The sequence below is a fragment of the Caloenas nicobarica genome, chromosome 1 (genome assembly GCF_036013445.1).
Source record: "Caloenas nicobarica isolate bCalNic1 chromosome 1, bCalNic1.hap1, whole genome shotgun sequence".
NCBI lineage: Eukaryota > Metazoa > Chordata > Aves > Columbiformes > Columbidae > Caloenas > Caloenas nicobarica.
In genome coordinates this window covers 53,252,003-53,828,718 of record NC_088245.1, presented here as the reverse complement: position 1 = coordinate 53,828,718, position 576,716 = coordinate 53,252,003, and the positions used below count along the sequence as shown (strand labels likewise).

The following is a 576,716-nucleotide window of genomic DNA, read 5'->3' as shown; positions in this document are numbered from 1 at the left end:
GCTCCCCCCCCTTTATGGCCGCAAATAAATCGAAACGGTGCAGATGCAGCCTTACCAATCTTTAGATAATTATGCATCCGCTCGTAGGAAGATGGGGGTGTGCATGTCTTGTGGTTTTCTTTTTTCTTTTTTAGGAAAATTTTTAGCCTAAGAGTTGAAATCTGGCTTTTGGGGAGTTGGAGGGATGGGGGACGAGGAGCAGTTGGGTTCTCCCCAGCCCCAGTCTCAGCTCCCGGATAGGAACTTTCCAGCGTGTGCACTTGTGCAAGACACCTCTCTAAGGAGTTGTTCCCTACCCGCCTTGCTCACTTGAAGAGCGGCTCCTTGAGACAACCGGCTCGCCATACCCTCCGCATTACCTCTTCCTGAAGAGCCTAATTGAAGACGCCTTTTTCCTGGGCACACAGACCGGCTCCGTAACGTTTGAACCGCCGCTGGGTCACTTGCTCTCCGATTGAGTTAACCTAGGTCACATAATTTTATTCCCAGGTAGGGAAGGTTTCCTTTGCCTTCTCATAATATTTTCCTCAACTACAAAAGCCACCTGGATGAAACCAAAGGATTCCTGCGCGTTAGCAAATGCCTGTTAAATGGCTTCATTACCACTCTAATGACCCTTGCACCGCTCCGCTCAGCTACTGCTGTGGCTGGAGCTCTGCAAAGCTTTTGTCCCCGACTTGTGTAAAGTTACTTAGGGATTGCGGGGTTAGAAATTTTACACTTCCAGGAGGGGTTTGTTGCACTGGCAGCTGGGACGCATCTGTAACGGTACAAGTTTGCCTGAAAGCAGAAAATTAGCAAGTCCAAGGCAGTGCTCGACTGTTGTGTCTCTAGCAGCACCAGGTCACACGAGTAGGAGAAAGAATGGGAAGGGGATTTGTCTCGGAGCAAACACGTACACTTTTCTTTTGTGAGTACTTTTCCCTGTGACCCGATCCGACAGCCCTAAAATTTGGGTTTCTCCCCTCGTCTCTCCTTACCACACGTAGCTGCGCGGTTTTGTCCTCCGGTTTGTAAATTTTAACGGTTGATGACACAACTTTAATTACAGGACAAAGCGCTCCCTAAGCTAAATGAACAAATCTGAGCTCTGAAAAGAGGGGTAAATTGTTTCAGGTTAGACCTGGACCGCGGGCTGTGGGAATAAAGATACGCAAGTAGACGCTGGGGGCGGGGGGGACACACACACTTCTACGTTAATTCTCCCCTGGGGAGAGCCGGTGTCCTTCCCGCTGCAGCGTGTGATGGGACATGGGAACACAGGGACGAGGAATGGCTTTGTAGGAAATGTCAGCGGTTCATATGCGTCCAGTGCCGCTGTTTCGTTTTCCATACCAAAATCGCAAGTTCTTAGACTTGGTTTAAACTTCGGAGATGTCGCAACCAGGTCTGGGGAGGTCGTTCATTAGAGGAGTGCCCAGCTCACCGCTCTCCAACGGAGCGATGCGGGGCAAATTGTCCCCTGGGGACTGGAGGGGGCTTGCCCAGACAGCCCCCGGCAGGGGATGTGGTGGGATATGCTAATAAAGACTGGCCGCTGTGGACCAGCCTCCCTTTACATGTATATATAAGGGCCCCCCGCATCAGCCAAAGGACACTTTGTCTCAGGGCGCTAATTACTGAGGAAATTGCCCCAGAGCGCTGCCGAGAGCCGGTGGCTGCCGCTCCACGCCGACGCCTCCGCTGCAGGGATGGAGGTGATGGACAGCTGCCAGTTCTCCCCCTCCGAGCTCTTCTATGACAGTTCCTGCCTCTCCTCCCCGGAGGGCGAGTTCCCCGAGGATTTCGAGCCCAGGGACCTGCCTGCCTTCGGCGCCCACGAACCCCCCGAGCCCGCCTGCCCTGAGGAAGAGGAGCATGTCCGAGCTCCCACCGGCCACCACCAGGCCGGCCACTGTCTCATGTGGGCTTGCAAAGCCTGCAAGAGAAAATCCACCACAATGGACCGGCGGAAGGCGGCCACCATGAGGGAGAGGAGGAGGCTGAAGAAAGTGAACCAGGCTTTTGAGACCCTGAAGAGATGCACCACTGCCAATCCCAACCAAAGACTCCCCAAAGTAGAGATACTGAGAAATGCCATCAGATACATCGAGAGTCTCCAGGAACTCTTGAGGGAACAGGTAGAAAACTACTACCACCTGCCAGGACAGAGTTGCTCTGAACCGACCAGCCCCACTTCCAGCTGCTCCGATGGGATGGTAAGAGAGGGGCAGGAGCGATGGGGCTGTGGGGACCTCAGGAAGGCCCGGGGGCAGGTTCCCTTCGATCTAGCGTTGTGGGGCCAGCCCCATGGGTCTGGGACGGGCCGAATGCAGCCGGACGTCAGCAAAAGGTGGATGGTTTGGGTTAAAACAAGCCCCTTCTCAGATTTAACGCTGAGCATGTACATGGGCTTTCGGGAATGCATGGGGGGATGGTAACCCTGCCAGAGGGCACCCAGCAAGCGCCCCAGCCCATGGGTGCTCGTCTCTCCCCCAACCCCAGTTTAGGGCGGCGCAGCAGAAGAGTAACGCGTGGGGAGACGGGGAAGGCACTGTCCAGCGGCAGCCTGGCCGGGGGGGGCTGCTGCCCCGCTCCCCAGCGGGCGCCGGGGCCCTCCCCTCCGGGTTTACGGCGTTTTCCCTCCGAGGGGAGCGCCCCAGCAGCCCCGGGGGGCGGTGGCCGGGCCGGCACTGGCCCCTCGCTGTCTTGCAGGCCGACTGCGGCAGCCCGGTCTGGTCGGCGAGAGGCAGCAGCTTCGACGCCGTCTACTGCTCCGAGATGGCCCACGGTAAGCCCGACCCGCAGGCAGCCGCGGCCGCGGGGGGTGGAGGGGGGGGCGAGGGGGGCCGCCTCGCTCTCCGTGGCACTAGGAGAGGGCGGCCCGGGACCCTGCTGTAACGCGCTGCCGTTACCTCCGCCTCCCCGGCCGCAGGGTATGCCGCCGAGCAGAGCAGCGCCCTGTCCAGCCTCGACTGCCTCTCCAGCATCGTGGACCGCTTGTCCCCGGCGGAGGAGCCGGGGCTGCCCCTCCGCGACGCCGACTCCCTCTCGCCCAGCGCCAGCATCGACTCGGGGCCGGGGACGCCCGGGACGCCGCCGCCCCGACGGACCTACCAGGCGCTATGAAGGGCCCGGGGAAGCCGGCATGCAGTGCTTTCCGCCACCTCCGGAGCCGCCTCCCTCGCCCAGCCGCCTCCTGCAAACGCTTCGCGGGCGGGAGAGGCCGCCCGGCCCACCGCCTCCCTCCGGGGCTGGGGGCAAAGCGCCCCGCCGGGCCCTGGCTTCCCCCGGGGCAGACAGACACCGGGGCTCGGGACACACGCACCACCCTGGAAACCCTGCTGCAAATAAAACGTGCTGTACGAGAGGTGTCTGGCCTGCTGGTTCTTTAAGTGCATTCCCTGCTATTGCGGAGGGCAGCGAGACCCGGTGGCGGGGTGGCCGCCAGCATCTGTGGTCAGCCTCAGCCCGGACGTGGTCACGCCCGCGGGACCTGACTCGTCATGGTGGTCCCGGGCCCGGGGGTTGTCGCATCTTGCTGGGCCGGGCACTGGGAGATTGTTTTCTCCTGTCAGGAGTGAGGAACATTCAGATATGGCTCATGGAGGACCAAAAATGCAGAAGGTCAAATTCTCCCTCCATTCCTTTCATGCTAAGGGCAGAGTTTCCTTTGGTTTTTGGAGAGTAAAACTATTTCATAGTTGTCTTTTTTTTTTTTTTTCTCCTTCCCTCCTTCTCCCCCAGCCCCCAAGGCCTTGTTGCTTTCCGTGAGTAAAAAGACTAAACATGTGCTTCAGGATTTGGCCCTCAAATTGCATGGTGACTCTCCTCTGTAGAACAACTGCATGATCTAGCTCTGATACCCTGTTGGGGAATTTTACTCTCAGTCACACTTCGTGCTCTTGCAGAGACAAATTTAGTAGAGTTAGTAAGAACAAACCACAAGTATCCCTTTCACAATCCACAAGGTACATTTCATAATGTTTAGAAATCAATCTGGATCTATTTGCTCCTAATGCCTTTTGGTCCCACCAGCCAGGATGAAAATTCATGGCTTTATTTACATGGGTCTAGAAATAGCCAGGTCAAGTCTTCATGAGTTTCTGAGTTAAAAAATATTTCCTTCTAGGCACTAAATCTGTTTCTACCATGAAAAATTCCCAGCTCTTTGTATTTCTTTAGTTGGAATCCAAAACTTTCAAGGCTCCCCAAAAAAGACAGAGATGAGATGGAGAGATGGGCTCCTTCAGTGCATCCAGAAACATCTCCTGTGCTAAACGCTCTTGAGTGGGAAGGGATGTACACCTCACTAGCGTGGGAGAAGGACGTATATGCCATTTGTGTTTATGTTGTTAGCACTGGGCGGCCAAGAGGCCTGGAAGTGGCATTTCACCTCTGATAAATCTTTCACTTGAACCCAGCCCAGCTTCATCATGTCACCAAAAGTTATCACCTGACTGCTTTTTGGCAGCGTCTCTGAACTGAGGATGAAGGAAACCCAGCTTAGGGATGGCCCCGTCCTTGCAGTGCACAGAGGGGCCGTGACCCCAACAAGGGGCTGCAGAGAAAGTGAGGCAGCGCCTGCCTGAGCCACTCGGCTGGGCAGCCGGCAGCGGTGCCTCTGACACAGGGCAAGGCCAGCCTGACCCCTCCTGTGCGGCTTCCCGCAAAATCACTTTCTGCCTTTGCTGTGTAACCTTGAAGTAAGTGTTTTCTTTCCCACATGGTAACTTAGAAGGAGCCTCTTCCAGAATGGGCTTTCTGTGTTTGTAGGTAAGTCCCAAATAATCATGGAGTAGAAAAAGTCATTTGAAAACCTGGCTTGAGGTTGTGTAGGGGTACAAACAAGGTATTTGTACACTCTTGTCATTACAGATGCTTCAGGAATATGCAAATGCCTTAACTCAAATCCAGTCTCGGTTATGGGCAATTTTTTCCTGAGCCTTCTGTTCAGAGAAATCCTCATGCAGGACTATGAACATCGTAGGTTTTATTCATGATTTCTCACACATTGCCGTAGTGCTTCTCTGAAGCAAAATACCGTCCCAAGGATACTCCCTGTGGCCAGGACCTAGTATAGTGCAGATCATTTTAAATGGTGGTTCAAAATGAGCAAAACTGGAGAACTTTCAGCATTTCATTCTGCACTGTGCTGACCTTGGCAAGCAATCTCTGGTGAAGTATGCACAGTAACACTAGCAAATCACATGTCGGTAATGTACACCTCTCTTTGGCTGGCAGACATTTTAAGAGTTGCAAAAAGGTCAATACTTCTGAGAAGCAGCCTTTCAGGCAGTGAGAAGTATTCTGTCTGTGGGATGTTTGTCCACAGCCTCCTCAGGCTTACTAGACTAGATTACGATCTGTGGGTTTTGTTATACACATCTAGGAAACAAACTCTTAATTACAGGACATCTATAAACAAAGCTCCCATGAGCCAAAATGCACTGTAATCCCCGGAAGGAGTGGAAGTTAACACAATGAAACCACCTTTAACCTGTGGATTGAGAGGAATAAGGTGTAAAAGGCTGCCGTTTTGGGAGGTAATGCTGTTGTAGTCATATTTTTCATATTCAATAATAATAAGTGGAACTGAAAAGAAAGGTTTGCATTCTAAGTGAAACATGTTTATTTAAGGAAGGCTGTGCCCACAAATATGTAAGAAGATGATGGTCTAGAAAACTTGAACTCTGTCTCTCTCAACTCCTGCTGCCTGGCTGAGTGCTGCAGGCTCTGGGACACTGCACAGTGATCTCGCAGCCAGGCAGACAGAGGGATGCCCTGTAGTGTTAGAATAATGTAACGCAGAAGCTGCAGGTTTTCCGACACTCACTGCAAGCAAGGACGTGATTCTGTGCAATTTGAAAAATAAAATTCATATTACATTTTAATTTTACCTCTGAAAATCATGCTTTTTTGGGGGTCCCACAGGAGGACCTGCAGCTGGGCAGCCGATGACTGCTGACCTTTGGCAGGACCTGCATGGGGTATCAGCCTTACAGCTGGCCACAACTGCTTTTCTGGCAACTAAAGATCTAATGAGCTTGGCCAGCTGGGGACTGGGCTGGGATCCTGCTGGCTAATTTGACCCTGTGTGAGGGATGGAGGAGTTCACCCTCAAATGTGGAGAGGGTAAGCAGTGCATCTGTCCACGTGCTGCCCTGAGGCATCAGGGCCAGGCTACTCCTGCAGCCAACTGGATTAGTGGAACTAGATGTTTTTCTTGTGCTTTGAGTTTTCTGTTGAGTATTAACTCAGGCTTCACTAGTGGCTTTTGCCCTCACTCTGTCTCATACAGTTCTCTCCATTTGGTCCAAGAACTACAGCCACCCACCAGACCAGGGCTGGCCTGAGGGAGTTATTCCCCTTCCCAAATACAGTGTGCTACATTTTCCCTTCATTCGGCAGATGTCTCGCTTTCCTTCCTCCAGGAGGTTATAGATCCTGGATGCTCATGGACCTCATGCCAAACCCGCTGTACTGTAGAGTCCAGCTAAGGTTCTCAAAGGTCTTCTGCTTTCTGGTCCCCAGACCAGCTGATAGGCACCATCCACTCCTGGAGTCTGGTTTCATTTTGAGCATTAGTAACATTTATGGACTGCCTGGCAATCTGCTGAAAGATGCTGGTGGCAATGATGCCAAAGGCATTGCTCAGCCGTGCTTGAAGAAGGTGATAGTGGGAATGATAGATGAGGGTCAGCAAGCCCAGAGGGAGATCAGAAAGGTAGTTCAGGGTCTGCATTAAATCAAGTGCATTTGAATCTGGTACTCTCTGGAAGACATTCAAACCTGGAGTAGCAGCAGAAGAATAAATGTGTGAGTTTTCTCTTTATTTCTCTGATCTTGTATGGGTACGTGCTTTTGAACTGATATTATTTTCTGTCTTAAAAATCCATGTAACGTGTATGTTAAATAAAAATGATATCCCACAAGAAGCCATAAAAGCTTTAGCTCTGACTCTTTTTTTTTTCTGAAGTGCCAAATCCTACCGCTTGCAGTGGGTCTCAGTTACCTAGCAGGGACTGAGGAACGCAGCAAACGTCTGGCTATAGTATAAAACTCAAGCTAGTGTGCCTGTAATACGTTATAGGGAGTCAAACTGTGGATTAAATCAAGTTTGAATTCAGCCCATTGCCTTTAATTGTTTGATTCCACAGAATTTATTAAATTAATAAATCAATAACTCCTTAATTAATGGTGAGCAAAAAATGACTTTAACTTCAATTACACCTGTGTAGAGCTCAGCACAAAGACCTCATTAGCAAATGCACCACTGCTCCAGGAAAGAGGTTCATTTATTTTGTAAATGGAAGTATTTGAATCTGCTGAAAACTCATTCTGTCCCCTTCATTTCCACGTTTCAAGTAACCATATAGGCAAGATGTTGTGGGGGTTGTTTGTTTGTTTGTGTTTTTTGTTTGTTTGTTTTGTTTGTTGGTGGGGGGGGTTGTGTGTTTTTCTTTTCTTTTCTTTTCTTTTCTTTTCTTTTCTTTTCTTTTCTTTTCTTTTCTTTTCTTTTCTTTTCTTTTCTTTTCTTTTCTTTTCTTTTCTTTTCTTTTCTTTTCTTTTCTTTCTGGCATAAAAAATACTAGATTAGTTTGTTTTCCTGTCCACTTTGTGATGCTTTGAAGAAACAGAAAGACAAACGGTGTTTCTATTTTAAAAAGTATTTATTTCTACAACTGCTTGTTTGGTACATATTCGAATTGAGCTAACAGTGCAATTTGAATCTTGCTGCCTCAGTGCTTTGAAAAAGCAGAGGAGGAAACGTGCCTGCTGGCCGTGCTGAAGATGCACCCAAAGTATATATCTGAAACCCCTTCCTCAAGTTTAAGGCTTACGTGTAGACTTGTGGTAAATGCCTTTACAGACAGTAGAGATCACAGCAATAATTCTTTCTCAGATTTAACTGAATTATCTCAGTGACTTGAAAAAGTAGCTTTAAAAACATTAAAACCCCTCAGAGGTGGCTGCAACAGTCAGTCAGGCATCTGGGAGGTATGTGCCTTTGCTCTGGTTCTCACTGTCATGAGTCTCTCTTTGTTGGGTAGTATTGAGCTGTTACTAGGAGCAGACCACCAAACTCCCTTCCATGGGTCTATGCCTGTTGCAGGCTGTCCTTCTGGTCCTAGGACTCCTACATTTCATTAAGATTGTGCCTCAAATAAGCAGCTGAGAGTTCTTCAGGCCTCTTGTTCTCGGCTGTATATAATGCTTTAAATTCCCAAAGGTGAATAGTTTAGCTGCAAATCTTCTGCAAATGGGTGAGCACCACCCTACTGGGCACCTGCAGGACCTCAGTAGTGAAGATTTGAGCAGCACCAAAGTAGTAAGATTTGAGCTCATAATCCCTGCCTGATTTAATGGTGATTTTTTTTTGCCTCATCCTGTGTTTTAGCACCTATCTATGCATTCTTTGCAAACTCTGTGAGACTGTTTATCTGGTCATGGTGCAGTGTAGGAGTTCATTCCTGTTGTGTGACTGGCCAAGGAAGACACATCCCATGCAGGTGTCTCATGCAGCGGGAAAGGGGACACCTTGGTAAACAGAAGCTGTTTGATTACTGGAAATATGGGTGGCTTAACACCCAGTCTGGGAGAAAGCCACAGTCTCATAAGTTGGGAATTCCCTTTGGAAGATGCACCTGGTCACAGGAAAAAGGGCTCCTGCTGAAGCCATAAAGGTACCACCGAAAGCTGGGAGGGCAGTTCTCACTTGGTTGAGTACACAGCACACAGACTCAGTATGGAGTAAAGGGGTAGTGACTCTGGGCAACTGGAAGAAAGTTTAATAACACTAAAATCTCCCATGCTGAGCATGAAGTAGAGGAGAAACCAAGTAAACAAGGGCAGAGACAGCTGTATCCTACCGGTGCCTGAAATGCACATTTTTCACAGGGTACAAATTTCTCACATGTTTATTGCCTGGGTGAAACACAAAAATGACCGAACTTTGAAATGTGAAACTTGTTATTTCTAAACTTCCTAATAAGCAGGACAGTGAAAGCTCCTTTTAGAAAAGTGCTTGAGAAATTAGTCTTCTCAAGCAGAAGTGCTCTGCTCTGAGGGGTCTCCTGACCACGTCTGCCTCCCATGACCCATGTCTCCACCTCTCTCTTTTCTGTGCAAGATAAGGATTATAAGAAAAAAACCTATATATTTTGGCGTGTAGTCTTGCTTTAATCCATAATTTCAGCAATACCATACTTCCCTATGCTCCTATTTACAAAATGAATAGTCCCGTTTTTATTACTGCTTTTTATTCTCCATTTTTTCGATCTATAAAAAGTTTTACTTTTTATAAAAAATGCGCTTGCTTACATGAATAAGGTTGAATGCCATTTTGGTTTAACATGTGTGGAAACAAATCTTTATCTTCATGTAAACTCTCCTTTAATCAGAAATAGTGTATTGTAAAGCACAGCTAGACAGCTAAGTTTATTCTTGCCACAACTTCATTGAAACCCCTGGAGTTTCACCAAGAACAGATTTGGACCAGAAGGCCTAGACTATAGTTACAATATATTCATTTTCTCATGCCTCAAAAATGGACTGTTTATGCGCCAAGCTGTAAAGTGATATTCATGATGACTGAAGCCTGAACAACATTAAAATACTCAGATCCTCTGCTCCAAATCCTCTGGTATCTGAAACTGTTCCTTTCTTTTCAAAAGGAGGGGGCTACTGCTGCCAAGGGTAAACAAGGGCAGGGGCGCAGCTTTGGTACTCAAGCTTAAATAAGGACTAGCCTAGCTGATACTGAGGGTTAACTGCAGAAAGGCTGTGTCTGAGGTGCTGCCCAACTCTGCAGGCTGCCTAGCACCCTCCCCACCAGCTCTGCCTTCCCAGGTTGATCCTTTCAGCTCAGCAACCCTTGGGAGACTTGCTGCAATGCCCCCCAAAAACCCCTTTTGAGAGGAATCTTTCTTTAAATGAATAGTGCTGTGGAAAATCACTTTTTATTGCAATTATAATGGATACAGCGGTTCACACAGCTTGCAGCGTATTTGAGAGCCAAGGCCCACACTGTTCACACACTATGGAATACCAAGTAAAATCATGGTTTTTGTTTTGTTTGGCCGTGATTTCCAGAAGTAGGAGCTTGAAATTACACTCATAATAACTGCAGTGATTTTTTTGGATGGTCTTGAATGCCGGTCAGTTCTTACTGAATACCAGAGTAGGTAGTAAGTACAAGGAATTCTTGAAGACCTCTTGCTCTGGAGCCTAATTATTTTTAAAAAACTTTGTCCCTGTGTATACTTAAAAATATAGTATAGTCAGAAAGAAAATTTTGCTGAACATATGATAAAACCATTCAGTTTTTAAAAAAAATTTTAGACTCATTTAAAAAAAAAAGTGTGTGTAACATCTTGGAGTAAGCTGCAACCAAGTTTATTTTGACATCCTTTTGAACCAGTGGAAATACCTATGCACAGACACACTTTATATATGCAAGTTTTCGCAAGTTCAAGGCTTAAAAATAGAGGTGAGGAGGTCATTTGTGATTTGGGGGAAGGAAGGAAAACAGTATATAAGTATTACCAGGTTGTTTACATAAACTGACATGGGACTGCTTTGTTTGGAGATTGGTCATCATATGCTTGACTAAACCTTCAACCCCTGATTAGTTTTTATTATATATAATCCTGGTATGTCAGACGTAGGTGTCCATAGTGTCTCTGGCAAAGCCTTTTCACAGTACCTTTATTATTATATTGCTCCAGGCAATTGTTTTGGGAAACTCAGGAGCTTCACTAGAGAAATTAGAGGCTCAGGGCAGGCAGTAGCTCTGCAAGGTTGAGGTTCTGCAGTATTTATGCACCTGAAGAGCTCTGTTCAGCTTTGATATTGAAGGTCATTTGGTCAAAAGCTGTGAGCAACACCTACAACTCTTCTTCCTCTGATTCCAGAAAGAAATCTGCCTGGCAGATACTTCATGGTTTATGAATGTTTTTAGGTTCTTGTTTCTTTTTTCCTTTAGAAAAAGAGAAAAGCAGTGTATAACGTGGCTGAAAATACGGGTTATCTGAGAACAGCCTGCACTGTAGGAATTAGAGCAGCAAACGAGCATTGCTCCAACATCAAATAGTCCCAGGGCTCGGCCGCGCCGTCCATCACACACCGCGTGGAGTTGCTGAGCTGGTCCACACAACACGGCCTTCCTCGCTGTTGCCCTGTAGCGAATGCACGCCTGGGTTGGGGATTTCAAGCTGTAGCTTTTCAGTCTGCTTGGAATAAGCCCATGCTGCCTTTTCAAATATCCCAGGAGACCTGCAACAACCAAACATCGTAACCCGTGGGTCAGCGCAGCCCCAAGCCGGTGGGCTCCACTCCAAGGACTACGTGCAGTGGGTTTTTCTGCCTGGATAAATCACAATTTTCTGATGACATGCGGGCTCAGGCAGGCCTCGACCAGGCCCTGAGCTGACGTTGGTGCTGTTCGGTGTGGCAGACTGGCAGACCTGGACTCTAATTTAGAGCTAGAAGTGGGGAGAAGAGCTTCTAGGTTAATTTTTATGCTGTAATTCTCCTACTGCAATTAAATGAAACGAATCATTTGGTAAGAGAACAGAAAAAAACCACCAATCCATATTGAAAGCATATGGTGTACATCCCAGCCAAATGTGACTCAAATAGCCGTAGCTTGAAAACTGAAATTTATGAGCATAATACAGATCCAGCAGAAAGGATAACACACCAATACTTATAAAATTAGAAATAATCCAGCAGCACCCAGACTAAGAGTACTATAATCTATTTTATTTTAGTCTTAATAGAAGTGCATATCTTCAAGTGATGCCCTACACTTGCATGAGGTTTCACTCCCCCTGGCTTCTCCAGAGAAGGTTGCTGCAGCTGAGGCCCTTTTGGCTGCAGGAATTCAAAGCTGAAGAATCCTTTTTTCAGTGGGATTATTATCTTTATAAAGCTGTGTGTGTGTTTATGCACTGGAAAAGCAATTTATTTTGTCACTAGCATGGGATGAAGCATCATTATGCTACTCAGCTGTCACTGGGGAGTATTTGGAAATGGTAAATCTCTTTTGGGCCCAGTAGTAGTTCTAATCATGGCAAAAATCTTTCTAGTCTGAATAGAAAAATTAAGAAGTGCAGGATGAAATCTGATTTTTTTCCCCCCAAAGTTCTGAAATTTAAAGGACAGATTTTCTAAAGAAAGTAGGATTAAAAAAAAATCCTGTTTTTTTAATTATTGTTGTGCAGAATTTTAAATATATGACTTTAAAAAAAAAAAGTCAACTGTACTATTTAAAGCACTGAAATCTATAGGACTTATGCACTTTTCAAAATCCAATGGCAGGTGAGGGCTCAAATTCATCAGTGGGATTCGGTGTTTAAATATATTTGAGAATCAGATTCCAGAGCCACTAGAAGGGGGTGAGGGATCCTCAGTGCCAAGTGCGTTGCCTGGCTTTACAGAACACTGTAAATCCGGGAAAGCCACAACAGACAGTGGGGCATGGGCCACAGTGTAATGTCTGGGAATACATTATGCAAAGCAGGGCTCTGCCTAAATAGCAAGAAGAACTTGATGAAGAACATATCTTAAATGTCATAATCTGAATTGGAATATAGTGTCTTCCCGTGTCAAGGTCTTTCCTTTTCCTTTTCCTTTTCCTTTTCCTTTTCCTCTTCCTCTTCCTCTTCCTCTTCCTCTTCCTCTTCCTCTTCATTTTCCTCTTCGCTCAAGTAATTGCTGGCTTGAATATCCTCAGAATGAGTGTGTGTGTGGGCAGCCACTCATGGGGTAATGCTGAAGGATTTTTTTTTTACTTTTTTAAAACCTGTATAATTTAAAATCCTGTGATGAAGTGACTTAAAGTGATGACAGTCACCCATGTCAGATTCCCGGGATCTTGTATGTTTAAGGATGCTAAAGCAGGAAGGTCCATCTCGCAGGCCGTGGGATGCTTCTAACTACTTACCCTGCTCATACCTGCTTATCTCCTTTCCCAAAGGAAAAACTGCTTGAAAAGTGTACGCTGCCATGCTATTACTAATGCATGATAAAGACCCAGGTGGCTGGCTTATACGTTTCAGAAGTTGTTGTGATGTGGAGTGGCTGCAAAATGCACAAAGCAATTTTCCATCTGAGTCTCTGGGGAAATAGATTAATGAATGTGGATGCTGTGCTCACACATTTAAACAGAGCCCTTTTTTTCTGCTGCTTCCCAATCTTCTCAATTATAAATAATGCTGATACATCAAATGGTACTGTCTTTCCAAATTATGATTCCCTCCACAGTCCTGCTTTGAAATTTTGGACTAAATCAAATGAAACTGTCCTTTTATCTCATTCTCACATTTTCTAGGACTTTGATTTGCAAGTATTAGGAATTATGTAAAGATGAGCAGAATTAAGTTTATTACATAGCTCCACTCTTGCTAGGAAATGTCTGTATCCACAAAGAATTTACCAGTCAAAATCAACACCAGGAATCATAGGAATATTTGAAACAAACAAACAAACAAACAAACAAACAAACAAGCAAAACCCCAAACCTGGCTGTTTAGATTGTGGTTTAAAACTGCCAACACAAAACCAGTTAATAAGGGATGTTTTTCATGGAACTACAGAAAGGCACAGGAATCTTTTTAAAAGTGGCAAATTAAAGGGCATAGAGTGTCAAACCCCATCCTTGGAGATGACTCAGACTGTCCTGACCACTTGGCTTGCTGCAGCCTGTGAAGTTGTAATTTCTCAATTTAAGAATTCATATTTGTAATTTAATCTATGGCATTGATAAAGCTGTGGTCAACCCTCATGAAATTGTCATTCCCAACCTAACTTTGCACCCAAACTTCAGGAACTGCCCATTGCCATGCCCTTTGCATTTACTAATTGCATGCCAGACTATTAAACAACTAACTTTGTAACATATAGACTAGCTGTCTACAGCAGAAATGCTCAACTAGGAGGAGTTGTTTGATCCAACCATCCATTTGCTGGGCTGTGTGGTAGTAGTGCAGGGTAAATCGTACCACACCTCTGGTCACACAAGGGGTAAAGGGTCACACAAAGTGGATATGAACATGGGACTGCAGTGGCCACTTGCCTCTTTTGGGAAAGTGGGTGATGTTGGAGCCTCTCTGGTTGGGATTCACCAGGTAGGGTGAAACAAGCTGAGATGGGAAAAGAGTGCTGTCAGGAGGAGCAGGCTTCCTGAAATGTCCTCATGGAAACCGAATCACTGGTAAGCGTTGGTACCCTCAGGGTTATCAACATCTGAGGGACTTTCCTGAAAAATCACATTTTTCATCTTAAATGGTTAAAAGGAAGGTTTTTCCTAACTCCCATGATGCCCTTGGGATCTAGTCCTTGGATCTTTCCTCTATGTATAGGTCTGTGAATGTCTTAGAAAAATCTGTCTATAAGATCTCAATTCAATAGGATATTTCTGTGCATGGCCAGTTTATGCTGGCATGGACTCCCTGGTGAAGCCAGGGCCATGCTTTATAAATTCAAGTGTATGGTTGTGTACCTTGGGCTATAGGGGGCAATAATTTCTTCCGTTGTTGTTGGTTGGTTTTTTTTTTTTTTTTTTTAACACCATACATTGCAATGAAGTTTTGACCTGTGATTGTACCTTTAAGAGATAATCAGTATCTAATAAATAACAGCACTTTAAAAGTGCTAAAAAAGCACAGTTAGTCATATGCCGGTTGCATAAGTGTAATTTTGTCACCTTTTTAAAAAGCATCTTAAAATCTGTACATGGCAGGTTTCTGTGATAATTTGCTATTGTATCTAGTTTTATACTGGTAAACTTTCTGCAGAATAGTTTATGATGTTATGTGCCATCTGCTACAAATTTTGGTAAAATTAATTCATCCTGCCTAGATACCTTTTCCATATGAAGTGGGTTTCTGGAGTATTTTGTGTTGGTGGAAGGCAGATGCTGATTCAGACACTCAGGGAATGGATTTCAGACACAGTTTAGATTTGTCTTTTTAGAGGATTTGGGGATCTAGTTGTAAAATACAGCATTGGATCACCATTTCAAGAGCAAATGGTTCTCCAGACACAAATCCTGCTCACTTGCTTTTAATTTTCTTCAAAGCATCACAAATTCTTTAGCTTGAAGATGTAAGACAGGATGACTGTAGCTCTACAGGAAAATAGGCAGTGTTTGGCCTCAGAGCAAGTACATGGAATAGAAGGGAGAATTAAACATTGTACAGTCATTATAGCCATATAGGGCAGGACATATATATATGTGTAGTAAGGAAGTACATGTATGTTGTCAGCAAAGCATCTCCAGAAGCAGCCCTTGGCAGCAGGGCAACTCCTCCTGAAGGGTTGTCCCCATGTCTCCTCTATGCCATGAGAGTGGTATCAAACCACCAAGGGGCAATGGCAATGGGGAAATAATTTGCCCACTGGGCTGAGGAGCCACTGGGCACAGTGGCCGGTTCCTAACAGTATGTTACGGTCTTCTGCGGTAAATGTGGTGGTTGAGTTTTTTTGTCATTCTTGTTAGTTCTTCTCAAAGCAATTGTTAGAAGGTACAAGGCAAGTGGTTAAAGTAAATAAAATATTTTTTTCTTTTTTTTTTTTTTGGCAATATATATTTGTTTTGCTCAAGTTTTAATGAAATATTGTCTTCATTATTTTAGCCATATGTCTCTTTTAGTCTGTTAGTAAGACTAAGCTCTGCGTGTTTGGGCTTTGTTGTTAGTGTTGCTTTATAAATTTAAAAAAAAGAGGAGGGAAATGCCCATTACACATAGTAAAATGTATGTAAAATACAGGGAGCTATTTTGTTTATTACATGGTTTACCTTTTTTTAAAATAAAAACCTTCCTTTCCATATTGCTTTCCATATATGTGTGCCCAGAAGAAACTCAGTCTTGAGAGGTATAAGTAGGAGCAGGCTTGAGTAGGTTATCTGAAACCTTTCTACCAGCAGCTCTCAAATCTGAGGGGGGATGTGAAACTTCTCTGGAGGAAGGAAGAGGTAAAAGAAAATAAATTTTAAAAAACAATAAGCCAAACACCCCCAAAAAACTTTGCATATAGAACCTCAAATTCTACTACAGTTGGAAATAGCTCTTTAGCAATTAAAGATAATCGAAAAAATAGCTTAAAAAAGATAACAGTTATCAAGTAACCAAAATTACATAGAAATCTTGTAATTCCTTTTGCTTGGATAAATAATTGGAGAAAAGTTAGAAAAGAGGAGGTTGAAGTAAAAGGTTAGTTTTCATAGTGGAGTCACTAGTGAAGTCCTACAGGGCTCTGCACTGAATAACATAATCGTAAGTGATCTGGAAAAAGATGTGACTGGCAAGGAGAAAAAGATCATTGATGTTAATAAATCAGAGTAGTAAATAATAAATCAGGACTTTCTGTAAGAACTGCAGAAGGACTTTATGGGAGTCAGTGACTGGCTGTTAAAATGGCAGATGAAAGTGAATTTTAATAAGTGTAAAATTATGCACATGGGGAAAAACACTGCTAAATTCACATATAAAATTGTGAGTTGTCTTACGAATTGCAACTCCGTAAAGAGATCTGAGAGTTATAATAAATGGTATTAGGTGTTATAGAGAAAGAGATAATGAGCAATCAGAAAATATCTCCATGCTATTCTACAAATCTCAGTGTGCCCTCAGACTACACAGGATCCTCTAGTTCTCCCATCCAAAGACTTATGTAGGAGAATAGGAAAAGATTCATGGCAGGGCAACAAATGTGATCCAAGATTCCCAAATGGCTTCCCTACAAGGAATGTAGGTTGCAGAGTAACCTAGGACTACTGTTTTATTTTTAATTCTTATAATTTACCCAACACCGGAAGACTGATGACTCAAGGAAGGTGCAGTTCTATATTAAAAGACCTAGGTAAAAGATAAGGGCATGATAAAAGCCTATGAGTGGCATGGGAAGGCAGAGAGGGAAAGACTGTTTAATGTCTGTCCCAGCACAACAAGCAGAGGACACCCATTTAATTTAAAAAAAAAATTTTTTTTGGTCAGTTCAAAACAAAAGGAAATGGTTCTTTGCAAGTTGTGTAAGTAAACCATGAAACTCTGCTGCAGGATGGGTGGCTGCTGAAAACACTGGCTTGAAAAAGCCCCTAGAAAAAATTTGTGTAAGAGAAATTCATCAAGGGCTACTAAATATGACACCCGTTTTCAGTTCAAGAAGCTCCAAGCTGCTGGAGGACAGTTCTGAGGGAGGGAGCTCACTGCAACACTCGCCCCACCTTCTGCTCTCTGGAGTTGGATTACAAGTCTCCCAGCCCTGGTTTCAGCCAGCGTGATCTCTTTGATTTTTAATGTTCTGGTCTCTTGAAACCGACAAAATACACATCACCAGATGGTTTTATAGTCAGGTACCATGAGATTTGCTAGAATTACACCCTAGCAGTTGTTGATTCAATATCGTCTGTATGCTACAGACAATGTGCAGACATCATTCTTTGTTTCGTTTATTGACTATCCACTCCGTACAGTCAATCAGTTTGCCTGGTTTCTGTGCAATAATCTTTGGCAGTTACTGCCCTGGTGGTAAATGTTTTTGTGCTTGTCAGCTAGATTGTTGCATTATGTAGCATCTAAAATTTAGGCTTTCTATCTGATCTATTCATCTAGGTTCACTCTGTACTGAATTAAGAAAAAGAGGCTTTTCCCTTTAACAATATTCTGAGGTGGGAGAGATGTAATTACCCAATGTATTTTCTGCCGTGACAAGTTGGGAATAGAGTATTTCTACAGACAAACCAAGAAACCACCGTACTCTCAATGAGGAAGGTGAGAGAAAGGTTTTATGCTGCCTCAATAGATGCAGCAGAAACCTGTTAAAGCTGAGGTGGGAATAAAGGCTGGCGAAACGGAGGGGAGAGCGATGGAGGAGGATAATTAGAAAATTCTTCTGTTGTCTTTACTGGGGAAAAAAAAAGTATTCTATTGTGTCAGTAACCACTATACAGATGAGGTGAATGGCCCATTGGAGAGAATCGTTCCCTCCATCAGCTGCGGATGCTCATGTTTGGCTTAGACCGGAAACCTCTGTTTTAGGGAGATGTTACATGCAATGAATCCCACCTTCACTGACGCTGGTCTCCGAAAAAAATGTCAGGTGTTCTGACTGACTCCTGAGTCACTTCAGCCACTTCAACAGCTACTTTTACCATCAGAGAAACCTGTCGAATCTTAATCTGATTTGACATTTGGAAGTGTTCTTTTTTGTCTCCTGCCTTTTTCTGCAGCTTTGAAGATTGTCATTCTTTGAATCTTGGCTTGCAGAGCAAATTTGCTTTAAGATTGCATTCATCTCTATAGTAAGCCACATCAGTACTACTCCTGAGTAGCCAAGCTGAAAAATATACTCAAGGCAAGATGACTGCTGCTAAATCATGCTCCAGAAGTATACTAATTGTTATGCAGATAGCTGCCAAGGGTTCATTAGTTCAGCAAAGAATTCGGTTGGAAACTCTTCAGTATCTCATGAAAATCACTTGCACTTGAGCCAATGATTTATTTCTCACATCCTTGCTCCATTCAGATAAAAGCTAATCATTTGAGACTTAGCTGGGGTCACAGGAAAGAAATGAGCCTCAGCTGCACCAGCCTCAGTGGAAGACTTGTTTACAGATGTTGGGAAATTACTATTTGAAACTTTCAAGCAATTAACATACATTTCGTCAAAATATGGTTTTGACTTTACCTAGCCTTTAAGTCTTTGATACCAGCCAATTCCAGGATGAGCATAGGTCTCATTTTACACCTCTTTGTCCAGGATTGTAACCCTTGTCAGAGTAAGTGACTTTCTGACAGAACTGGAGAATTTGGGCCCCATACTGAGGACACACGAGGACTGGACAGGTGATCTGGCCCTTGCCTCCCTCTCAGGTGCTGTTTTTGCACCTTATGTTTCAGGAGAAAAAAAATGAAGGTTGTTGGTGCCTGGACTTTACCACTGGAACTTGCTGATGATAGGAGTGTTTTATCATCCTTGCTGCCGTCCTCTGGTGATGCCTATTTATCTTTCAAACACTGGTGCCACTTTTCTGAGGCTTTCTGTATTTGTCAAGCTGGTGTTTCTTGGGTATTGCCTTCTTCCAGAGAGGAAGCTGCCTGAGAAGACACACTATGGTGTACAAACTGTAGCTCCTAGTTTGTTTTCCTTACTGAGAAAAAGGAAAAATTTCAAATGCCTGCATGCTTAAGCTAAATATCAAAGCCTTGGTTAGAGTTTGGGGAGAAAGAAGAAAAAATTACAGAGTGTCTAGAAGGGGAGAAATAAAATGCCTCTACAGCTAGTTCATAGACACATCTGGATCTAATGATCTGCAACCGTTTTTGGGTGCCACTCTGAGGAAGGTAGAGCCAGGCAATGGTACAGACTGTTGGCATCATCGAGAAAATCACAGCTACAAGGGAAACCCAATTGATGACTGTCTTTGGCAAGTCCCTCCTTGAAAGCAGAGCAGCTGCTGCAGGGTGATATTCATGACTTGCATCAAATTGTTACTGCACCTGGTTCACATGGCTCCCTTCAGCAAGGCATGAAGACACGTGCTTCACGTTTCATTTATTTCAGTGCGGGAGATACACTTGCCTAATGGTGCTTTGTGGAATTTTTTCACGCACATGTGTATGATCTTCAGCAACAACAACATCAGGTGTAGTATGATCAGATCCTGACTGTGTGCAGCCCACTAATCATATTAAGCAATATTTACATTAACCATAGAATTCTTACCCAGGTAAGAATATTGCTTTTATTGCTGCTACCCTGTTGCTATTAGCCATTGTGAGTACATGGAGAACTCATGTGGTATTATTACTCATGTTAAATGGAGCCTTTTTTGAACTGTCCATTCACTGTGAACGTGGACTGCGAAATGTGTGGAAATACGCTGAACGGATGTTGTCTACATCTGTGCGTATCTCCTTTTTAATGCAGCAATGATACTGGAATAAGCAGCTGAAGATGCTATGAACATCTTTTTACACTAGGCGTCTCCCTCAGCGTATTTATTCGGCTGATTGCTGCACGGTGCCACTGTCCAGCTGAACACGGTCGAGTTGTGCTGGTTTGACTGAAAACGAGTTAATTTTTTTCACGCAGTTAGAAACCTTTCTTTTTCATAGCTAGTCATGGTTTGGATTTAGCTTGAGAACAAGAAGATAACAGCCCAGGACAGAGTTAATGTTTTTAATTGCACTGGTCTGAGAGCCAAGGACATGCTGAGTGCTCTGCCCACAGGTGTGAGGCGGCTAGTAAGGAGGGCATAGATGGGGCAGAGCTTGACCAACATCCAGACTGATCAATAAGAGTATTCCACCCCATTAGCATCATGCTTCATATTTAAGCAGAGTCAGGATCTTCAGGCTAGCTTCTTTTTCGGAGCTGAGACTGAGACCAGTTCGAGGGAGTTCTGTTCAGGAGTTTCTTTAGTTTCTTCAGTTTCTTTTGCCATTCTGCCATTTTGCAGAGACCTCTGGGACTTTCTGCCTTTTTCTCTCTTTGGGATCAGCTGTTCGGGACCAAGTGCTGCTTCCTGGGACTGGCTGCTTGGTGCAAATGGAGTTTGTGAGGAATCAAATGGAGTATCTTTTATTTCATATTCTAATTCTATTTTATACATATATTTAGTAGTAGTGTATTAGTATTTTGTTATTTTATCAAACTGTGTTTATCTCAATCCAAGTTTCTCCATTCCCTTTTTATTCTCTCCTCTATTTGAAGATGGGGGGTGGTGAGCGAGCGGCCATAGTGGTTATATTGCTAGCTGGGGTTAAACTATGACACAAGTCTAGGTAAGGACAGCTAGGATGTATTCATACAGCAGAGCTGTAAACTTGCTATGGATACAGAGGAAACAAATCTAACATGTTTTGGAACAAATTATTGAAATCAGGTATTCAGTGCAATACAAAACAGTGGAGAAAAATATTGCTACGAAAGACCTAGTGAGCACCTGCATTTTAGTTCGAGTTACTCGATGCTTAAGCCTCCTTCCTGTAAGCAGTCAAGTTTCCGTTTTCTTTTAGGGGTACTAAGACCTGATGGTAAATAGTTTAACTTCTTTCTGTCAACGCTACAGACAAGATAAACACAGACATGCATAAACCTGAGGCTTGAAAGGTGGTTCTGGCATAAGTTCTGCACCTGAAGCATGAAGTTAGTAGAGAAATTAATAATCCTCCGCACGTTTGGTCCTTAAAAGTTTAAGAAAGGTTCTTGTTTTCTCGTTGCTTATTGTTGAAAATTTACTTTGGAATATAATTTTGAAACAAATGAAAGATTTGTTCCTGGATGTCTTTTTATGATACAAACATTTCCAGGCTGGATGGCTGAAGGCTCTAACTCTGTGTTAGGATGTTGCCAACTTTCCCTCTCCAAAATCCCAGACAGACGTGGGTCCGCGTGCCAGACATGCTGAATCTTCTTCACCTGTACAGCTCACACGGTCAGTGTGTGTGCACAGTGACTCTGCCCTACGGCACGTGTGTGAATTCGCTGTGCAGTGCCTTCAAGAAGCATTACGTGTCTGTCAGTTCCAGACAAGGAGCTCTTGTTTCAGCTGGAGGAAACCGTATGGTTGTTCTACAAGGACTGTCACTGCATGTAGTGCTTTGTCAGCAGGGAACTAAGTGAAGGTGAAAATCATCACCTGCTGAAAAGGAGCTGACTCAGGAAAGAGGGTCATTCTTGGTGTTCCCTGACAAGGATTTTTTTCAAGATTTATCTGCCATTTTTCTACCCCTCAGTGTATTTTTTTGCCCTGTATTCCTCATGGATAGTTGAATTATTTTGTGCGGAGGAAGCATGACAGCTGACTGGTGGCCAGGAGAGGGCAGCTCATGGATGTGTAGTGCAAGGGAAGTATTATAGAGCACCTCAGGAGGTAGAAATGGCGAACCCAAATGCCACAGGTGGCTGAGGAGACTGCATGTGGTCAAGAATTGTCACTGCTCAACTAAGAGAAAACCCCTGAGAAGGAAAGGGAGAGGAATACTGCAGTGGGAGAGTTTGAATAGCTTTGTAGTGATACTTGTGCTCTTGTCAAAGGAAATTTGAAAGGGGCAAAAAAGTGGGGGGATTAAATATGAGTTGACTTGGGATAGCAGAGAGATCTGTGCGTGAAGTATGAGTTAGTCTCAACTGAGGGGGACCCACTTTTATACCCACCAAATTGTTTATGGCACCTGAACATACACAGGATTCTTCCCATGCTGTTTCTCATTTTAGCCAGGCATATTGCCTTATTCTTACCAAAACCTGTGACTAGAGAAGTGCCTTGTCCTCTCAACATAGAAAAGTAACTTGTTTGGAGAAAAATAATATTCTATATTCCTGGAGATGTTTCCACACATGTGAAACATCTTAAATATTTTCCCTTTCTGTAGTATCGCACTGGTTACTGTCTGTACTTCAGAAGTTATACTTCGTGTTTGTCTTTTACATTTCTTTCATTTCAACAGAAATGTTAGAGAAGTGACTCCTGGGATAGAGTTTTTAATTGGATCACTTTACAAACTAATCCCAGGCTCCCAGCTGGATTATTACAAGTGCAATGGTTGGTCTGGTTTGGGATTTCAGAATGAAAAGGTTGGGCAGATTTACAGCTTCAGGCTTAACACCAAGTTTTCATTGAAATAAACACAAATTTGTGGGTCTATAAAACATTACCACTTTGAGAAAACATACTGAGAATTGCTGGTGGAGAGGAACTGTAATACGGCTAATAGGGAAACCCTCTGTAGCACTGGGATGTGTTTGGGTATCACCTTTCTGCAGACAGACCCCAGCTTTATCCAAGCCTCAGAGAGAGGAGGGAAGGAGGAAGGGATATCCATCCACCCTATCAGCTCTTCATGGTTTTGAGAAAAGTGCAATTGCTGAATCATATGCTTCCCTTTTGGTCAGATGAGTTCATGAGTGAAACTAACTATAAGAAAGTAAATTAAAAGCAGATTGGAGATTAGAGCCTTATGGGATTTTCTTCTCTTGGATTTTGGCTGTTCCTCATAGACATCTTCTGCTTTTGTAATCTTTTTACTTGATCCTAGATAGCTGCAGGCTTCTAGATTTCAGAACTGATAAAGTTTTGCTATGACTCTCAGCATCACAGATTCCTATGTTGGAAGCTTGATGGCTTTCATTGTTGTGCACCTCTGTAACCAAAAATCAAAAGCAGTTGTTTATCTTTTTGGCTGCAGGCACACACACTAGCCCAGTGGTACAGGTGGCAGCACAGACTTCTGCTGTTATCATTACCAGACTGAGGCGTGTTGTAGTCTGGTCATGTATTGTATCTACCATGACCAATGCACTTTGCCAGTGATACCTGTGCTGAGTCCTTAAATTTCTTAGAATGTTTCAGGACAGACATCTGTGGCAACAGGAACCTCCTTAAAAACAACATCATGTGTAAGATCTATTAGTCATCTGAGCTGCGTGCACAGAGGTTTTAGACTATGGAATTCTGAGGGCTGGATATTTATTTATTTATTAGGAAGCTGCATATGACTGAAGCAGCAAAAAACTCCAAAAGACATCACTTACTCCAAGCTAGTGATTTAGGCTGTTCAGTTAGTGGCTCTACTTATAAACCCCCTTATGAGATGCCTCATCCCGTTTTAAAATACATGTCAGAGGCAGGTGGAATGAATTGCATTCAAGGGATGCCTCTAACTCTCTGTTGACCAAAGAAACAATCAACAAAAGCTCGGCAGCTTGTTTTTAGCCAGCTGAAGGCAGAGACATTGAATTCATCAAACATATATCGAAATCTTGCTGGGTCAGAGCACAAGACTGGATTCACTTCATGGAGAAGCAGGGTGAGCTTGGGGCTGCTTGCAAGGCTGTTTGAACACGTCTCTGATTTATCCTGACCTTCTCATGGAGAAGCATAATGGGCTGTGTTTCTCATCAGACATGTATCGCAGCAGGCAGCACATTCTTGCAAATTGCCCCAGAATAATCTCTGGGTTTGAAATTTGTTTTGTTTTATTGAATGCTAGATACAGAAACAGTCTCACTAATGCTTATGCACGGACAGTCCTACTTCTAGCTGGTAATCCTCTGCTTATATACAGAAGGATCCCCTTTGCTCTTCTAGACAGTTCTGCATTAGGAGATTGTTTGGTCAGTGTTCTTTTATTATCCCTTTTTCAGAAAGATTCGGAAAGCATTGCTACTTTCTGAAACACTCTCTCATCCTGTAATAAAATGCATCTTCTATGAGCATAACAACTATTTTAAAATCTGAAATTATGCTTAAAATCCTGTGTTATTTCCAACACAGGCAAAACCACTCTTCTTGTTTAGCCTTCTTTTTATTTGAGGACCTTTGTTTGGTTATGAGATCTTAACTTCATTTAGAACTCTAAAATCCCTAAAGTGAGTAGGTGAATAAGTAGTTTATTCTCCTGCAAATGTGGCATATAATTTTGTGCCTTCTGCAAAAGTTCCCAACAGTTTCTAAGTCAGATTGGAAGCTTGGCTGTGATAAATACATATAAACATATGATGCACAGGACTAAGAGGTCTGCAGTAATATTCACCAGGGAACTGCAGGTAGATTTTTATGTAATTTCTTCCACTCCTGGGCATTCATTGACCTTTCATGTATGATTTGTCCCTGTAGAAGGAAAATAAGAAAATGCAACCTGGTGAGCTTTTTGCTATATCAGAGGCGATGAAATCCTTCAATCTCCTATGAAGTGCCGATCAGATGTTGCAAACAGAGAACCTGCACTTAATGCGGCAGATCCATCAGCCTTGGTAAGTAAACTCCACCAACCCTGAACCTCTGTTCTTATTACATCTTACATCTGGATCTTTGGCATAAGTGAACATGATGCAACAGCTTGTAAAAATGATATGGCACCCCTTTGGTTACTGTAAGAGACAGAAAAGACTTGTTTGATCTCCTGCTGTGGTTTGCTGACAACGCAGGAAAACATGAAGGAGCCCCAAAGGTAAATGTGAGCAATAAAACTCGCCAAGTTGATGGAAGGAATATTAGTTCGGTGTAGTGAAACAGCAAATGCCAGGAGATCAATCAGTTAAAATATGACGCACAAGTACCTGCAGACTTGTATGTGGAAAAAGTGTTGTCCTCCCTGCCTGTCCTTCAGGTCCTAATTCAGCCATGCATGTGTGGAAGTGCCTCACCCCATTAGGACCAGAGACATTTCAATCACGAGTGAAAAGACTGTCTACATCTAAATACAGATGATCGGTTTAGGGATACAGATTATTCTGTGATTAAGTGGCTATATGTTTTATTGATCAGTAAAGGGCATGAAAAGTCACCCTTTATTTCTTCCTACTTTCACTTGAAATTAATTGAAAGTTGTATTTTACTTTTATTTTTCTTTCATCTTATTGTTAAATGTTGGCAAAGACTAGAATGTTAATTTTAGCTTGTATAAATAATTTATTGAATAATAATATATGAAAATGAATTTTATATGAGTCTCTGTATGAATGACATTCTATCATTGAAATTTACTAATCAGCACATTCCACTCCATCAAACCTAAATTTTTTGAGGAAGAGGAGGGGAGGAGGTGTGGAAAAATGCAGTACAGTGGGCTGACTAAATCTAAATACTTCATCTCTGAAAATGCAGATATCAGTGTAATTCAAATCGTACTGATGAGATACAGAACATTTATACGCAGTCATAATAACAATTTATATATTGTCAATATTAATAGCAGTGTCTGTCTGAGAATACAGTTTTAAAATAGGTATGTACAATTTTATTAAGTATAAAAAGACACCGTGCAGAGCACAATACAACGTATTTCCTCTTTAATCCTGGTAATTCTCAAACTCCACTGTCTTAATTGATATTGTCACCAACGACCACTGGATAGAATTACTTCTCTGTATAAAATGAGGCTTCTCTGGATGAATTCATACTGTTTGGTTTTTAAAATACAGTAATTTCCATTCAATGGCTACTTACATGAATCAAACACTGTTGAGACTGTTGGCTAGCCTGTATTTGGTTTCTAACACATGCTATGATACTGCCGATTTCCCCTGTTTTGCTTTGCCTCTCTCTGTTTGAGAATAGGTCCTTCAAAATATTAGTTGTTTTTGACTTTCTTCCAAGTTCACAACCAGAACACCGGTTCAGATCACTTCTACGTTCCTCACATTACCAAACTTTCACTGACATCAGCTGGAGTTTCCACTATGCAAGGACAGTAGGGTTCTCCCCTGTGCTCCTTTTATCTCCCCGTCTTTTCTAATGAAGCCTAGAAGGCATGCTGAAAATGATTATTTTTTAGAATTTGGGGTTTCCATTTACTTATTTTCTTGAAAGCAGATGACACAGCCTTCCAGCTTTGACTATTTTCTTTGGAAAAGCAGACATGTAAACTCAGGAACTTAGTTATATATTTTGTTTGCACGTTCCAGTTTGGTTTGATTAAAAATAAGTCAGAAATCTAACTTCAAATTGATTTAAATTATAATGTGTGAGTCTTAAAAGAAACAACTTACACTTCCTCCTCTCTAAAACAGATTAATATCAGCCTGGAAAATAAATTAAAGAATGCAGAAAAGCTGAGATTATGCTATCACAGTAATATCTGCCAAACAAAGCTTGGTCTTTTGCTAACATTAGCTTACCACATTTGCAATACATGCTAAGCAAAGACCCTACTTCTCTAACAGGTACATTCAGACAATATATATTTTATGGAATAAATATATAATATATCCAGTTATAGATTTCTGAATAGTAACTATAATAGATACAAGCAATACCTACGTTTAAAAATACAGTTCTAGAATTCCCTAACTTTCTACTAATAAAATTAAAATTGACCTAAAACTTTCTCACTCTGTTGATGCATAATAAAATATATGGAAACACCAAGAGTAAAAAGCCAATTGCTTCTACAAATGGAATACTTTATAAATATAGTAAATTGCTATTTCCAGAGGGAAAATTGAAAATTATAAACAGGAAGTTAGGTTAAAACAGTTCTACAATATATAGTACAAAGCGGCTATGAAGCGTGATGCATGAGCTTGATGTCTGTGGCAAAGTTGTGAACCGATGTCGTTGTTCATTTCTGGAGATAACTGTAGAGAAAGATTCCGTCCCCAAAAGCAGCCAATCTTGATCTCCTTAAAACAAAACTTTCACTGCCCGGAGAAAGCCAGCTGGGCCAATTTGTCAGAGTAAGGAGTGCAAGATTAGCTCAAACAGAATTATTTGGAAGCCCTGGACTTCTCTGTTTCATAGAGTTTACCTATCATGCTGTTCTTATTAGGAATAGAGTCACAGAAGTACTATGTACCCGTGACTGACGTGTGCTGAAAAGCCTTATCATGAAGGTACCCTCCCTATGGCTGTCTTAACTACATTATTCTTGTACTGCACATTCTCCAGATGAATTCTGTTTTGTGTTCCTGTAGTTGTTTCCTTTTGCTGGAATACTGAAGTACAGCTCTGGTTGCTTGATTACTGAACTCTTGGTCGAGGCTTTTTTTTTCTTGAGAATAACCTAGAATTAAAGAAATACATTTCTCAGAGCAAGCACAAGGAAATGAGGAATTCAGCTGCTGGTTGTCTCTGCCTGCCTTTCTTCCCTTTCCGTTTAAAGGAAAAATTAAAATCAGTAAAAATACCTTCCTTGCTAATGAAAAGATCTAGGTAACTGAAAAAATGAAAACCTTAATGTGAGACTGTGCCGTTTGTATGTTTGTCTCCTGTGACTGCTGTATTTTACACAGAAACCCAAAACTAGCTTCATGAAATACTGCTGTTTATACTTCTTGCCTGAGTTGAGGCCCTGACGTGGGATTCAGATCCCACACGGGGCCTTTGTTTGCATCAACAAAGCTGGAATTACGGTGGTCACAAGACAGTGGGGTCTACAAGGAGGGCTTTTTATCCTAAGTATCAACAGAAGTCAGCATCAACATTAATAACATCACTGGGACCTTCAGTTTCTGAACATTTGGGGACTTTCCTAGTCACTTGTAGACTCCTACTGGTTACAAACGTGTTGTTTTGGGAACACCTGGTATGACATGTGGAGGATTAAGATGTAAGTCATTGGGACATGCTTCCTACTTGATTTCATTTGGGCCAACTGAGCATATTTATAACTGCATTCATGTCACAAATTCTCACTAATTTAAGAAAAACTGCTTACACAGAGTATCTCACATACCATGTGTTTTAACTTCACTGGGAATCTTGCAAGGCTCTTGCACACTATAGTAATATTCAATATCAGTTGAGAGTGAATGAAATACTTCCTACCAAACTGGAAATGAGAAATAAGCACTTGTGGGTTCCCAGCAGAAGAACTGCAGAGTGAAGTTTGGGTTTCCTGCAGCAGGGACAGGAATAGGAAGACTTTTCTTCATGTACCGGCAGAAATCCTCAATGTTCTGTTGCAGAGTGGTAATAGACTATTTGAAAATACATTAAGCTGTGTCTAAATCTGGTAGCATATTCTTCCATGTCACAAATGCTCCGGTTTTTAATTTAAAAAAAATGTTACCAGTAACTACAAACTTCTTATGCAGTCTTGCTTGTAAAGCCAGAGCTGCACAGTGGTTATTGATCTCCGGGTTATTAGTTCAAAATTGGCTCCCACATTTGTTAGGGCCTTTCCTCTATTTTCAAAATGCATTTTTAATGGGATAGACCATGTGGAAATACACCAAGGAATGACTTCTGATCATCTTCCTTGCAGTGTGTGCTTGCTGGGTCCCTGACGGCACCGCCAGCCCTGACTGTCCCTCACCCCTCCCTGGGTTCCCCCAGCCCAGGACCCCATCTCAGCCCAGCAGGGCTTCCCTACCCTCCCCTCACCCCAGGACCCCATATTGGCCCCCTGGGAACATCAGCCCCCACCGCAGCGATGCCACAGCAGGGCTGGTCTCCATCTCCCCACAGCCCTACCCTGCCCGACAATGGGCCCCGCTGAGCCGGGCCCACGTCCTGGCCTGGCCTCAGCCGGTCCCCATCCCCAGGGAGGTGCCCAGCGCCTGGGGCTGCCCTGGTGCCCCCCAGCTTCCCCTGGCTGGGGCTGGGACAGGCCCTGGCACCCGACCCTGCCCTGACGGACCCCTGGACCCTGGCCAGCACTGCTGGCGCAGGCAGGGTGCCGTCAGCGGGCTTTAGGGAAGACCAATGAATCCTCTCACCTACGACATATGGTTTTGCTGTGTAGTTTGCTGCTGTTGCTGCTGCTGAATGAGCAGTTGCTGCTGTTGCCGGCGCCGGGCTGTTCTCAGTTTTTCGAAGCGAGCCTCCATCTCCTCCAGCACCTTGGGTGTGTAGCGGACCACCAGCTTGACGCTGTCCTTGGCTGCCTTCAGCAGCTCCACTGCCTTCTCGTGGTGTTCTCCTTCCACGCTCTGGGAGCAGGGAGAAGAGATTTAATCACAAAAACGCTGCTTTGATCTAGAGCTCAGCCCTGTTTTTCATACGGAAAGGCTATCGGGGTTTTAGGAAGTTTCCATACCTTACATTTTTCAAGGGAGCTTTAAGGGAAAGTGTTAAGATTTATGCACTGCTGGGAATATACTAGTTTTCATATTTTAAATAACCCAAATCTGTCTTAGGTCTCATTACAAACCTAATTTCTGATACATGTGGAAACGAGGGGAAACACTCAACAAGCTTTATGCAAACAAAAATGATGTTAAAAAAACCACCCAAACCCCGCAGTAAAAACCCAAACAAACTGTTTGCAAGGTACAAAAATAAAATCCTACTTAATCGTTGGTAAGAAATGGAAGAAATTGCAAGTTTGAAACAGCTATTCCTTTCCTACGCCCTGGCCCTGTTTGGATCCTGCAGGGGACGACGTGTGGTGATTAAGCAGTTGCTGAGCTGCAGGCGAAGGAGCTCCCGGGACAACCCGTGTCCCAGAGAGCTAATGGCATTGCTCACACATTTACCATTTATGTGATGTGGCTTCTCCACTGGAAATAAACTAGTCTTTATCTGGTTAGTTGTAAGCAATCAAACAGTGACAACTGAAACATTGCAAATTCTTGCTGAAGGAATATATATTTTCCCTCCCTTTCTGGAAAATGGTTTACAGTAAGATGATATCTGCTGTGAAATCAGAAGTGTTCCCAAAGGGGCTCAAGCTCTGATTTCTGTGCTAACATTGTTTGAAACAGTAAATCTCCAAAAGGGGGAGGTGACTCAGCTGTGAAGAGTATTTAATTTCTACCATTAAGAGGTCTGACTGGAGTGCTTTTCAGGCATGTGGGTTGTTCCCCACCTTCAGAGAAAGGGTGAAATTTTCTAATGGTGTATGATTGCCCATGGGTGTTGTAGGATATATTCCAACAAACAAAAGTATGTCTGCGCAGAAAAAAAAAAAAGATCGCACAACTGAGTTCTTCACATGGATTTTAGACCCTTTAAAAAGTAAGTAATTTTCTTCCCACATAAAATAAATCAAAGTTTTACTACATGCTGTGTTTTACAACTCACATGTATACCACACTATTTAAAATGAAACTATACCCACAGGCGTCCAAAGAGAAGCAGCAGCCTTCAAAAAATTTGAAGTACAATTCACGCTAAAAGAATAACTTAGCACAATTATAGCAACTGTCAGAAGAAAATTCTTTCTATTTTCATCTCTCCTGTTTGACTGACTAGCATTGTGCAAGAACAGTGAATAAGAATTACTTCTGCTGTGGCACACTTTGAACTAGAAATAATTATTTAAAGGTTTCAAAAAGCAGACACAATACGCTTCTACATAAATAATATAAACAACACAATTCAAGCTTATCACCTTGCTGTTTATCTTCCTGTCTCCTGTTAAACAACCTTCAACATATTAATCCAAATAATTATTCCCTGTCTGGGTCAACTGACTGGACTCAAAGAGTTTGTATGGAAATGTTAAGATGGTTCAAAAATATTAATGCAACTTAGAGAAATAATGAATACGATTTCAGGTGCTGAAATGATTACCAGAAAAAGAGGAAACCTTGAAATAAATATACGCTTGATTGTTAAGAGAAATAAATGATTTCACCTTTTTGAACTGTATGTTCATGAAATTCCTCCAGTAGGTCTCCTATTCAAAGATCTTCAAGAAAAATCATGGTGTGTAATGTTCAGATTTGCTAGAAATTGTGATTGGGATAAATCTGCTGAACAAGCACCGCTACCCAAAGTTAATTTGGAGAAAAAAAAGTTTCCTTCCAAATATTTGCAAAGAGGAAATTGTTGTTGGATAAGAAACAGTGAATGTACCTAATGCTCCAAAGAGACTTCAAATAAAAACCTATAGATGGCACAGCATGTTTTGTGAAATTGCTTTAATGAACAAGTCACAGGTACAAATTAAAATCTATTCCCCATGTCACCTACCCCATAACTGCTCAATATTAGAAGAGGCAATCATACAGCGGATAATGTAAGTAGCTATCTTTTATAACTCATTGCTTTGTGACACGGTGATACTGGCTTTTGTAAATACACTTCTCACCTTGAGAGGAACTGTATAAAACTTGGCACTGTTTTGTATTTTATTTTCTGCTTGTTAGTTGTGGTCAGTGTGACAAGGTATGGGCACTCAGAGGAAAAGACACTGTCGTGATCAGTCTTGCTGTGGAACGGTATGAACTTAGAACAGGCTATGAACAAAAATTGTAAGCTCCCAAGCTACATGAAGTAGCTAAAATACTCATTTGCTTTTCAAAGACTTGGATGGGTCTAACTGGCACCAGTAAGCAATTGTGATTGTTCTTTCAGGGAATAACAAAGTGGTGTACTTTAATACTTCATATGACTTAGTAACCTGTATTTAATTCATGATTGCCTGTTTTCTTTCACATTTGCCTCCGGCCTTGTTCTTCCAGTTATCAGACAGTATTTTCTAATTAGAAATGAAGGGTTTGACTTTGTTGCTATCCAGGTCAATGGAAAACTCCCATTGACTTGAATAGTAATGATACAGAATTCAGCCTAAAGCTGTGAACCACAACCGGAGAGGGGAAAATAGCAAAGTAAAAGATAGTGCTGCTAAATACAAATCCTGCTCTCCAAACGTACCTAACCCACGTCTTAACAGCCAAAGTTTTCAACTGCTATCGACATGATTGCTACACTTGCTCTTAATGTCTTCATTGCTGCTTGCACTCGTATTTCTAAGGCATTACAAATGCTTTACCTGCACAGCTGTAGCTGCACAACTTAAATATAAGAGCCCCTTGCAGTAGGGAGAAGAGCTTATACCAGCGCAGGAGGTTGTTTTGCTGCTTAATTTCTTCTACCTCTGCAAACCTGTGAGGTTGTGCTGGCGAATGACTCCTGCTGGTATCAGTCCTGCCTGCAGGGATTTTGCTGACAGGATTACACCGGTTGAGGACATTGGGGGAGGATCTACACCAAACATGGGATTTAATAAATTTCTTTCAGAATGTGTATCTTCATTTAATCTGTAATTTTTGATGGCATATATTTATATATACTTAGGTCTGTATTTCCCTTATTGCACTAAAAGATTGCATCAAAAAATGGGATGCAAAATACTGTAGAGACAAGAACCATTGAATGAACTGCAGATACGGTGTGGGAAAACACCAATCATTCCTGTATCTAGGCTCACAGACTTGTCATAAATATATAAGAAAAAATCCAAGTCTCTCGCAGCCAAAAATGAGAATCTGATTGTTACTCCACAAGTTGAGAAACTGATAAAGGTATTACTATTAGATATATGTAAGCAAATGCTTGGCTCAGAAATTAGCTGTTATAAACCTATTTTGCGTCCCTTTCTGTATCTGACTCACAACAGGTATCTGACAAATGCAGAATCTTTGCCAGATACGAACAGCCACCAGCAAGTGTCTTTGCTGAGCCATCTGCAGGGCTTACTGCTTTCAATTTCCTTTACTTTTGAGGGGGTTGGACAAAAATATGTAACAAAATCCCCAGCATAATGAGAAAACACTATTTTTATGTCCGGAGAAACAGCTCAAGGAACAATCATCCCAGTCACGCTGGGATAACAAATCTGAACACACAGCTCTAATTTTATGTTGATAATTATGAAGCTGGATAACCACCAACTTCTGAGCACAAACAAGTTACAGATATTTCATTTTCATTTCATGTTCCACTGCTGAGCCGTCTGTTGTATTGTACATACTGTATATTATTTGCTTTTCTCCAGCTAAATTGAGAGAAGCACAGAGTGAACTAGTCCCAGCAAACAATGTTAAATTTAGACCTTTCTCCTCCTGTCTCAAGCTGTCTGCAAACAAATTACCACTGCTATGATTTTTGCCTTTTTACGAATTATATTGTATGGGCTTAATTCAGCCCAAGACTGGTTTATGAACAGTCGCTCATAGGCATTATTTCAATTCCAACTGCAATTCAAATTTCAAATTCTGTTGTTTAGACTCAACATAAAAATATTTCTGTTGGATCTCTGAAACAACTTTCTTGTGTGCCTACATGCAATTGGGAATATGATATTGTGGGTTTTTTGCTACATCAGGTATAAAAACATTCTAGAGCACATTCATGAATTTTTTTGAACAGAGTATCATGAAATAGAGATGACGACAGAGTCAAATTCAATACATCTTGACATCTGAAGGTTCGCCACTTTCTTCTCCAGTATTTGCCTTGACATTGTTGACAGTAAAAGGATTTTTTGAGAACCATACATCAAATAGTGGATATAAACTCTTTATATCTGCCTTCTTATTCACCTGCTGAAAGAAGTGCTGAACAACAACAAAATTATTTGAACTCCTTCCAAACAGTGAAGTTCAGGCAATTTACTTTTTAAATATTCAGTTGATTTCTTTTTCCCTGAGACTGTATGATCTTTTCAGTGGGCTTTCTTTTTTTCGTTTCCTATCTTTTCTTTCTCATCATGTACTGGGGCAAGCAAGCTTCCAGACCTATTATTTCTTTTTTGAGAACATTATGGTTGATAGAGAAAGTGGTAAAAAGTCTGTCTGAAGTGTTGCGCTGATATTTTGTTTCAAGTGAAAGGGAATAGCTATTGTTGAGAGAAACAGATGACAACATGAAAGCATGCAGAAAGCTGCATTTTTTTCATTCTTTATGGGCTTGCAACAAAGAGGAAATTTAAGTTGGAGACTCTCATATTTATGACTGGATTCAAGAATTGCTCCTACGTGCCTTTTGTGTATTTAAATATGAAGTTTAGAGGAGGTTTTGCATGAAAAAGGATTATGTTTTCATTAAGAGAAGTATAGGGTTATATGAATGAGTATGCTTACCCTTTCAGTACTTTACATTCCCTTGTAAAAGGGAACAAAAAGCAAAATGAAAGGCAGAATTTGACCTATGTCATATAGTCAAAGCCCTATTTTTCCTCTCTTTTCATTTTTACCTCCATACTGACATTCACAGTGAAACTAACACAAAATATATACACCCTGAAGTATTGACTTACAAGAAAAATGAACATGTAAAAAAATGTACCTTTTTTTTCTGAAAATATACGGTCCCTGTATGGTCCCTGATTTCTCTGACAAAGATATTTCAGCTGGATGAATGTCACTGACAGAAATCTGGAATGTACCTTCCACTGCAAATCAGCACCAAATGTTCTTACCAAATTTCTTTTGATTTTATGTGTTCAAACACTCCAAAGGTCACAAGACTGCACAAGTGCCACTGAGGCACCACTGTGCTTGGAAAGCGCTGAGTGTCTCAGAGGTGATGAAGTGCAAGAACCACAAAGCCTGTGTCATTATGCTTTTACTACAAAAGGAATTTGCAGAATTATCAATTCAGACAGACATAGCTTCTTTGGAAACAGAGCATGTGGCGTGGATTTAAAATGAAGCTCCTCAAGCACCCTTCATTACAACAGAAATTGTAGTGGCACAAAGTTGTCGATGATGCTTTGCCTCACTCCACCACAGATGCATACTGAAGGTCCCTCACAGAGCTACTTCTTTTTGTTTTATGTGGCTGCATTTCAAATCATGGCATTAGAGCAGCTGTGAAAAAGGAAAATCCAGATGAAATTGAAGCTCTATCAAATTTTCACGTACCACTCCGTTAACCGAAAGCAGCTGGTCCCCCCGTTTGAGGCCTCCATGCCTTTCCGCCACTCCTCCAGGAATGATGCGAGAAATATAAATAGGTGAATTTTGTTCCTTTCCTCCCATGACATTAAAGCCCAGGCCTTCATCAGTCTTTGGCAGCTCCACCACTCGCGGGTGTGAATGGCCTTCGCTTGCAGCAAAAGCAGCAACTGTTGCCTGGAAGAAAAAGAGGAGTGATTTGGCTATGTGAGGAGAACACTGACATGCACCCTGTTGTTCATTTGCAGGAAGAATTCATTCCTGTGAAAACATTACGGTATCTTACTCTGACTTCTTCTGATCATCTGAAAGCGTGTTGTTTTTTGGGTTTTGTTTTGGGTGTTTTGTTTTGTTGTTGTTGTTTGCTTTTTTAAAAAATACATTCCATGCCAATGCTTTTGAAATAAAGGAATAAGCAGAGGAATAGAGAGTTTAGGTGACTTGTCAAAGATAAGGCAGAAAATTAGCGGCAGAACCAGAAGGAGGCACCAGGAAGCCCGACTGCACAGTGGTGAGCACTTGCGATCACTAGTGCATTTCTTCTTTGCCTTTTCACAGGGAGAAAATGTGCTGCTCTGGGGTAAGATAATGTGATCTCTACTGTGTTCCTAGTTGAAATGAAGTGGATGGACTGAATTGTGAACTCTCTGCTCTGCTTCCAGATGTGTGGAATTATTGATTTTATTTTTTTGGCACAGAAAAAATCCTACAAGGATATTCTTATTTTAAAAAGTTGAATTTATAATCTTTATGAAATTTCTCAAACTAAATAACTCCTGGAACTGGAATATGAGGTTTTATAATATAATTGGATCCAAACTTTCATTTAAAAATTAAATCTTAAAATAATGGATTTATAAATCAATTAGAAAAATCCTAGATTGTTAATCTTACTCTGGCAAAAAAAAATCCCCACATAACAAATTTGCATCCAGAAAAATATTACATTTTATACTTCATTTTTCACTGCAAGTATTTTCCTGCTTACAGATTTTAGTAAATCATTAAATAAACATCAAGAAAATATTTTATCCTTTTCAACCTGTATTTGCAGTCCAAACTGCTCAAACAATTCTGCATTACGCTAATGTTTTGAGCATCCTAATAATGCTTATGCTTAATAGAAGCTAGTGGATGATGTGACATAATGGATCATTCTCAGTTATAAGTTTTGGCACATGCAGACCTTGTCATCATGCACACATTTTATGTCAGACATGAATGCACTAGGAGAATGCAATGCAGACAGCCCAGAAATAACCAGGAAATATTGTGATATCGAAACATTGCTCTGTAACCCTGCTGTTCTATATGAATAAGAAATGAGAATGGCAAACACTAATTGGATTTCTCCCCATTTACTATAGAACATAGCAGTAGTTTCTATGTTTACCTGCAGTGTAGACAAATCAGGATTTCATATAAACATTTCTCTATACAGAAGCATAGACCTTACAATATTACATTGTCCATTAACTTTCAATTAGAAGAAGGTTAAAATCAGATGAACAGCCTACAGAAAAGAACATTCTATTTTGTAAGGAAAATACACTGCAACTTAGTGTATATTAGGTTATTTGCTGTTTGCTATAGAGCTTGCTTCTCTAAAATACTTTTGTAACACACTCGCAACCTTCATCTTCTGAGACAGCTTTAAATGACAATCTCTTAACACAAATACATAATGGTAAAATCTTAGTTCCATTAAGATTTCAGGGAGTTTTGTCACTAACTTCACAGGAGTGGAACCAAAAAGAAGTATCTCTAAAAGAGATTTATAGGTTTTGCAGGTTTACCTGCTTTGCATAGTATCTGCTACACCACCTAGAAGATAGTGTGGAGCGCAAAATGATAATGGGAAAAAGAAAGCCATGGTAGACCTCCGTGTTCGGAAGCATCTATTTTCGTGCATGTTACAAAAATACACATCATATTTCATACTGGCACATAGAATGGGTACTTTCGTGGTTATGTGAATTCCCTTAGAAAATTATCATTTCAGTAGTAGCAGTAATGTAGCTGTCACCATCTAAGGATATAAGGAAGGCAGGTCCACATGGACTAAGAGGCAATATATTTTATTAAAATGAGTAATGCATCAGAAAAAAATGGGCTTGCATTTGGCTGTGGAGTCTCTTGATCAGGCTATTTTTGTCACTGTTCATCCTTACCACTTGCTCAGTACCTACAGTTCCCATTAGTTAAAAGTGGAATTTTGACTGTTTAGTTTCTGTCTCCCAAATCATTGTGTCCCCTCTGGATGTGCTGTATGGGAAAATAGTCCATTAAAATGTTGGTTTTTGCAGGCAGACTTCTACAGAATGAACCAGTATATTTGCTTTTGCAAAGCAACTTTTCAAAAAAGCATCAATTTCCATAAAATCATTCTCTTTTCTTAAGCTACAGAAGCAGCATAAAGGTTGAAATTTTCCATTATGATTGTTACCTGGGAAGTAGCACTGGTTCTAGACTCTGGGCTGCCACTGATGTCTAAATTTTCTTACAGTGTACACACGAATACCTGAAACACACACGCGCACAGTCAATTACTGGGTCACTTTGGTAACACGTATTTCAACAGTTGCACGTGTCCTACCTTTGCAGTGGCCCTGGCTCGGAATTCAGGACAGCCATTAACAGTTATGGTTTCATGCATGTATTGATACACCTAAAATGTTCATGAAAACAAAACGAAATTAATTATAGAAGCAAAACAAGAACTTCATATTAGCCCAGACAGGACAGTGCCTCTCCCTCTTAAGACCATCTTTCATTAATGCTGTATTCATGCAATCACACAGTGAAGTGACCGCTAAGCTTGTGCATGCTTAGGTTTACAGAAACCATCAATCTGTGTTTCACATGACACTTTGCCAATTTAACTGTACATCTTCCAGCACGACTCCCTTCCCATCTCTAGCACATCATTTCCCCAAAACAGGACAGTTAGGTTCTATGTTATCAAAAACTGGTGTCTCCAGGCAACTGATTTGCATGCAGATGATCTGAACTGATTTGAGTAGTGTCTTAGCCTCCAACGAGGGCTTCTTTGTTCTTTGAATTTTCCTATGAACTAAAAATTTAGGAAACTGATGTTAAAAAAATATGCAAGTTGCTCAGCACACAGATGCTGAAGAAAGGAGGCGAAAATGAAATTTTGAAGGAAGGTCACAGTACTGGTTTCCATGAACCATAGCTAGGAATTGCAAAATGGCTGGCAGTCTGGTAGGTCAGACATGGACAATGGGTAAATCAACATTGCCAATATTTACAGCTTTCTGCCTGCTGTTTTTTTCTCGTATACACTCTTGGCCCTTTGTTCTCTACATTTGTCACACTCTTAGATGAAAAATATTAAAAAATGCTTTGATACTAGCCAGTTACTTTGAAAGCAAACTTATAAAAATATTTACGTATAACATATGGAATTTTTTTTTTGAAAGATAAAGGTGAATGCAAACAAACGACACATTTTATTTAATTTTCTTATAAAACCACCAAACCTAAACAAATGTTCCTATATGCCATTGATTTGCTATGGCCATTGTCTTAACCTACTTCATCAGGAATTTTGTCTTTCCATGTGCTTTATGTCTGAGGTTGCATTCCTCAGAGAGAACCTTTGCTGGTAAAGTACGTTGGCTTTTACAGCGACCTCTTTCTTAGGGTCCTTCAGGAGTGCAGATTCAATCTTGCTTTCCAAAACCTATTTACCTTTCACTGATTCGGTGATACTTTGGCAGGAACGCCAAAACTTCTCTCTCTGGTGATATAAATGTTACTTTGGCGGAGAAGGTGTCAGATCCTGTACTTAACTGTGGCATTGATAGGTAACACTTCCCCATTCCCCTGTCCTGATGACTCGCTATGCAGTACCATAATGATCTCTCTCTCCTCCCTAAGCCTGTTGTTATAAAACCCACACACTGATGAATATATTGCTACAAACACCTACCTGGAATTAAGATATGTGGCTCATTTCTGATCTCGGCGGACAGACGTAGCGCTAATCAAACACTCTTGAGGAGTAAAATGTTTGGTATGACTGATCCCCAAACCTTTTTTGAGGGATATCATACACAAGGGAAATGTGAAAAATGAAAGGAGATAACATATGAAATCCATTTTAGAGATCTAAAATATGCTAAACACTTTCAAAATACAGCAAAAAGATTATTTTTCTTGACTATTGTCAGCATGTAAGTCATTCTAGGACTTAATTCAGAAAAGCTTGGGCCAGTGAAGAAAACTGAGATAAGGGGAGCACACCAAAAAGTTTCCTGCTTTCCTTATTTGAAATGAAATCTTGCTTCCATTGGTAAAATTGACATTGACTTCAGTAGAGGTCAGGATTTTGCCCTTAATTTTTAAAATACGGAAAAAGAAAGCTCTTTTATAGCCTCTAAAGGATCTCTGGTTTGTTCTGTCTTTGTACTGGATTATGCCATCATAAAAACATGTTGAGTCTACGTGCTCAGCATTATCCTGCACAGATCAGTTCCAAGTTTATTGTGTTATGTCGTAGGACATATTCTTATATAATTACAAGAACAACTACTACATTATATAAGAAGGATACTGTGTACTGCAGTAATGAATCATTTAATACCTGTTACTTCAAAACCCATTCTGCATTGAACCACTGACGATGCTGTATTTTCTTGATATCTGCAGGTCTCCCATTCTCTTAAAGCATAAGAGCTGATTGTACATATTGGTTTTGCTTGCACAGCTATAAATGCTGTGGCTGGCTATAACGTCTAAAAGCATATATTTGATCATTGAACTATTATGACATTAAATAGTTTTGAAAACGGGTCACAATATTTCAAATATAAGAACAGTTACTAAGGAATTCTTTAAAATATTAATTACCGAGGTAGAATATCACAAAGGTGAGCTGATAATGATACATTCATGTGATTACTGGCTAGGTTTGATGTCATGTAGCTCCATATTGTCTGCATCCTACCAGTATGTAGCTAGTAGGCTTACTAATATCCAGTATCCTGGTAACTAATTTGTATACTGGTGAAAGAACAAACTCCCTAGTGTGTGATCAAACTAGTATGTTAAAAAAGAATCAACCAACTCAAAAACTTCTGAAAACCACAATCAATTATGTCATATAATCCTTGTGGTAATTCGTAAATTCTCAATGATAACGGATTCAAAATGGTGTTCTGCAAACAGTTATCAGTGATGAGAGTATCTGTAGCACAATTTTCAGGAAAATAAGTCTTGCATGTCAAATCTCACTCTTTAGAATCAACAGATGCAATCAGTTTTGAATACCTGCTTGAGGCATTCATAAATCTAATTATACTATTGGACTGTAACATCACTTTCAATGTAATTTAAGAAGGATAAAACACACACCTACACGACTTGCTTTTTATTAAGTCGACTTAACAACCAAAACCAGATTAATTGTACCATCCCACCAAGCCCCTTAAACTCTTTGTAGGTTCAGATCTAATCATTGCTCATTCTAGCAACACACAAAAAGCACACCGAAGTCCATAAATAATCATTGTTTGCCTGTAGTCACACTAACCTCTTTATCTATGCTGTTCTCAGTAACACTTTACCCATGTTTTGTGCACAGCGAATCCATTCTGCTGCCTTTTCTGTGTGCACCCAACAGATAAACTGAAAATGCTCTTTGTTCTCAAACTAAATAAGGTAGCATTTAAATCCACCCAGAGTAGAAGACACATTTTTGTTCAATCCACTATACATGACAAGTAATTGAAATGTTTTTATAAAATCCTTCCTTTCAGTACCTACTGTTATCTGTACATCTGATTACATTTTTAGCATACAGTGATTCTCCTGTACCTAACAATGTCATCCTTAAGATGTCCTTATAAGACCTTCTGTAGATTTCTTTATTTGGACAAAATATCATTCAGTACAGAAGAAAAAGGTGCAGAATTTAATTACAGGTATTTGAAAAGCTCCGTTTGGATATCTATTAATACTAAAGAAGTCTTTTAAAACAGTGACCTCTGTTGACCATGAAAGATGAATAATTTCAAAAGACATCATTGTGTAACATGAATGTACTGAAGAAAGACAATTAACATATCACAGAGTCACAGCCTGGTTGAGGTTGGAAGTGATCTCTGGAGGGCATCTTGTCCAACTCCTCCGCTCAAGCAGGGCCACCTAGAGCCAGCTGCCCAGGGCAGTATCTATATGGTTACTATATGTTACCAATTTGAAAAAAAGCTGCCTATCTGTTTTCATATGCACAGCTATTTCTTTTTAGAGTGTCTAAAAGACTACATGGGTGTTCAGTAATATTTGCTGGCAGAGTCCATACACAATCTGATGGTCTAGTGCCTACGGAAAAAAGATTCCACGATTCATTTATAACAGAGATTAAATTACAGGTGAAAAGTCAGTGTTTCAAGACACAAAGCTGCAGCTGTAAGGTAAATGATAATGTTTCAGATAATTTTCCCTCACAGCAATTTCTACCAAGATTGTTAGTGTTTGCATGGTGAACATTCATGGGGCAGAAGTGTGCTACAGACGGGTTTGTTCACACAGCTCTCATTTGTTCTTTGGAGCCTGACGCACTCGGCTTCGTTTTCCCTTTCCTGTGGTGCAGAGAATACAACACTCCTATCAAGAAATACTCCTGAAAGCACGAATATAGATCTCAGACTTCTTCAGCTTCTGCAGGTAGTCTCCTCAGACACCATCATCTGAAGTTCTTCTCCCACAGTATGCAAAAAGCACAAAAAGAGTGAGGGAGGAAAATTACAACTAGAAAATTTGAACTTGGAAGTGAATCCTCCTTTTACTCCCAGCAGGAGCTGTAGTGAGTCAGATGCAGCAGGTATTACTGCTATGATGATGGTCCTCTGCCCCACACATTTGGCCGGGAGGCAAAGCAGCTGGTTTAGCGTTACTGAAGCACGGGAATGGGTACCTTACAGGCACTTTAGGAGCTACCTTCTTAACAAAAATTGCTCCACATGAACTGAAAACAAAGCAGCACATACTGTGCTGGCCTATTTAAGGCAATGCGAAGCTTTAGAAGGAGGTCCAGGAATAACAGTGCACTTAGCAGCCTATTTCATGAAAGTGGCCAGAAGCAGCATTCTGTTTACAACCTAAATGATGCAGCATCTTTTCTACTGAATTCTTCAAGTTACGATTTAATTAAACAGATTTTGTTCCATTAGCTTCTGTAAGAGGCATTCAATGCTTCCTCCCCTGATGAAATAATACATAATTCTAAGTGCAACTGTACCTAGTGATAATGATGCTCAATAGACGTGAAGGCAACTTGGTCTAAACATCAGAAGGGAAGAGGTGTGAGGCAAAAATGATTTTACAGCAATGAACAAATGCTCAAAAAAACCCCACAAACAAAACCCAAGGCAGAGTATATTGCAATTTAAACTTGTGAAGTAGCAGGCCCAGACAAACTTTTCTGAGATTTGTAAGTGAGGAGGCAACCTTTTTGAAAATGTTGGGGATTTCACAGCACGAGATAACACATGTAAGAAGTAGTAAGCAGCTGTGTTTTCACAGTGTTTGCAGTATGATAATACATAAAAAGACATAAAACTCTTCCTTCAAGAAGTCACGACCTGAGTGAGTGCCATAGGTAAGCAGGTTAAAGGGTGGAATGAAGCAGCAACCTGCAAAGTGATTGGTAAGTGGTGTTTAGCACATACATTGGAATCATGTGGATTTAGTTTCTTTTGTTTTTCTCCATATTTTTTATTGCTTCTATGTAGAAGAGGATTGTGTATCTATTTTTGGAAGAAGCCTTCCAAGGAAGGGAAGACAGGAGCCTGATAGACAGTACAGAGAGAAGAGTTAGTGTGCAAATAACCAATGCAAGGAAGACATAATTGGTTTCCTTGCACTTATGCAGTCATGTCAGTGGAGCAGTAGACATGTGTGCATCCTTGCAGAACTGAGGCTAAGCTATAAAAGAGAAATTATTATTTACTTACACCTCAGTATGATGCTTCTGCCATCAACTACGCTGAATCCCTGTCTTCCTAATTGCCTTCCTATGTTCAGAAGGATGAAGTAAGTATTTCTCCCTTCTAAGACGTCAAGTGAAACGGAATATCTCAATCAGTCTTTTACCATGGTGAGAAGAGCTCACGTCTGTGTGTATGTGCTTTATTCAGCACAGCTGCTGGCCTCTGTCCTCCTCTCTTCCCCAAATCTGCAGCAGATTCTCAGACCTTCAGCCTCCTGATCTAAGAGGCGAGACCCACATATCACTGATTTGGTGTGCATGGGCCAGTCCTTGGGGCAGGAGGACGCCTGCTCTTGTGACAGGGAGAAGTTACGGTGCAAAGGTGCACTGGAGAGCTGCTGATCTCCACCACCGTGCCTGTGGATGCCTTGTTTCTGAGGGCAAACTTCCACCTGCAGCAAAACCAGTTGTGTCTTTTTTCCCCCTCTACTTTGGTTTCATAATTTTTACCTCTTCGCATTCTGTTTGGCATTTTTCCTTCCCCACAACCTCTTGCCAGTATTTTTCATTCTTAATCCAATACATATATTCTATCAAGGGGAATGCACTGGTTGGTACGCTTGGACCCTCCAGAGCTGTACTTCAGTAATCAATTCAGATCATACTTCTACCACACCAACAGGCAAGAATATTTTAAATGCTACAAAGATCAGGAGGGAACCTCATCACTTTTAACCTCTTTTACACCATAAACCATGGAACCTCATCTGGTAATTTCTGCACCCGTCATAATTTTTGCTTGAACTACAGAGTCTTTAGAAAGTTCCCTGAATTTCAAGACTCCAGCTTGTTTAGGAAATTGGTCAACTGGCTAATAGCATTTCCATTAAAAATGGATTACTTCTAAGCTAAATTTGTCCAATTTTGAGTTATAACTGTTGGATGTTATTGGGTCTTTTTCATCTCTTTTGGTAATCTTTCCTTCTGCTCCACTGAAGTATTTGAAGGTCTTTGTCTTATTTTGGACACTTATGCCCTTTATGATAACAGGTTTGTTGAGATTTCAAACAGTATTTGCTTTTCTACAAAACCGATTTAATTGTCCATTTAAGATGACACCTGAACAGATGAGCAATTAAAAGAAGGAAAACAAGTCAAACACGACCAGCAGCATATGTAAGTAGCATGGAGGTATGCAGCTTACCAGACCTCCCTTCTTCTTCCATAATGACTTTTTACCTCTGTAACCTGACTCAAGCTCAAAACCAACGTAATGAAATGCTTCCATTCATCCATAACCCCATGATAGCTCAAGGGAAATGGAAAATCTCTATTGATGGTGTGTTTAGCTTTAGTTTTGTATCTCTTGAATATCAAGTGGCATTTCTGGCTTTGTGCTTGTGTTCTGCTTTTTAAAATTCTTATGTGATAAGCATGCTCAGGAAAGCATGGCTACATCATAAAAGCATGTTTTTTTCCACCAGAGCTACAGCTTCTAGCTAAGATACTGTATGAAACGCGGTCTTACATCATAGTCTAGAAGACAGTAGTTCCACAGGGAAGTTGAAAGCAGGCTGATTCGCTTTTCTATCTATCAAGTTGACTTAGGAAAAAATTAACATTGTTTTTTCATGATGTTAATAGCTACTTTTACCTTCAGTAGTTAATTAAAAAAAAATTGGGAAGGGACTATTCTGAATGACTGAAGAGAACTGGAGAAGATTGTCAGTCTAAATCATAGTCCTTGCAAGGGACGTGGACAACCTCAGAAAACCACCAGCTGTGGAAGAACACCATAGATGCCACGTATACACACCACAACTTCAAGATTAGAATAAATTTGGATTCTTCTCAAACAAGATTGAACGAATAAATCACAAAGGCCCATTTTGTTATAGGCCTGTGCCATGTTTGATTAATGCTGACGGAAGCAGAATTAGGCAGTCCCAAACCCACGGTCACAGTGTATATACTGTACATTGTGTCTCCATTCTGCCCCTGAGAGCAAGCTGACAAAAAAAGTCTTTCATCAATGTCAAAAGGACAAATCAATGGACACCTGTGAGTACAGTGAGGTTGAAATGGTTAAAACGTGCGCTTGAGAGGAATGTATATGATACATTATAGGGCCTACTGGAAGTACCAGAAAGTCTGTATTACATAAACTATTTCCTGCAGCTACTGAATTTGGACAACTCGTAGAAAAAGCTGCTTTGTAACGACTAGTCTGTATTAGTAAGCTATTTATATCCGACAGAATGTGGTCATGCAAGGTTGCTGGGATTCTGCATATTTTTACATGATGAGCTTTCATTAGCCCGTGCGCAGTTACATGTTTGCATCGGGAAAACTGCTGGTGTCTGTATTTTCAAAACTACACATCTGTATCATTTTCACAACTGTCACAACAATCTCTTTCTGTGAAGTAACACTGCATGGATGTTGCCACAAGCAGCTGGGATGCTAGCCCATTAAAAAGCTCAAACCTGTAAATGAAACTCAATCTTATTTAACAACCTGAGGAGATCAGTTAGTTTTAATTTCAGAACATGTGGAAGAAATATTATGAATGTTGTCTTTTACATTTTCATAGGGGATATTTTATTTAAAAGTTTCCTTCTTTGGGGGGACAGGGTTATGGAGGAAACGAGGTCAGTTTTACCAAAGCGAAAAAAACGATCCGAATCTTGATGCATTATTAAGCTCTCCTTAGGCAGCAGGAAAAAAACAGCACAGGCCTGAAACATTGTTAAAGATGAATTAAGTATAATCACTATGAGGGTATAATATTTTAATTCAGGGTGGAACATTTCATGCAGGCTCCAGTCGATATTACTCGATCTGTGTTGACAGTGTCTGTGTTGCTGTCTGAAAGCTGAACCAAGTTTTGATCCCTGAGTTCTTGCCATATGAGGCTGCACCTGTCCAAGAAACAACCCAACAGGGGTCACAGGCTGGGGCCAGAATCTCTTTCCTCCCTTCTGCGTGAGCAGAAGAACACAGCAGATGTACCAGGAAATGCATGCGGTCACATCCTCTGCACAGATTGGATGAGTCAGTTGAAACAGTCCTGGCGCTGCTGTCAGGACACACAAGACCGCCGTGTGCCCCCTCTTCTTCCCTCCAGTGTCGGTTCTGTCTGGAAACATCACTCTGACACTGTAAAGTCAATAGGAAGTTGCTTCGCACCCTCTTAAGGATAATGAAAAATCGACTTTTATTTGCAAATAAAAATTACTTGTATAAGGAACAACAAATAAAAAAAGTTTGGGTTATTTTGTTTATTTCATGTCCCTTACATACTGATCTATACTTTGCTCTAGGTCAATGCAAACTATGATTGGGCGTCTTTGAATACAACGTTATAGCTGTCTCAGAAATTGTATGTTTTGCAATCACCAAACCTTAGCAAAATACTGTCCCAGAAGTCTCTTTTGCTGCTTCTACTGCAATATACTGGGACCAAAAGAAACAGCAACATGTGTCATTAGTTAATTCTCATAAGACCACTTGTAATTCACAGCTTATAACTTAAAACTCTCTCTTTTAGACCTCACTGCCAGTTACTTTTGAGTTCAAAAATACGCCAAGCATTAATAAGCACTAATTTCCTCCACTTTATCAGTAAGTCTTTATATGCTGTTGGGGCTACCATATGCAAGAGCCACATTCCAAACTTTAAAAGATTTGGCAAAACCTTGCCAAAATCAGCACCTGGGTGAAACATGACCTAACCTGAGCCCATCATGCAAATTCATCTCAAGTGTTCGTATCAAGCTGAAAAAGCAGGGAGAAGGAAGGGAACTGCTGATGCTTATTGGTTTAAATACAAGCAAAAATGTAGCTAAATTGGAGTTTTAACACAGTTTTACAATTTCTTTTCTGCGGGCACCATTAAAAAATAGACATTGAGCAGCATTTCTCAGGAGTCTCTTCAGTGACATCAGTTAAGCAGAAGCAGGGCGGTACTGAGGCTCCGTCAAGGCAGAAACAGTGGTGCAGTGGCTTCCAACAACTTGTCAGTATAAATATTCCTCAGCAGTTCACCTGGCTGCTGCTTTCTCTCAAGAGGAAGAAGTAGGCTTGAGGTGAACTGCAGCAGAGGCTGTTCTGTTTATTCTTAAGAGTTTTATGTAACAAAATATGATACTGCAACTATAAACTAAAATCATCATGTGAGGAAAACAAAAAAGGTGCTGAGATGCACTATCTGTGTTCCACTGGAGTTACCTTCTGCAGCACAGGCAACTGCAGCCCTGTGCAGAATTAAGAACATCACCTGAGCACCACTCACCAGAGGGTTTTAATAAATATGGTACAGCAAGCCAGATAAACTGCAATATGAACAAGACGCATCACGGCTTTGATTCTATACCTTGCAGGACTCTTGCAGCACTAACATATTTATCTTTTGTGAAAGGCACAACAATCACACAAGCAGAACACAAATGTGAGTAGCTATATAGCCATCGGCCTACTCTGAAAATTGATCTTTAATCAAAACCAATGGGAGAACGCATAGATTAAAGACCAGCGATACGGTCTGGCCCCAGATTCTGGGGTACTACATCTGTGAAATCAATGAATTCAGCTCTAGGCAGCAAAAAAAAAAAGTGACAACAGCAGCTGCTTTAAATCTCCTGCAGTGAAGTCATGGAAGTCGTAGGGACTTAGTAAATGCACAGAGGCTTAATAATGCCTTCTCTCAGATAATGCTTGGCTGGCTTGGTAAATTCATATAATTGCCATTAATGAAGGCCCTCTGCTGAGTGACAAGGTAATAATTCCAAAAGTTCTCATTCACGCCATCCAGGGCTTGCAAGCAACAGAGTCATGCCTCTGTCTTTTATGGTAAAGTGGTAAATGAAACTTCATTGTTTTTCAAAATTTACGTAATTTCTGGTTACATTCACTCTAAAAAATAGCACGTATTTGAACACAGTGGGGTAATTCTAGAAAAAAAAATTCCTGTGTTGACTGATAACTTAAGCTTTTTGCTGAACTTTCTAAATGCCTAATATAGTCTGGTGCCAATACAAAAGGCAGGCATGCCATTTTTTTAAATTTGACTTTTTTTCTGCCCTAATTTACGTACATTACAAATCCTTCTCTCAACTCATCATTAATAGATACAGTACTTGTGGCCAGGAGAGGAAAAGCAAAACTCTGTGAAACATGAAAATATTATTACTTTGCCATACCATCATCTTTGAATGAAGTAATGCCTTTTCCAAACAGTGATTGAGGTACTGATTTAGTGGAAATTTTCATCATTATTTTATGTGGCATTTCATTGCTGGGACACTGGTAATGGAAAAGGGATGGAAAGGTACAGCAGAAGATTCTTGCAAATGCTACGCATGTGAAAATCTGAATGAATTTGGTCAATTTGCAAAATTCCGTATTTGCTGCTGCTTGAGTGCTACTGCTGAATTAATGGTGCAGTAATTCTGAATCGGCTACCTGGAATGACAGAACAAGATATAACAAGGTATCAGATGAGCCTAAGGAGAACTTGGCTTCCCAGCCAGTCTAATGGGGCATCATGCTAATATAACCATACCGCTTTTTTTTATGACCCGAGTTACAAATCTGAGCTAACTGATCTCGCTCTCTTTACTCACCTATTGCCCTTCTGTTTATTAATTGCCTTATTAGTAAGTCCAACACAGCACTTTTGCTTAATCCTGACCAACATGTCCATTTGCATGGGTAAATGTGACAGTAGGGGACTTTCGATGTCAGGCTTCCTGCTGAGCCTTAAGCACAGTTCCGTGCTGTGAATTATAGCAGGAAGTCTTCTCAATGCGTATATATATTTTTTTTTTCCAAAGTTGTATCTTATAATTTAAAAACTTCAAAAGCTGGGCTCACCCTGTGGAGATGAGAGACTGACTGAAATTGGATTTCTCCTCCTGTAACAAATATTCAGCTCTCAGTGAAAGAATGAGTAACATAGGGCAGGATTTGAACTCTGGGGCTGCCCTCAGTGCCAACCAAGAGCTTTTGTCATGGTAAACCTCTGCTTTTACAAGGAATGGGATTCATCAGGCAGAAAACAATAGAACTCTGCTTTCAGAGGCTAGGTCTGGGAGGTGGAGAAACAGCCTTATATTGCAAACTGAACAAACAAATGTTGAGGATTCTTGAAAAAAAACAAAACCAGGACTTCAAATGACTCCTACACTAAAATCCTAAATGAATGATTTTATTAAAAGAATTAATGAGAAGTTTCGCCTGAGTCCAGCTAATACTCAGATTGTTTTATTTAGTACAGCCCTTTAAAATGGAGTGAACCACTGAACTGGCATATCTGAAGCAAACAGCTAAGGGTTCCAGCCAGCCTCCTGCTGTCACACACTGTATCACAGTAAAGTAATGAACATCACAAAACTCAGCTTTCACCACCCAGTAGCCTCCTTCTGGTTCCCTAATATTGGCAAAGACATATATCAGGGTTAATAACAAAAAGCACAGGTTGGTACCTGGAGCAAATGACCAGATAATAACACACAGGATGTCAGCAGCACTGGGATTCCAGGTGTTCAGATTGTTAAGGCACAAAAATGAAAATTATTAATTAAAGGAAATCATTCCAATATACCAACTAGCCTTGTTGAACTATCTTACCCAGCAAATAGTGAAATTATGTTTTTTCTGTTATAGAACATAATCAAATATATCTCTAAAGTAACTGAGAGGAATCCAGAACTCATCAGAAATAGGTCAGTGTTCCGCTACTGCCGTTTTTTTGCCTGTAAGTCACTAGTGGTCTTTAAATGTCCAAGACGCTCTGTCCACAAGATAATTTTATACTAAATTTAAAAGTTTTAAGCTACCAAAGTAGAAACTGAAAACATGCTGTTTTTCACAGAAAACACGCTGTTCCACAGACTAATTTCATACAAAACACACAACAATAGAGTATTTTGTGTTGACTGCTCCTCCTTTTAAGAAATGATTGTCAGTGACCTAGTCTTGCAAAAGTGCTCTTCTGCGATGACCTGATACTTTGGCAGGAGTCATAAGATAACAGAGTGAAATAATGATTATTTGTGTGTGTGTGTTTGCCATGCCACATTTTTAAAAAGACTTCCTGACCTGTTTACTTTTGGTATTGATAAATGTTTCATGAGAGGTATTTACCATCAGATTTCCTTTTAAATAATATCCACACAGAAACCCATTAGATGTAATCTTGAAATGGAAAGTAGAGTAGTGAAGGAAGACTAGGAGGAAACCAAGATACATCTGAATTTTACATATTTAACATACAGAAACTTGAGAATCAATCTGAAAGAAAACTTCCACTCACTGGGAGATGCACGGGTTTATCAAGCCATGTTGTTACTCTCCTGGCGTTTCAGTACCAATTACCAGATGTTAACAGCAAATGAAATTCCCATAATCTAAGAAAGTATGCCACATTTTCTTGTTGATTATTCTCTGTGTTTTGCTCAACTGTTTTTTATACCTTCTGTGCCTACAGCTCTTCAAGGTTTCTTGCCAGACCAGAAATTCCCCTCATCTTACAGTTCTCATAACTGCCTTTTTACTGACTGAACAATTTGGGGTTTATGTTGTATGTGAATATACCTTCTCAGTAGTTCAATTCTGCATTCACTTTCATAGCCTTGCCCTTCATCTATTCCAGTAACCCCCCAGGAATCAGAAGACTATAACATAGCAACAGCTTTGAGCAAACAGCAAAAACACAAAGAAGGGTAAAGGACTTAATGATATAATGGACAAGATTCATGCATCTTTTGCAAGGTGATAAGGCTATACAAGGCTAATTAATCTTCATGTAGCTAGGGAGCTTTTGAAACAAGCCATTTAAAAACACAATTAAATTTTTTTTCAGAATTCAATTTTAATGTGACCAGATTTCAGTTAACTTGTTTTCTGGTCTAGGGGTCTTCAGGTGAAAAGGAAATACTGAGGCCATTGCGTACTTCAATTATTTCCATTATTTTCAGAGTTAATACGTATTCTTGCCTAGTGCCAGACAGAATATTTCAGTTGGTGGTACTTATATTTAGCTGAGTGAGAACCACTAATCACCATTTCCTGACATAGCATCCTAGAAAAATGCCAAAGTACTTCTATTTAAATTTCATTCACTCAGTCACTTTAAAAATATTTTAGTTCTACACAATATTAGTGCAGGGATTTGAACTGGTGGGTTGATTTACTAAATAAGTTCCCATAAATACAATTCATTACAGCTATTCGAAAGATTCCTACACATTAGACTTGAATGTATGTTATCTAATAAAATATCTTATACTTTTAAAGGCTAATTGATTGTAAAAGTGACCTCCTGCTTCTGTAGTTAAAGAATTCCTACTTGTAGAATGGACAAGTCACATTCAATCAATACTGTGTGGATTACAGAATCATAGAATAGAATCACAGAACCATTTCTGTTGGAAGAGACCCTCAGCATCATCGAGTCTAACTGTAACGTAACTCTAGCACTAAACCATGTCCCCAAGAACCTCGTCTAAACGCCTTTTAAACACCTCCAGGGATGGTGACTCCGCCACTTCCCTGGGCAGCCTGGTCCGATGACTGACAACGCTTCCTGTGAAGAATTTTTTCCTAATATGCAATCTAAACCTCCCCTGGCACAACTTGAGGCCACTTCCTCTTGTCCTACCACTTGCTACTTAGGAGAAGAAATAGTTTATCTTTGATGGTTTATCTTTGATCCTTTCACCTACACTCAGCCCAATACTGAGTTTCTCTGGAACATACTTCAACAATCAGTCTCACTGGGTAGTTAAGTGTCTGTAATTTCTGAGACTGGAAAAGAAAATTTTTATTATCCAAAGGTCCTCCATTATGGGGTTTATAGGATTACAGCCTTCACCTCTTTTACTAGATTTTCTGATGAAAGAAAATTAGGCTCAGATCTTGTGTTATGCAATGAACAGCACACGGCAGATCTGAATCTCTGCACACATAAAATAAGCTGCCTCTTCCAGAATTTGCATACTAATACAAAGCCTGTCACTGCTCCTCATCCCATTTTCATTACTCCTACCTACGGCTTCCCCCGGCTCTGCTTCACTGCTTTCTCCAGGAAGGCTCTTGTGTTCCAAACAACTCCCGCTTTTCTCGTTACTTCCAACTGACGGTCGTGCTTTCTCTTGTAAGGTCAATAACTTTTCTCCTCTACTCTATGTAGGTGCTGACAGGGGGAATTAAAAGCTAGTTGCCACACTCTCACATCTTGCACTTGGGATGAGAGAAAATAAACAATGGGAGGGAGCATTTGCAGGGAGATTTCTGCCTAGCCTTAGCTATCTCAAGCTCAAATATGCTCAGAAAAAAAACTGTGCTGTTCACTAAAATAGCAATCAGTCTTTCATAAACTCCAGTCTACACGAAGGATGTGCAAGAAGGGCATCCCTGATTAATGGCATGACCCAGCTCAGATACTCTCCAGTACCTTGCTGCAGTGCTTGGAGATGTCTAATAGTGTAATGTGATCAAAATGTTCCATGTCTTTCTTATTGCCTTTTTTTTTTTTAAATGGAAGAAACTATTTTCTGCAATTTTCCAACAGCTCTTCAACTGGGAGAGTTACAGTCTAAATATTTGCCAAGGGCCTAATGTAAGTAACTGAAAAGAGGAGCCACATGTTGAACAACCTTAAGTACTAGCAATGCGTGTGTCGGTTCTCCCACTCTTGCTAAGAAAAGATTTACATACAGAGTGGTGAATGGCATTAATTTTTGGGGGTGTAGAAATTTCTCTGATAGTGATATATTAGACATAGGTTATACTATATATATAAAATATTTGAAAAGAAAGAAATGTTTTTGTTTATGAAGTTGGTAGAACTGATCTAACTGTTCATTCATCATCACTCAATTCTTGTGTAACAACTAGCTCCAGGCTTCTTCAAGTGACTATTATTTGGTTGTAAGGATCTAACATTAATTAGACAGTCCGTCACGTGCAGCTTGTCTTTACACAACACTCTATGAAGACCTTTTGTGCCACTGAGATGATTTTGCCAAAATGTACCTTCAGTTTACTGAACTGAGAGGGCATTTCTCTAAGCCATCTTCCTACTTCCTAGGCTCTGTACCTGTTTCAACAAAGTTTGTGTTTGCTTCGCGTAAGACTGTTTTCCAGATATGAATATAAATTTGTAAGATTTCACTGATGATTCTGCAAAGACTGGAAATTGCCTTTAGCAATTGGAGTACCAGGCTCTGCTGTTAAAATAAAAAAAAACACCCACACAAAAAGCAAACATCAAACAAACAAAAACACCAAAAAAAGAAACAAAACCAAAACCCCCCCAACTTTTCAATGCTCTTTGGTCAATTAAAGAAGCATTTAGCTGGTTAACTGAAAGGACTAGTCAGAATATCAGCTTTTCAGAGCACATAGTGCCATTATTTATTGTTATGGAACACTATTTCCTTTAAAAAGCCTTGAAAACTGCCATTTAATTAAGTGGAAGCCTCTCTCTGTTTCTCACATTGAAGAATATATTCCATAAAACAAAGAGTGTGTTGCATTTTACTTATTAAACTAATGACTGCTCCTCTCTTCCTTCCTTCCAGCCACCCAGCAGTCCACTCAATCAATGCACTGCTGTTGCCTAGTTATCGGGAGTTCAGTCCTGCTACCATCAAGGGAACATTACGCTCCCCATTGATTTCAGCAAGGGAGGATTAGTTCCAGGCAGTAGATAGATAAACTGAAACAGAAGTCCTTACAGATTTTCTGCTGAAAAGATGTTGCCTTCATCAGGGCACTTAGAGCTGCATCTGCCTGGCAGGCTAACAGCACTCAGTTTAGTAGGTATGAAGTTTGACACAGTGTTGTATTAACTCCAAGAAACTTCTAACAGAGGTATTTGTAATTTAACTGCTTCAAAGATACTGCATGGAGGAAAGGAGGTGCTTCTTCTCTAGCTTGACTAGAAGAAAACGATCATCATTTGTCTACTGCTGGGCAGAGCTTAGGAAGGCCCTGATCATGGCTGGCAGGGTAATGATCGCAGTTCTCAGCAATCTGACACGGGTTTCTGACACGTGGAGCAAGGCCCACTGGGGCCTGACCACTGACTTCAACAGCAAGATTCCTGTCGGCTTCAGTTAACTTCAGTGCTTGCACCATTTGTCTCTCACTGCAATCTGATTTTATCAGCACATCCCTATCACACACCTGAGCTCAAAGGAGAGGCATTTAGGCTTGCACTGACCCAACTTGGCATGTCCCCATAGCCCAGCAGACTGCTGTACAGGTTAGCACAGACCTTGAAAAAGCATGAGCAGAATACTAAAGTACTAATTAATCACCCTTTCTCCTTAGCAAGGCTAATTGCCTCAGGCTTGATGCCTTGCTGACGCAACTGGTCTGTGTCTGCTTTTCAGTAACTTCAGCGTTCTGCATGGTAGCAGGCAAACACATCTCACATCCATCACCCTTTATACAAGGCATTAGTGCTTCTGCAGCACTGGAAGGCTAATATACTTTTCAGGAGAGAGATATTATTCTGATAAATAACTAAAAATCTCAATTCCATACCTCTCTGATAGCTGTACAAAACTCACTCTGCAGCACCTTCTTTAGGGACTGTAGCTTGTGTACTGGTACCTCTCCAGATTCTTGCAGTTTCTCCAGTAACTCAATTGCTCTTGCAACATCTGAATGGGGAAAGAACGGGGATACAGATCAGTATAAACAGTGACTAATAAGCGACTAAAAGTGGCACACTGATGGCCATTTTAAATTTAAAATCAGCTTTACTAACACATACTGTATTAATCTTGTGTTATACAAGCACTGCTGTTCAGAAATCCAAATCCCAAAGTACGGACAAACGGCGCATGTACATGGACAAATGACACACATAATGAGGTACATGCTTTGTTGCAAACATTCTTTGGAACAAAGCTACCAGTTCAAAGCAGCTAAACTGTATTAGCAGACCCAAAATATTTCTTACTTTCTGCATAAGAGAAAGTAGCACAGGAACAGGATGGTGCCTAGTTTCAGAAAGTCTGAAAGAATGAAGCTGAGTCCTTATGAAAGCACCCTCAGGATAACAACACCTGAGAAAAATATTTGATCTTTTCTTCTCATAAATCTAAATCTAAATATCAACTACAGATAAAATAAAGTCTTCTGAAGGCAAGTAATAGTCTGCTAGGGAAGAATAGAGTGTGCTAGAAAAGAGTAAATGTGTAAGGCTCTTGTCTAGGTCTCGCAAGACCTTATCTGCCACACAGAACCTGTGTGACCCATAGAAATACACAGAATAATATTTTTGGTGGCCTGAATTCTCCTTAAGCACCTGTGTACTATAAAGGGAAAGATCAAAGTGCCTCTGAAGAGGAGTCCAGAGGGCTTATGTGAGCAGCCATATTGAGTGGTGAGCAGCAATCTGGTCCAGCTGAACAGTGCTCATATGCTTACTCTCATAATATTTTTCCTAATATACACAGTTATTACTAAGATACATACAAAAAAAGAAAAAACCCAACCCTTGAGATGCCCAACAGTCCTTTATGGCTGGGGACACATGCGCAGAATAAATAGTGGCGAGTCTCATGGAGACGAGCCTAGTCAAGCAAGGGACACACTGACTTATGTGCAGGAGTGAACTAAGCAATACATATCCCAGTCTGTCTTCAGAACGAGAGCTTAAATACAGAGTTTTTTCCTCCTGTATCGTTTAATGTTACCTTGCAGCTTTTCCTGTAAATTTGTTGGTGTAGCTGAACGTGGCAATGCTGTTCTCTTGACTGTGTGGTCATTTTTGCATCCTCTACTGTCTTTTGCACAGCTGCCAGAGCCACTACTGGCCAGTTACACCACTCCACTAAAAATAGGTCTGTATCCTAGTGCTGAAATGAATGCATCGTACTAAATGATGAAACAATATTTGAGGCATTTTAATTCTGTGCTTTAACTGCACAAAAAAGAAATCAACACCCTTCCTCCAACTACACAACTCCATAATGACTACAATGGCTAGAAGCAACCTTATATAATTCTCCTTTCCGATGACAGCGATTGTACCGTTTGTGATTGGGAGATTATGCTAATTGAAACAGTTCTTACAATCCTTGGCTTGTAGCTGAGCTATACTGACCAGATGTCTTATACAACAAAGACTTGAGAAGTTCTCTGGCAGTAGAAAAGAGATGACAGTAGATGAGCTGCAATAGGAATAAAACCATAATCATATATTTGCATTTATAAGAAAATAATTATTATCCAGCTGCATCGGCGTTAGAAAAAGAGAAGATGACACCTCAAAAAATTTACAATTTAATAAAAAGAGGCAGGCAACTGGTCAGCATGGTAGGTCATGCCATAATAAATTAATACCTAAATAATTCTCAAGCTTTTTTATAGGTATCTGCCAAAAGACAGCTGTAAGTATGAGAGGAAGCACAGCAGAAAGCAGGCAGCGTTTCTTTCAGGATGTTTCCACTTACTGGGCTGTAGTTTGCATCTCAGAGCAGTAACTTTCAGATGAAACTAACCCTAAGCCTGTGTTCAAAGACTGCACCTGTGCTTTTGCTCCAAGAGTGCTTTAACTGCTAGTGGGCATCCAGTTCACGTCGCTGGATCACAGCTAGTCTGAAATAACCTCTGCACAATGCCCAAAACATGGATGTGAGGCCCTCACTACCACCTCTTGCTTTCCTGATCTGCCCGTTTCTCCACTCCACATGACACTGATAGAGACATAGCCTGTATCATTCAAAAGGCATCATCTGAGGGACAGAGAGACCTTGGTGTGATGGGAAAGAGGAGCCCCGGATTGATGAAACAGGTTTGTGAGCTGCATGTACAGAGACAGCAGTTGAAGCTGTATTTGTAAATAGAACAGAAGGCATGATGTGGAGGTGTACCAAGAAAGATCCCTCTAAAGCAATTAGTGATCTAAAGTGATAATCAGAAAGCAAAGAGGAGATCTGGGAGATAAGGCCACGGAAACTAAGAAAAAATGAGATTCTAAAAAGAAGAACATGATTGATGGCAGCTAATACCTGAAAGTGGATGGTTTTGAGATTTAAGAAGAGCTAAGTACACTCTTTAGCAAGAACCACTTCAATGGAGTGCAAAAGAATGGCAATGCATTAAATAAAATATGAGGCAACATGTTCTCAGTAATAATAACGTCACAATGATTTTCTAACAAAACTATCAAATCATTTACCTTGGAATTTTTCTTTTAATGTCTGTATCTGACACCCAAGACTTGCAGTTAGCTAAATATTACGCAGCTCACACTCCCCAGCTATTAGTACCAGTTGGTACAACCTGATATGTCAGATAGCACAAAGCAATTAGACGATTTACTCTGAAGAAACTTCAACAGTCTACTGTAACACATCAGATAAGACCTCTGAAATTCATGTGACACATGATAGCTATTCAGATATTCCACATCAGACTGGGAGCTTTTCCAGCGCCAGTCCAAGTAGGTTTTGAACTATCTTACCCTCTCACCAGACATACTTGCGGAAGGTCAGAGCCACAGATGACAGATTAGTTCCTATTCTGCAGTTGCTTAGAAGTTTCACCACCACACCTGAAAATTCTGTGAATCACCCCACATTTGCTACGGTCCTGAACTAAATTATATTCAATGAAAAATTCGAACTGATTGGGAAATCTGTTCTGATCCAGAAGGAAACATAAACAGCTATAGGTACATTAATCAATGGAAAAGAATTAAGTACAGGTCTAAACATTTCCCTAGGGCATGGACCAGACTTTACGTTATAATTAAACACTGCTAAAGTGATGAGTGTTGCAACAGAAAAGATAAATTCATCTTCTTGTTGAAAATTATAGCGTGGGTGATTAGTCTGTAGTCTCATAGGCAAAACTCGACACTAAGTTGTCATTTGCCAATACCAGATTACTTAACTTTGTGATTAAGAAGTGGTTAGGGGTAAAGAAAAAGCAGAATATCGCAAGAACGTCCTGATTTTCCACACCTCCAAATTCATCCAATGTGCTAAAATGCATGAATGCTGTTGCCCAAGTTCTTGCTTTGATTTATTATTCACCTGTCATATCTCTTAACAGTAAGCAGTATCTTGTCACAATTAGGCCCATTGCTTGCTCCGTTTGGCAATGACTTGTGGGATATTGCTCACAGTAGAGAGAATATAGTATAATAAAGAGCTTCATGGGATAAAAATGCAGAATGAAAATGAGGCATGTGTTCAGGGCCAAAGCTCTTTGTTACCAGTTGATGCTTTGTCAAGAGCAAATTATAACAGTTGGCACAAACCAGAAGATTTTGAGCAGACTAAAAATGTATAAACATGAGTGTATAAGATATGACATTAAATAGGTTGTACTTCATTAATAACTCTGAAGGGAGACTTGAACAAACTATTGCTTTAGGACAGGTTAAAAAGTGAAACTTATCAGTCCACAAGACGTTAAGTAATGTGTAGACCTTTTGCGGACGGTGCACTCAAGGTGAGTTCCAGTTAAAACTAAAGTAAGTGCTTGCTCAAAGAAGTGATATAACTGATGACGAGCAAGATTTTAAAGTAACGTTGAAAAAAAAAGATATAGCAGGGAATCCACTCCTGCTGAAGTCAGTAAGTGTATTGCCATACATTTGAGAAGGACTGATATTCCTCTGCTGGGATACTTTTATTGTCTCCAGTCTTCCTTTGATCACAACTGTAAGTAGCTTTGCTTGTAAACATTGTCACCAAGGAACTGTTCTTAAATACCATTTTCTTACATCCTCACGGAAAGTATAAACTCATGAAAAGATAGTGTGCATTTATATACATATATGTAGCAAAGATAATGGAATTATGTTAAAAACAGTTAAGTTCTATGTAAATAAAATACCCTTGCTTTTTATTTCTGATTTGTCCTTCCTTTAAGCAGAGACTTTTTTTAAACACAACTTCTGAAAAGGATTGTTTTGTCTCTCTCAAACATTTTCCAAAACATGAACTCCATTATACTAACATTAAACTCATGCTAATGTCATTGAAATCTTATTTACATTTCTCACAGTTATATCCCACCAAAATTGATGGGAATTTTGAGTAATGATGTGGGTAGAATTATTCTTCTGTATTCTATGATACATACACTTTAAAAAGGAATATGCACTTATTTCCTCCCTTATTATATCCAGCTCTTACCATATTTTTTTCCTACCATTTTTTTCTGATTTCTTCGTACATATGCACAATTCCTTTCTCTCCCATTCTGTTTGACATTCGCTTCCCTTTTTGTCTTCTCATCATCATGCTTGCCTGCAGCCTTTCAGGAAATAATACTGTTGCAGTGTGGTGGGTCACATTATCAGTGAAACAAAAAAGGCAGAAGGCGGTGGGTGGGTGGAATGCGCTTTATCAAGTGCACTCATCAAAAGAAAAGCATGACTCTCAGAAAAAAAAAATCTCATTTCGAGTGTTCTTTCTGTATTTTCATTTGAATAACATTTCAGTTGCATTGCTAGTAAGACACAAGCAGGAGGCTCCTATCCAAACCTAAAGAGAGGATTCACTATAACATAGAACTAGCAAGATGACCATACTGTGATAGAAGTCGAACATTCTAATGCTATACTAAATGAAGTTGGATCAGGTATACATAGCCATAAAGCATAGTGCAGTTGATGAACAGGTCATCTGGCTTAGTTATCACATTCTGTTATATATTCTTTTCACTTGTAGATTTTTGTCCAAATAGCTAGCAATGCACAAAGCAGACTGACCTGTTTAATTTGCTGGATGTTTTGAAAATTTCCAATGCTTTGCACTTGAGGTTTTACAACTTGAAAGCAAATTATGAATCCACAGAAAGAATTCTGGCTCATCTGAACTCAGTGCTCTTTCATATTGCTGTTGACATTGGACAGATCAGGCTCCAGTGTTCTGTGAAAGTTGTCCAGTTGGGGGTTTCACCCTGGTAGATTTTGTGCAGGGTTTATGTTTGTTTCAGTTTAGTCAGGTAGGTTGAATGTTATTAAGAAAAATGTAGCAAATGATTTTAGCATGCTAAATGTTTTCCATTTAATGCTAGAGTGACTCTTGATAAAGAATGTACATGCACGCTTTATACAGCAAAGTGTGAAAACTGTTGTATATCTACCAGTGCCTAACCCTCCTCTCTTATGCTAGTCTATCAGTGAGTTCGTCTGCAGTCCTTAAAATAAATGTGTTATCCTCTGACTTAAGACGACTATTAGGCACTTAAATAGTAGCTAAAATGCTGTGTAATACTAGTTTGGGTTCAAACAGGAATTACTCAGAAACACAGTATTTCTTTACCCTGATAACTACTCTAGAATCATGGCGGGTTGTTCCCAAAGCCAAAATATGGCGATCACTTGTTTATTAACAAGATATTAGAGAACAGGCTTCTCATCTTCTTGAGGTTTTTCTGTGCCTATTCCTGTTAATTCTGGAGACCGCTGTATTAGCATGCTGGTTTCTTGGAAAAGTAAATGTGCTGCATAAACACCACCCTTTGGTGTCTCAAAGAGGTGGAACATCACTACAAATTGACAGCAAGGATACTTAGTAAGTCTCTAAAATATTCACTAGCTTCACCATGGCATTAAAGAATAATAATCCTGGCAATTTTCAAGCTCTGTTCCATCGTGCTTGAAGACCTTTAATCAGGCTGAAGGTGAAGAATTTGCATGACATAACAGGTCCTTATAACTGTCAGTAGTTTTTCACTCCTGCAATACTTATCCTCAGGTTTAGTTATTCCTTTAAGCTCATGCGAATGCATTCCAGAATTCTTAATGCTATTCTGTCAAGTTTTTATCATCATTCCCAAAGCCTACATGGGATGCTTTATTATGTCTAGCAATCTTCTCCAAACACTATCAAATGACAGCAGGTAATCAATGGTTGTGCAATCTGAATTCTGTGGTGATTAGCAAAGTTCATTCATAATTCATAGCCAGTAGCTCTAGTGCATTGTATCAAACTATTTATGTGACTTCATGGCTAAAGCACCAGCTTTGGCAGATTTTCAGTGTGTATTTTTTGAAAATTTTCTATATGACTACAGCTCTGCTGTCAGTTGCTGCTTTGTACAACATGGTAATTCTTACTCTGGTGTCAAATACCAGGCTGTCTGATACACTTCAATTCACCTCTTTGGTGAGAGTACAGTGCTCTCCTGAAATACAAAATCTCTTCCATTATTTCAGTATATTTATTTAATCTAATCTGGACACTTCAGAAAAATAGAGGCAAAGAGCAGCCTTTTTTTCCCCATTTAAATTGATGTGTTTGTCTTGCCCAAAATTTCATGCTGATCAATAAGTGTAAAGGTGTACTTCACCGTGGTAAATCAGACACAATGGGCAGGGAGCAATGAGCTAAGCTGCTAGAAAACAGCAGTATTATTCAACACTTTACAGCATGTATCTGTGAGGTCTATTCAAATTAATTACAGCAAGAATAATACTACCAGTGCTTTCATACTCTAGTTCAGATGATATGGGTAGTAGTTATAGATTTAACGCAGTGTCACTTTACACTCCTGTAGTTAAACTTTACTTGAATGCACAAATAAATATAACAAAGGACAGCCATACAGAGCTCTCATGATTCATCTTGTGGTCAGGGTTTCCAGCTGCCACACTTCTGATGTAGACATTGACAGCTCAGCGACTCACCCTAGACTTAGAGTCAATGAGGAGAAACAGACCCTTTGAGGCTACAATTCATCTGACCTATTTTAGACGAGATGAATCATACTCTGGGAGTGCCTGTTCCCTTTGTGGACTACAAAGGGAGACTTGAAGATCAGCTCAGATGTAAATGTCGGCATCCTACACATTAGACAACTACATCACTATGATGAAACCCACTCTTACTGTTCAGATATATAGTGAATGACTCATGCAAATTCATCTCCATGTGGTTCACGAGACACCATACATCAGAACAGTTACATTTGACAAAAACACTGTTGTTAGCAAGCAGGGCAATGCATGTTGTAGTTAAAGCTTTTAAAAATGCCTTAAGCAATGATTTTATGGATTGTTTTCTGCTTAATGTATGAGAAAAATGAGTATATCTGTCTGTCTCATTTTGCCTGATGTGAGATGACTGCCCTAATGACATTAGTGGCATATCCCCAAGGGGTTTCTACATACATTCCCCCAATGCCTGGGGCAGGCTCGTTTGGCTACTCATCGGACCATGTTTTGGTCTGTAAGTTTCCATATGTTTGAGCTACACCCACGTTCTGTCTGGCTCTGGCTTCTCAGGCACACCGCAGGTATCTGAACTCTCTGCTTTACCCCATTTCTCAGACACAGAGCCTGTGACGCAGGTGTTGCACACCCCAAGGCAGTGTTATAGACCATGAAGTTTTCCCAGCAGCTGTGGCAGGAACACCTGAATATGACAGAAAAAGGCCTGAGATGTTTTGCAACAGTACTTATAGAAAGGATACAGTTTATTTGCGGGGAAAGCAGTGCCACCTGCCACCCAAATACAGAGAGCAAACTGTGCGAAGACCCCTCCATCCAGCATCCTCAACACCGCAAAAGCCCTTCAGGGCTCTCTTCAGCAATTTCAGTCACTTCTGCTGTTTCAGGCATTCTGCCTAAAATACTTGCCGTTTCAGGCATCCTGCTTCTGAATACCCTGCTTACCTTCTTCAACTGCAACACTCAAAAGGTTCCCTTAAATGAAAAAATATGCCTCTCTGTGTTCTATGAACCTCACAATGTCTACAGAGTCTTAAATAATCTTGCCCTCCTTCCCACTTTCCTCAGTTCTAACTAGTGATTTTTGTTCTTCTCCTCAGCTAGGGATTTTCATAGCCTTAACCTACCATAAAGGCCACCTGGGAGAACTGGATTTGCTTTACTTTGGTCGATCTTCTTATCATATTCATTACTGTACATAGACAGAGCCAGTCCTCAACTTTTTCCTTGAAGCCTTCATGTAAGCAGCCACAGGAGCACCTTTGTCAGCAATTTTCAGATTTTGTTTGCTTTTCTTTTTTGTGTGTGTGTGTGATCAATTTATAGAGTTCCTAAAACTATTAAGAGCTCATCAGGAAGTGAGAAAGTGGCTCGGTACTGTCACATTTCCATTGTTGCTTTTTAAAGCAATAACAATAAATCGCAAAACAGTAAAGATCAAATTAATGGGTAATTCAGGATCCTTTCAATAAAATGAGTTTCACTGGCTTAATTTGAGGCCTGAAGAGCAATAATGCAATTCAGAATTTTCAGATTGGTATTTAAAATTAACCTCAAAACCTAATAATTTTTAAACACTGATATAACTTTTATTCTTCCAAGTTATTAGTTTCATTGCAGTTTCTAAAGCAATCAGGATGAGGAGGTGCATAAATATGAGTTTGAAAATTTTCAACAGAGACATTGCCATCCGTGAGAAATGAAGAAACTGCAGATACACCAACCCTTTACATTTGACAGGACCCATTGTTTTTATATAGAAGGCACCAAACATAGTATCGGTGTTAAAACAAGTTACCAAATTATCCTTTAAGAGAAAACATTAAAAAATAAACCTGAAAATGCAAGAAATAGAAGACCATTGGATACTACGGTATTTTCTAACACAGTACTTAGAATGTAATGATTTTCCCCTGCATTAGCTATAGAGAAAAAGGAAGGTAAAATTCCTTTTTTTTTTCCTTTGTATATAGTTTTGACTTTATATTACTTAATCAGACCTGCTCTTTGTGATCACAACTATGATTTATAGCTAGCCACTCACTGCTGAATAGAATGCATGAGACATGATTCTAGTCCTTTTTTTGACTAGGGAGAGCTGCCCACAAATATGATAAAAAAATAAAACAGTTTTTAAAAGCTTATTTTGTATTCAAATAAATATATATTATATAATAATATCTATATATAAGTATCTATTTATTTCTTAAATAAAAGATAACCCATGTTTCCTGCAGGAAGTAGGATACTTTGTAGCTTCAGACTTACTGCTATTTATTTTACTTCTCAGTCTTTCTGTAAGTATTTTTTTTTTTTAAAGAGAAAGATCTCAGGTGTTTAAAGCAGTTCTTTGCATACACAGGACATGTAAAATGGCATTCTGACTTCCTGAAATTATGAAATGACAAAAAGAAAATCCTTTGAAGCAAAGCTATAACCCCCTCAGAAATTCAGTATGGTGGATATATCTGGCCTTAATGAATTGAGTTCCTACAGGCTGAACAATGTGAAAGCAAGAAAGCTGTCTACTACCTCCTGTAACCACAGATATCTTGTGAAGAGATGCCTTGGTAACTCTCCACCAGCTTCATCTGCCTCCTGATCACAACATCACTTGATCTTGTAGGAGTGGGGTGTCCTGGTTTTGGCTGGCATAGAGTTAATTTTCTTTCTAGTAGTGGTACAGTGCTCGTTTTGGGGGTTTGTATGAGAAGAATGTTGATAATACACTGATATTTTGGTCGTTGCTGGGTACTCAAGGGCTTTTCAGCTTCCCATGCTCTACCAGGTGCACAAGAAGCTGGGAAGGAGCAAAGCCAGGACAGCTGACTCAAGCTGGCCAAAGAGGAGTTCCTCACCATATGATGTCATGCCCAGTATATAAACTGGAGGTGACCAGGGAACAAAGCCTGCTGCTCAGGAACGCACAGGCTATTGTTGTCATGGGTGGTGAGCAACTGCATTGTGCATCACTTGTTTTGTATATTCTATTATTATTATTATTTTCTCTTCCTTTGATGTCCTATTAAACTGTCTTTATCTCAGCCCACGAGGTTTTTTTTCCCCTTTTGATTCTCTCTCCCAGCCCACTTCTGGGGGCGAGGGAAGTGAGCAAGCAGCTGCGTGATGCTTGGTTGCCAACTGGGGTTAAACCACAACACGAGCTGCTTTAAACACTACATGAAAGCACACTGGACAATTTGCTGAAATTGCAAACATAAACAGTTTAGAGGTCCTGATACTAGATTAAAAGAAAAATAGGCTGGTAATTTAACATACCCCAAGGGCCTTACTTAATAAAAGACTTGCTTTTGTGTTTTAAACCACAAGCATAGAGAGAAAAACATTAAAATCACTGAAGGAGTCAAAATTTTGACTAAGCTAGAGAAGCAGAAAACAGAAATAATTATAAGAAATAAGCTTGCCTGAACAAACAGGATGAAAAACAACACACTTTTAGCTGAAACCCATTCCCTCTCTGCTCCGTCTAAGCAAAAGCAAGTATTTATGCATCCTATGTGCATATCGCAAAACAAAAGTATTGGCCATATGGGCAACCTCATGCCTTTCCCACATCAATACTTTCAGCGTGTGTTTTCAGTTTGCATCAGAGAGATTTTTCTTGGCAGGAAAGAAGACAGAAAGAGGGAAAAAAAGGCCCCAACAGGTGTCTCGCAAAGGGAGGTAAGGTTAACTTAGGGATGCTAATTCTCCTTCACAACAGGCACCGTGTTTGAGTCAAAGCAGTAACTCTCACTTTCTTCTCTGCTCGTATGTCATTACTAGAGTTTCCTGCTGCCTCTCCTCAGTTCTTATCTCCCCAGCTAATCTTAGTCTTAAATCTTTTCCTGTCATTACCAGAAAGATGAGAAAGATGGCTGTGGGCTACTGGTAATTGTACATAGCGACAAAAACAAATTGTCACTTGAAGCCTAGCATCACAATTTTATCTTCTTGTGGTTTGAGACTTCGATGCAACAACAGTGAAAAGATGGCATTTGTGCAGTACAATGGATGCAATGTAGTCATTACATACACATACCTAACATGACTTTATCTGTAGGCTCAGGTAACAAGAAGAGTTAATATTCTCTCTTCAGTTTTAGTGGATTTAAGGATATTGCTTTTTGCAGATTGAATCCCTCTGGTAGCTGGCTACGTACTAGTCATTTCTGAGGAAAGGAAAGAAGCGTGTATGTGAAAAGCTACAACAGCAAGAAGAAAGCAATATAAATAAAATCCTTTGTTAATAAATCCCTGCAAAACTAGGCAGTACAGTTATGCTGCTGGTAGATGTCAACAAGTGATCACTGTTAACTTTCAACTTTGAGACAACTATTGTCTTAGAAGAAAGCCCTGCCTATGTGGAATTGCTGCTGCAAGTTACAAACAAAACATTTCAACAGAAAACCCCTGTAAGAAACAGAGAGATCACTGTCACCTTTGCAGTGCTGTTGCTTGGTGGCCTATGCGTTCGAACAATGCTGAGAATAAGAAAAGGAGAACTGGAACTCATCTCGGGTTGCAGCCCGATTTCACAAGGTATCTACCTACCATACGAGGGACACACCCGGCATACTTTGACATGGTTGGACTGTCAGGACACAAAAGGTGCTATATAAATTAGTAGCAACTCCAGAGCTATTACTATTGGGTTACAAAACTATCAGGCTACAGAGGGGATCAAACATACAACCATCTCTTTTTCCAAAGAATGCTTCATAGATGTCAAAGCCATCATGCCCTCTTCAAGTTTCTCTGGTCTGGCTCCGTACAACAAAGAACAGCTCTATTAACCTTTTGTTCCTGCGCTGATTCAGTAAATACCATTTGACAAAAACACGGCTACCAAATCTATTGAAAAGTGAAGAGATGATGGTAAATAAATTTCTGAGGGCTCAGACTGCTGCTCATGGCCACGATCATCTACTGAATCTATTTCAAGTACATTTTTCCCCAATGTTTAACTGATTGTAGAGGGACTGATACCTTGAGGTCTAGGAGATTTACTCTTTTTCAGAAAACACGGTTGAAAAAGAAAATTAAAGAGTTAGTGGATGTGAAGGATTAGTGATTAAACATAGGCTTTTATTGAAAAGAACCAGTAAAAATGTAATTTTGGTTCAGAAGAAATAAATTAAGAGCCTATTTTAGGCAACACTCTTCCTTATGCAATTATCCATGTTTATACAGAAACAATTAAAATCAATTATTCGATGGTCTCTGTATTCATGGATGCTTCATTGTTTCATCTTTTAAATAATAAAGAACAATCCTCCTCCAATCTCTTCTTGAGACAAAGTTTTCTAATCAAGATTTTTTCTCTTTTTCTTAGGATTATTAGTAAAGTAGGACTAGGGTAACAACACATTTTGAGAAGCTGTACACATTTCCTGGTAACTCAGCTGAGATGCATTTGAGAAACTGGGGGTTTATTTAACTACTCCATTTTGGACCCTGGTGAAACAAATTCTCAAAATGTACATATATCTCCCTCTGTATTTAGCGTATCTAAGATTCAAGCCTGTGATTTAACTACTCAGGAAAACATTGTTACTATGTAAATGTGCATTTCTGAATCAAATCTTCTCATCTGAACAGAGAATTAACAGTTGAATGTTTCTCGTTCAGAGGCTGAGTCTCCAACAAATATCTCAAAAGAAGATTAAGCTGACTGAGATTAACTTTGAAAATGCCTGTATTTATACATACATCTACAGTTTACAGCACATTAGTAAGTATTATTTTTTTAAATGTCAAAAATGGATTGTGTGAACAAATTAACTGTGTATGATGGAAGGCAGACTTACAAATTTACAGTTATGTGCTTCTCAAAATACTACCTATCTGCATTTACTTGGTGTCCTCTTAAATCCTCAACTTCTCATTTTTTGTGCTTCTAATAAGTAACTAAACCCAATAGTTTTACATAATTCATATTTCAAATTTTATTACATTACTCACAAGAACATTATTTTGTATCTGAATAACTCACATCAGTCAAGAGCTTGTATTTGTATCTTTTTGCATTCGCATGAGTGTCATCTATGTTAAGAAGAGATGTGCATGTGTGTCCTGAAACAGAGAACTTGAAGGACAAATTACTCTCTGCACAAAGCTGATGACTTCAGTACTTTGTCACATTTTTAAAAAAAGTTTCTGTCTGGTAACATCATCGGTGGAGTCCAACTCAAGTGATAGGATGGAATTAAGCAAATTATTTACTTACAATTACATTAAGAGGTTAATCCTTTTTTCCTGTAGTTACACAAATGTCTCTCAGACATCGGTGTGAAACTGAAGTTTGTAGGGATGTTATTCATAAAACAAATCCTTCTTTTTCAACATTATTTGTAGATAGATCGCATACATTTACTACATAAAAAAGTAGCATCCCTTGTGCTTTCTGATCATTAACACCCTTGCAACCTGTTGCAAATGGTGAAGCCCACACCTGTGCAGGGGCTTGTCAAAGCCTCCATCCACTTCACCCTGCTGCAGGAGTTGGTCTCCTGAGAAGGATCAGCAGCAGGACACACACAGGCGAGCTCACTTTGCTCTACACAGGATAAATTCAGATAGACCGAAAGGATTACCTCACTGCTACCGTGTCTAAGAAATATTTTCAGCCTGACAGAGCAGGAGGAACACAAGGTCTCTGCACAGCTACCCATCGGCCACAGGCCTGGTTACTCTTTCAAAGGTGTCTCGCAAACTTTTCCTGATGGCCCATCCAGCTTCTGCAGAGATACGCTATACTGTCAGTTACGTGTTTCTGAAGGAAACATGACTCGAAATTTAAGATATTCCCCCTTTACACTCCACAATGGTGACTTAATGTTAAAAGATGCCACGGGTTTTGTGGAAGATGTTTCCATGTCTCTGTGCACAGGCACAGCTCTCTGACAACCGGCAGCGGCAGGGTCCTGCAGCACCTGCTGCACACTGAAGATGATACGATGAACTTTCATTCATCTCCACACACTGTGCCCAGACAAAACTCAATTTCCAGACCACCATGAGCTGCTCTGGGCTGGGGAACAGGGCCGTCTCTGGGAAGGGGTATGCTACCGTGGGCCCACTTCAGATGCATTCGGAGCTCCTGTGCGACCATGTGCCCCAGTACCTCTTCAGGTCAGGCCCCTACCGCTGAAGACATTTAGGCTGGACATGGGCATTTAACTTCTCAAACCATGTATTTTTACACCACTCATGAAAACCGAAGATGTCGTGTAGGTTGGCACTTGCTCCTCCTCCAGCCCCAGAGCTCCAGGAGGCATGGCTGAACTGCACTCTTGCCGAACCAACATTTCAACCGCACGGTTCCTCACAAAACATTCCCATTCACCTACCCATAAACCAGTGGCTCAATCCGCTTACCTTAATCCATCCCTTCATAAAAATACTTTAAAACAAAACCAAAAAAACAAAACAAAAGCAACACTAATAAGTGTTGATGCAATGATGTTAAAAAACACCCCAAACGTTTCAGTCCGTGACCAGAACTGTCACTTTTTTCCTGTTCCTACAAACAATAGGTCTTTTTTTTCTTGGAAGAATGAATTTGGTTATTTATACATCCTTAGTTGACACACCAAACAGAGAAATGTTAGACTTAAAGTGTGTGGCACTTGCAGAAATATTTTTCAATTTTAGCACACTAGGCTGAAGAGCAAGAGAAGACATCCCCGTAACAGACAGGGAGCCAGGCGGGGAGCGGCACATCGCTTAGCACTGCTCCACAGGGCTTCACCCCAGCGAGAGAGACCTGGCCTTATGCTGCTCCTCTGTCAAGGACTGTATTTCACACTGTATGAATCTGATTTTCTCTTCCTGATGAGTACATTATATATTTTTTTCCCAATATAATATGCATTATACTAATATACACATAGTCTACCGCAACTGATGTTCAGTACAGTTTATGTTATATACATATATATGGGCACAGATGGGGAAAAATCCCCATTTATGTAGGCTATGAGGATGCAATGGGAAGAAAAATGATGAGAGGAGGAAAGGAGGAGTACTCTAAGAAGTATCAATGTATATTAACGGTCAGGTGCCATCCAGTACCACATCTGGCAGAGTTTGTCTATCAGCTCTAACAGCTGATGGTGACTCCAAGCCCATTTGTACTCTTATTTATCATCACAGAACATGGTACTTTATAAAGGATATTCAGGAAGTGTTGAGACACGCACTCCACTGGAAAAATATTTGTTGAATTTATAAAAAAACAACAGCGCTCAGTTACACGTTACAGCCAAACAGCAAGAAGCCTTTCCAGTTTCCACGGATATATTTGAAAGCAAGAGAAATTTGGTTGTCAATAGCCAATAGCTATGACCTTGTTATGAAACTTCACAGGGATTAAAATATCAGCACTGTATATTCAGTCTATTCAAATTTCTTCTTTTATCCTCAGTCACAAGAAGAAGTGAAACCATCAGTGCCATGAACAGTAACTATATAAGGAAAAACATAATAGGACATGGATTATTAAAAAAAGACAGTTGAAAGCCCCCCTTCACATGAAAAGATACCCCCTTGCTCTTAGTCATGAGATGGTCTTTGTACAGGCTAATTGTATAATTTCTTCAAAAACAAGAAGAACTTTTCAAAAGTGTCCTTTTAAAGCTTCCACTTTCTTGGTCCTGCGCAGAGAGGAACAGGGACTGAGGTTTTACAACAATCTGAGCCAATACATGGTCAGTTTTCTTTCAGAGCAGATTTTCATCTTGGAAGGAAGAGAACAAGTAAAATTTAAAGTAAGATAAGCTTTATGAAAAGTTTGCCAGACATTTAGCAAAATAAAGAAGTTCAGATAAGAGTGGAACATCTATTATGCATAGCTAGAGAGATGTCTGCTTCAATTTGCAGGCCTCCATATGACCACTCCTAAAATGAGTGCCAAGGGAAGCACAGAAATCTATTCCCTCCCAACATATTTCTGGGAGTGTAATGGTACTTGCAGAAAATGCTTCCATCACAGTGTGCTAACACACCCTTTAAGCGATCTCACCCACAACAAGCTTCCTTTAATTTCTATTTGCTCATGATGTTTATTTGCAGCACACAGGAACTCATAGCAGGTCCTCGGAGAACCGCGAGGAGGCTCAGCTGGCTCGGGGAGGTGCTTGGAGAAGAACAGAACGTTGCCACTGGATGTGCGTGCAGCATTTGAGACAACATCAAGCTGGTGAGGTGCTGATGGTCATAGGACAGCAGAAGATCAGAGGATTAGAGCATGAAACTGGGCTGCTGAACAGTAAAAACGGGTAAGGGTTACGGGCAATGCACAGAGTGATGGAGTCAACTGCAGTAGGGCTTTGAGAAGAGCAAGGCAATAGAAGACAGCATGCAAGAGAGACATGGGCTCTGGATAATAAAGGGGAAGGCAGCAACTGCTGGTCACGGGGGTAGGCTGAGGCAACATCTCTGTGGAAGACAAAGGACATTGAGAGGAGACGCGAAGGCAGACCTGCCCACCCCTGCATAGAGAACGATGACACACGACATGCGACAAGTGGTATGCCAATCCAAATAAATACTGTTGGAAAATGCCAACTAACTGGAACCAGAGCTCTCTGTAATCAAAATCAGTTTCAACCAAGTTCTTACTAAAGACATACCTGTGGAAGAAGTAAAAAAATAATTGTATAGGTGTTTTGAAACATTACTCTTTTGGTTTGGAGTGAATGCTTTGTTTATTTTAATAGAGGTAAATTAAGCTGGGAACATACTTAATCCCTGGCCTTGAACATAAAATGAAAAAAGAAAAAAAAGCCCAACCTTACTTTTTTTGCTTGTCATTTTATGAAAGACAGCACTGTAACTTTCCATCCCAACCTAGAACAAGGTATAGTTCCCTACACCTTCAGGGTTTAAGCTTTGAATCAACTCAAAAAATTCCCCCAGTTAGTTCTGATGGACACTGGGGATTACTGACAGTGTGGTATTGATTCAATATGTAGGAAATTTGCAATAAAGACAGGAAGGGTGCACTTTTCTACAGAGAAGACTTGGCTGTTGAAAGACGCCTGACAGGCAGGCTCTTGCCCTTCACAAAGCTCCCAAACACTGGGGCCATCCTCCTTGTGCTCCTGAAGTGGTGCCCACATGTAGCTCCACTGCTTTACATTTCCTCCCTGAAACATTTGCTGATTCCCTCACCTCCTCCCAGCAGAGCAACCATGCAAAGGTCAGGCAAAAATCTTTGAGATTAAATTGTAAGTGATTAAAATTTCCATTATTTTGTGAACTTGTTCTACATATTAAAGAGTCCTAATGGCACTTGCGCACATTTGTGCAGGTAGAAAGGCACATGATGACAGGAATTAAGGAAATTAATTCTTGTGCTTTGGACTGAAGTAATCTTCCAGAATGTAATTGGCTTTCAATCATTCACACGCAACATGCCCTTCACCTTTAAATGGTAATTCATTTTACCATACAGCTTTTGAAGTCCATTTACGTCAGGCTTTAAGAAAGCTCCCACCACTGCACTAGAATACAGTGTATATGTTTTGTCCAGGAGGAGACCACATCGGAGTGTAATTCAGATTTCTGATGTATGTAGCTGTACGATGTTTTAACATTTTGGTGATCCTTAGCAGGTGGAAATGCAGAACACTTCCTGGCGTGAGATCAAGCAGCAATTCCCTCAGCTGTGCAAGATTATTAATGCTGCCTCTCCTGAAACACTTGCTATTTTCTTGCTGCGCTGAGCTCTCCGTGGGACATGGCAAAGTAGATATGAGTGTACAAGACTTTTCAGGGCTGTGCCTAGATCACAGCAGAGCTGTGCAAAGCACAGTGACAGTCAACATAGCTGTGTCTGCTTTAATAAAAGCAACAGAAATCTGGAAAATCTCACCACGTAGCACTTTCCCTCTTCCACGGCTGTGAAAGAAAGACTACAGGGGAAATAATTGGAAGCACTGGGCTTGGTCTAGTTACTTCTGGGGTTGATTCAGCCTACCCTCTTCAGTTCATGTAGCAGCAACACGTTATAGGTGATAACATGTATCCCTCTAACTAAATGGCTTTCTGCAGGCCAGGTGCAGTATTTAAAACTATTTCTTCTTGTCTGTATTTTCCTTTTGCATGTCACGTCCTACCATTCTGTGATGTTTTATCTCTCTTGCACTAGTAGCAGCAGCCCTGGCCGACAAACAGGGAGACTGTAATGTTGGCATCACTGCAAAATGGTTAGGCATATCCTGGACCCAGACAACAGATGCTTATATTTAAATTGGGACTAATTTGCATTTTTGTGCATTGTGGATTTTTAAAGCATAGTTTTAGTAATGAAAAGGAAAGTGTAATTCTGAAATAGTAATACTTTCCTTTGAAAAGCCAGGTTTACTAATGGATTGCCATCTGTTCAATGCTTTGCCAGGAAATAGATTTGTCCTGCTTACTGAAAACAGTATTAGGGTGAAACTGTAGATTACACACTGGATTTCTGAGCAGTTTAATTTAAAGCACATGCCAGCATTTTGTTATTTCAGTTAAGAATAACTTTAGATTCTCCTTTTCTACCAATGTCAGAATTTAAGCCATCCAGCGAACTGTATTTCAAGTATTCTGTGGGCTGTTTTGCTCTCAAGTGGCTTCCAGTAAAAGTGCCAACCCTTGCCTTATCATTTTGAAACTGAGTTCATCAGGTTTCTTTTGCCTAGGATTTACAGCAAGAAGCTCCCTATTTTGCTTCGAAAGCCCAACCTAATCCTCAGGAAAACAAAACAAATTAAAAAACCCCCACAAACCAAAAAAAAACCCACAAAAAAAGCCCAAACGAAAACCAAAAACCAAACCCAAACACATTTAAAAAAAAAAAGGCACTGGCCTCAATCGTGCTTTCAAAAGTACAGGATTTATATGCAGTGGGAGCCTCTTGGAGCGTCTGGATGCAAGTTAGGAAGAAGGACACCCTGGCAATTCAGGATGCTGTATCAGGAGCTGCTGGACCTCTCTAACTGACGGAGCCAAAGGAGCAAAACAAATCAGAACCGTTAAGTTATTCTCCTCTGTAACTCACAGAAATATAACATTTCTGTGAAGTCTTATGACGGACACGATTGCACAGTGAGGGAAAGGTCCAATTTTTACAGCGTGGAGGCAAAAGTTGTATTTTAACATAACTTCAAGATTTCAGCACCCTCTTACACTACCTCGGTAAGGCTACTGACACAGACTCCAGGCCAGCAGAACACCAACCACTCTCTCCACCCGGACCGAGCAGTTGTCTCCAGCAATACGCAGACGTGCTGTTTTGTAGGGTAACATCATTAACGTCAGCGAGCACACAAACTGCAGTCGCTGCTCCCTTTCCCGCACACAGCCCCCCCGGCCGCCAGCCCCACAAAACGCCACATTTTGCCAACAAACGACAGTCTCCTCAGGAGGTGCGAGCTCCCGACCCGCTGCCGGGAACGCTGCCCCCACCAGGGAGCAAGTCCCGCCGAGACACCTGCGGGGGCGGCGGCGCGGGGGGCCGGGCTCTGAGCCCCGGGGGCGGCCGCCCACGGGGGAGCCCCGCAGGGCGGGGGCGGCGGGAGCGGCGGGAGCACCGAGGAGCGTCCCCGGCGGAGCGCAGCGCAGCGCTGGCCGCGGAGCCCATCCCGCGCCCCCGGCACCGCCGCGCTCCCGCCGGAGAGATGCCGGCTCTACCCCCGCGCAACCCCGCCGCCCGCACAAAGTTTTATTTCCTCCTCCTCACCCCTCTCCTGCCTCGCACCTGAGCCCCGCCGGGAGGCGCCTCCCCACCGCCCTCCGCCACAGCCGGTGGCGCCGGCCCCACGCACCGCGGGGCGGGGAGAGCCGCCGCGGCAGCGCTCGCCGCGCCGGGGCTGCGGGGGAAGACCCCGCGTTCTGCCGCGGCAGCCCCCGGGCAGGGCGCAGGGCGCTGGGGCAGCCGGGGCGGCGGCGGGGCGGGAGCGCGCTTACCTCTGTCCAGCGTGAGCGGCTGCACCGCCGTCAGTGTCGCCATGTCTGCGGCGGGGCTGGAGCCCGAGTGACGCGCGGCTTCGGCACCGGCGTGGAGTGCGGGGAAGGGCGGGGAGGAGGCTGGCAGGGAGTGGGGGCGGAGGAGGAGGGTGGCTCCGTGGGAGGAGGAGGCGAGCGGGGCGGAGAAGGTGCCCAGGAGAGGGCGGCTCATCGCAGACGGGGCGCCGCGATGCAGCGGGCGCAGGGCGGCCCGGCGGGGCCCGCAGCGGGCTGCCGGCATCGCTGCGGTGCTGGAGCCGGGCCTGGCGGGAGGCCTCCGCCTCACCGCGCTGGCCTCAGAGCGGAGATCCGGGACCCGCAGGGGACGAGGCGGCCCGGGCCGTGCGCGGGGGTGGGTCGCCGCCGGTCCCGCCGCTCCGGGGTGCCGCAGCGGCCGAGGGCGGGGAGCTCCGCAGCGCCGCGGGGCGGGGAGGACGGGCGGGGGCCGGATCTGGCGGCCCGTCCTTGCCTGGGCCGGGGGCGGTGGGGCGGGACGTACCGCCCCGTCCCGGGGCTGGGGGTTTGGTCTGCGGCAAGGGCGGATGGTGAGCCTGGGTGAGGCGCTGCTCTGAGGGCTGGCGGCAAGGGGTGGAAATCAGCGTGCCGAGCCGGGAGAGGAGGCACCTGGCCCCCGGGCAGGTCCTCGGCCGAGGGGACGTGTCCTGGAGTGGCCCTTTTGGACGGATCAAACCGTCGATCTCGCCTTCAATCCGACCATCACCTCTTTCCGAAGAGACTGCGCATCCTCAGGAAACCCACCCAGCAGCGTGGGGTTGAGTCCTCACCTTTGCAGGGGAAGAGGTTGGTCATGGACATGTGTCTGCCTCGTGTAGATCAGCTGCAGCTTGTGTGAGCTTGGAGGCCTTCGCAGAAGACTGTGAAGGTAGAGTTTGGCACTAGAGCTCCGTGAGGTTTGCCAGCAGCCCTCTGGTTGTTTATTTTTGTCCTTCCCATGAAGCGAAAAGAACCTGGTCAGCTGCCATCCGAGAAAGATGTGGCACCATGGAAGAGTCTCAGAGACTTTCCGCTGCCCCCTACCAGCAACGACGATGTAAAGAATGACTGAGCAAGGAATGGTGTCCACTTCAGCTATTGCCCTGTGTGGTACCTGCGGTCTTGTGTTTGCTCAAGGAGTGCTGGGACAGGGTGGAACATCACTCTGAAGGGGAAAGTAACATTCTCCTTACCTGCCGGGATCTGACAAACCGCAGGGGACTTGAAAGTACAGCAATTTGAGGTTGCATGTCAATAAAACCTTTCAACTGCAGCGGTATTTAAGTACTAGTGCAGACAATTAGGGAAGCTGTGGAAATTTTGCCATTAAAAGTTTTCAGAGCAGATTAAAAATACATTTGGCCATTTTAAAATTAGGGAAGTTTAAATAATATGTATGAACTACCCATTTTTGATAAACTGAATTCAACACAAATTTCTCTAATTAATAAACAATAAACAGTAAGCCATTTGGGTATCTTGACAAGAAAATGTTTCAGTTGGCTAAAATACCAGTCGAGAAAACAGTTCCTGGCAAGCAGTCAGTTTTTAAAACCAAAATTAACATAAGGATTTTTATTATGCAGATTTTATGTACTTGCACAGCAGCTGGATTGACTTAAAGTCTAATAGCTCTTCTTAAGTAGTCACATTACTGTATATTGGATTCATAGTCCTGAACAGAGAAGAAGTACACGTTTGGAGCTATAACAATGTAATGTGACAACTCTCAAACTGTTATGACACTTAAAAAATCTATTACAGATATGAAAGTGCATTTAAACAATATTAAAAGCAAGGTGTCAAGTTAATTAGCCAAACAGGTTGCTTTGCATATAGGACTTAAGAACCCTCAGACTTGCTCTTTTAAACTGCCATCTTGTGAACAGACATTTTGAAGCAAAATACAGTTGTAACAGTAACTTTTCTATTAGTAAATATGTGCTTTTAATACCAAATATATAACTTTCCAGAAACACGTAACTTTAGAAAAATCAATGTTTGGGCTTGAGCAAGGTGCCTACAGAAAGCAATAAGCTTATTCTGCGTTTGTCCTTTACTATCTACTGCTGGTCACATTTTGTGTACACTGCCACAATGGCTAATTGGCACTTGGATGAGAGACTTGAATGGGACTATATAGCTGCACTCAAGGAAGATAACAAGCAGCATTTGCTGAAATTAAACATTTCCTAATCAGCATAGCTGCCTAGTTAATGCTTAAGAATGTTAAAGACCTAGCTGAGGTGTTCCTCAGCTTAAGCGGCTGAACTGGGAAGATTTCAGAAGTTGTCCAGCTGAATTCAGCAACTGAGAAAGGGAGTGAGAATGAAGCAGGGAGCTGCGCAGTAGCTCTTGCTTTCCAGCACCAGTTCCCAGGAGAAACAGTGAAGTCTCATAGCAAAAGTCTTCAGTCAGAGAGAACGAGTGCCAGCTGCCTCGCCGCCTTGGGAGATGGGCCTTGGAAGGAAGGGCCAGGTGCTTTAGAGAGAAGCAACTGGTCTGACTCCCAGTCTTGTTGATTCCTGGGGCTATATTGGAGCTTTTCATTCAATATTACATGATGTTTACCAAACTGAATTAACAGATTTTATATTGTATGGACTGGAAAGTGGCTTGCTGACACATCTTCAACATATAGTCAGTGACAAGGTACCAGTGAACAAGGCTATTTCTAATAAGAAGCCTGGAGCCTTTTTCTGGCTACATTTTTAAACAAAATTTCGTTTCATTCAGAGACCTAAAATGTGGATATAGAGGCTTCAGTGGCTATGCTTTCAGGTAACACAGGTTATAAAAAAATAAAATCACCATGAAAGTGGGTAAACCTTGAAGCAAGTTGTCTGAAAAGGCTGTGAAATCTCCATCCTTCAAGATTTTCAAACCTGACTGGGAAGGGACCTGGGCAACCTGCTTTTACTGTGAAGTTAGCCCTGCTTTGAGCAAGAGGTTGGACTGGATGTCCTTCAGGTCCTTTTCAACCTAAAGTGTTCTATGATTCTGTAATAAACTGCCCAAATTACTGGTAAGAATTCTCTGAATATCTGTACTAAATTGTTACCTTTAAAAATACTGTGTTTTAATGCTGCTGCAAGCGATTGACAAAGAACGCAATGGTTACTTCCAGGAATGGAGACTGGTTTTGCGAGGGATATTCTTACATATTAGTTTCAGCATTAAGCGCTTCATGCGATGTTGCCAAAAGGACTGGTGTGATCCTTGAATATGTAAAAAGGGGAATGGCAAATAGCACCAGGGAAATGATCTTTCTTGTGAACTTAGCATCCGTAAAACGACTGGAATACTGTGTCCAGATCTGGTGTTTGGCTTTCAAGATGGAAAATCAGCTTTGATGTGAGGTTTGAGGACCTCAGTCAAAGTTTATCAAAGAAAAGGTTAAGAAGGAACTAAATCACTGTGTGTAGGTTCATGTATGTGAAAGAGGCATAAAGGTGGAGGGATTTATAGTCTTTATAGTCCTATGACATAAGGTAATGCTGTGACTGGAAGTTTAACAAATTCAACCTTGAGTAAGATGTACTATTCTAGCAATAAGGATAACATAGAGACCAATTACTCACTGTTGCTTGAAATCTTAACAAAAATCAGAGGTCTTTCTAAAAGTCTTGCTTGTAAAGAAAAATAGAGTGGCCAAGGTATTCAGGAGGTTAGATGAGATAATGATTGTGATCTATTACTTGTGACTTTCATGAGCCTTTGGCTTCCCTCAAGAATTGGTGCTACAAAGGGCCAGAGAATTATTTCTACACGGCACAGCACAATGCAATGTGGAAAACCCCAGCACACCTCAGAACACACTCCTTGGCTGCCAGAGGAGCACAACCTCCCCTTGTCCTAAGCTTTGCATGGGGTAATTAACTAAGATGCCCCCCTATGACTGTAATACTGTGGTAAATGCAGCTACTTGCTTCAGTACCAGAGCCACCTCTAATAGAGGGGGAAGCTCTGTTTATGGTGGCCACAGAGGTGTGTGGCAAGAGGCCATAAAACAGTGGCACAAAAAATTGGTGTTTGGGTTACACAGTGCTGTTTTATGCCTTTTAGCCATTTTCTGGCTATTAGGAGTTGGACTAAATGCCTTGTCAGGGCTAAACTTCACCTTGGGTACTTACATTTGGGTTCCTGCCTACCTTTCCCGGGAATTTTCAGTTTGCTGTAGGAATTTTCATATCCAGCTTTACATTGGAAATTTTGTTGAGCAGCTACTTTATTTTACACCAAGGCTACAAAACAGATAGTTTTTATTATATGATGCAGTTATATCTTGTTTATGTCTCTTTTTGTTAAATGCAATGTGTTATTCCACTGTTCTTGTATCCACTTGATGACTCTGGGGAATGCCACATACTCATTTTGCAGGTTGATCAGCTGTATCAGTCATTCCCCCATCAAACATGGTTTGGTTATGTTTGCACATTGCATGAAACTTCAGGTTGTTTCAGAGAAGACTCCAGGTACAGAAAACTTTCAAGACCCTATATCATGTCTTAGCACTGATTCAGAAGGTGCATTTGGCCTTTCATCTTTTCTTTGTGCTTTACTTGTACCATGCACTTCAGCACAACTAAAAGCAGAGATTGCAGTAGTGTTGTAATACGGGCTGTGAATTCACAAAAGACTGAGCTTTTTTGTCGTAATTCAGATTTGCTTTTTGAGTGGTATTTTGCATCTACAGGGGAAAGAATAGTTTTTTAAAATCCATCAGTTATTTCCATGCGGTTTCCATGGCAGAACTTGCTATTTGAGAAATCTAAGGGTTTAACAGCAGTTGGTTTATTGGGAAAAGAACTGCATCAGTTACCCGCTTATGTGATTTAGTGCTTTCTGAGAATTACATGCCTTACTCATATGTACAGTTCATTTTGTCCCAGGAGAGCCATGCCATCTCAAATAATATTTCAGGTGAGCTGGAAGACCCTACTACAGGTGCATAGCTCTGTATAGGTCAGTAATTTTCCACTGTACTACCCTGTACCACAGGACCATACTTTCCTATGGGACTCATTTTACATTCTAATATTGTGTAATGGATTGCTTTTTGTAGATACTGCAACTGATGCTTTCCCAAACACTGAAACCAATTTGGCCTTTAAAAAGACTTAATTTTTTTTCTAAAAAACTCCAGTTGACATCATGGAGAACAGGCTTAAGCTTTGCTGAAAGATTCTCCTTTGGCTCGATTGAAATTGAGGTGGAGGGTCTGCTCAGTCCACTGAGTAGACCTGTAGTCTACTCAAAGGTCTATGTGCTCTCTCTAAAAATAACTACTGCAAAAGCTAAGAAAAGCAAGCCTGCCACTGGTAAGCTTATGTTTTCTAGTTGGGGAACTGGGGTGTGCCTTGGTGGGCAGGGTCCACCCTTTTTTTTAGACAGGGAGGCAGTTTAAGAGTAGTTACAAATCAGACCTTCAATTCATGATCACTTTTGGATACTCTCGAAATCTGAAACTTGAATCTATTTCCCTTTGTTACCATGACTTACTTATTTTGGCTGTTTAAGGGATTGGGTCTTGACCTTAAGTTTGTCAGTACTGGGGACCTTTGAGAAGAGTATAAATTACCCTCTGTGAGGCCTCAGCCATCTTCACTTAGCTGGTTTAATGCCAGTTCAGGCTTTGTCTGCAGGCACCATAACTGTAGTCTTAATATACCCATAATACATTAATTCACACAGACTGCAGCTAGTGTTTTTAGTTATTTGAACAACTGAATGAAAGCATTGATTTGCCGTCCTTGTAGACCAGCATAATGAATTATGCACCTACCTTCTTTGTCCAGCCTGTTAATATACATTTTGGATAGAATTTCTGGATCAATGTGATTTCTTAACAAGAACCCTTTGAATGAAAGAAAGAAAAAAAATGTAGGCTTGTCCATGGAAATGTTTATTGATTGTGTTTCACTGGGTTTCTCATTGTTTCCATCAAAACATTCCTATACAGAATGATGACAGAGACAGAATATGTGGTCGTGAAATAGATTCTCTTAACTTTAAAGTATGTCAAAACAGCAGAACATAAAATTTATATGGTTTATATTAGTTATGGTGAACTAATAGTGGTAGTTACAAGGAGGTACATAGTTAAGTATGTAGGTGTAGAGAAAATAAAGAAGTGCGAGGACAAATTCCATAAAATTGCAACAGGTAATTAATTTGTCAGTGTGAACAGTGCAACAGATAACACTGGCTATCAACGTTTTATTTACTGAAACTGTTAGTCCTTTATTAATTTTCATGTGAGATCAGTGACATGATATGCATCTGAAAATGGGTGGGACCTTGATTGCAAGGAGTTATTGTAATTAACTCTAATTTTAGTATACTCCATAAGTACCTTTTTGAGCCATAAAAATTATGATTTAAAAGGCCTTTTGGGATCTAGAGTGCATTTTCAGATTTTAATTGGGAAGTGAAGAAAAGCAAGCTGCTTGCAATGCCGATGTGCTTACAGATATCTGAGGTTTAAGTTAAGTTTAACTATTATCTGAAATAATCGATTACCTCATGAAGCTACACAGATAACCAGGTTTGTGAATCTGAGGATTAAAAAGCACCAACAAAACAGAGAAGAATAAAAAACTGACAACTTGGAGAGACAGTGTTGTGACTAAAATGAAACTCAGCAGTTTCAGTCTTGCTCTTTATTTAAAAAAAAAAAAAAAAAAGAAAGAAAGAAAGAAAAAAAGATTAGTTTTATTTTAGCTTTCAAAATACAGATAACGGTTGCACTGAAGCTTTCCCCTGCTTTTTTAGTGACACGCTCACAGGAGACGACAGTATTTAAGTACTGCTGGGGACAAGAATGCCAGTGTTACTGATGGTTGTTGTTGAGAATAATACTTTGTCTACAGAAGGAAAGAGAGCTAAGGGGAAATATGATCAAGGTGTCTTGGTCTAAGAAGCAGTTTAATGGTCATCTCCACATCTCCAATCAACATCACTTCAGGGCTGATCTCTGTGACATTGAGAACAATTAAATCACATCTGGTGACTGCAATGCAGTCACGCTCATTTGGCAAGTTGTTCTATTTCCTTGTGTATCCCAGAGGCAAAACCAGCTCCAGGACATGTGTGGGTTTCAGATACGTACAGATGCTGATATGACTATGTGCAGTCCCAGTATTTTAGTAAACTTGTTTGTCTAGAATCAGTTTGAAGTCTTAGCTCCTGGGCTGCAGAGTGCAAGACTAATCTCACAAACATTTGAGCATACTCTGTCTTTGCGCTTATGGCGAAGTTACTTGCTTCAGTGCAGTTAACTAATGTGGGAACACATGACTGAGTTTATTCAGTATCTAATTGAATAACATATACAACATTTTCCTCATGGAAGGCCTTCAGGGTAGCCTGAAATGTACAGATATAAGGTTTTTGGCCAATTTTTTTGACAACTTATTTTTAATATTCAGAGGAACATTTCCTCTTGGCACTCTACTAACAGTGTTCTCCAACACCTGCTGATGTCCATCTGCTCAGAGCCCTCAGATGACACCGTTCTGGTAAATTTGCTCTTCGTTCACATTCAAAGCCATCAAATTTGCCTTCAAGTTGACCCATGTTCCTTTCCAGGCCAGAGAACAAATTCTCAATTTTTTCCACTCTAATGGCTGCAGCACTGTCAACAGTTTATATCTACCTTAAACAAACAGACAAAACCCAAGAAATAAACAAATACTGCTGGGATTAACACCAGGTCACAGGGGTCTTCTGCCCTGCTTTCTCCACAACCACCGACAAGGAACAAGGCCCACTGGAGCAGCACTACCCTCACATCAACAGCTATCATCAAACAACGAGCCTCCAGTTCTTCTCCAGGTCTGTCTTAGTTGCTGCAGCGAGAGAACTCTCTCATCTAGTCAGTGCCTGCAAGGAGCCTGTAAATGCTTCATAGGGAAGCTCTGTTTGATGGTACCATCTCCCTGCGTTAGCACAAGAAGCCATCTTTTTTTGCGTCTCTTTACCTAACCTAGCAAATTCCCCTCATGGACACAGTTAATTGTGCCCTACGAGCAGCCCTTGGACACAGTGGCTCTGAGCATGATGACCACTGTACAGTTGGCAGCTTGTTCCTGATGATAATTTATGTGAGGGCATCCCAGGCTGCACGCTGTTTGTGTCTCCTCCAAGAACACATTCAGTCTGGCAATGATTCACAGGCCTCTTTAGCATCTTTCCAGTAATGACCTTTTCCTGTGACCAATGGTGAAACTCAAGATTCCTGACACGGCCTGTATTGAGAATAGGAGACAAGGTGGTCACTCCTCACTAAGTTGGTGTTATGTGAGTTGGGGAATTGTACTGGGGTCAAGCATGGGCACAGAGACCTATTTGCTTTTACCCTGTGATCTGTTCCCTGCAGTAGCACAGGAAAGTAGACCATAAGAGTGTCCCTAAACATGACCTTTTGCTATGCCAGAGGGTGAGGTGGCAGAGTGGGGGAGAGAAATCACCGAATCACAGAATGGTTGGGTTTGGAAGGGACCTCTGGAGATCATCTAGTCCAGTCCACCTGTTAAAGCAGGTTCACCCAGAGCAGATCACACAGGAATGTGTCCAGGTGGGTTTTGAATGTCTCTAGAGGAGACTCCACAACCTCTCTGGGCAGCCCGTTCCAATGTTCTGTCACCCTCAGAATAAAGAAGTTTCTCCTCATATTCAGATGGAACCTCCTGTGCTTCAGTCTGTGCCTGTTGCCCCTCATCCTGTCACTGGGCAGCACTGAAAGGAGTCTGGTCCCATCCTCCTGACACCCACCCTTGAGATATTTATAAACATTGATGAGATCCCCTCTCAGCCTTCTCTTCTCCCGGCTGAACAGACCCATCTGTCACAGAGAAATGTAATGACATGATTCTGCTCTGCTTATTTTTTCTGAATCCAACTTTATTCTTTGACTTAACTAATAATTTTTGTTTGTTTGTTTTTTTTTTTTTTTGTACAATGCCCTCCTGTACCTTTACCATATGCACTTCATGTGCTGAATTGCCCCAGTTGTGTTAAGGATCTGCACTAAGTGGTTGATTATGTATTCCGTTATGCATAGATAGCTGAGTCTAATTCTGCTGGTCCAGCCATGAAGCTAATAAAATTAGCTAATAAAATTAGCAAAGGAACAGCACTGATTATATGGTAGAGGAATGAATCCTCACAATTCTTGAAAGGATTAGTCTAAAGAAAAGCAGAAGTGCTGCTGATCTTTATTTTCACCTCTTCTTTACCTGGAAAATTTCATACCCTGAGAGCAAGCCTTTCATATCTAGCTCTTGTCCAGCACCCTTCCTGCACTTACACTTGCATTTCACTCATCTCCATCAGTGGAATACATTTAGTTTCCCTGTCCAGGATCCTCTCTGCTAGATACACCCATTGACCTAATCTGCTGTCTACCAGCATGAGCGTGTACTGGAGGTGCAGCGCTGAAAACGTAGCGGGATGAGACCTCATATGCAGTGACATGTAGCTACAAGGCACCTGAACCAGCCTAATACTGTTACTAGAGCCTATTTCTGCAGTTCCTCCTGTGTCATGTGAGCTGTTCTTTTTATCCCTTGATGATAACCTCACATGCTAGGAGAGAGGGAAGAACTTGAGAAGTCTGGATGATCAGAATAAGTTTGAGTTCAGCAGCTCTACCTCTTGTCTCCAGATCTGGTTTATCTGCGGAATGTCCCCTGACCTTCCCTACCATTCTGAGTCACCAACCAGAATGGAGCATGAGACCTGCACGATGTCTGTCATTTACTAAGACTGAACTAACAAGCTTTGCTGAACCCAAGAGGACTTCACAGAGTTGAACGCCCCTGTGTTGCACTCTCCAGTGCTGTGTGTGAAACCTGCATGGGCAGAGTTTGACTTGGATATGCATGACTGAAGCAATGTCAGTGGATTTCAGATGGGGAGAACTGGGTATCAGAACACTGGATAGCCCAGAAACTAAGTCAGGGCAACAGCAAGAGAAGGTCACTGCTATCAGCAGGCTGTGGGACGGGAATTTGCCAGACTTGTCATTTTTGATTTTGCTGTCTGCCTGCAAAAGGTCTCAGTTTTGCAGTTTATTCACTTTTTTTCTCCTCCTGAAGTGAGACTGGACAGACTATTTTGAGTTCTCTGGCAGCAAGAAGGGAAACTTTATCTCACAGATGAGCCAGTGAGAGATTTAAAGTCTTTTCTTTTTTGCCTATAGAGGTACCTGTGGATTCTTAGTATCCACGCGAAAGAAAAGCTGTGTCTGTTTTTCCAGCCTGTGAGGGATTTCGGAACTGTCTTTATGTAAAACTGCTGAACCTGTCTGTACTCCAGGGTATTTCCAAGAGAATAGGACTATTATTGTGAACATGTAACAATTTCAGAAGCGCAGGGGATTTCAGGATCTTGATTCAGATTCATCTTCTGGTGAGGGATTAGAACCATAAGGTGGGGAGCTGGAAGGATTTTCCTCTCTATATCCAGACCTTGTAACACCATCCCTCACCAATTACGTATGCTTTACATTTTCACTCAGTGTAGCTGTTGAAGGAGAAGCTTTTCCCTCAACACACTGCTCATCTTCCAGGCTGATAATGTACAGGCAGAGCTGACTTCAAGCATAACCAACTTGGGCAACAAAATAAACACAGCAGTGCACAGCATACCCCTGCCCTGTGGCTGCCTCCCTGAACCCTGTGGTCATGCCCATGGTGAGTGGTCCTTGCTTGTGGGGAACACTGCTGTGCTGCAAGAGATGGCAGTCCTGACAGAGCTCTGACAGCCCCTGTCTGTGTTAGAAGACAAAGTGCTGTCTGCTGGCAGGGTAGATCCTTCCATTGTTTAGTAGGAGAAGAAAATTCAGGACCTCATAATCTACCCACAGCTCCTGAAACCATGCCTGGCCACTTGGACCTGCTCTGGCCCCCTCCACTGCTGTCCCGTCCCAACAGATGGGATGAGGGGTGAGTTAACTCTGAACGCAACACGTGCCCTGACTCAACAGATGAGATCAGGTGTGAGTTAGCTCTGGGTATTTCTGCACAGTTATGCGAAATGAATGATAGACAATCACTCCGGGGGCTCCAACTCAGTTATGAATTTACTAAAAGCACGTGGTGGAATACAAATTACAGCGATTAGTGACTTGGCAAAAGTATGTTGTAATATTACAAAACTTATCAATACATTGACAGCAAAAGCCCTTCTAAAAATGGTGGATTGACAACAATTAGTTCTCCTTCCCCTCTACTCTGCCCTGGTGAGACCTCATCTGGAATATTGTGTCCAGTTCTGGGCCCCTCAGTTCAAGAAGGACAGGGAACCGCTGGAGAGAGTCCAGCGCAGGGCCACAAAGATGATGAAGGGAGTGGAGCATCTCCCTTATGAGGAAAGGCTGAGGGAGCTGGGTCTCTTTAGCTTGGAGAAGAGGAGACTGAGGGGTGACCTCATTAATGTTTATAAATATAGAAAGGGTGAGTGTCACGAGGATGGAGCCAGGCTCTTCTCGGTGACAACCAACAGTAAAACAAGGGGTAATGGGTTCAAGCTGGAACACAAGAGGTTCCACTTAAATTTGAGAAGAAACTTCTTCTCAGTGAGGGTGCCAGAGCCCTGGAACAGGCTGCCCAGGGAGGTTGTGGAGTCTCCTTCTCTGGAGACATTCAAAACCCGCCTGGACACCTTCCTGTGCAACCTCATCTGGGTGTTCCTGCTCTGGCAGGTGGATCGGACTAGATGATCTTCTGAGGTACCTTCCAATCCCTGACATTCTGTGATTCTGTGATAATGCAAAACTTAACGAGACTTTAGCAGAAGAACTTACAATGATATTACTTTTATATGTTCAAGAGAAAGGAAAAGAGAGAGAGACAAGGAAAACTAAGTTATTAGAGAGAGAGAGTAAGATATCACTGCTCCACGGGTACATTGGTTCCGCGACGACCTCTGGAGGTGGGGCACGTGTTGAGGATTTACACGCCACCACCTCGTATCATGTGTGAGGTCATTTTATAACCCAGTTCATTTACATGTCAGATAGGAGAGGGTGGTTCGTGTCCTCCCTCTGTTTGCTCTTCATGCTGATTAGGAAGACTCTTCTGGAAATGGGTCTGGGGTCTTCATACTAGGGGAAAGTTCACAGTACTGACCAAAAGTGAGTTGTTTTGCCCGTCAGGGGTAGCTGTTGGTTTGTGGTTTCTTCTGGTAGCTGGTTGTCCACCAGATGGTTCATCTCTATCATCCCAATTAGGCCACGAGGCCTTTCACAGCAACACTGTTAATTGCCTTTATCTTCTGCCTCCATGGCCGTATATCTTTTCTGCCCAAAGTATCAATCACAAAATCTTGGGAGAGATAAGGCGAGATGCCTGCCTCCACAGCCATTTATCTTTTCCTCCCAATGTAACAAACCCAGACATTTAAGGCATAACATAGCCCTTTGTTCTGCTAAGGATGGGAGGAGTGCTTCAAGGTTGTCACAACTGCTGTGGCTGTTGCTCTGCTAGTGCTGTAAAACTGAATACTGTTGCAAGGCTGGAGACACCAAAATTGTTTTGCTTTGTTTCTCTGTATTGAAGGAAATGGCTTGATATAGCGTAACATGGTAGTCAGTATGTGGTCTGGGAGGCAGAGCTGAGCTGTGGTGGGACCCTTTGCTTTTGGTTTTCATTAGGAATGTCCTAAAATTAAAGGAAAATGTCCCTAAAAAAACTTGAGAAAGCCTGCGGGAGTAATGAAGCAAGCTAAATTGTTGTGTCACAGATCACAGAGGCTCCTCAGCTGGTCCTGGCTGAGGAGCCCAAGAAGCAGTAATATCCTCTTTGCTTTACGAGATGACACCTCTTCACTTCCTGAGACCATCTGTTGGCTGGCCTTCCCCTTTGAAAGGCATTTCCACCAGGAAGGAAGAGGGCCATTAGTTATCTCCTTCTCTTTCTGCTGAGCTATGTTGCTGGGCTGAGGAGCAGGATGGTCTACAGCTGATCCAGGCATTTGATACAAAGTTTGATAAACAGGTACATCTTAGACTTTGAAACATTTTGCAGTTTGGAAAGTGACTATGATTCAAAAGGTCTGGCAACAAAAAGTGAGTTTAGAAACAAATGCTTTGTTATAAAAAAGTCAATTTTTAATCTGTTTTTGTGTCACAATAAATATCCCTTGGCTAGCTCTGTCAGGTCTGATGACTTGATGCAGTAAGTCTGTTTCTCTGGAGACAGACTGTGAAAGTTTGATTCTCTCCCACACCCAGTTTCTTTGGTAGTCATGCTATTATTCCTTGCACTCCCCAGTTCAGTTAAATACCATCCTTGATGTATCTAGAGGTCCCAAAGCTACTGTTTCTTTATGCCTGTATTGGTATTTGTGATAAAAGCTAAAGGCTATTTACATCCATAAATCTACTATAGTGTATTCAGTAGAGTATTTAAGTAGATTTTGTGCTGTGAGACTGGCCTGCTAAAGGATTTTGTTAATAATAAGTGCAGAAAATGTTTTTTTAACTGTGTTTCTATGGCATTCAACCCTTGAGAAATGAAGTCTGAAACCACTTTCAGTGATACATGCAGGAACTGAATCTCTGTGTACTTGTATATGCACCAAATGAATTGCAGTGAGGCATGAAGGATATTTTAGGATCCAGTGCTGCAAGACAGTGAGCTGTGCTAATTCCCTGGAAAGCTGAGTAAGGGAATGCTTCTGTGGAGAACTCTTGGGCTTTTGAACTTGCATTATTCAAAACCACTCCTCCTGCTCCCCCATGCAAACACAAATTACATGGAGTGCAGCTAAAGAATACACAACAGTCATTATTTTACAGGCTAGCTAAACAAAAGAGCATTATGGACAAGCGAAGAAGAACAGTTAGCCTTTATGCTGGGCATAGTAAGTATTCTGAGACATAATTTATCAATTGTATTCATTAGTTTATAGGGTTGATGTTATTAGTAATGGATTAGATTCACAAGGCATTCACCAAAACCGAAGAACTGAAGAAATCCAAGAGATTAGGCAAAGATGAGTTTTGCCCATCAGTGGGATGATAAATATTTCAATACAGAGGTGGTCAATACTCTAGGATAAAGAACTGCAGGTGCTGAGAATCTCCAGGATGAGGCTTCCATCAACAGCTGTTAGGCATTTTAAAGGCATTACTTCACTTTTTACTAACTCCAAAACAAAATGTAGCTGGCACTGGAAGGCATGTTAGCTTTGCATCACTGAGAATTAAAAAAAGAGAAAAACGATTGTTTTGTTCATACCAAAATGAATGTTGTGGAGCCTGTTTAAGCCAAGCTTCAATTAGCTCAAAAACTGGAACTTAAATATTTCTACCAGTGCAATGTCAGGACACTGCAGGCATTAACTGATATTCATGAGGGTCTTGGTTTCAGTCATACAGAACAGCATAAACAAAGATGGGCATATTCCAGATGTTAAATGCATCCATTTAAAAGGGAAAGCGTTCCCAACCCCATTTTTATTAAGACTACTTTCCTAACGTAATGAAGTAATTTCAGGGAGTGGGATTATGAGTCAGCTACAAAGCTGGCCTGGTTGTTTAGACATGTGCAGAATATAAATACTGTAAATCTTTAGAGAACAGATGGCCAGAGATTTCAGAAATTATAAGCATCAGCTTTCTGCTTTGGACTGGTCAGTGGTAGGCCTAGAGATCACATTCAAGCTGCACTCAGTTTTCCTGCAATATTTGGATCTAGCATGACTCTTCAGTCTCATCAGGCTTCCTGTAAGATTCCATCCTTGGTCATTCAGCGATCAAAGGGAGTGCCATGACGGCCTAGTTACAGGACAGCCTTGCTGCAGAGGGCTCCAGCACGTCACTAGCAAAGGAATGTGACAGCTGTGCCGAGATGAATTTTGCTGACTTTGGGCCTTTTTTTCTGTTTAGATTGCAGGAATCAGACTTGGTGATCTTGACGGTCTGCATCACTGTATCTATGATAGATCACACTTGATTACAGCCTTTTGATTACAGCCTTTTGATTACTCTTTTTTTTTTTTTCCTTCCTGACTGATGTTTGCAGATCAAGAAACACTGAATTAATCCAAAAGGATTTTTTGGGTGCAGTCAGGCTTAAAATACAGTAGGAGAGATCATCAGTAGTGGAGGATGTTTCAAAGGAAGCAAACTCTTCAGAACTATTTCCTTTTCTTTTACTTCTCTGCGAACACAGCAGAGCTTCAGCTTTAGACAACTACTGTAACATTTGAGACTGTCAGACTTTGGGATGTATCAAGAGATGTGAATTATACCGCTGTCTTCACATAGCTTATGGGAAGCAAGGAATGTCTCTGAGAACTGCTGTGTATTTCATCCTGTCAGCAGTCTGACAAGGTTCCAAAAATGTGGGACTAGTTGGAGAAAAGTTGAGGAAAGACTTATGAAACTGCATGGATGGGAGCTTTGGTGGTGAAGAGATCACTCAGGGTTCATTCTGAAAGGATGTAATTTCTGAAGTCTCTCAGAGAAGAAGAAAAAAACCCCAAACAAACAAAAAAGAGCATGGAAATGCTTGTGGAGCTTTCTCTAATTATGTTTGGATTGTCTATTAGCAACATACCACAATCTCAGGCAATAGCAGACTGATTTGGTATATGCACCTTTAAAGCATATGTTGTGTTTGTAGCCTTTTAGCACTAGGTGATGTCATCTTACATGTGGCTCGTGACTACAGCTACCTGAATTGGTGTGTTTTCTTTCATACTCTGATCTGTTTCCCACAGGCAAGAGAGTTTCATCATAATTAGAAATTTAAATCATCTGCTTTCACTAACCACTCACAAGATTAGAAAAGACAACCAACAAAAACATCAATTATTTAACCTTAATTTACTTTATAGTGTCCAGAATAGCTAACTACAAAGAAAATGCCATTTATTTTTCAGTAACACGCAGAAAAATGTATGCATTGCATTTGAAGTGTGTGAACTGCAGTGGTAAGTTAACATAAATATTCAGCCAGGAATCCCAGCAAAGCAGCAAATTCTTTGTCCTTACCCTTCTCTGCCTGCAATCAGTTCTCCTTGCTGGGTGACTGTTGCTGTTCTTGGTGATAGGCAGAGCAGGCTGTGAGGCTGACTGTCAGCAAAATCACAGGATTATATTATCACCTCTCCCTTTCTTACAGACCCCTTCATCATTTGTATCTTAGTTTTGAACGTTGTTATTAGGACTCGTGTTTTTCTCTTCTCCAGATCTTAAAGAAAAGGGTACTTGTTACTTTGGTACACTGTACAACAATGTATTCTCCCTTTATGCAGGGAGATATATTAAAACAATTATTTAAAATATATTTATGTAAGTAATGAAGGTTATTTCTGTAAGTTTGAAAATGGCAGCTATACTCTTCTTCCTTTTAACATGTGGCAGTGCCATTCACCCTTTCGCAATCTCAAACTGTTTCAATCTGTTCCCGGTCTGTTGCATCTGCGTTACAGAATAGGTGCTTGAAGTCCCACTAACTTTTTTCACTCAAAATAGTCTTATGGGAGAAATGGAGGACCTCACAGGTGAAACCAAGAAGAATTTATTCTTAATCTAATTGAAGTCTTAACAGTCTATTCAGCAAGGTATCAGCATCCCAAGGCTTTTCATAGGATGAGTATGATGCAGATGTTAATGGCTTCTTTCTCCTCACTCCTGGGCTCATTTTCATGTGTTTGCTAACACATGCTACTCCTTGCTTTTTCTTCATTAATCTGCAATGTGACATTACGTCTGTGTTTTCAATGTATGTTGTGGTATATATGCTGGATATGCGTAAGTTTAATTAGGCCTAACACTAGTTTTGCACAGCTCCCAAGGTTGCATTCCTTCAATAACCAGTAGTTGACTGCAGGTGAGTTGTTTATAGCCCTGAGGCCTCCAGTATCACCCTGTGCCAACACCTTCAAAGTGCCTGCTGTGATCTCATGCTTGTATTCCTTGATACTACATTATTTTAGAATAAAAAGTAGTTAACTTCCTACAGTAACTATTTGTTATTGTAATCTATTAGTTACAGAAATAGATGAGAAATATATAAGGATTTTTCACTACACAATTGTACAATTGTTGCACCAGGGGAGGTTTCATAGAGTCATATAAAGTCCTGAGTTGGAAGGGACCCACAAGGATCATCAAGTCCAACTCCTGTCCGTGCATAGGATAACCCCAAAATTCACACCATGTGTCTGAGGGTGAGACTGAGGTCCAGTCTCTTCTTGAACACTGTCAGGCTTGGGGCTGTGACTACCTCTCTGGGGAGCCTGTTCCAGTGCTCCACCAGCCTCTGGGTGAAGAACCTTTTCCTAATGTCCAACCTAAACCTCCCCTGGCACATCTTCCTGACATTCTTTTGGGTCCTATCGTTGGTTACCAGACATCAGCACCTGCCCTCCTTTTCCCCTTGTGAGGAAACTGTAGGCTGCGATGAGGTCTCCCCTCAGTCTCCTCTTCTCCAAAGAGAGCTTTATTGGATATTAGGAAAAATATGATTCACCAAAAGGGTTATCGAGCACTGAAACAGGTTGCCCAGGGAAATGGTTGAGTCACCATCCCCGAAGGTAGTTGAAAGACGTGTAGACGTGGTGCTTAGGGACATGGTTTAGTGGTGGACTTCGCAAAGTTAGTTTAACAGTTGGACTTGATGATCTTAAGGGTCTTTTCCAATCTAAATTGTTCTATGAGTCTATGAAATCTTAGTAAAAACTAAAAGAATAGTAGTCACCTCATTGTTCAATAATTGCTGTTGCAGCTAAACAAACAAAAACACGGCTCCAGACAGTCCAGGACAAGACCAGAGCCTCACAAAACCTGAGGTCTGTGTCAGTCGCTTAGCATGATGCCTGTGGTCTACAAGCAGAGGGAATCTCATATTTCATGGCTGCAGATCTGCTCCCAGAGGTTGGGAACAGGGCCACAAACAGATCACATGCTACTCAGCATTGGGTGGGGGTCAACCTCTTCCTTTCCCAGATCCTGTTCTGCTTATGTGTTTTGAGAATATGTGCTGGATTAGGTGCTAAGCCAAAGACAGGTGAAAAAATCCAGTTTAGGATGTGAGGAGGACTGACTAGCTAGCTCTCTCTTTATGTTACAGGATTACGTGTGTGTACCTGATTCCTGCACGGTTTTAAGTCTCTTTTAACCTGCCATTTGTAAACTTCTTCCCTGATAGTAGAAATCTTTCATAACAAAGATCACAGCTATTCTAAAATGTCTGGATCATAAAATAACTGGATCTCTTGCATAGTGTATTGGGGTATTATTTCTTAGTGTAAGGTGGATCTTGCTTGAGGTTTAAACTAGACGTTCAATGGTACATTTCTTGTGGTTGTGCAGGCTAATGCACTCTTTCTCAAATTGCAAAGTGCAAAAGACTGCAATTCATTCTAACTGACTTTCAAATTTGTTTTTTTTCATTAATATATATATTTACTAAAGTTAATAATCTGTTAGTATTGAGCTATTTCATTTTTACTGCTTGATAAGTTTTCCTCAGCTTTTAGTATGACTTGCTTTTAGTACCAGTATTACTGCTTTTCTTTTTATTGTCAATTCTGGAAATAGAAGTTTGGCATTATAGCTTTACTTTTTCTGTATTCATGGAGTGTAGGTCCCTCTTAGTCCTGATTGACGGTTCAGTTCTTCTTATGAGAGAGCGAAATGTCTTCTCCTTATTGGTCCTATTTATATTATTTCCTCATAACAAAGAGTTGTACTAATTATTGTGGTATTTTTAATCTTGGGTATCTCAGATGAATGCTTCGTTGAACTATTCCATTACCAAAGTATTTTACTTTTAAAAGTAAAGGAACTTGTAATATAAAAACGCTGCATGTTGCCTCTGCTTAACATTCACATCATGTCTGATCATTTCCTGGCAGAATTTATGATAATATTAAAACTGAGTAGTTTTTGAAGTTATTTTGTTATTATAATTGAAGAAAAGTAGCAAACATCTGAAGAAAACCTTCTGATAACAGGGAATTTTCTCATGAGTCCTATGTATGTTTGAATGGCCCTGAAATCAATATGAACAAATTTCTAGTAAGATTTTTCTCTTGAATATATCCAAATTTTTCATTCCAACAAACATTTATCTTATATAGAACTGATGTAATCAATAACATCAGTTCACCACAGACAGGTTGATACTATTTGTATTTAAATATAAAATATTGACGGATATAATCTGAAATATATAAAATTCCAGTTTTACCCATTGCTGTATTTACTGACACATCACCGATAAGTTTTATCTTGGAGATCTAAATGTGATTAAAAATCAGGAAAGCATAATTGAGAGTTCTAAAGGTACCTGTCAACTTGAGTATTTGCAGATGGCAGGAGGTTATCAAAACACTGATTCATCATTTGAGGATGGTTACATTTAAGTGCATATCATGACCATTTACCTGAGCACTTATTAAATTACATAGATAACCGACAGCAGTTCTCAAAGAAAAGAGTCCTTTTTTTTTTTTTTTTTTAAATTACTTACTTCCTGAGAATTGTATAACACTCACAGGGCTTTCTTTGCTGGTTTCTTGTGGAAAAGGTTAAGCTCTCTTTGTATACAATAGATATATTATTTTTCTTGTTTGTTTACATGTTAATCTTGCAACTCTTTTAAAATTGTGTTCAAGAATTACTAAGAGACCTCTGCTGGGCTATGCAAATGTGAAAGAGAAGATATTCAAACTCAGATAAGTACATGATTTTATGGATCAGCAGAAAAAAAGATCTTATGAGTCTCTCATAGATCATTCCTTGAAGTTCAAGAAGGATGGTTAAATAAAAACAGCTGCTGAAGAATGTATATACCTGAAGATTTTATAAGTAGTCACTGGCATGAATCTTCTCTAAAATTAAGAAATCTAAGAGGTAAATGTCAGGAAAAATATCTTTACAGAAGGAGAGACAAGGGAAACGATATGCATGGTTGGCGTGAGCACTGGATAAGAAAATAAAATTACTTCTCCAGATAAGAAGAGAGTTACAAGGACCATAGCTATCTGTCACATGAGAACGTAATAGCAGCATAAATGAAAGTTCCAACAGTGAAAAGTGTAGTGTTGAATTATTCAACAAAGACTTAAACTCTATGGTAACACAGAGCAAGCTGAGACTCTGCATAAAATGATACTTCAGGATAACTGGGGTCTTCTGAATATCTCTTTCCTGTATGAAATATAGATGTGTACATATGCACAGAGTTACATGTAACAGGTGAATATACCACACAGTTTGTTTTATTAAAATAATTGCTGTTGGCGTATCCAGTACAATAATTAAAAAGAAATTTAGAAATACTGGTCCTGAGACCTGGAAGTACCAAAGCAACTTCTTATTTATGCCAGTAATTATTTATGCAGTGTAATTTAATACATGCACTTGAGTGTTTTGAAGGACCTTTATGTGTGATTACATGACAGAACAAGTAAGAGGAGAGATGTCTGATGTTTTTTAACTTTCTAAACAAGGCAAACCAAGAAATTATATTAGAAGATTATAATAAAAATATTCTTCATACAGCCAACTGTCTCACTGATTTGTCATCTAACCTTTGAATAACTAGATTATGGTATATTCAGCAACAGGCTTCTGAAGTCCATAAGGCCCTTGGAAACCATGGTAATTTTCCTGAATTGTGAAAGAGACCCACCTACCTATCTTTGTTATTAACAGGCATTTACATGTCTAATCCGTCTTGCATTGTGCTGAGATTTCATTCTACTGGCGTCGTAAAGTATAAAAACTAATGGTATTTTGAAAGAAAGATTCTAAGACTGGTCAGGTAACTCAACTAAATTTTCTCCGCTTCTGAATAAAAGGCTCAGCCTGATCCCAAAGGCTGCATTTCAATCTTTTGATTAGCAAGGCTTGAGAGCACTTGTCACCATGGAGCAAAGTTTGCATTCTGACTCAAATGCTCTTTGCAAATATAATTAACAGGCTTTGAAATAAATCCTGTCTTCATTTTTCTTGTTGCATTTTTTTAACCCTAAATAAGATTTAACATAGCAAGACGTTTTGTACACATTATCAGTTGCTTGGTATGGATAATTTCTTACGGGACATAACTATCATGCTATGTCTGGTCAGCTTTTTTGGAATAAATTTCTAAATTTAGAAAAATTGTGTGCACTAGAAAGGTTAGTTTTTAATGTCTTTTATTTATGGTACAGGACAACTGCAAATCTGCTGACCTGAGTACTGCAAGGAGACCTGAATACTGAACAGGAGACCTGTGCCGTGGGCAACACTATTTATGGCACATACTAAGTTTAGCAACCTAACAATATCAAACACAATCAAACTATATAACGAACACAATTAAAGGTGAATGCCATAGGACTGACAGATTGGTAGTGTTAATTAAATACATACAGATTCCTGCCCGCTTCATTATGTTCTATGCAACTGTTATATCATATGGAAAAATACAATTCTGTTTAAAAGCACTCCCTGTCATCACAAATCCAAGGATAACTTTGCGAATTCCAGGAAACAGAGAATGAAGCACTTGTATAGATAACCACCATAATTAATATTTATTTAGTGGAGAAAGAGTAAAGTAGTAAATGAAAAAGGCTACTCCTGAAAACAAAGCACTAGTTTTGTTCTTGAGTTATGAATTTCATTAGTTTCCTGTCAAGATTTTATTTTTGTAATAGTCAGTTTTACTTACGAGTGGGTGGCTTTTCAGATGAACAGCTGAAACAGTTCAGCTGAGAATCTTGAGCTGGAAATTTCAAGTGTAAAGTATAAAAGAGGTAGATAGGGAGCAAGAGTTCACCAGAAGTGTTGCTTTGACACTCGGCCCCTTTGAATTCTGAGTGGTCAAGTTTTTTATCTGTGGTGAGTGGCTTGTTTTGTTTCTAAAGGAAAAACTAGGGAAAAAAAATGCGTGGAGATGGCAGTTACAGGTTAGCTGTGTGTTAGCTAGCTCCTTTTGACACTGTAATTATTCATGCAAAATGTCTTTGTTAACCTGTGAGATCAGGAAGAGAGGGTTATGGTCTGTTGTGAGGATTGTGAGAACTGTCATGTTGTGCACTCAAGTTGAGTGATTGTAGTGGGAAAATGGCAGCCCTGATCAGCAGCCAAAGGAAAACAAAAAATAAAACACACAGGCAAGAGGAATAACATGTGCTTCGACTTACAGCAGCCTAATCTTCCTGTTTAGAGGGCCGGAATGGCCTTTTTATAATGGTAATGTTAGGTGGAGAGACGCTAATAATAAGACCCTAGGCCACCCAAGTCATACTGGGCATACTGGTCTGCAGCCAAACTGAAGTGCAGCAGGAAAGCAGCTCTACTTTCTGGTATTCCATGAGAATGACAGAGGCAGCACAACTTCTCCCTTTAATATGTTATCAAGGAATATGACTTTTTGTTCATCATCAATATACTTCCTATCTCGGCTGACCTCATAACTGTAGCCCAGATTGAAAATGTTCCCTGAACAGCTCGAGAAAGGTAAGCCTTGCTGCCCTCAATGGGCACTGCTTAAAATGTGTCTCTTCCATATGCAGGCTGAGGAACAGGCACAATGCGGCTTGATGAGAGTCTTTCCACGAGTATGCTCTGCAAGTGGAAATAAATAAATAAATGAATGTAATAGAAATTTTAGGAACTCGTATGCACTTTGCCCAGTGGCCTCCTTGAACCTTTCTTTTCATCTTTGCATCACCTACACACTTCCATTTTCCGTTCTTGTTTCAATAAGAGAACAGAAAGGTCTTGACTGAGTTATAAAATCTTGCAGTTTTACATCTGTGTGGCAGGGCTTGAGTACTTTAAAAGATGATTTAATGTTAGTTCTAGGTGCCTGAAGTGGAATACAAATCTTTAGGGAGCAATGGTTTAATTTTCTTTTAATTTCAAAACAAATGTCCTTTAGTCAGTCCCTCTTCAACACTCCTATATCATTACTACATCATATTGACTTCTGCGAAAGGACTGAAATTCTTTTTGATGTGTATTGTGGCATTTGAAATTATTTCGGAACATGAATGAAAATTCAGTACTTTCTTGTTTGCTTACTTGGCAGAAATTTGCCTTCCTGATAGTCTTCTAGTACGATGCCAGAAATTACTTAAAGGTTATCTTAGCACTGCAAAAATATTTAAGGGATTCAGGTGTTTGAGTACTAGTAAGGTAAACTGACAATATAGAAACAGCAAAATGAAGTAACTCAACTTACTGTGCTTTTGACTGAAAGATACTAGCCTGTGCTTGAATTTTTTTATGAAAAGTACTCAGTCTGCATGAGTCTGTCACTTTTGCATAAATCCCCCAGAACAGTGATAACAGCAAATACATTAGACTCCTATTTCAGCCCATACCCTATGTTAGCCACCAAAGTCCATTTGCAAGTCTGTGCTACTGCTCCTGTCTAAACATTGGCTTTCATTCACCCTGTATCTGATATCAATATGCTCAAATAAAGCTAAAGCTTTTCATGGAAAAACTCCACCATGAAACATGAATTGGTTTAGAGGGAGAAAATCTATGTTACAATTCCATTTTCTCTTTTTCCAGCTGACAAATCTATAAGCAATACTCTTGTTGGTGCTATTACAGACAGGTTCAAAACAACCTATCTTGCTTGTCCTGCTTTGCTCCCTTATGATTTTGATTTTAATAACTTGTATTCCTGCATAGGCAATAGTGATACTGAGGCTGCAAAATGTTTTCTGCTTTAAAACCTGATTTCAAATAATGATTTTGTGACTCATTAGCCCTTCGGTTGTAATTTTCTATTTCTGTTTTCTAAGCAGGGAAGAATCTTGTCAGTCTGCATTCAAGCAGCTCAATTATTTTTGAGTCAAGACCATTTATAGAAAAATATTGTCCCAAAATAAAAAAACCCTTATAGAGTTCAACAGGTGCTACCTGGGGAGACCAATGTTCTGTCAAACTGTGAATATGATAACTGTATGACACAGTGTTGAAAATACAAAAATTAGCTTTCTTTTGGGGTTCCTTTTTAAAAATTCCTTAAGAAAACTGGAGGTGTCCACGTGAGGAGCGTTATGGTTGAAAAGTACGTGAAGCAGGGTGAACAATGAAATACCTGGTCCTCAGGCCAGCTATAATTTTATCATGCTGCTCTACAGAACTGGATGAAAGGGTCCTTGTGCTGTTCCTGTTGCTTGCCACAGAAAGAGCTGTCAGGTCAGGTGCAGTGGGCAGCCCTTTGCTGCTGAATCTTTCATTGTAGTCATGCAGCTAATGGGGATGTGTAGGTGTGTGGATGGGCAGAAAGGAGACAAAGCATCAAAAATATGAACTTGAAAGAGCATGTGAAAAAACCAGATGTGTCATAGTACTTTTTCCATTCTGGAAATATTGTTCTTATGAAAGGGTGAGAATGAAATGGAACTTTAACGAGATAGGTGTTTTCTTTCATTTTCAACACCTATTAACTACTTTTATATTCTGAGAGTGTACATAGGAACAGCTAAGTAACCTACTTACGCTACCCATTCTCGTCTATACTTCTAACAATATTCTTTCTTTTCTTTCTCTTTGAATTATACGATTCACATCTTTTTAGAATTGCATCATGTGGCACTCCGCATTCATTTCTAATGTCCTTTGCTGCTGACATTGCAGGTGAAGGTGCATGTTTTAATTTATCTAGCCATTTCATTATTAGTACTTTCTTTAGTATTTTCTATGTATTTTTTATACATGCTAGTACAATACATGCTGACCTTTTTTCCTGATTCTAGTAAACACATATAGAGACGTAAGCTGCAGGACCATTGCCACTAGACTCAAGCAATAACAACAACAAAGTAAAAAAAAAAAAAAAAAAAAAAAGTTATTCAGTTCCTTACTTCACTTTGCAATTGATTGAAGAATCACACATGCTACTTTTCAATTTTCTGTTTGTGTAAGTTTTCTGACATCTTTTTCAACAGCAGAAGTTCAATAGCTAAACACAAATCTACACCCAATAAGAACAAATTTTGAGCCTGTTTCTGTAATCCTTATCCTCTCAGTAGTAATAAAGAATTTGCTGGACAAACCCACATTTCCTCTGATTGACATAAAGATAGTCCTTGTATTCTGCAAAATTGCAGAGATTTGATTTCTTATGAATTTGTTTATTGCAGTACCTGACAATGTCTAAGTGCTAAACTAAGCAGGGAACCCATATTCTGAACTTTAAAAACAAGATTAATATTTGAAATTCTATCACCAGGACAACTGTTTACTTTTGCCTGGATTTCTAGACCTCTGAAAGGACAGACACTTAATGGAGCTCTAGATGTTGAGTAAGTGAATTCTTTCTTAGTCCAGCTGAATACTTATTTTGATTTCTTTTCATCACTACAAAGCAAAAGGAAAAAATGCACACATTTCTGAATCCTTTACCCCAGTGAAAACACGGGGCAAAAGTGATGAATAAGAAAGTGGATTTTCTCATTTTTCTCTACAGGCAGGGAAGACCATCCCACGTATGTGTTTGATGAAATAAAAGCACTGTGGACAAAGGTGATGCTGAGCTCTTTCCTAGGAGATGCTTCAAGAGGTCTGCTACGCTTACCCACCTCAGAGAATGAATGAGAGCATTATGAATGGGAGGCCATGGCAGCTTCTGAAAAGCGGGCTTGAGTGCTCACATAGAGTATTACTTTGATAAAACTAGAGAAATGGTTTGAAATCAACAATGCAAAACCAAGTGCCCTTCATTATATTGGAGGGCTTGCAGAAGACATTGTATTTGAGGACTTAGTGATCTTGACCAGGCCATGTCTGCTTTGTTGGGCTTTCGGTTTAAGGCTGGAGCAGTCTATACGTTAGCATGGAATCTGCTGGACTGCTCTGTGCTGGCTTCTGTTGCGTGCTAGCGGACGTTATGACAGAGGTAACAGCCCAGCCTGTCAGTAGAAGGTGCATGGCTTTGATTGTTACACACAATAAAAGGCACTGTGGTGTGGGAGGGAGGAGGAACCTCTCCACAGATGGATTCTGCACAGTGTGCCAGGCAGCAATGTATCTGCAGTCTGCCTGATGCTGTGTGAAAAGGGCTTCTCAGCATCTGATAGGATGAAAGATTTACTAGCTATACTCCTCTTTTTATTCTATCTTATTAAAACAGCTGTTATTATGCCATTTTTGTTGGGCCTTTTTTACTGAGATTCCCCCAAAAAACCCTTCAGCATCTCTCTCTCCCCCCAAGCCTGGTGCAGGACATTCACATTTGTAAAGTACGACTTGTCTAAAACAAAATCCTACTTTCAAACAGAGAATGGAAAATAATTGACTAAGTACTATACAAAAGAATCAGATTATCAATTACTGTATGATATTGATGCAAAGAAGGGAAAAAAAGACACGGATGATCAATATTTTGCTCTGCTTGATACAAGGAAGTCATCCTCACCTACTCATCTGAAATGCTGTAACTATTTTAGACATGCAGACAAACTGAAGAGAGTTCAAAACAGAGTAAGAAGAATAAAAGGATTATAAAACATGAAAGCAGGTTGAAAGAGCTGGACTTGAAACTAGAAGCCTGTGAGAGGATATAAGGGCTGTCTCCTGATACGTGGAAAGTTGTTCCAGTGAAGATTGCGGTCATACGTTCTGTATGTCTGCTAGCATGGTGGACAATGATGAGCTCAGCTTGCCATAAAGAAGTTGTAGGTAGGATATGAGGGAAAGCCTATTGGCTATGGAGAAGAAGAGCAGAGCACAGGGGGAAATCCTGGGGCTAGTGTTGGTGCATGTTCTGCAAAGCAGCCTAACAAGCCACGTCTTGGGTCCAGGCACACTCAGTTGTCTTTGTGGTGCGGGGATGGGATGACTTCCAGAGGTCTTGGTTGTTCAACATATTTCCACGCTCAAGACTTCTGTCCCCCAAGGCTCTGGACTGTAGCGTTGTATGTAGGAGGGAGCAAAAGGGAAAATCTAGCGTACCACAATATGTAAACTCCATCAACAGTCCTGTTATTCTGTAGAGTGTTGCATCCACAGTTCCCAGAAGGGACACTGGGACACTTTAATCAATTCTTGTCTTTCCTGTCCTACCCTAATTCTCAGGAAATGTCTCTGATGGGAAGGAAAAATATATATTTAATATTAAAATACATTTTTAAACAGCTTCCACTTCAGCAAATTAAATAAAATGAGTGAAGATGAACATTAAATGAGGTTAGCTTTGAATGAAGAAAAATATGTTTGAATTGTCTGAGTTCCAGTAATTGCATCCTTAACAGAGGGATTCAGTCATTATATATGCACTTCTGGGCTCTGTGTTTCTATCTTAGTAGATTTTTCCATAGCAAGACAATCTAATTTTTTGTCAAAAAACCCCAGCCAAACCAAAACAACAAAAACCCAAAATAACCCACCTACATTTCAGCACAATGGAATTGTTAGGAAAGTTGAAAATAAGACTAACAAAAATCAAGAGGGTCAGGTTTGCTGATGAGTGTTTAGGCATGCCAAGCAAACCAGAAGGCAGTTCACTGCATTGCTATTTTGAAAACATTTGTAGAAAGTCCTTTTGGAACCTGCCAAATATTTATGCTGTGCTGTATTCATAAAATAAGGCAAAGAGCACAAATAACTAGAAAATGACAAACCCAAATAGGTCCTCTTACTATTTTTCCAAAGACCTTAAATAAAACTTTTCAGACGCTCATCTCTGTAAAACGAACATGGAGAGAGTGCAGCATGGAAGTTTATAATTAGAACAAAGAAGTCACCAGCAAAACATAATACAAAAGAATTAGAAAAACAGAGGAAGAAAACAAATATTAATTTATTCAGCTGAACAGAAATGAAGTACAGTATTATGGAAATGGCTTACTTTGACTTTAATTATTTGAGAAAATGTTCTCAAATAATTTCTATACTACTTTTCTTGTAAGTCTTTCTAGATAGTGGAGTATAATTTAGAAATAAGTCAAGACCGTTTTAAAATTTTTATTTGTTTTCCTCTTTAATGCTGTATTATATTAAAAAAACCTGCTGCATTAACTTAAAATTGCAATACTTTTTTTTTTTTAAGTGATCATACTGTTAGTTTTAGAGAAAAAGAAGTAAAGTTTTAAGACTTGAGTTTTGATAGTTCTGTGAATGAGTAGCAGCAATATCAAAGCAGCAGGTCACTCGATCCTTAGAAACACTTCAAGAATTCCAAATGGCAAGAACAGTATCTCAAAAGTTTTTATTCCTTTTAAATGCAAATAAATGAAAATCTAATTAAAGATGTATGATTTGTTGACAAATCTAATTTCAAAGTTAGGATTTATGCTGTTTTTAAATGAAAATCTTAAATAATGCCTGGTCTTTGTGATAACTTCATTTTTTCATAAGGAAAGTGCTGATTGTACTTGTATTGATCTGGTATACATAACACTAGTATAAAGTATGTGACAGTTTTCTATTTACAATAGGAAAGGAAAAGTCCAAAGTAGAAAAAGAGATTACTTTTTCTAGATGGGCGGGCTTTGTATTTCTTATATTTGGGTTAAATGAAATCTTGCAGATACTAGCCAAAACCAAGCCTGATTACATAAATATTCTCCTGGCCATATCACTTCATCAGGGCTTTTTTTACAAATAATAAATGTTTCAAAGATAGTCTATAAAAATGTCATGGAGAAGAAAAAACAGCAGCAGATGATTTAATGTGACTGAAATAATTGCCATGATTGGCTATAAAGCTATCTTAATATAACATTCAATTTGGCAGTTAAGCATTTCCATGACAAATAGGAATCAAACTGCATCAGCCTAGAGATACTAAAATCATAGATTGCAACAAAAGGTCATTTCTACAAAGGGTTTTTTAAGTTTGTCTTTCTATTTGAAAATGTGTTTCATTAAAAAAAAATCTATTTCTGATTGTGCTAATTTTCTTTGTGGTTGGGTGGATTTTTGTGCTGAAGGGTGACTAAATGAGTGGTTAATTTCTTCTCTTTTCTTTGCTCTTAGGAAAGGGGGTCAGATGTGCTGCCTCTGATTGCCTCCTCTTGTTCATGTCTGCACAAGACTCACTAAGTTTCTCTGTTATCAGTCCAACTCAATATATTCAATTATCTGTTCTCTTAATTACTGACTTCTTGAGCTTTAGCTGCCTGAGTTGTGAGAAAAATTTCTCTTTCTTGCTCTTTTCCACCTTCTTCTGGTCTTCCATCAGAACCAGTAGGGATAAACATATCTCTTTTTTCTTGCACCATTATCAACACTAGGGAAGCTATCAAAGTCTCTGCTACTGCCAAGAATTCTGGTTGATACAAAGCCGGCTTAGTATCAGTAAGCAAGAGGATAATATCGCAGGAAGAAATTGCCTTTTGTTGTCATTCCCCTTTTAAAGTACTGCACTGAAATAAGACTTTTATTTACTAGAGTTGTAATTCATGTTACAAAACCAACAGAAAATGCACACTGTAAAATTAACGGCTGTTTTGTTTGTCAACCAGAAAAGTATTTCTTAAGCAATCGGAAAACAATTCAGGACATTCAAGTCCTTAAATAATTTTGGCAGTGTGCCTTTTCATGTTGCACGTTTGAGCAGTGACTGAGCACCAGTTGGCCAGTGGTGCATTTAGCTGTGGTTCATGGCCTTGGGCAGCACCTCTGTTCTGTTAGAGAGAGGAGGGAGGCTGGTGCCACAAAACCTTTTGACACCTTATTTTAACATTTTAAGCAAAGCCACAATCTGAAGTTCAAAACTTCTGTTAAACATCCAGAAAGAAATTCAGCAAGGCATATTCTGTAACAAACAATTTCTGGAACTTCACATGACAGGCCAGACCTTGGGCAGGCCAGTGTGGAATTCCCTTCAGATGATGATAAAGCAAGTGGTAACGCTGCAAGGTGCACTTAATGCATTTCAGCTCTTAATAGCAATTTAATGCTTGAGACCAGGTTAAAGTGAATCCAAAGTAAGATTTCTTAAAAAAATGTGTATTTTGGCCATTAAGGCTCTCAGCGCCAACTTTTTCCTTCTATATATCCATTCCCATTGTGCCCCATGTGCTAATTTAAATACACAATCTATTACCCAAGAGGGGTTGTCCTAGAAACTATTGTAAAAATTCATTACTGTTTGGGATATTTATATGTATAGCTCTGCACACATCTTATGGCTGTGTGATTATGGCTTTCCCATATGATTAAAACACTTGTGATTACAGGTTATGTTTATTATTTATCATGTGACTTAGAAATATGCATTTAATATCTGTTAAAACTTCCTGATTCCTAGATGAGAAACAGAAAAGAATTTTGGAGTGAAGCTTCATGTAGAAGTTTTCCTGGGCTGTGCAAAAAGACGGCTGTGCTCTTGTGACACCATATTATGACTATTTTTTCTTTCCTGTTATTTAATACAGCCGGTTCTGAGGAAAGTGATGGATCTGCCGTCTAGCTTGTGATTGAATCTTCTTGACTTAGATTTTTTGTTGTTTGCATTAAAGGTAGGCAGAAGCAAAAGGCAGTTAAAATGACAACTGAGATGTCATTTGTCATTACAGTTATTCCCAAGTTTGGCTGCAGTTTTGTGATTCATGTGGAAGGAGGAGGAAAGGTGTATATCAGAAAGTGCCATTTATCTAAACCCAGCATGAAGATAGAAAGACAAGCATCCAGAGAGGTGTCTTACTTTTCAGTATGCACTTATTCAAATAGTCTTGATATCAGTGGCCCACAGTAACTAGGGGAACTTGCAAAGAAACTCATGACGTGGAAACCTGTAGACAGAGTGTACAGTGATTGCCATGCTGCTGCACAGAAGCAATGGTTAATAAACCAGATATTACCAATTGACCTGAAAATACTTCCAAGGGAGATAACTGTCAAGACTGCATTTAATAGAGGAAGAGGCTAAAGCACAGAGTTTAAATGACTTGCTAGCAGCTCAGCGGTAAACATTGGTCTCTTGAGTCCTATTAATTGTCTGTTTGTTATACTACTGATAGTGCCATGTCTTCTTCTGGAGTTCTCCAAAGGCTTACCGCAGTGTAGGAATCCATGACAAAGTTATTAGCTATAAACCTGGTAATAAAAACCCTTTTCAGGAGCGCACCTCACACAGTTCTTTTCATAACCACTTCCAACAATGGTAAGGGGCCCTGGGGATAAAAATCTTTTTGCAGTCTCCCCATGCAATGCAGGAACTCCTTCAAAAGTTATTCATCTGAGTCTGGGTGGAGGGGAAGTATCAAAAATTCAAAAGCATGGTAGATGCATTACATTCCTCTGTGGGTAGCTGTTATCTTGCTAGCAGTTTCATGACAGTAATTCAGCTCGTGGATTCTATGGCCCTGGATCCATTTTGTGTGGCCATGTATAGCAATCCTGAAGTGGCAATAGATGGAAGTAGTAGCCTCACTGTCAGCTTTTGTCCACAACTAGAAAACTGGCATTCTGTTCTGAAAACAGCTTTTCACAGAGATCTTAACTTTTTGGGGGGCAACCGTGAATAGATCACTGTACAAATGCTGTACAAATTCAGCCTGTAAACTACCTGACAAATGGGCTGGTGGATGGGACCCTCCAAGTTGTGTTTTCCCATTGCTAATCTTTGGCTATGGCGTCTCTGTGATACCCTTATCCATAGAGCAACGTGAGCGTTTCCAGATCTACTTAAAATGGTAGGTGACAGATTATATGACACATATGTCATCACTTAAACTGATTTTCTTTATGTTCATTAATGTGAGTTATTTTTGTGGGATCAGTATAATGACTATGTGGAATAAAGGCCTTTCGCTGCAGCCTCTAGGTGTATAAATCACAGAATCACAGAATCACAGAATGTTAGGGATTGGAAGGGACCTCAAAAGATCATCTAGTCCAATCTCCCTGCTGGAGCAGGAACACCCAAAGCTTTATTGTTAATCGGAAAAGATGTGGTGAAAGTAGTGCAATAGATCTTCTATCAGACGCAAATGATAGCCAAAACTTCCTCCTTTCTTCCAGCTTTCCATGGCATTGTTTCCTCAGATGTGCAATGCCAGCCTCTGCCGTGCAAGGGAGGATGAAGAATTCAGTAACCCGGGACAAGGGACAGGGTGGCCTCAGTCTCAAGGTGTTTTACTGAAGGATTAGTGAATGAGACAAGGAACCTTTGGAAATAAGAAGAGGTAGGCAATGACATCAACAGATGGTGGATGAGAATATTGTATAGGTGATTTCATTCTGTTAATTTTTGTTCTTTTGCAAAATTGTGTGTCAAAAGGAAACGAGAAACTGAAGTGAATTTAAGAAGAGCTGAAGACACAGCATGCACTGTGAAGCTTTTTGTCTAGTAGTCGGTAGAGAGATAAACTTTACATTTCAAAGACAGCAGAATGAGAGGCCAGATTAACGGTGGTGGAAGTGAAAAAAAATTTTTTTGAGCCTTCAATAATGCAGGATCAGAAGAGTTTGCTGTGGTAGCATATTTAACATGCTTTAGAAGCCAATTGCAGGATACTTTGTGGCACTATTGAGATCAGAGAAGACTTCAGGAATCCTAGAGGAGAGCAGAAATAGGAAAAAAGCTTAAGGAAATCTCAAAATCCTTGTAGGTGAGTGAGAGACAGAATTAAATATGAAATATGAACCACTGATGTGAATATGTAGATTTTAGTTTTGCAGCAAATTGGACATTCTGATTTTGCATTTTTTAGCAAAAAGGTTATTTAGCTCTGTGAAAACACAATTAGATAAAGTGTTGTGAAGATTAGTCATAAGTTTAGCATGGGGAGAAACAGTGAACATATTTTATCAAAATAAATAAGTAGCTAAGTGAAATCTGTGTTTTCCTGAGTAAAAACAACTGAAGCAAACAAATTATGGGATTGTGCATCTAATTCAAACATGAATATGGCAATATTTGATTTCATTGTGGCAGTTGTCCATTGTCAATAGGAGTCACCATGACAAACCAGCTGAATTTTCTGAAAGTCAAAAGGTGAAATAGAACATCCTGCTAATAAATGGATCTGTTACATGTGAAAGATTCAGGTGAGGGGCAACCATCTCAGTTTTAGGGCGTGCTTTGTTAAAATGCTTAGCTACAGTGTGGCTTATTTAGCAAGATGTTAGGTATGGAGATACTGTACAATTAGGAATAAAGGTATCCTATTAAAAAATGAGGTACATCATCAGAGGAATGTCTGTTATCATAGGCTTGGACAATGAGTTTTAGCCAGAGGCTTACATTAGTATTCAGGCACTTGTTTTATGTTTTTCCTGTTTTTACAGTGCTATCCCCTTGAAACTCATTAAACCTTTTTCTGCAGTAGGCTAGCCACTCAGGCATGAATAATCTAAGGGGTAAACAGGATATTGTTATAAATACACAAGTGTCCATTACAAGAAGCAGTGAATTTAAAGATGATTAAAAAGCAACAACACAGCACAAATACCCTCTCAGGCACGTACAGCTATAACATAACCAGTATGTGTTTTTCTTGTAAAGGATTCATTAGAACATAAGTCTTAGAATTGAGTGAAATAAATAGCTCAGGCAGATTAATGAGCTACCATTAATCATCTCTAGATCACAAGTTCAAAAACAAAAAAGAGGATTTGTTATTGCTTTGTGCTTTATTTAATCATGAGACCCATGCAAAATAGGTATGAAAATGCTGTACTGTGTAGAAACGAGGACACATTCTAACACGACGGTGTTGTACACCTTTTTACAAGGCTGTTGAGAGTTCCAGTTCAACAGACCATCTAAACATATGTCATTCTATTTAAGAGTTCTCAGGTTCAACTGACTGAAGTACAACTATGTAAGGGCTATACGGGTTTAAAATTTTTTGAAAAAGTTTGAGATGTCTGAATCAATGTTTAGGTACGTGAGGCAATTAACTCCAAACCTGGAGCCTGAACTTTTTCTTTTTAAAGGCTGGGGGAACACTGCAGGTGTGTCTCACACATGTGTGTCTTTTGTGAGAATGGCAGTAGGTGAGGAATGGCTTTGTCCCTTTTCCCTTTTGTGGATTTTATATAAAACCCATAGAATAAAACCAGAAATCTCCTTCTCTGAGCTCAGGAGAGTTCTATCCCAAAGAATATCAAGGCACACAAAAATGCCAGAAGGCTGGTGTGGATTAAGAATGAAGATCTGACCAAACTCAAAACACAACAGAGAAGCATACAGAGAGTGAAAGGAAGGATGGGTAATGTGGGAGGAATAGAGAAACATTGTCCAAGCATCCAGGGATGAAGTTTGGAAAGCTAAAGCCCAAATGTAATTGAATCTGGACAGGGATGTCAAAGACAAGAAGAAGGGCTTCTATAAGTACATAAGTGACAAAAGGAAGGCTAGGGAAAATGTGGGCTCAGTGCTCAATGAGATCGGAGACCTGGCTACACAGGGCAAATGCCTCTTTTGTCTCAGTCTTTACCAGCAAGACCATCCTTCAGGAATCCAGGGTCCCAGACACCACAGGAAAAGTCTGGAGCAAGGAAGATGTACCCTTGGTGGAAGAAGATCAGGCCAGAGAATACTTAAGCAAACTGGATATACTTAATTCCATGGGCTCTGATGGGTTGCACCCACAAGTGCTGAGGGAACTCGCCGATGTCATTGTGATGCCACTCTCTATAATCTTTGATCAGTCATGGCAACTGGGAGAAGTGCCCGAAGACTGGGGGAAAGCAAATGTCACTCATGTCTTCAAGAAAGGCAAGGAGAACCCAGGGAACTACAGGCTAGTCAGTCTCACCTCCATCGCCTGAAAGGTGATAAAGCCATTGCCAGGATCATCAAGGACAAAAAAATCATCAGGACTAATCAGCATGGCTTCACCAATAGGAAGTAGGCTGATAAGCTTGATAAACTTGTATGATTAAATGACTGCCTGGTAGATGAGGGGCTAGCAATGGATATTGTGTACCTGGCTTCAGTAAGGCATTTGACACTGTCTCTCATAAGATCCTCAAAGACAAGCTGTTGATGCCTGAATGGGCTGAAGAAGCAGACAGTGAGATGAACTGAAAACTGGGTCAATGTCTGAGTCCAGAGGGTGATGATCAGTGATGCAAAGTCTAGTTGGAGGCCAGTAACTAGCAGTGTGCCCCAGGGGTCAATATATCTTCATTAGTGCTCTGAGTGATGGAACAGAATGTACCCTCAGCATGTTTGTGGATGACACCAAACCAGGAGGAATGGCTAATATGCCAAAGGGTCATGCTGCCATCTGGAGGGACCTCAACAGACTGGAGAAATGGACTGACGGGAACCTCATTAAATTCAAAAAGGTGAAAGTTCTGCACAGGGAAAGGAACAATGCTACAGACCAGTATATTCTGGGGACCACGAGCTGGAAAGCAGCTTGGCAGAAAAGCATCTGGGGGTCCTGGTGGACACCAAATTGAACATGAGCCAGCAATGCGCCCTTGTCGCCAAGAAGGTTAATGATGTCTTGGGCTGCCAGCAGGTTGAAGGAGGTGATCCTTCCCCTCTCCTCAGCCCTGGTGAGGCCACATCTGGAGTACTGTGTCCAGTTCTGGGCTCTCCAGTACAAAAGTGGCATGGACGTACTGGAGAGGGTCCAACAAAGGGCCACTAAGATGACAAAGAGGCTGGAACATCTCTGTGAAAAGGCTGAGAGAGCTGGTACTGTTGAATCTGAAGAAGAGAAGGCTCAGGGAGGATCTTATCAATGTGTATAAATACCTGAAGGAAGAGTACATAGAGGATGGAGCCAGGTTCTTTTCAGCGGTGCTCAGTGACAGGACAAGAGTTGGGCACAAGCTGAAACACAGGAGGTTCCCTTCAAACATCAGGAAACACTTTTTTAATGTGAAGGTGACTGAGCACTGGCACATCATTGGAGATATTCTAAAGCCATCTGGACATAGTTCTGGTTTACTGGCTCCAGGTGGCCCTGTCTGAGCAGGGGTGTTGGACCAGGTGCTCTCCAGAGGTCTCTTCCAACCTCAACCATTCTGTAATTCTGTGAAATAACCCTGAGAGCTAAGCCTGGAATGCAAACCCAGCTCCTATCTCCAAGTCACTGTCCTACCCTTGGACAACAAAATGAGGTTGCTTCTTCCTCTTGTCCCAACTTCCCTTTGCATTGCATAGGTTGGCTACAGCAATTAGGAGAGAGGAGGTGTGGGCTGGAACTGCTTCAGACTGACAAAGGACTGCTTTAGTTACTTTTGATTGACAGAAAGTTTAACTGACAAAGAGTTTCCTTCATACTCATACCTTTACTTTCTTCGGACAACCACAACAGCAAAACAGAGTCCTACAGAGATCCAAAAGGAAACAATTAGTAGAAATCTACTCATTTTCCCTCCCTTTTCCTGGAATTTAGGCACCCAAGCCAAGGCTGTGGCTGGATGCTGCCATTGGTTTTTGACCCTAAAATCTTCTCTTGAAAAATCAATGTGTGCAAAAGTTCTTTCAAGTGACTGTTCGCTGTTAACAGTGGAAGAGAAAGAGGTGGCACTATTGTCCACAGCCTGGGTTGTATCAGATTAGCCTGCTCATACAGCAGGAGATAAAGTTAGGGAACAATCCAGACTCCCAACTTAGGCTACCTAGTGCCTTTGAGAACGGTGTAGGTATGCCATATATTTGGTGTCATCAGCAACCATACTGGGCAATACGGGAGCTTAGTTTATGGTGCCTCAGGGCTTGCTTTGATTGATCTCCTGAATTTAGATGCAGAGATTCTGACTAAATATTTATTTGGATATGTAACTAAATGCTTTCTTAGACATAAGCCTTCCTGTTTGATTTTGGCTAAGGAGTGGTGCCTGACTTGTTTTAGTTTGTGATGGTTGTAAGTTTGGAAAAAGAATCATTATGGCTAGTGTAGCTATATTCATATAACACTGGAGTATTTAATGATTTACTTTACCCTAAGTGTAAATGTGGTTCTAATGCATACTAACTAACTCACAGGACTACTGAGACAATAAATTCATTAATGTTCATAGGATGGTTATGGCCCTCAAATGAAGGCATTCAAAATGCCTCACACTGGATGCTTAAACTGACCTCTATAATGCACATCTGAACTTTCCACACAAATATTCATGAATTCAGTCTTCTCAAAGGCTGTGATAACAGCTACATGGCTTAAGAAGAGTCCACTCATGATCTAGACCTTCCAAATGAATGGGAAATTTAGCCTCTGATATTAAATTACACAGTAAAATATAGTTTGCTATGTAATTCCAAATACATATACTGTATAACTGAACAGGAACTACCTGAATGTCCTGTAGAATTGTAACTAACCCCGCTATTCCAGTGAGCAGAAATATTGAGTATAAGCCCCCTAAAGCTGTTACTGAAAAATAAATCCTGAAGATTCAATATTGTGCACTATCTTAAGCATATAGCTGGACGTTCTTCACTGCTTTGCTTTAACAGGAATGAGCAAATATTTAAACATGCGGTGTGTATGTTGAAATTCCTACCTTTGACCCTGAAAAAGCAGAACTGTATAAGTACTTTGAGTAAAATTCAGGCTGCTTGGAGAAGGAAAAATAGGACATCAATGATAAGGAAAATGACCAGGTTTCGATTTAGGATGTCTGCCTCATTGAGTTCTACTTCTATGATACTGATTCAACAGAGAAATTGGCTTTCCTGCCTTTTTCCAGTTCCAGAGAGTTTATGTAAATAGATTATCTGATGGCAGAAGATTCTTCACTGCCTTTTACCTTGAGTTTCTCCTTGATGTGTGAAAAGTAGGATAAGTGTCTGTGGATCTGCTACACATTTTACATTAGTATAAACAGCTACAGAGACTGCAAATTAAAAAAAACCAAACACCACAGTTTATTGAGGGTGCGCAATTAGTCTTCGCTCTGTTATAATTAATGACTTTTGGCAGCTAGGTTTAGTGAGTCTAAAAGTTTACCTTGCAATCTAAAATCCACATAGAGAAGAATTTTAATTCTGGAATCATATTTCCGAGGGTGCAAATGTAAAGATTCATCTGGATGGGGTATTGGGCCATCTTGTCTAGACTGCACTTTTGCCAAGGAAGGTTGCACCAGATGATCCTTGATGTCCCTTCCAACCTGATATTCTGTGATTCTATGATGAAATGTTTGGCAGTCTAGTTCAGCATCATAAGAGACTGAGGCCATGAGAAAATGTGGACTTGAATGTACAACTGAATGTATTTGGACATATGGTGTTGCTGCTGGCTTACCAGTAAGAGTTTTTCTACTGCATATGCAATGATTCCTGGGCCTGAATTCATGGCTACTTTTCTTATTTAGATTTTCCAGAATCCTGTGACATGCTAATTTGCAAGATGAGCTATGGAAAAAGCTATTTCCAGAGATTATTACTGATGTTATTTGGGGCAAACTGAGTGACAGCTACTATTTCTTCTTTAAGCTGCTATGAAATTTCATCCATTCTTCATCAATCTGAGCTTCTCAAAACCAGGATCATTCAAGAAATTCACAGAATTATTTGTTGCATAGCTCTGGATGAACTTGCATTCTTAAAAATATACCACACATCAATAAATGACAGTTGTAATGGAATATGCTATTGACTTTGCACTTAGTCAATTTAGGTGTTAATTTCTGGCTTGCCTGCAAGATAATTCTGCAGACAAACTAAACCAGCACATTGCCACAGTCTTCGAACATTATTTTTTCTTGTCACACGGTGAATATAATTATGTAGTAGAATAAGTATCACAAAATATATCACAAGGACAAAATCCAGCAACTCTTGAGAATAGGATTGCAAGAATGAAACTTTTGGAGATAACCAGACCAAGCAAACATCAATTATACAAAAAGGCACCCTTTAGTATACGTTAAAATACGCTGAGCCATAATTTGACATGGGCCGGGCTCCTAGGCATGTTTGCTGCCCTTGCAATACGACTGATGGCTTCTTGTAGAGGGACGTGACAGGTGATGAGATAAATACTGAAGCTGTGCCAACTAACTCTGTGCCCCTAGGAGCACCCTAGGTGTCTTTAGCCCAACAAATAATGCAAGTTTTGCACTTCTTCTGTACCCAAAGCTCTTGCACAAAATGCTTTGAGTGCAAAAGCAACTCAGTACTAGATTTCAGGTATTGTTTTGAAAATTTCAAGCATACGTCTTTTTCTTTACATCTTTAGCCACATACAAACCATATCGCACGCACCCTCCCAAAGCCCTGCAAGACAGGAGACACAATCTCTGTACATTAGACCAAAGCAAGTCTGGGTATACTGGAGAAAATCAGCTTTCCAGTTTGATCTTACACAACCAAGGTTGAAAATGGGACTTAGAGTCATTGCAACTTTTAAGCAGAGAGTTCCTCTGGTAGCAGCTAACTTCTTCATACTTCTTGGGCTGTATTCTCAATTTGAGAAAGTGTAGTAAGTATGCTGATAAGAAATAACGATACAACAGGTAATTTTAAAATTACTTTATTTTTATGCCAACAGTGACATTAACACTTAGGGCTAATGGACTCTCTCATAGTTTTGTGAAAAACACAACTTTCTGGGTAAAAAAACAGTTGTGAAATACGTGGTTATTTTTGTAATCAAGTTCAAAAGGAATATCAATAAGAATGCCAGTATCTGAAGTCCTTTTGTTCCCTTCAAAGAATATATATATATAAAGTTGAATGTTTTGTAATAACACTGCTTGTGCCTGTGATGGTTTTGATGCAATGATCTGGAAAATGGTGGTAGTGGTATATCAAAGAAACAGGGATAGCTTTGGATAAAACAGCAGCTTTTACTTGTAGAGACAAATAATTGATAATCTGCAGTTTCAGGGAGCTGGGCAGCTCAAGGACATGGATTACATAAAAATCAAAGCTCAATGACAAGCTTTATAAAATTACATCATCAAATTCGTAAGTTAAATCCACAACAGCAGAAATGCAAAGCAGAAACTAAAATTCTACTTGTCCTCCGTGGAATTTACCATGAACTCTTTTCCTCAAATGCACCTAAATACTGAAGAATATATAAATTTTGCTTTTCCATGAAACTGTTTTGCTTTCATGTGCTTGATTTGTTACGTGGCGTAGGGGTTTTTTAAAGTGTTTCTTTAAAAATTAAGAAATCCCCATTATCTATCTGGTTTTGTTTCTCACATTTTCAAAGTCTTAGAACTGAAAAGTATAAAAGTTCATTGCCCAGCAGAGTTTTATCAAAGCTGCCTGACCATTTGACTCAGATTTAGCAGGGTCTCATGTGAGTAAGACTACTTACATGAATAAAGCTAAGCGTATGCCTGAGAAGCTTCCTGAAAGAGAACTTTGGTCTGGAAAAATATGGATGAAATGCAGGTTGTCCTGAACTGTACGACCTCCTCGGGGAGGAATCAAATGATAACTTCAGTAATAATTGATACTAAAATTGTATTTTCATCCCAGGGGATCTCTAACACATTCTCACCTGCATTGAGTCACAGAGTTTCATTTCAGCACTTCCCAGAAGTCTGTAAAAAGTGGCTTCTGCCTGCAGAGACAGACATTTTAGCATTTTTATAAGTTCTGATCGTTTGTCTCTCAGCGCACTACACACACTCATTTCCAGAAGATAGAAAAAAACAGAAGTTCATGAATTCCCAGCACTTCAACAGGCAGACAGGTGATCCACCATGGACACATTGATTACAGTGCTGCATCACTATTTTGAGTGCTGCAAAAACTAACTCCACCTAAGACCTCTGACACAAAGGCATCTTTCAGGAAAATGACAAAGTTCATTTTTATTTGAACTTAACTCTGCAGACTACTGCATATATGTATCTATCTAGTTGAAGATGTCACCGCTCATTACAGGGAGGTTGCACTAAATGACCTTTGAAGGTCCCTTACAACCCAAACTGTTCTATGATTCTGTATTTTGGAAAACTGTGAATGCCTCTATTTTTCAGACATCAGTGGTATACAGGACTCTGAAACTTTCTCACACAAGACTGGCAGTTCTTAGGACCATCAAAAAGTGATTTAACATGTGTACTAATTGTTTAACTACAGTTCTGCTTTGTGCTTATGAAAGGACTGAAATTTGAATTACCAAAGTTTGGAAGTCTTGTACACTAGAATAGTCAGAACATTTCGTATACAGGAGACCATATTTTTAATACTTTTCTGCTAATCTTTTTTTCAACATACATACATCTTTAGACATGGATGCCTTACAGTAAAGGATATAGTTGCAGAAAAAATGGGTTTTTAAACAAAAGAAAGGGTTCAGATAAATTATTTTGCAATTGCAGAAGTACCCAGGCCATGTATCACAGTTTGTTCTTTGCGAGATCTATGCCTAGAAACATACGTATGTTTTCCAATGAAGTCTACAGCTACAAAGGTAATTGCTAAACACATCACTTGACATTACTTCAAAATTCTTTGCTGAGTGCAAATTTCAGGAGCATCAAGTTTTGCAAAAAAGAAATAAATCCTTAGAGGGAAAATTCATCAGTTCAGAAATCTGCTATGATAGCATTTGTAAGTGAAACTTAAATTACTAGCTTCCAATTGGGAGAACTAACGATCTCTTCTTTGCCCTTTTAGCTATCAGTGTGGGCTGTGAGTAGTTTAATTAATGAAGTACATTCCACAGATACGCATTAGCAACATTCCTCCAGGAACAGATATTAGGATGTTAGCTAAAACAGGAATTTAATGCACTTCATGTTCCGATTAAATTCATTTGTATCCTCTAGACCTCTGGTGTATCATTTCTAGTAGGATGTACATTCAAAATGAATACCAGAGCGTTTACTGTTGCAATGCAAATTCATTTGCCAAATGCTTATACCTTCACATTAAACACACACTATGGACAGAGTGGAAAAATCGTTAGCAGTCCTCTTCAACACCACGAGAAATATTAAGCATCACCAGACACAACCCATTCGATGTTTAAATCTCAGGATGCTTCTTTCAGTGTTAGTGCCTACAACTAACATGTTAGAGAACACACATGCTTAAAGATTTTGGCTAGCCCAGCCTCGACGATTTTCTCCCCAGCAGGGAAAAGACAGATGTTGTTTCAGCTCAGAAGCCGATTGCTATCACCACCCAGAGGCTGGCTGCATCCAATTGCTAGAGGTCCCTTCCTAACCTGATGGGCATCAAGGTGTTGGTGATCTGAAGAATGCAGCTTGTAAGGCACTTAATATGAAGAGTTGCCCCTTGGGAGTGGACATAATGCACCTCTAACAATTTGATCACAAATTGGGCTGAGGCAACTGATACCTCTCATTACGTCTGCCAGTTGCACACCTCAGGTAGACAATCAGTGCACTGGATTCAGCCACAGTGGGCTTGTGAACACCCTCAAGTCTAAGGCTGCGTGTGCTGATTTCTGAGCAGACACCAAAAAAAACTAATCACGTTTCCATAACAATTTTCAGTCAGAATTGTTCTTTTAAGTCAAAATTAGCCTAGCCATCATAAAGGTAGGAAATAAAAGATGTAATTCTGGGAATGTTTTTAAAATGCTAAGATCAACTATGTGTGACCTAACTGGAAAGTTGTGTCCTTCAGGCACATTTTTAAAATGCATGCAATGCTACCAGGCATCCAGCAATGGCATCTGATTTCAGGGCTGTCATGGTGTCACAATGTTTACAGTCCCTGCAAGCTTCTCTTTTTATTTTATTTTTATTTATTTATTTTTAAAATTTGGGGTAGTAGACTCTATTGACAGCAATTGTCCTGTCACAGTGGTGAAAGTCTCAAATGTAATCATAAAATGATTACATTTGAGAACACGTATTTTTTATTTTCTTGCTTTGTTGGCATGCTGTAACCTTTACCTTGCAGTAGGGAAGTTTTCATAAAATGTCCACATAATCAGGTGTTTTAGGTTTTGGGGGTATTAAATACTTTTTAGAAATAAGTCTTTGATCCTTAACTTGGACATTTTGGAAATTTCATTATGCTACTCAGGGTTGTATGTTATTGTGGCACTGATGGGAGGAAAGAGAAGTGAACGGCAGTATAGTGTAGGACAGGTAGTTCATATAGCACTGGACAACGCTAACAGCCTTTGCAAACCATTGGAAACTCTCTGTGAGCTAATTATAAGTGCCTCGGAAACAAAAGCAGCATCCGGTCCTCATGCTGAAAGACTATTAGTGATTTTGAAGGTGACCTTAAAGTTCTGATGAATGTGAACTCTATAGGACAAATCCTCCACCTCTTTTTTTTTTGAGCCAAGATAAGGAATTGATTTTGTGTATAAAACCTACTGTAGTGGATCAACGGACTAGTTCTTCTCCTTATTCCTTTAGCTGTAATGTGATATATTATGTTCCTATTGCACTAATTCAACAGCAGTCAGGTAACAGACGTCGAAGTTAACCATGAATATAAAACATACTATAGAGTTCTCCTTAGCCATACGACATTTTTTATAATGTGACTGCAGGAGGAATTTCCTGAGGAACTCGTAATGGATAGACCTATTATAGCACTAAAATAATTTCAAAATGGACAAAATAATGTCTTTGAAGCGGGTGTGTATCTTAGCTGACCTGTGCATTACAGTACTCTTGAAACACTACCACCGAAACTCAGGAAGGGTTTCTAAATGTATATCAAGATGTGCCAAACAAAAGATCCACTACAGATGATGGAGGCCTTCTGGAAAAGAGAATGAAGTTTGCTTTGTTTTGTTTTGTTTTCCTGGGACGAACATTATGCCTCATCTCATCACAGGGAAGTTTCCTCAAAAAAAGAATGTCTTTCAAAAGAAACACTTGAGTATTATGCCTACATGCCATCCCAATCATGAAGTCAAAAACCACCTCAGGCTTTCGGTCTGTCTGCCTGCACTCGCTCGGCGCGGTGCCAGCGGGGGCCGCGGCGCCTCTCGCCGCCCTGCCCCACGCCGCTTCCGCGCCCCCTGGCTCCGGGCCGAGGGGGAGTCGACGTCCGGGGCAGCGCCGGGGCGCGGCGCGGGGGCGCTGCGGTTCGGTTCGGCCCGTGCCGCTGGCACCAGGTCGCCTCTGCGGCCGCTCCGTCTTGTGCCGTCCGAGGGCTTTTTGGAGCCTCGCCGCAGCGCGTGGAAAATGGGTTTCCTGGGCAGGCTGGCGGCGCTGCCAAAACTCTCCGGGGCGGCGGCGGCCCGGGGCGGCGGTGCCTGGGGGCGGCCCCGCGTGGGGAGCGCGCTCCCGGGCTGGGCCGCCGGCCCCTCCCGCCTGCCGCCCGCCGGCCGGGCCGCCTGCTCCCGGGCGCGGGGCGAGTACGACCAAGTTTTCAGGTCCTCCGTGGCGGAGCCCGAGAAGCTCTGGGGAGCAGCCGCCGAGCAGATCCAGTGGTACAAGCCCTGGGCCCGGGCCCTGGACACGGGCCGACCCGGCAGCGCCTCCTGGTGAGTCTGCCCGTGTGCCCCCGCTGCGGCGGAGCGACCGGCAGCGGACGGGTACAGCCGGGCACCGGGGGGCGCAGCTCAGCTGTAGCGGGGAGAGCTGCCTGCCGAGGGGCTGCGGGTGTGCGGGGCGTGGGGGCCGTGCGGTACACACAGAAACAGCCCAGCACGGCTGGGGGGGGTCAGCACGCCGGCAGTGCTGAAGGAGATGGCTGCAGAGCGTGGAGGGGTGTCATGATTGCACTTGGTTAACGTTAGTGATTAAAAGCAGCGTGGATGAGTGTGTGGGGGCGAGAGGGGAGTTAGCGCGCTGTGGGAGGTGTGAGAGACACGAGTGTGGGTGGGGTGTCCGTGCGTGTCAGGGTGACACGAGTGGGCCCGGCTTGGGAGCGGCTGCTCTGAGCGCGGAACACCGGCTGCCAGGGGAGCCATGTGGGTGAGACATGGAAACTTTCAGACATGGTTAGTCTTCGAAACTAACTAAATACATCATAATTTAGAGGATGCGGTTAAGGTAATGCTTGGCAAAAGCATTGGCATTGTGTTACATGTATCCATACAGTGAATGGCAGGCTGGCCTAAGACTGTGATATGCTTCTTATAAACTACAAGAATAGGATTTTCAGTGCTTTGTCAAAGGGGATTAACTTGTTCAAATTTTGTGTTGACCACCATCCTCTCTTTCTTGGCAAGTTTACATCATGCTCTTTGATCTTTTCTCAAGGAGAAGCTGATATAGGATAAAAAGGCAACACAGGATGAGATTTGGTTTTGGTACATTGGTGTTCTTTGCCATTTTTATATATTTCTGTTTTGATTTCAATTTAAAAATACTAATAATTTTCAAAATATAATTAAAAATAATAATCACTGTGAAATCTGCCTGAGGATATGCAGAACCAGTAGCCTGGAGTTTGCTTTCTTATTGGTGTCTGATATTATTGTTTGGCACTTCTAGTAATGAAAATTGTTTATATGTCTTAAGCTGAATGTTAAACAGCACCCAGCCAGGATAAATCTCGTTAAGTCAGCAGGGCTCTATAACAGTCAGAAATCCTAAAATAGGTGGATAGGAAGACCTGTGGCCCACTGACCTTCATTTCTGGGTCATGGCACTATTCAGAAGGGCAGTTAGGATTGCCTGGATAATTAAAGGCCTGTAAAGCTCACTGGCTCTGGCATTCCTGAACATAATAATGAAGAAGCCAATACAGTGGTTACTTTTTAAGAACTAAAGAATGAGAATACAATGCACACTAGTGAGCATGCTTTTGCTATCAGTTTCTGTCAGACAAATGTGGTTTGATTTGCTGGGCATGATAAGCTTGCTTGCTGACAGTAACATGGTCTTTGTGAAGCATTGTGACTTCTCAGATGGAAGTTAGTTAGTCTTACGGCAGGGATAACTGGATAAAGTTTCATGGGCTGAAGTCAAGACTTCTCTTCCAGGGTTCTTTTCTGGCCTCATATCTCACTTGCATCTTTCACCCTCTGTGGATGCAGATTTCCACAAGCTGAAATTATCTCATTGATATATTTAAATACCTGAAGGGAAGGTGTCCAGAAAGAGGAGCCAGGGTCTTTTCAGTGGTGCCCAGTGGCAGGACCAGAGGCAATGGGCACAAAGTGAAGCACAGGAGGTTCCATCTGAATATGAAGAAGCACTTTTTTACTGTGAAGGTGACTGAGCACTGGCACAGAGTTGGTTGTGGAGTCTCCATCCTTGGAGATATTCAGAAGTCATCTGGACATGGTCCTGTCCATGGCTCCGGTGGCTCTGCTTGAGCAGGGGGATTGGACCAAGTGTCCTCCAGAGGTCCCTTCCAGCCTCAGCTGTGATTCCGTGGGATTATACAAAGATGCAAGTCTCTGAAGACTCAACATCAGGCCCTGATCATTGTTTGGATGACAGATATCTTTTGCTCTCTTGTGCATAATAAAACATTAAGCAATTCAACTTGTGTAATCCCCTTTAATGTCTTAATGTGCAACATGCAGTTTTCTTTTTTTTTAATTTAAGTTCATGTTAAGTGATAGGAGGCTGCATGTGATACTAGTGTAGTAGTCTAATGCCTTTGAAGTCCCAGATGGTTACCAGCATTCCATGTGCTCGGCAGGCTAAGAGCTAGGTAAGTTCTTTGAGAAAAGACTGAATATAAGAGACAAAGATGACACAAGAGGCTCTTTTCAGAGGACATGCTGAAGAGGAAACAGAGGACAGAACTGAGAAAGACGCCAGACTTCCAAGAAAAACATAGGTTTCTGGTCTAACAGGGTTAAGGTGTAATTCTGGTTCTGAGGTTTACCTATGAAGCAGTTTAGGGAGACCTTAGAAATATTATTAAGATGTTGTTGTGGTTTAACCCCAATTAGCAATCAAAACCATGATAGCCATTCATGTATGTTCTTCTTGAGTAAGAATTTATCTCCTGTTTTGGAGATGTATTATTAGGTCAATTAATAAATATCCATTTGTTTTCAGTATCTTTGGTTTTCGTTGCTACACGTGAGACTTATGGAAACAGATACTTTTCATGTATTTTCCAGTCTCTTTTACTTCAGCTGAAGAAGTTGAAGGAGCCGGTTAGTGTATTTAAAACATAGCTGTAAGGCAAATGCCAGTTCGGCCTCTCTAAATACTGTAAGAGCATAAAAGAAACCTGCAGCATTCCCTAGTGCATTTTCTATAGTCTCTTCCATTGGAAATCCTAGTGCTATGTCAGTGGAGTGCAAAGTGATTTCCAAAAGGTATGTGATCAGTGTCACTGTCCCCTGCCTGTTTTGTTGAAGCAGTAATCCCAGGTGCCATTCTAACCTGCATCACTGGTTGGTACGGCACAAACATCATCTGGTTTTGCCCACATCAAAAATAATAAGAGAAAAAAGATTGATTGTTCAAGAAAAGGAGGAAGAAGTTGGAATTGTTTGGTGTAGAAGCCAAAAAGGAGAACTAACATGGAAAATTTCGCTACAGAGAATTTGGCTACAAAGTTGAAGGAAAAGCTGTTCGTGGAGTTGGCTTCAAACAGGTCAAAACTAGAGGTCTTAAATTGCAGCACAGGAGGTGTAGATTTTAGACATTAGAAAGAAAAATTCATGCTAAAGGTAGTGACACACTTCAAGAGATTATTTTGGGATCTTGTGGAATCCCGGTTAGAAAGATTAAGCAATTATTTCTTTCTGAATGTAGAAGCAGTTTTTCCTACCGCATGCAGGCAAAGGGCAATTTTGCAAGGTATGTTTTTCTCTGATTCTAAGACATAAGTGCAATATAAAATCATATTTGAAGTTCAGGAATGTTGCACAAATGGCTTTTCAAATGTTGCTCACTTTTAAAAACTGTGGCTGGACCAATTAACATAATATTACCTTAAAATATCAAATGTTGTAGTGGTTTTGTCTAACACTTTATTCAGTTTCTGTTCTTCATCTAGACAAGCAAAACAAAAAACAAACAGACAAACAAAAATCCAGTTGATTCCTGGGAACTTGGCCGGCAGAAGTGTATGTACCTGGCATGGCATAAAAGGATTTTACCAATACGCTTTTTTTGCAGTTATGGCGCTAAATAATTTTGTTGTAGTTTTTTTCTTTTACATATCTGCCAGCTTTATTCAGAGCTTTTTTTATTCTTAATAATCTTTGGTTTTGAGCTATTGAATGAAGACTAAAAATTGTCTCTTAAAACAGCTACTTTGATTTCTTAAGATAGCAGATAGTGGTAGAAATAAAAGCATAACTTTTGAATATTTCAGTGGAGTGAATTAAGGCATAATTATATGTTGCCTTCTTCACTACTTTACTTATTTCATTACTAGCAAATAGGCTGTTGTCACATCCAAAAATACTGAGAACAGTAAAAGAAATTGCAGGTCATAGATGGCAGATGCTAAGCTGTATGTAACGGGAGTTCCACTGTGGGAGACATAACTAACTTACTTGCCAAAAGTAAAACATGAATCACAGAATGGTTGGGCTTGGAAGGGACCTCTGGTGATCATCCAGTCCAACCCACCTGCTAAAGCAGGTTCACCAGAGCAGATCGCACAGGAACATGTCCAGGCGGGTCTTGAATGTCTCCAGAGAAGGAGACTCCACAAGCTCTCTGGGCAGCCTGTTCCAGGGCTCTGGCACCCTCAAGGTAAAGAAGTTTCTCCTCATATTCAGATGGAACCGCCTGTGCTTCGGTCTGTGCCTGTTGCCCCTCATCCTGTGTGGCTGGGCACAACTGAAGGGAGTCTGGTCCCATCATCTTGACATTCACCCTTGAGATATTTATAAACATTGATGAGATCCCCTCTCAGCCTTCTCCTCTCCAGGCTGAACAGACCCAGCTCTCTCAGTTTTTCCTCATAAGAAAGGTGCTCTAGGCCCCTAATCATGGAGGCCTGCTCTCTTCTAAAAGGTTAATAGAGCAGTCATTTTAAAGTCTGGTTAAAGAGGTGCGTGTGCTTCAGATTCCTGTTTGTGAAACAACAGAAACTCTGTGAGACCTCAGGGCCGAGGTGGGACAGGAGGTGCTAAGCCCCACGCACGAAGCGGCAGTAATGCCTGGGTGACTGCTGCAGGCAGCTTTAAGAGGCTCAGAGGGGTCTTGGTGTGGGTGACGGCACTCAAATCACTAAAAAGATGCCTTATTAGATCTGAGTATTGTGGATTGTTGAAGGCTGGTGCTTTCATGGATGTATGGGGAAGACTTACCAAAAGGATAAGTGGGTATTGTCAGAATATCAGTTTAAAATGTTGCTGTGAAGCAAGCTGTTCTGATATAATAACCAGTTTCAAACTCTGCTGTGATTTTTGACAGGAAAACCCTGTCATTTTTTTCACCCCACGGTAGATCAGCTCTCCAAAGAAACTGCTATTGAACTGAATCCAGTTTCCTTTATGTATTAGAGTTGTTACTGTTTACTCTTTGTTTCCTCTGCTCCATTTGTTGAATGTTGTTGATTTCTCAGCATTAGGAACACAGCGTAAAAAAAAGGTTCTTCAGACTTGAATTCATGTGATGAGCCACATTGAGATAACTGTCTGGTTAGCAACAGATCAGCATTTTGCAGCCCTGCTTATTATGGCAAGATTTACTGGCAGCTCTTACAAACGTCCTGCAGATCCACTTCTGATCTTTCTACAGTCTCTTGGAATATTTTCTTTTCAATTTTAGACCTCTGTTTTAAATAGGAGCATCTCATTGATGTCCTTATTCCAAGACTGAGTCCTCATTTCATGCTGCTGTGTCTTTCCAACTAAAGCTTGTTCAAGCAAATCCTAGTTCCTCGTGGGTATTCATCTCCTTGGGAATCACTTGAATCAACAGAAGTTTGCAGCAGCACAGGGCAGCTTTTCAAGGCCAGGCAGCTTTTGTTTGTCAGCTGGAATTGACGTGTTTGAGCATGTCCTTGGGTGACAGTAGAAAAGTGAAAGTCTCGTAATTGTGGTCATGGTGGGTGCCTCTCTGCCTCTCTGATCCTGTAAGAGCATTCCTCCTTTTGAACAGGTTAGCAAAGCTCTCATCTCACTGTTCAGATAGTCTTGTTTTTTTTTGTTTCAACTGCAGTCACATCTTTTTCACGTACTTCGCAAGTGATTGTTAAAACTTTGTGTGGCAGCGGCGATGTTGCAGTGTGTCCTTAGAAGAATCCAAGCTCCAGTACTTGCTCGTGTTTTGGCCGTTCTTAAGTGGTTATGCACAGCAGCCCGGGCACGGTGCTCCACTGGTCCCTCGTTCATATCATCCTACAGTGATTTGATATAAAAATCAATGGATGACCTGAATCCTACACAACTTTCATGACAATAATACAGAGTTTCTCTATGTTACAAGAAACAACTCCTAGTCCTTTGTTGTTCGTACAGTTCTTTTATGGGAAGGGGTTTGTATTCCAGAATATTTTTGTTACTTTCCTGGTCCCCACTTACTCCTTCTTAATGGTGTTGTAAAGATGTCACAATAAAAAATAGCTGCATTCTAAACATCCTAGCTGGTTTAGGTTTAATAATTGCCATTCATTGACAATGAAGACTTATGGACTTATCCTATCGTATCTATGCATATGAATATATGAATAATATATATAAAGTCCTAATTTAGAGCAGTCCTTTACTAGACAGAAAAGGTGAAGGAAATAGTTTTTTAACTAGCACTGGGTTACTTTAGGCCATCTGTTTTTATTTCTAATTACATTATAACAATACATTATCAGAGTGAGTGTCTCCATAGAACTTTTTGGAAACTCTCAAGATTGTTTTTACTGTATGTTGCTCTTCTTCTGGCTGTAGAGAGATATATGCAGGTAGGAGAACAAACACAAAGGGCATTATTCAGAGTGAACTTTAATTTTTAGATTCTGTGTCATCTTTCAGTTAGTAGAGTCATCTTTGTATCTGATACCTTCTGTATTTTCTTATTTGAGGATTATGCTGCACTTAAATTTTCCTTTTTTGTGACTGTGTTTAAAATGACGATAAAAATGACACCTAAGTTTGTGAAGTGTTTAATTAGAAGATGAGAATTTTCTGTAAATGTCTGGCAGTTGAAGAGGCTATGACTCACATTGCTTTACAGGGGATTTTGAGTCACTTGTGTAAAACACGGTGATGTCAAATGCATTACAAATGTCAGACAAATTTATAAGATTTTATAACTTGGGATCAGTTTCATTTAGATGCAGATACTTGTATGCTTAACTGTTACTGCCAAGAGATGGATAAGAATATTTTGAGTCCTGAACCCGTTCTTCTTAAAAAAGATAATATATGCATGCCAATACAAAGTAGTGTCATAACATATTTACATAACGTCAGGTTATTTTATGTGAACATGTGCTTTTTCTGTGAATCTTGGCTATAAAAGTCAGAATGATTGATGAAAAGTAAGTTAAATCAAGACCAAGTGTAGCAGATTCTTAGTTAAGTCAATTAAGGTACTTTCACTTTTTTCACTAATAGGCTTATTTCGCTTTTTGAGTAGATAGTGAAGTTATAGAGTACAAAATGACTTCCTGAACCAAGTATAATGTTTTATGAGCTGTATTTTAATTGAATGCTTTTATTCCTTAAAAAAAAATATAAAATGCAAAAAAATATTCATCTTATGTTGGAAGGCTGACTGTTATGGAATTCTAACTTCTTTTTTAGGTTTGTAGGTGGAGAGCTGAATATCTGTTACAATGCTGTAGATCGTCATGTTGAGAATGGACGAGGAGACCAAATTGCTATTATTTATGACAGTCCTGTAACAAATACCGAAGAGAAAATAACATATAAGGAACTTCTTGAACAGGTATGTTTGAGAATAACCTTGCTACTAAAAAGGCTGGTAAATATTGCACACCAGGTAGATACTAGAAAGGTAGAAATGGTCTGCCTTGCTGGTTAATTCCTTTTGCTGTGCTCAGTATTGATGTATAAGCTTCACTACCTGTACCCAATTATACTGCGTCTGAGAGGTTTGATATTCATTTGGGTCTTTTTCTTCTACAGTTTAATAATTGTTTTTCCTGGTTGGTTAAATTTTGAACTTTATTGGATTTTGTTTGTTTTGTTTTGTTTCCCTAACAGTTCTTATTTCATTCTTAAAAGGTAAAGCAAAGTATTAGTCAGGTCACTTGACAGTTGCTACGATGAACAAAAGTAGTGTTCCAGTGGAAATGAAGATGTGTACCTTGGCTACTGTTGCACATAATTGAGCATAAAACCAAATGAAATTTAACAGGGAGGAGCTCTAAGAAGAGCTGCATCACCTGCCCTGTTGTAGGCTGTAGTGGGGATGCTGGTGGCCTCACATGAGTTTTCTGTCTGGAATCCAGTCTGTGGGTTTTGGCTTCCCCATTGGAGAGGTCGCTCACCCCCAGCTGGGGTCGCGAATACCCAGTTCTTCATCAGCCCCTTCGGGTTTACTCAGTGCCTGACTGCGGGTTGTTGCCACCATGAGTGTTTGCAGCCTGACTTGTTCAAGGTTCTCCGCTCTCACAGCCGTCAGCTGGTGGTTTGCCCTCATGCCATCCTCTGTTCAGCTGGCTTTTTTCTTCCAGTTATATGCAGCAGTTATATATGTAGTGTATATACAGTTACATGCAGCAGTTGCACTTAATGCTGAGTGCAAAGGAGGGTTGGAGTCAGACTCGTGTTCTTCTTTAATGTATTTCAGTGCGCAAGGTGCATTATGTTGGATGGAACACACTCTGCTTCAGATACGCACGTAGTGTCTGGAGTAATGTAAACATAGGGTTTAAAATCTGAAAGGAGGTTCACACTACAGCAATTCAGTTTGTGAGGGTTTTATTCCACTGTTGAAGGAGGAGTCGTACAGCTACAAAAAGTTATGAACCTGTACTGCACTCTACCTTTTAAGGAAAATATAGAAAACATTTACTCCTCAGCAGTTTTCTGTTGATTTACCAAGTCCAAAAAAATAACTTGGAAGTTACCATACAGTATGCTGGAGCTAGAACAACTAACTGCAGTGTTTTAAGAAATCAGGAGACTTTAAAAGGGCCCAGCTCCTTATCTAATTTTATTTATTTTTTATATATATATATACACATACATTTTATAGATACAATGTTATATACAAAAAATATAATTTTATATATACAATGTGTCATGTGCCATAGATAAATATAATATATACATAATATACGCAAAACATTTATGTATATATAAAATCAACCTACATACATATGTGTATTTTAATGAAGTAATACAATGTTTTAATGGAAATTATCTTTAGTGGATTCTCTCTGTAGAAATTTCCCCTGAAAAGCACTTGAAAAGTAGCCTTTGTTTTGCTTATTAAGCTTGATATTGGTATTAAGTCTCCTGTTTGTGTATCTGCATCCTCTATAAGTGTATTAAATGTTTTAGGATATGGCAGATTTGTGCAGAATGAGAAAGTTTTGCTAGATGACATACACATCCTTTCCTACACATTTCCTCTTACAACAGCATCACCAAACCAATTGGAATAACTGGTCTAAGTTTTCGGGGGGTATGTAGCAGAACTCATTCAGAAGTTCATTATAATCTTGCTGGTAGCTGAGTTCTATCTAAATACTGCTTTTGAATTCTCTATAGTTTGCTCTTGTCCTTAATCAAAAGGGAATATAAATTAAAGACATGATTTGGGATTATTATCATGTCTGCTGAAGCTGTCTGGTCCATTCCATGGAATAAATGTAACTTGATTTACCTGGTAACTATTGGACACCTGATAACAAAGGTATTTACAAAGAAATTTGCTGAAAATGAGAAAGACATGAGCTGGTGTATTTTGTGTCATAGATCTTGTAGGATCTAAGAGAGACTTTGGCAAGAGGCTGACCAAACCACAGTGAGGTGTGGGTGATGACATTTGGCTCGTAGCCCTAAGTCACTGCTTCTCACTGTGATCTCGTTCTGCTCAGTGGAAACTAAAAGTGCTATTATATCTGGTGTCATTTTGAAATAGACTTTCAGTGTTTTGCATGTTCCCTTATAGATCAGTAGAAGTGCAGATCAAACATGTGACCAAAGTTGATGAACCTCCTGGTGGGGAAAAAAGCCTTTTGACTTCTTTCCTGAGTTCCTCTCCCGACTGAAAATAGCCTGACAGTGTGTGTCTGTGTTCAGACTGTTGATTGGACTGTCCACATCCAACAAATGTTTAGTAGTCTGTCTGGACAGTAAGCTGGTGGTGCAGTGAGGATGTATTATCAGAGAGGCTGCTTGTTCAAAATGTCTCTACAAGAGATGAGTGCTTGAAGTAGTGGAGTTCTTTCTGTTTTTTGATAATAAAGTGAAGTTTGTAGATGGAAGTTATGTAGGATAACTGTGGGTTACAGGGTGGGAAGATGCAGGGGTTTGTAGTAGGTTGGATCATTTCCTCCAGGATCCAACTCGCGGTAAGGAAGAAAAAAATGACATAGGTGCTTGGTTGGAGGCATTAAGGCTCCTTAGGGAGGATAGGATAGTTTGAGCTATGTGCTCAGGAAGCCTGTTGTTTTCAGATTATCACTGTCCTTTTTACTTGTTGCACTGCTGTTCAGATATGAGCTACAGTGATGCTGTAATTTTGAAGTTAAGTCTAAACTAAATAACTGAGGGAAATGTTGGAAGCTTGTGGATGTTTAGTGCCCAACCTATAGGAAAGGAATGTAGTGCTTTTTTTTTTTTTTGGTTTCTTTGTTTGGTTTTGGTTTTGTTTTTTTGTATTTGTTTGTTTGTTTTGGTGTTTTTTTTGGCAGAACTGGAATAGAAGGATTGCAGGACAATTTCAGCAATTCTTTGTTGATGTAAATAATGGCAAGATCAGTTTATGAGAATTACAGTTGAAGTGAAGTTGTACGTAGTGCATAAAGTTGCATTTTAAGTGTGTTAATGATATCTTATTACAGGTGAAACCTTCCGAATGCAGAGAGGAGGAATTTGGCAAATTTAAGACATAACAGTCTTCCAGAATGTACTGATCGAACTTTTTTCTTTATTGATATATGTTATAGGCCTTTAAATGAGGATTACAGTGTTGGACTGAAGCCAGTAAAATGGGGATGTAGGTGAAAGTTTTGAGTGTACTTTGGGAGATTCTCTAATTCCGGTAGTGAGATGGCAGGAAATGATAAGGGAGACAAAAATTCTGTTAGAAATGCTATTGAATCTGTGTAGTACTAGGGAAATAAAAAGATACTTGAAATAAATAAGGAGCAATGGCTTCTGTTAATTTAAAAACAATTTTTCTTTGTTGTGTTGGAAAATATTGCCATTTTCAGATTAAGGCTAAGGTTGTTAGGTTGATGAAAAAACCCTTCTCTATACATCATTGGGTGTATTCTCTACAATGCCTCGCTTGCTGAAAAGGAATCTCAAGCATTTGACTCATTATTTGCAGGCGTTGACGCTTGACAGGTCATGTACACAAAAGCGCTATGATTTCTGTCTGTGATTCTTTCAAATAGTAATGCACAGTTAATATGTTGAATTCGCTGCTGTAATAAATAATTTCTGAGTTCAGTAATGTGACGGGATTAATAAAACCAACACCCACCCCACGCCCAAGCCTCTGACAGCATTTAATGTTATAAGAAAATGGATGAGAAATAAGGGCTTCAGGTTATCAACAATGGGCTAGGATGTAATTTCTTCTGTAGGAAGGTTTTTTCCATAATTACCTAAAAGCATCTTGTTCCAAAATAGCTGTATTAGCCATTGTCGGTTGCATTTATGTGTGTATCTGTCTTGCTCTGCTCATATCGCTTATATATGACTGAGGAATCACCCGCATTGTTCTGTTTCTAGTAGTCTTTATCATTCTTCATGCTTTACTCGGTCTTCTTTCTTTGCCTTCTCCCTTGAAAAGTTACCAATTCTTTCTTAGCTAGAAATAGGGACTTTCAAGATTTTTTTTCTCGGAGTTAATTTATAATCAAAACTAGAATATTGACAGAAAATCCTACTGAGACTGTGAACCCAATGTTTAATCCTCTGTCTGGTAAAGCAACAATATCTTGATAAAACTGTCTTAGACTTCTATAATGCTCATTTTCCTTATTTAAATCTCAAATGTCATTCTTCAGTGCATGTCCTAGAAAGATTTAACTGCGATGTCACTGGGATAGCTCTTCAAAAATATCAGTATTAGTATTCTTTAAAGGATGAGACTAATCAGGAATTTACAGAGTGGTGTCATGGGTTTTTCACATTCCACATGAAAGACTTCCAAATGACACTGTACAAGTCGGAAGAAGCAGCTGGAACTTGATCTCCTCTGACTGAAGGTGGTTCCACTGGGGCACGTCAACGCCAGCGATGCCTGCAGTAATGTATGATGTGGTGCAGCTTGGGCAGCTGAGGGAAGCAAAGCCATGCTGAATTAACTGCTGAGGCTCCTGACATTTCCACTGTATGTGGTTTGTGAGTTTTACTTTGGACTAGGTTTAGTTTCATCCTTTGAACTGAATGTCCCATAGCTCACTTCAAAGCCGTCTGAACATAACTGTCCCAGAAATCTTTGCTTCCTTGACTTGTGGATTCCTTTTGGAAATACCATGGTCACTCTTCATCTGTCTCACTGCTGCTTGGTTTCCCTCTCCACTCCGAGTGGATGTTGTCCAAATAACGGACTTTCAGGGGAACAGAGATGCTGTAGGAGTTGTGTAGAATGCTGTGGGCTATCCTTCACAAGTGCTGGAAATGCCTTCTGAGGCAAATGGTTGTCTGGGGCACATCTCTTTGGCAGAGTGAATGCCATGGCATCACTTCTGATCAAACATTAAATCCATGCCAAGCTGATAAGTATTACATAGTTCCCATCTCAACCCAGTCCCTCCACAGCTGATCTCCCAAACCAGAAAGGAAAATGGTCCTTCCCAAAAATTCCCAGCTTTCTCTCAATCCAAAGAACTTCTTGGCATCTGAAAGAAGGAAGGAGAAATTACTGCAACTAAATGCAATCCCAGCAGCTGTCTGGCTGTGTGAGAGAGAAATAGAAATCATCTGGATTTATATTTTTTCTTGTTATTGGTGGAAGGGTATACCAGCACCGCTGCCACCACTGCGTAGATCCTTTGTACACTGCATTTGAGACAGTGTGGCTGGGGTTTTGTGCAGAAGCCTAGGAGGGCTGTGTTATTAAGGCATGCCATGTCCACGGCTTAGACAGTTGCCAGGACTGTGCCTGGCACACAAGCAGAGCTGGGATGGGCCAGATAGTCACTGGCGGAGCTTGTTGCACCACAGAACTTCCCTCACAGCTCACGGCCCCTGGGGAATCATCTGTCAAGGTGCAGCAGCTCTCACAGTAGATCCAGAGACTTACACCACCTTTCCATGTCTCTGTGACCAGTGCCCTAATTCTACTAGAAACCTCCTAAAAGCAGCCCCACGCTCAACACGTGTACAGGAAAGGAGTATGCACATTTACTCAGGTGGTCATCCAGATCACTGGTGTACAGTTCCCATTGCCTGCCGGGGCAGGGAGTGGGACAAGGGGATGTTCCTGTGTCTCGTCTCATGGTGGTCCTCTGGGGCTTGCAGGCATGTAGACAAGGGCAGCACCATTGCCGTGTTTTTCCCTATAATGTGTCCCAGGACTGCTGATCCTGGGACCAAGGCCATGAAGGTCCTTGATGCCTGTGGATAAGCTGTGGGCTCGGTGGAGTGGTCTCCCCTCACCTGAAGATCTCTTCAGGATCTCTGTGGCAGGGGCACACACAGTGTGCCACCTCCGAAGGATGGTTTTGACACCTCAACAAGAACATGGCCCTCATCTATTTGAAATTACTGCATCACCACTTGTCAGTCCTCTCCCACCTGCCAGCAGGCTTGACATTAGCAACAGGGTGATGTGTACACCGGAGAAACTTTTGCAGTGGTAGGAAAAGGAGGAAACAATAATTAAGAAGAGTAATACAGGGTGTTTCAAAAAGTTGGACCTGATTTCAAATTGGATTGGATTTCAAATTGGGTCCATCTTTCTGAAGCACCCTATAGAAGAGTGAAGCAGCTCATCAAGGCCAGGGAAAAGCAGCAAGGAGTACTGTCTTTATGGTCTTGGAAAAATGACACAGTGGAGAAGCTGAACAGCATAAGGCAACTTGCTCCTTTGGTTTAGAGGAATGCATAGGTGACATGGCTCTTTTTACACCATGAAATGCATTTCGGGATGTTTCAGGAGCTCTTGGTATTTGAAGAATCCTTTTGTGTTTAGCTTGTACTGAAGAACTCAACACCGGTGAGACCCAGTCATTATTCAACCCGGAAAGATTTGAAATTCCTCTTTTGAGCATTTGGAGTGGAATTTCTCTTTTAGCGACTTCTAAGAAGAATTGTTTGGGCATGGATCAAAACTGCTTTTTGAAACTACTGGGGACAGCCAGGTAATTTACTTCAGAACTGCAGCACTTCTCCAAACCTGAACAGCTAATACAGATTTAGTATTTGTTTGGTGGCTGGGTAAAAACGAAGCCACGTTCACTACAGGCTTACATTTGATAGAAGTGTAATTTGAGCCCAGACTGTCAAAGCTGAAAGCCTACTTGAGTTTCTTATTATATCACTTGGTCTCAAGTGATTTTATTACTGAAGTGTCAAATATATTAAAATGATAGGGCAATCTTAAACTTGAAGAAAAGCAGAGAAATAGCATGCTGGTAGGAAAATAGCAACTGTAAAATCTTGAGTGATAAAGTATGCTGTCTTAATGTAAACCATAAATGACAACACACTTCAAGAAAGTGGAAGGTTTCATGGCTTTTAACAGTTTAATGAATGTCTCTACTCACTCTTCCCCTCCTTTTTTTAGAAAGAATAATTGCTTGGATATTTCAGGGTTTCCACATCAATCATAAGGGCAATGTAAACATGTTTTATGATGTTCTGTAGTCTTCCAAATAGGTGCAGATAGAGACAGTGTATATTATGTAGTCCAAATGCTCCCTGGCTGTCAGAAGGATGAGGGAAAGGGCATAAGGCGAATCATAGATACCCATTTACTGTATTGGGATATTGACTTTGGTGGCATTAAACTCTCTAGGGTGGGGAGGTTAAGTGCAGGCAAGTGGTTACTGGGTTTGCATGGAAGACATGTGGTTCCTGTCTGCCGCATGCTACATATATTTTGCTCTAAGTACAATTTACCCATGACAGGTTTCAATAAAAATCATGTACATACATGCAGATCTCTTAACTGTCTCTCTCTTACAGCCAGGAACCAAAATTATATAGCTTGTGTATAGGCACTGGGAGTCTTCTATTAGGAAGTTACTAACTATGATCTTTAAATGATGCTTTTTTCCTTTAGCAGGCAAACATTGCCTTTTTATTGTCGTTAATATTTATAAAATAATAATAATGAATTATAATACTCATCCATTGTGTTTAACTGCTTATTGCCTACTATCCACACTTACACTGAATGTAAAATCAGTCATTAAATATTGTTTTCATTGACTGTGGCCTTTTGTCAACGCTCTGCTCGAGAGTCTCACAAGCAGCAAAGATAAGGATTAGTTTTCTCAGTTCTTTGAGCTAAGGTGACATTAGCTGTGTTACAATGGGTTTGCAGATTTTAATGTTTTCACAGTAGGAAGTATAGAAAAGGGATTCGCCTTTGAAAGTAGAGTTGTTCTTACAATTACTTCCACCAATCCTGTTTAGAAATGACAGTAAATGCCAGTGTTATGGCAATAAATTCTTGTTGTGTACACTTCCAGGTCTTGTTGATTTTTGTTGGGTTTTGATAGCGTATGTCAGTTTCATAAAGTATTGATAGGTCTATAATTAAAGATACTTTCCTTTGATAATCCGTAACATTTAGTAGAACAGATCTGTTACAAATAAATCATATACATAGTTTGTGTGAGTTTTCAGCTTGGTATGGTGATGACTTTGCCTTATGAACATATTCTCTCTTGCAGCTGAAAATAACAGCAGGGATTTATGCATTGTTTATGCAGAATGGAAGCTATGCTGTTATCTCCTGATGCAAGCATGCATGCTTGGGGCTTTTGTGTTTCCATTTCCTTACATCCTGAGGCAGAAGTGTAGAAATATGCATAATGTGATTGTGGACCAGCTGTGGATTTAATGCAAACACAGGTCAAATGCATCTAGAGCTGCTGGATGTTACTGTCACAGTTTGCTGAAAATCTGAACAGATGTTCACACTGAAGAGAAGAGTGAGTAATGCTATATTATTATCTTCTTCAGTACACGTGTCAGATAGGCTTCTAGGATTAGAGGTAATTGCCCCAAGTTTTCTTGAATATGACTGTGAAGGAAAGAGCCTAATGCCTACAGATCTTGGAAAGCGACAGTGGTACTAGAATTTGAAATAATTAACTGGAATAAGGTAACTCTAAATAAAGAAAACTCAAATTTGATTAATGATATAAATGAAAGTAAAATATTTCAAAGAAAATCTACCCTCTTGAGTAGCTCATCCTTGAAAAGTGGGTCCTTCCCTCCTGTCCTGCTCGCACAATGTGAATTACTGGCCTAGGCTGCTCCCATTGCTTGCATTATTTGCTGGGTCACTGAAAATGTCTCTTACTGCTTCAGAAGCTTGGGTATTTTGTATTCTACAGGCAACACCCCCCTGCTGCTCTCAAGAGGTTTGTCTCCCCTTTCCTTTCTCTCCAGTGTGATAGTACCTGAAGAACGTCTTTCATGAGGTTAAATTTTACTTGAAACCTTATCCAGGTGATATAATGGATAAATAAAGAATAATGCAGTGCAGGTAAGATGTGAGGAATTAATATACGAGTCGACTTATGTTACACTGATAGTGAAAGGAATTAGAATGTTTAAACTTCTTATGTTTATTGTAGTATTTTCTAGTGAATGGTAACCTCTTAAAGAAGAGTTTTACTGCTGTAGGTAAGAAGAGTTCTGCTGCAAGACAGAGCAACTCCTGTGTTCTGAACTTAGATTTATATGTCTTCAATTATCCTAAGAACTTCCTAGAAAATTTAATTTTTTAGTCCTGTCACTAATGTAAAGTGGTTGCAAGCAAAACTGTTCTTGTTACATCTGACTGGCGTGCAACTGTACATATGGAGTATTCCAGTTTATGACTTCCCGGGATGGTTCTACTTCTGCCCTGTTTCCTATTAGCTCATTAGTCTACTTTGTTTCTTTTTTAGTCTTCTTTTTTTTCCTGTTAGCCTATGTTTTATGTACAGTTATATGCAGTTTTACCTCTGTTACTTACACACCTCTACATGCCGATGTCTAATTGGAACATTTAAAGGCAATGAGCAGGTTTAGATACTGAGTGTTATGCAACTGTCAGCCTCTGGAATTCGAGAAACTTCTGGCAGCTGGGTTCATTCAGGTGCTCTGGGGGAATTAGGAATTTGCTTTTCTTCTGGAAGATGCCGTGTTTTCATGCCACAACAAGCAGGTCAGGACAAGTGCATAGTGCTTGTCACAGGCTCCTGTGCTCACTCTGACAGAACTTACTAGGTGGTAAATTGTCTGTCCTGCGTACTAATGAAATATTCAATGCTAGTTTTATGACAGAAAACTATACACTGTCAAGTTAATAAATATTTTCTCATGGTGATACAGATGGTTGACATTGCTGCTGATCTGTCATGTTTCTAGGGTTCCAGTCCTTTGCTGCCATTCACATTCTGTCTTCAGGCTTCTGCATACCAAACACGAAAATGTGAAAGTGAGGAGGAAAATGATTGTTTAAATCTAAATGAATTTCTCTGAGTTTGTATTTACATTTGGTTCAGGGAATAAGATTTCTTGTCTCGGGTTCTGAGAAGTTTGCAACGCTGTAGTAGAGAAAATATTACTACATATTGATTTATGTTTCAAACTTATCTGGTTAGGACAGAATTTGAGTTATGAAATGCCCTGTTTACATCCCTTCTTAAAAGCTAAACTTGAGAAATATAAGCAGTTATCTGGATAAAAGAAATAATGGTTTGTGTCATTCAAAATTTTGCACAACATTACTATTGATTTTTTGCTCTAATGTGTAAAATAGTTAGCTTCAGTCCCTTCTAATTTTACAAAAATAGATGTATTACAGTGTTTTTTGCAAAAAAAGAAATTGTCTTGAATTTATTGAACCTGGATTACATTGTTCATCTACTTTCTGTATCACACTGGCTTATCTCCTTAATGTCCTGTGTCTGTTGATTGTGTGAAAGTTATTTTTCATGGGGCAACAGAAGATCTGGAAAAACTTTTAATATGTTGTGAATTTTTTGTCAGTACAGGTCTCCAAGTTAGCTGATGTCATGGTCAGACATGGTGTGAAGAAAGGAGACCGTGTGGTCATCTACATGCCCATGATTCCACAGACAGTGTATTGTATGCTGGCTTGTGCAAGAATAGGAGCCATCCATAGCCTGATTTTCGGTGGATTTGCATCTAAGGAGCTTTCTGTTCGCATTGATCATGCAAAGGTAATATGTATTTGGAACAACAAACACCATTGGATTAGTTATTCATATAAATCACTGTCAAAACCCTTTTCTTCCAGAGAGAGTAACATTTCTTTGTGTGGCACAGTCTCCATTTGTTTATAATACCTAACAATGAAATGTGAACAAAGTATTACATCTGTACTGAGGGTGATACTTTTATAGCAGACATTGAGATACAGATTTTGACCTCTTTTAAAAAAGCATCATTTTATTAATAGCACACTGCTATCTGTTTAGCGCATACTTTCTTCTCGTGTTTGTCAATCTTTGTCTGCAAAGCATCACCTTAAAATTGGTTTTTCACCCAGCATTTTCCTGAAGTGTATGAGGAAAATGCTGCCAGCCCTAAATGACTTCATTGGTTTACTTGATGTTTATACATATTAGGTAGTACCTTTTTCAGCTATATAGCTACTTCATCTATTTTGTACATGAATCAAGGCAGCTAGGGAACCAGTTGTGTTAAGTGACTCTGCAGAAAACATAATTAATAGAGGTGAATGCTTTAAAGGCTTCCATGTTTGGCACAAGTTGAACTTGTTTTTGAAACATTATGTAAGTCTTTGTAATGAAAACGCAGATAGTACTTTAATAACCTACATGGTAGCTTATATGTGCATATTAGTAGCTTGTGTATGCATTAGTTTCAAACCAGCTAGTGGTGTACTAGAAGTTTCTGTTCTTGTTTTCTACCAGTGAACAAGACAAAAGTCCTTGTCATCTTGATCAGTCACCTGGATCACTCAGACCATCTGTGGTTGCTTCCTATCACTGAATCACATTGGTTAGGTGTATAAGCCAAAACGTTATGCGGAGTGAAGTCCACAGGATTTCTGGAACTTTTACTTAGATTTTTGTGTACAGAAGTGCTTTTCAGATCCCTAAGGCTTGAATTTTATCAATATTTGTAAATAGGAAGTTAAATGCATTCCCCCTCCTCCCTCTTGATATTTTAACAACGCAGAAGTTAATAAAACAGCTGAAATGGTTTGTTGGAATTGTGAAAAAGAGCTAGAGGAAGGCTAACGGCAGCTCCATAGTTTTCTCTGTCTTTCTTCCTGCTCCCTCACTTTTTCAGTGAGCTCTAAAAATTAATTTTAACTCCTAGAAGCTTTTGATTAGGAAAACATAATGTAGAAGAAAAAATGATAGACTTTAAAAATGGAAGTTGCTACAATATGAATGTTTACTTTTAGAGCATTTTGCAAATATTAGCTAATTAATCCCGGTGGAATCTCTCTGAGGAACAAAGGGAGACAGCACAGTAACCATAATCCTTGCTTCATACATTAAAAAGAAAACAGGGAAAGTTTGATTTACTCAAGGTCACACAGCAAATCTTTTGCCAGGTTAGCTATAGAATTACCAGCTGCAGGCCATGGACTAAATCCTAATTTACACTCCCTTTTTCTTTTTTCTTTAAAAGGCACACCTAAATATTTTGGATGATTTTTGCTCCATCTGATGTATAATGACAGTGTAAGTAAAGAGGAGAGGCACAGCCTCAATCTAAATTTCAAAACATGCCCCAATTTTGCAATACTGTAAAGCTTTCTTGATAAGTGAATTGCACACTACTGAGGTTATATTTAAAATATGTATATAAGTAGCTCTGATAGATGTTATTTTGCTGAACTCAGAAGTTAATTGAAGCAGTCTCAAAAACCCTAACCATTCTATTAGGCTTTTATGTGAATTGGTTTAGATGCTGCAGTATAGGACCTGATGTTGGTAAGATTAATTAGAAAGAGTTGCAGATGTGGAATGGAAAGCTGGCTGTGAGATGTTCTTGTGGAAGAAAGGTCAAACTTCACATTTTATTGGAAGATATAAGTGACAGAAAAAACAAGCACTTTCTGGTGACTATGAAAAGGTACATATACTTTACCAGCTTACCTTAATTTATCTTGAATTTTAAATAGGTCTGGGAATGCCGCAAAGTCCTGCAGCTGTTAATTTTTACTCTTGTCAGGTATCGGCAGTTACCGACGTTCTGCAGTGAATTGTGATGAAGTGGTACAGAGCGTGAGAAGAGGCATTTCTTGTCACCTTTCTTTTCACCTGAATCTGGAAATATATAATTTGCAATATCAAAACAATACATAGTTTCGAAGGACATTAACTATATTTTGAGAAATTGACATGGCATCTGTTTAAGCATTTTATCTTAGTAAACTAGGAACACTGAGAAGGATACTTAAGAACAATATGCTTATATGCCTGTTTGACAGGGTAGTTGCTATGCCTTCAGCAACCAAATTTTCTCACGTTTTTTGAATCACAATGATTATATAGCAATTCCAGAGGGTTTTTTAGATTTTAAGTCCGAACCCTGCAAAATAAAGTGCAAGTAATGGAGCTTTTCAGATGTGGGATTTTCAGAAATGCTTCAGTGAAGCTGCGTTACGATTTGCAAGTGAAGAATAATTCTTTGAAATACAAAGTGTACGAGACACCCACGTTATTCAAAACGAGCTATTACTGTCTTCCATTAAGGTCAGAAATACTGCATTCCTCACTTATTTAGAGTTGGCATATTTGGAGATTTTAATGAGTTCCTTGAGAAAATGAGCTAGTATTTTTTAACAGTTTATTCTGAATAAGACATAGTTCCTGCACACAAGTATGGCTATGAATGGTTACCCCTGCTTCTCATCATAAGATGATCCAACCTTTTGAGTAATTATGCAGAAAGCTCAACTGCTGATACAGAAGATGCCCAACTGCCTTATCATAGTTGCAGTCCTGTCTTGGCTTCTCTTGAAGCATCGTTTATTTTTGGAATATGTGTTGTAGATGAGAAGGCAATGTCTTGCTTTTTATTTTTGACTACTTGTATGGTCTGATTCGGGTCTCTTTCTTTAGAGCACTGGGTAATATCTGGCAGAACTACATGTGCATGTTAATCTGACATGGATCATCTAACTGCAATGCCAGAGCAGTACCAGCAGGTGCAGCAGAACTATATAATGACTGCATAAGCACCGGATATCATAAAATGCCTGTCACTTTTTATAAGGAGGAGAGAAGCACAACAAAAGTGCAGTAAGTTTGAGCGTAGCCTTGTGATCACATGTGTGGCTGTGGCACAAGGAGAAAAGAGTTTTTTGTGTTGAATAGTGAGGGACCGAGTGCTGGATCTCTCTGTAAACCTCTTCATGACACTCTTGACATTTTGTGCCCTGAAGGTTTTCTGTGTGGACTTTTTGCAGCTTCATTAGTTGGCCCAATAAAATATATTTATTGCTTTTTCTAAACTTTGCCTTGTGTGCTATTAGAGACAATAGGAAAATTTGTAGCAGGTGTCTTTACAACAGAATAAAATTGTTGGTCTGGTACTATTTGGCCTTGCTTTGTGTCACTTCTACTTTTTCATACTGTTTAATTTTTTTTGTTCCTACAGCTCACTGTTGCTGGCATTCCTTTACCAACAAACCTTTGAACTTTCCTGCTTTTCCTTCAGACTAGCTATATTTCAGTCTAATCTTATTGTGCAGGACTACATGGAGCCACAGAAGAGGTGGGAGATGGGTGTATAAAAGCAACATGGGAACAGAGATGCAGGGAAAGTAAAGTCAGTAGGCAGAGTGGTAAAACACTGGAAAATAGCAGTTAAAGCCAGTAACGGAGCTTCGATTTGCACAGAGTGATCCACGATGCTTCCAAGTAGTAACCCTCACTTGGGAAATACATCACCTTAGGCAATTTAGTATTGGTTATTTTTAGACTTCCTTGTGGCATACGGAATAGTTGATGTGCAGAGGCGGCACTATTTACAAATGACTGTAAACCTAGTATTGACAACAGTCTTTCATCTTAACAATTGAACAGAACTGTGTTAATATCTTTCATTAATTACAGTCTAATTTCAGGGTAGCCTCTAGATGAATTTTCAGCTTAACTGCATTGTGTTGTGTCATCTTTCATAAAATCAGTACATCCCAAAAGAGAAAGATGACAAATGCTGAAATTTTAAAGCTCGTCTGAAGTCTTTATTTTGAATACAAACTAATTGGCAAACTTCCCTGAATGGCAGATTTGGACAGGAAATATTTTATTATTGCAAAAGAAAACAGTTTAATCTGTGCTTTCTGTTCTGAGTTTAATGCAGCCTTAACTGTGGTATTGTGGTTGGTGCCTACTTAATGAGATTTATGCTAATACATCCAATTAGCAAAACAGTTTGATCAAACTGAGGGGCATAAGATAAACATACTTCTAACGTTCCAAAAGCACGGAGATTGAAGACTCATTCTTCTCCAATTAAAATATGTTCTAACACATTGTTTCTTTGGTGTTACCTTTTGTTTCCTGAAAGACAAGAAATAAAAATACTAGTTTTGGAGCTAAGTCAAAATAGTTTGTATGCAGATTTCTTGACTTAAGAAATCTTGTGTAAAACCTGAGGTTAATTTAATGACAGAGATGCTAAATCCACATTTGCAAATATAAATTATTCTAAAAAAACCCCAGAACTACAGAAATCTGATTTTTAGTGGTTTCCCATCCTAAATCCTGCAGCCATCACTTTCTTTACTTCCTTCATGTGCCTTAACAACTTTAGCTTATTTTCTTCCTGTGATTCTACTTTCCTGTCAGCTCTTGTTTGCCTTCTTTTTTTCTCTTTCCCCTGTTTTCCCTCCTGTTCCATTTAATTACAGGCTGGAAAAGAGCCAGCAAAGTGCTATAGCTAGTTTTGAAATATGCTATTGCGTGCAGGCAGATAATTAGAAAACAGGCTGAAGAGGACAGATAATTGTTGACATCACCGTACTGTTTTTCCGTAATGGAGAGACTAAGATGGAGATGGGCTTTTCTCTCTGTTCATTAATTTTTGTGCAACTTCAAAGAACTTAATGCTGCTAATTTCTTACTCAAATTTGTTTGAAAATGGTGAGGAGTGTCGGAAGTTGTTAGCGTGCTCCTGAACAAAAAACGAATGCGTGGACAGCAAGATCACACAAGCTTGACTTCCTTAGAAAGCTGATCTAAACCCGGTTTCTAATGACGTGAAGATAGATTGTATACATTTAGTGTCATTAATCAAAGAGTATCATGGAAAAGATGTTATTAGTTTGCATATATAGAATATATTGCAAATGTATATATTAACAATCTAAATTCTTTATTTTAGCCCAAGCTTATTGTAACGGCAAGTTTTGGAGTAGAACCAAAAAGGAAAGTGGAATACATATCCCTCCTAGAAGCAGCACTGGCAATGGTACAGAGAAAACCTGATAAAGTTCTTGTTTACAAGCGACCTAATTTGGTGGGTGTACAGTTGTTGTGCCTTTTATGTTAACTTTCAGATGCACATGCCTTCTCACTTTTACAAGTAAAATTTTGGTTTGTAGTTTGTCTTTGAATTTTATGGGGGAACTTTATATTCATAAGATTTAAATAGTAAATAGAACTAATGCAGCAGAGAGATTACTATGCAGAAAATTGAATAATACTTTCCAAAAAATTGAAAGTATGTGTTTTTTGATCCACTTCCATTGATTGTCTGTTTTTCTTTTGACGCTTTACTATTTTTCAATGGGCAGGGCCCTGTTCGTCTTGCCCCAGGACGCGATCTTGACTGGGAAGAAGAGCTTGCAAAAGCACAGTGTTATAAATGTGTCTCCGTTTCCTCAGACCATCCACTTTATATTCTGTATACATCTGGAACAACAGGCTTGCCCAAGGTAAAGGACCATCTGTAGTTTGAGTGTTTGTGACCAACCTATTCGCAGTTCCACTTGAGAAAATAGTTAATTAAAAAGGTTGGAAATGTTTGCCAGTGCTCAGTGCTCAGTGAATGATAATCATTGCTAGAAATGGTTTAATCTCATTTATTCACATTTCATTACTTTAAAGTCAATGTTTAGGAATAAATTATATTTGTTTATTTAAATAGCAGTAATATAAAGTTAAACTACATTTACTTCAAAAAGTTTGTACAGTACAAACTTGTGAGGACAACAGAATGTCTTTTATTTATTAATATTTTCTGTGTTCTGAGATGAGCATAGTATAGTCACTTAATAGCAAGATCAGTTAATGTATCACTTGTGTGATAGCATTTATTGCTGAATAGTCTTATTCATTGTTTACATATTAGCTAATCTTCCTATAGATAAGATGTAGTGAGTGACATTACAGATTAAATGTAATTAAGCATGTTCTGAAGTCTTGTGATACTGAACAGTTCTGAGAAAATAATTCCCATGAAAATGAAAGTTTAGATTAAGTGAAAACTGACAGAGGGCATTGTTTGAAAATGTTTGCTTTAAAACATCAATTAGTCTTAATGATTTATTGTTAAAAGATCTTATTTTAAAAGCAAACTCTTGAGTGTTTGCTTGGTACTTACAATTTTCTTTTAAAGCTCAGTATAATTTTCAGGCAGTGATCTTACCACCACAAATTTAGAGACAAGTATCACGCGCCCAGTACTAGTCTGAGCACTGCCACATCCAGGGATGTGTGATACCGGGCACTTTAAAGCAAATTAATAATTTAATTATAATGTCACGAAGTCCGAGATAAGATCCTTTGTTACAAAAGGTGTTTTGCTCAACTGTTAGTTTCAAAATACAGTATCTCAGAGATAAAAGGTGTTGGAAGTTTACTTCACTGTGTTGGCTCTCCACAGAAAAAAATACAGACGCCTTGAATGCAGCACCCTTCTAATAGGGAGAGTGTCAACCAGCACCATGCTACAATGAGTAACTTAATGAATAAAATAACTTTTTTATTCATGTGAAGAACTTACTTTTAAATGGTCATGCAAGTAAAATTACTCAGTTATGACCTTCATAACAAAACTTTTTTTAATCTCAGAGCAGGGACTAAGAAGCTGAGCCTAACACAGGCAATCTGCTTTCTGAAATTTGTGACGTGTTAGTTAACCATCCTCTGCTGTGGCAATCTCTATTTCACTGAGTTAATATGTGTCTGCAGTCCCTCCTCTCTTGGACAAGGACTAAAAGTGACTATTTCATTATATTAACTACATAAAGAGAATGTATCATGCCCAGCACAGACAGAGCGCTGCGTTGTAATGTCTGCACTGTAGACATTTTTTTGGTTAGAGGAATCTCACATGGATTTTTGTTCACGATATAGTTTACTTAATTCTTTATTCTAGAAACAGCATACTAGAAGATGATGAAATGTATATTAAGCATAAAAATATTACAAAATATTTCAAAATTTGTCTAATTAATGGTGTTCCAGAGCTGGTTTTTGGCTTATTAAGGTGCACAGTTCTATTGCTACTCTCTTGTTCTAGTTTTCTAATCCCTCTTTTTACTAAGACTGGGATGTTCTTCATTTGCTTTTGTTTGTATACTTCAGGCTAGATATTAAACCTTTCAAAAATAGACACCTGGTTTAAGCCAGTTTTACAACATCTTTAAAAAGAGCCAGTGCAGAAAGAGGGGTACATTTCAGGGAGTAATTCACTCTAGCTATTTTAGGCATCGGCTACTCCACAAGTGCATCTCTTTTCCACTGATGAGTTTGAAACATGCCTAGCATTTAGATGGCCACAGTTTAAGTGAGGTAAATACTCAAATCTCTTTTTTTTTGGTCAGCATATGTTGTCCAAATATTTGTATATCTGGTTTTAATGAGAGAATTCTAGTCTTTGTTAGTTATCTTCTGAAAATTATTGTCATCTAGGGCTTGGGGTTTTTTTTGTTTGTTTGGTTTTTTGTGTATATGGTGTTTGGTTTTTTTTTTTTTTATTGTATGTTTGTTAGTTCGTTTTCCAAAATTACTTCTTCAGTGAGAATGCTAGCACAAGCATTTACTTACTGGAATGGATCCTTTTCTTAAGTGAGGAGTATTGAAATTAAACAACTTTAAGTCTATTACTGCTAAAACCCACAAAATTTCATTGAAGACAGGAATACCATTGCATTCTTCAAATGATCTTAAATATTCAAATTTTCTTATTTAGGGTGTTGTCAGACCAACAGGTGGCTATGCAGTTATGCTGAACTGGACCATGTCAGCTGTATATGGACTCAAGCCCGGTGAGGTAATTCTGTTTAAATGTCATGTAAATTTTTTTTAACTCCTCTCAAAAACTCCTCACTATATTTATGTTTGTATTTCATTTTAGGTATGGTGGGCAGCTTCTGATTTAGGCTGGGTTGTTGGTCATTCCTACATTTGCTATGGACCCCTTCTTCATGGGAATACTACGGTTTTGTATGAGGTATGATCCATTCTAAAAAGCCAGCCTTTGAGAAGGCAGAATCTCCTCCCATTGATGATCTTCATGATCCTGTTTATGCCTGTCCATTCTTCATGCCATATATATTTAAATTGCATCTCTATCTTCAGTGTTTATACTCTTCTAACAGCAATTCCTAAGGAAAACTTACTTCACTGTCCTTCCAACTTCTCTGCTTCATCTGGGTGACTGATGATGGTCAATGGGGCAAGGAACACCAAAACAGCAGACCTAGAAATGGCAGATGTTGGAGTGTACTTGCGTTGCTGAGGCTTCAGCCACAGGCTATTAGATTGCCTTTATTAAGGATATAGGAGAGGATGATGTGTTTTGCGTGTCTGGAGATGACAAATTCTTACTGGATCTGAGTTGGAGGCAATTGGAGCCAGAACTCTTTAGGAGTTGTCTTTTCTTTCCTCCCTCTACCACTCAAGCCAAGACTCAGATGACATTCAGGGCTTGGCCCTTCTCCTTGGAGGATAAAACTCAGTGGGATGGAGAGGAAACTGGTCCAGTTAGAGTGGCCTGCTGCACCCTAACTTTGGTGCTCACAAAAGCAATCACGCTGCCTTATGTTGTTACTTTTTCAGAAGTTATTGTTGATTCTTTAATCACTAGGCAAGAAGAAACAGTGTTGTTTGAAACGTCTTTATTCTTCAGGGAGTGAATCCAGTATCCATCAGTAAAAGTGAAGGACATTTTATGTAAAAGCACCAATGCTGTTAGCTCTTAAGCATGCTGAGACTTGGTTGCCTGCATTCAGCTGACGTTAGGAATTCTGGATATGTCCCAACTTCTGCAACACCATGCAGAGTGAAGGCCACTTAGTAATTGTTCTGTCTTTTTCAGCGATCCTAGAGGCGGAAGCTGTTTTAGCTGTGCTATTGTGGTATGCTCATCACCTGTGTTGATTTGCAGTGGTAATTAGAAACCTGTGGACTGTTAAAGGAAATTCAGCTGTAACTCATGGGAGAGTATAGAAGAGCTGTAAAAGTATAGTGAATGTATTGATACTGAGGGCATGAAAAAAGCTTACAAAACAAGCTTTGATGACACTGTGGATACAGCAGTTGTTAGAGGACCATTTGTAGCCAGTTTTTGTGGAGCAGGGGACATGGCAGAAACATACTAGTTTGCAGACCATCAAGAGTACAGAAGTTCTGCGTAAGGGAATGTGTATTATGCTTAAACTTTCTCTATCTTCCTGCTAATACACCACACAAGTGAAGATGACCATGCTAGAACGGAAATGGATTGTTGCTGTTTTCAGGAACAAGAATTATCAGGACAATCCTTAGCTGTTTGCACAACCAGGTAAGGCCTGTGCTGCACCATGGTCAGAGTGTACTTTATGTGTAGGGGCACCGTGTGGGGCGCAGGAGTACGCAGTAGCTCTCGCGATGTTTCTTGGCGTTAAGGACATCATGAATGATACTGTCGCTTCCTGGCAAGAAGGCACTGGCATACGTTATGGTTCTGTGACCGGAGGTATGGAATATAGGGCTTGTAGAAATTTTATGGTGGAGCCTACTGATGATGTATGAACTGACGTGCTACTGTCATCTGCATGAAATGGATGAAAGGGACAGCTTGACAGCTTGAAGAGCCTTCAGTCAGGGCAGCAAAGATCTGTAGGATGATTTGAACTGCATTTTTGGTCCAGTGAACAAGGATAAATGTAGTCTAAAATAAGCTACAAATAACATCTAGTGGGAGATGTGAGGAGCACTGGAATTAAATGGTTTAATCTACTAATCTGCTCTAATTCACCTCACTATTTGCTATGTAAACGAAGTCCGTGGCACCATATGTGCTCATATTCATGTTTCATGTTATTAATTCACCTGGTACTAAGTTTATTTTTACCAGTGCATGTAGAAGGAAGAAGATTGGTAGTCTCTCACAGAGCAGGAGATTGTGCCTAGCTGACACCTGTGTATGTTGCTTTGTGCAAAATCCTGTTGTTTATCATTTTAATAATAGAAGAATGTAAAATAAGAAACAAAATGCAATGTTTAAAAGCAAAGCAAATTCTGAGGTCTTGCAACTGTGGTTTGGAATTTGTTCTTGTCTTTGTGGTTAACTTTTAACTTCGTGGTTAACTTCTTTTCACGGAAAGACTGTGGGAAACATGTTAATGTTTTGTGAAACAGAAAATGAGCTTCTCGTCAGGATGTTTTTGTACCACATCATTTTGAGATCTGTAGGATCTGAGGCATATAGCTTTGGTTTTTTAGCTTTTAGGCATTGAATTGATTTTTTTAATACTCTCTCAGAAAAGCAAGTTTGCAAAACAAATATTTTTTAATTAAATATTAAAGTACACAAAGTGATAACAACAAGCACAAGGGGTTTTTTTTCCCCAAATGGCTTGGACAGAGAAACTCAAATGCTTTAATGCTCCCAGCCAACAACTGCCGCAGCTGAAGAAAACTTAAAACAAATGACTATTCTTAGTTTGAAACTCAATGTACTTTCTGTCCAGATGAAGTTTACTAACTTGTTTACTATGTTAGTGTTTGGCATGAAAGCTTGCAATGAGTGTATGACTGAAATACATGACACAGAGAATTTCTGCAATGCAACTATGGCAATAAAAATCATTTGTTTGAGACTTGCTTAAGTTTAGCTCTGTTTTGAAGAGTCTCTGATATACTAACCTGGTGGAATCCACTTGCTGCTGTGAATTTACAGACTGGATCACCGTGGAACTTCTGAAAGCTTTTGAGTCAATGACAAGTGTCTGCTTGCTGATTGTAGGACTGAGGCTTGGTTCTTAGTGCATGATACAGCTGTGTACTGGGACATACGATGTGGTGGAACATATGAAAGTTCTGAAGGACATTAGGAAGCAAAGTTATTTCTAGGACATCACAAATTAAACGTAATCAAGTAGTTTTAAAACAAAGGAGGAAGGAGTTTGTTTAAAAGTGGTGGGGCAATGTTCTAGGAAAAGGAAAAAAGGCAGAATTCAAGAGGAGTGAGTAAGTGAAATAACATGTTAAACTCATGAGGTAGACTCCCTTGCAGAAAATTTTCCCAAAATGCATATGTTCAAATACATATATATACCTACATTTGTATAGATGGATAAAAATGTCCAGAAGAACTAACACTATATACTTGTATACTTGAACTTGCAAATAACTTCAGATGCAGAGGTGGATTTGTGACATTTTGTAGTATGGGCACATACTCTACAGCTGTGCTACACCTTTTGCTCATCCCAGAGGTCATTTTTTGTCATATTCGTCCTGTGTGTTGTTTGTTTATGTAGGGCAAGCGTGGATACATCTGTGAGAACTCCTCAAGGTTCACTAACTAATTTGGGGATTGATTTAATATCATGAGTTAAATCATGTAGGCTCTCAATTAACTGCTAATGAAAGAAAGAGATTTCTATTGCACATAAAAATATCATTTTTCCTGTGAACAAGAGAAACAGTCTGGACACTCTTTTGCACGTTATGTGGTAGCAGAAGAGACCACTGTGAACAAGAGGAACGAGCTTTGGCTCTGAAAAATTAACTGAAGTATGCGTGGCTTTGCATACTGAGGTATTCAGTGTACATTTTTCGCCTACCTCTTCCTGAGGTGAAAGGGTGAGGAAGAACAGTCTGTCCTGCATGCAGATCTCGCAGGACTCCATTTGTCCCTCTCCTGTCAGGTGGTAACCATCTTGGCTGTTACATCTTCATAGTATGTAGAGACCCCGTGAAATCTTTGGAAATTCAGTATCCTTAAGCAAAAAAACCTGTTCAAAAAAACCTTGTTCAGTTGTCTGGAAGTGAAGGCTTAAAAGGATATGTGGACATCACTGTAAGCTATGTTTAATTAAGTACTATCATGCTGTCCTTCAATCTTGAATCTGCTTTCCCAGCAACTTAAATTATTTGTATAGGTAATCAGAGTTAATAAGGATGTTCAAGATTTGTGAGGCAGAAATATAATCTAGGAAAATAATATCTATTCTTTGCCAGTCTTATTGTTGATGACATTTTTTGTGTTAGATAGTGTGGATCAGTATGTGAGGTTAATTTTCTGATACTAATATATGCTCTACACGCAAGACAGAAGTCTTTTTCTTACTTCACTTGGATCTGTTTGCACAGATAAATAAATCTTCTGGGCGAAGTGAAGAGGCAGACAAGCACAGCACAGGGCTGTGCCTTCTCAGATCAGTTATGTGGGTCACCAACTCTTCAGTATGGAATAGTCCTCTGGTTACGATCATTGCTGGGTCTGCGGGACAAGAAATAGTAAACCGTCAGCTGTTTTGACTAAAGACTTTGTAGGCCGAATTCTTATTTGTATGTGTAGGCGTCTGAGAAATCTCAGCATATGCTGCTAAGAGCTCGTCCTCGCAGTGTCAGTGTGTGTCATACATGTGCATTCCCGTATGCAGATGGGTGTTCGTAAAGGTAAGCCTATGTGCTATGTGAGTATACCTGTATAGATAGTAATCTTTTTTCCCCCTCATGTCCATGACTGTTTCTTGTATTTCTATTTAATCATCCACAGTTTTCAGTTGATTTATTCAACTGTTCTGTCTACTAGTCAAGAAGTATTGCTTTGATTTTTCTTTTTTTTTGTATTTTAGAATCCTTTTACTTTATGAATAATCTCTTAAGTTCCTTTGCTTTTTAATCAAGAGATTTTGGAGACAGTGAACACATAACATACCTATTTGGAGTGTATTGACATTAAATGTGTGAGTTTAGCTGAAATTTGGAGAAGAAAGAAATTGAGCTCTTTTCTAGGCTGATTTCATAACTCGCACAATTTGCCTAATGTTGGGTACTTTTCAAACCCCATCTCCATCTTTACGTCATCTCCAGATGCTCAATATAGTTCTAGTATGCAATTTTGGGGGCTTCAGTGGCTTCAGGATCTCTACAAACAATTAATCAGAGAACTGCATTTATAAATGACTTTCAGTAGAAAAATAGAAATGAAATAGTAAAAATAAATAGACATAGTTTTTATTCCTTTTCAAGTTTAATTCTATTAAAAAAGAGTTCCATTTTCTATTTTATCCTGAAAACCTCCAGTGGTTTCCCTACTAAATTCATAGTATTTTAAGACTGGGGACCACTGTGGTTGACTTCTCTGCTATTCTGAAAGATAAGGAACAAAAAACTTCATCCAGTAGCAGAAATACACATTTATAGAATCAAATACCATATTAGCTTGAGTATTAAATTACTATAGTCTAATTAATGTTTAAACACCTAATAGATGTTAATTAGACTCTTCATTCCAAAGGGATTAACTCGCCACTACCATGCTGGTTAAATAGAAAAGGAAAGCCATGTGAGAAAAATGGCAGTTTCTTGGAGATAAGGAAAAGACTTTGATAGTTTTATAGTGGCTATTTTTGACCACTGGTACACTGGGCCACATTAAAATTGTTGCTTGAATTTAACAGGAAAGAATCACTAAAATAAATACGGCAATGAAGAGGTTTTCATTCTAGCAAGTGTAGAGTAAGACAAAGAACAGAGGAGAGTGATGAGTTCCTTCAGCAGTCTCTGTTACACAGTTGTCTTACAGTGAAGTTTTGTCTCTGTGTGAATGTGTGGGGATATTATAATTATAAAGGCACCTCTGAATTTAAGATGTGGTGGTTTTGGAAAATAAAGAGTAAAAATACCATTTCTTTAACAGTGAATGTTAAAGAAAAATCAGAGTTGACCTGCATGTCTGCTTTGTGATTTTTGCTCTTGGTGAGAACATTATTAAACAGTGATTGTACATTTCCCAATTTTCTTTTTCTGGGATTCCACCAGGTGAGTCTTCAGACAGTGTTCATGACATCAGTGTCATTTTTTTGAGGATTAAAAATAGGAAGAAACGGAAGGATTCTGTACACACAGGGAGGAAAATAATGCTTATAAAGAGGAACAGTATATAATTTTTCCTCTGCTCAGAAGACTTTCTTAGTGATGACTATTCATAAATTTGTAGTCAAAGCTTTTCCTAAGTGATAGCCTAATGATGGGGTTTGGGTTAGGGAGGATCAGTGTTCTGTTTAGGTACGGGGAAAGAACACCTCATCCATTTGTCAAGGGACGACCACTAGTGAATATCAACTGGGCTGACTTCATACCCTCACTTCTTAAAGTGATTTGTTTATTTTTAAATTACTTAGTGGGTGACAACTTGTCATTTCAACAATTGCTATGGAAACTACCTGCTTTCAGTTTTTACTTGCTGTAACACCATTGTCAGGAATGTGAAAACAGTAATGAATTCCTTCAAATACAGCAAGGTTGTTGTGTGGTGTGGTTTTTTGTTGTTTTTGTTTTGTTTTGTTTTTTAATCTCTCTTGGATTGTTTTTCTCCAAGGCATGACAAACTTGACAAACTTTAGCTATAAATAAGCTACTTGAAGTCTCACAGCCCACTGTGGGTTGCTCTCGCTGATGGAATTGCAGGCTGTAAGCAACAGAGCAGCATGAAGAAGAAGTCTAGCTGCTACCTGGGATGTCAGGAAAAAGGCAGCATTTTGTTAATAGTTACTTCAATGCTTCTGCCTTTGAGTTGGAGCTTGGGTGAGGAAGAGGATGCCCACACTTGCCAAGGAGCCGTGCTGCATTCGAGTGGTCCAGGACAGAGAAGGAGCTGTTGCCACACACAGAGCTGTAGGAAGACACACGGAGCCTTCCTCACAGTGCTCACTGGGGTTCTTCCAGTCCCTGGAGTTGCAACAAATCTGAAGGGTAGACAACAAGAGCAACAAGTTTAAAATTACTCTCATTTGGCACAGTTCTTTGAGGCACCCAGTCTTTCTACAGTTCTTGTAAGCCATTATCATCAGCTTACAAAGCAGACTCTGTGAAGGTTGCCAGTTTTGTGATGTTTCTGCCATCATTGACACTGGCTGTATTTGTGGAGTGAGTTCAGTAGGATGTATCATCTCAAGTCCTTAGTGGAGGTTTGGCAACAGGACCAGCAGCAGGAGGATGAATGCCTCTGTGAATATTTCCTTTTGAATCCTGATGTGTCAGGATTTGGTGTGTGCTTTGGTGTCAGCAGGTTTTGGTGGCAAGGAGTTCCATGTGTAATACTTGCTATGCAGAGAATTTCCTCCTCATAATTTTGAATTTAATTGAATAGCCCCTTGTCGTTAGGAGTCAAACAGAAAGGGCATCGCTGAGCTGTTACTGATGCATTGTTGGTTATTTTATTATAGCTCCTTTTATATGTCTCTTCCCTCAAGTGATCCACCCCAGTGGCTTCCAACTTTCTCCATAGGAGAACGTTTCTATCCCCTTGATTGTTCTTGCTGCCTGACTATGAATCTTGTTTCATAATCATGTATTATCTTTCAACTCATTCTGCCTGAGGATGTTTGCTCAGCTGGTAGACATCTGACAAATTACATGCTAAATCTAGGTATTTCCAGAAGGATGTTCCTATCTGTCTGTCTGTCTCAGAGTCTCTCGGTACGTTATTAAAAGAAAGTCTTTTCTACTTGAATCCTCGTAGCTGATACAAGAAGTGTCTGTGTCTACTTTTCTTTTTTTAAATTAGGTGAGGTGGACCGCTCTCTGCCTTGTTCTTGTTTACCATGCTCTTGGTTCCTGACAACCACAGATATAATTTCCAGTAACTTTTACAATAAATTTTCATCTCCAGTATTGATGCAAATACTGAATAGCAACAGGTCTTGATCTGATCCCTGCAGAAATCCAGCGGAAACCTTTCCGTTGCTCATTGTCCCCAATTGACTCAGCAATCTGTCAGCATATTCTGAATTCAGTTACCCTGTGCTTTCTTGTTTATATTGCTAACTTTTTAAAAATCAAAATTGCAAGTGGTAATAAGCCACTCATGGCATCTTGCAGTAATTCTTAAAATTTTAGTATAATAAATGAGAACTCTCTTTGGCCATTTTATTTGTAGGTTTTTTTGGCTTTGAAATCATTTCTCACTGTCTCAGATTTGTTTTGCCTATGTCAGTTTTTGTTTATGCGTTTTCTAAACTGTGAACAGCTGCCAAGGCACAGGGGAAGTTTTTCTGCAGAATCAGTAAGAATATTTTACAGCTGGGACAGATGATTTTTTTGTTGTTGTTGTTGTTGTTTTTTTCCTAAATGAATATTTTAAGTGTCGCCTTATTCTTTGGGTATTATTTCTTATTGACTGTCAGGGGAACTTTCTATTCCTTTCCTTATGCTGTTTGTGTTGTTCTTATTTGTTTTTCCTCTTAGATCTGAGAATGATACTTCTCCAAACCAGAGCCATTGTAGCTTGTCATATAAATGTCAAGCTGTCAGAGCCCTGCGGGCCTCCCCACGCCCTCCTGAAGCTTCAGCTGCTTGTGTCGAAGATGCTCCAAGGCTCAGGCTTGAACTTGCTGAAGGTGTGAGGCCCAGGCATGGCTGCGATGTAGGTTGGTCAGGGACCGAGGGTGACGACCTGAGCGTCAATCACCTCCTGAGCAAGGGGAAGCTCCTTGTGACTCTTGTCACAACTCTCCTGTTTTCCCGGTGGCCCAAGGTTACACAGCTGCACCGTGGCAAACCTGGCCTTGAGCTCCAGCAGCCCAGCCTGTAGGAGGGAGTGGATGTGCTCAGGGCTGGATACAGCCCTTTTATAGGCTTTGGGAACTTCCCTTTGGTTAAAAATAACAGCCTACATTACTACGGGCAAACTGACCAGTTTCAGATTGCTCCACAGGTAGGTTTGTTGTTGTCCAAGATGATTATAAATGGTGCTAGTTCAATTACATAATTAATGAGAAGTTTATGGAAATAGAATTTTTCAGTCTAAGATCATTTACGTGTATGTTAGTGATGTGGGCTTGAACTCCTAGCCAGATGGTAGCAGATCTGCAGGTATGGTGAACCTTATAGGGAGGTGACGTGAACTTGAATAAAGAGGTTCAAGAACCGATATTGAACACTTGAATGAATATATGAAAGTTGTGATGAAGAAGTGTGCTAGGAGGACGCTAAAGACAGTTTTGTGAAAGATTTTTCTTTGGAAACTGTGCATTATGTGACAGAAAAAAAGGACATAATTCACATTTTTGGCAAGCAATTATCGTTCTTTTGCATTTCTTTTTGGTAATTTATGGTAGAATATTAGCAAAAAGAGAGCTTTTGGGTTTGGTGATAATCCTCCCTGCTACTTTGGCTGAGGACTGTTTATTTTGTTCATTTGCTCTCCATTTACTTCTCCATCCTTTTGAAAAAAAAAAAAAAAAAGCTTTTCAATTGTGCATTATTTTGCCTTTTTTTTTTTTTTTTTACGGTGATCCTCTGCTGCAGCGCTCCTCTCACCGGCAATATCTCACTGTAGGGCTGCAAAGCCCACTGTATGTATCTGACCTCAGGCATCCTGCATTCTTTAAATCTGCCAAATGGTTCATCGGTGGTCTTGCCAGTGTCGAGGCGCAGGTGGACACAGAGCAAGCCAGGGGGAGGTTGCAGTGGGAGGGCAGGTGGGAGCGAGGGAAAGGGATGAGTTCCTGGGAGCTGCGTCACAGCCAGCATGCTGCTTTTTGTGTGGGGATGGGGCAACTAACTTGATGAGCGTGTGTTTTCATAAGGATATTTATTGTGTTAGTAGTGCCTCATTAGCAGAGTAGAACTAGTGGATTTAGCAAATTATTCGAGGTGTTCAAATGCCCGTGTTCGTTTTGCATCTTGGTAAAGTGAAAAGAATTAAGAGTTTCATATGCTGTTTTCTTTCCAATGGCCCTATTGATCTATCTATTCCAAATTTGCCTTTGACACAAGGATGGAAGGTATGAATTTGCCTTGTGACTGGTGAGCTGCTGTAAACATAGTGAAAGTTTCTGTAGTGAAACATTCTGTGTGTTGTGACTTCTTGCATAGAGTGCTGACAAAGCTGTGTTTGCGGTATGAAAAGTGCATGTCTTTCCTAACTTGGGTGCTCTGTCAGATTTCATCTTCCAAGTATGGCCTTTCTACTAAAAAGGTTATGGCAATATCTGTAGAGCTAAAGCTCATTCTACATTAACATCATCTTTTTCTAAGTTCAGAGTGTGTCTGGAGCACTTTGTGCACTGTGGTAATTACATACGGTAACACTGTGATTATATGATCCTGTGCCAACTGCTTTTCCTATTTGCAGCACCACAGAAAAGTATTTTTTATTATTTTTTATTAGTAGTACTTACCATGGCACAATTCATCACATCTGATTACTTCTGTTTATAATTCCCCTGACTATGTCCCGTAGCTCAAGACAATGTTTGGTTTAAAAAAACCCAATCACAAACCTGGCAGCACACTAAAACAGAAAAGGAGTCTTTGGCTTCTTTACAGTCTTCATGTGGGGTAGCAGCACGAAGTGGCCAAGAAGCCAGTTGTGAGCAGCTAAGTGGGAATTTTTCCAGAATTGGGAGGAAATTACTACGTAAGAAAAAGCTGGCATTATGTCCTGTGGGGCTGTGCATGGGGGATATAGCTGGAGTGCTGCTGTGTCCAGAGACTCCTGGTTCAGAGGGACTCTGTGTGTTTTACAGGCTGTTTTGCAATTAGTATAGATGGAGACATGACTCCCTCTGCTGCCAGTGCAGTAACAGCTCTTTGTGGCTGTCTTTTCATTCCCGTGTCCATTTATCTTATTTTTCTAGGTAGCAGCTAGTATGTGCTGTGTTCATGTGAGAGATTGCGCTCAAAGCTTGTGAATTTATTAATATTTCTACAAGAGAATATACTCACAGTGTATTATTTTTAACAAAGCCTTCTTTACATTCTTACTTGAAATTACTTCTGTTGCTGTGCTGCCGCTGCTGTTACACACTCAAGCCTTGAACTGTCAAGGAATTGTGAAGTATTTTTATCCTGTGACATTTTAAATTATTCTCTCCATAGGGGAAGCCTGTGGGAACGCCAGATGCTGGTGCCTATTTCCGTGTGCTAGCAGAGCATGGAGTAGCTGCTGCCTTTACTTCACCAACTGCAATTAGAGCAATCCGTCAGCAGGACCCTGAGGCAGCCTTGGGAAAGCAGTACTCTCTGAAAAGGTGAACTAAGGATACACTGGAAGCATTTTCTTACAGAAACAGGCTGGATGAACTAAGAATAGCAGAGTGTCTGGGGCTTTGCCCACCTCTGTATAGCAGAATTCAAATGTATGCCTGACATTACAGGTGTACATGTATTTGCTTGTAAGTTTATATTGGTAGTTTGGAGAAGATGAAATCTGTTAAAAAGATTACAACTCTAAGGTTAAGAGCTCTTACTGTGTTAGGGTTACTTGCTCAACCTTAATTTTACCCCACTGTGCTTATTTATACCCTGTAATACAGTCTTGGATTACATGATCCTGTACTGTTTTCCCACATGACCTCATTTCATTGAGTGCACAGGATCTTTAGTGTTCGTTTAATCAGCAACTAGTCAATGTTTTGTTTATCTCCCTGTAACTTAGTTACTTCTTATGCGCTACGAAGGCTGAGCTGTTTGCTTTCTTGTACTCTTTTTAAGGTGTTTATCGCTAATGTAGCAGCATGCTTCAAAATCATGACTGAGTTCATCCTCACAAATCCCCTGTGAGATGAGAGAGTGGTATTATCTGTATTTTGCAGATGGGAAGCTGAGGCACAGAGAGATTAAGGTCAAAGTCTTCTATTAGTTTTGAATATCCAGTCTGAGCCACTGAACTACCACTATTTCAGAGTTTTTAGCATTATATGGTTAAAATGTGTTATTAACATTTTATCAATAAAATGCCTCTCAGTCTGGCTTGCATCTGTGAATGTTTAGTATTTCAACAGGCCATGTTTCTGTATCTTATGGCAAACAGACTACATATGAAAAATATGGGGGTTTTGCTGACATCAAATCTTGAAGTTGAATAGTTTGTTCAGATCAAACAAGGACTGTGTCAGACTGTACAGGCAATATTCAGTCATAAGATGCCTTTTATCACACTTGTCCATAGAGAAGGGGAAGATACAAAGCTATGTAGCTTCATTGGACCTTCACATTCTTTATTGCTCAGGAAAGTCTTGTCTATTAGTAAGCTGGATTTATTCCTGAGGTATTCATTACAAGTTAATCATTACTTTCTTCCATCTGTTTTGAGTGCTGTAATCAATCCTTACCCCTCCTTGAAATAGGAAATAAGCTCATTTGAGACCCTAAAACACTATCGTTCTATGATGTTTATTGCCAGGAAAGTGATTCAGATACTAGAAAATTTAATTGCTGTTCCTCAGCATTTTTTAGGCAAAGACTAAAATGACTTAGCCTGTCTTTAGAGTATTCATTTAATGGAAAATCTACTAACCTACTCTATAAGTTGTCACAAATGAGAATTCCAGGCAAGAGTGTCCTTGCCATTATCAGTTGACCCAGATGCAAAAAGGAATTTCATCATTCCTATGTAAGTGCATAGTTAATGAGCTTCTCCATTGGTGTGCACATTTAGTTGTCTCATAATTCGCTCAGATTTGGGCCATGTCATTCGCTGGTACATGACTTCTTTTTACTGACCTGTCTAGCACAGCATTTAATATCTAGTGTTCTCTTGGATTGTCCTAAATCAGTACTGTACAAAATCCAAGGTCTTTTTTTACCCACAGATGAAGACTTTGGATTTCGTATAGTACTGACCTATGTCCAGTGACTATTCTCAACCACCAGTATAGTGCAATAAGTTTGACAGTCTTCAGCACACCTCTCTTTTCATGTTAGACTAGGATTATCTTACTGTTAAGTCTAGCTATGACCCTCTAACCACTTGGCTGTGGGTGATACTGTGGCCTATATTACTGAATTCGGAAGGGTGCTTAAATTAGACTGTCTATCCTATGATGATTTCAATATTAACATCCAGCTAGTTATAGTTTACATCCATTTTAAGGTGCAGTTGTTAAGAAATGGAGTCCAACAGGTGACTAAAAATTCAATTTTAAGGAAATCCTTGCTTGTGCGTGATACTTCAATGGACTTTTCAATCCAAGGTCAAATGAATTCTGCCTGTTTCAGTTTGAAATCAGTCTTTTAGTTCATTTCCTTGATCTATGATACTTTCTTTGCTGTTATATGGTGCAGAATCTTTGAAATGAGATGTCTTTCTGCTACCAGGGCTCAGATGTATCTTTACCTACTCTACAGAGACTCCAGAACACATGTTCAGGAAAGCAGTCCTGAAAGAGGTTTCCACATAGTACGTTTCATTCCTGAAAACTTCTATTAAAATACTTAATGAAAGCCAAGATCACTTTCTAAAAACTGTGTTACAAAAGATAATAAAAAGATAAAGATAACAAAAGATAATTAAAAGATAATACTGATAAAGTACAGAGTTGGTAGGCAATGCCAACTTCCAGTATACAAGGGACTACTTGATTTACGGTGTTAATTGAATTTTAAGCAGACTTGAATTCTTTTGAAATGACATAAGGTAAAAAAAAAATCTCTTAAGAACTGATGCTGGTGGCATTGATGTCCTCTGCGCAAAATTATGTGTGAGGTTTCCAAATGTTCTAGTGCGCATGTCTCAAATTCCTTGTTGGCTATTGGAGTAAAATCTTGAAATTTGTTTGCCTTTGACACAAAATGTTACCTATGTCTTAACATGACTCAGATGTTTAATTTGTAGTACTGTAGGATAAAAGCCCCATTCAGCCACATGCTGCTGGAGCAGGAGTGTCAAACTCATTTTCACTGGGGGCCACATCAGCCTTGCGGTTGCGTTCAAAGGGCTGAATGTAATTTCAGGACTCTATAAATGTAAGAATAGTTACAAGCTTCCTTGGCTTTCTTGACTTAAGGTCAGTTGCGAATGTTCTGCCATTTTATATCTGGAGGATCTAGAGATTCTAGCTTATTCACCTGATACCAGATATTAATGCACTTGATTTAGGAAGAAATACGAGAATGCATAAAAACTGTGCAGAAATAATGAGTACAAAGTAGATTAGGAACTCTCATTTTCTGTCTCATAACACAGGAACAAGAGTACATGAAATTCAAGTAGCAAATTCGTAACTGTTAGAAGAAAACACTTTCTCATGTAATTGATGTTTCACACATGCTGCTAGAGGATATGTGGTTAAGACCCAGCTGTATTTGTGAAAAGCCTTTGTGGAGCTCCCCTTTACCCACACTGTGAGAAGGAGCTGAGCTGCAGTTGTGTTCTGTCTCTTTCAACTCGGTCACCCAAACCTCCAGTGCTTGGATTCTCATGGCCAAGGTAAAATCTATTCAGGGAGGAAAATGAACAAGCACATAATAAAATCATAACTAGTTTGGGTTGGGAGGGACCCTCAAAGGTCATATAGTCCAATCCTCCTGCAATGGGCAGGGGCATCTTCAACTAGATCAGGTTGCTCAGAGCCCCGTCCAGCCTGGCCTGGAATGTCTCCAGGGATGGGGCATCTACCACCTCTCTGGGCAACCTGGGCCAGTGTTTCACCACCCTCAGTGTAAAAAAAAAAAAAATTTTCCTCATGTCTGGCCTGAATCTCCCCTGCTTTAGTTTAAAACCATTACCCCTTGTCCTATTGCAACAGGCCCTGCTAAAAACTCTGTCCTCATCTTTCTTACAGGCCCCTTGTAAGTACTGAAAGGCCACAAAAAGGTCTCTCCAGAGCCTTCTCTTCTCCAAGCTGAATAACCCCAACTCTCTCAACCTTTCCTCATAGGAGAGGTGTTCCATCCCTTGTCAGTGGAGAAAAAGCAGATGACCTGAAAATATTATTTAATTATTTTACATGTTAAAGTGTCTGCAGTCTCCAGGTGCATTAAGAATTAGTAAGAATTCTTCCTTTCCAGTTTAAATTAAGAAGTGCAAATGACTCTTCATCACTATCTTTGCAGGAAGAAACACTTATTTAACATGGTGCAAATAGAGTTTTTCTTTTCCAGAAAAAAACTGGCGCATGCATTCCAGAATTAAAAGAACTGTCATGATCTTTTAATTTGGAGAAGTGCAGCTCAAGTTATTACCCATGTGAACACTCCTGCTTTTGGGAAATGGTTTGGAGATGTGGTTTCTTTTCTGCTTGGAGTGACACTAAAATGTACATGCTGTATTGAACAATTTAAACTGCATCAGGGCTATTAGGGACCTTGATCTGTCTCCTGTAGCAGGTGATACTTCAATCTGCTGGACTCTTGAACAGGGCCTAAAAGCTTGATTGCACTGAATTTTATGTTAAGAGTATAAGTTTTTTCAGAACAACAGCTTAGGACATATTTATTTAACAGAGAGGTTTTAAGATTTTTTTTTCTTCCCCTTTAACTCCGTCGCAGTGACAGATGATTGCAGTAACAGGTGCACTGACATGCTTTGAAGTTTTAAGTGGGCTGTTAAAAAATTATTCAGTGGGACATTTTGTAACCATTGCCATCTCTCTCTCTTGCTATACTGTGTGACAGGAGAAAATAATTCCATAGTTCTTACGCTTTGTTAGGCTTGTGGCACTTTGCTCTCGTGTGCTTTTTGATGGTTTTGTGCTGTACATTTGCCAAGGAGCTAATCCCTCTCCTTTTCACAACATGAGGTTGTTCTTGAGCCTGCAAATTATTAATCTGGTTGTTAAATTCAGAAGAGAGGAATTCCAGTTTTGGCTCATTTGACCTCATTAATGTTTATAAATATATAAAGTGTGAGTGTCATGAGGATGGAGCCAGGCTCTTCTTGGTGACAACCAATGATAGGACAAGGGGCAGTGGGTACAAACTGGAACGCAGGAGGTTCCACTTAAATATGAGAAGAAACTTCTTCTCAATGAGGGTGACAGAGCCTGGAACAGGCTGCCCAGGGACCTTGTGGAGTCTCCTTCTCTGGAGACATTCAAACCCGCCTGGGCACCTTCCTGTGTAACCTCATCTGGGTGTTCCTGCCCTGGCGGAGGGATTGGACTAGTTGAACTTTCGAGGTCCCTTCCAATCTCTAACATTCTGTGATTCTGTGAGAGGATAACATGACATCTTAATTTTTTCATCAAGTCTCTTAAGTTCTTGGTATTTTAATAGCCCTGTTTTTAAAAGAAGGACACTGAACAGAATTTTTCACCAGTTTATAAAGTTAATAAATTAGTAAATCAAAGTTTTACATTATATCTGAAATGTTGTATTTAGTGGTTTTTACTTACACAATATTTTTTCTCTATCATAAGTGTTTATCTGTGATATAACTTCCAGTTAGGTATTAACTGTAATTATCAGCACTGGCTTGCGCTTTACAATAAAAAGCATTCAGGTGCAAGATATTGATTGGGGTCACACTCATTATAATAATTATCTCCTAATGTGGGAGATGTGCTCAGAAAGCAGTTTGCCAAAATGATGTTGAACAGTTACGGGTATAGAAAACTATGCTTATTTGATGTGAAAGGTGCTTACACATTTGACTTTCTGCCTTCTATTCCAAGAAAGAACTTACTCCAACCCATCTTGGGGTGTTAGAAATGAATGTTGGTTGAAACACTGTTCTGAACTTAAGGAAATGGAATTATTTTATCTGCATGTTCAAGTTCAGGATGGTAACATTTTTCAAGAACTTCTGATGTTCATAAGTTCATGACTAAATGTACTATCAGTTGATTTTCATATATCGAAGTTATTATTATGGCCACCTCTGTGATTGTTACTTCAGCTTAGTTCACAGAGAAGACCACTCTCAGGTCACTATAGTTAACTGGTGCAGCTTTCCTACCTTGGTTGTTAGAGTTCCCAATAACTTTTGCTTGTGGAAGTTTCTTTTCCCGTAGTCTAACTATGGATCTGTAAATGGATCTAAAATACAATAAACTCATCATGTTTTTGATGTCTAGTCTAAACAGCACTGAAAAAAAGGCTTTTAAATTTTAGGGCACATAGCTTATTGCAATTAATAATGTTTCATCCCATGTTTCACTTAGGTTGTTGCCAGATGTAGCTTTACTCTGTATGTTCTTCTGCCTTGCATCTGCGCAGCAAGCAGGTCACGAGTCCTTACACAGTGAGAGGCTGCTTTTTGTGATAGTAGGACGTGCCTGTCCTCTGGAGCGGAATGGGGTGGGAATATTCAAAGTATGCCTTTTGGCTTAGGCAGCCTTGCTGTAGGAGGTCTGTGGTCTGTAGATAAGAAGCCTTTGCTATTGAGAGGTCATCCTTTAGGTTCTTAGACATGGCAAAATATCCCTGACATTAATCTGGCTGTAGAAGGGGGTGCTGCAATCCTAACAAGGGGGCATTTTGGAGAAATGTGTTATTGGGCCACGTCAAGCTCCATTCGTATCTAAATGAGGCGCATAGTCATCTCAGAAACCTTGAGGATTGATGCAGTACTTGGCAGAGTGTCTCTGTAGTTTCTGTTAACATAACAGGCTGTTCATAAAATGTTTATTCACCTGTGGTGCGAGTGTATACCTGTGCACCGTCACTCAAAGAAAGAAGGGTTATTTGCTGGTAAACAGAGTTCTTCTGATGTGGGATCTGAATCTGTTTCCTTATCTTCCTTATCTTTCCTGTCTTCCCTCAGCCCTTTGAGGTTTTGAATTGCTCCTCTGGGTAAAATGGAAGTGCCGTCTTTGTTGGTCATACACCTAGTACAGAGGATTTGGGAGAGGGAAGGCATGAGCCCACCCTGTGCGGATACTGCAGAAAGGAAGCAAGTTCTTTGGTCTGTAGCAACAGGGCATGTGTGCGTGAGAGCTCTGCATTTAGAATTCACATTATTCCTCGTGGCAGGGTTGCACCGGGAGTTACAGACAGGCATTAATGTGGCTGAAATGTTTCAGGTTGCCACACCAGCCTTCCGGGGGAGGAGGTGCGGTTTTCCATTCTGATTTATCTGTAGAAGTAAAACAGAAAGGTTATGTCTTAAATTTCCCCAGTTTAGATTTTATTTCCCAGATAGATTTTCTGTTTCAAAATCCCTTATAAATAGGAATATGTTTAAGTGCACAGCAAAATAAGAATGTCCAAAATGTCAGGTGTTCCTGATTTCCTTTTTCTGAGATGCAGGAACATCTCTTCCAAGTTACAATGCAGTAATCTAATAGCTGTATCTATCACTAACTTTTTAAACAGTAACTTAACAAAGTCTTCATACTCTAGCTTAATCATGTATTTGTTAGTGTTGCTCTACGGCCTTGGATTTTCTTTTCATTTTGGTTTTAATTTTGATTTTGTTATATGAAAAATAAATCTTACCCTTTTGAGTCTTTTCAAGGTACATTACTCTTCTAAAGTTGCCTCTTGTTCTTCATGTACTATGGAAGAAGCCTAGAGAACTATTTCAGCATAGACATATATTTTTGATAATAAGAGCCAAGTAGGATAAATACCATGCCTTGCTCTCAGTATAAACCGTGCTGTCACAACACAGACTAATGGTAAAGTATTGAATATAAATCAGCGGTTCATCTGAGTATAGTTGGCCGTTCATTTTTGTCTGTTTGTCATGAATCTGAATTCAAAGTTCTGTGTTTCTACCTGAAGAGGATTACTTATTTGTTTGTTGCGACAGTGACAGAGGTGTGAGGCAAGATTGCAAATGATTCTTCTCCTTAGTACCTTCTTATTAGGTGACAGTGTCTGTCCAGCGTCATGAGTATCCATGAGTTTATATGCAGTTTAACAGGGATTTAAGTTGCTTATTAGGAAATAAGTGCAAAAAATCTGCTATGACGTGAATAAAGCTACTGTGCAAGTGTTGGAAAGATCAGAACCTTGGCAACATGCAGTAATATACAGTAACGTCTGGCCTCTGAGTACTGATAGTCATATTTAAGAGAACTACCATTGACAAAGAGGATCTTATAATTTTAACCAGGGCATGAAGTGAATTTATAATGCTTAATAAAGGACAATGAAGTGTGACTAAGCATCCAATAAAAGATGATGCAGTTTAAAGACTGTATGGGTTTAATACCCAGTTATGTAGCACTGCCTAATTCGATGGTGCAAAATGGTACAAAGTCAGAACTGCCCGATGTTGCATCTCTTCTCTGCCGAAGTTCGCTACAACATGTCCAGTGAAATGAGCTGAATTCTAGTACTATGATAGATACCCAGTGCTGCTGAATATTGTTCTGTCATCAGCATTATCTAGTAGGACAGTAGGATTTTTTTTTTTTTTTTTTAAATGGGTATACAGCCAGCCTCTCCACAGGAAAATGGCTTTATGTCCCATTGTTTCCCCAAAACAGCTAAAAAAATACTAAAATCTGTTCAAATAAAACATTACTAACAAAGCTAAAAGTTGTGCTACAGTTATTTCCTTTTAGCTCTATTTATTTCTTTACTAATTTTTCTGGTGTCTCTTTCTGACCCTTTTTTGGTATTTCATTCTTATGTTTTGCCCAACAGATATCTACCTGGTTCCTGTGTATAGAACATTTATTCGTTACTTCCACTAAAAGTTGCTTCGCCTGGTCTACCAGGCTCTTTGCATTCTGAAAATAAAGCTTCTTTTACATGACATTTTAAGTAGCATGAATTAATATTTCTAAGGATCTATTTTTTACTCAGTAGGGATGGAACATAAAAGGAGTAAGAGTTCTCCCCTTTTCTCTTTATCTCATCTGAGAAACCAAGCACAGACATTTATTAAATTTGTTTTGTTGTTTTCCTTTTTCCGTCCAGATCAAAATACATACTTTTTCATTTTTATTTAAAGGTTCAGAACGTTATTTGTAGCTGGTGAGCACTGTGATGTGGACACGCTAGAATGGTCAAAAAAGGTCTTCAAGGTACCTGTCTTGGACCACTGGTGGCAAACTGGTGAGTGTTTTAAATTACCAATTGTAAGATACGGTGAGGAGATACTTGTTTCCTGAGTCTGCAGGTAGAACTGGTTTCCCTTTCCATGGACATTTAAATAGGCAGGGTAACCGATGAAAATAAAAATTCAAGCAGGAAGAAAGTTTTTTGGAAGTGGTCTAAAAATTACTTCAGGATATAATTAAAACACAGCATTTTTAAAAGCTGTATAGAAAATAAAAAAGGTATTCTCTAATGCCTGCGTTTAAAAAAAAAAAAAAAAAAAAGAAAAAAGAGGCTGCATCAGTATTTTTTCCAGATGTATTTTTATGTTGTTTGCATGTGTGACTATTTTGTGACAGAAAATTTGGTGTTTAGGGAAGCTTTCAGGTTTAATTACATTTTTTGCACATATAATTTGTGTAATTAAAAACACACAGAGCAGACTCCTTGGTTTTTAATACTGTTCTGTATGGATCTCATCCAGCTTCTATTGATTATTTTGGAACATCTCCCATTGATTTCACTGGAGGAGGATTAGATATAATACTTCGACTGTAAGGAAGTAATCAGAGTACCAATCTGTGTGTAACTTTGCAAAAATCCCAGTTGAATTCTGAATTAAGGATTGACCAAATGTATCTCCTAGTAACTATGGATTAAGATATTTTAAAATTTCACTATTACAAGATCAGATTCAGCTTTTGCTTCTCGCACACATTACTGGTATTTAAGCTAAGGGAGTGTATTACAAAAGCTCATTCCTCTCCTCCCTCCTCTGCTCCCTTCCCAGAATACCTCTTCGGTTTTCTGTGTGTCATTGTTTTGAGATGCAAAATTTCTCTGGTCTCTCTCTATATGGAGGAAAACATTTTGATTCCCCCATGATGAGTCAGATAGCAGATATATAAGATTAGAATAAAAAGTGGAAGACTCTTCAGTTCATCTAGAATATATGTTATGAAATGAAATCAATTGAGGAGGTTTAATATGCATCATTTTTATTAAAAACACCCATGATCTGAAATAAATACTGAGAAAGTACTGGAAGACAGTAGTGTCATTTTTTATTTATTTATTTTATTTATCTATATTTTGCTCACTTCTCTATGATCCTATTGTCTGTAGGAAAGAACAGGCCTCAGTGATGCAGAATAAGCAATTAACTGAAAAAGATTAAAAGATCAAATAATGTCTTTGACTACCCACTGAACTGGCAGTAAACAGTGTTACTATATGTAATTTCGCATGTGTTTTTATCTGTCTGTGTCTGTGCACATACATATACGTAAAATTGCCTGTAGCTTTGATGTATATTTAGAGCAAAGGTTGAATATTACGGCATTCGTTTGGATGTATCTCAGGTATCAATGAGAGATCTTAAGCATGTGGACGTAATTATAGTCATAGTGTGTAGAGGTAAGACTGAGAGTCTTTTCAAAGAAGAGCACAGCCCAGCTCAGAGTATGCTGCTTGATTTTTATATTCATGGTGTGCACTTAAATTGTAGCACAACTTAATGAGCTGAGGCCATTTCAAACACAGTGTTTGAGGGCATTCGATAATTTGATTAGAATGAAGACCCATTTTTGTTTCCAAGTGCTTTCTGTAGAAATGTGTGCTGTTGAATGTAACCAAGGCATTCAGTGTTAAGGAAAAAAAATAGTCAGTTAGAGTTCATATCAGAGAACTGAGTTTCAAGGGATAATGAGAAAGATGGAAGGAAGAATCACAAAATCATTGGGGTTGATGAGGACCTCTTCGGGTCATCTAGTTCACCCCTCCCCCCTTGCTAAAGCAAAGTCACCTAGAGAGAGTTTCCCAGGATCCTCTGCAGTTTTGAATATCTGTATGAATGGGGATTCTACAACCTTTCTGGGGGCAGCTTTTGCCTGTGTTTGGCCACTGTGTTTTTTACAGTAAAAACATTTTTTTTGTACTCAGCTGGAATTTCCCGTGCTTTAGTTCGTGCCTGTTGCCTCTTGTCCTGTCAGTAGGCACCACTGAGACATCTGTCTGCCTCTTCTTTATTCCCTCCCTTCCAGTATTTATGCACATGGATAAGATCTCCTCTGAGCCTTCTCCAAACTGAACAGTCCTTGTGTTCTCAGCCTTTCTCCGTATAAAATATGTCAATTTTCTTGGCTGTTCACTGGATTCTCTCCAGTAGCTCCATTCCGGGCAGCCCAGAACTGGCCCCTCTAGATGTGGCCCCACTAGTGCTGAGAAGCAGGATCATCTCCCTCAACCTGCTGACACTTTTTTCCTTTTGCAGCCTAGGATGCTGTTGACCTTCTTTGCTGTGAGGATGCATTGCTACCTCATAGTCGTCTTACTGTCCACCAGGATCCAAGGGTCATTCTCTGCAGATCTTTCTCTTTTCAGCTGGCTGGTCCCCAGTGTGCAGTGGTGTCAGGGTTATCCCTCCCCAGATGCCAGACTTTGTACTTCCCTTTGTTGAACTTCATCAGGTTCCTGTTGACCTATTTCTCCAGCCTGTTGAGATGCCTCTTAATGGCAGCACACCCATCTGATGTATCAGCTCTTCCTACTAGTCGTACAGAATCTGCAAACTTGCTGGGGGCACACTGTTTCCCATTTTGAATAGTATTCAATTAGACCACCTTTCCTCATTGGCTCCATGATCACCTTGGCCAGGAAGTTGTCATCAATGCACTGCATAAATCTGGATTACTTTGTGCCCTGCTGTGTTGTCCTTCCAGAAGACATCGAAGTGGTTAAAGTCTCCCATTAGGATGAGGGCCTGTGGACCAGACTTTTTTCAGTGGTGCCAAATAATAGGATGAGGAGCATCGGGCACAGACCGAAGCATAGGAGGTTCCATCTGAATATGAGGAAAAACTTCTTTACCTTGAGGGTGATGGAGCACTGGAACAGGCTGCCCAGTGGGGTTGTGGAGTCTCCTTCTCTGGAGACATTCAAAACCTGCCTGGACACATTCCTGTGTGATCTACTCAGGGTGAACCTGCTTTAGCAGGTGGGTTGGACTAGATGGTCCCTTCCAACCCCAACCATTCTGTGATTCTGTGAATGTGAGACTTCTTCCATTTGTTTGAAGGAGGCCTCATCTACAGGCCTCACCCTGATCAGGAGGTCTCCAGCAGATATTCACTACAACAGCATGAACGTTGGTCTTCCTGCTGCTCTTCACTTTTAAGTTCTCAACTGGCTCCTGACTTGACCTCTGACAAGGCAGAGCCCCTCTCACGTAAAGTGCAACATTCCCTCCTTGCTTCCCAGGCATAGGAAAAAATGCTTAATAGAATACAAGCCAATAAATGAGATTTGTATAACTTTTAAAATAGAGAATGGTCAAGTCTGGTAAGTGAGATGAAACAGAAATGCTTCTCCACACACTGTCCCATGTTCTTGAACTTCCCTTGGGATTACCATGCTGAAATGCTCAGGAGGAAGAAGTGGATCCTCCTTCCTCTGATAGGCTTCGCTTGTCCTGGAGCACAGCAGCCAGGGCAGCAAACGAAAGCAGCCTTCCCTTCTGCTGTTCAGCCACCTCTTTTTTAGCAGAATACAAAACGTATCCTGTTAACTGCGAAAAAAACCAAGCAGTTATGTCACATTCAGCTGTGTCTGTGACTTGGTAAAATGTTGCTGAAAGTGGATTTCCTTGCTGGAAAAGCCTTTTCAATCTGATAGTTCTGGATTTCAGTACACTAGGTTAAAGATGCTGAATGTGAAATATTTTACAGAGTAGATAACTGGCTGTTTCACTTCATATTAGAAATATTCAAGGTTAGTGACTGATGACCCAGTAGATGACCCAAAAATTCAGAAATAACAATTTTCCAAACTATCTAAAAAATAAAATATCACAACTATAATCACAGAATAAAAAATCATAATCACAGAATAAAAATTCCTAATCACTTCTAGCAGGAAGAGGTTGAGACAATTACTTATTTTACGTAGAGCTAATAAGTTTTTTAAATGAAATATTTCTTATAACAAAATTCAATTCAAAAAAGCAAAACTATTAGATTTTATTAATTACCTCTTTTTTGTAATTAAATTGCACACAAAGATATAAACTCTTGTTTTGTTATGCCTGGGATTGAAAGCTTCAGATTTACTTTTTTTTACTTGTTTTTGAGCTTCAATAATTTAGAAAATTGTTACTTCTTCCCCAATTTGATATTTGTCTGCATTCTTCCAAAGCAAGAGCATTGCAAAACTGTGAGAAATGTCGGCATCTGAATTTACCTGAATACTGTAGATCTTCCTTATGCATTTATGTCTTAGTCGGCTCTTTCAACTGAGGTGGAGGATGGGGGCATTCCAGTATCTGAGTTATTAGTGCTTTTTTATGATGGGGTCATTGTTTCCCTTGTTTATGACTGAGAAAAGGAGGGCAGAGATCAGCTTTGTAGAGATGAGAAGCGACTTGAGTCGTTATTTGGAGGTGGAAATGCATATGACTGAAAGGAAAACACTGATGAACAAAAGCGTTATAAAATGAGTGTGTAAACCCCTTGCTTCTTCAGGTGTAGTAAGGTATCTTCAAAGCTTCTGGCTCCTTTGCCATATATTTGAACTAGAAATAAATCAGTATTGACAAAGAAATGTAGACAGAGTTTTCTCTCATTTTGTCTTTGGAAGATTTATGGCATATATGAAATCACTGTGAGTTGAAACAGTACTTTGAAACAGAAGAACGCTTTCATTAGAGGACTTCAAAGCAACTACACCTGGAAAGCCTGATTAAAACTTCGATTTTTGTCAATGCACTTTCATCAATAACATTTATTTTAAATGTTAATATTTGTGTTACAAGTATAGTAAGCGCATCTTACAAGCTGTGAAGTGTATGTCATAGGATCAATGGGCAGCAAGTAGGATTTGAGGCAGTAAGGACTGATGAGCACTTGCTGTTTTCTTTGGAGGTATGGCAATGGATGAAAGAATGATACTTTCAGATCCTGGACTCCTCTGTGCCTGGAGACAGGATAGTCTTGTTTTGGATTTGTGCAGGTGTTTAGTTTTTGCTTATTTATAGGGAATGACACTTAGCATTTAAATAGCAATTTTCATCTTCAAAGTAGTTGTGCAAACACATGCCATTAATTCTTTTCACACTCCTGTGAAGTAAAGTTATTCTAGTCTTGCAGACATTAAATTGAGAAAGACAAGTATCTTGCTACAATCTATCCAAGAAGCCATTGCAAATTCGGTTTTTAGAAAAATGGAGCTTTTCTTGCTCAGAGATAAATTTTCTTGTCATATTTACATGTTTTGTGATATTTTGTCTGAAAGGGAACAGGAATGCTCATTTTGGACCTTATTCTGCCCTTGTGTGCGTTATGTTTTAAGGAAACAATACACTAGCTCTGTTTCAGTATTCCAGCTAAGTACCTTACAGGGCACCTTGCCAAATCTATTTGAAATAGCCCAAACAGTGTTTGGGTTGTACCTGCTGTGTCATGTCCTTGGGAGAGGCCTCAAAACACAAAGAAATGTGAGTTTGCTTTACCTTGGTTTTGGTAATTGAATTCTAGAAGAAAAAAAGGGTAACAGCCATGAGGTGTTGATGAGTTGTGGAAACATGTAGGCTCTGAAAACTTGTGTTAAACATCCTCAACTGCTTTCATATTAGCTATTCAGTATTTTGTAGTAAAAAGAAATAAAGTGAAACTCTACCACATTGTTTTAGACATTTTAAAAAAGTGTTAAGAAGTCAGATTTCTGTTTCTTCATAAGAAGCATAGGATGTAAAGAGGTTTTTTTCTCCTGATATTTCTAAATAGAAACATTTTGACACTCTGAGGATGTATAGGAAAATTCAGATGAAGCAGAACTGAAACTGAAAATTCAGTGATAAAATTTTATGTGCATAAAATCCCAGTCAAGAGATGTTTCCCTATGCCTTTTTTTGGTTGAGTACTGTGGGAATCAAAGCTACAAAGTATGCAAGTGTAAGAGGTTGAAATTGGAGATATCTGTTATATCCTGAGGATCAGCTCAGTAGCAGGCAGAACTATGGGAAGATTGTGCATGTTTTCTGTTTTCTTGGAAAAAAGCTGCCTTATCCAGTAGGGAATGGGTGCTTGTAGCAGGCATTAAGACAAAAACCACATAGTGCTTGCTATGGTATTGCTGCTGAAAAAGCAGGTTATGTATGTGCACATTCTAACAGGATCTTGGATACGCTGAGACATAGTGTGATAAAATTTACTGGTAGGGTATCCCAAGTTCTGTAGCACAATTAATTAATATACTTTCTCACTTTAAAAATCTTTCTTGTTCCTTTACCTCTAAAACATGCAAGTGCTATATTGGTAATGTTTTTAATGAGACATACTATTATTATGTAATTCCACATTGGATTTATGGTTATACAGATCTTTTATTAGGACTATAAAAACAAAATAACTATATCATTGAATTTGGTGTAGAAAACATGAATCATAGTTAAGTGTACTCACTGTAATATATTTAAATGAAGTACTTCCTTCCACAATCATGCATGGGGAAGATTTTATTAATGTGGTCTCCAAGCAGCATGACGTGGTCCCCAGTCTTCAGTTTCCATTTTGTTGTCTTGGCAACGTTGTGCAGAATCTTCTTCTCATGAGTATTGGGAAAGGTGGATTTTGCAACTGAATTCTGTTAGGTAATTTTTCCAGATTTCCACTATCGAACTGTTCTTTAGGTGAATTCCTTGTCAGACTAGACTTCCATCTCCCCACATTTGACAACTAGATGCCAGATTTTGTTCTTCAATCAACTTCAACTTCTGCTTTGCCCCATTCAATACCGTACAGATCAGTCCAGTGTATTCCTTTAATATGGTGAATTTTTCAGGCCAAGAGGCGGCAGGAAAGGTGAATTAAACAAAGGGTAGCTGTTTAATTTGCAGCAAAAGAGTCTTGGAATTCTTGGGAGTTTTCTTTTGAGTGCCAGAAATGCAGTTCTGGAGTTAGAGAGCCCAAGAATCTGAAGCTGAGATGAAAGAGATGAAACAAAAGTCCAGGCTACTGATTAAGTTATCAGGTAGCGCCTCTGTGTAGATGCATTTCATGCTTTTTGAAGACGTGTGTATCCTGTCAAGATGGGGATTGTATTTTTTTTAGTGGAAGCTGATATCCTTCAGAACAGTTCTACAGATGTGGGATTTACTCTGCAGAAATTTCTGCAGCGCTGCAGCCCTGAGTTACAGAGTCCTCTGAGCATAATTTTTGGTATAACTGAACTTCTATCAGGCATTCATGTAGAGGAAGAGGAGAAAAGTGGTTATTTATCATGTCTCCACCTGGGGGTTGCATTCTGTCTTTTAAGGGTGTGAACATAAAGGTTGTATCAGCCATAGTTTGTTGCTTAGTAATCAAACGTGCAGATGCGGACTGTGTGTCACTAGCTACAGTAGCTCATCATTCCTTCAATGTCATGTTAGGACACCCAGTTCAGATAGATTTTTGTCCTTACTGGAGGAGAGGAGGAAGTTTTTTCAAGGGCCACAGGCATCACCAAGAGAGAGACTGACCTTTCAGTAATGCAGAGCTGTCTTATTCTGTACTGTGGCCTTTACCATTAGCTTGAGAGAAAGGAAAAATAACAGAACTTGTATGTATTTTTTTATTTGGTCAAAATCAAAGAGCTCTTTCCTAACTTATCCTGATGACTGGCTTATCTGTTGAGGCTGGAGCATTGGTAGTTCTTGCAATTTTTATCTTATTGTAATTTAACATAACTTAAAGGAGTGACATGGATTTAAATTAGGATTTGACACTCTTGTTTTATAATAAGCCAGATAATTTGGGCTAAATTGCTTTGGAGGAGCCAACCAGTCTCTTAAACCTGCAAAGTGCAGTTGTGCCTCTCTGTCCCAGTATTCCAGTAATGTTACCACTCAGATGTGAAGCAAGGGGGAACAAATCCGGCCCCTCCTCAGTGTGGGACATAGCAGCCCTCAATCTGTGTGTACATCCCAGCCTGTACTATAATTGCAGAGACGATATTTCCTCAGCCTCACTCTACTTCCACCCCACCTTTTTTGTTGTTGTTGATGATGTTTCATTATGATATAAACTACTTTAGCCTTAATATGGGCGGTCACATGGAACATTAGAATTACAGAACTTTCTGAAATGAGTCCGTATTTGTAAATGTGATAAAACAGGTTACTTGTGAAAAACTTACATTGGAGCACCCTGTTTCCAGGTAGACAGAGAAGAGAGTTAAGCATTGAAGACTGCCAGTGCTCGGAACTGGGCATTTTATTGCTGTCATCCTTGTTAATCTAATGGTAAAATATTGAATTTCTGCTCATGCTAATAGAGTTCAGCATCTCCATCCTTAGTAATATGGGTGATGTAGCTTCTCTGATTGTGCTGCTCTCTGTAGCATTTCAGACTTAGAGTCATTTATACTCATCTTCCAGTCTTGAATTTTTATGAGTTTTCTCCATGCAATCCACGTGAAGAGGATTCTCCTTCAGAAATTTAGGCTGTATTTGCTTAGGTGAGAAATGTTTTTTTACAGAAATGTCTTGTTTATTGCTGTGTACTGCTTATGTGTATTTTGGACATGAAAGAATGTACATCTGGATTATACACATATTCTCTAAGGTGTTTTTACTTTGAATGAGTCATTACAGCTCTGTAGGTTTATTATGATCTTCGGTGCTGGTCACTGTCTCCCCCATTTCTTGAAGTGTGTCTTCTCCTCCAAAAATGTTTCTTTCTTGAGGATTATTTCAGATGGTCATTTCACATGGCTTCCAGTTCTCCCATGGATTTTGGGAAATGCACCACGTTGCAAAGATGATACTGGGTCAGAGATGGAAGGAGTGTTGTAGCTTAAAAAAAGATGGATCCCTTTTGTTTTTATTTATGGAATTGATGACAGTTTGGGCATGGTTAAGTCAGTAAGCACATTAGCTCCTTCTAGTAAAAACCCCATGCACCTCTGTTCTTTAAATTGCTGGTAAGGTTCTCTTTTCCTCCTGGCTATTCCCACAGATCAGCACCTTCTCTGTGTTGGTACAAATTCAGTATCAGCTGTGCTGTAGACACTCTGTCTCATTTGTGCTGATATTTTCTAATTTAGAATGGATAGAAAGTATGTATTAAGCTTTTCTGTTCCCATTTGACTTCAGTTTCTCAGTGCTTATTAAGCTGAATCTTTTCTGATCGTCTTTCCACCTGCAGCCGGGGACATGCATTAAAATGAATGAAGTATTATAAATGTTTTCCTCCTTTTTAAAATTTCATTGATGTGGTTTAGATGATTGAAAATAAAAGAACTGTAAAGCAGTCTTCAGTTACAGAGCTCAGCCATGAACTATGTTTAGTGTGCACTGAATAGGCAAATGAAGAAGAGGGGATGCGTTTAGGAACGAGTATGTTAAATAAGAATAGTGCAGTCCCACCTGCCTGCAGGAGACAAGCTGTGACAGCACCTCCAGTTTGTATGTGTGGAGACGTTAACAGGTTGCTGATCTCATTCGTGTCGCATGGCAACTGCTTTTTTGTTGTTGTTGCTCAGAGAATAAAGTCCTCATTAGTGTAAAGCAGATGATTTTCCTGATGATTTAAGAACAGGAAAGCTAGTAGTAAGCTGCATGGATCTAGTGCATGGAAGGAATGATCCTCTGCAGGACTTAAGGCTGGCCAGTGAAGGCAGAAAGAAAGAGAACAGGAGTTTCTAAGATGTTAGATCCTGATACAGAAAATATATTTGAATTGCACAGTAGTAGTTTTATCTATCTTTTCCATCTCTGCAGTATTACTATGCATGCAATATATTAAAATTCTCCAAAATGATTAAACAGTAAACGGTTAGCACTGAGATGTGTAATTACTTTCTATAATCTACATTTATCTCATAGTATTTCTTCGTGTGTCAGTTATGCTGTTAGAGTAGGAGGAAAATAAAAATCGGAAATCCGGTTTTAGTCTGAAAATGTATTATAATTCAATGCATTGCCCAACTTAATGCATGTTTAAACATGCCACCTGACATCTTCAAAATACAACCAAAAAGCTTTTTATTCTCTGATTACCTTGGCTGTCATTTTGCTGTAGGCAACTTAGAAGATGTACATTATAAATTAGCATTTGGAGGCAAAGGAACCTGCTGTACTTAAAAAACGAATGCATAAACTTCTGGTGCTTTATGACTAGCTTGCCAGTTTGTGATAACTGAACTTATTTCCTTCTTTGGTTTTAATATTTGTCATGGCCCCCCCAACCTTTAACTGAGCTAGTTAGAGCTTCTTTATAGTTACATTTTAAACATTTATTCTGGAGATTTTGTTTGGATGTGCTTTGGAATCTTCAGAGACCTTGTATATATGTATGATACCACAAAGAGCACAGTTTGTAAATACGTTCTGTGTTTGGATAAGATCATAAAAGGGAGCCTTGGGGGAATTTTAATGATTTTGGGGATTGATTTTTGTTTTAAAGGGGTAGGTTGAATATAGCAATAGAACTGTTATACATGAAATATTTCGCCTTCACAAGTGTAATATGTATTAATAGTAAGAGATGCATTATGACTACAAGTGCTTTGAAGCATTTAATTAAATACTAAAAGAATTATGGTTTCTCTTAAGAATAAGCATGGAAACTCAGGTACTTCCAGAAAATATATTACTTTACAAACCAAATGGATTTTATTTTGAGAAACAGGCTTCAGATTTTCAAATACCTTTAGCTTATTTTGTGATTATTTTTTCATGTGCTTCTGTACATTCACAATAAATAAGGGAAACACTCTGCCTCTGGCTAGCTGTACATAGCTGTTGTTGTGTACGTATTAATATGGCTCCACAGCCAGGTTAATACTAATATCATAATTCCTAGATAGTGCAAACAAGCTTGAAGCTGTCATTCTCAGGGCTGCATAAGTGCATAATAATATGGGAATGCTTGCCCATTTATTTAAACGAATATACTTTAATTAGTGCAACACTGAATATAATACAGTATTTCCTTTTAAAGTTTGGAAGGGGTAAAAAGATGCTGGGACAGGAATTAGCAGGGCTCATTTGCAGGGCTTTAAACTAGATTTGAAGGGGGATGGGGTTGTAGCTGGGCTTGCATCAGTGGGGCAGCACACTGGAATCAATAAAGACCAGGAGGCCCCCCAGGCCCCTAGGGTGAAATCGGTGTACTCGGCTCGCTCCCTGAAGTGCCTGTACACCAATGCGCGCAGCATGGGGAATAAGCAGGAGGAGTTAGAAACCTGCGTTCGGTCAGGAGATTATGATCTGGTGGCAATTACAGAGACATGGTGGGACAGCTCACATGACTGGAATGTGGTCATGGATGGCTATGCCCTTTTCAGGAAAGACAGGCCAGCCAGGCGAGGTGGTGGAGTTGCTCTTTATGTGAGAGAGCAACTGCAATGTATAGAGTACTGTCCAGGTGCGGTTGAGGAGCGAGTTGAGAGTCTGTGGGTGAGAATTAAGGGGCAGGCTGGCAGGGGTGACACTGTTGTGGGAGTCTATTACAGGCCACCAGATCAGGGTGAGGAAGTTGATGAGGCCTTCTATGGGCAGCTGAGCGTGGCCTCACAGTCACAGGCTCTGGTTGTTATGGGGGATTTTAACTACCCTGATGTTTGCTGGAAGGACTACTCAGCCAGCCAGCCTCAGTCTAGGAGGTTCCTCCAGTGCATTGATGACAACTTTCTGATGCAAATGGTGGAGGAGCCGACTAGAAGAGGTGCGCTGCTGGATCTCGTCCTCGCTAACAAGGAGGGTCTGGTCGAAGCAGTAAAGGTGGGGGGCTGCCTTGGTTGCAGTGACCATGAGATGGTGGAGTTCAGAATCTCCTGTGGTGGGAGCAGAATACCGAGCAGAATTGCAACCCTGGACTTCAGCAGGGCCGACTTTGGCCTTTTCAAACAGTTGCTGGAGGAAATCCCGTGGGCAAGGCTGCTTGAAGGTAAAGGCGCCCAAGATAGTTGGTTAACATTCAGGGACTGCTTCTACCAAGCTCAAGATCAGTGCATCCCGATGCGCAGGAAGTCAAGGAAGGGAGCCAGGAGACCTGCGTGGTTAAACAGGGAACTGCTGGGTAAGCTCAAGTGGAAGAGGAGGGTTTACAAATCATGGAAGGAGGGGCTGGCCACTTGGGAAGAATATAAGGCTGTTGTCAGAGGATGTAGGGAGGCAACTAGGAAAGCTAAGGCCTCCTTAGAGTTAAACCTGGCGAGAGGGGTCAAGGACAACAGGAAGAGGTTCTTCAAATACATGGCAGATAAAACTAACACCAGAGGCAATGTAGGCCCACTGATGAACGGGGTGGGTGCCCTGGTGACAGAAGATACAGAGAAGGCAGAATTACTGAATGCCTTCTTTGTCTCTGTCTACTCTGCCGGAGGCTGTCCTGAGGAGCCCCGTACCCCTGAGGCCCCAGAGGAAGGCAGGGCAATGGAGGAGTCTGCCTCAGTTGATGAGGACTGGGTTAGGGAGCAATTAAGCAATCTGGACATCCATAAATCCATGGGTCCAGATGGGATGCACCCGCGGGTGCTGAGGGAGCTGGCTGAAGTCATTGCTGGACCACTCTCCATCATCTTTGCCAAGTCTTGGGAAACGGGAGAGGTGCCTGAGGACTGGAGGAAAGCAAATGTCACTCCGGTCTTCAAAAAGGGCAAGAAGGAGGACCCGGGCAACTATAGACCGGTCAGCCTCACCTCCATCCCTGGGAAAGTGATGGAACACCTTATCCTTGGTGCCATCTTAAGACATATCAAGGATAAGAGGGTCATCAGGGGCAGTCAACATGGCTTCACCAAGGGGAAGTCGTGTTTGACCAACCTCATAGCCTTTTATGAAGACGTAACAAGGTGGATTGACGATGGCAGAGCAGTGGATGTGGTCTACCTTGACTTCAGCAAAGCATTTGACACCGTCTCCCACAGCATCCTCACGGCAAAACTGAGGAAGTGTGGACTGGATGATCGGGTAGTGAGGTGGACTGCAAACTGGCTGAAGGAGAGAAGCCAGAGAGTTGTGATCAATGGGGCGGAGTCTGGTTGGAGGCCTGTATCTAGTGGAGTGCCTCAAGGGTCAGTTCTGGGACCAATACTGTTCAATATATTCATCAATGACTTGGATGAGGGAATTGAGTGTACTATCAGCAAGTTTGCTGATGACACCAAGCTGGGAGGAGTGGCTGACACGCCAGAAGGCTGTGCTGCCATCCAGCGAGATCTGGACAGGCTAGAGAGTTGGGCGGGGAAAAATTTAATGAAATATAACAAGGGGAAATGTAGAGTCTTGCATCTGGGCAGGAACAACCCCAGGTTCCAGTACAGGTTGGGGAATGACCTATTAGAGAGCAGTGTAGGGGAAAGGGACCTGGGGGTCCTGGTGGACAGCAGGATGACCATGAGCCAGCACTGTGCCCTTGTGGCCAAGAAGGCCAATGGCATCCTGGGGTGTATTAGAAGGGGGGTGGTTAGTAGGTCCAGAGAGGTTCTCCTTCCCCTCTACTCTGCCCTGGTGAGACCTCATCTGGAATATTGTGTCCAGTTCTGGGCCCCTCAGTTCAAGAAGGACAGGGAACTTCTGGAGAGAGTCCAGCGCAGGGCCACAAAGATGATTAAGGGAGTGGAGCATCTCCCTTATGAGGAAAGGCTGAGGGAGCTGGGTCTCTTTAGCTTGGAGAAGAGGAGACTGAGGGGTGACCTCATTAATGTTTATAAATATATAAAGGGTGGGTGTCACGAGGATGGAGCTAGGCTCTTCTCGGTGACAACCAACAGTAAGACAAGGGGTAATGGGTTCAAGCTGGAACACAAGAGGTTCCACTTAAATGTGAGAAGAAACTTCTTCTCAGTGAGGGTGACAGAACACTGGAACAGGCTGCCCAGGGGGGTTGTGGATTCTCCTTCTCTGGAGACATTCAAAACCCGCCTGGACGCCTTCCTGTGTAACCTCACCTAAGTTTTCCTGCTCTGGCAGGGGGATTGGACTAGATGATCTTTCGAGGTCCCTTCCAATCCCTAACATTCTGTGATTCTGTGATTCTGTGATTCTGTGGTGTCCCAAATTTGTGGTTTAATTTCCCAGCTTCATTGGAACCACGGAGTGGGAGGCAATCATCGATACCGCTGCAGATCGAGATCTGATGTAAAGTTAAACCAATAGAGTATCTGCACAGGTGAGCTTTCAGAAAGCTATTTGTCACTAAAGCTCTATTTCAGAAAAATAACGTGGCTTATGAAAGCACTTAAATGTCTACCTGCATTTCATTTGACATTTAAAATATAAAGTGATATCCTAAGCCATGAATTAGACTAAATGGACAAATTGATTGTGGGGGAGGAAATACTTGTGATACTCTTCCTGTTTTAAATGAAACATACAGAGATAAATAGCTTGGCGGTGGCAGCGTGTCGCTGCGTGTGGGATTTGTGCACGGTCTAATAAGTGCAAACCACCAGGGAAGGAGGGAGTGGAGCATCTCTCCTTCACCTCTGGCACTGCCCAGGTACCCCTGCTCTAAGGCCAGTCCTACCATGTGTGTGGCCACGTGGTGAGCAGAATTGGAGCGTTGATTTAGGCAGAAACTAACCTGGCTGAAAGAATTACTTTTTGTTTTTTGTTGTTTGGGTTTTTTTTAAATCTGAATCAGTTCAATCCAATTTCATGTCAAAATGGGGGAAAAATGTAGATGGGAATGTACAACCAAAGCATAGAAGGATAATGAGACCACACTTTTTTTTTTATAATTATCTTCACTAATGTGCATTTAAATTAGCTGAAGTCAACCATAGTGTCCGGTTGTGCATTTTAATTACAAAATCATCCTTCTTCATACAGTGAATAATGAAAATGAATATGGCTGTCACATCGTTGTCCCTTTTGGCTTTTGTCTGTGCTGATCTTTCAGACAGTAACCATTTTCTGTGGTGTCTGTAGTGTATGGCCCCATTGTTGATTGAGCACCCTTGGTGCTGCCGTACAATAAAGAATATAGAGAATAAGGAGAACTTCAAGTGGAAGTGAATACTGAACAGCAAATAGTCATAACCAGAAAAAAAAGCAAGATTCTATGCAGTGCACTGGTCCTGTCGTGCAAATATATCTGTACTGGAGAGTCTGTTTAATTAACTGATCTTTCTGGTTTCCTTAGTCACCATTTAAAAAATGGATTGATTCATTTCCTATTTATATCTCTTTTCCATGTTTTCTGATTGAAGTTTCTACATTATAGTTTCTGAGTAAAATTAAGCAGTTAAGTGGAGTGTTTTTAAGGCTCTGTATACAATTTAAGCAAGTGAGAAAGGTCAAGTTTAATTTCATTTTGATGTGAAGAATAGGTGAAAAACACTTTTTTTTTTTTTTTCAGGAGGCTTACAGTTAGCTTGTAGAGGTTTTACACTCTGTTTTGTAGGGTACTAGTTGGATGAACAAACATGTTTTGCAGCCATCCCACCTCAAGGTAACAAATTGTTCTAATCTTCTGCCAAATGAATGTAAATTAAACTGTAAGCAGCCTGATGGACAAGGTCATGCTTCAGATGCGATAGTCTCTCTTAATAAAGTTTGAGCAAGAATGTCTTAACTGAAATTCTTTCCAGTTGGTTTATTGCATGTTCTTTACCCTAGCTTTACTTAAGTTTGTAAGAAGCTGAAAAAACACATATAAAACAAGTATTAAAATATTGATTACAAATCACTCAGCTTGCATACCTCACCTAAAATTCGATACTTCTTGTGGGTTTTGCTAAGATAGAACCCAGCTACTTGCTTACCATATTTTGGCATTTTGTGTGCACCTGGTATTTATTGTGTTGATGCTGCATGCACTTAATTCACAAGAGGAATAAGTTAAGAATGAAGTCAGATGGAGGAAAAAGAAATTATAATTACCATCACTGTTCAAGAGTTTTTCTGCTGCATCTGTCATACTCCTCAGAAATAAGGGGTGAAATGAAATACCAAATGATGCATGAAAGAGTTTTTGAAGTTTCACTACCAGCCAGCAAAGTCTTTCAGAGTTTAGGATGACAGATTGTCTTTAGTCTAACCTAATTGTGCATAATGTGTGAATTGGATTTAATTTTATACTTGCTTTCTGACAGCTGGTAAAACCGAATCAAGGAATCCTTAAGAATTTACAGTTCTCCAGATTATTCAGTTGTCGTTGTCTCCTTGCAGCTCCTCTGACTTCTCTGTTGCAAGTTACTGCAGTACCCTGCTAAATATATTAGAAAATGAGAATTTCAGTAAATACAAGCTCTGTCATTAAATTTTACTTCATTTGATAACAGGCTTAAGCAAAATGAAGAGGAAATGAGTAAAATGGATGGGGAAGTTCATGATATAGTGATCATAGAACTGAAAAGTAATTTTCGCTAGCCTTTACACTTAGGAGATGGCAAAAGTCAGGGCATATCAACATATACTAACAATGTGGGTGCAGCTGAGGACTTTTGGGGCAGTCTGCCAGCTGACAGCCCAGCATCACGTCACTTTGCATTGGGATTATCCGACCTCTTCTCCTCTGTGCCCTTTAGTGCCCTGGGGTAATAGTAGCCAGGTGCCATCGCCTTGTTTTAGTGTTGGTGGAAAATTAGCATCAGACTGCTTGTAGTTAAATACTCAGCACTAGCCAGGTGTACTTGGTCATTCTGCACATTAATACTATATCATGTCTCATGCACCAACCTGAAGCTGTGCAGAGAGTGCAGATCTCTTCCAGAGGAGAGATGAAGAAAAGTTCATGGCAAAATTATACAGTGGGTATTTTTGAGTCCTTGCAGAGGGCATGGCTGAGCTGTACTGTACAGAGGCTAAGACGACTATCTGAAATTATCTTACAAGACCAGCAAGCGTAAGACTGAAGCGGTGCTTGATCTACCAGCCTGCAGCATGGCTATCTAGACAGAATTTGTCAAGGTTAACAGTGTTCAATCACAAGTTGAGTGGGGCCACCTACTGCTAGTGCAGTGAGAGACTTAGAAACTTGCTTGGGTTTCAGTGATGATGAACTGACTGGGAAACTTTCTTTGCCGTGCACAGTGCCAAAGGATGAAGGAAATAAAGTCTGTGTGAATACTTGATGACCTGGTCCCTGAATATTCAAGACCCTCCCAGTACATATTATTTCTGTGCTGTGTTAGATTTGGTTTTATTATAAGGAAGCAGCATGGTATGCTCTGATGCAGATTTTGAGTGCTATAATTCACCTAGTACTGTGGTTTTCTGTTTCTGGATGCCCAGTAGTTGCCATACTAGAAAGCATGTTGCTGTTCCTTCAATGAGTTCTTCATTCCACCCTTTTGGGCATAATTACAATGACCAGTGTGTGGAGGGAGCATGTGAAAGGAGTTTCTTAGTTTCTTCACAGCTGCCTTCTTGCTATGTGGATGGCTTTGTTATCAGTTGCTGCCTAAGCTTTTTACCTTCCATAGACCCTCCTCTCGTTTTTATCAGTGCTGTCTTCTGCTGTAGTAATTCCTTTAATTACTCTCAACCAAAGTGACAGCTTTGCCAGGAGAACGACTCAAACCAGCACTGCTACAGTGAGAATTTCATGTATTATATTTATTGCATTCATTAATTTGTTAATGTATGACCGTTGCTCCTTTTTCTTCTTTTTTTCTCCTGCTACATAACAACTTCCCACCTCTTTTGCATGCTTCTAGTGTCTATCCATTGCATCCTAAGAAATTCATGGCAGGCAGCTTTACATTACTCACTTAGTGCAGCCCAAACTCAAATATTCATGTCAGAATACAGTGTATTTTCCATAAGTACTTCCTACCAGACAACACAATATTTCAGCAGTGTGACAGTCTATTATGTTGAAGAACATGAGACACGGTCTAGAAATTATAATCTATCAGGAATGTAAGTGGTGCAGGGCGTTTTTCATCTTTAAAGTCTTGAGTTATTTCAGATCTGTTTATTTTGATTGAACTTGACTGTTGACTGTGAATAAGCAAGACGATTTTGAGCACAGGACTTGCTATCTGTTGCTCCGCATCATTTGGCAGAGCGCAGCTTCTGCAAGTCAGGCACACGGGCAGGTGGAAGCTTTCTGATGACTGAAGTCTGGTGTACCTGTACAGGCTCCCCTGGCTACTTGTAAGAGAGTGCACATTTTGCTTCTCCGTCAGTAGCACCTTCTCTGGCACAAGAATTACTTTCAGAGGCACAAACGCAACAAAAATGCCTACGTCAGACTATTCATCAATTGTCCGGTGTAGCTCAATAACACTGAAATATCTTTAAAATAGTATCTTTCACATACGTATAGAGTGGGACAAAACAAAGAAGGTCACATCTTAGAATTTCAAGGGCTATTTCTTTACCTCAGCCCTCACCCTGAGAGTGAAAACCTAAGGAGGGACTTGGGACACTTTAACAGCTATGATTTCAAGATGATCTCTCACTAACTCTCTCTTCCAAGTCTCAGCGAAGTGCTTTTCGTTATTCTCAGAGGTGTCTATATTCATCCCATTATAACTTAGAGCAGATGTTGAATGTAGTTACCAGACTAGTTGTGCAACATTGCTCTTCCAGTGTGAAACGTTGCTCTTCCAAATAGCTGTTTCATTGTCACATTATAAGGTGTTATGCATAAAGGAAATTACTTTTATGATCCAGTTGTCCCTGAAAACCCTTCCACCACAGCCGGAGGGTGAGTTAGCTTGCTAGCGCAGTCAGTGGAAGGTTAGTGCCTAAGTGTTTGCAGGAGGGACTGACTGGAAGACAGACCTACTGTTCTGTTCCCTATGTTAAGAATATGCAAGTTCCTAAAAACTTCAGTGTTGGAAATCTGTCTAGAGGCTGTGCATTAATCTCAGAGAATCTGCAGCTATAAATGAGTGTCAGGTAAGGGATGCCTGTCTGTACATTCAGAAACCTGATGTAAGGAGTAGCTGGAATACAGGGTGTTTGAAAAGGATGGACCCAATTTCAAAGATATAGTGATTCCAAACTGGGTCCATCCTTTTGAAACACCCTGTACAACATCCATTTGACACGTGTTGTCCTTCTTCAAACTGTTGCTGTTTTAGCTTTCAGGCCTGGGTCTTGCTACCTGCATATAGGTCCTAACTTGAACTGTAAAGAAACCAACCTTAACTGAAACCAAAGATTCTTGATCAACTTTATCTATTGGAAATATATAAAAGGGCCACACAGTACTTGTATTACACATAATTGGTAAAGAAAATTTCTCACCAGTACTTATTTTTCTGTATTCTTCTGAACAGTGCTGATTTATTTTCAGCAGGATTTTGAAAGGAATTCCACTTCCAAGTCAAACTGCTTTTTTGTGTCATAAGATGTGCTGTCCTGGAAAGGAGTTCCTTTTTCCTGATAGGTTTGGGAAACTGATATTTCAATCCAGCATCCCATTTGGCAGATATGCATTGATTTCCCAAGAAATGTATATCACAAAGATTCATGTTATCCTTTGACGGCTCTCCTTTGTGCTTCTGCATTGTAAGGGAATCTTTAGTATTCAGAAACTGTTAACCTGACACAAAAAGCAAATGCTTTGGGGATTCCATCTCTGAATTAGTATCTGGTCCAACCACCAAAAAAATCATATTTTTTCATGTATATAAAAAGTCTTACTGACACATGGGAACTTAATATACCACTTGGAGATTAGAGCACTGGGTAAATATGAAAATGATATATCCACTGGTAATTGAGAAGACAATAGAAGATATAGCAGCAATTATAAACACCTATTCACAAAGTTTTAGAACTTGTGATTCTTGGTTACGATAAGTGGAAATTAATTGTCTTATTCACTGTTGTTCAAAAAGCAGGGACAAATACAGATAAATTACTATGATGAAGTTTCCTTTCTAGTTTATATTGTTTTTGTTAGCAGCATATTGGAGAATCAGGCAAATCCAAATAATCTTCAGAAATTCCAGATTCTTCCTCTCCCCTCAGGTTTTTTTGATTGAGAGGTCTTGATTAGAAGTATGTGTCAATTCCCAGTTCAAGGGAGATCTTTCAGTTCCCAGTTCATCTCTTCTCTGATTTTTCTGACCAATATTTTCATGGAGATTTGGCATTTTTTCACCTTCCAAACCTCTGAATGTGTAGCTCCAAACTAGAACAACAGACACTTCGATATTGCTTTACAGGGAAAAGATAATCAACCAGGAATTGACTGATTTTTTTTTTTCTTTTTTTTTTTTTTTTTTTTCTGGAATGTATTCTTCCTGAGTATCTTGGCTTGTGATATAACCCTTGAAGTACCCTACACAGTATTTCATGGCTTTGCTGTAGGCGGTTTCTTACTGGCGTTGTATAAGCTTATACCCACAGCAGAATAAATTACAGGTGTAATGCAGAATCTGACTGTCTTATGTGGAATGGAAAAAGTTCGCTTTTGAATAATGCAGATTTATGTAATGAACTTTAATTAGATGAAACATAAAAGCTTCTGAATTCTAAATCTTCCATTGCTTGTCTGGGATTTTTATTTTACTTTACTATTTTGATGTGCTGAACTAGAAGCAAAACTTGGAACCAATAAATACTTAATGACACTAAGAACAATCTTAACTGACAATATCTGTGATCTCTTAACAGAATCTGGTTCTGCAATTACTGCTTCTTGTATTGGTTTGGGGAACTCTACGACACCTCCACCTGGACAGGCAGGAAAACCAGTGCCAGGATACAATGGTAAGACTCTGCTAAACATTCTGCTAGAAAAGTTTATTGCTTACATTCCTGAGTAAGTGCTCCTTAATTTTCATATCTCAAAGAGAAAGCAAATTACAGTCTTATTTTCCCCCTTCTGGTAACAGGAAGCTCTGGGTTTTTTCTGTCTTGTGGAATGTGATTCTGAATAAGAAAATTCAGAATTGCGTTCAAGAAAATTGATCAACTACTCCTACCTTTATTATATGAAAGGGCTGGTACATACTTCTGCACTGGGTTTAGCAAAGTTATGAAAAAAATACTGTGCTTGAAGGCTTTATCTACAGTTGCGCTGTTTTAAATAAGAGCAGCCGTAAAATTTGTATTGACAAATCAGGAAGAAAAATGTTAGTAATAACCATCAGCAAAAAGGGAATGGTAACTAGACAAATAATTAGTATAACTTTGTTCTGTTATAGCTGTGTTTTCAGTTTTCAGAGCCTAAATAATTTTGGTTTTGGAGATCTACGTGGAATAACTGTGTCTCAGGGACACATTGAATGATTCGATTTACTTTGGCCCTGCAATTTTTTATGAGAAGTACGCTGAAGCACATAAAGGAAATTCTTGCTAAGGTCTGTGTCTTCCACAAATACATCGTAGTGAGCTAGCAAGCAGCTTGGCAAGGATGTAAATCTTCTATTTGAACTCATCTTACACTTTTTTAAAGAAAATCAATGTCAGTTTTATGGTATATGGGCTCATATTTGAGCCAGTTCTTCAGCACCTTATCTTTCAGTACTTGTGGAGCATTTTTATTTCCAGCTGGGAGAAATGGTAGGCTATGGACCAACATTAAAAGGATGAGCACCCCTTGTCTGGAAGGTATTTGCATGCAGAGGGTGCGACCACAGAGTTAAGAATGCAAAAATATTTTCTTACCTGGGAACCCTGATTTTGACACAGTTTTCAGGAATTACTTGAAGCTTGAAAAATAATTACATTAAAGATCAAACCATCTTCAGGAAAAGTTCTCACATCATAGGGCAGAAAGAGCTGAGCTGTTTTTTCTTCTAATACTTACATGTGGAAAGGAATATTAAAGAAAATGAATATTTTCAGCAGCTCTGGTTTTGGTATTTACAATTATGGCATGAAGACAAGCAACAGCTTAAAAACAATGTTATAACAAAGCCGTGAAGTTTGTCCAGAGTTGTAATAAATAGAGAAGAGTGAAAGAATGTAATTGCATCACACATGCTATCAGATGATAGACAGGCCTAGAAAAAAGTATGAGTAGCAAGAATATAAAAATTTCCTACAACTTTTTTTTGGAACATTTGGCCCAGTGTCAGTAAGGAATTTATTCAAATAGGGTGAAGGAAATATGTTTAGCATGCCTTAAAAGGGAAATATAAGCACTCAAACTCACTGAAGATTTATGAAAGAACTTTTACGTCTTTCAGTCTTTGGTTTGAGGCCAGTTGTGGCCTGTAGTACAGCCATTCATAAAATAGTGGATCTTGAAATTATTCTGTACTGGCTGCTCTCTTGCTGTCACCCATTTCTGTTTTGTTGTTGTTTTGCTGCTGTTGCTACATTAATTAGAATTCTTGTATTTATGCTGCGATATAAATAGAAAGTTACAAAATCTACTTTTTTTTTTTAAACTTAGCCAAATTCTTCCATGTCACAGTATTGCTAAAATAAACTTATTTCTTTGCTGATTTTTAGAATATAAAGAATAAAAGCAGTATTTAGACATGTCATTGAAGTGCAGTGGCACAAACTATTTAAAAGTCAATCAAAATACCATATTAATTTCTAGCTCTTTTGCCTTAAATCAGACATTCTATTGAGCTTTCCCTTTGATCTACTTGAACCATTTTATTTCATTCAATGGAAATTCAATGGAATTTCATTCCATTTTTTCAAACTGAAGCCAGTCCCACATTTTGAAGAATTAAGTCAGTTCTTCAGTAATTCAAGAGTGAGCAGTGTAGTATCTTCCTTCCCTAAATTTTTCTACATTGAAATACACTGTTTGCAATGAGGAGAATAAATGCTGGAATTGCTACCTTGATAAAATCGTTACAATAAACTGATTAGATTTTACTTTAGTATAATAAAAATAGGGAAAAAATAGGAAAAAAAGCATTAAAAGCTACATGTGAGTGGGTCATTTTCATTGTGTGTTCTAAGCCTAAATTCTCCAAATCTAACAATAATATGTTCTTACACCTTCTAAAAATATATAAGAAAAAATATGTTTACAGACTATAAATGGGTTTTATTTATGCTGTTCTTGCTGTTTTTCAGAAGTTTCTTCTATGTGCCTATTCATCCTTTTGATTTCCTATTCCAGTTACTCCTTCCAAGTCACTGATTTGTAAAACTGGCCTTGTGTACTTGCTTATGTCTATGTGCTGAGCCATGGCTTTCAGCAGGTTCTTCCATTACTTAAAAATTACCATCCTCTTTGAAGGAGTGGCTTCAGCCAGAAATAGTAAATTACAGGTGTTGGCATTCTTTGGACAGGGAGGATGTGATATTACTTGTAAGAGTCTTAGCAGGGTTTTAGTCAGAAGTCTGTCATCCTCTTTTCCCCATTTCCTCTGGAACTTTTTAATACAGAATGTAAGATTATTTGTAGTAATTTAGATCCAGCTGAACATTGCTTTCTTGGCTTGGGCAGGCTTCAAAAAGCATGTGTTTAAATCCATGTCAGCCCGGTCTGTCAAAACCTTCCTTCCGTGTTTTTCCATGGTTAAGTCATTTCACTTTCTTTAATTCCATTTATCACAGGCCAAGCTGATACCTGCCATTCCTTCCTTATGCCCACACCTTCAGATGGAATGGGTGGTTGTAGCACATTTCCCAGATGACTGCACGGGAGAGGCTATTTCAGGTTTTGTTCCTCAGAAAGGCCAGTACCAGGGTATGGTGCTTTCACTGAAGGTGATGGGCCAGTGTCACCCAGGGAAAAGGTTTCTGTTGAGATGTCTGGATTCTTCATTGTACTCTAGAATTACTCCGCTGTGTGGCTTTGGGTAGTTCACGAGTTACTTTAACTCTTTGTGCTATATTAGAATAAGCCTTTACAGCTGGGGAGGATCTTCTGGTTCTCCTGAGAGCCTTTGAAAACCAGACACACTGTTTACTGCTAATAGTATTTCTCTCATTAACTGTGTTAGCCTCCAGTAATCTTAGTTGTTGTTTCTTACTCATGTTAGGTGCACACTTTTTCTTGTATTTGTCATGTATCTGAAGGGCCCTTTGCTATTTGGAAGTTTACATTTTCCAGTTTGAAGGTGTCTTTTAATTTTCAGTTCTATATTTTTGCCGTTTGGGTCATTGTGCTATTTCTGCTCCCAAAGAAGAAGAATTATTTAAGACTCTCTTTTGTACTTAAGGCTGAATGTTAATGAAGTCAGGAGATTATGCAGTTTGGCACTGCCAAATTACTTAATTCCTTTTGTTGCTTGGTGTATTTCCATTCTGAAGTGGGACGTAAGTTGATATTGATGAAGACAGTGTCTTCCATCTAAAAATACACTACTTAACAGGAGTTCTCTTCCTGTATTACTTTTTTTACAGTGATGATTCTGGATGAAAATAAGGAACCAGTGAAGGCAAAGACTTTGGGAAATATTGTGGTAAAGTAAGCAAACTAAATGTCTTACAGTTATGAGAAGGTTCCTACATGGGTTGTCTTTTGACTGAAGTTTTTTTATATATATAACAATAATTGAAGTAATGAGGGCTGAAAAGTATGACTGTCCCCCTGATACTGATATTAAACTGCCAGAAATGTTTATGTCCATTGATGCTGAAAAATTGCAAATGAAGTTCTGTGAGTGAGTGTGGATTGCTCTTTTTTTTCTTAGCCTACAGCAAGGTTTACCATTTTCTTAATTATCAGCCTGTCAGCACAGGATGAAGCCTTCCTGTTGTGATGTACATGCAAGATACTGAATCATTCTCTTCACTACTTTGTATTTTGGTTTAGTGAAATAGTACAGCAGTACAGACTTACATGCTTTGGTTTACTGGTGTGATGCAACCTCCTCTTTCACTGTCTCCTAATCTGAAGCAATGCACCTTCCTAGAGGGAGAATGTGTGTTTTCTGATCTCTGTAAAAACAGCAAGATGTCTCTGCATGTGCTTTGCGTGAAACAAGCTGTTCAGTTGTGGTAGTACTTAGACAAAATACATACAGGAAAAGACTCCAGCAAAAAAAGAAAGAAAAAAATCCTGCTGTTCATCATATAGGTGATTTTTAGTACCATTCACCAGACTCCTATCAGATGAGTTCCATAAGTTATAATATTCTTTCTGAAAGTACACCTTTCTTAGCACCTTTTCTGAGATAGAGAGGCCTCTGTTTAGATAACACTGTGAACATCAATTACATTTTTCTTATCTTACCTTCTGCCATCTCACTGTTGCCAGAACCTTTCCTTCTGTAAAGCTCGATAGCTCCCCACAGCCCATGCCAGCTCTGTAGTCTGGATGTTCCACAGGCTTTTAGGCAAGTGGCATTTTTCTAAGACAGATACCTACGTTGTGATTAATGCGTTAGCTATAACCACCTCTGTTTTCAGTCACAGAAAGTACTTCAGTTCTGAACACTTCCTATCTGCCCGTAAGTACAAGTCCCAGAAGAAATGCACTCTAGAGATGAGGAAGAAATTTTTTGCAATGAAGATGGTAAAACAAAGAGGTGGTAGATGCCCCATCCCTGGAGACACCCAAGGCCAGGCTGGACGGGGCTCTGAGCAACCTGATCTAGTTGAAGATGTCCCTGCTCTTCGCAGGGGGAGGTGGACTAGATGACCTTTGAGGGTCCCTTCCAACCCAAACTATGTATGATTCTATGATCCGCTTTTGTGGTAAAATTTAGGAGAGTTGTGGTGACTCAGAGTCTTCAATGCTTGCTTAGACGAATAGAAGAAAAGATAAAGATTAGCATTAACTTTCAGTGAATCGAAATTCTATCAAAAGTCAAAGTGTTTGTACAGATGTACCAGCTTTGATGAGCTGTTAAAGAGAGAAGTTAGTTGAGGTTTGAGGCAGTGGCCACGTGAGCTGGAGATGAGACACGCAAGAGCTGCAGGCACTGGAGCGAGGTGCAAGTGTCCAGCCCTAAAATTGTGAACTGGCTGCACAGAGCCTGCCTGGGAGTCAGGGCTGCCAAGGTGCGAACGTTTTCTACTCAGCTGTACTGCTGATCTCATGTAACCAGACCGCTGTGGAGAATAAGATAGTATCACGTTAAGTTATTGTACTGTGTGACACAGACGTTTGTTTTCAGTATTAAGTCTATTCCCCGCCTAATATTCAGCATCTTAGGCTAAGCCACCAGGACACACTGGCATGTGTTTAAGTGCTCACACGATCTCCCCTGAATCAGCAGACTCATAGTTAGGTATAGTTTTCCTGTGGCACATGTAAGATTGTGCATTCATTCCATTGCTGAGTATGAATAATTAAAATTGCTCCAGCCATTAGTAGACTGGTTTGCAGTATCAGTGATCCACGTCATAGTGGAGGGCTATCTTTCAAAGCTCTCACCTCTGTAGTGCCTGATGCCATAATAAAACGTAGGCTTATAATCAGCAGAGAGAGAGAAAGGTGTTTTGTAAGAAAATTGATCCTAGCGGTCTTAGGCATTCAGCTAGAATGGAATATATTACCTTCCAGATATGCTCGTCTCTCTTTCCAGTGACCGCAGGGGTGCCACAGATATTATAACTTGGGGTATGTGCTCAGTGTTTTCTTCCAAAAGTGAAGTGAAATGAACTCCATCCTTAGCAACTCTGCCAAACAAGCTGAATTAGATCTACTAACAGGTAATCTTGGTAGATGTGTGCATACATTTCTGAGTCATTATTGTCTTTAAGTGCCTGTCAGGAGTGAATATTGCCATATTAGAAGATCCTGCTTGGGTTGTCAAACTCTTAAAGCCAGAATTTTTCTTTCCTAATATGGCCTCACATTTAGGCATTAATCTTAAGGCATTACAAAAGTGTTTATGTATTGATTGGTTGTTGTTGTTTGTTTTGTTTTATCTTGCCCAGCATGACTTTTGCTGCAGTCAAAGAAATTGATAGGGAAAAAGGAGGGGATTTTTTGTTGCTTGGTTGTGGTTTTTTGTTTGTTTTGGTTTGGTTTGGTTTTGTGTTGGTTGGTTGGTTTTCTTACATTGGGTCACTCAAGAAAGAGTAGTGGCACAGGGATGCTGTTATTTTATCATGTCCATATTTATTGTAATATCCACTCTGATATAGAGAGGAGAGGGGAAGAAATTACATGGTGTCATTTAAAATAGTCATTATGAAACTGATTCTGAGATAGGTTAAATATCACCCCTCTTTCTCTTCCATTCTTTTTTCTGACTTAATATTTTGAAACAATAGGGTCTCTTAAAATTCGTTCTGCAGCTTAACAAACAAACACCCCACCAAAAAACCCCAAACCACAAAAACCCAAACAGACAAACAAAAAAACAACAAACAAAAAATGAAAACAAGGCAAAGGTATTGATGAGCTTTAGGAGGCCCATTATGGGGGGTTTTTTAACACTTCTGACATTTGAATCTGTGGGCTGTTAACAGAAATTAGTTTTAGGATATATGGTTCACAGTGCCTTAACATTTTGTTCCAGGTTTCATTCTGGTAAATGACAATTGGCTGCAGTGTGTAGTCATCTTTTAGTAATTAAAATCTGTGGCTGTTAGGTTAAGGCATCACATTTTCTATCTTCTTTCAGCTAAGCGGCTATTTAGCTATAAAACTTCTCATTTTTCTGTTAGGGCTAGTTTTCATTAAAGACCCCTCAAAAGTAGTGGGGGACTATCCTTGTCACAAGCAGGATCTGTTTCTCACCCCAGAGACATGTCCCCATGCTGCTAGAAGAAAATGTGGGAGTCAGGGTAGTTTTGACTATTACTCTCGTCGTACACTCAGCAGCAAAATATGGTGTAGCTACCGTTTTAGAAAAAACACGTGTTTGCTTTATCTGCGGTGTATGTGAGTTGAGAAATAGTCTTCAGTTATTTCTTGGAGAGGAGAGTGGCCACACACTGCCTACAATACCGGCTGTGCAGAAATGATTCGCTGCTGCTTTTGGTTATTTCTATCCCAGTCTAACTCCTGGTAAATATTTTTGGAGGCTGCTTGAGGCCTGCAGTGCTCAGAAGTATAGTCTTTAAAATATCCTTGCAACAGCATTTTAAACTTCAATTTTATCCTGCAGGAGTCAAGTACTTTGGAGAGGTAATTCTTACACATAATTACTCCATCTTTCTGCCCCAAGTACATTCTTTTCTTTACTCATCTGCCAACTGACACCTGATGTGTTGTTTTTTTTTTTTTAATCTATGCCCTTTGGAAAGATTTTTGCTCACAAGAACTCTCATCCAGGCTAATTTACCTGGACAATGCAATAATATTTTTGACTTCACAAGTCTTTCAGGATAAAGTAATCAAATACAGTGTCACAGCATTGATGATGAAAGGGCAAGGGAAAATAAAGATGACTGCAGCCCATGAGAGTGGGCTTGTATGAATTGTTTCTGAATTTACTTTTTTTTTGAGCTAGAATCTTTGGCCATGAAAGATAATTAACCAAAGGCTTATTCTGAAGTGAAAATGATAGCAGCGATGACCTCCGTTTCCATTAGCAAGACCAGTCTGATTTGCTGACACACTTCTGACTGCATTGTGCTGACCTGCCTGTAATTAATACACAATTGAAAATGTGTGTGTGTGTATGTAATCATGATTAGCCATCAGAATTTTCAAATCTGTCTGTTCTCATAAGGAACATCGGCAAAAAGAAATCCCATTTAAATTCCAGTGCAGTGGGAAACTCAGTTTTGTATTTAGACACTTTAGGAAATGTCTCTCTCATATGTGATTGTTGACAGTGTCTGAAGGGGATTAAGCTGTATCTCCATTGCTTGAGTTGTTCTTATTTTTTGTCATTTTAATGATGTGCTTTGCCATCTTGCAAGTGGTGTTTAATGGCTTCCTATTAATTTTTAAAATAGAAAAAAAATTTTTAAAAATGACACAAGTTAGCAGAATATTGAAGTCAGCCCAATAGAGGACCTGTTGCAGACCTGTCTTGAGTGGTTGCCCTCAAGAAGATTGCTGGAGGGAGAAAACTGTTGCTTGTAGATCAATGTAAAGAAAGTGTGTTATCCTGCATAGACCACTTGCAATATGTTCTTCTAAGTAAAGGTCATACACCTAGAACAGTGAAAATGAGCTAGATTTAGAAGATGAAGGACAGTAACCTGAAAAGCAGCACTTTCAAAGGAGCTTTTGATGTTACAGTGGATAAACCTCTGAAAACACAAGATCTTTGAATGAAGTGTGGCTGCTAGCAGGCAATATGGTCTCTTTTTATTCAGTAGGGAAGCTGGAATGGAGATATTTTTATTATCTGTGGATATGATGGTAGTAAAACTGTTAATGCATTATAGTTAGTTCTTATGTCTGTATTTCAAAAGCCTATCGAGAAACTGGCTGGGTTTGGGAGAAAATATGAATGAGAGTGACTTGAGTGCTGGGAAACTTGCCTCGAAGAAACTTACAGTTTAACTTGAGGTATGTAGTTTATCCAAGATCAGTTAAGCAATGACTTTATCAAGGTCAGGAAATACCCACAGGACAAAGACATCTCTGAGAGGCTGCTGTTTAATCCAGCATAAAGAGATTGGAAGCTGAAGCTGGATATACTCAGATGAGAAGTAAACCGCATAATTTTAGCAGTGAAAATTAAAACCATTGGAACAAATTACTGGGAATATGGTGGTTTTCTTTGACACCTCTAGGTCAAACCTGGATATCTATTTTAAAGACACAGTGTCATTTAACCAAAAATCACAGGCTTGGGACAGGATTTTAGTAGATTATATCCTTTAAACTGTGTTATATGGGAGGTCAGATTAGATGATCATGATGAATCTGTGCAAAAGATTTCTCTCTCTGCCAGCCTCCCACGTTGTTTTTTTTTTTTTTTGTCAGCTTTGTCTTTTCCCTTTATGAGTGAGAGAATGAGTAGGGCTTTTGAAGCAGGAGCAGTTTGGCCAAAGGTGGGTTTTCTAACAGGTTTCTGGCTAAGTACGTGTGAGTAGCATTTGAACTTTCTTTACTTTTAACCTTTTCCAAGCACTTTCACTAGTTTTTGATGCTTTCTCTCTTCCCCACTAAACTATAGATTTATTTTTCTGCAAAATCCACACTGAAAGCAACTACCTGTGGGACCTCTTTCAGATAATCGAATGAATATTTGGTACAGACAGGTGACTGTTTGAGATGCTCTCTCTTTTCCTTGTGCCTTCTCCACCCTTTTTCCATTACTGTTGTTCCTTGTATCTGAAAAAGCTTCTAGATTCCAGATGACTTTTGAACTTGCAATCAAAAATTTTAAGAGTGATGTTTATGTGCATCACTACATAAATGCTGAGTAATAATATAGCTGCCAGTCGAGATGATTGAGCTCCATTCACAAGCCTGAACTCATTGAACAATAGTTTGTACTTGCTTTGACTGGCTGTGATGAACAGCTTGTGAGTACCATTGTCTGCCATAAAATAAAGGGGTGTCTTTTCTGAAACTCAGCAAGGTAGCATGAAAGCTTTTCACTTTCATTTGTACTTTCCGAAATCTGCTTTTCTCTGTAAATTATCTTTTGAATGCTGTGTCTATAATTACTTTGTTCTGTCAACAAGGAATCTTACATCATTGTGATGAGTGGCATCCTGGGCGTTCGTGGGCTGTTCTGTGTAAGGTCGGCCACCATTGTATGAAAAAATAAATGAACTGTAAAACAATGCTTAAAAAACAGATAATACTTAGTGTTTAAAATTCTCCAGCAGACAACAGTTACTGTGAAAGCAGTTCGGAGTTTTACTGCAAGCTAGATGAGCTGCCAAGCTCACCCAATCTGTTTTAGTTTCTCCACTTTATACTGAAATTACCTTCTTATCTTTGTAAAATGTAGCCAGAGCGGATCTTTGTAAAATGAACCCGTATAATTTATATCATTAATTTACACAGTTTAACTGTTTTCCTGATGCTGTTCTAAATGTGTCCAACCTTGAAATGAGAAATGGGCTTGGATCTGCATTCCTGTAGTTCTGCAATTGTCGCCTTAATTTATTTGGAATAAATGGAGAAGAGCATCATTTGTACTGATGTTGCTCTACTGGTGAAAAACTGGCATGACTGAGATCACAGTTCACACTTACACGTGTTTTTTGAAGTTTGAAATCCAAAGGTAAACTTTTCTCAAGTTCAGGTGCATTGATTCAGCTCAGTGTAGGTTTTTGACTTGAACCTTGCCTTGGGTTCAGAACCGCGCCTGTTCTTTGCTAGTTAAATGGAATGACTTGGCTGTAGTTAGCCTGATCCAGTGTAGCTGGTAACACATTTATATTTTACAAAAAGCTGGCAAGCTTGTCTTAAATTTGTATTTGTTGAAGCTCCTGACTGTCCAGAAGGAAGAAGCAATGATGAGATGGAGGACACTGCCGGAGTTAGGACCATATGAAAAACCCAAGCAAGAATCGCGTAAGGGAGGGCTTATGTTTAAACTGATAGCAGATGCAAAGGCTCAATACTGGCTGGTTTGTGGCTTGGTGTGCAGGATGAGAGAGAGAGAAACTAGAGAAATACAGTAAATACCTCCCAAAAGGAAACCAAGCAAAGCAACCTCTTTGCGAATTGTGGAAATGGTGATGAAGGAATCTACCTCCTTCTGTCTTGGTCTTCTGTGCTCCTGTTGCTTGTGAAAGGAAAGCAGGATCATGTCTGGGTCAGTCATGCTTACTTATGTATAGCTGGCATTTTTTGGTAATATATTCTCTTAATAAAAATAACCCCAAAAGGCCTTGAGTATCAACTCAATGTTTGGACAAAGAGGCAACAGTTTTTAAAAATAGAACTTCTATAGGTGTGTGTTGTGTTTCCTAGGGAAACATAAACCCAGACTCAAACTCCACATCTAAAGATGTTCCATTTTTATGAAGGGGCTGAGGAAAGGAAGAGATATTGGCTTTCAGGTTGCTGTTATTTTCTGTCCGATTTTCTCTCTTCTGGCTCCTTTCACATAATTATTATCCAGTTCTGCTCCCTTTGGAATTCATGGCAGTGTTCCACCTGACAACAGTGGGATGGAGGTGTTTTTCACTCTGGGCATTTTAATCCTAATGTCCTGGCAAAATTCCAATACATGTAATTATGTTCTGGGAAGCTGAATTCTACCCTTATTGCTTTTATTATTTGTGTTTGCCTAGTACCTAGAAATTCTAGTCAGTCATGATGCTAAGAACTTTACTATCATGGAAGAATTGTATGTGCCCGTTGCTCTGGAGTTATTTTGCCTGAAAGATGGACACATGGAAGACAGCATTCAGTTTTTTACTTCCTAGACGGAATGGAGTCCTAACTGCAAGTAATCTTTTACAGAAAGCTATGGAAGCACATTTTCAGATTGTGTCTCTATTGTGCTGATTTCCACTATAGAGATACCTGTGGTAGCCAGTAGTTCAGGCGTGTGGATTCCATAGACTCATGAAATACACACTGTGGATGTACTTACCATTGCAATTTGCTTTAAAAAAAAAAAAAAAGAAACAAACCAACCAACCAAAACCCAGAATGGCGGGAGGATTATATTTGGTAATGTGTTGCATACGGATGTGTTTAGATTTCTAAACAATTACAGTTAAAGAAAGGAAAATGTTTGTTTTCCGATTTCAGCAGTAAAATGGATTCTTCTGTGTAGTGACTAACTGTGAAGTACTGAATAGAGCTGTAGAGAAATTATTAAGGACTTTGTCAATATGAGTTTTTCTTTCGTATCACAACGATGTTTCAGACTGTTAAATAAATTTAAATTGCAAAATTTTCAATGACTGAGGCAGTTATGAACTGCTATGCTATTAGCAACCAGGCAACAACCATAGTAACTACCATTCTCTAGCAGTTTTTCTTGAATCTAAACAAGAGATTTTTCTTTTAAACTCCTACATACACAAACACTAGGATCAATATATTGTTTTTCTAATTTTTTTTTCAAGGCAAATACTCTATACGTCATGTTTGTGTATCACAAGGATGCTTACTAAGCTTGAAAGGCTTAAAATAGGCCAGTGAATTCCCTCCAGATGGAGAGAAGCTGAGCTGCCCTCCTGGAGCCTGGTGGCTACCCAGGCAGTGTCTTGGCATTTCTGGCTTTGCCTTGACTGTATTTTCAGAGAATGTGGAGGTGTTGAGCCTGAACAATCAGAGAAAGTAGTATTATAAAATTTATAGTAGTATCTCCTATTATGCTAATGGAGCTGAATTCAGATGAAGAAAAAGGTGGAATGTGAAAAATCATGGATTTGAATCATTACTAGATGATATGGACTTTTCAATGTAGCTTGTACTATTTATAATTAAGGTTAAAAAATATATATAGAGAGAGAATTATTCTTTTTGTAAATGTAAGCAATGTAAGCATAGAATCACAGAAGAGTTTGGGTTGGAAGGGACCTTCAAAGCTCATCTAATCCAACCCCCTGCAATGGGCAGGGACATCTTCAACTAGATCAGGTTGCTCAGAGCCCTGTCCAGCCTGGCACTGAATGTCTTCAGGGATGGGGCATCTCCCACCTCTCTGGGCAACCTGGGCCAGTGTTTCACCACTCTCACTGTAAAGAATTTCTTCCTCATGTCTGGCCTGAATCTCCCCTCCTTTAGTTTAAAACTATTACCCCTTGTCCTATTGCAACAGGCCCTGCTAAGAACTCTGTCCCCCTCTTGCTTACAGGCCCCTTTTAAGTACTGAAAGGCCACAGTAAGGTCTCTCCAGAGCCTTCTCTTCTCCAGGGTGAATAAATGTCATTGAGCTGGTAGCACTGTTTTCTTGTGACCTGAACATCACAGGAGACTTGTAACGATACCAGTGTTGCTACACTATAGAGGGGTGTTTCACTGCTGGAGATGTTGCCTCTTTGTGTCATAGGGGCACTAGCAGAGTAGAAAATAAAATACCCTCGGCTAAAGATCTGCTGGTTAGGAATGCAGACATGCACTAGCAAAATCTGTATGAAGCATTTATGATTTTATCTGTATAAATACCCTTGCTTGCATGTTTTCTCACTACGGTTGAGCTTCATAAACCTTGTGTTGAGATGCCTGAATATGTGTCTCGGGCAGTTCAAGTAAGCTGTGTTTAACCCTATCAGAGCTTTGAGGGAGAAAACAACTGCTTCTTTGTTAGCTGAGACTTCTGTAGCTTGTTTTCTTCTGGCAGATAGGTATGTGGAGTGTCCCATATTTTGTCATGCACATATCCTTGGCTGAAGAATGGGTGCATAGTATGCATTGAAAACTCAACTAATAAAGCCATTCAAAACTTAGCAGCTTCACTTCTCAAAAAAGTAAAAAGAAGTCCAGTTATTTCAGAAAGTTCTGTGTGACTCATAAATACACTTTCAAAGAATTCCTCCAATAATTCCAATAATATCATGCACTGCTAAAATTTTTTAAAAAAACACAAACATTTTCATTCATATTCTCATGACTGAAATAATTTGAATTATATCTTTTTACAGAAACTGAAGATCTGTGTGTCTGATAATTCAGTTCATGTCTTTGCATTGTGTGTATGTGTTTTAGAGAAAGAGACACCCATAATAATGAAATTGTCTGTATCATAGCATATATGCAAACATTTCTGACAGATACTTAATCCTTGGAAAGGATTGAAAGCTGAACACTGATAACATGTTCATAATACAGCATGCGGTGTTTACTAGACCAAACATTATTTTGCTGAATGTGAGAGATGTTTATGTTATATAAAATGGGTCGAGATACAGTTCAGCGCTATATGCATGTGATCACAACAAATATATGTGTTCTTTTTGATGTATTGTTGGCATATTATTAAACAGAACTGTTTTCTGATTGTATAGGCTATGATTATTTATCTGAATATAAAGTATGAATGGAGAGCATGAGTTGTACCTGTTATATCTGTGTTTCTAACTACTTCCCTCTGCTCTCCTTAATTTAAGGTTGCCTTTGCCTCCTGGAGCATTATCAGGTCTTTGGGAAAATCAGGAAACATTCCAGAAGTTGTATTTCCAAAAATTCCCAGTAAGAATTACAAAATGAATTATATAAACTTTTGGTAATCCTGCAGAACTTAGTAACAGTAGATTGAAACTAGATAACATTAAAAATTATCATCTCTTATTTTAATGGAAGATCTTTGATATATGTGTTACAGAATTTAAAACATTTCAAGGTAAAAGTTTCTTCATAAACACTTTAAACGTTTGGGTACACTGTGGTGTATTTTTGGTTTTGTTGGTTTTCGTTGGTTGGTTGGTTTTTTGTTTGTATTGGTTTTGGTTTTGTTTGTTTTTCGTTGTTTTTTTTTTATTTTAGGATCTGAAACAGAAGTAAACCTCAAGGTTACGAACCTAAAAGTCAGCATTTGACCTAATAAAATATAACAGCATTGCAACCTTAGACTAGCATAGCTTTAAATACACTACTGCTGTTGACATGCAGTCATTTTAACTGTTATCAGTCCAATATACACACTTAACCACTGTGCATGTAGATAGATTGGAAGCTTCTTACTGAATTGTTTCCTTGTCAGATGAATTATACAAAGATTGGCTTCCTCCTTGCCTTATAGAAATATATAGACTGGTCCTATGTGCATGTCCAAAATGGAAGACTTTGTTCAATAAAAGTAAATGAGCAAAATAATCAGGCAAATTATTTTGTATGTGCTCTTGCATCATGCTGCTGCTGATGTCTGTTTGCATCCAGCAAGCAGGAATATCTTTGGGGGCAATTTGATGACTCTCATTTTATTGTAAAAATTCCAGTCTCCTTGTGTAGATTCAGGCAACATCCTTCTCCAGGCTGTCAGGGGTCAAAGAAAGCAGAGTAGGAAAATATCCAGGTTTATGTATTGTCTTCTGTTCTGTCTTAACAAAGACGACAAAACCTTTTCTGGAAACGGAGCCGCATGGTATATTATGACATAAGAATGGTGAAAAATATTAGAGAATTAAATCTGTCAGGCACTAAAAGTATATTTCATTTGAAACAATCACTTTTGTTTGTTGGTTTCATGGGAAATGGACAGATGTTCCTAGTACAAATTCTGAGTTTACTTTTGGTTGTATTGTATCTAGGGATATTATGATACTATGGATGCAGGTTATATGGATGAAGATGGCTATTTGTATGTCCTGTCTCGAGCTGATGATGTGATCAATGTTGCTGGACACAGAATTTCCGCAGGTGCGATTTAAGAGGTGAGCATTGCCTGACAGTAAAATAGAAGGGCAAAAGTTGAAAAATCTCACAAAATCTCTCATTTTCTATCTGCTTTTTATTGATTACATTTGCAGTGGTACTTTTATCAAAAACATTAATTGTTTCAGGTCCTTTCTATTAAGGTGCTTTCGAAGACCATAATAAACTTAGTCAACAATGAGCCGTTCGTACCATGGGATTGATAAAACAGACACGATTTGGTATTCGAAGGTGGAGTTAAGGGGCACCATGGTAGCATGGGAAGCATTCCTGTAAGCTCTGATAACATGTTTATTTGGGAATACATGAAGATAATGTAGGGTCAGTGTGCCAAGTAGTTTCACCAGCTACTGTAGTTTGGCAGGAGAAGAAACTTTTATTCTTAAAATACAGTTTTTAGTTCACGTAGGCTCACATTCAGTGCTTTTTCTTGATTTGAAGAGTTTCTTTTACAGTTTCCTGAGAGCTGTTTTGTCTCTTATTGTATGAGGAGTGCTAAATGAACAATGAAAATTTCTGTTAAAAAGAACCCCCGCTGTTGAATTGAAAGTCATTAATGTAATACCCATGCAACTCAAAAAGTTGAAAATAGTGCAGTTCATAATAGTATCTGAATTTCGTATCATTGTTCACTCACCTCTCTGGAACCGCTGTGATTGATTGCCAGCTACAAATTTCCCTGATGACATATCAATTGCTTATTCAGGGAGTACAGGAAAAGGTGTGCTGGGCATGTACAAGGCAAAACCACACATTTAAGAACTCTGAATTTAACTGTTCACTGAATCACAAACTAATCCATTAGTAATTTTTTGCTTTATAATGTCTATTAGTCTAGTGATTATTTTTTTTAAAGGCTAGAAAACTTTAAAGAGAATAGAAGACATTCTGATTACACAGAAGTGAACAAATTCAGACAAACATAGGGAATCCTTCGAGGTTGGGTCAGCCAGGGAGCTGAACCAGTCACTGCCTTGACTTGGATCTGTGAAGCCATGAAAGTGGCTTTCAGTCTGCTTAAACCTCTTTCCTTTTGAAGTCATTTTTTTTTTGCATTGCTCTACTGAAGTGCAGCAGGGAATCTCATCCCCACCCCTTACTGCTCCGCTGCTCAAGGGCTGGGCTGGGTGTTGTTTCTTCGCTTCAGGCTGAATCTGAAGCTGGTATAACAAATGATTAATTGAATCACCTCCTCAGCTGTATTACCTTTGTATCCATCATCCTGAGCTCAGTGTCTCTGTTTTTCTCCCTGCTAGTTAGGTTTTTCCCCTAGAAACAAAAAATGTTTCATCACTATGAAATTCTAGCAGCTTTTCTATTCACCTTTTGAACAAAGCTAAAAAGCAAGAGCATCGTTAATGCATGCACAGCAAATTGCTAGTTAAATGGGAAAGCATTAACAAGACCACAATTAGCTCTTCAGTAAGATCAGTAAATACAGAATTAGAGGTTCATTGAATTGCCATTCTAATTAAGTGACAGTCACCTTGTTGAGCAAGTATATTATCTACATTTACATTATAGCTGCATTACAAGTTTAACAAGTTTTTCCTTTGACTAAGAATTTAGTCTTAATTATGTTCCAAACAGTTTCTTTGTCTAAGGTGTCAATTAGTATCCCTGGGGCTCCATCTTTACTGCAGTGCAGGAGATGTTACTGTTTACCTTGCTGATCAGTGAATGTTGGCCATTGTGGTAACCTCAGCTTATGTCAATCCACCCATCTCTCTTGTCTGTGCATCTCTGGCGTCCCTGCTTGCCGTGTCCCTTTCTGAAAAAGCTCAAATCAAATCTTGCCTATCTGAGGCAACAGACATGAAACTTCTGGGATCATAGTTTGTGAAATGAGTGTAGCTTCTGTCCAACAAAGTGTGCCAGAAACACTTTGTGCAGATTTATTTTGCTAAAAACTACTTGATGTGTGTTGTAGTGACATGGCACAGAGGGACAGGTTTTGCCTCCTGTTTTGGCTACAAATCTTAAGGATGGTGAAATCTGCATTTAGGATGGGTTTTGGGAGACCCTTTGAATTGTTCCTTCCACCTTTGATTTCACAATCAAGTCACACAAGAGCCTCCCTTCTGTTAAATGGAACAGCAGTGATTCAGCTTTTCCTTCAGGTTTTTTTCTCCTGTCTTCTTCCTCTTGCTCGTGCCATTGTATGAGTAGCCAATGCAAGTGTGGCATTCCTACTTAAAACAAACAAACAAACAAAACCCAACCCCACCCAAACAACTCGTTATTCTTCCTTTCAATCATCCCACTGCCTTTGATTTTGACAGCACAGTCTGTTAAGATCTGTTATTGGCAAACATATAGTCCTTATATGCACAAATAAATTAATATGCACAGTCACATCATGTGATCTCTGTGTGGCCTTTGTGTAGGATCCCGTTAGGTCCTCTTTGTGGCTGAGTACAGAGCATATGTTGAAAGCACTGTTGACAGCAAGATGCCCCAAGTGACATTGATATATACATGAAAAGAGCCCCTTGCTTTGGAAGTGGATTCACAACTGCTGGTATCGTAAGTCCAACTTTGTCTCAGACTTAGTGACGCACTTCTCAGTATGTACTGAGACATCTTGGTGACATTTTTCCAGGAAGGGAGAACCCCAGCTGGCTAATTAGAAAGAAAAGAGAATCTCTCACTTTTTCCCTAAAAGAGAATTTGAGATATTAGTGCTACTGTCCATCACTTGTATAATTGTGTAAACGTGTAGTAGGAAGGAGAGGACTCTGGTTTAATTGCTGTTTTTGTCTAAGGAGGCTGAGACCTAGTGTTTCCAAGAAAGTGAGCTGAACTAGGCTGGCTGCAAGCTGAGGTTGCGCCTGTGTTTGGCTTTGGTTGAAACTATGCCTTTGTGCAACAAAGAATGAAAGAGTCAGAGAGAAAAAATCAATATGACTTTATAGCCCTGTAGTAGGAGTGCTTCTGTGGTTTTGGTCCTTACTCCACACACTTAACTCTGTGTTATTCATGTTAGACTAATGTTATTTGTTCTAGCAAAGATCTCACTAACAAAACCAAAGATGTGATACTCTCCCAAAGCTGTAAGGAAATCAGCTTTGCTTTGTTCTGCATTTGTATCTTGTGCTGCCATAGTTTTCATTTCTTACATTTGTTTGAAAACTACATGTAAGCGTGTATGAAAGTATACATATATGTGCATTTGCAGCATGTGTAATTGGAATCCTGAGGTATACTGACTAAATACTTTTTGCTATCAAAACGTAAGAAAGAAGTCTGTTTCTTATGTCCATGCCTATGGAATTTTTCACTGAAATGTTCAGTTATTATTGTGCTTAGGTTTTTTTTCTGTCTTTCAGTGTGTTCTCTTCCATCACGCTGTGGCAGACTGTGCTGTTGTGGGCCAGGAGGATGCTTTAAAAGGACACGTTCCCTTTGCCCTGTGTGTACTGAGAGAAGGTGAGAGCTCGATGCTACTGATGTTACTGAGACTTGCAAAACTCCCAGAAAAAGGTAAAGGATATGAACTTCTTCACTAGGTATAAAGACAGAAGAGGATAAGATTTTGGAAGAAATTGTTGAGCGAGTTCGAACTACCATTGGTCCAGTAGCAGCTTTCCAGAAGGGGGTGTTTGTGAAACAGCTACCAAAAACACGCTCTGGCAAGATACCACGTTCGGCTCTTTCTGCACTCGTCAGTGGAAAGCCATACAAGGTAAGTTGGAGATCTGTGCTTTAATGAATTAGGCACATGTGCACATCCAAAGACACAACATCATGGTTTCAGTTCTCTAGACCATTCCGCAACTGGTCCATGACATCAGGTAGTACATTATACTGTGTCTTACTTTCATGTTGCAGACCTTTCCAGATACCTTTTTTCTTGATTGCTTTTGAAGGCTGGGTTTAGAACATTTTCTCTATTAAATTCTATCTTACTGTTGAAAAACAGCAATCTACTATCACACGCTTATGTATATTCTTCCTTTTCAGATAACACCAACCATTGAAGATGCTAGCGTGTTTAAACACATTGAAGAAGTGCTAAAGAAAAATTAAATAATAGGTTGATAACAAACATGTCAGTTACTGAAGAACAGAAAGAGACTTTCTGTTAGAAAATACCACATTTTAAAAACTAGTAATGATTTGGGACTAAATTTTTTTTACTTCAGAAATGTTAACTGTGTTCTTTGCCATATTGTCACAGCCAAGGAAGCATACTAAAAACTCCCATGTTGTCATTATATGCTGGATACGGAGATTACTAAGAATTGCAAGTAGAATTCATACATTTCTATAGCCTTAAAGGGAAGGAGTCACTGGATTATCTCATATGATGTCACGTAACCTTACTTTTCAGTCCATTATTGTATAATATGACCAGTAACTTGAGTTTGGCTGAAACAGCTTACAAAAGGTAAGTCATGAACTAAAGGCAGCAATAAATAGGAATTCTAATGTGAAAATTATTGCAGACATAAATTGTCCTCACTTGTAAATTATGAGCCTTTATGTCTTTTACATTTTTATACATTTTAGGATTTTTAAATTCATTTTCTCGATTTCACTGTGGGTTTTTTTTTCCTAAGTCTTTCTGCTATAAATTGGATTCCTCTAATTTTTTTACTCAATAACTTTCTGAAATGTCTTTTTCATAGAATGATAGATGATTTCTGACTTTAAAATCTCTGAAAATCTTTATTTGTCCATAGCAGTATTCAATAAAAACCACATATTTTAAATAAAGGCAGGCATTTGCTCTTTGCCTTTTTTTGGTAATTTTGTTCCTGTGGTTTGTATCATTGATGATAAGGATAACCAGGATGTGCTTTTGCTGACATAATTAGACATTTCAGGCTCGTTGTGATATATATAACCAAGGAATTTAGCAAATGCAGATACCAGGCAGCCAATTCTTGGCTTTTTAGGCCATTTCAAAATACTTACGTTGTTCTCAACAAACCAGGAGATGGAGGTTACACACTCCAAATGCATTACTTCTCAAGCTGCAGGGTTTTAACTGAAAAATAAATGTATAAATCCTCTCAAAAATACGCATTCACAGAGAAGTTTAAAAGCAGAGAAGTTACTCAAACTCAGCAATGCTTTCCAGAGGAAGAAACAGTAAGCAATACACAAATTCAGGTGATGTTGGTATAAAAGAGAGGTTCTGTACTTTGGCTAAGCTTAGGTGGAAGTCTAGACATATTTTGCTGTGGCAGTGAGTCCTCAAGAGTCCAGAAACACTGTTATCTCCTACTGGGTAGAGGTAAGGATGATAGCACTGTGAAGTGATGAAGTAAACCAGCAGACTGATGTAGGAACTAAAAGGTGATAAACACGTGTAATTAACATGAGCCATTACTCCCATGTTGCCTTGTGCCTGTGACTTTTCATAAGAGTCAATGAGCTCTACCAGTGCCATAGGAAAAAAAAGTCCATGTGTTGTTTTTAACAAGGGACTGTGGGCAGCTGAGTCAACTGTGATGAAACAGGTCCTACCGTCTTATAATGAAACAGCGTAGTTTCAGTCTGTGCTGTACTTCGTTTTTGCCAAATAATTGCACAGTAAGGTAGCCACCCTGCTCAGTTATTTGATTTAGTTGAAAATCACAATCTGAACAGGGATTAAAAGCATTTAAAGACTGAGTAAAGGCTGATGGTGCTGTCTGGTAGATATGGTAAGGGTACAGGCAAGTGATTTATATGTGGGAGTAATTTTGCTCCTCAGAGATGTCCTGATAACTTTCTTGAAATACTTCTTACATAACTTGCAGTTAGTTGAAGATGTTATTTCCTTCAGGATGGATTATTCAAATACCAAGGCTTTAATAGGAGGCTCATGCCAGATCATGGAGTGCCTTGCAGAGACTGCTGAGTATTTTTCAATTTCATGATGCTGCACCTTGGCAACCTATGCTGAACAGCTACAGGGCAAGAGAGACATCATGAAAGTTGTCACCGATGGGGTTTTTTTAAATCGGTGAGAAACTACGAGGGTCTTATCACAGAGAAAATGTGTCACATTCATGAGGTGCATGGCCATTACTTTTTTATACAATGCAAGCTGAGATGTTGCGTATATTCAGTGTAGTTATCCCAGCTGCAGTCATCTCATTGTAATTGCAGAAGCAGGGGAAGGGAACCAATTAGTGAGAGCACGGGTCCTCTAATAATAGGATGTAGGAGAGGAGGATTAATTTCCTAGATCTCGTATAGTTTTCCTAATGACACCTCATGTTCCTACACCAGTGTCCCCATTCATAAGGTAAGGTAACCTGTTTTCTAGTTTGAGCTCTTTTTTTAAGGAAGAAAGGATTAATATCAGACTTAAAAAAAAAGTAATGGACATTTCGGCACTTACCTTTCTGAGGGGCTATTTGCTCATATTAATAGACAAGAAACAATTATCTATCATCTGAACTGTTTGTGAAGAGCTTGAATAGTTAGCAGTCTTAAAGTGTCTCCATGACAAAAATGTTTGTAATAACTTATTTGTGTTTTCTGACGAAGCCTGAGCTGCTTTTTTTAAAATTTTTTCTTTCTCTGTTCCCCCCTCTTTTGGTGAGAATCCTTCAAAATCAAGACTGGGATAAAAGGGAGGGGGCAGAGTGGTCAAATGCAGTCACCCCACTACCACCGTGGTAATGTGGCTGATTCCAGAAATGGCAAATGTCTTATTCATCAGCATTCAGACAAAGCAAGCGACCTTACTGCAGCAGTACGCTAGGGAAAAACAGTTGTTTGATGGGCATTGCTTTTGTTTTCTAGAGGAGCCTTTTGCTGAGGCACGCTGAGTGCAGAATGCTTTGTCTGCAGCTTCAGCCTGGAGTTGTGCACGGCTCAGGGGCTGCCCAGCAAGCCGGTTACACCATCAAAGCAGAAAGAGACTTTTAGAGACGTTGAACAAGTGATAGGAGCACACCCATCAGCAAGTCCAGTGCTCCCTCTCGTGGCAGATTCTGACCCGTTAATCCATTGTAACTCACCCGTCAGTGGCAAAATGCGCTTGTGCTTCGCTATGAGAAGTATCTGGCATCCAAAATATTTTAATGCTACTACGTACCCAGCTTAATAGACTTATAAACACAAATAGCACTGAATTCTCTTTTTTTATTGACATTGGGGGAGAAAAAATCTTTCACCATCTGATTGACTGAAGTTTGCCAAATGAAAATAGACAAAACAAATGTTTATGTACGTGCAAACATTGCAGATCAAACTGCTAAAAGAAATAACTAAAAGACAGGTCTTGAGCTAAGATCAAGCAGCAGAAAAATAGCAAATAGGTAAATGACTATTAAGTAGGTCTTACTTTGAAACTTCCCATTTAAACAAAGAATAAACAACAATAACACCACCAAATAAAGCCACAGCAGATAATAGTTGCTCTTCTAAACTTTTATACACTATATATTAATCACTCTGTCTTTCAGTTATTTCCTCTGATAAAACTGACTTCGGTGAAGTCTCAGCAAGGCCGTCTTGGCTAAAAGCATAACGTTAGACAGGAGCCTGTCTAATGCCCTGTTATAATGAAGAAATGGTGGGGTTTGGCTCTCTTTCTCTCTCTCTCTTTCTCTCTCTCTTTCTCTCTCTCTTTCTCTCTCTCTTTCTCTCTCTCTCTCTCTCTCTCTCTCTCTCTCTCTCTTCTCTCTCTCTCTCTTTCTCTCTCTCTTTCTCTCTCTCTTTCTCTCTCTCTTTCTCTCTCTCTTTCTCTCTCTCTTTCTCTCTCTCTTTCTCTCTCTCTTTCTCTCTCTCTTTCTCTCTCTCTTTCTCTCTCTCTTTCTCTCTCTCTTTCTCTCTCTCTTTCTCTCTCTCTTTCTCTCTCTCTTTCTCTCTCTCTTTCTCTCTCTCTTTCTCTCTCTCTTTCTTTTCGTTTTCTTTGTTGAAACAAGAAACTGATTCTATGCAAATATTGGATTTAATTTTCCAATGCTGGCTGGTGTCTGAAGATCCTGGAATGAAAAGGTGGCTCTTGGTAAAGCAAGATTCTTCTTGGTCCGCAGGTAACAGAGAAGAAATTTTTGGTGGTGTGTTGTTTTGTTTTGTTTTTTTTTAATAAATAATGTTTTATTAAATTGCCTTTTTTTTTAAAAAAAAAAAGTTCTTCTGGGTTTATTTGTTAGTTTTTTAAGAAGTGAACCATCATGGAGCTTCTCTACAGATATCTGACATTTCCATTTTGTCTTTAGAGGTCCATTTTGGCTCCGGTTCCAGGTTATGTCATTCTATTATACATCATCAGAGGCAGGTGTTCAGCTTTAAATAGACAGATTTTTCTCAGTAGGAACATGTTGAAGCTTCTAACTCTGCTAAACATATTCATTTGACTGTTACAATCCAAAAACTGTAAAAATGGTGGAATGGAAAGATACAAACAGTATTATTGACACTCTATTGTCAAATGTTTGCACTGAGACCCCATGTACCATAGATTTTATTTTTTAAAAAATCATATTTATATCCATTTACATAAGACTTACACATTTTAAAAGAAATACATACACAGTAAATACGTAAATGTCTAGTATTTTACAATAAAACAGATGGAACAATGTAAAAATGAGTGGCTTCATTTGAAAAAAAGCTTTGGATGTGCACTACTGCCAAATTTCTGATGACAGAGATGCTGAGAGGAAAGGGGGAGGTTGTTTTGTTTTGTTTGTTGTAGCAATTAGCTATTTTTTAGTTCTTGTTTTAAACTAACCAGTACATGAAAGGGACATCATATCTGTTTGTCTGATAAACCTTATGTGTTCTCTTCCCTATTACCCTGTTCTTGCAGAGAGTTTTAATGCTCTTTTTCCTAAGTAGTGGTAGTGCACTTCAGGTGAAGTAGAAAGAGATGACATCTAAGGGAAAAAATAAACAAACATTAATTAGTGAGATTCTTTGATTCTAATTTTGTCTAGGTTGTAATGACACCAAAAAATATCATAGCACTAAGTAAGCTATTGCATGTTTTACTAAAACATGGGGTTTGAGTATCTGAGGGTGACGTGCATTTGTTGTTTAATTTTAGATCTGCAACATAAATCTATCAATAATATATTTTAATATTTTACTAATGTATACTGATTTTTGCCCTAGATCAAAACAGACTCCTGCTTATGTTCATTTTACAGTTGTTTTCTAACTCTTGATTCAGCACCAGGGTTTAATTTCCTGCATCTGGAGACTTTGGCCTGTTTGGCACAAGGCCGGACACATATTTTAAGTGTATAGACCTTGCTGATGTACTCTGTGATTCGACTTGTTCGCTGCAGCATTTACCTTTTTCATCCTGACGATTTCTTTGCTATGGACCAGCTGTTTCCAGACTATCATTCACATCTTTTTGGAACCCTTCTTCTCCATCTGTCTTTACAAATCCTCTTTGAAACCCTTCACTGATAAAGTACATCGTTGATTCTGCCAAATCCCCTTCGACATTTCATTAGAAGAAAAGTGAAACTGGTATGTTCTATTGCCCCAGCCAGTGGCAATGAAACTGTCCTGGCTGAGCCTCTGACTTGGCGGTGACAAGTGTTTCACAAGAGAAGAGTGTTGGGAAAGCTCAGTGTGAGTGCTAAATCCTGTGTAGCGGCTTTGCAGATGCCCAGCTGGGCAACATACAGACAGCACAGCAGAAAGCTTGACCTGTCCTCTGTGCTCTGTGGTAAACTTCTTTGCAAGATTAAATGGTGAGACACCAGCCAGCTTAAAACATTCTTAAATTTCCGATCTGGAGAGCGCACTCAAACTGGGCTGTGCAGAGTATGCTCATGTAATCGCTGTGAGAATGTCAGTTCCTGGTTCCTGGCAGCTTATCATGGTGTTCAAAAAAATACCTGAGACGCAACTTGAAAGCATATTAATTGAACCCAGCTGTTGTGAAGAAACACTGTAAGACACTGTAAGGTTGTACCTAGTTGGTATTCTTGGCAGAAAGTATTTTGAAATGCGAAGCTTTGACGTTCTCTGTAAGAAAGGTGAGCAGCAGAGTGCAAGAATCTGCAGCCTGCTGTGATCACAGGCCATCTCACTTGTTACATGTGCAGCCTGCTTGCAGCTCTTCTCAGTCTGCTCTTCAGATGCATATTCCCCTTATTAAAAAAAATTATCTTCTCTTGCTGTTGTGTGAGAGCTCACCCAGCTATCCATCCCCTCTGCTGCTCAGTTAGAGTCTGTTCCTGATTCTGTGCATTCAGATAGTTTAATCAGCAGAGTAACACAACTACTGATGTATTCCAGTCTTAGGAATCTAAAAATAAAAGGACTTTCTTGCAGAGCCTGGCATGTCTTGCCTACAATGTGTAACAGCTACTGAGGCGTGTTTAGTGGCTGGTGAGGTTTTGGTGCTACGCAAATACGCTCTCTAGCTCCCCTACAGTCCCCCAAGTAACTAAATGGAAAAGATAACTGTTTTACTGAGAAAATATTAGCATGAAATGGTGCCATATTAATGAAAGCGCTTATGTTATTGTTTTTTGCAAACCTTGTGACGTAGCAGAAAATGGTCTATTTCTGCAGAACTCTGGAAAAGTGAATCTGTGAGATTCATAGCATTACTCTACAGATAAGTGGTGAGAAATGCAACATGAATTCCAGTACCAGATTTAATCCAAAGTTGCATCCAGCTCAGAATCTCATTTCTTTGCCACTGGTCCATTCTGAATGACTTGAGAAGTGCAAGAATCTCTGTAATAGAGAACTGTGGAAGACTCCTGCTCCTGCCAGAACTACTTCAAGTTTCATAAAGTAAATTCACACCCTGTGCTTACTGCTGTCTCCCGAATTCCAGCTTTGAGAGCATACAAAATGTTACAGTTGGTGAGCTATCATCTGAACAGAGTTGACTGAAAACCTTTGCCTTATCTGCTGAAGTGGTCTCAGCAGAAAGAACCTGCTGTTTGAGACATGGAAAAGAATAGCGTAGCATCTCCTGGCCTGAGGTCAAGACTGTTGTCATGATGAAATGACCACCCTAGTGAGTCTGAGTTAGGTTCTGTGCTCCATGCTGGCTCTTGCTAGAATAATGCCAAGGAATACTGGGTGTAGCAAACAGTTATAAAGAGCTTTTGTGATGGTCCCTTATGAATACTCACAACAATTCAGTGCTGGCTTCTTTGCTAGGCCTTGTCAGCATGAGTATGTGCGAACTGTTGAGCTGTCTAACCTCTGCAGTCGTGATGAAGCAACTGCAAATTGCAAAAAACAAAAACAAAACAAAACAAAACCAGAACCTCTTTAGAATCATAAAGAAAATAAATCAGTCTGTTTCTCACTGGAAGGAAGTCTATTAAATTGCTCTGTGGCTTCTATGACATGATCTGGGTACGGTCTAGTTCAGGACTTAAGAGTTTCTTCATGTCTGATGTACTGTTGAAATCTATCTTACATGGACAGTTTAAAACTCAGTTTTGTCTTTATTTTGTTGGAACTCCTAATACTGTATATATCACGCTGTTTAAATACTATACTGTTCTTAGCCCTGGAAGACAGGAAGCCAAATCCTGGATGAAGATACCTTTAAGTCTACCTTTAAATCTACCAAGTTCAGTACCCAGACCAATAATAAACTGCCTGGAAGACCTCAAGAGTAAATCACTACATTTTCCTTGTGTCTTAGGTTCCCTGTCTGTAAAATAGGAATAATATCTTCTACATCATAGCATGGCTAGAAGATGAAATCCATGAATGTTTGTAACGTTCTTGGCTGGTACAGTAATATGGGCAGTGGAAATGCCTGGGGAGCTACTACCTTTATTTCTACATGGAATTGGCCTTGGAATGGATTCTTGTCTTACAGCTCCATCATTGACAGAAAGCGTAGGATTAAAAGCAAAGCGTGCACATGAGCAGTGGAGTCAATGGAATTCAGTGATGCAATCAGTAAATTATTCCATCTGTAACTGCAACTATAAAGTACTGTTTTTAAAGGCGAGAAACTTTAATGGAATTTAGATGGCTTAATGGAATTTACATGGCAATATTGTCATACCAAGTTCATTCAAGAGTTACAGGATGTAATCACTACAAACAGTGTATTAAATTACTTTGAGATAAGTCTATTCATAGACCTAAATTCTCTCATGAGGAAATAAACAGCAGTATTTGAAATGGACCAGTCTTTGTACTGGTACTTCTCAGAACTTCAAGCAGGTATACTTGGCTTTATCATCTGTATACCTGAAGGAATAGCTGGAATAGGATTTGTCCCTTTTCTCCCTGCCCTCCTACGGTGATTTTAAAATTTTACTTATTTTCTAATTATGATCTTCTTGTTACTTTTTCAATCATTGCTGAGTTAGTGCATCTTTTGGAAACTAAAAGACTTCCTGAGAAGATTAAGACTGGTATACAGTAACTCAATTAGTACCTGAAGTTCAGTATCTCCTAACTATACTACCCATCTGATTTTTATTAACAGTTAGCAACTTGAGTTATTTGATGATCAAGGCCAAGCTAGCTAGTTTGAAAGTCAAATAGGAAAATAAAGGAGATAGCCCTTTTAAAGTTTGTTCTCTAAAATACACTTCACCTGCTAGAGAGGTTAACGAGCTGAAAAATTTGCTTAGATATTATATGCAATCTTAGATGAAAGTCAGTAAAATAATTCCTAGCTGCTCCCCGCCCCCTGCCTTTTTTTAGCATAAACACTGACAGTCTGGAGAAAACCTGAAAAAAATAGTATGCCAAGTCAGTGCTTTTCCATTCCATAATTCAACTCTCCCAGACTCCGCTCATCTTAGTTACGTGAACACGGCCATTCTGGTGCAAGACAGACATGCGCTACAGGTCAGTTTAGCACGCTAGAATGAGCCGCCTGCTTTTCAAGGGTAAGTGCAGAAAGGACTGCGTACCGTCAGTTGCCACCTTCCGCGACTGCCCCGACGTCGTGGTTAACCTGAACCCGGCCGGCAGCGTTTCCGAGGAGCCCGGCATCATGCTGATCCCGTGAACCTCGCGCGGGGGGAACTGTCGTCGCCATGAGGGGCCACGTCTGAAGTTCTTGTCGTCGCTCTGTCAAGACACAGGGTCGTATTTGATTAAGCAAATTGAAGGTTTTTGATCAGTTTGTCCTGCTGTCCGCTGCCTCTCCCACTGTCAAATGTATTCCACAACAACTACCCTGCCCTGTTGCGCTGCACCTAGTAACTGCAATGCGTTAGAGACACTCTTGTAAATGCTTTAGAAATATTAAATTCTGGGGTGGAAAATCCTTCTTAAATCTCTGGTTTGATATAGTAGAGGGTTTTAGTATCAGCTAAAGTAGAACTTTCTTAAAAGATAGATCTCTTCCAAAGACAGTGACAGAAAGTGCAGTGTTTCGTTACTGCATTAGGAGGCTTACATAAAGTGCTAATAAAGAATTAAACACTTGTGCATGCACAGAATTCATAAGCATCTCACATTTTCAGCAAGTCCTTAAAAGTTTTATTCCTCCTCACATGCAGAAGTCCAAGACTTGACTATTTTTGCACTGGACTTTTACCTTAAGATGAATATTTTTCATAGGTGGATTTGAGATTCCCCATCCTACATAACTGCCCCAAATCTCAATCTATTACATATTAACTTTGAAGAACAACAGAAAAACCCTCACAAACCAACAAAACCCAACCCAACCCACCAACCCCAAACATCACCAAAAAGCCACTTCTCTTCTTTATTTTTAAAGAAAGGGTGTAAGTGTCCTAAAGAATAGATTGCACATGCATCTGCTGCCACGTGCTCTGGCCAGGGGTTCCTCTCCTTTCTGAATGTTTCCTCTGTGGAAAATGTTCATCTTAGTGTAAGAGTGCAGTGCCACATTTAGCATCCAAAATGATGTGAATATGTAGCCATACTGAGGTTACTTTAAAAACCTTGACAGGCATCTCCTAATTTTTTTTTTTATAGCTGTAACTGACTCTTTTTCACAATGTGTCAATTAACGTCTTCATGCATTCAAATTTTATATTCTACCATGATATTTTATAAATACTAAAAATAAAATTGATTACTTCCTCAAGTCGTCTTTCAGTTCCTAGTGCTAATAGGTTGTTGTATTCTCTCTCAAGGATCTGCCGTGCCTAGAGATACCAAAGTAAAAAATTAAAACAGTTGAAGATGAATAAAAGGCAATAATGGGTACAGATTAACCAGAAGTAGCATGAGCAAACTTGCCTGGGTGTTCTGTGTTGGAATCTGTAATAATAAAGCTAAACTGCTGTAATCAAAGTTTTCATCCAGTGCTATCAGTGAACCATGTACACCACTTTCTAGAATATTGTTTGCATATTCTCGGAGGCCAATAGCTTGTATCCAGCGTATGACTCGATCGTTGCTCCACACCAGCACATCTGTAAGGACACAACAGAGGTTCAGTCTCCTGGTAGCCGAAAGCTTCCAAACTGTACAGGTGCATGCACTGTGGATGTCATCCTGCTTTATTTCTTACACAAGGAATGCCAGCAAACTACTCATATAGCTTTCATACCTCCTATTCAAAACCCAGGGTGTGGGAGCAACTGTGTGATTTTTATCTGCCTTCAAGATACGTGTTTTTTGTAAACTATTTTTCCAAAGGAGAAAGGTGCTTCCAGAGGGCATCTCCAGAATGCAGTTCCTCCCACCTACTATAGATACTCTTTTCAATTCTTAGGCAAGATTTTACAGTTTAACAGTGCAAGGGAACAGGAGAAATATCCATTCCTCAAGGCTTCACTCGGGAGTTTTGTATTAAACATTCTGAGAGTCAGGTCAGCACCTACCATTGAATAAGATGCCATAAAGCAAACGATGAGTTCATCATTTTAGAGACTAAAACTATTTTTAGTTCAGAAAGCTGCTTGAGCTGTTAAGGTCCATGCCAATTATAAAGCTAAGGCAACAAAATGAGCTAGGAAACCATTTTTGAGGATTTAGCCGTTACAAAAAAAAAGTATCCTACCCTGCCTGTAAGATTAAAAGGAAGTTGCTTATAGTGAGTTTTGTGTTACTATGCGATCAGGCTTTTTCCTGAATCTTTAGAAATCCAGCTACTGTAGCTGTTCAGGAGCAGAAATTCTCCATCGCCTGACCAAGAGCATCCCAGACTTTGGGGTCAGGATCGGCTGACACTCGGCGTGGCAGCCGGAGATCATTGAGACCAAATCCCACCCCGGACCCTGTCTAGCTGACTGATGCATGACAGGGTGAAGGAGACGATGGGTTATTACCATGGTCCTAGCGGTGAGTAGCATTGAAGCAACCCCAGAATTTAAGAGCAACACCCAATTCCCCCACATCAGTCTCCAGCTAGGCCCGCTCAGGCTGACACTGATGCCTCCACATCAAAGTCTTTGCATCAGTGCAATGCCATCATCTGCCTTGAGCAACTGCACACTTCTCTGCAGCCATCCCCCCCTTCTGATTCCCTGTTTTTCTTTTTCCAGCTCTTCCAGTCAGCATGGTGCTTGAATCACATTCTGCGATTCTGTGAAAAGTGTTAACTGCTGTATTCACTAGACCTGGAAATGCTTAAGGAAATCAAAGGATTCACCTCTGATAAGGGTGAAAAAAACAACCCTAATTGTTACGTATAAAAGGAACCACGCAGTGGGCCTGCAACTACTCTAGAGAGCTTTACAGAGAAAAATACTTTAAAATCAGCTGTTAAATCTTCTAATAAGGCCAGTTCTGTTAGGAACTATTCTTATATACCAACCAACTGCCTCAGTGGCCACCCCTCTAAGCAACGTTTTCTATGATACACATGTTGAAGAAAGAAATCAAAGGCAAAGGTTTTCAAAGGCAGGAGTGCAGTGTCAGGGTCCTGAGTGCTCTGATTTCCCCGTGTTGCCCCCAGCAGGTCCCACTGAGCTGCTGGGTATTTGGCCTTCTGCTTCTGAGGCTGAAAGAGGCTAGGGTAAGGTATGCCCCCAAAATCCAATTAAGAAAAAGGTACGTATCAAAACACCATTTGGAATTGCAGCCCCAATTTAGCAAAGTACTTAACTGTGCCTAGTTCAAGGAAATAATTTGTGTGCTGAAGACAGATGGATTTATATTAGTTTTACTTAAAGCACATGCCTAAATGCTTTGCTAAAATGGCATGACAAGGGGTTAATAGTTTCAAGCTTCAAAAGAAGAAACATTTCCAGGAACTATCACCTTTTATTTCATGCTGACTCATTTCTCTTCGCTTTTCCAGTTCTTTTCTATCATAATTCAACCTCTTTAAACACATGATTCCATATTGCAAGCTTGTTCTGTCGTTTAAAGAGAAACATTTACAGAGTTAATAAAGATACTTCTGAAGATGGGAACATACGTAGGATCTATTTCCTGCATTTCACATGAGGTGTTTCATGATGCCCATGTAGGAAATCTTGAGGACAGAGGGGAGAGCAAAACCTTTAAAAAACTCCACAGATTTCTATGTTCTAGCGTAAGAAACCCAAACCATTAAAAATCGTATTCAGAAAAGGTCAGCCTTTGTGAGCCGGGAAATGTTTTATCAAATCAGGCCTCAAAAAAATGACAAATCAGACAGTACATTAAATTTTAAAAAAACACTTCTTGTCACATAAACATCATTCTCTCTAAAGTCTAAATGCTTTTATTTCCATATTTCCAATTTAGCTTCTTGGCTATATCCCTAGAAAACCTGAGTAACTGTCAACTTGCTTGTACGGTTAACAGCTTTTATGTGCTACACACAATACCTTTTCATTATCAAGAGATTTCAGGGCTTCAAATCGTATTACACCATTTTCTGATACTTTAAACCACTTAATAAACTATTATTGTTTCTGTACTGTCAAACCACTTAATAAACTATTATTGTTTCTGTACTGTCAAACCACTTAATAAACTATTATTGTTTCTGTACTGTCAAGGCTTTATGTATATCTTGATGGTTCCCTGCTCGTTATGAAAATTACCAATACCTTAGTTTTGAGAGACATAGCTGCAATGTGGTTGCTATTACTAAAGGAGTCTCTCAGTACAGATTTCTGACACTCAGCACTCACTTTTCTGTGTGGTTTTCCACACCAGAACAACAGAAAGGAAGTGTTTTGATGCTGTGCAGCACTGAGCTCTATGTCAGACACTTAAACATCTTTACAGGTGTAGTTTTTATGCCAACTTACCGATGAAAGCTATCCACCATTTTTAAGTGCACACGCAGATCTTTCTTTGTCAGGTGGTCTAACATCCTCGCATCTACCAGGCATTCCATAAAATAACTTCGGTACTGAGGTAAACCCAGACTGGGGAGCCATTCGTTACCTATCCATTCGTGGTTCATGTCACCATAAGCCAGGGTCTACAGGAAAAAAAAAGAAAAAAAAAAATAAGAGAGAGGGGGAATGAATTCTTGAGTTTGCTCGAGGTTGCACCACAGACTGAAGACAGGTCATATATCTGCTATGCTTATTTCTTTTACATCATTTTGACATTGGAGGTTGAAGCCACTGTGAGGTATTTCTTATTGACAGCAGTTTTGCGTGTTGCGTTTTGTTTTCTATCCTTGTAAATTTTAAGCATTTTTCTTTGTCATAAGAAATCATAGTTTCAATTTTGAGTTTTAAATGCAAGCAAACTTATTACACAATCAAAATGTGTTTGTTTCATAATCTCACTTGCTTTCAGTTGACCTTCTAGAACATTTATGCAACACAAATCCTACACTGGATTGGGTAATACAAACAGGGCTCCAAGGAATCAACTGAAGTTCGTGTCGCTGTTTAGGGGGGGCGGGTAGGAATTCCTAAATAGAATCTAATTACACGTCACAGTTATACACCTGTAGTCCTTTCAAGCCTAGAAGTTAATTTCAGTTGTTTGTCAGCCAAACTTATGTTCACCATCAGTCAGAACGGGTGACCAAATGCTTTCTATTAAGGAGATATTTTCAGCTGTGAACAGCTTAAACCTAAGTGCATCATATGTGGAGCTCAATAAATTAATTCTTTAAGATGGGAGAAAATCAGATACCTCCTAAAAGCTGGCATTCAGGCATTAAGCTACTTCATTGTTCAGCTAAAATTTCAACAGGGTGAGGAAGAAAGTATACAAAAAAAAACCCCACATGCATGTTGAGCATTTTTGTATTAGTTGCACAAGTAAGATGCCAAATAAATAGACTTTATATCTCACTATTGTAAATTATTTTGGTACTACTGAAACTTAACAGAAAAGAGAACTCATAAATTGCAAGATTAACACCTTCTCAATAGGATCATGCTCAGCTTTAAGCACCGTTTCCAGGCCTAGCTTTTCCGTTTTGTTTTTTACCATCTTCTCCTGCCATCATAGGGAAAAGGGTAACAGCGCAAGCTGGCTATATTTTCTACAGGGGGAAATATAGTCCCCTCATCTCCTATTCTTGTGAGATTTTGAAGAGAAAAGGAGTGCCATGAGTAAAGACAGTAAGACTGTGTAAAAGTGTGCATATATTAGAGAGAAAGAAGTTGAAAAATATAAGTAATTGATAGTCTAACTAAAGTGAAAAAAATTGTTCCCAATTATACAAGACTATTTCTAGAGTGATACTTGGGTGTGATTTATACAATTGTTCTAAAAAAAAATCTGGTATAATTTTAGAAATGTTAGATCTCCAATTCTTAGCATATTCTCAAAAATGACATAAACACTTTTTCTAAGTTTAGCTGGGAGGTAGAAGATGTCTTTGGAATGTAGCCATTTCTTTTAAGAAAAATATTTACGGCATATGTACCTCTCTGTGCTTGACCTAGCAAACCCATCCAGAGGATATTTTCTTTGTATTAGAAGGACTCTAAAATGTTTAAATCATAATTCAATCATTGAGATACTGTCACAATACTCTATGCGTATTGATACACTCTTAATTACAATATAATGAGTGTTCTGTCCAAAAAAATCATGTGAAAGGGTCATACCTGAGCCCAGCTGCCTTCTTCAGACTCTTTCTGTGTTATCAGCAGGATGCAATTAGTAAAGCAGGTAAAAAGACAATAAAAATGAGTTATAAAAAGTTGTGGGTTTCATATGTAGGTTAATCTTAGTACAAATGAGAACATACAAGTAAAATATGCCAATACAATATCTCCAGTCAGTGGCAATGCCCTGGGCTAAACTACCTTAAAATTACAAGACCAAACCTATAAAATCTTAGTATGGCAAATCTAGTTAAGTTTTCAAGATATAAAATCATTCTAGCTTGATGAAACTTTACAGCATTATGTTAAACACTTTTTATGGTTTCACAATCAAAACACAACCATCTACTTACAAAATTGGGCATTAGAGACACCTTTTTTGTTTCTAGTTAGATTTTGCAACATTCGCAATAAAAATCTGTCTTCATGTGAATGTATTGTAAAAGAGCTTTTTACACAGTATTTTTAATGGCAAAACTATATTTTTCTGGCTGGCCAGTTAAACAGGACCAACTCTACTTCTGGTCAGTTGAGTGTTGTTATATTTGTATTTATCTTTACCAACAATAATAAACTGAAAATGAGCTCAGTTGAAAAAAAAAATTTATGTGAATCTGCTTCATGAATGTTAATGAGATAACTTAAAATAGCATAGCAAGCATAAGTTTCTAAGAAATAAGTATTTTGCATCAAAATTTATCTTCAGTACTTCCCCCACCATTTATGGATTGGGTTGACTATAAAGTTTTCCAAACTGAAGATAGGTTTTTTCGGACATCTCGCTGTAGGATTGTATCATGTTTTATAAGCACTGTTATGGAGTTAAAATGACATATGTTCCAAATAAAAGAAAAAGTCAGAACTATTGAATAAAATCTTTTAATATTTATGTCCCCCCAAAGCAGGGAGAGGTTTGACAAAAATCAATAAATAAATGACACATTCCATGCACCTTAAATCGAAACGCATGAATATGCAAGTATGGACATGAAAGACTCAGCGTTAATGAAAACACTGAGTTGTGTAATGCACCATTCTCAAGTCTCTACTTATTTCGTTTTATTTCAGCAGATATAAAACTATGTTTAGAAGAGGTACTAGGGAGCAGAGTGCAGGGGAATTGTTGCACTGGTAACCGCGACAATTTCATTTCACTAAATGAGGTTTCAGACTGGCAGTGAAACTATTATGTACTGTAAAATTCCAATATTGGGTTTAGGTTCATACAATTTTTGGGACTGCACCACAGTTTGCAATTTCTTTAGCTGAGAAATAATGTTAACTGTTCTTTAAATTAAATTCCGCTACTCCCTGCGACTTTCTAACGGAATGCTTGGGAAGCATCCTACAGAAGATCTGTGTTAAAGCTGATACATCCTAGTCATTTTTCGAGCACTGAAACCATTTTAAGTGGAAGTGGAAAAACTAACCGTTTTAGCTGGAGCAGCAAGGTTTTCCATTTCTTCATGGGTCACCCAAACATTGCCTGAGGGCTATGGACAAGGCCCGCAGGGAGGCAGGTGGGATCCACATTAGGTAAGCAGTGGTAAAGAAGAAAGGCAGCACCACTGTAAGTTAACAGCGTATAGCATCACCATCAGCACAACCACGTTCTTGCCTCTACACAGCTGCAACTAGAGACAACTTTAGACAACTTGCTTTGTGTCTTTCGTTAGAGGATTCTGAACAGACGTGATGATGTATTTCAACTAGAACTGATGGATGAAATCCAGCAGAGCACCGTCACAAAGGAAAGAATAATAATTAAAGCTGCATTTCACGCACAAGTGGTAAACACAACCTTTAGTTCATAGGTCTATCTAGGAGTAAGCTTCAGTTCTCGAAGATTTTCCAGCCTAAATATTCTGCACACATCACAGACTCATATTGTAATCTAAATAATGATTACTTCCTCCACATTTCTGTATATCAAAAATGTAGAGAGTTCACATGTAAAACTGTTTTTCTTCATCCTGTTGTTTTCAGTCATATTACTACTAGGACAATGAGATGAGGCAGGGAAGGGGTAAGGAAGTTTGCTGTGCACATAAGGTGAAATGTGTTTTCTGGAGAGCTGAAGTAAATTAAGTCCTTTCCCTGAGAAAGAGGGAAGCAGAAAGACTTGGGACACGGAAATGCACGTGCCAGCTTTGTGCTGCCAATTACGCAGGGAGAATTTAAAAACCAAGGCAAAATTATTCCCAGTGTTTCTAGCTTGAATGCATGGCTGTGTCATTTCATAAGTTCCAATGCGATTATACTTTGAAATATGCTCTCACGCTCTTAAAATAAACACTTTGTTAGTAATTCAACATAATGTTGAGGCTATACTGCTTTACTTAGGTGAAATCCATTACGATTCATAGTATTACCATGATTATGACATACACAGTTGTTCTGACAGGAGAAAATATCAGATGAGGAATTATAATATTTAAAGAACTTTAGCAACATGGGGATAAAAGGCCAGTCAATAGGAACATTAGAGTCCTGTTGCCCAGTTGCTTATTTAGCTCAATGGATCTGGTACACCTCAAAGGTATCTCAACTCTACTTTCCACCAAAGGATTCTCCATGAAGACAAGCATTATAAATGTAAATATTATTAGCATAATTATTATTATCTTACTATCAGAAATCTAGACTTAACTACTCCAGTAGTCTTTGTCCTTCTACTTCTGTGCCACGTTTCCCATCTGATCAAGGCTCCTTTTTTTTTTTTTTTTGTTACAGTCTCTGTTGCCTTTTTCATAGCCATCACCATCAGCTTCTCAACTCCCCTTTGGTTATCTTCTTTGTTTTTCTCCTCATCAGCTGGCCTGGTTTTCTTCATTTTCCACTAAAAAGTGCCTTTTATCTATAGCACATATATTCTTACTCTCCCTTAATCTACTTTCTTGCTCTTTTTGATATATTTCCCTTTCCTTTCAGACCTGTATCTCTGTGTTTCTTCTTTACTTGCTTCTTTCCTATCTGCTGCCTCTCTCCCCCTTCCCTCCCTTCCTCACCGGACGCACACGCTCCACTTCTCCCTTCCAGACTCTCCCTTCCCACCTCCAATCGCTGCTTCTCTTAAAAGCAGGAAGAACCTAAAGCAAACTGACTCAGATTAGATAACATTTGAAAGGGTGCAAAAAAGTCGAATGGGAACAAGATTCAAAAGAGCTGTGTCCCTAAGTAACCTCTCACCGCTCTTGCCTTCGGGGGGGAAAAAAAAAAAAAAAAAAAGAGAAACACAATCTGATTTTGTTGGGAGAGATGACTTGAAGGAAGAGAAAGGCAAAAATACACGCAAAATTACAAATAAGATGCTCAACACTGATCATTAAGATTACATCACAGTTAATCAAAAGCATGACTTCAAAGCTGCCAAAGGAAAAATATCAGCGATCAACAATCAAGCGAGTGATGAACAGGTCCTTCTAAGTCTCTACAGGACAGTTCCCACTGATTGTGAAGTGTATGTTACCACAGAGCCACTCTCGTACTGCAGAAGTCTTTCTGCAGACGCCTGCGGGGTAAAGTGGGAAAGAACAAGTCAGCTGAACAGGACTCACTGTTCTGGATGTTGGAGGTGCTGATGGACTCGTGAGTGACACCATCTCCTGGATTGCTAATCGGAGCTTTAAGCGATGAAGAGGATTGCTGATTCCAATTTCTCTTTGAATCTCAGTGTCAGACAAAGCAGACATAATCGCTCCGCTCTTCACGTTGGCACGGCAGGCAGCAACATACCAGGCTGGCATGCCTAGCCAGAGCTGTTGAGAGAAAGGACACATTCATCCGAAGCGTTGCTTCATTTCTCAAATTAAATTAATCATCAAGGCACCTATCAATCTGAATAAGCGTGGCAATGCACACAAACGAGTACGAATATCACAGTCTTTAAAAAAAAAAAGAAATTGTTGCAGAACCTTGGAAATTGCCATGACTTCATGTGAACTCTTTCTGTTGATTTGATTTTAACCAGAACTTTAAAGAAAGGGATACTTTGAGTTATTTTTAGAGCTGTGCACCTCCACCACCTGGGCTAATCTTTTCCTAGGTCTATAACGAGCAGATAGTGGCACAAGTCAGTGTTACTGCCCATTTGATAGTCTTATCATATGCAGAAAACAATCTAAAAGGAATTGATTAAGTAAATTTTCACGTCTGTACTAAAATGGCTTTCTCTCTTTTTCCATGTTGGTCCCCATGCTGTACTCATGGGACATAATCTTACACTTCTCAGCTTTTATTTTCTTGGTAGAAATAAACCAAACATAGTTCAGATAACCTACCTAGTGAGGACGGAGCTTACTGTAAATTTGGGAACAGTCTGGTATGGTGTCAGAACCCAGCTAGAAATACGGGTTAGAAGTTGCAGCACAATATGAGCACAGCTGCATCACCTGTGGATTTAGAAGACAGGTACTTGCCAATTCACATTTTTCCTCTCCTTATGTTAGTCTCACTAGCCTAGGTCAGCAACAGCCCCTTGCTTCACCACTTACTCTTATTTTAAGAGGTACTCTCCACTTCTTGCAGTCTTTCTTGGGAACTACTGAGTATGAATTATTCCTAGTTTTCATATCTTTCTCATTTTGTGCTCCCTCATTAGTGTGATTGTTGGTATCTACAGATCTTTGCTCCTAAAGGAGATAATTCCCTAGCAGGGATACATACATGTGGGAAGTTTGTCAGAGTGTGAAACACATTAAACTATAGAGTATATAGTGTGAGATGGATGTAAGTAGTGAATGCCACAATCACTGAGATTCTGGGGATAACACAATGGAAGACAAAGACATACCTCACTAGGTGCTTAACTCCTGCTGACTGCCAGTCTCTCTGAAACCTGAGAGAAGATACCTCGCTCTGGAGAGCAGCCCTTTCCTGTCCTCTCTCCTCGCCCTTTTCCTGATCACTATTGCATGTGGGTTGGTGCTGTGAGTTACATTTCTTAGTATATAGCTCTCCCACTGGGATGAAGAAGCATAACGTATAACAAAGACTTCCACTGGGCAGCAAAACACTTAATACTCTGAGTTTTCTGAGTGTCAAAGTGCACAAATCACCCGTCACTACTTAACCTTCAGTGTATCTGAATGCATATAAAATTTATACACACATTTATACAGCTACCTATTTTTTTTTAAGAATAGTTCTGTTGTAATTCACTATACTACTATATGATGTTCCTTCAAATATAAATTGTCAAGAGCACTTTTCAAATGTACTGACCAGTTACTGATTGCTTGTAGTAGCATCTTATTCTATTCTATGGTTTCTGAAATAGAAACCCATCCAACCATTCAGTGATACTACATAATAGCAACCCTTATATTCTACATTTTCAGATTTTTTGTATTAATTCTGGGTAGATGGCAATTAATGACTGTATTTGAATTTCAGTAGGACAGAGCATCTGTGACTGTAAGTGAAGTCATTGAGAACTCTATCCCTTTGTGCATTTCAAATACTCCACCAGAATTAGCTGATTTCTTGTTTTTAATTTTTTTCTCTTCATAATGGCTTACTAAAAGAGGACACAAGGTCTAAGAAATTATTAAAAACATGCCATCAGTAAATTCAGCAGCAAATCTGGAAAGCAGAGACAAACTGAAAGGATTTTTACTTAATTTCTCACAGTACCAGAAAGTACTGTGTGGTTATTAACATGTCTATACCTTATCTGGGACATATTAACTTAAGAGACAGGTGTTAGATCAGTTTTATGTCACAGAAAAAAGAGGCTCGAATGTCAGATTCCAAAAGAGCTCAGTAGTCAGGATTCTCTGTACCGGCTCCTAACATATGAGCTTGTGGAACAATGGCATCACGTTTCAAAAAGCCCTTCCCACCGATGGGATGAGCCACTGCCCCTCCATCCAATGCTAGTCTGAACCTTAAAAAATATAGTCTAATTCCAACTAACTGTAATGAAATACAAAGTTTCATGAAAGTCAAAACTTAAAAACACCCCATGTAGATTACACTCAGCTGCACTTAAAGGGCCATAAGGAAACCATGCATGGCTTTAAAATGTATTTAATATTCTCATTTAATTTGACATTATTTTTTTCATACATGCACTTGAAAAGCAGGAAAGTGTAAATACTGGGAGTTATTCACCCTGCAGAAATTGATTCAAATATTTGCCACTCATTAGGGAAATTAGTTCTTTAACAAATTAGGTAAATTAGTTCCTTAACAAACAGCTGTCTCTACCAGAAAATGCAGTTAGATTAAAACAGTCCCTGAAAAGAGGGCACAGTAATTGTTCCAGGCAGAGAATCCAGATATCAAGATTGATATACTTTTCCAGAATTATTTAAGAAAACCCACGTTTCTTAAAATATAGCTCAACTATGTCTTTACTACATACAAATGACCTAAGCTAAGGTTTTCAGCTAAGGCTGAAAAGTTAAGCCCTGAAAAGATTGGAGATGTCACAAATGCAATCACATATACTTATTTAATTTGGTCCTTTGTCTCCTTTAATATTAATATTGCCTTAGTTCAAGGGTCACATAGTATATTTTCCCTAGGAGAGTATGAAATGCACACAGTGTCCATCTGCTGACTGAATGCACTGATGGTCACTGAATAAATTCAGTACTTCTGCCCTCATATCTTTTTATCATCAGTATTCAATCTGCATTGAATATCACAACATAAACTTCCTCATGGGCTTCCCTCTCATACTCTCATCTTATTTCCCCAAAAGTTCATAAACATCAATTTCTCTTTACAGCCACTCTGTGACAGTGGGATACATATTCTATTTTGCAAGTAAAAATCAAAGCAAAAAAAGATTGGGGCTTAACTTGTCAAAAACATCTTCAATTTTGGATCACTGAGGAGGGCATCAAGGGCAGATTTTTCACAGTATTCAGAAATGTGTAGGCTTTTGTATGTTCACATTTCCAGCTTTGACTATCATACTGAATATTTCTGACTGATACAAATCTGGGTACAGAACTCTCAAAGTCATATGAAAAAGTCAGGTAGTATATATGTTCCATATTAAGAGAGAGATTTCTGGGGGGGAAAGGGAGATATCATCCCATTTTCCAAGGTCATGCCTGAATGCTTGAACTGCCTTTCTGCAGTTTTCATTTCAACTTTTCTATTAGGTACCTTCAGCAGTTCCAACATGAAGCAGAAATTTTGTAGACATTAGCTGCTTTCATTCCTCATACTTCCATTTATTCCCTGAACATACTCTTGTTAAAGCTTTGGAGAGGAATCTTTTCTTTTTTTAATTGAAGGAAAAATTCTACAAATTCTAACTGATGATCAATGGATGATGCCCACAGCAGACATGAGAATACATAGGAATACATGGAGATGCTTGATGTAGACAAGGAATAGACAGCTGTTCCCTGAGCTAACAGAGAGCTTGTATCTCCACTAAAATGATACAGCCTTGCCACATAAAAGTGTGTAATCATACAAAAACATCCTTACTTTCTGACTTCTCCTCCCCTCAGCGTCTGGGTATTTTTTTTAATAGTTCCTTCACCTAAACCATTCACGGATTTTTGTCAAAATTGATGGACAGCTCTGCTGAATGTTTCTATGGATGGGTTCCAAAATCCATTCACTTAGGCTCTCCAGATAAAGAAGAGCTCTCTGCAGATCACATTTTGGGGATGAAGGCACTGCCTGTCAAATGAGAGAGATTCCAACCTGGATCTCTCATATATAAGGTGAAAGTGCTGAGAGAAACACCTCTCTTTTTCCTGTTCTGAGTGATATCTGGGTAAACCAGCCTTTTCTCATATTTTAACAAGACAGAAAGTTATGAATTCTTTAAATTTATTAAAAATTCTGAAGATGGAGCTTCTGCGTTAACCTAAAAAAAATTTTGATAGCTAATTTTTGTTTTCTCCTTAGCACATCGTCATACACAAACCCTGTCTGTGGAGTTCCTAGGTACTTAGAGACTGAGAAATTACAAGATTTCAAAAATTCGGGGTTCGAGTACATTCGATAAGTCTTTTTTTTTTCCTGTTCTCATCTTCCTGTGTAATCTGGTCTGATTTTTTTCAGCTCCAGGCTCCATCCAGTGTCAAAATCTGCTTAGTGCTCATGGCACAGTGTGCTGGGGAGAGAGGAGAGGACTTCAACTGTCTGGTTGAGAATTTGTAAGGACAAGCACACAGAAGCAGCCTACAAATGTGACTCACATTTCCAAGTTATGGCCAACACTTACCTCCAGCCAGGCAACCACTGTAGGCCCATCCCACTGAGCAAAAGGCAAACCCTTTCTCCGAGCTTCTTCCAGAAGTTCATGTCTAGAAATGGATCAAAAATTGTTAGACATGCAGAGGTATGTGAAAGGGACAATATAGATGCAACCATGCCTTTTTGTTAAGGGTGACAACAGTGAAGCATAATGGCAGCCATAGAAAGCATGAATAGACAATACAGTTCCTTCCCCTTTTTGAATATATTCATCTATTCCCAACTTTTTTTTTCTTCTTGATGCATTTTGACATCCCTTGAAACACTTAACATACAAAAGGTGAGGTTTCTGTCTACTCTTAGCTGAAGCAATACAGAATTTGCATACTCTATATAAAAGGATCACCCATATAATAGAAGACATCGGTGAACAGAGAAAACTGAGGAACTCCTCCTGAGACTAGCTTAGCTCTGCTCTGGTAATGACCCAGAAAGGCCCAAAATTGCCAGCTTCTAGACATTAGCTAAGCATGGATGTAATGCAGCTGGGTATTAAAGCGCTCTGTTTTTGAAACACTAAACCATGCTGGACTAGCTGTGCATAATTCTAGGGTCTCTGGAGTACAGCTATTTTGCATCTTAAATAAGCTATTCATGGCTAATTAACAGTTGTATCTTTAATAGTTGCATGCCTTTTTGTTAGTATTATTATTATTATTGCTTATATACACAAGAAATCCGTATGGTTTACTGATGTATACATTTTTTAGAATTATAGAATTGATATGATTTCTCAATTTTATTTATATACATATATACATAGATATTTTTCTATAGAGTTGATCAGATATCAATCCAATTCTGGCACAGGCAGCTTCTCTGGATGGCAACGAGTGTGTTATGTAAAACATAATTCTCAAAGCTTAAAATATACTTTTAATACAGCAGTATTAATTATTTGATAAAGTTACATATAGGCCAGTCAGCTAGACTGTCAGGAGAATACTCTGTATTGAATATGTTCAACCCTTTGACCAGACATTTTTATTCCTGGAGCAGGAATAAAGAACCCACTGTGGTTGAGGCATAGAAAAAGCAGTCCTTGAAAAGTCTGTTTTTCTGCTATTTAACAACATATTTTCAGCTGCCTCCTACTGAGGGAAACACAAAGGAATGCTCTCAGCAACAAGCTGTAGTGAAAAACAAATTAGACAGGAACTATGCTAATGTAATATTAAAATTTGCTTACATTCCCATATAACAAGGAAATCTTGGAATCTTTATTACTACAGCCTTTTGTGGTCAGTTATCCCTTGGCAATTCTTCACTGCCTTAGCAGCCTTTCAAATATATGTACTACAAAATTACAGCAGATAGAAGTGATGGAGTGATCTTACTTGTGAGTAGTATTCCTTTTGGGATTTTTGCACTGCCAAGGGGTCAGACTGAGCAAATTTGGCTTTAGTAGAAAATGGATCTCAAATAGCAATTTTGCATATGTGTTTAAATCCCACACTCTGAATACTAATAGAAAGCTGTTCCTTTCTGGTTCTGCTGTAGTAATATGTAACACTACAAATACGTGACAGCATTAGTGAAGTTTATCTACCTTCTCCTCCCACACATACCAGCATACCTTACCCTTTGTCACTCAGATGTCCAAAGACACTGTAGAGCTATCCTTGCTTTCTGTGAAAGCAAAATCCCCAGTAAAAACGAGAAAAAGTTGTTCACTGGGTACACAAACACCATGTCACCTTCAGTAGCTGGAGAAGGTGCAGAAATCCCATATTCCCAGGGACACAAGCAGTAAGGGCCAATAGACACTTGGCTGCTTAGGAAAATAGAATTAAGGCATGGCCACCTCCCAGCTACCTGTGGATGAGGTATCTGAGTTGCAGCCTTCCCTGGGAGCTGGTTCTACAGGATGCCTGTGAAGATACAGCAGTGCTGTACCTCCCTCAGGTGCCACCACGGGGCTGCATGGCTCCAGCTGCCACCAGGGCTGTGAGCTGGCATGGCTGTCCTCAGGGAAAGCCAAAATTTCAGGGATGCCTCTTCCTCACGTGGCGGGTTTTGGTGTCCCACGGTAGAGCACGGACTCTGCAAAACTCTGCCCAGCTTGCTCCTTCCCCAAAGCCAGCCCAAGACCAGGCAGCAGCCCCTTCTGCAGCTGGGAGTCCCATGGAGGCACCATACTTGGAGGAACCCGATCCCAGATTGTTTCCTTATCTGGGATATTCTCTTTGCCCATATCAGCTGAAGGAGCAGGGCTGGAAATCACAGTAAGTTAAAAAAAAAAAAGTGGCTTTGAGGGCCACTGCCCTTCCTTGCATGTGTTGGGCTCCTGCTCCAAGCTGGAGAGCCATAGCACACGATCTGCAAGAAGATGGGGAGGAACTTTCGGCCTGTTTCTTTGATTGGTGTCAAATCCCTGTGTGGCCTCAGGGAACAAGGTGCCTGCAGAAAAGGCATTTGCACTCTGAGTTCTCACTTCCATGAAAAACTTAATTCCTTTATGCTGGAATTATAAAATACATATTTCTAGGGAGTCCCCTGTGACTTTGCAACACCCGAAGTGCCCTGAGGCTTGGTGTGGAGGCTTAGCATTATTCCAGTGCTTCTCAAACAAATATACTCTCCCAGAGAAGGAAAGCCCTTCTGTTACTTCACAGGCAGTCTGGCTCACAGAGCTAAAGGAAAATACAGTTCTGGTTATTGATTTTGGCTGAAGTAAACTGGGCCAGGCCAGAAATGGGATACCGTATATATATACTGTAGCCAAAGACTACAGTATAATAAACATAATCGAAAGGGTCTTAGCATGGAGAAGGAAAGTGGTTTTGGGTTGAAAACATTTTTAGTGTAAAGTAAAATCCTTGCACACGAACAGGGAATACAGCCACCATAAGGCTTGTGCCTCACTTACTGATGTGGAATACTAAAAGGATTTTTATAATATTTCTTTCCCTTAAAATAATTCTATGCTTCAGAAGTTATACTTTCTTCCCCCAGATGTTTCATTTAAACACTTCTCCAATATTAAAGCTTATTTAAATTATATTTTACTTTCGGAACAGTATTCTTTGACTACCTTTTAATATACACTAGGAGATCTGCCGAACTTGACCCTTCCATTTCTAACCCGGAACTAAATCCAGAATTTCTATTTTTTTTACTCAGAGGAATATTCCTTAGTTGGCAGTCAAAGAAAATGCTGGGGTTTTTTATATGAACTATTATAGCACTATAGAAAAAAAGGTCACTCTTTCAAAATAAGCGAAAAGCGTCGTGTGGGAAAAAATATATCGTTTTGATCAAAAGTGAAAATCATCAGAAAAATTAATATGGTGATCTGCCTATTCGATGATATAATTTAAATATTTTAGAATGGCCTGAATGTAGTTGTCCTTATGGGGTAGTCACTGGCTTCCTGAAAACAGAAGGTCCCCACAGCCAAATATTGACAACTGCGGCTCAGTTTTCCTTACAAAGTACATGTAACTGATCACAGGAGGAAGAAGAGACAAATATCTTGCTACTTAGTCTTCCGTTCATTACAAAGATAGGGTTTAGAGATCGTGAATAGCATTATACAGTTTCACTAATTTGGAAGATGCTTTGGAGGGGAACATGGGGATTTTCTCCTCCTAAGACTTTGTCAGGAAATTACTACATGTTATAACATGTCCATTTTGCATTGGGAAGGAATTAGGGAATATAAATATAATTATTTCCATACTCATTTAGTTTTTTGGCAACATCCGAAAACAAGCTGATAGAGAAGAATTGACATTAATTAGGCACTACTATAATTGCTATTATTTTGCAGATAAGGCTTTAAACCACTGGAATAAATTAAAGCCATATTTTTTAAGATAACATTACTGTTCAAGAATAAAAACCTCTTCCTGGAGACATTATGTGAGTAACTGCAATATGTTATTTAAAATATTTCATTACCCTGAGCCTGGTTTTGCGAAGTCAGGAAATTTCATAAACACAAACTGCTTAGCATTCATCCAAAATTTGAGAGATGCTTGCATTTGTTTGTCTTAAAGAGAGTGCCTCACAAGTGGGCCGTCTTCACTCTTTCACCAAAGACAGAAAATAATCACATCATGTCAAGTTGTGATGTGGAGTTGTGTGTCAGAGCAGCGAGGTTGCCTCCCTAGCACTGACTTCTGACGTTTAAACCTCCCTAAAATTACTTCCTAAAGATACTGCTACACTGGGTCACTTTCTTTAGCACCGTTCTTCTGAGAGCCAAGTACAACCGTCCTGATCAGCCTACCAAAGCTGAGAGCACAACTGTCTTGTACCATGGGGACTGTCGAGGCTTCGGTGTCCCTCGGGACAGCAGAGGTACATGGGAGCGAAAGGGGAAAATGATAAGAGCAAAACTATGTTATCATCCTGCAAATTTTCTATTTCATATATAACCTTCCCTTCACTGGGAAAATTCTAGCTCTGTACCAGGAGCCCTCACCAACTCATCGCATAAAACTTAATGAACTTTATTAAAAATAAGAATAATCTTTAAATGGATCTTGATTTAAAACATATCGTTCAGTGCCATTCAATTTTCCTTATGAAGATGAGGCTCCCCTCATGAAACAAGCAAGAAATCACAGCTTCAGATTTCTGATACACATAATGCAAATACTCTGTGTAGTACAAAAAGTCCAGAGACTGTCTTGATGAAACTTGAACAATGTTTCAACACAGATCGTCATATTTCTGCAAATAATAACATTTACTCTGATAGTTCTAGTAGGGTTCACATGAAAAGTCCTCAGGGATATTATATTGCACATATTATAACGTCTCTTAGTTAAAATGTAATCATAAATGTGAGATAAATTGAAAAGGGGGCACAGTGAAGGCAAGAGCCAAATCATGTTAGTAAAATATAAGCAGTATTTAAAAATTTTGGCTAACGGGCAATTTAGATCCTATGAAATGACCTTTTCTCATAGACATTTTCTCAAAAAGATAATAAACAAAACTGTTTACCTAGCAGACCCTCTGATTACTATTATTATTACTGACACTATCACGATGTATCTTATTATCAGGAATACTAGAATGTTTAATTAGCAACAGATTACTATACGTGATTGATTTCTAGAAGAGAAATAGACAGAAATGATAGACCAAATATGCTACATTCATCTGAGCAATCCTAAGATTTCAAGTTATGATTAAACACATCTGTCTCTCGAAAGCTATCATAGATTCAAAGACTCCAAAATTCAGGAGAGAGGATTTCTAATGAATTAAGCTGGATTTGCATTTTATCTTTTCTACTGTCATTGGCTAAGTATTTAAGACAGGCTAGAAACCTGTAGCTAAGGTCATTGTATAACAAAATAAGGTAATTGAATTTGTATAAATTAATAAAGATATTTAATGTCTAATAAAAATACTGTTACATTTCATCTATTTATTTTCTGCAAGACTATATTTTTTTTTAAAGTAGCAAGTAGAAAAAAGAGACTCAGACTTGACATTGCCATATAACGCTGGTTTCATTTAGTCTTAAAGGATCCATATGACTTAAAGACTGCACTAATTAAAAACTGGGTCAGATCTTGTTTCAACCTTGGCACTGCTGTGACTTTTAAATAATTTGAAATTCCCATTCTTTCTCCTTTTTAATACTTGATATAATAGTCAGAGTGAGAACAATGGACAAAGTTCATTTCCAATTTTTACGAAACGTTTTGTATCCAACTTTAAGGAATTTTCAGAAAAAAATGACTGAAATACGTAAATCAAGACGCACCTAATAAACAGAAGGTTTAAAATCTATAAACCAAGCAAGTATAAATTTCTCATCTGGAATATTGTGTCCAGTTCTGGGCCCCTCAGTTCAAGAAGGACAGGGAACTGCTGGAGAGAGTCCAGCGCAGGGCCACAAAGATGATGAAGGGAGTGGAGCATCTCCCTTATGAGGAAAGGCTGAGGGAGCTGGGGCTCTTTAGCTTGGAGAAGAGGAGACTGAGGGGTGACCTCATCAATGTTTATAAATACATAAAGGGTGGGTGTCACGAGGATGGAGCCAGGCTCTTCTCGGTGACAACCAACAGTAAGACAAGGGGTAATGGGTTCAAGCTGGAACACAAGAGGTTCCACTTAAATTTGAGAAGAAACTTCTTCTCAGTGAGGGTGACAGAACACTGGAACAGGCTGCCCAGGGAGGTTGTGGATTCTCCTTCTCTGGAGACATTCAAAACCCGCCTGGACGCCTTCCTGTGTAACCTCACCTAGGTGTTCCTGCTCCGGCAGGGGGATTGGACTAGATGATCTTTCGAGGTCCCTTCCAATCCCTAACATTCTGTGATTCTGTGATTCTGTAACAACACTCCTATTATTCTATATAGGTGTACATTTTAACTGTGTGCAAACTGAAAGACAGCATCCTTTTTTTCTGAAGACATATAAAGTGAAGCATGTTCAGAATGCTTAATACGGTCCCTAACGAACTAGATCTGCAGAGCTACTATTAAAAAAATAATAAAGCACCTGTGAAATAAACAGACTCGCATAATACATATCAGTAGAGACCTCCAGATTTCCCCCATTGATGAAATGTTATAAAATCTATTTTTATAAAGCCATTTCATAATCACATATTCTCAATTAATGTGATAAACCCTGTTCTCTTTGAGTTTTTTATCCTCACACTTTTAGAAAGTTATAGCTTATACATGCTTTGAATGATGAAATTTTCTAAATCAAAAAAATATTCAAGAAAAAATAACATTTGTATGATAGATCAAAGAGGAGATGAAGATTTTTAAACTTGATATCAGGTTAACAATGAAAAAAATGAACTGGTGAAAAGGAAAATAGTAAAATTATATGCACAAATGTAATATTATTTTACTGCTACAGAGCATGAGGGCTCAAACAGAAAAAAAAGAGAAGAAATTGTATACTCTGGATTACTAGCGTTTGAGTCCTTTTTCACTGACTTAAACATTAAAATGTCTTTATGATTCTGGGCTTTTGACCTCCCAGAATGTGTTTATTCAAAAAAAATTGACAGCAGTTATCTCCAAGTAGTTAATCCACTGTGTTAATCCCCACAGGAGCAAGTTCTGAACTGAATTTGTTTCTGCTTTTGAGGTTTACCATTACTTTGAATACTTTGAAAGTTTTCATTTGGATCCATTTTCTGCATGAATTTGTTACATAAGGTTCACAGAAAAACAAAAAGAAATAAGAATAAAACATAGAAAATAAACATGGTGCTGAAAATGAATATGTTCAGCAGCCATGGTGTTTTAACTTACCCAGATATGCTTTTCATGAGATGGAGAGAGATGAATGGAAAAAAAAAAAGCACATAAATGTTAATGAATGTATACTAGTCCATAAAAAAAAAATAAATCATTAGAACTACAGAAATTTTTCTAACTCGTCTTTGACCACTTAAAAGAAGTTAAATGTTCTTGTGAAGAACAGATGCGTCTTTCAAAATGAGATTTTAATTAAACTGATGTTGGCTCTTTATTAGGTACCACTCAGCACAGCACATCTACCATCTCCAATACATATTCATGCTAAAGATCTGTGAACACAGTGAATGTGGAATAGATTTTTAAATCTAAGCATTTTGCCCATATTTGAATAATTTCATAATGATTTTTTGTGTAACACCAAAAATCCTGAAAATGCCAAACCTGTGGATTTAAGTAAATTACCATACAGACGCAGTAAAATTGAGTGGACTACAAACCACAATTTACTTTTCTATGTGCACTTTACTAATATTTTAGCAAAATATCTTACAGTAATCAGAAATGACCTAGACTTGAGTATTTGTGGTGTTGCTTGTTTGTGGTTTTTTTATATGCAGATTTCATGCACTTAGGTGATTGACATTTGTGATGGTTATTCATGCTGTGCAGTATTTTAATTTGAGCAGTCATACTAATACTAGATTAGCAGGAACACTGGTATGAGTGATTTGCCCTCTAGGTAACCTCTTCTTGCCAATACAATGGTATCTGTAAGAGAAAGCAGGATGCTATCGCTGATAATAAACTTTCTTCGGCATCCTTTAATTGCCATCATAAAAAGAAAATTATATGCCTGAATGAAACCCAGACATCTCAGAAAATTATATTTCTATTAACAAATGATTTACTGAGATATAAAAATGCTTGGTAGATATAGCTGTAGAAAACTTGGAGGTGAAAAGTCTGTGCTCTGATTAATTAAGAAGAGGTTGCAAAGATTTCAGTGAGTTCAGGAGGGGGCTGGTTTAAAGATCTTAAATTTTGTTTTCATGTACGTGAGGTCAGCAGAACAGCTAGGAGAGAAGAAAGCAAGCATGACACAGAAAAGTAGATGGAAACAATTGACATATTTATACACAGAAGAAAGGAAAACTAAGGAAAGGAAGGTCAACAAAGGCATGCAATATAAATAAAGAACTAGAGAATTATTAAAAAAATGACCAAATCTGATAGAAGTACCATTAGAATTGAATAAGAATTTGTGATTTGGGGCCCAAAATTTCCATCATGCTCATTTTCTACTGAGCTAACTGTAAAGACTGACTTGAACACTTTTGCTAGAAAAGCTTTTAATTTTGGATCTTCCACAGTCTATTGAACCAGAACTCCCAGTTCTTACATCTTCCTCTGAATACTCCTTTGGGTATGGGTAGAGAGAAATAAACAGGGGGATTAATTGGAATGCAAGTAATTTTCTGGCAGCTCAAATGAGCTGGCAGTTTGCAGTTGCTCGAGGATAACTTATGGGACATGAAGGCCATTCCAGTCCCACCATTACAGAAACAGAGGATCAGAGGACATTCTATCACTTCCTGAGCATCTTGTCCTCAGAATAATATAATACAGCAGATCTTTAAATTCTAGCTTTCGCCTTTTCATAAGACAACCATTTTATCACGATTTTATTGAAGGAACACAATGATTTCCCTTAGACATATATTAAACTAAAAGATATGTAGATTTATTTCCCTCTGCTGTGTTTTATCCATTCTTCCCTTAAACCCTAATTCTACAGTTAATCTGACATGATATTTGCATCTGCTGGAGATCATAGTTTAGACAGCCAGCTGCATGCATGAGGGTAGATGCTTATATTTATCCAGAAATCCCAAATTGCAATAGAAAGGCCTATATGTGTAGATAAGACAGGGACTGAGGCTTTGTTCTGTTTTTCTTTGATTAAAAACTTTCAGCTCTTTGATACAAATAGCCTTATCTTTTCTGAGGAAAAGAACAAAACCAACTTGGCAAAGAATAAAAATATTATTTTTAAAACACAAGATTTTTAAAAATATATGAGTTAGATATAGAATAAAAGGTGCTGTATCAATTTTTTTCATCCTTGGAATAACCTAAGGTTTAATAATCCCCTGCAAAATAAATACACATATATCCTTTCATTTGTAATGCTAAAAAGGCTCCAAGTATCTACTGTAAAAGCAAGATACATTTTTAACATTGCAAAAGCTTCGACTGACTAACAATTTGAAAGGGTCTTCCAGTAAGTGTTAAAAATGTTTGCTAAAGGAATTAAATTTAAAAAGAAAATTCATCTTCATATGTGTCTCAAGGATTAGACACCAATCTAGCCAAGGAAAAAACATGTTGGACATAGCTGACAATTCTAAACTGCATAGCAGAACACTGAATAACTCTCCTTCCTCCACTGGAACGAGAAAATAGAAAACAATAGTTACTGAACACAGTATTTTTTGCTAGAAAGGGGAGAAGATCTACAGATCAGTCTGAAAGCTACTAACAACATCAGGTAGTTTCTCATAGACGAGGTAGGAAGGGAAGAAATTAAATGCAAAACTTGAGTTTTCTTAAAGATTCAGTAAATCAAAGATTGGGGGGAAAAGGCATCATATTCTTAAGAGCTACTGAAAAAAAATAAATCATTTATGTTTAGGATATAATGGTGTTTAATAACCATTAAATATATGGGAGCATTAGATGGATGGCACAGAAAAATACCTTAATTAATCCAATTGGATTCATTTTTTCAAAATGTGTGCAATTAAGAAAATAATTAAAACCAGCTATTTGCATACTGCAGAGGATAGAGATTATTTGTAGTCACAAATACACTATGTCAAACTCTAATTGCAGTTGCACACATAAAACCTAATTAAAGGCACATTATGTAGATTCAAAAGCAACTAAATGATACCTACAGAATTTCAAACAGTTATTCCACAAAAAGGTCTACCTAGATACTTTTTCAAGTAGTTTGTTGACAGGGATCCAAAACTTCCATTTTCTACAGGAAAATCTAAGCCCCAGTATTCTGTTTTATTTAAACGTGGATTACAACAACATGAAGCCTGTTTTCTCTGGCTTTCCTTATCATCTCCCAGTTTTTGAAGTACATAAACAAATGATCCCCCTCCACTAATAAATTATTAAAGGAATTTATCAACATTTATAATTTTTTTTTTTTTTCCTAGGTAGAAAGGAAGAAGAGTCAATTACTACCACATGCTCTTCTGTTCATATGGAAGTTACTGCTGTTTAATATGTACGTCACTGCAGTCAGGTGAGACTTAAAATTGTAATTTTCTTTGCAAGGTTAACTATAGGGCTATGAATACTAAGAATTTATTTTTACACCAGAATTTTATATATGAGAACTACTTAAGTCTTGATTTTACAAGACTTTATTCATGCACATAAGCATATGTATGTGGCCTGGCACATCAAAGCTTTTCTGCAATCCACTTGAAGGCAGGAGGTTATAGCTTGCAAACAAAAACCTGTACCTGTGGAGTAAATCTCCCCAAAACAGGTTCATAGAAAAGAATTGTTTTCCTTGGCAAATATAAAACTCACATCTGAAGCTTGTTTTGGAAATGCATAATTAATAAATTCTTGTCCAGAGTCAAATGAAACAAAATAGGAGGAAGTAGTGAAGCTGAAAGCTCTGCTCTTGACTCATCCGAACATCACCAGATGACCAGTGACAGCATTATGACAGTGCACTTATTTTATTGGCTATGAGGTAAGTAACGATTGTTATTCTGACACTCATATTAATAAACTGGGGAATTTATCACCTTCTGGGCTGGAATCCTGTCAGTATGATCCAGGCTAGCTGACTTGCACGTAAAGTTTCATTCACGAAGGTAATTTCTGGGGAAGCGATGGCATAGACCAATTTCAAAGTGTCCCAGCAAGATGCGTAAGGTCAGATCCACCTCCAAGTGGCAATCTAGGACTAAGTAGCACTTCAAGCTCTCTCAAAACTTATGTTGGTTCCTTGTACAGGATGAAATAAAACACCCTGTGAAATGCCAGTGATTATGACCAATCATTACGTACTTTTATGCAAGATAGAAGAAATATATGTCTTGTCTTTCTTCAGCATGCTCCCTTCTTCAGGCAGATACTAATTTGCTGTTTCATTGAATATTGTTGCAGATCAAATTAACCATTACATTTGAAAAGGATGTATATTACTAGCATTCAGAGCTATGCTGTGGTTTGAAAGACAAAAGCAGACCCTTTAGAGCTGCTCTGCTACCTAAATGTTCATTTGCCACCAGTGAGGCTTTTGAGTAAGGACGACTTGACATCACTCCTGAGCAAAACTGTAGACGAAGAAAATACAACTGATATTCACTAGAACAGTTATAGCAGTATGGCTCTATTTGTTGAAAATAATTCACATTTGGCTGAGTTCCTTTTTAAAGAAAATATTTGTAAAGAACTCATCCTATGAGTTTTAGTGCAAAGGACAGTAAAACATTTATTCAGCTTCTTTTAAGTGCCTTATTAATTTTCTGCCTGAGATGAAGCCCATGTAGATATGCATTTTTTAAGTGGGATACAGATTATCTGACTTCAGGTACAGTGTTATCTACTCTCTTTCCAAGGCATAGATTATATTATGGGACATACGCTGATCAACTTCTGCTGTCACAGAGGACACTACGCCCGCATCCAAATCCTCCATGAACCTCTGTGAGTTGCGAGAGGAACTGGATTGACCTGAAACATTCTGTGCTTGGTCCTAGCTCAGACTATCAGGACAATCCTGAGTGAATACCACAATTGAGCTATTGTGCACAGTCATATTTGGTGCAATGAGGATGTTACAAACAGCTGGGATAGCAAATACACAGTCACTGATAAACGGTAGCCGGAGCTGTTGACTACAAAATTCAGAATTGGAAATTAGGTGGCCATTTCTCACAGGTAGGCTGATCACTCACTACTAAGAGAAATACTAAGAGAAAAGCTCCATTCTTAATTTCGGTGATGGGTGTCTTCTGGAGAGTATACCTTAGCCAAATACCAGTTATGATTTAGATTACTGCAAATCATTTGATTCACTATGGAACTCAAATGAAGGTAACGGTGACATAAACGGCATCAGCACTATGAATGTTTTTACTCTGTGTTTTCTTCAAGAAGTTACTCATCAGGCAAACAGGCTAAAGGTAGAAGACATTAAACATTAACAGTTATATGTTGCATATAACAACCGAAGTAGAATATAAAATTCAAATAAAGTTTAAGGTGCGTTATTCTTTGCCACATCTCAACATCATTTATTTTCACCAAACAACAGAATAATACCCTAAACACTCCAAATACTCCTGACATTCTTTTTTTTGGTTTGTTTTCTAGAACTGCATGCTCAACTTACAAATAGTAAGACTTAAAAAGTTTTAATATTAACTAGATCTGTCACGTATTTAATGTCTGAGAGTAAACACCTATGGAGGTTTCAGGGAACTTAAGTTCATATTTTTAGATGATTCTAGGAATGAGACGGTGCCTAATTAAAAAATTCTACACAGCTTTCTTAATTTTTCTTTGATGCCTTAGGAGGAGGACTTGTTCCTAATAAATCTACTGTAATAACCAAATGTTGGATGAATACTTTTTTGAGGTTTATAAATGTCTGGCATATCATTGAGACAAACTGTTAATTACATTTTAATGATGCCTAAGTAGTCAGTTGAAACTGAAACGAATTTTACATTTAAATAGCATCTTCTAAGCAAGAAGCAGGAAAACTTTGAAATTTAGGTTAATGACACTGAAATGTGTAATTCAGTAATCTATTCTACACACGTAAATCATGCTGAAACAGTATAATCAGTGTTGTACTCCACGAGGCCAGAGCAGGGTCAACACACGTGTTTGCTGCTCAGGGTGCAAGTGGCCAGGACACCAGGGAGACCATTAGTACCTACGGGGTGCAGCAGCTGACGATTGGAAACACGGTGCTGCTTCATTCCTTGCTGAATTGCTGATGAAGTTGAATACACTCAAAAAAGCAAAATTAGGAATTTAGGATTTTGAGGTATTTTTCACTTAAGAGATTAATTCAACTGAAAGAAATACTCTGGATAACATTTTAATAGGAATCCTTTTATAAAACTTTATCTAATTTTAATTTACTGGCTCAAAGCTAACTGCAAACTCTGGTGAAGGTCATGAGTACCGCTCACAGTACTCAGGTGTTGATCAGAGTGATGAATCAGACCTCTGGTTTCATGTCAAGGGAAGAATCCTTGCTTTCCTGCGCCAGCATTACCATTGAACCGAAAGAGAAGTTTGCTGAGCTCTTAACAGGTTGAAAGCCATTACACTGGACTTAACATGTGTAAGAGAGAAAAACCAGTTCAGCATGTGGTATAATTCCTGTCTTACAGAAAAGAGAATTGGCCTGGGATCACTGTTTGTTTTTTAAGGAAAGGACAAAGCTGGCATAAGGAAAGCTCTAGCAGACCTGAAAAGAAATACAAAGGAATGCTTCCCTGCTTTAGCCTATCCTTTAACTGTCCTTTTGGTTGATCTGGTGCTCTTTGGGTTTTATGTCCTAACCCAAACTAGCCCTAGAAATCCTTACAAGGTGAAGTGCTCTGCTCTCCCTGTTGCAGCAACTGGGCTTGCTGTCTCCACAGGGTTTGTAGGGCAGTTTTGTTTAGCAGTACAAATGAATCGAATGGTTGGACTTAAATCCTACTATACACCATGAGACAGCAAATGATTCGCAGAATTCTCTTATTACCTCTTACAAAGACGTTATGCACATTGCTGTCATCCTTCATGTTACACAGCATCATACTCTCATTTGTGCTACCCAGATCTTGCAGCTAACATATGTATTTCAAGGCTCTACTTCCAGAGGGATTTATGTGTTGTTAAGTATCAGCAAAAATGACCTGACCTACTGAGACAAACTTTTTATTTAAATTACTTTCTGGACTGTTTCAACTTAATACTTTCCAAGGTAAAGCATGTAAATACCTGACTGCATTTTTTACAATGAAAAGTTAATTCTAGTATATCCTATCGATAGCTCAGCACCCTAATGACTATTATATATGTGAGATTCTACTGAATTATTTCTAATGCAAAATGTTACATTTTTCCCATATTACAGTTCCTCTGTAACTATACAAAATATATAAACTAGCAATTTAGGTTAACCTTTCTGTGATAGTAAATTAAGAGGAATCTTAAAAGCAGTTGTAAGGATGGCAAAATGAGCAGCTTTGAAGACAGACAAATCTAAAGGAATGGGGAAAAAATAAAAAAATCTTCATGACATAGGTATATAACATATACTTAGGATAAGTAGTAAACATTTCAGATTAGATGAATAGTCATAGACATGAGAGAAAGACTCCTTTCCTTCCAGCAGAGAACATTTTGATTATGTCTAATCTGTAAAGAACCAAGGGCAGACAGACACAGGAGGAAAAAAAGGAAAGACTTAAGAAGCAGAAGGCATGGAAAAGTTTAATTGTGTGACATTAGACAGAAGTCTAACAACAGATTACCTGTACACCTACTATTTTCAGACCCCAACTTGGTAGGCACTCTCTTATATGAAGTAGTCATGTCATGTGTACAGTATTACGTGCCAAGTCCTATGTTACTTTATCCAGTTCAAAGAACTAACGTATCAGAAAGTGAACAAAGTGAACACATTCGCCCCTTCAAAATGATTTCAATACTGTGGTACCTTCAGTCCACAGAGCTGGAAGATAAACAGGGACTGCAAAAAAAAAAAGGGCTGCTGAAAATTCAATTAGATTCTTTATGAATGGTAATGATGGTCTCAAGGTCCTTTCCAGATGTAGTAAAAAAGCATAGTAATATACTCTTTAGATCCATATTTTTCTAAATGACTAATAAGTGATAAAATTTACAGATAGGAAATGCAGGGACAAGACTCATCAACTGCAATATGCCTGTGACTGTTATTGTGAGTTTCTTAACCGAATTTAAAACATATCTTCTCTCTCAGCTAGCACGACTGCTTCTCTATCTTTAATTGCTAAAATGAGGCTGATTTAAATGGAACACTAACATTTGTACATTACGTAGATGTGTACATGTAAAGTTATATTTTATCAGGAGCTCAATATGAAAGTAGTAATTAAAAATATTCTTCATATAAATTTAAAGAGAAGCTGAAACATTATCCCTAGATTCTTTGCATTAGAATTGCAAATTCTCTTGAAACTTTGCAAAGGAACATTAAAAGACTTAAAGAAACCTGAAAACTGCAAATTTTAAAAATGAGGCTTTCAGAATCCAAATAATAGCACTAAAGTTAATGGTTACAGATGAAAAATAAACCTGTTTGTTTACAGAATGCATTTGCAAACTCATTTTTAAACACCATCTTTTTTCTCTGACACCCTCTAATTACACTGGAACTGTGATGCTGCCAAGAGGTTTCTTTTGTGTTTGTAGCTTTATTTTAAGAGTTCTCCTTAGCTCCTGGCAGCTGTTATGAGTCAGTGTACTGGTTTTACAACGAGGTGCACCAAAGACAGCATTAAATTGTGATATAACCTATGTGAACAAAAAACTAGGTTGCCATTTGGTGACAGACAAAAAGAAAGTGAAGCTGCTAGGGTTTACGGGGAGCCTTTGACTTCTATAGACAAAAGTAATCATGTGGTCAATAGATAATACAAATAATATTTTTTTCCCTTCTCAAAAATCTATGCAGTGGGTCATTAAATGCCTGCATATTTTTTAAGAATTACACAGAAGGCAAAAGGCACGGACAGCAAAAGGCACAGAATTAATGACAATGTGAAACGGAAAATATCCCTTTCTTATAAATATACCTTCCTTCACAAATTAAACAACACTGTACAATTGACAGACTCTAAGTATTTTCCCTGCATTTTATATGCAGCTTTAAAAACTTTTATGTTGGAAAAAACTGTGATAAGTGGTAAACTGCCACTGTAGATAGTCTTGCTTCTCATGACATGTCTGTGTAAAACCAACACAAGAACTGACATTTGAATCAAGTTTGAGCCAATGAAAGTCACATGAAAAAGGTACTAACTTTTTCTTTAGTCTTCGGTCCTTTTCTGCTTGGGTTCCAAGTTTGCCTAATCCCAGGGATTCCTGAGCTGCTGCCTCTGTTTCCATGTAACCTCCTGGAAAACATAACAAAACAAAACACCACCATATTTTCCCACAGCTCTTTCCCAGTTATTCCCCTCCTCAACCCTTCAGTCACCGTCCCACCTGCCACTATTATCTATGTTTGTTTCCTTAAGCCATGACATCTGGTGTTTATGGAGAACATCTATCACACACAGAAGTAAATTCTGGCAAGTGTTTGCTACATGGAAAAGAGTAGAAGTAGAGGGAAAAACTGTTTCCTCCTCCTTCTGTTTAGTAGAAATATATGAGAAAAGCACTCTGATGTCCTTTGCCCATTTTTTTTTTGCCTCCTAAGGTTCAATCTCATGGTCCTAAGTAAGCAACGCCCTCACCATTTTTTAATCTTATTTGGCAAATGTACAAACACAAGGGTCTTTAAAGTACTGTCTTGCCTTCATTTTGCTCTCATAAAGTGTCTTAGAGTCTTTGATGTAGTTATCCTTTAGAACATCCAAGCCAGAGTGACAAAGAATCCATCAGAGACGTAAAAAGCTTCCCATGTCTCTCTGGAAGTGTCTCATAGGCACCTAATTCCTGTCAAAGTCATGGGAACTTGAGTAACTTGCACAGAGCAACAACAGAAGCTTCCAGTAAGCAAGGACATGTGGATGAAAATAAAATGGTACTATAAACTAAGGACACAACTGGTATTGTATGATCCATGCTGATCATACAATATGTCCACGTGACTTTCCTGGTGCAGAAGAGGAAAGATGCTCTGACTTTTTTAGCATTGCCCGGTTTGAAGGAAGAAGAGACCTGCTCATGGAGCTGTCAGTACAGTCTCCTGCCTCTGGCTCCATGCTGTCCTTCCATTCGCACACGTATGTGTGTGGACAGAGGGGCTGCAGCACTTCTTTGAAGGCTGCTTTCCTCCTGTCCTGCTATTCAGAAAGTAACTGGCACAAGAAGGAAGACAACAGCACGGTAAATGCTGGTGCTTGACTTCATTTGGCAATGGCAATTTCTTATTTCTCAGCTAACTGATAGTGAGCAATTGTAGAGTGGACACTGGCATAATTAAGAAAGCATAGTATTAATTAAAATATTTCTATTCTGACTCATTGATTTTAACCACAAAATAATGCATAAATTTTGTACAGTAAAATAGCATCACAGGTTTTTACAAGTCACATTTACTTGCACCTCAATCAAGTGAGAACAAAACGTACTGCTCTATCATGTTCGTGACATTAACTTAGAAAAGCCTGGTTTTAAGCTGACCTTTCAAAGCAGGTGTAGATTTAACACTCCTGCTTGTCTAGACAGATTTTTTCATTGTTAGAAGACACTACTTCTGCCTGTCTCATGATGAGAATGATGCCTCTAATCACAATGCAAAGAACATGACCCTGTGCTTTGCTTGACTTTTTCAAAGTTTAATAGAATATTTCAGGAAATGTTTCTTGGTGACTCCGGCGTAAGTTTTTAATTTAGCAAACTGTTGTATCAATGTAGCACACCTTTCTGAGAGAGCAGCTCGCAGCATGTTAGAGATGGTACGAGTGCAGTGGAATGAGGGTTTATCACAGATTGGAAAGTATTCCTGGTGTAATGGACTTCACCATAAAACAAACATCTGGCCCTTTGAAGAACCCAGGGTACATTGTACTGGATGCAGTGATTGTGCCTGTCAGTATTTTAGGCACACAGATGGCCACAATAAATGTTTCCTAACACACTGACCTTTGCAAACGCCACACAGACCAGCTTGCCCGCGCAGGGCTAAAAATCCCTGTATTGTATTGTTTGGTTTAGGGACTAGAAAATTTAAAATGTAACATGGGAAGAATATGTAAGTGTCTAGTGTTGTATTCCCCAAGTGAGAGAAGACCAGATAAATTAAAATCAAGCAAATAAACAAACAAATACATGAAAGGTGCCCGTGCTCCCTGTAACATTCCTTTTCCCTTCTCTAATAATTAAAAGAAATATTGAGAATCTAGAAATCTTGAATCTTGATTCAAAGAAATACCTCCTAAGTCATGAATTTGCCTTTGAACAATAATGCAAATGGTTTAGCACAGATGTAAAAGTAGCAAATTATAAAATAACAAAACTGTGGCAATTTTAGTAGTTGAAAACTAATAATTTCAGAGCTTTGCAGGGAACATAGAACTAGGAAATCTTTTGGGTGACAGCCTGGGTCTGTTGAAGTTAGTGATGAAACTCTGGAGGTTCCAATGTTGCTTCTTAATTAGGAGTATATACTGCATGTGATTTTAGAGATATTATAGAATGAGTTACAGAAGTATTATGTGTACTTACAATATATGATATCACTGGTGTCCCTAATACCCTCTGCATTGACATGAACTTTTAAAGTGGTCCTTTAAGCATAACTGTGTGCATGTGCAAATATGAGTTTAAGAAAACAAATTAATGTTTCTGATGCTCAAAATTACATTTATTACCTCTTCAGTATTTGATGTGCTATTGAAGAAAAGGTATTTTGCATATTCAAAAATATAAGAAGTATGTATCAATAGCAAATTAGAGTGTTTAATTTAAACAAGGAAATAAATGAGATTCTTCTATAGATTTTGCATTATAAATTCAGGTTATGAAAACCACAGAAATATACTGCAGTGCGGTGATGATAGGACTTACTATCTAGATTTCTATGATATAGTATCTTACTATAAATAGGGCTATTAATCATATAGCTGCACAGATAGTGTACCCATCATGGAATTGTTGCAAGTACTACCATGATTGCTATTTTTTAAATTTTGTTTTTTCTTTAAAGTACTACCATTGAATCAAAATTGCCACTCCATTTTTTTTCCTTTTTTGGTATCTTAAAAATTAAGATGAGAAAACCTACTCTATAATTATAGTCAGCTGTTCAATGTCATTTCAATTTCTAAAAATATTTTGCCCATACTTTTTGGTCAGTTAACAGTCCTATTGTTAATTTCATACATGCTTATAAACCTAGTTTGCTTAACTAAAATGTGCATTATATTGATGTCTTTGCTGTTGAGCTAAAGGATGAAAGCTACAAAAGGTTCATCTAATTGCAAATCTTCGCTAGTATCTTTTCACAATTTCATGACCTAGTGTTGAGAATTACAAATAGGCTTTATCCAATTATACATGTCGTATTAATCATGTGGGTATTATTAAGAAATTAATCTATTGCCAGATTACATTGCTCCTGAAGTTATTTTACTTGCGTTCCACATTGTAAGGAACTGCAGAGAAGACCAACACATTTATTATATCTTTGTCCTCTATGTTCCCGAGTTACTGTGAAATCATAGATTATTATGCATAATCCATCAGTATCAATAAAACTGGTTTTATGGAATGTAAATGCCAATTAATAATGCAGTCTAAAGTTATAGAACTCTCCATCCCTGCAGATGGTGACATGCAGGTATATTTGAGAGACTCATTTAATAGATTCTTAAATACATTACACTATGAAAAAGATTCAATAAAGCAGTTTAATTCTTTCCATAGTGAGAAAAAAGGGAATTTAAATTGTGATTGGATTTTTTTTTTTTTTTTAAGAGCACAAGGTTCTCACAAGCAGTAGGGAGAAACATTGGAGTATAAATGGAGAATGCTCAGTTATTTGATTTTACTCTGGTACTTTGACCTTAATATTACCTTATTTATTCCTTACCATTTCAGTCATGGGTTTGTTAGCTGTGATAAGGACATGTTTTAATATGAATTTAGCTTTTTAATTTCAGGCTTACATATTGCTTAAGCATTTACAGTTACTGCAAACTCTTAAAATTCCTTTACAGGGGTTATGTGGTGAACAAGGAAGTAAAAATATAGTGCCTCACAAATTCTTAATATGTGACATCTTTGTGATGAGGAAAGAGCTAGTATTTCTCTTTTACTGACACATCTATACCAATTTGATTCCTGCATTGGCATGTGTATATATGCTATTGTTAGTGCAGCTAAATCAGCTAGCCTAGCAATAGAGATGGCAGCTAAGGCTATGAGCCTTTACTGCAAAGCAACTACACTTACTTGCAAGGACCTTTCATATCACATAGTTACACCCATTATAGTGGTTTATTACTTACTATTTTCTCACCTCCTCTTTATTTTGGTTATTTGAGAATACACTGTTAGCACTTTTACCCTAATTCAAGAGATTATTGAAGCAGTAGTTTCAGTGAAGAGGATGACTCTAGTAATTTGTGCCAGAAGTCTATTTTCATTTGCATTATAGTCATAGCAAACTCCCGACAAATACAATTGGTGATAGCAATGAAGTTTAATAGAAAGGTTCTGTCAGACTAAAGACAAAAATAAGCAAATTGAAAAATGGAAAAGAAGCAAAATTAAAAATGGAAAAATGACTGTGAAATGGTCATCTTGGCTTGTTACCACTAATTCCTTACTGAGCTGTCCAAGTCGAGCCTTCTCTTTTTTACCGAACAAACGTCCTATTGAAGACTTGATTCCTTTCTTCTTGGGAGCTTTGTGCAGGGAGTCCTGGCTGCTATTGACACTTCCAAGACCAATGCTTTCTGGCTCCAGTGAAGCAGGCAAACTACTACAAAATGATAATAAAGACATGGAATAGATAACATGTCAAAATTTGCAGGTAATCTTTTATTTTCTTCTGAGCACCTCTGCAAACAAACTAATTGGTTATATTTCAGTAATAATATCCCCACAAGTGACATAATCACATCTTCTTCCTTAAATGATTTAGAAACATGAAGAAATCAGGTCATTTTGGAATAGTTAAACAACAAGATTTGAAAAGAATAACACAAGGTAAACCAGTGAAGTACCAATTCATGTTACAAACATCTTACCTTCTGGCATCGTTGTGGTACGAAGAAGGTAGGGTATGAGTCATTCTGATAGCTCTAGGTGTTGGAGGAGGAGAAGTTTCACATTTGATTGTGGCTTTATCTTCACGCCCATCTTCTTCAACTACTGCAATCTGAGGGAAAGAGAGACTCCATTGAGAGCAGGTGAGTTTTTCAAGAAAGTTTCAACATATGCTGCACGAAGTTGTCAAGTGAACTGAAGCATGTATGGATTCAAGTGCAATTTTTTGAGCAAATTGTAAGGATTCTTATTTTTGAAATAAACTATGGGGAAAGACCAAGTACCTAAGTATGGCATGTATGTATCTGAAAGAACAGAGATGACATTTGGAGAAGAAATTAATTGCTTTTATGACAAACAGGTTGATCCAGTAAAGGTCTAAACATGAAAATAACCTTATACATGACCAGGACTCTTGCATTAAGGAGGATTATTCATGTAAATAAAGCTTCTTAGGGAAGTAAGGGAGAAAGTAAATACAGAAATAAACAGGACCATTTTCTCTACAGCTTGTTAACAGAATGATCAGAATGCTTGAAAATAAGCATGAACAAAACAGATTTTTGTCACAGCACGTAATGATTTATCTTAAATTTCTCCTTTCATGTAAAGATAAATGCCATATTCAGTGCCATTTTTCTGAATAACTTTATGTTGCCCCAGAAGATTTCAAGCAGTCTGACTCTGGTTTCTCCAGCAACAAGAATGGCCAAAATACATTGGAAGGTAATTCTTTTGTGTCCAAAATTTGTTTTTTCCATGTTTTTTGTGCTGCAGAGGCTACTACTCGCAGATATCACTGGTGGGCCTTGATTCTGTGGCTCGTCCGTGACCTTTGCAAGAATTTTCCAGGTAGGAGTAAAATGATTATGTTCATGAAAAGGAGCAGAGGAGATGCAGTGGCTGGCAAGGAACCCAGTTATCTAAATAGCAGAGGAATATGATAAATGTGCTCTCTCAAACTTAAAAAACCCACAAAACCACAACAGTATCATACCTTTCTCCGATGTTTCCTTAGGTCGCTTGGCTTAGATCGGTAACAAATGCAGCAACAACAAAGAAAGAATGATTAATAAATTTTATCTGAGAATAACAAAATGCCACATTTTTGTTCTTCTCGCATTCAGAAGCGGGAAGCAGAGATTTTGTGAACTTAATAATACCATATTATATACTAATTATACACAACATAAGATAACCCCTGACAAATATGCCATTCTGGGAAAGCAGTTATTTTTTCTAAGGTTACCACCTCCTTCATTTTCATAATCTTAGAAGAGGAAATTGAAAGCTTACAGTAGCACTTGTTATTTTTTGAGTTTTCACACAAACCCTTCCACTGCCCTAAACACAGAGTTTGTTTTCTTAAGTTTTATCTAACATTACAAATGCATCAGTGTCTCGCCAAGTATAAACACAAAATATCACTACCAAATGACATGTCTGAAAAAGGGGTATTTCTTTCCAGTTATCCCATGACAATGGGAAATGATGGGCATTTTCAGTCAATGGATACAAATTCACCCATCCTCTGTAATGCAGCACTATTTGGCAGTAGAAGGCTGCTAGAATGTGTCTTGTTCAACTCTCTTTTCATTTCTATCTTTGGTAGATGTCTCATTCATTCAAGCAAAGCTGAAGAAAGTCTGCGGAATTTCTTTACTGCCTGGACCTACGCCATGGAAACTCATGCAGTCCCGCTCCTCCAGGATCATTTGGCAATTTGGGCTCTAGAGAATAGACCTTTACAGAGCTCTTCCAAACTGATAGCATGCTGCGTCTGTCACCAGCCACTAAGGAGACATTCAACATTCAACTACTGCTGAAACAGTGTAGGGCAGACGTGTCCTGAAGTGGCTGATGTGTTTGCTAGTGAGGGTGAGCAAAGCTGTGGGCTGCACTGCTGAGGACACAGTGGGGTGCCACCTCTATGGCTTAGGATAAGTCAAGAGTTCAACTGCGACTCAGACAGACACATCCATCTGAGCTTTAGCACAGCTATCGCTGGATGCCGGTGAGGCCATGGCAACCTGAAGAGGCTTTGCTGTCATTTTGTATTTGAATCTGATGAACCTACGGATCCAAAGCTACCATGTCCAAATCAAGGCAACCAGGCAGTGCAGGTGTGTGCTGGAAGGTCAGTTTAGCCATTGCTATTTATTTGTAGTTAAACAGCTGGTGAAATGGAGCCAAACTGCATATTCACGAAGGTGCTGCTTTGGTGAAGTGGGTGGCACCACGGCAGCCTGCGCATCCAGCTCCTCCGCGACAGTCTGTGCCACCAACATCTTCATTTCTGCTGTTCAGCAGTGGGAACTGGGAGCAGCAAGGAATCAGTGCCACGGTCTGGCACAACTGCCAGCCTTGACCTCCCCTCGCGATAAGAAACCGCTTTAGTTCCCAAGAAGGCAGCAAACACCATCCTGAACTGGGGGGAGCGGGGTAGGGGTGGATACAAGTAGTTATCAGTTCCCAGGAAAAGAGAGTACTCAGCTAGATGATGCTAGACAAAAGTCCCTACTCCCAGCTGAGCAGAATGAATGCCTAGGCTCCACTCCCAGCTGTTCTTAGCAACCTTCTCAGCTAGAAGAATGAATTTCTGCTTTCTGATTGAGATCAAGGCTCATTTCCCCTCTGCTGGGAGGCTCCACAGGGAACCAGAACTGCTGCTTCCCAGGAATGGACCACAAGGGGACATTGCTGACATTTGGATTATCAGGTAAACAGCAAATAAAAGAATGAGTTTGCACATATCCTATTCTCCTACCTGTATGCAGAGAGGGCTGCTTTTATTCCCTCCTAGTGCTTAAAGGGATGAATTCACCCAGGCTCCTAACTGGTTTGTAGCCCACACTGAACACTGCACCCTGCATCTGCACTCTTACCAGTATCAGAATTGTACATCTTGAATACGTCAACACATGCTGCTTTCACTTACTTGACTGTTGCACTGTTTCTTTTGTCTAGGACCAAAATAATTTTCTTTACAAATCCCTTTTCACACAAAACCAGACATTTCAAAGTCTGTTTTCAGAGGTACAGCAGTGTTAGAAATGCTTTGCATGATAATTTGATGGCTTTATATCTATTTATGTGTGCCACCTCCAATGTTGAAATATATTAATTTAAAGAATTATTGGAAAACAAAGCACTTATTTCAAGTGCTTGATATACTGTCATAAAGAATACATACAAAATGCTGCAAGTATAAAGGCGTATACCAAACATAGAAGTATATCCAAATGATCATATATTATATGATGTAGTAGAAGGTTTTAATGTCTTCTAGATATTTCTTGAAGGTTTAAACTCAGCAATAGTCCCACATATTACTGTGTAATAGCTGTATTACTTCAGAGCTTTTCATTAGCAAACAATTTTTACGTATAAATTCATTACAGTAATTCCAATGATCAGTTCTGTTTCTCATTAATTCAGCCTGTATGCTGAAGGCCTTTGATACTCAGACAACTATGCCCCTGGCAAATTATGGAATGCTCAAAAACACAATAACAAAACTCCGAACCACCCAAACGTCCATATTATAGGGAATTTGCTATCTGTATGTACAATGAAGAGGTGAGTAAAGAATTAGAGAGATGAGCCATTCATACAGTGAAAGGATGAAGTATTTAATACTAGGAAGATCTCATCTAAAATTGGCATCACAAAGTTTCTTACCAGCGTCATAACCCCCATTCTGTCCATCTCCCTGGCTGGACTGCGAGGGGTGAGTTTAGGAGTTGAGTGTCCGCTGGGAGGAGATGAGCTTGCAAGTGACGATGCGGTCACCGAGCCAGTGATGGAGGTACCTTGGTGGACTCTGGCCAGATTTAAGCCTTCCAGACTCACGCTGGCCACTCTGTTCTCTATCTCTTCGGCACGCAGTTCTGTCGACTCTTTCTCTTCTTGGATTAACCTTATTAAATAAAGGAACGTGGTTTATCTGTCTCTGCATGCTCCAAAAGCAAAGCTAAAAAATGTCTCATTTCAAATGAGATTTGGAAGTAAAAGAAAACAAAGATGAATATCGTAGATCAACTCAAAAATAATACCGAAAAGTGCATTTCTTAATCACCAGAATTACAAAATTATTTTTCTTCATTCCTCTGTCCTCAAAAACTGTTTCGAGAATCTGCCCCACAACAAGACTTGCCATATGACATTTCAGGAAGATTGGTTCCTTTACAAAGGAGACAGTATAGGGGAGGGGGAGTTAGCAATCCGATTTACCATAGGAAACTAATTCCAGTCTTAAGTTGGCTTCATCTGATTTTCTGTTGCCAAAGCAAGAACACAAATTTAAAGCCAAATGAAACTGGGCCTTTAAGTAGGGAATTGCTAAGATAATCCGTAATAATAAAACACGAGATCACACAAAACAATTTACCCATTTCATCCCTACAAACTGATGAAAAAATGACAGTTGTTTCTAAAGCATTGTGGTTTTAAGTGTATTTCATTAAAACAGCTCTCTTGTCGGCAACAAATATGTTTCTTAAGCATATAGAGGCTCAGTAGGATTCTGACACAGGGCTCTTTAGTTTTTGTTTTAAGGCTCTTTAGTTTTAGTTTTAATTGTGATTGCACCTAGAACAGCAAAATGTGTTTAAAATAAAACATTTGTTTAGAAGTCCTTTGTCCATAAACTTGTGTTAAAAAGAGTGGTTATCGTTTTTGTTTTTTTTCTGTGAAGATGAGGAAAAAGCATGAAGGATCAAGGTCAAATCAGAGCATATGAAGTTTGGGGAGGCTGAAACTGTGAACCAGGCTTTTATGAGTGAAATGAAGCAAGTACAATAAATGAAACCATAATACATTGAAAATATAAACCTGCAAATTCCTGTGCTTTGATAAATCTTCTTCTCTAACATCCATTTCAAAATTCCTATAAAATGTCTACAGTTCTTTCTGAAATGAGGCATGGCAGGAACTTAAAGGCAAATAATATTTTCAAAAGGAATTATAAGAGTATTTTTATTTTTAGTAATCTAAATTCTGAAACACCTTCTATAATAAAACAAATTTAAACCAAACCACATTTTTAGCTCATTTGATATCTCCAATTATTTGATAAATCTTTACAGTGTTCACGAAGAAAATGTGAAATGCAGTAAAAATTTATAAGATTATGCTTGTAGAACCATTTTCCCTGAAACATATTAAAAAACGAATACAAAATTAGTTAGCTGGTTCTTTAAGAATGATGACAATGGTAATGAAAGCCTATACTTCACTATAAGCTTAGCAGTAGGGGAAATAAACTACTCTCAGTGGACCTCCAGCAAAAATGGCTATACACAATACGCACCCTCACTTCCTTTTTGAGATCAAAATGTACTTGACATGTAAGACAAGATCCTGTGTTAAGTAAAACAGTGTTCTGATTCAGGATGGCACAAATAATATTCCCCTATGTCACCTGCAGGTACAACTTCTTTTGAAAACCTTTTACTGCGTTACATAATTACTTGTTAAATTTCAAAATGCCAGTATTTTTAAAATGAATGTATCTGTTGTATCTACAGCCTCCTGAATTGGTCCATAGTGCTGATTTCTTTGCAATAACAGAAAATATGGATAAGGTTCTCTATTTTACATACACTGTTTTAAGGAGATTTACCCTCCCAACAACAAAATTCCTCTATGACTCTCCATCTTGATGGCTGTAAAAACAGCATAGCAATTCTGTCTGAATGAAGAAATTCTGGGAGTAGGGAAAACGCAAAGCAGGAGATCTGTAACAAAAAGTCTCCCCTGCAAACAGAAAAGTTCTTAAAATTCAATATATTCCAATAGGGTTCTCCCTTTAAAGTTACCTTGCTCAGAGAATGACTGAGATCTGGCAAAAGGTAATCTGGTTTTGATTATATTTCTAACCAGTCTTTTTGTCTACAGTATTACCAGAAAGCCACAAATACATTTAATAATCTCTTCCATCTCCTTCTAAAGAAACACACATTCATGAGAGGATGTTTTTCATACACTAAGTTTTTAAAAGTCACCCTTCGTGAAAAACACGTAAGAATGCTTTAAGCCTAAGATATGGTTTAGTTTATAAAACTCAGTTAAAAGATGACATTGGATTCTCTATCACTCCATTAAATTTGCATAGAAATTATTAAGATACATTCAATTCACCACCTATTTTTAAAAATTATAGCCCAACTTGGAGCATGAAAAATCACATTCTATGCCTCCATAGAAAATCAAAACTATGTCTTAGAAAATGTGACTTATATGAGATGTAACACAGGAATAATTATCAGAAGAAAGGATGAAGAGCGCTGAAATAAAACATTTCTTATAGGATGTCATTAGTGAGTAAGAAGAGGCATGCAGAACAGTGAAAAACATCTTGAAAAAAGGACTATGAATAGTGATCTATCAAATCTGCCATGTGCTAGCCTTCTCCAATGTATTTATCTTTAATTGACCACGAGTTCTTTGCTTGGAACATTTTTTGAAAGACATTTCTATGGTTAGGAAACAAAAAGGCCGCTGTCATCTTCACACAATCAATACTCTCACATGAAGAGCGGACACATTATTAATCCTTTAAATGTACAAGTGGTTTCCTAATCGTTACGAACAGCATCTGAACTCATGAACTAAAGGAAGCTTGAAGCTGTAATCACAAGTGTGTCACAGCTGGTTCAGGCTACTGACCTGATTTCTTTATTGATTGCATCCAGCTGCTCCTGAAGCATCATGGCCAGAGTTTGGGCATCAGAATGGCCGCTGGGGGACAGGAGGTCCATGGAGCTGAAAAGTGTTTCTCTATCATCATCATCGATGTCGGACATTTCAGTGTCGCTTTCAAATGGATGACTGCTCAAAACGCCAATCTGCTGAGTCCTATTCCACTCGTGATCGCCAAGTGATTTTACCTGAGCAGGAATTAGGGTGTATATGGCTTATTCCATGGAAAATAACTACAAAGTTGACCTTCTACAAAATGGGAAAGGAAAGCAAGTAACATTTAAGAACACTTATTCAATGATCAATTCTCCATTAATACTCGCAATGTTACTGCAGATTATGTATTTTCACATAATTTCTAATGCTGTGTAAAATTAACTATCAGGAAAATTTACACAAAAAGATACCCAGAAAAGACAGACAGTCAAATATGCTTGAACTTTGATGTCTGAAATTCAGCCTTTTCTGCCTTCATTTTAGTACAACAGTACTCTTGTCTAAGTATGCATGGAAAAATAACCTGCTACTTGGTGGTATGTTTTGTGGTGGGTTTTTTTTTTTTTGGTAAGCTTAACAGCCTGAAATATGAGAATATATGAGAAGAAATTTGGGATTAACCTTTGGTTCATCTCTGCGTACTCCCATCCGGCCCCTTCTAGGTCGCCTTATGACTTTAGTTGACCGATAGTCAGACTGGCTGTCAACCAGTGAGCCCACAGAATACCTCAGCTCTGCTGATGTGTCAAGGTGAGGCCTATAAAAAAAGCCACGGAAGTAAACTGAGAGAGTAATAGTAATAATAACAGCAACAATCCAATGACCTTCAGTCCAGGAACACAGATATATTTTTTTAAACGAACTGATTATTATGTATCAGAATAAATGACAAAAACATGACCCAAAATATAATTTATAAGTGAAAACTTGAAATGATGAGAAAATTAATGAAGAGAATAAATCTTAAAAAACTTTGATTTTTCAAAATAAAGGACTTGCATAGTAAAACTCATTGTCCAAAACTACAATATGAAAAAACAAGCAGATTACAGGACAAAATAATGAACAGAACAGCTGCTCAATGCATTATCCTGTATATTTTCCTTCCATTAATTTCCTGAATAAATATGTTTGAGGGTATTGCAAGCATGTTACACGTTCACATGTGAGGATATCTATAACACTTTCCTACTGTAAAACTGTGCTCTGCATTATGAAAATATTAGTGAACTGCCCTACAATATATAACATTGGTTATGAATGATTCATGTTTATTTGATGATGCTTTTGAGAATTAACACATAAGCAATCTCCACATAAAAATATATGAATAGCATGCTTATAGCAGAAAAATGAAATGTAACAACTACTATACTAATAAGACAACTAAATATGTATTTGTTTATAGCAACTCCTAAAATATTTAACATTTCACTACCTATAAGAGCATAAAACAAGAGTTTAATGTTGTACTTACATTTTCTTTTTTTTTTTTAAATTTGCTTACAGTCATCTACAGAAAACTTATAGGCTTCACAACAATGTTAATCATGTGTTATGGGAAAGAGAAAAGGAATAAGTTCTGTACTTAAACACTTTGCTCACTTTGAAAAGAATGGTGTTCAAGAAAATGATGGCTTTAATCCTAGACATAAATAAGCTAAGTAAGCGAATGTCTGCTTTCCAAAATGGGGGATGTAATTCAGAAAACCACGTATATCTATGCTGAAAACTGCAGGTTGTGACTGTTTTCCTGAGCTTTAGTTATGTGTCTTATTCTAAACATAGAGATCCATCTTTCCTTGAGAGTAACTTAATTTGAATTAAAACATACTCATACTTGGAAGACTAAATATTGGTCTCAAATTTCAAACATCACTTTTATTAAAGGTAAAAGTGAAAGACAAAACATTGTAACTGTGATGTCTGAATATTGATTAATGGCAAATATGAAAACATCATGATAAATGTGAAAGCCTCTACTACAAGCTACTTTGACAGAGTAGTATGAAGTAATATAATTACTGTCTTGTGTTATAAGTCCTGTGACAATTCTAAAAGAATAATGGAAGGATGTCAAGCACTAATACAGTTTGTTTTATAAAAAATAAATACTGCAAGAAAAAAAATTCAAAAGAGGTACCCAAATTTCTGAAATGTGACTATGTGCTATAGTAATAAAATCGGATATACAAAAATGTCACAGATACTGAAAAATGTATTAGGTTTTGGATAAAGCATGTATCAGAGCACATACTGTTATCATAAATGGCCTTTTCTGACCAGTCATCAGTTTATCTTCTCTCATGCTTCCCATCATGCCCAGTAGGAACTTCCATAATATTAGAAAAATTATTATTTCACCTTTTAAAAATTCTCTAAAACTCCAGTGTTCCAGTTTGTATTCATTGCCCCTTGTCTTATCATCTCGGTTGTCACCGAGAAGAGACTGGCTCCGTCCTTGTGACACCTACCCTTTATATATTTATAAACATTAATGAGGTCACCCCTCAGTCTCCTCTTCTCCAAGCTAAAGAGACCCAGCTCCCTCAGCCTTTCCTCATAAGGGAGATGCTCCACTCCCTTCATCATCTTTGTGGCTCTGCACTGGACTCTCTCCAGCAGTTCCCTGTCCTTCTTGAACTGAGGGGCCCACAACTAGACACAATATTCCAGATGAGGTCTCACCAGGGCAGAGTAGAGGGGAAGGAGAACCTCTCTCGACCTACTAACCACCCCCCTTCTAATACAGCCCAGGATGCCATTTGCCTTCTTGGCCACAAGGGCACAGTGCTGGCTCATGGTCATCCTGCTGTCCACCAGGACCCCCAGGTCCCTTTCCCCTACACTGTTCTCCAACAGGTCATTCTCCAACCTATACTGGAACCTGGGGCTGTTCCTGCCCAAATGCAAGACTCTACACTTGCCCTTGTTATATTTCATTAAATTTCTCCCCGCCCAACTCTCCAGCCTGTCCAGATCTCACTGGATGGCAGCACAGCCTTCTGTCGTGTCAGCCACTCCTCCCAGTTTGGTGTCATCAGCAAACTTGCTGACAGTGCACTCTATTCCCTCATCCAAGTCATTGATGAATATATTGAATACTACTGGTCCCAGTACCGACCCTTGAGGCACTCCACTAGATACAGGCCTCCAACTAGACTCTGCCCCATTGACCACGACTCTCTGGCTTCTTTCCTTCAGCCAGTTTGCGGTCAACCTCACTACCCGATCATCCAGTCCACACTTCTTCAGTTTAGCAGCGAGGATGCTGTGGGAGACGGCGTCAAATGCTTTACTGAAGTCAGGGTAGACCACATCCACTGCTTTGCCATCATCTATCCACCTGGTTATGTCTTCATAAAAGGCTATGAGGTTGGTCAAGCATGACTTCCCCTTAGTGAAGCTATGTTGACTGCCCCTAATGATCCTCTTATCCTTGATATGCCTTGAGATGGTGCCAAGGATAAATTGTTCCATCACATTTCCAGGGATGGAGGTGAGGCTGACCAGTCTGTAGTTACCCAGGTCCTCCTTCTGGCCCTTTTTGAAGACCGGAGTGACATTTGCTTTCCTCCAGTCCTCAGGCACCTCACCCATTTCCCATGACTTAGCAAATATGATGGAGAGCGGCCTAGCAATGACTTCAGCCAGCTCCCTCAGCACCCGTGGGTGCATCCCATCTGGACCCATGGATTTGTGGATGTCCAGATTGCTTAACTGGTCCCTAACCCAGTCCGCATCAACCAAGGCAAACTCCTCCATTGCCCTGCCTTCCTCTGAGGCCTCAGGGGTACGGGGCTCCTCAGGACAGCCTCCGGCAGAGTGGATAGAGACAAAGAAGGCATTCAGTAACTCTGCCTTCTCTGTATCTTCTGTCACCAGGGCACCCACCCCATTCGTCAGTGGGCCTACACTGCCTCTGGTGTTAGTTTTATCTGCCATGTATTTGAAGAAGCTCTTTCTGTTGTCCTTGACCCCTCTCGCCAGGTTTAACTCTAAGGAGGCCTTAGCTTTCCTAGTTGCCTCCCTACATCCTCTGACAACTGCCTTATATTCTTCCCAAGTGTCCAGCCCCTCCTTCCATGATCTGTAGACTCTCCTCTTCCACTTGAGTTTGCCCAGCAGTTCCCTGTTTAACCACGCAGGTCTCCTGGCTCCTTTCCTTGACTTACTACGTGTCGGGATGCTCTGATCTTGAGCTTGGAAGAAGCAGTCCCTGAATGCTAACCAACTTTCTTGGGCCCCTTTACCTTCAAGTACCCTTTTGGGGCTTTGCATGTTTAATTTTTCTGTATGTCTCTCATCTGTATATAGTAAACCAGTTCAGACAATGACTGTTTTTTATTTTCTATGTTTGTACCACATTTGCTGCAACAGAACTTTGCTCTGATAATTGATAATACTTGGTACTTTGTATATAGAAAGTTGGCAGGAGAAAAGAAACAGCTCAGGTGCAAGTCTCTGGCAGCAAATACCGTTCTGCTGACTAGCTTCATTATTCTTCTGCTCGAAGAACAAATTCCTGTAAATACAGAACTGAATATGTGCTTAGAGCAATAAGTATTTAATGCTGATACCTCCCTATTTCTGAGAGAGCTGGTAGCTTCATGAGGTGAGGTCATGGAAGGGGAAGTATACAGTTTTGGGGGAAACTGCTGAATTCCCAAGACATTTAGACAGCTTATCAAGTTCAAACAGCCCTTTGACAAGAGCCAATCAGACTTCTATTCACAGAGTACAAGCTAATGACTATCATCTACCCAGCAAGAAAGGCTGCTGTTCACCAAGGATGGCTGTTTCAAAAATATCTCTATGGTTTTGTTGGTTTGTTATAGCAGGTCAATAGGCTGTATCCTTGCAAGCACTCTCAAAAAACATGTGTGCCTGTAGTCACACCTACACTCCCACAGGAACAAAAACGTGAACAGTTACAAGCATCACATTCTGCATTTCATCGATTTACACTTCTCCATGTGCAGAAAAATACTACTCCAAGACACAGTAAAAGGTTGAGGGAGAAACCACGTCCAGGTACTGAGCAAGACGTCTGAGGAAACAACGGGCAGACAATATCTGATGCAACAAAACAATTATCCAAAAAGAATAACTTTAGAGGATTACAGTGCTCTGAATTTAATCTTGGCCCTGGAGCTTTGGGTGGCATGTTTTAGAAGTCAACATGTTGCTTGTTTTGAAAACAGGACATGGCACACAACTATCAATAAAATAATGACTCTATTATTTCTTATTTATATTTATTATTATTATATTTATTATTGTAAATTACTTCCAGCTGTTAGTAGCTATTTCTGTGGTATCTGTCTCGCTGTTGTTCCCGTATTGCTTTTTTGCCAAAATGAGGCATAATGTTTAATGTTCTGTTATGATATTGTCAGATCTTTCTGAATACTGCCTTCTTCACAGCTGAAGATCTGTGTTCTTATCTTACACACTAAGCCAAGCTGAGTTATTCCATGGTAATTAAAAAAATCATTAGATATAATGTATAGAATAAATAAATATGATCATAAATACGCTGATTAGTTTCAGCATTAAAAACAGTGGTTTCGACTTCATTATTAAGCTCTTCTGGGAAAAGCTGGGTAGTTTGATGTACTTTTGAAAACATTCCACAATTAAAAAGACTTCCCTTAATCTCAGTAATATTTCAGTGTATACTCACTTCTATAAGGACCTGTTTACCTATGAAAAAAGTGAAAAGCAACAGTAATAATCATAGCACAGATTTTACATTTTTAAAGAAATAAATTATTTTTCTGCATAGTCTAAACACATCCCTGTTGTAAAGGTTCAAAACTCGTATTTATCTTCTATTTCAATGCAAAGTGAGGAAACTTTTGTCACTAAACATTACCTTGACAATGTGGGTTCAATTAAAGAACCAGCCCTCAATTTCATTTGATCCAGTTCAGATCTCAGTTTCTCAATTTCTTCGGCAAGTCTTTCCTGGAAATGAAAATAGTAAGATACGCTTACTTGTGATACAAAATAGATTTACTTTATGAGCTATTGCTATTGTAAAGCTAAACAAGTAAGATAAAACAAATGTAGCACTGATTATATAAGAAAAGGCAGCAAAATTGTTCAAGTTCCCTGATTGTCAATAAGAGATGCATCAAGAAAAGGTTGTATAGCATACTTTGGTATTCTGCCACTAGCTGGAAGTGATTGCAGGACAGGTTTGTACTTCAGACTTAATTTCTTCTTTTTAAGCAGCTAAGGTCAGGAAAAGAACGAGCGCTGAACGAGCACCCTCCATGCCACGCACAGCTCAGCATGCGAAACGCCATTCGCCCTTTAGAGACAGAGATTGTGTCCTGGCTTTTTATTTACAAAAAGAGATACAGAAATAGAGAGAACCACATTTTAGGTGTTTTATCAAACTGCAGCTTCACAGGTCGCTCTTGGGGACTAGTGAAATTCTGGTATTAGGTGCTGCTGGTAAAAAATGACAATGCCACCATTTTTGGAACCAACTAACCAAAGACTATTGACAGCAACCATGAGGGAAACCAGCGCTGTTCCCAAATCCTACAAACAATTATAGTCTACTAAGAAAATGAAAAGAAATAAAATAATTTTAAAACAAACTAAGAGAGAGCACGGGATGAAGTAATGCTGCTGTTCTTACAGTTTAAAATGTTCAGGTTTCCAAAATGCTCAGAAGGAAAGGGATCTGCACTTAATTACTATCAGATTAGTAATTGTTATTACAGTATTTTTACACTATTTCTTCACTGAATAGAATTACAGAAACTTGGTGGTAATACTCCTTGTATCATTCGCCAGTTATATAGAGATTATTAATATTTGGCGTTATGTCCATCTATCTGCAAATTGCTTCATCAGTTTCTTCATTGAGGTGAAACAAATAAACCCTTAAAAGTGGGAACTTAGAAGCTCTGGAGTCAGATCTGTGTGGTTGTATGTAGAGAGAATTCATCTTCACTTGCACAGAGCAGTAGTGGTGGTATTTCTATTTCACTTCCCATCCTTAAGTATGAATCAAGAAATATAATAAATAAGAATATCTTTGCAAAAATACTTTTGATACAAATGTAGATTTTTATACCAGTTTTTCATCTTTGTCTAGAGTTGATACGTACATTCAAGCCAGAAAATAGATTGAAAAAGAATTAGGCACTGTATTCACTTCCACTCTGACACTATTAAAACAATAAAGTTATGTTGGAGATAACATAATCAAGCAAAATGATAGAAACTTCTGTTTCAATTGACACAGCTTTAGAAATGTCCTTTTTGTTATCTATCTTGATGGTGAACTATGATTCCCATTTTGCAACAGCTGAATCATCTTATAACTGTGGTAGTAGAGAGCAATAATTTTATTTATTTTAAATGCCCTACAAGCTCCTTTCTGGGACTTTAATCTATCTGCCTTTTGACAAGGTTATCTGAATGTACATGAAAATAACAACTTATTTGAACAGATACGTTTTGTTATTTTTCTGAAAGTTCTTAATTTTAGATGTGATATGATGTATTAGCACTGGATGGAGCTATGTTTTTTAAATTCTATACAATCACTTTTAAATGGATCTGTCACATTACAAAACACTTCTGTGAATCGGAAGGTACATACATTTGCCTGTCCTACTGCACTCAAGGCAAGCATAAATTCAAAACAAAATCCTAACATTTGGGATTGGAATAAATATTCATAACTAATTTGACTGATTCACTAAACAGTATTAGGGGTTAATTTGCAATGAACTAAGAAAGGCCACTTCCAGCTATATTTAGCATAATGCCACTGCACCTGTTAAGAAGAATTGCATCAAATCAAGCAATTATGTTCTTCACTATGAAAGTGTAACCAGTTGTGCATACATCTCTGTTAAACAAGAGTTTTTCAGAATTAAAACTGATAGAACAAAAATTCCAGAGCCAGTTGAAATCAATATGAATTTTAGTACTGACTTCCTGGGGCTAGGATCTCAACCATGAACTTGGCTCAGAACAATTCTTAGAGACCCTCAAAGGCTAGTTAAGACATCTGGGTGATTAAAGGAATTATCATTGATGCCAGGAAGATTTCACATGCTAGTTGGATAATTAATATACCATACACATATTTCCACATAAAAATATATAAATTTTGTTGGAAACAGATATAATTACAGTATTTACAGTACCTTGTCATGTAAAGACTCTTCCAGATTTTTCCTGAAACTTTCAGATTCTTGAATCAAAACATTCTAGAAATTAAAAGAAAAAAACCCATAGATAAACCAGGAAGAAATTAGGGATATGTTAAGTTACAGGTATCACCATATACATGTAACCTCCACATACAAGTTAGCAACGTTAAGTAATGAATGAACTTTCATATTCACTGGACTTTAAAATTAAAATATTTTAATGCTTCAGTTTAAGTATACATTAGATTTTAAACACTGGAAATAATCCAAATATGTAGGACCATGTTTTTTCAAGAACAGCAGAAACTTTGCATTTTCCTTGAACTGAGCAATGGTTATACTCCTACACAACTATTTCTCCCCGTTTTTTTCTTTTGGCAGGCATATTGCTTCGTATGATATTTAGTTTCAAGGATATAAGAGAAGTACATCCTCTGAAGGTCCCGAAATGTCCTTCTGAAAGACAATGAAAGATTCCCCTCAGCTCAAACCAAAGGTGAATAATTAGAACAAGTAGGGATTAAGGAGGGCGAACGCAAAGGTCATGGGATTTGAATTTTGCAGGCCCATTGTGTCTCACATCATGCAAAACCTCTAAATAGCATTCCCTCTCCAAGGGTAGATTCTCCTTCTCCTGTGGTGACAACATTTTAGTCTTCCCAGAGGAAGCGAGGCAAAATCATCTGACTAAAATATGGGAATGAGAGCACATTCACAATGTGGCCACTCCTCAGTTCTCGTCCACTTTCTCTCACTGCCTTACGCTGTGTTGTTCACTGGTCCTTGACAAGCTCTTCATCCGACACCTCACTGATTAAATGGGGTCATAATATTCCGTATATCCAGCTCGCAGTAGTTCTGGAAAGATTCTTAAGTGCACCCTTGAATTAAGAGTTGAATCTATAAATTAGACTGTATTTGTGGTAATATTTGCTAATAAAAAATCAGCATGATGCCTCCATCCCAATAAAAGCAGAACAGGTTTTGCACAGGAGAACCTTTATTAAGCTGAACTTTATACCAGCCTTTGCACTGTACCTTTTCCTCAAGTGCTGCCATTCTCTCTTTCAAGTGTAGCTGCAGACGCTCATTGGATTCTGTCAAAAGTCTGTCTACGGTATCCGATAATCTTTTGTTGTGCTCCTCATTCATTTTTTCTCTTTGCCTTGCCTTTAATGCAGAACAGAAGAGACAGATTGGTAGGGTCCCAAATTAACCAGTACAGACTTGTATCATTATAAAATTAAAGAAAAAATATGGTAACTGTAGCCATTTAAAGAAATTCCACAGGAAACACAATTACAGTTATTAATGCACACTCATTTTTATATCAGTGGAATACTTCAAAAGCTGCAACTAGATGTAAACTAGTATACTGAGACAGTTAAGTAAAGTGGGAAAACGCTGCCATCACTGCTATAAACAAAACATTTACTGGTAGATATATTTGTGTGCTGGAGTGCATAATGTAGCACTATATTGACAAATTAAAAGAAGAAAAGTGCACGGAAATTGTCTAAAATACACATACTCTTTGAAGTTCCTGATTCTTCTCTTCGAGTTGAGCTTCTAAGTGTCTCATACGTTCCTCAATGTTTCCATGTCTTTCTTCTGCCTGTAAAAAAATAGAAAGACTCTTTCTGTAACTGAAGTGGCTTTGGAAGTCTTTGTCTCAGTAAAGTTTAACCAAAACATAAAGCAAGCTACTACTAACTGCAAACTTAGTTTTCCGAAAAGAAACTTTATTTAAACAGGCAGCTGAACAGCATTGCTTGAAATGTGTCAGCTACAAAGGCCTGTTACATCCAAGCATCAGCAAAACATTGGAGTTATTTATGAGCAATGAAATCAGCCAAATGTAACATGCAGACTGTGCATGGTTTGAACACAAACCTGCCATCGTAAAATCGTAAGCTCCTGAAGCACTGAACTGCACGATGGTTGATTATCAATAACAAAAAGTAAAAAAAAAAAAAAAAGTTAAAATGAAAACAAATCAGATGGATTCTACTTAGCAATAGAAAGTAAAGTCCAGTAGGACTACCTTCCTACGTATGGAGATCATTTCTTGTAGCTTAGCTTCCATAACATATTGATAATCATCAGATGAGGTAGAAGAGGTTGGATCAGACTAACAAGTCAAGGAAAAGGAGAGGGACAAAATTGAAAAATCAGAACTAAAGACACTGACACTGAACAGAACACAGCACAGAATGCTTAAAAGAAAAGTGTGACTGAAAATTTAATACTTTAGCTGACAGATTTTTATATGGAATAAACTACACTGATACTTGGTGAATATGATGCAGTTGATGTGGAGAAACTGAAAATAATGGAAAGCTAAAAAAAGCTATCAACCTACACATGAAGTTCAAGGTTAGTGATGGCTGGCTGATGACATATTACTACAGAGTGGATTCAAAGCAATACTGTCTAATCTATCTATATATATAATATTTTTATTATGGCCAACTAAACACCAGAACAGGACTCCGTGAGGCCAATGTCAGAAAGTCCTTTATAATTCTTCTATCATTTTCTAAGAATGAAAACAATGCATAAATACTAAATTAATGGATTGGTCAGTTACAGAACTGTGCAATGTTATGGTACATTCCCTAATTTCTAGAAAACAGAAAGAATATCAAAAAAGACAAGGCTCAAATTTTAGTATTCCATTTTAGAATAGACTACATAAACCCTTTCATCCAAATAAACAATATGGTTTTCATCCCTTTGAAAGGATCCACCCTGGTGGATCTCTTTGGAAGATCAAGGTCACCAGATAAAAGAAGAACCTATAAATAAAAATTCATTAATAGGAATGAAAAGTCATTACTGAGTATAGACATGGTAATCCATCCAAAGATTCATTACTACTTCTGACAGAAGTTGATCTTAATTAGGTTGTCTGTTGCAAAACATGAATATTCTTGTTATTGTCATATCAAACACGTCTATGTTATAATTCAAAATGAAAAAAAAAAAACCAAACCCTAAGGAAAGGGAAATGCTATAATGGATTTGTTGCTATGGAAACAGGAATGGGCACAAGGCGTATAGACAATGCTACTGATGACTGAGTTGTGTGCTCCTGCTTGTCAAATGCTATTTCACTCTGTCAGATTTAGCGTCTCTCAAAAAGAGACCTTGAACTCCATCTTTAGATGAGCAAACTTTGATATGCACAAGAAAGACCGATTTTACAACTGTGGTTTTTTTTACTGAGACTGTTTTTCATGCTGTTGTCTAACACTTTATCAGAATAATTAGGGATACCAAAGTGATTCCAGCTGTATATCATAACTTAAAATTACTGATAACTTAAACTCAGTAGTATTATCAGGACCAAAAAATTCAGACAGAAAACAAACCTGTGGTCTGGAGATTTATAAATATAAATTGCAGCTTTTGATAGGAGACATTCATATGAGAAAATCCTGCTTTGTATACATACAAGAATAATGCTTAACTTTTAGGATCACTACTATTCTTTTCAGAGTAAGTATAATCACGAAACTCAGATTCTTGCAAAATTTAAGAGGAAGTCAGTATACTTTGTAACTAAGCTCATTTAGTAAGTGCACTTACTGTTTCTGACCATGAAGCAGGCTTATTGTGATGTATTTGAATTTATTTATTATCTGAAACCTTTTCCTATTCATTATGACTTGGACCAGTGACAACCCCTTTATGAATTTATCTTATATTTTAGTTTTACTTATTAGTTTCTTCCAGTACACAAGTGCTAATGCGCGGCTTCCTCTCCCAATTGGATAAATAGGAAGACAGGATTAAAAAAGTTCAGTCTCCACAACTGTAGAAAACCAGACCACTCTAACTCTTCCAGAAAGTGATCGAGCCTTATCCTTCCCCTTTTCCCCTTTCTGAGTCCTGGCTGTGGTATTAGTTCAAGAAATTCTACCTCTTTTGAAACCATTTTCATTGAGGGAGATATAGAACCCATTGGGAGTTTCATCCTACAAAATTAAACTACTTGGAAGCTTCATTAGCTGACTGCAAATTTTAAAAGGAAATTACTTAATCTTCACTGCTTCTATACACTTAATTGCAGGTTAATGCAAAATATGAAGATAACCAAACTAATAATTCTGAGTTCAAAGGGGATCTCATTTAAGTCTTTTGATATGTGGTGCTGTCTGTCATAACCTGTTCTTGAGAAATTGCTCTAGCTAGTTATATCATTCACATTTATTTATCAAACTGAAAAATAGATTTTCAGTCCAAACCATGCCATACATCATTCCTTAGCAGGAAACAGTCTTTTCAATGCATAAAATAATGGTTGTATTAGGCCTAGCTATTCTTTGGAAGAAGAGGAATAAAATTATTGTCAGAATTAAGAGTTATCTGAATTCTTATACAGAAAACATTCTTGAAAGAACATGATGTTATTTTAAGGTTCTTAGAGCTATCTAGTTCTGCTGTTTCATAACTGTCTACTGCTTTAATAAATCAGTAAAGTATACGTTTAAGATATATATAAACATAGAGGTTTTTTGCATGATAGTTTTCAGTTATTTCATTAAGAATATTAAAATGTTGATAGATACATTCTCGCTAACAAACCTTCTTAAATGTGGCTCAGAGTACTTCTACTTTGTTTTCCAGCATAAAAGAAAAGAGTTGATCTCCAAACTCGTCTCCCTTTACATCTCTTTGGTAGGATGAAGAGACATTAAAATTAATTAAATTTCACTATGCCTTAGAATCAAAATAAATGTCATTATCCTAAACACTTAAAATGTATTTGATTATTCTACGTTTCCTTTACGTGCATTTCATTTGTTCATTCCTAAAGTGTTATTCTGTATTACTTTAAAAGAACCAAATTATTTCATAAACGGAGACATTAAACAATTAGGCTCGACTGGTTGCCTGGCAGAGGACAAGCACAGGTGTGCAGCCTTAGTACCTGCCCTGGGCTCTAATGCAATTTAGTGATTTTAACCACCAGTTCTTAGGTGCCAAATGCATGAGCAGCCCCTGCATGAATCAAAAGGGCATCCTCTGTAAGGGCTGGGGAGACAGAAACCCACATACATACTCCCTACTTTGAGGCCCTTCCAGACAAAAATAACCTAGCAATTCAGCTATTCCCTAATGGATTTGCAAATACCTCCTGCACAGGCTTTCCCAGGCCACACTGTTAGGATTGACACACCACTGGCGGCTACACTTTTTTTGTTGTTCACACGTGTTATTCAACTCCAGACAGTCCCACTGGAACAGGCTCTTTAGGAGACTTGGGAGCCTACCATAAAAATACTGAATGTCTCAGTCTCTGCCTTGTGTCATGAGGCAGAGGCCGAGACACCAGCTTTAGTCACCTTGCTGTAGCAGAATTTCAGATAAATGTGAGACAGAAGGAGCAACTGTGGGCTGTGAGATTCATAAAGAGAAATTGGATTTCTTCTGATTTGCCTTGCTAAGAGTTAACTGAGTTCAAAACTTGCTGAAGTGGAACTTGCATGACTACTTCTTGGCAGACCTTACCCTACATTCTTCTTCTTAATATATGACTTGCATGCCTGTTCAACAGTACTCTGTACAGGAGGATTAGTAAGACACATGGTGTGGTATTCAGCAACTAGCATTTAAAGCATTTAACCAGCACATTCAGTTATAAATAGATTTGTGAAGTTGTGCATTAGACTGGATTAAAAATATATGGACAAAAACTAACAATGTCTGACCCCTATGAGATACCAGCATGAGTCTTAATGCTCACTTTGCACTCTATATGCTATGAAATAGCAAAGAAATAGCCAATATAAGCCAGCAATAGACAGGAAAATTTTACTTTGAGGGAGTACCAAAGCAGCTTCTATTATTGCTCTCTAACCCTGTCGAAACCCTGCTGCTGCTCCTGCTGCAAATGCGCCCACAAAAAAAAAAGTTGCTTTCACATCATCTGTTACTGTTGGCACTGCACATTTTCTAGGTCTTTGCATCTTAGTTGAAAAAATAATCCAATTTCAGATGCAGAAAGCACCTGTACAGTACAGGTGCTATCATTTTTCTTCCTCACGCTGAGCTGCAGGAACAAATCTAACATTTTCTAACGGGACAAGCCAATTTCCACAGTTTTGAGACCTTGACTTTTGCACACCTGCTGTCTCCAGATTTTCTACTGGCTTCTTATTGCACACATTCCTTTGGCTATCCTTTGAATGAGTTAGTTATTCAGGAAGAAGGAATGCATTATTGAATTGAGCTATGCAATCCAAGGTGAAAATAGGTGACCATGGTGACTGAGTCACAACAGTTTACAAAGTTATCAACTTGTACACAAGCTCACTTCTAATGTGTTATAAATGTGACAAAATATGTAGGCTTAAGTCACCTCCTTTTCTGAATCCCAAACTTTCAGTCACTAGGCACCCACTAGATATGTCCCTCCTTCATTCCCCCACTACATTCTACACCTTGTAGGTTTAGTAACTCCTTCCATTTAGCTCTGTCAAACTTGACTGTTTCATTTCTTCCTTATATCAGAAGAAAATCTTCTGTAGAAAGGAAAGCACAAGAAGAGAGGTGGTTTGAGAACACAGTAATGTATTGTAAATGTGGAGGTTTCTTGGGCTTCCCTCCCCATAGAAGATTTTCTCTCTTTTTTTTTCCCCCTCAGAAGATTTATCAACTTCCTTTTTCAGCTAACACATCATCCTCCCACCCTCCGTTGTTCTCAGATACGTTTCTGTCTTAACCCCATCCAATTCTTGCAGGAGAACCTTTTTTCTCCTCTTTGTTTCCTTTCCACTGCAGACCTCTTTTCACTTCCTTGCAACTTCTTCCCTACTTAATGCAAATCAGATCCCCACATTGTCACAAAACCAGCATTGTGTCCCACTTGCCTCCAACTTTCAAGTCATTTTTTATTACCCTTAAAATAAGCTGAATGTGTTATTATGCTAAATGTGGTCTATCATGATTATGGTTTCCTTTTCTCCATGTCAGTGATTCTCTAATGGAGCCGGAAAGCACTGCCGGTATTTCTGGTGACCTGCATACAGGAATGATGGAGTAAAATGCTGACGGCTGTCTTGTGATCAGAGAAGTGACATGTCACCTCTGCTGCACAAGCACCCAAGGAGAGAATGACTACTAGTGGGAGTGAGTGAATGGAAGTAGGTGGATGCTGGTTGTCTCCACTAGACCCCTCCTTGAATACATGGAAGGAGAAACCGTGTTTGACAGACTAACCATCTGAAGATTCTAGATTCTCCAATGTCTTTCCCTTCTGAGGAAAATAAACATCTTGTAGGATAAAGAAAGGTTTAGTTAACATTGAAGGGAAGTTCTTTCTACAACCGCCTCTTCTTCAGGGAAGGCAAACAGACCAATACTGAGAGAGTGAATACAAGGTGGCTCAATGAGTCATGGTAGTCTAAATCTTGGGATACATGCCGAGAGCTGTGCTACTTGTCATGACCAGACAGATACGAGTGCGACGGCTAGGCAGGACAGCACAGTACATGGGATCATGCTGTTCCAGGTTAGTCTGCCACAGGCTGACTAACCCTCCAGTTGCTCACCCAATGGGCAGAACACAGTGAAAACAAAGCCAAAGAAAAGCTCAAATGATTCAGGTAAATTTATGGGTACTTATCTTAGTTCACTGTATAGTCCAAACTTTTGGAAGTTCACTCCTTATGGACTAGTTTGGTCATGGAAAAGTAGCAAAAAGACATTCACTAGCCCGTACAGATATAAAAAGAAAACCAACTCCTTTTAAAAACTGACAACATAGAGGGATCTCATTCAACATCCTTCTTTTGCAGAATCCCAACCCAGACTTCTTATGAAGAAGAGTATAATAAATTGAATGCAGAATTGTAACATGCGTATTTTAAATTTGAGGCAGGAGGAGGAAATCACATCCACGTCATGTTAGTTCTGTTTTATCTCCACATGTAAATACTTGGCCTTATATTTTCCCCACAGTGAAGCAGTCATTGTTTCCAGTTACCCCATACTAGTTCCCTCTAAAAAACACATACAATATTAGGCTTAACTCACCTCTTTCATATGATTGTAACCCCATTAATCTCAGAGAAGCCACTTTCATTGAGGTAGTACAAAAGAAAGGAGAATCAGTTTTGACTTTTTTGCAGCACAGAAAGACTAGCTGATTCAGGGGTCTCATCTTTTACTTATTATACGTGGACATGCAGTGACCATAGCTCAGGCAGGCAGACTTCAGGTAGACTGCAGTCAGCTAATTTGAGCCCTACCGACAAGGTATATGCAGGCGCAAACCTCAACAAAGGAAAAATTAAGCATTATTCAGCCCCTTAGATAGGTCTTGCAGCTTTCATTGAATAGCTAGTGTGGTAATAGTATACCAGCTAGCTAATTTAAAACTACTTAGAGTAAGCTGCAGTGACTACAGTACCATCCTTGACTCCAAGCTACATTTATGTGACCCATGAAAAGTACTGGACTTTGAACATCGGAGCTGTCAAATCAGCACTTAATATCTACAGTTTGCAAAGACATTATGTACAAGACATATAAAATATAGGCTTCTTCATGTCATGTATTCCAAGACACTATTTTAAATAAAATTACTTCAGTTTTTCATGTAATCACAAAGAAATTAACAGAACTGGCATTACAATCTAACATACTTCTTAGAGTTTTCTGCTTGGCAAAAACTTTATCAAAGTACATTAAAGTGAAATGGGATGGAGCGTCAGCTCTGTTCACTGTTCTCTAACCACATCCCATGAAATAATGTAAGATGACAGCGATGTATACTGCAGCTTTATGGTCACAATAACAGTATCTTATAGAATTGTCTGAGTGCTCTGCATGGTTGAAATGGGATTTCTTCTTACACTATTTGCCATTAACATATGTTCAAGGAAAAATGCAGTTGCAAGAAAAGACATGCTTGAGACTGCAAAATACTTACTGGTGTCTAATTGCTGGAGAAATTACTCAGGAAAAAATTTCTTAAAATAGAAAATGATATTTTTAAGCTACTGAGGGAATTACAATATGTAATTATTTGTTGAATCAGAAACAACTGGGAAAAAAAAATAAATTGAAATGCCAAGATATTGCCTTTATGCACACCTGAGTTTTTATCAAACTGAAATGATATATATTTGGTATTTCATGTAGCTCCCTTTTTGCTGATTCTTTCTCCCCCCTCGTCCCCTACTATTTTCAGTCTCTCAAATTCCCACCCATTCGTATAAACCTATGGACAGCACAAAATCTTGATTACTGAATAATGATATTGCCTTACTAAAATAATAAACCAACCTCAACCATTCAAACATCAAATCTCCCCAAAGCTTCTCCTCCTTTCTACTTCTTAACTAAATTACTTAAAAATTGGACTGCAGTAGTGAGCTGCTCAGCACCTAAAGCTTCACTATAAATAGAAAAATAAGAGAATTGAAAACGATCCATCAAATATCAAAATGGCTAGGTCCATAAATAGCTAGAAACATTCCTTGGTAACAGAGAAAGGAAAGCTTAGATACATCAGAGTGATATGTAATACAACCTCTTAAATGCATTTTTCTGTATTTGTCTGATTTTAAGAGATGAAAAATAAACATATTATCACATCTTTATGAAACTGATAATACCCGAGCTGTAGTGTTAACTACATGCACACCTGAAAATGTTAGAGGCCAAACACGAAAACGACACTACTGAAAATTTATTTTTATCTTCTTATTTTTACTGCAAGAAAGCTGTCAAATAATAAATTTATAAGAAAAAACAGTTTGAAGTCCTCTCAGGGTTTCACATTTGTCTTTTCAGATATATGATGCAAAGAATCATCCAAAACAAACCATTTAAGTATGTCTTCACCTTTGTTGTACAAATGATCCCAGCTGCCACTAAAATTTGATTTTATAGCACTTACTGGAACGCAAATAATTGTTGTTTCATATACATTGTCAATGCAAATGTCCAGAAGAACTAAGTAAGTGTAGGATTGGGACTTCTCCCTACCCCTCTCCCCTTAAATTAGAAACTCTTACATAGTAAAATGAATCCTCCTAGCATAAGTAAGGCTCATGTATATTGGAAATACATGACTCCTTTGTAAATATAGTCTAGGCTAACTTACAGATAACTATTATTCCTGTTACCAAAATGCTAAGAATTACAAATACAGCATTGAGACCACTCCTAGTTAAACTCGTGGCACATACTCATCAGGAAATGTTTTCTCCTTTGTTTTGTCCTTGAGGAGAGGAATTGGGATGCAAATCAACATTAAACAACGGGGCTTCTGGAGCGAAGCTATTTCTCAGGACAGTACCTTAGTCAGAGCTGCAATTCTCTGAGCCAGCTCAGCCTCCACTTCGGGTAAGGTTTCAGCCTTCCTCATCGTCTGCTGCAGCTTCTGCTCCGCCAGCTCTAGGCGCTCTTGCAGCTGTCTGTTTTTGTCTTCCAACTGAAGGCCAAAGATAGATAAACAGGTATTAAAAAAAAAAAAAAAAAAAAAAAAAATCAGAATTAAGATTTTTCTTCAGTTTTTTGAGTATCAGAGAAGTAAGCAAAACTCACTACATACGCATAGATACTCCACAGCATGGGAGAGCTCGTTGGAAAAGTATTAACTCAAGCATGGAACAGGGTAGGCTGCCAGTCTTAATAAAGATAAATGAACTGAGGCCCAAGGAACATGAGAAAGTGAAGAAAAGGAGTTGTAAAATGGCACTAATGAACAAAAAGCTTTTCTGATACATGTGCTGTTCATCTGAACAAAAGAAAAGTATTGGTGCCAATAAAATGAGAATTTTCTACGTGGAAATATTGAGTCTATCTCACAGAAAAGTTTATGTATGAGCTAAAATGGGAAAGAAGTACAATTTCAAAAGGACAGAACTCCCAGCAAAGTTTCTGAACAAATTGCCAAACACAATTTTCCGAACAAATGCCAGTCATATATTAGGAAATGTTAAAACTTACATTTAATTCATGATCATAACCTGGTTGCTATTTGCTTAAGGTTGCAGTGGTATTTTTCATTGTGAACCTACAATTAAGTCTCATTTTACACAAGTGAAATTGTTTAATCTGTGATAAACATTAAACAGGAGGACTTTTGATAACTGCAGTGTTTTCTGTCCTACTGAGATGTACCACATGATTAAGAATTTTTTAATGACTTGATAAGCGTTTCCTGCATTCCTGTTCATTCCAGGTAATAAAAGACATCAAAAAGAAGTATGCTTTTAGATTCCTTTTTAATCTTTTAAAGGCATGAAAAACTAGGCTTTCCACCTCACAGTTCTGCAAAACAACTTTAAGTCTGCCTGTATATATTCTAAGCCTAGTTCTATTGATCACTGCTTTGAGTAGGCAGACCTCTGCAGCACAGCATGACTTACACTGGCAGCAATAAAAGTTCAGATGCAGGTACATTACTTGTCCATTGTTGGGTGTTTTTTCTTCCTAACAATTGAAGATACCTCTCAAAATACTGCAAGGAAGCTGGCAAAAGCCAGAGAGTTTGAGTTCTGATGCTTTCATTTCCCTGAAGACGTATGCAGGTACATATATATGCACATACAGAGGGATGTGTGTGTGTAAATATTTTTGCATACAATCATAGAAGCAGAGATTTTCAGGTCATACAGGCTTGTTTCTCATATAGCATTTTATATTGTGCGAAGACATGATAGGTGAAAAAAAGTAAAGGTCTGATACTGAGGCTGAGGAGCAATTTAATCTTTTACAGTTTGAATTATATTCATTTCACATTAGCTTTCTGTTCACATTGTATTCTTCAAATCACAAAACATTCTTTTCGGTTCACTTTACACTTCAGCTTCTGCAATCACCATGGAAACAAAGTAGCCTGAGATAAAACTGCACAATCATGTTATACACCTTTCTAAAGGATATTCAAGGGTCATTCAGCTTTGTAAAATTTTATTTACATACTACTAATTTGTGAAATCACTAGGGAATTTATTTTGCTGACACTATTTTTTGATATTTTGTTTAAAAATAAAATTCAGAAAATCATTACATAGGAAGCAAACATAAACCTTTACTTAGGCAATATAATGGTGCGCATATATGCAAGACACTGTTAGAAAACACAGCTATTTTACAATGTTGAAGGTACATGTCGATTTGGAATTCAGAGTTGTGGTGGCTGATATGAAGCTTAGAGTTGCTGAAAAAGTTGTGTGGTGGTTTGTTGTTGTGGTTTTTTTTTTCTTTTTTTTTTTTTAGATAAACTGATATTTTGATTAAAAATGAACAGATTAACCTAATGGAAACCTCCTACTGTAGATCTTCTCCCTTTTTTGCATTTATCTTCGTTGTTATGAAGAAAGCAACTGACTAACGCAGATACTGCACCTGACGTAGGATGGCTTCCTTGTTTGCAAGCTCATTTTCCAGCTTATCGTTCATGTCATGTATGGAGGTGGACTCTCTCTGAGCACTGAGGTAGCGCTTCTCCAGTGTAGTTATTCTTTCTTCCATATCTTCCTTTTGTGCCATTGCCTAACATGACAAAAAACACACCATCAAGAACCATGCAATTAAAATGCCACAATTTTATACCTGTTTAATTTTCATGCTAAGGCGAGACAGAGGTGTAAAGTATGCTCAGCAGTAATTTTTCTGTTTTAAGGAGAATTTGTTTCCTTTGGGATTTCTTATAACTGTATTTAAAGTGGTAGCTGTTGAGTAGAGCAAACAGAAACAAACCTCACCTTTTGTATATTTTTCTAGTTTCTATATTTTTCAGTGAAAAAACACATAGCAAATGCTGCTCACATTCACTTGTTTTCTACTTAAACAACAGCATGCTTGATCAGAAAATAGAAAAAACTCATATAGTTACACAATAGTACAAATACAGCGCAGTGATTTGGGGAAAAAATGTAAATCTGCATTTCCACTCTTATTCTTGGGTCCCGCTAATATTTTGTGCTGAAGTACATGTTGAAGACAGCAGGCAACATATCCTGAAATTTCCAGAAAACAATTGACCACAATGTTGGATACGTAACATAACCATAACACCAGGGTACGTTATCCATATATGTCATGGATAAGGATTTATTTAAAATCTTGAGCTGTTTTTATTCGTGTATTACGAGCTGGCCTCACTGAAACCAATAGCTGTAATTTAGATTGAGTATACATTACTCTATGACATTATTTATTTCTCTTCAATTAATTTTAGTAAAAGCAGAAAATTTTATTAGTTTTGAACATGTGTCTGGCTTGCATGTTGCCACGAAATCTTTCACAATGAAAATATTCACTGATGAGCATGTCTTGCTGCTTGTCTTATATTAAACTATGAAAGCAGTGTTGAAGAAAGATTATTATTCAAGAAAGATACAATGAACATATCAATGGATCCAAATAGCTAGTCCCAAAATGGACCATATCCAAGCGGTCCTTTTGCATATTGCTGAGAAAAAAAAAAGTAATTACATACGTAATTCATTAAAAACTTACAGAAAAATATCCTATAATTTATCCAAGTTACACAATACTAAACTACCCTTCTTGTTGCAGGTATTTAATTTTCTGCATTAGAAAGACTATCTTTTGTGGTAGTATGAAATAATGAAGACAGGCACTTCCACTTTACAAACACCTTTTGCAGCAGATTTGGCACTGAAGTTTGCTAATTATTGTACATGCAAATGTATTAGCGGCCACTTTCCTCAGGAAGCGAAGGGCTGAAAGCAAGTATGTCTGTAGATGGTGTAATGTGGCATTTAAGGGAGAAATAGCAAGTGGCAACCAAGTGTCCGTGAAACAGGAATATTTGTAAAAAGGTAAATAAGAATGGAGATGTTAGAGACCCCTAGTGATATAACGTAGGAGCGGTAGAAAAGAATAAACAAATCACAGGGAACTATTTTCATAACCTGATAAAATGATACAATACTTAAAAAGAGGTAGAGTGCAAAGATGTGACAACACTTTGAGGCTATGTCAGGCACCAGAAGTTCTGAAGAAAAATTTCTTCCAGAAAACTAGAAATAACAGGTTAAATATATACATGCAAATGCATATATACATATACACACACACACACATACATACATAAACCCACATGAAACACCTGTATTGTAGAAAGTGGTGTAACAGAAAGATAACTACTCTAATTTCAAAATACTGAAGTAGATTCTGGAAGCCAACAATCCACATACATTGAGGGAGCTCCACATAAGAGAAGATACTCTGGAATGTACTAAGGAGCATCACAAATTTAAGAGGAGGAAAGAAAATTGAATTGTGTTTCCATTTATTGAGAGAAGGGAACAGTATATTATAACAGGGGAAATGAAGTTACCACACATGAGTAAATATTATAATTGATTATATAAATAACACCATTTTATAAAAAAGCTCAGATGTTTTAAAAATGTACTTTAGACTGTCTACATGACCAGCATCTCTATTCAATTGAGTTCATCTTGAAAACCTGAAATAGCTGAAAACTTGCCAGAATTCACTCTAGTAATGCTAAACCACAACAGAGTTGTCCTTGCTCCCATTAGAGTTTCATATATGCAAACCCACTTTTACAAACACGGTTTTATAAAGAGATTTCTAGTACTGTTGCTTAATGTACATTTTGTGTTTCCTACATACAAGGGCTTTTATCAGTGCTTGACTTTGGCTTCCCATATTCATTGGCCTCCATCAGTTAGTACCGGGTATCACAGGAACAGCAGTCAAGAAAAAGGAGGTGGGTGTGATGAACTCCTTACCTCCCTGATGTCTCTCTGATATTTACTGTTCATTTCTTCTGTTTTAACGAGCTCTTTTCTGGTGGTCTCTGCCTCCTGCTCTACCTCTCCCACCCGGGAAGACAGGGCAGCCAAACGCTCCTTCATTTGTGTCATTTCATAGTTTTGCTTTTCCAGTAGTTCCTGAAGTTCAACAACTTGACTGGCTTCATCATTTGAGTCTATGGAGCCATTTGATAGGCGCTGTTAACAGAGAAGTGACAATATTTATTAATTATCTTTTAATGTGGAATCTATCTAAAGAATTTCTAAACCAAAGATTATTTTAAACGTTACAAAATCAACTAGGTGAAGAATACACAATAATTTTCACTGTAGATAAGGCAGACAGATGTAGTTATGAAAAAAATGCAAAATATTAGTATTCATTCATTTCAAGGAATTCCAGAGCATAACATCACATAGAGAAGTAAACATTTGCATTAAGAGCAGAAGACTATACAAAAATAGCTTTAGTTTGACATAATGGCTATTCAAGTACAAACTACAACAAAACAACAACAACAACAACAACAAAATCACCAAATTGCAGCTATACATCTTAGCTAAACTTACACAGCATTTAAACTTGATCAAAGCCTATTTCACTTCCAAAACAGGTCACGCTGCAGACAGGAAGCAACACTAATAAATCACAAATTCACTCTACTAGAAAGTGCTTAGAGTCTGGACAACACACTGGTTGAGTCTACATTAGAAACAAGGTCTGCTGAAGTTATTTGTGTGCTTGCTGAAAGCCCTGGTATAAATACAGTTACAAAGAAAAAGAATCAAGAGTCTAGAACTCACAAAGCATTTGGAATATTATCCCAGGAATATGATTTATATTTCAAATAAATGATTTTGGGAAAGAAGTGCATTCACTAGGAGGACTTGCTGGCATTGCCTCATTATAACAGTCACACTAACCTTTTCCAGCAAAGGCTAAGCCATGGTTTCACCCAAATTTAATTATCTCATGACAAAAACATATGCAAAAAGAACAAGCAAGCCCAAAATGATTTGGTTTCGAACTGCAACACGAAAAAATAAAACCAAAGTAGTTCAACCTGTCAGTAACTTTCTTGATTAGGTGCAATTTTATCAGTTAAATTTATATTATGCAGTGTGGGGACAAAGCATTTCACTGTAACTGCCATTTTATATAGGTTATGGATCTCAGAGAGCATCATACAGGAATATTGGCTCTAAAGGGTGCTGCGTGTCCTTCAGATGGTACGGTGTATAGCAATGTGTATATGAAATACTCCTAGCAAGATCTGAGAGGAAACCAAGCTTGCTTTCATTAATACTTCCATATTACTATTGTCAAAATATATTTATACAGAAATCTTCTAGAAAATTCAAAGAGCATTACTTTGTTTAATGGCTTTAACCACATTCTTTCCCTAATCATCCATAAAATGAACCCAGAACAAGATCACCTGCCCCTCTGTGGATCATTGAATAAAATTATTTTACTCCAAAAATTCATTACATCAAGTAATTCCATTCCAAAATTGCTTTCTTTATACTAGTTAATTATATTATCTTGACATTTTATGTTAGCCCCTGAACCATCATTGATCTACCTTGAGGATACCACGGTAAAATGACAATAGCAATTGGGATTTAAAAATACTATTAAAAGTAAAAACCTCAGCTTAAAAGTTGGTATTTTTAGAACTTTGAAGTGCACTTTAAAAGTTTACCTAGGGATTTTAACTAACATTTTGTCACTTTTATGGCTTGGTATCCTTTTATGATTTATCCATTATATGGGTACACCGCATGGAGTAATCACTCCAGAAGACCACAGGCAGAAATTTATTAAGTATCAATTCAAGAAGCAACTGACATAACATTCTTCAGGTTCTCAGGGGAGTTTTTAACCAACAGTTTTAAGGTCATACTTTCCCCTCTCTCCCAAACAAAAAAATGCTTGAACAAGAATATGAAAATATTCTATGCTGGTAGAAGCAAAAGCATCCTGTAGATGGAGTGGATTCAAACACGTTTTCTGAATTAGTGAAAGGAGGAGGAACCTCCCATGTCCCATAGGAAATCCTTATGGAATAAGCTGAGGGACAGAACTGCAGCATCTTCTCTATTACTGGTTTTGTGAGGAATGTCCATGTCCCTCATTCTTCTTTTTTTTTTTTTTGTAATCTGGTCGAATTTTTTGTGCTGAAATATTTCCGATACTCAAAGAGTATTAATCACAATCCATTTGTAAATAAACAGTTAGTTGAATGCTTACAATAATCAACAGAGATCTCTTCAAAACTCTGATTTTATTTTACCCGAAGCACGCTGGCAAATATTCTCAAAAGAGCATGCACAAAAGAAGTTTCAAAGTAGACATTAATATCCCTAGACTAGCCAAAATCCCCAATATTTGCAGAAAATTGGGGCAAACCAGTACAGAGTGGGGGAAAAGAAAGTACTAAAAGTAAGCTGAAACAACTGGCAAGTCTTTAAAGGAGGGCAGCAACATTAAAGAAAACTTTCTGACACTTGAAATATTCTAGCAAAGAAAGAAAAACCTACGTGGTCTGCAGATCTGGCTTACAAGTTAGTCATCCAGATAAAGTCTTCCATAAATTTCATTATTTCATTAAATGTGCTCATGGAAAAGCTACATTTGGACCCACTCTTTAATTCCAATATTTTTACATCAAAGTATCTACTAGCAATGGCTATTTCTCCTTGGAGGGAGGACAAAAAAAAAAAAAAAAGGCAAATAGCTCATATGTCCCAATGCTTCACTCTTTTTTACTAACTAGTTTATACAACAAATATATTCCATCTGTTTCTATCACATTTACTTATTTAGACCACAATGCTGCAGAAATGGTATCAACATATATTATTGACTTAATCTTTTTCGCTTTCTACAGACACAACAGGTACCAGAGCTGCAATTGTGCACATCTGCTACCCACGCCAAAAAGCTCCCTGCCCTCTCCCCCTGCTCCTTTCCATGGATTTCTCAGCCACATGAGAAATCTGGTTGGTCTCAGTTTGAAAGACCTAATACAACCTCAGACATCTTTGCTTGGGCTGGTTCAGAGCAAACAAAGGTAAATGGGTGACTACATCTGCACCCAGCAATGTAACACTTGCTTTCCTCATTACTGGGAAGAATGAGAGAAATAGCAAGAGGAAGCAAACAGCAAGAGGAAGGCCTGCTGTGGGTTTTTTTTGTGTTTTTTTTTTTTTTTTTTTTTTTTTAATGTGTGTTATATTACCACACAGAAGATAAATAGCTGAGGAATCACAGCCCATACTAAGTGTTTCAGAGATACTTTTACTTTATAAAGAAAGCTTTAGGGAGAGAACCAGAAAGGAGATGAAAGAATCATCAAGTAAGTGTCATGACAGTGATGGTATTAACTACAACAGAGAAGGGACACTGCAGAGGAATCAAAGTTCAAAAATATCCTGTAGGACTGAGTGCCATAAAGGGTAATACGGATTAAACAAGAAATGTCGGGGTGGGGGGGAAAAAAAAAAAAATCTTTGAATTGTTTATAGTTTGTGGAAATGGAGGAGGGAAATAAATGTTCATGTTCCCTACTGCTGAACAGTATGAAAAGGAAACCAACATCACTGGTATCAGATTTTCTTTCTTTCAAGATCCAAAAAGCACAGCAGTAAGGCAATCTGCTGCTTGTATAGGAGTGTCAGCAGGGAGAAGGACAGCAAATTGGAGCATCACACATAATAAATCCCTCCTAGATCGTTATTTCTCTCCCGTATTCCCTCTACCATGAAATAATAAAAGGAAAACCACCCACAGACTGGCTTACTAGTAAAAAAAACAAGAACAATGCTAAAAGGAACATCAGGAGAAAGCATAAAACGAGACTAACCCAGAATATTGTAGCCTCTGTTAATTCATTTCATATTACCCTTTCAATTCAGAGCCTCAGCAATAATACTGAAGGCAAACTGAGTAGAGGAAGGCAAGTATACTTAAATTGCAAAAATAGAATAAGGACACCAGACTACAGCAGTTGGCAAATTGTAAGGCTATTGATTGCAAGGTACTTTTCCTTTTTATTTTTTAGAAAGAACCTTACAGTCGGCTACATATGTGGCAAAATATACACAGTAATCTAGTTCTATAAAGATTAATCCCAAGAACAGTAAAAAGTACCTCCAAGTGAGATTTTTCTCTCCAGTTACAAAACATCTGACACAGATTTGTTCGGTCTAAATACTATCAACCAGCAATTAATCATTAATTTTGCACTAGGATTTAACCTAGGAGAGTGGTGAGAAGGAAAAAAAGAATATCTCATGGGGTTACCTCTGAACAATCAGCAGCGGAGATAGGATTGATTTATTTGATAGAGCTCCTCATCAGCACTTCTGAGTCTGTGGTAGTATGAGCACAGGTGACTCACATTATGCCCACGTGCAAAAGCATCACCACACAAGAGGACCAAATTAAGCTCTGTCTAACCACAAAGTACCTTGGAATAATTGAAACTAATCTTAAAATTCAGAAGTCTGGTATTTTAGAATTCCTAGAGGAAACTAGTATTTTTATGGTGTAAGCACTGTTGGTTTTGTGTGTTTGTGTGTGTTGTCTTCAAAAACAAAAACACAACAAAACAAACAAACCCCAAAACAAGCCAACAACAACATAAAACAAAACAAAAACCAATCAACCAAACGAAACAACTAAAAGTTTGTGCCTTACGTCTGCTCTTTACTAAGAAACTATCTAAATTGCTGCAGAAGTTCTTGGAAACTGGAATATACCGTTACCTGCCTCCAGATAGGGCATATCCTCATATCTGCCATAAGCCTGTGACCTTAACACTCATGGTGACTGGACTTCAAGATATCACTCATTCACTCACTGCTATTCTAGGATGGCATCTCAACCTAATGAAACATCACTGACTCACCTAATTTTGTGGGAATTGTCCCTGAGTCTTCTACTAAGGCAGGTACCAACTGTTTCTCTGTGAAATATAGATGTATTTGGTCAGTTGCTCGGACTTTCGGTCAGTTAATTGCTGATGCGGCAGCTGAGATATGAAAGCTTTCCTGTATTTCATACACAATATGCAGAATTTCAGTGGTACAAGTCACTTTAGAAATATTTTGGAAATTCAACATGGTCAGTAGTAGTACCAGTTTTAATACCAAAATTATGTTTAGACTCTCTTTGAACCAAGATAATTCCTACAAATAATACATATATAGAAAATTCAACATGAGGAACAGTAGGGAAGAAATGTCATAGCACATTTAAAAGCTTTGAAACAGCTAGGTTTAGGCAAAAAAACCCTTCTGGTAAATACTGCTGGAAGCCCCAGGGAAAAAAAGATTACTTTAAACACTGGTAGTTCCTTCCTACTTAGAAAAGCTGGCCATGAAGGCCAGGTCATCAGGGGAGAGACAGAAATACTGTATGTTTCCCAGGTCAAATAAAAACTTCTCTGAATTCTCTAGTATAGAAATACAATAATTATCAAAGGAAGCTAAATTATACTCATCACTTGACTTCATGAAAGTAAGAGTAAAATGTAATGCTTAAAGGAATAACATTTACTGATGCTGTTTGAGATGTAAGAATAACTGAATAACAATAGTTACCAGAAAATATTCTTTACTACAATATGGAGCTTTTCCACCCCTATTCCATTCAAATGCCACAAGCACAAAAAAGGTTTAAAAGAAAATAATTGATACTAACACAGGTACATAGCTGTGCAATAGCCGAACTACAAGCGACAACCAAACTACAAGCAAAACCAACATGATCATCAAGCATATAATCAGCACAAAAAACAGAATGTGAAAAGCTATACCAAAAATAATAGCATTACACCTAAGCTGCCATGGTCATTTCTAAGTGGTTGGTTGCCTCTTTATGTTTGAAGCATATGCTACTTCTTGAGGTTGTTTCACATCTTTTGGTCTGTGTCAGGCAGTAATCTTGTATTCATTAGAGGTCTCCTCCTCAGTTACTCCGAATTTTCTCCAAGCTCTAATCAACTATCAAAGCCAACATTCTCTCAACTGAAATATTTCTTCTGCTCCTCTCATCAACGCTGATGTAAAAACAGATACCTTCTCCAGCACCTTTCTCTCCAAACATCCTCTTTCTACCAAGCTACCAAAAGACTCCAGCTTTTACTACTTTAAAGATCTAGATTAACTCTGCTTTCAGCTTATTCTTTCTGATACCTGTAATCATCTGTCACATGTTACTCATTTTGAAAAAATGGGGTAGGGAAAAAAAAGAAAAAGGTTTTACTTGATGGGTGGACATTTTTCTTCTTGTTGCCGGTCTCTTCCAGAAGGTCTGCCTATTTCTCTTTCAGGCTATTTCAAGAATTTCTAATCTTATGCAGGAAAGAGAAAGCAGTTCCTGCTTCTTTATTAGAAGGGCTAGTTAGTTGCCCAAATCAAATTACATATGCAAAACCCCTCCCGCTTGTCTTCACTAACTCCTTTTTCTTAGCAGCCTCATCAGCCTACCATTGAAAATGACAGGCCTGGAGACTCCTTGCAGTAAGTCATCCAGCAAAGGTCAGTCAGCTCATGCTGTTAGCACAGTGCTTGAACTGTAGAATTGCTATGCAGACATAATGAGACTTTTAAAGCAGTGTTTTAATAGGCTTGATATGTAGAACTATATAGGAGTTTCTTTCAGGTTAAAAGGAAAATGTTTTAATGACTGAAAGGTGAATTAATTTTTGTGAAACAGATGAAGAGCTGATTTCTTGAAAAAATAAAGATCTGAGATGTCTATTGATAAATCATCTAAATAATACAGAAGTAATGGAGCTGTTCAGTATCATAAAATCCTTGTGCTGTAATGTTTAGAACTAGGTATTCATAGTCATGCAGACGTATTCAGCCTCTGAGCAGAACAGTACTTATGATATATTTGCTTAGAGTTTTTCAGATGGAATATTCCATACTCTCGCAGACTTACTCCTTATCTTCATGAAGACTTTTACTCTCAGCTGCAGGTTTTTTACATTTTTCCTTTTGCTCTGAAAACTCTTCACCTCCCCAGGTGTGTCAAACCATCAAACTTCATTAAGCCTTCCTCAGCACATGCTCCCTTAATTATCTTTATCAATATTAACCAAGAAAGGAATGATAGAAAGCCAGAAAGATATCTGCACTGCTTAGAAACTGATTATTGAACACATTTTGTGTGAAGAGTATTATTTCTCTGAGAATGTGAATGCTCTGGGGTAAGGAACACATCTCCCACTATTTTTCATACATTGTGCATTCTGACTGCACTCAGTAAATAGCAAAACAAAAAGTCCTTACAGTAAAATTTAAGTTGCCAACATCCCTTTGATTTTTGGTGTTCAATGCTTAACCAAGACCTGTTTTAAACTGGTGCTTCTGATGAGGGCTCCACGTCTCCTGCCTTCACTCCTTTCTCTCCTATTCCACCATGCTGCCAGTTAAAAGGAAAGATTTTTTTAATCTCTTCATTCAAAACAAAGGAGAACACATGATATAACTTAATAAGTAAAAGCTGAAACTGAAAGTTTTCTTCTGAAGTTTTCTACTAACCATATGAAGCGATCAGAAAATCCAGAAATAGCCAAGTCAAAAAATGGAACACATTCTGATGAATCATGGCTCTGAAAGAGACCTGCTACTTTTATTCTATTATTTATTTAATTTTTCTTTGACATGCATCCTGAACATTTTAGCCCAATGTGTTTGCTTTGGTAAAACACCTTTTGCTCCTACAGGTTATAGTGTTTAAAATTGCTGTCAACAGATTTTAGTATCTATAAACTACCAGCATTTGATTTAATTATTGGATATGTTAGTGTTCTGAGTAAGAAGAAAAAAGTGAATCTTAAAGCAGCTGAATGTGAACTGCTTGAGGTCTATTATAAGGCAAAACACCCCCAGCTTTTTAACACATGTAAAAAGTAATTATATACACCTCTGAGTTCCTCATAAAATGTAGCATTATTTATTTAGGAGAAAAAGGTCTTCGTTGCATCAGAACAATCAGACTGTTCTACCTATCCTGGTATTTGTAGCTGTTTCCGTGTGTTTAAAATATTCTTGTTTATTATTCTGTGGGGAAGGGAACCACAATAATGGTAAAACTGCTCCTACTATGGGTATACCAGTGTGGTATATTTATTATAAAAAGTAGGTAAAACCACAAAACTAGTCAGTTTAAATGCTACAGTTTTGGATCTTGGAATAAGGAGGAGTTCCCTTATTAGCAGGTTATAGGTTTCATAGCAACATACGAAATATTAAAAAAAATAAAGGCACCAAACAGGGACAAATAGGCTTTGTAGTGTTTACAAATTGCAGTTACAGATGTCAGCAATAAAGTTTAAAAATAGAAATAGTGAGCTTCCAAGGAGAAACACCTTGATTTACACTGCACTTAAATGCTTAGCTTTCATGTTTTCAGTGTAACAGAAATCCATGCTGAAGTGCTTTGTTAAGCAGGAACCCTCCTATGCATACAGGGCATCTTTGAGGTTAAAAATTGTCATTCCCCAGGCCAATTAATCTCTGATGAAACTCCATTAACTTCAGAAGATTTATAGCACTGATTTGTTACAGGTTTGGATTTAGAAGTGTGGCATAGAAATTACTGTGGAATATTTTCCAGCATGGGCCAGAAATAGGTCATGAATTTTGAACAATCAAGGAAAAAGATGATTATAAGTTAAGGAGATACTTGAATGGTGGACATTTAAGGTACACATACATCAGAAAGTTAAATGTTTTCCAAAGCAGCCTTAATCCTTCCCAGTTTACATATAAGCATTTCTGAAAACATTCCATTTTATTTAATAATCATTTTCCATGGCTCTTATGGCAGCTGAAATAAATACCAATATGAAATAATGACTTTATTTGAAAACAAACTAATTATTCACAGCATCTTATTTTGGGGGGTCCAGCAAGCACCACTTTAAAGGGTTACAGTTTGCAGCAAGAAATGAGAGCACACGGTGCTTTCTATCAGCATCTGAGATTAATTGCTATTTCTTGCTCCAGTTACACATGGTAGATGGTGCATAAGATTCAGCCACAGGTCAGGCATCCCAATAAGTCTTTAAATATAATAGTTACTATTTTAGTAAGGAAAATCTCATATTTGGGGTATCTTGACAAATTATTCTTCAAACATTGTGGAAAAATATTTCCTTCCTCCAGCCTTACTGTGATCATTCATTGGAAACAGATTAAAATGTTTGCTAGTTCAAAATGGCATATAAAAGTAGAGACATTGGACTCCTCAAGTAGCTAATTCATATGCTTACAAGGACTTTTATATTGCTGTAAAATAGATGCAATCATACTGACAAATTTACACAGAAATCAGTTACAATGAGTTATGAGTTACATGAATTATCTGATGCGGGTCTATAGTATGTACAATTTTATTTTTTTCCAAATAAAAAATTTACCCTTTTTAATGTCATTTGTCTGAAAAAAAAAAAAAAGAAAAAAAAAGAGTGATGAAGTGAAGATCCATAAAAATACATCTCCAAAAATATACATATCCCTGGATATGTATATTTTGCTTATAATATGAATGATAAGACTACTCAAAGTGACTCCAGATAGGACAGGAAAAGATATCTCTGGTATAGTTCTACACATAACAAAATAGAACTCTGAAAAAAACCCCTTACATAGGAACAATCCCAAATATTTGTTTTGATGGATTACCTCTAAAACATGTCACAATTTTGAGCTGAGAAGAAAAAGTGCTAGCTTAACTGGATCAGTGGTATACCGTATTTTTTTTCCTTTTCCTTCAAAACTTTTCTTACAGATTTAAACAATTAATAAGATTTCATTGTTTCACATTAAAGTGAATTACACTGATAGATGGCAATAAGGGCCAACTCTGGAGTTTTGTGTATTCTTGGATGTGCTCTCTCTATGTGCTTATTAGTTGTTTCTCGTATTTAGTACTTTTCTTTGTTTCATTAGTTTTATCATTGGAATATTTCTCTATTCTCTGCTTTCTCGATTCTCTTCTTTCTCTATTCTAAAATTCCCCTTAGACTTCATATATGAGAACTGGCCATGTAGTTGTCAGTGAGGACATAGGCCTTGCTTCATCATCTCATAAAACTGCTTTTGTATTCACTCAGAGTTCTGAAGCAATTACTGAATATATTATCATTTTTATTGGGAATTAATATATTACTGTTGGAAGCCTCGGTGCTTCAATCAGAGGACAGTGCTTGTGATTATATAATTTAAAATGATGCTCCGGCTGCTCTGTGATGCAGAATCATAGGGCTGGCCACCTACTCACCACCTTCTTGGCACAGTACCTTGTCTCATATGTAGGTTATTTCTCTTTGGAATCCTTAAAAGTTTCCAGTTCTGGAGACACCTGCTCTCAGCAGTCTGTTCTAGTGTTTCACTGCTTTCACTACATTTATTGGCTGGTTCTCTTTATATCTGAAGGTACATTTTATATATTTGAAGATAACAATAATATTTTCTTCTCAAGGCTTTCAGCCTGCATTTTGAAAATTCTTCTCACAGGTTATGTTCTCTGGATTTCTGATTGTTTTTATTGCTGTCTTCTGAATTATCAAGAGAGCTCACATCTGTCTTCAAGAGTGGGACCCAAAGCTGGATACAAGATTTCGGCCTGAAGCCTTATAAGTGACAAAGAAGGTCCAGGAATATTTCACGTTCTGCAGGTTCTAGTTCTGTTTGGCTGTCTCATCATGGCATTTGCCTTTATACTGTTGATCCATTACATTTTTATCCTCCATATTAATACCCAGATCCATTTCTGTAGAATTATTACAAGCCTGTTTCCCATATTATCTAGGTGCTGTTTCTTCATTCCAGCCTTCGCATACCAGGTATGAATTCTTAAAAAAGAACTATGAGGTTTTATCAAAGAGATCTTTCCACATCAAGGGACAAAGTTTATTCCTCACCTGGGCTGAGATCCTAACTCTGTCACTGGCAATCACATCACCCCAGATTATCTTTAGTGTACATCCTACCTTCTAAATAATTCTGCTTATTGTTCATAAGACACTTAATCTATTTCATTGTCCCACTTTGTGATTTATAGTAGAACCTTATCTGGATGGATAACAAGTTTTTCCTACTTAGTCTTCTACCACGTGATAACAATATTTTTCTACCTAGCTGCATTAACCACCTAATAGTATGAAAATTTATGAAAATTCATATACTTCCAACATAAGAGTTGTGGTAAAATGCACCTGTGGTTTTTGTTTTTATATTCTTTCTTAATAAGTTAGAAATCCACTGGTCAAAGACATTCCTGCTTTTATGAGATATCGACTGGTTTTGCCCATCAGCTCCTGAAACATTCCAGAGCTGAGAAAACCAACCATCACTTGGTAACACCATCTGCACAGCCACACATTGATCTCCAGAAGGTATCTTTCTAATAAGCTATGAAGCTTATCATCAAGGACCGATGAGAACACCAATCCTTCTTGTCCCAGAGATTCATCATCATTTTGGGTTTGCTTAGAATAAATAACCTCCTGTAGTATTGCTGGTGCAATAATTCGAGCTGACAGATGAACATGGGTAATACTTTACTAACAGTTTCCACTCAGTTTTCCCCAGGGGTACATCAGGTGTGGTCAAGAGACCCTGCTTGTACTGTTGGGAGGGGCTCATCTGTTGTCACTCACTGCTGGGATGTTTCAGATGGGAAACCATCAATACTGAGAAGAGGTGCACATAAGCTACCCCCCTGCAGAAGGGCAAGCTCCTTCTTCACTGTTTGTGCCACTGCAGAGCTTCACATCTGTCCAGTTTCTTTCCCTTAACATTCCTGCATGTGACCTCCATTGGTATCACCTTGATCTCTAGTGCTGTTCAGTCCCATCTTTGCAGCTTCCCTGCCTGCTTCCTAACAGATTTCCCAGTGGGTGCTTTGTTCAATGGGAATTCTGCCTTTCCTGGCCTTCAGTTGTGGGGAAATCAGGCTATCGTCCTTATAGATCAAGTGAAGGTTCTGGATGGTGGCAACTGGTGTCCAGTGGTGACACATTTAGACAGAAGAATATCTGATAATAGAAATGGCTGCATCTTAATTCCCATAGCAGGTGATCTTTGTCAGGTTTTTAAACAGATTTTCGAAGTCCTTTTAAGCTCTTCTCTTTGTGCTAGTTGGCCTCTTTTCAAGCTTCTGTATTTGCTAGCTTTTAAATGTCTCTTGCCAGTAAAAGTTCCCCCTAGAGAGCGTGTGTGACCTTACCTGTTTAATGACCTGGCATCCACCTGCCAACAGAAGCAACTCAGTGCAATCTGCAGATGTTCCAGGCACAAGAAGCTAGACCCGAAAAGCTGCTTGTTTGTTGTTTCATTTTGTGTAGTTTTCTAATTGGGATAATTCCATGTTGAAATCCTTAATACTTTCCTATTGCAGGTGTCTTATAAAGTTTGGAATTTTGTGAAAACATTGTCGTCTTAGAATTTTTTCCTTTTTTTTCAAGTAATGAATATTCATAGTTAATACTTCTCATTACTTCTATTTTACCATTATTTTATTTTGAAATGTTTCATTCTTCTGGGCTTAGGCTGAAGTACTTTATGAAGTGGAGACTTATTTTCACAAAATAAGGGGCAACTGATGGTGGGCACTAAGGTAGAAAGGTAGAGAGCAGCTAGTGCAGAGGGTATGAATTAGAGTGCACTGGTTGATTTAGTTTCAATATAGCCTCCTGTTAACTCCCTATCCATTATGCTATAATTACTATAAGGAGCAAAAATTAGTTAGCACAAGCCTTCAATTCAGCTTAACAAGATCAACTTAAATTGTTTTGATTATGAAGCATAGAAGTTTTCTGGACATAGTATTTGAGAAACATTTCATATAAAATGGAAAATAATATGTTACATTCGCCTTCATTCCTCCTTCATTAATGTTTAAATATGCAGCTTTCTTAAAGGACAAATATTCTTATTTCCACCTATTTCTGCTTATAAGAAATGAGCCCTGTGGCTCAAAGCAGAAGACATATCTTGCAAAGAAAGTGCAAAATTAAAGATTTTCAGCTAAGCAATGTGGTTGTATTTAAAAGCATGAATGGGATGTTCACTGTTTTAACAAAATTCCACAGACGTGTCAAAGAGTTAGATTTTGCAAGGAAGGGGAAAGTAGCTGAACAGTATTTATTTACTGTATGCTTCTCAGCCACAAAGATTATGCAAAGAAAAATACATACTTAACATAAACCAGAAAAGATGTAAAATTAATGCTTGCTGTGCAAGTGCGCCCTTGTAAATTGGATTGCCGATAAAATAAATCGGTAATGATAAGTGTTACTTTTATAAGGATGACGTATGCCACTGTTCATCACATGCCATTAGACAAAAGCGCACAATTAAAGATCCAAGCAGCCGCTCTACTCATTTCAGCTGTCTGCCAAATGTTATGTTATGCTTTCAGTTTAATTTGGTAAGTGTGAAGAAAAAGAGGGAGATATGCAACTTGGTTTCTATCAGTCTGGAAAACTAAGCCTCAAAAGAAAGCCTTGTTTATAAATCAGGTATTCTGTACCTTTCCTTCTCTTTCAGCCTTTAAGCAAAAAAAAATCCAAGAAAAGCTTTTTATGACATGTGGGTTGAACTCAATACCCCATCAAAAAGCAAGGACCTGCCTATTTGCATTTTCTTTCCATTTAAACAAGCTCATTTTTTTTATACTAGTTTCAGTAGGCAGACAATATTCTGAAGGGAACTCCCATGAAATGTTCACGTTACAAATATCTTACACCTGATTATTTCTCATATTGATTGTGTGATCCAATGAAAACTAGCGTTTTATACCTTTTCATGAACCTTTTGCCCTGGCTCCATTCCTTCACTATGCTCTGATTCAGCGGGCCCTTCACCAGCCGCCATTTTCCTTTGAATGTGTGCATTTTGTTCACGCAAAGCTACAATCTGCAAAAGAAAGCAAAGGAGTGGTCAATATACATAATAAAAGTACTGAGCATGCAATTTGCCAAATCGATTAACATTTTGATCCAAAAATCGGCCATTTGTAGCGTTTGCAAAATTATGTCTATACATGCAGAGAGGTTTAAAAAAACTCCAGACATATTAATATTGACTAAAGGGCATTAAGGATACAAAGAAACCTATAAATGACAGGATAGTCAACACTGTTTTGTTTTATCTTCTACCCTTTCTTTGTGCTAGGGAACTGGTTTTTGTTTTGTTTGGTTTGGTTTTTTGTAGCTTGGAAGATGAAAGAGCTGTCATGCATTGAAGAACAAGACTCATTCTTTCATACAGAACACAATGGAAGCCAAACTGGTGTTACAGGAAATCAGTGTCACGAGGCTACAAATTAAAACCAAGTGATGTAAAACATAGTGCTAGCTTTCTGTCAACTTTCCATCTGTTAATAACTGCAACATACGTTTTAAGTGTTTCTTGTTAAGAAAAACATGTCTATAAAAGTCCACTAGTATGGTATTCATTGACAATTTCAGTGCATATACAAGCAGGTTTTATTGTATTAAAAATATTGTTTTATTTATTGGTAGTGCTATTAAAATCCCATCCAGCTACTGGAAAATAAGTTCCTTTCTCTCTGACTTTGTAGCTTGCTCTCAGACAGTGCACAGCATGGAAAGATTCAAGTCCTATGATGTGTTGGAAAATCTGGCTAATATAAAACTTACTTATTTTGATAAATTGCACAGTTCAATCTCTCTGTACTCTCTGCTTTCATAAGCCAATATAATAAATGATTTACCCAATGGATCACACTGTATATTAAAAACAGTAGAACACTGGTAGGATGTATAGCTGCCATTTTTGAAAGCTGGTGTAAATTTAAAGGCTTCTATCACTGTATTATGTCTGCAAAAATCCTGAGTCAAAACCACCCTAAAACACTGTCCTGTCCTAGAATAAAAAGCATGGAGTAGGAGGGAAGAATTAAGGCAGGATTACCTGGTGTGTAATTTAATTTTGATTTAGATAAGAAAAATATTTACTTTTATCTTAATAATTTAGTTTGAAAATAATTGTTCTTCAAATGTGTCTTTTAACTTATGTTCAAGTTCTGATTTTAAAGACCATCTGAATCAGCTCTGACCAGTATCTGAGATCTCAGGGACACACCCCTTTAAACAACTCTTCCTTAATATAGATGTTGAAAACCGTTGTGATATGAGTCAGGATGATTCACTGCTCACTAAATTCCAAGTTATAGCCCTTGTAGAACTTGTGTGACTCCCACTGATTTCAGTGCCAAGGCTGAGATTTGAGGGCAACATTTCACCCAAAGCAATTATAGGAAACATAAGAGTGAGAACTAAACCTGTCTGAGAGAATCTCTATCTTCTGACATTAAACAAATACACTGAGCTTTAAAACATTTTGCTTAAATAAGGGAATTAGGTCTGTCTTAAATAAGAGAAAAAAGTCGTTATAATTTCATTACCATAGATTTCCTTTGTAAATGGTAATCATAACTTAATAACTTTTTTTTTTTCTGAATAGCTTCACTTATTTCTTTCTCTTTACAGTTCAAATGGTTCCCAAACCTAAACGAAAGAAATTATGGTCCCCAACAAACAAATCACCCATCCGTTAGTGCTATAAGTGACTTTCAGGTAGATTAAGAGAGATACTTCAATGTATATGTTATAAAATTATGATTTATTGAGAGTAATTATACATCAAGTGAAACAAATGTAAACTCAACTGGCAGCCAACAACAGATCTGGATTTTAATATTATAATCTTTCATTGATTCATTAAAATGCAGAGTTCATTATGCCTTTATTTTGAAATATCACCTGTGTCTAATACAAAGCCTTAATTGTCCTTTAGCTCAATTAAGAATAATGCATAACAGTTACTGCAAAATTTTATCATTTCATCACATATTCCATAACAGTTGATTTTTTTCTTAGCCTCTGGTTGGCCTTTAGGTACCCTTGAATCACCACTTTCTAAATAAATAAATAAATAATGATTTTTAAAAATTATCCCTTCAACATGAAAGGCAAATAAAGGAATATAATATTGTGTATTGTTATGTTGGGGATTTTACTTGATTTTTGAATGTTTAGGAACAATTTATTTGCTAAAAATTCATCACTGTTAAAGCTTACTGTTTCAATGGTTTTATTATTGTAATGACAGTAGAATAACTATAGACTGGAACAACAGTTTGAAGTCTGGCATGTCTTAAAAGTTTCAGCTCTAGGGTAGTCATCAGATTACAGATCTGAGTTGTGAAGAACCACACAGCTAACTTGCTTTCATATGTGTTCTTCCTTCTTGATTTAATCAATGAATTAAGGCAAAATTAATGCTCCCAAGGGAGCATGGCAACTCTCCTGTGTCTTACAAATAAACACGAATTTTTACTTTTCAGTTTGTTGAAGTAAAAGATTTTTAATTGCCATCACAGTAGTGTTTATTACTTAGTTATTGCTTATTTAACTTCCTAGGTAGGTTCTGAATCTTAAAATTCTAATGAGCATTACTACAGTGAACAGTGATCATAGCACAGAATTAGGTAAGAAACCAATTGTTCAATATAGATAAAACTCAGTAATATTACTTTTGAGAAATGCGTATTTATTATATTGATGCTTTTATGTTTATGATACCCAGCTCAATGTATCTACTACAAAACGTGTCTACAGATAGCTTCCCAAGTTCTAAATACTATTTAACCCTCTAAGGTAATAACTCCTGATGTAATTCTTGATGGTTTTCATGCTAAGTTCGTTTTTGAAAAGGTAAAGGATAACATTCTTAATGATGGAGTCATATCTGCTAAAACCAAACCAAAATAAAAAAAATTAAAAGGCACAATAATAGAAAATAAATCTAGATAAATACCATTGTATTTACTATTGTTGTACCCAAAACTGGGTAACTAACCTAAATATTCATGTCCAAACAATACCTGCTAAGATACGGTCAAACATTCCACATATTTTTTCCTTATGAACTTCTGATTGTGGACCTCACATTATTATATTCCTTTTCTAAACTGCTATCACAGACATTGTTTTCCTATTTAGCACACTTGTCAAGATTTGAACCGGACCACAGCAACATATTTCAATGTGATTGTAATCTGAAGCGAGTGTAAAACTGGGCTCTCCATAGTTAATTCTAAGGATAGCTTCCTGTCACAAGTCTAAATTGGGCTCCCTGCCAACTTTGCCAAACTCAGTGAACTGAACTGAAAATTTGGGTTTTGATTAATAAAAATGAGACAACAGTTGTGAATTTAAGAAGATTTAAATGTAGCTGGACCTTTCTAACTTTTGTGGTTTAAGGTCATGAAAATATCCTATAACCAAAATAAATGCTCCTTTAGCTTGTTCTCTTCTCACAAGCATGTTGCTCTTCAACATTCTTCTTACTTTGTAGTCAGTTTCAACTTTCCTAAAGCCCAGCTTTCTGAATTACAGTTTTGGTAAACATCCCTACTATATTACCAATATAAATTACTTCCAAGATCTTAGTAGGATTTATGTCCATTATTTACAGACATCACTGAATTAAGTTAGGATTCAAGAATTCAGATTCAAAATTACAACTGTTTTTCATTTCCATAAATGACCAAATCTGCATCTCATGCCTGTAAAGCTGAAACTAGTAGTCTGAATTCAGGTGTTAAGGGAATATAAAAGTCAAATATTAAAGTATACAATAGAACAGGATATCAATACCTAAGCCAGAACTGATCTGAAGAAGTACCTGATGTTATGGAACCACACTCATCACTCATACTGAAAAAAGACAATGTAATGAATAAACAAACAAAGATTACACGTGACTATAAGTCAGTAAGCAACAGCATCATTTCCATCTATTTAGCAAGAGAACCAATCTGATCACTACCTGTCATAGGACACTAAGATATAAAAATGAAAGAAATAAAATATTCTCATTGTAGTTGCAAAAACCACCAAACTGTAAAGGATAACCAAAAAGGAAAGGAAAAATAAGCACACAAAAAATGGCAACATTTGAACTATGTTCATTGGACAAAACCAAAATAAACTGGAAGACCCAAACTATACATGAAGATGCAATGGATTTCTTCATGGTGCAGTCTCTCACAAGACACAAAATGAAGAAGGAAAAGCATTTCCTCTGCATGTTTACTTTGGGTATTTTACAAAATAATTAATGTAAAATTATTTGAAAGATGTGAGACCAGATGCCATTTCTAAACATAAAAAATCCTAAATGACTGGGTACCTCTGCTGCTGAAATTTAATCAGTTCTTTAATTCCAATTGTTTGAGTGGTCATTTGTTACCTCATTATAGTTTCAGGCTTCAGATAATTAACTTTATTATGAATACACAATTCACTTACCTATAAGAGCAATGAAAAGGAACTACCAATTTATTACACTGTTTTTATTAACAGTTTCCCAGTATAGATCCATTTTTTTTATTATGCACTTGTGGTCTGTTCAGTCTAATTTCATTCAAAATCTGTCTTACTTTTACAGAAATTCAGTCCTGTCTCTTTATTCCTGATAAACATATTTTGAGCATCTATGGAAAAGCTTTTATTAGACTTCCTTGGAGCAGTAACAAGCTCCTGGCCAGACTTTCCCTCAAAGCACCAGCATTCTTCAACTCCTTATGCTTGCGTTCAGAGATGTATGATGTTTTGTCTGACTTTTGCCTTGTGTTTTGGTGTTCTGGACTTTTTTGTGAGCATGTACTAAAAGAAAGATGACTGCTACTTTGCAACCAGACAGGTAAGTACAAACCTGAATTAATTTCTTATTTTCTTGATCAAATTACTTTAAGTAAGAAAGCAGCACATAACCTACAATACACTGATAAACCTTGCAGATACGATTTAGATATAAGATATAAATATGTAAGAAAATATTTCCTTGCTCAAATCATATTAAATTGAAATCCCTTCAGGTTGGTGGAAAGGAACTAAATGTATTCATTTTTCTGTTTATGAATTACAGTGATATTTGGCCCATATACTGCTGAGAACTTCAGGAAGTAGGAATGTTAACTTGATTTTGTAGTTAAATGATTGTTAAAATGTTAAAATGATTTTGTAGTTGAAAGCTCCATGGAGCTCAGGGTTTGGAAGCCTGAGGTGATCGCTGGTGATGTTATCTGGTAAGATTTGGGGCGAATGGAGTCATGTGATAAGATTTGGAGTGAATCAGAGAATATTGACTAGTTAGGGATGAGACAACACCCTCACCACTAGGCTTTCCCTATAAATGTCTGTCATCCTCAGGGAGAAGTTGTTGTTACTATCAATGTATAACATATACTGTAAATTACAAGCATGGTATTCTGGGTACTTTTCCTAAACATAAAAAATTTCCTTTGCTTTAAATCTTGGCTCCTGAGGCCATGTTCCCAGTGCTGCTGTTCTATAAAAAGTGAGTTCTCCATCTCTGACCCCAGCACACTCTACTTAGAGCATAGTCTACTTAGAGCAAAAATGGTAAGTTTCAGCCTTTGGCATCCTGTAGCACCCAGTGACTTGAAGCAGAATTACAAGAACTGAGCTGAAAATCTTGGACTTATCTGGCTGGCACAGAGCAGGATAACTGAAAAGCCAAAAAGTTGAATACTTAGATTAAAGTGGTTATCCCATTCCTTCTAGAAACATTGGAGAAACATCGCCAGTGGGTCTTCTGTGTCTGAAATAGATGGGATGAATGACATGCATATCTGTTCTCCTGACTGAAGGGGAAACAGACTATTATCTTAAACTAAAGACTCTCACTATGACAGCTAAAGTTAAGCAAAATAAATACCATTAAAGGACGGAAGAAATTCCAGAAACAACTCACGTTATGAAGTAAAAAAGCATGCTTGCAATATGATACTATACACTAAAGTAGTCCTGCACACTTTTTAGACGTGGCGGGGAAAACCGTTCCAGCTACCTTATGGATGCACATTTCCCTTGTCAGAGTGTGTATACAGTACAGAGTACTGCACACAGTACGGTATAAAAAAAATTCAGTTATATGTTTTCAAAAGTATATTGGCTCTGTGTAGGATAAATAAAATCCTATTCTAATTCTTAAAATAGTTGCGTAATCAATTTCTCTATTGACTTTTTCTTTAATGCTTTTGCTATTAAAATTGTATTTAAAACTATCTGCCGGTAAAGGATTTGAATGTAATTACTGCAATCATCTTGACCGAATTTTGCTTTCTACTGGATAAATTAATACAGTATGTAGAGATATAAATGCTGGCGTCCTCAGCACAGGAAGACACGGACCTGTTGGAAAGGGTCCAGAGGAGGCCACAAAAATGATCAGAGGGCTGGAACACCTCTCCTGTGAGGACAGGCAGAGAGATTTGGGGTTGTTCACCCTGGAGAAGAGAAGGATCTGGGGAAACGGTATTGCGGCCTTTCAGTACTTAAAAGGAGCCTATGAGAAAGATGGGGACAGACTTAGTAGAGCCTGGTGCAACAGGACAAGGGGTAATGGTTTTAAACTAAAGCAGGGCAGATTCAGACTAGATACAAGGATTACATTTTTTACAATGAGGATGAAACATGTTGCCTGGAGAGGTGGTCGATGCCCCATCCCTGGAGACCTTCCAGGCCAGGCTGGACGGGGCTCTGAGCAACCTGACCTAGTTGAAGATGCCCCTGCTTATTGCAGGGGGGTTGGACTAGACGACCTTGGAAGGTCCCTTCCAACCCAAAGTATTCTATGGTTCTATGATATAAAAATATTTAATTTAATTAATAAACATTAAAGGCTAAATGTTTACAGAGGTTTCTTTTTGTAGGATTCTTCTTAATAATTAAAACAGTAGGATTTTTTTTTACTTAATTATTTCAATTTTTTCCACTTTGAATTTATTTATCATTGATTTAAATATTTTTAGAACGAGTGAAATATAATATCTTGTTGTTAACAGAGGCTCTGAACACAGATATACAATGTTAGGCCATCCCCTAAAACCAGTAAGAACCTTGGTCACCTCAAGAACGGAAGGCAGTAAAGGAAGAAAATGATTTTAAGTTTTCGAAAAGCTATTTTAACAAACTTCCCCTACCTTAAACCATTGAAATTCTTTCTTTGATCTTTCAACACTGAAACAAATCTGTCCTAGGCAATTAAACTCATTGATAACCATTTTTCACTGAGCTACAGCTGACAAATCCAGAAGGCTTTTTGTTTAACCTCTTCTTATCAAAAAGGTGTTTCTTTTTACATTGATAATATGCTAAATCAAACTTCTTGTGACTATGTTGTGTCAGTTTTCCATTTGGCTCTTATTTATGTAAGTCTTTCAGAGAAGAGTGAAATTCCCTACTTGGATGTACTCCTACCTTATTCTGTCATAACAGTCTATATTAAACCAGTGCTAAATATCAGATTTCAATCTAGTGAGAACATAACTCAGATTCCTGGTCCACCTTCTGACTTTGCTTTAATTTTGACAGGGATAGCTTGTGTTAAGCATTAATCAATGCCTATAATTTTATATGGTAAAAATTAAGTGTAGCACAGAGAATAAAAATGCTTAGACACTGAGGTGATATCCTTCTGCTTCAATGGAAATTTAAATCCTGATTCATAAATGTAAACATAGTATTTTCCAGTTATATTTCTAATTTGTATTGCTCTCAACACTGCCTTTCAGAGCACTGGTTAGAGAGTTCAGAGACATTTAAATAAAGTGATTGAAATAGTTTCAATTGTACAATAAATTTGTCATTATTAATATATTATTTTAGTTATAGGGCCTGAAATGCACCAACTTTTTCTTGGCATCATATATGTAACTTTTGAAATAAATTATAATGGTAATCAGCATTTTGATTATCAGAATCATGTATAAACAATACACCACATTTCTTTCATTCTTTGACAGTGGAAAAACCACAGCAGGGGATGTACACCTGCAAAACTTATTCGTGAAAAAAAAAAATGATCCTTTTTTGAATCTGAGTAAAAAATAGATATTAGAAAAAGATAATTTATCATGAGGGGAATGGCATTTTAACAAAATATGACAATTATGTGATATTTTATGTGATCCTGAGGGCAAGTTTAGGAAGGATGTAGCTCATTTGGTCGAGGTCACCTAGATGCCTGCTGTAAATTGTAAGAACAGGACTTACATAAAAACCTCAGATATGTCAAAATATTAATTTTAATTGTATTCCTCCATGAGTAAAAAAGAATCTTTTAATAATCATGTTTATTGAGACTTTCAACATTTAATTCGAATCCCACTGGATAGCTTTTACTGCAATTTTAATGACTCTGTCAGTTGAGGTGTGACAGATTTAGCTGTAATACCTAAAGACATCTGTGCCTCCATCCTCTCAGTCTGAGTTGATCAGCAGAATATCACAAGAAGCATGAGTAAGTGCCCAGGAGTTGCTGGTCATGAGTTTCCACTTCAACACAGTTTCATATAGGATGCAAAACTAGGAACTGTGGTACTCAAGGTGCAGAAATGCATTCGCTGTTATAGGGGCAGGGGATGATATACAAGTACAGAGAAAAATCTACTGGGAGTTTGAAATTTCTTAGCAGATTCATCCAGTCCACAAAAGCAATGCAATTTACAAACCAAAGGCAAAACAAATTGTCACAGTGGTGTCTGAAATTCTTTTCCTCCCCCACTTTCCAGCTTATATTCCTTCTTGCCCCACTGCTTTGGACTTGCAGCCCCATGACCACCAAATTACAGCAATTCCAGCATGGCATAGTATACACTTACCTGCATATGTTTTCATCACATTCACATAATTGAATAAATCACTGATAAGTTTGCATGACAGACCACTCAGGAAATGACTAACAAGAACTATGTATAGGTGTTACAATGTTACAGTTTAGAAGTAGTCAAACTGGTATGAAAATGTTTGAATGGAAATCTCTTTTTATAGTATAGTTTTTTTTGAATGAACAATTAAATTTTGCCTGAAAGTAGATACATTATGAAGAGTTTTAATTTGTTCTGTCAAGATTAGCCATTTCTAGGCTTGAAACTTATTGCACTTGAACAGTCCTATTTTCAAACGTGCCTAAAATATACATCCTGAAGAACTGGGGGAAACCCCTACATTCACACACGTGAGCATTGCACATGTTCCTGCATATTTGTTTATTTTGTGCTCTGGAATGAGATAAGAAACCAGGTAGGAAAGGTAAAATCATAACACAGCACCTTTTGGCAAAATACATCATATTTTGCATGAAAGAAACCACTTTTAATTTACCTCATGCTGTCAATGTTTGCAGGATCTCAGAGGAAGCCTTGAATGTGCCAAGCTACAGGGTCTTCCAGTAAAAAGCACAGAAGTGGATGCAACCACCAGCCCGGCAGGACAGTGGCTGTATCACAAGCTCTCACTGCAGGAAGCAAAGGTACCAGCCAAGTGCCAGCTGCCCTGAACAGGAACGCTTGGAGAACTGCGAAGGATCTCAGGATTCATAGCTTGACTGCACTGCAACACCACCTGTTTGAATTTCAATACATAAAGGAGTGCGCTGCCTTAGGTGTTTTTGGCAGGTATCATCCTGACACCTGCCATTTAAACTCTCAAGAGACTTCCTTTTCCCCAATACAAATTTAAATACTAATCAACATCACTGAACTAACTCTATTTAGTCATCCACTAATGACGACTTTCTCAGCGTTATGACTTTCTCAGATCAATACATATTTAATTATTTCCAGCAATTAATGGCATTGATTCACAAATTCTGATTGGCATCATCTTCTACATCGACCAGAGGAAGAGCCCAAGTAGGGAGCTTGCCTCATCTTTGAATAACAGTGATGAAACATGTACTAGTGAAATGGTCCAGTAATAAGACCACCAAAGTGTTCCTGAAAACAGAGGGGAGAAGGTGGTGTGTGTGTGGCTCAATCACCTTCTCAAAATTCTTCACTAGACAACAGAAGATGAAAGTCTAAGATTCATAAACTTATCTAATAATGTAAATTCCTTCTCATCTACTGAAGTGTTTGACTTTGGCAGATGGGCTAAAGAAAGGATTGAGGCAAGAAACAGATGATTTTTTTTTTTTTACCAAAAGACAAGCACATACACAATTTTGGAGCTATCCATGTATAAAATGAAGTTAATAAATACACATGGAAAAGTGAGGGGTTGGTTCGTGATCGGGGAGGGACAACTTTCTTCCCACAGGGGTAGATAAAATATCAGTACATTTCAGTATCATGTTCAAATGAACTGCATGGGATTGATGACTGGCTGTATACATAGCATTTGAGAGAGTGAATACAAGATGCTCTTCAGGCTATTATAAATTCACACTCTGATTTCATAAACCAAAATTCTCATAAATCTATACAGAGGCTTTTAAAACAACAGATAAAAATTAATCTCCCTGAAGATGGCTCAAGTGCTAAAATGATTTCATTTTCCATCCAGCAATGCAAGTTCCAAGCTTTGCAACCAGTTATATTGAAAAGTGCAAATATGGACTTAGAGCTTTATTTTCACAACAGGTAGGAGTTAAAATAACCATGGACCACACAGCATTGTAACCAACATTAGCCACACTTTGACAGAACAAAATAAGAGAAAAAAAGCCTTTTCAGATTGCAAAAATACCTTTGGAAGGCAGGCAATGAAACCTTCAGCACTAACAGTGCACTTTGGGCTCACTTTGGGGAAAGAAAAACACATACAAGTTTGTTTTTGTTTTTTTAACGTAGCACTTTGTCTTCTCTCCCATTCAACTACTTAAAACAAAAAGAATCAGACAAATTTACAGGGCTTTTGTAGCACTCTGAAAATTCACTTGTGAACTAAGTGTTCATGTCTGACTGACAACCTCAGCTAGGTTTACTTTATATGTACCTAGATTCCAGTATATTTTAGTGCTATGTAAGTGGTGAGCTTTCCAGAAACTTTACACAACTAAGCCCTTTAAATATGTTTTGATGTGTCAAGAAAAATACTACTTTATTCAAAGGAAAAAACTGTAGGAGTTATGAGTAATACATATTTTCAACATTTTAACATCAAAAATTCTTCCCTTCCTTCATTTTTGAGATTGTTGACCTTTTAGGTATATTGCTCTTCAGTTTCATTGCTATGGAGCAAATACTTATTTAGGTGAAATCATCCTCATGAGAGAATCTTTTTAACTCTTGGAGATTAGACAGTAGTAGGCCTAATGAAAACAAATCTTGTACGTTCGGTACAGAGCTTAAATAAGCAGAAATTGAAATAGAATCTCTACACTGTTACTCCTGAATGGCCAAGAAATGTTGCCTTATCATTACTAGAAATCCAGCATTTGACAGCGAGCTTTGCAAGAGAATGTACTTTCAGATTTACAGGAACACTTTTTAAGCTGATCAGAGGAGCGTTGTAAAAGACCGTTGACTTAAAAAGTCAGAGGGTCTTTACCTTGTAGCAAAAGGGGGAGGTAGCACACTGAGCCCTCGGTTACAGTTCTTTAATGGTTTAAGTAAGTCTTCACCTTCTGTGCTCCAAGTTCTATCACAGAAAGATAAAACATCTTGTTTCTGCAGCTTCTGGTATGTCTTGATCATTGTATTTTTACAATCTTGATGCAGGCGCTGTTCTCTGTGGCCCTGCTTGTATGGTGGCTAGCACTTTCAGGCTCTGCTTTCATGTCACTGAAGTGTAAATAATGAATGACAAGATGCGAAGATGACTAGAGATGCTCTGAATCTGTGGCAGATCCATAATTTTAACTGAAAAACATGAAAGTACTAACCACACGTGTGATCTTTTACTGTTGGTGGTTTGTGCTCACGGCAAGTATTGACAGGTCCTGGCTCTCAGTTTTATTGACGTGCCTACGAAGGTCACTTCTGTTGGTGACAAGGGTGCTGTGGTCCAGGAGTAGCCCACAGGTGTGGCACTCAGCTGGCTGCAGCAGAGGACCGCTCGTGGGACCTCCTGCCATCCCTTTACACCACCTCTGAGCCCTGACTCCTCCTGAACACTAAGTGCCTGGATCAGCGGTCATTTTTATGCTTTAAATGTAATAATACACTGGTAATAAGGCAAAAAGGTCTACTAGTCTCTGCTTCATTATGACTCCTGAAGCAAATTAAGTGTTACTGTGTAAGTAACTGTCTTGTGCTATTGCACGTAGTCTACAGCATGCACCATTTATTTCCATGGTGTACTGGCAACACTTCGTAAATAGGAGTCATTTAAAGCAATTGTGCAGTTGCTGTTATGAAAAAGAGTATCTGTCAAGATTTTTTACAGAATATTACCAGGTACATTTCAGTACATTTTCTTCAGAAACCATTATCTAAGTAAACAGAAATGTGCTCCTTTTAATTTGTGAGAAAAATGGTATGAAATATGATATATGAAAGAACAGTCTTTTACAGAGACGCGTAATGGAAAAATAAGAACAAATATCAATTACATGGTTTCATTATAGTGTGTATTTGACTAACTAATCTTGCTTTTTTTCCCTAACCACACTCAAAAAAATAGTAGCAAAGTTATCATTCTTTCATTATTCCTCTCACAAGGGCACTAGTAAGGTACCTAAACCAGAGCACAAAAGCCCTGGAGTTTGTTGGTAGCACAGGCACTGACTTCCAGCTGGTCAGAGCTGAGGATGGATTTGGCAGAAATATTATGATCTTCGTTGTTTTCAACAATACATGAGTTATTGATATATATATGTATGCTGTGTGCATATATATGCTAATGTATACATGGTATTTTATATAGCTATATATACAAGCACAGTGTATATATGATTATATATGCATACATATGTTTGTACATACAAACATATTTTTAGTATCCAGGACATTGACCATAAATAAAATAATCTGCCTCTAGGGCTTTATGTATGTGCTCTTAGCACATAAACATTTAATTGAAAACTACCTATGCTTAAGATATAAAATTCAGTTTGAAACTCCTACTCAGGTTAAAATGAAGTATTTGGCTATTTACACTGCAGATCTGTTTTCCTGTTCTGATTACATTAATATATTTCTCACAAAGTAAAAACAGTCTTGCCCAAATGAAATTTTGTATTTTTTGTCTGCATATTGTCACGTAGAGACTATGAGATTGTTTAGATTTATTTTGACTGGACACATCTGTTACGAAACCCCACTATTCCGCATGTGTAGGCAGTTTTATTAGATTTTCCTATACAGTGTATCTGTATTAAAATCACCATCTGTGCTACTGGTTGTACAAAACCTGAAAATACAACAGATGATACGATATGAGTAAAAATCCAGAAAGGAAATGAACCTCACCCCAGAATTGCAATTAAAGAATATCAAAGCCCTGATCTGCATTCACAAACTGAAGAAATCTCAATTTAAATCTTACTCCAAGTCTGTTGAAAGCAAAGCACAGTAGAGTGAATTAAAGTCTATATTTCAAATATTAAACCAACTGTACTCATTTAATTTAGTCAAGATCTTAATACTTTTCAATGACATTCTTACTGGAAGTAATTTTTTTCCACAGATTTCTCCATCGAAAATCTAATATATCTTCCTCACTGATACAATTTTTATATATATTTTTATGATAAAGAACATTCTTCAGAAGTGGAACTTCTAAAATAATGTTTTAATTCTAGGATTACTGCAGAAAATAATCTAAAATTATAGCCATTTTCTAATGCAAATGAATTAATATGTTTTCCTTTTTTTCTTCTTTTTTTTTGTAACCATGGTTTGTACATGATTAAAGGTGTCCAAACTGCACTCTCCAGGTGCAATGTCAAACAGGCTTGGTCATTTCTTATGGACCGAACCAAGTAAAACAAGCCCTCTGTAGCTTCTATTGGAATAATTCCACCTATAAATTGATAGTCCCTATCAATATTAATTAAGATTATTTAAAATTTCCTAATGCTGACATTTTCCAACCAAGATTTCAAAGAAGTATGAGTATCTAATTTTGCCTCATCAAATCCAAGAATATTTTTTACATTGTTGGATCCCAAATAAAATTATTTCTAGACCTAGTTCTCTTCCAGACAGATAATGACAACTTGTTTGCAGTAAATTTAAAAAAAAAAAGTGATTTTAAAAATGTGCTGATATGTTTACTTAGGTAAGCTGCCATGCCACACATCTAATTCAAATGTGTAAAGACAGAAATTAATGCTGTGGAACATGGATTATGAAAAACTTCCACCAAAAAACCCAAAACATTCTGCTCATTACCAGATTTAAAACTTATGGGCAACAATAAATTTTGCATAGTTAACATTACACTAGATGGCTAAGGTTGAAGTCAGAATGAAAAGCAATTACATATAGCACATAAAGATTACACTTCAAACCAAACTATTTTTAATTATGTGCAACTTTGCAGAAAAATATATTTTGGCACATTTACACAGATATTTAAAATTAAATTTCAGACCACAAAGACAGTCTCTCCAGAGTTAGACCTGTGTAAAGTTATAGCCTAAACAAACAAACAAAAATGTCAGAGAGACTTTACAAAGCAATAACTTTCAGTTACAGCATTCTGAGGCAATATGGTAAAATGAGGTACTATAGATGAAGGCTGTTTCAGACTTTTCGCAAAATTATAGTCACCAGAAATAGGTACGAGCCATCTAGCCTGGTCTTCTCCCGAAGAAAAGTCACTGGATTGCACCCAGTTTCATCCAGAAATTTGATCTCCATAATTTCTGAATTTCAGATTGATGACATCAAGTGTATATTATACTTTCAATAAATGCACATGCTATTATTCTCAGCAAACTACTCCTGCAACATTTCTACTCTAAAAATCACTTTGCATTGTATTTACATACAAAGGCCACCAAGAAACTCCTGTAATAAAAAGTGCCTCAAACTAATAGGGCCTGAAACAGCTGGGGATAAAAATATGTTTTCATCCGCAACCATAGGTACAAAGAACACACCACAGTTTGCTCAGGTTTTACTTTCAAATACATAAACATTAAATATTATTTCATCAGCAGTAATGATACTGCAATCATGTTTGCAGCATCCCTCATGGTCAGAGTCACAACTATCCTCAACTGTTACAAGTAACTGCATTTTTTACCTATTTATTGATTTGCCCTGCATACAAACGTTAGGTAATTAACATGGTATTTGAAAGTTCTTTGATGAATAAGCAGCTACATTTTCTAGTGTTTCTGGTACAGAATATGAAGAATCATAAATTTCAAACCATCCTTTCTCTGCAGTGATGTCAATCATTTATGAATGCTTTCATGGATGTTATAAAATATAACATTAAGGCATCCTAATGAAGAAACTAACCCACTGTCAGGAAGAAACCCATTGCTCCAATAAGAGAACGCATGCAGTTACGTGAAGCAGAGGTCTATGGTGCAAATCTCCTGTAATCTGTCTGATAGCTCCAGGAGCTATCCTCAAAGATGGAGTAAAATTCTGTAGAAGTAAGTGGAAACTGTAACAATGAGGTTTTAAAGGGAAGCCTGAGTGTTTAAAATATAATCTATGTGTCATTTGACAGAAGCAATATAATGTTTTTTGGCATTTGCAAACAGCATTGGCATTTTCAACAAATGCTGAAGAAAAGCATATGGTAGTACAATCATATATAAACTCAAACCAGTAATTTCTGTAATTTCAAATACTACACAGTCCTGGTGTTTTCTAGGTTCCCAAACTATATCTTTGAGAAAATAAATGTAATTAAAGCTGTATTTTCCATGTACATTTTCTACTAATGAGGGAAGATGGAAAAGCCAGCATATTAACCAGACACAGGAAAGGGTTTCGTAATGCCACTTATCATACAATTCATATTAACACAGGAAGATCTCACAAGAGCTGGATAAATGTTTAAGAAGGGCAAGATAAAATTTGTGTGCAAAGTAAGCACAGTTATTTAAAAAATTACTTTTTCCCAGTACAGTATTAACTATGTATAAAGCTTAACTTTACATACAAGCCTTGGAAAAAAGCTCTAAATGTCATTTTTTGGGAAACTGTTGAGAGTTCTGGGAAACAGTGGAATCTGTTAATGGAAACCACAACAGCTGTCATTTAACACTGCACATTGCAGCAGAAATGGATTTAAAAGCATCACTATGGGCCCTGGCACCACCTGTCTATAATCTTTGTATCCCTGCCCTGTGGAAGCCACTAGAGTTTGAGTTCTGGCGATATATGGTGCTAATGAAACATCTCAGTGTGGTGTTTGCATATGCTGTAGTTTAGCAAACTTTTAACAAAGACTCACACCCGTAAGGCTAATAAGAGGATTTCAGAAGCTGTGGAACAAATTTGTGGTTATCTTGTCAGTAATTTCGATATTAATTTCTGTGATGATCATAAATGACAAAACAAGGAAGGAAAAGTCGCATCCCACTTCCTTTGCGAATGAGACCTGTTCTTCTCAAGTTAACGTGTAAAAAGGAAGATGGTTTGCAGAACCTTGCTGGAATTTGAAAATGTTCATATAGTCACTGAAAAATGTCACATTTACCTTCAGAACAACCACAGACAGAGATTATTGTACCACTGAGCTTTTGTATTGGATGTACCACTTGCAGTTTGCTAATTGCTGTCTGCAAATTATAACCTTCAGCAAAGAAACTATTTGGAGAGACCATGGGTTATGTAGATCAAAACTAGCATCATTTTAAAAGTACCTTAGGGAAAAGTGAATGTAGCTCTGTTTTACAGTAATTTTCACTAAAAATGGGAGGTAATTTTTTCAGAAAATTAACAATATCTACCATTCATCTTAGCTACAACAGACACAACGTATAGGACATCTACCAGTTGTGAACACATAATGGCTTCCAGTGCAAGCATAAAAGAATAAAATGTGATAATTTGGGCTGATAAGAAGAAAATATTATAAGGATGACTACGGAATTTAATTACTGTAGGCAATTATCTTGCCCTAGTCTGCTTGAAAACACTCAGCAGCAACCCAGATTGCTGCTGTGTTTAAAGGTCCCTTCTACTGCCAGTAATCAGTTGCAGTAAAATAAAATATATAGTCAAATAACTTTTTCCCCTAGTGAAACATATATTTAGAGAATTTCGATCCAATCTTTAAGTGTAATATAGGTCCATTTCGTATCTCCTCCATATTTGGAAGCCTACTGCCTGATTCAGAGAGCTTCTGCTGTTTGTAAGGAGTAAGATAACTAATTTTTGCTGTCTGTGCATTAGGTGTCTACATATGAGCTTGTTGTCAGAGTCAGTTACCTAATCTAGGCATCTGGTGTCATTGCAGTGACAAGAGGTGTTCCTTCCACCTCCCCACCCCCAGCTCCAGACAGACACAGCTCCCCTACCAATTTTGTGTAGATTAACCGCCAGGTTAGCTGGCAGACTGGATTTACTAGTGCTCCACAGATTACAGTCAAATGTTAGATACTGGCTCACATGGTGACACTCAAATTCGAGAGTAGTAATTCTGAGCTGAAACCTGTGCTCTGTAGGATACAGCATAAGGTTCACTGTTTGTAAACATGTTTTAATAAGGAGCTGATGTAGCCTGTAAGTATCCTCTAGCTGGACACAATTTAAAACCAAGACTTTATATTCCATAGAATAGTTAATGTTGGTTAACTGCATGCCCATAACATTATTAAACCTGTAGTAAAAATAAGGGTTCCCTTGATAATTTGGTATATATTTTATATTGTAATTTATAGAGAATTGACTTTTAAAAAATATTGTGAACTGCTAGCATATTAAAAATATTACATAAAATCAAAATAATTTCTGTGTAACATTTATTTGAAAAGGAGATAAACTGCATATTCACTTTTTATAGAAACTAACGCCTTTGCAGAATCAAAACAGAAATGAACCATTTGGCGGACATTCTTGTTTCTGAAAAGTTCAGCTGAACCAACAACAGTGACTTATGCCATGTGAATACTCACTTTGTTACCTTTGTGTGATGATATTAGCTACACAGGCTAAGTTCTCCCAATGGGTCCAACTGTCCATCTCAATTGCCTCTGCAGTTTAAAGTCAATGTGTGTTACTATTCCCTATGAAATATGAAGTGCTTTGTAAGATGGTGCTGGCAACTGGAGCTGAAATCAGCTTTGCCAGGTTTACAGATATTTTCACTCCCTTTGCTATGTATGTAACATGCTACAAAGACTGTTAAATGAGAGCTTATTTACCATCTAATGATGGAAAGCTATATTCTCTCTCTCTCCTTTTTCTCTTCTATATAAGGACATTTCCAGTAAGTACTCATGAGTGTCTCCGGTTTCTCATTGTTGCTCTGTGTCAGAGCCACAGCCATAAGCTTTCAGAGAAAGGTGCCTTCTTAACATACACATTTCTACTATTTTTTCTCCCTGAATCTTGTACTTGGTATCTACCTAATCATATACTTGTTTAATCAGGGAACCAATTTACTGTCATCATTTTATGTCTAGGTATAGTCCTGAATATGTAGTACACTCTTACAATCAGTATAAGAAAATGGAAATAAAAGAAAAATATGACTTCTCTTGGGAGAAGAGACACTGAATGACAAGAATACAGAAATTACTGAAAAACATATATTCAAGTCCCCTGGAAACCTGGCCCATTTATTTTCATATACAGTACAATAATTATTTAAAGAATTTTTTGCCTGTGTATTCACTGTGGAATGTAGTATAAAACCAGGCTTCTATATTGCAGTTCTCTAATTAATTTTGTCTTGTTTAAATAACTAATTGTGTGAACATTATCCAAACTCTTGATCAAATGCATTAACTGTTTGAAAGTAATCCACTCATTCTCTTCCACATGTCTTCCCATCTAGCTCTTTTTTCATTATTATTCAATTGAATTTCCATTTTTCGGCTTTAACAGCACCTCACAGGAAACTAGAATAACAGTATTTGGATTGCATCAATGGTCATGTTATGCTTGGCTCATTAAATGTCCTTCTAAGTGTTTTTCCTATAATGTAGACACAAGGTTAGTACAACATTTCTAAGGACGTGGGGCAAGAAAGGCTACGAAAGTCCTATTTCAATTTGATTTCGTTGTGTATGTTTTTACTCCTTACTGTCAATATAAGTTTCACTTTAAAACTCCAAATAACAATGCCATGCTCTAATGACCTGGTCTCACGCCCAGTGAAGTGAACTTCGATTTAATTGGATCATGAATGGGAGGGATTAGAGGAGTGTGATGCATTTCAGTTGGCCTGACTGACCAAAAGGGCTGCTTTCTAGTTAATAAACACTAGTGCAAATAACAGATTATGCAACACAGTGTAACTAAGTCATTTGAACCCAAGTATTCTGCACATTATGAAATGGAAGAATAAAAGAAGGATTTTATTTTTGGACAGAGACATGCAGTTACTTCAGAGAAGAAAGGGATGATTCAAAATATCTTGTTCCTAGTTTATAAAAAGGAAGTACTGGTATCTTAATTGCAGATCATATTTTTAAGAAGTTGCTTTAAGAAAAAAAAATATTTTAGGAGTCTTTACTTTACATTATCACATATTATTCTGAATCACAGGTATTCCACTTTTCCAGAATTATTTAGTAGTTCTTTAAGTTTATTTGTGGCTGTTTTCAGCTTTTGTCCTAAGCCTGAGTATAAAATAACACCAGTAAATGGACATAACCCAAAATAGCTTTCATGCAATTATATTGCTTGTCTGACGTATTTTTAACAGAGTGAGATGCACACATCAGGTGGAGATTCGGAACACGATGGTAATGGTAAAGTCACTAGCAGACTCCATCATTGATATTTTCTGGCCGCAGAATTGTCTCTCTGGGGTGCAAAATTCATCTCCATATGTGTGCACAATTGTGTGTGCAAGACAATTGTGTGTTGCTATTCACCATTTCCAACAAAAGAGAACAATCTGCAAACTACCATACAGGAAAAACATATCTTGTCCAAGTTCACAATAGTTATGTGGCACCACAGTTCACCATGATACAGTGCAATTAAAAGCAAAGAGATAAAACTAAATGTCAAGGTCATCCATAATCCTTCCCCCACCAATGTGGATATAATGTGTATATATGTGTGTGTGTGTTTTACTTGACTTTATGGTAAAATGGAAATTCAGGCTATAGTTTATAGTATCTGACGTATTTGTTGGTTCACTCCTTTTTCATGTCGAGTACAAAATTTGGGAATCTATCACTATCTCTTGGATTTTGGCTTGCTCAAAAGGGAATAGGAGAAAGGAATCAATCAGTAAACAGAAGGTTGTATTAATCTTACAACCACTTTCAACAAGCTTCACTGAGCAGCTTACTCAGAATGTAATTTATCTTTTTTGTTTTACTTTTTTTTCTGACAGTTTTAAGAAGAGTGACAGGGAACACATGGGACAGAGTATTAGAGAAATTGAACCTCAGAATGGGAGAAAGTGTTTTATGTTACCTCCTGGTTAGCAGCAGCTAGTTCTTCTTCCAGTGCAGAGACTCTTTCTAAAGAAACCCTCAGTCGTTCCCTTACCTAGAAGAAAAATCAAAATATGTACAGTAACGTAATTTCTATCAGTCTTTAAAGATTACATAATCTGCCATATGCACTGCTGTATGCCCTGCCAGTCCATTTGCAGGCATGTGTGTTGCATCCCTTCATGAGACATACTGTGGTATTAAACATTTAAACCTAACTGTAGGAAGACTAAACCCACAACAATAGGTGTCAAACTTTAAATGCCATACCGCTGTTCTACAGTGTACCTACAGTGTTATGGAATACACAGCGAATGCGAATATTCTAAGACCACATTAGGCATTGAAATAAAACATTCTTCACAAGCATCTTTTGCAAAAGATAAGGAAAAAAACATTTGCAGATGTTTTAAGTCCACTCCGTGGAAGATGACTAATCTGTTAATATTAATTTAATGCAACGAATTCTCTGAAAAAAATAACTTTCAGCATTGCTTTCAGGCACACATACTAAAGATTTTTTATATCATCATGCAGTTTGTTTGGGTTTTGCAAAAAGTCATAAACAAGATATACTCTCATAAGCAGAAAAGACTGTTGTGTTTGTACCAGTTTCAGAGATGGTCGATTCTGTTCCAAGGATGTCTATGTTCTACTCTATTATTATTATTATTATTATCATCATCATTATTACTACTACTACAACATATTAATTATTGATATTAAATAACAATTTAATACCTCTGAAGACATATTTACTGTTGTTTGAGTGCTCTGGCTCAGCGTCAGCTCATGTAGCAATAGGCAACCTAAGCTGGCAATGTAGCCGCCAGTCAGTCTCCCGATATGACCAAAGGCAAGTCAGACCTAAAGTGATCTTCAGTGCTGTGTGTAGGTGACTGTCTCTCCTGACTATGCAGGAACTCTGTGGCAACTCCTCTCCTAATCTACACAATTTCATTAGGGACCTCACATTAAATGACTTTACAACCTGGCTGATCAGTCAAAGCTCAGGATTTATTTCTATACACGTTCCAGCTACATGTGGCAATGGTGTTCCAGCTGATGATCCAAGGAAGTTTAAGGCTGTTACCAATGTTTGTAGGGAAAGTCAGCATATTCTATTAGACCAACAAATGTAGCTGGAAAACAAAGCAAAGTAAAAATCAATCTTTCATGCACAATGGAACATCGTACATTTTCATGTATGTACAATTGTTTTCACATCCTTGACAAATACAGGAGAACCCTGGAAAGGTTGTGTGTGTCCTAATGCTTTCATACTTTTTCCAGTGACACCTCTCAGTCTAATAAATATTACCTTTCCTTACATACTTTATTTTCCACTACCACTGATAGAAGTGAAATTTCGCAAATAGACTCACTGCATCCAAAGAATGGCTTAGACTTTAACAGATGAAAATTACTTAGCAAAACTATAACATAGCATGTTCACTATACTTTAAAACTAGCTAAATGTAAAGATCAGATACATATTCAGGAAATGAACACTAAGAAAAAACCCCAAATATTCAGCCTCTCTAACAAACACAAATATGCAGTACTTTGAGTTTTTTCATCCTCTTTACATATTTTGGCTTTATTAAAAGAAACAAAAATTGAAAATGTATTTTATATATTTGCATAAATTATTTGAAGGCCCTCAGGTAACTATAGTTTTACTATACACAAAACAATATTGCTAGACTTAACAGAACAGAAATCACAAGTGACGGGTGCTCAAAGGAGTAAAAGAAAAATGAGTTGAAGAGTGTTAAGGTATAAGAAATATTAAGGCATTCTCGAGATTAGAAAGAATCCTCATTTTTTTAGTCCAATTTCTGATTCATTAATTTCCACCTATTTCTTTAGCACTATAAGACTGAAAAAATCAAGTGTTAATGTTCCCAGAGATACATGTTGTAGTTTAAATGGAGATCTAAAGGGTGTGACTGCACAATCAATAGCTGAGCTGCAGCGACTGGCTGTGCCTGTTCCTCATCTGATGCAAATGAAGTTTAAGCCATCCTAAAGTGGCAGGTACTGAGCCATCTCTGAGTGGCAGTGATAACAGTGAAAATTGCTGCAAATTTTCATGACTGTTTCAACTGTTTTCATACACCAGGACAACGAACGCAGTGAAAATATGCAATAAACCCTAAAAGGTTTTGCTATTTATTAAATTTTTGTACTATTTTTCATCAAAGATGTATGTAAAAAGCTTTAATCATGAAGCTTGCTTTCCAAAATGAGCTACATAATTCCTGGGAAACATCTTCATAAAGCTTCCAATTTATGATAGTATGTAAGCTATCATCATAGTAATTTTATATCTATATTTTTAATATTAAATTATATTGCTTTTGCAATATGTAAAATTGATTTGAAATATTATACTTACTATTTCTAATTTATTTATAATTTCCGTCTAATTCTATTTTTCATAAAAATACTTCACATCACAATAATACATCAGTTATTCTGGCTGTAGTTGGAAATCTTTAATTGTTTAAATAACTGAAAAAGTATTTCCTACTTCATTTGCTTTTCCTTTTTCCTTTTTCCTATTTTTTATATCATGTTCTGCTTGAAAAACAGTATCTTTTCTCCAGTTCTTCTACCAGCTTCCAAGGGCTGCCCCATGACCTGTTTCTCTATCCAGAAGGACAAAAAGTCCAAGGCACCATGAGTCCATTACCTGGTACTCACATCTTTCCTCTCTCTCTACTCCTACCATGCTCTGTGCCTTCCCAGAGGTTCCCCCAGTTCCTCTGTGGATCCCCAAACTCCCTTTCTGTATCCTGCTTCTCTTCCCACCACCATTTCTGCCTTTCACTAGCTCTCCACCATTAAAGTCCATGTCCTACCAGTGAGTGGTGTGGTCCTGTCTTCAAAAGGCCTGACTTCAGTCTCTCTAACCACAGTGGGAGTTGGCAAATAATTTCTGAGTGGAAATCTCAGCTTAGATGTAAAAAATACATGGAAAAATGACAGTCATCTTTCTGGTTTCAGTCCACTTGGCTATAAGCACTGCTGGGGTACAAGATGACTGAGAGAAAGTTCACAAGACGGCAGTTGTAAATAGATGAAATGAAATGCAATGAGTTGGCAATTGTACTTTAAATTGTCATACGTTTCCTGAAACTTCCATATCTTCAAGACTTAGTGTTTTAAAAATGAGAATACACGTTTAAAAAATATGTTGTAAGGTGTCTAACACTGGCATTCACTTTGAATAGTGTTAGAATTTGCAAATCAACCAGGCCACATTGCTGAGAAGGTCACAGCTGCACAAGGAGGTGGAATTAGAAAAATTATCCTTCACCTTTATACACTGTGGCACTGTAGAACTGAATCCTAGTGGGTTTCCTACAGACATTTTAAACCCTGAAAACAACAGTCCCTGGAAATATTAGGCATTTGTTTTAAAGCAAATTTAGGAGACACACTTTTTATGTGGCACTTCAGCAAAAATAAGTAGAGAATTAATGTCTTTTTTCTGAATGTCAAGCTATTATATTCAAATTCAACTTTTTTTCATTCTTGCCCTATTGTTACTCAGAACATGAAACAGTGCCAGCATGACACAGAGCAACAGTTGGAAATTGTTTCCTTTGGCTTGCCTTGCCTTGCTTTGCCTTCTCTCCCCTCCCTCGTATGTAGTAAGTTAATGTGCTGCCTGTTTTATAATTACCTATCCAAAATTGTGGTCTGATGGCCCCTATTTGTTCAACCTGCCTTGACACAAAACTCTTCTTTTTTTCCTGTCATCTGACCAGTGAACAACGAGTTCAAATTCACATTTGCCATGGTGACATTGGAAATGTTGCAACTAATTCTTCATGTTCAACCACATGCATAGCAGCTGTTAAAGTTGAGGGAAATGTTTGATTCTATCAGTGAAAAAGAGAAAAAAGTGGTACAGCAGTGGTCTGATCTGAAGGAGAAATCAACTCTGGTTTACAGCCCAGACACTTTATTTCTTAATTTAAATTTATTTCTCAGTCTTCAATTGATTTCAAAATAAACTTGAGGAAGAACATAAAAGCTGAGTAAAGATTTCAGATTGGGTCATTCACATTCCAGGAAAGAATACAAGCTAAAATTGCCATACTAACATATGCGGAATACATATAATTTGAAAAAGATTTTACTCTGAGCAATATTTACCAGTTAGCAATTTTATTCATGTTTTCCTGAACTTTGTAAGTTCATTTGAATAACCTTAGAATCGAAATACAGGGCAACAGCCAAAGCCTCTGAAAAGCCATATACAAATGTATTGCAAAGAATTTTGTACTGGATTCTCTCTTCAAATTTATGTTACAGCAAAAAACCAAAGAGATTCATTCTAATTTATGAGAGGTGCAGGAAAGGATGTTGTTCTTGGTCAGTATCCTGATAGAGACAAAGGAGCAGGAACAAATGCAAAGTATTCTCTGATAATTCTGATTTTTCATATGATGAATGCAGATTAATGATTAGAATATTACATTGTCTTCTCCTTTTTAGAAGTCAAATACAGTAACTGAGCAAATATAGTTCACAAAACTAAGTATTGTCTTAGATAGTTTATCACTTCAGAAATAACACACTAACTTAAATTTCATACAGTCCTTCAATGTATTTCTGTTTTATTGGCACTAGATAAAGCTTTACTAAACAAGGTTTCACAAAGTAAGACTAATCAGGTGTCACCTGATCAGAAGACGCTATAATATGCGTTCTTAAAGGACAGATTCCCATGACAGTGCCACAGACACCGAAGGAAAGAGTTGCTCTCTCCATGTTAGAGGGGGTATCCAGCACGTGCCCAGATGACTTGGTATTCCTCTGGCTTTTAAATGCAACCACATTATCTTGAAATGCAATATAGTCAATGTCATGTTAGCACTGCTGTTGGTGCAAAATATCACCCATCTTTCTTTGTCTCCTAGCAACTGCTTCCCACTTTTTTCCTTGCTGTCAAATTCTTTCTTCTTTCTCTCCAGATCTGCAGCCCACAAAGAGCTTTTAAAAAACACTTGCACATGCTAGAATTGAATAACCTTTTTCATTAACAGTCTATTGAATAAAAGCTCTCCTAGCTACCTGCTAATGAATAAAAAGGTAGTGATAATGTTGACATGAATAGGTTGTTTTTATCTGCAAGAATATTAGGTATACTTTTCTGCTGTGAATTAATCTTATGAGAACCAGTGTTTTTTGAATCTTAGCTAGGACAATAAAATCTCGTAGTTGCTTTCCTCTCTCAAGATCATCTGCACATTTTTCTTAAATCGATTTAAAAAATGGATTTGGAAAAGAAATTGCTTGAAACAGTTTCTTCTTTCCAAGTGTACAATTTAAATGTTGAACCACAAGTTTAAATCAAAATATGAAAAAGGCTGCAGGAAAAGAAATGTGTTCAGACAGATGACAGAAGTCACTTACAGCTATATAATGATATAAATAAACCAATCATTTTTCTAGTTTTTGTTCTTCCTGAATTGCATATAAGGAATATGTTTTCCCTGACCTACTCTATACCCGTCTATTCTAACCATTAAGTTAATCTGAGCTTCTCTTTTCTGTTCAAGTCTAATGATGTCTAATAAACCTCATCTTCATTTGCTGTATTATAAACTATGCCATGTATATTCCTATATAATATTTCAAAATATTTCATAGTACTGTCTTACATTATTTCTAAAGCTTTTAATTGCATGAAATAACACAAAGGAAGATACCAGCTACTTAGTAGCAGTAAGAGAAGTCTGTGAAATCTGAAGCATTAAGAACATCAGGGCTAATTAACTGAAGTTTCCATACAAACTATCATCCCTATGAATATAGCTGCAAATTTCAAGTGACTTCTGCAATAGCAAAGGCTATTAGAAATATTAAGTGAGAATTTCACATCAGTCCAAGTTGTAACCAGTCTTAACCTCTAGGGTTTAAAACTTGTTCATTTTTTTAACAGTGCTCATTGTTTGTAGGATATAACCTAGCCATACACTTAGAAAAAACAATTTGACTTTGAATGTGAAGAAAATCTAGAACTGGTAGCAGAACTGCCCATGTCCTGTGTTTTGAGATTTCTAAAAAATTTACCATAATTAGATATATAAAGATGTTTGAAAATATGTATACCTTCTGTCAAATTAAATTTCTAAATAAGCATAATAATACAGTTAGTGCAGTATCAATTTCATTTGCTGTGACAGAAGTCACTTGCCCAAGGAGACACAATGAGATTTCTTTGAGATACACAAAAACCAATAAATCTTTATAAACTAGATTAACTTTTTCATTATCTCCATGCCATAAAGTGAAAATTCTCACAAAATACACTACAACTATGCAAGAGAGGACTACGAAGACTGTTTTTCGTCATGGCTAGGATCTCTTATGGATAACGGGGTAAGAAGTTTTACTACCTTCTACTTGCTAAGATGGACTTATTGGGTTCAGCCATACAGAACTGGCTCTCTAGCGTGGGAACCTCATCCCAAGCTTTCCTTCTCCAGGGAATGAAGGGATGCTGAAGTGGCTGTCAGACATGGAAATAACTGTCAGTGACAGTCACACTTTCTCTGAATAATGCAATCATCGCCATGATCTCTCTGTGCTGGTCTGTCTTTTAGACAAAACGTAAAGGCAAAGTCCAGACTTCTTGTAATATATAGAGAGTCAATAGGTTTTTTGAAATAAGTTAAGGTATCATTCCAGGTTCTCCTTATACTTAAGTAGGCCTCCATGGATATATGAATCCTGAATTGATATGTTTTATTTTCCAACTTCCAGTCTGTTTTGTATTTTTCATTGCATTTTGTTCTAGTAATGAGGACGTTTTTGTAGTTCTCATACTGTGTACATAGCAATCCTTGCACAATCAGTCAAGTTTTGTGACAGAGCTTGTTACAACACCTCAAGATGTTTTAGTGTAGGAAGTGAAAGCATGAAAGAAAATCTGCATTTAGGAAGAACATAAAGACTTTTTGCGGGTTTAAAAGGCAAATATTTTTATGAAAATATCTTGTTACACTTTTTCAAGGAGGTAAGGGTTAAATTGTTGGCTTCAAAGTCAACATTTTTTGTGAATAAAAAAAATAAAGAAAAGTTTCCATTATCCATTTGCAAAGTATCATGATACATTTTCAATGCACTTTTGAAAGTTTTCATTACTTTTTATCCATTAACCTACTTTGGTTTTGGGTGCATTTTCTGATGGGGCAACACTTATTTCCTGTGACAGAAGTGTATCATATACCATGCTGTTTTTTGCCTCAGTATTTCGTGCAAAGTTCTACTCTCAGGTCCCTCTGAGCATAGCAGCAGAGTTTGTGGGAGTGAAGCATAACCCACAATACAGGACAGGACCCTTGTGACTCAGACATACTTAAGTGACAGGGAGTAGATTGGCTGCATCCAAGGGTGCTGAGAGACTTGATCAACTTGCCATAGTGAGGCCTTTTTCATCTTTGAGAGGTAATGACAGTCAGGGGAGATTCCTGATGAGTGGAAAATCCACAAATGACAAATGTCATGTCCACCATCATGAAAGGCAGGAATTATCCTGGGAAGATCCAGGGAAGTACAAGCTGGCCAGTGTTGGGAAGGTTATAGAGCAAACTTTCCTGGAAGCCATTTCCAGGCATATAAAGGACAAGATGGTGATTGGGAAAAGCCACTATGACTTTTTCAAATGCAAATGAAATCTGGTCAACCTTATTGCCTTGTGTGATGACTGTCTCCATGGATGAAAGGAGAACAGTGAATGTTTTTTACTTTGTCTTTACCAAGGTCTTCTGCAAGATCTTCCATTTATCCCTATAGAAAAAAGGGTGAGATACGAATTGGAGAAGTGGATTATATAGCACATTGAAAATTGGCTGTACTGCAAGGCTCAGAGGTTTGTGATCAGTGGCACAAAGCCCAAGTGGAGTCCCATTACTATGAATGGAACAACCCCAGGCAACAGGACAGGCTTGAGGAGGGGAAAGAAATTTTGCAGAAGAGACTGAGGGGTGAATAAAGCCAGACATACATAAGATTACATCAGTGAAAGTTCAGTCAGCAGGTTGAGGGAAATTATTATTCCCCTCAGGACTTCTGAGACTATGTCTGGTTTTGGCTCCCTCATACAAGAAAGACACTGACAGCATTCAGTGAAGGCTCACCAAGTTGGTCATGGGCGGGAGCACATGGTGTATGAGGAGAGGCTGTGAGAGCCGGGTCAGGTCAAACCTAAAAAAGTTCATGGGAGACCTTATTGCTGTCTATAATGAGCTAACCAGAAGATATGGAGAAAACAAAGCCAGATTGTTCTTGGAGATGGGCAGTGACAGCTCAAGAGGAAGCAGGTGCAAGACTCAACAAGGGAAACTCCAGCTAGGTATTACGGAAAAAAAATTACAGTGAGGGTACTGAAGCACCGGCATAGGTTTTCTCCCAGGAGATATTCATAAGTTGATTACACGGGACCCTTAGCAACCTGAAACAGTTGGCTCAGCTTTGAGCAGATTGGGCCAGATGGCCTCTAGGAGCTTTAGTGTACATTATTCTATTAACCTCTTAATAACTTTAACTGATTTCCAATACGTGGAGTAATATCTTATTTCTGAAGGGTCTGAAACAAATCTAACTTAAATAACTTTTCCGTTAAAGAAAGTGTAGAGTAGGTGACTCACATGGCATAAAGGTTTTTTGGCACATTTGGGTGTACGCAGTTTTTTTCACTTCCATTATTTTTGAATAAAAATACCAATAATGCTGACAATGTGTGGTATAATGTGACAGCATTATATCATCAGGTATCTGGGTGATATATAAAATGTCTTTGATCCAATCCTTCTAAAGAGAGATACCATAAGATAAACACATAATTTTATACAGGATTCGTAACTGAAAATAATGTGTGTTAGGTTTATAAAAAATTACTTAAACATCTAAAACTCTTTTCTTGATTGATCTTGGATTTTATAATAAAATATTATTTATTATATCAAAATTTTAAGAAGGTTCAATGCATAGATGAATAGCACATAGGACAAAGTATTTTTTGCTAATCAATTGTAAAATGTGTTTTATAATGGAACAAATCTCTTGTTAATATGATTGCAGATGGCTGATTTTTCTACACTGATAATTATTATTACCACTGGGACAGAGACCCATTATGTACATAAGATGTGTACCTGTGCCACTCCAATATTTTTAAATGAACTGAATACTAATTGTAACATGTTACACTAAAGAAATAGAAAAATAGAGTTTTCAGAAATATAGTTCAAAATATCATATGTAACTTCAATCTAATTCCGTACAATAGCTTTCAAAATGAGATGCAAAATAAAGTGCATGGTACCTAAACACTAAAACATTCACAAAAGAAAATGTGTAAGGACTACATAACTGCTGAATAATCAGAATCTATTTAAGGATTAGTACTTATTATTTCTGATATTTATCCAGTACAGTGTCAAAAAGCATAAAAACATGAGAGCTCCCTAATATTTTTACAGTTTTCTCATTGTTTAAAGTGCTGGATAAAAGATCAAGACTCAAACCATAAACACTATCACTTCTCAGAAGGTATTTTTAATAATTTAGGATTTTGAAAGTCTTAATGACATCCAAAAGCTTACCGAATTAATGGCTTACAGCAGCTAGAAGTAATTATACTCCTTTTTCTAGATTTTCTTTAAATATGCTTTCATGCTACCTAACTGAATAGAACATATAACTGAAGAGGTATAGCTAAACACAAAATAAGTTTGGACTTGGCATAACTTACTCATTTAACTTTGAACCTGATAGTTCATCCAGTATGACGCATAACTCACAGGGTTTCACATCTTTATTATCAATGAAAATAAATATTATATAACTATAGATACTCTATTTGTAAAGCCGGGTTTTTTTAATAGTTCCTTAAATATAGCCAACATTCTGAGCATACTTATGAATTTTAAAAAGTTAAATTTATTGCTATGGGACCAATGAACTGCTTCTACACAACACAGCTCACCTGTGTGGTCAGTGGCTCCAGACGCTGTGCTGCACGGTGTCTGCCCTGCTCACCAAGCTGTCTCAACCAGAGAAGCGACTCAGCCACAGAGACGAGCCCAAGCAAATCAACCAAGACAGACCCCATAAGAAACCAGGTTCTTTGCTTGTGAGCAACCGTTCTCATGTGCTCCCTGCATGTGTGGTTTTGAGGCACTTATAATTCAGATACATCACCTTCTGAGCATGTTGTTTCTAGACATAGACTGGATTTCTGAATTCATGTAAAGCAACGCTCAAGGTGATACATCATAGTTGCACAAAGTTTCATTCACGCAAAAGAGTCTTTCTGGCACAGGACACGTGAGGAATCTAGTGGAAAGACTCCCTTAATTAGCATGACTAGATGCAGTTATCATCTGTGGGTTTTACCTTGATTATGCAAGCCCTTCATTACTTCTGATAATGAAGGGTCTATTTTAGGTTACCCTACTTGTAGAGGGAACACTGTGATTATGTATTAAATGCTAAAAACACCTCTGAAACTTAGGAGGTTTTCCTCCTAAAAAAATTTAAGAGGCAATTCCTTTATGTAGTTGGAAAGATCTTGTTCTGCCTTTTTACTCTGTGTTTTTAAAATCTGAGATACCTGCATTTTCCCAGCAATAACTTAAAAGCATGTTGTACAGACAATAATTTCCATGGTGTCATGCTTATTTAATGCTAAATAGGAGAATCATGTCTGGTGGGGGTGAGATTTGCTTATTTTGAAAAGTCAGCACTATTGCCTCCAAAAGACAGCTAACATGACCTGAAGTGCATTACAGCTATTGGTCATACATTCTTATGGATTTCTCTGGACACGTGTAAATGCTGTAAGTACAGGGCATACTCCATGAAGTATATAAAGAACACTGTTGCTCTGCTGCGTCATAAGGCAAAGTTAAATAAGCTAAAGAGTGTATTTAGTAAGCTTTTTTCCATACTGTACCTTTTCATCCAAAGCCTTGTGGTGCTCAAACAGAGATTTCAGAGCTTTGAGGACCTCAACTTCACTGGAAACTCCTGAGGGAGACTGTGCTTGCCGTTTCACCACTGTCATCCTCAGTGACCTTTCGTGTCTTGAGACAAGGCACTCCAAATGCTCCAGTAACAGCTATTGGATTTGACATAAAAGGTTATCAATTTTTGTGCATCTAAGTGCCATGGAAATTCTAACTACAAAGTGTATGGTACCAAATGGTGATTTTCTTGGCCACCTCATTGTGAGAGAGACTGCAAGAATTATTGACAACATTTAATGATTCTAAATCAGATGGAATAAATAGACAAATAGGAAATCTACCCATGATTTCACTTAAAACTCTGGTATGAAAACCAAGAACAACAAATCACTCAGCATAAGGTATTTAACTATGTAACTAAATTAAATACATATTTACATATTATTTGTTATAGTAATTGATGAGCATTAACAAGCAAATAACAACCAAAGTCAGTCTAAAGCATCATTCAAAAATACTAAAGAAGTTTATAATTAATTCACATTAACTGTACTAGATTTTAATTTATACTGGAAGTTACTTAAAAATATGTAAAAGTAAACATTATATTTTATCACATTTTTAAGACTATTCATTCTAAATTCTTTGTATTACAAACATGATGGAAAACAAAAAGGCTTATGAGATAAATTTCAGGCTATCATAAATATCTGTAAAATAATCGGTAAATAACCTATTGTAAAAACATGAGAGAAATTATTTTTTCAATTTAATTTCAATTATTTTTCAATATTACTCAGAGGTTAAATGAAAAACTAAAATGACATGTTGATGTTGCATAGAAAGCTCCACATTTGTCTATACTTCCATAGATCTACCATTGCTGTTCTTACTGTCTGAACATAAAAGAGAATTGGTCAGCCGTAAGGTTAAAACTGGGTAGCTAAAAGCATGAATCACAATGCACATTGAATGTATTGTAATTACCAAATACAATTATATCTAAGTCATTGAACTGGAAATTTGAAAGTTACATGGATAATTGTTTATTATTTCTCCTTCAATGTGGTTCTTAATATAGCTACTGTTACTAAAGATATATATTTATCTATAATCCATAATTATTCTCAGTCTCATAATGACCTTTATTGATACACGAATTAATAGACACAGAAGAGTAAAATCAGATCATAATCACATTATAGTTATAATGTATTGCTATTAAGTTAGGAATTATTAGGTTTTGATGTTATCTTTGCTTCAAACATGGTTCTTGTTTCTGGATTCGCACCTGGTTATTACAATACAATAACTGTATTATTCACAAAAAATGGTGAACGCATATGCAAACAATGTTAATAAATTAAGAATTGTAATAACTCCATACAGTTCAGGACAGGAGGGTATTTCTACCATTTCTCAATTCAAGTGATAGCCTGTATTTATCAAGAACAAATCAGCAAGAAATTTGCAGACTTTGTTATCTGATCCCTGTAGGGCTGACAGCAAATATAGGTGAATTTTTAATTATTTGAAGCTGTCCAAAGTAAAAGGCAAACGTGAAGAGATCTCTTAATTATAGAGGCATCATGAACTCGGTATGGGGATGTGGTAAGGTTGTAACACAGATGAGATCAGAATAGCTTCCAGATACTTACAGAGTATATCTGTGCATAGCAGTACTTAAATACACAGTTAAGTGTTATCATGAACAGAAGTGAACTTCTGAATTTTGGTCTAAATTCACATATCTTTGTGAAATTTCTAGGACAGCTAGTTATTTAGGAGATAGCTGGAGGAAAGCAAGTCAATAGTCGATTTCTAATGCTGTGGCCTGCTCTCTGCCCCATCTCTTGAAAGAGACTTTGTGTCTGCAACATTTCCTTCTCTCTGCAGCAGGACTCTGCCCTGCTCTGTAGCCCTGAGGTAGCCAGATTCCAGGTGATCTATGCTGTGGACTTAATTTCTTTACACACATTCCCACTTGTTGGCGGAGCCTGGCCCATCCTGCTCTGTCTTCTGTCTTGTCTGACTTTCTTCATGCAGAAAATTTTGAATGCATCATAGCTACCTCTGCAACATTCTAAATCTGGTCAAAATGCTATGAAATTCTGGGGAAATTGGGAAAAAAAGGAAAACGTTGAACCACAGTAGAGCTTTTAGCACGGTCATTCCTTCCATTCGTCTGTAGTTGTCTGAAGCTCAAACTGACACCCATCAAAACCTTGGTAACTATTTTTTGTCCTAACACTGGGCAATTTTTTCATATTTGATGCCCTACTATCCTGAAAAACTTATTTCCCAAACAAACACTGTGATGGTTGGAAAGGAGAATTCTGAGAGCCTGTGTACAAGTCTTAGTTGGAAGGGAAGAAGAGAAAATCTGGTTTAGGAGAGAGGAAAAATGATGGTGACACAAAATTCTTGACATAGAAAAATCTTTAATGATAGAAGGAATTACGAATAACCTATAGCACAGGGATAAATAAGGAACACAGGAAAAAAAGAGAATATATATCCAGCATCCCATTTTGAACTGGTGTAGACAGACAATCTCAAGAGGTAATTTGAAGTCAGCATGGACAGAAGACAAGAATCTTGTTAAGAGAAGGAAGAATGAAAATTGAAAAGAGTGATGAAGAGGGGAAAAAGTTAAATAAGGTTCCAAGTACAAGAAGAGGGTAGGGTGGTGGGAACTCAGAATTTCTAATGGGTTGGCCATGAAGGAGTTTACTATGTGGGATGAACAGTGCAGCACCTTAGACCTTTGCACAGCAACAGATAACATTTAACTTTAGGTTAAGCTACTGCCATGAGCAAAACATATATAATACATAAAACTAACCCTAATGAAAGTCATCCATTTAATATACATGAAAGTTAATTTTGCCTTTAGCTTAGAATTACAATTTTAGAGGTGAAAAAGCCATATTTCAATACCTGCATATATTTCGTATTCGTTAAATATATCAAGTGCAAAATATTGTGTTGTTTACTGTATAAAGACAGATGAGCTGATGTCATAGCTAAGTGTCAAAATATTCATGGAGAATTACTTCACTAGTTCTGAACATTTCATGCTTTTTCTTCCTGTTCTTTTTCACTCAAGTTAGTCAGTTTGCGGCAGTACATTTTTCTGGAAGCTACCTCCTAACATTGGGATTTTCTCTGCTGTCAGCCCTAAGTATTCTCAAGATGGCATGCAGACATAGGTTTCTGGCATGTAAAAATTTCTTATTTTTGCTTTTCAACAAAAGTCAACTCTATTTCTCTAAAATTCTGTGAGCACTGCTTAAAGCAAATCCGGCTGAGCAGAGAACATTATTATATTAACCAGGTCTCCCAGTGCCGCATTAGCCCCAGCCGTGCTGAAAGGGAAGTATAACCCAAGGGTTAGAACGCCTGACTGTGACTGAGCACCTGATGGCAAATCCTTTCCCCCTGCTCTGCTAAAATGGTACTGCTATTTTATCCATCTGTGCCACAGCTACAATTATATTAAAAAAAAAAAAAAAGGTAAAAAAAAAGGAGTAAGAGATCTTCCCTACTTCCCTGAGAACAGCAAATGTAACTACACTGACAGAAATATGAAGTGTCCTATTGCTACAATGATGGGAGAAAGGACATATAAACATCTAAAACTGACATTGAAGATAACGGTGTGTCCAAGCAATGTTTAAGTTTAATGACTGAAAGAAATTGCAATATCTTGCAGGCATGTGGGCATGCTGAGGTCTTCAATAATTACTATTCCAAATATTTGTGAGAACACCACAAGATTTCGCATTGAAATAACATCGTCACAATATTGGTAGCTCATTTGAACTACAAAAGAATTGCTAGAAACAGCTTTGGGGGTTTTAGTATGTCGCAATTAAACTCTGGCATTAATAAAGATCACAGGCTGCTGAGCATTTTCTGCTCCCTCACATTGTGTGAAGCTGCTACAGTTGTCGAGCACTCAAAGGGACAGGCAACTTGCAGAGAAAAGACGATGAAGATCAAGGGCAGCAGGCAGGACAGAATCACCCACGCATCATTGCTGTGCTTTTCCTACTGGAAAGCACAAGCTTGACAATGAATTATGGAATAATCTGACACGTGAATTTTACTCTTATGCTAGCCAAATTTTAGGATGCTCAAGATGCTGTGCTGATAATTAGCTGAACGGGACAAAGGCTTCTGGAGCTCTGGACTGACAGAATGTTTCAAAATAATTATTTAAAGACTGAAAAACGCTCTAGTGCATATTTTGTGAGTGAATGAAGCATCTTTAAGATGTTAATGAAAACTGGAGAAAATTGTTAGAATATACCGAGATTCCTCTATTTCTCAAATCACTTCCAAAGCACTTATGGAAGAGGTTGATTTCTGTGAAATATGTGGTTAAATTTAATGATATAAACAACATGAGTGTAGCTTGTCACCTACCTATATGGTACTATATCATCTTTACTACATGGACACTGATTTGTATATGGAAAATGAAAAAAAGTTAAAACATTCTTTTTCAGGAGTGATGACTCAGTAAGTTGAAATTAGTGTGACTCAGTAGAGTTCATATTACTACAGGACTTGGATTTTAATCAATACGAAATATTTTATCTTAACTTTATTTTCAACAAACCTGTTTGTAAAAAAAAAAAAGTTCACAGCAGGATAACGAATCGAGAAACTGAAGAATCAGGAGAGGGTGATGGAGAGAAGAGGTGTAAATAATGGAATACAGGGAAAAATATAAAATATAAGGGATTTACTAAAATGAGACAGATTTAGCTTAAGGGATTCCTTAGAGGAATGGGGCAACCCAGTTAGAAGGCAATTCACTTTTGAGGTGCAGATGAAAATTCTCACGAAAACAGGCAAAATTGAATTTCCTTTCAGTGGAATGCACATTGTTCAGTGAATCTCCAACTCTGGTGCAAGCAAAGAAGACAAGTAAAATAAGCAGACATGGAGTTGAAGATTATCTCTAAACCCAGTCACAAAACCAGTCATTTTCTTCATCATTGTTCTGCAGTGGTAGAATTTTGCACCTGTGGTCATCTGGGGTGACCTCAAATCGTTATAATGGTAAATCGTTGGTGAAAATCTTTCTTTGAAAGAAAAAAGTTACAGCCTAACCACAGCATTTGCCCAATGTCTGTCCTTCTGTACATCCAAGACAGCAATGAAAATACTGGTAGCCTGAAACCTTAATGGAAACACATATATAGGAAGCAAAAGTAGGAAAGAAAATGTAATAATCAGGATAATGATAGAAAGTAATAGAAATGAAGAAAGGGGCTTTTATGAGAATGATGAATATAAATACAGTAACTATTAGATTATACAGTGTCTGAGAATATAGGTATTGAATTACTATATATTGCATTTACTACCTATTGTCACTCTGTTTTATCTGACAGAAGTTCTTGTTTTGAAAGAAGAAATACTTGAGTCTAGAAGATAGATCATAATATTGAGGCAAAAATAATGAAAATTACTGTCATCTCCATTAGTGAAATGATGTTTTTGCCTTTACACAACTTCGGGAAACAGTTACACTCATTTTTATGTGTAAAGTGCTTTCAGAATATAAGAACTCATGTTATCATTTTTAAGAATAAAATGAGTGCCCAGTTGAGTTTCAGCACCTATCAAACTGATGTAAGTAAAATGACCTCTAAGAAAATCAGCTAAATAAAGGAGTTAAACCCATACTTTGAAATATATTCTTAGAGTTTTCCAACACAATAAAAGGGAAATTTAATAATAAAATATAGGGTTAATTTCTTATCTGTGGGTATTATGAGACTGTAATGCCTAATTGAAGATATTCCATAAACCATTCACTAAGGAATTGAGACAATGAAATATGAATAAAAGAAAATCTAAGTCACCCTTGTTCACTTTAATAAATGCTTGAGCTCCTGAGGTATTAAGTTAAAGAAAGGCAATGACACTGTTTTCGTTACTGCTGTTTCATTCATGAACATAGGTTTAATTTTTGTTTCTAAAACTGCTTGAACTAAAATATTTCAGAACAATTTAAGAAACATTTCAAGCTCTATGGAAAAAGCATATGTATGTGTCTGTTTTTTTGTTGTAGTGAGAAAAACATGATCAGATTAATCCATATCAGCATTGTAATGGATTTTTCGTTTCAGCTGCCAAACCACACCCCAAATTTCCTCATAATCATATTCTGATTTAATAAGTTAATCCTACAATCTTGTTCTACTTTTAAAGAATACAGATTGAGACAAAAAACGCTTCCAGGTTTAATTTAAACTTAGCTCTTAAAATATTTATAATTTCCATTAAATATGCTAGATCACATTGACCTGTGTTCCAGCTTCAGAAAAAACGATGTCTTTCCACATGCTAACAATGATCATTCTAATTAGAGAATACTCAGAGAAATAACTGGAACAGTTTCTATTAAGATATTTTTGTATATGTTTTCAAAGTCGCATGCAATGATTTTCCAGAGAGAACCTGTTTGTCTTCCTGTCAGCAATAATACACCAATCAATACATACACATACGCTCCTGTATTTTCTATTTTGCCTTATGTACTGATAGAGTAAGTTGCCAGCTAAGTTCTTGACTTGTTTCTACTTGAAGAAAGTAGAAAGTTCTTGACAAGTTTCTACTGTAATATGTCAGAAAAATTTAATCATGGTATGCAGTAAAAATACATATTTCAGATGTCAGTAGGAAGCTTTGCTTGCGAATGCTCCTAGAAGGATTAAGTAGGAACTTGATTAAGTATTAGGGTAAAATTTAAACTCTGGTATTTTGGTTGAGGCCTGGAGTGTATGGGCCACAAATAAGGTCCATTGTGGTGTCTCTCTAATACATGTTACTGTCAGGGTCTGCCACTGCAGCTTGGCATAGAGTGGCAAATCAGGATGTGTGTTGTCATTTTCAAGGAGGTTTTTTTTGTTTATTCTGGCGGAGACTGCCAAAAACCGTATGAGGCTGTTGCCAAGAAATAAAGAAACGCATAGGTGTGTGTCTACAATAAAGAAAATCTGCTGGTGAGGCATAATTGAAATGTAGTCAGAACCCGACACTTTTATTTCTTCTTGCTGATTTTCAGTTTGAAGCAGTATGTACTTCAAACAGTATCTTTATACTGTTACTCCAGGGAAATAAAAAGTTGGATTAAAAAATTCAGAAACAGCAATCTGAGCATTGGGAACTGAGCAACTTTATTTAAAAGTAGTAGAAAGTGCTACTTGGGACAAAAGTTGTTGTAGTCAGTAGTTCCAGTACGTATGGTTCTACAGGTGCATCTCCTGGGAGGGCAGGTAAGCGTCGCTAGCACAGCCAAGCTACAGCTGGGCTAAGTGCGAACACAAGTGGGATCAAAGAAAGAAGCATTAGTCAGACTAACTTTATATATAAGGAAAGACATTTAATTTCCTCATTGCAAAAATGTATCAGCGGTCCTCCACACACTATTACTTTATCAGAATCTATACTTAATTAACAGAAAGTTTTTGGAGCAACTTTCTCTTACAAAATATTCATGCTGTTTTGCATTAATAACAGCATAAATCTCAGTTTGCAAAGGGCCCTTTATAGGCGATGCCTTTTCAATGAAAGTTGCTACTAATTGCAAACTAATGTAATTGAGACTGTATTATGACGACAACAGCTTTGTATATAAAATGCTGGTCTTTCCCTATAAAAGAAGTGGACAGGAGCCTATAAAAGACAGCATGATTTATACAGCAAATTCTGGCAACTAATGTAGTATATGGCAGCTTACATCCTGGCAATAATGTATGTGTGACATGATAGGGTGACAACTTATTAATGAATATCCTAGAGGTTTGGTAAGGCATGTCCCCAAATTTTTTCTCTCTCCTTCCTCATTAATACTTGGACTATATCTTCCCTTCTTGTTTACTGTAACATCTCCTCCTTTTCCTATATTTTTTCGTAGCCTAAATCTTTTCATCTTCAATACTTCATCCTCATTCTGAAAACACACTGCTAGAGTTTACTAATTTTAACTGCAAGGACTTCTTGCAAATATTATCACACTCTAAAACTCTCATTCGTTGGTATTAGTTCTACTGGAAAATTGCTTAGCAATTTTTCTTTTACATAACACAAAAAACCCCATAAGAATGGATTATCTTTAAGCTTTTTGGTTTGCAAAGAAAGTGCCTATGACTGAGCTCAGCCTTAGGTGATGACTCGCAGTTGACTCATATTCCTTTTCTCTCACAGTTTTTTGCCAAGCGACTGTCTCTGGCTACTAGGCTGTCTCAGGATTTTTGCTAGTCTGCACTGCTTGTGTCAGACCCAAAGTAAGTATTGGTACACTGCAGTTTTAATAGACCAAAGTTAGTGTTCAACGGACTTTGTAGTGAAATGGATAAAGCATTGTTCTAGGCAGTTGTTTGCACATACACATGAAGACTTAGGACAACTGAGAAGATGACATTGCAAATCTAGTTTATAAGGGGGTTTTTTGTTTGTGCTTTTTTTTTTTTCTGTAAAGAAAGGCAAATGGATATATGTTCTATGCAGAAATGGGTATATGTAGATTATTGGACAGGTACAATTGAGTGTGTATTTTAACTACATCTCTCTATTCAAAAGTTTGTGCTGGAATTATCACAAAGTATTCTTTATTCTATGTAAATGATTTTCTGAATTGACTTTCCTATTTTTACCTTAAATACTAAAATAACTGATACATGTAACAGTTACTGATAATTTAAGCAGTTTTAGAAAGTCTTCAGATTTGTAGTTGAGATGGTTTGCTAAACCTAAAAATGCAGTGCAATTACCACATGCTTCTCCACTAACTAATTCTAGTTTTCTGGAAGTCATTTTGGACTGTTTAGAATGTATGAGAGTCATGGGAGAAAAAGTAGGTATCACTTATGTCTCTCATCACATTTCCCAAACCCATCACCTCTAAGACTTCTGTTCTAAATGTGATCATCTCCTGCACCTCCAAGGTAGCATGGAGACAGATGGGGCAGCTTTGCCTCTTTGTAGGCATCTGTATCATCTGTCCTTCCATGGATATCTGAAGTCTATGGCACCCTAGTGCTATAGCTGGACAGAAAAAAGGAGGGACAAAGACCATCTCTCAGTTCTTTTGTCATGCATATTGTTCGATTTCCTTCAGAATGGAAATTAGCTGACAAAGGAAAGATGTTATCTGAGCAGCCAAAGTGCTATTAGTTCAGTGAGAGGAGGAAAACAGGAAGAGTTACGCAGACCACAGAAGAATGAAATATGGATACAAGAAAACATTCTTGGCGTTCAGCCTCTCTGAGATCTATTCCATATATTCATTACCAGCCTGACTTCTGTCTGACCTGGGACTACTCCATCTCTTTTCTCATGCCTTTCCCTACCCCATAAAGCCTCCTCTGCTCCCATCTTCCATTTATTGCTCAATTCTGCCTTTAACCAGACATTTGCATGCAAATTATTTTATTCTGAGAGTTTTCAGAAGGTGCTATCATGTACTCTTGGTCCCAGACAGAATAACATCTTCTGATTGAATTAGAATATAATAAATTTAAGGCTGTAATCTTGTCCTCACTCAGCTGTATGGCAAATAACATTTACTTGAAGGGTGACATAGCTGCATCTAGACTAAACAACAGACTGACTGTGATATGTGTGGCAGCCTTCATCTCATCCTTATTCAGATCAAATCCAAGGCACGAGGGAAAGCTGGGTCTGTTGTAACCTTGCCTTTTGCCTTGATAAGAGATAAGGATATGTGCAGGCTACTTAGGCAGATCCTAGGGCCTGTAAGGCTGCATGAGTCCCTTGCTTTAGAAAGCATTTAAACTAAATTAACTTACCATGCTATATACGAAATCTGCTGGTTTTGTAATATATCTTGCAAATGCACACACTTATTTCCTCCAGGACTGTAGCATGGTAGACACGTCCTGCTACTTAGAACCTTGCAAGTTTCATGTACTTGTTAAAAGGCTGGAATTTTGTTGTCTTATTTATACAAATTAATATCTAAATTTATATACAAGTATATTCCTCCTGCTTTACATATACATGTTATCCAGAAAAGGTCTGCTGTATACTTACTCTTGTGTTGTTTCTTTCAGCTTTCAGTTCTGAAATCTCCTCCTCTTTTTCAAGCAGCTGTTCCCTGCATGCATTTAATTCTTTCGTCAGTGCAGCAAATTCCTGTGGAAGAAAATTATATATGAAGTTACTCAAGATGTAAGCACAAGAATAATCAAACACATATCCATTCTAGAGTTTAAGAATTTAAATAATATTAAGAAATCATCAACACAAACTAAAATAGCATATGTAAGCATCAGCATCTACCAAAACCATTTAAAGTCTAGGTATATCTAATAAAAAGCAACTATGAAAAACACTGATTTAAGTTTAGAAACAAAAGTAGGTTCAAGACGGTGGCAACATGCCCCATACATAAGCTACCAGAACCACACCAGAAGAGCAGGATTGGCTTATTTCATAGCAACAGAGACATCACGTTTCACACATAATGAAGTTCAACTCAACATAGAATCGAAGAATCGTTCTGGTTGGAAATGACCTTTAAAATCATCGAGGACAACCATTAACATAACACTGCCAAGTCCACCTCTAAACCATGTCCCTAAGGACCTCATCTACTTAGTAAGTGTTCTTGCCTCTCTCTAAAGCAGCTGTTGCAACATGGTATGAGAGAAAAAAGTTAAGGTATTCACTGATAAAATCCATCTAATATCAGATTAACATAAGTAATATATGTGTTGTGGGGAAAAAAATCCAAACCAAAGCAAAACAAACAAAAAACCACAACCCTTCATTTTTACTCTATATTTGAATTTAACTATTAAAATGCATTTGGGCATTATAGTGAAAGGCTGTGATGAGTCAGAACAATATTCATGTTTGTTAGTTTGAAATGAGTTTCCTATGAAATAACAACATAAGATGAAACTGGATTTTAAGTTGCCTCCAATTATAAGTTTTACACATAAAACTAATAGGTTTTCTGAAAACCACATCTTTCAGCTGCCAAAATTCCTATTGAAATGTCTTGATGTTAACATTGCCATTACTCTTCAATGATAAACATGAATTTTTTTTCTGTTCAAAGGGCAGACACAGGTTTGTCATTCATTTCAATAATGAAAAGGTTTCACTGCATATGTGTTTATTTTTGACAGGTACAACATATTCTAAACTATGGTGGTTCATATTATCCTTTATAGAAAAAAATTGCTACATGTCTCACAAAAACAGTGAAACAAAAGATGAAAAGCATTTAAAATTTGTGATCATGTGTTGGGAAAATGTCTTGATGAACAGCATCGCTGCTTAACAAAGATATATACATATTTTTAAATATTAAGTTAATTTTAGTTTGATCAAAATAGTCAGTGTTTAAGAGCACCCACAAGCACCTGGTGTTAAACTGAAGTCATTCCTAATGCCTTCCCCCTGCCCCCAAAGAAAGCAGTTTAAGAAAAAAATATGTCCAGGTGGTTTATCTTATCAGCCAGTGGGATGAAGCTGAACTAAATCCACGTATTCAAGACAAAAGCTAGCAATGATCTCAAGAGGGCTTGGTTTGCTGCTTCCCCTTGACTTGCTGAAAGCAGCTTTTATCTGAACTAAAGTGTGTTCGATGGAAGTTTGGTAGCTATTCCTAGGCTCGGTCTGTTTCCGTCAAGTTTCTAAATAGTTAATGGTGTATGGTACTATTAATAACATATTAAAAAGTATTCAAATAGATTTCAAGTGATATTCTAACAATGTGTAAGTAAGCTGTGGGTTTTTTTCTTTTTTTTTTTTCATTTTTCAGCAGCTAGAACTGGATTCACAGTAAATCTCCATGCAGATCACACAGTAGTATGGAAAGTGTTGTACTAATATCCTCAGTAGATTTTGGTTTAGAAATCAGCTATTGATCACATGAACCATGTAGTGATGTTTCGCGTCATACCTCCTAATCAGTATTTTCATTTTACACACTAGTGGTCAAGAACTTGTAAGGCTATGCAGCACACTTTGATGTTAAAGCCCTTAACTTAGCTTTGAAAATGAGATTTACATTTAAAAACTCCTTTCTCACTTTTCAAAAGTATCATTAAAACGTCTGCATGTAGGTCTTACTCTAGGATTCAGAAACTGCCAGTGTTATGTTGTCCAGATTTTTATTTAAAAACTCCTGTCCTTAAGGTTATAACTAATGCTACATATCAAATGAAAATATCATGTTTAATAGAAAGCCAGCAATCTCAAGACAGATTGAATCAGAATTGTGAAGCACAAAATCACACACATATATATTTCTTCATATTCCTCTAAGAGACACTTCATAGTGCTATGGGTGGAATTCCTGTTACTATCTTAGAGTTTGTAAGCACGGATAAGTGTCTATAATACTTTCAGAATCTCACAGAATAAACTTGCTGTGCAATGTATGTAGTGTGCCATTGTTATTTACATTTTCTCATTTCTTTGTATTGTTTCAGTTGGAACTAAAATAGACATTTGGGCATATGCTTAGGCAACTGGGTGGGTGACAGGTGGTGAAAAGGATAACGAGCGTCATCTGGTGATTTACCATTCCAGTTCTTAACTACAGTAAGGCCAAGTAGTCTGACAACATGATTTTGTTGCTTTCCTGGGAAACAGAGGAAGACAGGAGTTTATCAAATTGTACGTTCTTTGCTGTGCCAAGGCAAGCCTGCTACCAGCAGTACAGCCCCTAATGCTTTGGTCAATATAATGTCAAAGAATTAAGGAATAGAGTTCCTACTAGTTTGCTGAGCAGCATGGAGCTTGCTCTTAGGGGAATTTTGTTTGGTCATCAGCTTAAGTTTTCCCTTGCTGAAAAACAAAAGATTATTCAAAATTCTGCTCCCAGAGAGTCCCATACCTAACACAGTGCCCTCTCAGCTTTGGAATATCTTCAGCTTATATTCATAATAACTATTAGTGTCCACTTTAGCTGGGCCGTTGTGTCCAGTATTTTACTTGAGCTGCTGACACAGTCCCTTCAAGACTTTCAATTATTCAGTTGCTGCTGCTCTCTGAAATTCCTCTGTGCTCTCTGCAGTCCCAGCATTTACAACAGGCAGCCACCTCTTCATACCTCTGGAGCTAAAGTGGCCAACTTTCTCTCTTCATCTGAAGTACTAGAGACTGCTTAGTCGCCAAGAGCTTTGGCTGTCTCTGAACTGAATGATGACAGAGTTGTTGGTTTGTTTTTTTTTTCCTTGGTGTCTGTATCATAAGCCTTTTACAGGGAAAATCCCAAAGTAAAACTGAGTTTGCCTTTGAGCTTTACAAATTATTATTTCTGTCACATCTGCTTTGATGAATTAATAACTATATTAAACCTCATAACAACTCACTTTTCAACTTATGCTTCCAAAACAAGTAAAACTAATTTTAAATATACCCTTTTCATCCAAGGTGTCCCTGAGATATGACAAAGGAGTGCTCCAGGGAACGTGTTTCTCCCACAGGTTGGAAGCAAAGCAAACCATATGTTTTTTTTAATCCAGTTATGTAATAAATGACATGCGATGATAATGACCTCTGCTCGTGCAATTCCCTCCTACATATACAGGGATCAAAGGAATACTGTCATCTGGAATTACTGTTTGCAGCAGAAATCTTGCATGGTCAGTCATACTTTGGAAGCCCTGAAGGTAGTAGCTGTTGCATAATTAATATGATTTGACAGGCACAACTGCACTCTTAAAGCTTATGTAGAAGTTGTATGGCTATAAAGTCAATTGAGAACTGAATTAAAACTATATGAAAATTATTCAGTTGATCGCACTGTTTTTATGTTATACTGTAACATCAGGATACTAACAAACTTTTTTCATGATAACCCAAGGAAGAAAAGATGCCATCTGAATAAACACTAGCTCAGAGCCTATCTTATCTGCTGTTTCTCCTTTTGTCTTAAGACTTGGGCTATAACACTCAGTCTGACTGAAAAACAGCTGACTCAAAATGACAGCTCTTCATGTATCCCATGTTTGTCTTTGAGGAGAAGGCCGAAGCCTTGAAAACAAATTCAACAGAAATTTGTAGCCGCCGAAAGGACCGCTAGGCGTTACAAATATAATAAATAAAAAAAAAAAAAAAAAAAAAAGCCAAGGTCTTCCCCTGGTGAAGCAGCTGAGATGCAGTTGGAGCAGAGGCGGGAGGCGGCCCGGGAAGCGGGAGGCCCTGGGGACAGGCGGGCGGTGCTGCCAGATGTGTTGGCAGCAGGACTGTGCAGGGGAGCGACAGCACAGCTCGCTGGCCCTTCAATCTCTGCCTCTAGGGACTGCCGTAACAACTGCTGCTTTCTTTGCTTATTGTTCCCAGCAAAGGCCTGTGAGGTTTATTTTTTGTGACCTAATATGCAGAAAACATATATAACTAGTCTCCAAGCTGAGGGTATGCCACAGAAATTACGAGACCTCATAGCCTCAATGCTCAGCTGTGCACACAGTTCAGTACTGAGTGAGCTGAGATGAAATGAAAATACAAACAGCCTCGCAGGATCACCCCCCCGCAAAAAAACCTCAAACAAACAAAGAAAACCCAAAACAAATAACCAACCAACCAACCAAACCCCACTCTACTGAAAGAAAAGAGAAATTTTGTAAGACCAAAAAAACCCCCAAGCCCCACGAAATTCAGATTCAGAGACACTGGAGAGATTCAGCTTAAAATCTCCCCTGGATTTTCCATCCATTTTCCATCCATGAACTACAGTTCATTTCGGGAATGAATGAGGGAACTAATCTCTGCATGGAGAAAGAATGGTAAGGCTTTATCATTTTCATTTTACATTCAACACAAGCTATGTCAACTGATTTGCTTTCCTACGAATTTAGATGCAACTCATTTAACATAGGAAATAACTACCTACTACATTTTCCTTGGAGTTTCAACCTTTCATTTATTATGTTTTCATCCGATCCAATTTTGTAAAAAAAAAAAATGAAAATTGTACCTTCTTATTATTCTTTTCTTAGGAAATATTGTTGGAAATTGTCCATGCCTTTTAAGTGAACGAGGATTTATTTTAGCAATTTTGCCATTACCAGCATGCAGATTGCAACCTTGTTGATTCCTATTAAAAAAACGAAACACTACAAAATTCTGAATGCAATTCACTGTTTATCTTCTTACTACAGAAGAGCCATAATAATAGTCCTTGATTTTAGATTAGATTGAATGCAAGATTTAATCACGTGGGTTTGGTGTCAGTCTTCTGAAATGTTTATTTCTACATTTCTGCTCAAAATGAGAGTCCATTTCCACACAAGTTTTAGGTTGGAAAACACGTACCCTGACATATTGTAACAGGACCCAGCTGAAAACAGGAAATCTGTTTGGTTCTCAGGACTAAAACTGTGTTCTCTTCATACATATAAAAGTCGTACTTTGAAAATTGTACAGTAGTCACTGAATTAGTCTCTTTAAAAAATTGTCAGATCAGTTTGCACTATGATGCTGTTTGAATGGAGAGTTTATGTACTTCTCCACAAATTAGGAATAGTGTGGCCAGCAGCACGAGAGAAGTGATTGTGCCACTGTACTGGTGAGGCCCCATCTTGAATCCTGTGTTCATTTTTGGGCCCCTCATCATAAGATGGACATTGAAGTACTAGAGAGAGTGCAGAGGAGAGTGTGGAAGCTGGTGAGGGGTCTGGAGCACAAGTCTGATGAGGAGCAGCTGAGGGAACTGGGGCTGTTCAGCCTGGAGAAAAGGAGGCTGAGGGGAGACCTGATCGCTGTCTGCAACTGCCTGAAAGGAGGTTGTAGCATGGAGGGTGTTGGCCTCTTCTCCCAAGTAGCAAGTGATAGGACAAGAGGAAATGGCCTCAAGTTGCACCAGGGGAGGTTTAGATTGGATATTAGGAAAAAATTTCTTCACGGGAAGGGTTGTCAGGCATTGGAACAGGCTGCCCAGGGAAGTGGTGGAGTCACCATCCCTGGAGGTGTTTAAAAGACGTTTAGCCGAGGTTTTTAGGGACATGGTTTACAGCTAGAGTTAGGTTAGGTTATGGCTGGACTCAATCCTGAGGGTGTCTTCCAACTGAAATGATTCTATTCTATTCTATTCTATTCTATTCTATTCTAGATAAATGTAAGTAAAATTGATTCAGTCTCCCTTTTCCCCACTTTTATGAAGTGTGCTTTTTTTTTTAATCCCTTCAAGTAATTGGCCACGAGTAGTAAATGATATAATAAATAATATGATGTCAGTGGGCCACATCATATTGAAGTACTGAATCTCTAATCTAACTATGTGTTACTTTGTGTGACTTGCACCATGCTGTCACAGGCAGGGAATGAGGTGCTTTTATTCAGGTATGATTTTAGTGGCTCTTACACAGTCACTAAACAAGGTTCAAAATATTAAGGAATTATCAGCACTGGTTTGGGTTTTTAATTGGTCTGCAAGACATCTAAAATGTGGAAAGTGTGATTAAATGTCACAATGTGAGTGTTCATTAAATCATAGAGAAAAATGAAGAGGATGACATTTCTGTTATGTAACAGAGAGAACTAATTGAGTAACACAGTGGGCTTGTGACCACACATGCTCTATTTATTTTTTTTTTCAGAAATGTGGGCACTGACTGAAATTTTGAAATATGTAGGCACTTACTCACACATAAGCACACAGTCAACACTCCTTGGAGAAAAAAAAAAAAAAGAAAAAGACTTTCCACAGGCTCTGAGCCTATGTTAACATCTACCAGAATTAATAATCCAAATCCATTCACTGAACAGAAAATTGGACAAATGGAGAACTGCTATATAGCTTTCCATCAAGAAATAATTCCTTCTTTAAATACTTCATTGAATCTACATCACATTTTGAACTAAGTCTTGCCAATATTTACTTATTCAGCCATCTCCTTCTGAGTAGAAGAAATAATCTCAAACAAGCATAGCCTCTCTGTGGATGGCCTAGTATCATGAATGAATTATTTATCATTATGATTGTCGTCCCAAATTAAAAGAAATATAATTGGTTTTTTCTGAGCAAAAAGAAAATACCCCAAATTCTATTTCAGTACCTTAAAAAAGAAAAAAAGAAAGAAAACCCAACCAACCAACCATAAAACAAAACAAACAAACAAAACCCCAAAACAAACAAAAACCCCCGTCCAACCAAAAAACCACCACAACAAAAAAACTTGCTTCTGAAAAGACCAAAAAAGAATAATAGATATATCTGAAAAGAATAATAGATATATCTGATTAGGGCCATTGCACATATTGAATAATGTGGATATACATATTGTGTTTAGCTTTGCAGCATATGTAACCTGACTTTTATATAAATGTCATCTAAATTCAACAGCTGTATCATGCTACTTTCATGATTTTTTAGAAGAACAACAGTACCAAAGGTATTCAAAATTGTATTTCAAAAGTCACCAAAAAAGAAATTTTAAATGTTATCTGCTTAAATGTTAGTCCATGTGATAGTACTTCTAGATAAATTTAAAGATGGAAGGGAAGAATGTACCACTTTCATGACTTGTGATGGAATATGCCTAATTTTCCTGCTATAGGACATACTTGCCATATAAATTCCCATAGATTTTTGAAGCCAAAGTGAATCTCCCCAGCAACACAAGTATTATGACAAAGGCTCAATTTTTGTCAATGAGTTTCTCACACAGGATTACTTCAGGAAGAGATCTGACACTACACACAGAAGACATGGGTACAAATCTGCCATGGTAGTTTCCACTTGAAACTATGGCAATAATAACATGAATGTAATTCAAATGATTTTAGAATCATTGCTAAACAGTGGTATAACCACAAGCAATGACCTAAGTATAACTCTTTAATCAGTACCAAACAGCCAAACACAAACCCATGTACATTATTTCCCAAATTATCCTGCAAAATTGTCATGTAAAAATGTAAATTTTACATGACTCCAGCTAAAAAGTGCCCAGTTGGCATTCCTAGTTTTATCACAGTAATTTCTCTGTAATGGGAAACTGCTGAATAAAGTATGCAATCTGCTGTTTTAACAATGTTTTCCCACTCCCTCTATTTTTAAATAATTCAGATTTAGTGCTCTGTATTATCTGTTGTATACTGATCACTGAAATTTATGCTTTCTGAAGAACGATAACCACCCAGTGGGTATTGATCTGTTAAAACAAAGATAGATTTCACACTTACAGTAATAATAGAAGAATAAGGGAAAAAGTGCATGATAAAACTGACAGCAAATTTTTATGTTTTTCTCTAAAATTTCTCATGTTCTGTGGGACTCTTCAGATTATGATAACAGATGTGAGTTCACAAAAGCTTTAAAAAAATTATCTCAGGCACAAGGCAATATATGCAAAAAATTCAAAAGCACAAGGCAGTAGATGCTAAAAATTCAGTGTTCCTTATTTGTCATCCTTAGTATCAAGCTATAAAGCTTAAATCACCAAAGGACCTGACTGCCTCCATCCATAAAAAAGTAAATTTTAAAGCTTAGAAAACTATAGCCTACTTTTAAATATTATTTTATTATTATAATGTAGCAAATCCAATTATAGCAAACTAAAGTCATTCTCCCATATTTATGAACAAGAATCAAATTAAAGTTTTGTTTTGTTTTCTGCTAAGCAAAAGCAAATGGAACATGTAAGGTCTCTTGTTTTGCAGTTATGTTAACCGGATTGGTTCAATTTGGAATAAATATCACAGTGAAGGACAGCATACTCTGTCACTTTGAAAATATCGAGCAGGTCTTCAGTGCTTTGCTTCTAACTGGTGGGAACACCTGAGGCACAGAGGCTCTATAACCCAATTACACAACTGTTGGATCATTACTGAAATGGGATGGGATAAAACATCACTCATATCAACATCTGTAAATATAATAAAGCTCGATTTCTAATTCAGGTGGCTGACTTTTACACAGCTCATAATATTATCAATAGTGTAGGATGAAACTGCAGACTGGCTTCCAATGTGTTTTAATTAGTCATATTTCACAACGTTCTACTATACATACTGTACTGTGTTTTGTAGAGGTATTACTCATCTGAGGTGCTATGGCAGCACGCTTTTCAGAAGCAGGATGAAATTGTTGTTAGTTGGGCTTCTAGTGATTTTTTCTTCAAATTGTACTACTGAAGTATGGAAGTGAATCAGCTATATAGTAAGGGAAATTGCACCATCAACTTTTTTCCATTTAATAATCAATGCCTTTGTTTTACAGATATTTGTATTCGCTTCTGAAAGTACATAAATAATTTGCAGATATGGTTATGTTGCAGACTAGAGTATATTATTATCTTCAAGTGAAGCTCTTTAACATAAAAGATATTTATATTAGTATGTCTTGATTGATTAAATATTGTAGTGCATTAAAACTGATGACAATTTACTACTCCATAGTTAGAAATTTATCACCTATGAATAAAGAGTAAAATAAGGTCTAAAATGGCAGACTGTAACTAATTAATAAAATACTTGTTTTGGTAAATGGGATTGATTTTATTCCAATTCATCGGAAGTATATTATTCTATATATTTAAATATTAAATATGTGAAATGATCACAGAGCAGTATCACAAGCAAAGAATAAATTGTTGCGTTGAATTACATGACTACAACCTCCCATTGCCAGCACAGAGTTTTATTTTATACTTATCATCCTACTTTTTTTTTTTGCAAAATTAAAATAAACACAAAGTTATAAAGGGAATCACCCTGGACAATATGCAAATTATTGAAGCACTTTACAGACTGTACAGTGGCTTCAGCACATACACACATACACACAACTCATTAGAAGGCAGATTGAGGTCAGCACATGGCCCTGAGAAATAACCTAAAATAAATCCTGACAGAGAGGATACGTGAAGGGTGACTGTAAGAAGCAACACATATGTAAACAGAATAGGCCTTGTCTCATAATGTTGGTAAGGAATGTGCAGCTTATTTTGATGCCAATTCCAGTTTACAAGTCTGGTTGAGTTTTAGCATGCCTGACTCACTTTTCAAACTATTTACTTCTCTTGCTCCGACTTCTCACTCTACACAGCATCTTGTTGTTTTCTTCCAGGCAAACCTGACAAAATACAGCGTGACCTTTCCGCCTCCCTCATTTTGGGGAACACATACTGTTTTGACACTTGTCTCCTTCTCTTCTTCCTCAGTATTGTCTCTGGGTAAATTTTATCCATGGTCACTCATTCAGTTATTAATAACAGGTCAACAAGTCTGCTGTTCTGATCCAGAACACATCCTACATTCCACAGTTAAAGCAGATTTTTCCCCTTTCAGAATTTGAAATAGTCTACTAAATAACTGACATTAAATTACATAATATTTCAAATATACTTAAAATAATAATTAAAAAAAGATCATCACTTTGTAAAACCAAGTGAAAAGTACATTATATTTTGGGTGTTTTCCATTCTTTCTTATTTATTCATGAATTTGCTCAGTCTGTAAAAAATTATAGAGAAGGAAAAGGACAAAGAACATGTAAATATACTTAATTCTATTATTTTTAATAAAAACTGCCAAACTTCAGAATATTATATATATTCAGTACTAGGAAATAATAATAGAGTTACAAAATTGGATTTTTTTCTTCTTTATATCAGAAAAAGTTTTGTCAAGCTAAAACCAGAATTAAGTCTACTAATTGACCTCATCCATCAACGTATCTCTTCACATAAACTACATTTGATCCTTTTCCTGGCAAGAATAGGTGGTAACTGATGTTTAAGTATGCAAATATTCGATCTTCTGAGTTGGATTTAGTTTACCTAATTTGAAAAGTGTGTTGTATTAAAATCTGTATCCGAGCTGGTCACTCAAAAGTAGCAAATGAGAATAAAGGCACTTTTAGGATAGGATGTGATTTGTAACACCCAATGTGCTACAGATTTCTCTTCTAGGTTGAAAAGAACTGCACCTTTGAATTCCTTATTTTTCTAAATAGAGTTTCTATAAAGACAACAGGGAAAACTACCTCTCCTACACTATAGACGTGTGCCTCTGATCTGACTGGTCCCAGCCTAACTAAATCTTGTTCGAGAGAAGTAAAATTCCCAACTTTAGCTATCATCAGGGATCACTTTATAGTTGGTATCATGGGTAGCAATCACCTCTCTCAGCCTGCCTCTGAAAATCGAACTGTAGAAATAACAAATATAGATTGCTATTAATTATCCCACTCTTCTAGGTGCTCACATTCAACTGGAGCAGTATGGGGTGGTTTCGTTCTTGGGGAAGATATCAAGAGAAGTGACCAGAGTCAGGATGAATACTAGGAGATTCAAATGAGAATATAACAAAATGTAGAGGAGAGGGCATCTGTACAATGGTTTAAAAAGAACAGATTGTTTTCTCTAGAAAATAAAAGTTTAACTGGGGACAAAGGTTGATTGTTATAATGACAAGAGTGATTATTCTTTTTGTGCACTGAGAGTGAGGCATAAATAATCAGGTCAAATTGCAGCTATGGCAGTTCAGGGCATTATTAGGAAAACCCCTTATCAGAATAGTTAAGCAATGAACCTGGCTGTACAGGAATTTTGCAGTGACACTGTCTCAGTGACAATTCAGACAAATATCCATGAGGTTTTATCATCCTGTCTCAAAGAATGAAGATGGAATAAATGACATTTGGAGGATATATCCATTTTTTGAGTCCATGACAATGAATGCAGTAGTTTCACTATTGTGAATTCTACTTTACTTTCTATTGGTGGATCCTTTAATTTAGAAGACAACAATGTATATTGACTTTCATGATGAAATTGCATTTACACATAGCACTTTCTTGGCATCTCCACTGGAGTTAACTTATGCCATGGATTTCACTAACTTGCTTCCTGTTTGGTAAGAAATGTAAGATGTATGTGGTTTGTTTTGTAGAAATGTTTTATTGATCCTTACACTGAAAATAAGTGACTTTTTCTTATTATGTTGATTCACTCTTTCCAGTTAGTCTAAACAGTCATCTAATATCCACCAAGTACAAATATGTACCTCAAGAAGGAATCCAAATTTTGCTATTTCCAGCAATCTAATATCTCGCTTCTTTATGTACAATAGAAGTAACATTAAAATTTGCTCAAACCTTGTTTTATATACTTAGATTGTTAACAGTAATCTTTCCTTTGGTCTACAGTATAACAATGAACTAAAAACTTTAGTAGAGAAAACAAGAAAATTACTTGCAGACACTCTTCATCAACAAATACGATTAATTGGTAAATTGGTAATTACTGACAGAGACTTCGTCCTGAGAGAAAATACACAATGTTCTTACAGATGCCAAGAACATCAAATTAAGGAATGGCATTTTCTTCATCAGAAATCTCACAACCACAAAGATCTGATTAGCCTCTGTGCCTCACACATTAAAGATAAAGGAATAATAAAATATCTTAAAATTAATTTAACATTCAGACACTGGCAAACTCATTGATACGCTGCCACCCACTAAGAAAATATCTTAAAGCTTTTTTTTTTTTTTTAAGAATTCTGGATAATTGATGTAAAACACATAACAGTTTTTAAAATCTGAAAATGCAGTGAGTAAATGTAAACTTACCTTTTCCTCTCTAAATAAAGAACTTGATAAAGCACAGCAGTTAATAATGCTAATAATAAAAAATTTGTTATCCTAAAGGATTGTATTCATTTTGAATCAGAAAAAAAAATAGGTATCTCATTGATTTCAGAAAAACAGGACATTAAATCAGAATTTTTGATAAAAGGTCATTTTCACTGATGTTCAATAATGTGCCGCACTCATGAAAGGAGCAAAAAGCTTCTAAATTACATCTTCTACACATAGTGTACTCTTGGGTATGAGAAGTAGTTCAACGTGTAAGAAAAAATACTGCTTATCAAGAGCTCTGCAGGACCCTGGTGACTACGTTCAGTAAATAAGAAATTTACATCAAAATAAGGCCTCAGTAGCAATAAATTTTCGAGCTTCCCACTGGACAAGTGGTCCAGAGGCTGATTCTGCCCAGAGCCCAGGCAATTCCTGCCTCTCTGTCCACATCTTGTTATTTAGTCCTTCAGGCATGGGTGGTGCTTGTGCAACGCTGGAGAACAGCATGACTACCAGCAGGACAGTACCCCAAAATGGGGACCTAGTCCGTGACTTCTAAAGAGCAGTGTGGTATCTGGTCGAACGACAAATATGTCCACTTTCCTGAGTTATGCTGCACATCTTGCCAGAACTACTTACGTATGTATGTGGTCACCTCACGTTAACATTACACAATATATGAACTAGAAGAAAGTTTTGTCAATTTAGTTATACAACTCAGATAACTGCACTGAACATTATTTGTGTTTCTCTATAATAAAGAAAATTCGGAAATGGGCAAACACAGATTTTTCTTTTTTAAGTTCTGTTTAAAATACTTACTACAAGTGTGTGTCACAGAAAGGTTTGCTACCTAATCTTCGCACACGCACTTCAGAAGCAGTTGGGCTTGTTTGAAGTGTGACTGTCACTTTGAAAACTAAATCAGATTTGCTGATCCAGATCTAGTGCTCTAAATGAAAGCTATACTTCAAACAAGGCCAGTTGCCTTTGAGGTGCTGTAGAGCTACTGTTTCTGTTTGAAGTTCATTATCCTACTACATTGCCACCAATTCAATATTACATCTGTCCCCTCTTACTACATTGTGTCTCCAGGTAACTAAAGAAACACAGATGATAATGGTCAGGACAGAGTTTATGCGACAGCTTTGAGCTCTTCTGTTCAGTAAAGCTCAGTTTAGGATTACACGTGTCACCACAAGATCTGAAAGAGTCATATGAAGGGGAGAGGAAATAAAAATTACTTTTTTAACTTAGTGTTTTAGTGCAAAACATACACAGTCACAAATGCACACCTACAGGCTATTAAATACTTTCACCAGATATGTTTAAATCTCATAACCCACTAGACTCAGACTATAGCTTAGCCCTTCTTTATCACTCTGTATCCACAGTAGCTAATATTGATAGAAACGGGAAGCATTTTAATAATACTGATTCTCAGAAATCCTGGTGTATTGGCAACATAAACAAATCATGTTTATCCTATACCTCCCCTGTGAAACAGGATGCATACCGACTCATTCCTACCTGCTCAGAGATACATCTATCAGGTTGACTGCATAGAAATACTTCACAAACTTCTTGCATTTTACTGTACACTATTCCATTTATGATTTGTATTTCTGCAAGATGTGATAACCCCCAAAATTCAGAAATTAAAAAAAAAAAAAAAATCCACACCAAACCAAAAAACTCAAACTAGCTAACGTGTAAAAAAGTGCATGTTAAATACCTATTTTTCCCTGGGTGTATTTATTTGCAGTATATTTCCAGAAACAAGACCATTATAAAAATGACAAGCAAATATCCAAACAAAGGCAAATACCAGAAATCCAACAGAAGTAGAACACTTGTTTTAGAGCCAGCTGGGTCAAAATGTGTTAGTACTCTAACCTCATAAATCTTCCCAAAGTTGTTGGCTTAACTATATGTTATCCTGCAGTATTGCTAAATCAGATAACATTCTACTTTCCAAACTGGCTGCTTATATTTCTCATGACAACCACAAGACATCAACCACAAAATACAACTAGACATGTGCTGAAGATTAAAGTCCCATAGCTGTTCAGAGTGTTTCCAAACCTTAGGGCTATATTCTCCTCCTTTTGCCCTGGTACCTATCTTCCTGCAGCCTGTGAGTACAAAGAAATCAAACTCAATCACAACAATTGAAAATCTTCGAAGGATTTGGCTTCTAAAAAGTCAGTCCCTGGACCCAATCGTCAATTCTTTGAAGCCAATTTATAAATGAAAAGCATTCATTAAAAGCATTAAGAGGGAAATTTTCAGAATAGCTGAGCAGAAAGCCACAGAGCCCATGAGCTTAGGGGTAGCTCTCGCTCAGGCTACTCTTTCCTCCTTTTCTAGCCAGGATGATTTACTCTTACTCCGGTACCTTTCCCAGATCAGTAGCAGCGGAGGAGGTGATGATGCCACAACATGACTCTAAGTGCCAGCACTCACCAATGAGATTAAGATTGTTAGGTTTAAGTATCATGAAAATATCCATGATGGTAGCCCTGTATTAAACTCTGTGCTTGCCCTGATAAATTAATAAGCAAAACATGGCTAAGAGCAATTAACTCAATTGGCTTACTCTGTTGGGTTTCTGAATGTGGCTAATGCTTTCTTTGATGGGCAACTGGGCAAAAGGAGGAGATAAATTTGTACATAATCATCTGCAAGTATCTCTTCCAGGAAACTGAGAGTAAATAAAGTAAGTAAAGTAAATAAAATAAAGGAACCTACGTCCACTCATCTATTATAGGAAAAAAACATAGCCATCATGTAAGAAAGCTGAGAAAAAAGTGATCATTGCAATCAAGAGTGAAAAGTAAAATTTAATAAATGACAGTCTTTCCAGAAGAGAATTTTTTGTACTAGTTGGTAAAACGGAACAGTTGCTTGTTTGCATAAATTACCAACAAAACTCTATAGTAAGCCATTTATGTGAAACATCTACCTTTTAGTTCCTTAGTAAAAGGGAAAAATTTCTTATAATGGTAGAGAAATACTTCAATCAAGAGAAATGGGATTTGGTACTTTTGATATGGAATAAAGCAGATAATGAAATAAGGCTACAGCATTGCATCATGCCACTCATATATGAAAATAAATTTCCTGGTCATAAAACCAAGATTTTTCTAAACAGGAAGAACATAAATCCTGCAGAAAATGATACCTCAGTAGTTCCCCAGTCTCTAGGGAATGTATGCGTTTTGCTACTTGTAAAAAAAGCAGTGGGACCTAGTTAAGTGTAGTGAAGATAACTAATAATTACAGCAACCATACTATACTATGCTTTGTAACCTTTGATTTAGAGACATGCAGTCCTCTCAGTCTGAAGCCCTGAAATCTCTGTCATTACAAAAAGTAATTGCCTGGAATATCTTTAGTATATAGCCATCACCCTTTAGTTTACAGAAAAATCTTGAATATATCTGTTTCAGGCAATCATCTAGTTAAGCACTTCTACGTTTATATTAACAAAGGCCGTGACAAGAAGGTAAAAAAGTGAAAGAATCCCAGGCATCAGAAATAAAGCAGAAGATAACTCCAGAGCTTCTTGCTATGTGCCAAAGTCTACATCATAGCCACCTGTAAAACCCTCTCCCAGCTGTGGCCAAGCAGCCGCAGCTCAGCCGGCCTTCAGCTCTCCCCAGTGCTGTAGCCGTCTCAGTTTGTCTGTCTGCGGGTAACCTGGCTGGCAAAATCTCTGCCTGGGTGCTAAACCACCCCACAGTTTGGAAAGGTAACGCCTCAGTGTAGGTGGGCAGAGCACCCTGCCTGTGTCATGACCTGCTCAGTGAACTAGAAATCTGACTTCTTTGTCGGCCAAGAGGCGAGTTGCCTACATTATATTTAGTATACAATCCTCGGGTATGAATTTTCTAAAAGTCCTGAAGGTATCTATGTAGGTAGACATCCATTTTACCACTACCGGAATGCAAAAAAATCAGTTCGTATTATGGAACTGAAGGTGGCACCTCAAGGCACCTCTTTTCCTTCTCATATTTTTTGAATCAATTGGTTTTCATACTCTGTAAAGCTGTTCATTATCTAACATTTCCATTTCCAATCTCCATTCAAAATTTTATTATCAACTTTATGAATAAGCTACTGAGCTATAGTCTAATATAGTGTAAGTTAATACAATATTTTTATTTAAAGTGAAATATATATACCTTATACACTAAGAAAGCAATGTCTTCTAACATGGGAGAGAGAAAATGGACATCTAAGAAAAGTATAGTTCCTTCTTTAAATTTTGGAGTTATTTTTCAGCTTCATTCAGTGGCCGAAAATAACAAGACCAAATGAACTAAAATCCAGTGGCAACATTTTGGTGTTCATTACTCCCTTTTAGACCTTTTTGGAAAGAAAAACTAAAACCCAAACAAACCAAAACCCCAAGCATTACAATAATTTCAAAAGATTTTCTCAAGTGGAAAAAATGAAATATGAGAACTGAACAAGGCCACTTTTCAAAAAATAAAGGGGATAATACAAGCTATCCTTTTTTGCACTTTATATATTATACATAGACACACAAGCCCATATCTGCTGAAACAGAAATACTTGAAAATAGTCCTCTCCTTCTGATCATGCTGAGAGCTTTGCATAAAGCTGTATCTTCTGTTTTGCCTCAGGAGGCCTATTCAACTTGATTTGCTCTTTTAATGCAGATTATGTTTAAATAATTTTATTTGTCTGTTATTAGGTAGCTTTTGTAAAACTGTATGAACATATACGCATGCAGTGTTTACTAGATCTTCAAACAACAGTTTGCATCAGAACTTACATGCATCTTAGTTTTAAAATTTAAATCAAAAGTTTTATTTCTTCTAAATTATTGTCTAAATGCCTTCTCTGTAATAATTGGATAGTATTTCATAGATATCTTTATAAAACATTTAAAACCAAATCTTCGTTTTGGTACCACCAATTTAATTATGTAATAAAAAGAATTATTCATATGACTGATGTCTTCTTCCCCTTTCTTATGTGTAGTGTTATATTTCTGTTTGTCTATGGATGAAATTTCTATATTTGGACTTCTGTATTCTAGAAGACTTGGCCAAAAAGGTGAATTTGACAGACTTCAGCCTTGTTATCTGAACGAGGTCATTTGGACTTGTTAAGGAAAGAGGGAGATGCACGTATAACCAGCTTAACATGTTCTCTTTGTTCTTCCAAGAAAATTTGCTGTAATTTGCACTATTGCTGATTTTGCATGATCAACCAATGAACCCCTACAATGAAATAAATCTCAGAGAAGTCCAATAAGGATAATGTGCTCATGGAGATCAGAAAAGAATGTTGGAATTGGCCACAGCTATCATAAAGGAAGCTGAACTTATCTCAGCACTAAGGAGACCAGAGGCCCTTTATTGTAGATAAACGGCTGTATCAGTTGAGTGGGTCAACTGGCTGTGTAAATGGCCATCTCTAAAATAATCAATAGAAAGCATTATCTTCCTGATCCAGACAGACCAGCACGTGGTGCTTTTTAAGTGGCTCAGCCCAACAAAGAGTATAAATATTGAGCAAACAGCAAAATTGACTTTGAAGAGGGCGACAGGTTTGAGCTGGGTTCAACCTCTGTATTCCCTCTCAGCAACTAGGAATGCCCACTGTCATGAGAGCTAGCATACAGACAACAGTAATGAGAATTACGTTCATTAGGTGATTTCACTGCATAGTGTGATTCCTACATTGTGCTTGCGTTGCGATTTCAGAATATTGCTGTATCACTTTTCTAAATCAAAATCCCAGGTAATGTCGAATATCTTCAGACAAGTAAACCTGGTATTAAACATTAAACCTTTCTCATATGTAATACGTAAAAGAACTTGGTCAGAGAGTATTGGGCTCTGATATTCTGAAAACTCAGCAGTAGAAATGCAATAGCTCTCTCAGATTTCTTCACTTCTTCAGAGACTGATGATATTATGTAGGCATGTGGCGAGGATGTTAGTTTATGTTGAGGCTCTAAAAGGACCATGGGATCACATTGTAGATACAGTCAGAGTTTCAACGCATCTGAATAAAATTACTGCTCTGAGGGACTGCAAAATGTTTCCAGAAGTCTCGACTGCATTGGCAAATCTCTTAGGAGTAACAGCATATGAATGATTCAGACTCAAAAGCTTTTTCCATGAATTGAATTTCTGTTGAGTTGAAATAGGTTTCTATGGTAGCAGTAATGTCATAAATGATTCCCCATGGCTTAAAAATACCAGGCGGCAATGCCTCTAGCACCTACGGTACTATTTTCCACCAGGAAAAAAAAAATCATGCTGGGACCCAGATGAGAGATGTGCATCATCATCCATACCCTCCATTGGATCTGTTAATGTCAGAAAGTTAGCCCCTCACAGTAAATCTTCCTAAACTAGACCCTAAGAATGCCTTAATACTTTGGGAACTTTTAATTCCCAAAAGTAATCTGCATCTTGATACCTAAATCCAATGGATGGATTTCTCCTCAAGGATGGAGTTATCGATTTATATAGTTGGAATTCCTCTACCCTGATTTAAGTCTGACTTCAGATGTCTCTCTCAAAAGTAAGTCAGTCTTAGAAGCCTAAACCAGTAAACTTCTTTTGAAGGGACTAGAACAAAACTATCGAAACTTGAAAAATACAGCTGGTGCTTTCATATAATTTGAAAATATTAAGAAACCCAAATATATCATCCTATGCACACATAGCTATGAAAATTTTTGCCACCAGCAGTACGATACTTGGAAACACACTCTCGTTAAGGTCAAATACATTACACATTTTATCTGGCTGATCCAAGTGAAAGGAATATAACTTTCTCTTCAGCCATTATGCTGTAACACTCCATACACATAACAAATTTATTTCATATTAATACACTTTTATAAATTTATACTAGAAACTCTACCCCAAGGCCTAGTATTTAATCATACTGTATGGTATGAAAGCAGAGAAATATATGGTTTCTCTCCAAAGGAATTTACACTGTAAGTATTAAAAAAGAGGCAGTAAATTGCAAGGGACAAGTCATAGCCAATGTGACAACATGACAGACAATCAGCTTCAGCTACACACTGCATAATCAATCTTCCTGGTAAACCAACAGAAATGAGAAAAGACAGACATCACAGTCACCTGAGCTGACAAACAGTAATCCCAGGGAAGAGCTGAATTACACACTTTCATATAGTAGAACCTAGAGTTTGATGGGTCTGTATCGTGTGTGCTCTCTGTCAGTGCTCTGGTTACTCACTCTTGCTTTACAAAGTCGTGAGCCAGCAACATGGACCATTCTACCTTTTGACACAGCTGACTTTTCCGTGGGAACTCTCATCTCCATTCTCCTTCTTGTATTTATGTCAAAATAACACTGTGAGTACAAACACGGGAAATACATTCCTCCTTTTCCTAATTAACAGTAAGGACTTCAGCAAAATGAAGCAGCTTTCAAAAGTGAACAAAATTGTGAGAAGTAAAGCAAATGAACAAAATAGCAGAAATATGAACACTAACTGAAACTGACGGTAATTAAAAGTAAAATATGTGAACAGTAGCTAAAAGTGTTATAAGTGGGGAAAAAAAAAATTTAAAAAACCCCCAGGATAAGAAATTCAATGAGCTAGAAGTAACCTCCAGAGTTCAGCAATCTTCTACTATGGAGTGGCATAACAATTACTTAAAATGTGTAACCTTTAAGTAAAAGAATAGTATATAAAAACAGCAGTGAAGAATATAAGAACAAATATATTACTGCAAGGCATGTGGCCATTCTGACAGGCAGGAAAATTAACCATGCCTGTTCATGTTTATGAAGACCTAAGGAACAGCACGTTCTTCTATAGCCCACCAAAAGGTGCAAGTGGAAACCTGATACACTTCAAGGGTAAAGGCAAAATTACATACTCTGGCCAAGCCTGCGCTCATTACACTTCCTCAGCCTTCAGAACAAGGTAACTACTGGTAAATTGCTCAGTGACTTGTTATCTCTGCATCACGACAACTCCCAAACCAAACCTGGGAATTGCTTTCATTGAGAGTAGTTGTCCTGGGAATAAATTGTGCTGGGACCATTCCATTAATAACAGCTTACAGCCAGGGACAATCACCTCCAGCCACAGGGAATCTCCCAGGGCAGCAGTAGCTTAGAGTCAGAGCTGTCCTTCACTACCACAGTGATCCTGGAGACAGAGTAAATGAAGACTAGGAGATCCTTGCATCCAAAGATAGAAATGTATAGGATAGAACAACAAGAAAAACCTGTTCTGTGCTTCCCTTCCCTTCAGCTGCCTTCCAGGCTAAGCAGCAATGTACATTCATGCCGGCTAGAGAGGTGTCAGCCTCCACAGCCTGCGATTCCCGAACTGCATTGTAAGATCTCCACATGGCTGGCAGACTAAAAAAATAATCTGCAGATGGCTGTTGTAACATCTGGCTGAGACTTAAGACTCAAGATGTCCTACAGCACCTTCCAGTCCCTGACTGCGCTAGGAATTGGTAAGAGCGTTTGCCGTAGCATTGCCACTCCACTCTCCTTCCTGGTCCTGATCTTGGGAAAATGCTTTATTTTAGGCCAAATAAAGTTCATTTATACAATCAGAATAACCTAATTTCCTCTGATCACAGCTGGAGAGTGCATGACAGCACAAGCTGTGACAGAGATACAGTTTGAAGAAGATCTCAATCTCAGGTGCAGCTCCAGAGTGAAGAAGAAAAGAACACAGTTTGCTAGAAGTCAGATCTTCATAACAGTGTGATTTTCCATGAGACCCTGTACAAATCCTTTTTGTTCCTTAGACACACTAATATATAAATAACCACAAAAATGTCATGATTTTTGTCATATAAGAATAGAATAATTTAAGGGGAGACCAAGAAGTGGAGAAGATGACATGCCTTCTGGGATACCTTTGGAGGATTTTTGACTAGCCAAAATATATAGATACAGGTGACACCTTCATAGTTACCAAAAAGGAATTAAACCACAAGATAGTCCCTGAAAACCTGCCTCCTTACCCTGTAAGGCATATTTTCTTTGCAGAAGAAACTAAACCTATTGCATGCTAAAACTGCCCCCAGGTGTATGTCACCTGGCCAGCTGGTTCTGGAGTTGGAGCTTAAATGCGATCTTCAAACTGTACCACTGTAACAGCTCAGACTTGTCGTCAAAGTGGTGTAAGAACAGAAAATGACATGTGGTTTTTTTTTTTTTTCCTACAGAAGCTCCCAGGAAGTTTCTATGTGTGAGCAGTACACTTGCTTCTGGTGACTGTGTAATTCACAGGATTGAAACTCAGTAACATTTCCAGTCTTTTCCTGCCTCCTGGAGGAAAAGTGGACCTACTATGTACTAATTGTGACTGCAAAATGTGATTTGATACAGGTTGTGTCATATAGATCACATAATATATTTCAATTTAGAAATATTAAATATATTGTGATGTCTTAGTCCTATTTTTACCCTTCATCTGCTTTTACCAACTTCATTTCGATTTGGGTTCTGAGTTAAAATAGGTGTAAATGTGTGAGAAAATAAAAATGGGGGAACACATCCAGTGTGACAGCACAGACTTGTGTCAAGACTTCCTAGGTACAGTCCATGTAATTTATGACAAAACATGTTCTTTTTAATAGCTATGCAGGTAAATGACATATTGATTAACTGGATCTAATAGTAAACAATACATCTGGAGAAACTGCATCTTTTCAAAGATGATGTTTAAGCATATAGTTATCAATCAAAATATATTCCTTTTCAAGATAAATACTGATGCTCACCCAATATTTTAAAATCAATGGAGTTCAAGAAGTGGTTAGTTCTGTATCTATTTTCATCTGCTTTAAGAGAAATACCAAAGACACCGTTTATGGAGCAAATAAAAATGTACTGTAAAATTTGAGGATGATATTTGAAAAAGAAAACTAATCTAAAGGTAGCAGTTCCTACTAAAGCTTCAGTAATGATATTTGCCTGAAAAACAAACCTCAAAAAACCTCTTCTGAAACTCCTTTTGCATGAATGCAAGAAGAAATGATAGATTAGCAGTGTAAGCTTCAGCTAATATTTCAGTCATTTTCTAATTATTTTGTTTTAGCAAAAATAGTTGGTCAAAGAGACAGTGCCAAATTTTCATCTGATGAAAATGAGCAAAACATATTGAATCCAATAGTAAAGCACTTATTTAATTCACCGAAAAAATTAGACCATTTTAAGAGGTACTTTTATCACTTTTGAAATCCAGTAAGGCTTTTTTCACAATATACAGAAACTATTTTTATTTCTTTGATAAACTTGCAAAGTGGAAACTGTTCTGCTTATGTTCTTATAACCTTGTTACCAAATACACTCTTGCTCTCCTTCCCCCTTTCCCTGGCAGAGATCATGCCCTTCAAGGGAGGCACAGGATGAGCTCAGGACAAGAAGTTAGGACTTAGAAGAGGAAACCAGCCTCAGAGCACATGTTCCACATCTAAATCTACTGTGCATCCATACTTCAAAGTATCCTCAATTGATTCTTTGTCAATTGTCTCAAAATTAATCTCTCTATTCCTCAACGGCAGTACTAGTTGGTTCCATAAATCATGACATTTTGTTAATAGTTTTTGATCCTCAGCTGGAGGATGTGACCATAGAGAAGACAGGAAAACTCATTTTACTTTTTATTTTATAAAAATAAAATAAGGTTATTTCTTTAAAGGCATTTTTAAAATTAGTATTTTTAAAAATACAAAAATTATTCACTTAATATAAAATTTATAATGTTTTATTACTATCCAGTTTTCAGCATTATGTTCATCAGATTAATCCCACAAAATTTTTAAAATTAGGATCAGAAAAGGATCCTTTTTCCATTTGTATGCAATTTGGATTAAGTCTAACTGTAAGAATAATAAAGCCAAGAAGTCAGTCAATATGAATCAAAATCAAGAAGTGATGGTAGTAATAATAATCTATATGCATAATAATAATAATCTATACATAACAATACATAATAATCTATACATATAGAAATAATAATCTATACATATTTTTAAGTGTATGTTTAAGAAAGAGAAAGTTTAACATATTTAGCAGATCACTGGATGCCTTTCCAGAAGTATCTTTGTAAGGTTTCTTTTTGCCCACTTGTCCCTAAATATGTTTCTTTTTGTTCTTTCTGTTTTATTTTAAAATATTTATCTTATTTCAAGTCATCTGTCTTTTCACACCTCTCTCTTACCCTGTAATTACTGTATAACTATGCCTTTTACTATGTAAAATATACAACAGGGAATAATGGAACAAGAAGCCAGTTGATGAAAATAATTTGATATTGTGGGTCTCAAAGATATGTAATACAAAGGATGGACATATCTAGATCAAAATAATATTCTACATATGTACAGTAACTAGATGTAACAAAGCTGAGACAACAAATAACTGATGGGTGACAAGCTCTTCTGAAGTTTTTTGTGCCCGTTTTATTTATCTAGATTAAAATGCATCAACAATTTAATCAGAAAAAGAAAAGATTTGCAAAATTCATTGTATTACTACCCAGGTAACCTTTAATAGGCTGACAACATAGGAATAAAAAAGTAATAGTGCAATTCAAAGGTCTGGTGAAATTCAGACTCTACAGAAGGATTCCCATTTCTATCTTTTTGCAAACATAGTTAACACTGCAGCAGCATTAGAATGTAAACGTAACACTGTAGGGAGAGTTTCTCTTAACGAATTTCTTTTAATGGTGTGTCGTCATGGCTCCTCAGATAAAGAAAATAAATAAGCTATGTCTGAGATATACAGTTAAAAGTTCTCATAGTATAGACATTTTTTTCCTGGCATTTGGGAAACTGAAATCAAGTTTAATTCTTGCATTAGTATTATATTCAGTCATTATTGTATAAATCATTTATGCATTTCCAAGCCAATGACTTCCTTAAGGCACTGAGGAAATTCAAAACATAATCTTTGGTGTAAGCTTTTTCCTCTGAACCGTCACTTGCAATATCGGCATGCTTTGCAATTATTTCTAACTGCAGTCTGCTGTAAGCACAAAAAAGTGCTTAAGTACTAATGACTTTTATAAAAATTCATTTTTTTTTCTTGAGGCATGTTTGTTTCTTCTTAGCAGACAACTATTAGCAATTTAATAAACCAAAACTATTGGCTGGGGTACCAATAACAACAAAATTTCTATATCACCGCTCAAAATGTGATGTATTTGTATGTATATATAATTACAGCAACAGGGCTGTATTAGAAGAGTGCCAGACTGTTATTTAGGTGCCAATACCAGGATCATCACTGTCTACAGAAGTGCCTCATGCACACAAGCACTATTATACAATCATTCACAGTTTTCTCTATTGGAATTCTGGATAGCTTCAGAGGGGGCACCTCTGTCACGCTTTCACCCTTCCTCAGCCTCCAGGCTGGAGACATCGTTCTTATAAAACCTGACACACGCCATGAAAAGTTTTCATTTCAATGATCTACTTTTTCAGTTGGGAAAGCCATCATTTAAAATTTCCTTCTCCACTTTTACTTCTCATCTGTCTCAGTTCGTGTCCCTCCCCCACAGCCACCAGCTCCTGTTCCCACTGGTGTCACTGATCCTCTTCCTTCTTTCAGATTCGATGTGTAACGACTTACCATTATTTTCCCTCTTCTAGTCCCTGGCTGCCCTTTTCAACCCAATCTTTCTCTCTAGTTCAGGATTTTTCCCCTTTGTATCAGAGAGCTTCCTCCTCTGCCTCCCCTTAGTTTCAGCAAAGGCACCACGCCGGCAAGAGGGAGGAAGGCTCCCAGGTTCATTAAGCAAAAGCTGTACACCAAAAGCCCGAGAGATCAGGAGACCCCCAACAATGAGCATCAATCAACATTAACCATGAGCAGTACTGAAATCCTAGCTCTAATCCATCAAATGTCTTCATTTTAGAGTCCACGGTGACTGTAATTTTAATTGTCTGAGTTGCTCTAAGCACAGGAGCAAAGCTTGATTAGGTTTCCTGAACATCTGCGGGGGTTATGTTGTCCTCAAAACCGTGTTATTCTCAAACCCTACGCTGGTGCTGTTAAAACTGGCAATCACGCCAGCAGGTATTGCCATTTAAAATGACAAAGTTTTGTATTATGGGATTTACATTGAAGGAACACTGTTTTAACCCACTAAAGCAACTCATTTGTCTCGCTATCTGTCACACATACAATCCCTTCAACCATATTCTGAGGAATTTATATGCACTTAGGTAGATTACAGTTACATTTTTAGAAACCAATCCTAAATGGTTTTCGAAACTGATTCCATTTAAAATCAAATGTGTCTGGCAGTATATTCATCTCAGCAACATCTATGTTGGCAAAAAGATACTCTTCCCAGTCATGGTGCTGGATGTGCCCCAGGCACAGCCCCATGTAAATCAGAGTGGTTTATATCCGCACCTGTTGTTGCTGGGAGAGGAACATCCCCAGGAACACCCCAGCAGGCAGGGCAGGGGGACAGCGATGGGCTCAGATCACAGGCACGAGCAGGGAACAGGAACCACAGGGCGGATGCAATGACCTGTCAAACACCTGAAGCGCATTTTCAGCAAAACCCTTGTGTTGACACACTTCACAAGGGAAATGCACAACTTGCTGCTGTGCGAAGGTCTAGGAGCAGGACAGCAGTGGTGAAGTGTTGAACATCAATACTAAAAGTAAGTAGCATGAACATGACTAATACTGATGCTCTGTGAACTAATCGTTTACTGTCACTTTTTGACTGTCCTTTTACACGTTCATTATCCATCTTATGTATATATTTTAATAAAAAAATAAAATTTCCACACAGGTGTAGAAAATTTTTTTAAAAAACTTTGCCTCAATGCAAATTATGACTGTTCATCCTCAATAGGTATATTCGATTTCCAGCTTTAAAATATGTTAGAAAATTCAATGAAAAACTTTATCATATTTTCTAAAAAAATAGTATGTTCTTAAGTTTATGTAAGATTAAACTTTCATAAATATCAAGACTGAGTAATCCCATTTTAAGACTTTGCATGATCTGTTTAATATAATTCAAATAATTTCAACCTGCTGGGCACTGATTCTAAAAGTGTATTTTGTACATATTAATATATTATAATATTATCGTGGAAGAACACCTGATTGTTTCATAAAGCAATAATCTTTGCCATCAACTATTTCAATATAATAGGAAGAAAAAACTGAGTTGCTTCTATTGTCATTTTAAACCCCACCAAAATACAGAATTTCAAGTTTTCAGTACTTAGTATAACTGAAGGATTCCTTGAGATCTAAACATAAAAATAAACTGAACCTGAGCAGATTTCTTTTTTGTGGGTCCTGGTCCTAACTATTCAGGACCAGAACACTAACTTTTCTATCTTAAGACTCTCTTCACTCACTTCCCCAGAGTAGAACCTAACTTAGTACAACTTTACAAATCTGTAGTGCAGAAAAAGTGTAGAATAGAAATTGAAAGTGTAGAATTGAACGTATGAAATTGTGAACCTGTTTTCAGACACACTGGGAATGACATGGCCTGCTATTTGGGGAATTTCATCTTTTAAGAGATTGAAAAGTTTTGTAAATGTTGAACAATATTCTTTTCACAATAACCATTTAAACTGCCACAAGTCAGTCAACATCTTTAGTAGCTATAAAATTTACATGTAATCAAAGCAAGAAAGAGTAGTGTTACTGGCTGCAGAAAACTAAGTCTGTGATTTGATACACTGATCAAGTTACAAGTAACCAAAGTGAATTCTTTTTTATTAAAATTAGAGCTGAAGCTATTCAGTCAGATACTTCCATTTAACTGAAATATCAGCATATAAATGCACAGTATTTAAAACAAATGAATAAAAAACCAAACAAGATTATGACTCAGAACTGCTAGATATCCCAGGTGAGCATTTTATCACAGACTTTCACTGATCACAGTGAGTGCAATTATCCTTGCCTTGAATAGATTAAAAATGACTTTACGTTGTAATGCTAATAGAGTCACAGTACTTGACAGCCATGTGGCAAAGACAGATAAATTATAATGGAAAAGGATTTTCTAGATCCCTTTAGGCTCATATTTTCCAAGAAGCACACCAATCATCTTTCGAGGACAGTTTCTCTCAGTGTTTCATTGGTTGGGGGACAGTTTTGACCTTAGCTGGCTTTGAGTTTGGTGGGGTTTTTTTTGAAAGGACTGTAAGAATGCTGGGATGTAAACTTAATTTTGATTTGTAATGGTATCAAAATGAATACAGGTCCTTGAAACCAAATAAAACTGAGGTTATGTTATTAGAAGGGGGTGATGACTGAGATTACTAATGGCTGCAGCAAAGTGTCAAGCTCTCTTTCCATCCCTCCTAACTCAGCACAAAAAGTGTTCAGGAAAGTGTCAGCAGTAACATTTGGACCAGAGTAGGAGAGTACAGCAAAGTGATGGAAGGCATTCTTTTATTCTTGCAAAGGAATATGCCAATTGGCCTTTGCCAAATGAGTTATTACTCAGTCATTAACAGCTGGTGGCTCTTCTGTATCTCTGTTTTCCATGACAAATGAAAATTCCAGAAGAGTAGTAAATGAAAGTACCTGGGAGCACCACTGTTTTCTAGAAATTTTTTTCCTATGCATTAATCTGTCTAGTTTTCCCCAAGTCAAGTCTGTTTTGCCCATGTGGTAACTGGTATGTGATCTCACCATCACTACCTCAACCTACAAGCTTCGTCATCCTGTTTTCTCCCCTGTTCTGTTGTAGAGGGGGAATGAGGGGGCAGCAGGTGGGTGCCTGGCTGCTGGCCAAGCTCAGCCCACCACAACGGTGAAGCTCTCGGGGGGCACAGAGAGGAATGCTGATTTTAAGGGTTCTGGGTATTTCACTCCAGTGGATCTGCTCAGTAAAGTTGCCTAGTAACATCCAGTTTCTGTGAACCCAAGCAAGATTTTTTTCATATAATACTCTTCATCATGATATTGATGTACTGATTTTAAAGCTGTTTCTTCTCCCAGGATGCAACAGATAAGCACCTGTAAATTGGCATGCTGTAGTTGAAAAGACAGCTAATCATATGGTACTGCGTCCATTCCCAGTGTACATATAAAAACTAAAAGGGCGTGGAACAATTTAGGTATCATCTGAGCATTGTTCCTTGCAAATCCCTTTCTAACACTGCTACAACTCCTAATTCCTGATTTCCATTTTGCAGTTTTCATTCTCTCAGATTAATGGAATCAATGTGTTGGGCCTCTGTCAATCCAAATGGCATGCAGAAGCGTTGGGAGTGCTTGCGAAGCTCTGCTGGGACACCGACACTGTGCACATAACATTACCAGGAGTGTGCAGCCACATACTCGACCAGTACATCACGTTGTTGCTAAAACATACATTTGCCAGTGATACACCTCCTGAGTTGCAGCAGATTGCTGCTCTTTCTGCCTTAGGATTTAACACATTTGGCACAGCTGGCCAGGCGGCAGATCTGCCAGGTGATAGCCTGTCACAAGCTCTGGAGCAGAGGCAGAAATGTTGAGCTGCACAGTGAGATTTGCTGGCCTTGTGGCAGGGAAACAGGACATGAGGGCCAAAAGATTAGTGCGAAGCTCCAAATATAGGACCGCAGACTCACTGGCAGTGAGAATGAACTGAAGTTGCTTTTCTGCTTGCAAAGTTATTTGTTAACGAAGTAACTCCTGAAGACTTAGAGCTACAGAGTTTGGGTAAGAGCAGAGAAAGAAAACCTCCCTATATTTCTTTTTCCTTTCATGGACAAAAATAAGACATCTGTGTGCCAACAGGGTCTGACAGCTGAAAGTGTTAGGTGATCACATAAAATGGGTTTGTAGCCTCAAGTGGTAGGTCACCATTCGGTAAATCTCTGAATCCTACGAAAGTTGAAAAACAGCTGAAGAAGTTGAACTGAAAGCTCAGGGAGCTTCCATAGCAACCCGAGAACGGTTGGAGGGGTTGTAATTATGTTTAGGCTTCTGACTTTTTGTTCCTATGTGTAGTATAATAGTTCTGGATTATTCTTTCCTCTCAATCTCAGAAAAGTTTCCAGGATAGAAAAAATGATTTCTGCTTCACTTTACCTGAGAATAAAGGCATTTGGCTTAAACTTAAGGAAAAAAAAAGCATGCTCAGCTTAATTACCTGAACAATCATGAAAACAAGCAGGATTTAATCTTTTATACAAAGAAAAAAAGAGAAGTAGTATCTTGAAAGCATAGGAAATATGGTTTCATTCCCATTTAGGAGAAAAATAAATACATTGATATTGTAAGGTATCTGTATATCACCGAAGCTTTCTCTCTCTCTCCCCCGCACCTCGCTGTAACCTTCCCAAAGCACCTTTCGAAATAGTGTAAAGAATTAAGATTGCTGATGAATGAAAAAGAGTATTTTTATAAGATGCTGTACAACAGCCAAATTTAATAAAATGTAAGTAAATTGCTCTTTTCCTATGGAACTACTGTAGAAAATGTCTATATATACGCTCTATATCTTATCTAAAGCCATAAGATAATAAATACCATTGTTGTGAAAAATTTACACACATTAAGTTATGTAATTAATAAAAACATCTACCCTAACAAAACAGCCTGAATCACATCTGCTGGGATTTAAAACACCTGCATTTTCAAAATCATTACCCTAAAACTTGTGACTTGCTCTATGAAGAATTCCTGAAAGTACGCACCCCTTTAGACAGAACAAATGTGGCTTTTCCATGAAAGAGTAGTGGAGTAGCTGATAGTGCAATAACAAAACGCACTGGTTTTGCACTTTTTAAAAATTAAATAATTAGTTTTATTTGCAGTTATATGCAGCAAAGTATGTTTAATTTCTTATACAGAGCAATTTTATTTTAAAAGATCACACACTTGAGTTTTGCTTAAGTTCTTCTTGAATGAAGAAAGCACAGCATGTCTAATGGCTGCCACTATTTTCTTTAGTATTTCGTTGTTCAGATATTTACTTTGGACCTTAAAGCACTGTAAAAAAAATTAGGAGTATTAATACTGACATTTTTCAGAAGCTTAAGGTCACGTAACCACAGGAACTAGATCTGCATACAGACTGTCCTGTTTTTGTTCTGACAATTAGATTGCACTGTTTCCGGACATCAAGTGATGGCATTGAGATATCAAAGTATGATAGAATGTTCTGTCTAAATGACTATATATCCATCAGCGATGTCCATTCAGGAACATTAGAACGCATGTGTACCTTAAGAGTAGATCTACAGAAATTACTTCTTCTCAAGAAACGGTGTTTTCAAAGTATACAGCAACTGTCGTGGTTGTTTAAAGACTAGTCTATAAAATGACATACATAGATATAGTTGAGATTTGGGATATCTTGCATGAAAAACAGCAAACCTAGCAAGTAATGTCTCTTATTATCCCACTAAACGATACATAAGAAAAGGGAATAAATTGCAACAGCATATTACTATTGTATGCACTATCAATTTCTTCACTCAGCTTCTGTCATGTAAACGATTCATAATAATGAGAAACAGAAAACAGAAAGTTTATGCGGGAGCAAAGGTAAATTGAGGCCTGTAATGAAGACTGTGGAGGTATAAACTTCCAGAGCAATAGTATGTAAATTAGATTTTTCCATTTGTGGGGAACTGACCACAAAATTGTAACTTGCAAATCATAATAATATCCGAGTACTGCATTTTTTTCTCGATTTTCAGTTTTATTGCAAGCTTTGCACTGTATTTCTGTTAATTAAAATTATGTACTACACACCTTTTATGTTTAAAAAACTGCTTACAATTGTTATTAATAAAATTAAGAGATGTTACTCAGGCTTAATAAAGCCTTTTAAAAATATTTTAGCATATATGTCTCATGAACGATCTACTCTACATTTTCTGTAGAGTTTTAGCATCTCAAACTCTGCTTCTAGAAAAGTATTTTAGGTCTGACATTAAGAGCCAGAAAAGCCGAATCAAATGTACTGTGCCCTTTTTGACTAAGTAACTGAGTTTTATAATTAATTATGACTGTATAATTAATGCCATGCAATTAAATTCTGAACCAGTGCAATATACACTGACTGAAAACGTTATGCTTCTGAGAGCATCCTCCACAGCTATCCCTAGTACAAAAGGCAGAAATACAAAGTTGTGCACTTCACAGTAATTAGAAGAAACCACAAAACATTTCAGAATAATGTAGCCCAATAATTGAAAAGTTACCAGGCATTCAAACAGTTTTCAGCTGTAGATTCGACAGCCTTAATACCAGTTATTAAAACTATGCTTCGCGCAGGTAATTATAGGTTTGGAATTTAATGGAATAAAATAAATGATTTCATTAATTTTCTTTCTCATACATTACAAAGTGCATTAAGTTATTCCTTTAGTAATTTTTTCTAGTTAGCATAAGGACAATCAGTCATAACATAAAAGTGTACTTGTGAAAAAGTCTAAGGAGCCGGGATTTATTCAGTAACGAATGGCTACATAAAGAGTTTCCAATCAGCAGGAAACCAGAGGATTTTGGAATGAATAAAACACTTTGCAACTATTCACGTTTTGGATGACTGTCTTCCATTACAGTATTTCTCTAAACTGAAGCTGGATCTGCTTTTGCAATAGTTACAGTGCCCCAGGAAGATCTGGTGCCAAGAGCAGACCCTGTAAAGCAGAACTGTCCTCCCTGCAAGATGCTGGGTGAAAGGGAAACTGCTTTTGCTGAAGGCTTTGTGCATTTGGATGATGTGTAGATGTTGGTAAGGAATATACTGTGTCTCTGAACAGGATTCTTTTGTATCTAACAGGACTTTTGATCATTATTAATTATAAAATAAAAAATCTGATAAAACTGAAAAGAAATCTGAGGAATTCAAGTACAAAAAAAAATCATCTGCATAAGACCAACTTACACTGAGAATTATCTGGAAGTCTGAAACAGAACAAATAATTTATCTCCTTGTTGAGAGTCTTCAGAGTTAAGTATTGGGTTGTTTGCACCTATTTATAAAATGAGAATCTAAAATTAGGCCTCATGACCACTTGACAATGACTTTGGGTATAAGTAAATATTAATGACAAGAGCTTCTTTCACACCCTTTGTGACTGAACTCTGTTATTTTCCCCTGGGGAAGAAATGAACAGTAATCTTAAAAATGAAAGTTTTTATTTTTAGTTCTTTTACTCTCAAAGTGCAATCTAGAGTGGGAACTAGCTAACATCCATCCAAGCTATTTTAAGAGGAAATGATTCTTCAAGTGCTACACCTTATTTTCTTCATTGAAAGCAGCTGCATCATAGCTTAGTTGAACATGAGGCTTTTAGAAGGCTACACTTTGGTGACATAATTCTTGTCCTAAACATCATCTTATATTGGGAAAAATGGGTTTGTTTTTATTACTTAATTTTAATCACCTGTAAGCAAGATATGTAAGCCAAGGTGGCCTTTTAGGTCCCCTTTTTAGTCAATGGAGAAAGACTGATAGCTTCAGAGACCCAACAGGTGAGACTGACTCAAGCCTCCACTGTCTCTAGAGCAGAGAGAACAACATTAAATTCAACATTAAAATTTAGACAGGAAAAATGAGAAGATAGAGTTAGAAGAGCATTTAATGACTTTTATCCCCTTTCTTGTAGAGGTTGATATATTTATTTCTGCAGAAAAAAAAAAAACCCAACCTCTCAGAAGTTCAAAGAGAAGGAACAAAATTAAAAATGGGGGATAAAGCAGAACTGTAGTTTACAATGACAGCTTTTGTAATCTCTAAAGCCAAGAATAAGGATATTACTGTTCAACGGCAGTTAATGAATTGCTAACTAATTTTAGCAATAATGGATATAATACAAAGAATAAAAGATAACCTCTGAGTTGGAGATTTATTTCATTATTTTAAGAAAGCACCTATTTAAAGCCTGTCTCAATGTTGTTTTCAGAAAAATAAAACAAACTAAAAGACCCCAAACAATACTGAAGTAATGCTACAGACTTCTATGACTAAATCTGAAATCCTGTGTTTTTCTATGCTTGCCAATTCTGTCATATTATTATCTTTCCTATTACTATGTTCCATTAAAAATGGTACTACTTGCAGACTGAAATACTAAAATTGCCTAGGAAAAGTTAAAGTCATGTTGAAAATCCAGAAGAGATTGGAGATTAATCATACATTATGTATTGAGGAAGCTTTTTTCCTCTGCATAGAAGCAAGTGTGAAACTGAACAGCCAAAATCACAGCCAAATAATAAATAATATTGGTCCATTCAAGTAATATATTCAGAAATCCACAGTAATTCAGATAGTCAGATGCAGTACCTTCTAAGAATGCACTGTAAAGAATTTCTCTGTGTTACCTTAAGAGCACAAACTTTCCAGAAAACATATTGTTTTAAGGCATTGAATTTTTCTCTCAGGTAGGGAGGGCAAACTAACTTCTTGCCAATATTAAATCACAGTATTTTTTCTCTTAGCTATTAGTTATTTTAACTATATTTGGTGTGTATTTTGATTATTTGTTATACTTAAAAGAACATAAGGTGATGGAAATGTTTATCCAGAACTCCTTCTGCCAGTTCCCCTATAAACATGAGAATCTTTAGCTGAAAAATAAATTATTAAACACATTACATGATAAAAAATAGCTTCTATATAATGCAGAGCCAAAGCGTTTTTTCAGTGGTACATCTTAAATTCTCATGAATGTTTCCCCATTAACGGATAAGAGGTTAATTTTGGCTCAAAAGCTTTCCATTATCTGAATAGTTTTAGTAAAAAAAATGATCTATTGTACTACAAGTGAATAATTTGCTTATTTTCTTAACAAAATAGATTTCTTCTTCTACCTTTCATAAGCAAGAGTGACTCCTCCCTTCTTTTATCTTTCATGGGATATACTTGTTTAAGCAAAGAAAATGAAATCATTTTCCTTCCAAATTTAGTATGACACATCTTTATATCAAACTCCGATTTTGAACAAGGTTAGGTAGAATAAACATAGGCTCTCATTACTTTCCTCGTTTCGCCTATCGCTATTCTACTGATTTCAACTGACGGGAGTATTGAGCTGGGTGGGAAGCAAGGTAAATGCAGAAGGAACTGTGAATATATTAACATTGTCTTTATTTAGCCACACCATCAAACCATATGGAAAAAAAATGAGAGTAATTTGGTAATTTTGGTAGGCTGAGACCTCACTTGTAGTACAATAATCATTGACCCTGAAATATGCAATGTGAAGTAACCTCAAGATGCACAAGCTTCTGTGGGCAAGAAAATATCAAATTCACATAAGGAGGCTTCACATTTAAATTATACAAAAATCCAGGATATTTTGAACATACATTAGGGCAGGATATGGTCCTTTGAATGTTATTCTCAATGCTCGTACCAGCAGCAACCGTCATCTGAAAAAGGGGTCAACAGAGATTCAGCTGAAAGGAACAGAATTTTGTACAGTGCTACAGTATATTTAAATTACACCATGCTAACAAGATGAATGTTGTTATCATTTAAGAAAGCTGATCTAAGAGGACAAAAATGTGACTCAACTGAAATTCACACAAAAAAAAATTGGAAGTATTGTTACATCTCCTGACACATGAGGCACTGAGAACAACCAAACTGTAAATCACTTTGGTGTTCTGTGCTGCATTCACAGAAGTGAACTCTGAAGCACTGTCAAACAGTCAGAAAACTAGGGAGAAATCAACATTTTTCCATGGATAGCTTTAATCTGAGGTCTCTATGTAAAGCAAGAGGTTTACCTGTTTGTGAGGTTTGAAGAAAGTAGGATCTTCTCCCCCACGTTAAACCATCTCATGGGAAGACATCAAAAGAAGCAAATCTATTAAATTATTAGGTAGAATTTATCTATTAAATTAATAACTTTTTCATGCTTTCTCAGACTTCTCTATTGCACCAGACAATCATGGGAGTGGAAAAATAGTAGGAAAAAAGCTATGTGCACTTAAAAATCTGGAAATCCCTTCAGCTATCTGAAGAATATATTTTAGAATTGAAGGATATTTTTCCTCCTTTTTTTTAATGACTTTTTCATTTGTTTTTGCAGAGCCCAACATCTAACATTCTTCTTTAGAAGACTCTGACTCCTAGGGCAATCTGACCAGATGACATTTCTTCAGATCTTAATATTGACTTCAGAGGAAATTAACAGAAATTTTCAAAAAGTTCTAGAAGTACTTTTTAAACCTCTGGTTCAATCTACAAACCAAACCAAACCATAGTTCTAGATTAAACCTCTAAACAAATTATTTCCATTGTTGAGAGCATATGTAACAATACATACAATGTTCATGCTAATTATAGTTGAGCTTCACCAACTCTCAAAGTAAATATTTACCTAAGCTTCATTTCTGTGACTGTTTACCAACTCAATTCAGTAAACTTGATATTCAGAACTGACAAAAAGACACTATGTTTTGGATTCAAGTGTTTCTAACAGCACAGTATAACATTTGGAAAATACAACACCTTGCAAGATGTGTTTTATAATGACTTTACTATTACAATTCATGAGGAAGTTAAGCCTGACTGTATATTGTTACTTTTGCAGTAAACAAAAATGTGTACATTATGAATATATTTAATAACAGCCATAGGCATGTATCAATGTTCATCTATCTACAAACCAGATATTGCCAATGAACTTCACATTATGATTTGTAACAGTTTTTAAATATTTGAACAAAAATTAAACTTTCAGTGTTTTAAAGGAGAATCATGCCATTCATGGGAACAAGAAGAGTAAATCCTGAATTTTAAGCAAAGCTCTCCATGTATGCTGGCAAGTTTTTAACTTGCTTTTGTCAGATTTCTCTTCATTAGATTTACACTCTTAAATATTTGAAAACATTTTTGTTTAGATGTATCTTTAAAACCACTGTTGCTCCAGAATTTTGTAAGGACAACACAGCCCACATTATGTTAGCATGACGCTGCTTTAAAAAACAATAACTCATCACAAGAAAATATACACATTATAAATATTATCCATTCATTATTTCAGTCTCATGCATCTTTAATAATGATTTAATGCTTATTGAATTTAATCTCAATGATTATTTACAGACAACTACTAAGAAATGGCTGAAAAATGCACCTGGATAACTGTGTAAATAGTTTACACATTTTTGTACATTTTTTAAATTTACATACATCTCATATATGATGTTTTCTGAGAATTTTGCACTTTTGTGTGAAAAGGTAGATCTACTGTATACTTTTGACTGCTGCATCTGAGCTCTGTTAACTAATTCATCTTTGCTGTCCTTCACTGTTAACAGCAATAATCTCTAAGTAACTTCAGTCTAATTTTTCAAATTATCTTTTAAAAGAGTTTCTCCCCTCTTTCCTCTTTTAAAGTGTGATTACAGGTTTACTGATGAAAAGTATAAAACTAATAGTGTTCACTTCCATCAGCTGATAGGTCCAGTATTTCAACTCTTCAGGCCTGCCATGGGAAATTCTACATAATTGGAAATGAGTGATCCCTGATATTTCAATGCCATAATGCAATGTCATAGCTATGGTAATTTCCTATCCAATTGGATTCATAGTACCTAAAATGTCAAGTGTAAGAGAAGAGAAATAAAAGAAAAATATCCAATAAAAAGTATAAAATCTGTGCATTAATTCTAAAATTGTTTGTCTTCAAACCATGCATGTCAATGTAAATACATTGTATTGTCATGAAGATTTTACTGGCAATCATTCGAGATACAAAATCCATGAATGAGTTATGCAGCTTAAGTAATGCAGCAATTCCTATCTCATGCATGTTGATAAAATATTTATTCCACTCAGGAATGCATCTAATATTATATCTTCTACTTAGTACTTTGTACTGTAGTAACTATAACCTATTAGAATTAATATTAATGAAATTTTCTATTACAGTTTGGTCTTCCTCCCTGAAAAAATGCATAAGCTTTAGAATCTAGCCGAGGAGAAAATAGGGTCAACAGGGAGGGAAAATTCTGAAAATGAAGCTCAAGTATATGAATATATTCTTGCTTGGGATGAGCACTTCAGCTGTTTGCTGTGAACCACATGCATAAGGACAGATTTTCAAGCTCTGTCCTAAAAGATGGACTCAGAAATGTTTCCAGGCTCCTTCTCCTCTCTGTTTTGAGATTCCACACAAAAGCCTTGTGTGAGACTGTGGCATACCTGAAAACATTTTCAGAAATCACAAAAAGCCCTCTAGGTACATACACAGCCAAGCTGCACCTCCTGCCCTTTCCAAGATTGCATCGGACAATAATAATGAGTAATGGCCCACATATGCACCAAACTGATGTGCATTTCTGAACTGGATGGAAATAGTGACAAAGGATATATATGACTTCAATTTCAAGCTTCCATGGAAGCATTAAACAAAGTTTAGCTAATTCTGTAGATTAACTGGTGAGAAATAGGAGAAAATTAATGAAGTCTAATCTCAATATTCCTGAATTTACACCATGTAGCAACTGCATTTAACTGGTTATTTACACCAGGCTTTCAAGTGATCTCACTGTTTAGTTCACATGCAACAGGACATATTTGCCTAAATACCAACATTGTTATAATCCAAACGTTCTTAGCAAGTCTCCAGTCAGAGCTCTGGTAAAGCAGAAACTCCTGCTCTCAGTTATGACGTGAGCAGCACAGCACTAATTTCAAAGCCCTATCCAAAACAAGGAAATGAAATTTTAAAAAAGTCAGGTTTTATAATCAGTGGTATCTGAAGCTGCTAACAAATTCAAATATATTCTCTGAATAAATCTAATTTGTTGACAGATTGAAGAAACCAGTGCAGAATCTCCCCAATTCTTTGACTTCTCTAATGTAGGTATCTGACAGGTGAAACCTACTTAGTAGAAAAATAATATTAATCCTTCTCTCAGAAAAAGAAAAAAAAAAATTCTCCCTCAGAGCAATATTTGGTGTTTCTTGACAAGAATTTTGTGGTGACCAGTCTTATATCACTCACCAAAAATGTTACTTACGTGTTTTAGTCTACTGAAAATTTTATTTCCTCACATTATTTAGCAAAACTAGGCTATGTCAGAAAAGAACCATTTCTTCCCTTATGTGTCCTCTCTTTGTGGGGGAGCTAACTGAGGTCATGCTTAGCAAACCATCTAAACAGCCATCAAGGCAAAAAGCCCCAAAGGAATAAACCCATTACCTAATTTCTAAAGCCGTTCCTGTAGCAAGTTTTCTATTGGTTACTTCAGTAGTTGGAGAAAAGAAGGAAAAGACAAAACCGAAAAGAACACTTCCACAATAGATAGGTACAATAGTTCAAGAAGTTTATATTTCATAGTGAAATTCACTGCTTGTTCTCTGCACTCAGACTAGGAAAGTGGCTTCAGATAAGTCTATCCTGATGTGAAGCCTGTTCCATGTAATATCCCATGCACCTCACGTGATCACCAACCAGTACTTTCAACTCAAGTTGAAATCTGTTCAATCTATACTGTACTGATACATACATGTACAATAATATACACTAACAGAATCCATTGGGTTGTTTGTTTCTTTTTAAGTGTGGGCTAGACTAGAAGTAACGCTACAAAACAAGTATCTCCTGTTAAAACTGAAGACCATAAAGTCATCCTGGCATATCACGATACCTTACACCACTGATACAGCAGATATACTCGATATCTTTGATAGTACGAGTCATTCTGCTAACTTTGAGAAGTCACCATGTGAGTTCACAGTAACAAAATGTCTTCTCAGATGACATTCATATTGCCTGTTCTAATGAAAAAGTGTGATATCCAGATGTTGGCAAAGTTTAATTTAAAAATCTCAAAGGTATATTTAAAATTCGCAGACTGTATATTGAATACCTATCTGTAACAATTATCCCACCAATGTGTTCTCATTTATGGAAGACCATTTCAAAACTTGACTGGACGGCACTCTGGGACACCTTGTCTAGTTATAAAGTTAGGCATGCATAGACTAGATGACCTCCAGAGATTACTTCTAACCTAAGTTATGCTATGATTCCATTATTTTTCAATGCTAAATGTTATTTGGTGTTACAGCACACAGGGTTTTCATTATGCTAGATTTGGTACCCATAAATTGAGAAAGACAGAGAGCTCTAAAAGGATGAAGAATGTGAAGATTTACCACCTTACCCAGTCTATGCCTAGACAATCTGGACAGAATTTTAATTCTGACAATAGTTCTAGTGACATCTCTGCACTTGCCTGGAGTTTCAAGTGATAGAAAAGTTTAAAGTTCTTGGGCCTTGCTCTGTATAAATTTAATCTATGGCTTCTGGTCTCACCTCATCACCAACATCATTATGAACAAAAAACATGTCATTCCTCTTCTGCAGCCACCTCAGAGACCCAATGGTAAGCTTTAAGTCTTAAAACTGTCTGCAAAGTCTGGCTTAGAAAGCAATGCAGCAATGAGGACAAGTCTTGCAGGTCCAGTGAAGACCAAACTTGCCAGTCATATGAAACATGCTCTTGGGAAAGGGTTAACTGCAGTCTCTGGGACATGCGGAACCCAATAGTTTGAGACTCAGCGGAAAAGCTGAATGCCACCAGGTAGCTCAGACTCACATCCCACTCGCAAGGTAGACTTTTGGGTGGAAAAGAAGCTGGAAGGCAGACCGTACCACACTTAGATCTGTTGAGAAGCACAGTCCTGCAGTGTAGCAGACACATAAACAGGGAGGGCAAAAAATGTAAAGGATACATTTGAATCTCTCCTGACTACTCAAGGAGAGGACTTAACTAACAAAATAAGTTGGTATTTGTTTTGGAAAATCAGCCCAGCAGGTTGATGCATTGAAACCCCACTCTTCTGGAAAATACATATTAGCATTGGTATCCCAAATTGAAAAAAGTAATATAACTAAAATCAATCTAAACTAAAAATCAATACTTAAATATCAGTAAAACACATTTCTGAATATACAGCAAAACCAGAGCTTGTCCCTATTACTGGAACTCCGCCTGCATGAGTATGATGCAGCATGCAAGTTCTCAGTAAAATCTGTGAAATCTCAACGCTGTTTATTCAATGGAAATGCATAACTATCCCTGAAAAATGAGTTTGACCTCTTAATATACCATCTAAATTAAACAAACAAACAAAATTAAACAAACAAAAAGACACTGTAATTTCTTTTAACATACGTACTAGAAAACTACGTTAGATATTTTCTTCCAAAAAATCCAACAAACCCATCAACAATAACCTTTTCACCAAATCTAATGCTTTATATTGCCCCATCTTACTATCACCTGTCCTTTATCAAAGTTGTCTTTGTGAGCAGCCTCTTATCTGAAGCTCTCAGCTGGTTCTGTGCAGAAAGTTATCCTTCATTGTTGAACCAAAATATACATAATTTATTTTTCTTCCTCCATCTAAAAGATCATTTAATTACACTTTCTCATTCAGTTAACTATTCAGTTACGTGCAATGACATTGTAAATATGGGAACTAAATGAACGGTCCTAAATTATCAACTTAATGCTTAACTCAACAGACTTGAAAGTGTTCTTACTCTGAAGTTAAGGAAATCAAAAGGAGTCTCATTTGTATGACCAGAATTGGTGTGTCTACGCATGTGTGTATACATATAAATATATAATAATTTTTTATATATATGGTGCAATATATACAAAGAAGCATATAAGGACATTCAGCCTGGTGAAGGCAAGGCTCTGGGGAGACCTTATTCTGGCCTTTCTATACTTAAAAGGGGCTTGTAAAAAACATGGGAATGGACTTTTTAATAGGCCTGTTGCGACTGGACAAGGGGTAATGGTTTTAAACTAAAAGAAGGGAGATTCAGACTAGATATAAGGAAGAAATTTTTTTTATGATGAGGGTGGTGAAACACTGGAACTTCTCCCAGAGAGGTGGTAGATGCCCCATCCCTGGAAACGTTCAAGGCCAGGCTGGACGGGGCTCTGAGCAACCTGATCGAGTTGAAGATGTCCCTGCTCATTGCAGGGTTGAATGATCTTTACAGGTCCCTTCCAAAACAAACTATTCTATGATTCTATGGTTTGATATATATTGTACATACACACTTGCATCCATTCACATACACGTGTACACACACTAAATTAATAATTATTATATGCTTGGTGACAATAACCTGCAGGAAAAAAGTAAAAAGAAAAAACAAAAAACACCATCTACAACCATCTATATCAACAGTAGCTCTCTGGTATGTATATTTACTTGTACATACTTGACTTTGTTCAGGGGAGTATTCCCACTTGTTATCTCTGCAGAGTTAAATCTACATGCAAAAATTGGCATGATCTGACCCTTAAGGCCTAATATGTAGACAGACAGACCTTGCAGTCTGTATAGTAATCCTTCCATAGTACTGTTACATGACAATAAAGGGTAAAGAAATACATCATTAAGTGAGCATTTTAAAGAGATAATAAGATCCATATTTATTGGTTTACCTGTATCACAGTGGCTGAACTGTTTAATTATTCTTTGATTAATCATTTTAAAAATCTTTTGTGATATGAATGCTGAAAATCACCACAGTTAAAATAACCTTATATTTACACTATAAAATATTGATTTAAATGTATTTAACTTAGGAGAAATTTATTATAGCAAATAAAGATTCGGAACAGTGATCACAGAATCAGAATTTGAGTTCATATAGCCATTAAAATAACTCAAGAGAAGGCACAGAAATAAATCAGCCATATACTCCATCATTAAAAATTTAGTTAATAAAAAGAGTCTAGAAAGGAACTGTCTGAATAGTTCTTCATCAAAAAAGACTACTTCTTTGCCAAATTTTCAGAATTTCCTTTGCATAAAGTATTTTCAAACCACAAGATTTTTTTTTGCAAGTGTAGAAAACAAACGAAATGCTAATTTAACACCATCTAAAAATATGAAACTAGATGAACATGTTGGAATATTATGCAAATTGGTTTTCAAACTAGGTCTGTGGAAATCATGCTGGCTACTCTTTTGCTCTATTTAATGAAGTATTAAGAGTCTGATATTTACATTTTGAGTCCAGTTCTAAGTAATTGTATCAATGACTAGTAAGTAGAGGGAGGAAGGGAGGAAGGGAGGAAGGAAGGAAGGGAGGGAGGGAGGAAGGGAGGAAAGGAGGGAGGGAGGGAGGGAGGGAGGGAGGGAGGGAGGGAGGGAGGAAGGAAGGAAGGAAGGAAGGAAGGAAGGAAGGAAGGAAGGAAGGAAGGAAGGAAGGAAGGAAGGAAGGAAGGAAGGAAGGAAGGAAGGAAGGAAGGAAGGAAGGAAGGAGAAAGAAAAAAAAAGAAAACAGAAAACCCCACCAACTGGCTACACCTACAGTGCTTTTTTGCAATCCCTAAAATCCTGCTCCTCTAATCACGCCACTGCCAGACCTGTTCCCAGCCTACAGTAATGATCTTTCTAGTCACGGAAGCCCAGGCTATGGGGAAGGAACATCCAGCAGTGCACATGTGTCAGCATACTGCCCTGCAATAAGAGAAATGTAGTTTAGGAAGGTGTGTTAAGAATGATGCTAAACTGCGCACTTGGTCCCAGGAGATCAGACTTCTCACAGATGCAGGTTAGATATAACTTGAGAGCACCTGAGGAGCCTCTATAGGTTTCAGAAACCTGATACATCTTGTAGGAGGAATAAATCTCAAAACCAAGACACATATCACAGGGACTATCTGAGCTTTCGCAAGGCAAAAGGAAACCAAGATTCTGAAAACACAAGAAAAATACAGTGAATCATACTTTCTCTAATTTGAAAATTTTGCTTCCTGTAGTCTCATTCTTACTGTATGAGTATAGCAGACAGCAAAGTCAAAAACACTTCTAAATGGTTTTCAGGAACAGCATACAACTTTGCTTGTCCCACAAATTCAGGTGAAGCCTATTCAAAGGCTGCTCCCATTCCAGTCCTCAAATTTCTATATAGGAAAAAAAAAAATTAAGAGACTGAATCATGGTTTTATTTTGTAGTAATAAATACTTCCCTTATTTTCCTGAATGCATGTGCCAGCCTGTCGAGTCTTCTGCAGACGGACAATTTGCCCTCTGATCTCCTGGAAGCAGGACGAGGCAGAAGAAAACATGCCCTTGGGTGAGCACAGAATGCAGCGCCTGCTTGGACTCCTGAGAGATATTCTACTCTGCCTGGGCTATGGAGTACTCTGGGATATGGCGATTGTGTATGAATGTGAGCAAACAAAAACGAACAACCAGTATGACTTCCCCATGTACATATGGAAGGCTTAGAAGGGTATACCTCAACTCTCAAGTAACATGTGCAAGGAGAAGGTAAGATGAAAGGGATAAAGCACAGAACTCTTCATTCAGGCTTGTGATCATGTCAGTCTTCCCAATGCTCCCTTTTTGTGTCCTTATCAGGGACCTTTAGGCTGCAGACAGATAGAATTCAGATTCACGACAGTGTTTTTATATCATTTAGTATGTATATATTTTCAGGGGAAATGTAGCATAAAGGCTAAAATAAGCTCTTTTTTTTCTGCAATTTTCCAGTAACAGAACAGCTAAAAATACACCTCGCCACGTGAAAGCGTGTAATGATGATGAAAAACCTGAAAGACAGTGTTGAGGAATTTTGCAACTATGCATTCCCACTAGGTAAGAGGGGAATGCCGTTTTCCCTGGAGAAGTAAATCGCTGCTTGTACTTTCGATTTAAGCACCATGTTATCTGGCTTCATGACTAGATAAGTGTTCTTACGATGGGAAAACCATTTTAAAAATTCCCACCACTATAAATTCTCAAACATCAACATTAAGGGAAAGCTAATTGCATCTTAAAAGAAGAGATTTGTGCTTTGCTATTTCTAGCTTGTGTATTTAATTAGGAAAGTACAAGTTAGGGTACTCTTCAAAGGCACTTAAAACATCTTTATCAATTCGTTGTACATATGTATACATAAAAGAATTTGTGTTATGCCCGATCAGTTGAAATATCCTCACCGAGCCAAATCATCAGAATACAGACTGAATTATTATGATCAACTGCAAACTGGTCCTTCAAAAACAGTCTTCAAGATAAGTCTATCTGGAAGTTGTAATAATAGATAGCTAAGCTTCAGTAATGGTTTAACCTTCATATTCAAAAAAGAGCCATAACAGTATAAGAAAACAACTTGTATTAATGTAGAGCTTCCTAAATCTGCCTGGGAACTTCCTACCATACCCCTCCCTGCAAGTCATTGTCTGCTTTCTCACATGTGAGCTTGTACCGTCTACGCTATGTAGGTTTATGAATCTCCAATATGTCGGACTTTAAATGTAGACCAAGAACTCCTTCTAGGAAAAATAAGAAATAAGAGAAGGAATATGAGGTAATAAGAATTTCTCTCTTCAGATAGTGAAGTGGAAAACTACCATTTTATTCCTTTTACAAAGGAAAAGTAAGGTAGCGTCTTCCCCGAACCCAGTCCCATGGTGCAGGATGAAAAAGAAATGACTTGACACAGTCCATGCCCTGTGGCCGGGGAGGCCAGTCACGAAGGCCTGACCCCACGCTCACCACACCACTGTGCTCAGCGTGGCTCTGCCAAGAGACCTGCACAAACCCAGAGCGACTCAATGGAGAAAACTGCTTCAACAGGGACAAACCGAGAGCAAGGGCAGCTTTACACCCCCCATCCCAGACTCTGCAACACAGCTCAGGGGTAGGGGATAGAGGAAAGGCCACATTTGATGCTTCTTGGATGGCTCATTAAATTTTAAGTACGAAGGTTGTGAATGCAAGGTAAAATATAATAACCTTGCATAAATTGAGAATATAACTGAAAGTCGTCTTGGTATAGCTTTGATATGTAGTTACCAGCCTGTCAAAGCACAAACTTCAGTCTTAGATATCATCATATCATTGGTAATTTCTACTGAGATAGACATTTTTCGATATTGTTTGAGGAAATACTTTATGAAAAGGATTACAAAGAATACACTTTCTTCCCTCTCCCCCTCTTTGATTTAAATACATTTTGGAAAGGTATCCACAACAAATAAAATGCTTCTTTTCATTTAAGATGGTTTCCTTTTTGGCATTTGGCTACATAGTCATTAAGATAATTTATTTCTGGTCTATCCTTCTTTAGCTGTAGAAAAATAAGAGAAACCTGTTTTAAAAACTATAGAGTTGGAAAAAGTTAAAGAGGAAAATAAAGAGTACATAAAAATTCTCTCTCTCTGACCTGATGATGCAAGAGCAATTTTTTAAAAATTATTATTAAAGGTTTTCCCATTCTAATTCCAGCAACAACAGGTCTGTTGAGATTATCACTGTAAATCCCAGAACCCACAAAAATAATTCCATATTCTGGTTTTTTGTACAAGTTAAGTACCATTTTTATAACTATAACCTCATTCTATTATACAAGCCCAGTAAATATGGCTAATATTGTAGTACACTGATTTTTGTCATAATCTGCCCCCTAAGAGAAAAACATTTACAAATACTTAGAATCTGCAGTCTGCAAAGTGTTTTGATACAAGTTTTCTTAGTGTGGTGGTTTCTTTTAAATGTTTATCCTTCTAGAGAAGACACTGCTGAAAAAATAGAGCTTGCTCTTGAAGATACAAGTGGGACAGGCATACGATACTGCTAATTCCTAGGGGATTTCATCCTACTCTGTTGGGCCAGCTTCCAAACAATCTAGTTCTCTCCCTTCTTTTCTCATTTATGACTGTAAAATATTCTGCAGGTCCTGAACAGGTCAGGGCCATCACTTGCATTCCTGCTGTCTTGCAGCAATTATTATTTAAAAGAATTTATATTATAACTTGCTACCGTGTTTGCTAGGCACTGTGCAAATATAACTCTGAGAATTTTTTTTTCTCTGAAACAAAGTCAGAAGGGAATATTTCACATGTGTATAAACAATGTCTGCTTGGGATAAATGTTGCAGGGGGGTTGGATTAGATGACCTTTAATGGTCCTTTCCAACCCAAACTATTCTATGATTCACTGTATATCGGTTGGATGCACTTGTCTGTTTTTGCTTTATTTGCTTTTCCTGGAAAGTATAGAAACTTAAGCCACAAACTTCAGCAGCAGTAATTTCCCTTAAAGACCCTCCCAATCCTTTGAGATACCAAAGGACATCCAAATACCAAATATACAGCAGTGCAGTGATACATTCATGATTTACACACAGTTTCAAGAACTAAGGCTGCTTAGGATACTGCCAAGCAGCATCAAAGACAAATTAACAAGACTTTGGCCTTTTTCTCAGCTGTTCCTAACCTTTGGGCAACAGCCAGATGTCAGAAATCAGTTCCGTTTCACATTAGTGTCATTTGAAAAAGCCAAGAGCAGTGGCAGACACAGGCAGTGAAACTACACCTTGAAGAAACAACCCAAAGGTGGAGGATTTCAGTGGAGAGAAGGTGGAGGGACTTCCACTGAAAATAACAAAGAGCTGTGAGTGAGGAAGCGGCAAAACAGAAGCCTCTTTTTTACTATTATCTCCTGAAATAATCTGGAAAGAAGTGTACTATATCTACGTGACAGAAAACTAGAGATTATTTGCATTAGCCCTCAAATATACTTTCATCTTTTATATTGCACTAGGGCAGGGAAATAATGCCTTCATCCACAGAGTTCAAGGAGCTAAAAAAACCCCAAACCCAAATAAATCCACACCATTGAAATATAAACACATTGAAAAATGAAATGAAATTCTAACTGTAAATGAAAGAACTGAAACAAATTTGATTTAAATTAAACACGAAATTTTGCAGGTGAAGACCAGCAGACAGGATTACATGTCTTTATGTATTAGAACAGCATGTTTATTCACAAAAGCTTTTTAAAACTCCTTTTTCAACTGTCATTTTTTACACTGGTTTATAACTCAAGATCACACTGACTGAAAGCCCAAATCTAAAACGCTCAGGGGAAAAAAAAAAAAAAAGCTTTGGGAACATGTCTTCAAATAGTTTCTTTTGTCTACATGTAATATTCCTTTCAGCTGCTTAAAACATTAATCAGACCAAATTTCCTAACAGAACACATGTCTTTATAATGAAAATGAACAGACATGGATGCTGAAAATCTGTTGAAAATAATGATAAAGGTGCTTAAATTGCATGTACACCAGAAGACCTGGGGAAAGTGAGAAAGACGGCTGGTCATGTCCACAAACCCATTGTTTTTTGCTAAGGCAGTACTGCAGCAGTGACTAAGGAGTTGTCCTGAGAAGAAAAGGTTTTCTGATACTACCTCTGTAGACAGCCACTCTACCTAGCTAAGCATCAGGATTTTAAAGTATAAGAATAATTATCACACCCTTGTAAAACTGAGACTACAGCACAACTTAAAATGCTAAATTCAAGAGCACACAGTTAGCTGACTACAATGAAAAGAATATAATAAAAAAGAGTAAAACATTACCCTGGCAACACTTACTCAAACAGCCAAAGAACTAGCATCAAAGCATCACTGGCTAAATACTGGCTGTATTTTTTCTCAGACTCACCCACACAGCAACACTAAAGACTGCAGATCCAGACAAAAACAATCTTTTTGAGTATATCATAGCTGCAGATCCAGACAAATGCATATATAAAAATACAGAATTTAGTTTGCAAAACAGAGGTATTCTGTTGATCAGTGTAAAAATCCAAATTTAAACCACAAGGGTCCAACAATAACACTGACAACATTTTGTAGCTTTAATAAAAAATATGATTTGTTGAACATGATTTTGGGGCTATAAAAAAAGAAATACAGCTTTCCAGTATTAAAAAAAAATATATCGCCACTGAAAGCTGGCAAGTGTAACAATCTAGTAAATTATCATATGATTTTTTTCTGTATGTTACGTGTACTTCAAGTATTATTTTTATAAGCTAAGAAGTGATCATAAACTGTAGCTAGAAAGGGAAAAGAAAGATATGAACTAATAGCTCCTACAAGAAGACCCATAAAACATACCACCAGTCACCATGGTGGAACGAAAATCTTCGCTTTGTAAATAGGGCAAGTTTTCTAACAGTTGGTAAATGGCAGATCAAAATACCCTGATCTGTTGAAAGACAAGTCCTAAAGAGAAGAAATGGAGACAGCTCAGAGCAGTGGAGGGCAACTATGATCCAAAATCTGTACCAAGAAAGCTGAGATTGAATTATTCCAACTCATCCAAATTAACTGTAGTTCAGAGTACTCGAAGTTAAAATCTTGAGACACCTGACCTGTGAGTGAGAAAGGCAGGTACCTTCAAAGGTGATTCTTAAAATCTGAGTGAACTGCCTAAAGTTAGATGGTTTGAATATAGCACAGTCTTCTCTCAGCCAAAAAGCCAACAGCGCTTCTTCTGAAGACATGCCAACCATAGACAAGGCATTTTGTTATTTAATTCAATTTTTCTTGGCAAAACACGATACTTTGCTTTGAAAAGCTGTTTCCTCATCATCGCTGCATCATCACTGTCCACAGGCAAGCACTGGAAAGGAAAACTTTAGCAGGTGCCAAATACACTGGATTTTCTGGTTGTCACTGAAGATTACCACAGCTCTGTCAGAGGGAAGATGAGCTAAATTCCCACGTCAAGCGAAATGTGAACGAGTTGCTAACTATTTGTAAAGGATGCATTCAGAGACTGAAAGAATGTCTAGACAATCAGGCTGCCAGGTATGTGACTTTCCAGTGTTTAGTTAGCACTCAGGCACTAAAGCCACCTGTTTCCAGTCCTCCACTGTCACCTTGCAAAAGCATCTCTTTTACTTCTGTCTTAATTACTAAGAGTATTTCCAATATAAGGCAGAGACCCCCATGTCAATGCACACTATGGCTAAGCGAGTCACACGACAGGAAGGACACTCATGCCAAATTTAGTCTCTACCATTTTCGGAACGTGGACACAAACCAAAGTCTGCTATTGCTCAGGTGAATGTCCACAGGATTAAATTCACAAAATATTTGTGAACTTTAATATCTCCTATTGGAGTTATTCCCCTTTACATATGGTTCACTCCTCCAGAAGAGAAAATGACATTCAGATCATTTGGGCTACTTTCCTGCAGTAATGGCACATTTGGATTTTCATCCCTGTCCTCCTTGCTTGCGAACCGTTTCCACACGATGGTTCGGTGCCGAGCAGGAGATCAGCACAGGTCAGGGGACAGCCCGGCTGCTGCGAGGACAGCAAGAGTGCAGGCAAATCTTCCCAAGCACAGAGGTAACCTAAAGGCTGCTTGGATTTATTGTCTGATCCTGGATCAATGTGGCTGCTACTAAATAACGGGTAAAAAAGAGGACCATATCACACATCCTTAGTTTACTTAGATTACCTAAGTAAGCTATCAGCTTCGTAACCAAATAGCTCACTTTTTTTCTGTCAAATTATTTTTAATAGAAAAACTAAAACTTGTGCTTATAGCTGTGATGTGAAGAGCCATGAAAGTGACCTGCTTAGAAGGGAAAATTAGTGAACAGAAGAAAATGTCTGTTGAAATACTGACAAAGGACACACCTGCCAGGCTGGAAGCTGTGAGCCTGGGAATGAGGCATGTGAACCAAAAGCATCCCTGAGAAGTGCAGCTGGCATCTTTGGGTACAGATGGGTACACAGAAACCAGAGACATCCTGAGATACCAGTGATAAGCGCAAAACCAATGTAGAAACATAGAATCATTGTGGTTGGAAAAGACTAAGATAATCAATTCCAACCATTAATCCACCACTGCCAAGTCCACCACTGAACCACGTCCCTAAGAACCTCATCTACATGAAACATTTCATCTGTAAATCCCATGTTTGAAGACCATATTCTTCAAAGCACAGAAGTCAGGATAAAGTATTTGGAAATACAACAACTATAATGCCACCCGATTGTCTGAAAGTGTGAAAAACAGTCAGGAAAAAGGGGAAAACATCCTGAGAAAGTAAGTATCAGTAATTGCCATTGGCTGCTCTAACTGCAAGAACAGGAAAACAGTCTGGAAACATAAAAATTGGAGTCAGTTCGTTTTGTCCTCCTGCTTCTGGATGGTTGGGTTCCCTTCTGGGATGGGTTGGTCCTCCCCTCTGGGATAGTTTGGCCCCTTCTGGAATCTGTTTAATGCGCTCGGTAGCATATAGATACATGTACGTAATCTGTAATCAGTATATTTGCTGTTATATTATTGACGAATTTGCTTCTCTAGTTGTAATTTTGTAGTAAACTATAATACTATATATATACTTGATTGCTGCTATTATTGCATGCTGCTATTATTGATTGTTTCTATGATTGTTCACTGCTATACTATTGATTGCTGCTAATTTGTAATACCTTGAGAGACAGACATATATTTGCTTTAATAATCTTGGGTATACTTGCTAGTGGTGACTTTTGTGGTATTTGTGGTAATCTGTAATAAAGTAGAGATTTAAAGGATAAAGCCTCTGTGTCCTATGAACCCACAGCTGCGATCTCTATGCACTTGCAGGCCAGGTAACCCTTTAGGCTGTGACAAGCTCAGAGTGGAATGGTTATCTTCTTCCATTTTTGTAATGTGCTGCCAAAAAAAAAAAATCAATTATTCACTGTCACTATAACAGTGATTCGGAGGTGATCAGATACTGCCATGATGGGCTGGTATGAGAGCCAGAATAAATGAAACTTTCTGCCTGTCACTGTCCTGAGGAATTAAAATTAACCCTTTTCACTTTTCCTGTTTGTGTAAGCCTCATCAATTTATTTGAACTTACCAACATAATTTTCCCAAGAGGATGAGATACAGAAACAGTACAACTAGAACATTTAACGAAAATCTGGCTTTTATATAAATGCCTGGTTGAGTCTGTTACTCCAGTGATTTTATGGTTGTAAGTTTCAAACACTGTCAATGAATAGACGTGGGCTCCTCTGTAGCGATCTATTTTTAATTCTATCAGAGAGGCTTAGTGTTAAACATGTGATGGAAGAAATGTTAGTCAGAGGAAAGCAGATGGGATAGCTAATTTTTCTTTCGCAGTGTTTACACATTGCTGAAATTTTGTTAACTCTCACAGCAGAAAAACAAGAATACTAGGTTCACATATAGCAGCATTCATCAGCAGGCTTTAGAGAGGAAGCTGCTAAGTTTTGATCTGTTTTTATCACCAGGTAGCATGGCAATACTACGTACCAGTAAAGGCCTGTATCTGTACCCGGTGCCAGCAGCCCTCAAGCTTCAGGTGCTACACAGCTCTCCAAGTCAACTAAACTTCTCCGGTCTGCTCATCTGGAGCCTCCTGCTCTCTGGATGTACGTGCAAGTTGCACACAGAACAAAATGTACATTTTAGGACTTATTCCTTATAAACATAGGCAAAGAGTAAGAGACAAAAAGAAACTCAGCCCAAACTGTACCAACCAGACACAGAAACTAAACAAAACATGCCAGCCATTAAAAAAAAAAAGGGATTTTAAAGCAAAGAACCAAGTCCTGAATGACCTAACTCCCTAACTCCGGAATGGGAAGCAGCACAACCATATCAGCATGCCAGTGGGATATGATCCCTGTGAAAAAGAAGCGCCGAGTAACCCAGGAACAAAAGAAAAATAAAATAACATCCTGCTTTTGGATACAAAGCAGGAATTTTGACACATCATGCTCTGCTGAGTTGTTAACTCCTCTGGGACCACAGTGTGCTGTATAAACTCGTGGGGCTCCAAAACAGAAGATAAAATGGTTCACACCTCATATTAGTTGTTTCTAAGATCTCTGATGACTCAATTGACACTTACTATAACCTTCAAAATTCAAAAAGGCAGAAACTTGCATTTAAAAAAATGTAAGCAGAGATTCCTAAGTAAAGCTTTTAAAAAAATGTCAGCACTGTGAACACAGTACATGAAGTCCTTAGATTTTAAACATTTGCTTTATCAGGTTTCCAGCATTGCTTCTTAGGGCTGTATATCATATACTATGTTAGAAAATATACTCATATTATCATTGAGATTACTAGTATAAATACTATTGACTAATCCAATGAGAAATCAAATGCAATGGTGGTTTTCACCTATATATGTAGGCTTATAGGGGGTTTTTTAAGTATAGGGCTTCAACTTTAACCATTTCATTTCAATAACAATAGCATTACCTCTTATAAAATTAATGTTCCATTTGCACATATTGCTCTGGATAAGGAATAATCCCAATCCCTACAGCTGTCAGAAGTAGAATGAAAGAATCTATTGCTCTGAACCGGTTCCGCTGAACTTTGTCATATGGAATAAAAACACTAAATCCTTGCACGCCGTGTAGAGTAAAACCATGCCACCCACGTGAGAAAGCTACTCCAAAGGTGCTCAAGTCAATATGCAGGTAAGACAATCAAGTCAACTGCTTCAAAGTATGTGATCTGAGTACCTGAACTTCAGTAAAGAGGAAGATGCAGACTGCAACTTCTCAAAACCATGTTGCTTACATATGAAGAGCTCCCTGTAACACTTCAAACATACACCAAAAAACTGGCTTTAAGGCTTCCAAAATTTTCCTTTTAACTTCACTGGATGCGTATCAAGAAACCAAAATAACAACTCGATATAACGGATTTGTCTGTTGTGTCAACAGAAACACAAAATAAATGAAAGAAACATGAATGAGGCTCTCTCATTTTTCACATTCAAGATCAGCAGCAGCAAGTTCACCCGTTCTGGAGAAGTTAAACAAGAAATTCTTAGTTAGTAACTTCAGGAATATTACAAATGAACTATTATCAGAGCTGCTGCTGCAGACTTTTACCTATTTCCAATCATATAAGAGACAGACAAACTGCAATTTTTACTTCTTGAAAAGCATCTTTTAAGATTACTCTTGTAAATCTGTTCTGAAACTTGATTTCCAGCTTTAGGTCAACACAAATCACAAGAGATGTTTTCAAAATCTTTCAATGGCTGTAGATCATTCTAAGGGAATTCCAGATAAAATATATTTAACCTCTCTCCCAAATTTCCAAACTAGAGCTTTGTGAAATATCCAAAATACCTGAGTGATTAAAAGTATAACCCTAAACATTTTAAGCCATCACAAGTGCATACTTTTGCTCAACACATTATTGCAACCAAATGGAGGTAAAATAGAGATATTCAATGCTTTTAAATCCACAAAGGCAAATGAAAATCTGTTAACAGATACCTTCCAAATGGTTGATTGCCAAATCTTTTAGTACCCAAGATTTATTTAATATACCAATATCTTGTTGTCAGAAAGACAAGAGAGAGATGGGACTGTCATCCCAAGAACTGTTACAAATATATATCCTTCTGTGGAGTTAACAACACTATCATTTCCAGACTTCCAAAACTTTGAAAGCTGTCAGCAGGAGGTGATGGATTTGATACTTTTCCAAACACATGAGGACACTGCGCTGTACTTGGTACTCTAGCATTCTGAAACCACACTTAGGAGAACACGCTGGCTTAAAGCAACAAGATCACTTTTTTAAAAGTGAACTCAAACTGAAAAAAATCATATATCCCTTTGTGACATCCACAAATTTGTGTGCATACTTTTTTCCATGTCGCTTCCTGCCACTAGATGAAAGGACTTGCATGGAAAAACCTACTTATACTTTGAAAGCAAGATGGAGTGATGTCTAGATTTTAACATTTCTTGGATGGGAATAAAGTGTCACATCTTCACCTGCTCGTGTTTTATTATAGTTTTGAATACTTCACTTAAGACTTTCATTATTCTTTATCTTCTGAACCACAGGCTTCTGTCACTTCTGTCTAACAGAATTTTATCTTACCTAAATTACTATTGAGTATTGAGCTTTTAGAGTACAAATTATAGTTCTAGAAACATTCACAGCTGATAAATCCCAACCACAAAACATATAAAATGCCTTAAAACCCTAGAAGTTTGCAAACATTATTTGCAAGTACAATAAGCAGTACGTCTTATGCAGTAATGCATTGTTTTCTGCTTTTACACCTCTGTTTCAGCCTAATTTGATGAGCCAAATTGTTAACACTGTGTGCTCTTTGTAGCCATGACATTTGTATTCTTCAGAAATGACTCTTCAATGTTGGTGGTTTGACACCCAAATTAAGGGTGAAGTCTCTTTGTTCAGGGCATTGAAGAGTGCACACACTATGTAGGGCGCATGACAGTTCTGATGTTAAAAAGAGATGCAATATTTCTGAAGAATACAAATGTTACATGTCACAATGATGAAGGTATAACATGGTTCTTCACAAATATTTTAGTTAGTTCAAGGTCTTTCCATCAGGTATAACCTTATAATAAAACCTTAAAAATGAAAGCCAGCTGGGATGGATTAAGAAGGATCCTGCGGATTAGCGATCTGTAAAATCACTGGCAGAAGCAGAGCAGCAGGCAGCATTTCTGAACACGGCTGATCACTGCTGGTCAACTGCCCATTAGAAAAAAATTCACTTCTGCATTTCTGCAGGAGTTAAAGAACTGCAAAGCTGAACAATGAGTCTGGACGGGTGCAAAAAAAAAAAAAAAAAAAAAAAAAAAAAGGAAGAGTCCTTTGTATAAGCATTCAGCTTGGAGATAAGAATTTTTGCCACTGAAAATCAAATGTATTCAACTGCAGCCTTTGCACAGCTAGGTTAACCTGAAAATATATACTGAATGGTGTCATTTTACTTCACAGCACAAAACAGAATGATTTTTATGAAAGAAAAAAACACCATTGTGAGAGTCATGGGTTGCCTCTCTATTTCTCAGTACTTTAATAAAAATATCTGCTATGTTATATATATTAAGCCCACACTATATCCATCATATCCAGTACCTACTCTGGGCTCACATACAAAGCTGAGAGGAACTCATATCCAATGTAAACTAAAAGTTCATAAACAATGTAAATCTTGTATTATGCTTTATTTTATAAATTAAACCCAAACTATTATGTCCAGAATTTTACTGCACCAGGTTTACCTACATGAACAGAGAGCTATTGTCAAAATGGTAATTTTATTTTGCTAAGATAGAGGAGGTTAGGTAGCTATGTCTTTGTTTCATTGTCCATGTTTTTGTTGAAATACTCCTAAACTTTTTTCTCATTTTTAATCTGCCAGCAGTTGCTGTTCTGCCATGTATCAGTCCAATCTCTCCTCAAATAGTGGAAATGATTCTGCTCAGGAACAACTTAAACACCTGAGAAGTCTCCCACTTAGATTCACAGCTCTTACACATTGGTACGCCTTGCATTTTGTATTCTCCTGGAACCTCTAAAAGCAATTTATTATACTAATGGCCTGGAAGGTAGTGTACCCTGCCCACCTCCCATTATGCTGTTCTTACTGCCTGTTGCCTTTCTTAAGGATTTTGTGCTCACTAAAACCACGATAAATTGTCTAACCTAACCTGCATATGCTTTTGGGTTGTACAGAGTTTGTGTCTAATACCTACCACAACACAACCAAATACTTGACTGGGACCCATAGGAACATCCAAAGTTCAAGTCAAGGGGAGTCAACATACAAATGTCACATGTCCTGTGACCACTTCTATGTATCCCCTTCTCACAAGCTTCAAGTATGGCACCTTGCTTGGCAGCTTTATCGTATAGGAATTTGTTCGTCTAAGCTACTTTTAAAAGCCACATCTAAGCCACTTTTAAAAACCACATCACTTGCTACTTAGATTTTTTTCAGAGCAGCACTGGGAAACACATTTGAGACTAAAGGCTTTTTGACAGCTGGCAGCGTGCTGAATTAGTCATAAAGCATTCATAGTATTTGTTCGCAGCCTGTGTTTGATTTAGGGTTTTATAGAGATATATATATGCACACATATAAACATACAGGTATATAAATCAAAAGAAAAGGATATTTCTGATATAATCCTCATTGTCCTGATTTAAGGTTTTCTTATTTGAATATACCCACAAAAAAAAAAAGGCGTGTCTAGCAAGATGGTTACCAGTAATACCTCACTGAATAAGCCCTCATGCAAATCCCAGCTGTAAATATAGGTTAAGTCTTTATATTGTTAAAAGGGTGTCTCCTTAAGTACATATTAGAATTCTGTGTGTGTCTGCTTGAGTAACATAAAACCCTGTTCATACGCTGCCACAAGAATTTTTAACAGAACAATTTTATTGTGGAATTAAGTCAAACAGAGTTTAATAGCAGAACTATGGGATATGAGCCATTTTTAATTGAACAGTACTACTGGTAGCCTACTTAACCCTCTTATGTTTAGAACAAAATGACATAGATTTAGATTTGATATTTAATAACAATCTATTTCCCAGCCATCATCCTTTTGTGAACATTTAAGTCTTTCAATTCCCTCAGATTTTGAAGGGGTAAGCTACTAATGAATGCAGTTTTAGATCTCTATTCCATTTAAACACATAAATAAGTAAGTAAATTGGAATATAGTTACAGGGATTCCCAAGGAAAATCTTTCTGTGATTTAACTTCTAATCCATTTTTATTTTGGTAATGACGCAGATAGCATCAAAACATCAAAATAAGAATCAAGCTGCATATTCAGCTTTCTTTCAGGTATTCTAGTAAATCAGCTTGCAGCCAGAAAAGTAACCACAAAACATTGTTAGGTTGGTGATTGCTTTTGAATTTTTGTGTTTGACTATGAAACTTCTTCAATAGAGGTTTTTCTGAAGATTTCTTTAGAATTTTTGAAGTCTAACAATACGAAACCATATCAGCGCTACAAAAATAATTTAAAACTTGCATGAAAGTCCATAAACACTAAAAACTACTCATATCAATTAAACTACACAGAGTATGTACATGTATCTGAGCAATCTGGTCTAGCTGAAGATATCCCTGCTCATTGCAGGAGTGGTTGGACTAGATGACCTTTAAAAGTCTCTTCCAACCCAAACTATTCCATGATTCTATGATACATATGGCTACCTTTACAGCTTTATATACTTATATCTCATGCATTTCTTATGAAAACTGCTTAAAGAACAATCCTCAAGAATGATTTTGCCAATAGAAGAGGAAAGATGATGAAAGCTACTTAAAATTCTACTCTTTTCAAAATAAATGCTGAATGTTTTTTTTTTTCTCTGCACTGATTTCTGAGAAACACAAAGAAAAGTAACAAAAATTCTCTCCATTAAAGATGTAACAGTTGATATTGTTATTAAAAATTACTGAAAAAATATTCTAGTATGAAAAACACACATCAGTTAAAAGGCATAGAGAAATCCACTGCACACAGGTTGACACTGGAATCTGAAAGTCAGAAATGGTTATTTTTATCTTGGCAACCAAGAACAATTAACATTTTGGAATCAGAATGGTGTTAATGGTGGTGATATGCTGGGTGGAATATATTGCACCTCCCTTCCCTAGAGTGCTGTTGATATTAGAATTCTACAGAGGAGAGAAAAAATAGTTACCCCTGAAGTGCATGTGTATGACTCAGAATGTGTGCAAGAGATAGATCAGTGGAGTGAGAAGGTGCTGTTTATACACAGCTCCTTTACAGAGAAGAGAAGCTTTGAGATTATTTTCAATTATAGCTATAAAAATAAAATGACTTCAACACTGTGAGAGCAGGAGACCAAACTTCGTGAATGATTTTGGTCCCCATTGTCCCTTTCACTTCCTCAAGCTGCAAATGAAGAATTTCCCTTTATCTTTCTGCTTAAACAGGTGCGTATTCAGGAGACTTTCCTCCCTCAAGAACATGCAATAATACTCCCTAATTATGAATGTGCAAGCATTCAGTGCCATTTGTATGTTTTCAACATACAAAGCCTTTTGTCTAATCTCTTGATCTCTCAGTATCAGGTGTCTAACAACATAGTTGGGAAGTTATGATGGTAACAGGACATTATAATGCTAAGTCTAATTTAGGACTCTGTTATTCCCTCTGCATTAGTTTCCCCATAATTCCCCCTTGAGGGAGCTGTGTTACACTTCTCTTGCTCCCACCTCCACGTGGAAGACCCTTGATACCAATCATTTGGAGGATTCCAGGAAATAATGGTGTAAAATTTCTTCTCAGACTGAAAGTTTTCTCTTGTTTCACCAAGAGCATACGTTATTCTTTAAATCAGTAATTTTTTTCAGATGTACTCCTTTCTATTAACTAGAAGATCCAGGTAGCAGTACTAACAGGGGAAAAGAAAATGAAATTCTGTAAAATTGTATTCAAAAGAGGGTTGACTAAACAATTTTTATTTAATCGGCATTTATAATCAATTATTTTGTTTTATAGATATAAATTGCTTTTATTTCAGAGGGACTTTGGCAGATCGGAGATGCTGTGTTCAATTGTTGCATTCAAATGTGCAATAAGTGCATCATGCAGTATCAAATTGATTCGGTTTTACATTCATCACATGTAAGATTTGGAGTTGGCCAGAATTTGCTACCTTAAGTGCAGCTGAAGGTCAATTGTCTGGAGTCTCAGAGGAATAGGGAGGTTACTAGGGTGTTAGCTACCTTGTAGCCATGACAATATATGACGGAGGTAAACACTATGATTAGGAGCTATAGATCAACACTTGGTTCTTTTATTCATTTTCCACCTCTGTTGCTTGTTTTGTTATCATTATTGCCCGTTTTGCTCTTGCAAACAAATTCCTAAGGCTGTTTTTTATCTCCTTCTATCTACTGGATTTTCTTTGGCAAGATAGAAACCAACTTTGTTCAAGTGTTATTCTAGAAGTGCCTCATTACAGCAAAGTCCTATTAACTCCAGCACCACACCCAGCACATGATATCTAAACTGAGTTTCAGGAATGCATTAAAAAAGCTTTCAAAAAGTATCACAAGGGTTTTTTAGTCTGTCCTTGACTTTCTCCACACCACAAGACCATTTAAAGTCCATTTCAAAGCAAATATGATTCATGCTCCAGCTCTTATCAAATAAACATTCTCACTGAAACCACGAGCTACTGACAGTGATGAGGGCTGGGATACCATTGGCAAAGGTCTGTCCATGAAATTTAGGACATATCTGGATTAATGGAGTCACTCCTGCCCTCTTAGTTATTATTTCTTGCTTTCTGCAAACATTGTTATACTTTAAAGGTCTTTATGGTTATTAAATCTAAGCCAACTTTTTCCTTACAAAAAAGGTTGACATCTGTATTCATCAGGGGGCTCTGAGAGCACAAGTCTTAAACACATTCCTATATCATGTTTAGCAGAGGGAACTTTCAGCAGATGTCACACAAATTCACAATAGCAAGGCTGAGAGCTATACTGAGCATATATTCCTAAATTTAGCCTTAAGTACATGCTGTGCAGGAAAGAGAATGTGTTTATGCAGGAAATTTTGAGATGCCTCATTTAAGAAATGCGTTAAAGAAGAAATTTTAACCACCATTATAGTATTTCGTAAGTCCAATGACACACCTAGTACTCCGAAGTTTTTCTTGCAGTAAAACAAACACTGCAAATGAAATAGGATGGATCATTGACTTAATGCACGCACTGTGAGTCCCTATGCATCCCCCTTCTCTAAGCAGTTTGCTTGCTTGCTGAGGAAGCAGTGGATGTAACATATTACAATGGTGGATTTAATAGAACATTTTGCAGGTTACTGGATCAAGCAGATAGATGCGTAGCTTCGAGAGACAGTACTTAACTTAAACCATGTTTACACTGTTATTCAGAATTGTAGAAGGACATTTTGATAGACTCCCATCCACCTTTTGGTGCTATTTCCCCCTCAGCCTAATGAAAAGAAAAAACTTTTGTATGGAACTTACTACCATAGTCCCTATGTGTTATTCAAGTAACACAACATTACTTGAACAACACAATATTGATGTTGAACATCTTTATATTTAAAATATAAAGGTATTAACAACAGTATCTAAATACAATTAGAAGAACTAGCACTTCATGTCCATTATGAATAATATTAACTAAAGGTTATATTATGCTCTAAAATCATCCTGTGTCCTGTTGTAGCTTCGTACCCAGGCATCATTGAATTATGTATTGCATCTTTAACCTAATTTAATATATTAGTTTTAAGATCTAGTTATACCTACTGCTGTGAACATGTGTGAACAATGATCTGCTACAACAAATGCTTAACAATAAAAGTGTTAAAGTGACTTCCAGAAAAACAACTATATGTCACAGCTAGTAATTGTAAATATGTGGTTAAGAAAGGCAACTTCTTCTAAGAGGAGGCAAGATGTGCAAATAACAGTGGAGCCAAGTTCTGGCTGCTTAATGCCTGTCTCCCTACAGCTGGTACAGAGTGCCCACTCTCCCATCTGTCTCAAAGAAGACACATCCATTTGGGAGATGTAATCTATAAATATACACAACACCCCTCTAACAGGAAAAGAAGTGTCAAAACAGACCTGTGAATGTTCTCACGGGTACACTGTTCTAGTCCAGTCTTAATATCCAAGAGTCCTACTCTCTTTTTATATTTAAATAAATTTGAATTCTGGTAAATCTGAACAAGGTGATAAAAATGAAAGAAAGAACGTGATGGCCAGACTATGCCTACTAAAGTTAATAATGACTATGTTCTACCTTAGACTTTCTATGGAGAAGCAGCACATGCACTTGTTCCTACCTACTGTTTTCCTATTAGAACACCTGGAAGTAATAGGAAGGTCAATAATGTATTAATGTTACAGACACTGAAACACAGGAAATGTCAGAATTATTAACCTAATCTTCAACTGTATAATAACATCAAGATGAAACAGATTATACAAAGTCATGTATGTCCTCCCATTGTCTTGATAGTTAAGCTACGGCAACACCTACTTCCTACCAGCTAATTTTACCAAGACATCAAAAGATACAACTTCAGAATATGAGGAGGTTTGAGGGCAGGACTGGGGGATGTTACTGGGAAAGGAGGCTGTCTCCAATGATGAAGAACTAAAAATATCCCTAATATAATGTTATATTAGGAGAAAATGGAATCACTGTGATGAAAACTGAACAGTAATTGTTCAGCATGGAAGCACTGCACTGTTGTAGAGCGGGATTTACAAGAGAGCCACTTCATCATGTAAATCAAATTAGTTTAGTATATAAAAAAATCAGCTTTCATTTCAATACACAGGTACAGTTGCACCAGGTCAGATTTCTCAGAGATGAATAAGGTGAAAAATACTATGACTTTGGAATACAAGGATGCTTTCTGGAGTGCGGCTTGCATATAACTACAGAATTTCTCTAACATAGCCTGTGAGTTAATAGTAGCTTAGTGTAACTGAGCCAGTCTGCTATGTAGGTACAGTGAGCACTCTCTCTCTCTGATAAAAACTCTTATGACATAGCCAGAAAAGAAGCAACAAAATTATTATCACTCCATATGCAGGAAGAGAAGTATCTTTCCCTCAGCTTTCTTCTGAATACAATTTTACGTTAAATTTAACTGTCCAAATCTCTTAGAACTGTGACCTTATCTCAGAATGCATTTTTAAAGAAGTGGGCAGATTATTATGTAACCGCATGAATAATCCATGTATTAATAGTTTAGGATGGAATTTATTTTGCAAAATAAAATAAAATCTGACTTTGTACTTACCAATTACAAGCTTCCCTTGAAGCCACTGTGGTGGCTTCAATTATTCCAAAACCAATTTAAGAGAAATGCACAGAATGAACATGTAGAATGACTTCTACAGGAAGAATTTTCAGATTAAAAAATTAGTTGCTATTTTTACAATTAAAAAAAATTTCTTGGATTGAAAGGAAGATTTCTCTGTGTCCCTGAAGTATCACCATAACCAATATTTACAATATCTTAGGCATAAAATTTGTTCATTATTCTGAATAATTAGATTCTATACATAGGTGTAACTCACTCTTAGCAAGCTAAGAATGTATTACAATAATACTCTATTATTTAAATACTGAAAATGGGGATACAGGCCCTCCAGGCTTTATACTGTGAAATAATCACAAGCATGTATGCATTTGAAGATCTGGGTTATTAGGAAGACCTAATTATGGAGTATCTGTTTTTATTTTGGAAGAGAAGTTACTGATCTTCTGTGCTCTGGTTACATATAGACTGCTAACAGAAAAGGGTAGTATTATTTATAGAAAGCTATTTTTTATTCTTTTTTTCTACAACTACTAGATTCCAATGATATTTTTAATATAGGAGGCAATCATGATTTGGCTTGATAGTAAAATATATCTATCCAAGTTAAGCTGCAAACTAGAAAAGTCTTGGCAGCTTATCTTCAACTAGAAAACACTGATAAACATACAGGAACAAATGAATTAGCTTGTATATGGGAAGACGAACAGAATAGTTACATTATCATTTTAATTGCATACCTATAGGTCTGCGTTAGGCAGGGAGATTATTTAATCATTTTACAGAGAAACATCTCAGAGATTCTTTTCTTTTAATCTTTAGCCTCTAGGTAGACTTGACATAAAAAAGACCCCAAGCCCATAAAACCTCAAAACTCACTCATCTAAGAATTGACAGTAGCTATCTTTATCAGTGTACCATAACTGAAAGAGCTTCAGGACAAGTAAATGTATTAGTCATTTACTATTATGAGCCATGTGCTCTTTCTACATATAGATTATACTCTGTAATTATTTTAAGTTTTGAAAAGTATCATTCATAAGCCCAATTAAAATGGTGTTGTAATTAATCAAAATTCCTGTACAACATCCCAAAGGACAGCTGCAATGACATGAGAAATTACGCAAGTTTAGTGGTTCAAGACTGTATGCAGATTAGAAACAGGCCATCAACTTCAGAGGGTGGCAGAGTGCCAGCTGCCAAAGAGGAAACCAAACAACTTGTTCACTGATTTTTTGGGTGGGGAGGAATAATAACGCTGCCTAACTGAGGCGTATATGTTAGAAGCCAAGCTGCCCCAGCAGCATTCCCAGCAGACGGTGGCCAGGGTGGATTTCTGCCAGGCTGATTCAGAGTACACTTTCAGAAGATGTTAACAAGCTGACATAAGAGTTTACAGGTTCTGAAAGGGGAGGTCCCACTTCCACATCAACCTACAAGTACCTGACCATATGCATCTCTGCAGCTTACTTGACTCCTCTGTGAGACCATTTAACTTAATAAGCCAGAAATGTTCAGGGGGAAAGTAACCTCCAACCTGTGGCTCTGAGGCCACAGCCTGGTCATGGAAGGAGAGAACAGGAGGGCCACAGAATCACAGAATGGCTGGGGTGGGAAGGCACATCTGGAGATCATCTAGTCCAACCCACCTGCTAAAGCAGGTTCACCAGGCAGCTGATCTGTCAGGTTAGGGGTCTGCATGATCACAGCCTCAAGGCAGGTGAATCCTAAGCTTAGTCTTGGGGAGGAGCATCTCTGTCTCTCTTATCAGGAAAGCTACTCTAAACACCAGACCTAAGCAATGTAAATACTTTCCCCACTACCTCACTGAAACACTATCAACACAAAGCATTGAGCGAATAACACCTCAACTCCACCATCATCAAAACTGGAGAAGCTCATAGTTCTCTGGTATCTGTGGAATTCAAGCTTACATGAACTTGGTACCTGATTTTCAGAGAAACAAAATATTCCTAATAAGCTATAAGCTCCAAAATTGCCCTTCTCAGTTCTAATGCCCCTGACAGATTGTGCCTCCTCCATGACCTCAGAAGTAGCCCTTATTTTGGCAATATTTTTGTAAAACTACTTTGCCAATGATAAATACATTTCGGCTTATGATTTTGCAAGGTTCCCACTGTTATGCCCTTGTCTCAGTAAATTATTTTTTGGTTTTATTTTTATTTTAACATAATAGAATATTTTAAAATTTATTTTAAAATAATTGAAAGTTTCTTTTTCTATTACCCTGTGTGTCCAAGTGGTGCAACACAAATTAGAAATTTACATAGCTACTATTTTATAAGAAATATTAATTTGACAGAAGGTTCTACAGTGAAATATCCTTGGAAATAATTCTGCCTTTCAAAATGGACTGGAGGAGAACATGGGGAAACAAAGAGATCCAAGAGAGTAGTTATCATCTCAGTACACATCAGCTATCCTACCTGTTGGCAACAGTTCGGTCATATACTCACACAGGGGAAGTCTTGAGAAAATTACAGTTCATGATTTTGAGTTTAGGGAGTTTGCAGTTTTTGCTCTCCTAATAATTACAAGCTTTATAATCTTCCAGATGCTGTATGGAAAAAGCATGGAAATCCCACACAGGATTAAGTACTTACAGGAAAGTTTCTCTTAAGCCTACAAAATGACAGGCTCACTCATGAGAGGGTCTGCATTTCTGAGTTATACTTCGTGTGATCTCACTGCTTCTGCAGTAGCCATAACCATAAACATAGCTCTTACCACTCCATTACTCTGTGCCCTTTGTTCCTCTAGAAGAATAACAGAGTTAACTAAATTTTAGTGCAGCTTTTCATTAGAAATACCGACAATTCTCTGAGGGAGCATGAGACATTTTACTGCTGCTCCCAAGCTTCAGCTTGAGCTCAATCTGGCATGCCTTCTCTGGACCAACAGGCAGCTTTGGTGAGAGTAATATACTCAAAACTTTTCTTAGGTAATGCTGAAAGTTCTACAAATTAAAAAAGCCAATGTTATTGGCCCGCATCAGTGTGATATTTTTAAAAGCCATATTTGATCAAATGAATATATTCTGCAGAGACGTAGTCACTTAAAGCACAGGAATATGTTTGTGTATATTCTAGTAGTAGAAATTATCTCTCAGAGTTAACCAGTAGTATGCTAAAATAAGTGTGTGTAAAATGCATTATTGCTCAAAAGCAATGGAAATGCTCTGTACAGTTCCATCTCCCCAACAGTTCCCCCTCTGCTTTTTTTTAATAATAACGCAAAATAAGACTTTTGCTGATTTTGAAGCAGAACATAGCCCCCTGATATTTCATATCGCACGGATATTTCCCATCAAAAGGCAATTGGGTCCTCAAAAAAAGCCTCCAAAAACCTAACAAAGGAAACCCCACCGCAATTACAGTGAATTAGGTTTTGTATTGCTTTCTGGACCCTTTGTAAAGCTCACACCCAGCACACAGGTGCACTAGTTGGCAGTAGCGTGTCTGGAGTCTTGCCAGAACATGCTCTTTCCCTAATTTGGGGATGATATCCAGCTGTTAGAAGTTAACAGCTCTAACATGCATCAAGATACAAAATAAAGCACAGTCATAATCACCCTCCTAATATTCTCTAATTGCAGTGCACTGATGAAATGAAATTCATTTCAGTAATAAACAGAGCCTACTGCTTCACAAATTAAGTACCTTTGTCTTTTTCTTTTCTTTTATTTTCTTATACAGAAGTGTTTTCTGAAGAGTGAAAACCATCCTCCTTCCTGTGAACTCTATAATATTAAAAATGCCACAGACATTTTCAACTGTGTCTTCATTTGTTGAAAAGTACATTTTCTCACAGGTGTTCCGCAGAAATAAAGAAGAGCTATAATTACTGGAAATGGATTGTGTAACCTACAGTATGGCAATTACTGGGCAGTTTTGGTTGGCTGTGCTACTGGATCACTGGAGGAAGTGCCATTAGAGGGCAGCCTTGGGTTTCCCCTGCCTGTCAAATCTACACGCCAGCATGAGTGTCCCAGAAGTACTGGAGGCTGAAAAAGGGATTTATGATGCTACGGAGCAAAACTCATTTCAGCTTCTTAAAATACAATAAAAACTTTCCAGTATATATTTTTGTATTCTGGGGTGGGGGAAGTCAGTTTCAAATTGAGAAATATAGCTGTTTCTGAAGAAGTTAAAATTGTTCAGATATACACTTATAGTTTGCAGCTTCAAACTTGCAGTTTTCTCTAGAAAACATAGCTGAACTCCAGTGAAGAAAACCACTTTGAGTAATTAACCCTGTCAAAATTGAATAACCCCTCCCCAACCAAATGTATTGTCTAGAATCCCAATGCAATGAAGATATGCAGTGTGGTTCAAACAACTTCATAATACATGGACAGGAGTAGATTATAATTTTTAAAGGCCTTGAGTACCTTTAATAATGCATAACTAACCTTTTTCAGTATTAAAAATTTCCTTTGGTCATTCCACCTTGAAATCTGAATAAAATATCACTGGCAGTTAATTAAGTCCTGTGGTAGTGTGTGAGTACAGTAAATTCCATGTGAATATATTACACAAAGAGGGGTAAATTAGGATTTCGTAATAATAATCTTTCTAAATCTATCTGAGATTGCTTTTATTATATGAACACATACCATTATCTTGATATTTATTTTGGCTACCTAGATAATTTAGCAGCCTTTTTTTTTTCAATTACAGATTAATCCAGTTATCTAATGGATAACATCTTTATGTTACTTATAATTCAACAGTGGCATTCCAAAGACATCAGGAAAAATGTTGTTTCTCATACATAACAGCTACATTATACTGAGCACATTAAGTTTCAGGTAAAATTCTGTGCAAAAATCCTATGCAATTTTTGCTATAATTGTCTTCATGATATTTTGTACCTCTTCGACACTGCATTGCTTTCCAATTACTCAACTGAAGTACATTTGTCTGAAACATATGTCTAACCTTTTCAGCTATTTGAGGGTTGTTCAGTATGGTAATCTCCATCAGTTTAGTCAACTTAAAAATCCCCACTGATCCCTTCACATAAAAGGTTTAAAGACTTGGAGCTTAGGATCCTCCTCACTGTTAGCAGCAGAAGCTCATTCAAAGCATTCTTTTACTCTAGATGAAGCTAAATCCCTTGTCAGAAAGTAGACAAGGAGTTTTGCATTTCATACAACAAAACAAACATGCACAGAACAATAATAGAACACACCAAAACAAAACTATAAATAGCAATGCTTGAGGGCTTCACTCAGGTTTCAGCTGAATATATAAGGACTCTGAAAGTGCTGAACTGGCCTAGACACACAAAGCACCACGACACAAATGCAGGGGAAGGCTTGAATGACAGGTCATAGTTCTCTTGAATGCACACATGACATCATAATAACCAGGCATAAACTGTTCATATCCAGGTGTTTGTAATAAAAGCACCATTTGTTTTGCATGAACATGTGGGCAAAAAATCTTTAATTCCCTTAGGGATCACACTGGACCGAAGATATTTCATTTGCTGGACTTAAAATTCCTTAATGTTATTTCCCAAACTCATGGTCCACCAGCCAAGTTTAACCTTTGTCTGTTGGTGCTTATTTATGTAACTGCACAACAGCTTGGCAGCTTTTGGACTTCAAATAACTTGCCCTGGAGGCCACAACACGGTTGTAGCACTATCATGCTAATTTTGTTACAGCAACAAGAATGAAAAAAAAATAGAAAATCAAGCCAAGCCACGAAAATTCCTGGATGTCTAGTCAGCTTTTACAAGTGTTCGGTGTTTTGTTTTGGTTCGTTTGTTTGTTTTGTTTTGTTTTGGGGGATTTTGTGCATTTTTGTCATTTTTTGGTTTTGCTTGTTTGTTTGTTTTTTAGCTCCTCCTCTCAAAGCAACTGTTTATTCCATACGTACACCGTGAGTGCAGCTTCCTGACCACTGACTCCTGTAACACTGGGCTTGTCCAGAAACTAAAATCTCACTCCTCTCCCCGGTGCGATGAAGAGCTGGGGTAGGATTGACTTAAGCCAGCCACTTGACCAAGAGGGAAGAGCACTTAAATGTTCAGAATAGTGATTTCTAACTGTTGAGAGGAAAGTAAAAATCTTGGTTCTTCTTGATATAGGTCAAACAGACCAATTTGAAGAAAGTAAGTGGCATGAGTTATTGATTTGTACTTGGGAACTCTCAAGGAAAAAAAAAATCACGGTACTGAGCCATTGCAGAGCAGAGTGAAAAGCCATTCCCTGTGCATCAGCTGAGAAAAGAGAACTGCTTGTCCACCTTGCAAAAGCTAAATCTGGCACAGTGCTCTCTGAAAGAGTCAGCATGGAGGAGTTGATCTTTTCTTCAAGTAGCCAAATGCCCTTCCTGGGCAAAAGAAACAGTTAATAAACCAAAATCTCTTCCAAACCACCTGGAAACTGATCTCACGTGAGGAAAGGAAAGGTATTCAGGCTTGTTCTTGAAATCACCTCTTTTATCTTTTTGAGTCAAACCACTCGTCTTCAATGCTGGTCATTTTTCAAGTCTATAGCATTGCTGCATCAACGATGTAGGTGTTATTCAATGAAGAACAACATATGGAAGACACTGAGTAATTTATTTTCCTGAGAAATCTGAGCAAAAAATACTTGCGAGTATAGGCGACATAAGAATTATGTCAATATGCAATGAGAACTTTAATAATATTAAATGAATTTTAAAAGGGATTTTATTGTTCAAATAACTTTAATTTTTCTCAATTAGAAGATACATTAATTGCTTTAGCATTGGTATTTTATTAAATAAATTAAAACCAGAACAAAACAAACCTTATGATAACTGGATTAAAAATACCTAATTTTATATTGCTTATCGAATATATATTATTTTGTGAAGGTAAATTTCATTATGTACCAGATGCTTTTTTAACACCTGTTCAAGATGTCTTGTGCTTAGCTCTTACTTTTTATAGATATAATTTCTATTTTTTTAATGAATTGTTTTGTATGCTGATAATGAGTTCAAGTTGGGTAGTCTTTCTGTAGATTATATGAGGTCAGTTAGATAAATATCTTGGGTTCATTTATGATATTCTGTGCTTACCAAAAGTATTATTGCTAAAAATCGAATACTTTTAACATCTTCTAGACACACTAGACTTGTTCTTCTTTCACTTTTTTTATGGGTGCCAACCTTCAAGGTCTCTGACCTTGCAAATTACTAGCCCATGTGCTTAATTTTAAGCACAAGGAATCTCATCAGCTTCAGAAGGTCATCACATTCAAGTAAGTTAAGGATGTCTAATACACTTTGATGAACCTAAAGCTTCAGTCTTTATAATTCACTAACAAAACGGTGGCTTCATTTGTCCAATCAAAACCGTGAGTTGATCAATAAATAGTAAATGTGACTTCACTATGTTATTAATTAGCCTGAAAAACATTTTAACATCCTTTATGCAGGTGGTTTAGGATTAAAACCCAATAATACAAGCATCATGAAAATACAGCTAACAATTATCTTCTCTTAATGTTGTTGTTTGTGGGGTTTTTTTTGCTATTATGCTTTTCCTTCATGTTCATGCATACGTCAGTCTTCTTCATTAGCATATTCAGATCAAATAAAACACTACATGATAAAACCCAATTACTAAAGCAATAAGGAATGTTCAAATTAAATTAAACAGCAGTGTGTTAGTAAATTGCTTTACAGCTATATTTCTCTTTTTAATCACAGCTGCAGCTGTTTGTAGAGGTGGTTGGGTACCAACAGGCACTTACATTAAGAGATACACCTCAGAGTAAATGACTCTTACAGACTCTGTGGACCACCACCAAGATGCTGTCTCCAGGCTAAATATTTTTTTTTAAGTCTGTCTATATACAGAAAGCCAGTTACCTCTCTTCTGATGTCTTTGGTAGCATACAGTTTTAGCTCTGGCTGTCAGCAGAGATGAATTTTTCCCACAAAAATAAATACTACTTGCATATACTTTGATTACCCAGCTAGCTTCAGGAAAGCTTTCCAGGCCTCACCAACAGAGTACTGTGGGTTGCTAGAATGTATTACACAGACTCCAGAGAGCTTTCCCAGATGTAAGCCTTCTGGTAGTAGCAATCAGTATTACCTCTTTCTAAATGGCACAAAAAGTCACCATGTTACATTTGAAAATAAATTGTCATTGGCATCCTGATCTGAAGTACAATTAACATCATTTAAAAAAAAAGAAAGAAAAAAAATGAAAAAGAAAAAAAGGCATTTGAATGTGAAGCCTTTCTTGTTTCCTTTTTAACTTCTATATGAAACAATGATGCAATAGTAATAAAATGAAACTGTAAATAGCCAGTCCTCTGATTTTAATGAGTTTTTCAAAACTCAGTGTCAGAGAAGCAGGAGCCAGGCAACAGGTACCTAAGGCAGGTGGCTGAGTGAAACTAATCAAAAGGCTATCTAAAATAGGTTGAAGCTATAAAGAAGACTCTGTCCAGTTGTTTAGAATAAGAGAAGAAAAAATTGACAGATGAGAAGAGAATCTGGAGATCCATATTGTAAAAGAAAAGGATGCCGGGAGAAGAAAAAGTAAGAAGGATGTTAAATTTTTAAATCATGAGCATCCAAGTCCAGAGAATGTCTAAGAAGCAGTAATTAAATGCTGTGAGAAAACACATTCATCTCTTCTATTGTTCTGCTTAAATCATTATTTTCTTGGCCTCGCAAAAGTTAGACATGGTCGACGTCGGAATACCTGCAAGACTTCTGCGTCTGGGTGCTCAGAGAGGTGGATGACTGGGCTGGAGCTGGAGTACCAAAAATCAAGCATTTCTGGATGAAGGGGCCGTGAGGCAGCTTTGGTACCCAGTGCAAGGAGGCTGAGCCACTGGGAAAGCAGACATCGAGCTGGGCAAGAGACACAGAGCTGCAGCCCAACCAGCCTGGGGAAGGCTGAATTAAATTTAGGCCAAGCGTCACAAAACTTGAACCCAGCATCAAATGCTGGGTAAATGTCTGGGTCAGTCCACTTCAATGAAACAACTTGCTTTTAAAAGTTATACACAAAAATGGTTTACTACGGGCACATGGACTCAAAACTAGGAAGCTCAGTAATATTTTTGTTACAGAGCAGATTGGTTTGTTACCTTATGGAAGCCTCATTTGCTGTATTGGTAATATCACACCAGTTGTCAAATTGATAAAATTATTCAGAATGTAGAAGACAAGAAGAGAAGCATGAATATGAAATAGAACGTATTATCTAATTTACAAATGCTTCATATGTTTGCATTAAACAAAGATATGTGGTGGCTTTCAATAGCCATGTATCCTTGAGAAGGTGCAATTACAGATTTGCTTTGAGAAACATATAAGTTCTTTGATGTTCTGATTTTGTAACCTTGATGTACCCTTCCTTAGTACAATAAATTCTGATCTATGATCCATGCATAGAGGATAATAAGACTGAGGTTTAATTATTCTTGCATATTAAGAGAATTTACTTCCAAGATTTGCCTTTGGACACAATAAAAATTACTGATGGCTTCCATACAAGTTTCCTCAGAATAACGAACTAAACATTTTGGCCTAAATAGAGCTAAATTGAATACATTAGTAATTGTAGATATACTACAGGTATATAACTAATATTTTTCTTGCTAATACTATATTCCAGTAACTCAACCATGTTGTATAAAGCTGTAAGGACTAATTAAGCCTTTACTATTTTTAATTGGATAAGCTCAATATAAATAGAAACATTTCAAGATCAAATTATACAGTCTTTTGCATAAGTGTTATAATGGATTATCCAGGTAATGTACAGTGGAAAGCTGAGCAGTCTAGGAGAAAAAGACTAAATGAATTTAAAAGTAAAATTCAGGAATAGTAGACTATTTCTCACGACTGCTTGAAGGAAGCAAGACAGAACAAGTATTACAATCAGGAATTGTATCAGAGGATCAAGGCAGTTGTGGAAGACAGATATGAAGCACATTCAAAACCATTGCTAATGAGCATACATTGTATACAAGCGTAGCGGAACATAAGCCATAACTGGTTTGACACCGCAGATAGATTGATTTTGATCAATAAACCCACCGTTGAATTAACCTAACTAAAGCAGTCACTGGCCAGTTGCTATTCTCTTTTGTGGGACAGAAAGAGTCCCCATGCTTGTTCTTGTCTCCCCCCTCTTTAAAAGGAGTTCAAAATATTTTGTTTTGCTAGTCCTACACTACCTACATGTTGTTCCTCATTAGCTTCTTCATGCACATGGACAAAACATGGTCGGCCTCATCAGAACACGTATTTGCGGCAACACAATGAAGTCATCCTAGTTGTAGCTCACCCAGCCCTAGTTTTGTATCAAAAGCAGTTTTGTTTAACAAACTGATAATACCCGCTAAAAATCCAACATAGCAGTAAAAAGATTCCCCACAGCTGCAACTATCAGCAAGAACAAATCTGTGAATTAGACCATACTAAAGGGTGGGTCTGTGTTGGTCTAAGCATGCCTCCGGCAAGACTTCGGCAGTGTTTTAGTTAGCTATGGCAGTGATTTTAGCTGGAGCATTAGGAGGGTAAATGTGTATGTACCAGCTAGTCCCATATTTTCCTGCTTCCTCAAAAGCCAATAATAAAAGTTGATCCATTCTTATGTAAGTTGCAATCCTGATATTTGCTATGCATGGGTTCACTACTGAATTCATACACAATAAATTCAGGATCAGAATTATAATGTGTAATTTTTCATTCCTAATCCTGTTACTTCTAGTTATCCATGGTAATTATGTTTCTATTAGCCACTTAGTAGTAGACATGCTTTTCATTTAATTGGACACTGCCAGCTCCCTTAGGCCTACAGTGGACTTTGAATTCAATTCCTGTGGTAGCAATGCTATTGGATTTATTCATGTAATTCTACCACTTAAAAGAATCACCCATCTTAATTACAATGAACTTACACGGCATGATCTGCATACATGAGATGCCAAGCAAGCCTGACATCCCTTGATCTACTCAGCGCTTTAATTATATATATGTGATATTCAGATATGTTTTATATGCTGAAAACTACAAATAAAAATTAACAAAGTAGTTAACCTTTAAAAATCTGATTGATATCCTTTTCTTATAGATTTTATTTTTAAATGAGTGATTTTGTAATGACAGGATGTAGATCTCTGAAAATTTTATCTAAATATCACACAAAGGAAAAAGCTTTTCTATTCAAATTTCTCTTTTTCATATTTAAAAAAAATAATTATGGGCTAAAACATGGCAATGAAAGTTTGCAGCCAAACAGTAAATGTATAGGCAATTTGCAGCAATAGGTAGCTCTGGAAACAGGAACATTCTCTGTTTATATGCATAAGATTCTGTCATACATGCATACATCCATGATGCCAGATTATCCCACCTCATTGTGCCCCGCTGTTTTTCTAAATTTAGATGCCTATACTGTCTCTCTAATGTACCTTAGAATTGACTGTCCCCCAGACATTTGTCTCTTTTATTGTATTTCTAAAGTGCAGGCTCTAGAGGCTAGCGTATTTTTTTCCGAGCAACTTTTGATACTGAGAGCAATGTGAGACATTTCTCCAAGTCCATCCAGAGAATATTTTCTTTAATAATTCTTTATGTACTTCATGCTAAAAATCATCAACAAAAATCTTGCCTTTCCAGAAAGTTGGAAAATCACTTTAAAAATAGGACCGCTGCAGTTATTTTTCTATGCTGGGTTTTGCTATTCTTTCTCATGTTCCTAGAAGAGTCTATATGGAGGAGCACTCTACATCAGACCTTTTCCTCTGTGCTTTTCTACAAGGAAAATGCCTTGTACATGATTAACCAAGAAGTCACGAATGAAATTAAGGTTCCTTGATAGCATTTCCGAAGGAATTTGTCGCAGCATAGTGTAGGCAAAGACAGATCCTTTACGTGGGATTAGTTTCTCCAAAAACTTGAAAAGGAAACCCAAGGTTATCAGTTTGAAAGCTGACACAGGATGAGGTTCACATTTCATAAAATGGTTTTATAGACTTAAAGGATTGATAGTGTCCTTTTGACAGTCTTAATTACAGTGGATTATTTACATCCCTGACTTTACAAGTAGTACATTAACAATTAATAGCACTAGTGTTGTAATTGACCATGTTATACTTCAGTTTCAGGGAGAACATTGCTTATACAATAGCTGACCTATAATATAAAATGTTACTTTAACAAACAAACAAACACACACCACCAAACAAACCACTACAAATTATATACAAATTCAATACAAACCTGTATCTAAAAGATATGTTGCTATTAAGACAGGATTAAAGTAAAATTGTTCCCTTAAGGCTTAATTACTGCAGAATAATCCATATTTATTCTGTTCATCCCATATTGGATTCTTAAACCTGACACTCACTATGGCTAACACAAATAAGTCAGCTGAATTCAGAGAAACTAAATGGAAATTTAAAAAAATCTGTCATGTGGGATCATAACTTTCTGACCTTGCTACATACAGAATTCATTGGCAAATATATATATATGTATACGTTTCTCAAACAAATAACTCCCTTTCAATTTTATTGGTCAAACCTGCTAAAATACTGCATGACATGACATGCTCCCACTAAAATATATTAGATGAGATGCGCCCAGAGATATCTGATATCTGATGAACTAAGCAGGATTATGGTGTAGGATGAAAAATGTCATATAGCAAGGAGCAAAAACATGATCTCCACTCTCATCCTTACTTGAATTTCTTTTATTACTCTGTATGAAACTTATCTTTTAAAATAAATAACTGCATTTGTGATCCAAATTAGAAAGTCTCCTTAGGCAGTCTCATTCCATAGGATATGATGAGACCAGATGATTTGATATTTCTTCAACTAAGCCACACCTTCCCTACAATTTCTCTGTGGAGTAGCTTTGATAAGAGTCTTAAGCAGGTGACAAACTTTGCCTTCTGAGAGGAAATTTGCCAAATCCCTCCACTTCATTACCCTTGAAACCACGAAGCATCCTAAGGAGTTTTAGTAGATTGATCCTACTGACATTTTTCCATCTTGAGATGTATAAGAAATATCATTTCATATGTCAAATTACCTCCGCTAAATGCTATTGTGAAACTTTATTTTTTGGTTTTGTTGCTTATGTTTCAAATACTAACAGATTTGAGAAAAGCAAAACTTAATACTATTGCTAATGCAGTCATTTTTTCCCATGCATATATAATATGGTGTGTTATTAGAAAAATGAGAATATCTTCAAATGTGAATGAGAAGCATTTCAAAAGCCAAGAATGGATTTTTAGGCTGACTTTAATTTGAATGTAAAGTGCTTTTTTTTCTCAAAAATAAAACACAGGATAAGTCCACAGGTTCTTTTTAACATGTATTTCATCTTTATTTGGGCAAACTTCTAGTATCATTAATTATGAGGGTGCGTAAAGGCCAAATGCGAGGTTAAAACACAATTTGCTTAGTACAATCGAAGTAGGTTGTTAAATTTGTAAGAAAGAAAGCACACTTCATTCACAAACTGCAGGAAGTCTACAGGTTCTTCAAAGTAATGCCACATTAATTAAGAAGAGCAATACTTGGTTAGCAGCCAAGTCATCTATCTTTCTCTTGATTCTGGGTGAAAAGAGTGCCCCCCAAAGTCACCAAAACCAGACTGTCAGAGACAATAATTTGGAGCCATGAGGTCTTTCTGAAGCAGTTTGGCCCTGTCCTCAGTCTCTCTCTCTCTCCCTCTCTTTTTCATCTTCATGGATATCTAGTTGCAGCAGCTCTGCTAATAACATCTTTGGTGCTAGTACATGGGAGAGAAATGTCTCAGGAAGGCTAACCACAAGTTGTTTCTAAATGGAAATTGGGACATTTAAAGCAATAAAGTTGTGGTCAATGGCCATACTTTCCCTCCTATCTTCAATCTAAACACATCAGATAATCAAAAGATGGGGAAAAGGGCATTTTTGTCTCATTTTACACCTGCAGAATTAAGGAAAAGGAAAGTCAAGTAAATTGCCTGAGTCTGTATGAGAAGTTCATAACAGATTTTCAGGATAACTGTTGAGTGATTCAATTTAAACTGACTCATTAAGCCAGACTGTTTAAGAAAAATATGAAGTTCGACCCTTAGGATACATTTGATGCTTTCTCAAAAATATAGAACATTGTGGTCAGTCTGATGTCCTTCAGTTTGATTTGTGTGCGTGTTACAACTGAGACCAGTAGCAGCAGCATCAGCAGCCAGAAGCTTCATGCTCTGTATATCTGCATATAACTCCAAATCTCAACAGTAACTTGACAGTAAGTAATCACCTCAAATAACAATAGTGGTGCCTGATACTTGTCCCAGAAAAATGATGCCAGCTTTGAGGCTATCTCAAGAAGTGGAATAGGCTAAATTTTTCAAACTATTGCAATAATAGTAGTATCTGTGGGGGAACAGGGAGAATAAATAAAGAATAAATGAGACAACATTCAGGCTTTGGATAGACAGGAAGACATGCTCTTGCATAAGAAACTCGTTTTTTTCCAGTCAGGCTACTGAAGTGTACTCAAAAATCCAGAGTGGCTAATGGTGATTTTTCCATAAAATTCTAGTTTCAGTCAAAGGTGCTGTTTCAGTAAATGTTGATAAGCTCTGAAAAGTGGCAGAAGTGCTGGGCAGATTATCCATGGACAGCTGAATGTTTCCGAGGTAACAGGGCTGTCTTGTCTTGAAGCACATTCTTCAGGTCTAACAATGCTAAATAGCATGAATGGGAATCAGCACTGGCAGAGTTCAACAGGGCTCAGTGCATAGCTCTACACTTCGTCTGTCTAGTGTACATAGGCTCTATATTTCTTACACCATCGAGCTTTCTTTCTGCAAGTCTTGCATTTCAATCACAGCACATTTAATGCAGAGGTCTGCACTGCACACTGGACTGCGTATCTGTCTGAAATGTCTCACCAGTTTTCTGCAAGTCTCTTATTCAAATGACTGAAGAGTGCAAAAGAAGGGCAGAGAAGCTGTGGAGATTTCTCTCACAAGGGGAGGAGGAGGGGCAGGTGCCGAACTCTTCTCTTTAGTGACCAATGACAGAACCCGAGGGAATGGCAGGAAGATGTGCCAGGGGAGGTTTAGGTTGGACATCAGGAAAAGGTTCTTCCCCCAGAGGGTGGTGGACACTGGAGCAGGCTCCCCAGGGAGGTGTCACGGCCCAAGCCTGACAGTGTTCCAGAAGAGACTGGACAAGGCCTCAGACACACGGTGTGACCTGTGGGGCTGTCACATGCAGGGACAGGAGCTGGACTTGATGATCCTTGTGGGTCCCTTCCAACTCAGGACATAATACGATTCTATAATTCTCCACTTCCCAGCCGGCTGGTACCACAGGTGGGTCAGCCCATGCACATGAGGGAAGTACAAAAGTCTAGTAATTCGTCTGTAGCAGATTTCTCGTTCTAAAAGGGGAGGAGGCTGGAGTAGGGCCAAAAAGACATGGAGAAGCAGAACAACTGTTGTATTACTTTTTTCCAAAAAAGGTTGTATAGCTAAAATTTAGAACAAAAGAAACAAAGAGATGTCATATGATGTGAATTAGGAAAAAGGAAAAGTGATGAAAAAGTAGGAAATGTTTTTTTAAAAATTGCTTCTATTTTTTCTAATCTAAGAAAAGGCTTCCTACCTAGAGCGAGGCTTCCAAATGTGGAATTACTTTGGCTTCTTCAAAACATTACCTTCATCTCATCAGTCTCATGCCAGTTTAATTTTAACTTAGCTGCAACATCAGTGCCTGACAATAAAACTTCCCACTAAGCATATGGTGCCAAAATATTCCCATGACTAAAAACTTCTAACATTCCCACAATCATTTGTGTCAGGACCCCAATGAAAATGTTTCATTAGAGAAGTCTGAAGATAATGTGCTTTCCAAAATACCTGTTCTCTGAAGAGTGTATAAGGAGTGGGAAAAATTGGAAAGGTGAGTAGGGAAAGTTAGAGGAGATCTGGATGGCTTTGCGCTATTCCCTCAACACAAACCTTACTGAAGTCAACATTGTGAAAAGGTTTAGATTGAGAGCACTGATGAATCTTTTTTCCTCCCACAAGATTCAAAGCACTCTCACAGATCGAAGTGTTTATTCTTCTGACAGATTTTTGAATTTTGACTTAATAGTCTCATAAAATAAAATGGATTATAACTGTCAAGCCTAAAGTAAAACACAAAAGACTGATCAAAACTAAGATTAAATTTTTTACTGATTATTCTGGGCAGCTTTGTTTCATATGCTGAATTATGGGAAAAATACACTTGGTGGTGTGCTTTCAAACTTTCCATGTAAATGCTGGAGAGCATTTTACTGTTTAAATCAAAGTACCTGTTCACATAGTCAAGAATATGAAAACAATCTACTGAATTGCATTTCATGTATTATTAATGTTGCATTTTTTTTAAATGCCCTGTTTTTAAAGGGCATTATTAGGTCATGACTGAGACGTAATTTCTGTTTCTATAGTATCATAAAGAAAAAAGTTTCTTAAATCTACAGTTAAAGACATATATTTTGAAAACCCACCAGAATAAGGAAAATATGGTATGCAAAGATAAAATATGCACAAGTCAGTTACAGACAGAGAGGGAAAACAAAATAAAATATGGTCCTTCTGGGTTGTTCATCTAAAATACTTTTCACAATACAGCCAAAGTGCTGAAGGAAACTGGACATAAGTTCTGACCGGGAAAAAAACAGTGAGATATTAATTAACCAGAAAAATTTCACAGACTTGTTCTGTAGTCCTACATTGTTATTAAATGCACTATGAAAATAAATTGGGACTTTAGACTTTGCTTTTTGGATTAGGAGAGATTAAGAAACCTATTATTTAATATTTTGGCTTGTATTTATGGCATACAAAAACCCAAAACCCTCTCATTGCTCCTAGATCACAAAGGCTCCCTAAGGAGCCTTTGTTCTTAAGACAAGCTTCAGAGAGGAGAAAAATGACAGCTGAAATCACTGGAAGATGTTTTAAATTCATAATAAAAGAAGACAGAGGTTCATAAAATCTTCATCTTGTTGTATATACTGTCTTTATGCAATACTAGCTGCAGCAGTCATTATCTTGTATATATGCCCATGGATTTTATTTTTCATTTTTTATTTATTTTTCTGTCCATAGGATGCCATTCTTTGACAGTGAAAATGAAAGTTGGAAGAGGTAGCTAAGAAAGTCAACAAACCATGGATCCACGCCGACTACATTTTCTGTCTTTTTTCCTGATGCTAGCCTGCATTTATTCCCCCTCTACTGGAAAAGGAAAACTAGCTATTTTTGCTTAACAGTTCTAGTACTCTTCAATTACCAGTAAGCTCCCAGCAATGCTGAAAATGAAGTATAGGTCCTAGCTTCTTGTTTACTGTAGTGGCTCTGCTCTTTGGCAGGTTCATCATCCTTTCTATCTTTACATTCCTGTTGTACTGAAATATGCCTGTAGATTGAACCTCTGGCACATTTCTATTAAATATCAAGTTGAACTGGAATAAAACACAGCAATGTTTAAAACAGATCTAGTCTATTTCTTACAAGAAATATTTAATATTTATTTGTGATTATGATCCGGTAATAGTTGAAGTTAAATTTAATGGCTGCTCACCAGCTCAGCTTGACTTAGGCAAAGAAAGAAAAACTACTGTCTCTTTTTCTGTCTAGGTAACATTTGGAAATATTTTGTTTCAAATATATGAAAGAAAAAAGAGAATTATGGGAGGCTCCAGCTTTTTTCTGTTTTGTTTTTCTCTCTGGGTGAAGCATTAAATGGTTAATGTCTTCACTTACATTGCAGTAACAACCCAGTTAGTATCAATCTTCAAAACTAATTTTGAATTTTATTTTACATATACATGTAATTACACTGTCTTATTGAGTTTTTGTTTTGTTTTGTTTTCATTTAAGTGAAGGGTTCAAATAAAGTTTCTGCAAAGTGTCCAATATCAAAAAAGTATTGCTCAACTCACTGACCTGTGTCAAGCACTTTTGTCTTCTTCACAAAGGAGAAACACCACAGACCACACACCAAAGTGTTGGTTCAATTTCTCTAGCAGAAATGTTTCTAAAAGCTTAGCACAGTTAGCCAATATTACGTAATGTATTCTGAGACTCTATTAGTCTTCTTGCCATACATAAATAATGCAAAACATTTTGAGACATTTAAAGTTTTTTGAAAAATAGTAATTTCAAATATGGTTTCAATAAAACTATGTATCTGATATAGAAAAAAACTAAATGCCTTTGATAAAGGGACGCATACATATAGTGTACAAAATTGAATTATTGTAAAAGACATATATATAAATATATTTTAATAATATTCAATATAAAGAAAATCTGTGAAAATTACATTCCTTAACATTTTAACATTCTATAAAACAGTAAGAGTGAAACTAAATCAAATATAGCTTTATTAGCTTAATGTCTCACCTATTTGTTCTTATTGTCTTAAAAGAGCACTATCAAACACATTTAAAAAAGCCTATTTTGGAGCTCTTAGAGAGCCACTTAAGTCAGTTGCAATTTTTCATCTAGAAAGATTACAGATAGGATATTTAATCTGAAACAAAAAAAAATGCACCATGGCAAGGGCAAATACTAAGGATCACTTCTAATACCTCCAACCAAGTATATGGAAATCTGGAAATAGAGATTCTGCATGATCATGGGGAAAGTTAGAGAACCATTATTTGTTTTTAATGTTGTACCTTTAGTACTGCTAATTTCCAACAACTGCAAATAGCAGGACAATGGAAAAAAATTAACGGAAATAGATCATAGAAATAAATTAACAGAATGATATATTTGTGGACCTTTGCAGTTTTGTCAGCCAAGGTTATCTCATACATTTTAAAACTTAGATACAACACTGCCATCAAATTCCAGCATTTCTAAGACTGACAGAGTTAACTCTTAAAGTTTAATAATTTTACAATAAAATTATGACACCAGGTTGTAATATTTATTTCATAAAAAAGCATAAAGATACTATATACTTTAATGTGTATTTGACAAAAATCCAATACAAAATAATTCATGGGATACTGAATCATGGAATATATTGATATAATTTCATATAAAATTTTATATTAAAAATATTCAGAAGCAGATGTAAGGAAGTAATTTATCTTACATATTTCCATCAGCTTTCCTCCAAAGTACTATTTTTTTGTGTAGTATGTCACTTACACAATGAGTAAGCTCCACGAAAGTGTCAAAGCTTTGGGGGCTCATAGTCTCTGAAAACACTGGCAATCTGAACAAGACATGCCAGTCTTTGTCATTAATTCTTCCTCTGAGAGATGGAAAAGGTCGGATCAGAAATTGCTCATTCTGAAGACTTGCCACAGAGCTACCCTTACTTTGTAGGTGGTAGAACTCTCATTACCACAGCAGGACTTTGAATGGAAATGTTCTTTCTACACCACAAACCTCAAGAATGTCAAAATTTTTTAGGCTGTGAAGGAAGCTTATATTTCTTAAAGTATTTCTATATCTTAAATTATTTCTATCCCTTAAAAATAATAATAATAACAATTTAAAAGATCGTGTGCAAAAGTTTAGCTTTTCTTAAGGAAATCAGCACATAAGGTGGGCAGAAACAAGAAAAGAGGAGGGGGAAGTAAAGAGAATTACATGCCTTTTGTCACTGCTCTGAACAAACAAAGAGAAAGAAAAACAATAGCTGACAAGAAACAAGACTTAATTTGCGTTTAATTAGCAAGTTGAGAAGCACAGAGTTCCATCTGTTCTGCCAGAGGCTGCAATAAATACTGTTTCTTGGATTTGTGGGTCTACAAACAAACTCATTTTGCTTCAATACCTGTCTTGCAAGAGCAGATGATTATTTAGTTTTGGAGCCCTGTTCTCCAGTGTTACTGTTTTGTAGAAAACAACTTTCTTAAACATTTTCAAAACTACATTAAAGAAAGCAATTTATCTGCTAGCTTGGAAAAAAAATCTAGATAATGATCAATTTGTCTTTTACCTAATGGCATGTTCAGAATAAATCTCTCACTTACAGCTCTGATTCACAAAACGTTTGATATAGTGGCAGATCCTGATCAGCTTTTAATCATTTTCAGAATGTTTTATTTTTATAGGGGAGTGAATTGTATTTGTGAACTAGTGAGTATCACAGCTATAGCTCTTGCTATATGTCTAATCAGCCCCTCAAGTGAGTCTTCAAGTGCTGCCACTCCATGCTGAAAACAAAGCTTATATTTTTCCCTACAAAAATCCCTCTTGTCTTACATGGGCTTCAGACAGTTTTGACCTTAAGCAATGGAGATTTGGAGTCAACTGATATTCAGAAAGACAATTTTCACAGAATCCTTTTGAGAATTAGTTGCATTTTCTGTCTCTCTGAAAGTCATCTTAAGCTAATGGACTGTGGTACCTTCTGCATCAAATACTCAACCAACAGATCCTAAAAAATTCCATTCAGAGCAGTTCACTTGAAATACAGGACTTTTAAAATACCTGAGATATTGAAAAAACGTTCAACATCAATGACCAAAGGAGAAAAAAAACCAAAGAAGAATATATTTTCTTATCTAAAGTATTACTAGGCCTGTACAATCTCAGACTTTGAAAATCCAGGGTCTATGTGCTTTTTTACCCTGTGACAGTCACTAGCTGTTCTCCTTCTCTCTCTAGACATTAACTCCCTAATTTCTTTATTAATTTGTTATTCCTAGATTCAACAGAAGTCCTTAGACCCTGCAGTTGTATGGATATGGTTCTTTAGAGAACAGTCCTTGTTTCGTAGACCTAGTAAAATTTTTTCAAGGCAGCTGCTTATCTAAAGCCATTGCATTTGTTTGCTACAAACTGCCTGACTCCACTATGCTAGAAACAAATCATTAAATATTTCAAGAACCTAGTAGATCCATACACATATTATCTTACTATGCAAGTCATAGCATTCATAAACTGCTGTAGATCAGTGCTGTTACCATCACAGATAGCTTGAAATAATGAAAAAAAATCTGCAGTTCTTCAGGTCTTTCTACTTCTACTTAAGAAAAAGCTTACTTTTTAGAGCCACAAAACAAAAGGAAAGTTGCCTCCCAAACTGTTATGCTGGATGTATGCTTTTATTTGACGGATGCACTGGTAGAATTTACTGTCTTCTTCCTATGATGGATTTCAGTATGGAATCAAATAGGACGGAAGAAAAGAGCAAATTGGGATAGATTTTAACTTTTGGCCATACTGTCTGGTGAAATCTACAATTATTTTCACAATTACACTTTAATAAGAGAGATAATATTCAATATCCATAATCAAGCAGCTCCTTATATATTTTTTATTCAATAGATCATTATTTGTATTCTGCAAATACGTCTCTTTATCACTTTAGAAAAGCAAAAAATTTCACTGAATTTCAGCAATAATATGTCTAATTTTTCTCTTACTAACCTGAGTGTACTCTTTCAACCAAGCAAAGGGTTTCATTTTACTGAGAGTTGATGTCTGATGTCAAGATTAGACAAAATGTACAAAAATTGAAGAAGTTTCCCTTAAACACACTAACTTCTTAAAATTGACCTCTGCAGTTCTGGTTTTAACCAAAACAGATCGCACAGCATTTAAAAGGGCTCTCAACTTCAATATATGGTTCTTACAAAGCATATTATACCATTATTTATTAAGTCAAAATTGATCTCTTGAGATGTAAATTTTGACATAATTCATTTTATTTTGCTCTGTCTCTCAATTCTTCATAGCAATATATCAAAACTATTTTGAATATCAAAAAGACAGACATTTCCTTCAGCGATGTAAGCAAACACATTGTAGAGAGTATTCAAATTTGAAAGCATAGCCAATCCTACTACAAATGTAAGTAAACAGTATTTTTAGATGTGTTCTTAAAAGAAAGATTGATCTAAACCCCCAAACTACAGCTGTTCTTCACTAGAAACCCCAGTCTTATCATGGTTATATACATAACATTTGATATAAAAATCCATAAACAGTGTTTATTTCAGATGAACAAAGTCATTTTTCCATGTCTATATTATACTCTCTAAAACACTGTTAGGCAAGAAAGGATCAGATGAATGCACATCAAACCTTGCTATCAGCTTATGCTTATCCTTTTTTTCAGAAGGTGATTGGAATAAACATTTTTCATATTCAGATTTGCTTTCCTCCAAGTAAGTATACAGTGGGGACACACACTTAAGTTTTCAGCAAGAATAACCCACTCTTTAAATCTTCAAAATGTAAAAATATGAGCTAAGTTTAAAACCAGAACAAATATCCACTATTTAGCCTCTGGATGCTGTGGGTAAGCTTGATTTGACCAAAAATCAGCACGTAAACAACCTAAGATAACCATTTATCTGCCCTCAGAATCTTAGAAATGGGTACTTTTAGAGTAGTTTATACCTTTAGAATGTACACAGAAAAAAAAGTTGGTGGAATTGCAAGTAGGGTCAGAAATCTAGGTAGAGCCTCACAGTACAGATATTGAACATCAAATGAGATGAACCTTGTCCTGAAAGTGAAGGTGGAACATTTATATTAGAAAGGTGAGTCCTCAGAGGACCCCAGAACACAGACAAATTGAGGGAATCTATATTTTCCCTTGACTTCTAATCCAAATTTGTTTCTGAAAAGAGAAAAGTAGAATTGTACCTTGACTTAGCAGAAAATAGATCTTAGCTGTGCTCACCTGTTCATAAAAAATTTCCATACAATTGAATTTATTTTAACTCTCACACATCATGCACAAAGAAATATATATACTGTAAATAAAATAATGAAGACAACAGATCTGCTAGCTTTCTCTTGGTCAGACAAATTCACTGTTGAATTTTCTGAAGAATCTCAAACCTTAGTTTAGGAAAATCTCCAGAGCCTTTAATTAAACCCTGTCAGGAAGTAATATAACACTGTTATTTGAAAGAAATTAAGTGGAAGAAAATAATAGGTTTGCCTTTCCACTCTTACACTTGTTTCATGCAAATGTGAGGTGAAAAATCAGAGCTGACATGCCTGGTTTTCCCAGATATGCAGAACATATGTAATGAAAACTTTTTTTTATTCCTTTAGTAGATTATACCATCCGGTCATACTATACTGTACACTCAGCTGCTATCTGAATGTATATTTTTGTCATGTTAAATGAGATGTTAAAAGAACTGTAACTATATCAGAACTGTAAGTGGAATAAAAGGAAACTAAATGGTGATAAAGCAGCTGGTACATGAAATGAGTGGGACTTAGATTTGAAAATATCCATATCCTTTCCTGTGTGCGAGAGAAATGTGATCCAGTTTGTGATTTGGATCTCACATGCTGCAGATGCCATAGAAAACCTTCCAGCATATTCTTCAACCACACGATGTGTCTTTCTCATTTAAGCTTCTCAAGATCAAAATGAATGCTCATCATCTCCTTGGTAAAATCCTCTCCTTAATAAAAAAAAAATTCATGTCTCTAAATTCTTCCTTTTACGAGAATTGATGATCTTCAAAAGACCCAACCATAGCTCTTTGCTCAATTGCAGAGAGCTAAGAGATTGAAGTTTTTGTTTGCTGCATGGAGAATTACCAGTGATGATTTTGGAAATTCTGACTTGCCAAAAGCAAACACATTTGGTCTTGACATATTTATGGAGGGAACTGTGTTGATCAGCGTACCTCATTCCCTGGTTCTGGGTAACTTGGTGGGAAAATGACAGGCTAAAAGTGATTTGCAAGTCTTACAGGTGCTTAATTGTATATTTAATCCAAATTTTCTCTGTCACTTAATTGCGGATCTAGACTTAGATATACCAGCATTCCTACCTTTTTAGTGAAGTCTATGAGCCAAAATGAGGGTTATGACAATATCTCCTTGTGTATCTGGCCCTCAGCTCCTCAGGGTTAGGGATATGATGAAGTCCAGCATATAAACCTAAGCTCCTGTCCTGGACTCTATTCCAGACGCTTCAGCTGCACTTCTACCAGGACATTAGAATTTTATCAATGTGTTATTTTAGTCAGAGGCCACACAATAAGCCTTTAGCTGCTTGCACCTATGCAAAGCAAGGCTAGATTGCCATTCCCTCATATTTGTCTACAAAAACACAAAACTTTTTTATGAATAGTGTCAGTAATTAAATAATACTCAACACCATATTTCTGTGGTCTGTGACAGCTAATGACAGCTGCATCGCTGTAACAGCTCATGCTTTCTCAGAGATATTTTTAAACTCTGCATGCTGAGATCTCTCAAAATTACAAAAGAACCCCACCACCTTATCTAGAGAATTCTTTCAGTTCTCCAAAGATTTCCCATATCCTGCCATTTATATCTGATTCCAAAGCGCTATTATTTCATAGTGAAATATAGATATATTTATACACATATGTGCATATTCAAATTCATGTACATATATTTATTTTAGATATAATTACTGGGGAAAAATATTCCAGTGAAAAAGTGACTGCATAAGTCCTACTGTAAGAAAGATGTCTCAAGTGCAATTCTCAAATTCTGCAAGGTAAAGCTTTAGCAAGACATTTCAGAATAAACGTCAGGAAAAAAAAAATCTTCTATAGTATCAACTCACAACATACTGGAAGTACTGATCTATCTCATATCATCTACCTGAAAATACAAACCATATATTATTTTTAAAAGTCAATGCTCTTGAAAGTATAAATGCATTAATTGACTATTGACCTAGAAACTGCTCCAAAACACTCGTGTTGAAGTTTCACATCATTATGGTACTTCAGAAAAAAATTCCAAAACATTTAATATAGCAGACAAGTCCTGCAACAAAAGCAGGAAATCTTGAGGGCAGCAATGTTTCACTGTGGTACTAGGCACAGTGGTTATGCAAACTGAGCTACAGGTACACCTGCAAGCATCACTATTCTGAAAAAGTATCTGAGAGTTGATGAAATATCCATCTTCCTCATTTCACTTAACTTGACACATCATTTTTAGCATAAGCTAGACAGACAGTAAATTTACAAGGCAGACAGGCTTTTATCCTATGAAGATACACAAACACAGAACTCCATTGAAATCAATGGTCCAGCATACAGAGGGGGAAGATCTATATTCTTCTGCATTTTTTGCAAAATTAGGGTCTTTATAAAGTTAGTATAAAAATTGATTTTACAACAGACATGGACAGCTAACTCCCCCTTTAAACTTTCATTTTAGAAGACTGATAAATAAGAGCGTGCATTTAGGCATGAGCATTTCCTTTGAACTTCTGATTTTCCTTTTCCTTTTCTTTAAATGCTTATGATACACTAGATATACAATTGTACTACTAACACCCACCGCTGTTACTCTAGAGACAGAGTCACAGACCATGCTGGAGTCATGATAATTTAATTTGGTGATTGCAATCGACTACAAGAGTGCAAACTGCTCTGTCTCCAGTACGTAATAGTTCTTTGAAGAGAGAAAATCATGTTCTTTTTAGTTCAGAGATGAGAATTAACTTAAAGGTGTACGTGTTAGATCTAATACTGCGTATTTTCAGGCCACCACATTTCCTTATCATAGTTTTTTAAATTAAAGATGCCCACACCCATAAATCAGGGGACTATAGGTCCAGAAAAGTTCTCAGTATATTCCAATGAACATCAATGAGACTCAAACAGGACCAGGAGCTGGTGTTAGAAGATTTCAATGCACACCAGATATTTCTGATTGTACAGGAAAGTGAAGAGCTGATGCAAATTGCAGCAAAATAGAATGTATTTGTTGCCCTTATTTTCCACTTCTAGTAATCGCATTCACAAATTCTTACAGATAAGCATTTCATTTAAGTAGAAAAGGGAAGGGCATTTGAAATTACATAATCTAATGAAATCCTACACTATTGAATAAAAAAGATTGACTAGTCTCTTGGTTGTTTTACAAAGATTAGCAATTAAACTTGACACTAATACATTACTGATACTTTCATGCTTCGAGAGGACTAAGCTTCCCTCTATAAATAGCCTATCAATATTAAAAAATCATGTGTAATAGAAGGAGAGTTGGTTCCAGAGACCTGTTATGAATCTCTTCACAAGCCAAAGGTGAGAGATAGGATGAAATTTGTCCTGAACCTCAAACCTCCAAAGCAGTTGTGCTGCTCGGAATAGGGAAATAAGCTGCAGTGTACGAAGTGTTGCCATGTGTTGCTATTCCTGCACAAGTGAGAAAGGAAGAGGGGAGCCATGAGAAACTTCCAATAATAGTTTTGTTGGTTGGTTTTGTTTTGGGTGGGTATTTTTTTCCTCGTGGTCCCTGCTGATTTACTCTGAGCTTGAAAATGTAATTCTGCATAAGGCTATTTGGCCCATCTGCTGTCTAACTCCCAGAGAGATACTTTAAAACAACTGCATGCTAATACCTGACCAAAAGCATGCAGCTTTAAACTGTAACTTGAAATTATTAAAAGTCTATGACAAGAAAATGCCCTATAAGAGAGCTGGCTAAAAAATATGATTATCAAGGAACTTCACCACAAACCTCGGTGCTTTTAGAAAATCACGTAATAAAAGCATCAAAGATGAATAAGAACTACATGAAGAATTCAATTAAAGGTATCTTTAACAGGTAGTAAAAACAGACTGGGAGTTTTTAAATATTGGGATAAATGTAAAAAGTGTATATTTTTATTTAATACATAAACAGCCCAAATATGTTACAATTCTAGTCCACCTGGGACATTACCCTCAGGAGCTCTAATTCCACAAACGCCAAAGGTGCTGTGCATGATGTAGTGTCCTGCTGGTTCTGAAATGCTGGTAATGAGAGGGCAGAAGCAAAATGCAGTGAAAAATATGAGCTTTGTCTTGTCAGGAGAAAACAAATGTTTGGAAATTTAAAATACCGCTGGACTCAGTACGGAAAAACTGAATGCATTCTGTTATTTGATCAAGGCATATTTTTGTGTCAGTTTGCATCTATTTATTTCAGAGAGCCACCAAAAGGTAAGATCACTTTTCTAAAGTTCCTTTGTCTGGAAAACTGGAATCAGCACCAGTGAATAGTGAATATTGACAAAGCTGAGACTCAATTGACTTCGGATATCACTTCTTTAGTGGCAGAGCTCTGCAAAAGTTAGAGTTCCTTTATGACACATAAACTGGGACAGTCCTTCATATTAGTCATGGTAAGTATTGTCTGCCTTCAAGTCAACAAAGATGTGCTGTGCTGTGGCAGAGCACAGTATTGGAAGAAAAGATTATTTGATTCTACTGCATTCAGTATCAGCTGTATTCTGCATATTGTTAACTGAGTCACTGTAGAAAAAAAGGAACACGGTAGAAAATATTTCAACCTAACTTTTACATTGTGTTTTCTTACTATACAAAAAGATGCAACAATAGTGACTTCTGAGAGAGAGGGAGGAAAAAAAAAAAAGCCATATTGAGTAATGAACATGATTATACCCTGGTAAATGCAAAATCCAATTAAGCTTTAACTAAAAACCATGACTGATGCTTCCAAAACTACTTTGATTAAAAGAAGATAACTATTCCACAGCTCGCTGGCAATCCAACTCTGAGAAGCAATTTAAAGCACTGCTCCTCCATAATGAAACCGTTACAGCTTCCCATCATACCTGTAGAATTCTCATAAATCTCTTACAAATGATATCTGTAAAGAAGCTTTGTGTGTACTTGGAAAGATATTATGTTTAGAAATAAAAGTAAAACTAATGTTTCTTGAGAGATGATCTATGTAGAATTGACAGATTCTTTAGTTTAATGTGTAACTTTTAGTTTGCTGTTTGTGCTCCCTACTGACCTGAATTTTTCCTTGGCTCCTTGATCAACAGTTTTGTTAAATGCATTGGATTTTATACTATTATCTGAAATTTAAAAAAAAAATTAAAAAAACCCCCAACAAAACAAAAAAACACCCAAACAAGAAACAAACTATTTCTGATCGCCTCCCTGAGATTGTTTCAAAACTACTTTCTTCATTGAATTATAGTTGTTATTATATTTTTATGTATATGAGAAACATGATGGTGACTGTTACATCTGCTGAAAGGAGAGAGGATTTTTGCTTCTGGTACTAAACTGGAAGCTGATGGAGAATTCCAAATCTGGTTTTAATATCACTCCTTGGTTTATTCAAACTTAAAAATCTTTTGGTCTCTTCTACTGAGCAGCTGAAAATCCACAGACTATCTCAAGGAAGCTACAATGTTCCCAGTCTGAGTAGATGAATATCCACACTACTGTCATCAAAGTACAAAGGTTGATGTTGACAGCATTACTTCAAGCAATAGATGTGTGTGTGTGTTTAGTGTAAGTTACTAATCTGGTTCCTTTGCTGAGCACAGCATAGCAGATATTTAGCTCTATGCTCCACTGTCTATTACAGTGCTACCTAGGCCATCCAAGGCTTCAGGCCAACAGGCCAGATATGTTTTCAAACCATATGAGACACATCGAACCTGTCCACTGAACCAAGATGTTACTCAGGTCCTCAACTACATGAAACAGACACCAAATTACTAACTTGAAATAATTTTCTATCTGCCTATTACTAATATAAAGCTATGATAAAGAAAAGAGGTTTCCATAACTTAATGTCAAAAAATAATTTTCTTTGCTTCATCAAAATGGTACGTTAACACTTTTTTATTTGGCCAGAAAAATAACAACCTAATAATAATTTTCTCCATATAATATTTATTTTAGTAATGGAGCCCTAGAAAAATAATAAAACATACTGCAAATAATGTGTAAAGATTCATCTGAAATGACTGTATGACATTAGAGAGTCAACATAGCCTTTATCAATATAGTTATATTGACAAAGATTAGCTCAACATAGGGAGGCTTATCTTTCTGGACTCCTTCAGAGGAATACAGTCTTCCATAATATGATTTGGGACTCACAGGACTCATCCCTTATTCTGAAATGCTGTTTATCAGAGCCTGTCTTTAGAAAAATCAAGTCTACGTTAGCGTTTTAGTTTGCATCACGTCTGAAGCAGATTTCCCCATTGTCTTGCACCATGATTCCAGAGTGCCTGAAATGGATCCCTCCTGGATGACATATAGTTGAAAGATGATCTCTGAGAGTGCACCTAATGCTCTCCATCCATTCATGGACGTTCAGCCAATGGGACCTTACTAGACCTATTCCAAAATGTGGTCCCAAAATGTGGATGACACAGACATTGGATCCTCCTCTTTTGCTCTACATATTAACTTTTATTCTGCCACAGTACTTACTAATGGAGACAGGAGCACAGGAATCCAGATCAAGTAGCTTCCCCTACACCTCAGCTTACAGCAGAAGCGTATCTCTACATGTAATCACACCCTCAATGCATTTTCAGTGCCATTGGCGTCTCCTCATCACTCTGGCTTTGCTCAGCACCAGCACTGTTATGGCTGACACTGTCGTTCCTCACATTGTGCCACCACCATTCATGCAGTATTAGAATACGTTATTTAAAATAAAATAAAATCTACTCATACTTAGCCCTATCACTACAAATAACACATTTCACAGGAACAAGCACTCTTAGTCATGTGAAACTGCATAATTCTTCCTAGTGAAAAAATATAAACAGCTCAGTTAAACTTCCATGAATCAGTAATTCTAATTCTTTCAGTGGAAATACTTAATCCCTGTTTTTCTCATTTGTTTACATATTTGAGTGAATCACAATATCAACTGAATTATTTCAGCTGTCATTTCAAAACAACCCTAGCCTCATAGTCCTCCGTAAATGTTATGCTAAGCATAACTGCCAACTGAATATTGAACTAGACAGGAAAAGACGAGGCAAAATAAAATTAATTTACTAAAATCACCACTAATAAATTTGGTATTAAAAATCTTGTGATATATGTTAACACTACTCAATTCAAAATGAAATTCAACCTGTGAATAAAGGTAAATTTTGAATATTTACTTTAATGCTTCTATCAGAGTTATTTCCCCCAAGCAGACATATCTATAGGCTAATAAGTTCCTAGCGGGAAAAAAAAAAAAAAAGCTTATTCACATCTCAACTTACTTAAAACCATTAAAATCACGCATTTTACTGCTTGCTTTCAATCACAGGACAGTTCAACATGCCAAGTACTTCACATTGTCTTCACCTGCTTTTTTCCTTGCCTTAAGACAGATATAAGAAAAAGAAGAAATTTGCAGGTTGATCACCATCCTCTCAAAATAATTACCTGATGCTGTTGATAATGAAGACTGTATAAGCAAATGCTACACGGATAACAGGCCAATAACAGATCCTCTTGCCATACAAATTTATGAACTATGTACAAAAAGGCTGTGAGGACAAAATGCTTCATATAAAAGAAACTGAATACTGTGCTAGGTAGCAATTATGCTTATTCTTTTTCTTTTTTATTCTAAGACAAACAAGTTGCTTCTATGCAACTATATCTTGCTCTAGACTATATCTTTTCCAAATGAAAAATATTTTTATGCACTGATATACAGTATTTCCAACTCCTGAAGGATATCTAATTAACATAAGCTTATCAACTGATACAGAGGGCTACATTTATGTTCTTACAGCTGACTAATTCAGGATTTCAGACAGTAAAAGCTACACTGAGAAGAATTTTGAAGCTGAAGTTATACATGATACTAATAACTAGTGAAGACTGAAATGGTACTAAAAGCTTCCAGACCAAACACTCTCTTTAGTAAATACCAGAAAGTGGTACTGTTCTCTACTTGGTCCAATGTCTAGCAAAACAAGAAGGAGGCAGTATGATCTAGATCTGAGACAACTCCTAGGAATATATTTGAAATATAGAATGAAAGAAGGAGATTACTTATAGTCTCCTCTCAGACAGGGATGGGAAAGCTTCAGCAGTGCTGCACAGAAAGATTGGTAATACTTACCATGGGAAAAACCATGCCATTTCCAATAGGTTGTCATCACAATTTATACAGGATGTTCAGGACACCCATCTACAGAGATGCAATCTGTGCTCTGAGAACAGGCTATCCCTATACTGTTCTATTTTTCCCTCTGAGGATAGCTTATTATCCAAGCATTCTGCGTTCCTATACAGCTTGTGTTTAGTTAAGAAAATGGACCAACCAGTATCAATCCAATACACGTCATTGTGTAATAATCCCTAATATTCTTACTATTCTAGAAAATACCCCTATATTCCTTCCTCTAGTTTTATTTTCTACACAAATAATGGTAAAAGAAGCCCAAGTTCATAATCCAACACTGAAAGCATTTCTGAAATTGAGCCAGAAATACAGATTCTAGCTATGATTCAGAAACTGTACCACAATCCTATTTATGGCATGGCAGGAAATCACTACTATTGCTATTCCTCTTACTAGTCTGCTGCTTTTATTGGTCACATACACCCAGCTGCAAAAGAAACTGCAGGTCTGTTTTAGCTCCAGTGCTTCTGGCAGAAAGAGGAAAGGTACTTTCTCACTCTTAACTCCACTATTTTATAAAGAAGAATCAGTCACACTTCCCATGACAGGAATTCTGCATGGGAAAGGTGCATTGACTGCTCTGCTTCGTTACTGTGCAGTTCTAACACAGGCAAAAATCCTATTATATGGACAAAATATTTTTGTATGATATGCAAAAGAAAAATTTACATGAATATTGACTTAAGACACAAAGTCTTTAAACGCTTTGTTTTATGCATATGTTTTAAGGGCCTGTATTCTTTGCTTACTCTAATTATAATATTTTTGGAGTAAACAACATAATTTACTAAGTTTACAACTGAAAAATACTATAGAGCGAATCCTTCTATTATTTTCTTAACTGTTTTTTGGAAACGATATGTCCGTGTGTGCACATACGTTCAGTTTCATCTTCTGGCTTTTGGGAAGAAGGATTAGTTTTCCTGATTTCCACTACCAAATTCATGGCAATTAGGCGTCTATTAGAACCATACTGTTTCTCATTTCTTCCTTAAGCAACATGTGTTTCCACCCAGAGAAGGATGCAAATGTATCTATAGAGCAAAACAGGCAGCTCATATTCAGTCAAGTCACCCTTCCCAGTTCACAGCAGAGCAGCATATTCATAAAAACTATCAGACCGTTTTATTGACTAGCTGGAAAAAAACCCCAAAACTACTGAAAACGTGGGGCCATGCTGCATTACTGATTTTTCAGGAAGAAAAGGGTATATGGTGGCAGTTGGGGCAGATCTCAGCATGATTCCAGCTAAAACTCAGAAGCTAACCAGAAACCAAGTAGCTTTTCAAAGATACTCCTCATGTCATGGGTAGGGACCGGATTGCTGGTGGTGAGCTCTGATGGCCAGAAATCACCATTCTCTGGCACAATATATTATGCAAAAAAACCCCCACAACACCCTGTGCAAACAAAATTATTTCTCTAGATACTTAAGGCACGTTACAGCAAATACTTCACAGTAACACAGTTTTAGGGCTTTTTAGCTGAACACTTAGCCGATGTTCTTATTTTCCTGTCAGTCTGAATAATCCTCTCCCATTTTTGGAGTCCAAGTACGACATTCTCACCAACCCAGTAAAATGATTGAACCTAATAGTTGTCATTATAGCTGGGATGATGAACTAATGCTCAGTCTTCTCCTTTCTACAAAAAAAATGAATGATGAAACTTATTGAAAGTTTATTTGGAATAACACGTTTTAATGTATATTTTAAAAAAATATTTCTCCTTCAAAATGTTGTAATTTTTTGAGTACAGAGAACTTTAATATTTTGATGTACATTCAGATCAACACTGCATTAACATGTCTGTATTTGAGCAGAAAAATTTGTTCTTCACAAAATGGGCAATAAAATACATATCACAGAATAATAATAGTAAATGAGAATTAATAACACTCACTTGTAATGTAAGACCAGCTTCTACTGCCATTTGTCGTTTATTTCTCAGTAAAAGAGCCTGTAAGCATATTCCTCTGAAATTCCAAATTCCAAAATTATATAAAACCCACTTATACAGCTATAAATATTTCCAAACTATTTGCAATGCAAATCACTTTATTATTGTCTCCTGCCTTTGATACTGCCCAGACTTTTTTAACAATTTTTTTTTTGGCTACAGGGTAAAGCACTGGTCCAGCATCACTATTTTCTGTCACTGTTAACCTGTCAGAAGTCTTTAAAAACACTTCACTGCCAGCCTTTCTGCCACTGTTATTATTTATATTCACTAATACAGCTTTCAAACCTTCTGAAGTCTACAACAACCTACATAATCTGTACCACAACTTTTTGCACACAAAGCCAATTACTCAGTTGACTCCTGTTCTAGGTGGCATTTTACTGAAGCTTACCGTCATTACTGATACAAGTTACCGATTTGCTATGTATTTGCAGCTTTCACAAAGAACTTGCCTGTACTACTTTTATGTGATGTTTGTAAAAGAAACATACTGTGCCAGCGCATTAAGAAGAGAAAAAGCTTTATTTAGGCAAAACTATGGAAGAAATTTCCTGCCTGGCGAAGGGTTGCTGGAAGGAGCTGCCCACATGGTTGGCCAGCTGAAGGATTCAGGGTAAGAACGGATTCCACAGTTCTTCTGTGGACCTGGTGACACAGCTCTGAAACTACATGCAAATTTTTGGCCCTATTCTGCATGTTCTATATAGTGTATATTCTACACGTGCAATTAAGTCTTCACAGAGTAGGAAGAGAGTCATCAAATACACATTTTATATGAATTTTGTAGTGGTATGAATGATCACATCAGATAGAAGGTGACTAGTATCCCAGCTCCATCACTACAAATATGTTTTTTTCATGGAACTGGGGTTTTCTGCAAAGAAACTCAAAAGCTGTTGTCTGATATTAAATTACAATGCGTAGAAATACGTGAAGAAACAAAATAGTCAAAAGGAAAAGTTATGGCCTACTAAACAGAGTAGCATGGCATACCTGGCCAAAGCACAATCTAATGATAAATGTATGCTAATAAGTGCAATTATGAATTTTAGCAAGACACTTTCTCCTATAGGATAGGCTTTTCACTGCATTTACTATTTCCATATAAATAGATATGTGAAAGAACAAGATTGCTAAAATGCTAAAACTACAAGACAGTATAAAACAGAAGTTCTATATAAGTATACAATTCATTTAAACTATTAATATAGGAATTAATAGGAAAATTAATGAGTGCATCTATTATTCTTGTAGAATATGTTTTTTTTCACACAGCTCAAAGCACATTCAGTACCAGAAAGGAATATTTTTCTTGCATTCTGTTGTTAATTCACTATCATTGGAGTGTAACATTTAGTTGCTAAGAAATAAAAACCAGTAGTAATCAGTATCATGGTTATAGATGTTTTATGTATAGAAATGTTTCCCAGGAACCCAGTTTCAAACCTTTGATCAGCAATGCACTTTTATAGTAGTTCATAGAGTATTTAACCCTTTTATGTCATAGGAATATTTTAGGATTTCTCTGCAGGTTTTGTAAGAAAGTAATTTTATTTCTTTATAGACCTTCTGATCATCAGATAACTTTAAAAAATTGCTTAAATCTCCCAAGGCTTCAGAAAAGACCAGCCCTTGCTTCAGTACTTGTTATCAAAAAACTGTATATTCTAGTTGTCCTAAGCGTTAATTTACAAACCATGAATCTCATCTGAATGTAAGATAGGCTAATATTGCTTCCAAATATTTGAAAGTTCGTGTTACACACTTACGGAACTGTTACTACAACCTGCAGATTCGAAAGCGAAAGATGCAGCCAGATCCACGAGACCTCGTGTACCACCACAAGCTGAGTGTGTTTGTCTCTCCCTACCGCACATGCCTAACTCCTAAGCTCTGCCTAACAGCAACTCCTTTTAGCCCTCATTTAGGTCTGTGCTCAGATCTGTGCTTTAGATGCATGCTAAGCTTAATAATTGAAAGTTACAAGAGCTAAAAATACTGTTCATAGAAATACTTCAGTGTTTTTCTTTTGCAAAGAAAAAAGACTCTGAGTTTCAAATTCTGTTGAAATAAACATTGTGTACAATGTGAAGGTATTTTGAATGTTTAGAAATTGTGAAAGTTAGCATTCACATGGATTACTGTAGACAACCAATATAAGAAAAAATATTTACATGATATGATAAACACCAAAGTATAATTAAGTTGCTTTTAAATAATCAAAGCAGTATTATACAACTTTCAAAAAAGAAAACTGAAATTTCAAAATTAAGTTCCTTTGTGCTACGCTTTCATAAAAAAGAAACCACCCTCAAGTTCTCTATAAAAACAGCTTGATTAAAAAATATTTTTTCAGTACATTAAAATTTCCAGTTTTATAATCAAGAATCAAAATTAAAATATCTCCTTTCTAATCCAAACTTCTCCACCTGTATCATTATTTTATGCAAATAAGTGCTAAATATAGTGAAATACCAGACCAACCAGCAAGAATGAAATGTTACTACACGGACTTTGATGTTTACAATGTTCATGAAAGATACATTCTCACTGTGGGACTGCTGGCAAACTAATATATCCACACAGAGTAGCAAAAAGCTATCTTTTTCTCAGGGTTGAAGACAAAAAGAAAGAAAATCACTGCTTTCTGTTATATAGATGCAGAAGTCTACCAACGTGGGCAGAAGCAAATTGAGATGAAACAGAGAGATATCGAAATACAAAGCACTAAACTTTGGTATTGCCTTGGTCATTATAAAACTAAACTTTGTTCATAACAGCATTCCAACTCCTGCCTTTCATACAGTATATAACTTCTCAGATGACCTCGTCCCATATACTCTTCTATTTTAATTGCTTTAATCAAGCATAGTCTAGGGATCAAAGCTTAAGCTTCTAGTAATTATGCCAGTTGATTCAGCAAATATACAAAACCAGACCAGGGTTTTAACATTTGCAGAATTTCAGGACAGATTTCCTGAGCAGAACAAAGGTACTAGTAATTTCATATGTTCTAGATAGTTGCGGGTATCGATGTAATTTTCAAATTCAGTACTTTTTCTGAATAGTAGGTGTCCTGGAGACCAAAGAAACAAATAAAATACAGAAACTGAGAGAGAAGGAGAAAGTTAAAAAACCTGTTTATCCATCCTGTGCCATTGCAGGTGAAAATATAGTTTTAAATGCTGCTATTGGTTTTCAAGAAACTCCTTGTTATTTTCGTCTACTAAAAATAAAGCCCATATGACAGGAAAATCTCTGAATTTGGAAATTTTATGGCAGACTTGTAATTTCAATTAATGCGTATTTATAAAGTGAACACACTTCATAATGCTGATTGTAAAGCATACTATTCAAATCATTTGATTGAGAGCTTAATAAATGCTTAAAAGCTTCTAGAGATTTCCACTAATTATGATTCTTCCCAGCCCAAATGCTCTGCTGGATGCATCCCTGTATGGCCACTCTGATTCCTTGGCCAGTAGAGGCCAATTCAGTCTTATTTCCTAAGAACATCAGTGAAATGCCAACAATAAAGTTACAACTTGCACACAAGCTTTGTGCTTCTTTCAGTACCATTTTTGCTGCTGAAAGAATTAATATGCTGTGGTTTTGAATCAATGTACAATTAATTCAGTAGTTTAATCACTCATTACCCTCTGTCAGTCAGAGTTCAGGCCCCCATCTGACAATTCTTTTATTTGTTCAGTTATAAACATGCTAGATATTGGCTTTGCTAAGATTATTGTCACGTTTAGTTGACAACTCAGCATATATGTATTCCATATATAAGAACCATAAAGCTGTCCCATAACTTTGCAAGCTATTTAAATGAAAGAGATTCTTTGTCTCAAAGAGATTACAATGTAACATACTGAAACAATAAAATAGATAAGAACCAAAGGTGAAAGTAGTTTAAAACAGATCAAAAAAAGTAACAAGAGTGACAAGAGCCATATGAAGAAAACACCACAAACATGGTGGTCAAAAGCTAGAAAACAAGGAATGACACAGGAAGCCAAGGCAAGAATTAGAAAGTTGCTTCACACATCTTTCTTTATACTGCACATATGTAAACAAATAAATAGAAAAAATAATTTCAAAAGGGCATCACAGGAAGATATAGGCTTTCTTCCAGCAATTTTTTTAAAATTTTCAGAGATTCCTTTAGCACTGATAATACTAAGCTGTTCTAGAACGCAAACACAGACCGTCCTGAATTAGCAGCTTTACATTCCGAGGTCATTTAAGTCTACATTGTTCACCGAAGTATCCGGAATGTAACAGGAAATTCAGCTATATTTTTCTTTTATATATTGTCCCCTCAGCTTAAAAATCAGTGGAAGAAAGAGTTTTTAAAAGAGAAATTTCCGTATGTGGGATAATGTCTACAGTAATCATAGAGATTGCTAATAGCAACAATACATGCTGTAAAAAAATTATATACTTCATTGTTAGTGCTTACTTTCATAACGTAGCATACAATACAATAGTCAATTTGGTATCACAATCAAGCATCCTAATTTTAGTGACTTTTTCAACTCGACACACTCAAAAAGAATACCTGACGTCAGGAACTGTGTTTAAGAGCATAGCTACAGGAGGCTGTACAGAATATTTAGATGTCAGTGTGTGGAAAAAGTAGTCATGCTGCCGAGGAACAGGCCTGGGGCATTCGTGTCCCTGAATCACTGCCAGGATCAGCAAATCGTCACTGTTAGGAGGATGCCACTCTTTCTGCATAGCCCTCAACTATCATTTGACATCACTGTAAGAAGGGCAACACAGTACAATTAAAAACAACAGATTAAAAGAAGACAAGAATGAAAGGCAGTTATTGGACCCAAAGAATGGGATACCTGTATTTTGTGAAAGAAGTTTGCCATGCATTTTGTGATCAATTTTTAAGTTCCTCAGATTGTTTGGTCTGGTAGCATACACAGGATTTATTACATATTAAAGGCATCACTCTACAATAGCATAAAGTAATCAGAAAGACAAAAGTGTTATAGGATCAAGAATGGGAAGATTATTTAAATCTTAACTGTATCAGAGGCTGAGCTGAAATATGTATTGCCACTTTCAGTAGTGCAGTGTTTGAATTGTCCTGCAGGGCTGGAGTGCTAGAAGGAGCAGCTGGGGCAAGGGAGTTGTGGGGTTTTTTTATTATGGTTACATCTTAATGTAGGATTACGTACTTTTTCAGAGCTAAAGCACTGAAGATTTCTCTTCATTAAATGCTACTGAAAGATGGTTGTAATTAGACTGCTTTACACATTAGATTTAGAGTATATAATAAACTCCTACCTTTATCTAAGCACATAAGCTTATTTACCTGAGTGAGGCAAAACTTGGCTTAAAACTGTGAACCTTAATAATCCTAACAACAGTTTCTGCTGTTCTATCAATTGCACATGTATGATTACTGTCCACATAAATCAAATTAAGCATCAGCTAGCATGAAACCACATTTGGGATTAATATTAAAAAATCCAGACAGGTACAACACACAAAGTTTTAAAATATTTTTTGTATAATATAAATTTGGAATTTCTGATAATGCCAACACAGTGCTTATCTGAACTAAACAGAAAGACAGTGTGGGTCCACCTAAGGAACTATAAATCTAAGGAACTGTAAGATTATAATATTATTGGGTAAAACAACCAATAGCAAAATCTTTGTGAACACAATTTTTTGTTTGTTTAGGAACAATTTACATGCTGATTTTAAGGCAGCAAACTTACTGTGATGATAATGGTTTCTTACATATTTTCTCCTACCAATATAAAACTAATTAACACATAAGCTTCTTAACCTATTAGCTACTCTTACTCAAAGTTTACCTATTGTTTAAATGCCAAGAAAAATCGTTTCAGTTTTATTAAAGTTCACTTACCTGAAAAGTATAAAACCGGGTCCCATTAGGAGGATGCACTTTAGGAGAGGCAGAGACAGTGTTCATATCCAAGAATATCATTTCTGGTCACACACACAATACAATCCACAGAGAGCTACAGACGCAGAGTAGAGTACCAAGCTCAGAGATAAATCCTTTCATACATTTAGGAGGGCAATCGGACAAAATGCAGTCTGTCCCATCCGTTCAGACGTACAGTGACAGCGCTTTGAATTCCCCACTACTACATCTGTGAGCTAAACTGTAAGGTCATCGCTCCCTGACCTCTAGCTCAGCTAGCCCTTTAAAATATGCACAATGAATAAAAATTAGAAATGCCAAAGAAAAGAGAGATAGAACCCACAGTACATGGAGCTTGTGCAGAATCTGGCAACGCTTTGGACCTGCCCATCTGTTCCCCGTGATAATCACCTCCCTCCACCACAGCCTTGCAAAGTGATTATGCTAAGCATCCCAGTTAACCAATAACACACAGTTTCATTTCAAGCAAGCATGCACAGTGAAAAGCAGAGGACCTCTTCTGACTAACCTGAAGCATGCCTTGTGTTCAGTTTATAGCTCTATTTGACAACAATGATAATTTTATCATTTCAGTTGCTGACAGCTATGTTAACACGTAACAACTTGCTTTAAATAACATGGTGTGGTTTTTTGTTTAGACTGCCTTGCCTAGATGAAAGAAACAGTGCATGGCTATACAAATAGGTATTTTTTGTATTTCTTAATATTTCAGTGCTGCTACAGATTGCAAATGGTGGGAAATACATATTTGTGAGACTGTTAACAGACCTACTGTCAAATTAAATATAATACACATTACAAGCCACCCTTTTCTCATTCTTTTCTATTTCTTTTTTCTCATTTTCAGTCTGAATCTATCTTTAGGGAAGGTTTACCTAGCATTACTAAGATTGAAATTTTATTCTGAGCCTTACTGTGCTTCACAAAGCCACAGACCTACAGCTTCGCTCATTATATACACACAGTATCTTTAAAAATATATTTTTTAAGGTTGATTATACTTTGAACGCCTGCATTGAACATCCAAAAAGCATTCACTGCATTTTTTCTTCACACACAGATCACTTGAACTACATGAAGACATTAAAGAAAGTAATATTCAAAGAACTTGACACCTTTTAGCAACAAAAAAAAAAGTGTTCCATTTGCAAAAATTGAAAAGTAGGGTTTCAGTAAAGGGTAAAAAAATGTAAAGAGGTTGGAAAATTAACTTTACATGTTCTGTCAAGCACTTTGTATTTTATTCATAAGGCTTGAAAGAGAGACAGAGAAATCACTTAAGAAATGGTACGTTCAAAATGAAACTTGACAAAAATCTAAAAGCCTGGTGAGTTATAAGGCTGCCTCTGTTTTTTATTCCGTTTTATCTTAATGCTTTTAGCAACCGAAGATAATACAGTTTCTAAAGCAAAATGACTGTGAAAGGAGTTGAGATAGATGCAGAGATGTCTGCCTGTTTAAATGTGTATGCCAGTGTGGTGCATAGCACAATAATCGTATTTGGTAAGCCAAAGAGAAAAAAATCCTCTTAAATCCTAGTCATGTCTAACAATTTCTTATAATTGCCGTGATGTTTCTTCTATAACATTTACTGAATCAAAGTAAAACTACTATCCAGAACATTTTATTGAAATCTGGATTTCAGATTATGGATTATTCTCCCCTCTTATAGTTCTCTTCCAGAAGATCTAGATGCTGGTATTAGCAAAGGGTTCCCTCAGCTGGTCAAAGGAAAGATACCAGATTGTTGGTAATTCAAGTATAGAACCCTTTATTCTGATCTGATACTTTCCTCTTTATAATCTACCTACCAAATGTATGCTATTTCCCTGCTGTGCAATGAATGAAGTTTATTTTATGGGCACTTAAGATTGCTTGCCCTGAAAGATGTCGGAAATTTACCTTTTAATTTCCTCATCAAATGCATAATTTGAAGAATTAATGCGCAAAATCTCGCGTACAATTCTCCAATAGACAATTACTTTCACTACTAAATAACTGTACCTATTAGTTTGAACTTCTCTTGCTGCAACTTCCATAACATTTTAATCCTCATTTCTATCTCAAGAAAACTCAATTCATCTTCCCATATTGGCATTTGCTAAACCTTAAGCTAGTTCAGTCCTAAAAAAATATTGTCAATATCTTTAAGAAATGGTCAATACTAAAGTTACACATAACTGGTCTTGTGACAGTCTCTAGAACATCTTCCACAATCATAACACTATCCACTATCACCGTATTTTAACTTCCTCATTCCCAATTTGTTCCTCAACGACTGCATGTCTTCTACCTGCAGCCTTCCACTGGGTGCTCTTATTGGGATCACTGTCCACCATGACTTTGCTGCCTATTATTTTGAAAAAAAGTACTGCTTTTCAAAATACCGTTCCCAATCTTTTACCTGTTGTTTTGGCTTTCCTGCTTAGGTGAATAAATTTGCACTTTAAAAACCCACCACCACCACAAAAACCACAACAATCCCTCCTCAGCTTGCGTTTAAGTTCCAATAAACACATTTCCCTAGCTAATTGGTATAGATCTGGAGAGAGGGCATAGCATTATAACTGTTGTTCTCTCTCTCCACTAACTTTTACTTCATGTAAAAATGCTCCAAGTAATGACTGTAAATTTTCTTTTAGCTAACTGCAAAACAGGCTAGCACCATGTTCCTGCAGGACTCTCGTGGAATCAAAATGTAATTTTGATGTAACACTCAAACAGTTTGAAAACATTTGTGTCACATTGTGTTTTTCTGAAATACATGAAACCAGCCTCCTCTCCGGAACTGGTCAGAGTATAGGTAAATTCAGTAAAGTATGAACTGATGCATGGCAAAATGCGTGTTCACAGTTACTGAGGGAGACAGTCACACTTCAGAAAAGCCAGCAGCCCTAAAGCTGAGATTCAACAATCTCCTTGGATCAAGGAGCTGAAACCAGGTCTCCCATGCCTAATTGAACACCACAACCTCTAAGCTGGGTATCAAGCAATATGGCCTGAAAGCGAGCAGAAAGTGGAACAAAATAAACTGAAAAGACCCAACAGGACAGAGAAACAGATCTATAGACCATGACTATAGCTCAGTGGTAGAAGTGCTCACAAAGGATGTAATCCCAATTCAAACACTTGCTCCAATGAGTCTTCCAACGAATCATGTAATTATTCCATGAAGTGAAAGAGTTGTAGTGAAGGAAAAAAATCTGCATGAAAAGAAAATAAATCCTACATGCTTAAAAGTATGAGATGTGGTAATGCTTCTGAGATGGCTTGAGTTCCAATTACTTTTGAATGTATGAGTTACCAAGCTCTGAATCTATATCATATGTGTTACGTTGACTCTGCATTCAATTTAGATACTCCCTCTCCAAAACTTTCAGTGTGGTATAGTTTTTTTCAAAAAAATATTGTTCTTTTGGATGTGTAGCCTACTATTTTTATAGTAGATACAAAAACGTATATATACATTGATCTATGTGTGTGTGTATATATATATATATATGTAATAAAACCCCCCAGGAAGCTATACATCAAAAAAGAAGGAATATATATAGCCATGTCAGACCATTACATGCAGTACTTTGAAAATTTAGGGACACTAATACAAAAACTATCTCTGACTGCAGAGACAAGATGTGCTTTTTTAAATTGACAAACACACTTCGATTTTTAATATGCTAGTCCTTGTGTGATACAGTTTCTCTTCAGAATATGTAGTGCAATACAAAAGCAGATGTTTTGAGTTAAGATTTAAATCACCAGCTCTTATTAAATTATGTGAGTAATTATCCAGAAACATGTACTTTATATCACATACTGTTCTCATTTCTGTCTCTATCAGGGAAAAAACATGTTAAAGAAACATGCCTTCCTCCAGGACCAGTGAGAGTGTGTCATTTTTAGAACAGTAGGGAGCTTTCACATTAAACTTAGATCAAATCATTTTTACTTCACAGACTCCCACAAACCCTACTAAGCTTCCAAAATCTAAAATACTGTACTTGAATTAATGTTTCTTTAAAATCTGTTGTTGTAGACATCAATACAGAGGGAGTATCATATGATACATCACTCATCTGGCCAAAATTCCCGGAATTTGCTTTACACTGAAAACTGTTAATGTGTAAAGAGTTCTGATGTCCAACTATTAATGGATAAAAAGATGTTAAACTTTACCTCACTTCTGACAAAAGATATTGATATTGCATAACCAAACTGCAATTAATATCTTCATAAATTCACACATCAGATGTAATTTTTCTCCATATCCAAATGAATTTACAATTCCTTTTAGCTCATTTAATGAAATTCTAGACCAAAAGTATTTCAATTTTTTCATTAAAAAAGCAACACAAAAACATATTATCTGACAAATGAATATACTTTAAAAAATGTATAGAACTCATACATCTCAAGTTTCAGAAACTAACCTTTCCCAGCTGGTATAGCTCCCAGAAAGCAAAGTGGGAGGGAGAATTAAGGAAAATGAAGCATAGTACAAGGAAGTTTTTGCTCCCTTTCAGCCATCTGGTACAAACAGAAAATCCTGTTAGAATGGAAGACTTGGAGGAACAGATCAGCTCATCTTACTGATAAGTAAAGCCTGTTATTCATCCTGTTTCTGTAATTGTTCTTCATCATTTTTCTCTTTGCTTTATATCTTTACTATATATACCAACACTTGTACAGGGAAGCATGTCTTAGAGGAGCAAGTGCTGGTACCAAGTCGGTATGCACTTTTGAGCCCTATTTGAACCTCAAACGCAAGGTTTTGTGTAACCTATGAAGGTAAGTATGCTGCAGAACAAACTATCTTTTGTTAGCTGTATAAACTGTGTCAGCAATCATAAAGGCTAAAACATATCCCAACAGGTGTATTCTGTACAATGGCTTCCCTTTCAAGCACAGGATTAATGACTCAAACTTTCAGAGGAAATGCAAATATTAATGCAATTCCTTTTTGAAGTACCCTTGCTTTGTTGTATATGTTTGGGCATTTTACCAAGTATTGCAATTATTTTGGAAAAAACAGAGTCAACATCAACTAATCAACTTCAAACTTTCAGAACCATTTCTCTTTTAAATGGCAAACTTCAGAATTCATTTTTCTAACACTAACTATTTCTGTGCTACAAAAGGTCAATAAAATTAAAATCACTGATTCAATATCTAAGTGAGTTTAGGAATACAGGAGCGAATCCAGAATACATTTTCTATAACCTATCAAGTATGCAGCCCATTCAAATGCAACCACAACGCAAATAATTCCAAAAGATACAATGTCTGATTTTGCAATTTGTTTGCTTAACAAGAACTAATGTTTCCCTTCCTTTTGTACATTCTGGACAGGCAATTGTTGACTGCAGCCAGGACTCTTGTGCAGCAGTGGCCTACAATATTCTGGTCATCACAGGTGTGAGAAATTAATTCTCACACTCTCAAGATTTATTGATAAAATAGTGCTATATCTGACTCCCTTTCTGCATGGTTCAACAAAGCTGGGATGAAATATCCAAAGTACCATTCTGTTTTTCTCGAAACACTTCAAGTCCTCAGTGCTGGATCTATGTTTCATCTATATAAACTGACCATGAGTAAATCAGGATTGTGCACAGAAGCTTATTAGGTAACTGAACTCAGTATAAACACTGTTTTTATCTAAGTTATGTGTTAATGACAGTGACTCAGTGAGTGAATCTAAAATAGAAACTAAATGAAAACATAACGCTTGAATATAGAGAAGCGTTCTGGATATTGAGCCTAATGTGAGAATTAAAGGACAAGAGGATGGCAGAATTGCAAGAATGCATAATCAAACAAAACAACAAAATAATCAAGGGAAGTTTCATGTCTGTTTCACTAATTTACATCTTACTTGTTTTGAAAAGATACATACTTTTCTCCACAACTTTTGGACTTCAACTCCAAAAGCACAGACACTAAGCTATATTTAGTCCACAACCTGTGTCCTCCGCCATTCACTTCTGATGCCAGGAATGACTGCATTTCTGTTTTGTGGCATAACTACATATTTCATGAAAAAGTTTCGAGGCTCTTTAGAATTAAAGGTACTTTTTAATGTAGAATCATAGCAGTGATGGCATTTATGAGTATTTTTCATAAAATTCCAGTCAAATCTAACATTAACTCTTGCTGAACCAAGACCAAAAACTACAAAATAATGTGATTCCAGATGGTGGCAAAGATATAATGAAAACACTCAGCTAGTTATTTCTCCCTGCACTATATCACTTAGATATCACTTTTGTTATTTATGTCCCTTAAGTTGTTTATATTGTAACATTATACACAGTGGTATCACTGCACTTGGCAAAATAAGAGTCGTTTCTTACCAGTAAATGTAGCATCTAAATCACATAAATTACTGCAAAGGATCACAGTACATTAAGGATGAGAGAAATTATGAAAGAACATAAGAGATAATAATCATTGCCTATGTATCATCCTCAGCAGAGAGGCTTTTTCAAGTTAACATCGTACATTATATGCCTCCTCATGAGGTTAAAAATAGCATGAGGGCTATGATGGAAAAACAAAAGAAGATACAAATTTGAGATAACATGTTGAAGCACTACTACTTAGCACAGCTCACTATTAATAGATATCCTCTCTAACCTGACTCTCCTCCCTTCAAAAATATTTTTTTATAAAGGCATTTTTTAATTCATTTGAATTCCTTTCATTTATTTTATACTGATTATGCAATCTTTACATACACTGAGATATATCCTGTTCCACAAGTATAAAAACTACCCAGACAGTAAACAACTAATGAAAATGAGTAGCAGAATTATATCTAGAAGATAAAGGCTGTCAGGAAAGCTCGTGCCGAGTCAATTGTCTTTGTCATTTATTTCTATTTCTGCTCCATCTGGAAAATATCTTTTGTGGCAAGTTGCTAAACTGGTCCTTTCGGTACGAACTTAAAGATCTGAATCAAAAGCTAAAATTCACAACTGATCAGTCCTATATTTCACATGGGAACTGGGAACACTCACTTGAGTAATGACTGTGGGTATCCGGAGACCTTTGCAAAACAAGGTCTGTTTGTTTTCTTTCTCCATTACAATTTCATAATTTTTCTGTAGTGTCAGTGAACATATTTCTGAATGCAATGAATGTAAACTGGAGAAGCACAAATAACCAGAAAAAAACAAACAAAAACCCCAAACAAACAAACCCACAAAACCAACCAAACAAAAAAGCCTGCACAATCATTCCTTCTTTCACGTCGTGTAAGACATGATATATCACTGATGTTCTAATAAAATTCCCAGAAGTCAATTTACCCTAGTAGCTTTTCTGTCCTGAAGCTAATAAGAGCAACGATTCTGAATGGGATTACAACCCTTGGAACTGGAATCTGCTAAAGGATTGTTAAAGGGAACAATATTTATATTCGTACTTCCAAATGCAGTAATTAATTCAGTCGTTTAATTGAAGATATCTTGCATCTAATTTTCAAGGATGCTCAGTCTTTGAACAGCCTCTCCAAGTTGCTGCGGCCCTGCTGATGCTGTTATTTGCCATTTTGAGCATCAGGTCTCACTGTTGTACACCAAACAGGCCAGGTACTTGGAGTGACTGAGCAAGTTCGAAAATGTCAGACCTGTCGCTCCAACTCTATTCACAAAATGTCGTATTCTACAGATGAGGCAAAACTCCCATTTATTGCTAAAGACAAGCAATCAAACCCTCTAATGCTTCTTTTTTCTTTAAGTACATACCACAAATCAGTAATAACACAGCAGCTTGAAAAAACTTCAAGACTTTGCTATAGTGCACAGCTCTTCATTCTCATATACACAGCCTTTGAAAGATAAGTGGTCATGGTAGAAAGGAGAAAAAATGTCTCTTCTAAAAATGCACCCTTTTTCTTCCACATTTCCTTTTAACCTCTTGATGGCATTTTCCCTTTCAAAAGTGCAGTGGGAGTGTTTGTGTACTGATATTGTCTAAAATCATCTTTCCAACACAGGAAAGATATGGGATTATAAAACAAAACAGGCAATACTGTCCTGAGGGCAAATGGGTGTTGCAGCTCTTGACTCAGCAGACTTTCATTTCCCTTTACAAGCTATTATAAAAATATAGAAAGATCCAGCAACTGCATACCTATTAAGTAGAAGCAAACATTGCATTTTTATGGGAAGAGAATTATAATATACAAAGATAGTTGAGAGGTACTTTTCCAGTGTTTGGAAATGTGAATTCAAATAAAAATAAATATTTTTAATATTCTGTTTCCTTCATTATTCAGACTTGGGCAATCATATAATATACTGTGCTGATTAATGCTGATTTAACATTGGTTTTCAGTTATCCTATTTATCTTTCTGAAAATTCTGAAAGAATTATAGAATCATAGAATGTCCTGAGTTGGAAGGGACCCACCAGGATCATCAAGTCCAACTCCTGCCCCTGCAAGAAAAAAAGTTAAACAGCAACAATATAAAAACACTCTTTTCCTAACCTTTGGGCTGAATGGCTTCAAAATATGCTAAATCCTGAAAAAGTACTTTCTAAGTCTGTATCTTCACGATATCCACTTTTATTCTTTAAATACATTTTGGGAAAAAAACAAAAAAAAAAAAAGAAAAAAAAAGAAAAGTAGGATAGGATATTAAGTAAGAAAGATGGTATTTATAGGACATAGGAAAAATAAAAGTATTTTTTATTTCCTTTCTGCATTCAGTCTAGATTACTTAAAAATGGGAAAAAAAATCCCTTCAATATTTATCATGCAAGCGACCACGCAGCATTATTCACAATTTATCTTGCCATGCATCTAAAAAGTGTCATAAACTTCTAGGCAGTGTAACATATATGTTCTTAACATTCTTATGGTTTAATCTAGATGTCTAGCTAGAAAATCGAGATGAATGTGTGTGCCAATATTAACTGAAGAAAGAACTTGCTATTAAAGATCATGGCCTAAAAACATACACTTGGACTGCATGGTCAGGAAAAGCAGCCACTTGATAAAAACAAAAATGTAGTCAAACCTAAACTGATACTGGGACAGTACTGCTCTCATCTTGAAACAGAATCTTGTCCCTTCTGCATGGTAGCGGATGACTACTGCCTGGTGTTCTGCACTTGTAGCTCATTTGGAAAATGCTACTAGATCAGAAGAATAGCATTATTCAAGGACAGAGAATGGCAGGTGGAGTGATACCAGATGGGAAGGAAGCTGAGAATTATGTGGATGCTATTGAGTGAAGACTACATCCCCACATGGAAATCTCCTCGCCAATATACGTAAGACAGCTTTTCCATTTCTTCCTTTCAAGGAAGCAATGGCAGGAATGAACATCAGCATCTTCTGGTGGGCTTTATCTGCAGTATAAGGGCCAGTGTCTCTGTACATTACCACAGGCTCCTTTTAAAATCAATAAAGACAGGCAGTTTCAAGGGGCACAGCTCCTGACCTATTTTAGATGTCTATTTTAGTTTGTGATGAATCACACCACAGAGGTGGGAGGCAGTAAAACAGAGAGGCCTACGCTGTACATGTCTGAAGTTGGGTGCAGTGAATCCTACCCTGTGAGCCTGAACTGAATGTTAAACAAGTCATCAAAATATGACCAGAAAATATTATAATCAAGGACAAAAACCCCACCACAGATTATGTACACCTGAGAGAAATTTACTATTAGAAATAACTACGAAAACAAAACCACTCAAACCCGAAAATGGCTCTTCGTACTTTCCTAAAACAAATGCAGTGAAAAACAACATCCGCAGCAACAAATTCACAGTTACATCCAGATTCAGTCTGCTGTTACAATCACACGCAAGATTAACATCCCAGACTAAGATACAGAACATTATGGAGCACAGCAAAATGAACTGCAAAACTACTCATGTTTTATAAAAGGAGATATCGTGACACAAACAAGTTAAATCACACCTCCCAGGTTAAATAACACAGAAATCTCAGGCCAGGATGTTCCATTCCTAATTCTTAGTACTACATTTGCGCTTATTTCATGTTCACTGAAGCATGAACATGTCTCTTTGTACATTAAATGGATACAATATACTTTTATTACAATTCAAAGCTCAGAGTTTTGTTTAGAATTTCATATAGTAGCAAGCAGCTTTAAATTTTGGAATGGAAATGTTAGTTAATATGTTCTTAAGATGGCACAGGAAATCCTTAAAACATTGTACAGCACCAGATATATACCAAACTTAAGCTGTATATAAAATGTATGTGCCTATGGCTAATAGAATAGTAAAATCACAGTATTTGTCATGTGTAGAAAAATTTCCTAATTATAGTAAATTAAGAACATTTTTCATTTGGGAAAAAAAAAAAAAGTGGCACACGCCAACCAGAGATTTGACCTACATTATCCATATAAAAGTTCTGTCCTTTCCTGAGTCTGACATAGTACGTATTCTCAGCAAGACCTTTTGGGAAAGATATGCATAGAAAAATTATACACAGATTAGAATTTGTTTGACTTCATCAGTTTTAATTATTTTCAGCTTTCAACTTCACCCACTGGCCTCTATTCTGTTAAGAAAATAGATAGATACATCTGGTGCAGGTTTATTTCTCTTTTAACCAAACAGTGCTAATCCTGAGAGCCTGTCTTCACTTAAAAATTCCTTCTTACCCCCAACCATTTTCAGTGTGTCTACTTCTCCAGATAGCAGCTTACCATGACAGAGTATGTCTTGCTCCTTCTCTGCACATCCAGATGGAAATCAAATGGAAACATTTCATCTTACTCCTACTCCCATCTCTTTACCAAGACTCCAAACCTTCTAGTGGGCGCATGGAAAATGGCACTGAAATTGCAGTTAACTGTGGTTTGCTAAGAATGAACAACATCATACCTCAGAATAAACAGGTGCCATATGAACCAATTTAGACAAGAACAAACACAAATTGTATCTCAAAGCATTCGGACACTGACCAAGGAAGAAACCTCATTAAATGGTAGAACGGTTTTCTACTTTTGCACTCTCTTTTTAACTGAAAAAACTAAGATGATCATGGATGTGGTTTGACAGACAGCAAGACAGAACAGTTGGGGAAATATTAATAAATCACAGATGAGTCAACAATTTAAATAAAACTTGTGATTTTATTTTTTTAAAATTTCAAATGACTCATTCATTATTATCTCCCCATAAATTTCAGTTACATATACTCCACTTTCTAATAGCTGAACAGATGAACTTGGTCTCTGTTCAAGCTAAACAAGATATTCTATCACTTCATATGCATTTGAACTGTTCATATACTAAATTAACCAGTGAACTCTTCATTTGCTTTACAAGAACCTTGAAAAATTCTTCCTAATTCCCGCAATTTCATTTTGGCAATTAATGCATCTAAAAGGTAAAATCGCGAAAAGTTATTAGAGAACGAAATGTCTGTTGTGGAATGCTAAACGCTGTAGTTAGATTAGAAATGACATGTTAGATGAAGCTCCAGGGTTAAAAAATAATCCTTTTTCATGATGGCTAAAAATAAGCTTTTGCTATTATTAATAACTTTCAACAAGGACAAATCTGTTTCATGGATACCCTCTCACAGACTCTTTTTCAGCTCAGTTGTTGCTTGTTTCAGTTTAGACAAAGATCAGCTTCCTAAGCAATCCCATTCCAAATGTTCTGTGTTTTCCTGTTACTGCCCACCTCTGGAGTTGCTTTCCAAGTCAGAGACATTAATGGGGCTAGAAAGAGGCAGGCACAACCTGTCAAAGCTAAAACAGAAGAGGTGGCAGATTTGGTATGGAGGCTGTGACACCATTAGAGGAGAAAGGAAAGCTATATTTATAGGAGTAAACTAAATGTGTTTGGGAAAGTTCCCATTCTTTGTGGCCAAGTGGCACAGAAAAGTACACAAACATACCAGTCAACTCTGAAGTGTCCAAAGAGGCTGTCTGCAAACTGCTTATTGGGAATGGTCCCTGCGACAGTCCTATTCTCAGACTGTGCTTAGGAATTGCCTGGAAAAAGTGTAATTCAGTGTGAATGAAAAGTGCGCCATGGTCTAGGCCAATAGATTACTACTACAGATGATTGTGTTTGACCATCCCAGAGCATTGCTCAGTACTTTTTGATTTTCTAGCATATAAACATGCCAAGCCTTTCCAGAAGGTTTAAAATTATGGCACATAATAAAAAAATTCATGCATTTCCAGTCTTGCTGTTGAAGATCATTGGGTGTTCAGGGTAATATTTAACAACAGGATATGAATGATCAATATTAATCAACTGCTTCTAAAACTTCAATCAAGATAAATCATACTGGATGCAGTGTAGTAGTTGCATTTTTGACTGAAGAACACAAAACTGTAATTGGGGAAAAAATGCAGATTGATGGATACCTCTAATTCATCTCACTCACTCATGCTTCACAGTTGATGTAAACCAGCATGTGCTCTGCCTGTATTGTCCATAGAAGATCATTGATTCCTGGCAGCTGTGCTGACAAGTCTTCAAGGCTCTTTATATGCAAGCCGTCTAGAACAAACTTGGCACATGTAATATTATCTAGATATATTGCAATCATATCTCCTGAATACAGAGTGCATGTAGTCTAAAATAAAACCTGAGAGAATGGGGAGACTAAAGTTGTCAAAACTTTACAATTTTTTATATGCTCATCCAAGTAGAATATTTGGAAGACTCTCCACAGTTAATAATGAAACAGCATGTGAAAGGTGACTCAAGATTCAGGCATGAGCTTACCACAAGCAGCATACAAGGAGAAAAAAACACACAGAGGTCTCAAACTAACACACAAAGCACATAATGTGTACAGCAGAGTTAAAAAACGGATAGGAAATACACCAGAAATACAAACAATGCAAAGGGACAAAACCCAGCAGACGGGTAGGAGGAAAAAATATACAGTGCAAGTTATATGGGAGTTGTCAAAAGCATAGAAAATACCTTGTATTTCAAGCAAATATTTAGAAATTAATATATCCTACTAATCTTCAAAAATGAGAAGATAAAGTGGGAAAGGAAACAAATTAAAAATATAATAGAAGATTTTTTCCTGTTAAAGTTAAACTTGTTTGCAAAGCTCCCATGGGAAAACAGAAGGGTAAAAAGATAAAAACAAACATTGCACAAGGTTTACATGTTTCTTGCAATCAGATGTCAGAACTCAGGTACATACAGTTAATGATACAGAAATAGAATTGGCCAAAGGAAGTATATATCTTAGAACTATCTTGAAGTTAGATGCAAGTTTCAGTCCTACAATAGGAGAACAGTAGCTCAATGTGGAAAATAACTGATCTTGGAGAACGTTCAACTTCTGTAATGTAAATTGCACGTAATTTATACAACAACGTGCATGGTCTAGCCAAGGGATTGTGTCATAAGCAGACATCCCTAGCAAAGAATAAATCTTAGAAATATTAAAAAAGGGTGACACAAAGTTGTTGAAACATGAGAAGAACATGCCAAAAATGCAAAAGGAAAACATAAAGTTGAAAACCATTCCACAATAGTTGCATGGGTACTAAAGAAATAGCTGAAAAATGTGCCAGTGCAAGACAACATTTGGATCATATAATAGCCAAGCCAAAGAGTGACATAGCAGATTTGTTGTGCTGGTGGTGGTGGTGTTTCGCTTTGTTTTCATGGTGTTGAGCTCAGTCTTAAAATATTTGACCTTATTCTTAAGGAACGAGAGTTTTCTTGAAATAGAGGAGCCAAATTACTATATGTGATCAAAACATTTCACATCTTTTCTCAGGCTAAGAAAGTGAAAGATGTTCCTATTCAAAGTATCTTTTGACAACTACTAATTCTTTTAGAATATGATTGGGTCAAGAAATATCACTTTTCGCAACTTCCTAGACAGTAGAAATAGCACTGCAGAAGCAAAAGTCAATCTTAGTCCTTGGGAGATGATTGCAGAAGGAAACAAACATACATATGAACCACAAGATAATGTTTGAATCATTTAGACCGAAAAAACCCCTTATGATCAAAGCCAACCATAAACCTAGCACTGCCAAGTCCACCACTAAGATATGTTCCTAAGCGCCATGTCTACACATCTTTTAAATATCTCCAGGGATGGTGATGCAACCACTTCCCTGGGCAGCCTGTTTCAGTGCTTCACTACCCTTTCTGGGAAGAAATTTTTTCCTAATATCCAATCTAACCCCACCCCGGCACAACTTGAGGCTGGTTCCTCTTGTTACTTGGGAGAAGAGACCAACCCCCTCCATGCTACAGCCTCCTTTCAGGTAGTTGTAGACAGCGATAAGGTCTCCCCTCAGCCTCCTTTTCTCCAGGCTAAACAGCCCCAGTTCCCTCAGTTGCTCCTCATCGGATTTGCGCTCCAGGCCACTCACCAGCTTTATTGCCCTTCTCTGAACTTTCTCCATCACCTCAATATCTTTCTTGTAGTGAGGGACCCAAAACTGAACACAATATTCAAGGTGGGGCCTCACCAGTGCTGAGCACAGGGGCACGATCACTTCCCTGGTCCTGCTGGCCACACTATTCCTGATACAAGCCAGGATGCTGTTGGCCTTTTTGGCCACCTGGGCACACTGCTGGCTCATGTTCAGCTGCTGTCAATCAACACTCCCAGATCCTTTTCCTCCAGGCAGCTTTCCAGCCACTCTTCTTTCCCGAGCCTGTAGCTCTGCCTGGGGTTGTTATGACCCAAGTACAGGTTTCGGCAGTTGGCCTTGTTGAACCTCATGCACTTGGCCTGGGCCCACTGATCCAGCAGGTCCATGTTTCCTTCTGATAATTTTTATCCTTTTATGTATTTATTATTTATGTAATTTTAAGCTTTAAATTGGTCTAGTATTGAGGTGTTTCTTATCTTATGGAAATAAAGCAGCAGTTGCATAATATTTTTAGGTTGGCTTGTTTTGTTGATTTGACAGGAGAGATCATAGAATCAGAGAATCATGGAATCATAGAATATTTTGTATTGGAAAGGACCTTAAAAGGTCATCTATTCCAACCCCCCTGCAATAAGCAGGCACATATTCTACTAGATCAGGTTGCTCTAAGCCTGGTTCAGCCTGGCTTTGAGTGTTTCCAGAGACCATCATGAAAAGTTTCCAGACTTCTTTTAAATATCCTAAAATTCAGCATAAAGAACTACTCTGGATGATAACACTCTTTGTGGACTGATCTCTTTTATTTTATCCTGACAGGATTTAAAAAATATTTTCAACATTCTGGATGTTGCTCTCTGAACAACAAGGTATTCAACTGATTAAGACCTGGCCTTACAATTAACTTAGTCTCGCTAACACCCACTCAGAAGAATCTGTATTTCTCTATGCTGCCACTGCATCCTGCTGATTCAGTGTCTCATTTCTTTTATGCAAGTTGAAATTAGGTTAGTTTTTACTTTCCAGTATATATAAGTAATTCAGATTGAGTGACATCGGTGAATTGAAGTTAAAAGCATCAGTTAATTTTACATTCAACATGAAGCACTTCATGCAATTTTTTTCAGCTAACTCAATACTATATGACCAAAGAAATTCTGTCATTCTTACTGGGAGTGCTTGAGACCTGCAAACCTTAGACTGTCTCCAGTTAAGAATGAAGACCATTTGTCAAGACTAGCTCTTCACTGTCTGTTAAGATGCATGTTTATGTGACTTGACCAAAATCACACAAGTAGCCTGTAGCAGAGACAGTAGGGCATGCTTCAGAGAAGCAATCAACTGCTTAATCCAGAGGGCAGGCTTTTTCTTTTTCTGCCTTCTTGCCACACTCCAGAATCTTAATAGCTGTAATCAGTGGCACAGCAGAGTCCAAAAGACAACATTGTCCTTCACTAAGGGTTTCTGATTTAATCACTGGAGTACAGATCAGATTGAATTTTGCAGATGGGAGTACTGCATAAAATTGTAGGCACCTCTGCTTATAAAAGTTGAAGTTTTTTTAACTTCTTTTTTTTTTTTCCAGTCTGCTTGTTTCACAAATGATTTCACCCTTCAGCAATATGCAGCTACAAGCAGCTGACTCTAGAGAAGCAATTTTTAATTAAAACCTGTTACCCCCCTCCTTTTGTTTCAGTTAACGATTGCCAGGAGGTGTTTATAACCACAGGCCCTTTCCAATACATTCTGAGCATGCTCATGTCCTATCACCTCCCACGGAAATGACGGGTGCTCATCATCTATGATGTGAGACGACGTAGATATTTCTCTGGCAGCTGAGCTGTGCTAAATGAAAACTATTCACTGAGAAGTAATCAGTTCTTCATTTAAAAAAAAAATACTTCCAGTCATGAATAATATTGCCCTAAAAATCTAGAAGTACAGAAAAAAAGGTTCAGTTATAATGGTAAATAACTTTTGACATTACATTAATGATTTAACAGTTTTCAGTGTTTCCTAAATCAACTGCTGAAGGTGTAATACTTATGCATTTACAATAATTTACTTCATATTGTTTGGAGGTTTAGGACTTAAGTTTGAGCTAGGATCATGTAGGTAAGTTCAGAGCACTGAATGTTTTTTCTCATTCATGCATTTAAGAAAAGAGTGATTAAGTATAATGTCTTTAAAAATGCTGCTCTCAAAACTACACTGGACCTTTTCCATCAGAAGAGTTATTTTCAACATTAATGTTTTTGTTCTATGGATTTGGTAGGTTACACAATGAAAGCCTTCTTTTAGGCATTGATAAACCTGGAGTTTCTTCTTGTTGTTTACCGGCTTCTTTAAGAATTTGGTGAGCTAGATTTTATAGAAACAATTAACGAAATGTTGCTTTCATTAAAAAGTACTTGGCTCAGACCCCATTTGATATTTTGTTCTGAAGATGGCAGAACACAGGAGTTGTGTCTATGGCTATTCAGGCATGTTACTATCCACAAAATGTCCAAAATGATACAATTCTGTGCAGGCCTTTCTGCTCTACATTTTGAGATTCGTCAGCCCTGGAAACATATGTAGAGAAAAGAAATTACTTTTACTCCCTTCCTCCAGATGATACAGAAAATACCACTGACCTAAACCCTGCAATGAACAGACACACTGAACACTGCAACTACCAAATGCATCCTTCAATGACTTACAATTAACTAGTAGGCTAAGTAAAATACATATTTCGTTATATGAGTAGGTTTCAAAACTGTTACAAAGCAATGGCTGCCTTACAGAACAGTGTGTCTGCTGGCACAGAATATTGCTGCATAGATACTACTTCAGATTGGAAGATGAGAAACTTTCTCCATGAAACTAGGCTACATAAATAAAAGGACACAATTACCAACAAAAACCCCCCCAAAAACACTGCATATACCTTCCAAGTGAGGACTTATCCCTCTTGCGCTGAGTTTTCCCTGCAATTCAGCAACCAAACATCTCAATGTACATGTAGGTGCTCAAAGGACTTGTCCAGCACAATGAATGCTACAAAGTGCTTTTTCTACTACAGCTAATAGAAAAGTAGTGGTAGCAAAGCCAGCTTTTTTTTATAAAACTACATCAGCAGAGGGAGGGGTCTGTGAGCAGCACATGATTACAGCAGCGCTGTGCAGGGTGAACAGCAGCTCCTCCCAAGGTTCCAGCCAAAACCCAGAATACTTTCTGGGTTCTTGTTGCTGAAAGATGACATCATTGGAAGAGAAAGCTTTAGGTTTTGGCTTCTGTACTGATGTAAATTTTTTATCACACTCTTACAAATATTTAAATATTACTCTGTCTCTATCAGCCCTCTCTGATGATTGTGCAGTGTTGAGAATGTCTTCAGAAAGAAGAGGATGTTTCTTCAGAAAGAAAACCAAAGCCAAAAACAAGTAAAAAGGAAAATACTTGAAAGGAATTCACCTTATACAAAAGAGGCAGCATTCTCACTGCATTGTGGTTGCTTCTAAAATAAAACTAATTATCTCCATAAGACTCACAATTTCAGTTACAAAGAGAACAAATGTGGGTATCAAACTATTCATGCAAAAATAATCCGTGAATCATCCTACCAAAGGTCATATCAAGGCTGCATACTGGCCTTTAAATGGAGGTTTTAGAAAAATGCTTCGGGAAGCTGCTGATATACAGAAGAAAAAAAAAAAAAACTCTCTGGTTCAAGAAATTATTTTAAAATATTTATCATTTGACAGGTAATTTACTGCAGAATGCACAGGTTTAATATCACACTAACCTCCACTCAGTATCACGGTTTTCCATATATAGCGAATAGGCAGAGCATGCTATGTATCTGAGATTAGAAAGTGGCCCTTCCGTCACTAAGCGGGCTTTTCTTTAAGTATACGCATATCCTATTTAAAATGTAAGGGCCCACTTTCTAATCTCCATCAAGCAGGATGCAGTTAACAGACGTCTACAAACATTCAGTATTACAACACGTGAATCAGGTCATTTCTCAGATATGCAGTGATAGATGTCACAAATTTAACATGGACTTCGGCTGTAAATCTTTAGGGTAAGAATAGCCAAGTTGACACTGATGCTCTAGAGGCCTCTTTTAATTTTAATGGACACGGAAGTGAGGATTTATGTGCACGATTCATTTTATTCCTAGCCAGAGTTATTCATTAAACGACATCAGGAAAGCAGACATCTTTCTAGCAAAATATAACAATTTAGGCAGGATTAAGCCTGAAACAACCATTGATAAACTGTAAGATATTAAGGCATTATATGGCATTATTTCTCGTTAAAGATACTATACTGAAGCACGAAAACAACCTATTCGTTTTCAGGTTTGAGAAGGCAAAAGGGTGATTTTTTTGAAATCTGCCAAAACCTTCTCCTGCACGCCCGTGTTCTCGGTTTGTGTAACACCCCCGAACGCCAGTCAAACAAATGGCGACAGCCGAGCCGGAGCCCGCTCCTCATCCACCGACTGCCATCTGCTGTCGGGCCTGTCGCCAGGCCGATCCCGCTGCCCCGCACCGCGGCCCGTGCTTCGGGATGGGCCTTTGCCCCGAAGACTCTTCCATTTCCTTTAAGGGTGTTCTTTCAGGTCATCAGTAAATGAAAAGGGGGTTGTAAGAGGTGAAGACAGGCAATAATTCCGGGGAGATGTGAAGTCTTTCACTGTAACAGGGATAATTGTTGGAAAAAGGGATGGACGTTGGGTTTTCTCCGCTACCCGTCGTTCCCCAGCAAAGTGCTTGCTTCTTGGAAAAGAAATCTGTGAAGAGCTCACGTAGAGATGGGCGCTTGTTATATATACAGATTACTCAATCCATATTTTTTGGTGGAGATCAAAGGAAAACAGGAAAAAACTTAAGTATACGTGGCCCTGACTCATTGGCGTCAGCTTGGCAGCTTTATATTAACTGTTAAACTTCTAACTCAGTCACTGGTCATTACTGTTTCATCATTAACAGAGAGGCAATAAATAGAAACTAGATACAAAATCACACTTTTCTGCTAGCCGTGTCTTGATTTCTTTTTGACAAAAATACATGCCAACATTTAGTTAATTCAAATTTATAGTCCTTCCACAGCTAATGCACAGAGTTACAATAATTTTAGAAACCTTTTGTGTTATGTATTGCTTAAAATCAGTGATAAACCGTTCTAATGGAAGCAGAAGGCAATTACAGAGGAAGTAAATCAGGAGTCCTTTGAAGTGTTATTATGGTTATCATCAAAATTAAGTAGGTTTGTTGCCTCATTCAAGAGAAAAGGCAGGAAGGTGAATTGTAAACTAGTTTTAATACATACATAAAATGTTTCATCTGTAAAAATATGGAACATTATTTTGGATTATTGTTTTCCAAATTTCTGAATATTTTAAACTTTGGCAAAAAGGCCAGATATTAACTCATGATAATTCTCTAGAGTTTCAGTCCTGCAAACATATTTGCACATAAACAACTTTGCTCAGCAGTTGTCTGTAGTAGATATTTTAGGTAAAGTTTTAAGATGAGCCTTCAAAATCACTAATAGGAGTACCAAGAATTTCTCAGGAAATTTTTTTCAGTTGGTTGTTAGACTACTGAACTCATTAAGATAGCAAATAGAAATTATAGTCTCTGGAATGAGTTTTAAAGCTCAGATGAGTGGGACAAGTATTTATATTCCTTGTGACAAATTTGTACAGCACTATTTGTGCTTCTGTTTCATGGAAGATAAACAGTACAAAAGACATAATCATGTCTATTCTCTAGAGGTATTTACTGTGTTACTTGTATACGATATATATATAATAACAGCAATGCTATGAAGAGCAATAAGGGCAACATTTTCTCAGAATTGTCCTTGCATTAGGATTATGATTCAAAATTTTCTAACTCTTCACAGAAAAAGGTCGGTGCTAACATTTCTTGTTAAATTTATTATGGTGGAATTGTTAAATCACAAGAGTATCAAAACATGCAGATTCTGCCATCTGTTGCCAGCAATCTTGATTCAGTTATTGTATCATATGCAAAACAATGGATTGGTGATCTGGGAGAACAAGTTTTCTCCTCTGCAAGGGGGTGGCAAAAGACAAAGAAAGCATATGAGAAGGAAAGCAAATGCTGGTTGGAATCACCTCTTCTCTGAGCCACCGGACCACGGGATCCCCCACCGCACCCAACCAGGCGAAATGGAACAGCAAAAGCTTACAGCAACCAAAAAGAAACCCAAAAATCCCCACTCAAGAAGGGTAAAAGACCTGAAACAATAGGATCTCTGAAACGGGGAAATTTGTGTCAGGTGCAGAGTTTCTCTAGACTTCCAGCTGTGTTGAAGCCAGAAGTAATCAACTTATGCGTAAAAAGTCTATACACGTGTTGTATACTACATGTGTTCTTAAAGCTCTCAAATGCCCAGCTGCAAACACAGACTCCATGCCATATGGAATCAAGGAAAATTACTTGTGGGCCTCACTGGAAAGCCGATGGATCTCAGAACTAACTGTGATTTTTTAAAAATTGGGCAAAGATTGTTCTATACAAAAGCAAACTCGGGCAAACTGAAGCTTATTGACTCCGGTGTCTAACAAGGAGAAGCACTAGGTAGCAGCACCAGGGACCATCCCTGCCAGGGCTGGGACGAATTTACAGAAATTATCAAAGATAATACACAGTATAGTAGGGAAACCGTGATTTGTTTGCCACACAAAGACTATGACTTAAGTTTAAGTAGTTGATGACTGCATTTTTTTTTGTTAGCCAAATAACAGACGACACTGTTATGTTCACCTCATCAAAACACACCAGAAAGTTTTACCCAGCTTTTGCCAAGGAAACATTTCCTTACAAGCATATGCAAAAATAAGTACTTCACGTCAAATGTTAAACATAGCTTTCCTGTCAGCTTGCATATAATTGCTTTAATGACCTCTTTGGATGGGTATGAATCCTGACAAATTACATAATATAGGGTCAGATTCTTGAAATGACTTTGATACATATAATAAAATGGAAGTTAACAACTATTCCTGGTATGAATACACACCCCACAGTTTTTTTACAAGTTTGGGTAACTCTACAAAGCCAGGATCATTACAGTAACTAGAATTTCTTTTATTTGGGGAAGGAGGAGAAAAAGAAGGTTATTTTCTCATTTTGTTTTAATGTATTTACCGTGCACATTGAAATCTCAATATTATGCAGCAACTGCAGAATATATATAAGAGAGAACAAAACAGAACAAGCAGTCTTCTAAATGAGAAATAACAAATCATGGGAGAAAAAGCCCTCAGACAAAACAAAAATAAAATTACACCACCTTCCTTCCATCTCCAATGAGTTGTGCCTGTTAGACTCCAAGCAGATGTACTTAGATGTGTGATTTCAGAAGGAGGAACCCATCACATATACAACCAAAAGAGGAAAAGCTGTTCCTCACACTGAGAAACTTTTCACACATCTTAAACATGAACAGACGTGAGTAAAGGCAATGATTTTCTTAAACTATAGAGTGGTATGTATACCAATTTATAGTACTCTGCCTTTTTCACAAATGGAGATTCACTCACACACGTTACACTTTGTAGGCTGCAACATTCGCTCAAACTACTAATAAAACGATTTGCACTGCTGCACTGGATTGTGATTTGCAGTGGCTGAGATGGAAGTACATCTTCATTTCTGTCAAAACATGAGGTGACCCAGACCAAATGTGGGTGTGTCTTGCCAGGTAAAGAGGTGGCAATATCTGAAGCTGCTGCAGGCATTTGTTTCAGAATATGTGCTGATAGGTTTTGAACAAAGTAAGAGATACCACATTATCTCCAAAACTGCAGAGTAGCAGCAACTAAAGAGGAAAAGGTAACAAATGTCAAGCTCATTAGACTAGCCATTCAAAGCCAGAGAATTTAGAATATGTACAGCCTATTTCTGTGAGTTTTTACTTCCAGCACTAAGTAGGTTTCAAGTTAAAGAATGATCATTTATGTACATGCACAGAACATTTAGAATTGTAAGGTAAAATAAATGTTAAAAAACCCAATTACGAGATGCTAATTTCTATCTTTAATTCAAGAGTTTTAAAACAAAACAATACCGCTCCAAAAAACCCCACCAATTCTATTCCATTTATAATTTCTATTGTAAATGGATAGTCAAAACATCCTTCAAAATGTCTTGCATGTTCTGTGGAAGTATGTATCCCTAAGTATGGTTAAAGGGCATACCAGACTCTTTGATCTCCAGCCTCCTCTACTTGGCAGCACCTGTGTTTTTCTCTTATTTGATCAAAAAGTCTCACTTATTAATCTCTCAGATGGGAATCTAATACATAGCTTGTACTTATTTTGATCTGTGTTCACTAGAGGTAGACACATCAGACTTTAAGGCTTTAATATTTGCTTTTAGCCTAAATACACACACAACCATTACCAGAGCACAGACAAAATACACTTACCAGGACAGGAACAAAGGTAGCACCGTGATCGCTCATGTTAGCCTACCCTTCAATAACAGTAAGAACAAGCTGCTTTCTACAAAGAAAACTACAGTTTGAAGAAGTTTTTCAGGAATCCATCAGAAATAATCTAACCCCTTCAAAAGCTTAAATGGAAATTTTCTGCTTAAAGAGTGATTCACATATCAAAGCATGTGTTTCACTCTGATTTAGCACTTGCTTTAAACGCACACCATTTGTTATGAAATAACAGTAACAATCAATGGCTATACAGGATGGCTAGGACATTTAATGAGAATATAAAAAAGATTTTCATGGCTATCAGGTCCACTCTGGTAACACAAAAGGGACTTGTAAGTACTTTTGCAAGTCATTAAGTTCTACCCATTTTGAACTGCATTTCCACTAACAATTATTGCAAGGTTGTTTTATGCTGGAAAGAGGCATCGACTTTGGGGAATTATTCTGCAGATATATATATGTACATATCTGAAAATATACAACTGCGTTTTTCATATATATATGCATATATATAAAATTTTAAAATAATATCTGTGCAACAGAATATTTGTCATAGGAGAATCTCTTCTACTGTTAAGTGAAGGCAAAAGAAATCCTGTATTTACTTTTGAAGCAAGATATTTTTATGCTCCTATACAAAGGCTTTATTTCTGATATATCAAATGATCAGTGTCAGTGTGATGCAGTTGCCTGGTGGATGACAGTATTCTTCCTGGGACACTTGTGCAGACTTGATCATGGGCGCACAATATCAGACCTGATTTCAACAGCTACTCTATGTTAACAGCTCTGTGTTAAAGAGCCACAGGAACTGCACTAGAGGATCTGAAAGTGCCACATACACATGAAATAAAGTGCAGTAAAAATGTAAAGTTTGAGTGCTGATTTGTTTCAATTTTATGTAAATAAGTGACAGCTTGAGTAAACTGATTAGCTTATGTAAACAGAGTCAATTTAGCATCTCATTTCCATTTAATAAAGTAGTACCATTTGTCATTTTTATACCAAATGACTCTGGAAAACAAAGCATGAAAACAGCCAGACAGTACAAGAGAGGTACTGAGAAATACCAAACATAACAGCAGGTGTAAGAAGACTGCACTTCACCTACAGCATAATAGCATCACCAAAGTGACTACTTTACAATGAACGCACTACAGGCTTAAATCCAGGGTCTAATAGCTGGCTCTACTGAAAAGGACAGTACGATGGCTTCCCTTTTAAGGCCGGTGTCTTGCTGTAGCAAACAATTGTATGAAAGTGCATAGCCTAAACTTACAGTCTAAACTAATTTCTGTGCCGGAATCATAAACCCCAAGTAAAAAATTAACGTTCTCAGGAATTAGCCTCAAATCTAGCTTTGTCACGCTGTCATTCTAGACTATGTAATGAAGTATCTCCTAATTTAAAGTTTATCTACGTGTATAAGCTCTGAAATAGTTTTTATGCTTCCAAATTAGTCTTCAAGAATCGTTATGATAACACAGAAGAAATATGTTATTTCATCTTTCTCTTTTATTTTTTATTGCCTTACTTCGCAGCAGTAAAATTGCAACTGTATAGACTGCTGATGCTGAAACTTCCAATGTCTGAGTTTAACTGCACGGCTTTCAACAGGCTCTTCAGCACACTCAGAACATTTACTTCCACAAGATGGTGCCCTTTCTTAAAAAATCCTACTTTCATGTGGCTAACAAGCTAAAATGCCAAGAAACTATAAAAAGTTCAACTCCATTTTACATGTGCAAGTATTTTCAATTATTAGATGCTGAAGTTTGCACGATAAAACATTTTGACTAGGAAACGAAGAAAAACACTTCAGAGAGACTAATTTGCTTGTGAAAATGGGATTTAAAGCACTGTAGTCTCTGGCCAGTGACCTCCTGGAAATCCAGCCGAGGTCACATAACAGGTGTCTTGTCCCTAGTTTCCTGAGACGATGTTCACCACGGCAGCAGTAGCAGTGATTGTCGGGGCGCGGGGCCGGGGTGCTGGATGCCAGGGTGAGGCAGGGATCAGCCTTGGGCTGCAGGACAGAAGACACAGCTCCACAGCTCCTGTGTGTCCCGGGGAGTTTCATCCCACACCTTTCACGGGCGACACGGGCGGCCTGCACAAGTGTGTGATGGAAACAGGTCGCTTGGTTTCACACTATCAGACTCGGTGTGGGGAGCCTGAAGCCCATTTCTTATTGCCGGTTTTGATCCCGTCACTAAGAAGCTGGCTCAGATGGGTTCCAGAGAGATGAAGACCATGCCCTTTGAGCCTGTAGCAGCCGTGATTTGCTCCATGAAAAAGCTTGACTGGCAGCAACAGGGTTATTGCCAGAGTCAGGAACTCCACAGGGTAAGTGGAATTGTCAAAACCAGGTTTTTGATCTATCTTCATTTTGTTTCTTCACTTGGGAAATATAAGACAATTACATGTCTGAATCTTGTGGGAATGAGGTTAACACAAATCCAATAAAATCGTGAGTTACTCATGGGGACACATAAATAACAAAAACACACATAGTAAAGTAAAATATTAATAGACAGGTAAAGTTTTGCTTTTGATGAAAAAGCTAGGCTTCGGTGGAAATTGTAGAAACATCTCTGAAACCTGAACCTCTGGTCCAATGAGCAATATGTTATATTTATTGATTTTAGCCCATTTTCATTAAGTTAACAACATTTACAGATGTTGACATTTGTTTTCCTTGAAAAAAAATCTTCCTCTTGTGACCCCTACTGCTCTTAGCTATATGAAAAAATCTTTCACCAATAAATAAACTTTAACTGTAAATGGTAACAAACAGAGACACTGTAACAATCAGATCTTCACAGCAGAAAGTCTACCTGGTTGTTGGAGTGCTATGGGACAGCAGGTTAAGCAGCAAACAATATTGAATGATGGTAGAAGTAGCTACTGGGAAGAATTAAAAGGTACCTTAAGACTTAGCTACACAGGTAAAATATTTTAATGGAGTGGGAAGTAGAAGTATGCTAGATAGGCAATGGGGAAGCGAGGGAGACGGATGCACTTTCAGGAGCTCTTTTCCCCTTAAAAACACTCCCCATGTTATCCTCTTTCCTTTCTAACACAGGGCACACAATTCCTCCCCTGAGGCTGGCAGGAAGGCTTCAGCACAGGACTGCCTCCTTCTCCTAGGGCTTATGGGCAGTTGCAAGGACAGAGATTGGGAGTCAGAAGAAGATCCAAAGACCAATGTCATCTGCTTCTGATGCTGCCAAGGATCAGCCACACTTCTTCTCACAGCATCTCCGGCACCTAGAGGACTAGGAACGTAGCTTGCTGGAACAAGCAGGGCTGTCTCCTCTTTCCCCAGGCAAATGCTGGGCAAATAGAATTCTCTCTAACCCGATCTGTACCATTCTCTTTGGTCACCTCTTACTCATAAAGCTATAGAGATTCACTTGCATTGATGGGCTAAGTAATCAAGGGAAAAAAATAAAACAAGAGGAAAGCTACTTCCTACTTCCTTTTTTGTTGTGATGGCTGTAACTTGGATCAGCTCATAGAAAACAGTCTCATCCCTTGTATCAATGGACCCAGCCTAAAGAGAAATACAGATTAAGTTCATTTCACAGGAAAGTGCTCCAGGATGCTCTTTTCATCGTGCATATAATTTTCCCTCTAGCTGTCCCCTCTCCCTCCTAAGAAAATATCCAAAAGATGCCAGCATGTGAAGGCATTATCACCCATCCCCAGCCTTACAAATGCCCGCTTGAACATGGAACGCAACCGGTACCTCTGTGCCCCCAGGAAAGCAGTTTCGCCCCAAGCATCTGCCAGTTCCTGAGAGCTGCCACCTCATGCCACAGGGTGCTACTGGCAGATTCACTCTCCCTCCTGCTGGTGAGGGAATCGTGCTTAGGTGGCTCAGCCTTTCTTTTTGAAAGAAATCTGATGTCAGGGAAGCTTAACACAACATCCTTTCCTGATCAATAATGCTCAGGACGACTAATGAGTTGCAGCGTCTCGAATTTCAGCTAACTTGAAGTCTTCGTTAGTTCCAAGCTGGCTGGTTCAGTGAACAGAATGACCCAATAATTATTTGAAATTACAGCATTGATGTGGGCCAGGAAGCTAAGGAAGTTTTCTGAGTAGCTGTAAATGTCTCAATAATTAATGCTGCAGGTGGCTGGTTTCCTGTAGCTCTCTCAATTCTACTACCAAGAGAGCTCAACTGGCAGGAGAGTTTCCAGCTACAGCGTGCAGAAATACTGCAGAAGAGAAACGGGACTTAATGTCCCTGTCACCTCCATCAACCCGCTGATGCTGTGCAGATCCTACAGGTCTCTCCAGCTGCCTCAGCCCGGGTCCCAGATTTACAAAGGTACAGAGAAATCATAGAACTCTTTTGTAAACATGAGTGCTGGCAGCTCAGTGAGACAGTGATTTAGGAATTAGGGGAGGAATTCAAGTCTAGCTGAAGTCTTATACTGAAGGGCCATCCCCACCACAAGGTCTATGCTCCTTTCCCCCATCCACATCAGAGCTGTGTCCAACTCCATCTGTGGATGATCAGCATTAAAATGCTTGCTGAGATTGTAATTTCAATTAATTTTGATTCATAGTAGGTGTACGCAAGAAAATGAGAATGAATCAATTGGGTAAATTATTAAATGTTATTGAAAATAAGAATTCAAAGTTCCAGTCTGAGGTGGAAAGATTCAGAATTAAGCTTTAGTCCCATGTCTTTGTGTTAAATATGTACATAGCAGCACAGTGGAGTTGAGATGTTTGCCACTATGGAATAGCAAAGATTAATCACAGAAATAATAATTATCTGTCATTTCTTGCCTTGATCTATGACAGTTTATACAGTTAATTTTTCCTGATATGCTGGTAACGAAATTTTCCCCTAAGATTATTATACTGTCTGCAATGAGCATTGCTGATGCCTGAGAATTGATAAGCAAAAGCTTGAAGCAGTATTGCTATTTTACAGACATATTTGGGGTATTTTTTCATTTTAAATTAAATATACTAGAAATAAGAAAGCTTTACACAAGCACACAGGACCTTATTACTTCTTAATAAATTTAAGCAAATGTATTCTATGAAATTAAGTTAAATTCATTTATCTTGAAATACACTATCAATAAAAACATCAACAGTCGAAATAGTTTTGTCTAACATAAATGCTAAATTTTAAATGTAATTTCTTTTAGCATGGATCACAGAATCTCCCAATACGATTATAATTTCAATTTTCTTCGATGAACATGGTTTGGCTCAGCCAGAAAAACCCTCTGGCAATGTGTTAAGACCGTCTCCCTGCAACATTACTGCAGATATGCAGCAGAAGTTGTTTTTATGAAGCAAATCGGGATTTATGGCAATCTTTTAAAGGAAATCACTGACAGGGTTTTGAGAAAAACTCGTCTGATTTATTTAGTTTCAATACACTGCTACTGTCTGTACCCTGATTGTGCTATGCTTTAGGCACATATAAGCACAATATGTATCATCATTCAGACAGGACAGAGCGGGGGAATAGAATAAACATCAACACGATACACTCCCCCATCCTTGTTTTCTTGCTTTTCCACATGTAGGCACAGCGAGGGGAAAAAATGAAAATTCTCGCTCCTAATGTTCTCTGAGATTTGTCAATGACAGTTTGCTGCGGCTCACACGCAAAGCGGAGCAGCAGAGGAGACAACTGCAGAGAGCAAATCAGGAGTGTGAAGCCACAGAGAGCAAAGCCACAAGGACAGAACAATCTCTAAGCAGCTGGGGAAGAAAAGAGGAAACCAATTAAATAGGGAGCAAGGAGAGGGAGTTGGAAGCAAAAAGAAGGTAGAATAAACCTTTTTTTTCTCCATATTTTTGATGAACAATGAAAACTGAACACGTTTTACTTTTGTAATTGCAGAAATATGGAATAATCTGAAGCTGTACCACAAAATAGAAACATTTTTTTATTAGCGAAGTATACTCTTCAAATCAAATGTGGGCCCGTGTTTGAAGTTAAGGTTCTAATTTTATATATTGTTTTCTGGAGCCTTGAGGAAAAAAAAAAAAAGAAAAAAAGAAAAAAAAAGAAAAAAGGAAAAAAAAGGAAAAAAAGAAAAAAAGAAAAAAAGAAAAAAAAGGAAAAAAGAAAAAAAAAGTTATTTTTCTAACGCTTAAAGTAAAAGTTCCATAAACCATTCTCCTTCACTCATACATCTCCTCACTTTCCTTCCTCTTCAAACTGGAAGTACCTTTTACAAGGATAAAGCAATTGGATATGTCTGTTCCTCCAGGACTGATGCGGGGCGTGTGGATTGCTGTATGCCATGACGCACAGGAAATTTTTAATCCTTCTGGGATGATTTTTAATCATTTTGGGATGCCGTTTTGCACGTGATGCAATGCTAAGTTACACTGCTCCTAACCACGGTGTTTGAAGATATCCCAAGACAGCGTGATGCAGAATTGGATCCTTCCAAGTGTCATACTACTAGTAGCAATTTTATCGTGTGAGATACTGTGAACAGCTCTTTGGGACAAAAGCCAGAGAGGACAAAGGAAATCCTACAGCTACCATACAGGGAAGATGACAATACATCTCCTGTGACTTTGAGGCAGACTCTTGCTCTGGAAGAGCTAGTAAAAAGATATGGTTCATGTCTCCACAAAGTCCCAGCTATGTTTAGTCAACAGTTCCTAATTATTCCTTCCAAGGCTTTGCCTAATTAAGGAGTTTTATTTGATAAGCAACTCCAAAAGTTAATCCAAATTCAGGGTCCAAACATTATGAGACAGCTATTATTAGTAATAATAATTACTGCAGCAGGGTGACATACATAATGAACAATTATTCACTCACTATATCTCTGTTGTTGTTTTTGAAGTCTGTGAAAAGGAGTTTTTTCAGTATTTATGTAATATCGGGTGGGGTGCTAATGACTTTTATGAACAACTCTTGGTTGTTGCTTTTTCTGAAAATAGACGAGTATTCTCATCTGACATCCCTTGTTTTAAAAGGACACATTTATATCTTCTCTGTGTAACATAAATCAATTTCTGATGTCATCATTCACAATTATAATTACAAAATTCACTTTGCATAACTAATAAAATTCCTCATATTACTGAACATTCCTGTTAATAAACTCATTTATTAGAAGTCTGTGACAAGCAAACATGGCCTTGGAAATTTCTATATTTCCTCCAGCAAAAATTCATGGAATAGTAATATCACCATTACTTCCAGATGTTAAAAGCAGCATATTCAAAGTGGAAATATTATGCAAAGATTTGAGTGTGCTTGTTATGAGTTGCTGGCAGTATGTGGCAGTTGCCTTCACAGGATTTCTGGGTATCTGCCAGTAGCAGTCATAACCGATGCCTTTAAAAACTTACGTGTTTTCATTTTGTTCCTGTTGTACTATAGAGTTGCAACAACACTGTATAAATCTGTGACTTTTATATGGTAGATCTTTCACTTAATAAAGGAAACATTGCGGGAATGGCATCTAAAATTAGATACTGGAAGAACAGTATTTTATGTATGACTCAAAATGGGATGACCAGAAGTGGGGGTGTTCTGACAACGTGGTTAATGTACAACCAAAAAGGAACCAATTAGAGGATTCCCAAAAGCACCTCCATTAGAGCCAGGTATGGACTTCAAAAGCACAGCTCTTCAAATTCAGCTAAAGAACTGGGCAAAGACATCTCAGATTCCCTTTTGTATCACAGGCAAGATCCTCACAGCTGAAGTGCCTCAGAGCTCTGCCCTGCTTCTGTCTTCTCTATCATTTCCTCCTGTTCATCATCTCTTCTCTAGCACTGTGTTTTGTTTGGTTTTATTTTTCCCGCAGAAGCAGCTTTGTGCCAAAAACTTGTGAAATAATGTCTTTGCAAACTCAAGCTTGGACAAATCTGAAAATGTATGTGAAATTTAACTAAGCACTTTGTTAATTTTGGTTGTGGAAAAAAAAAGGGGCAAAATCTGAAGATTCTAGATATAAGATATACATTTGCTTCATTCTTGTCTCTGGCACTGTAGTATATACATATGAGACTAGAATTAAGATGCAAGAACACTTCGCTGTTTAGAAATTAAAAAACAATATAACTTACCACTTAATATGATATGTTCAGTCTGAGTCTCTAAAATGAAGAGGTTTCAGCCACCTCTACTTCAGACACAATGTGTGGCAGTACCTAGGAGGAATTCTGTGGGCAGATCTGCATAGCTGATCTTAGTGGTCCCTTTCTAGACTTACTTTCTAACAATATCCTGAATTTGTTATTTTAGAGCTTGAGGCATCTCCCCTTCCTCCAAATGATTTATCTGCTAAATCTCAAAATTAATCAGAAAATGGATTATTGGTTTAGTTTTGCCTTTTCACGTGATATGAGGAAACAAGATTTAATATACGTAAAGAGATCCTTGGCAAGCCAGAGAACAGAACTATTATTTTACAGACCCTAACTGGTACAAAATCATTTCATGTATCTATTCAGGCAGCCAGCTCATTCAACAGAACACCAGCCTGCAGACAGCTTTCCAAATTTAGCTGAGAGATAAACAGCAAGGAAAAAATATCCTGAAAATGGGATGCAGATAATAAAATAACAATCAAAAATGTAGCACATTGGAATTTACCTTATAATTTTTACCACGTCTAGCACAGAAGGAAAGGCAACAGAAGTAGCAGGGATGATAGCAGGAAAACCAAATAACAGACCTTTCTCCCTCAGAGTTTTGATTTAACCTACTTTTTTTAAGATGCTTTTGTTTGTGCTGCTGCTTCTTGATAGCAACAGCATGACTATTTTTTTCCCCATTTTATACAGCTACTGAATATCAACAGCAAGAGTTGTTTCTCTTGGTAGGACAGTTTTCAGAACAACTGATATTTGACCTTTACTGTAAAGAGCTCTGTTTTCCACAGATGGCTACAGATCAAGTACTTTTGATTTCCAGTACCAGCAACCTGGCCTGAATGGATTTAATGAGACTAAATAACGTTTTATCAGATTTATCACATACCCAGTGAATCCAGGAATGATTAAGCCTGGCAGTCATAAACATTTCAGGAGCCAACCAATGATAAGACAAGGGGCAATGGGTATAAACTGGAACACAGGAGGTTGCATTTGAGAAGAAACTTCTTCACGGTGAGGGTGACAGAGCACTGGAACAGGCTGCCCAGGGGGGTTGTGGAGTCTCCTTCTCTGGAGACATTCAAAACCCGCCTGGACGCCTTCCTGTGTAACCTCATCTGGGTGTTCCTGCTCTGGCGGGGGGATTGGACTAGATAATCTTTTGAGGTCCCTTCCAATCCCTGACATTCTGTGATTCTGTGATTCTGCGAGCCTGACTAATTTTCCTGTGAACAATAGCTCCTTCATTATCTACAATAATCCTTATTATTGATAGTGATCAGTGTCAGGTGTTTCATGTGGTGTTAACCAAAACCTGTACCACATATCTTTTGGCCAGACTTGCATGCAAAGTTTCAGCATTCTGTGAAATACTTTTAATTCAAAAGGAATCGCTCTTGAATTCAAGCTTTGGTTATCTATCACTCTTATTAAATCTCCTTAATGATGTATTTAAATGAAGGTTGACATACACATTTGTCATGGGGGAGTGATGGGGGGGAGGGTGGCGCTGAGTGTATCCACCACAACATTTGCATAGGCTTGACCTATACGACTCTGATTTTTACAATATGAATTTTTTTAAAATAAAATAAATCCACTTATAGCTTTTTGTTTCCTTGTGTAAAATTTGTCCAATTTGCCTCTGATCAGGGGCTTCTTCACCCTATTGTTTCCTCACATCCAGCTATTTCGTGTCACTGGACATAAGACCCTGAAGTTCAACAGTTATTCTCTCTTTTAACAGCTAGACATTAAAAAAAAAAAAGTGTCGGGTGCTTATACAAGTAACTTGGAGGCACCTGGTCACTGGGGTGGAATCCAAAACCCTGTATTAGGCACCAAGGCTTCACAGAGTGCACAGGAAATTAACTATCTCAGAATAGCATCCATAAATACAGACCTGCTGACTGGAAAGTTGCAAGATCTGTGAAAAGACTGGCTCCTCCTTAGTACTAATAACAGAAGTGCAAGGCAAACAATAAGTACTCCTTATTGTAATGCCGCCACTGAAAGGTTTAAATTTAGGAAGAACAGAGGATTATTCACAGTCTGTAACCTTAACATTTAGCCAGCTAGTTTTCTTAACGCTTCCTCTATAGATCTTCCTCTGACCTCCAGACTATGTATTATAATTTAAATGAACCACATGATTTAAAGATGTAGAGAGATAAACCTATAGAAAATTCTGATGAAACTTGGAAATCTATTGCAGCCCATCGTTTTTTAGGACAAGGGGGGCAGAAAACAGCTCTCCCCTAGAGCTTCAGAATAGGCTGTTTCATTTCCTATGGTCTATCATAACAATTCTCTAGGCTGCAAAAGGCCATCATTACTGACCATACACTGCTAACATACCCTGAGACATCTGTAGTACATTCCTGAATTTTACTAAGAAAGACGTGGTCTAACGTTTCAAGCACAACTGTTTGGGCTTCTTTGGAAGCTGCCTGTTATTTCTGGAATATGGTGAGATAAAGCAGAAAAAAGGGTATTTTCTAAAGTCCTTCTAAACTGCTCTGAGAATATCCAAAACGCTGCATAGATCTTCAGGCTTGGCAAGCGGTTTTGAAGCAGCTCTGAAGAACCATCAAGGAAATCGTATACATCACTCGGTTTTGATTCTCTGACAGTTTGCTGCTTCATGGAGGTATACTGCGGTGCATTCCAACGACTCGGCACTTCCTAGTCCTCTTTTTTTAATTATTGGCAGGCCAGATTTCATCTGTAGGTCCCTGCAGAATTTTTAGGTGTGAGGTATGTGGACAAACAATACACTATCATAATGTGATTATACTGAATTGAATTCATGTCCTAATGGTAAAAACACACAGCCCAAGAGGCTGTGAACCAGAGCTCTCACATTCAAGAAGACAGCCTTAACTTCCAGGCAAATGTATGTTCCATGTGAGAGCTCCTGCCATGGCTCTTGCTGATGCTGGGACTGCAAAACAATACAAGCATCCAGAAACATGGCCAGCAAGGTGAACCTTGGCACAAAGGCACTGTAGGAATTAAGGTCACTTGGTTGAAAGATGGTTAGTTCAGTGGTTTTCTATAGGACTGTAGCAGCCCAAGCAGCAGGTGCTGGAGCTGTCAGGCTGCCCCTTCCCAGCTGGCCAGCCTCACCAGGCTTGTGCTGTGCTCCAGCTCACCCTTGTTCCATCTGAGAGGTTCTTGCAGTTGTGCCTGCATAGTAACACAGCTTCTCTGGGCAGGATGCTGAGGGGCCCCACTCACAGCTGCTGGCAGTTTGTTCGCTAGGTCATTCAGTTAGGGTGACATAGCTATGGATCCAAGCTGAGAAGAACCAAAACCCCAAATGTCATTTTCTGACCTTTAGACTACTAAATAATAGCCTGTCATCTCAAAAGATAACTGAGTCCTGAATAATTCTGAGAAGCATTGAGTCATGTGTATGCAGAGAAATACCTGGTATGTAAGATTTCCTTCCAGCTGTCTTAAGACTTCCAGGCCAGCATGCAGATGTATCAAGTCACTTTACAGAGCAAGACCACTTGTGAAACTAATCCTGAGACTTGGGCTCTTGGTTTAAGCACTTTGAACTGCCCATCTGAAGATTTATACAAATATGTAGCTATTGTTCATCTGGATAAAATGGGCAATTTAATTAAAAGATTACATTGGATTACAGCTGATAAATTATAAGGTATATGTGAGAAAGCTTAGGTACATGCCTTGGTGATGCTAGCTCTTCTCAAACATCTTCTGTCTGCTCCAGACAAGCAATGACACTGGCAACTGCAGCTCAAGCTTTACAGCATGGAGCAAGCAAGAAGAAGAGGAAGAAATATTAGACAACAGATTCGCAGAGGCCACCAGGACTGACATTGCTCGAAGAAAGACCAGCAGTATTTCATAATGGAAACTGATGCTTCTTTAGGACAGCATAAGCCTAATACTGTTTTTGAGCTTTTTATTCTTGTTGTGTTTGATTTTTCCTGGTGGTAGGCCTGAAACTGCTTTTATAATCAATAAATCAGACTAATGTGCTAATGAAAAAATCGGCTCTGAATTACTAGCAAAATTAGAAAAGTTGAGCTCTATCCATGCCCTTACTAGATCAAAAATGAAGTGGACGATTCTATATATGTATTGTACTCACTCCATAAACAGGCATTGCTAAACTTTTTACACTAGAGGGCACTTTGCTTATTCCCTTGTATTTCATGGAATTAGTGCACGATAACGTGTATGGAGTTTTCTGCAGTATTTGAACTCCAGAAGCTTTTATAATAGTGTTGTTGGCTTTTTGTAATAAGTACATTAATGTGAATATCAATTGCAGTGAGTACTTATCTGAGATAACCCTGCAGATCTTAAATTGCAGGGGAAAAAATAGGACAGACGCCCAATCTAAATCCTTTCAATGACTTTCAAGGTACTGAAGCCATTGAAATGAAACCATAATCTTAACTCTTTTTGTGCTTATATTGCTATGGTAGTATATACTGGCTGGAAATAAAATAAACATGACAGTATCTCACATAATTTGTAACAGAAAATTTAAATTAATATTTAATATTTAAATATATAATACTATATATCATAATATACACTATATTTATATACTTCATCTATATGTATGTATTGATATATAATATTAAATATTTTAAAATTATTTAATATTTAATTTCTCCACTATAGGGATGGTGAGGCACTGGAACAGCCTGCCCAGAGAAGCTGTGGATGCCTCATCCCTGGAATTGCTCAAGACCAGGTTGGATGGGGCTTTGGGCAACCTGGTCTAGTGGAAAGCATCTCCCCGCCATGGCAGGGGGTTTGGAACTAGATGATCTTTAAGCACCTTCCAACCCAAACCATTCCATAATTCTATGATATTATAACCTAAAAGAATGCTTTTTTGCAGACTACAGCATCTATTGGGCTCGGAAGATCAACTCCTGTATACTCTGTTGAGAGAAGACCAACATTCACAAACATGTACCAGATAGTTTACTCACTTTGCTATCATCTTGTACAAAGAGATATGTACATTGCTATCTATAGATAAGTGTTCATACAATAAGTAAGTCATACTACATAGCAATTCCATTACTACATTTCTTATGCTGCCTTATTATGCACCAGCTATAAACAAGGCAAGTATCAAGGTCAGACTAATTAAAATGATGTACATATCCTCAGTCATTTCATGGAAGACAATTATTTTAAGACAATCTGCTCTCTATACAATACCTCCTACAGGAAGTAGTCTTCTTGACAAATCCAAGGTCTTTGCATTGACCAACAGTTCTCTGTTTTTCATCCTCAAGGGCCTGAATATCTGGAATAAAAGTAGCCAGAGTAACCTAACACAACAGACACCATAGCAGATTCTCCCCTTGGCCTGGCAGGCTCCACACTTTAAACCACTAAAACTACACTGTTACATTATCTGTGGATAAGTATATAAACCTGAGGAGCCAAGGACTCAATCCCACACCAAAGGAAGGAATTCCTGCAGAAGTGAAGACACTTTCAGAGTTATGCAGTCTTCCATTGAAAGCCATTGTTGACTGGCACACATGCCCTGCAGCAAGGTTTTGACCTACTTGAGAACAGGCATTATGCCATCCAAACAGATGGGCAAAAGCGTAGACAGTCAGGAGACCATGTTTGTACATCAAGCATGGATGACGAGGGCATGATTCTCAGCTGAGAACATTTAAATAATTGTTCATTCAGAGCTTATGCTTCTGTCACAGAAAGTAATGTGTCACCATTAATCAAGCTTGGAGTTCAATGCCCTTTAGGAAAGGCACTGTAACGTAAAGTGGATATAATCACCTAGATGGAATTCTGGGAATGACTGTTCTGCAGCACAATTACAAAAATGGTTGACTTCTAGTCTCACCTCTGCTACAAACTTCATAAAAGTGACCTTGAGCCATTCAGCCACACTGTTTCATTCTCTCTCCTCTTGTTTTACCAACACAAACTTACATACTATACAAGCAACATCGTGGGTATAAATCAATGTGTGCAGAGCATCTACAACAAACAGAAATGGGCACGCATCGCTATCGCTGCTTTATCATTCAAAACCCTTATGTGAAATTTTGGTCCAACAGGTAAAAATCTCCATTTGTGGGCACCACAAATTTCACATGGCTAGACCTTATATTGTTTGCCTTCAGTATCATGGGGATTTTAATTTTTGAAGATCGTGAGCAGAAGTGAATAGAATTCCAAATGCTTCCACTTTGTCGTGTACAATTTCACATGCTTCATTGACTTTCAACTTGATCAGCATGCAAAATATAGATGAGTGGGTATAACAAATGATTCCAGACTAATGCCAGCATTAATAATAGTCACTATTTATGTACTAATTTGTGCTAAAACTGTTTTGAACAAGAAGCAAATAGAAAAGACATATGTTGTGTACATATTTTTGCAAACCAGACACATATTAAGCAGCGTATAAAAATATCAGGTACTGTACAGGAACAATTGGATGTATTAAAATTGGTCCTAAATGCTCCTGGCAAACTTTTAGAAATAATGTCTGGGTCGTTATTAGAATATAAAGCCCAAATTTCTTTATCAGTGCTTGTAGACATGCAACTTGTAAGTCGTCAAGACATAGCTATCTACAAAGTAAGATCTAAGCCTGAATTTCAAAAAAGTATCTACTGATTTAGGACACCCAGTTGGAGAATATTTTCCCATATGACCTTCATAAAGTAGTTCATTAGCAATGTCTGAAAGTTAAATCTACTTGGTTAACTAGTCTCAGTAGCTTGAATGGGATTATTTATACCAACAGGCACTGTGTAATGCCATGCAGAGTTATTCAGGTATTTTAGCACACTTACAAGAAATCAACTTTTTGAAGAACTCCTTTTGTACTAATTATTTCCTACCATTAGGTGCTGAGGGAAAGGATATTGTCCAGATCCACTGCAAGTTGTTCTGAAATCCATTTAAATTGTTCTCAGATAAAGTCAATTCCCAAAAGCACTTCTCAGAAAAGCTACAGTATGTTAAATTGGTTATCATAGTAATTACCTGTTCAAATAAACTGTCTACTAGCAGTTAAGTTTCAAGAAAATATACAGTATTGATTTTAAAATAAGTGTTGCATGATTTTAAAAATAAATGTGTTGTACAGTCTAAGAACATTTCTAAGAAACCAGCCTATTTACCAACTGATAGTATTGTAGCATTTTCAATATCTAGTGAAGGTTAACTAAAATCAGTGAAAGGAGTCATCCTTCAAATATGTGACATGTATTTATTATCCAATTCACAAAGGTTTCAGTGCAACAAAGCAGCAATGAGCCTTTACAATGATTAAAATGTCAAAAGAAAAGCTAATCAGTCATGCTGTGAATTTTCCCCAAATTATAACCACCACCATTGTACTCTCACAATTCACTGTTGATGACACAGGAGGTCCAACATAGAGGGCATGCCACGATCTCTTCTGTGTAATTTATATAGTCAGGAGTCATTCCTGGGGCATTGTTAAAAGTGAGGTACACAGGGAGGTGTGTAACTGCGACTATTGCAGCTCTCGGAAGGTCAGTCACTCGTAGCACAAATCAGAATGCAGCCTTGCAAACAATGCAAGCCATCAGAGGCAGCAAAGTGTTCCTCTCCCCCGTCACCTTCAGCAGTGGATGACGTCTTTCTCAGGGCATTGCTCTAAGCACATTTCCTGTTGAATGAGTTGTTCTTTTTGCCTCTCCCTCCCTGAGGCACACAACGCCTCCCTGCATTTCCCTTGAAAACCGTGGCTGTGCTTCTCGCGGTTTGGGTCCGTGTCTTACAGGCACAGCTTTGCTTTCTCATCATGTCTATAAGCAGTAGGAATGCAAATATAACTGCATTTTACTATCTCCATTCTCCTGAGATGATCGGTTATAAACAGTATGAATTTTGGTTTAGGAAATAATGCCATAATACTGCAAGTCCTTTAAAAGAAGAAATGCAAGAGTCAGGAGCATGTAAAGGAAGTAAGCAAAAATTTCCTCGAGTTGGACATCTTTTCCCTTATGATTATTGGTTCCAACATTGCCTTATTCTGTGCTTATTAATTGCAGTTACTTTAATAATGACAGGAGGCTTCAAGCTGTTCCTAAATTCCTGGTTTAGACACCCAATATTTCTAATTAAAATACAGATTTCATAAATAATATTAAATAGATTTATAATAATGATGTGTCTCTGTTACTACTGCATAATTTCCCTGTATATGTATGTATTTATAAACAGATTCAGAAAGATCATACGTAAGTAGGAATATTTTTCATTTCTGTTCAAAAATAAATACATACCCAGCTCCCCCTAGGAAGTGGGATAACTGGAAAAGTAAAGATTAATGAAACTGTTCTTCATGCATAACACGAAGTATTTACACTCCTTTCTGAATGCACATGAAAATGAGTTTATTTTGTTTTTAAGAGAAATGTCAGTCAAATCACTAGCTTGAAGCAAGCACGTCTCTTTTATCACACATCATTAGTAGCTTCATAGCGTGCATGGCTTTGGCTCATCATGTCTGAGAACAAATCTCTCTAGGAAATGAAAAACATTTAAAAGAGCTATTATTATTTTTTAACTATTAAGAATCATAGCTGAAGCACATGAACCCCACCTTCCACGTTAAGTGAAAAACGTCTGAAGTTCCAGTACAGCCCAAAATACTTGGAGAGGATTTGCAAAGGGCCTCCTCCCCTACCATCTTCTCTGAGGTTAATCCAAGGGACTGCCTTAGAGATTTTCTAAAACCGCCAACATGTGGCTGATGCTGACAGGAGTGCCCAGCCCAGACGCACTGCAGGAATTATTATAGCCTGTGTACTTAGAGGATCTCCCACACTGAATATCTCGCACTGCCGTCCTGCATTGGCTTCAGAACTGTACTGTTTCACTGGGACAAAGTACAGTGCTCCTAATACATGGAATAATCTATTCCAGACAGTTTAATAACTTAAATATTCCCATCTTATCCAATACTGTGCATGATTTAGCTAACAGATGCCACAGTGCACGTAGCTGGCCCGGGATGCTTATGGAAAAGTATTATGAATTATAGAAGGATTCCAAATGTTGGATGGCCTATGCAGACCTCAAGATCTTCATAACAGTTCATGTTTCCCATGTAAAATATTAAACTCTGCTATTAATTTTGCATTTATAGAAATATATTCATTAACTTAAACTCCTTATCAAGTGTATATTGCAAGTAAACAGTCCTATCACTTTTGGGTGGTGTCGTTTATTCTTTTGAATTAATTATTTTCACATGAAAGCTCTTAAGCAATATGTTTGTAAAAAATGCTTTCCTTTTAGTGGACTGATAGCTTAGGGCACTAAACTTTTAAATAAAATGTTCAACTTTGTCCTTTTGATAAGATGTACAAAATGGTGTCTTCACCAAAGATTCTGTAAAATGAGTAACTGGTTTTCCTCTAATGTGTTTGAAGAGTATTTCCCAAGAAAGACTAAAATACATAATTGTTTAAGAAAGTTCTGGTTGGAATTAAACTACTGTAGTGGAAAAGAAGGATAAAAGTTCAAAATATGAGCTATGGGCTTTCTTTCCATCTAGAATTTATGAGACTAACACTTGCAGATCCTTAAATCTCTTCTCCAATATCTACACTCAAATTATTCTAAAGGGTGAAAAAGTTTGTTAAATACACTGAAGATTTTGCACAATGAAGTATTAACAATAAGGAGATTTGGAGACAGAGCTTACTAACACATCTGATATTTTCCTGGTTGGATATCACCAACATAAAAGAAAAATATGCAGTTAGTTCCTATGTATAGCTAATGCCTTCAAAGGACACCTCATTTTTCAATTGATTTCTGCTGTGCTCAAAGTCCTGAAAGATGGCTGCAAATTTGAATGCTATATACCACCATATTTAGCTGTAGTGATACAGCTAAATTATTCTGGTATGTCTAGCACTTATAATAATCATGGAATCCTGGAATGGTTTAGCTTGGAAAGAACCTGTAAAGATCATCTAGTTCCAACCCCCTGCCATGGGCAGGGACACCTTTCACTAAATCACGTTGCTCAAAGACCCATCCAGCCTCACCTTGAATACACCCAGGGATGAGGCGCCCACAGCTTCTCTGGGCAACCTGTTCAAGTGTCTCACCAGCCTCAGCATAAAAAATTTCTTCCATATATCTGATTTAAATTTACCCTCTTTCAGTTTAAAACCATCACTCCTTGTCCTGTCATTACAGGCCCTGGTAAAAAGTCTCTCTCCACCTTTCTTATAGGCCCTCTTTATATATCGAAAGGCTGCAATAAGGTCTCCCTGGGGCCTCTCTAGGCTGAACAACCCCAAGTCTCTCAATAATCTATGGGGCTATACAGTTATTCAGAGCTGCTCCAGTTCTTATACACATCAAATATCTCTCTTTCTCTTTGAGCTTTTTTGATACTACTGGAGAGAGGAATGCACAAAAATGGAATGTAAAGATCCAGATCCATGCTTCAGCTTCTTTGTGCCTTACTCTCCTCAGTGGTTAGTATTAGAATTCCTGTGTGTTTTTGAGGTCTGTTATTGCCTACAGGTTGTCTGATTTTTTAATTCACATTTGATGTTTCTGTGTACTCCTTTCAGAGTGACAGAACACTCACAAGGATCCAGTACTGTTATTCGCAGGTGACTTAATCCTTTCATGCCATTTCCTGGAAGTGACACACCAAGAGCAACTTTCCACATCCCAGTCCTCTTGACATTTTATCCAGAACACAATTTCTCCACCATATCCTCTCTTCCAAATCACCTCCTTTCAGTTATCTCCCTCCTACCTCCCTTTTCCTTCTGCTGATATAAGAACATTGGACCATAAAGGAGCCTTATAATACTATAATCTTGCACTTACTCAACGTGTATTTCAGTATTGAATCCATACCCTACCTCCATGAAAAAAAAAAGCCACAAGAGGGGAATTAATGTGCAACAGAATGTCAGATGATTAAATCAGTGGTGCAAGGATAATCAGGAAGAAGGGGAGAATTCGACAAGGCAGAAATTACTATTATCCCTTTGGACATGGGTTCACATAAGGGAATAGGCTGATGAGCACAGAGCAGCTCATCAGCATCCCGTGTTAGTATCACTGTGAAAAATCCATTTTTCCTCTTTGGCTGCAGGCTGTTTTCTTTGCATACCTCTCTCTTGTTGGCCAATCAGAAGTATGTCCTAATCCTTTTTCAGACCTCTTTTAGACATCCAGTAGTTAGACTCCTTGTACACCTCTGAGAGAAACTCCAGGTACTAGTAACAGTAGAAATGCCAGTATAATTTAAAATGACCTTAGTAGTTCCTTTAACTTGGAGCAGACTTATCCGGCAACTTGTGAACTCAATGCAATTTTGGAGTGCTGTGATTATTGTTGGAGAGATTCTCTCAAACAAGTGACAGGACAAGAGGAAATGGCCTTGAGTTGCACCACGGGAGGTTTAGATTGGATATTAGGAAAAAATTCTTCACGGAAGGGGTTGTCAGGCATTGGACCAGGCTGCCCAGGGAAGTGGTGGAGTCACCATCCCTGCAGGTGTTTAAAAGGCTTCTAGACGAGGTTCTTAGGGACATGGTTTAGTGCTAGAGTTAGGTTATGGTTGGACTCAATGATCCTGAGGGTCTCTTCCAACCCAAACGATTCTATGATATTGGGAGCCTGAAAGAGAGGACCAAGAACACTAATATCTCTCCATTACTCTCTCTCCTTGGGCAAGTGCCCAAGGTAATATTTATTTGTGTTTCAAAATACAGCCATTACTTCCAGGAAGTTTTTTTACAGGTAACTCTACTGCTTACAATGCACGGAATGGGCATAGGTTAAAACAGATGGTTGCAAGAAGAGACATTTCTTTCAGCTAGAATGATGACTTCTCTATACCATCAAAATGCACATTAATAAGCAGAATAATGAAGGTGAAAGAAATAGGAAACAAACAGTAGTGCTTACAGAGAAATGCACAAAGTATACCTCACACTTCATAATTGCAAAAAGTATGCACTACATGTGTGGAGAATAGCATTATATACACAAGCTGCCTAAGCAAAGCACTGACGTACAAGTGAGGTCATGTGAGGCTTAGAACTCAGCTGTTGATCACTTAAGTGCAAATAAATAATTTCAGTGGAGAAAAATGTAAAAAGCTTGTTTGATGGAGTAAGGAAGGTAAAATAAATTGTGAATGTATGTCACATGCCATTGTGCAGACACAGGAACAGAGGCAGCACTTCTCCATTTAAGCAGAGGGGGTTTTTATAAGATTTTCTGAGGGATATTGTTCTGTCCAAAAAAATAAACCATTTTGTATGAACATAGATTTTCAACATTTACTTCACTTGAACTTTGAGCAGAAATGTCACACAGCACTTACTGTTGAAATACTCCATTAACATTTTTCCAAACTAAAGATTTTGGATTTCTGCAAACATAATTCAAAATATATTTCAGATACACTTTTAAGTATGATAAATACAAATGTTTTAATTTTAAAACTGAGCATTTTAATTGACCAATATTTAAGTACTTCTGTAAGTGTAGATTTGCAAGAAAGGTTAAGATTTTAGTCCCTAAAATGTTCAGCTCACAAGACTGTTCAGATCACAAACTTTTCTGTCAGTGATTTTCTACTTCCTGCACAAGTCTACTCTTCAGTATTTTCCCATCAAAACACAAAGCTACCAAATGGAAGAGCAAAGGTGTGTTTAATAGAACTATAAATTTCTATTATGAAGTCAGGAAACTAAAAGAAAGAGCATTTCCTTTCTATATGGCTTAACTTCCTTAAACCAATCTCAGAATTCTTTTTGGAGGCAGTAGCTTGTTAAAACAAAAAGTCTAAGGACAAATAATCTTCTTGAAGCTACTTTAGTACTCCCTGCCTATTGTAAAACTGTATAGATGCATGAGTAACACACATCCATCCATATTATGGCAGAAATTGAATTTTTTTTTCCAGACAACTCTATCTAAATTTGGTCTTGAATATTTTAACTGTTAATAAGACAAAGAAAACTAATTAAGGCCTTAGAAGTTTTGAAGCTAAACCAGATGTGTTTCATTACATAGAAAGGACATCTGATTTATCTTTACGGAGCATGTCAAATCTAGAGATAGTGCTCTTACTCTTATGCTACTTAAAAGAAAATTCAAGTAAGTTTTTAGGCTATGAACACATGTAGTTAGATCACTCTTGATATGTATAATTTTACTAAGTTAGCATTTGATATTTACCCATCCTTACACTGACTCCAAATACTGTATTTGATAATAGGAACAACAGAGAAAATGAACGAGTAGTTAACTGCTGGTGGATTTTGAGACATGCTATAGTTGGCATAAGATATCTCTTATTAACCCATGATTTGCATTTCAGCATTGCTTCTTAATTATAGACACAAAGCAGGGCAGGGAGAGGAGACTGATTTTCTCTGACAATCTCTTTCACTGAATGCTTAAGACATGCCTTATTTTAAGATAAAGTCATCCTTCTTTTCACAGTTTCCCACAATTGTGTATCACATACATGGTCTTTTCAGCTTCCACAGAAACACTGTTCCCTCAGACTGTCTTTCTGAAAAGGGCAGAAAGATTAAACATATGGTATAGTTAAAATTAACAATACAGACCAAAGTTTGCAGACACTCTGCCTACTATTTTTAAAGAGCGCCTTAGATCACTCTGCATCCTCGTGCCAGTGGGACAGCATCCTCTTGGAGCTGCCAAGAGTTTGGAAGTTTCAAATTCATGATCTCTAGTCACACTCTTCAGGTTTCACCAACAGACAGGAGCTACTGGCCAAACATAAATCCCTATTACAAAACCCCTGTGAGTCTATAATAATTTGGACTTTATAGGATTGTTTTTGAACGACCTGAACTTCTCTTGAATCAGTGGTATGAAAGCAGGACACGAGTTTTTTGACAGTCTACAAATTAGCAGTTCATATCTACCACGTTATCATGCAGCGAATACTTGGTTTTCCTAGTAGGTATTTATGATTTTGGTATACATATTGCATTTATTTCTAACGTTTTACCTCTTCAAGTGTTTTGATTAAAATATTGGCTGTCATTTTCTTACTGGATCCTAATTTTGTTGTATTTTGGCAACAGCTGGCTTTCAAGTAAAGGATCAGAAACTCAATTTCAGTAGAAGCTACTTACCTCAACAGCACTTTCCCACTTTTATCAAAAATCACTTCTAAAACCACTATAAATGTATATTATTATCTCTAACTATATCATAAAATATAGCATGTCTTTCTCTGCAGAGAAAAGCAGATTTTTTTATTTACCTGAATGGTACAATTCAGGTTGTCTAATAAAAGTGCAGCTGTGAAGAGACCATGTAATATTAAGATATCTAGTCAAACTAAACCTGTCTTTTCCCAAAATACATCATTTCAGAAAGAACTAACTTGGATATAAATTTCTACTTGAAAACTATACTTAAAAGCCTTTCAGGTAACAAAAGAGGCTTCTTGGTTTTTGAACATATATGAATTGGACTGCTTGTAAACTTCTATTCTTCTACAGTGGCAATTTCCTCTATGGCTAGTCACCAACTGCAGTTAAATCTAGTCTAACACGTTTTCAAAACCAGAAAATTTCACTGGATAAAAGCCCAGAACCTTAAATAAGGTTGACAGAACTTTTGAGATGTTGTGTTAAACGTTCTTTACATGAACAAGTCAGTGCCACAGCTTCTGAAGTGACAAAGATATAGTTCAAAAATTAGACTTCCAATTTCTTTCTAAATATTTTTTTGCAAAATAATGGTTGCCTCACTGAGGATCAGGAAAATGCTATCACCATAACTTCATCATACATAGAATTACCTTTTAGTAGCTTTTGTTCAGAAGTATATTTCTTTACCACAAAGTAATCCTTTTTTCACTTTAACAAAATTCAGTGCAATGAATACTTCACATAAATGCCAGATAGTTCAGATGTAAGAATAAGTGCGTGTGTCTGCATGTGTGTATTTGTATATGTATGTGTAAGGTGTATACTTCTGCCACATTCTTCTTTTAGAGAGGTAAGCACCACATTTATTATAGAAAAACAGAGTGGAAATCTATATTTTCCAAATTTCAACTGCAGCATATTACTTGTATGTTCATAATTCAAAGTATTTACTGGAGAAAAAGTGTGAGAGAAATATTGTTCCTTATTATCCTCTTCACAATTGGAGGAAAATTGTTGGTACAAACTGGGAAAGCATTGCTTGCAAGTTAAAGCAGAAAAATAACATCTTAAGTAATTCACTGTACGATCAGCTCCAAGGCTATGTAATACATTAATATTAATGCATAGTATTTAGTTGCTATCTGAATCTCAAAATAATTTAAGCAGGGCCTGCATAGAGAAAGGAGCAATTTCAGAAGTTTATATCCTATTTTCTAAATAATGCGTTGAAGGGAACACCAAGTTTTCACGTGATTATTGCAATCATAATGCTAACAAGACAGATTTCTGATGTGGTAATAATTTTAACACTTCTATAAAAGAAAAAAATGCATGCAAATAAGTAGCAGATATTGCTCTTCTTTAAAAATCAGTCACCTTTTGTGTCACAGTAAACATGTAAGCATTACCTGCTGTACAAGGCACAGATTTATTTTCTTAAAAAGTTTTGTTGTGTGTGTATAATTCACATAATTCTTACACCTGATTTAAAATATTTCAAAACACGAAATTACCACTTGTGACTTTGCAAGACAGAATGCATTTTCTTAAGGAGGTCACATTTCAGATCCCAGTGCATATTTAGAGAGGTTCACAGAGATTATGGATGGGAATGAAAATGGATATGTCCTGATAGAAATGTTCATTTGCGAAATACATACGTCAAATACTTAAATATTTCTTTCATTTGGCTAAACAAACAAACAAACAAAAACCCCAAGTACATTACAACCTTTGGGGTAAAAGACTTTGTGTTTTGCAAGAAAGAGTCTATGGAAGAACATACAGTTCCCACGCTCCTCTTTGCTCTGAAAAGTTACAGCTGTTACAAGAAACAAGTTACTCAGTTTCCCACAAATCACAGTAAAGATTATAAAACTTTCAAAATAAAAAGCTTAGATATATTAATAGTTGCTTACATAGAAAATACTTTAAACAATGGTTAAACTACCATAATGCAGATTTCTATATGAAAGCCTTATTTAGCCATTTCCTGGGTGTAAGTGCAACCATTGGACTTAATAAAGCACCGTCTCCTTTTGTACACCTTTGATAAAAGCAAAAATTTAGAAGAAAATTACAGTAGCAATTCCACTGAAAGCATAGCACCGCAACAAGTATAACTGCTTTTTAGTAATTTCTATAATCACACTTACGTCTTTCCTTCCTTAGATGCAATATTTTTATTCTCCTTTGTCTACTCTGTTTCTTTGATATTTGGACTTCAATTTTTCAAAGGAAAAAAGAGGTGGTATAACAATGAGAAAAAAGGTTTTATTCTGTGTTTTGTTCTTTTAACACTGTTTCAACAGCGCAACATGTTCACTGTAACATCCAGAGAATTGAATATTCTCTCTTTATCCAAATTGTCTCCTTAATCATCTTGAATTTTATGGTTAAAATGGCTAAAAACCTGGAAGTTCTGTTATTATATTCACTATTGTGAAAGTAAGTGGAGGCAAGAATCCAACACAGGCTTAATTTCAGACACAGGAGGAGATAATGGTTAAAACTGTGTAGTCAACTATTTAATCTCTTACAAAATTCTCAGCAATCGTTTTTATTTATGCTCTTTTTTCCAAGCTGAATAAATAAGAACAATTATGCAGCAGCCCCAAATAGACTTAAAACACATTATATATGCTTTCTCAATTCAAATAGTAACAAACAGTATCAACTTTAGCGCTTTTTTCATATTTCTAACTTCCAGCCTCATGTTTTTTCCAGTGGGTATTATTTTTTTAAGTGTTCATCTATCTCCTCTACTTCCTCTGATGGGGAAAAAAGCAAAACAAAACAAAACAAGAAACAAACAAACAAACAGAAGGCTATATAAAGCAAACAACGAAACGATTCCCGGCCCTGACAAAAATTCAACTAGATTACTACAAATTAGGGAACTGCGTAAGATCAACCTGTGCCAGAAAGATCCATTTTAGTGCCAATGAAGATGAACACTTATACAATTTATATAACATTTTCCATAAACTGACCACCTCTGTAAAGTGCAGGATTTTTTCTTTCCCCCTCTTTAATGCTCTCAGACCTTACTTGTCTTCGGCGTGTTCTTTATGCTTGTTAACTATTCTAAGAACAGTAGTTACTTCATGTGATATTTTTCAAAATAAGGCTTTCCACATCCTGGGGAGGGAGAGGGGAAGGAAAAAAGCAGGACTCGTTCCTCCCAGAAAATGAAGGAACACCAATTCAGGGATGTCTCAAAACATGGTCACTAATTCCAACTCCATAAGAATTCTTCAAAGGCTATAAGGCATGCAATGAGAAGATCTAACATATTTCTCAGTAGCAACCTTGCTGCTTCTTGTCCCTTCTTATTCCCTTTTCCAATATACCATCATGTTGCTCCAACACAGTTACATCATGTTCTATGGTACTATGATATATTAAAAACTTGTGTTTCACATCTCTCATTTAAATTGAAGCATGCATGCATTTTCTGAGACTAGCAAGAAAGACAGTGTTAAGAAACCTTACTTGGTTTAGTCTCTTTAATATACCCATCTTGCCAAAAGTAAACACAGATTTGAAAAGCAACAATGCACTTCAACAAAGTACTTCAGTGTCAGTCAATTAAGATGTTCAATTTTAAAATTAAACAACACAGATTTGAAAGGCTATATATAGAAAAAGAAGAAAAAAACAGGCGGAATATCAATTTCAACATCCTCTTTTCTTCTTCAGAGGATGAAATTATCTTCTGAGACTTAGATGTTATATCTATGACTAATTTCTGGAGTCAAATGAAAATAAAGTTATTAAAAAACTGGAAGTACTGCTTTGATTTGTTTTTTCTTCTTTCTCCAAAAGCTACCAACAGAAACGTGTATCTTTAACAAAAGCATTTGTGATACACATGACACCCAAAGTTTTAAATCTCAGTTAGTTTTCCATACCCATACCTCCATCCCCTGGTATTCCTGACAGGCAGTTCCCTGATATGGGATAATATGACATGATTTTCTGACAGTACCCTGTTAATGCCTGAAACTGCCACCTCAGAAGTACATTTAAAAAACCCAACAAACTTCCCCTAATATTTAGGGTTAAACTTCAAGCTGAGCAGCAGATCACTAATACCAACATGATAAAGTAAAAACAGATTAAGATTTATGTCATTATTTTTTCATTCAATTAAAAAAAATATCCTGTATGTTGTAATTCTACTAATATTCAGTAACATGCCCATGTTTAAAAGTTATTGTCAGGATATGGAGGACTTTGGGTGGAAAGTACTGCTTTGCCTACAGCTAGACCATATGTGATCTATTCAGACAGAGGATGGGAAGGAAATGGTCTCTGGACTATCACACTTTTAGCCTTGCCTGACTGTGAGTTTGTTGATATCTTGAGTAATTCAAGATGTGGCATTTAATTCACCACTTTAGCTGACAAGGTTACAGAGAATTCCTTTGCAATCTCTTCACTCCGTAAGCAAGCATTTATGTTTCTGGTTTCTGTTGTTGGACAGATAAAGTATAAGAGAATTCTAGTTTTGAAGCATTCCTCCGCTAAATGGCATGTTCCAGAGGCAAGCTACTGCTGTATAATTTCCTAATTGCTTTTTCCACTTGTGCACTTTGGTCGAAAACTGGCATCTCTGTCTGTGGATGCTGTTACATGTCAGGTACTACAGAAGGAAAAGGATGAAAACACTTTAGAGCTGATGATCTCCAGTGGATAATAATGCAAGTTTTTTCACAATCAAGGAAATTATCACTCCCACAGACTTTTGCAGGCTAAAGAGCAGAGTGAGGAAATATTTTTTTAACTATTTCCTAATTTGTATAGGAACTATTTATTAGAGCCAGGAGGTCACCTGAGGTGAGAGTTAACTGCACCAACAGAAAGATAATGGATGGGAGGAAAAGGAAATCAGCAGGAATAGACCAGTACCTTCATATATAGCTCTACGTTTTGAATGGAAATGTCACAGAAAGGGATTTTGAGTGAAGGATGCAGTAGGGATGGGTTAGCAATGGAAACTCTGCACCCTTGTGGTAGCAATTAACAAACTAATCTAAGCCATACACCTAAAAACACAGAAAGAGATTTCCTTGACTATGCAGTGGGAAAACTGATAAGCTGTATCTCACTACTATGTGCTATGGTGACATCATATCTCATCTATTGAATTGCTGTATTTTACAGTCTTTATGTCAATGTAATACTCTATCCTCTTTAAAAGAAACAGAGAAGCCTAAATCATACTGTGAAGTAAATTGAATTCTCAATAACATAAAAGGTACTTGGAGGGTATGAGAACACGACAGGATGGGGAGACACCACAAAGCCATCTCGTTTTAATTGTCTGCCAGCAAACCCTGTAATGGACAATTATCCTTCTAACAAGGAGACAGGCATTAAAATAACTTTGCTGGCTCACATTTCCATTAGTACTTTCCTGCTCTACTTGTGGCTCTACTAGTTCCTTCTTCTGTTCATTGACTTCATTGTAAACCATGTGTCAACACCCATATGAATAATACTACGTGAGGGTCAGTCAGTTTGGAGGGAGAGATGGCATTCATGACTATGAGGAGATCTGGGGCTGGACACTGTTAATCTCACTGGCTCTAAGTGTACTGTAGCATAAAAAACATTATCTGCCTGAAGGCTGTTCCATCCCCAGGCTTCCCCAACTATGATTCAAGAAAGGGTAAAGGACTGATCCACCTCGAGCGATGTGTCAGTTCTGAGATTTGCCAAGTCGGACACCGGACTTCAGAATCACCAGGTGGTAGTGCCTCTTTCCCCATGGCAGCATTCTTGCTTGTCCTTACTGACTGCTGCGATTTCATGGCAGTGTCTTGATCTGGGCACTACCATGACTCCTATTCCAATAATCCTTTCTCCAGAGGACAATGACATCAAAGACAGCAGCTTGGGACTGAGTTCAAACTTACATTTCGGTTCCTTTGCCTGGAATCATGGCGCATGAACTCTCTACCAGCTGGGATTGTTCCAGCTTGCATAAGGTAAGCAAGATCAAATCTGCTGCCAGAAGGTCTCAGCTCCAGAAGCCTTAACTCCTTCATCTCCACCCCCAAAAAACACGCTTTGATGAAAGCCCATGCTCTTAAGTTACGGTAATTTGGAAAATTTAAAAAGGAAGTAGCAATATGAATGGCAGTACTAACCCTAAAGAGGTACACAACTTTTTCTAACCCCAGCCTAATTTTTTTTTGGTGAGACATTTCAGGGTTTTTTACTGTATGCTCGATAGACCACTGCAGTCAGCCACCTCAAATTAATGCCTTTGTAAAATGAGAAGAAATATTTGTGACCTTATTTGCTTTCACCATCAAAAGCATATTAGAGCTTTTAATCTGTAACTTAAGTGCTATAAAGCGGTTACTTGTTTTCCTTCCAGTTTAATTCAGGTAAGTTTAAACTGATCCTTGGGCTGCATTTTCTGGTTTCAGGAATCAATATAACTGAGCTATTCCTCTATATCTGGATTAACAGGACAATAACTGAGATATCAATAAAAAAGAAAAAAATGATCCTTTCATTGCAACTGTCTCTTCAGGTCTCATGTCTCTGAGATAATACAAAATATTGTATTTTCCTACAATTTACATGCCCTTTAATTTTTCCACGCCTACTGTACCTCACATATGATACTTAAAATATCTACCCCATTCCTGAACCTTTCAGAAAGTATTTCTACATAAGCGTAGCATCCTCAGTCCCTTCAGGAAAATTTTCAGGGATGGAAAGCACTACATCTGGATATTAAATATGCCATATTGCAGGTAGCTCTAAAATCCCCCTAGCTGTCTTTGCATCTCTGTTTTCAACTGTTTCTCTGTTAGCTACTATTCTTTCAAAAGGTCTCCAGTACCTCCTGGAAGACACAACTACAAATCTCACAAGTAGCAGGTTCAAAAAGATGAACACCACAAGAGGAAAAATGAGGCCACAGTCTAGACCTCAGACCTTGTAAAACCTCAGGAGTCCTTATTCAAAAGATTTTGGAATGGACTTGGTTACGGCTTTTGTAAACTACCTAGAGTTATTTTTTTACTGAAAAGCACCAGGGTGCACCAAGTCTAGTTTTGCATCTCAAATGTCTGTGCAGTGCAGATGTGATCTTTGTAAAACAGAACACAATAAAAAATGCGGGGTAGCAGCAGCTACTACTACCAAAAAAAAAAAAAAAAGGACGGTTTTGTACTCTGTACATGTGAAGATGACACAGACATTCAGATACAACATGCATTCAAAGCATTATACAGGTCTCCTCTGGTGGAATTCCTGAAAAGATCCACCACAGAGAGGACTGAAACACTTAGTGTAGGCTATAAAACTTCTGATTATAAACAAATTGCTTCTAATTAAGGTTAATTGGTAGCCTAGGCCTCATCTTGTGCCTTCTTTCCTGCTAGAACAATCCTCACCGGTCCTACATTCAAACAGCTTTATCTCCCACTGGTGTGAGGGGAGCTCCAGGAATACATGTCCAGAGCAATAAGCACCAATCAGACGGGCAAAGCCAGGCCGTTTGGTTTCATTAGGACCACACGAGAAGCTTTAAAATGAACTACTCTAACTACAGTTAGCTATTCAATTAAATATCTTAGTTCCAGAAACATTAATTAGTGTTACTGCCTGTTTGCATTCTGAAAAATGTGTAGCGAGTATATTTTAATGTTTTTTCTCTGACATTCAAAATGGCCATGTAACAGAACTTCAGTGTAATGGGAATCACAGACATCTTTATTTTGTCGTTATATTCATATAAATAAACAACACAAAACCCCCAAAACAACAGACCCCTCTGCCCCCTCCCCCCAAAAAAAACCCCCACAAAAACCAAAAAACAAACAAAAAACCCCCCAACGAAAAAACAAACAAAAAACCCCCCAACGAAAAAACAAACAAAACCCCCACAACAACAAACTCCCCCAAATATATTTTTTTAAGCAAGCAAGCTTTTGGTTTTGATCAAATTAGGTACTTTTAATTCATTAAAAGTGAAATATCAAATTTTGAATTATTGGCGGAAAAATCTAGCAGATTAGTTTTAATATAGTTAAAACCAAATATCCTCTCATCCACTGTTTCACTATATAGAAACACAAAAGAAATTCAATATTTAATGAGCTCTAGTGGATAATGCTTTGTAATTTATTTTTATCCAAATTGTCCTCTCCCTGTATCAATGCATTAGGCACATTAGGTTAAGAAATACCACATATCTCCTGGCTGTCACAGAAAGACAATTTAAACAATGAATATCCTGACAGATTCCATCTTTTCTAGCTAGTATTTTTTTTTTTACTCGATACAGAATTTATATGACTTAAGACATCCAGACTCACAGGCGCTGAAATTTAATGCAAATACAGGACTGGTACATGAGAAATATATTTCTTAATTATTATTTTTTACCATATTATTTCTTACCAGTACCTCTCGAAAACTTTGTTCACTTATATGCAGTTATATCAACTACAATAAATGCAGGAACTGGATGAAAGTGATCTTACACTAGGTTTTGATGTTATTAGTATAAATACAATTTTTCAGGTTAGCCATTTAAAAGTGTTTTTTAATACTAAACATGCATATTTGGATGGCTAGCTCCTTATTACAATGTTCATACTTGAAAATTAATCTCTGAAAAGTACATGGTAAGGTTTCAGATACCACAGGGATGCATAACCAAGAGCAGTAATAGTTACGCTAAAAATTTTTGCAGGGGAAAAAGCAATAAGCCTTTGTTAAGCATAAGGCAAAAAAAGCTTGTCTGACTAGCAAAACTACCAAATCTATTTTAACATGTTTTTATATCAACCAAACAAGGAATGTTGCTAAAACAAAATACAACAGAAAATCATTTGTAATACTAATTCGATATGACACATACATATACATAGGAAATGACAAAAAAACTACAGAAAAAATCCAGGTTCATAACTAATTTAATAACCCTTGAAGTTCAACCATTATAGTATCATGCTATAGTATCTTCTTAAAAGAAGAAGACAACAGAAACATGGTTATAGGTATAGCTCACCTAAATATGCAAGATATTCATGAAAAAATAAACAAATTAAGTGTAGTATAGACACTGAGGTTTTCCAGCACCATCCAAGAAAAAACAAAACAAACCAGTAGATAAGCCATGTCACTTTTAATGTGTTTTTCAGAACACACTTTACTACCATTACAGTGTGCATACATATTAATTCATAATTATTTAAAAATATATTTCCATACATAATCAGGGCATATATATTTTAAAATATTCTAAATACAAGTGTCACATACAAAGATAGTACACTGCAAAAGCTATTAGAATTTCACAGTTTACGCGAGAGTATCTATTTAGATTTTTTGTGATGTGTCCTTCACTAAGTAACAGAGCTTTGTAAAGAGTAGAAAATTTTCTTTAAGAAAATCCATTTTTCCCCATAGCTGTGCAATGAATGACTATTAATTTGATGTTTCAGAAAAAGCAGAAAAAGGTAGAAATTGCTTCTCTTACTCATCCAAATCTTTCCCCTCAACTTATGGTGAGATGAAATATTGACAGATAGGATTCAGGTTGCACGGGTTCCCCTCAAGATGAAGACATGTAATGATAGCTACTATTAAGAGACAGGTATATCACATGAATTAGTCCTTTCTGAGGCCTTCCACATAAGTAGTGAGGTAAATACCAGACTAATTTATCAATATGGAGTTTAGAGGTATCTTGTACATATACGTGTAAACAAGCTTCTAAGGCAACTATGAAAGGTGGTACTCTCACATGTGTTCTTCTGACATTTATGAACCAAGGAAGGGGGACACTGCTAAAAAAACCCCTGATAGAATACTAAAAAGAAGCAAACAAGGTAAGACATACAAAAGCAAAAATTAAAATTAAAAAAAAAAAAGTGCAGACTTCAAATAAATAACAATGTGTGTAAAAAGCAAACTGTATTATGACTGAAGTTGTAGTAACAGTCTGATTGTTGTGACAATGCTGTTAAAGACACACATTGAAACCAATAGTAAATTTTATTGTCTAATTTGAAAGCAAAATAAATGTAGGCAGACTACCAAAATAAATTCATGCTTCTTTTTGTTAAAATATAATATGGTAGATTAATTCATGTAGTATAATCTAGTAAAGCAGCAAATAAAATCACAATTCTTTTAACAGTTCATTTTTTCATTTGCATTTGAAGAAATACAAGCATTGAATGTCTCATACTGAAACTGAACACAGGACATACTGAAGTAATAGAGAAAAAGTAGAAGTACTTCACAGTGTCTTAGTAGTAACAGTATTTCTAAATTACTCACAATGACACAATTGCAGGTATTTTTTCCTGAACTCAAGTAGTATAAAGGAACAGAGCAATCCCAGCGTGAGATAATGTGCTGAATGAAGCACCAATTTCCGATAAAAATATGGTACCATGACATCCCTAATCATGTGCAATTCTTAGTTATGGCTCCCAGTAACTTAGCTATGTATTTATTAGTTATGACCACCTAGCAAATAATGTTTATTTGGAAAAAAATACAGCATGGTTTTCAGAGTAGCCTAAACATTACATGTTATTAAAAACCAACTGGAAGCACAACTTTAAATGGAAACTCATCTCAGTCTGAAAGCAAAACCAAAACATTAGCTACAATGAAACCCTACCCTTGAGCATCCTCTCTTGGCATGTCTTTAAACAAGAGAAAGCAATGCCGCTGTGGCACAGCCACAGATTTCACCTAGCCTGTTAGGAAGAGAAATTGGTCTTTAGAAGGAACCTCTCCACCTACACAACAAGAACAATACTCCTCCACTCCGTGCTGATAGACCTGAAGGAAAGGTGCATTTCACTGCCAGTAGTTCCTGCCTAATCATTTGTGAGGGAAACCCAGCAGATCCTGCTCTGGGTACCGCTAGACAGTGGCTCACTGCATCCCAGGAACAGCTGCTGACAAGAGAAGGTTGGAAAGAGACTTACATAAATCACAGTAAATTGGTAACCCACAGCTGGCTTGTGCCATAACAGCACAGTTATCGTTCCAGATGTTTCGCATAATCCACTGAAATCTCCACCTACTACATTTGCTGGACTTAACAGATTCATGGCCAGCTCTCAAAGCCCAGTTTTAGGAGCTGCCAATACCCCCAACCGATCTGAACTGTTGAAGAAGAAGTTAATCTTCTTTCAACGAAGGAACTGCCAAGCAATGACCAGAACCTCTCTGAGAAGGAGAAAGAAGTTCCTGGTAACTACCAGGGAAGGAAGCCGAGCACGTCGTACCTTTCCCAAAGGATCCACCTGAGTGCTTATGCAGCAGGGAAGGTACCCAGTCTTCCTTGCCTGCAGCTCCTGGCGCAGCCTAACTGCACATGGCCAAGCGATCAGTTTGGTGAAGAGCTGCCTAGGACACGAGGATGTCAGCCTTTTCCAGTAAAGGACTGTCCAACCAACCAGGAGGAATTTCCATCAAGAGCCAAAAGTTACTTGCCTCAGGAGAAAAAAATAAATAAATCAACTAACTCATGACAAACACTCTGCACAGCAGCAGACTGGTGGGGTCATAGTCACAAGGGAACTTGAAAAGACGAAGGGCACAGATGAAGAAGGGACTGTAGCACAGAATTCTTGGTAAAGTTTTCACTTACAGCAAGAACAATTTTAAGAGATTCATATGCACCCCACCTTAGCCTATCTACCTTTACTGAACTCTCAGAACTTGATTTCTCTATGTCTTTGGAATTTTAAGCTGTATTTTCATAAGAGCAACTGGCATTACACAGGCAGAATATAACAGGCAAAACAGAAGGGGTACAGGGGCATGGAGGAAGCAAGTCCACTTGTGGATCCACAGTCATGTAGTTTAGCCCTTGGAAGGTTTTTTTAATAAAAGAATAATCTTTCTAACAAAGTTGTCTTCTAGTCAAGAACACATTTTATGCTGAAGAGGCAAAATGACTAAAAAGGGGCATTTCAGAGGTGTTTGGTGTTTTTCTTTTTTTTAAAAAAAGAAAAGCGCTACATTTTGCCCAGTCACGCACCAATATCATAAGTAATTCGAAGTCGTGTGGTTTTAAGTACTGAAGGATAAAATAATAAATCCTGAAGTGTTTTCCTGTATCATCTTCAAAATATATACAACAAACTAAATACTTTCTGTATAGCAACAGTTTGTATTCTCTTCAGTCAAGCAAGACTCCAAGGAAATTACATTATGTCAAACTGACCATTTTTGACCACCAGTCCAGTAAGTTGCACCCTCCAGATCGTAAAATCTTGATAGATACTTTATGCATACAAGCATGCTTTTCCATCTTGAGAGAACACGACAGAGCTTGCAGAGAGTAAGCTTCTCATTTTAATTGCATCTTTAATTACATTTTATGTACCTACTAAAAGATAATGAGGGACAGGAAGAGAGGGGATCTATCCTCTTAATATTTTTATCATAAAAAATATTACAGCCTTCAGACACTGCACAGAGTATCTTTTATTAGTGATCCTTCACTCCAGTTCAATGATCAATAGAGAAATTCTATTCATGATCATTTACAAAAATAAGTTCACAGATCTTTAGAAATAAAATAAAATCACAGTCTCAGCATATTTTGCAGTTTAGTTTCAAGGAAGGGCTATAACTAAAGTGGAATAGGTAAAAGAAACTGTGACCAGGGTTAAGTCGCTAAGCTGTGACAAAATCATTTGACCTCTCCACACCATCCTTCTTCAGACAGGGACAGGAGTGTATTTATTCCAGATCTTAATTTTTAAAAATTATCTACAAGATTTGGTATGAAATTGTCACTACGTGGCTTTTAGTAAGTGTTCATTTTCACTCTTAAAATAGATATTGCTATCTCAAAGAACTGTAAAGAATTTACTATCTTCCTGTATATACATCACATGAAGTCAAACTACATGAACTGTTTTTATTACAAATGACAGTATCAATTTAAATTTTCCAGTAAGAGAAGAAAGCTGTATATCTCATGAGGGACATAAAGAATAAGTATGTGTTTCTGCCAGCTGTTCTTTTGCTAATGATTCTTTTTTCTTTCTCTTACTCTGCTTAAGTCCCAATATGCATGGAGAGTTTTGTTCGATTTCTCGCTGCTGTTTGTCTTTGTAATATAATGTCCTTTCTTTTTCAGTGGGTATGAACATGTATGCCGACATATTTCAGCACACTATGCCTATTCAGTTTTTATTACTCACATTTTTGGATAAGTAAAGCTGGAGGCAGTCTATTCTGATTTGACATAAAAAGACAAAGAAATCTGAAAACATGTAAAAAATACAGATGAGTGATAATTCACATACTCTAATTAATTAGACTCTAATTAAACTTGAAGTTAATTGGAGATTTTTCTTGTTCTTTTGAGATTTCCTTTTTGTTTGTAAGCAAAACAAACAAATCTGACCATTGACTGTTATAAGACTTCAATTCATACGTGCCCCATAAAATGTGTCTGAACTTTCCTTCCTCTGGACAATGGAACGTTGATGAGGACGTTCCCATAATATTTATTTGTGTTTGGCCTTTCTTCGTTGATTCACATCAACACTGGTTACAGATAGATAAGCAGAACTAAGAAGTTTGGTGAACAAATCCATATTTATATTTGACAGCATTTGAATAGATTAAGTTATTAAGTGATGAGAATGGAAAGCGAAAACAAGTCTAGAGCCTTTACTTCCCAGCCTCAGACCTGCATCGTGAGCACCACCAGCTCTCCCAGAGCTCAGCTGGTGCCTGTACTGGCTCCAGAAACACAAGACAATCTCACTGTATGGTATGACCACTGTTTCTGAGAGGCCTGAGGGAGGTGAGAGCCACGGGCGTTGCACGTTCCTAAGTTCATGCTGCTCTAGTGCTCATAATGGCTTTTGGCACATCTAAGTTACAGCAAGAAATACTGGGCTCCCCTCGGTAGCAAGGCTGTCCAGAGCTAAGTACAAGAGTTTGCAAGTCCATCTTTCCCGCTCCTGATGCCTCTTCCTACATTAGTGCCAAAGTTGCTAAGTCAAAGGAATATTCCACTGAGCCCACTCTGTGGTTAGAAGCTTTTCACAACTCTGAAGGACAGAGCAAAGATAAGCGTGTCACTAAAAATAACAGAAAGATAGTGTGGGCTAAATCAAAACTACGGCCAAATTGCAGAAATGCTAATTACAATGCTCTCCAACAGACTGGAATCTGTGTTCATCCAATCTGGCTGTTCTTACCAGGACATCTCAGTAATGTGACAGGTTGCTCGAAAGAGGTCTTGGATTAGGCCCTAAAGCAGATCATCACACATGCAAATTCAACTGAACTTTGTATCAAATATGACATCTAAATCTCAGTAAGTTTCATCACTAACTGGCCCAGAAGTTGGAACAGATTGGCTTTGAAAACCTGCATGCTATTTAACTCAGAATACAGAAGTGTTTACAGAAACAGAACATCCAGCAGCCTTTAATGTTTAATTCTCTTTGTGGCAATGCTTAGTCATTTCTCTCTCAAAACCATACAGTAGCACTAGAAACCTGTTTGTGAATACAAATTCTCCTTCCTGTTATAAAAATGAACATTGACATCTGTAGGAAAAAACAAAACAACTTATGGATTGTCCTTACACTGTATTTTTCCTTCACTTCGAGCTGTAACTTAAGGATATACCAGATTTCCATCAGTGTGCAGAACAAGGAACTTAGTTCTAGATTTGCTTCTGAGCTCCGTGTCAGGAAAGAATCTGGTATGTTCAAACTCCCCTTCCTGTTCTGAATATCCAGGAGAAGGACATCAAGGAACACAGACCAGAAGGGAGGCGCCACTATTTGGCTGGAAAAGATCCAGCTATCAAAGAAAAAAACAAAGTAGTTGTGTCCCAGAATCAGGAGAAACACTTCTTTCTGGGACTCTCCAAGCATTTCTAGTATGCACAGCAAACATATTCAGACATAGTTTTCAGTTGAGCCTTCCCACACACATTCACTTTTGAGATGTTATTGGTGGGAAGTGTCTTAAACACATTGTGAAACTACCCTTTGGTAAATAAAGCAGTAGTCCCATTATACCAGATACTGAGTAGAAGACTGAATGCAACAGAAAACGATCCATCAAAATGGGCTACGGAAACATAACAGAGACTGCCTAAACTAGGAGAGAAAATCAAACAAACTAACTAAAAATAAAAAATAAAAAACAAGCAAAACAAACAAACAAACAAACAAAACCAAGTCACTTCTCTTGTGCATCTAAGTGTGATAGGTAGCTGCTTGATTCGTGATGTATTTATTTTCCAAAGGGAAGTTTCCAAAAGGAAACATTTATTTCCAAATGTTTCTTGACTTCTCTCTCTCAAACTACAGCACCAGTTTGATAGCTACGTGAATTCCTAACTGGAATTCTACATGGGATTCAATGGGAGATGACCATTAAGCATAACATGACACAAAACTCTGCTAACTTTTGACATTCTATAATCTACATCTTTGAGTTGAATCTGAAATAGTTTCTCATTTTTGAAATTAATTCCCCACAAATTTTTTGTGATTTTACTACTTCTGTTCCAATATACGAATAAAATTATCTTTTGTTGCAGTAAGAATAAAAACTTGTGCGATGGCTGATGTGGGCACATCTGGATTATCTTTGTGATCAATGTTGTCTTCTGCCAATCGACACTGGCAAGTTAAATTCCTCTTGCTACCTCAACCCACTGTCTTAATACCATGCCTTTGGTGGAGAAATCATCTCCCTGTTCACTGCAAAGCATCTAGCAGACGTGAGTAGTATTCCTAAATTCCACAGCAAACATAAATGTGTTTTTTTAAAACTTCATAAACACAATGAACTAAAATTACTAAAGGTGAGGTTTAAAATACTGTAAAAAGGTTTTCTTTTGGTGTTTTTTTTTAATGAAAATCTGTAGATTTTTTGAAAGATTAAGTCTTGTAAATCTAACATTATGAGTTAGATTCCCTACTGCAAGTTTCTATGCGAGCAATTCCTAACAGCTGTGTAAACACCAGCCACAATGTACAGGCACAATGCCAAACAGAAAATTACAAATAGATGAAAATATGTCTTTGCTGAAATTGTTACTTTCCAGCAAATTCTAAGGTACACACACAAATAGTACCATCTCAATTGTTTAGAGTTCAAAGTGATTGTTTAGTCTTGAGAAGAGAAGGCTCATGGGTATCTTACTGATGTGTATAAACACTGAACAGGAATGCAAAAAGAAGATGGAGCCAGACTCTTCTCAGTGATGCACAGTGAACAGAAAAGAGGCAATAGGCACAAAGTGGAATATAAAAAAATCTGTTTAAACATTAGGGGGAAAAAAAAGGTTTACTGTAATGGTGATCAAACACTGGAACAATTTGATAAGAGAGGCTGAGGTGTCTCTGTCCCTGCAGATAATCAAAACTCAACTAGACATGGTCCTGGTATCCTGCTCTAGCTGACTCTGCTTTGAGCAGGGTGATTGGACTAGAAGGTCATCTGGGGTCCCTTCTGTCCTCAACCACTCCACAGTTTTCCATACCAAGTTCTAAACGAATCCTATTTACCATAATTTCTCCTTAATTTTATGAAAAAAAAAAATATAGGAATCACACAACAGGTGATCACAGGATGTAGAACCTGAATCTTTAGTCTTCAAAAATCAACTATCAAGTTCTACAGAAAAGCAAAAATTAACATTTTATAGATGCTTTGATTTCCTATAGGACTTTTTAATAGTGGAAGAGATGCAGGATAAGGAAATAAAGACATAATTTTATACTGAAGTAAATAAAAGTCACCTTCAAATGTTATGATCTGCTTTAAGTATGAGAGAATTACTGCAGCAAATCCATTTCATTTATCAGTGAGGTAGCATACCAACATTCACAAAGTACTCAAATCATAGTGAAGACAACAACTGAGAGTTGCCATTCTATTCTTCCATAAATGGAACAATTTAAAATGCTGAAAGGCTCATCACAGTAAAGGATGAATACATAAAAACACTTCTAGGTTTGTTACTGGTGAACAAAATAGGCACAGGCATAGAAAAAAGCTACAGATACATTGCAGTGTTGGAGCTGTGGCTAGCGATCAGACTAACATAGCAATATTTTAAAGACTGAAATCTTCCTGAACAGTCTCCCAGTAATGGTATCACAGAATCACAGAATCACAGAATGTTAGGGATTGGAAGGGACCTCGAAAGATCATCCAGTCCAATCCCCCTGCCAGGACAGGAACACCTAGGTGGGGTTACACAGGAAGGCGTCCAGGTGGGTTTTGAATGTCTCTAGAGAAGGAGACACCACAACCTCCCTGGGCAGCCTGTTCCTATGCTGCTTGCTTTTTTTTTTAATTTAGGTGGGCACACAGAGAAAATCAGAATGATGCAGCCAAATGCTTCCCCCTCCAAGTTGCTTACATAAGCTGAGGCTACCTCACTTCAACAATCCTTTTGTGTTAAAAATGACTTTAAAAATATCCTCAGAATTTTCCCTGCCTAATTTGTAGTCTATTCCACATTAAAATCTTCATATTTAACACATTAAGAAGACAAGAATTACATCAGTCTGTTCAAGTCCAAGCATATGGTCAGGCAAATCGACAATAACATCAATATGTTCTCACAATGTGATCAATATTATGCAGTCAATGCGTTTTTCTGACTAAGTATGAAAAGTTGATTTATATGCAAAACTGATGTACCAGGAAATGTCAATTAAAGACCAAGAAATACAATAAACTTTCAATTCACATAGATACATTTTTAAAAAGTGACAGAATTAAACATTTTTCAAGGAAGAAGCTCACGTAGGTTTACACATAATATTAATGAACAATGCCAGGTATGGTCTGAGCATCCCTCTTTCTCTTCCCCTGCCCAAACTCAGATTTTCTATAGTTTAGCATTCATTAGTGATAAACACTGTCACATAAACTCCTCATACCACAAAAATGAACTGACAGGACTAGCATTATCTACTGATATACTTCCATTTTGTGTGGCATTTGACATGGCTTGCCTTTGCTTTAGTGCCTTCCTGTTCCTAGTGGAATGAGAGGGGCCTAAGGCAAATTTTTTAAAAACATGTAAGTAGAAGCAGAGAAGAAAAGAAATACTTAAGTAGCTTTTGGAGCAGAAGAGTGGTCCTAAAATTCTCCACATTTTAAATGAAGCAGTTTCCAAACTCACATGTTTACTTTTTATCTGAAGCTGACAGAAGAAATATCTAAAATAATTATGTAGCAATTATTAACTCTATACAATGAAAAATGTTTTGATGCCATTTTTAGAAAACTACAACTAAAGAAGCACCATGCAAATTAAGCAAGTTAATTTCAAATTAAGATTTGAAACTTTCTTAGTTAAGAAAGTTAATTTCAAATGTAGAGTAGATTCTTAATGAGAATACTTAAATGCAGAGCAGGATAGAAGGACATACACTTTTCCCAATTCCCAACTTACATCCTGTTTCCCAATCGCTATGATTAGAGGATAAATGTTATGAGAGATCAACTGGAAAGAAACCACCTTGTAGAATAAAAAAGAGCTACTCAGAGCTCTTAACCCAGCATGTGTCATTCAGCCACTGGAAAAGATGAAAAAGAAGAGTAAGAGCCAAGACTCTGAAGCAGTTAAAGCTGATGTTAATTAATTCAGCAAATTTTAATTGACTAGTATGATTTAGAATTACAAAAGGAAGGCATGAGGTAAGAGTGTTTTTCATTTCGAGGAGAACAAAAATTAAAACAAACAAACATCAAAACAAAACAAGCCCACACACCCCAAAACTTCAGACTTTTCATAGCTAGGAAAAATCTTAAGTGTCTCCCATTGTTTAGCAAATCTTTACTGTACACACAAAAGTTCAGGTTTATTTACAATTGCTTTATGAAATCCTGGTTTATGCTACAAACAATATCTCCTTCTAACATAAGATAAAGAACAATTCCATTAAGGATGGGTAAAAAATAAAAAAGAGATAGTGAGAGAGTCACATTTCATAAAATTATGGATCTGCCATGCATTGAGAGCAACAAAAGGGACTGACGCACTTCCAATTCTTAATTAAATGCACTCCTTGAAGAATAAGATGTAGATCAAGATTTCTGCACAACACTAGTTTGCACCTGCAGAGGACGGACAGCTATTTCCTAAAAAACCCACACTGGCAGCATCAAAATCAGCGCAAGCAATGGAGCTGCACATATTGCTCTCACATGTATATGATGAATCCTCACGTCCCATTTAGAAGGCAGAACAACGCATCAAACTGAATTCCTACCTGTGAGCCAGGAAGCATATAGGTGACTTGGATCTCAGCTTCTGGGTTTGTCAGAGCAATTTATAGTCAAGGAGGGGCAGAGGGGGAAGAATGCAAAGCCAGCATATGACATAGCTGCATTAATTACTTCATCTGCAGTGCAGTTTGCACTTTTTTTATCTTACAGCAGCCATGAAGCTTCATCACTCATTCCTCACCTTCACTGTTAACCTACACCCTCAGACTGAAAAGATCTACATGTTAGTTTAGAGTTAGTGTGACTAGATGGGAATGGACTATTGGGTCAGAGCTTCTCTCAATGGCAGTACAAACATTGAGCGAGTCTGTCACCTTCCAAATCTGTCACTCATTCTTCAGGGGCCAAGTACTATAATGAAGCATGAAAATGTTCTTGATTAAATGAAATCAAGTCTGAACAGTGAAGAGTGGGAGGCACTGTACTAGATGACCACCACCACCCCCCCACCTCCATAAGACTGAATTTCTAAGGTCTGCCTGGTAGTCCTATTAGCACCATACAAATACTGTTCGTGTGGTTAAAACATGTCACCCTCTTTCAATTTTAAGAGACATACTCACAATAACTTATCTTTATTATTTCTTTGGTAGCTCTGAATCTAAATAGATCTATATAACATTTCCCATTTATAGTTAACCCTGTTTTGACTTCCATACAGAGAATCCTGCTGTACCCTCCTCTACTAAGTCACTAAACTGGACACAGTGGCCATATAAATGCTGGCAGGGAGAGAATAATGATGTCTATGAAATATATTGGCAGTTATCATTTACATCCATTTTACAGGACTTGGTAAGTAAGATGACAACAGGTATCCTGAGTCTCTTATGACATTCATGATCTGCTTTCCTATATGTCAGTGTACATCACCCTTTAAATTTTTTACATAGAAAATTAGATTTCAAGGGTCATTGCACTTCCAAGATAAAAAGTGTTAGGGATAGGAAGAAATGCTAAACAGAGCAACAACATGAATGATAACTTGTGACAGAGTTGGAATGCATTAAAGAAAAATAACCTAGTAGGAAGTGAGAGAACTCATGCACCTGTCAGAAAGTGCTCAGCATTCCGTATTATGGACTTGCATATTGCAGAGCATCTCCTGTGTAACTTTTTGCTTCCAGCCAGCATAGTGTAACATGCATATCATTAAATATTTAATGTTCATGCTCTATAGGAGTTTAGAATCTATGCAAACATTATGTCAAAATGTATTCATTTCAGGAGGTAAAAGAACCATGTTGTAATCTGTGTCATTTCAGTGTTGCAAGGAAGCTGGAATTCTCATGTAAAAAACCCAGCTCCTTCAATAAACAAACAAAATTGCACTTCTGTGTCATCTGTTTAGACAAGTTCTGGCCGTGATAATCTATGTTTCATTGCTGACAGACAGACTTAGTGCTTCTAAACTACAATGAAAACCAAGCTATAGCTTAAATATGCAGGAGAAATAGGACACTATATGTTAAATACCAAACAGAATGATAACCAGAACTACTTCGGTGTTAGAGAAATAAAATTAAGATGCATTCCAGCGCTTAAAAACTCCTCAGAATTCCTTAAGGAGTCAAAACTATCAGGTAATCTTCACACATACTGCCACCCATTCTGTCTTTAATAAGGTAAACTGGTGAGGCCACACCTTCAATACTGTGTTTAGTTTGGAGCCTCTCACTACAAGAAATCCCCTGAGATGTTGGAACATGTCCAAAGAAAAGCAACGAAGCTGGTGAGGGGCCTGGAGCACAAGTCTGATGAGGAGCAGCTGAGGGAACTGGGGCTGTTCAGCCTGGAGAAAAGGAGGCTGAGGGGAGACCTGATCGCTCTCTACAACTACCTGAAAGGAGGTTGTAGAGAGGTAGGTGCTGGTCTTTTCTCCCAATTAACAAGCAATAGCATGAGAAGAAACAGCCTCAAGTTCCGCCAGGGCAGGTTTAGATTGGATATTACAAAATACTTCTTCACCGAAAGGGGTATCAAGCACTGGAACAGGCTGCTCAGGGAAGCGGTGGAGTCACCATCCCTGGAGGTATTTAGAAGACATGTAGGCATGGCACTATCAGTTTTCAATACTAAAAAGTTTGGAGGTCTTTTTAAGTTCAGACCAAAAGCGTCAGACTATCAATGGCCTATCTGATTTGCTTTGATTAAACCGAGGTCTTGATATAATGTTGACAACCATGGAGTACACAGCACAGTCTGCTGACCTTAGCTCTTCTCTGAAGCCAAAGACACTCCCATGGAAATAAGTCTGTTGTGTTAGTCGGAATGAGCAGGTGACTAAAATACTATTAGATCTGAGGAAGAACAGAGTGCACATTTCCCAATCCAAATGAAAAAGACAGACAAAACCAGGCTGTAATTAAATATATTCGTAGCTGAATACATATATCCACAGTAATTCTGGTCAGGCCCAGAATTTAAGATATTGCTATGCATACAAGTAACATACAGAAACATACATAGGCCTTGGAAATAATCTCCCATAGTTAAAGAAGAAGCAGAACAAAGAACAAGAGGATTCCAGACTAGTAAATAGTCTCAGATAAAATACTACTGGTTTTGATTTTGAACACTATTAAGTGTCCTTAGTTCAATGATATCTAGAAAACTTGATACGCTAGAAAAGCTACCTTGCAGGATCTGATGAACAAATTACCATCCCTTTAAGCGCAGTGGGGTTTTTTGTTTATTTGTTTTTAAATTATGTTGTTAAAGTAGGAAAGGCAGACAGTTGGAGACAAAATGGTTCAATTTCTTCCTGTTACAAGTTTTGTGGGCAGCACATTATTAAAACAAGAAGAGTTTAGACAAACTACACATCTCATTGCTTTGATGTAATACACAACAGGGAGAGAATGAAGAAGTTTGTCACTGAAATAGACAATTTGCATTCCCCTGATAATGCAGAACTGTCTACAGTTGTGCAAATGTACCTAATCTGCACATTAAGACAGAGAGAGAAAAAAACCCCTTAATTTAGCCACCACGTCTAAGAGATGCTATCTTCCTGTTTTCTTCCCACTGCCCCATTCTCCCAAGGGAGAAATTTCTTGGAGATGGTCCTCCTCAGCAAAAAAGTTATCTTCCTTAATAAGAATTGAACACGCTGTTCTTCCTACCCATTCACTGCAAACAGCGGGGTACTATTCGATTCATCAGAATTTAATGTATTAATGTAGGTGTGGAGGTAAAAGCACAGGCTGATTTCATTTAAGAAAACACCTGACATTGCGGAGATTTCTAAGTGTAGAACAGTCACACAGGGAAATCAAAAGTCTTTTTCAGAATTGCCTCATGTACCCATAGGAAGCTAAACAAAAAAGCAAAATCAAAAAGCATGTAGGCATATACTCACAAAGACATTTCTATTTCATTTTCTGACCTCCTGAAAACACAGGTGCAGAATGCTGCCTAGCACTAATGATCTTTTAAGTGGTATGTTTCAAGAAGATAGCAAACATGATACATTTCGAGAAAAAGCTTCGTTATCAGAACTCTAGATTCTAATGCAAGTTAATAGAAATATCTTCAACTGCGTAGTTTTAGAGGGCTAAAACAAACAAACAAACAAACAAAAACCAAAATGAAACAACCCCAAAAACTGAAGAAAAATTAGTCTATTACTTACAACAATGACGAAGCACAATAAAAAGGATGTGAAATCCAAGAGCTCTCTTCAACATTTAGGTTAGTTTCACTGGACTCTTGCGTATTATGTAGTATTGTTACAAACCTACAATTCAGTTTTAGTATTTCTCTTCTTTTGTATTTTTGAAGCACAGCTTCTATATCGAGATATTACGTGTGCATCAAGCTACTACTTTCAGTGGCAGCATGCATGACATTGTCAAAATACAAATCACAGAACAACTTCAAAATAAAAATCAGAATTTGCATCCCCCAATATTTCCATTATGAACTAGAGGAAAACTAACAGTGATTTACCTTTTTCTTATAAATCCTATCCTAACTTCTTCACTTAAAGCTTTGTATAGCTGTAGCCTGAATGGTAATAAAAATTCCTTTCACCAAACTACTAGAAAAAGTTGCCCTGGTGGTACATCCAACTGAATACAAATTTATACAATAAAGAGAGAAAATCAAATGTAACAAAACAACCAGATTTTAAGTTTAGAGTTGTCGGTCTGCATATCAGATTAATCAAACTTCTTACATTATTTGACTTCTTAATATTAGATTATTGTAAGGATAAGTTCAGACAATAATCTTTACTGATCTTAAACATAAATAGAAGCTTGAAACATAAAATTTCTCTCCTTTCCATTTGCCCTCTACATTTGCTAGATCATTGTCCAAAGCAGTTTACTTCGTGTAAAGGTCTTATTGTAATAAAGCTAATTAATGGGGTTGTATAACTTAATGATGATACAGAACATAATAAACAACTTCATAAGGCATGGCATATATTCAAAGAAAATGCAGCACAAAACTGTAGAATCTGCATCATCTCCACAAGGACAGTTGAGTGCTCATTGAATTATTTCCAGGGAACTAGATACTGAATATTGAGCAAATGTTTTTCTAGAAAAGCACTTGAAATTATGCATCAGTAAGCAAAACCCCAAATACTTAATTATTTTCTGAAATTCAGTGGTAGCATAAACACAAGACTACAAGGCTTTAACTTCTTTATTTGGTATTAAACATGAATACTAATTTGAAATATTAAAAGAGCTGTTATTAGAAAAAATACAAGTATTTCTACAAAGCATTGACAGCAGACAGCTGTCATTGCCTGACTAAAGTAAGGCACAAAACAAATATATTATGTCCATACTACCAGAAGAAAATTTAAGGTAACTGAATATGTCCTTTTGGATGAAAAATGAAAACTAAAAGAGAAACTAACACATTTTGAAAGTAGTGACAAATTTAGGAGGGTGCAGGTGTTCATACGGTTATTATTAGAGGCAAGGCTAACAAACATCTTACAAGAGAACAGGAAAAGAAACAGGCACGCCCATCCCAATACTACTTTTCTTTGTCTAATGAAATTCTTTTGCGTGTAGAAGAAAGCAACGCATTTCTGAATCCACTGCCACCAGCACATAGCCTGGTGTCAGAATTAGGCACATTTTAGACAGACATAATGGAGTGAGATAGACCTACAGAAACTATTTTGTCTGGTGATTCTGAAGAGAAACAACACTTCATCAAGATTTTAAATCACTAGCTTAACAAAAAGAATGGTAAATTATCAGTATGATCACTAAATCATGCAAAAGGGGAGTTGAAATTTAGTTATGGGTGATTTGCCATCCCCACAGAAGGAGATAAGAAGTTCTCTCTGCAAGTTAGAAGCTCACTTTTAAGGTTGACAGAACGCAGATATTCTTTTTGACTTTACAGTAAGGAAGATCAGAATAAGAACTAAAGTTTTTAAAACACGGTGTTGCGAATTTCTACCTGAAAAGCCATACCTAAGAACTTTTATTAAAAAATTAGGGTAACTATAGTTAAATTAGCATGGAACACTGCTAAATTAGTTGAAGCTAATGAAAACATCAGCATTGCCACAAGAAAGCAAATGAGAGATAAGGCAAAGAGAGCATTAACAGAGGGAAGCACTGAGGTGAAAAAAAAAAAGCCTGTTGAGGCAGAAGTGTGACAATGGTACAACAGGACACCATGTCACAACTTCACCATCCAGTAGCTCACAGGGAGCTCAATAGATCTCCTGCAACATCTTCCTGCATTCATGGGAACACCACTCCTGATGTATTACTCAGGCTTCAGTAACCAGTCCATAGGAGCCAGCAGAGATGTACAAGTTTGCTCTACAACCAAAACGAGAGCAGCTCCCTCTCTGACACCAAAGCCGCTCAGGTGGATCTAGCCAGTCCTCTGCTTCTTCACTTTTCCAGAACAGGCAAACCAAGTGTTCATTATATGCAAAAAGTCTGCTTTCTATACATAATCAAAAAATACACAAAAAAGCACCTGTAATTTCACTCCAAATCAGCTTCTAACATGGGTTCTTTACTCCATCACCAGCCACTTTTTAATTATTATTAGCTTATTAGTACTTCTGACATTTGCAGATGTTGCTTTTCTTATGCAAAGAACTTTCTCCCAAACCAAAACATACCCAAATTTTTAGCTGCAATGGAGCATATCTATATATTAGGTGCCAGAAGTGCTTTTTTTTAATTTAAAAAAAGAACATTCAGACATGTATAATTTAAAGGGACCTGGAGCTAACTGTGTAACACAGCTGTTGATGTGTGTTGAAAGCAATAAATCAACAATCTGAGGAAGAAAAGCTCACAATGAGCTTGAGATAAAAATCAGTAATGTCAAATATCCCCCTGCTCATTTCAGGATTGTCAGCTACTTCTGCACTCAGTTTTAAAATGAGTAAAATGTATCAAATCAGAAACTTTTTTGCTTCCCCAAAAAGCCAGGATGATAATATAAAATGAACAAAATAACTAAACTATCAACAATTACTTAATTCCCAAAATCCTTCCTTTTAAACTAGGCAATTTTGTGTTTCTGGAATAGATCACATTCTCATTCCACAACCAACCAACATGAAGCTGCTGTTTCTATTTATACTCAGGCCAACAGGATTTGTCTGAAGCACACGATGGGATGGCAGGAGCAAGGTGTGTGCGAGAGGCAGACTCTTCTGCTCCCTGTCCCCACACTGCATTAAAAATATGCTCTATTATTTAGGGACCACCAATTTTGAAAAAAAAAACTAAAAAAATTCTCAAAATATTTTTTACTCATTTTACATCAGCATGTTACCACACCTGACCTAGTGACTTTAGCTCCCCATCCTAGTCTAGAAAAAAAAGATTTACTAGAGATGCCATTTCAAGATTTTGTTGTCCTGTCTTTGGGTTGACTTTGGTGCCCCTATCTAGCTTTTAAGAAGCTAGTAATGTGTTTTGCAAGTTAGATTATCAGTTCAAATTCTATAGCCCTCAGCTAACAGTTATTGTAAGCCTAAGTCTATACTTCAAAAGCTTTTTAGAAAAACGTATTGCTTCATTAGAGCTCTATAATGGTAACAGTCCAGTTAGAGTGTTTCTGTGACAACTGTACACACATATATATACATCATAAGAAGCACCTATATACTCCTGATCGAGAGTTCTCCCTTGTTCGTTAGTGATGAGCTAGATTAAGTTTGTTATTGTTTGTTTGTTTTTTCTTTTTAGTTGGTCCCATTTCATATGAATATTACTACAAGTACACAAAATCAGGAAAACAAATTTAGATGATACTACTCCCAAAAGTTAGCTTTATTTTACAGGCAACCGTGTTCCCTTAGTGAGGGTGGTCACAGAATAAGTGACCTAGACTACAAGGGAAATCATGATTACAGCCTAGAAAAGATCAACTTTCTTTTGAAATAAATCCACTCAGAAGAAAGATGACAGAGTGCAAAGTTATATACATTTGCATAACTCTGCCTAGAGGAGATGAACAGCCAGGATAATGTACTGTGCTCTTTCTGTGACCTCTCTCATAAACAATTCAGCACTAGTTTTGAGCAGCCTGAGAAGCCAAAAAATACATACATTCTTAGCCAATTAGGCTCAGTTGGCCAGCCTGTAAGCAATAAAAAAATAACATATGGTACTCTAGAGACCTACATTTTATACCAGGTTTGTATTTTTTAGCATTAAAGCAATGAAGCAAAATTATAGGTTTTTAATTTCCCCCAAAACAGACAATGACAAGGTGAGAATCAAGGTTCTTTTCTCAAGAACTTGCAGCAGTGTAGAGACTGCAGCTGAGCTGCTGGACACTCTGAGCTAATTACTGGCACAGTGAGGAGTATTTCACTGAAGCCAGAGTATGTTAAAAGTGACGTACAAGGCTCACAGATGAAGACTGGAGGTTTGAATAACGTTGTGCTTAACACTGCACATGAAGTTTAACCTCTCAGAGTAACCAGAGGCAGTTAGGCAAAACATACCTCTAAGGATCTGGGCCATTTTTTAAAGTCAGCGAAACTAATAGGGATGCGGCGGGTGCCCCAAAGAATGAGGGCAAACTGTCCCACCAGCACACAAAGTCGCCCTACTGATGTATGCCCATCTGACTGCTGTTATGTAGAGCAGCAATGACTGTGTGAGCCTGCGAACTAGGTTAATCACCCAGCCTCTCAAGTGATTTAACCTATACCTGTTTTCCAATTTATATTTGGAAGCTGAGACTGAATGGGGTATGAACAATCTCCTGTGTTAAAAGTATCTTTAACTGTATCATAGAACTTGTTTAACCGTCTCCTTGAAATTATTCAGAATTACACAACTATTAAAATACATGAGATTACCACTTAATAGCAACCTGTACCTTTGAAACTTACATTAGCCAGACAACCCTTACAAATATAATCACTAAGCTCTTAATGACAATTTTTATTAATTTCCAGAAGTGACACTTTTATAATTAGAGCTGTCACATTAAGGCAGTATCCAACCAGCCTAAAATGCTTTGAAAGGAAGGGCAGTCATTTGAAAGTGTTAAAATACACATTAACTGTCTTTTACAGCAACAATAATACTGTATTTTTCCTTATTATTTTCTTCTTCCTTATTAAATGAAGTGCTCTTTTTTCTGTACGTTAGACAACTACTAAAATGATGATGTAACAAAGACTATAAAATCATATATGGTTTATAAACCTAAGTACATTATAGCTCTTAGTCAAGTAATTACATGAAGTATCTCTGTTATAATAAAAGGAATGCCTCCAGATAGTTAAGCTCTAAACCACTAGATATGATCATCTGTGACCAAGTTCACTAGTATATTAATGACTAATTTATATCCCACATTAAGGAATTTCAGGACTCATTTCAGTCGAGAAGTATTTTTATTTCAAAACTTCAGTGAGAATTGTCATCTCTAACAAACCTCAGTTATAACCTTAATTGGGTATTGATAACAAATCACACTAATTTCTACTCTTTTAGGCTCATCATCTTCCGGCTAGCAGAGATTAAAAAGGCAGCCAAATGATTTTGAAGTCTCTGGGCGACAGAATTTAACTCTTCTTAAACTTCTAAGAATGTTACCTTTCTGCAAACCCCAAGGCCTCTTGCTTCTTCAAAAGAGCACTGCCCTACCAGCTATTTGAAGGCTGCTGAAGACAAATGGGCTGAACAGAAAGAGGAGGAGGTGATCCAGGCGCTGGAGCAGAGACTCCCTTGCAGCCCATGGTGCAGCCCATGGTGAGGCAGGCTGGCCTCCTGCAGCCCATGGAGGCCCACGGTGGAGCAGATCTCCACCTGCAGCCCATGGAGGCCCACGGTGGAGCAGATCTCCACCTGCAGCCCATGGAGGACTCCACGCTGGAGCAGGTGGGTGTCTGCAGGAGGCTGTGACCCCATGGGAAGCTCATGCTGGAGCAGGCTCCTGGCAGAAACTGCACACCCGTGCAGAGAGGAGCCCAGGCTGGAGCAGGTTTGCTGGCAGGACTTGTGACCCGTCATCCTGGAGCATCGTATTCCTGAAGGACTGCATCCCATGGAAAGGAGCCACTCTGGAGCAGTCTGTGAAGAATGGCAGCCCATGGGAAGGAACACATTGGAGAAGTTTGTGGAGGACTGTCTCCCGTGGGAGGGAACCCCACACTGGAACAGAGGAAGAGCATGATGAGGAAGGAGTAGCAGAGAAAGCGTGTGATGAATTGACCACAACCCCTGCTCCCTGTCACCCTGCACCGCTCAGGAAAAGGAGGAAGAGGAAAATCGGAAATGAACTTGAGCACAAGAAGAAGGGAGGGGTAGGGGGAAGGTGTTTTAAGATTTAGGGGTTTTTAACATTACCCTCCTCAGATCCGATTGATAATAAATTCGTCTCCACAAGTCAAGTCTGTTTTGCCTGTGCTGGTAACAGGGGAGCCATCCCTCCCTTTCCTTATCTTGACCCGTGAGCCTTTCATCTTCTTCACTGTCCAGCTGAGGAGGGGAGTAACAAGAGTGGATTTGGTGGGCACCTGCGATCCAGCCAGGGTCAGTCCACCATAAGTATATAACTTTGTAAGCTCATCTTATATTTTTTGCATTGCTTTTGAATACTAAGTGAAAGACCACAGAAATCAGGCAAGATTGTGTATCAGTAAAATAAGTTTGCATGTTAAATACACCGATTTAATAGAAATTCCTATCATTTTCTCAGAGAGTTTTTTATCAACCAATGCTGTGAAAGCTTTGCTTTTTATTACAGTTTTTCAGCTATTTCACCATATCATATCTGCGGCTCTTTTTTATTGCTTTAAGGCAGCTAGAAATTTTACACACCTAAACTTAAAAGTAAATGAAGTTCAGAAAAGACAGCAAACCATTCCCTTTTTTTAAAGACTATAATCCAAAAATAAGCAGGAAATTAACAGACACCTAAATGGTACAGATAAAAGATGCAAAAAGAAAAGACTTTTGCAAAAAGTCTTCAACATGAAGCATTTTTCTGAGAGTTTGATGAAATGATGAAAACCTGAAAAGCACCTACCCCTACTGGGACACTACAAATGCAAAGACTTATTTGGCCCTACCATAAACCAGCACGGCATCAATGAGTGAATCAGTATTAATATTAAGTAGGAATTATATGCTGTATAAATTTTCCTCTGGTTATAAATATGGATTTAGGATGTGTATTAATTTATATACTGAAATTATTTCATTACCACATGTTAATAAACGATACATAGCTCCATTCCTTGCGAGTCACTGCTACACAAGTATTACTATTTACTGGAAAGCCGAATGTTCCAAAATGTATTGTACATCTTTCAAAATACTCAGATGTGCAATGAACCGACTGACTAAGCAATGAAATACAAATCTTGCTTTCTTAGCTATCTCACAAGTAGTTTCCACAACCTAAAACCTACAGTGCTTATTTGCCTGTAGCATAAATCTGAAGTTTCAGCTTCACTTAGTGTCACCCAGAACTGGCATTAAGCCTTCCTGGTCTTGCACAGGTTACCTTTCACTAGTTGTTAACACTAATCTGCTCCCCATCTCCCCTTTCAAAAGTAACTCAAAAGCTTTATTATAACAGGTTTCTTGGTAAAACTTTGCACCTATGTTTGAACAGGAAAAGGTATTTAAATCTGACATAGGTATGTCCATAGAGTCTATGTTTATTCCAAGAGCCAGCTCAAAGTTTTATGTAAAATACTTTTACAACCTACTTTCAAACAGTACATGTGGATAGCACTCTGCTGTTCTCTTTGGAAGACAACCATATACCTTAATAGAGTTCAATTTTAAAAAAATAGAATAATGTGCATCTTAGTGCATGGAGAGATTGCGTTTTCTTGAGTGACAGAGGAAATGAGTGACCAGTTACATCAAAGCCTGGGCTACATGTGAGAAACATTGAAAAGGTAAAACAGAAAGGAAACCATTTCAGAGGTATGAAAACCAGCAGATTTAAGTGACTGACTTAGGTTTCGTTGGGCATCAGAGGCAGACCTAAGTACTTCTGAGCTTTTCTAAATCACAGTCTAGTGTCTCGTTTTACAAGACTTATTTTCTTGCTGTGCACTTACATCCCAAGTACAGACTCCCAAGCATATAGTCCCACTTTTTTTCTTATATTCAAACTACTTCTGCAGACTGAATTATTAGAAGGAAATGTCAATACTGCCACTTCTCACTGCTCTATTTAAATTCATATGTAGGCAGTTAGAAGTACAAAGTTACGTTATCCATAACTGACCAGAATGAATTGCATGTGTGCTTTTATCCTGTAAGCACAAGCTATACCTTCCAAAGAAGGCTGCTCTTTCAAAATACGGCCACTTATAATTAAAAAAACCCTATGTTTTCTAATTAGGTATCTGTTTTGTTAAAATCACTTTAAAAATCAGTACAAATTTTAAAATATCTAGAAATTATGCAACAATAGTCAATACTTTGATTACTCATGCATGAGAGATACAGGCTTTGGGATGCTTAAGACCTTTTTCCCTCAAAAAAATGCACTTCCTCACAGTCTTCAGCCTCATTTTGGAAGAGAGAGGAGACAGTTTGGAACAGGAAAGGCACATCTGCAGTTTACAAAGGCAATCTGTTCATCACTGACTGAATGCAGTTGTAAAATGACCCTCAATTTTCCTGCAATGTTTCTACCAGCTGAGTGACCCTGAACAAAGAAATTAAGCAATGATCTACAGTGGGTTGTCTCTTCAGCCTTTGACACAATTGCTCCTCGGTTCTACTGCATAAATGCAGATTAACTTTTTCAAAATGTTTTAAATTTTTTTAATGAAAGTAAGCATGAAAGTGACTTCTATCTGTTCGAGAAAGGAAAAAATACAAGTTTCTCAGTTTACCAGAGCAGATAGTTTAAGATGAAAGAAAAGAGCCATCTTCTAGACAAATAAGAATTTGGTTGTTTCAGAGCATTCCTACCAACAAACAGGTTGCAATTAAAAAGAATATATATATATATATATATATATATATATATATATATATATATATATGCGTATATAAACTGCTCTGTAGAAATATCACATTTTGATTTCCATAACATTTTATCCTGGTGCAGAACACTGAAAAAGTATGAAACATTGTTAAACTTCATGTTATATTTCAGATGTAAATTGGCAACCTGTTGCAATTAGTTGAAACTAAACTCACTACAAAATGCCATAAGGCAAGAATTTAAAGTAGAGAACATCTTAAGTGTTAGTCCCGATGTACTCCAAACGCTTTGCTGAACTTGCAAACCTCTCAACTATAGTCTGTTCTCCTTCCTTCCTCTCCACGTGCCCAGTAATTCTGAGTACCTCACAGTTACTAAATGAGAATTAAAAGCATCAGTTCCTGCTACGCCCAAAATGTGGAAGAAACTGCAAGGTACTGCTTTAGTTCACTGAACTGCAGATTTAAAGAATGCACTAAAACGAGCTTTAAAAGATGTCTATCCAAAGCTTAATAAGATATGCTCCTACGCAGTTCCAGAAGGTCCTAAAGGCCAACTGTCTCTGAAGTTCCAAATAGAATATTAATTAGATTTCCAAGCCAAAAGGTTTGTATATGTCATGTTAGTTGTAGAAAAGACTTCCAATTAGAATTTGACTCAAGAATAAAGCCACTAATGTTAAATGCAGTGCATTAATTACTTTTAAAGACAAAGGGCTGGGAGACTAGACTGGTTAGATGGGAAAGGGTGGAGAAAGGTCTTTAAATAATCAACTGACAGCTTCTTAAATAAACCACATGCAAAATACCTACCGCATATAGGCTGAGTTCAATTAAAAAACAGAGAGGAAACGTATTTGATTTCAAACCACAGAGTAATAACTAAATAGAAGGATGCCCCCTTTATTTCTAAATATTTTGCCTTTAAGAAAAGGTAGAATTACAGACGTCAGTCCACAACCATAGTATTTCTTCTTTTTCTCTCAAACTATGAACAGAGGCAATCAACTCTGCCACTGAATAATGCCAAGTAAAGTTGGAAGCAATGTGTTTGACCAGGAAGTGTTTTTCAGGAAGAAAGGTAACAAGAAACAAAATGGTAGTGGAAGGCAAAATAACCAGCATCCATGTTTTACTAAAACAGAAGAGAAATGGGCAGATAGTAATTTTTACATCTTCATGAAATACCAATCTATTTTATGTCTCATTAAAAAAAGAAAGCACATATGTAGTATATCCTCCTAATGCAATCATTACCAAAAGTGAAATGTCAATGGCTAGGCAGAGTCCTAGCCACTCTTCATTCTGAAATCATCATATTTACATAAGTAAGAAGAATGCAGTGAAATAGACCATGGTAAGTAACAAAATATATTTATGCCAATTTCACTGCTTTAAAATTAAAGTTTAGCAATTAACTGTTTTAAAAATTCAATTTCTAATAGAGTTTTAACCTTCTACACTATAGAGGCATTTTTTACTGATTTCCTTGATAACAAACCCAGACAAATCCTCAAAACCTTCTTTTCATTTCACCTGCAATGTTTTATTCCAGCTAAAGGTAATATTTCTCTTTTCAAATAGGAAAATTCAAAACAGAAGAATATTTCTAAATCAAAACTATAAGGATTTCATTAAGGTGTTTAAAAATTCTTCAATGTCTGTAAAAAAAAGTCTTCAACTTTTCTAATGTTATTTTTTTTTTCTTAACAAAAATGATATCCCAGTCAAGACATGCTCTGAAAAATAGGTCTGGCTGTCAAAACAATAATTTTTAGTGAATAACTTCTTTCTTCATAAAATGCAACCTCTGCTGGTAATACAGAATTGCATTTTTCCCAATAAACTATTTTTTCAATGATTGATTTATATTAAATGGTTCCAAAATATTCTTCTAAAACTGTAGAAATAAAGACTGAAAATATTTAAGAGTTTTTCTTTCATGGAAAATCCAAACTACAATGATTTAAAAAAATATTTTTTTAGATAATAACAGTCATTGAATGGTTATGCAATCAGATTACTTTTGGAATTTTTTTAAAATAAAAACCAGTAGAAATTTTTGTGCTGTAGCAGTTGAATTTTAATCTAAATTCTCAGTTAATTGTACATGTGTATTATTAGTACAAGAACAGCACCAGCAATGGCAGTGAATCTGAGACTGGGCACATGCAGCTGTCCATGTTTTATCCATACTCCAGGGAAACCTACTCTCATGAGTGATTAAAACTGCTTCCAACAAATGTGTACATTATGAGTGCAAAAATTACTCTCAGAAGCAACAAGGTGCAGAAGTTTTTGGGGAAAAAAAGGTCGGACATAGAGGAAAGGCATTTAAATCTCCAGTAACAGTCTAAATAGATACCATTATCAATTTCACTACTAGAAATGAAAAGAAGGATCCTGAAGAATACTGAGGGCACCACATAATTAAATTGTATTAACTTATACTACTACATTACAAAATGACCACTCTGTCAGAAAAACAAATATATTACTTATCTTTGGCATGTAGAGCATCATCCTCTCCAAACCAGAAGATATCACAAGCCCTTTAAAATTCTGTTAATGTACAACCTTCCATGTGCATATTCTAATAATACCTACTATGACTTTGACTTGTGTCACAGTTCTCCATACATAGCATACTTTATACTCATAAAATAACTCACTTTTGGAGGACAATGTACAACAACCTTGAGTCACAACTGACTCATGGAAAAAGAGGAGGCAGGCAGGTTATGTTCTTACTCAAGGATATGTTCTGTGCAAAAATGACAACTGAACAATTTTGCAAGAACAATGTTGCTCTTGCTCTTCTCAGAAGCAGAATCATTAGGAGAAATCAAGAAGTATTTTGTATTCAGTAGTATCCATACCTTTTAAATTTGCTTCCTACTTGGATAAAACAATTGAATTCATGAGTTCATTAAATTTAACTTGCTACTGAACTTGGTCACATCTGTTTTCAGATTTTTAATTGCATCTGGATCAGGATCTCATCATTAATTAATATCATGTATGCATTCTTTTATTTATTTCATTGCTTGCATGCAGACGAGCACGTTAGTGTATAAGACTTGCATGTTTACAAATATCTAAATACTTTCTTTGAAAAAGTGCTAGCAAGGCTGATTTTTCATATCATTTAGCTCTTTGCGGAGGTGAGGATATCAGCTGGTGACAACCTAAGTGATAAATTAAAAAAAAAAAAAAACAACAAAGTAAGTGGAAGTCTATGCTATGATTTAAAAAAAAAAAATTACATGGGCTCAAAACTGACTGGACCAGTTTTGGAACACAAACACTTTACTTCCATCTTAGGAGCAGCATATAAGCTTAAGTTGAAGTTGAAAACCTACCCTCAGCTGCAAATGATAGAATTCTGGAAAAGCATTCTGGAGATCTCAGAGTACAGTTCTTGTTCTGTCATTACTCTTCTCATTAGACCTTTGCTCCAACCATTGCTGGAGAAAGGACTCTGGGTGAAAGAGAACTTTGGTCTGCCCTAGTTCTTGTACTCTAGAAATAGCAAAGGATTTTTATTCAGGTAACAAAGTAATAAGTGCTTGTTCTAAATCAGATAAATGTTTATAAGCTTGCAAAGTTTCCAAAGGGCTGCAGCATGAAAGGCAACATAGGAGCATGTCTTATCTTCCAGCAGTTGATGTCCACATTAAAGCATTAGGGCAACGGTACATCCCTCTGTGAGCAGCTGGTATGTGTGCACTCTAGAAATGAGCACTATGGGGTTATGAACTTGGCAACACTTCCCTATCTGTTATGCCTGAAGTAATTCTCCCATCTCTGGAAAAATCAAAGAACTGTAAAGCTAAAACAGTTCTTAATGTATAGGCCTAGAAAAACTGCTTTAGATTCAGTTCAGTGCCATACGACTTCAAATAAAGTACTTTTTTGTTTGTTTAAATAACCAGTAAGAAACAAGAATTTTATTCTCATCTGGAAAGCATCTCTAAAATACATCTAGCAACATATGCATTATAAGTGTAAACTCTTTTAAACTACGAATAAAAGAAACACTTTTGTGGCTTCTTTCAGGGGATTATTAGCATATCGTTACCATGCAAATTAGATAATATAGGAAAGTTACTTTGGAAAACAAAGAGACATCATGGTGAAGGACTCAAAAATACAGCACCGAGTTAGGACAAGCAGCATTTCAGATGTTTCATACATATCTGCCAGTATTCTTTTAGGAGACAGGTGCTTTTGGTTTTATTCTGTTCAGAGCAAAAATGATTATTCTCAATTTTCTTTCTATAATGTCTGATAATACAAATAATGATCAGCAACAAAAATTTTCTTTTTCTGTATCTTCTAAGATAGATCAAAATAATGATTTTTTTTATTACCTTAAAGTGTTACCAATCTTTTTGGAATCCCAGCTATCATAGCTCTGTAATACGAAAGAAGCAAAATTATTGAGGATGTATTCAAACAGAAAATAACTGTCAGTGTATTGTTCAGATTCGAGTGTGACTTAACTATAAAGAATTGTCACCAGCCGAAATAGAGAAATTAGAAATATATATTTTTGAGTGGCAAATGTACACATTTTAGCAAGTCTGTTTCAGGTTACTTGAGATCTTGTGTAACCACTTGTTTTGGAAGCCAGATTATCAACTTCCAGACTTAAATGTAGGTTCCCAAATAATCTTCGCTGATCCTCATGAAGTATGCAGAAGTTTCTGTTTGCACAGAAATACAATGAACATCTGCCCATGCACAGTATTATTTCTAAAGACTTAATCTACTTAATCTGAGAATTTATAAATGCATAGATATCTTCAGTTTTGTGAAAACTTGTGCTTCTTCTTGAAAGCATTTTTTGAAAAATGTACTAATTTCACTAAACAACATCTCCTCAAATCCACCCTTACCATCCAAAAATTGAGTCTCTGTAGTCAACCTTTACAATATATGAGTTATTAATGTATGCTTAGAACTGCATGCCACAGTTGTGGCCCCAAGCAGTAGTAGTTCACGCTGAAAATGGATCAGTGGGACTGCACAAAAATAAATACTCATTTATTTCTTAACACAGGACACAATTAAATTTGTTTTATATTGTAGCTAAGAGCCCAAGTAGACTTAGATGGAAAGCCACAGAACTTAGCTGAATATTCAATAAAACGGGATAAAGAAATGAGACAAGTCAATTGATTTACACTCCACATGGACAGTGTTAGAATTTTAAATAATTTTTGTTTGACAAAGTTTGTGTTAGTTTATAGCAGGCTGAAACAGCAGCTCAAATAATAGTCAAGTATCTGGATCTGCTATGAATGTCTATAAATTACTGAATAATAAGAAATTTGCTATCTTAAAATATCTCATTTTTTTCTTGGAATGCTTCTGTTATCAAGATTTTACTGCTAACAAATTAATTGAAGGGGGTAATTCTATCTATGCACTGTTCATTATTTCAGAAACACCATGTTCTAAACTTTTTTGACCAAAGATGTACAACAATGGGCTCAAGCACCAATTATGTGAGATAGTATTCATCCTTCACCTTTTAGGAAAGAAAACATTGCAAATGTTTTCAGCATTTCTTAGTGTCTTGGATATTCATTATTTCCATTGTTAATGCAGAATTTAATTTTATTAAGCAATAGAAGTACAACACACAAACTTAGTGTATTAATAAAATCTCCAAATTCCATCTCCAAAACCCATTTGTCCAGATGGCACTTTTATTCGTTACAACTAAAGAAAGAGTTACTTTTATTTTTTCAGGAGATCAGAAGATCTATTTTCTGAACACAGTATTTATCTCAGAGAGTTCAATGCCTATACAGTATTTGCCATAATAACAGAAGAAAAAAAAAATCAGCATTTTGCACTGCAGACTCAAATACTCTCATGAGCCTTGTTTCGATAATGAGACTGTCAGAGCACTTTTGATGTGGGGACAGCACAAATATTCACATTTGCTTAGCTAGGCAAGCTAAAAATTAACAATCACAACTCAGCGCCTGCGTATTTCTTCCCTGACTTACTAGGATATGTCTAAAACACTGTCCAAAGAACTCCTGAAGTAATTGCATGCATTTCAAGGAGCACTGCACTCTCATGCATGTGCCCAGTCTTCCAGATAACCCACAAAACTGTAGATGTGGTCTATTGATGCAGGAGATCAGGCTCCAAAAGAATCATAGACAGGAAAGTTGTTCCAAGACAAGATGAATTTCCACTTATAAAACTTCAGGGTTGTAACTTCAATGAGAAACAGCTAGTGAAAAAATCATGAGAACAGATTCACAGACTCTCTGCCCCTTTGCTCCTTAACTACTTGCTCTTCAAGGACTATTTCTATCACAGATTGAAATAAATGGGTAAACTTCAATACTGACTTCCATGAACTCTGCTGTAGGGTTTTAATTCCTGTGAAGACTGTCATTCTATCCTTCTTACTGAGTTCTACCACTTTAATGCAGAATTATAGTCTATCTACTTATTAATTACCTTTTCTAATTATTACTCCTTCCCTTTATCATTATGTTCCCTTCTGCTTCGTATCTCACAAAACAAACAAAAAAAAAACCCGGGGGAAAAAAAAAAATCTGTAATTTTGCTTACTTTATAATTTCAAATAAACCAATAAACCAACCTACCAATAGAGGACCTTATGTAGGTCTCCAAGATTTATTTAATATTGTATGTTTTGACACATTGTGATAACAAATTGACTGTCACAGTATAATTGGTTTTCTTTTAGAACTCATACATGTTAAAGAATGCAGTATAGACCAACAGTAATAAAAACAAACAAACAAAAACGAAACCAGAATCTGATCCTAACTAGAGAAAAAACACATTTAAAGGATAAGATAAACACAGGAAATGATGATTTGGAGCAGATTCTTGAGTAGACTGTAGCGATGTTATATAATATAGAACCAGGTTACTGCTTGACCTGGCCCTTAACTTCTGCCCATAGAAGTTCAGATTCCTGGGGGTCATGTGAAAGATATACATCCCACAATATAAGCAAATCTGTTTTCTTCAGAGTCAACAGTGAGAGTTAAATCATGTATACTTTGGAAAAAAATCACGTCCTTAAAATAATTTTATGTTTTTGAGAAAATACTTGTTAATATGGACAAATATTTGTTAATATAGAATACTGTGTTCAGTTTTGGTCCCCACTCTGGAAAAAAAGCGTGTACAGGCTGGAGAGGGTCCAGAAGGGCCACAAAGATGATCAAAGGACTGGGAAGCTGCCACGTGAGGGAAAGCTGAGAGAACTGGGTTTGTTCAGCCCGGAGAAAAGAAGACTTAGAGGAGACCTCATCACCATGTTCCAGTATTTAAAGGGTGGCTACAAAGAAGATGGAGACTCCTTTTTTACAAGGAGTCACATGGAAAAGATATGAGGTAATGGGTACAAGTTACTCCTGGGGAGATTCTGATTGGACACAAGAGGGAAATTTTTCACTGTGAGAACAATCAGCCATTGGAATAATCTCCCCAGGGAAGTGGAGGATTCACCAGCATTGGACCATTTTAAGATCCATCTGGACAGGGTGCTGGGCCATCTTGTCTAGACTGAGCTTTTGCCAAGAAAGGTTGGACCAGATGATCCTTGAGGTCCCTTCCAGCCTGGTATTCTATGATGGAAGATAGCCCAAATAAGACACTTCTAAAAGCTGATTCTTAAATATCCCGCATTTTCATTGTTTTTAATAGAGAAATTATTAAGGAAGGAATGCGCATTTTCAAGAAGCTATATTTTTTTGTTTTGTAGCTTTTTTGTTGATGTGCTGCTCTTTGATGATGTCTGAGCCTCTACCATCCCCTTTCAAGGACATAAGCAAAGAGTATTCCATCAGAGTCAAGATTTATAAAATTGATTTATTTTTTCCAGTTTTTCTTCACAAAAGAACAGAATAGTTCCATTCGAAGTGACCTACAACATCCATCTAGCCCAATTGCCTGACCACTTTAGGGCTGACCAAGTTATATCATATTATTAAGGCCACTGTCCAAATGCCTCTTACTATCAAGCATAACTATAACTGTTATGACTACAGCTGTTACAAAACTAGGAAAAAAACATGACTATTGCTGTTATGAAATCTAGTGTCTACAGTTTTCATGGCAACAACTTAATTTGTAAGGACTTGGATAACCACCTCTGCTCTATTCTCTTGACCAGCATTACTGTATTTTTATCTCATATTCAGTCATGTGTCTTTATAAGCATTCAGATAATGAGCCATCAATAGTTAATGCAGCAGTTTACGTGCCTGGCTCAAGCTAAAATAATTGATAGCAATGTTTATGAAGAAGAGATAGACTGAAATGGGAGTACATAGTCTTGTTACTGGCTTCAGGCATTCACCACATGCTCCTCCTCCTCTAAATATTTATGTTTGTGTCTTTTTTCTCATATCCCAGCTTTTTCTCCTGCTGGACTGTCATATTAGTCTTTGTCAGTCATCAAGTATTTATTACAAAGTCCACAGCTTTTCAGAGAAAATCTCCTCCTTATACAGAGGACTTCACAAGAGTGAGGAAATAAATTCATACTTGAAAACAATTCAATTACTTGTACACACAATTATACCCATGATTGTGTTCTGTTAGGAATATGCTGCCAGTTTAAAAAAGAGAGTCTAGAGCCAGCTAAAGCATTGTCCTACTTATACCGGTGACAGTCTGTTTTTTGACGGATAATATTAGTTAGGAGTCATCAACCTTAATTAAATTGGTATTTAATACTATGCAAACAGCTTTTGTTCACTTTTATGTAGAAAAAGAACAGCCATGTATACATGTTCTTTAAGTACCTGAGAAAGATAACACTTAAATCTTTCCTAAATGTTTCTAAGGTTGGACACAACTAATATTTCACAATTGTGTTGCCCTTAAACCATTGTGACTTAATAATGTCATTTCCTTGGAATTCCAGGTGTTGTCTCTCCATCATACACTTAAATCCTGTAACAAAATGTACTTACCTTTATATTTACTCTCTTATAATTAATTCAAAAATTATGTTTAATTTCTAGTCTTTTGCATACATATCAATATGCTTCCATTAATATTCATATATTGAGGTAAACAGTTAACTAGCAAAAAGCATCATTCCAAATTATTTACGAAAATATTTATGTCCATATTTAGCACCTAAACTGGTTTAGGCAGTCACAAGGGTTTGCTACTTGCACTGACTTTAGTGGGAACTGCATGAGTTCAGAACACCTGAAAATGAAGACTTTTTTTTAGTAGCCTGAACAACTGTTCTCTAAGACAGTGGAAATCTGGAGATAGCAACAAGCACTGAATTAAGCTTTAACTTTAGACATGAATACTGAATGTCAAACTGGACTTCTGAGACAGAAAACTGGGAACTTCCACCTCAGACACATGGGATAGGATCCCTGTTTCACTTCTCAGAATTCTTTTAAAATTATTTTGTAGAAATGTGAGAAAAAATGTTTTATCTTGGAATATTAAAAAAGCCCTCCATACAAGAGAATGTTTTTAGTCCTTCAAAAAAAGTACTGATTATTCATTCAAATATACAGGACGCCATTAATGCCCTATTTTATTTAGCATAGCCAGAAAGAAAATGGGGAGAAAAGCCATCATTCAATCTTCATCACAAGAACAATACTGTGGGACCCAAACAAGAAACACCTGAAATTGCTTAGCAAGTGTCCAATCATTTGGACAAAATTTCTGTTAAATTATTTTTAAATGCGTTTATTTTTTTTCTGGTGGGCTATTTTATTTTTGGTGTATGTCACTACATGTATCTATGTCACCATTTTGTGTCTATGCACTATATGCACACACATTTAAACAGAAAATACTACCTCAGGATAAGGCCCTGCTGACTTACTGTTGTCTTCCTATACCTTTCCTGTCCCTGGCAGTAAAACATTCATTATTCATCAGTATTGGAAGAAACTGCAAGGCTATCAACAAAATTCTCTAATCACAATCCTATTAAAGCTTAATATTGATCAAATTACATAAACTGGTTCAATAAAACAAGGTCATTACATTTCCCTCTTTGGATTTTTCTTTCTATCATGCCTCCAGTAAGCATTTCTAAATAAGTGGTATCTTATTGGATGAAATAAAACCTTAATGATTGCCAGTATATTTCTATTACTGTTTTTATTACTGAGTTACTGTAGCTAAGAATTAGAGTTTAGCCAAAATCTATGAGGTAAGAGGGGATATCAAAAGATTCTTTTTAGCATTGCAGTCCCACATCCCAAACAATGCTACTATCCATATCTAGAAAGAACAGATTTTCAAATAGTGCTGATGATAATATTTATCAGAGAGAAAAAAAATTTCTTGCAACATCTTCAAGAATTTATACTTAATTAGTACTAGGTGTTTGGATCTCCATCAGAGAGATTCACAGGAATCACAATACACTCAAAGTTGCTGGAAAGAAAAAAATTAAATACAAATAGGTTAAGAAACTGAAGCCGTTTCTTCTCCGTGTTCCTTATCAAGACCACAAAGAAGGGTGACTTTAATTCTTTAGTACTGGATGTTTCCCTGTCTGTTGTGGAGATCCATAGTAAAGATACTTTAAATAGTGATGGTAAAGATACTTTAAATAAAATTCTGAAGAGGCTAGTATAGAAACAGGCAAGACAATTGGTCTGTTGTACATATAATATTAAAAGGTCTTTCATAAAGTTGTAAATTTTTTTAACTATTTCATCAAATGAAAAGCTGCTCATTTGTTTGCTAGCTACCATTAACAGAGTTGTTCATTATTACTGTACAATTTCTCAGAGGAGGATGCTGTTTCAAAAATAGATTAGTATGTATTTCAGTATCACTCTCTTCCTAAGCCTGGACAGCTGGTACCACTAGTACTACTTTGCAGGGGGTTTGGACCACTTGAGTTCCAACAGCCCTTCTCAGTATAAACTATTTCAGAAGTCCCTTCCAACTTCAACCGTTCTGTGATTCTGTGACTATTAGATTAGTTTCTAAGTAAATCACTGAGTGAGTACATTACTAATAAACAAAACACACATATTTGACTAAAGGGTGATGACCTACGAACATCTTCTTATAAATAATACCTCAGCATCTTCCGTATCTTGAAACTTACTTTTAAAAGACTAAAAGAAATAATAAACAGCTACAAAACAAGCCTAGTTCAGCATTATCAGAGCACATTTATAATTATTATAACTCTTATGATTCTTATGATTCATTATAAGTCTTGCAATGACATAAATAGTATTTTTTCAGTGTCAGTGTTTTTCAGTGTTTCAGGCGATTAATATAGGTGACATTTTCTAGACAATTTAGCTTAGAGAAGATTATGGTGAAATTTTCTTGAGAAAGTTGTAACTGAACATTTTCTTCTTTCTACCACTCAAAACAGGAGTTACACTTTCTAACTACAGCTATTAATCTTTTTAGTAGAGCACTTTTTTATGCTACAGAAGACCTAATTTTACTCCAATAAAACAAAAACATACTGTTGAGTATTTAGATCCTATGCTTCTGCATTACAGTAAAGTTTGTATTGTATTTAGCAATTATTATTTTTTTTGCTGGACTCAAGAGTCGTGACCTAAATACAATAAATTCTTGTCGTAAAGGAACATGCAGTGCAAACCCAAATACACTTTCTTTAGAGGCTTCTGCTGCTAACAGGCAGCTTTGGGAAGAATAAATAAGACCACTTGTGAACTAGATTAGTAATATCAGAAGACCTATTATGCACAGAACACTTTTCAACTTAACTGTACTATCACATAATTCTAATAGTTTTAGTAAAAATACTCAGACTCATGTTTTATCCTTTGTGTGAATGATCCCACACAAAGTGGAATCTCTCTACAGTAAAGTCTGAAATCAGAAGAGGGAGGGGTGTTCTGAGTCAAGTTCAGAGAGTAACCAAAGGTATTATGATATAGAACGTCTTTCACAACAGGCTCATCTTGGAAACAGTTTGAGGTTTTAACCCTGTCTTTGTCTAAGAAAGATGGATTCTGAATGTCATTCCTTGATAATTCAAGACATTCTTCCAATGAGTGATATATCTTTATTCATAGTACTTTATGTTAATTCCTTCCTCTATTAACATTATTTTTGGCTTAAACCATTTCTTTCATCTTTACTTAGTCACTCAATCTTCCTTCCTCTCCAAGAAAACGTATTAAATCACTCATATTCCCTCTCAACTCCATTTTCCCCAGAAGTAAGAAAACTTCAATTAGTCTTTTCATGCAGAAGGTGTTATTGCCTCTTTGCTCTAGGAGGCTTTTTCTGAATCTCTTCCAACCTGAGGTTGCCTCCCAGTCACTACTGAGCCAAAATCCAGACAATAGGGTTCAAACCACCTTTTGGTTTAACTGCATTAGCACTTATCTATTTCTAATACAAATCTCTTACATAATACATTTCAGAATGACATCAGTCTTTTTTACACCCACATCCCATTGGCTGCCTACAAGCATTCTGTAATATATGTTTTCCTTCTCTAGTACCGCTACCTAAAAGGTCAGAGCATAAATTTTTGTTAGTTAACTGATAGATACATGGCCTTCATCTTTGTACCATGCAATATTATCCCACCTCTGTTACTCTTGTTCTTGTGTATTATAATCATTCCCTTAGATGACTATTCAATGCAATTTTGTGTTGTCTAAAATTTCCACTAGCATGCTCCTACTTCTTGTGCTCAAATTATCAAAAACTGATCCCAAACCACATTCTTGATCAACTGCTACTACTAGCCTCCTTCCATCCTGTCACTGTCTACTGTAAACCCTTGTCATATTCTTAAGTTAACTTTTTGACTTCTTATAATTTTTTCCTCCAAAATAAGTTTATAAAACTTCTCTGTTGTTACATGTAGTGTAACTGGTCTGCAACTGCCTGCTCACTTTTTCCCTCCTTCTTCAAACATAGCTGTTCAGTTAAACGTAGATCTTCATAAAGTTAAGACTGCTAATCTAATGGAAACAAAATTACTTCAGTGACAGCAATTGCAAAACAACTATATTTCTGTAACTCAAATTTGAAAGACAGTGAACTCTACACTGTTCTGTTGTAGTATAGATCCGTATAAAAACTTAGAGCCATCTACAGTGATACTTCGGATTTTGGTTACAGCATTAACAGCTGTAGCTGTAACAGCGTTAATTAATATCTCAAGCTCCATATTTAGTGTTATTAATTATTTCCTATTTCCAATCAGACAAGATTTTTCAATGGCTCATTCATTACTCCAGTTTTCCTGCAGGTACTTTTTGTTTGGATTCTATTTATGAAAAATGCAATGACTTTTCCAGTTCCTATTTTTAACTGTTTAAGACAATAAACAAAAACAGTGTCCTAACAAAAAAATGCTTTGGAATGTAACTGTGTCAATACACACTTCCTACATGCAAATCATTATGTAAATACTAAGAAATAATTGAATTTTGAAAACCACTCAAGAAATCAAGAGCTAAAAAATTAAATTTTGACAAAGCAAGACTCACTAGATGTTACATTATAACTAAATAATAATCATTGTATAGTTACTGTATATTTATGTATTCTTCTCTTAAAAATCAAGTGAACACAGAATTCTTCGTCTCCACAGGGAAGCATTTTGTCATAGGGCTATGTCAGGCAGCTAGCAATGCAAGCTTGCCATTCATAAAACTGTAAACAAAAAATAAAATTATAAAAGTGCTATGTAGAATATCTCAAGTTCAGAAAGGAAGTTAAATAATATGGCAGTCATATGGAAGTTAGTTCTTGGAAGGCTGTATTACTAGAATGTTCTATTACTAGGCCAGTGTTCTGTACTTATAAAAATAGATTTCTACAGAACTGAATTACTTACACGAAGATCTAAACTAGCTAATTGATGGGGAAAAAAAGTCGAGTTCTGCTTTGAAGTTTAAGCAGTATGTCTCACAGTTTCTCATACAGGAAACCCACATCTCTACTTCGACGGATGGATGAATGCTGCCTGAAATACACATTCTTAATGGTACATGGTAATGTAAAGTGTTGTCCTGACAAATCAATTACTTTTAGAGGTTGTACAGCTATCATTGAAAAACACACAACATCAATGTTTACTAGAAGTAGTAAATATTAAAATCACATCATGATCCAGCTCCTTAGAATTTCTGTTTCTTTTAGGCTCTTTATCACATTTATGCTGAATATTACTTTCCTTAGCTAGTCTCCTGCATTTTAGCAGGAGTTTTGCCTACATGAAACACAGAAACATTAAGGCTTAGAAACCTGCTCATCAGAAATACCTCACTATGGGCTATGAGGAATGCCTCTGTACTAAGCGGCACACCAAATGAGGTTTCACAGATACAGAACCTCCTCTCTTCTTCAGATTTCTAGCAATAAATCTTTGAATGAAGGGTCTATGCTGTCTTTCACTTTCTCTTTTACACTCTTCTATGAAGAAACACCAGCGGTAAAGCTCAACTGCCCACAAATTAGAGGTAAAAAAAATCACAACACCAAACTTGGTTCTAGTGTATATCAAGATCATTACTACTCCTTTGCGTTTGACCCAAGTGAAATGTAGTCATTCTTATTGCCTGGAGCTAATGCTGCTATTCTTCAAATGATTACTGCCTCTCTTTTTCAGCCCTGTCCCAAGGTATTCCTATAACCTGCCAGGGTTAGCCCTATGCAACTGCTTCTGTTCCCTACTCCCGTGGGTGCCTTTTTCCTTTTCTGTCTTTAAGTACTTTCTCACTGATTTGATTCATCCTTACCATCTCTTTATTCCATTCACACAGCCGAATCTGTCTTTCTCTCTAGCAACTAACAGGTACACAACTTTGCCCAGGTAAGTATGCCCTGGCACTCACATTTACAATCAAATTCTGTTGCAAGTGACAGTTGGGAGATGCAAAGAAAATAACATGGAGAAAAACTGTGTTTTGACTCATGGTATATTTCAAACCTCTGGCCAGATATACATCCCCAGCTATGATGTTTCTTTGCTTTTAATCCTAGTATACTGAAAAATAATGCTATATTGATATATATTTCTGAAATATAATATTATATTATTATTTTAAGTGAAGTAATGTATTCCTCAGTTCCTAAAAAGAAGACCAAAGTAACTTTAATTAAATGTATATAATTATTTTAAAAATGAATAAATATACTAAGATATCATTTGGTTTTGGTTTTGTGCGTAGTTCCTTATTTGACCTACACAAGCTAGTTTTGTTTGTTGTAATGCTATTTAGAAACCATTAGATCTTTAATTTAAATGATCCCTCATCTGTTTTAAATGCTAGAGCAACAGCCAAAAGAACCAGTAGCTACAGGTCTTCATCTTGCTCTCCTTGAAGTCAACAGCATTACTCATACTTGTTACTTTGAAGACAGGTACCCCAGCGGTCAAAATAGGTACTGTTTAATTGACAGGAGTTCTGCAGGTGACCTCAATGGGAGCAGAATTTGGGCCTCAAGGTATAGATACTGACTAAGGTAAAAGTAGGTACCATAAAGTAGAAAATTGGTGAACCTGAAAAAAAAAATTCTTTATCAACTACATACCTGAGGCAGTGCTGAGTTAAGCTGTCGCTGGAGGGAATCTCTGTCGTAGATGACATCCTGTAGGCGTTGCTGTGCAAGTGACAAGCTTTCCTGTGTCTCCCGAAGAGTATCAAGGAGACGGTCCCTTTCATCCAGCATGTTCACCATCAGCTGCTCAAAGTGAGAATCCGAGTCCGAGCCGCTGCTTTGGGACCCCCGTTGACTCATCGGGGTGTCCTCGTTTATCGTTGGCATCACTTCACACATCATTTCTTTAGAAAAACACAAATCAAAGAAAAGCTCTTCAGTAGAAAAAACATTTGAGTGGATTTCATAAGAGGAATTAACTCTGTCACATGGACACAGTCAGTAGATTATTGCATTGTTCCCTCCTTCAACTTTGTGCTCTCAATGTTAATCAGATGGTCGATAGATAGGGATTAAATACAGTGAATAATTCCACACAGCGAAGACTTTGAATATGCTTCCTAAACTGAGAGAAGAATGACTGGAAGGAGATGGAGGATAACAGTATATTTTTAATTATTAATAGCTTTGCAAATAATGCTCTATTAAAATGACTGAAAATACTTCTGCTGCAATTGTAGTCTCCTTTATCGTTGACTTTCTCTCCCCTCTTACTTAATGTCATTTTGAATTGTTGGTATTGATGCCAATAGCTGCCATTAATTGCCAGATTTGGTCCTGCTCTAGGCACTTCTACAGTACAGATCAGGCTAACCATTGATCCAGTATCATGCTGCCTTTACAATGCCAGGTTAATCTATTTTTCTATCTGGTTATTCCCACCCTTAGGGGAAATTATTCTCCAGTGAGCTCATTCAGTAAGAGGTCAAGAACTAGAAACTCTCAGCTAATTACCATCCCTGTGATATCTTGTGCTAACTGAATTACCAGGGACAGAATCACTGTTGTTTGTTTCCTAAAAACAGTGCTAAGTAAAGCAAATAATATCACCCAGTTTCATTCTTCAACTATGAAGCTTCTCATGTAAATCTCAAAACCTCAGTTTGTGTATGGGGAGAAGCTTATGCTATGAGATACTGGGTTCAGCAAATGAGAAAAAAAAAGATCCAACAGGTCTCAAAGCTCAGATTTTTTTTTTTCTTACCTAAAAGGACTGTGTTAGTAATAGATGATATCTACCCAATGGAAGTCACTCAAAGGATCAGAAATTGTTTTTTCTAGTATGACTGAAGAAGCACAGCAGACATAACATTATACATAATTAGGGGTTAATTTCTGGAAATTCTTTTATTGTACTAATGATTGGAAGCCTTCTATCTCAGCAAGTGGGAATCAAGGTGCTTTTGGTTCATCTACTGGAAGTTAAGATATTTTACTTAGGAGTTTGCTGTGGACCTTATGGATGTGAACTTTGTCGGCAGTACCTGTGGTTGACAAACTTCCACTGTTAAGTGTGCCATCATTTAAAATTCTCATCATTTTGGTCTCAATACTCTCATGGATTAGCTTTACATATTCTTAAATCTGGTCTGCTTTCCAAAGTAGGAAGATGGAACTTGTGAAAGTGGAATTTATGAAAAAAAGGAAAATCTAGCTGTTACAGAGTATAATTTGAAAACAGGTCATACACGAGGGAACAAAGAGCTAAGACACCTGTACCTAATTCGTTAAAACCAACTCCTACTACCACCACCAAGTCACAAGCAATCCTTGTGCTAACACTTCTTGCTGCTAAGATCTACTGGGAAAATTACATAGCTTCGCTAAGATTAGCTGGCCTTGATCATATTCGGAATGTTCATGCAGAATTTAGTTTTCCTAATTTTCACTTTTTCAGCAGATGTGCTAAGCAGCAAAGCTGGCACCAAACATTGGTATTTCAGCATGAATTATCAGCTACTGCTGTGTTGCTTTCATAGGCAATAGCTTCATTACTGAGATTTCAGGTACGTCTTGATCTGATTTTTAAAGTGTCTGAACTGGAGGCAAGGTAAAGGTTGTCTACGGCTACTATCCACTTAGTAATTAATTAGGTGCAAGAGAAGTAGTTAATAGCTTGAAGTGATAGCGAAAATTTTCTCACATCTCCAATATATTTAGGTCAGGTATAGTTACTCAGGATTATCTGATTTGATGTTGTCCACTGTCCACAGATACCTTTAAATGTGGGACTGCCTGCAGGGAGGAGCCACTGCCTTGCCTCCTCGATCCTCTCACAAGGTTGTGGGAGTAATTTTCACTCAGAAAGTGGTCATCACTCTGTGGAGTGTCTCCACCCAGGTTCCACCTGTGCTTAACCAGTTTTGGATGGCCAAGTTCAGAGTCAGCAAAGGGACAACTAAAACATCCAAGGCCATCTGCCACTTGCTCAGTTTAATCGTAACTTTTCAGTATGCAGCAGGTGGCCAGTGACCAAGGTCTCTCCATGCCCGTTCTTCAAGACCAAAGAAAACAATTCAGATTGTCACTGAACCTTTCCTGCGTCACGATCATCAACATCTCATGGGGCATACTTCCTGCCCCAGGGGATTCTCTTCGGTGAACCTCGATCAAGAAATTAACTCCAATGTTCTGCACATGCAGATCAAGTTTATGGTCTGAATGGCACAGCATACACTACCACTGCTCACAGCCAGTGGCAGAGTGAGAGTGGTGCAATTTTTCACTCAAGCTGGTGTGCGTGTGCAGCAAGAGGTAGGGAAAACTCTGCGCAGACAACTGTTGCTGCCTTAGCACCTTGTGTTCAAACACAGACAGAAAATCTCCTTCTGTAGTCATTACGGTGATGTGGGAAGCCATATATGTAAGTGGTTGTGGAGCAGCAATAGAATACATAGGTTGAATGCTCAGGGCACTATTATAACCTCTTCTCCCTCTAAGCTGCTGCATTCGGGGAGCGGAGTGGACCATGCAGCATGCTTATTTTGAAAACCTGGACTGCATTATCCTGAAATGGCACAAGTATCAAACCTGGGCTATGAGCAAGACCACAGAAAAGGCAGGGAACACGTGGGCAGTTCCTGATGCAGGCAGTTGCTATTTGGATGTTTTCTCCCACAGCTCACAGCCCCAGGAGAATCTTTAAAAGGTACAACTGTTCTTGCAGTCAGACTGGTGATGTAAATTGCTTTCTGGCAGTTCGGAGATCAATGCCATTATTCCATTGGAACCACACGCATCCTTTCCCCACCCTCAGCTCAGAGATAAATATAGAAAAGCAGTATGCTAACCTGGGCTGGATCAGAAATGCTGGTAAGGTGTGCCAGAAGGGGATGCATTGATACTTGCAACGGTGAGGAGCAGGAGAAAAGGGAATCCTGGGCCATGTCCTCACCTGGATTTTCTGTGGGAGCCAACAATGGGGACCCTGGAAAAACCCTGAAGGGAACCTGGCTTCTCAGGGTGTTCCTGGGTCATCAACTGAGAAAAAGGGAATGAAACTTCAAACAACTGCAGGTTTATTGTGGGTTTCCCAAATAAAGACTTCTTGCAGGTCTTCATGATAGACACATATGCCATACTGTTCCAATTTACTTTGATTTGTGTGTTCTTGCCTTTAGAAAAGCATTCTCCTTTCTTTTTAATCTGGCGTTTATCACTCTTACACCTGCCAGCAGATGGTATGCTTTCAATGTCCTGAGGCTGCCACCATGTAACACTGTTCCCAAGAAATGCTGGCCTTCTTCCAACACATGTTCAAGAACAAAGCCACTTCCTCAGGACCTTATTGCACCCTTTATGAATTTTCTGCTTGATAGCAGAAAGAAACCAAAATACTGAGAATATTTGAAGAATTTTAAAAGGAAGAAAAAAAGGAAAAAAGAAAAGGGAGGCTCATCAAGAGAAGCTGCAACAAATGCTAGGGTAGGTAAAACAGAGAAAGGACTTCAACAGAAGTAGAGGAAGAACATCAGCAAACAGACTGATCACAGTTTAGTAGTAGAAGATGATTGGCAGCTGAGGACAAATTGGAGAGGACATATGCATTTGGATCTTTATACAGCAAATGAATCACGTCGGGGAGTTACAAGAGTTCTTGAAGTTTCCAGAGCCTTCTGATGGAGTGCATGTATTAGACAACCCTTGGTTAACCACATGATAATGTGGTTCACACAGGGGGTCAAGGCATTAGATTTAAGAGTAAGCTGTCAGTTTAATTATAGCTGAAAGGAATTTAGTTTGCAGACACCAAAAGCACATAGAGAACCAAGCCAACACAATGCAGATGGAAACAACTGAGAGACTCACATTAAAACAGAAAATAAAAATAGCACTGCTATGAACAATTAGGTGCAAGTGCTAACATGGTCATACCCTGAGTAATTTTAATTATATTTTAAAATTTCTTATGGGGGAAGAGAGCAACTGATTTTCCTTCTATGTAACTTTGAATTTTAAACCTAATTTTTGTGATTAAAAAGCACCAAAACCCCAACAATTTCTACTCTGCTTTCATAACATAATCACTGAAATATTACATACACTGAAATCAGAAGGAATCACTGTAACTACCTACTCTTGCCCCACTAATCACAGACCATAAATCTGTGTTAAGGTATATAGGTGTATAAGGTATATTTTATACAGGAAGGATTTCGACCACTAAACACTGAAAGTGATCTCTCTAGTAAAATAATCAGAATTATTCATTCTGTGAAAAATATATACCTTTTTCAACTGTATTTATAGGGGAGACACAGCCACATCCAATGTTGCAGACCTTAAAGGCTCAGAATAATGCAATTGGCAGGCCCATTTCTATCACATTTTAGACCTACCATGCCACATGCGTTATTGTAGCTGATCTGTGAGTTTACAAAATTTTTTATACATTTTGGATACATTTCACTATATATGCATGAATCAACTTTCAGATAAACCAGACAAATGCATCCTGGACTTACTGGATATATATTCATGAATAACAGACCCATGCATAAGTGGCAGGTATTTGTGTCAAGTGTACAGTTCTTATTAATTTATGTAGAAATCAATTTTTAGAGAATAACTTAGAAGGAAAAATAATGGACAATCTTTGAGCTTCCTTTTCATCCTCCATTCTTACTGCTTCAAAGACTGGTTAGGCTCAGAGGGCTTGATTTTTTAAACCATAACTTTTGGATAGACCAAATGCAGTCATAAACCAACATCTGGATATTCCACATCTTCTAACTGTGTTTATCAGACGATTTGAGATCTTGCTCCCATCATACAATTGACTGTATATAACTATATAACCAGAGACACTCTCAAAAGACCAAAGATCAGGATGAAGTTTCTCAGCCCTCTACTCTCCTGAGTTTGCTTTATACAATGCAATAGGCTGTTAGTTTCTCATTCAACTCCACATGCACACTGAAATTCAGATGCAAAAGTATGTTCATTGAGTCTGTGCATATATATTTTAAACTCTCCATGCGGTCTGCACATGCCAGCTCCTATGTTAAGATTTTTGTTATCCCAGGGTAGTATTCCTTTCACTAATCAATACATTCCTATCAGCTACTACAAGGCAATTACAGTTATATATCTTTGATGAGTCCTATTAGGGAAAAATAATTCAGAGCTGACAGTAACAGTAAAGGAAGGTTTGGTTTACAACCAAAAGCTTGAATTGCATTGCCACAATTCTAAATTACAAAGTAACTTCTCTTATAATTGTCTAGTAATGTGACAAAATATAGGTGAAATTGGAGTGTATAAATATCTGCCTTAAGCTTCAGAAATTTACAGTGATTGCTGAATTTCCTTCTTATTTTCCAAACCTACCCTGAGCAACCTGATCTTATTTTGCAGTTGGGTCAGCACTGCGCAAGGGGTTGGCACAGATAACCTCCAAAGGTCCCTTCCACACTGAATTCCATGTGACTGGAGAAAGCTTTAAGTTCAAAGAATTCACTTATTTATCACAGAGACTCTGAAATTTTATATAGATTTAAATCAGTCTGAAGAAAAATTTAAAAAAAAAACCAAAAACAACCCCACACCAAACCAACCAACAAAATTGTGGCTCATCTCATTGCATTCATACAAAAAAAAAAACACATTAATTTTATTAAGATGGCCTGCCTTGTGAAGGATATGGGGCTTTATATACTTGGAAGATTTCTACGAAATTAAATAAAATTGTCATTAAAAAATAAAAAATAAATCTCAGTTATACTTGATTACAAGTATGGCCACATTTTCAGATATTGCTGTTTACACTAAATATCCTAAATCTCTGAGTGACATTAAAAAAAATCAGCCCAAAAAAGCCATGAGGCAGAGAAATCTGAAAACATAACCACATGAGAATGGGAAATTAACATGTACTTTTTAGACACCCAAATTTAAACAAAAATCTATGTTTATTTTTGGAAATGTAGGAAATAACTCATTCTCAGAAAATGTACACCAAAAAATAAACTAAAATATTATAAGGGATGATAAAATGTCACATTTCAGAACATTTTCAATTTAAAAGTTTGAAAAGTTTTACAACTCAACTTTTATGGTTTCACTTCTATGCTGGCTTTACTTATCATTCAAATGGTTTAAACAAAAGACAGGCTTGAAGAAAGATTTTAATGTTTTTCATTTTTTTCACCTACCCCATGAATCACAGCAAAGCAAATAATGAAAAAAAATTTTTAGAATAAAGACTGAAAACCTGTTAAAGCCAAAGTTGGCAAAGTAAAACATATGTACCATAGGACAGTAGTTAAGTGGGGTTAAGCTCCTCCCAGAATCACAATAGAAGAAGCAGTAAACATAAATAAATATTTTTCCCAAAAATTCCAATGTTGAAGTTGTTCCTATTCAAGGTCATAATCTGTTATCAAGTCATTGTTTACAACACATGTAAAGCCATGATGTGTTTGGTACATTTAGGAAGTTAATGAGAAATAAAAATATGAATACATCGCATTCTCATCAGGAGAAAATAAAAAGCTTTCCTAACACCACCCTCTCAAAAAACAAACAAACAAATAAACAAACCCAAGAACCAAGAAACACAGACTTACTTTCTTCTCAAAAGAAAGCTACATGGTGTTGAATAGAATAAACTCAGAAATCTGTAACGAGTTATCAGGAGTCAGCTTTGCAGAGCCTGAGTAAATTCCCACTGAAGTCATTTACTAAGGATGTCAGTACCAAGGCTCTGCTCACACGAAAAAAAGAGAAAAATATAAAGAAGGACTACTTCAGGCATCCAGTGTGGTTTCCTAATTTGATGCCTCAAATCCTACTTAATTCATATCAGTGGTGCCCAGCCATGCATCTAGCAAGTCCATGCAGCTCTTTGTGCCACTAGAGGAGAACTGCAGGGTGTTGCCCCCAGAACACTGAGTCAGAAAAGGAGTTGGGGCAGGAATGGAAGAGGAGAGGGAAAAGATAATGAAGACCTTCATTAACCATCCTATTTCTCAGGAGCAGATAGGGAACAGACCAGATATTCACAGTAGCAGCAACCCACTACTAAGTGGCAGCTATCTTCCTCTGGCAGGATATAACTGAAAGCATCCAAGAAAGAACACTGAGGGAGCTGAAATTTCTTTCGACAGGTGTTAGGAACTGCAAGTGGTGGATTAAACACCTCTGTCCTGTATCTTCAGGACCACAGAGGTCCACGAAAACCTTCATGTACATTATTCAGTGCAATACTTCCCATACAACCAGGACTGAAAAGAAGACGAAGAAGTGAAGGAAAAGTGCTCAATGAAATATGCACTTACTTTCAGTCATCAGCATTTTCCTGTTAATACACGAACACTGTTTCTTAGATTCATCAGAAGCTGCAGAGCAGACATGACAATTTCCTTGCTCAGGGAGCACACCAGGTGCCCAAAACTCTCAAGGACTTGCAAAGGATTCTGGAATTGTGTAGCATCTTAAGACTATCCCAAACTCTCTGAGAAGTTCTGAAAGGGTAGCAGGATACTGACAAATTACTGCTTCTCTTAAAATCTGTGTAGCATATACATGCTCCCTAGAAAAAGACTTTTAGGCAATTTAATAATTTTAGAATTCTTCTAATTTGAAACAAAGCCTTAGCACTTATTTTAATAGTAGTTCTAGACCTAAAGTGCTCAGGTATCATAGCCATACACAATGGCAGTCTGTGAAGCAGCACATTATCTAAATACATTCTCTTCTGTGTCCGTTGCGTATCTACTACACTATCTACTGCAAAATCTATTCCAGGTTGATTGACTCCTATTTCAGTGTTTTCTCTAATAATTCACAGGTACCCTAATCTAATAACTGCTTAAATTCAATGAATTTCTATCATGGACCTCCGTGAGTTTGGAAGTGTAGATGGTTGGAAAAGTCACTAGTACGGGCAAGCCATCAACCTCCTGTCATTTTACTACCTTCAAACAGGAGCATAAGAATCACAGATGTTATGCATGACTAGGGAGCATGCTGGATTTTAATGTGACCATTGCTTACAATATTACGAGAAATCATGAGCAGGTTTTCCCTCTAAACACACAACATTTAACTAGCAAAAAGCAATGACTGTTTAAAGTGATCTGTTCTATGAGAGGGGGAAAGAATGTGGTTCATTGTCATTGCATTACGGATTTTTCAGGTTGTATGAACAAAATGTCACAGCAAATCTATAGCGTTAGCTGCATTATATCTCCATCAAGAGTGAAAATATTGGCTCAGTTAGGAAGTCTGCAGCTCAGCTTAGACATCCATTGAGTGAATGGCCAGATATCACAACAAACAGCACACGATATGCCCACCCTTGGTTAAGAGTTATATAAAGCTCCTTTTCAGGAGCTACTCCATTAACAACTACACTGATAACAACTGTTGTACATATCTTCTATCTACAGATGCTGATAATCATGTACAAACCAGGTGTGAATACTGACATCCTCAATACTGACTTTTTCTAAAATTACTTGAGATTTCTGTGATACATATGCTATAAAGGTAGAAAAATTTAAAGTTGTCATCTTTCTTCTCGTTGGACCCCACCCTATTTGACATCTTCTGTTATGTCATTTGTCTGAGAGTCTTGGTATTATTTATTTTAAAGTGAATGCTGTAACAAACACCTCTGCTATCTTACGCAGCCTGGGAATAATTTACCAGCTGGACTTCTTTCACTTGGGCAAGCTCTGGGAATGAGAGGTCAGAATACTACTTGGCTTCTGCCTGACAAAGGCTCTTAAGATAAGCACACATTTTGCTCACCTTGAAGGCTACCACCTTAGATGTGAATCTAATTTTATTCCCTCACCTTTCTGTCCATAAATGGTTTTAAAAGCTTGTTTTCTGTGTATTCAGATGTTCGATTTGCACTGCAAGGTTGAGGTGTCATTTCAAGTTACTTGGAATTTTGCTGCAGGATAAAGAAGTAGAAATCTAACTGCCATACATTCTATGCCTGTCCACAGTGACATCAGCTTGAAAACTCATTTCATTGGATCATTTGGGATATTTTGCATTTACGAGCTATTCTTCTGCAAATTGTTAAATATAGTGGCTGATAAAACCAGTTCTTACTGCAATTAGGTCTTGTCAAATGTTCTCAGCAAGATTGCTATTAGGCAGCACGGTTTAATTCCATAAGGAAAATCCTTCCTATTGTCTGAGTTGCATTACATGCATATTCCTCCTCCTAGTTAACTCCTTACCTGCCAGTCTCCACTAAACTATGATATCACCTTTAACAGAAGCATCCTGCACTACTTCCACACAGGAGGGGTGATCAACACTGTACCTTAAAAAAAGGAACTCTTTCCAACTATTTGGTCCTCATGTCACCCCTCCAGCCTCAAATCTCCTTTAACCACACACACACAAAAAAGTTCACGTTTTTTAGCCTGGAATTCCCCAACTCCCATTACAGATATGCATTTAAATGATACCACACAAGTATTACAGCAAGAGGCAGGCAGCAAGATTTTGCATTTGCACCTCACCTCCCGGAGGGTATCGGGGCCAAGGAGGCAATGTCTAACTCAGAAATATAAGGTTCAGTACCTAGTGGCTTTTATTTCGGCGTCTCTATTTCACTTGATCAATAACAACCGCAGTCTCCACCGGCTTCGAGCGGGGACTCACACAGCCGAGCACTCCCGGACCATCTTCTTAGCAATGGTGACACAGGCGTTGCTCCGAGGAACCCCAAGCCCCTGCACCCGTCCTCCGGCAAGACTGGCTGTTTGGCACCTCAGCATTTTCTTCGGTCCCTTCGTCAGCAGCCAGGAGGAGAAGCATCCATGGGAAAAATGGCATATTACAAATTTTGCTTTGGGAAGCAGAGCTCGGCTCAGACCATTGTCTGAGGGGGGAGCCGGCTCTTAAAGCTCCAGCAGCCCCTTTCGAGCAACAGTATCTTTGCAGCTGGAGGCAGGCGATTACAGGGGGAGGGGCCAGGGCGAAAGCATCTTTATTTTATTTCTCACCTTTTGTTAAACTTAACTGAGCGATATCTGGCTTCCCTGCTTCTTCAATACCTCCCAGGCTAATTACGCCTCCGTGCGTGATTGAAGCCTTCGCGCACGCACGACTGCCGGCACGATCCACAGCAAACGCGGTTTTCTGTTGTACAGAAAGAAATGCTCTACCCACACCTCGCCGCTGCCTGGCAGGCACCGCACAGAGCCCCACCTCAGCGGCGCAGAGCCGGTTTCGCCGCGGCGGCGGAATCGCGGGGCTGGGAGAGCCCCGGCAGGTCACCCACGCCACGGGCGCCCACCAGCCGGCGCGTCCCGGGCGGCTCCGTGGGGCAGAACCGGCCGCACCCGCGGCACCGCCACCGGCTCCCCGCCCTCGGGGGGCCCGGGACTGCCGCCCCAGACCGCCGTACCGCTCTAGTCCCGGCGAACTGCTGGGGGACGCGTGTGAGAGCTGCGTCGGAGCTCTAAACTGCCGTATTCTGTAATTTAAACAGTCCGGGCAAACGGCAGTACATCTCGGCTAATCGGATATATAGTGTAATAAAACGTATCATCTGCTGTAATCCGACCGTGACAAAGCAGTGGTAAAAATCTGCTATAACCTGAATAGTCCAGGCGTGTAATTAATCTTACGCATTTGGAAACGCTGGGCGTGGGCAAGCACCCCCTCCCCGGGGCCGAAGCCCCGGAGTGCGGCACCACCGCGGGGGAGGCGGAGGGAGCGGCTACGGGCGCCCCGGGGCTCGGTCCGCTGCTCCTCCTCGGCGGGGACTTCCCCTGGAAGCCGCCGCAGTGGTTTCCACCAGTCCTTAAATAAATTCTGAAGTAATCACGTCTGCTGCTCCCCCTGCCTCACGCACACGGCTCCTCGGATGCAGCCGCTGCTTCGCGGCTCGCAGGGCGCTAATTCCCTCACGCCCGCTCCTTAAAAAAAAAAAAAAAAAATTAAAAAAATGAAAGGGTTAGTAGGGCTCGATCCTAACCGGGGCGCGCCGATTCCGCTCCTTCCACCCCACCCGTCCCAACGGCTGTGCCGGCAGCGCACAGGGGGCAGGGGGCGCGGGGGGCTTGTGGCGCTTCAGGCGCTAAACGCCACGTCCGCCGGGCGGGGCGGCTGCTGTCCCCGCAGGTGCCCCTTCGCCCTCCCGGCCGCTGCCCCTTCTCGCCCGGCAGCGCTGGTCCGTGCGGCCCGGGGCGGGCGGGTGGAAAAGGGCGGCGGCGGGGAGTCCTGAAGGAATTTGGCGTCGTGAATAAATGGGTACCAGAAAAAGATTTGAAGTCAGGGGTTTCAGAGTGTTTGGTTGTGATTCATCCCGGTTGGATGATGTGCTGGTATCAACTACACAAACTTTGCCCTTGCAAGGAACGTTTCGGTATTTGTTTATGTTCCTTCCACACGCCGAAAAATATTTTGCCCGTGCAGGAATGACTGCTGCTTCAGAAGCCTGAAGTCACTTAGAATCACAGAATCATAGAATGCCCTGAGTTGGAAGGGACTCACAAGGATCATCAAGCCCAACTCCTGTCCCTGCAGATGACAACGGCACAGTTCACACCATGTGTCTGAGGGCTTCATCCGCTTTAGAAAGGTGTTGGAGAGACACGGGAGCCACAGCCAGCAGCGGGTTCAGGCTCAGGGGTGCTGCTGTGGTGGTTTCACAGTAGGTTCGACACATTATTGTGGAAGATGTAAGCGCACAGAGGATGCACATGTATGGTAGAAGTGGCTGAGAGGAGTTGACCACATGGACATCTTAAAAACAAGTGCAAAGAAAGTACTGGTGCCACAACAGAGTCTGTTGACAGAGCCTGGCCTTTCAGCGCAATGCACGGGTTAAAAGAGGCAAAAAAAAATCTCTTTCCCTTCAATTGTGCCAGTATTCCAAGTGGCTTTTTGTCACATTTCTTGGCTGTTCCAGATCCTTATCCTGACTTAATTTATCTTCAGTATACAAACCATTAGACCAGTTGCCTGACAATCGCAGCATAACTGAGAGCAAGATCCATCATCCATCAGAGACTTGCACACATGGCTATCACAATAAGTCTGAGCTTTGGGTTGGGCAAGTGAGGAAAAACTAAGCAGCTCATAAAGCACACTCAGCAGGCAGCCATGCAGGCTGGCTAGTATGAACCTCTTCAAAGAAGGGCATATCTGGTTCCCCCTTCCCCCCACTTTCTTGTTTGGTTGGTTGGGTTGGGTTGGGTTTTTTGTGGTCTTGTTTGTTTGTCTGGGTTTTTTTTCCCTTTTTGCTTTGGAGTTAAAGAACATTACTCTCTGTAAAATAAGATATGGAGGTCAGATCAGAATTCACAGCTTCAGACTCTAGAACTCAGCACTTTTTTTGTGACAACACTTGTATACATGGAAGTACCACTCTTTTTGAAGCATTCAGAAAGATGAGTATCATTGATGACATCCTTCTTTCTTCCCCTCTTTCAAACTGCAATTTACTGATTAAAGCATTTGCCAAGCACATGGGAGATCCGTGTTCCCTCTCCCTCTTCACTCAAGGTGGTTGTTTTCAGCACTTACCTTCGAAAATATTCCAGTCCCTGTTCCATGGACTGGAGGAGTCCATTATTTGCAGACCTGTAGAGCAGACAGGCTTCCTTCACAGTCATTTAATTTATAAACATTTGTGGAGTACTTTGGGAAGTCTGTTGGCCCCTCAGCTCCTTGTGCCCATCCTCCCTACTGCCTTTCAATCGTCAGAGCAAAAATCCACCACAGAAAGACTATTATCGCTACTCATAGGGTTGTCCTAGTTGACCTGCTGCCCTTTGCTTTTCTGGTGCCAGATTCACAGAGGAGTAGGTGGCTGAAGCATCGTGTTTCACAGTGCTGAGGTTACTACAGGGTGTAGAAGGTGCCAATTGGTACCTGTGCTTTGTGGTGCCAGTTTAAACAGGAGCCTCCTTCTATTCAAGCATATAGGCTTTTGAGGTCAATGAAATGGAAGAAGAAGGAAAAACTCTGAAGGTTGGAAAATGAAGAACTGTGGAAGAACCACGAAAACTGTGATGCAACAAGTCCTTTGGGCTTTGCGATAATAAGGGAACGCTCCCTCCAGTAGGGGGCATCTTTTGGTAGTGAAAGGCACTGAATGTGCCATTTAATTATGAGCTTAAGCTTCCCTTGAATGGAATTTGACAGTCAGATCTCCAAAACATTTTTTTTTTTGCTTATCTGAGCTCCAAGGATGCCAACCAAATCTATAAATTACCCCAAAAGTATGAAGTGCCAAGTCTCTGTGTCAACTGGCTCAGTTTCATCTGGTATTTGAGCACATGGAACTCATACGAGATAAATTAAGTGGGTAAAGACAGGTTGGAAGACTACAGTGAGACTGTACTCTTCATTACAACAGGAAGTCCTCCTTACTGTTTGCCAGGTTATTTTAAAAAATAAAATATAATCCTATGACAGAACGAATACTTTAAAGACATCTGAAAGCTGGCTTCCTCCCTTGTGTAAGCCTTGCCATGGGTCTTTCTCACATGCTATCTGCAACGAAGAGAAAATGGAGACTTATGAAATCTCTTACTATGAACAAAGCAAAAGAGGGAACTGATACCATCATATTCTCAAGGAATAACTGATCATATAGGGAGGTGAGGAACCAGCTTGGAAAAGATTTGCCTTTGCTTTCAAGACATACAGTGCAAACTGAGGAGCCAGTAATAGTTGCAAAGATAGGTGATGTAGTCAAATAAATAAGAAGGGGAAGTGATTCCTGTAGCCTTGTTCTGAATGATATGGATGATGCCGCACTTCATTTGTTAAAGCCTGCCAGCAGCTACTGCAGCCTGATATAGGCCTGCATCGGATTTTTATGGAGATGAAGACAGAAGAACCTGTCTTAGAAATGTTACATAGGAAGAAAAAGAAAAACCAGCAATATTTAGAGCTAGTCTTCTCTTGATGACGAAGCCATTGGAGACTAAGAGAAGAGTGCAAAAAAAAAAAGTTCGGAGGATCTTGGCTGAGAGTGGAAAGAAGAAATGTAATATTGTGTGAATAAATTACATTCCAATGTAATTTGAGTTCTAATTCCAATTGTACTTTACAATAACATTCATGCTTATTTCCCAAAGGTCCTCTGTGTGTTATCATAGCTTTAAGGGTTTCTCAGTAGTTCTTCACTTTAAATTTCTTACCTGTTTTAGCTATGAGTTTTACCTTCCAAAATGTGATTGCTGTGTTTCACTAGAAGACTGTCATAAACCTGGTTTTCTCACTCAAAGAAAACATTCCACATGTGGCCTCAAAAATCGTCATGATAGTCTTAAAAATCTCTCATTGCAGACATTTGATGAGGGGAGAGAAAGTTTAGAATGGGGACATAACCTTAGCTTAGATGTGAATTGTTCAAAGCCAACTAAAGACCAACAAACATCAAGCTTGAGAGTTTGATAGCATAGTTAACACCTTTCGGTACAACCAAAAGTCCTCATCTGGGAAAGGACAGGTTTTATTTCTGTCTCAGTTACTCTGATCTTCAGAGCAGACTCTAGTTCCCAGCTACAGAATGATTGATTGGATCAGAATCTTCTGGTCTTATTACACCCCTTCAGGATACTTTTTCTGGAGAAGTACTTTAAGGGCTGCTAAGGACCTGCTTGAAAATCCCAGTTACTCACATGCTGTTGTATATGAGACCTGAAAATTGAGGGGGAACTTTTTTCTTGGTGATCTGAGACTTGCCTAAAAGCAGTTTTTCTGTTTTGTTTTGTTTTTTTCCACTGTGTCTAATGTTACTCAGCTGAAGTGCTGCTTGCAACTAACATGGCATAAAATATGAGTAAACATTTTATAATAATTCAGTCTTCTATTGAAATACTTAACGTGTAATAGAAAATTTTACTCTACCATGGTTAACATAAAAAATTAAAAATGCTATTCAGCCATACTGAGAGTAGCTAGGTGTGCTATCAGATTCCCAGATGACAATGTAATTGTTTTTTAATTATCTTTAACATATAGGTGCCAGCAACAAACTGCATGAAGGCAAGGAAAAAATTCTCCCATTTCTGGCATAATTTTTCCATTTGTCTAGTTTCAATTCTTTTACAAACTGCTCTAATCTGGTCTTTGACAATGGCATGGAACAAATCTGAATGGATAACAGTGATGTTTTTAAAAGTCACTGAAATCCAGGCAAATGAGAAATTCATGTCATTGCTCAGCTAAGGAGCTTCCTTTTCATATATAGAAATGTAAAATTATGCAGACAGCCAAGATAGCAACTGTGATCAAGAAACAACGTATCATGATTTAAAAAAAAAAACAAACAAACAACAACTTTACACATTTCAAAGTTTGTAGTCATAATGCATTTCTGAAAGGTCATTCAATTCGTATTGCACTTCATCACATATTGACAGTTAAAGAAGGAGGAAAACTCATTCCAAAGCCAAGCATGAGGACCACAAAGTAGATGTTGACCGAAGGAATCAGCAAAGAATAACACGAGCTAAACTGATGCCGATGAACAGTAAGAAACAATCCAATCTATACTGCCATTGGCAATAAAACAGCCATCATAGTCAGCATCACGACAAACTAACCTAACAATATCCTTAGTCTACCTTTCCACCCCAGGATTCCTGATCCATCACAACCATGAAAAAGATAATAAGGTAAAGACCAAGGACATCTCCATCTGAAAATGTCAAGACATTGAGGCATCTCACAGGTGTTTCAGGTCATGCCTGTCTCCTTCACACACAAATAAAGCAAATCTGTTTACACTAAACCCATGTGAAGCAGTATTCAAATTAAAATTTCCATCACTAGATTGCAGGTAAACTCTGTCTCCGTATAATGTCAATGAGTGGGCATAAACTACTTAGACTTCCGTAATCTCTCAGTTTTGCTACAAAAGTTCGATTCATCTGGATAAAAATCCTTCTACAATCAGGAAACTGCAAGTACTGCGCTACGGTGCAATATGACTGCTCACCTAGCCAGGTTACTCAGAGAAAGCCAAAATATACCATCCACTTCTTGTACTAGGTTTTAAGCACAGGCATATAGAATTTTAAAACATGTTCTGATTCTCATTACTTTCAAACATTCCATAGGTTTTTTGGATATCTGTAGTTTCGATTAATTAAAGTTTGGGGTTTGACAGTTATGTTCTTTGGTTATAACAGAATGTTTCGTTATTGAGAAAAATGTCGCTTGCTCAGTAAAAATAAAAAAATGAAGGGTTCTCGTAGGATTTTCTTAGCTGCTGGGCTGAATGTAGCAGTGTATAAACATGCCAAAACAAAGACACACAGGAAAACATGCTGAAGTAAGACACTTCGTTGTACACCTTCTGCCTGTGACAAGACAAAGAAAAAAATGCACAAGATGCTGGCTAAAAAAATGCTAGTGAAAATGCTTGGTGAATTGTTTTGAAATTATATGAATGTTATGCTAGAGAATGGGATATAAGGAACTGCACAGGTTAAATACCTTACCTGTAATGTTAAACAGATTTTCAGAAAAAATGATCTATTTACTTCAAAAATGTTTCCCCACCTTTCAACCACTCACTTTCATATGTAGCCAAGGCATGGCCCCTGCCACTTTGGTGCAGTTAAGAGAATGGTAACTTCCGATGCTCAGGAAGAAATTAATAAGGTTATCGGTTGCTAACAGAATAAAGTCTTTCTTTGTCAGGAGACAAATTCAATCGTTTAGGAGATTCCAGAACTGCATTCCAATATCTGCCGTTGTTCATTCCTTCTGTGTGTAAAAACTTTCAAAGAATGCTGAGTTGTTTATGGGGCTGTGTTACGGCTGGGAAATCTTCAAAGATGTGCAACACTTTCTAGTATTTTTTAAAAATAAATAGTTGTCCTGGTTTTGTTAAAAACAAGTTTCTCTTTTAGTGAATTTCCCTGTCAGCTAAAGTCTTCTTACTAACTGCAGTTTTCCTGAAAGTTAGGTACATGTTTTGGTAGACATAGCAATGGAATGCAAGGTCATTGATAATGATGCATCCCGCAAGATGTGCAAGCAGGAGGTGAACTGAAAATTGACCAACTAAAGTATTCCATCCCAGTCACGTCATACTTCATATAAAAGTGGGGGATCACGAGGATCTCGTCCTTTTTCCTTATGGCCGACATTGGGAGAGGACCTTGCGAGTTGTCCCTGTGAACTGAGGCCCAGTGACAGACTGAATCCAGCTCCGGTTGGCTGCAGAGTCCAGTCCAGGACTTCAGGTGCCGGCCCCACATCTGCCGGAGCAGCTGCCGGGACTTTAAAGATTGATTTTGTATATTTTGTATTATTTTCTCTATTTTTATCGGCAGCATTAGTAAAACATTTTTAATTTTTCCAACTCTCTTCTCTCTGTCCTTCTTTCCCTCCCAATCGCCTGTCCTTAGTGGGAAGGGGAGAGAGGGAGGGGCTAAATGGGAAAAGCGGGGAGAGAGGAGGTTAACAATACACCTGCCGCGGTTTTATTGTCACCCTGCAATCAAACCACGACAATAATTCATATGCTTACAGTGAAAAAAAAATAGCAATACAATTTTAAATCTTTCTCCACCGAGGTATTGTTTTAGCTTTACCATACACAGGTACTATCTCTTTCTCACTGTTTTAGGGTTGGGTTTTTTTCTTTTTTCTTTTTTTTTTAACATTTTCTTTTTCTTTTTTGTGTGCAAATTGTTGGTTAAAGGAATTACAAAAGCAAAAGAAAGTAGTTTTCTTGCTTTCTGGACAATGTACATTAATTTTGTTTAGTACATAGAGCCAACTATGAAATCAGGCATTTTAAAAAAAAAATGAGAGCAAGAAAAAGAAACCAACTTCTTTATTCACTGTGGAATCTAAGAGTCCTGTTAACAAACAGATACTTTGAAGAGGTTTCCAGTTTCACTTCCAGAAAAAGCAGACTGACTGCAAGAGTTCCATCTGTACAAGGTATTTTATTAATTACTGTACAAATGAGAAAGAGAAGCCAATATATGAACCGTACATCTTCTTTATGGCACAAGCTTAGGTTCACAGTCATCAATAAGAGAAAAACTTTGGAAGGTGTGGGACTACAAAAAGCCAAAACTAGTTCCTTGTTTTGATAGGTCATGTACTCACATGTTGTTTTCATACACAAACCACTTATTATGTACCTGTTGAGTCTGCTGCCCACAAAGTATACCTGACAAAGAATCTCAAATAGTAATTAAAAAAAACCCAACCAGACAAGAACAAAAAAAAAGAGAAAAAGAGAGAGAAAAATTGAAGTGACTTGAATGCTACTGTTCCTGCAACCAGAAAAGTGTATTTCGTAATGTGGCCCAAACAGCATGAACTGCATTGCAGTAGAGTTGGTAGTTTTCAGCTTCTCCCCTTGTCAGACCAACACAGGGCTCTTGGATTTGCTCTTTTCTGTACTCCTTTATATGCTTATACAGTAACACGAATAATCAGCCATCCATGACCAAAGAACCATGAGTGCTTGTGGTGTCATTAAACATGAAGCAATACAAATTTAAATTTACATAAAACTGCTCTTTATTTTGTTGTCTATATGTTAGATTGTTATGGATTACGTTACACAAAAGATAAACTGTTCTAGAGCACACATGGCATAATATATTGTTGTCAAATTTGTTACTTCTGTTTATAATTTTTAGTGCTATTTAATGCCAATCATATTTAATGAAAAATATTAAAATGTTGTTTCTACGTTTTTCAATTATCAGAATGAAAATTCACAGTAGAAAATAGTAATGGACTAGAAATTCTGTAGTAGGGAGAAACCCATGTATTTGCAATATTTCTAAGTTTTACTCTTTAAGTGAGTCATATTTTCTACTAATTATGCGCATTGCTGCTAGCAATTTATTTTGTTACTTTCAAACTATTTTAGTCATGGCAAAGATTTCTTAACATCTGTATGCATGACAAGCTTCACACTTCTCCTGCCATTAGTTAACAGAAGAAGGAAAGGAAAGGCAAGAAGAACAGAGATGAACAAAAAGTCATTGTTTGCAGAACTCAAGATTCCAGCTGAAGGAGACTTGTCACATTTCATGCATACACGCCTACCAACAGATCCCCAAGAGAATTTTAAAAAAAATCATGCCTACCAGATCTCAATGCAGTAAGAATTCTCCTGAAAATTACCAGATAAATTTATCAAGCCCCCAAATATTATTAAAGTATTTTTTTCAATATTAATCACATGAACATGAGCAAATCTTACTATAAAATGTGACAGATATAAGTTCAATTTTAGAATGAAATCTTTACACATTTTACACAATTTTGTTCACATTCTACTTCTCCACATGTCCTTTATATCCTGGAGATTTTTTTTTGGTTCCTACTTTTCTAGCATTTGTTTCATTTTGGCAAGAATAATTTTTCAGTTTACTATTGGAAAGCTGAAGATGACCATTAACAGCTATTATTTATTATTAATCTTTTTTTAAGAAAGCAACTCTACCTTTTGCTTCCAGGTAGTCCATTTCTCTGCATTTTCTTTTGCTGAGATAAAAGCAAATCAAATCTAACACACAGAAATAACTATTACAAAATATAAAATCCTTTAAATGATAGGAAAAAAGGCTATCTGAAATTTGCAAAGGAGAAACGTGCAGTTTAAAGTAAACAAACAAACCAAACAAAAATACAAACAAACAAAAAACCAAACCACAACTCTGCACAAAGAGGAATTATTTCAAACACCAGACAGGAAAGTAAGAGAGATATGTAGTTAACAAATGAGTATGTCTTACATAGCCTTCTCAGAAAGAAAAAACAACCATTATCATTCATAGGGTGATTAATAGAATTAGTCAGTTATTTTCCAATTAAGTTGAAGCTGTGTTAAAAAGATGACACTCATAATCCTTATTCTGCTAGGGAGAGAGAGAAAAGACTGTGGCTACCAATAGCAGCAGAGTTCAGTGGTCAAAGCTCTAACGAAGTACAGGATGTTCTTTTCACATCCCCTGATTTAATAAATATTTATTGACAGGCCTCGCCCCATGATGCTGTGTTAGAATACTTACACCCCTTAGAATACTAGACTAAACTCCGTTTTCTTTCCAAACATCTCCTACTGTTTGATACAGACAAACTGTCCTTAGCTCGTGTTCTTATGTGAATCCCATTAGAAGCAATAGGATACCTCATCGCCTAACACAACTCAGACCTGAAGAGTACGGTGGGGCCAATTAGGTCTTACAAAGCTGAGAACTTCCCTGCTATGGATCCTCAGTGCTACAGATGCACATGGGTAAAAAGCATTCAAGTGTACACTTGCCAAGAAAGAGATTAAAGAAAACTGAGTTTGGCATATGAAATATTTTACTGATAAAGGAAAACCTGTAGTAAACCAATAGCAAATCAGATGCTTAAACATGGAGAAAGTTTCTGCAGATCTTGAACTTAAAAATACATCAAGCATTTTGCCAAACCGTGCCCAAAAAGTGAAAGCTTCCCAACAGCTCTTCCCCCCTGCATTTATGTTTTAAGATCGAATTAATAAACATCTGAACAAAAAAGCCTATTTACTTTCCTTAAAAATCAAACTTACCTAGTTGAACTAAAGTAAGAATGTTTTGTAGACTTGCTACTTTACCTGAGATAGTTTTTAATGCAGAACGATGACAACACAAAGAGTACATTGCATTCTAGATATTGGAATAAAGAACTGGGATGAAGTTCTGGCTCTACATTGGCATGGGTTTTAGCCTCAGTGGACTTTGGGTTTCACAGTGTTCAGATGTTTGAATGAGTCATTCGTTATGCCTGTTTATTTTTTTAGTTACAAAACCAATTGGCATTGTCTTTTCTTAATGTGTCTGAACAACTTGGTATGTTGACTACCATATTAAGTTCTGAGTGTAGAAAATGATTATTGTTTTCTAAGTCTTTATGGAATTTTAACAAGTGATGAATCTAAGTAGGAAGTTACCAGCGTTTGCTAATAGCTGCTGTCAGGGCGTTCAGGGCCAAAATATATCATAAGATATTTGCAGTCTTCTGTAGCCCAGTGCAAATACTGTAATCCTATTATTTCATAAACTCATCAGATCACAATACTATCAACCTGCACCCTCAAAAAATACACTGCAGTTTTCTTTCTGTGAATTATAGAATATCAGTTATAGATTTTCTTTTCGTAAAGGTTAAGATTGTACTGTTTGCCCAAGGGCATCATCAGCCCTGATTGTCCCTGCTCCCTCTCTGGCCTCTCCTACCCTCCCCTCACCCCAGGACCCCATATTGGCCCCCTGGGAACATCAGCCCCCACCGCAGCGATGCCACAGCAGGGCTGGTCTCCATCTCCCCACAGCCCTACCCTGCCCGACAATGGGCCCCGCTGAGCCGGGCCCATGTCCTGGCCTGGCCTCAGCCGGTCCCCATCCCCAGGGAGGTGCCCAGCGCCTGGGGCTGCCCTGGTGCCCCCCAGCTTCCCCTGGCTGGGGCTGGGACAGGCCCTGGCACCAGACCCTGCCCTGCCACCCTGGGGAGTCCCTGCTATCCCAGCCCTGTCCCCCCATGTGCCCTCACAGTCACTCTGTGTGTTCTTCCCTACAGGGGATTTTCGAAGAAGCTTTACTGTTTAATTTTGTCATTTTTCTTGAAGTACTACGTTGCATAAAATGTTAAACATATTATAATGTAAGAAATGAAATTTTATGGCAGCTCTCCTAAAGCACTCAACAGATTGTCTATATTTTAAACTGTACTTGTCTGCCAATTTACCACACATTATTTTTACAAATAACTTCATACTGGCTGTACACAAAGACTGAATGCTTTAAATAGTGAGCCACATAAATGAGGAACAAACTAGATAAAAGACTGAAGTACATGCAGCTTTCTTGCTTTTTTGTTGTTTTGAAGTGAGGGTGCATCTAAGGTGACTGGTCTTTGTCAGGGAGCAGCATATGTGGGTACACTGTGACAAGTGAGGTGTCACGGAACGTCTATGTCAACCTGTGGTCCCAGCACTGATCCTTTCAGCCAGTGCCCTGTGCTTTGTTATGGCAACCCTCTGTGGCCTTGATGCGCAACACAAGTCAATGGTCTTGAAGGATCCTTCTCAGGGCAAGCCAGGCATTCGCTTGGTAACGTTTCTCTGCCTTTCATCTTCAGAGACATCTTATCTTCTCCTGTCATTGCTGCCACACTGTCACTAGGTCCCGTTAGTGATCTACTGAGCTGAAGGGAGGCACATCCATGGTGTGCACAAGAGGGAGACAGGATGGGGAAGCCTTTTGCCTCCAGCTCTCGAGACCACTGTTAGAAGCATGGCAGAGGGCACAGGGTTGTGAGGTCCATGCCCTCCTCTCTGCCTGTATCTGATTGTGACAGATTTCAGAACTTGGGTTTCAGGTTTTCTGCGCATACGGCTGTGTTTGTTACATTTGGTTGCATTTTCAAGACTTCTTTTGCAACATAACGGAAGCCGAGAGTTTCATGTTTAGTTTAAAAATAAATTTACTCTCATGTAATCTTATGACTCTGGGATTTGAAGTGATAGGCATGTCAAACCTGGAGTTTAACTAGGACTCTTGAGTAGAGAGGAAGAAAGAGACAGAATAAGGACAACTAGAGTGGTGCTCATGGAAAAAAATTGTTTAGTACATAAGTGTCTTCTTTCATATTGTTTTTTTTTTCCTTTTAAACATGGGTCAGTGCACCTGAACCTGCATGAAACAGTTCTGAGGAGAATGCAATCACGACATCAACCTGGGAGAATTAGTGAAGAGAGTAAGAATAGCATGACAAATAATTAAGCCTTTGTCCTAACTTCTTCATGCAAATAGTAAACTCCACAGCAGGTAGCCTGGCCTAAAGATACATGATTTATGTGTCATTAAACATCACCTCCAAAAGTGTTACAGTCAAGAGAGACACCACAGTCTGTCAGCGGTGCTGAGGCCCACATAAGCTGTTTGTCGTGCAGCCCAGATGTCTTCTGCAGGTAACAAACAGGAACTCCTATGGGAGAGTTTCTAAACACTTATATTACTTTGGTAGAGTCTGTCATCATTTCATTGGTATGTATATAAAGGGATAAAACTTTCTTACTAAGTTACTACCCTGACTCTATTTGCTTTCAAAGAGTTGGCTCTTTTGACTCATTATATTTATAGGTAACTCATAAAAGGGATTTTTGAATTACAGAATAGTAAAATATAGCTATGCTAATACTCCCCATGTTGTTTTGGTTTTGTTTGTTTGTTTTTGTCTTAATGTCTGGAATTTCTTGCCACCTGAGTGCTTGAATTTTCAGCCTTCATACTATATTAAGTTTAATTATTTCATAGTCAGTATTTCTAGGAAATAGTGACACCTTCATGTGTATTTTTCTTCTGACAGCTTCCCTCACTGGTTTTTACTTTTCATTCTATATTGCATTAATCCTTGCCATTATATCTGAAGTAGATACCAATTGTGGGGATTAAAGACGTAGTTTTCAAAGTTTCAGATAAAATTTCAAGAGGAACAGAAATGTCTTTAAAATGTGTTAATATGAGTTGCTATAAAATGTCTTTTTGGGAATGCGTGTAGTTTAAATTCACTAAATCCTAAACTGCTTGTTAGAGCCAATGACTGAAAGAAAATATTTTATGAGCATATAGAATACCAACAATCATACTAGAAAATATCTGCATATACTGGCCTAATTTAGCTTTTCACTGCATCATGCAATCTTCATATTTTCAGAGTGTTCTACAGAGTATTAGGAAATCACTTAGGGCATACAGTGTTTTCAAGCATGAGATTTTTTTTCAGTAATTCAGGGATGTCCTGGCAATAATGAGAGCTATAATATACTCCCCTAAGTCTTGTGTCTTCCTTATGTAAGACATTCTGTCATGTTGGATTCAAATCTATTTTGCTATCAGAAAGACCTGCTGTTTTCCTCTTTGCCTTTAAAATGGTGTACTAACAATAGAAGTACTCACTGATGAAACCATGGTTACAGTGGAAATAAGTTGTAACTGCATCACTGTTAATTTCTTTTCATTTTTGTTGTGTCCTTCATTGTGGGAATGTATCCAGCTTCTCAAGTAGTAGCAGTTGCTCTGATATTTACAAAGAGAGAGAGGAAGGGAGATCATTCAGGTACCTAGCCATGGTCTTCTTTTGAGAAAAAAGAGTTAAAGAAAGAGTTATCAAGCTTCAAAAGTCTAAATATGCCCTTGTGACTCTTCAAGAAAGAAACATGCTGACTTGACATCACTTCTTTTTAAATGACATATCCGTTGTCCTTCCTTCTGCATCACTGATGTAAGGCAAAACCAAATCAGGACACATGCTAGGCACTTTTCTCCCTGGACTCAGGGCCAGACCAAAAATCAATGAAACAGTTCTCAAAGTAAAATACTAATCAGCAGGAGTTTAAATGTGTCAGAATACGATTCTAGATGGTCAGCAAATAAATCATTGGATGTATCGCTTTTCAAAACAAATTAATCATCTCTTCCCAAGATCTCTTCTGCACCAAGACAGCAAATAGAGCAGAAAATGAAATTTTTCATATTCAAATTTTGCTGAACACAGGATGACATTTACAGCTACAGGGCTTGAATTTCATTTGCATGTACTCTTACAGCACACTTGCCTCTTTCTTGGACTGCACTTGGACATCCTTTTTTAATAACTACTGTGGCACCCCTCTTGAAGATGACGAGTCTAATTGTGGACTAATGGCATATTCAGAACATGTAATGGTATCAGAACTCAGTCCTTTAGAAACAACTTGTTTTAGTTGTGAGAAGTTTGGGAGTAGGGTGGTCTGTTTAGGGATTTCTATGCATTCATTATCACTTCTAATTTTGTGTTATATCATATTTTTCCCAATGATGTAGTTTATGCACTACACTAAGACAAAAACAAACAAACAAAAACCCCGTAAGTTCCCAAGACAGATAAATATAATGTTCTGTACAAGGAGCAGATTCCTCATCGCAAAAAACCTGAATGATAGAGCCCTCAAAATGGGTGAGTTCAGACTTGTCAAAAAAGGGTTTTGAACAATTGAAGAGTGCTGCTGTACCTGCAGGAATTATGTATAATTACACGTCTTGATTTAGCATGCCTTAGTGAGTAGTGTTGTGCACTGTACTGTAGCATAGCACTAGAGATATTTTGATCACCTGAAAACCACCAAGTCAGAAATGCAGGCTTGTACACGTTTCCTATTTGTGATGTTTTTAACTTTCTGAAACTTTATAATGAAATTTAACGATTTGCAGAATGATGTCCTCTCTTTTGGGAAAGCAGACTACATACTGAATAGAAAAATTTTAGTATGGATTGGGAAAACTGATTTCGAATAATCACAAACCATCCAAATCCATCCTTCTCATGTCTACTAAAAAAGCAAACAGGTTTTCTGTCTGGTGTGAACATATCTACCTTTTCTTCTAGCTCCTGCTTTGTACTGATATATATAGAGTTGTATGAGTACTGACTAGAGCTGTGGAGACAACAGTGGCACTTTCATGTTGCTACATCTGCAGAACTCAGTTTTGGATGATGCCAACTCTGTAGCTTTCCAGTGACTAGAGGATGGACTGAGAACAGAACTAAAGGAGAAAAGTGGGATGAAAAAAATTAAAAGTATAATCATTAGAATATGAAAAATATAGAAGTGAGTTGCACAGCTGAAAATGTCATGAAGTAAGAATGGACAAAAGAAAGAAAAATCGAAGAAGCTCTAACAAAGGAAAGAGGAAACAAGTGGGACAACATGAGAAGGCCTGTTTCCTAATGCAGATCAACAATAAAGGAGTTGTGAGCACTGAACTAAGATATTTTACTTCAGGAAAGTACCAGCTCATTCTTTTTAAAACCATAAATCTTTAGATAAGATAATTTGGTCGGATACAGAAAAGGTAAAAGCTGTTCAATCTATTTTATTTTCCGTCTGGTCTATTTTACGGTTACTTCTTTTCTGTAGTCTCATATGAATGAAGTGTTTCTATCTGAAAATAGGACTTTTTTTCCTGCACACAAAGGAAAAGCTTTCTAGTTATCATTATGGCTACTGAAAAGTGCAGCCTCTGTTGCTCTGTGATGTTTTACTCTCTTAGGAAGATAGATCATTAGGTTGGATGTGTGAAGAATGCTGTTCATCTTTAAACCCAACATCTATCAAATATCTACAGACTTATAAATTTCTCTTTCTACTTGGTGCATCCATGGAAACATTTGATCTCAAGTTCTGAAGATAATTTGGAAGGAGAGCTAAAGGAAAGGTTCCATCTTTGGAATATCTGTGTAAATATTGAATTTACACTGGCAAAGCTGCAAAAAGATGGATTCTGAATAGCAAACACAAATTGCAGTAAAACTAAAACAGCCTCATAAAAACAAACAAACAAACAAACAAACGAAAACCAAACACAACAAAAAGAAGTCTTTATCAGAAATAGTATCATTCCAGCAAGAACAATAAAAGTCAATGTAAAAGCAAATGAAATTATTAGAAATAAAACCACGATCTAATAACCTGTAATGCAGCCAAATTTTGTGACCTATTAAGAAATTACCAATGGTCACAGAAATACCTCTGTAAAAATAGCATTATTGATATTATATTTCTTGTCACTACTTAATATCCTGTGTCAAATGAGCAATGCTTGAAAACTAAAACCTGTTAGCTATTGCTGGAAGGAAAATGAGAAAGCATGAATGTTCTCACTTGGAATTATAAGCAAGCAGTGGCATCCTCTTGAGTCATACTATTACTGGTGAAAAATATTTAATATTTGGAATATATAGACCTTGCCTAGATATAAAATTTGCACTGGTTTAACTAAAATTATATCTTATATCTTCAGCTGAACCAAATAAAAAATGAGATCATATGAAGGGTTCTTCGTACTTCTGGCTGTAACAAGACTGGATATAAGAATAAATTTTGAAAGTAATGTGAAACAAAGAAGGAACAATATCTGGATTAAAGGGGGAAAATGTTTCCATGTTTTAACTCCCTAATTCTGAGTTTTTTCATGGCTTCAGAAACAAACAAAAAATCTATATATTAAATCGATTTTTTTATGAAATAAACGTTTAGGTTTCAGTAAGTCATGTTACTAATTATATATATTCTCTTAGTCATGTTGATATACTTTAGAATTGGAACCAAGAATGTACATTTTATTTAGTAGGTAACTGCCTTACATTAGCAAGCGTTGCAATAAGAAGAAATTTGGCTCCATGTCATTTATGCTTATGTGCAACTGGAAGAAATACAAATCGTTCTATCTTGCGCAGTTCACAACATACAGCAGGCTCCTTGTAAGTGTGTGGGAGTGATCTGGAACAGAAACCAGAACTGCTTAGTAGATTTTTTAGTCACAGAAAAATTGTTATTTGTTTCAAGAGCAGGTTGCTTTCTACACTGTTTCGTGAATTGTACAAATGGTTTATTTGGATGTGTTTGGTTGTCATTTTCTGTTGCTTTGGGGAATGTGAACAGCGGATGGTAGCCGAGCTGAAAGAAACTCCTTTTATAATTTGCAGGGGTTTTGAGAAATCTCCCATTATTATTATTTCATTTTGTTGGGAGTACGTTATAAATTCTACTTAGTCAAATTGATTTTGTGGACAGGAATTCAAAAATCCACTTCCAGTTAAATTAGTTCTGCAGCTTTCCCATACGAAAAGGTATATAACTTAAAAAAAAAAAAATACTAAATTTATATTGCAATGTTTAAGGGAAATGTTGCATGCAGGACCATACCTGGAGAACCCTTAAAGATCAAAGAAAAAAGCTGTTTATTAAGGGGAAGAGCATAATATGTCCTCTATATATGAACTTAATAGAACTTACTGTATTTTACTTATGTTCTAAAGTATTCTAGTGAGGCAACACCGTTTGCATTGATTAAAACTGTATTTCATATTGCTTTCATCAAACTCTAAACAGAGGTGAAGAGATGGAAAAAAGTCCTCTGCAATAATTTCAATTTATGGAAAGGAGTACAAGAAGAAAGGCCTCTGAAAGAGGCCTGTGCCCGTCAGATCTCCAGCAATTTTAGCAATAATTTTGGTGATGAAGTTCCTGCTTCAAATTGTGTCAAACAGGATTTTGACACTGACTTTCACATTACTTAGCTGAGGAGCTTTAACTGCTAAGGTATTGGCTATTCTGTTATACATGATGTTGTATTCTTTCTAACTGAAAACTAACCTCTGGACAATTAATCAGAGAGGATTCCTACCAGATATCTCAGCCAGAATGAATTGCCTACCTGGATAGATTTAGACATTGATCTCTAATAAAGAGTAGATACTTAAGTTCCACTCAATTTTTCAGCATTCCAATTAGTGATTGGCTTAGGCAGATAAACCATTGCTTTCAGATTTTCCCTTTAAGCATGTTGTTGCATAGTTTGGCAGGCTTGCGCACTTAAATTAGAGATGGCAAATCTGAGATAGAAGATTCAAGATCATGATGGTCAGAATTGCAATAATTGTATTTGTTTGGTGCTTAAGTATAAGCTGTGAGTTTCTTTAATAGCAAATATTTTCCAGTGAAAGCTACTAAACCTTTATGACAAAGCCTGAATATTGGCCTGTTTTCACTGATTTTTAGGAAAACAGATTTTAGATCATGTCCACAGCTAGTTACACACTTACAGCCAGGCTAGATGGTGAGCAGAGAACAAACAGGCCTGAAGACCTGTATTAGATAGAAATTCAATCCAAATTTGCCAGATACCTAATAAATACTTCTTATTATACAACTTAGTATTATTACTGCAATGCTGAATAATATAGAAGATTTGTTAAGACATTGTGAAAAATGATGAACTGCTAATGGAAGAAGTGTAAATCACAGTAAAAATACTCTTACCGTAACATCCTAGATTTCTCTAATAATTTTTAACCTTTTTATTTGCATAATTAACATATATAGTTAGCATAGATATAACATATAAGTACATCTAATCAAAGATAATGCTTCTGAAATTCATAATGAGGGGAGTACAGATAAAACTAACTCTGAAAAGGAAATGTCTCAGCATAGTGTCATTGGGAGGAAAATTCTTCAGAATGCTGTTTACCATCACATCACCTTTCTTTCTCTCAACACCTCATAAGGATTGTCTAGGTAGTGTATATTCAGATTTAGTAATGTGCTAAATCCTGCCTAAATTACAAATTGGGTCCATTTCAAAATTCTCTTTGTTCCAAATCGCAATGCAGCGCATCTACTTTCCAGAGCTCTCCCTAGTTTTTTAATAGTTCCCTTGGCACTTTGCATTAGTTGTTGATACTTAAAGGTGGCTACTTTGTACAGAGTCTGTCTCACAAGCAGAGCTCTGCTGAGATTGAGATTTAGGCAAACAACATGTTGAGTACATCTGCAACGTAGCCAAAAAAAAAGAAAGAAGCTATGTTAGATGGACTGGATCTGCCTCTCTAGGTCTTCAGAGATGCTTGTTTCGTTCTGTTGACTAGGAATTCAGGCAAACTGGATTGATACCTTCCTGGAGCAGTCATCTGTAATTCTGGTGAGACAATACCTGTATTAGTTCACATTTGAGATGACAAGATTGTAGTACATCTACAGATACTGATAATTTATATTGATTATTTTCCTCTGTCAAGTGTTATTGTACTTTTGTGTTGTCATGATTTTGTATCAAAATGTACTTTATTTCCCAGCATTTTGTCTTACTTGTGAGAGTCAGGTTCTCAATAACCTTCCTGTTGTAATGTTGAATAAAAAAATAATGTACCATGGTAAATTCTAAGAGGTTGCTTAATTAATATAGTCAATGTAAACTACAGCCTATTTTCCAGGATCCTGTGGTGGACAGAAATGGTAGTGCTAGGCTGAAGTCAAGGAAAATTTCTGGAGCTTGTATGGACTGTAAATCACTAAGTAAAAGTCAGATATAACCCGTGCAAAACAAACTCATCACATTTCAGGCCATTCATCTTGCCACTCTGAAACAGGTTTTTTCCACCACTTGTTCCGACAAATGAGGCATCAAAGGCTTGTGCATGTCTTAAGCTTTTATAGCACCAGAGTATTTGCCAGCTTTGTCAGATGCTAGTAGTGGAAGTCAAGGTGATTCATCTGGGCATTCAAAGCAAGTCTTTCATGTGCTCTACTTTCTTTCAATTACAGCTTCAGTTGACTAATTTGCAGTGTTGTGCCATTTTTTCCATCAAAAATGAATCAGTCATGCTTAGAGCTAATGAGCCAAGCTGTGTGGGTGTGTCCTCACCAGCAGACAGGGCAGAAGCCAAATAAGCTCCTCATGGCATCAAAAATCCCATTTTACGTGTTTTCATCTTGCCAGCCACAAGTTAAAAAGCATATAGATCCACTACTAGAAAAAGTACTCCTTACAGTTATTTCTCTTCTCATATCATTTGGATTGCAGTACAAAATCTATGAATTTTTAACTTCTGTTGCTAATGTGGAAGGAGCAGATTAGACTGATATCTTTACAAGTTGATATATACAATTGATAAAGGCTTGTATATACAGATATTTCATTGGTTTGAAAGATGACTCATTGCCTAGTGTCAGTTTGGTTTAATTTACATTAAAATTACTGTTACATTCTGAGTGAGTTTAAACTGCTCAGTAGCAGGACAGAAAATGCCTTGGTTGGAATCTACATCACAAGCCTATTCACATGCTTCTATAGGTTCCAGAACTGAAGCATACTTTCTTTAGTAATCTGATTGCTATATTAAAATGAAAATGAAGATGTAAAGGTTTCTGCTGCATTGGAAAAAAAAAATAAATAAAAGGAAACTGTGCCCTTAACTAGCTATTGTGCAATGATAAGCATTATAATAAATAACTCTGCCTGAGGTGGGTGGAATCAATGCCAAGATTGCATGCAGTCAAAGATTCCCACAGTAGCAGGATCTCCACTTACACAAAAATATGTCATTTTTTTAAAATAACTTGCCTACAGAATGGTTTCTATCTTCTGAGAGAACATCCTTGTCTTTCCTTATAAGAGCACATTCAGGATACACATAAATATTGATTTTTTTATTTTTAATGTATGAGTCATAACTGAAAAATATTAAATGGCAACCCAAAAGAAGATAAGACTGTTCAGTCATTGTATTCATCAGTAAAACAAAAATAAAGTGGAAACATGATACTTTGTGATATGTTAATCTATTCTTGGTTAAACCTCAAATTTAGACACGGTGCTTAAAAATCATAATGCTACAATGCTAATGAGATGAACATTGCGAATAACAGAAAATATCTATATTACTTTAAACAGCTATGGTTGTTATTTAAGCTAAATTAATGTAGAGATAGTGAAAGGCTATTAGCAGGAAAAGCGTAAGAATGGCTTCGGTAAGCAACAGAACCCCAATGTTACATTCTCTTTTGCTCAGAATAAGAATCTGCAGAACAAAAGAATCAATGGGGAAAAAGATTCAACCTACAAAAAAAGGGAAAGGATGAACAGATGTCCCAGTAAAATATTTAGACTATAGCAAAATCATTTTGTCCTGATGACAACTGGAAACATCAAAATGAAATTCTGTCTATGTAAGGCTTGAGGGAAAGCCAACGATAAAAATATATACACATATGGATCTGTTACTTTTAATTCCATTCTCCGAGTGCTGTAAATCAGAGCCTGTTTGGAAGAAATGCTGTAACATTGAGCCCTATTATTGTATACAAGACATAAAAGCAATTTTTTGCAAGGCTAGAGACTGTACTTTTACAAGTGTCTAAAGACAAAACAGAAACTCAAAGAGAAGAAAGTGGATAAATAAGGAGGCATGGACTGGAGGAAAGATGCATCTGAAAAATTTAAAACTCAGTGCAGTGTATCTGAGAATACAATAAATTTTCTGCAATGCATTATTAAAGCTAGGGCACTTATATAAAAAAACAAGCAAACAAACCAACCAAATATAATTTTGCAGTTTGTATTCCTCTGTAATTTCTACCCCTACCATTAACTTCCTCTGCCACCTTTAGAACCTTGAAGCCTATATCATCAAATATGTTTTGGGACCCATACATTTTCTTAAATCACTGATACATTTCTTTAGGAATCACAGTATTGTTAGGCCACCCAATTCTCTACTAAGTACGAGAAGTTCATGATAATGTTTAATGTAATTCTGTGAATAAGCTCCAGGAAGTTGATGTGAATGGAAGATATATGAGGTTCTCAATGGAAAGGCTTGGATAAGCAAATATGGAAAGAAGTATTTCATAGTATGGTTCATTGCGAGGACAAGTTGTAAGAGAGATGTTAGTGATGGCTGAGTAGCTCTCAAATAGGATAAACCTAGGACACTATTAAGTTGAATGAGGGAGGTGCTAGCATAGAGGAAACCGGGATTTGAAAGTTCTGGAAAGGAAGAACTTGGGGGTAAGCTCTAGAGCAGAAGGTCTGAAGTTCTGGGAGAGCTGGAGGCCCCTGAGGCAGAAAGTACTAGAAGCTACTACAGACCCTGCATGGAATTTGGGCGTGAGGATATGCATATACTTCTCCTGTCCTCCCTGTATATCCCCCCACCCCACTTCATCCTCTTTTGTTACCTGGGATTAGCTCATTGAGTCAGGCACAGGTCTGTGCTGGTGGGTGTCCATGCCTTCCATCTAGCTGCATAGACACATACCCTTAAATTGAAACCAATATAGAATATCAGTGCTGTTCATTTACTCTAAGTTCTTTCTTTTACTAAATTATGATAATTTTACAGAGAACCCAGTCATGTTTTCTGTTGAAATTTATTTTTTTACAAAACATCCAGGTGATCCAAAGGAAGCCACAGACAGGTGATACTTTGGTATCAACATTAATATATCTACAACTCTTGCCAATTTCCATTTCAGTGCTTCTTCCTGGGGTGCTGTGTTTGCTGCTGGTACTTAAATTGAGCACGAGTATTTTTAAAAGGATTGACATTTCTAAAAGAATCGACAGTGAAGAACAATATTTTACCAGTGGAAGATAATGATGGCAACACCTATATAACCTTAGCTGGTGTTTGAAAGTACATGAAACTACACAAAATTGCTCATAAATAGCTTTGAGTAACTGTAGGAAGCTAATTACTTTCAAAGAGCAGAATGCTTCTTACCAGTTACTGTTTTTCTGACAGTGAGAGGACTGTTTATGAATTTAACAACCGAGCAAAGAATATTAAATTGTCCATAGTGCTCTGAGAGTCCGTCAGTCTCAGTAAAGCCAAAGAATTTCCACTGACTTCAAAACTGAATGTATCAGAACCCTGCTAATCATGACATGAAAACATCCATCACCTTGGGCAAGGAATATTTTTGTCTTCTTTAGGTTATTCATTATTTCTTATCATCCTGTGTCAATTAGTGTGTGTTAAAACATGCTTCCTTTTTGGTGGATCTGTGAACTTTTGCAATCAGGGAGAAGGGACTGTCACATAGAGAGGGTATTTTAGATTTTAAGCAGGATGAATGAATGCTTTAGACTTTTAGCCTGAAGTGCTGTCTCACAAAAGAGGTCACAAGGCTTTTATATCCTATACTATCCACTTTTGAATAGGGTATTCTAGCTTAATCCATTGAAGGGCTAACATATATGTTTTACTAATGTACATCTGTCAGGCAGTTGTATTAACTATTAGTTAATTAGAAGCAGACTGTTATCAACTGAGTTATTGATCTTTGAACTTCCCTAGTATATTTTACTAGCTTCACATTTTTGTCTGTAATAAGGATGAGAAAAATGTGTGAAACGTGAAATTATTATACCGTTTTATAACTGATCACTGAAAACATTGAAGCAACCTATTATATTCTCTTGTAAATTCTTATATTTATTACAGAAGGATTTTTTGCTTGTTTTGTGTTGCTCTCTGAGTAATTAGAGAAAGGAAATGTAAAAATCATTGTGTTAGCACCAGTAATAGGTATAACTGCACAAATTAATGCAACTATAAACATAGTGGCAGATGTGTTTGTGCATTTTGTGGCGAGAAAAATCATTGAGTCAAATCATTCAGATTTCTGTTGAGAACAAAAAGCGAGGAAAGAAAAGGCACGTTTCCTTAGCTCTCTTTTCAATGTAGAGTTTAATATTGCACAGAAGATTTGATCTGTGCCTGTCTGAAAGCGTTGTTTTAGATTAGTTTCTTGGTTTAGCATCTCTTTTTCTAATTTAAAATAACTTCTTATCCTTTTTTTCCCTTTTGTAGAGATAACTGGTGCAGCACAACAGAAGAGCTAATACGTTGAAGCAGGGGTCCTACTGTGCAAATTTTACAGTTGTAAATTACGTGAAACATATATCTGAGAAACCAAATGTATTTGACTTTCGGAGTTTGATTTCTCTCTCCACAGGAGGTCTTATGTCTACATTGCAACTGGGTGCATGATTGAAGCAACTATAACTGTACTTAAACTTGCTTTCATTTATCTGGCTGAAACATTCATTCCTCAAACTTCCTACCTGTAGTTAAGTTTCTGAGAGTATGTTCTCATTTTTAAAAATATCAATTTGTTAAAAAGTTTCTCCCTTACCTATGTCGTGTGATTAGTTTTACATACCAGAATTAATATGTCAGTTAAAAACTATTTGGAAAATAGTTATTCCTCTAGGATAAGTTTAATGCTTTTGAGAGAAGCAGTGGTACTGCTTAATTAAGAAAACTTAATTTTCTTTTGAAAGGAAGTTCTGGTGGAAAAATTCTCTACCTCTTACTAATGTGGGCACTTTCATAATTGTTACCATCAGTTCAGTTTACGTGGTTAGTGAATAATTTCATCTAACATCCCTGTGCAGAAATTTCAGTAGTTGCATGCACAGTGCATCGTTGCTCAGGCCACCAGTTAAGTTGCTGTCTCAGCCTCCTGACAGATGCCTGAGTACACTCAACCACCAACTTGCAACAACTCCAGGTTAAACAACTCCCTGTCTCCCCAGGGAACCTGACTTTCTGACCATCTCCTTTCTAAATGTCTTCCCTGCTGCCACATGACCTCCCTTTCCTCCCTAACCTATTACCCTCTTAAGACAAGGAAGCAGAACATCAAATCACCATTAGCAGATTTATGCCCTCATTGAATCTGTTATTGCTCAAGCACACGGCAGGCTGGTGCTGAATGTGTGTGTGTGTGTCAGCCCCAGAGGATTCATGCCTGATGTAAATGAAGAAACAGATTTTACTAGTCTGCTTGATCTACTTGGGAGACAAAATAAAAATGTGACGGGCAAAAAGCCATATTTTGCTAGAGCCAAGCAACACCCAAACTCCACTTTCGAACATTTCACATCTGTAAATATGAAACACAGAGATACTCACAAAATTTCTGGTGGAAAGACGGAGACATATCAATTTGAAAACAGAGACATATTTGTTTGCCACAATGTGTTTCCAGAAGTCAGACTTTGATGCTTCTATGAGAAGGAATCAGAAAAATTTTGAAAATTAGAATTTAGAAAAGACAAAAGCCTAGAAAATCTAGAAAAAAAATATATGTGCATCATCAACCTTAGTAGGATAATATGCAAACAAACATACAAACCAATGTAGCTATCATGCTCTGAAATTAGAGCAACTGTTAAAATGGATTTATAAATTTTAGAAATTACTTCTGAGGAGGCTCCTTGGGGAAAATAATGCTCAGTCTGTCCTAAAATGAAAAAATATTTGTCTCCCTTTTTCCCCTTCTTGATAAAATGAAATGACTTCCATTTTTATCCCACTCCCCCCGAAAATAGGTTATTAAATAATTGAAATTATGTAGCATCTTTTCTGTGTATACATTATTCTTACACATATCGATGCACTTTACAATAAAACTGATAACCATTTTTAATAACTAGAAATTCTGAAACTAAATGATCTTTCTTCAGTGTTGGAACACAAAAAACCTGAGTTGCTCTGTTCTCAAATGTACATCTCATCTGAGGAAGCAAGAGACTGTCTTTGCTCTGGTAGTCAATTTATTATTTTCTGTTGAAATCCAGTAAATAATAGCACTAGCACTTGAGATTTCCAGCACATTCTGTGTATTCCATGTAGTTATACCAGTCAGGGTGTTGTTACCCATGCCATTTAACAGAGAGTCGCAGACAGTGTTTGACCCCGGTACCAATTAACTCAAGTGAAAACTGTCAACAGTGCGTTTAGTTATCGATGAAAACCATTTCACTTTTTAGTAATGAAACATATCTGTTAGGAGTAAAAAAAGGGTAAAAATATGTATCACACAATAGGTAAAATTCCTAAGTGTTTTATTTTGGTTTAACTCATGTTTAATTGAAAGAAAAAAATCCATTCATTTTACAGATGATAAGCCGAAAACAAATAACGCACTTTTCTTTTTTGTTTACCTGTAGAATAAGGTTCCAATATCTTAATCGTTCAGCAAAAGATTCATTCTGAGATTTTATTAATTAGCAGAAAGGCTTGCATTTAATGCACTCATCGTAAGCTATCACCAAGCAATAATATCACATCCCATTTTTCATCTTTAAGGTACTTGAAACAATTAATTAATTATACAACTTCATTGACGCTAGTGACAGATGTTCACATAGTCTCTAGCATGGGACACTGCCTCCAATACAGATCCAACTGAGTATGCAGCATTTTCTCTCATGCAGTGTCACAAAACAGCACAAAAAGTGCTAAAAACTGCTACAAAGTCAAGATTCGATCATATCACAGTCAACTGCAAGATCTATTGAGGCAGGGGAACTCTTCTTCTTGGTTTTTATGGAATATCTTGTATATTGTGATACAGAAGGCATATTAAGGCATTGGTGTATAAGTGGGATCTTCATGTACTCTGTGTCCTATATGCTACAAAAAATAATATTTTCCAGAAGACTTGGAAGAGCAGTATGATGGCAGCACAAATCACTTCATAAATGCATTGTGAGCCATTACGTAACAGTTAGAAAATTCTAAAATAATGGTTAAAATGACACCACTGGTATTCTGAATACACAGACAAATTATCTATCTTAAAACCAAGCAGTTTGTTGGGTAAGAATAGTTAATGCTAAGAGTTTCTATAGTCGTTGCTATATGAGTGACATTCCAGTCAGCTTTGTTTCCTCACCTGGTAGCCTCCATCCCTTAGAGCTGGGCCGCTGAAGGTCACCCTTGACATCAGTGTGAAGTGAGACTCAATCTCAGCCTTTTGGATACACAGCAAAAATCCTCAGCCCCACTATAAAGGCACCTTTTTACAGAAATGATATGAGTTTATTTGTGTTGCAATACGATTGCACAAGCTGAGAGTAGATGATTTTATTTAAAATAGATGCAGTTTTCTGACTACTAAATTCACTTTGCAAGTTGTTTTCATTAGCCTGATCTCAGTGAGCATCTGTTGAGAAACTAAAGTTCCAATGTTTCCTATTCTTCTCTGGGGGGAACGTTATTGCATTCCTTGCCTGGCATCAGCCTTTATCACTTTCCCTCTTCCTGGCTTTGATAAACTTCAATTATTTCCCATGTGGCCCCCTGAGGGTAGAGAGGTGTGAAATTTTACAGTGTGATTGCATTTCTGATCTTTTACTCAGATTTTGGTTGAATGGACTTGAAAATATCATGATGGAAGGCAAAAATCCAGAATGTATACTTGAGTGAAGACACTGGACCAATTTTATTTTTGTCCTAGCTTTGTGTGCGTCTGAGTGTGTGAGACACCACTTCTGCCTTCAGCCAGTACTCTTGGATCTCATTGGCCAGTTTCAACCAAATTGGGCACTTCGGAATATCAGAAATATATGATTTATGATATTTATGAAAATAGTTGTATAGAGCAAAGACATCTTATTACTGTTCCCATGGAGAAAACTGCTAATAAACTTATTTCTTGGTAGACACAAGGAAATCCAGTGAAATATTTGTTTTGAATTGAGAATACATGAATAATACAGTCTCTCCCTGGAAGCATTAATAAATGTAGAGGTTCAAGAAAGGGGGTTTTTTGCCTTGATTTTTCATGATGTCAGTGGACTTCAAATTAATTTTTTGGTCATTAGCTTCACAGAGCTACCAGCTGATTTTCTTACTAATTGCCAAGTAATTTAAGCAAATCTGGTAATTGAAGTTTTTTACAAAAATGAGATTATTCGAATTGCTTATTTCCACATGTCTTGTCTAAATCCAGTTCCTTCCAATTCTGCAAAGCATGATCTTTCATTTTTAGGTCTTTGGCTTATTCTAAATGAAAAAGTTGCACTGATGTAACTTGAACTGGCTTTATTATCAGTAGAGTTGAAGTATTTCTTTGTTAGAATTAGAATAATTCTCTAAATCCTAGCTGGATTGGATCCTTATGGGTCCCTTCCAACTCAATATATTCTATGACTCTATGATTTCTTTCATAACTACTATAAACCTTCATTGCTAGCTAATCTTGATTGTTTCAGTTGAAAACTTCAGCCATAATTCATTGTGTTAATGACATCAACAAGATTTCACTACTGTGATAATGAAATATGTTTCATTTTAAATGCAATAATAAATTTCATGATTACACACTGTATGTGGTATGTCTGTGTGTTTCCCCTGGAGGGAAGATATATCAAATATATTAAGTTCCTAAAAGTTTCATGGAAACAGCTGTATAGAAAAGAGATGCTGCTAGAGGGGAACAAGCTGAGCCTGACTTATTGCATATGCCTGATCATAATTTTTGCTCTTCCACTTATTTCACATACATGTAACATACTTTTCCATACATGCAGTGGGTTAACTTCCACTGTATTCAGTTGGTTTGTCCAGTTTTTTTACTTTTTTTTTCACTTTCTTGTTTTTCTCTATTCCCTGCCTACAATTTCGTGATTCATTTCCTGACTTAATCTTTCCATTTCAGTCTCTACCTGGATAACAGAGAGAAGCCTTCCAACAGCCACCCTTCCTGAGAACTTTCATGACTTGTCAGCATCAGGTCTTTCTCCTCCCTGTAGGTGCATATTGAACAAAAGAATCATCATATAAAATCACTTCTTTCTAATCAACTATTCTTATGATTTCTTTCCACTTGTCAGTAGAAATTTAAGCTACATATGAGAATTCCCAGCATGGGCTTCCAGTGCCCTGGGATAGGACAACCAGTTTCCAATTCATTAAGCCTTTATGTCCTTGACATGTGATTCTGAAGTGCAATGAAATATACAAATGATAATAAACAGTTTCATGATATGAAATAGCACCATTCTAATGGAATGCAACACGTTCCTCACATTATTGCATACATCATTAACTGGAAAGAGTAAACAAAAAATGCTCATCTAAAGTCAGGGGTTCCTTATGGGGGGAAAAAAAATACCCCGAGCCAAATACCATGTAATGTGGACACAACCACTCGGCTCTGTCTGACCTCAGCGTCAGAAGCAGTCCCTAGGCCTTCTGGCACTACAGGATCCTTTTTCAGGAATATGAAGACAGCATCTTGGCTACCACCTTTCATCCTCCATCTCTTGTGATACCCAATCTTCTTGTTTTCAGGCAAAACTCTAGTTAACAATACCTTCTGGATCAACTCTTCTTAGCCAGCAGTTATGACTGTGTTCTTCCCTTTGGGAGACTCTAAGTGGTGATATACAGACTAAATGGACAGTTTTCTTTGAAATAAAACATTGTTTAATCTAAATAACAGGTTCAAGCATTGTATTGAAGAAAAAGGTACCTAAAACACCAGGCTGTGTACACAAATGTAAGTTACCTCTGAACTTAGCTGTTCAGTAAAGACCCCTGTGTTCTCTACTTCTTTATCAGTCCTTTGAATAGTGCTTCCATTACTTTTCCATTTTGAGTTTCACTTTTGACTGAATTCCTGTTTCTCAGCCTGAATTTAGTTTTTGTTTGTTTGTTTGTTTGTGGTTGGGTTTTTTGTTGTTTGTTTGTTTGGTTTGGGTTTTGTTTTTGTTTGTTTGTTTGTTTGGTTGGTTTTTAATAATTCAGTGAATTCAGGAGGTTGAACTAGCCTCTTCAGTGACTCATCTTCAAACTACCCTCAAATGTTTGCTGTGAGATGTTATTCTGAGTCATTGTTTTGCCTTCCCACTTGCTTACCAATAGCTGTCCTGATTTAACTCTTAATGCAAAATGACATTCTCCCTAGAGAAGTTTGATGGGAAACGAGTCAGGCTGGAAAACTTACATTATAGGTATACTTTTATTCAATTCAATCAACCCATAGTCAATTAACTCAAGATTTTTTTGTTTGCTCTTTTACTTCTAGCTCTTTTTTAATGACCTTGTTATTTAAGAAAACCATATTTAAAATAAGATAGTCTCTTTTCGGTTCAGTGGCTAAGGTAGGAAAATCTTTAGGATATCAAACCTATTATTATGCACACTGCAGAAAAGCCTCACATTGATTTTGTCCTATCAGAAGCTAGACTTTCTCATAATAAAATATTCTTGGCAGTATTGATACCTCTAATAATGTTACTCATATTCATATCCAATCCTGGAGGTCTGCAACAGCACTATCCAGATGAGTCCCTTTTACATCTTCCTCCAGAATGGTTTTGAATGAGAAAAACAATCTGTTCTATTTTGCTATATCTTCTTATTTCCTAAAGTGTGTCAAATCCTTACTGTCTAATACCATCTTAGAGCTATCTTCTATATATATAGAAATGTACAATTTAAGAACACTGTCAATCTTTCAATAAAGGTGATCCTGATGTGGAAGTTATTTCACTTGAATTTCAGAGTCCTTTTTGTTTGTTTGTTTATTTTCCTGTATAGTTGAGTAAAATACTTTAAGTGTGAGTTACATAAAGCACAAAAGAGAATGAGTATTTCTTGCATTATTATCAGTTGCTTTTTTGAGCAGACACAGAGCTTTGACTAATTGCACTGTGTACTGATTACACTTCTGTCTGCTAAGCTCTTTCCCTCATTTATTAAAGTCTTGCCTTGTCAGATAAACTGGCATCAAAGCATTCTCTTAAGAGAAATTAAAAGACTAAAGCTCTGAATTAAGCCACCACATATTTTAACGGACAGGTTTTCAATGAACAGAAAGATCAATGTAGCTGCTTGGTTATATGCTTCTATGGTATATCTGTGGCATTGCTTATTTGGACGTAGTTAGTAGTACAAAAATGTCTTTGCATATTTCAACTTGCCTTACAGGTTTTTTTCTCAAGTCTCTTTGCAGCTTTGTATGGGTTTACCTCTTCAGTTCTGCTGAGACATACAAATTTATTCCGGGTTGAATTTACACTAAAGAAAGCCCTGACAAAGCAAGAGAAGAAGCAGCAAACTTGCACAGAAGGCATGCCACAAACGATTTGCTACTTTGCAGATGAGTTGGCAAAAAAAGTCTTAGAAATCTTGAGAGCCACAGCTTAAAGAATGAAAGATGCTTGATTATTTCACACAAACTGGAAACATTCATTTGAAAACAAATAAAAGCTATTTGTCCTAATCAACCTGTACAATGGTTGCAGTTTGAGTTATATTTTTGTGTCCTTTTACACATGCACAACTACATTCTTGTAGGGACAGATTTGGCTACCTTCCCCTACATTTCCATGGAAACACATCATTTCACCCAGCTCAGACTAGGGCACACTTACTAACAACATTAATCTGATAGACTAAATGTATTTGATATCATTCCTCCAGAACCACCTAGAATGCAGGCAAATCAAATTGATGCCTCCAAAACAAAGCATTGTTTATTCAAAGGTATGCAGCTTCAAAGACAGAAACTTGCGTCTTCTCACCTAAGTTCAAACTCTTCCTTGATTCCTGTTTAGTCTAGTTTGCTTTGGTTTTGGCTTGTGAGAGGCAGATCCAGCTTCTGATTTCTTAATAGTGTTTCTGAGATCATAGGGCAGATGCTGATCTAAGGGCAAGTCCATGAGTTTCTACTGTAAACACAGAACATATAATGCCATTTGTGGCATCGTACTTGAGCTTTGCCAGTCCAGAAGGCTACGGGACTCCTTTAGGTCACGCGTGGGCGACAGCCCCAGGTGAGTGCTTCAGATACACAAGAGAATCTCAGAGGGCACTAGACACCTCAATTTAGCTCACTGAATTGAGCGCCCTATGTCTTGTCAGATTTTGTCATCACTGGAGGTTATCAGAGTGTTTTGTTTCTGGCCTATTTTTGAAAACATCTGTTTTCTCTGTTAGACATCTGTGTTTATAGCATGTCAGTACTGTAACTCGAATACAGCAACCATGTTATTTTTACACATCAAGAACATTTGAAAAGCTAGGTCATTTAATACATATATATATTTATTTTTTTTTTTCTCTTGGATGACACTATTAATTGACCTCAACTTCAGATACAGCCTCTATTTTAAGCCTTAGAATCACTGGAAAGTGAAGTAACATACTAGTTATTATTCATTATGTATCATGGTCTTGAAAGAAATAGTCTCACATCTACCTTTCAGAAAACTGAGAACATGACAAAAAAAAAGGGGAAAAAAACATCCAAAGGCTCACTTAGTGATTTTTATAGTATGACATTCATAAGATGGTTCTCTCAAACAGGCGTAACAGGTAGAAACATTTAAGGTTAAGAGACACTGTGGGCCTAAATCTTCAGCTGTTGCTTATGTGGATAACCTAAGTGGAACTGTAAGTTCTCCACAACAATTTTAAAGCATTTATGTATTTTTAAACCATAGGTATTTTTGAACAAATTCTGAGTTCTCACTGAGGTTTTCTTTTACAAAGTTTCATAGTTTTATTAATATGAATAAGGAATAGGTCTCAAGGAGTTAGAGTGATGAAAATTGCTGTATGATCTTCAGATAACTCCATCAAACTGCTTATGTGTATCACTTTGAATACCACAGCTCAGAGACAAACTAGTTTTATTTGTAACAGGTTGTTAAAGATTTTTCCTCTTTTTCATGCTGCAAAAGAATAAAATCACAGTGACCCAAATGAGAAATATAGATAAACCAAAATAGTAAATTATTTAAAATATAACCATGTGTAAAATATGCCTTGGAGTTGATACTGCCTGAAATTATACAAACACAAAGCCTGTTTTCAAACTATTGAAATATGATCTAGAATTTTAACATATTTGTGTTCAAGAGAGTACAGGACTGATTTCCCATGCTATTTTTTACCTAAATACAATAGTTGATCCTTTTATTAACATATTTAGCCTGACAAGATGATTTTAAGTGATTTATCTGCATTTTGCTTCTCACTGAGAGCAATGTGTAAAACTGATAACTTTCGAATGGGCAATTCATATGCTGATCCATTACTCTATCTGTTTCAGTTCCACAAATATTTCCCTTTCGTTCTGGTTATGTGCAGTGAGCAACAAGGGGTTTTCCAGCAATTTGATTATTTGAATGTCTTTCTTTTTCACTACACATTGGTAGTAGCAACAATGACATTTGTTGGCTTGTTCAAAGGTGGGTGGGCATTTCATGTTGTAGCAATGTTGTAAATAGACCTGTAGCATATAAATCGTCTGAAATTGAAGTTTGTTAGAAAATAAGAATATTAGAAATCTTGAGTTTTTATAAAATCAAAAGAATTGATGATTGTGTTACTTAGAGCTACATTCCCAAAGTAGCAAAAGGTACAATGTAATTTACAGCTGAAATTTGGCTGCTTCTGAGCTCCTAGCAGCTCAGTCTAGAAGAAGTGGACAAAGAGCCTCATTCGTTTAGAAAAAGCACAGATGTTTCAGATAACATGTTTCCATAAGCACCAATTCTTTACTTTTGAGTTCACTGGCTTCAGGGTTTAGAATACTGGAATACTGTGCTGGTTTAACTGAAATTGGGTTAATTTTCTTCAGGCAGTTAGAAAGTTTTCACCCTGGGATAATGTTTTCTCCAAGTAGCTTTCTAGTGTTTGGGATATGGTATGAAAAGAATGTAAGGATTCACTGATATCATGGCTGTTGCCAAGGGGATGAACAGCTCTCCAGCTGCCCAACTGCAGGTACAAGGTAGCACCAGGGAGGAGCGGATCCAGGACAGCTGACACAAGCTGGCCAGCAGGAGTATTCCATACCATGAACTTCATGTTCCACATATAAGTGGGAAGTTGTTTGGGACTGCCCTCTTTCCTCGACAGCCGCCATCCAGGTGAGCTCCTTCTCTTATTCCTGCTCCCGCTCCTGTTCCTGCTCCTGAGCCCATTCTGATCTCTGCGTTTTACTGAACTCGCTGTGCCAGCAGAGTCTGTCCTCTGGCATTCATTGCTGGGAGTGTGTGTTCCAGTGGCTTATTGCTCTGGAATAGCTTGGTATATTTTATGGTAATCACATTATTATTACTCACTCTTCTTTTATTATTGTTTTATTAATTTTTTTTTTTCATTTCAATCCACGAGTCTTTCCTACTTTTCCCTTCCTTCCCTTTGGGAAAGAAGGAAAGGCAAGAGAGAGTGGCTGTTTACTGGTTTAGCCTTTGCCTAGGGCTAAACAGTAACAAATAAGAAGGTCTCTGTTTAACATCCACACTCCTTCTTTACTAATATCAGACTAGTATATTTTTTAATGACTTGTAGTTTTCAAATAGCCTTTTCCACATGACATCCTCTTTGCAGAGTGATGGATATGACTTCTCCCTCTTGCTGGGAAAGCAGGAAATTTCTCTCTTCACAAGAGCTCTGTCCTTAATAGTTTACAACAGTACAGGACAGAAAACAGACATGGAAATGAAAGGATTACTTGTGGGCAGCCAGCAAATGTATTTAAGCTCAATGTAAAAGACCCCTGATTGCACTCGGATGTCTTAATTCCAAATCCATTTCCTTGACCAAAAGACCACATTAATCTTCTAACTCATGTTAGCATATTGATTCTACAAGACTTTTAAGAGTCTGGCTGTCTACTACCACCTAACATTCTAACCACTGATTTTCCAGGCAGGTGAACCTGAAGTCACCTGGACACTTCTGAAACACTAAAATTGTAGACATATTTTTTAAGCTTGCATTAAAAGATGGATTTTTTTGTTTGCTGAAATCTGAAACATCGGATTATACTTACAGTTTTACTTTCTGAAGCTCGCTATCAATGTTTTTGTTCTTTAAAATGGTTTTGAAGATATGAGATGAATCATGAAAAAAACCCTAATGACATATAAAACCCATGGCTTTATTTCTTCGGATTAATGAGCAAATAGATAAAATGAATTTTAACTCTGAGATAATTAGGCTTGCAAATGTGAATTCATTTCTTAGCATTTGGATAATTTCTTGTGTCTATGCCAGGATATAATTTTCAGTTCTTTTTCCACCGATTTTCATGTAAATAGGACTGTTAGGTGGCAACAGTGATGAATGTAATCATCCATTTGAGTTTCACACCATTCCACTGAGACTGTTTCTAATATTTATCCTGTCCAAGTGTGCTATTTAGCAACACCGAGGATTTGTATTTTCGTACTAGTAGTAGGAAACCTTTTTGCCTAGGTTTAAAAAGAGCAATTTGATTGCTGCCAGAGAAATCAACTGACAGGTAGTTAAAGATAAAACCTAATTTCTGGAATTTAATTCTGACAACATGAGGCCTATCTATTATTTCTTAAAGTGCTTGAATTGAGGAGCTTTCCACCCTAATGGGAATTTGTTTTGAAAGATGCATTTCAGAATCTAAGGATGGTGTTAAAATATACTCTTTTGACAGACTTCCTTGATCCTGTTATACAGCACATTAAGTCTTCTCTTTGGCAAACACTTGGTGCTTCATATAATGTAATTAATCTCTACTATCATGAGAAAGTATCAAAGCCTTTTGACCATTTCGATGTTGATCAACAAGTGTTTCATAAACTTTCTAAATTTGCAGAAATTTTAGCAAGCAACAGAAGTGCAAAAAGCAACAATCTAAAACTCAGAGGTGTTAGAGTTTAATTCTTCTTCTCTTATGTTGAACAAACTGGATGTTTACATCTATGAAGATTTATTAGTGGTCTCTATAGCTGATGGCATAGATTGACTTTAATGATGGAAGTTACTTCCTAGGAAAAGCAAGAAAACAAAAGAGGAGAATGAGAAAGGGAAAAAAAAAATGTGAAAGGGAAAACTCCTTGGTGGCTGTCAGGGAAAAAAAAAGGCAGGTTCCAGAGCTGGGGATAAAAGCCCTTAGCAGCACTAAGGCACCTAAGACAGTGCAACATGCTGGTGTGCTCCAAGATATACTTCAAGCTGCCACATTTTATTTGCCGTATCTATGTGTACCTTTCTCAAAAACCTAAAAATGTTTCTGAGATTCACCTTTGCTCACAATGTAAGAATTGCTGACCAACTATCCCAGAAATGCTCTGGGAATAACAGGTGACATGTAGTACTAGGAAGAAGAGTCATTCCATAATTTCCAGGAGACACTTTAGTAGTCGTTCACTTCCATTCCTGAGTTTATAAGGCGCTTCGACAAAGCACAGAGTGGACAGCTGGTTATAGGCTGTCTTCTCAGAATTATCCTCATTGCGTACCGTATAAGAACTTAGTGTAGAGGAAAAAGAAAGATATTTATGAAATAGAACAGGTAGGTTCCTAACTTATCCAAGGTTGTACTTCACAAAAATAAGGGAACCTGAACTCTATTAGGACTCTGTAGGCTCAAATGGAGGTGCTGCCATGATGGCCATACTGAAGGGCTTGCTAGACCTTTGAAAGAAGATTCTTACTTAAAGACAAGATAGAAGCCAGGATTATTTTAAAGACTTTTTGTTGACTCTGTAAGTCATGAGAAGTTGTCTGGAGACCAAAACCACATAGCCAAAGCAGAAGGAAGCTGAAGTACTAACTGTGTGTCTACAACAATAAAGCTATCACAGGCGGGATGTGTTTTACTAACATGGCAATTATTGTCCTGAGTGAGCAGAGTATTTAGAAACAAGTTTTATTTTGTATGAAAAGGAAACATACATACATTTTGTATGTAAAAACAATAACATTTTGCAAGGGTAGAAGGATTTTCTAGGGTATTGAGGCACAGGACAGGCTGCCCAGAGAAGCTGTGAGTGCCTCATCCATGGGTGTGTTCAAGGCCAGGTTGGATGGAGCTTTGAGCAACCTGGGCTAGTGGAAGGTGTCCCTGCACATGGCAGGTGGGAGGGAACTAGTTGATCTTCAAGGTCCCTTCCAACCTGAACCATTCTATGATTCTATGATTTTTCTGTTTGAAGAAGAATAAGTGTTTAGTAGCTACACTGGATCTGGGCCCATACAGCAGTTAGATCAAATAAAGCCAGATTGGACAGAAAAGTCCTCCTACAGAGACAAGATGATAAAACCCAGAAAGACTCTAACTCTAACTCTAACTCTTCAATAGCTTTTTCCTGCTTCACCATGTAAACAATAATTACAAGGAAAGTCAGCTGCATTAGACTTGCCTAAATCTGTGATGGATTGCAAGAAGGAACCATGGCATCTGGAGAAGCAGAAATCACTTATACACTTTAAACAGAAACAGATACGGACCAGCAATGAAAATTAAAAGAATGCAAACTTTCCCTGTGATACTCAGAAGAGCATGCGTATGAGTGTATACATGGGGACACATCTAAGTATTTTTACTTTCTTCCATATGTCCTGCCTCTATTCGTATGTTTGACTTGCCAGAGGCTCATCCTAAACAGCCTCTAAAATGACCAGCAGGTGAGCACAATGGGCTGAAGGTATCAGTCACTGTGATGAGATCCTCTCCAGGGACTGCTGCAGCTCTCTGGTCATCTACATCGTGCTGTTGTTTTTCCCTGGAAAGCAAAGCAAGGAGCAAAGCGAAGTGCCGAGCTGCACCCAGCGCGGCAGGAGGGTACAGGTAGGAAACACACTGCAGCTTCAGAGTCAGATGCAGGCTTGCATCACACATTTTAGAGATGCCCAAATAATGAGGATGAGAAGACATTAAGTAAATGAAAAGTATTGTTTACCAGGAATTCTTCTCAAATCTCCGGGGTATGGTTTTCAAAGACTCTCTGCCTTGTACTAGCAGTGCTCCCAAGGAATTTCCTGCAATTTTGCTACTCATTTCAGTGTAAGTAAAGTTAGGGTAAAGCTGATCATTCATAAAATCTGCTCATTGCTATGTCTAGGAGTATCTTGACTGGATTACTCCCATTTTTAGACACCTACATACTCCATGTTTCTGTGCTTTGCATTGTAATTAAGGCAGTTATTGCTCTTTATCTGGTGGCATCACTCAGGATTTCCAGTAATATTTCAACTGTAATGTTCAGTTCCAAAGGCAGCGGAATTCTTTGTTTTGTCAGAATATGCCTGAAAGATTATTAATGATATGAAATTTTACTATAATTTTATTACAAATTTTACTATAGCGTAATTGTATATCGCATTTCTAATGTAATGTATTTTACTAAGGATTTTTTTTCTTACTTTTAGCTTATTGTAATCAAGACAACTAAGCAACAGGAAAACAAGAATGTTATGTGAGTTCTCTGTTTTTAAAAGAGATTAATGTTTTTCTTCTCCAACTATTTGTTGCTTACATAAGACTATAAAGCTTTTAGGATACATACTTGCCCCTCTGTAGAACTGTTTCTAAATATAGGAATAATTAGCATCACACTAACCAGTCCAAGGCTGTAAAGAATCTGACCACACTTATCTTCTTCATTTTATGTTGTGTATATGAATTACAAATCATATTACAATGTAAATATGTTTTATTTTACAAAAGCTACCTTTGCTTCATATATGCAGTTTAGGTGGTGATTTATTGCACTTATTTTTTCTTGGGCCCTCAATCAATATATTATTATCTGAACATAAGGAACAGTGCTACAACACCATAAGCAATTTCATTCATGTTGGCATATCTCTAAATATTTCTTCAGTGAGAGAACTGCTCTCAAAGTAGAAA

At 37.8% G+C, this 576,716-nt stretch overlaps 4 protein-coding genes across 9 annotated transcripts; 2 read left to right on the top strand and 2 right to left on the bottom strand.

Annotated features, from left to right (window-relative positions):
- The first annotated feature begins 1,290 nt into the window (after nucleotides 1-1,290).
- Nucleotides 1,291-3,349, top strand: MYF5 (myogenic factor 5). Its single transcript, XM_065639475.1, has 3 exons — nucleotides 1,291-2,198; nucleotides 2,695-2,770; nucleotides 2,915-3,349. The coding sequence occupies exons 1-3, from the start codon at nucleotides 1,692-1,694 to the stop codon at nucleotides 3,106-3,108; spliced, it is 777 nt and encodes a 258-aa protein (XP_065495547.1). The 5' UTR covers nucleotides 1,291-1,691; the 3' UTR covers nucleotides 3,109-3,349.
- A 23,566-nt stretch (nucleotides 3,350-26,915) lies between these two features.
- Nucleotides 26,916-74,970, bottom strand: LIN7A (lin-7 homolog A, crumbs cell polarity complex component). Of its 2 annotated transcripts, none has more exons than XM_065649483.1 (6): nucleotides 74,691-74,970; nucleotides 54,578-54,696; nucleotides 37,661-37,732; nucleotides 35,032-35,241; nucleotides 29,159-29,367; nucleotides 26,916-27,497 (listed from the first exon to the last, which is right to left on the bottom strand). In XM_065649483.1, exons 1-6 carry the CDS (start codon nucleotides 74,968-74,970, stop codon nucleotides 27,455-27,457), a joined length of 933 nt encoding a protein of 310 aa, XP_065505555.1. In that variant the 3' UTR covers nucleotides 26,916-27,454. The 2 variants fall into 2 exon arrangements, with proteins under 2 accessions (XP_065505555.1, XP_065505564.1); XM_065649492.1 differs by having other exon boundaries at nucleotides 29,155-29,367; nucleotides 74,691-74,960.
- Nucleotides 74,971-118,719: 43,749 nt separating this feature from the next.
- On the top strand, nucleotides 118,720-205,354 carry ACSS3 (acyl-CoA synthetase short chain family member 3). The gene is given in 16 exon segments (XM_065658521.1): nucleotides 118,720-119,021; nucleotides 126,156-126,300; nucleotides 136,727-136,915; nucleotides 142,071-142,205; nucleotides 142,483-142,623; nucleotides 144,885-144,965; nucleotides 145,050-145,145; nucleotides 156,017-156,168; nucleotides 164,766-164,869; nucleotides 185,415-185,510; nucleotides 189,066-189,129; nucleotides 199,551-199,632; nucleotides 200,691-200,813; nucleotides 204,144-204,243; nucleotides 204,324-204,499; nucleotides 204,778-205,354. Coding segments are annotated over 16 exon segments (2,052 nt in total). The 3' UTR covers nucleotides 204,844-205,354.
- Nucleotides 205,355-211,911: 6,557 nt separating this feature from the next.
- Nucleotides 211,912-527,797, bottom strand: PPFIA2 (PTPRF interacting protein alpha 2). 5 transcript variants are annotated; one of them, XM_065626973.1, is made up of 32 exons: nucleotides 527,549-527,797; nucleotides 462,211-462,230; nucleotides 409,219-409,246; nucleotides 400,266-400,271; nucleotides 334,259-334,360; nucleotides 324,169-324,333; nucleotides 313,168-313,242; nucleotides 292,614-292,730; nucleotides 278,760-278,981; nucleotides 276,376-276,522; nucleotides 274,319-274,453; nucleotides 265,535-265,618; nucleotides 265,042-265,173; nucleotides 263,993-264,060; nucleotides 261,696-261,782; nucleotides 256,439-256,574; nucleotides 255,788-256,008; nucleotides 252,800-253,037; nucleotides 250,116-250,145; nucleotides 249,100-249,230; nucleotides 248,677-248,831; nucleotides 244,200-244,293; nucleotides 227,866-227,947; nucleotides 223,223-223,423; nucleotides 221,096-221,158; nucleotides 219,666-219,695; nucleotides 217,893-218,068; nucleotides 216,910-217,007; nucleotides 214,942-215,117; nucleotides 214,779-214,847; nucleotides 213,636-213,795; nucleotides 211,912-211,970 (listed from the first exon to the last, which is right to left on the bottom strand). In XM_065626973.1, exons 1-32 carry the CDS (start codon nucleotides 527,795-527,797, stop codon nucleotides 211,912-211,914), a joined length of 3,756 nt encoding a protein of 1,251 aa, XP_065483045.1. The 5 variants fall into 5 exon arrangements, with proteins under 5 accessions (XP_065483045.1, XP_065483044.1, XP_065483043.1 ...); XM_065626972.1 differs by having other exon boundaries at nucleotides 261,696-261,787; nucleotides 263,998-264,060; XM_065626971.1 differs by lacking the exons at nucleotides 400,266-400,271; nucleotides 409,219-409,246; nucleotides 462,211-462,230 and adding exons at nucleotides 266,048-266,134; nucleotides 369,099-369,161 and having other exon boundaries at nucleotides 261,696-261,787; nucleotides 263,998-264,060.
- Between the last annotated feature and the right edge of the window lie 48,919 nt (nucleotides 527,798-576,716).

Excerpts from the sequence above, each read along its gene's own strand:
- MYF5 (XM_065639475.1), top strand. The coding sequence starts at position 1,692 with ATGGAGGTGATGGACAGCTGCCAGTTCTCCCCCTCCGAGCTCTTCTAT. Across the intron at positions 2,199-2,694 it reads CCAGCTGCTCCGATGGGATG|GCCGACTGCGGCAGCCCGGT; the intron begins GTAAGAGAGGGG and ends GCTGTCTTGCAG. Across the intron at positions 2,771-2,914 it reads CTGCTCCGAGATGGCCCACG|GGTATGCCGCCGAGCAGAGC; the intron begins GTAAGCCCGACC and ends CCCCGGCCGCAG.
- LIN7A (XM_065649483.1), bottom strand. The coding sequence starts at position 74,970 with ATGCCGGCAGCCCGCTGCGGGCCCCGCCGGGCCGCCCTGCGCCCGCTG. Across the intron at positions 37,733-54,577 it reads TTTGTACAGCTATCAGAGAG|GTGTATCAATACATGCATGA; the intron begins GTATGGAATTGA and ends TGAACATTTTAG. Across the intron at positions 27,498-29,158 it reads ACACAGCAAAACCATATGTC|GTTATTCTCAAGAAAAAAAA; the intron begins GTAGGTGAGAGG and ends CTTTAATTCTAG.
- PPFIA2 (XM_065626971.1), bottom strand. The coding sequence starts at position 527,797 with ATGATGTGTGAAGTGATGCCAACGATAAACGAGGACACCCCGATGAGT. Across the intron at positions 266,135-274,318 it reads GAATTGCAGCTCTGACTAAG|TCTGATCCAACCTCTTCTAC; the intron begins GTACTGTCCTGA and ends TTGACTTGTTAG. Across the intron at positions 219,696-221,095 it reads TTGCTGCTCCAGCTAAAACG|AAAGAGTCTGAAGAAGGCAG; the intron begins GTTAGTTTTTCC and ends CTGATAACACAG.